General features: G+C 55.1%; 122 protein-coding genes across 122 annotated transcripts; 71 read left to right on the forward strand and 51 right to left on the reverse strand.

Moving 5' to 3' along the window:
• Window positions 1-4,587: 4,587 nt before the first annotated feature.
• On the forward strand, window positions 4,588-6,835 carry EsH8_I_000278 (glycosyltransferase family 2 protein; the record flags this gene model as incomplete). Its single annotated transcript, XM_083267691.1, has 5 exons — window positions 4,588-4,731; window positions 4,808-4,909; window positions 4,981-6,047; window positions 6,104-6,297; window positions 6,360-6,835. 5 exons carry the CDS (start codon window positions 4,588-4,590, stop codon window positions 6,833-6,835), a joined length of 1,983 nt encoding a protein of 660 aa, XP_083118129.1.
• A 1,031-nt stretch (window positions 6,836-7,866) lies between these two features.
• EsH8_I_000279 (uncharacterized protein) lies at window positions 7,867-9,423 on the forward strand (the record flags this gene model as incomplete). Its single annotated transcript, XM_083267692.1, has 1 exon — window positions 7,867-9,423. The coding sequence occupies one exon, from the start codon at window positions 7,867-7,869 to the stop codon at window positions 9,421-9,423; it is 1,557 nt and encodes a 518-aa protein (XP_083118130.1).
• A 373-nt stretch (window positions 9,424-9,796) lies between these two features.
• Window positions 9,797-12,251, forward strand: EsH8_I_000280 (uncharacterized protein; the record flags this gene model as incomplete). The annotated part of the gene is made up of 4 exons (XM_083267693.1): window positions 9,797-10,332; window positions 10,396-10,833; window positions 11,920-12,148; window positions 12,189-12,251. The coding sequence occupies 4 exons, from the start codon at window positions 9,797-9,799 to the stop codon at window positions 12,249-12,251; spliced, it is 1,266 nt and encodes a 421-aa protein (XP_083118131.1).
• A 2,553-nt stretch (window positions 12,252-14,804) lies between these two features.
• Window positions 14,805-17,285, forward strand: EsH8_I_000281 (P-loop containing nucleoside triphosphate hydrolase protein; the record flags this gene model as incomplete). Its single annotated transcript, XM_083267694.1, has 1 exon — window positions 14,805-17,285. The coding sequence occupies one exon, from the start codon at window positions 14,805-14,807 to the stop codon at window positions 17,283-17,285; it is 2,481 nt and encodes an 826-aa protein (XP_083118132.1).
• Window positions 17,286-17,483: 198 nt separating this feature from the next.
• On the reverse strand, window positions 17,484-19,251 carry EsH8_I_000282 (major facilitator superfamily domain-containing protein; the record flags this gene model as incomplete). The annotated part of the gene is made up of 6 exons (XM_083267695.1): window positions 17,484-17,576; window positions 17,642-18,325; window positions 18,383-18,600; window positions 18,660-18,753; window positions 18,808-18,958; window positions 19,022-19,251. 6 exons carry the CDS (start codon window positions 19,249-19,251, stop codon window positions 17,484-17,486), a joined length of 1,470 nt encoding a protein of 489 aa, XP_083118133.1.
• Window positions 19,252-20,510: 1,259 nt separating this feature from the next.
• Window positions 20,511-22,218, forward strand: EsH8_I_000283 (PhoD-like phosphatase-domain-containing protein; the record flags this gene model as incomplete). Its single annotated transcript, XM_083267696.1, has 3 exons — window positions 20,511-20,594; window positions 20,646-21,869; window positions 21,934-22,218. The coding sequence occupies 3 exons, from the start codon at window positions 20,511-20,513 to the stop codon at window positions 22,216-22,218; spliced, it is 1,593 nt and encodes a 530-aa protein (XP_083118134.1).
• A 515-nt stretch (window positions 22,219-22,733) lies between these two features.
• EsH8_I_000284 (uncharacterized protein) lies at window positions 22,734-23,453 on the reverse strand (the record flags this gene model as incomplete). Its single annotated transcript, XM_083267697.1, has 2 exons — window positions 22,734-22,943; window positions 23,442-23,453. 2 exons carry the CDS (start codon window positions 23,451-23,453, stop codon window positions 22,734-22,736), a joined length of 222 nt encoding a protein of 73 aa, XP_083118135.1.
• A 3,155-nt stretch (window positions 23,454-26,608) lies between these two features.
• Window positions 26,609-29,196, reverse strand: EsH8_I_000285 (ATP-binding protein; the record flags this gene model as incomplete). The annotated part of the gene is made up of 6 exons (XM_083267698.1): window positions 26,609-26,814; window positions 26,876-27,148; window positions 27,221-27,424; window positions 27,487-27,729; window positions 27,776-28,049; window positions 28,114-29,196. 6 exons carry the CDS (start codon window positions 29,194-29,196, stop codon window positions 26,609-26,611), a joined length of 2,283 nt encoding a protein of 760 aa, XP_083118136.1.
• A 1,237-nt stretch (window positions 29,197-30,433) lies between these two features.
• On the forward strand, window positions 30,434-33,954 carry EsH8_I_000286 (Alpha/Beta hydrolase protein; the record flags this gene model as incomplete). The annotated part of the gene is made up of 6 exons (XM_083267699.1): window positions 30,434-30,843; window positions 30,897-30,956; window positions 31,061-31,281; window positions 32,369-32,704; window positions 32,782-33,371; window positions 33,424-33,954. 6 exons carry the CDS (start codon window positions 30,434-30,436, stop codon window positions 33,952-33,954), a joined length of 2,148 nt encoding a protein of 715 aa, XP_083118137.1.
• Window positions 33,955-34,339: 385 nt separating this feature from the next.
• EsH8_I_000287 (uncharacterized protein) lies at window positions 34,340-36,092 on the reverse strand (the record flags this gene model as incomplete). Its single annotated transcript, XM_083267700.1, has 5 exons — window positions 34,340-35,138; window positions 35,226-35,398; window positions 35,454-35,557; window positions 35,626-35,830; window positions 35,889-36,092. The coding sequence occupies 5 exons, from the start codon at window positions 36,090-36,092 to the stop codon at window positions 34,340-34,342; spliced, it is 1,485 nt and encodes a 494-aa protein (XP_083118138.1).
• Window positions 36,093-40,562: 4,470 nt separating this feature from the next.
• Window positions 40,563-43,401, forward strand: EsH8_I_000288 (uncharacterized protein; the record flags this gene model as incomplete). Its single annotated transcript, XM_083267701.1, has 3 exons — window positions 40,563-42,487; window positions 42,560-42,673; window positions 42,741-43,401. 3 exons carry the CDS (start codon window positions 40,563-40,565, stop codon window positions 43,399-43,401), a joined length of 2,700 nt encoding a protein of 899 aa, XP_083118139.1.
• A 37-nt stretch (window positions 43,402-43,438) lies between these two features.
• Window positions 43,439-43,936, reverse strand: EsH8_I_000289 (uncharacterized protein; the record flags this gene model as incomplete). Its single annotated transcript, XM_083267702.1, has 1 exon — window positions 43,439-43,936. One exon carries the CDS (start codon window positions 43,934-43,936, stop codon window positions 43,439-43,441), a length of 498 nt encoding a protein of 165 aa, XP_083118140.1.
• Window positions 43,937-45,550: 1,614 nt separating this feature from the next.
• Window positions 45,551-46,884, forward strand: EsH8_I_000290 (bZIP transcription factor; the record flags this gene model as incomplete). Its single annotated transcript, XM_083267703.1, has 2 exons — window positions 45,551-45,643; window positions 45,775-46,884. The coding sequence occupies 2 exons, from the start codon at window positions 45,551-45,553 to the stop codon at window positions 46,882-46,884; spliced, it is 1,203 nt and encodes a 400-aa protein (XP_083118141.1).
• Window positions 46,885-47,957: 1,073 nt separating this feature from the next.
• Window positions 47,958-50,406, forward strand: EsH8_I_000291 (ankyrin repeat domain-containing protein; the record flags this gene model as incomplete). The annotated part of the gene is made up of 3 exons (XM_083267704.1): window positions 47,958-48,107; window positions 48,352-48,572; window positions 48,675-50,406. The coding sequence occupies 3 exons, from the start codon at window positions 47,958-47,960 to the stop codon at window positions 50,404-50,406; spliced, it is 2,103 nt and encodes a 700-aa protein (XP_083118142.1).
• A 3,972-nt stretch (window positions 50,407-54,378) lies between these two features.
• Window positions 54,379-54,768, forward strand: EsH8_I_000292 (uncharacterized protein; the record flags this gene model as incomplete). Its single annotated transcript, XM_083267705.1, has 1 exon — window positions 54,379-54,768. One exon carries the CDS (start codon window positions 54,379-54,381, stop codon window positions 54,766-54,768), a length of 390 nt encoding a protein of 129 aa, XP_083118143.1.
• A 3,764-nt stretch (window positions 54,769-58,532) lies between these two features.
• Window positions 58,533-60,110, reverse strand: EsH8_I_000293 (major facilitator superfamily domain-containing protein; the record flags this gene model as incomplete). The annotated part of the gene is made up of 1 exon (XM_083267706.1): window positions 58,533-60,110. The coding sequence occupies one exon, from the start codon at window positions 60,108-60,110 to the stop codon at window positions 58,533-58,535; it is 1,578 nt and encodes a 525-aa protein (XP_083118144.1).
• A 950-nt stretch (window positions 60,111-61,060) lies between these two features.
• On the forward strand, window positions 61,061-62,366 carry EsH8_I_000294 (TauD/TfdA dioxygenase family protein; the record flags this gene model as incomplete). Its single annotated transcript, XM_083267707.1, has 3 exons — window positions 61,061-61,327; window positions 61,588-61,655; window positions 61,730-62,366. 3 exons carry the CDS (start codon window positions 61,061-61,063, stop codon window positions 62,364-62,366), a joined length of 972 nt encoding a protein of 323 aa, XP_083118145.1.
• Window positions 62,367-65,137: 2,771 nt separating this feature from the next.
• On the forward strand, window positions 65,138-69,059 carry EsH8_I_000295 (GMP synthase (glutamine-hydrolyzing); the record flags this gene model as incomplete). The annotated part of the gene is made up of 18 exons (XM_083267708.1): window positions 65,138-65,182; window positions 65,683-65,830; window positions 65,904-65,936; window positions 65,986-66,103; window positions 66,662-66,816; window positions 66,883-66,911; window positions 66,971-67,192; window positions 67,321-67,486; window positions 67,543-67,628; window positions 67,680-67,693; window positions 67,825-67,936; window positions 68,055-68,161; window positions 68,214-68,328; window positions 68,379-68,415; window positions 68,505-68,550; window positions 68,745-68,784; window positions 68,844-68,949; window positions 69,040-69,059. 18 exons carry the CDS (start codon window positions 65,138-65,140, stop codon window positions 69,057-69,059), a joined length of 1,599 nt encoding a protein of 532 aa, XP_083118146.1.
• Window positions 69,060-69,453: 394 nt separating this feature from the next.
• On the reverse strand, window positions 69,454-70,539 carry EsH8_I_000296 (S-adenosyl-L-methionine-dependent methyltransferase; the record flags this gene model as incomplete). The annotated part of the gene is made up of 6 exons (XM_083267709.1): window positions 69,454-69,499; window positions 69,577-69,996; window positions 70,052-70,189; window positions 70,249-70,286; window positions 70,355-70,392; window positions 70,440-70,539. The coding sequence occupies 6 exons, from the start codon at window positions 70,537-70,539 to the stop codon at window positions 69,454-69,456; spliced, it is 780 nt and encodes a 259-aa protein (XP_083118147.1).
• Window positions 70,540-73,790: 3,251 nt separating this feature from the next.
• EsH8_I_000297 (germin family protein) lies at window positions 73,791-74,621 on the forward strand (the record flags this gene model as incomplete). The annotated part of the gene is made up of 1 exon (XM_083267710.1): window positions 73,791-74,621. One exon carries the CDS (start codon window positions 73,791-73,793, stop codon window positions 74,619-74,621), a length of 831 nt encoding a protein of 276 aa, XP_083118148.1.
• A 2,492-nt stretch (window positions 74,622-77,113) lies between these two features.
• EsH8_I_000298 (uncharacterized protein) lies at window positions 77,114-78,898 on the forward strand (the record flags this gene model as incomplete). Its single annotated transcript, XM_083267711.1, has 1 exon — window positions 77,114-78,898. The coding sequence occupies one exon, from the start codon at window positions 77,114-77,116 to the stop codon at window positions 78,896-78,898; it is 1,785 nt and encodes a 594-aa protein (XP_083118149.1).
• Window positions 78,899-80,326: 1,428 nt separating this feature from the next.
• EsH8_I_000299 (major facilitator superfamily domain-containing protein) lies at window positions 80,327-82,128 on the forward strand (the record flags this gene model as incomplete). Its single annotated transcript, XM_083267712.1, has 5 exons — window positions 80,327-80,598; window positions 80,655-81,049; window positions 81,118-81,179; window positions 81,235-81,807; window positions 81,874-82,128. The coding sequence occupies 5 exons, from the start codon at window positions 80,327-80,329 to the stop codon at window positions 82,126-82,128; spliced, it is 1,557 nt and encodes a 518-aa protein (XP_083118150.1).
• Window positions 82,129-83,210: 1,082 nt separating this feature from the next.
• On the reverse strand, window positions 83,211-84,725 carry EsH8_I_000300 (uncharacterized protein; the record flags this gene model as incomplete). The annotated part of the gene is made up of 2 exons (XM_083267713.1): window positions 83,211-83,958; window positions 84,016-84,725. The coding sequence occupies 2 exons, from the start codon at window positions 84,723-84,725 to the stop codon at window positions 83,211-83,213; spliced, it is 1,458 nt and encodes a 485-aa protein (XP_083118151.1).
• Window positions 84,726-87,868: 3,143 nt separating this feature from the next.
• EsH8_I_000301 (HET domain-containing protein) lies at window positions 87,869-92,308 on the forward strand (the record flags this gene model as incomplete). The annotated part of the gene is made up of 2 exons (XM_083267714.1): window positions 87,869-88,254; window positions 88,291-92,308. The coding sequence occupies 2 exons, from the start codon at window positions 87,869-87,871 to the stop codon at window positions 92,306-92,308; spliced, it is 4,404 nt and encodes a 1,467-aa protein (XP_083118152.1).
• Window positions 92,309-92,761: 453 nt separating this feature from the next.
• Window positions 92,762-94,114, forward strand: EsH8_I_000302 (uncharacterized protein; the record flags this gene model as incomplete). Its single annotated transcript, XM_083267715.1, has 2 exons — window positions 92,762-93,083; window positions 93,144-94,114. 2 exons carry the CDS (start codon window positions 92,762-92,764, stop codon window positions 94,112-94,114), a joined length of 1,293 nt encoding a protein of 430 aa, XP_083118153.1.
• A 333-nt stretch (window positions 94,115-94,447) lies between these two features.
• EsH8_I_000303 (major facilitator superfamily domain-containing protein) lies at window positions 94,448-96,351 on the reverse strand (the record flags this gene model as incomplete). The annotated part of the gene is made up of 2 exons (XM_083267716.1): window positions 94,448-95,438; window positions 96,098-96,351. The coding sequence occupies 2 exons, from the start codon at window positions 96,349-96,351 to the stop codon at window positions 94,448-94,450; spliced, it is 1,245 nt and encodes a 414-aa protein (XP_083118154.1).
• A 999-nt stretch (window positions 96,352-97,350) lies between these two features.
• EsH8_I_000304 (FAD dependent oxidoreductase) lies at window positions 97,351-98,938 on the forward strand (the record flags this gene model as incomplete). The annotated part of the gene is made up of 5 exons (XM_083267717.1): window positions 97,351-97,791; window positions 97,853-98,168; window positions 98,230-98,455; window positions 98,536-98,844; window positions 98,905-98,938. The coding sequence occupies 5 exons, from the start codon at window positions 97,351-97,353 to the stop codon at window positions 98,936-98,938; spliced, it is 1,326 nt and encodes a 441-aa protein (XP_083118155.1).
• A 435-nt stretch (window positions 98,939-99,373) lies between these two features.
• On the forward strand, window positions 99,374-101,791 carry EsH8_I_000305 (Zn(II)2Cys6 transcription factor; the record flags this gene model as incomplete). The annotated part of the gene is made up of 6 exons (XM_083267718.1): window positions 99,374-99,464; window positions 99,531-99,908; window positions 99,975-100,417; window positions 100,477-101,031; window positions 101,106-101,319; window positions 101,385-101,791. The coding sequence occupies 6 exons, from the start codon at window positions 99,374-99,376 to the stop codon at window positions 101,789-101,791; spliced, it is 2,088 nt and encodes a 695-aa protein (XP_083118156.1).
• Window positions 101,792-102,074: 283 nt separating this feature from the next.
• EsH8_I_000306 (SDR family oxidoreductase) lies at window positions 102,075-103,043 on the forward strand (the record flags this gene model as incomplete). The annotated part of the gene is made up of 1 exon (XM_083267719.1): window positions 102,075-103,043. The coding sequence occupies one exon, from the start codon at window positions 102,075-102,077 to the stop codon at window positions 103,041-103,043; it is 969 nt and encodes a 322-aa protein (XP_083118157.1).
• Window positions 103,044-104,014: 971 nt separating this feature from the next.
• On the forward strand, window positions 104,015-105,577 carry EsH8_I_000307 (uncharacterized protein; the record flags this gene model as incomplete). The annotated part of the gene is made up of 2 exons (XM_083267720.1): window positions 104,015-104,577; window positions 104,629-105,577. The coding sequence occupies 2 exons, from the start codon at window positions 104,015-104,017 to the stop codon at window positions 105,575-105,577; spliced, it is 1,512 nt and encodes a 503-aa protein (XP_083118158.1).
• A 935-nt stretch (window positions 105,578-106,512) lies between these two features.
• Window positions 106,513-108,492, forward strand: EsH8_I_000308 (uncharacterized protein; the record flags this gene model as incomplete). Its single annotated transcript, XM_083267721.1, has 4 exons — window positions 106,513-106,574; window positions 106,655-107,045; window positions 107,101-107,544; window positions 107,608-108,492. 4 exons carry the CDS (start codon window positions 106,513-106,515, stop codon window positions 108,490-108,492), a joined length of 1,782 nt encoding a protein of 593 aa, XP_083118159.1.
• A 1,013-nt stretch (window positions 108,493-109,505) lies between these two features.
• On the forward strand, window positions 109,506-111,829 carry EsH8_I_000309 (M3 family metallopeptidase; the record flags this gene model as incomplete). The annotated part of the gene is made up of 3 exons (XM_083267722.1): window positions 109,506-110,831; window positions 110,900-111,570; window positions 111,634-111,829. 3 exons carry the CDS (start codon window positions 109,506-109,508, stop codon window positions 111,827-111,829), a joined length of 2,193 nt encoding a protein of 730 aa, XP_083118160.1.
• A 3,626-nt stretch (window positions 111,830-115,455) lies between these two features.
• EsH8_I_000310 (uncharacterized protein) lies at window positions 115,456-117,166 on the reverse strand (the record flags this gene model as incomplete). Its single annotated transcript, XM_083267723.1, has 4 exons — window positions 115,456-115,558; window positions 115,612-116,780; window positions 116,838-116,901; window positions 116,958-117,166. The coding sequence occupies 4 exons, from the start codon at window positions 117,164-117,166 to the stop codon at window positions 115,456-115,458; spliced, it is 1,545 nt and encodes a 514-aa protein (XP_083118161.1).
• A 5,796-nt stretch (window positions 117,167-122,962) lies between these two features.
• EsH8_I_000311 (TauD/TfdA dioxygenase family protein) lies at window positions 122,963-124,396 on the forward strand (the record flags this gene model as incomplete). The annotated part of the gene is made up of 5 exons (XM_083267724.1): window positions 122,963-123,049; window positions 123,138-123,476; window positions 123,589-123,960; window positions 124,030-124,131; window positions 124,193-124,396. 5 exons carry the CDS (start codon window positions 122,963-122,965, stop codon window positions 124,394-124,396), a joined length of 1,104 nt encoding a protein of 367 aa, XP_083118162.1.
• Window positions 124,397-127,754: 3,358 nt separating this feature from the next.
• On the forward strand, window positions 127,755-129,617 carry EsH8_I_000312 (and other transporter-domain-containing protein; the record flags this gene model as incomplete). The annotated part of the gene is made up of 3 exons (XM_083267725.1): window positions 127,755-127,912; window positions 127,999-129,109; window positions 129,180-129,617. 3 exons carry the CDS (start codon window positions 127,755-127,757, stop codon window positions 129,615-129,617), a joined length of 1,707 nt encoding a protein of 568 aa, XP_083118163.1.
• A 1,983-nt stretch (window positions 129,618-131,600) lies between these two features.
• EsH8_I_000313 (uncharacterized protein) lies at window positions 131,601-135,029 on the forward strand (the record flags this gene model as incomplete). The annotated part of the gene is made up of 8 exons (XM_083267726.1): window positions 131,601-132,294; window positions 132,440-132,492; window positions 132,580-132,836; window positions 133,013-133,577; window positions 133,728-134,055; window positions 134,206-134,265; window positions 134,337-134,794; window positions 134,937-135,029. The coding sequence occupies 8 exons, from the start codon at window positions 131,601-131,603 to the stop codon at window positions 135,027-135,029; spliced, it is 2,508 nt and encodes an 835-aa protein (XP_083118164.1).
• A 250-nt stretch (window positions 135,030-135,279) lies between these two features.
• Window positions 135,280-135,696, forward strand: EsH8_I_000314 (uncharacterized protein; the record flags this gene model as incomplete). The annotated part of the gene is made up of 1 exon (XM_083267727.1): window positions 135,280-135,696. The coding sequence occupies one exon, from the start codon at window positions 135,280-135,282 to the stop codon at window positions 135,694-135,696; it is 417 nt and encodes a 138-aa protein (XP_083118165.1).
• Window positions 135,697-136,144: 448 nt separating this feature from the next.
• On the forward strand, window positions 136,145-137,243 carry EsH8_I_000315 (HNH endonuclease family protein; the record flags this gene model as incomplete). Its single annotated transcript, XM_083267728.1, has 3 exons — window positions 136,145-136,501; window positions 136,573-136,863; window positions 136,992-137,243. The coding sequence occupies 3 exons, from the start codon at window positions 136,145-136,147 to the stop codon at window positions 137,241-137,243; spliced, it is 900 nt and encodes a 299-aa protein (XP_083118166.1).
• Window positions 137,244-139,614: 2,371 nt separating this feature from the next.
• Window positions 139,615-140,950, forward strand: EsH8_I_000316 (uncharacterized protein; the record flags this gene model as incomplete). The annotated part of the gene is made up of 2 exons (XM_083267729.1): window positions 139,615-139,702; window positions 139,806-140,950. The coding sequence occupies 2 exons, from the start codon at window positions 139,615-139,617 to the stop codon at window positions 140,948-140,950; spliced, it is 1,233 nt and encodes a 410-aa protein (XP_083118167.1).
• A 982-nt stretch (window positions 140,951-141,932) lies between these two features.
• EsH8_I_000317 (uncharacterized protein) lies at window positions 141,933-146,814 on the reverse strand (the record flags this gene model as incomplete). The annotated part of the gene is made up of 2 exons (XM_083267730.1): window positions 141,933-143,926; window positions 143,991-146,814. 2 exons carry the CDS (start codon window positions 146,812-146,814, stop codon window positions 141,933-141,935), a joined length of 4,818 nt encoding a protein of 1,605 aa, XP_083118168.1.
• An 11,477-nt stretch (window positions 146,815-158,291) lies between these two features.
• Window positions 158,292-159,243, reverse strand: EsH8_I_000318 (SDR family NAD(P)-dependent oxidoreductase; the record flags this gene model as incomplete). The annotated part of the gene is made up of 2 exons (XM_083267731.1): window positions 158,292-159,091; window positions 159,150-159,243. The coding sequence occupies 2 exons, from the start codon at window positions 159,241-159,243 to the stop codon at window positions 158,292-158,294; spliced, it is 894 nt and encodes a 297-aa protein (XP_083118169.1).
• Window positions 159,244-160,737: 1,494 nt separating this feature from the next.
• On the forward strand, window positions 160,738-162,108 carry EsH8_I_000319 (uncharacterized protein; the record flags this gene model as incomplete). The annotated part of the gene is made up of 4 exons (XM_083267732.1): window positions 160,738-160,917; window positions 161,003-161,505; window positions 161,593-161,663; window positions 161,732-162,108. 4 exons carry the CDS (start codon window positions 160,738-160,740, stop codon window positions 162,106-162,108), a joined length of 1,131 nt encoding a protein of 376 aa, XP_083118170.1.
• A 2,118-nt stretch (window positions 162,109-164,226) lies between these two features.
• Window positions 164,227-164,814, reverse strand: EsH8_I_000320 (uncharacterized protein; the record flags this gene model as incomplete). Its single annotated transcript, XM_083267733.1, has 1 exon — window positions 164,227-164,814. The coding sequence occupies one exon, from the start codon at window positions 164,812-164,814 to the stop codon at window positions 164,227-164,229; it is 588 nt and encodes a 195-aa protein (XP_083118171.1).
• Window positions 164,815-166,924: 2,110 nt separating this feature from the next.
• On the reverse strand, window positions 166,925-168,158 carry EsH8_I_000321 (Six-hairpin glycosidase-like protein; the record flags this gene model as incomplete). The annotated part of the gene is made up of 2 exons (XM_083267734.1): window positions 166,925-167,023; window positions 167,082-168,158. 2 exons carry the CDS (start codon window positions 168,156-168,158, stop codon window positions 166,925-166,927), a joined length of 1,176 nt encoding a protein of 391 aa, XP_083118172.1.
• Window positions 168,159-170,502: 2,344 nt separating this feature from the next.
• Window positions 170,503-171,525, reverse strand: EsH8_I_000322 (uncharacterized protein; the record flags this gene model as incomplete). Its single annotated transcript, XM_083267735.1, has 1 exon — window positions 170,503-171,525. The coding sequence occupies one exon, from the start codon at window positions 171,523-171,525 to the stop codon at window positions 170,503-170,505; it is 1,023 nt and encodes a 340-aa protein (XP_083118173.1).
• A 2,710-nt stretch (window positions 171,526-174,235) lies between these two features.
• On the forward strand, window positions 174,236-174,804 carry EsH8_I_000323 (DUF4334 domain-containing protein; the record flags this gene model as incomplete). The annotated part of the gene is made up of 3 exons (XM_083267736.1): window positions 174,236-174,246; window positions 174,310-174,577; window positions 174,637-174,804. The coding sequence occupies 3 exons, from the start codon at window positions 174,236-174,238 to the stop codon at window positions 174,802-174,804; spliced, it is 447 nt and encodes a 148-aa protein (XP_083118174.1).
• Window positions 174,805-175,847: 1,043 nt separating this feature from the next.
• On the forward strand, window positions 175,848-177,794 carry EsH8_I_000324 (PLC-like phosphodiesterase; the record flags this gene model as incomplete). Its single annotated transcript, XM_083267737.1, has 1 exon — window positions 175,848-177,794. One exon carries the CDS (start codon window positions 175,848-175,850, stop codon window positions 177,792-177,794), a length of 1,947 nt encoding a protein of 648 aa, XP_083118175.1.
• Window positions 177,795-179,916: 2,122 nt separating this feature from the next.
• Window positions 179,917-181,049, forward strand: EsH8_I_000325 (uncharacterized protein; the record flags this gene model as incomplete). Its single annotated transcript, XM_083267738.1, has 4 exons — window positions 179,917-180,038; window positions 180,133-180,552; window positions 180,612-180,964; window positions 181,018-181,049. 4 exons carry the CDS (start codon window positions 179,917-179,919, stop codon window positions 181,047-181,049), a joined length of 927 nt encoding a protein of 308 aa, XP_083118176.1.
• A 2,519-nt stretch (window positions 181,050-183,568) lies between these two features.
• On the reverse strand, window positions 183,569-184,726 carry EsH8_I_000326 (alpha/beta hydrolase; the record flags this gene model as incomplete). The annotated part of the gene is made up of 1 exon (XM_083267739.1): window positions 183,569-184,726. One exon carries the CDS (start codon window positions 184,724-184,726, stop codon window positions 183,569-183,571), a length of 1,158 nt encoding a protein of 385 aa, XP_083118177.1.
• A 2,007-nt stretch (window positions 184,727-186,733) lies between these two features.
• On the forward strand, window positions 186,734-189,513 carry EsH8_I_000327 (uncharacterized protein; the record flags this gene model as incomplete). Its single annotated transcript, XM_083267740.1, has 2 exons — window positions 186,734-187,774; window positions 187,831-189,513. 2 exons carry the CDS (start codon window positions 186,734-186,736, stop codon window positions 189,511-189,513), a joined length of 2,724 nt encoding a protein of 907 aa, XP_083118178.1.
• A 952-nt stretch (window positions 189,514-190,465) lies between these two features.
• EsH8_I_000328 (uncharacterized protein) lies at window positions 190,466-192,201 on the reverse strand (the record flags this gene model as incomplete). Its single annotated transcript, XM_083267741.1, has 2 exons — window positions 190,466-191,872; window positions 191,971-192,201. 2 exons carry the CDS (start codon window positions 192,199-192,201, stop codon window positions 190,466-190,468), a joined length of 1,638 nt encoding a protein of 545 aa, XP_083118179.1.
• An 842-nt stretch (window positions 192,202-193,043) lies between these two features.
• On the forward strand, window positions 193,044-194,801 carry EsH8_I_000329 (aldehyde dehydrogenase; the record flags this gene model as incomplete). Its single annotated transcript, XM_083267742.1, has 3 exons — window positions 193,044-193,105; window positions 193,225-193,266; window positions 193,352-194,801. 3 exons carry the CDS (start codon window positions 193,044-193,046, stop codon window positions 194,799-194,801), a joined length of 1,554 nt encoding a protein of 517 aa, XP_083118180.1.
• A 1,402-nt stretch (window positions 194,802-196,203) lies between these two features.
• Window positions 196,204-196,837, forward strand: EsH8_I_000330 (gluconokinase; the record flags this gene model as incomplete). Its single annotated transcript, XM_083267743.1, has 2 exons — window positions 196,204-196,320; window positions 196,409-196,837. 2 exons carry the CDS (start codon window positions 196,204-196,206, stop codon window positions 196,835-196,837), a joined length of 546 nt encoding a protein of 181 aa, XP_083118181.1.
• A 2,283-nt stretch (window positions 196,838-199,120) lies between these two features.
• EsH8_I_000331 (uncharacterized protein) lies at window positions 199,121-199,555 on the forward strand (the record flags this gene model as incomplete). Its single annotated transcript, XM_083267744.1, has 1 exon — window positions 199,121-199,555. One exon carries the CDS (start codon window positions 199,121-199,123, stop codon window positions 199,553-199,555), a length of 435 nt encoding a protein of 144 aa, XP_083118182.1.
• A 555-nt stretch (window positions 199,556-200,110) lies between these two features.
• EsH8_I_000332 (uncharacterized protein) lies at window positions 200,111-200,455 on the reverse strand (the record flags this gene model as incomplete). Its single annotated transcript, XM_083267745.1, has 1 exon — window positions 200,111-200,455. One exon carries the CDS (start codon window positions 200,453-200,455, stop codon window positions 200,111-200,113), a length of 345 nt encoding a protein of 114 aa, XP_083118183.1.
• A 1,620-nt stretch (window positions 200,456-202,075) lies between these two features.
• Window positions 202,076-202,667, reverse strand: EsH8_I_000333 (ankyrin repeat-containing domain protein; the record flags this gene model as incomplete). The annotated part of the gene is made up of 3 exons (XM_083267746.1): window positions 202,076-202,216; window positions 202,307-202,447; window positions 202,509-202,667. 3 exons carry the CDS (start codon window positions 202,665-202,667, stop codon window positions 202,076-202,078), a joined length of 441 nt encoding a protein of 146 aa, XP_083118184.1.
• Window positions 202,668-203,579: 912 nt separating this feature from the next.
• Window positions 203,580-204,626, forward strand: EsH8_I_000334 (Kelch repeat-containing protein; the record flags this gene model as incomplete). The annotated part of the gene is made up of 1 exon (XM_083267747.1): window positions 203,580-204,626. One exon carries the CDS (start codon window positions 203,580-203,582, stop codon window positions 204,624-204,626), a length of 1,047 nt encoding a protein of 348 aa, XP_083118185.1.
• Window positions 204,627-207,041: 2,415 nt separating this feature from the next.
• Window positions 207,042-208,097, reverse strand: EsH8_I_000335 (uncharacterized protein; the record flags this gene model as incomplete). The annotated part of the gene is made up of 1 exon (XM_083267748.1): window positions 207,042-208,097. One exon carries the CDS (start codon window positions 208,095-208,097, stop codon window positions 207,042-207,044), a length of 1,056 nt encoding a protein of 351 aa, XP_083118186.1.
• An 8,244-nt stretch (window positions 208,098-216,341) lies between these two features.
• Window positions 216,342-216,900, forward strand: EsH8_I_000336 (uncharacterized protein; the record flags this gene model as incomplete). Its single annotated transcript, XM_083267749.1, has 2 exons — window positions 216,342-216,421; window positions 216,471-216,900. 2 exons carry the CDS (start codon window positions 216,342-216,344, stop codon window positions 216,898-216,900), a joined length of 510 nt encoding a protein of 169 aa, XP_083118187.1.
• Window positions 216,901-231,453: 14,553 nt separating this feature from the next.
• Window positions 231,454-233,522, reverse strand: EsH8_I_000337 (auxin efflux carrier; the record flags this gene model as incomplete). Its single annotated transcript, XM_083267750.1, has 3 exons — window positions 231,454-231,540; window positions 232,240-233,250; window positions 233,307-233,522. The coding sequence occupies 3 exons, from the start codon at window positions 233,520-233,522 to the stop codon at window positions 231,454-231,456; spliced, it is 1,314 nt and encodes a 437-aa protein (XP_083118188.1).
• A 719-nt stretch (window positions 233,523-234,241) lies between these two features.
• Window positions 234,242-235,357, forward strand: EsH8_I_000338 (ClpP/crotonase-like domain-containing protein; the record flags this gene model as incomplete). Its single annotated transcript, XM_083267751.1, has 2 exons — window positions 234,242-234,669; window positions 234,763-235,357. The coding sequence occupies 2 exons, from the start codon at window positions 234,242-234,244 to the stop codon at window positions 235,355-235,357; spliced, it is 1,023 nt and encodes a 340-aa protein (XP_083118189.1).
• Window positions 235,358-237,088: 1,731 nt separating this feature from the next.
• On the forward strand, window positions 237,089-237,540 carry EsH8_I_000339 (uncharacterized protein; the record flags this gene model as incomplete). The annotated part of the gene is made up of 2 exons (XM_083267752.1): window positions 237,089-237,287; window positions 237,350-237,540. The coding sequence occupies 2 exons, from the start codon at window positions 237,089-237,091 to the stop codon at window positions 237,538-237,540; spliced, it is 390 nt and encodes a 129-aa protein (XP_083118190.1).
• A 2,881-nt stretch (window positions 237,541-240,421) lies between these two features.
• On the reverse strand, window positions 240,422-244,205 carry EsH8_I_000340 (uncharacterized protein; the record flags this gene model as incomplete). The annotated part of the gene is made up of 3 exons (XM_083267753.1): window positions 240,422-242,350; window positions 242,403-243,943; window positions 243,992-244,205. 3 exons carry the CDS (start codon window positions 244,203-244,205, stop codon window positions 240,422-240,424), a joined length of 3,684 nt encoding a protein of 1,227 aa, XP_083118191.1.
• A 329-nt stretch (window positions 244,206-244,534) lies between these two features.
• Window positions 244,535-245,611, forward strand: EsH8_I_000341 (5'-methylthioadenosine/S-adenosylhomocysteine nucleosidase family protein; the record flags this gene model as incomplete). Its single annotated transcript, XM_083267754.1, has 1 exon — window positions 244,535-245,611. One exon carries the CDS (start codon window positions 244,535-244,537, stop codon window positions 245,609-245,611), a length of 1,077 nt encoding a protein of 358 aa, XP_083118192.1.
• Window positions 245,612-246,423: 812 nt separating this feature from the next.
• EsH8_I_000342 (uncharacterized protein) lies at window positions 246,424-248,663 on the reverse strand (the record flags this gene model as incomplete). Its single annotated transcript, XM_083267755.1, has 2 exons — window positions 246,424-248,554; window positions 248,608-248,663. 2 exons carry the CDS (start codon window positions 248,661-248,663, stop codon window positions 246,424-246,426), a joined length of 2,187 nt encoding a protein of 728 aa, XP_083118193.1.
• Window positions 248,664-249,460: 797 nt separating this feature from the next.
• On the forward strand, window positions 249,461-253,209 carry EsH8_I_000343 (uncharacterized protein; the record flags this gene model as incomplete). The annotated part of the gene is made up of 3 exons (XM_083267756.1): window positions 249,461-249,632; window positions 249,683-249,733; window positions 249,785-253,209. The coding sequence occupies 3 exons, from the start codon at window positions 249,461-249,463 to the stop codon at window positions 253,207-253,209; spliced, it is 3,648 nt and encodes a 1,215-aa protein (XP_083118194.1).
• An 838-nt stretch (window positions 253,210-254,047) lies between these two features.
• Window positions 254,048-255,730, forward strand: EsH8_I_000344 (uncharacterized protein; the record flags this gene model as incomplete). Its single annotated transcript, XM_083267757.1, has 1 exon — window positions 254,048-255,730. The coding sequence occupies one exon, from the start codon at window positions 254,048-254,050 to the stop codon at window positions 255,728-255,730; it is 1,683 nt and encodes a 560-aa protein (XP_083118195.1).
• A 3,457-nt stretch (window positions 255,731-259,187) lies between these two features.
• Window positions 259,188-260,149, reverse strand: EsH8_I_000345 (WSC domain-containing protein; the record flags this gene model as incomplete). Its single annotated transcript, XM_083267758.1, has 3 exons — window positions 259,188-259,202; window positions 259,260-259,741; window positions 259,798-260,149. 3 exons carry the CDS (start codon window positions 260,147-260,149, stop codon window positions 259,188-259,190), a joined length of 849 nt encoding a protein of 282 aa, XP_083118196.1.
• Window positions 260,150-267,851: 7,702 nt separating this feature from the next.
• EsH8_I_000346 (uncharacterized protein) lies at window positions 267,852-270,319 on the reverse strand (the record flags this gene model as incomplete). The annotated part of the gene is made up of 5 exons (XM_083267759.1): window positions 267,852-267,946; window positions 268,691-268,966; window positions 269,027-269,459; window positions 269,554-270,195; window positions 270,305-270,319. The coding sequence occupies 5 exons, from the start codon at window positions 270,317-270,319 to the stop codon at window positions 267,852-267,854; spliced, it is 1,461 nt and encodes a 486-aa protein (XP_083118197.1).
• A 936-nt stretch (window positions 270,320-271,255) lies between these two features.
• EsH8_I_000347 (uncharacterized protein) lies at window positions 271,256-272,388 on the forward strand (the record flags this gene model as incomplete). The annotated part of the gene is made up of 3 exons (XM_083267760.1): window positions 271,256-271,351; window positions 271,421-271,846; window positions 271,912-272,388. The coding sequence occupies 3 exons, from the start codon at window positions 271,256-271,258 to the stop codon at window positions 272,386-272,388; spliced, it is 999 nt and encodes a 332-aa protein (XP_083118198.1).
• Window positions 272,389-273,838: 1,450 nt separating this feature from the next.
• On the forward strand, window positions 273,839-274,407 carry EsH8_I_000348 (uncharacterized protein; the record flags this gene model as incomplete). Its single annotated transcript, XM_083267761.1, has 2 exons — window positions 273,839-274,085; window positions 274,397-274,407. 2 exons carry the CDS (start codon window positions 273,839-273,841, stop codon window positions 274,405-274,407), a joined length of 258 nt encoding a protein of 85 aa, XP_083118199.1.
• A 1,071-nt stretch (window positions 274,408-275,478) lies between these two features.
• EsH8_I_000349 (uncharacterized protein) lies at window positions 275,479-275,874 on the reverse strand (the record flags this gene model as incomplete). Its single annotated transcript, XM_083267762.1, has 2 exons — window positions 275,479-275,693; window positions 275,775-275,874. 2 exons carry the CDS (start codon window positions 275,872-275,874, stop codon window positions 275,479-275,481), a joined length of 315 nt encoding a protein of 104 aa, XP_083118200.1.
• Window positions 275,875-279,062: 3,188 nt separating this feature from the next.
• EsH8_I_000350 (C2H2-type zinc finger protein) lies at window positions 279,063-281,516 on the reverse strand (the record flags this gene model as incomplete). Its single annotated transcript, XM_083267763.1, has 2 exons — window positions 279,063-280,714; window positions 280,763-281,516. The coding sequence occupies 2 exons, from the start codon at window positions 281,514-281,516 to the stop codon at window positions 279,063-279,065; spliced, it is 2,406 nt and encodes an 801-aa protein (XP_083118201.1).
• A 6,245-nt stretch (window positions 281,517-287,761) lies between these two features.
• Window positions 287,762-290,102, forward strand: EsH8_I_000351 (uncharacterized protein; the record flags this gene model as incomplete). The annotated part of the gene is made up of 3 exons (XM_083267764.1): window positions 287,762-287,971; window positions 288,205-289,078; window positions 289,132-290,102. 3 exons carry the CDS (start codon window positions 287,762-287,764, stop codon window positions 290,100-290,102), a joined length of 2,055 nt encoding a protein of 684 aa, XP_083118202.1.
• Window positions 290,103-290,509: 407 nt separating this feature from the next.
• EsH8_I_000352 (mitochondrial 37S ribosomal protein uS2m) lies at window positions 290,510-291,795 on the forward strand (the record flags this gene model as incomplete). Its single annotated transcript, XM_083267765.1, has 3 exons — window positions 290,510-290,540; window positions 290,609-291,443; window positions 291,522-291,795. 3 exons carry the CDS (start codon window positions 290,510-290,512, stop codon window positions 291,793-291,795), a joined length of 1,140 nt encoding a protein of 379 aa, XP_083118203.1.
• A 4,347-nt stretch (window positions 291,796-296,142) lies between these two features.
• On the reverse strand, window positions 296,143-297,985 carry EsH8_I_000353 (chaperonin-containing T-complex subunit CCT7; the record flags this gene model as incomplete). The annotated part of the gene is made up of 4 exons (XM_083267766.1): window positions 296,143-297,281; window positions 297,333-297,654; window positions 297,708-297,874; window positions 297,940-297,985. The coding sequence occupies 4 exons, from the start codon at window positions 297,983-297,985 to the stop codon at window positions 296,143-296,145; spliced, it is 1,674 nt and encodes a 557-aa protein (XP_083118204.1).
• Window positions 297,986-298,747: 762 nt separating this feature from the next.
• EsH8_I_000354 (uncharacterized protein) lies at window positions 298,748-301,144 on the forward strand (the record flags this gene model as incomplete). The annotated part of the gene is made up of 1 exon (XM_083267767.1): window positions 298,748-301,144. The coding sequence occupies one exon, from the start codon at window positions 298,748-298,750 to the stop codon at window positions 301,142-301,144; it is 2,397 nt and encodes a 798-aa protein (XP_083118205.1).
• Window positions 301,145-302,200: 1,056 nt separating this feature from the next.
• On the reverse strand, window positions 302,201-303,957 carry EsH8_I_000355 (cytochrome P450; the record flags this gene model as incomplete). Its single annotated transcript, XM_083267768.1, has 3 exons — window positions 302,201-303,104; window positions 303,189-303,614; window positions 303,710-303,957. The coding sequence occupies 3 exons, from the start codon at window positions 303,955-303,957 to the stop codon at window positions 302,201-302,203; spliced, it is 1,578 nt and encodes a 525-aa protein (XP_083118206.1).
• A 641-nt stretch (window positions 303,958-304,598) lies between these two features.
• Window positions 304,599-305,562, forward strand: EsH8_I_000356 (SDR family NAD(P)-dependent oxidoreductase; the record flags this gene model as incomplete). Its single annotated transcript, XM_083267769.1, has 2 exons — window positions 304,599-305,042; window positions 305,221-305,562. The coding sequence occupies 2 exons, from the start codon at window positions 304,599-304,601 to the stop codon at window positions 305,560-305,562; spliced, it is 786 nt and encodes a 261-aa protein (XP_083118207.1).
• Window positions 305,563-307,254: 1,692 nt separating this feature from the next.
• On the reverse strand, window positions 307,255-308,916 carry EsH8_I_000357 (amino acid permease/ SLC12A domain-containing protein; the record flags this gene model as incomplete). Its single annotated transcript, XM_083267770.1, has 1 exon — window positions 307,255-308,916. The coding sequence occupies one exon, from the start codon at window positions 308,914-308,916 to the stop codon at window positions 307,255-307,257; it is 1,662 nt and encodes a 553-aa protein (XP_083118208.1).
• Window positions 308,917-310,286: 1,370 nt separating this feature from the next.
• Window positions 310,287-311,390, forward strand: EsH8_I_000358 (fungal specific transcription factor domain-containing protein; the record flags this gene model as incomplete). The annotated part of the gene is made up of 1 exon (XM_083267771.1): window positions 310,287-311,390. The coding sequence occupies one exon, from the start codon at window positions 310,287-310,289 to the stop codon at window positions 311,388-311,390; it is 1,104 nt and encodes a 367-aa protein (XP_083118209.1).
• A 197-nt stretch (window positions 311,391-311,587) lies between these two features.
• On the reverse strand, window positions 311,588-313,534 carry EsH8_I_000359 (uncharacterized protein; the record flags this gene model as incomplete). The annotated part of the gene is made up of 2 exons (XM_083267772.1): window positions 311,588-312,673; window positions 312,776-313,534. The coding sequence occupies 2 exons, from the start codon at window positions 313,532-313,534 to the stop codon at window positions 311,588-311,590; spliced, it is 1,845 nt and encodes a 614-aa protein (XP_083118210.1).
• Window positions 313,535-314,894: 1,360 nt separating this feature from the next.
• Window positions 314,895-322,883, forward strand: EsH8_I_000360 (beta strand repeat-containing protein; the record flags this gene model as incomplete). Its single annotated transcript, XM_083267773.1, has 10 exons — window positions 314,895-314,919; window positions 315,088-315,148; window positions 315,198-316,263; window positions 316,588-317,371; window positions 319,227-319,320; window positions 319,683-321,178; window positions 321,246-321,462; window positions 321,510-322,264; window positions 322,332-322,795; window positions 322,860-322,883. The coding sequence occupies 10 exons, from the start codon at window positions 314,895-314,897 to the stop codon at window positions 322,881-322,883; spliced, it is 4,986 nt and encodes a 1,661-aa protein (XP_083118211.1).
• A 584-nt stretch (window positions 322,884-323,467) lies between these two features.
• Window positions 323,468-324,183, reverse strand: EsH8_I_000361 (uncharacterized protein; the record flags this gene model as incomplete). Its single annotated transcript, XM_083267774.1, has 2 exons — window positions 323,468-323,623; window positions 323,821-324,183. The coding sequence occupies 2 exons, from the start codon at window positions 324,181-324,183 to the stop codon at window positions 323,468-323,470; spliced, it is 519 nt and encodes a 172-aa protein (XP_083118212.1).
• Window positions 324,184-325,234: 1,051 nt separating this feature from the next.
• Window positions 325,235-332,052, reverse strand: EsH8_I_000362 (DNA polymerase epsilon catalytic subunit; the record flags this gene model as incomplete). Its single annotated transcript, XM_083267775.1, has 3 exons — window positions 325,235-331,179; window positions 331,234-331,376; window positions 331,439-332,052. 3 exons carry the CDS (start codon window positions 332,050-332,052, stop codon window positions 325,235-325,237), a joined length of 6,702 nt encoding a protein of 2,233 aa, XP_083118213.1.
• Window positions 332,053-332,707: 655 nt separating this feature from the next.
• Window positions 332,708-333,425, forward strand: EsH8_I_000363 (COX20 family protein; the record flags this gene model as incomplete). Its single annotated transcript, XM_083267776.1, has 2 exons — window positions 332,708-333,071; window positions 333,187-333,425. 2 exons carry the CDS (start codon window positions 332,708-332,710, stop codon window positions 333,423-333,425), a joined length of 603 nt encoding a protein of 200 aa, XP_083118214.1.
• A 420-nt stretch (window positions 333,426-333,845) lies between these two features.
• On the reverse strand, window positions 333,846-334,790 carry EsH8_I_000364 (uncharacterized protein; the record flags this gene model as incomplete). The annotated part of the gene is made up of 1 exon (XM_083267777.1): window positions 333,846-334,790. The coding sequence occupies one exon, from the start codon at window positions 334,788-334,790 to the stop codon at window positions 333,846-333,848; it is 945 nt and encodes a 314-aa protein (XP_083118215.1).
• A 1,031-nt stretch (window positions 334,791-335,821) lies between these two features.
• On the reverse strand, window positions 335,822-336,847 carry EsH8_I_000365 (galactose mutarotase-like domain-containing protein; the record flags this gene model as incomplete). Its single annotated transcript, XM_083267778.1, has 1 exon — window positions 335,822-336,847. One exon carries the CDS (start codon window positions 336,845-336,847, stop codon window positions 335,822-335,824), a length of 1,026 nt encoding a protein of 341 aa, XP_083118216.1.
• A 770-nt stretch (window positions 336,848-337,617) lies between these two features.
• On the reverse strand, window positions 337,618-338,989 carry EsH8_I_000366 (uncharacterized protein; the record flags this gene model as incomplete). Its single annotated transcript, XM_083267779.1, has 2 exons — window positions 337,618-338,727; window positions 338,798-338,989. 2 exons carry the CDS (start codon window positions 338,987-338,989, stop codon window positions 337,618-337,620), a joined length of 1,302 nt encoding a protein of 433 aa, XP_083118217.1.
• Window positions 338,990-341,805: 2,816 nt separating this feature from the next.
• EsH8_I_000367 (alpha,alpha-trehalose-phosphate synthase (UDP-forming) TPS1) lies at window positions 341,806-343,515 on the forward strand (the record flags this gene model as incomplete). The annotated part of the gene is made up of 3 exons (XM_083267780.1): window positions 341,806-342,109; window positions 342,178-342,550; window positions 342,606-343,515. 3 exons carry the CDS (start codon window positions 341,806-341,808, stop codon window positions 343,513-343,515), a joined length of 1,587 nt encoding a protein of 528 aa, XP_083118218.1.
• A 920-nt stretch (window positions 343,516-344,435) lies between these two features.
• On the reverse strand, window positions 344,436-347,107 carry EsH8_I_000368 (VID27 cytoplasmic protein-domain-containing protein; the record flags this gene model as incomplete). The annotated part of the gene is made up of 2 exons (XM_083267781.1): window positions 344,436-346,882; window positions 347,089-347,107. 2 exons carry the CDS (start codon window positions 347,105-347,107, stop codon window positions 344,436-344,438), a joined length of 2,466 nt encoding a protein of 821 aa, XP_083118219.1.
• Window positions 347,108-348,255: 1,148 nt separating this feature from the next.
• Window positions 348,256-350,082, reverse strand: EsH8_I_000369 (Prenylcysteine lyase-domain-containing protein; the record flags this gene model as incomplete). Its single annotated transcript, XM_083267782.1, has 3 exons — window positions 348,256-349,293; window positions 349,347-349,867; window positions 349,968-350,082. The coding sequence occupies 3 exons, from the start codon at window positions 350,080-350,082 to the stop codon at window positions 348,256-348,258; spliced, it is 1,674 nt and encodes a 557-aa protein (XP_083118220.1).
• A 948-nt stretch (window positions 350,083-351,030) lies between these two features.
• Window positions 351,031-352,930, forward strand: EsH8_I_000370 (chaperonin-containing T-complex subunit CCT6 domain-containing protein; the record flags this gene model as incomplete). Its single annotated transcript, XM_083267783.1, has 5 exons — window positions 351,031-351,072; window positions 351,126-351,293; window positions 351,350-351,586; window positions 351,640-352,639; window positions 352,692-352,930. 5 exons carry the CDS (start codon window positions 351,031-351,033, stop codon window positions 352,928-352,930), a joined length of 1,686 nt encoding a protein of 561 aa, XP_083118221.1.
• Window positions 352,931-353,242: 312 nt separating this feature from the next.
• On the forward strand, window positions 353,243-354,550 carry EsH8_I_000371 (small subunit rRNA maturation protein TSR4; the record flags this gene model as incomplete). Its single annotated transcript, XM_083267784.1, has 2 exons — window positions 353,243-353,359; window positions 353,447-354,550. 2 exons carry the CDS (start codon window positions 353,243-353,245, stop codon window positions 354,548-354,550), a joined length of 1,221 nt encoding a protein of 406 aa, XP_083118222.1.
• A 289-nt stretch (window positions 354,551-354,839) lies between these two features.
• EsH8_I_000372 (armadillo-type protein) lies at window positions 354,840-355,823 on the reverse strand (the record flags this gene model as incomplete). The annotated part of the gene is made up of 2 exons (XM_083267785.1): window positions 354,840-355,374; window positions 355,657-355,823. The coding sequence occupies 2 exons, from the start codon at window positions 355,821-355,823 to the stop codon at window positions 354,840-354,842; spliced, it is 702 nt and encodes a 233-aa protein (XP_083118223.1).
• Window positions 355,824-356,339: 516 nt separating this feature from the next.
• EsH8_I_000373 (ATP-dependent DNA ligase) lies at window positions 356,340-359,019 on the forward strand (the record flags this gene model as incomplete). Its single annotated transcript, XM_083267786.1, has 2 exons — window positions 356,340-357,371; window positions 357,427-359,019. The coding sequence occupies 2 exons, from the start codon at window positions 356,340-356,342 to the stop codon at window positions 359,017-359,019; spliced, it is 2,625 nt and encodes an 874-aa protein (XP_083118224.1).
• A 435-nt stretch (window positions 359,020-359,454) lies between these two features.
• Window positions 359,455-360,203, forward strand: EsH8_I_000374 (cupin domain-containing protein; the record flags this gene model as incomplete). Its single annotated transcript, XM_083267787.1, has 3 exons — window positions 359,455-359,619; window positions 359,709-359,766; window positions 359,824-360,203. The coding sequence occupies 3 exons, from the start codon at window positions 359,455-359,457 to the stop codon at window positions 360,201-360,203; spliced, it is 603 nt and encodes a 200-aa protein (XP_083118225.1).
• Window positions 360,204-362,051: 1,848 nt separating this feature from the next.
• EsH8_I_000375 (adaptin N terminal region-domain-containing protein) lies at window positions 362,052-364,417 on the forward strand (the record flags this gene model as incomplete). Its single annotated transcript, XM_083267788.1, has 3 exons — window positions 362,052-362,281; window positions 362,355-363,561; window positions 363,614-364,417. 3 exons carry the CDS (start codon window positions 362,052-362,054, stop codon window positions 364,415-364,417), a joined length of 2,241 nt encoding a protein of 746 aa, XP_083118226.1.
• A 268-nt stretch (window positions 364,418-364,685) lies between these two features.
• On the reverse strand, window positions 364,686-365,200 carry EsH8_I_000376 (bola protein; the record flags this gene model as incomplete). The annotated part of the gene is made up of 2 exons (XM_083267789.1): window positions 364,686-364,927; window positions 365,113-365,200. 2 exons carry the CDS (start codon window positions 365,198-365,200, stop codon window positions 364,686-364,688), a joined length of 330 nt encoding a protein of 109 aa, XP_083118227.1.
• Window positions 365,201-366,741: 1,541 nt separating this feature from the next.
• EsH8_I_000377 (GTP cyclohydrolase 1 type 2/Nif3) lies at window positions 366,742-367,763 on the forward strand (the record flags this gene model as incomplete). The annotated part of the gene is made up of 3 exons (XM_083267790.1): window positions 366,742-366,809; window positions 366,862-367,037; window positions 367,093-367,763. The coding sequence occupies 3 exons, from the start codon at window positions 366,742-366,744 to the stop codon at window positions 367,761-367,763; spliced, it is 915 nt and encodes a 304-aa protein (XP_083118228.1).
• Window positions 367,764-368,262: 499 nt separating this feature from the next.
• Window positions 368,263-369,254, reverse strand: EsH8_I_000378 (Vps51/Vps67-domain-containing protein; the record flags this gene model as incomplete). Its single annotated transcript, XM_083267791.1, has 2 exons — window positions 368,263-368,673; window positions 368,748-369,254. The coding sequence occupies 2 exons, from the start codon at window positions 369,252-369,254 to the stop codon at window positions 368,263-368,265; spliced, it is 918 nt and encodes a 305-aa protein (XP_083118229.1).
• A 418-nt stretch (window positions 369,255-369,672) lies between these two features.
• On the forward strand, window positions 369,673-370,392 carry EsH8_I_000379 (OB fold domain-containing protein; the record flags this gene model as incomplete). The annotated part of the gene is made up of 1 exon (XM_083267792.1): window positions 369,673-370,392. One exon carries the CDS (start codon window positions 369,673-369,675, stop codon window positions 370,390-370,392), a length of 720 nt encoding a protein of 239 aa, XP_083118230.1.
• A 274-nt stretch (window positions 370,393-370,666) lies between these two features.
• EsH8_I_000380 (SKI complex subunit tetratricopeptide repeat protein SKI3) lies at window positions 370,667-374,967 on the reverse strand (the record flags this gene model as incomplete). Its single annotated transcript, XM_083267793.1, has 2 exons — window positions 370,667-374,789; window positions 374,849-374,967. 2 exons carry the CDS (start codon window positions 374,965-374,967, stop codon window positions 370,667-370,669), a joined length of 4,242 nt encoding a protein of 1,413 aa, XP_083118231.1.
• A 626-nt stretch (window positions 374,968-375,593) lies between these two features.
• On the reverse strand, window positions 375,594-377,969 carry EsH8_I_000381 (uncharacterized protein; the record flags this gene model as incomplete). Its single annotated transcript, XM_083267794.1, has 2 exons — window positions 375,594-377,481; window positions 377,542-377,969. The coding sequence occupies 2 exons, from the start codon at window positions 377,967-377,969 to the stop codon at window positions 375,594-375,596; spliced, it is 2,316 nt and encodes a 771-aa protein (XP_083118232.1).
• A 1,588-nt stretch (window positions 377,970-379,557) lies between these two features.
• EsH8_I_000382 (uncharacterized protein) lies at window positions 379,558-381,790 on the forward strand (the record flags this gene model as incomplete). Its single annotated transcript, XM_083267795.1, has 4 exons — window positions 379,558-379,672; window positions 379,767-380,048; window positions 380,103-380,426; window positions 380,481-381,790. The coding sequence occupies 4 exons, from the start codon at window positions 379,558-379,560 to the stop codon at window positions 381,788-381,790; spliced, it is 2,031 nt and encodes a 676-aa protein (XP_083118233.1).
• A 1,067-nt stretch (window positions 381,791-382,857) lies between these two features.
• On the forward strand, window positions 382,858-385,256 carry EsH8_I_000383 (hydrolase; the record flags this gene model as incomplete). Its single annotated transcript, XM_083267796.1, has 3 exons — window positions 382,858-383,241; window positions 383,299-384,549; window positions 384,606-385,256. The coding sequence occupies 3 exons, from the start codon at window positions 382,858-382,860 to the stop codon at window positions 385,254-385,256; spliced, it is 2,286 nt and encodes a 761-aa protein (XP_083118234.1).
• A 3,146-nt stretch (window positions 385,257-388,402) lies between these two features.
• EsH8_I_000384 (uncharacterized protein) lies at window positions 388,403-393,824 on the forward strand (the record flags this gene model as incomplete). The annotated part of the gene is made up of 3 exons (XM_083267797.1): window positions 388,403-389,806; window positions 389,858-393,648; window positions 393,701-393,824. The coding sequence occupies 3 exons, from the start codon at window positions 388,403-388,405 to the stop codon at window positions 393,822-393,824; spliced, it is 5,319 nt and encodes a 1,772-aa protein (XP_083118235.1).
• Window positions 393,825-397,937: 4,113 nt separating this feature from the next.
• Window positions 397,938-401,097, forward strand: EsH8_I_000385 (glycosyl hydrolase family 47-domain-containing protein; the record flags this gene model as incomplete). Its single annotated transcript, XM_083267798.1, has 3 exons — window positions 397,938-399,692; window positions 399,744-400,741; window positions 400,803-401,097. 3 exons carry the CDS (start codon window positions 397,938-397,940, stop codon window positions 401,095-401,097), a joined length of 3,048 nt encoding a protein of 1,015 aa, XP_083118236.1.
• A 990-nt stretch (window positions 401,098-402,087) lies between these two features.
• Window positions 402,088-403,071, reverse strand: EsH8_I_000386 (uncharacterized protein; the record flags this gene model as incomplete). The annotated part of the gene is made up of 4 exons (XM_083267799.1): window positions 402,088-402,460; window positions 402,523-402,850; window positions 402,911-402,979; window positions 403,044-403,071. 4 exons carry the CDS (start codon window positions 403,069-403,071, stop codon window positions 402,088-402,090), a joined length of 798 nt encoding a protein of 265 aa, XP_083118237.1.
• A 2,738-nt stretch (window positions 403,072-405,809) lies between these two features.
• On the forward strand, window positions 405,810-408,288 carry EsH8_I_000387 (TIP-1 family-domain-containing protein; the record flags this gene model as incomplete). The annotated part of the gene is made up of 3 exons (XM_083267800.1): window positions 405,810-407,712; window positions 407,769-407,818; window positions 407,869-408,288. The coding sequence occupies 3 exons, from the start codon at window positions 405,810-405,812 to the stop codon at window positions 408,286-408,288; spliced, it is 2,373 nt and encodes a 790-aa protein (XP_083118238.1).
• A 221-nt stretch (window positions 408,289-408,509) lies between these two features.
• EsH8_I_000388 (organic acid transporter) lies at window positions 408,510-409,661 on the reverse strand (the record flags this gene model as incomplete). Its single annotated transcript, XM_083267801.1, has 2 exons — window positions 408,510-409,318; window positions 409,556-409,661. The coding sequence occupies 2 exons, from the start codon at window positions 409,659-409,661 to the stop codon at window positions 408,510-408,512; spliced, it is 915 nt and encodes a 304-aa protein (XP_083118239.1).
• A 1,394-nt stretch (window positions 409,662-411,055) lies between these two features.
• EsH8_I_000389 (tubulin-binding prefolding complex subunit PAC10) lies at window positions 411,056-412,012 on the forward strand (the record flags this gene model as incomplete). The annotated part of the gene is made up of 6 exons (XM_083267802.1): window positions 411,056-411,090; window positions 411,151-411,276; window positions 411,398-411,509; window positions 411,564-411,662; window positions 411,720-411,845; window positions 411,896-412,012. The coding sequence occupies 6 exons, from the start codon at window positions 411,056-411,058 to the stop codon at window positions 412,010-412,012; spliced, it is 615 nt and encodes a 204-aa protein (XP_083118240.1).
• A 940-nt stretch (window positions 412,013-412,952) lies between these two features.
• Window positions 412,953-414,191, forward strand: EsH8_I_000390 (CRAL-TRIO domain-containing protein; the record flags this gene model as incomplete). Its single annotated transcript, XM_083267803.1, has 4 exons — window positions 412,953-413,129; window positions 413,205-413,254; window positions 413,315-413,438; window positions 413,511-414,191. The coding sequence occupies 4 exons, from the start codon at window positions 412,953-412,955 to the stop codon at window positions 414,189-414,191; spliced, it is 1,032 nt and encodes a 343-aa protein (XP_083118241.1).
• Window positions 414,192-414,655: 464 nt separating this feature from the next.
• EsH8_I_000391 (uncharacterized protein) lies at window positions 414,656-415,511 on the reverse strand (the record flags this gene model as incomplete). Its single annotated transcript, XM_083267804.1, has 2 exons — window positions 414,656-415,147; window positions 415,338-415,511. The coding sequence occupies 2 exons, from the start codon at window positions 415,509-415,511 to the stop codon at window positions 414,656-414,658; spliced, it is 666 nt and encodes a 221-aa protein (XP_083118242.1).
• A 1,833-nt stretch (window positions 415,512-417,344) lies between these two features.
• Window positions 417,345-417,992, reverse strand: EsH8_I_000392 (uncharacterized protein; the record flags this gene model as incomplete). The annotated part of the gene is made up of 4 exons (XM_083267805.1): window positions 417,345-417,460; window positions 417,520-417,562; window positions 417,617-417,684; window positions 417,803-417,992. 4 exons carry the CDS (start codon window positions 417,990-417,992, stop codon window positions 417,345-417,347), a joined length of 417 nt encoding a protein of 138 aa, XP_083118243.1.
• Window positions 417,993-418,851: 859 nt separating this feature from the next.
• On the forward strand, window positions 418,852-420,250 carry EsH8_I_000393 (proteasome regulatory particle base subunit RPT3; the record flags this gene model as incomplete). The annotated part of the gene is made up of 3 exons (XM_083267806.1): window positions 418,852-419,048; window positions 419,108-419,206; window positions 419,281-420,250. The coding sequence occupies 3 exons, from the start codon at window positions 418,852-418,854 to the stop codon at window positions 420,248-420,250; spliced, it is 1,266 nt and encodes a 421-aa protein (XP_083118244.1).
• A 1,431-nt stretch (window positions 420,251-421,681) lies between these two features.
• EsH8_I_000394 (vesicle coat protein) lies at window positions 421,682-423,169 on the reverse strand (the record flags this gene model as incomplete). The annotated part of the gene is made up of 1 exon (XM_083267807.1): window positions 421,682-423,169. The coding sequence occupies one exon, from the start codon at window positions 423,167-423,169 to the stop codon at window positions 421,682-421,684; it is 1,488 nt and encodes a 495-aa protein (XP_083118245.1).
• Window positions 423,170-431,616: 8,447 nt separating this feature from the next.
• EsH8_I_000395 (tyrosine protein phosphatase PTP1) lies at window positions 431,617-433,119 on the reverse strand (the record flags this gene model as incomplete). The annotated part of the gene is made up of 2 exons (XM_083267808.1): window positions 431,617-432,620; window positions 432,687-433,119. 2 exons carry the CDS (start codon window positions 433,117-433,119, stop codon window positions 431,617-431,619), a joined length of 1,437 nt encoding a protein of 478 aa, XP_083118246.1.
• Window positions 433,120-436,045: 2,926 nt separating this feature from the next.
• EsH8_I_000396 (regulator of chromosome condensation 1/beta-lactamase-inhibitor protein II) lies at window positions 436,046-437,908 on the reverse strand (the record flags this gene model as incomplete). Its single annotated transcript, XM_083267809.1, has 1 exon — window positions 436,046-437,908. One exon carries the CDS (start codon window positions 437,906-437,908, stop codon window positions 436,046-436,048), a length of 1,863 nt encoding a protein of 620 aa, XP_083118247.1.
• Window positions 437,909-438,322: 414 nt separating this feature from the next.
• EsH8_I_000397 (Sec34-like family-domain-containing protein) lies at window positions 438,323-440,835 on the forward strand (the record flags this gene model as incomplete). The annotated part of the gene is made up of 5 exons (XM_083267810.1): window positions 438,323-438,433; window positions 438,503-438,804; window positions 438,858-439,197; window positions 439,251-440,189; window positions 440,242-440,835. The coding sequence occupies 5 exons, from the start codon at window positions 438,323-438,325 to the stop codon at window positions 440,833-440,835; spliced, it is 2,286 nt and encodes a 761-aa protein (XP_083118248.1).
• Window positions 440,836-446,807: 5,972 nt separating this feature from the next.
• Window positions 446,808-449,794, forward strand: EsH8_I_000398 (frequency clock protein; the record flags this gene model as incomplete). The annotated part of the gene is made up of 2 exons (XM_083267811.1): window positions 446,808-447,093; window positions 447,147-449,794. The coding sequence occupies 2 exons, from the start codon at window positions 446,808-446,810 to the stop codon at window positions 449,792-449,794; spliced, it is 2,934 nt and encodes a 977-aa protein (XP_083118249.1).
• Window positions 449,795-450,605: 811 nt separating this feature from the next.
• On the reverse strand, window positions 450,606-453,012 carry EsH8_I_000399 (amino acid permease-domain-containing protein; the record flags this gene model as incomplete). The annotated part of the gene is made up of 10 exons (XM_083267812.1): window positions 450,606-450,743; window positions 450,808-451,012; window positions 451,065-451,153; window positions 451,207-451,819; window positions 451,890-451,950; window positions 452,005-452,025; window positions 452,079-452,169; window positions 452,222-452,375; window positions 452,434-452,672; window positions 452,728-453,012. 10 exons carry the CDS (start codon window positions 453,010-453,012, stop codon window positions 450,606-450,608), a joined length of 1,896 nt encoding a protein of 631 aa, XP_083118250.1.
• Between the last annotated feature and the right edge of the window lie 344 nt (window positions 453,013-453,356).

A 453,356-nucleotide genomic window follows, 5' to 3' on the forward strand; every position in this document is an offset into this window, starting at 1 on the left:
GGCGAGAGAGGCTCGAGTCTGTTCGTTCTGCTCGCATGGCAAAGTGGGGGGTTCAAGGGTGGAGGGAGGGTCAGGTACTAGACTTATTCGCTGGGCCGGGGCTAGGCGGGGGGCAGAGGAGAGAGACTGTATGGTTGCGGAGGTCGCAGCGCAGCAGAGCAGGGGGGGATGGACGGGGAATTGGGAGAATCCGATATCGAGGGAAAAAAAGTGGTGAGATTATTGGCAACAGACGGGCTCCGTCAGCCAAGGACGTCTTGAGCCGCTCGCCGGGAGAAGCAGTGGCAGAGGCACCTTGGCCGGGTCATTAATCTCTATCTAGTGCATACAACAAGTATCCTCTCCCAGCCCCATCTCGTTATTTGTGTATTTTTACTTCTTTTTCGTGGTGTTTCCTGGGCGAGAGGTGCTTGGCCCGAGACTTGATCACTGGCCAAACGTCATTTCATGCACATGTATCCAGATGATGCTCAGCTACGTGACACGGCATTCGTCAGCAATATTTTGGCGGAGGTGGGAGGGACAGGCAAAAAAGAAAAATTGAAGCATAAAATTAAAGACTGAAAAGCAAAGGTGACACGAGCGGCGAGGGGCAGAGACTCAAACAAAAATAAAGACAAAATAAAAATAAAAAAGACAGAGAAGAGCAGGTGAGCACGCGCTCAGCGAATGGGGATGTCGAAATAGCCTATCGCGGTGGAGGCTGTCAATATTTACGCTTATTGCCGCGCAGTGGACTTTATTCATCGTGGCGGGAAAAGAAATAACGATAGTACAGACGGAGTACCAGAGATTTTCAAAGGGTCGAGATAGAGGTACCGTTGACTACTCCCCCGGCCCAGCTCTAACCGATTAGAGACAAGACGGAGTAAGAAACGGGTTCGCACGTTTTGGGGGCCGAATGTCTGGCGCCAAAGGCTGTCGTGTGTTTGCCGTGTGTTGTTTCGGCCACCCAGAGGAAACAAAACAGTCCTTTGTTCGTTCTTTGCCCGCCGGACCAGCAACTGTGTCGCGGCGTCGACGTTGTTCTGCATGTGTGTTGCTGCGGCGGGTGGGTGGTGATGGCTCCTTGGTCGGGGGCACACGCACACAACTACTTGATTGGCCGCCCACATCAGAAATCAACGGTGGGCGTCGTCGATATGAGACAGGCTTGCGTTGCCCGCGTTGGCATTCATCATCGTGACAGACGCCAGCCATCCCCACGACCCAGTCCGGCCCAGCCACAGACCAGGACCGCAGACACCGCCGACAGCCACGTCGACACACGAGAGACAGACAAGAGTCCGAGCGAGAAAGACAACGAGGCCGGGGCTGGGGTGCATCTGAGTCCTTCTCTTCGCTTCTCTCGCGTGTCTCTGAGACTGTCAGCATGCCCAGCGAGCCATCTGATAGCAACGGCGACAGCTGTCCTATCGCGGGCCCAACTCCCGCCTGGACTCAGCAAGCCATCGTTCCTCTCGGCAGCGCACTGTCTCCCGCCGTCTCTGCGTGCTAGACAGCTAAACACCAGAGATTTCTCGGCCGTCGTGGCAGACGTTGAGGCGGCAACGGGCCAACTAACAAGCTAACACAACAGCGCATAGCCTAGGGCCTACTACTACCGGTACCGTGGCCCGCCGACAGGATGGATCGCTGGCAAAAGGCTAATGTAATGTGAGGTAAGCCTAAGCCTAAGCCTAAGCCTGCTGTCGGTCCAAGCAAGGCAAAGCAAGCCAATGCAGGCCGATACGGGTCCGTCCGCTATCAAGACCCCGGTCGGTTGGTCGTTTTGCTAGCAAATGACGGGCCCCATGCCCCATGCCTCTCCCGCCCGCCGCCGCCGCCTCTGCCTCTGCTGTTTTTTTGGGTTTTTTTTTTTGCTGCCCGTGGCATGGTGGTGGTATCCATCCGTATCTGTGCGTGGTGGTGGCAGATGTGCACTAACACCACAGGAATACATACCCTTGTCAGCCAGCCAGACAGCCCTGCTTATCTGAGCTGGATGAAGTGATGGATGGGACAAGGAGAAAAAATCAAGAGAAAGAAAAATGAGAAAGGTGGGGGTGTTTGTGAGGCCATGGGGGTGTCGATGAGCTCGTCCTGTTCGGAGGACCAGACGATGCGGCGCAACTGGAGAGAGTCGAGAGATATGCCTTGGCTGACTGTCATTGAGTGACTTGGCTTGACTGACTTGACTTCAATCCGGATCATGCATGCATGCGATGCGAGGTGAGGCGAGGCAAGGCAAGGCAAGGCAAGCAGTCATGTTCATGTTGGCTGCTGCCACATGCCATGCCACCCCATCTGACAGTCTGCCTCTTTCTTGCTTTCTTTCTTTTGCCCTTTCTCTCCTTTTGTCACTCGCTCTCACTCTCTGAGTGTCCCTATCTGTGTCCATCTCACCTCCCCCCAAACGAACGAACGCACGGGGGGGAGGTGTGATGTGGTATCGACGCTAATATCTAATCCCTGTCCCTGGCACCGCGCTCCATGGATGATGGATGGGAAATGGCTCTTTTCCCTCCCGCTGCCCTTGCCGACGCCTCTCGGCGGCTCTTCTTTGTCATCGGCCATTTTTTCTTACTCTTTTTCTCTTTTCTGCCCATCCTCTGCCATTCCTCTTTGGATGCCGCGCATGCATCAAAGCTCCGAAGAAACAGGTCTACCAGTCAGGCAGAACAGGGTCGACAGCCGTTTATCGTGCGATTCTACTTCCTTGCCCCCTGTCCCTGGCAACGACGGCGACCATGATGATGATGGCAGTGGCTTTTTCTTTTTCCCCTTCCGTTTTGGCTTCCCGCTCGCTTCTTCCCATCCCATCCCATGCCGTATGCCACATGTCTGCTCAACTCTACCGCACGATGGCATGCCATTGCCATACCCGACCCCCCCGTAATCCTGTTTCTGCCTTTCCCATGTTCTCGGCATGCTGGGTAGACCAACCTCAACCGGTCTGGCTTACCTGGCAGTACGTCCTGTCCCCATGTCTCTGTGGTCTACACTACACTACTCAAAGTGCGAGGCGGGTGCTTCTTCCCATCCATGGCTCCACGCCGACATGGCGCCGGGTTTCTGTTCCCTTTCTCCATCTCATCGCATGCTGCCTCACTGTCACCCTCGCCCTCCTTCCTCACCTGTTCGTTCCTCTTGTCTCTCCCCCTGTCCGTGTTTCCACCTCGCATTTGTTCCTCCTCCCTTCTCTGGCCAAGTCCACCTCCAAAACCCGAAGCTGTGAACCAACAACCCCTGCCCTGCCCTTCCCTCCAAATCTCACCTGCACCTCGCAGCAACAGCCAACCTCCCGCCTGTGGAGCTCATCCACGGCCCATGGCTCCTGCGAGGCCCTAGTGTAGATTGTACAGACGGGGCCGGCGCAGACCAATGTGTCTGCCCTTGGCGGTGATGTCACGACCGCCTTCTGGTGCGTCCCGGGGGCCGCCTATTCCCACGACCTGCATACGAGTTGAAGGATACCACACGCCAACGCCCAAACTAAACGTCGAGACACGCCAGCCAGCCTAGCGGCGGCAGACGAACCCAGGCAAGACCAGACCCCCCATGTACAGATCACATCGTATCCTCCAATGGAAGCATCGACCCAATGATCCGTTTTCTCTTGTCCATGACCTTGGCTCCAGTGGCTTGCCGGAGAGAGAAAGAGAGAGAGAGAGAGGAAATATTCATGGCAAGGGCGGAAGATGACCATCGGCTTGCCGCCCCGGACAACAACAGACGAATGACAGCAGAGGAGCGCAGAGTGAGAGGAAGACCAAGGCCGCCTGCCCAGCCCGCAATACGCATTCGTACCTGGCTCCGCACCGTATCCATCCTTGCAGGAACAAGGCCCGAGGAGCGAGTGGGAGTGAGCAGCAGGACGTACGGAGTACACTATGTAGGCCCAATGTCGACTGCCTTGTATCTGGATATCCCCTATTTGTGTGTGCCGTCTGCCTGTGGCTTCCTTCCCACGCCGTGCCTTGCCTTGCCTTGCCGTGTTGACTGACCCCCCGCCGCCGCCGCCACAAGTCACCCTCTCACCTCACCTCACCTCACCTCGTCACACACCTTCACCATCGACACTCGTTTTAGTCCTCTTCCTCCCCTCCCGGCCAAATTACCGCGTGGCTTGCATCTAACAAACCCTCTCCTGTCTCCGTCCGCTCGCTACCCGCAGAGACAGGTTGTTAGTTGCTTGACTGCTACCGCTGCCCATCGTCATCCATCGCCGTCCTCGCGCCGCGCCGCCCGACACTCGCTACTAACAAACTCACGAGGCTGGTCAAACTTGCACTTCACTCGCTCGCTTGAAGACCTTCGTTGTCCGTTGTTTCTTCTTTTGCTTCCTGCTGTCTCGCCCTGCTGTACCCCGCCTCCGCCATCCAATACGTCCTTTGCCCGTTGTAGGCGGACCGTCACGGGAGTGCATCGACTCTTGAAGCATTTTTTTTTAGTTTGCCTCGATACCCCTTCATCTCGCTTCAGGCGCGTTCATCCCGTCGCTAGAAGAAGAAGAAGCCATCTTTTGATCCCCTCAAGCATCACCATCGTTTGAGGATACCCTCACCTTTGCTGGTTTCTGGGACACCGCCTCTAATACCATACATAATGTCGCGTCCTCTTACTCCGCGGGGAGGATCCCCCGACTCGGGCCTGACGCCCCCGAATAACCCGTTCGGCTCAAATCCGTTTGACACCGATAATGATTCGAGCGCCGCTCCTTCGCTGGCCAGCGACTCGACTTTCACTGTGGTACGTTGACGCGCCGTTCGCTCTCACTTTGTGCGCCCCCGAGCATGGATCAAGCAGAGACTAATTCACCCTCCAGAACAACATCGGACGTTCGTCCCAGCACGATTCACTAGACCGGGCGGCTCAAAGATCGAGCTGGGGAGATGCCTCCAACCACCGCCTCAGCAGACCCGAGATTGTAGGTTTCTTCACACCGCTCCCCGGCCAATTGTCCAACCCATTGAGCGTGATACTGACCGGAACTCTCAGGAGCCTTCACCCTTGGCCAAAGAGGTCTACAATGAAAAGGGTCACCAGCAGCAATCTTCGTCTGACACGGATATCGAGGCCAGCCACGTCCCGCCCGTCGTGTCCGACCCCGAGAAGGCTAACGAGACGCACACCACGGCCCTTCCGCCCTCGTCGGGCCAGTCATTTCCCAAGCGGTTGTACGGCCGCTTTCGCGCAACCTACTGCCCCAAGGAGGAGCCGCCTTTGGTCCTGCCCGTGTGCCCGAATGACACGGAGAAACTGACCTACGTCCACACCAACCGCATTCTGCTCTACATCTTTGGCGTCTTCTCCTTCCTCTCGCTCGGCGCCGGTATGTGGCTGTTCGCGCTGTCCGCCCCGGCATTCTACTGGTACGGCGTCTTCGCGGGTGCCATGTGCATCTACCTGTTTATCTCGTACGCCGTCGGAATCATCGGGAGGGATTGGGATTACAAGGCTCACCTGGAGCTGGTGGAGCGCTTCCCCATCACCGAGGAGAACGCCCCTACCGTCGACATCTACCTGCCCTGCTGCTCCGAGCCCATTGAGATCCTGGAGAACACATACAAGCACATTGTCAACATCGACTGGCCCGCGTCCAAGCTCCAGGTCCATGTCATGGACGACGGCGCCTCGGAGCCCGTCCGCCTGCTCGCCGAGAAGTACGGCTTCAACTACTCCGTCCGCGACGACCGCCCTCGTCTCCGAAAGGCGGGCAACCTGCGGTGGACTTTTGCCAAAACCAAGGGAGACTTCTTCGCCATCTTCGACGCCGACTTCTGCCCTCGCCCCGACTTCGTCAAGGAGCTGATCGTGGAGCACCTGGGCGACGAGAAGACGGCCCTGGTGCAGAGCCCCCAGTACTTCCGCGTAACCGACGATCAGACGTGGGTCGAGCAGGGCGCCGGTGCCACGCAGGAGCTGTTCTACCGCGTCGTCCAGGTCAACCGCAACCGCTGGGGAGCCTCCATCTGTGTCGGAAGCAACGCTCTGTACCGCCGCGAGTCTCTGGTCGAGGTCGGCGGAACCGCTGAGATTGGCTTCTCCGAGGACGTCCACACTGGGTGAGTTTTGATTGGAAACCATTGGAAATCGATGTTCGTCTGCTAATACTCTGCAGTTTCGGTGCTGTCGACCGCGGCTGGAAAGTCAAGTATATCCCTCTCTGTCTTGCCACCGGCGTCTGCCCCAACTCTCCTCGCGCCTTTTTCTCCCAGCAGATGCGCTGGGCTCGCGGCTCCACGACTCTCCTCACAAACGGCCACTTTTGGGTCTCCAAACTGACCCTGATGCAGAAGATCTGCTACCTCTCGGGTTAGTCATTTGTCTGTTCCCACCGCCAGTATTCCCCCCAGCTAATCAGTTCCCCCTTCCAGGCTTCTTGTACTACATGGCCGTGTCGCTCAACATCTTCCTCGCGCCCATCGCCGGCACCCTCCTGCTTGCTGTTCGTCCCGAGTGGTTCAAGTTCTGGAACCTGGCCTTTGCGATCCCCTCGATTCTCTACGGCGTCATCCTCATGCGCTGCTGGGCCAAGGCCAAGTACGGCTTCAACGTGCAGCACGCCATGACCATCATGAGCTACGCCTACCTCACTGCCATCAAGGACCGCCTCTTCAACATTGAGCTCCTTTGGGCCGCCTCCGGCGACGCCAAGGCCCACAAGAGCAACAAGTACCGCAACATGCGGCTTCTGTGCATCTTCTGGACCGTCATCGTCACCGGCGCCATGGTCGGCGTCGTGACGTGGCGCATCGTCACCGGCTTCCCCTGGTACCACCCGCTGCCCCTGATCATCATCAACGTCTACAACCTGTTCATCAACCACTACTTTATGTTCTGCAACTGGTAGCGAGTCCCCGCTGGTACCCGCATGTTTGTACGTAAGGAGGGAGGGGAGAAGTGAAACGAGGGGATGGCGGTATTTGTGATTAGACCTCGCATTATGCATGGACAACGGAGTCAAGACATTTGATTTTTTTTTTCTTCCCTCAAGACGGGAGTTATAGGCTTATCGAGCCGCATTGACGGCTTCACCATACGAACACGGCCTACGACATCGGACATAAACTGGTGCGCAAAAGCGCACGTTTGCAACATGCTTGCACTTGCACACACACAGCTTCTACAGCAGGTATATACTTGGTTATTTTTGTATATCACGGTGGATAGAGTAATAGTGGAGGGTAAATACAGGGCTGTGCGCGGCCTTGATAATCATTGTAAATATTAGATTTCGTCACGGAATCATCCAAGAGGGCGCGATGTGAAAACGGTGTCGTGTTAGGTGACAGTCGCTAACTTTTCGATCCAATGTTGATTAACCGGCCCCCTGATTCCATCAAGTCTAGACCAAAATCAGAAGGGAATATTATTTGCATCCATAATTCCCCGGCTGCAACGACTGCTGCTGCTACTGCTACTGGTGCCGCTGCTGTAGTAGGAAAGATCTTCGACGTGGGGATGGATCGACGACAAGGTTGGGCTATTCCTTGCATTAGACCACGTGGGTTGGTAGCTCACCGATGATCAACTACAAACCTTTGTCTGGCTGAAAGCAAGGGATCATGGATTCACAGTCACTCCCGGAGTTGCATGGAATTTGTGATTTGGCGTGCTCATGACCGCGGCTTGGCGTCCGTCCATGTTGAGGTTGGAGAGGCGGCGGGGACCCCTCTGCGGTGAGGCCAAATTCTGCGAAGGAGTATAAAACTCGGGCTCGGTTTATCACAAGAGATGCCCAGCATCGATTTGCTTTTGCGATTTGTTTATATTTGTCGTGTAATTTTAACCTGTCCGATCGCTTCCCTTGGTCAGACAGGATTGTCTAGAACACATACATCATTGTGTTGTGGATGGTGACATTCCGCCCATGAAGCAAACATGTCCACCTCATCAAGGTCACGCTGGGCGACAGAGCCCTTCTCCCACAGCTCCTCTTCGTCGTCGTCCTCCTCTTCGTCGTCGTCCTCCTCTTCAAACGTGGACCAGGACCTCATCCTCTGGAAAGACGACGATGACGGCGAAATGGAGGCTATGTTTCCCCGCCACGCTTTTGCCGCAGCCATAAGTAACAACATCGTCCCGGACGCACTGCCAGACAGAGACAAGAGGCCATACTGCATCTGGCAGCATCTCGGCAGCGAGGAGACTTACCGCGAGCTCGCACGCCGGTTCCCGGACATGCGGTACCAGGTCGGGCGGGCGTGCGCGGCAGCCGGGTACGCGGCGCTGTACGCGGAGCTCGACCTGCTCCCGGACGTCTCGATCGCCGAGGAGGCGCGTGACGCGCGCGACGCGGGAGCCCCGGACGCGAACCCGGCCGGCGCCGACGAGATCTATCTCTCCATTGTCGGGCAGCCCGTACGGTACGCCGTCATGGACGACTACGCGCGAGCCGTCGACCCAGAGAACCCCAGACCCGGCGCGCGTCTGAACGGAGACACGGCCGTGCGGTCGGGGCTCTTCAAGGATATTCGCACGCTGGAGCCGTCGGACTGGAGCGAGGGGGTGGACTTTGATATCGCCGAGGGCACCACGGGCCTGAACCCTGAGTTTGCGGCGCTGCCTGCCGACTTTGTCCCGTTGATGTGGGAGCCGCTGCCCGCCGACCTGCCGACCACGCGCAAGGACGCGCTGATTGTCATGGCTGCATGGGAGGGCAACGTCGACCGGTACGCGCGGCTGAGGCGGCCCCGGCCCGTGAGCGTGCGGGAGTGCTTCGCCGTGGTGAGGGGGATCCGGCACTGCACGAGCTTCGCAAAGTGGTGGTCGGTCCACGAAGAGATGCTCGCGGCAATGGGCACGTTTCAGGAGAAGGTTTCCGAGGCTATTACGGCGCGGTTCATCATGAACAATGACCTCTCGCGGGTGCCCTGGGAGGCAGGCGACGCGGACGACGTGCCGGGCCTCATCTGGCACCCACAGGTCCCGCTGGAGCGGACGCTGCGCGAGCTCGTCCTGCGGCGGCCCGGGGCGAAGACCCAGGTTGTCATGGCGGCCATCGCCGGCCGGTACTGGGAGACGTACGCGGAGCTCCTGCCCCACGTCCGGGTGCGCGATCTCGAGGCGCTGGCGATGGACTGCGGCGTCGAGGTCGCTTTGCCTAGCCCCAGCAGGACGTACCCGGAAGTGAGGATGCTGAGCCCGTGGGAGCGGAAGTCGACGCACATGCCCGCGGCGCTGGACGCCAACTTTGACCTCGACCACTTCGACGGGGTCCAGGCCGGGTACGGCTGGACCGGGCCCCGCGACGTGGAGGTGGAGATGGCGCGGTGGCAGCTCTACCTCTGTGCGCCCGAGGAGACGAGGAAGAAGCGAGCGGGAGAGGGGGAAGAGGCGGTCGAGATGTATTCTGAGTGGGACGACGCTGGTGCCTGGAGGGCGTCGGCTCCTTGGCGTGGGGCGGAGGAGCGAGGAGGATTCGAGTCGCAGGCGTGATGCCGGGCGGGGTTCCTCGCTCTCCGTTGTCAAGAGAGAATCACAAAGGGCTGGTTGTGTGTCATGAGAACAGACGGCTCGGTTGTTATGAGTAGTATGTGAGCATATTTCAGCCAACATGGCCGTGTATACTTTGCCTTGTTGTTTCGCCTTCAAGACGCCATCGCTGAGAAACATTCGTTGGAGTTCGACTGCACATACCTGAAGAGATACGATCTTAACCCTGTTACATACAGTTGACGTTTGCCTGGGGCTTAAAATAGAGTAGGCAAGGGCTTTTTAACAATATTAAGCCGCAACTTCCCAGTACCTCACAACCTCTCAAGCAGCATCGTCAACGTTAGATGTCCCACCGCCCACCAAAACAACAATCATGCAGTCACTTCAACCATCAATTAAAAGCACTTCCAGCTCAATCTACTCCCCGGAGGATGAAGGTCACGATGTGCTCCGCCTTGCCGTACCGCATGACCACATCCTCAGCGAAGCCGAGCCGGCATCCCCGGCCGCCGACCCCGCCGCCGGCCCGAAATATCCAGACTCTGAACAGTTCTGGCTCTCGGCCCACCGCCAAGACCAGTCGCCTTTGTTCAAGCTTCCATATGAGGTGAGGGAGGCCATCTACCGCCACCTCCTGCGGTCCGCGGGGCTCAAGCGGCACGTCTTCGTCGCCGACGGGCGGTACACGCACACGCGCTGCATCACCGACGACGACGGCCCGGACGAGCGCCAGGTGGAGGTTGAGCGGCTGATGGAAGAATCTGTTGAAATTGAGAATGCCACTTGGGCCCGTCGCCTCTTGTCCTCGTGGAACAACCACTGGAGATGCGAAGAAGCCGTCTTGTCTGATGCCCGAGGCATATCCAAGCCCACACCATTCCTAGCCACTCTGTTGACATGCAAAAAGATGTGAGAAGTCGTCGTACCTCGTTACCTTGTCTTCAAAGTTTAGACGTCTCATGCAATAGCCAGGTACCTGGATTGCCGCGGTCTTCTCTACGAGGACCTGAGCTTCACCTTCCACCGCGTCGAGACGGCTGCGCACTTCCTCTTCATCCGAAACTCACCCATCGTCCACGAAATTGGCACCATCCACCTCGCCTTCAACATACGGCCCGTGATGCTGCCGAGCCAGCGGGCCCGTAACCGCTGGCACGGCACCGTGGCCGCCTTCGAGGGCCTCTGCCGCGACCTGCCGAAGCTGCGACGCCTGCGCGAGGTCGGCATCTGGCTGGACTCGTCATACACGGACGGCCGGCTCGACATGACGGCCACCCTGCGGTTTTGGGAGGACCTCGACGAGCAGCTCGTCCCGCTGCTGACGGCCGTTTCCATACCGACTGCGCCCCGGTATTGGGACGAGGAGGGGAACACCCGAGCAGTTCGCAAGCGACGCGGGTACTCCTACATGTGCGTCGACCCTTGTCGCGGGCCTTTGCATGTAATAAGGAAATGTGGCCGCGGATACCTTTAACCTGGTTAAACAGGATGCCATTTTGGAATGAATGGGATGGGGGAGAAGTGGCCTACGAGACAGGTGGCTAGGCTGTGTGCGGCTGTTCTAGAACGACCGCTGGGCGACTTGACTCCTCCTGGCTGGGGTGGGCTGGGTGCTAATGGGGAGTCTCTGTGAGCATGTCATGTTTTATCCGGGCGGCTGTTCAAAACTGCGACTCATTGGCAGTGTGAAGACCATTCATTCGAGTAGGCAAAATTTTCTGTGACTTTGAGTTTCGAGCGGTTATCGTTGTAGTAGTTGAGCGTGCTTAGTTCCCTGGTTCCCTGGGTGGTAGGTATCTGGCTTGGACCGCCAAAGTTGAAACTTTCATTTTCATCCTAAGATGGGACCATATTCTATACATACTTGGAGCAATCGTTGATATTACGTGTCTGACTGCAACTTTAGTCGCGCCTAGGGGAGGTAATCCATTCATTGCAACTAAACTACGTGTCACGGCCATGTTGCCGCTTTCGTGGCATACATGTCTGAGGAAGCTCACCAGCTTCCTCGTGGGTTCAACCAACAGCCCAGCAACCTTTTAGGCACAGCTAATAAAACCAGAGTTCCATTTCAGAGATGTGGTGCCCTTGGAAAAATGGTAGCCAGAGGCTCGGCGAACTTACGAGGATAGGGCCACAAGAAGATATCTACGAATCAAGGATCCTAGTAACCATCCTGGTCATATCTCCCGTATCTAAGCCTCTGAGCCGTCACATTGTCAGGAAGGCCCAAACAGGTAACGGAACGCACTCATCTATAAATGAAGATGATGGTCCTATTGTGACCAAGTTTATGTCTACTTCTCTTTCAACTCTCAGCACCTCCATAACACCGCCATCCCTACAGACCACATCCTTACAGGCAAACTGTACACCTTCAACGCCCCGCTCCAAAGAACCAACAGGTAAGACCTGGACACGAACAGCAAATATCCCGGCCTGAAGACGAAAGCAGGTATGCTAACAATGCAAGGCTCTGTTTGCACACGCACACAGGCGCGCATCACTTTCCTTAGCAACCATGCGCTACCGACTCGTCGCCACGGCGGCTCTTGTAGTCATCCTGGCTTGCGGACAAAAGGCCAGCGCTGAAGCAACTGTCGAGATCCACACCGGCGATCTGGCCGACGCACCCGGGCCTGAGGACATTTACGTTGCCGAGGAGAAACGCCGCCTTGAGCCGACGAAAACCCGCCCGCAAGCTGACGCCGACGAGCTGATCTACGTCCCTGACCTCGAGGACGTTGCTTTTGGCGAAAACCCAGGCCAAAGAAGAACCAAAAGCCTTGACGGAGACCGACCGAAAAGCAAAACAGGACGCAAAGTAACAAAAAAAGTTAAATACAAAGGAGACGCCAAAGTGAAGGGCAAAGCACAACGCGAACCACGCAAACGTCCACGACGCCCAAAACACCGCCCTGTCAAAGGCCTCAAATGGGTCAAAAGAAGCCGATTCGATAGAGTAATCCAGACAACCACGCCCGCGCCAAAATCGAAACGGTTCAAGAGATTGAAGGCCCACCCAGCTTACAGGAGGCTCTCGGAATTGAATGATAGGCGGAGTGAATCCAGATTATTTCATAAACTGAGGGGGACCAACAAGGAATACACCTACGCAAAGGTGCCGATCCCGTTCGTGGCTGCTCTCATAACCGGCATAACGCTTTCGAGGGTTTCTTGAGGTACAAGACGGAAGTGGCGCGCTGGTCGACACGGAGTTGGGACCTGCAATCCACAAGCAAACTCGGTATAGTCGATAGATATGATGGCGTTTCTTCTTCTTGGCAATGACGGGATTTGTGTGATGGCAGCAGCAAACTGTATCAAGGCTTGGGCGCACGCGGTCTATATTCTACTGGGATGAATAAGCATCTGCTCTTGCCGAGATCTCTGTTTGGCCAAAGGTGATTCCGGTAGACTGTCAATAGATTCTAAATTGTATTAATCTTGATACTCAACACCCGTTCAAAGTTTGTGAGATTCGCCTAAGCCAGCAAGTCTTCCGTTTGTCTTTGCGCCGGCTGGAGGAAACTGTTGTTATCACAGGATACCCGCATGGGTGGTAAACCGACGATCAGTCAAAAAGCAAAACTGGTACTGCATTTTCGTCTCTTTTTCTGTAGAAGAGAAGAAAGGAAAGGTAGGCAGAGAAAGCAGCAGTTGAAGATATGGCCGTTGGCAGCCCGGAGGTATAATCTCGGGACACGGCTGCCCCGCCTGACCGCCTGCCCGTATTCTGGCCGGGTAATCCAACAGAAACAAATTCGACACCTATGCCAAAGAGTTCCAGGACGTCTGTTATAGTACCGCTCCCGGTCCAATATCCGCAACAGTCCACCTGGTTTCGAATCATCCTAGTCTTGGAGCATTGCAGATGTATCTGGCGTTTCAATTCAGTATGACGTCTCTGGTTCCCGGTGTGCCTTGGCAGATTCCTGGCAATTGCCTGTAAGCAGTAAGCCGGGGGCCCCTTCCCGCTGTTGCTGTTGCTTGAAGTAGTGTCACGGCCAGCTCTGGAGGGCAACGAGTTTGTTTATTCTCCGTGTTGCTATGGTTTCCATACCCTCGGTTATGGAGATACCAGCGTATGCTCTAGGTCATTTTGCACCACAGGAGATAACAAGCATGGATAAAGTAGTGGTTTCCGCGCTGGCGTTGTGTATTGCTCCGCCACTTACTGTGCCTGCCGTATCAAGAAGTTCCGAATCAGACGGAGCAAGTCCCGAGCCAACCGATTTAGGTATTTTTAGAGCTAAAGCATAACAGAAATGATTGGTTGAATGGGGGTAAATATGATTGATTCTAACCTGTGGTGGCGTGTTTTGCTCAGTTCGTTTCTCTTGCTTGTGGCACAGGAGTAGAGTCATGAACTGCGACCCCAATGAGTCTTACGAATGCTCTTGCCAAATGCGTGTCTCTCTATCATCCCGATGAAGCATATGACTACATGCGTGTAGTACAATCTATAACAGCCGGGTTGGAGGAGGCGATGCTTGGCCTAACGTTCCCTACATGACGCATTCAATGGAAGTTTCTTCTCTGTCCATTTTTTCTTGTGGTAGAATGAGACCAAGCCAGTGTGTTTCTAATGAGCGAGCATAGCGTACCGTATTTACGAATCTGAACGTGACTTTCGCTATCAAACTTGCAAACATTTCTGGGTCTCTCCAAAGAATTTTAGAAAATTAAATACGTCGCATTGCAATCTAACTGTTCGAACATTCAGACACTCTTTAAAACAACCAGGGGGCCGTCGGGCATGCCGTTAGAGAATGTTATTCGAGAGTATGATATAGTCCATCAAACTACCGATAATACATCAAGGACTACCAGGGGCCGTAGAGGAGCATGTAGATTGCCAAGGAATATTACATCATCATCGTTGTTGTTGCAACATGGCCCAGTCTTTTCGAATATTCTGGCTTTTGAAATGTAATTATTTTAACTATGCCTCATACATGTTGTCCAACCAGGATTATACCGGCCCCAACTTCTTCGTGAGTCATCAAGATGATGCAGTTTGAGGCGGTGCCTGTGTAGTCTCTCGCACAGCTATCATGTAAAACTAATGCTGTCACAAGTTGTACAGCCCCCGGCGTGAGTCAGCTCAGCACAGGTCCTAATTGGCATGGTGGTACGATCGGCGACAGCTGGCAGAGCAGTGTCCGTCCCGAACTTGGGAATTCGTAAATGCTTGGGACAAATCTCATCAGCACTAACAGCTCAGACCAATGAAATGTCATTTTCTACCGCGACAATTTAGAACTTGCAGCACGATAATCTTTTTTGGCGATGCGTTAAATAACCCATTGCGTCTCGCACGAGTCTCAATAATTATAGACATTCATTCATCCTATCGCCAACTCAACATCTCGTTCGATATGCTCACCCGTCTTGAGACTTGCCAGGGCCTGCACTATGGCTGTGCCTTGAGCATCGTTCTTTCTGTCTGCATTTCATCGCTGGCCCGCCTCGGCCAAGTAACGGAGAGGATTTCTATACGAAAGACCACGAGACGTTGCACGATTTTGATCAAATTCCTCTATTCATTCATCATTGCTGCTTACTTGGCTGAAGCCGTCATTGTTGCCACGCGGGACAATGCTTTCAGCAGAGAAGAAGCACACATAGTCCACGTCTTTCTGTCAGCCGTTACCTGGTCAGGTGTTGCTCTCCGCCGGGATGTTGCTCGAAACTGCATTTGGGCTATCTCAGCCGTCACGTTACTTTTCGAAACTCCTTTGCTCGTATTGACGGCTCTCGAAAAGCTTCAGACCGGGGCAGATATTGTCTGCATTTGCTTTCAAGCGCTCCGAGTGCTGGCTTTCCTCATTCTTCTGCTGGCCGATAACAGCAAGTCATTAGCCCGAAAAGATGTGGTTTTCTCGGGCGAGGGCCAGCCATTTCTGCAGACTACCTCGGAAGATGGAGAAGTTGGGAATGTCCACTATGGCGCTGTACCTTACCGGGACGACACAGATGCGGACGCGGAGTTTACGAGCAAGGATTCCGACGACGAAGACAGCGATACCGACTCGGATGACGGCGCCAGCATCAAGCGTCGTCGGGCCAAGCGACTCCAGGAAACCGGCGGCTGGCTGGGATACTTGAAGGACTTTTCCATCTTCGTCCCGTATCTGGTCCCACAGAAAGATCGGAAAGTCCAGTTCTCCATCTTCATGTGTTTCGTCTGTATCGCCGGCAGGAGAGTGGTGAACGTCTTAATACCCCGTCAACTCGGCATCATCACGGACAAGGTTCTAGACCAGCAGTCACCCTACGGCGCCTTAGCCGTGTGGTTGCTGCTGTGCTTGATCAACGACGAGTCCGGCCTGGGACTCATCGAGGCACTTTGCAAGATCCCCATCAAGCAGTTTTCCTACCGACAAGTCGCCAACGCAGCCTTTAGTCACGTAATGAACCTCCCCATGGAATTCCATTCCGAAAGAGACTCCGCCGAGGTCATGAAAGCCGTCGAGCAGGGAGAGGCTCTGACTAATGTATTGGAGACCGCAATAATCGACATTTTCCCCAGCGTCTTGGATATGATCATCGCATTTTGGGTTCTCTACCACAAGTTCAATGCATACGTCTCACTGATCATGCTCATGGCGGCCCTCTCATTCATTTCGCTAGAAGTCTACTTTTCAAACCTGAACATCGAGAATCGCCGAACTTTGAGCAAGACCCAGAGGGAAGAGGCCCGGGTCATGCATCAAGCCGTCCAAGGCTGGCAGACAGTTGCGTACTTCAACATGTTTGGCTTCGAGAGGCGACGGTATGGAAAGGCCGTGGATTCGCGGTTGGCTGCGAGTCGCAATTACGATGTCCGCGAGGCCGTTCTCCAGGCGTTGCTCGAGTTGACGGCACCCATCACCTTCTTCACCCTTGCCAGCCTGGTACTGTACGACATTTCCCAAGGCCGTTCGTCTGCAGGCGGCTTCGTCCTGCTTGTATCGTATTGGGAACAGTTGATCTGGCCTCTGAAGTACCTGTCCCACAATTACCGGTACATGATGTCGGATCTAGTTGATGCCGAGCGTCTTCTCAACCTGCTACAGACCAAGTCGAACATCGTCGAGAGAGAGAACGCCAAGGATCTGCACGACATCAAGGGTCATGTTGTTTTCGACCACGTCGGCTTTTCGTACGATCCAAGAAGGCCAACTATCCACGACCTGAATGTTTTGGCTGCCCCGGGGCAGACTGTTGCCTTGGTTGGAGAAACCGGCGCCGGGAAGTCCTCGATCATGAAGCTTCTCCTGCGATTTTACGACGTCACCTCTGGACGTATTACCATCGACGGCCATGATATTCGTGACATGACTCTCAACTCACTTCGCGAGTCCCTCGGTGTTGTGCCGCAGGATCCTTTGCTGTTCAACGCTTCCGTACTGGAAAATCTGCGATACGCGCGGCCGTCTGCCACAGACGCGGAAATCTTCGATGCGTGCCGGGCGGCCGCCATCCACGACAGAATCCTCACGTTCGCCGACGGCTACCAAAGCAAGGTCGGCGAGCAAGGTGTGAAGCTATCCGGTGGTGAGATTCAGCGGCTTGCCATCGCACGAGTGTTTCTCAAAGACCCGCCAATTCTCATTTTGGACGAGGCCACGAGTGCCGTAGATACAAAGACGGAATCGAGCATTCAAACTGCGTTGGACGTTCTGCAAAGCGGACGAACCACATTTGTCATCGCCCACCGCCTTTCAACGGTTGTTAACGCGGACAAGATAATAGTCATTCACGAGGGGAGGGTTGCGGAGAGCGGGACGCATGACGAGCTGCTTGCGAGGGGGGAGAGATATAAGGATCTTTGGACAAGACAAGTTGGGGGTGCATCGGAGAAAAAGGTTTCATGATAAGTATTTGGGGTGAATGATTAGAAAATATATTGTTGAACTTTTTTTAGTGTCACTTGACCCATATCTTCAAGCCTTAACTTCGCCCGTACCAAGAAGTAGAAAGCCAAAATAACTCAGAATAGGCAATGAGCTCTGGCGCATAAACACCCCGAAACCTCAAAACTCACACCTTTTATAGTCGATCCCCAAAATAATCTACGCCTTCAAGCCCATCTGGCTAGTGTCATAACCATTCGCCTCGAGATATTTCTTAAACCGTACGTCTTCATCTTCCAGATGTTTAGGGGCCTTTCCGCAAGTTAGTAAATGATTCAAGTAAAGGTCTTGCTGACTGCGTAGGAGTTTAAACTTACGTCCGGGATAAGGAACCAGACACAAATAGTTCCGACGACTGAAATGCCACTTCCAATGAGAAAGATGGCCTGCTGTCCCTTCAACCGATCATCGAAGCTCGCCAGCGCCGCGGTCAACGCAGTCGTTCCAACGGCAGCACCCGCCTTTCCAACGGCGGCGGCGAAGCCGAGGAAGTGGCCTCGGAGTGGCGTCGGGAAAGACTCGCTCGAAACAAGGAAGTTGCAGTCTCCGGGGCCGACGGACAAGAATGTCTGGAACAGGCCATACAGGGTGACGAAGAGCGGGAAGACGTTTTGGAGCTGAATCATGCTACCGCCGATGGCGAAACCAAAGACACAGACAACAGCCCAGCCAAAGGCGTAGGTCTGACGGCGTCCGATACGGTCCATGAGGAATGCTCCGATGAAGGCGCCGGGCAGGGCGAACGCGTTGACCAGGGCCGACCAGCCGATAGACTGGATCATGGTCTGCTCGGACGAGAATCCCGCAACGAGTGTCGGTGCCAACAGGTTGAATGGGTAGACCACGGCATCGTACAGGAACCAGGCGCTGCAGCAGCCAAGGAGCGCCTTCCAGTAGAACTTGATGGCGAGCTTGTAAGGAATATTGGTCTGGATGGCGTGTTTCTTGTATTGTTGCGAGTCGACAAGCCGCATTCGGAAGAAGAAAATGACCAAGGGCAACTTTAAGAGGATTAGCCACCCATATATTCAATGACATGAAATCACGAGAAAGCTTACAAAGATTCCGATACCAAAGCAAATACGCCAGATACCATCGCTGGCTTCTCCATTGTATGCCGCAATGACGATCAAGGAGACAATGCTAGATCCAACGAAACCGGAGATGATGGCGGCATTGGTGGAAACAGCGACGAGCATTCCGCGCCGCTTCCGCATGGCTTCAGTGCTATCGGCGCATTCCAGCGCTTGGGAAGTGCAGACAGTGTATTCACCCCCTTTCGAAGTGTTAGTATAAACTTCCCGGTCAGAAACTACCCGTGCTTGGTTTACTCACCGGCACCGACACCGGCAATGCCACGGCCAATGACCATCATCCAGAACATGCCCTCAACAGAGGTTCCATGCGCTGCAGTTGCGAGAACAATGCCCTGGCAGGAAATCAGTACGCAAAACAGTGTAGACGGTGTGGCAACAACACTTACAAAGACCAAGAAGAGAGTTGTCAGAATGATGCCCATTTTCCGACCAAACTTGTCGATGCAAAGCCCAAAGATGAGCATGCCAAAAATGTCGCCAATCAAGATCGAGTTGGAAAGCCTGGTTTTGACTTGACTCGTCATTTGCTTCGGGTAACTGGCGGGGATCGTTAGATGATTAATTTGACGCAAATGTATGAATGGGGGCGCCTGGACATACAGCTTCGCCAAAACGGTGTTCATGTAGCCAATGATCTGAATGTTGTAACCGTCCGAAAACAAAGCAACACCTTGAATCAGAACGTCAAGCTTGCCCGCAGTTCTCGCAGGGGCCGCAGGCTCCTTTGACGAATCATCGTCGCGCTCAGAGGACACAAAAACTCCAATGTCGTTTTTCATTGTGTCGTTGCCTGTCTCAGACGCGGCTTCCGAGCGAATGACGGAGTCCATGATTGATCTTCTCGATGGAAAGGGCGACAAGAGTGAATGTGAGGTTGGCGAGGCATGTCACACGACCCAGTACGATCATGGTGGTGCGGTAGATATAAGTATGGTAGACTGCATAGGAGAGAAGCCGTTCTAACTAAACACGTGGAACCCCTGGTCGTACCAAGCCATTGGGACAAACCCCTTGCGAATGCATGTGAATCGTTACAAGGAGGTAAGCGTCCTGGTGGTAGATGCTAACCGGCTGGTAAGTTGCAACTATCAACTTCTACCTGTTTTCCCTTGATCCACGCATGCAGCAGACATCGGCTGTCTTTCCCGAGCCATCGGCATATTCATGCGTTCCCACATGGTGCATGTCGGCCACTGGACGCCAGAACCGGGACACGTGCTGAGTTGCAACGGCTGTGGCAAGAACACGATACAAGGCCAAGGCATACGGAACATGACCGACGTGGGGGAAACAACGGGGAATAGGAATCCGACTTTGTCGAATTTTTTGTAGTTGGCGAAGGGGTTCGTCTTCCAAATAGCGGCCGTAAAAACAAGCTTCCTCCAGGGCCCTTAATTTGGCTAAGTTTTCGGCGTTTGTCCGCAACCTAGCGGGTGGATCTCCGCGCTCGGAGGAAAACGGCTGCTTACCGGCGCCCACGTGGTGCAGTCTATGCATCTCAGACGTCCATCGGGGTGGGGTCCCGGTTCCCGCAGCCCACTTGGGGGATCCCGACGATTGCGGGACTCGTTGGTTCCGAGCGCTTGATATCAGGACTCGGATCCTTTGGTGGGGGTTTCTCTGCCTCCAACTCTCAAGGATTCGTCAGTCGTTTGCCTCGAGAGAAGAAAAATCTTGAAGCCGAGTTGCTCGGGTATCGGCACCACCTGGGCCTCCCATGGCAGTGGTTCTTAACATGGCTTTGATAACGGCAGACTGTCGGCAATGCTGCACGTGTCCCATCTATTGGCAGCACAACAAGGTCTTGAGGCTACTCGTGGTGAGCTGTTCGGCATCTTTGCCCCACTTAACCTAGAAACAAATCCCCATAGCCATAGCCATGTCCTTGGGTCGATGGCTGAGTAACAACAACATGGGGAATTTTCCTTCAGGAATTATGTCCTTTTGAATACAAATCCGGTTGAGATATTTGGTCAGAAATTGGGGCCCTTTGGCTTTTGAGTACCGCAGAGGGTAAATACTGCACAGTGATTGCGTCTGTATAGCCTCGGATACCCTCGGGTTACCAGCGAACAGGGTAATCTCCAACATGGCGTTTGTTGGTGTCTTGGATGCCGTCCTTGCGGTGACAAGTCTTACTCTTAGGTCTACTGCAATCCTGTTTACAAGATTCGTAAGTTCAAATGCACAGCGCATGTCTCACATGATACTGACTTCACGGCAGCACCCTCTCGGGAAGAGATATCTGAATCGCATCTACGGGAGTTCGGCACTGTACCTGCTAGCCCTGTTGTTCAGGTTATTATTACCTACCTCGGAAAAACGTGTAGGAAAGCGTCACCCTGGTCTTTTGTTGCTCTTAGGATGGGTTGACCGGAGACTCCCGCTGGCAAGCTTCCTCACGATCTCGCTGAACTTGCTTTCTCTGGGCGCGGTCTGGGATTTTATTTACAGAGGACACTTGTTGCACCAGAGCAACGACCTGTCCTTCATCAGAGTAGGCTATGTTGATGAAAACTCGGCACGAATCGTTGCTCGCGCCCCTCTTAGTCCAGTCACCTACGTCGAGATCACCTTCAGCCCATCAGGCGAAAATGAAGGTGTTGCAGGGTCACAAGTCATCTCTGTTACCGAGTCAACCGACTTCACTGGGACGTTTCTGCTGGATGGCCTGAAAGCGGACACGGCATACTCCTACACAACAAATGCCAGCCATGCCGGCTCGTTCAGGACTGCATCTACGTCACCAAAGCGTTGGAGTCTCATTTCCACCAGCTGCATCAAGCCCTTCTACCCATACAGCCCCCTGGACCATGGGCTGCGCATCCGAGGCCTGGAATACCTGGACCAGTACCTGTCAACGAATCCAGCCGATATGATGCTTTTCTTGGGCGACTTCATATATATCGACTTGCCGGTGGCCCTCGGTTGGACCCCCGAGCACTACACCACCGCCTACCGCCAAGTCTACGCCTCGCCGAGCTGGACGCCCGCGCTGCAATCCCTGCCGTGGATGCATGTTTACGATGACCACGAGATCATCAACGACTGGGCGGGAAACGAAACGGGGCTGTACCAGTCCGCCATGAAGCCGTATTGGGGCTACCAAGGACACGCCAATCCCCCGTCGCAATTTGGCCAAGGCAAGACGCACTACATCTTCCGCCGAGGCGATGTCTCGTTTTTTGTTCTCGACACGCGACGCTACCGGTCAGCCGAGGCCATGGAAGACGGCCCGGGAAAGACAATGCTCGGTGCTGCGCAGCTGGCCGATCTGCGCGAGTGGCTGGACGCGGAAGAGTCGTGGAAGGTTGTCGTGAGCAGCGTGCCCTTCACCCGAAATTGGAGGGGCCCAGATGCGGCCGACAGCTGGTCTGGCTACCTGTGGGAGAGAGATCAAGTACTGGACATGATGAGACAGACGGACGGCGTGGTTATCCTGAGTGGAGTAAGTGCATTTACTCGAGGGTGTCTTGATTATATAGTTGCTTTTGCTGACATTGCTTCTTTAGGACCGTCATGAGCACGCGAGTACCATCTTCCCGCCCAACGACAAGGGCGGCAAGCCGGTCATCGAATTCTCGACGTCGCCGCTGAACCAGTTCTATGAGCCCTTTGATCGGTTCCATAGACAGATCGAGGACACGGACGTCTCCGTGTACTCGCACCCGTGGGGTAACTCGAAGTTTGGCATGGTGTCTTTCGACACTTCGGAGGAGGGGCGTTGGAGGGTCGACTACGACCTCGTCGTGGATGGGCAGAAAGTCTGGAACTACACATGGGAGTGCACGCGGTAGAGAAGGGGTTTCGTAAAAGAAAAAAAAATAGAAGAATCGATTCCGCAATCAACCCATGGTATCGCACGCACGGGGAAAGTATCTGAAGTTTGTATAAAATCATCTTGGTTCCAAGCATTCGCGTTTGCCTCGTTGCGAAAGAATCCCCCACCTCGCCCACCCAAACCGTGTTCTCCAAGCCCCTCTCTCCTCTTCCCGCCCCAGAATTTTCCATGTCAAAAAACGCATGCCCTGAAAATAAACGCCGATCCCGTATCTCAAGCCTCGGCCTGAACTCCCGTTCGCTGTACCCTACGTCGCATGTCTCAAAGCATGCTCACAATCGAAGTCGAAAAGAGTTGGTGTTGTGTTGTGTTGTGTTGTGTTGTGTTGGCGAGTGCCATGTGGGCGGAGTCGCAAGCCACGATCCACCTCGGGGCCGACGGGATCTCCCTGTCGAGACATCTGGCCGGCTGTTGCGTGCCGGGTGTCTCAACAAGTGTTTCTTCAACGTCGACAAGATGGCGTGGATGGGTCTAGATGATGGGCTGCAAGACATCCGCCTCGGGGGCGTGGTCTGCCTCGTTGCGCCGCTCGACGTTGCCGTGGACGCCGGCTCTCGCGTTGAGGTTGTACTCGTGGCGGATGATGTTGTTCACCGGGGTGATTGCTGCCTGCGAAGCCCCGAAAAGGGCCGCGGCGATGATGTAAGCGAATGATGCCTTCATGGTGTATGATTTTCTGTTCTGGTTTTGTCGGTCTCGCGATGGAGGCGATAGTAAGGAATGGATGGATGTTTCGACGAGGTCAACTCGAGAGAGGAGGCGAAAAGGAGCGGACCGAACGAGAACTTGTCTTGTCTCAAGAAAGATAACTGGCTACCAAAGGACAGAAGGGCAAAAACACCGCAATAGACGGCGGGCAGTGGGATGCCCCGAGGGTTATTAAGTGCGGCACAGCACAGAACCTTCGCAGATTGCACGTTCTTAGTCAATCATCAAACCTTGATTGTCTTATAGTGGACCCAATCAACGCGAGAAATTCTGATTTTCAGACGCTCGCTGTGGGAAGGTGGGAAAGGGATCTGCCACACTGACTCGTCCCTGAAGAGGCAGAGAAACAGCCCTACGGTGGGATGCGTTTGCTCGAGGGTCTGCGCACCGCGGATTGCGTGACTTTGCTTATTGTGCCCTCGATATCGGGGCTACTGTTTCAAGTATGTTGTGATGTGCGCAGCTACGCACGTCGCAGGGCATGGATCTGCCGCTTGGCTCGGCCGATGTGACACAGTATTTGTAACTCACCCGCCGTCTCCAAATCACGGCATCATCTGGCGGTGCCGTGAATGCCATTTTCCTTGAAGAGCTTCTCTATTGGGATCGCCCGCAGCACGCAGCACCCCGGTCGGACGGGCCAAACGGCTGCGCGCTGGGCAGGGGGGCCATGCATGCTGATAGACGGTGCCTGGGAGGATCAACTGCAAACAACGAGAGAGCAGCAAATCGCGCGGCAATTCCACGCTGCAGTTCCACGCCGCAATTACACGCATCTGCTTGTGGCTGATTGCAAGTCCAAGCTAGAGACGCATGTTTGATTAGGTGTTGGTGGAGCAAACGTCGACGAGCCCGCGCGACTCCAACACCCAAACCCCCCCACCATGCGTCGAGTCGCTGATCTCGTCGCCATCGTCATCCGCCCACCTCAGCCGCCAGCCGAAGAAACCTTGACCAGCTCGGCTCATGGTTGGCGGCCAGGGGGCCCGATTTCATCCCGGCTTCCCCGTGGCAGCTGCGCTGCAGCGTGCCGAATCCACGGTCCGTATCGCAATCCCATCTCGGAGCTCGCTTCGTCGCCTTCATGTTGTTGTATCAGCGGAAACGTCCTCCCCACAGCAAACAGTGCCATCAAATCGCGGAAAACCAAAATTGGCAAACACCCAATCTAGGCCCTGCACTGTCCAGGCCCTAGAACCAGCTTTTAGACTTCCGTTTTGCTGGAGGTTTTAGGTTTATAGTGTGCTCTTTTTTTGGCCGGCTGGTTACGCTACTTAGTCATTTATTCAGCCCGTGGCCAGCCAATGGAGAGGTGACCAGGATGCAGCTAGAGAGCGTGATCTGTTGGTCGCAAAAAATGAGTTAGGTATAGATGAAAAGCAGCAACCGATTCAGGCAGTTGTTTAAACCTGGTCACAGTGTACATGGTGAAAATGAACGGTCAGAATGGCCAGGGCAATAATCAATTCAATACTACACTATAGGCATGGTTCGCAATACCGAAGTCGGCTAAGAGCGACTCCGGGTTCATCGCTGCTGGATTTAGATATGTTTCAAAGAAATAACCGCCTTCTGCCCCTGTGGACCTTGACAAAGATGGCCTAAGGATTCTGGACTTGGGATGCGCCGATGGTGCGCTGAAAACACCCAAACATTCGCGTCAATTATCGGGTTGACGCGCAAGACACGGGAACACTTCTTCGGGACCTGGGGTAACTGGTTCCACCTTCGACTCAAATGGTTGGCGCAGACTTGTCAACGGGACCTATTCTAGCCCACGTCACCCCAGTGCCACGCTCGCTACGTAACCCGGGACGTAGGCGATCCACCGCCGGCTGTGCTCAGGGGTCCATTCGGCTTTACCCCACGTACGGCGGCACGTCCTTGACTGCGCCCATAGGTCTGGCGTCCAGAAAGCGGTGGCAACGCTTACCGGTCAGTTCCATTGTTAACAGCACATGACCTCCGTCAGCTGGTCCAACTGTCGCAGATTCATTGGCTTCAGGGGACTCGCTGCAGGCCATGAAGCTGGATATATCTCTTGACCAAGCTAGGGCAACCTCAGCCTCTGCGAGTCCTCATTCGGGACACTGGGTCAATGCTCGAGAAAGGCAGCGTGGATAGGGCTTGTTCTAAATAGCAATTCACTAGATCCATTCGAAATTGCCGGTCCTCGAGTCTTCACTATTGACATTATCTCTCTTTGCAACAGAAGTACCAGATGCTATTAAGCACCCAAGTTCCCCGGTGATGATTAAACTAGCACAGGTACGAGTGATGTGTCTAGACCCTCCATTGTCAGGCTATAGCAACTTATAGGGGAGTTATAGGACCAATATGAAGGACTAAGGTCGTATTCCCCTGCACACATTATTGACGGTCAAGTCGCCTTTTGATTTCATGCGTGGTAGCCGGTAAGTACACTTGGTGAAGAAGTATCAATGGAACCCACATGATGTCTGATCTTACTTTTATTGCATCATGAGTTTCGGTCTTGATAATATTTTAGGTCGAGCGCCATATGTCATAAAAATTCAAGTGAACTTGGTACTTGGCATTTCCCGTATTTGTTCATTGTCTCGAACCTTAACAGCTACCGAAGGAGTTTATGTCTGCCTCGGTTGATGATTGGTACGGAACATGTTTGCTGGTGTAGGCACTCAGCCCCAAGCCCTTGCACAAAAATAAAGAGCCATTCTCTTGAAACCAAGGCTCATCTCATGGTGACGCTGCATCTTAACAAGCAACCGGAGGGGCAAACTCGTAGCATGAAGTGGGGCTGCTACAGCACCATGCCCATCCATCGCGGCAGACGGTTTCTGATGGCTGGCATCCAGCGGCCTGACGAACCTCGACGGCCCCAGGAGCTGCGAAAGAAAATGACGCCGCGACAACAAGGAGGGCGAGGCTAACTTTGACCATTTTGATGCTTATCGGATATCAGCACGAGAAACCGACCAACCAAACTGTCAATGCAATGCCACTCACATATTTCTCTCGGGGACTTAGGTATAGTATATTTGAATGTTGGTTAGGCTTGCGACTGTGGCGATCTGCGATGAATGGTTACACAGGTAAATTCACATGAAGACAAGAATAAAGAATGTAGCTTACTGCTTCCACGTTATGTGTTGTTGATTTGTTTCCCGTCTTCAAGAACTATGAATTCTGTAGCCGGAACGCCCATTTATACCTTCGATGTTGATGAGATTTGGTATGAGATTTGGTTCGGTCAAGTTCTTGGTCTCATGCGAAGCTTGTCTTATACGGGAAGGTGTTCTTGAAGGATCGGAGGATTTCTCTTGGCACGAACATCAGTACCAGACAAATACGTATAGGAACAAGTCATGCCTGCATCCTACGTAAGATATTTGCTCTGGCAAGCTCTAATCAAGCTTGTCGTAGCCTGAGTTGGCAGGACGTAAAGATAAGAATAGAGAAACACCATATACGCCCATCAAGTGACCTATCGAGCTGCGGGGTCAGCATCACTGACCCAACCTTCTACTGCCTAATCTTCCCAAACAAGCTCGCTTCGGCAATATATTCTTAAGTCTTGTCTATTTTCCCCGCTTGCCAATTCTCAACATTGTTGCATAATCTGTTTCTTATATGTGAAGAGGATGCAAAACTTCCTGTTATCTATCCACTTCGTAGCTATCAAGCCTTTCGTATCTATCTTCCGCCCTCTTCCCTTCGTCGCGTCTGTGGAGGTCATTTAGATATCCCTTGAAATCTTTTGACAACTCGACCACTGCCCGCAGGTGATTGTCAGTCACCATTATGCGTCCTTCGCTGTCTTTCTCAGCATCATACTCTGCAAGCGCGACGGCTGTCTGGAATGCTGTAAGAGGACCATAGTTAGGATTCACAAGTTCTAGTCATTGTTGAGACTTTTAACTCACCGTTTCGTATCTCTCTGCCGTTCCAGTTGATGCCATGTTTCTTGGTTGACTGGATGTATTCTTTGGCGTCGATTGTCAGGCGCATCGTGTCTCCCCTCTCTCGGCTCAACTTGTCTATGAACGTCTTCCACACCCGTTGCCGCTCATCGTCGGTAAAGTCGGGGTAATACAGTTGCACGTGTATACGGGAAATGAATGCGTCATCAAATGACCCAACCCTATTTGTGGTAAGGAATAGAATCCCGTCGTAGAATTCGAGGGCCCGGAGAAATCCTAGCATCATAGAAACAGCACGGATTAGCTCTTTCCAACTGAGCATATGTCCAGACGCATCACAACACTCACCCGCTACCAAGCTATTGCGAGTCAGATCCGAGGTTGTTCGTCTTTCCATGAAGACGTCCGCTTCATCAATCAGCATCACGGCGCCCCAGCTCATTGCTCGCTTGAAGTTGGAAGTGAGATTTTGCTCCACCACCTGGGGATCCGTTCCGATGTCGCTGCTCGTCAGCACCATCAAGGGGCGTCGTGTAAACTCGGCAATACACTCTGTTGCCTATCAGTCACAGTTCTTTTGTCAACCTGTACGACAGGAAATCACTGCTTCTTACCGGCTGTGCAAGTCTTTCCAACACCTGGCTTTCCATGTAGCAAGAATATCAGGCCGTTACCCTTTCCCCGGACAAAGTCTGCGCTCCATTTCACATTTTTGATGTCGTCTCCGTGCTTGTCGACTCTTGCAAAGCTCTTTGACAGCGCTTTGAGGGTGTTCAGCCGCTGTTGGCTCATCACCAGATGGCTAATCATGTTCTCGTCGAATTGAGGTGGAAACAGATTCTGAATACTCAGTTCCTCTAATCCAGGTTAGCGCGTGTCATTTGTGGAAGCAGTCTCACCTACCCCAAGTTCTAGTTCGAAACAAGTAAGCCATAATAGTACCAGGGCATAGAAGGAACTGATGGTTGTTCGGCGGCGCATTTTCCAAATTGTAGAATCTCCAGTCACTAAACAAGGGGATTGCCTGGCTATCGCCTCTTCCCTTTTTCTTTTCGCACACGCTGCAAGTGCATTCTGTCGTCCAAGTCCTACAATCCTCTGTTCCAAAGTCCTGAGGGATCTCAATATTAGGAATGGCGTAGTAACTATCGAGGTCAACCATGGCCAGCCCGTCAATCTAAAAAGTGCTACGTTAGAAACATTTCCGTAAATATATCAACTTCAACTTGAAGGCAACAAACCTGGTTGTGTGGGAATCGTGCCCCTTTGCCCTTGTGGTGGAAACATTGTTTTCGGAGCATGGACCAGAACTTTTTGCCGTTCTCAATAAGCCCGAGAGCAATTTCGTCTTTCAGATAAGATTTTTCAACAGTTGGGTCAAAGAACCGAGTTTCCTCGCCTGGTTTCGCATCGCTCCTCTCTCCATCGAAACTGGTGTACGTGATCGGGTCATCCCAAACTCGCTCAAGCCCAATGCCGTCGTAACTCATTTTCCATATCGCAATCGTCCATTCTTTCCGCGGATTCGAAAATGTCCCCCCGGTAACAGAATGAATCACTCCAGCTTGCCAGCCCTTGGGAGTGTTTTCCACCGTGGTAATGCCCGGCTTGTACGCAACCCACCGCCAATCGAAGGTGGATACGCCCCTCTTGTTTCGTTCTTGTTCATCCCGTACACTGTCCATGACTTCGTCGTCTAGGAACTGCAAGAGCAGCCCAAGGTGCTCCCACGCATCGACTTCCCGTACGCATAGTTCTGCCGCAGATTTCGAGGCACAGTTTCGACGAAACTGCTGTAGTTCATCGTAATGATGGACCAATACCGGATAAGGTTTAGGGATTATCACAGAGTCTCCAGATAAGTCTTGAGAGGGATAGTATCGTACGACTGACTGTATGGCGTTGATAATGGCTATCGAGTTGATCCGAAGGTGATAAGCTGGCTGTGCCTGGGATGTAATGGGTATTGAAGATTTCTGATCCAGCGAATGAGTTGAAACCCTATAGGATGTGATCAATTCAAAAACTGGTCCATCGGTTTCGTAATCATTCTCTTTGTCGCCCTTTTCGTACGTTCGCTCAGATATCAAATCGCCGGTGTAGCGGTTGCGATACTCAATGCGATAGCCAACCCAAGGTTTCTTCGCATCCCTGGTCCCTGGGGCATTGTTTGAATCAACCCCAGTATCCGGGGCTTGCTCTGTTTGGTTGTTCGTCGCCGAGGCTAGGCTTGGCAGAGCGAGATTCTCCTCCTCTTCCGTAATGCCTTCTGCAACTGGGCTAGATTGCTCCTGGTGCAAGAACTGGGCTACAGTGCCCGCCATTGTTTGGGCTGCCATCGCTGGCTCTGCGTGTCAATGACTGTATCGAATAAGCACCTAATGACCACTACTGATTTAGTATGTATTCAAGAATACAGAAAGGATTGCAGCCTCTTGATTCTTAAATCATTCCCCCAGGTGTCCCAATGAGATAATGCCACGAGCTCCTCGAGCCCCGCTCAAACGGGCATAGGCGCCCGGCGAAGAAACGCAGCTAGCGTAACTATCTTACGAGCATCCTTGGTCGCAGCGAATGAGACGAGCAGCTGCTGAGATTGTTGCACCCCGCAAACCCAGCCGCAGAGGCGCAGCTACCGAGAGATATGTTCCAATCATCGAAGCACAAACCCCTCATTTCACACCAGATTGACCAGGGCATGGGAATTGCCTTGCAGCCTTGTGCGAAGGATGTAAGGCTTAGACAGCGTGGTCTTCTATTTCCATCGCCTGCTTGATTAGCACGAACGCATCAGTTCCAGTTATAAAGGAATCATGAACGACGCGAGAGAATCCAGGCTCCTTGTGCGAATGTATAGTTATGATGCTGAAGAAAGACTGCCACCCGGCAATGATGCACATGCGCTGGCTCATTTTCTGGCAGACGGCCTGGACAGCAGGGAGGCCGCCATAGATCCTTGGCGACGATTCTTTGAGCCTCCTGTTACGGATCAAGCGTCGAGGTAGGTGCTGAACTAAAGGCAACGCTTCTGATCTCTTTCGTCGGAAACTAACGGACTAATGAAATAGTAACCACATCACAAAGGTCCTCGCTGTTGAAACAGCACAACTTCGCGAGAAATGGCTGGCCTTCCGAGACTCCTGTCCGACCTTGGACCTGTTGGACCTGTCAACTTCGGAGCCAACAATGACGGGAGTCATTGGGACCGTCCACAAAATCCAAAAGATGTGGGATTCGAAGCGACAAAATGGCCGTCTAGCCAAGGCAAAAAAGCTTTTCCACAAGTTTTGTGGGACATTAAATTCGCATAAGATGTTGATGCAAATATTGCCTTCAGGCAATGAATATGTCTCCATTTTCACAGGGACTCTCAACGTAGTCATTCAGGTGCGACCAACTCAAAAACTTTGGAAGCTCTATGCCGGAGCCTGCGATAACCAAGAAGGATAGGCGAGTGCCAACCACGAAAAAGTAGCAGAAGGACTCTCTGATGCGCTTTGCACCATTGGCGAGTATGTCAGTGACTGCGCTACTGATAGAGAGCTATTCGAAACAGAAGACATGCAGAAGCTCATTGCCGACCTTTACGCTCACATTTTTCTCCTTTTGACCAGTGTCATGGACTGGATGATGAAGAAACGGCGCAAACGACTACTCGACTCGTTTAATGAAGATTTGCCCACCGTGTTCGAAAACGAGTTGGAGAAGATTAAGCGAGTTGCTGAACGGGTTCGCAACTTGGCTGCGCAGAATTCCCGAGCCGAGGCGCGGTCTGCGAGATTGACACTGGAGGAGACTGCAAGGGATATTCGCGTTGGTCTCGAAGGGGAGAGACGACACCAGGCCGAGATGAAACATTATGCTGAAAGCATACTCCGAGAGCAAACCAGGTCCTCGAATCTCTGGACTGTTGACAAACAGCAGCAACTTGTCGAGAGCATTGTGGGTTTGTTGGAAGAGCGCGCTATGGGGTGGCTTGAAACCTTCCGCACTCCCCAAAATCCCTCACAGTTCTTCAACGCAGCCACAACGTTCTCACTTATGAGTTCACCCACACAAGGTATCTCAAGATTATTTTCTGCAGGTCCATGTGGCTTGTGAGCTGACATTTGTTATTTCTCAAGTCTCCAAATACACATCCGAAGAAGTATCCCTAAACTCGCGTCGTCTTGAAGATTACTTTCATAGAGACCGGCTTCGGCTACCTGCCGAGTCGTTCAATCCTATAATGGTTGAGCCTGAGGCTCTCAGACGTATTGGCGAGTGGGCAAAAGCTTCCTCGCCTAACATGTTGTGGCTTGAAGGACAGCCCATCCAAGCTGATGATTTTGACAACCCAATCACCATGATGGCAGCAAAGATCATTGGCTTGACGGAACAAACACGAATGCCCGTCATTTCATACTTTTGTGAGCTAAGAAGAGGCGAAAAGCTGCGTGAGGGCAACAGTACCAGAGAGGTGCAAGCAATCCTCTCGTTGGTCTACTCGCTAATACGACAGCTGATCGAACTGTTGCTGCCGGTTCTGGAAACAACCTCGGACTTGTCAGAAGAGCGATTCAACTCTTTAGATGGCACTCTCGGCAGTTGGAACATGGCTTTGTCTGTATTTATCGACCTCATGAAGACACTTCCCGGCCCGGTCTTTTGCATCATCGATGGGCTTCACTGGCTTAATGACAGGACTACCGACACATACCTAACCGAGCTCATCCGGATTCTGCGAGAAGACAAGTTAAAAGTGTTGCTTTCTACGACCGGGAGATCTCTGGTCTTGCGGGATGAGCTCTCAAGATCCGAGACACTCTACGTAGAAACGAGACAATCGCTCGGACATGGTTATGCGCTGGACCGGCAAGACATTGGTAGCCGTCGATAAAGTTTGGATTCTGTTCGTAAGTGAGGATATAGATTCGAAGTCTTCATAAGCTGCACAGAACGAGCATGAAATTGAGGCTTAGCCCCGCCGAAATAACAAGATTACGGTCCAATGTGATGGATGTACTTTTCAATGCCAAGGCATGGCTGTTTCTGCGCTGTGTTTCTTGGCCGCAATCTATTTCAACTGGGATCGAACGGATTGCCGACTTTCAGTGGACAACGTTTTCTCGCATGGGTATGAACTGCGTAATTAGGCTAGCTGCGGCTTTGCTTTCCGTGCTGAGATTAGTGGCGTGAACGAAGAGCAAGGGGGACGACGGAGTTGCATCAGCACAGGGAGGTCGCGCAGCTACGGAGTACTGAAGATACCAAGCTGGAGCGGTCCAGTAAGCGAGACCCAACGATTTAGCACCGGTAAAACGAGAGGCAATTCCTCAACCTCGAATAATGTGATTCTTCACCCTCTCCTATCGAACGGCACGATGCACACTTTCAACGTTGCATTGACATTAGCTTTGTCGGCATCTGTCTCACGCTTGGCGACAGCATCTCTCACAGGAAGATGCAATTCAACAAGCTTGCTGACGGTTCAAACATCCAATGGACCGATTACAGGCCATCCTGCCTCGAACAGCTCAGATGTGATTGAGTTTCTCGGCATCCCTTATGTTAAACCTCCCGTCGGCGACTTGCGATTTGATGCACCGCAGAGATTCACCGACAATGCGTCTTACGAAGCGGCTAAGTTTGGTTTCGACTGCCCGCTCTCGCCATCGCGCCGGGTCGACTATCCGGAAATGACGCCCCAGGCGCAGCAAATCATTGGGAATTTCGCCTCTGCTGCCGGAACCCCTCAGAGCGAGGACTGCCTGACATTAAACATCTGGTCAAAGGCAACCAAAAAGGCTCTGCTCGCCGGAAAGCCCGTCATTGTTTTTTTCTACGGTGGACGTATGTGTGTTGCGACGTGGCAATGAGGCCTCAACGTCCCAGTCGGAGCAATTCCATTCGCTGACCAAAGCACGTAGGATTCGCCATCGGCAACACCAACAGCCCATTCTATAACGGCAAGTATTTCGCGGAGGCCCAAGATGTTATCGTCATCACGGTCAACTATCGTATCAATATCTTTGGTTTCCCTGGCGCTCCGGGCCAGCCGCAGAACCTTGGCCTGCGGGACCAACGGGCGGCCGTGGAATGGGTCCGCGACAACATCGCCGGTTTCGGCGGCGACCCGGCCAAGATCACCATCGCAGGGCAGTCTTCGGGAGGCGTCTCTGTTGACTACTGGTCGTACGCTTACACGGAAGATCCCATTGTCAATGGCCTCATCGCTCCCTCTGGTAATGCGTTCAGCTTCCCACTCAACAGCCCTGAAGTACCCGAGCGAAACTGGAATACCGTTGTTGCGTCAGTCAACTGCACAAATGCCACAGATGTGATGGCTTGTATGCGCGCGCAGAAATGGGAGGACATAAAGGCCGCTGCCGCTGCCGTCCGACCGACGTCTAGCAGCAGTGTACTCCGAGCCATTCCACCGTTCTACCCGAGAGTCGACAACGAAACTGTTTTCCCCGACTACGTCGCCTTGACCAAGTCTGGAAGTTTTGCCAAGCTAGTAAGTTTCCTTCAATGTCGTAATGAGAGAGTAATTGATACATAATCCCAAGCCCATTCTCTTTGGAAACAACCAGAACGAGGACGGCTACTACAGAATACCCGCCTATGGTAACGGCGTTGTTCCGTCCCAGGAGCAGGTGGCATCGTTCCTTCTTGAATCTTTCACCTGTCCCAATTCCTACCAAGGGCTGGCGCGTCTTGCGCAAAACATACCGGCATGGATCTACCGTTACTTCGGCGACTGGGAAAACACACGTCTGTTTCCCACCAGCGGCGCTTATCACGGCGTCGACTTGCACATGATATTCGGGGCTTCCGAGGATGTGAGCGGTTTGGCGACTTCGGAGCCCCAAAAACGAACTACTGTACTCATGCAACAAGCATGGGCGGCATTCGCCAACGATCCAGCCAACGGGTTGACCTCCGTCCTAGGCTGGCCAAAATTTGACCCGAGCGAGGAGTCGCTAGCCCTGCTGGCTGTCGGCAACGACCCTAAACCGCGGTTTGTGAAGCCTGATACATACGATGCACCGTGCTCTACAATTACCATGGGAGCTTTGGCAACGCCGGCGCCTGCTTGAGGGGAATTCGGGTATCAGCCCGACGGAGGAGGTGTCTTTGGATTGATAACCACCCGCCTCGAGTAATTGAAAGTGGGAATTTCATCATGCCAGAAAGTGCATTATTAGTTGTGCCCATATTGTTTAAATCATCTAAGTCAAAATGCCAAAGTAGATTATTATGCAGTCAACGTTTTGAGTGAGAATCACTTGTTAGTGCAGCCTTAGACTACACGTGAATAGTTCGGCTCATAGTGGTGAACACTTGGTATTAACCTTGCTGCGATATCTGTTCATGGCATTAAATGCTTACACATAGAGAACCAGAACATGAGCAACTTCAAATCAGCGCTATAAACCCCCAAGACATTCCATTCGTCGACATTTCCGAGCTTCAAGCGTCTGCTTAGTAGACGTAGAAGTTGCTCGCATTGGGATCCGCCTCTCTCTTCTTGCGGTTGGTGCGAATCAGAGCCCACTTCAATCCCCAAGCGCAAATAACAACACCAATAGAGAAGCCAATGCTAGCAGTCATAGCAGTAACATAGCGCGGTTGGTCAGAATCGGGCCAGAGATACGGCGTGTAGATGCTGGCCGCGTTTCCGAGAGTGTTTGCCATGGCGATCGCAACAGCCTTCTTTTCGTCGGTTTGGCCGAGGACGGAAGAGGTCCATCCAAGAATAAGGTTGTTGACACCGTAGGTAGCCCCCACAAAAAGCATGATACCGGTGTAACGGACACCCATGTTGAGGGATGCGACCGACATGACGAAGCCGACGCAGACAACGAGCTTGCTGAGCGTGATGTGCCACGTACGCTCGTTGTATCTTCCGGACGACCAGGGTACCAAGACACTGAAAAAGGCAGAGAAGAGGTAGGGCGGGCAGGTAAGGACGAGAGTGATGGTGGTGTTGAACTTGAGCGTCTTGACCACGCTGGGGAGGAAGTTCTTGAAACCGTTGGCGGACAAGTGGAGGTTGTCCATGAGACAGAAGACCCAAGTGCGCCAATCCGTGCAGGCCTCACGAAGACCCTTCCACACACTGGTGCCCTCGCGGCGATCGGTAGTATCGTTGTAAATACGGGTGTGTGCCAGCTGACGCTCCTCCTCGGTCAACCAGCGTGTCTTGAGGGGGCTGTCGGGCAGGAGGAAGAAGGCGAAGAGGGCGACAAGAATGGAGATGGCTCCCTGGATGATAAAGAGCCTATGGGATCGGTGTTAGTGATGTCATCAAGGCTCCCGGGCCACTTTTCGAGAAGTAGCCGCTTAGCTGTTTTGACGTCTAACATACCATTGCCATCCGGCGAGCCCTCGAAGACCGCCCATACCAGAGAAGATGGGTGCAGCAATGAGGCCAGAGAAGGCACTAGCAGCCATGTTGCCAGTGTAGAAAATAGCCATGCGGGTTGAGATCTCCTTGCGGGTGTAGAACATGCTAAGCATGTAAAGAGCTCCGGGATAGAACTGATTTGGGGCGTTAGATGTTTGATTTCATGCGACTTGTTAAATCATGACTTACAGGAGCTTCAGTAATGCCGAGAAGGAAGCGGCAAGCAAGCATCGTTCCGAAGTCGTGGCACTTGTAGGTCAACAGACTGACAATAGACCAGGCCAACATGAAACCTTGACAACATGTCAGTATACGGATCTTCACTTGTGCTAAGACCCGCCAGGTGTCATAAGATACTCACCAGCCATGTAGTATGAAGGGCGAACTCGGTTGAGGATCATGTTGGAGGGAACCTGTCCGCAAAGGTATCCGACAAAGAGAATGGACACGCAGGTGTTGTATTGGTTGCCTTTGAGTTTGAGGTCATCGACCAAGCTGTCCAGCTTTCCGTTGATCATCGCATTTCTGTCGAGGAAGTTGAGGAAGTACATCACCCAGAGGATGGGCTGTTACGTTTTGCGTCAGTTGCATATTCCTTTCTAGGACCTGCCGGCTCAGACATACCAGCATGTACCAATCAATCTTCTTCACCAGCGCAATCTCTTTGGGGTCGGTCTTGGTGTGGGCGCCGAACTCATCCACCTTCTCAATGATGGGCTGCTTCATGAGAGCTGGGTCGTCGGTGGTCAACACGTGCTCCATCTGGTTGACGGCAACCTTATCCTGAGGGGACTCGGGCCTGTCGTTGTTATTGGTGGTTATCGCCATCTTTGCTTTATCTGCCGGGCGTGTTTCGGCGGTTGTTGGAAAAAGCTAAGGACTCGACAAAGTGACTGCCTATGAGGTGACAGTGGAATTAGCCGAGGTTGGACAGATTTCCAGCCGTGCTTCAAAGCGTGGAGTGGCAGATGTTCCCTGAGGTCGCAGGATGAAGGGGCGAGGTCAAATTATAGCTCGAGGAAGCTCACGTATTTATCTATCCCACCCCCGAATTCACGTCAGTTCGCAGCTATTTCGATGGGTCGACGAGAGCGGAGATAGATGAGCATAATTGGTGGAGAAGAGGCCTATCCCCATGGGGTAGATGGGTTCGACGGCTTTTCCGCCTGTGCGGAGTGCGGGGAAGGGGGACCAGCCAAGACTTTCTCCCATATCCTAACCAGAGCTTGCATATTTAGTCTAGGGCCCTCCGCGGCTGGGCAGTCTTGTCTGGGCACTATCGCCTAGTGCCGAACGCCTCTGGCCTTACGAAGGCCAAGTTCAGGCCAAGGCAAAAGCCGAGTTCTCGATGCCATCGCACGAGTTCGCTGGCGGTCGCCACCATTCCTGCTTTGCCCTACTCTTATATTGACACTCCAAGTACTCCATGCTTGCTTGCAGCGAGCCTGCTCATTTTGGCGGCTTGTCCTTTCAGGCTTCTTGATTACGAGATTACAATCTGTTTCTATCGATCATCATAATCCCACCTGCGCGAGGTTGGCACTGGTCGCGATATGCCATACGGGGGGAGTGCAACGCCATGATGGTCCCCTGTCGCTACCCGCCACCCCAAGTCCCCCATTTTTGGCGTCGGCATCCTTTGAGACACATGTTCTCCATTGCACCCCCATGGCCTGTGCCGGCGCGCCAAGGTCATCACGGAAAAGGGGCCACGGAAAACCACCTGGCATCGGAAATGGCTCGTTTCCAGGTTTCTTTGAACTATTGGCCGTCGATCATCAGCCACACCATGGCACCAAGAGCTGCAAATGAGCTTATTTGAATGGATGGTGTTGAAAGGCTGTCGGAAAACACCAGACCGTCCTGGAATCAAGAGAGAACGAATGGGATGACATCCTTCTGTGCTCTGGACTAGCTGCTTGCCAGGGCCCGTAATCACACGTCTATGGAGCTCGAGATGCGCTTAAACTATTGTGACTTTGTGTAAATGCATGCAGGATGCTGACCCACGAGCATTCCCCTCCTCAGTATCCTGCATGCGGCACCCTGACTAAAGCTCCTCTCCATGGCGGAGTGCCGCTGAACAGGCCGCTCCACTACAGCTGGCGTTGCCTCCTATCAACACGAACATTTCCGCATTCCTGAGATTATCTCGACCCCAGACCCAGAATTCGCACGAGGCGCTCCAGTTGCAGGCCTGTCTTCTCTGGTCACCAGGCCAGGGTGTCGTTGCAGGGAGGAGTATGGGGCGTCCCCTCACCGACCTCCTCAACAAGGTTGCAATGCGGAGTGACATGGCGTGGCTCCCCGCAGGATCCATAGGCCATCAGCTGCTGTCGGTCTCTGTTACCGAAGTTGGCGGCATTCCCCAGGAACTGCTGCCAGAATCTCGCAGGACCCGAGGAGGTGTCTGCCGTTGTCGCAACTGAACGTGGAGAAATATTTCTTTAAGGGACATGAGATCGGCATTGCTCTGTGCTAGCCAAGAGAGGGGAAGACATCTTTCACGAGGTATCATGCCATTGTGGTGCAGGCTGGGGTAAGTGACATGGGATACTGTAATTGTACTGGCCGTGAAGGATGCCTGCCAAGCCACGCATCTGTGGTGTCGCTCATCTCTTGTGACCTCTTGGCTGTTATGAACCTGATAACTCCGTAAAGCCGCGAGGCTTGACCTTCGCTTGGTCGCAGCCCACCTTGCCTGTCTCGTCATTCCATCCCGTACTTTCTCGCTACGGACGCCAAGGTGTAGCCCAGTGGTCCCAAGGAGATGGTTCCCGCACACCCTTCAGCTTGCTTTTTCATGGTATGCTGGCCGCCACATCAGGGCTCTCACTCGAGCGGACGGCTAAGTGAGAGCTTGGGCCGATGTGGCTTCGGAAAAGCCTCCTCAACACAACAGATATCCTCTTGGCGCTGAATGGGTGCTACAATGCTTTTCCTAATCGCCGCTGCCAGTCTTCGGAGTTATTCAGTCATCTTCATCTCCGGAGTAGCTGCCAAGCCTATATCGAACATCATGACCTGAGCCGTTAGAGATCTGTAATTGCCCTATTTGTGGAAGAATCGGGAAGTCGGGCGTTTCGGGCTGATAGTCAAACGGCAACGAGGCAGTAACCGTGCGCCACCGGCTTGCGCCCAGCCAAAAGAGTAACCTCTGATTCAAAAGATACGGCCTTGTCGTCTATCAGTCGCAATGACAAGATACCGCGCGACTGTCCAGCCGGGCCCTTCGTCCCAAGGTCTTGCTAAATCCTAGCATGGAGCGGGTCAAACTGTCGAGGATTGTTCGCGGGAAACTTGTTCGCAAAAAGTATCCTTCTCTATTCCTCTTCGACGTAAACCACTAATCGATTCGAGTGTGCTCATTGACAAGTTCGTTTTTGGAGTCCGTTCTAGTAATATTATCTGGTTCCACTAGGAAAATCCAACAATGCGCTGGTTGTATCAACTCTAGGAACAAACCCCCCTCCCCCAAAAAAACAGAAAAGAAAAAAAGTTCGCATCATTGGAGGCATTAAAGTAGTCGAGGACCAAAATGTCACCGATGACAGCTGATACAGCATATGCCTTCCCAATTAAGCGGGCGTGCTTCGAACAGTGACCACGTAAGGTCGGACAGGACCGTGTGTGTCTTTAAGAAGGGGCGTAACTTGGCTAAAACTCTTCGGGTAGTTGGGGATACCGCAATGCCGCAGTGAAAATGAAGCCAAATGGATGCACAATTAAGATCCATCCCGTCTTATTAGTTCACCTCGCTCTTGTTAAGATGCCGAAACAACACCTCAGTATCCTCTTTTAGCTGACTTTAGCCTGGGGCATTTCCACATTTACGGCGAGTAGTAGTATGCAACAACGGTCGCGAAGGCCGCGAAGACACTTGGAGGACTCCAGCAGTGAGAGGTCTGCCACAAAATGCCGCCACTATATTACTCAGGTGCGGCCGGGTCACCCGCCACCCTAAAGTGGCGTGACTCGAGTGAGCAGGCTGGGCAGGCTGGGCACCTTTACAGGATAAGTAAGCTCGGAATTTTGATTTCTAATCCGCATCTCTTCTTTACTCCTGTTTATATGTAATGACTAGCAACGAGTGACAGTAGCAAATACGGCTTCACGACCTGCTGGGAGCATATTAGGACTAGGACGTACCCTACAAACACCCCACCCAGCGGCAAGAACAGGATACACACGCACTGAAAAAAGGAACTAGCGGGACTTTGGCGGAACAGAAGAGCTAAAGCATAAGTTGTGTAAAGAGGAAAGATCTATAAGCGCCGAGGTGAGTACTAAGAGGGCCAATACACAAGTTGCAAGTGTTTATAAAAATATTATGAAGGCTTATAAATACAGCTTCTATAACTACCAAGGAAACTGTGAGGAGTTTAGACTTGGACATAATATTAGCTCGAGTACGTGAGTGTTCTTCGGATGAACATGTTTCCTGTGGTACTGATCAATACCAAGCACGCTTATGCACAAGGACTATGGTGCTCCCCAACATCACAACAAGTATCTCTTGCCGAAATCTCCAACCTTATCCCCAATGGCTTGAGTGTTGAAAATAACGAGCCATGCCGGGGGTCCACGACCGTGGTTTCTATTAGGTTGAGAATATTATACCTATATTGTATTAAGTAATAGGGCCGCAGATCCTGCCTGTGTACGTGCTTTTCCCGCGGCAATGGTGCAATGGTGGCGGTTGTCGGGCTATGTAATGAGTATGGGGCCAGGGTAACATCCTACCAGCATCTGCTTCTGTCAGAACGATGCTTGATATAACCGGCGTCTCGCATCACTGGCGGCGGTCATCGGGCTATGTGAGCGAGAGCAATATCCTTTTAAGGAAGCCCCCCCCGAAGCTGCCCGTGTCGGGATGAAGCTCGATGAGCCGGCAACTCGCATCAATGTTGTCGGAATCGCGAACGAGAGCACCGAAACTAAGATTGATATAGCCAGACTTGGCTCTTCCGCAGCTCGCTGCATCTCTTTGGCGACTTGTCTACATACCCCGTGCGGAGGTGATTGGCGGGACATTGACCAACTACCCCACAAGCCTGGTGGACATTCAATTCTGAGAAAGGTCGCTCTCATACTAGTGCCTTGTGAAGTTGAAGTGGGGTTTCCACGGCTTTGAAGTTCTTCGAAGAGAATGGGCGTCTGGCCCGGGTTTGTATAAGAGAGCAGGCTCAAGCTGCTGCGGTAAGTGATAGACAGCAAAATCGCTCCCTGGTATCGGTACCCCAATCGCCAGTCTTGCGCCATACATTGCCAACAAAGTCTATGAAGTACTAGTTCGGCATGCTTTCTCAAGTCCGACTTGGAGTCGTAGCCGCCTTGGGAGTGATGCTCCCGGGCATCTTGGGCACAGACGATATTGGCTTTGGTCATGGCGTGGTCGATGTCAAGACCAAAAACTGGGACATCAAGATCGTCAAGGACTCCGGTACGCTCGCCTCGCTGAAGCCAGTAAATAGCGACTTCGACTTCCTCCCATACGAGTACATGCTCAATGGCATGCGCCTCGAGAATGGCTCGTACCACTGGGGCGACATCAACATCCGATATCGCGATGCTCTCAGCGCCACCTGGTCCACTAGCAGCTCGGCGGCTCAACGCAAACCTGTCATCAACCTCAACTCCAGCCAACTAGTGGCGTCCGATATGTCTCCAACAATACCGCTCGGGCCTCTCAATATAACTCGGGAATGGATAGAAGTGGCGGGGGATCTTGGGCTCCAGTTTACCATTCAAAATTCTGGCAACACGACCATTGAGCTAGGAAGCCTAGGCTTCCCGGCGGCTGTCAACAGCATCTTCACTAACAGAAACTCCTCTACCGTCTACGGCGGATGTTCGCTCATGGATCCTTACGTGGGACTCGACGGTGGCCACCTGCGTGTGACGCCGCTAAAAGGTACGGGCCCTGCGTTGGTCGTGGTGCCGCTTGACGGTACTCCGTTGGAAGGGTACCGTTTCCTCGAGGAAACATATCGCGAAGGTACCAGAATCCAGAGAAACACGTGGGAGGGGTTCTTTGAGTGGCAGGTTTACACGAAGGCCTACGCTGAAAAGGAGTGGAAAAATGCACAGCCTTGGAATTTGCCGACGTCATTGGCTCTCCAACCTGGCGAGTCCCGCCGGTGGGGTGTGCGGTTCGCCCTGGTCAAAGATGGTGTGCCGAACATCGACGCGGTTGTCCGGGAGACTGGCACTCCCACGGCCCTCTCCGTGCCAGGCTACATTCTTCCCCGCGACCTGCCTGCAAAGCTAGCCTTGCAGTACAAGCATGACATCGAGTCAGTATTGGTTGCGCCCTTTGGAGCGCTCGACGTCCTTCCGCAGGGCAATAAGACGTATACGATACGGCCTTCGGATTCTGCCTGGGGCCGAGTGCGACTTACCATCAAGTACCAAGACGGAAAACTGCAGACAATCCACTACTACATAACCAAACCCGCATCGGAGGCCGTTTCTGATCTGGGCCGGTTTCTAGCCAATGAGTCCTGGTATACCGACCTGTCAGACCCGTTCGGTCGTGCTCCATCTCCGATGGGGTTCGACGGCGAGAAGAAGGCCATCGTGGTGCAGGAAAGTCGGGTCATGGTCGCCGGCCTAAGCGATGAAGCCGGGGCGGGCTCGTACGCATCCCTCGCCATAAAGCAAGCATTCCAGCCCAACGCCGACGAGATCTCCAAGCTGGAGACATTTGTCGACAAGGTCCTGTATGGAGTCGTACAGAACAAGGACTACACAGTGAAACGCGGCGTGTTCTGGTACGAGCCCAGCATCTTCCCAAACTACACTTACGACCCGAGCATCAACTGGTCCAGAAACCCACCCAGGAAGGCTTACGGGGACGAGATCGACCGCGCTTACAACTACGTCTGGCCCGCGGCGTGCTACTGGGCGTTGTATCGCGCTGGTAGGTCACACAACGGCGTGCTGAAGCTGCAATCCTGGGAATGGTACCTCAACCAGGCATACCTTACTGTCGTGCGCGGCATGCAACCAGACATCGGGTTCGCCGACCAGGGTCTCATGGGCGAGACGGTCTTTGGGGAGATATTGTCCGATCTTACAAGGGAAGGGAAAACAGAGGAGGCCGCCCAGCTGACGGCAATCATGCGGAAGCGCCTGGACAAGTGGCTGAACACGGAGTGGCCATTCGGCAGCGAGCAGGCGTGGGATTCGACCGGGCAGGAAGGCGTGTACTATTGGGCGACGTGAGTCTTTGCTCCTGTCCGTTGCTTCGTTGTTGTCGCATATACTGACTGCTGAATTCGATCACTGGACAGATACTTTGGCGAGACGGCCCTGGCTCGTAAAACGATCAACGCCGTCACAGGCTACATGCCAACAGTCCCACACTGGGCGTACAATGGGAATGCGCGGCGATACTGGGATTTTACGTAAGTTACACACCCATACAACTCTGAAGGAATCACAGACCTTGCTTACAGAGGACCGAAAAAAAAGTGTCGGCGGAAAAACGAAGGTCGTAGAGCGTCAAATCCACCACTACGGCTCCGGTCTCAACGCATTGACTATGCTCGCTTCATATCGTAACGACCCTGCCAAGTCATATCTACTCCGCGTCGGCTACGCTGGCACTACCGGGCCCCTGTCCAACATCCACCAGAACGGGTGGGCTTCGTGCGCTATGCACGCGTGGCCACAGAACCTCTACTGGGACGGCTATAGCGGCGATTACGGCCCCAACTTTGTTGGCCTGGCACTTGGATCGGGTACATATCTTGCCGAGGACGCCGATATGGGACTTGTGGCATACGGTGGCATACTCACACAGGTGGGCCAGTTGGCTATCGTCGATGTCCGAGACGCCGTCCGCCAGAAAGTATTCATCGGTCCTATCGGACTTGAGATCAAAATTGATGCCGGCATCATCAAAAGCTTCACCTACGACCGGTCAAACAACCGTGTATCGGTGAAGCTCGTTGAGCGTCCAGGCGCTCCGAAGGCCGGTTCTAGTGTGATGTGGTTGTCGGAACCGAGTTTGGCCAAGAGCAAAAGAGATACAGCTTTTAAAATCAAAGGGGAAGGAGCGAGACTGGGACAAGAGCGCCAGGGAACAAAAATACCTCTATCATCAGAAGATGTAGAAGTCACTATTGACTAGGCATAAAGAATATGACCTCTCAATGGCAATTGATTGGCTAGCGGGCATGGCGCTTTTGACACCCAGATATTGCGCTAACGGAGGCATCACGACTCTTTGGTTCCTGGACGATGAAATTGTCGGGACGCACGTCCTTGTTGAGTATGTCGTTGTCTCCCAGAACGCGAGCGATCCGCACAGCTTGGTTCAAGATATCTTGCCAACTGCTAGACGGTGCACGGGTTTCAAGCTCCGAGAGTTTGAAGCCCGGTATGTGCTGCAGCAGGATACCTCTGACCTGGGAGCGCTCTCGGCAACAGTCGTGGACGCCTTTGGGGGCCGTAGCCAACACGACGGGCATAAGCAGGCGCGGCACTAGCTTTCCTTGGAAGCCGCCGAGCTTTTCGAAGGCTGCAGTCTCGGAGCGGTACATTTGGAGGCTCCGGCTGGGCAGGAATGCCTCGTTCTGGTCTGCATCCCACTCGTCAGTGTCCTCCCTGAACGAGTCGTCATCGCGGATCCGTTGTAAAAAGCCCTCGAGGCCGCCGCTCAGCATGACTTTGCATGCTCTGCTTCCAAATTATGGCTCCATTCATTTACTTCATGGTCATGGCGGAGCTGCTGGGCGAATCGCCAGTCATACAGCTTCAGTAAGACCGTCTGGGCGTTCGGCTCGGCGGATCCATCCAGGATTTCGGCAACCAGGCCGCAAGAGAGATTTCAGGGCTAGTGCAAATACGTGATCCTCAGCTTAATGGTAGGCGAGCCGGCCACGCGCTGCTCTGGATCACAGCGCAGCGTAAGCACCTGTCCTGCTTCGTAGGGTGCAGGCGGGATCAACTGCACTTCCGGGGAGGCCATAGTGTGCCACCGCCCAGCTGCAAAACTGCAAAGGCGAATAGGTCGAGCTTGACAGACATCCAGCTCTGTAAAGACGGTTGCATCTCTTGCAGAAGGCTGGAATATTCTTTAAGAACATGGCCCAGAACGCAGGCTCACAACTGTTGCAACTCCAAGAACGGCGGGATGCACATATGACTCAGCACTGCTTACCTCGACGCGTTATGCATTTATCTCACCTTCCCCCCTCCACAGGCTTGAATATGTCTACTCTACGACGAACTGCAAATAAGACATGCTTACATGACCGCGACAGACAGGAATTGCGTCGTTGCTGGGAAATTCCACGCATCGCAAAGGAGGAAAACCTACCAATTGCAGCCAATCACACAACGGCAAGATGGCCGAGCGGTCTAAGGCGCTAGCTTCAGGTGCTAGTCTAGTAATAGGCGTGGGTTCGAATCCCACTCTTGTCACAAGGAGCTGTTATCAGCACATTTATTTTGTCATTTTTGGTAAACTGGCAGACCAATTCAGACTCCTGCGCTGAATGCGGTATCCCCGGCCTTGAGCAGGCGGTTGGTCTCATCGACAGAGAAAGAGGCATCGTTCTTTTACCGTTGTATGATGACGATGCCAAGCGAATCGGACAAGGTCAGGCTCGTGGAAGATGCCGACTCAAACTAGACGGAGTAGCGCATGGTAGAGCTGTCCTTTTCTATCGTCGCATCATCATGTTCATCGCCATTCACGTCGAAATTGGGGCCAAGCGGGCTAAACCCAGTCGAGCGACAGTGTCCTCGGCAACCAAATCAACACGGCTGTTTGAAAGGGCGGCAGATATTTGTGGATTAGACGGGGCATCATCAGAAGCGCATGTCCAAGGGGTGCGTCGCGATGCTGCGAGTCGTGGACCGGCCTTTTGTGAATAGTAATCAAGACCGTGCGAACCCCCCTCGGCATCCCGAACCCAGAACTTCCACGCAGCGGGCGCACGACGCGCCCCGGGAGGTCTTATGTCACGCCTCCGAAGCGTCACCGGTTGAGTAATCAACCCTGAACTCCTTCGACTTTTCCCCCAGCGTCTGGCCCGATGAATGATGGTTCCTCCTCCCCCAACCGACCGCACCCAGTTGTTGGCTCTTCACCACGCCAGCCTTTGAAGGAACTCGAGACCACCCCTCTTTTTTTTTTTTCGTTTTTCCACTATTCCATCCCGCTTCGGGGGGAAGGCTCGATTGATACCGGCGCCGGGCGTGCGTATACCGCGTCCCTTCGGAAGACTTACATCACTTGAACGCTCCTTGACGGCATAGACCCGCGGCTCGCAATGGACGGCCAGAGGGCCCAGCCCACGCAAAAACTGCCTCGGCGGAGACCGCCAGTCTCCGGCCGTGGTGCAGACGGCGATGAGGCGCTGAAGGTATACCAACCACCCGCTAAACCGTCCCGGATATCCGGCCCTCCCTACCCACTCCTGCCGGCCAGGACGCCGGAGACCACCCCTGCCCCCCCTCCCCAGCAGAGAAGACAGAAGGCTGACGCCGGGGCAAGATCCGCCGGGAACGCAACCGCGAGGCGCAGCACGTATTCCGCAAGCGCCGGCAGGCGGAGGAGGCGGCGCAGCGGCAGCGGCTGCGGGCGCTGGAGAAGGTGGTCGAGGACATGAGCATGCTCTTCGTCGGCCTCTTCGACGAGGTGATGGGCGACGAGGGCATCCGCGACCACCGCCGGGACCTCCTCGCCGTATTCCAGGACTCGGCGCTGCGGCTGGTGAGGCTGGTGCGGCCGGTCGTCGACGCCAACGACGGCGGCACGGGTCCTTCCGCCGCCGAGACGCCGCAGGACGGAGGCCGGCTCATCACCGAGTCGCCGGCGAGCTCCGGGACGCTCGAAAGCCAGCAGGTCCTCGCCGCCCAGGGTGATTCCCCCGCCGCCGCCGCCGACGACAGAAGCCCGGCGTGCGACTTGCCCGCCGACACGACGCGCCCGCCGGGCCACGCAAGAGCCACGTTACCCGACGTGAAGACGACGTTTATCTACAACTGGATGCCGACGCAGGAAGCACGGCATCCGGCGACGGTCACTTGGACCCTGGACTCCTTTTGCGTCCAGCTCCTGGAGGCCACCCTATCGCAGGCGTGCCTGGTCCTCGCGGGCCAGCTCCCCGTGCCGCCCGAGGAGCTCGACCGCGCCTTCGGCGCGATCCTGCGGCACCGCACGAGGGAGCAGCTGCTCGCCTACCTGCGCTGGCTGCTCGGCTCGGACCTGCGCCAGAAGCACATCGCGGCGGGCGTGGCCCCCTCCCTGTTCCTCCGGACGTCGCCGCCGTCGCCGCCGTACCTGGACGCCTACGGCTTGGAAAGCAACGTCTGCGGCGACCCCGGCGCGCACGGCGTGCCGCCGGGCTTCCTCACGGCGGCGGGGGTCCAGGACCAGCTCCGGGGGCTCGGGGCCAAGGTGCTGGGCCCGGACGCGCTGGAGCTCCGCATCAACGGCGGCACGCTGACGCTGCACATCAACGTGAGCGTCCTCATGTCCAAGCTCGCCGACTCGGCCATCTGCTCCACGACGGGGCCGGCGTACTCGCAGAGCAGCTTCTCCCAGGCCGTGGAGGCGTCCCTGATGTCGGTCTACGACGAGAGCAACGCCGCCACGGCGTAGGCGGCTGCCGCGAGGTGCGGTTGGTCTGCCAAAGGGGCCGGGTTTGGGTATCCCCAGCGGAGTAGGGATGGTTTTTTTGATTTGGATCGGCAGGGATTGCCAGGTTGGCTCACATTGGACTTAGCGATTGTATTAATGAATGAATAAGAAGACAGACAATGAGACGACATAAACTTTCAAGAAATTAGAAAACAAGCCAACTGATGGCGGCAGCACGGCAAGAAATGTTGGGGGCCAGAGGCCATCCTTTTACGGCATCCGAGCTGTCTTCAATTGGACCTCATTCAGTGAGACGGCCGAATACAGGGCCCACCACCACCGCTTCGGTCATCTCACTTGTCTGCACAGTCACTCGAATGGAGATAACGAACCGACAGACAGTCTTCACAAAGCCTGAAAGGGAGAGCGCCCGCAGACACTGAGGATCCCCGGTCGCCCGCGCACTCGAGAAGGCCCGATCACAACAGAGGACGAGAGGGGAAATGGCAAGCGAAGAGAAAAAGGAAATGGCGGTAAGAAAACAATTGAAACACTCGTCCCGGGTGTGCATGCCGGTCTCCGGGTGATTGTGGTCTCGTTGGAGCAAGGCGGCGGGCGAGTTGATGTGCGAATCCTGCGATGGCGAGGGGGGGAGGGAGGAGGCTCAAATTGCGAAGGAATGCGACAGAATGCCGTCAAGTGCGATCAAGTGCGATAAAGTGCGATCAAGTGCGATGGAGGGCACGGCGGAAGAGCGCGACGACGCTCTCATTCGCCGGTTGTGCCCTTGCAAGTGCCCGCCCCCGTCGTGCGTCGCACTTCTCCCACATCCCAAGTGCGATGGCCAACCATCGTTCGACAAGGAAGGGCGGGGAGCGGCCTCGGCAGCGGGTCGCGCGTGTAAGGGGGACGGGGTCATCCTGATCAGAAGAGAGTAATACTTTTACCTTGTGAGATCCCGACGCGCAGACGCTCGTCTGACCCGTGTGATTTGAATCTGGATTCTGAGTCGTAGTCCGCTTGAATCGAGCCCGAACAAGAAAAAACAGGATCCCATCAGCTCACCTTCAGTCTCTCCGTCCCCGAAACCCGTAATGAGCGCCATGCCAGAGAACGAGCATGCGGCGGGCGATGCCCAGCCGTCCGCAGACGCACCATCCCCGCAAATGCATCCACCAGAGCCGGCCGGGTTCCCGCCCGTTCCGCACACGCAACACGATCCGCCGGCGGACGACGACGCCGGGGTGGCAGGCGAAGGATCCGCCAAGAGGAAGAAGACGCCGAGGAAACTGGACAGCGAGAAGTGCCAGCTATGCAGGCAACACAAACTAAAGGTAAAGAGACTACGTTTGCATCCCTCTTTGCCGCCGCCTCGCCAAAATGGCTTATTAATAAAAGAGGCATCTTGGAAGGAGGCGGAAAAGAATTGGCTTTCTCTCTCGAATGATCGCAGGCCACCCCTTTACTGACGGGGAGAACCTTCTTTAGTGCACCCCCCAGCCTCGCACGTGGCCTCAGAAGTGCGATCGATGTCTCGCCAAGAACCTCGACTGCTCGCCCGGCGAGGTCAAGCGAAGAGCCAGGCGGCAGCATGAGGGCATGAGCGAGTCGGACAATGTCGCCGTCTTCCGTGGATCCGAGCCGTCGGTGGCGACGCCTCTCCGGCACCATCACGACACCACCCCTGACGCATGGGACTGCGAAGACTTGTAAGTCGCAAACATCGGCCCCCCTTCGCTCCTCCATTCGACTTCTTTCGGCTTCAAATATGAGGTTGAAGAGTTGAAAACAAAAGACAAATACCGATACAGTTGGCTGACGGCGGCGGCGGAACGCAGGATGGATATCCTCACGGCGGTGCAGCTCCTGAACAGCGAGTGCGAGATCCAGCACCAGCAGAGGATGTTCCTGACGCCCATCCTCGACTTCCAAAAGTCGTCCTTTGACAGCCCGTCCCGCCAGATCCAGATGCAGGTGCAGCTGCCATACGTCTCGAGCCTCCACCAGAGCCTGCCGCTCCTCAAAGACCGCCTGTCGCTCGCTTTCAAGGCGCGCCTCGGGTTCGAGGCGCCCTGTCTGGCGGAGCGCATCCTGCTCGAGACCGCCCTTTTCGACCTGTACGGCGAGCTGCCGGTACGTCCGACGGCAGTGGCGGCGGCGACAACAACGACGACGACGATAGGGAACCGCGGCGTCGCCAAAGAGTCGCTCATTAGGACGCGGCTGTGCAACCTCCTGTTCCGCTCGCGGTCCGGCCTCCTCGAGGCCGTCGCGCTGAGGGAGATGGTGTCGCTCTGCGCGAGCCTCGCCTCCAAGCTGCCGGCCCTGATGAAGAGACTGGGGCTGTACGAGTGGTCTTATGTCGACCAGGGCTTCGGGTCGGAGTGGGAGAAACTCCTCCCCTTCGCCGTAGTCGGCCGGCTCCTCTTCGACAGCCGCGAGATCTACCGCGGGCCGGGGAGCTACGCAAAGATATGGGCCCACGACATCATCACCAGAGAGGGCGCGGATGTCGCCGTCGACGCGTACCACCTCGCCTCCATCCCGCGCGACTCCTGGTCCCTGGACGACCTGGCCTTCCTGACGGACAACGTCGGCCTGGACCAGAAGGACAACCAGAGCCTCACACTGCTGCACGTGGCCATCCTGGACCGGAGGCCGGACGTCGTGCGGCGGCTCATCCAGGGCGGCGCCAGGGCGAGCCACAGGATCCGGGGGAAGCGGTTCTCGCTGTTCCACTTCGCGGCGGCGGTCGGGTACGAGGAGTCGTACAAGGAGCTGCACTCGCACCGGGACCTGGTCCAGGCGGAGGAGGTCCGCGATCGCAATGGCATGCTGCCGCTGCACATCGCGGCGCTGCGCGGGCACACGCGCATGGTGGAGGCCATCCTCTCGGCCAACTACGACAAGCCCGACTACGTCAACCGCGAAACGTCGAGCGCCGGGCAGACGGCGTTGCACCTGGCCATCGCCCGCTCGGAGAAGGACGAGACGGCCGTGTTCCTGGCCAGGTACCCCGGTGTCGACCTCCTTGTGGACCGCGAGGTGCGACAGACGGCGTTGCACGTGGCCGCGTCGCGCAAGAAGTACTCGCTCTTTTACATGTTCTTATGCGAGGCGCCGGGAGAGCTGGTGAACATGCAGAACGAGGACGGGGAGACGCCGCTGCATATACTGGCCCGCCACGGCGACCGCGGCCCAATAGAGGCGGCCTTGAGGGTGCCCTACATCCAGGCGGACCTGACGGCCGACGACGGCTTCACCCCCCTCATCAATGCCGTGATGGAGGCCGAGGCGGATGCGGTGCAGATCCTGGCCGGCCGCCCGGACGTGGACGTGTCGGCGCTGCGGCGGTCGCTGGAGCCGTTCGGGCAGTCTGCCATCCAGCACGCGAGGCAAGTGGTGGACGGCGGCGGCGTCCGTTCCGAGGAGTACGGCAAGATTCTGAGGTTCCTGCGAGACAACTTTGAAGAGCTGGCGGAGGACATTGACGCTTGCGACACGAGATCACAGGTATCGGCCGGAGAGGAGGACCACAGCTGATGGAAGGGGGGGCTTGTGGACATGTTCAAGCCGAGGTCGACGTTGACTTGGGACGAGGACGTGGCTGTGGTTGCATTGCAGATCAATGCCTTGGCTGAATTGTTTCCCAGCTCGTGCCTTTTTTTCATATTTTAAATAATTTGTTTACTAGGCACCCCCAGATTACATGGATAGGGGTATCTCTGCACGATGCGTCGCGGTCTGGTTGCAGTCATGAAACGGACAAATGTGAATAGCATCACGTGCTCTTCATCGGAGTCCCTGGCTGGCCATGTGTCCATGTGTCCGTACTCGGTGCATGGCATCTATCTGTAGGGGCATCCGTAGTAGTAGTACAGGTAGTAGTAGAGATGGGTTTCAATGGATTTGCCGCATAGTCGGGTCGGGTTACTGCGCCACCATTATTGCATGGTACAGATCCCGAGGACTGATAACATCGTGTTGAAGAGGGGGCCATATCGCAATGGCGACGAGACGCTATTCGCCAATGGACGAGGGAGGACAAAGGGCCCAAAGGAAAAGGAAAAGGCGCATAGGCCACAGCGGTTGACCCGACGGCGAGCAAGTAATGTCGCTTAAAATCAGGTTTCCCCGAGGCGGTGGTTGACTCGGACGGCGGGGATCGTGCCGGACGACCCTGCCTTGCAGTTCCACCGATGGGCCCTGGGGCGATGTAACGCCGAAAGCGAAAGTTCAGGAGGGGAGTGAGGGGGCTGCCGTACACGAAGAGACGGGTCTGGCGGATGGGAGTTGGCGACAAGGGTGTGTTTTGCGGTGGTGGTGGTGGTGCATTGTGTGCATTTTTCTTCTTCCTGGCACGAGCTCCCGTTGAAGATGGGCGATGAATGGGACGGGAACGCGCCAGTTGGTGTGCAAGCAATGCAATGCCATAATTGGCACAGAGAATACGCTACTGGAGAAGCCGTGGAGCGATCCAGGCGGGATCGACGCTGCGGGTGGGCAGTCCCAGGGCGAATTCGAGTCTGGAGTTCTGGAGTTTTGGGGTTTTGGGGTGTGGATGTGGATGTACCTATGTGGATGGTGTGCGTGTGTATGTTCGACAACGGGCCGAGAGACGGGTGAGTGAGATAATTGAGGTGAGGTGAGGTGAGATGAGGTGAGGTGAGGTGAGATGAGGTGAGGTGAGGTGAGTCGAAGGAGCCACAGCGACAGCCACCGCCACATGCAGCTCTCGGCCACGCAGGGGAAAAGCGCGGCCGTTGATACCTACCGGTGGTCAGTCAGGCACGAATACGATGCAGCAACTAACTATTCGTGCACTAGGTAATCTAATTAATTAGACTACAGCTGCAGGCGCAGGCAAAGGCAGGAGTGACAGTGACAGGCCGGGGATGTGGACTTGGCTCCCATGGCGGGCGGTTGAAGGAAAACCAAACAAAGGGCAGAACGGCATGAAACGGACGAAACGGGCGAGAAAAGAAACGACAAAGAAAGCGCGCAAAAAGGGAAAAGAAAAACTAAACCGCTGGGGGGAGAGCAGAGCAGCATGGCGAAATGCAAAAATGCGAAATGCAGCCGGCGCGGGTGGCAGAGGGCGGCGGGATGCTCCACCGGGCGTCCAGGTTCAGGTCTAGGTCCAGGAACAGGGCAAGAGCAGAGACGAAAGGCTCGGAGCAACGAGCAGGAAAAAGAAGCAACGTCCGGGGGGCGCGAGGGGGGCCACGGGGGGAAAAGGCAGGAGAGCACATGGCTCGACAAGGAAGGCGTCCAGTCTCGTTGGGTGCTGGTGCGCCGAGGGCGGGGCGGGTGGGGGCCAGCGGATGCTAGTGGGGAACTAGCTGACGCCATGTCCAGAAAGGGAAAGGATGGCCAGGGACTGGCAAGGGCTGGCGGGGTCTGGCAGGGAAGGCGACGAAGCATGAACCGGTCTTTCGGGGGAGCGTCCCTTCCTTCCTTCCTTCCTTTGCCTCGTCGTCGTCTCGTCCATTTCCATTTCCATCTCCACCATGTGCAGGAAGGACTACTGCTGCTCCCCTATGGTACTTGCTTCCTTCGTTAGTGTATACTACACTACACTACACTCACTTCCTTGCATGGATGGCCACCTGCTGCTTCCTTGCCTCGTTCTAGTGTAGTCCTCGTCCTCTCTGGGCCGTCTTTTCTCTCTCTCTCGTCTCTAGCTCCCTGGCTCCCTGTCTCCTTCCCTGCCTCCTTCTCTCTCGCCCTCCCACCCCTCCCTCTCTTACCCTCCCAAGCTCGAAGCTCGAGTCCCTTCCTCAACCGCATCAGCATCATCATCATCATCCATTATTAGTCATTCTGCCGTCAATCACGTGGAGGTAGTAAGTAGTCTACTGGTAGTGTCATGCCATGTCGTTTCGTGTCGTGTGGTGCAATGTGGTGTACTAAGCAACCGGCGGCCGATGGGCCAGCCCAAATGAGCGTGGCGCCCTCTCCCGGCCTAATGTGGACTGTGGCTGCCACAGACGAGACGAGACGGCCAGACGGGGCTCAAAGAACCGACAGATGGAATGTTGGCGCCTGTATCCGCCCGTAGTGCAGCCAGCGTACGGTACATACATCCGTGGTGTACATGCCATGCCATGCCATGCCATGGAAGTCGGGAGTAGTCGCTCGCACTGATAGCAACTCGCTCGCACCACAGAAAGAATTACACACATAGCGCTATACCCGGGCTAAACACACATGGACAGCCCCGATGCATGACCACCCGTCCTGGCATCCATCCCCTAATTGGATTGGATTGGATTGGATTGGGTTGGCAGCATCTTCAGCCAAAGCAAAGGTGACATTGCCATGCATCGCCCATGGATGCGTGATGGATGGGTGCACGCACCGATGTGGTGCTTGCGCTGCGGGTCTCCCTGGCCTAGCGCCGCCCCCCTTCCCTTCTCGCCTGTTGCTGTTCCCTCCCTCCTGCCTCCCCTCTGGCGCCCAGCAAGTCGCTCCTCCCTCCCACCTCCCACGCAATCCACCCCCCCTGTCCCATCAAAACTTCCTGCACCTGTACCCCTTCTCACACACGCATCTTCCCTGACACACACACCACACCACACACTCTTTTCACCCGCAGCTGCAACTGTTTCTCGCGCGAGTCGCTCAACGTCGTCGACCCGGCTCACTCACTCACTCAATCACACACACACACACACACACACTCGCTCTTTTCCATCGGCTCCCCCTCCTTTTCGTCGCCGTCGTCGTCTTCCCTACCTACCTAGTGTACCTACCCACCCACCCCAGGCCAAGCCATCGTCGTCCACTCACTCCTTTTCAGTCCGGTCCGGCCCAGTCCCAACCACGTCCCGACACCACGTCCAACGCAACGCAACATACATATATACACACACGCCTCTCTCTCGCCCTCTTCCCGTCTCCAGCTCCCCCCCTCTCCTCCGCTCGTTGCAATTAATAAATAAATAACCACCAGAGGTCTCGAAGCCCGGCGTTTTGAATCCCTCTCGTCCCCCCCTCTCTCCACCAGCCACTCGCAACACAGACACCAAGCTACCTCTAGCTCCAGAAAACAAAGACAAGCAACCCAGGGAACGCCGCCTGTTGCCAATTAATCACCAATACCCAAGATCCAAACCCACCGTAAACGCCAAAGGGGAAAGGAAGAAAAAAAAAAGGGGGCAATAATACCACGTCAGAGCCATTAGAGACATCCGTGTCACAACCTCGCGGACCAGCAACCGACTCATTCCTGTCTCCCGCGATAAGCTTTTCGTCCGATCAACCGCTGCGCGCTACTCTACATTAATTACACTTCCCACCTGCCGCCGCGACCACAGACGCTCTCCTCCCCCCCTCGCACCTCCTGTCGTCTGTAAACCCGCGTCCTCCCATCCATCAGACAAGCCCGTTCGACCGGATTGACTTTGCATCCTCTCGTCGCCAATCCCACCTCGCCGCACAACCCCAAAGGGCACTCCCGACTCGATCCCCTATCCAGTTTTTGCGTGGCAGTCCCGCAAAACTCAATTCACAATGGCGCCCGGCATCATCGAACGCATCCAACAAAAGATTGAGCTCTTCCGCCTGGAGCAGCGATACACCCGCCGCCGTCATCGCCGCTCAACCTTCGTCTCCAACGCCGTCTACGTCGACGGCGAGTACGTCTACCAAACACCTACCTCCACCGGCTCCTCGTCCACTGCCACCGCCAGCAGCAAGGACACCTCGGCATCAACACGCGTCAATGCCCTGCACCACGCCGAGCCCGTCTCCCCTACGACCGCCGCGACGACCCAGACCGAGACCAGCAAGAAGCGGTTGAGCCGCTTCGCCTCCATGCCCGGCTTCGGTTCGTCAAACAAGCAGAGCGCAACCAACGACTGGCGGACAAGCCGCGTCAGCGTCAGCGAGGTCCAGCGGTAGGAGCCCTCCGCCCACTCGCCCTAGGGCTATGATATGAAGAACAAACCAACAAAAAAAATGGTGGACGATACCCGGGGTCAAGACAACGATCTCGTGACGGCGACATGATGATAGCCTCCACGGGCGAGTCTTCGAGGTGCGACGGGTTTCTTTGCTGCTGAAAAAAAAAGCAATTGGCATAATGCTCTCTACGACCATCTTCCGTCACGTCTTTTAGCGGCGCTCTTGCATTTGCATTGGGGTTCCAGGGTCCGATTTTTTCTATGTTTCTTTTTTTTATGTTTATGTAGGGAGGGTTCTACCCGTCGATGCAGCATCCGCAAATCTGCATCCGTCACCCCCACACCACCAGCTGTTGTGCGAAAACCGCACCGACGCTGGAGCTTGCATGTTTGGATACGTTACACCGAGTTGTAATCCTGTCTGCTGCCCGGATGCGGCCCGGGCATACCAGCGTTATCCACGCACCTTTTCTCCTGTACATATCCCATCGGATTATATGACTACTATTTTACAAACACATTTCGTCCCCTGTTTGTGATGATGGCCCACCATTGTTCGACAACGGGCCCGTTGGGCCGAGGCAGGAATTTTGTGAGATTGCAAACACCAATTGCCGCTCCGTGTCTCAAGTTCCCAGAGGGAGCACCGGCAGTGATCAGCCGCGGGTCGCCTAGGTGCTGCGAGAGGGGAATGCACAAGATTCCGACCATGATCGTCCCGGGCACATCGCTGACGCTTGGCAGTTTGACCCAGTGTTTGCTCTGGAGGGCTGAGACCCTTCGAGACCCTTCGAGACCCTTGCGGGGTGACGGTCCCAAGCTCCCAGCGGGGGGCCCCTCATTGTGAAGTCGGGGTTGACCTTGGTTCCCTTGGGCGAGGTTGTCTTCGCGCAGGAAGCAAGGGTGTCCCGTCGAAGACATCATCCGAAGTTGATGATTCGCCGGCCGTGCTCCCTTTGAAGGGCCGCAGGATTTAGGATTCCCGCCAGCCGAGCACCGTCGGTCATGCTCACCGTGCGCACTTCCTCGCCAACCACCCTGCATGCCCGAGCGCAGGAATCCCGATGGCTTTCGTCATCGCGATGGACCGATGCGGATTGGATGCCGGGGCTGACTGACGTCGGCCCAAATGACAATACCCCATGAAGCCGGACCTTCGCTCGGGTGCAGTAGATTCCGACGACACACGACGGTGTCGTCGCAGTGATGTCGTGTGCCCCTCTGATTTGAAAAGCACTTGGAGGGCGTGATCGTGACATGGCGTTAGCTCCATCTTGATGAGGCGTGACGTCGACGCGTGTGATGTGGCAGCAGCCAGCGTCGTTGACGGGCTATGCACTCCAACGAGGCTATTAATGGCATACATACTTTTGTGGCGTCGTGCTTTGCCGCCGTCAAAGCTACCCGCGCAGCTCTCGATTCGTCGTCTTGGCTCGGCCGGACCGGCCTGGGGTGGCCCAATCTGCAGGCAGTGGAGGCCTCGACGGCCGATACCGTCAGAGGATGGGTAGACATGCTGAAAATGTTGACGATGGCGAATTGTTGCAGCAGTCGGGGGACTTCTTCGTCCTCCCTAGCCACGACCCTTCTGCTGCTACTGTCTTGAACCAAGCCCATTATGTGATATTGTTAAGACGCACATACTGAGACCTGGGTTACATGCATTTATCTGACAACCCTTTGCGTCAACGGAATTTGACGTGAAGATGGGTCTGCGTCCACCTGAGACGGGAGCATCAACATGATCCTGAGGAGATTAGGATCCGATTCATTGATGGGTGCTTGAGCGGATGCTTGCATGGCTTGTTGCCCAAGGCCGTTTTGCGAATTGGCTTAGGAAGTAAAACGAACGCACACTCTTAAGATGACCTACCGACGCCGACCCTAGAAAACGTGAATTACCACGACGCGGCATTGCAACCGTCCGACAACCCAGAGACCATGAAGGCTCGCCGTCACTCACGCACCTATGCAGGGCCACGGTGACAATGCCCGCACGCACGAGGTAGGGCTACCGACATCACCGCGGAGTCACACCCGGTATGGCCCCCGCGATTCCTTCAGTAATTACGGGACGAGGGTGCCACATGGCGACTATGAGCAGAAGCGAATGCCAGGACCGCAGGGGCGAGCCGAGTAGACGGCGCGTAACCCACAATATCACGGCGTCGGCGGCTTATCTCGAGCTCCATTCCGGGCCGGCCCTGCGGTTCTCGGCGAATAGGCACGGACGATGCCCACCCTCGAGGCTGGAGCGGGGTTCCAATGTCAGCTACCTCGGTGTCTTGGACTCGGAGAGTGCCTCTTCCGTTGGGACTAGGGGGGTATTTCTTTGCTTTTTTGTTCTCCGCACTATCGGCCCCTCCTCGCCGTAGTCGGTACATTCTACGTCGGCGCGGTGCACTCCCCTCCCTGCATGCCAGATGCAAGTGGTCGCACAGAATTGGGCTCCTCGCACACGCCCGCTGCGCCAACATGTCAAATCCTTCGGGACCCCGCATCGCGCATGCGTCCGGGCACTCAGCGCTAGCGCTGCCGGGAGGCTGCAGGAAACCAACGGGCTGCGGTGCGATGGCCGCATTGCGTGACAAAATAGGATTTACTACCATGTATTGGTCGGGCAATTCCACTCGGGGCTACGGTTCTTTGAATGGAAAGCGTCACAGAGATAAAAGAAGGGAGGGAGGGTGTGTATGACGGCGGTGGCTTTCTCCATGGCTCTCGGCACACGGGACGTGGCACGGCGATTGCTCGGCCCCCGAAAGCCCAATCAACGGGCGGCGGGCTGCCGGTTTGGGAAACCCACCATCGTCCCTGTCACTCGGCGCACTCGGCGGGGGGCAGCGGAGGGAGAGGGAGGGAAGTCGACCGCTCTCATCTAATTAACGCTACGCTAGAAGCGCTGGTAAGACAAAACTTGCACACGTCCTCCTCCTTTTCCTCTTCCTCTGCAGATAAGGACATGCGAAAGTCTCCCTGGTCACGACGAATCACTTCTCCTCGGACAGAAGCCCGCCCGGCCTCTTTGTAGCGGGCGGGTGGGTGAAAATCCACGTGGAGAATCGCCGCCCCCAGCTGGAGAGACCTTCTCTCTCTCCCCCCCACCGACCAAGTCTTGGCCGCGAAGCTATCCGGGTTCGGTTTAGTGTGGCGGAACTCGGAACCTGTGGTTTTTGTTGGAGAGACGATATCAACTTCCGGAACCCGAAAACTCTGCTGCCAATTGAGTTTTTTCTTCTTTTTTTTTTTCTGATTTATCCCCGTTAGGTTTTCCCGGGTTTTTTCTTACCGCCACGGAAATATCGAACGGCCGAAACACCGAGGCCGTGGGGGACTAGCGGCCTAGGGAATGTGATTGTCTGAAAGGGCTGAAAGGGAGGTAGACGTATGGAAGGGCGGGAGATGGAGGCTAGTTTTCTGGGATGACACCTCTTGTCATACCATCCTAGGCTAGATGAGGGATACTCATTGCCGTTTCAAAACGCCTAGGGAGACGGATGTGCGGTGACGAAGCATCTCGAGGCTTATCCTGGAGTAGCCAGGTGGTGGCTGAAGGAACGTTGCACAGGAACAAAGGGGGGGGACGATCAGCTGCGCCACGCGACAGCAGAGAGACTTGGACAAGCGGGAAAAAAGGGGGCAAGGGCGCGCTGTCATATCCGATAGTCTAGTCTTGGAAGATACGAAAAATGTGGTCTTGGTTGAGTTTGGTATATGATAGTTACGGCTACAACTACACGCCCGATTGCGTCATCCAATCCGTCACGACAAAGCCTTCTTTGTCTCCCCGACCGGGCTCTTCCCGCCGTCGTCGTCGCCGTCCTGGCTGTCGACCTCGACGCGGTCCAGGGTCGCGACGCTGCCCTCGGCCTCCTTCTGCGCGCGCCAGTTGAGCCCGTACTCGAGGATGGCGGGGTACGTCCGCACGTACCACAGCATGCCCAGGATGGAGGCGATGCTGCCGACGGCGAAGGCGGTCGCCAGCGGGAAGCCGATGGGGTACCGTGGGGAGTCGGCGGTGCGCCAGGCGCGCAGCGGGATGGTGGCGTGGCCGATGTAGACGAGGGTGACGGCCAGGCCGACGATGACGGAGCGGGCCTCGGGCTCCTTGCGCAGGATGATGGCCAGCCAGGCGAGCAGGGCGTAGCCCCAGGCGGCGGTGGCGAAGGTCATGAAGTAGAAGGTCATGATGGTGGCGCGGCCGCCGGGCCAGGCCGACAGCACGGCGGTGGCGAGCACCTGGACGAGGGCGGCGCCGACGGCGACCTGCCAGCGCCAGTCCTTCCAGTCGGACAGGGCGTTGAGCGAGATGTTGAAGACGATGGAGATGGCGTAGCCGCCGAGCGGGATCAGGTTGACCGTGTAGACCGAGTACAGCGCCTTGCCGTCGGCGTCCTTGAGGCCCTTGAGGTAGAGCAGGAAGTACGAGTTGGCGCGCTGCGACCAGGCGAACTGCAGGTAGGCGGCGAGGAAGAGGTAGGCGACGGGCGAGGTGAAGAGCTTGCGCACGCGGGGCCAGAGGGCCTTGCCCTTGATGATCTCCTGGGTGGCGGTGCCGGAGCGGGCCATGCGGGCGGCGGCGAGGCGGCGCTCGTCCGGGGTGAGCCAGAGGGCGCGGGTGGTGGTGGGGGCGTCGGGGATGACGAGGAAGCCGTAGAGACCCCAGGCGACGGTCATGACGCCCGAGACGATGAAGAGCCACTGCCAGCCCTCGAGGCCGTGGGCGCCGTTGAGGTTCTTGTAGAGGGCGGCCTGGAGGATGCCGAGGAACATGCTGCCGGCGACGCTGCTGACGCCGAAGATGGCGAGGCGCTTGCCGAGCTCGGGCGGGGTGTACCAGTTGAAGATGAGGTTGACGATGCCGGGCCACGACGTGGCCTCGAAGACGCCGAGGAAGAAGCGCAGGACGAAGACGGTGCGGGCGTTGCGGGCGGCGAAGGTGGCGAGCGTGATGGCGCCCCAGACGACCTCGCAGAAGGGCAGCCACAGCGACGGGCGCACGCGCGTCTGCACGAGCTGCGACGGCACGATGAAGAGGGCGTAGCCGATGGAGAAGTAGGTCGTGAACTCGACGAGCTCGTTGCCGTAGAGCGAGAGCGCCTCCTGCATGCCCGACACGTAGGCCGCCGTCGTCGCCGACTGGTCCATGTCCTTCATGAGGCCGGCGACGAAGGCCCACGAGAGGAGGAGCACGTCGAGCTTGAGCACGAGGACGTGCTCCGGGTCCGCGAAGTAGGGGTGGATCTTGGAGAGCCAGTGGATCGACGGTTTCGCGGGCGCCGCGTCCGCGCCCGCGTCTGCCGGAGACGGCGGCGACGTCGTTGTCGTTGCCGCCGACATTGTGGGTGATCCGGGGAGGGGGGAGGGCGTCCTTGTGTGAGCTGGGGTTTTTTGCTCTTCGATATAAAAGGGGGGAGGTTCTTGTCGACGACGCTTTTTTCTTGTAGGATTTTTTTTTGGTCCTCTCCTAATTGACAAGGCGAGGAGGCTATGAAATAGGGGGACAAACAAATGTCTGCGTTCGCTGGCGAGCTCGGTCAGATTCTTACAAAAACAGGGCTTCCCTGGTCTATATTTGAGTTTGATGGTTCAGCCCGTCCTTCTGCCATCGCCAGTTGCTCGACTTTTACCAACCGGTGTCTCTCCGACAAGACGTCGGGCGGCCCCCGATGCTCAAATGTGCATTTCTCGCGGAAGACGATATTGCAACATCGACATCTTTGATGATGGAATGAAGGCGTAACCAGTGTTAAGAATCAAGACTAGACCATTGGGGCTCGAGCCGAGTTTTTCTCGGGACGAACCATGGACGGGACAGAAAAAGGTTTAGCCGTGCCTGAGTCGCGGGGCTGCATGGGCCATCCCAGCCCGGGGGATGTCGCCGGCCATAGGGGTTCGATGTCGCCATTTCCACTGTCAATGCCGTCAGCCGTCGGGCGACCGCCGAAGGCGAGGACGTGTGCAGATATTCTGCGTCCGGGACGGCGCTAGACTCGTCGGCATGGCGCCGACGCGGAGGGGCGCAAGGCTGGCCCGTCGTGCCACTACGGGGCGCGCCATGATTCCCAGAACATGCGCATCTGCGGTGGTGTCTGCAGGGGGAGCCGGATACATATACCGAGACGGGGTCGCGACGGTCCAGCCGGGTGGGATATGAACTATTGCGTGCTTCACCCCGTCGAACCGCACCAGGCCAACCCAGACTGTTGGAAGCTGAGCGTTTGCCGCCCTCTTCTGGATTTGTTTTCTGAAAACCAAGCCAATCACCTACACGCGCCGAGTCAGTCACCATGGCCACCCAGCCCCTCTACCCGGCGTACCTCCCCACGCGGCCCGACGGCTTCCAGCCCACGATCGACGTGCCCTACTTCGAGGCCGACGAGCCCGGCACGCGCGCACAGGGCGCCAAGCCCTCCATCTTCCAGGCCGGCGCCCGGGTGGAGAACCTCACCCCCCGCGTCGGCAGCGAGGTCAGGGGCGTCCAGCTCAGCCAGCTGTCCAAGGCCGGCCTGGACGAGGTGGCGCTGCTGGCCGCCGAGCGCGGCGTCTTGGTATTTGTGAGTCGTCCCGGACCTGTCCTGGCATGGGGATGATGTAGCTTCTTTGGTTGAATTTCCTCGTTGACGGCGACTCGTGTTTTTTGTAGAGGGACCAAGACTTTGCGGACGTTGGTTTCGATAAGCAAAGGGAGATTGTGCGGCATTATGGGCCTTTGCATCAGGTAAGAAATGATGGCCCCCCTTCAACCCTCTTTAGCCATCGAGTAAGAGCTTGAAGGAGAAAACCACGGTACTAATGAGCCGGCGTCTTCGTTCAGCACCCCACGATGGGCTACCCCGAAGGAACCGGCCCAGAATTCCACGTCGTCTATGCCGACGAAAAGGCGTAAGCTTCTCCTATCCACGCCCGTCTTGAGAAACCCTCGCATTATCATACTTTACTCACCCACACGAAAACAGCGGCAACCTGAGAACCCTCCTCGGCCCCCACACGGCCTATGACCTCTGGCACGTGGACCAGACCTTCACCCCGAACGTCCCCTCGACGACCTTCTTCTGGGTGCTCGAGCAGCCGGCCTCGGGCGGCGGCGACACGGCCTTCACCTCGCTGACGGCCGCGTACGCCGCCCTCTCCCCGGCCTTCCGGCGCACCCTGCACGGCCTGCGCCTCTTCCACACGTCGGCGTCGGTCGGCGAGGTGGCGCGCGTGGGCGCCGAGCGCGCCCTCAAGGAGGCCGTCTCGACGACGCACCCGCTCGTCGTCCGGCACCCGGTCACGGGGCGGCCGGCCCTCTTCGTCAACCCGACCATCGCCCGGCGGGTCGAGGGCTTCCTGCCCGAGGAGTCGGACGCACTGCTCGCGTTCCTGCACAACCACATCAGGAGCCTCGACTTCAACTGCCGCGTCAGGTGGGAGAAGGGCTCCGTCGTCGTGTGGGACCAGCGGAGCGTCGCGCACACCGCCGTGCCGGACTTTAGGGACGGCGAGCGGAGGCACATGGTGCGCATCATCCCGTACGGCACGAGGCCCGAACCGGCGTTCCCGGAGGAGTACGAGCGGGCCAGGAGGGAGGCGGAGGCGGAGGCGGAGGCGTGAGAGCGTGGAACCCGGCGTGTGTTGACGGGTCTCATAGGGCTCGTTATGTGAGCCTCGTGGACCTAATGTGACTGATTTGCTTTATAATGGGAGACGAAATGCTCTTTGATGAATTTTCACGATACTGGTGCCAATACTGTGACCGGTTGTGAGCAATTATAAGCTGTTGGCTTTAATTATTCGTGGTAAAATAACCACGTGGGCGGCGTCAAGTGTTTCAGATAGCCTCTGGGATATTGACACGTCAGTGTCTATCAAGACCATATGAAGCGTGCTTATTCCTTCAATTAGCCAGACTCGAGGCGGAAAGCGAAAGGCACTCGACCAAGTCACTGGTAGACCACCAACCACCTTTGGGCACGTGGTATCGTTAAAACAGATATCATTGAACGCTTGCCCAGCAAAACGAGGTCTCCGAGATGCCCTACTGACTACAGAGCTAGACAATGACAAGCTACGTCGAGAAACCCCCAACAAGTAACGTATCTCAGCCAGGCGAGCGGTGAATAACCCGAGATGGGTTAGAGGTGGCGTCTCTGCTAGCACGGCAGCACGGCAAGCGCCCGCTTTGCGCGCTGCAAGGCAAGCGAGTTGCATATGTCTCAAGGCATAAATTAAAGTACCCCGCACAGTTGCCGCCAGAGTATCTAACCGGTACTCTTTGCTGCAGGAAAGGTGTGTTTTACTGGCTTGTTTCTTTTGCAAACTCCCCCATCTCGACGAGTTTCGATCTCGAACGTAGCTCTCTCACTCGTGCGTCACCCCGCCACCGAGAAGGACAGGGCAGTTGTCCAGATGGAGGCTTCGCAAATATCGCTCCCGGATAATCTGGGCTCCGAGGCTCTCGCCATGTTTGACGGTCTCCTGTCTCGTAGAAAGCTCTTCTACGCCGAGAGTCGGGGGGAAGTGGTGCACCATAATGGTTTCCAGGTGCGTGGCCGCCTGCTCCGACCGATTGTCTTTCACCGAGACGTTTAACGTGACCTGCTTAGTTTGAATTCCGCATCAGCTCAGTACTGAAAAACAAGCCCGTTATGGCGCGAGATGCTCCGGGGCGACTAGGGAAAGGGGGCCCATTCGTCAATCCCGACCCGGATTTTGTCGTTGCCCGGGTGGGACAACACCACATCCTCAAGCTGAATATGCACTGCGTGTACCGGCCTGCGTTTGTGCTACACACCAAGCTGTTTGCCCTCCAAACGGACGACCTCGATTGCTCCGACATTGCCGCCGGCATGGCCGTCATGGCAAAGCTCGAGCTGACCTTAGGACCACAAATGACAATATACAATTGCGGAGTCGACGCCGGATCGTCTCAGGGCCACAAACACATGCAAGTATTCCCCTTGCCTGCGGACCTCCCACTTTATCCCCAGAAGGCTACGTCCGCCAATGGTAAGTGGACGAACCCTCTGTGGATGTCTTTTTCTTCGGTTCGCTGCCTCGATTCCTCCATTTGCATTTGTCAACCCCTTGATGCTATGCTGCTCATGCTCACATGACGATCCTTATAGACATTGAGTCCAATATCCCCGGTGTTCCCAACCAGCACTTTGTGTTGCGTTTGCCATCCGGCATAACATCTGCGGGAGTGCACAAGAAACTCGAGAGGCTGGTCGCGGCAGCTCGAGAAGCCCATGCAAGGTGTGGTGATGGGCAGGCTTACAATGTCGTGATGACCGAGGAATGGCTGTGTGTGGTGCCCCGACGACATGCCCAGAGGGACGGGGTTGGAGCAAACGGCGCGGGAATGGTAGGGCTTGTGTGGGTGCGTGATGAGGCCGAGAGGGCCGGATGGGATGCGTTTGGGCTCTCGGATCACTTGGTTTACCTTGGTTTGCCACGCAAACAGGAGAACACACGCCCGTAGCTGTCAATGTTGATAAAAGGTTGATAAACTTTTATCACTTAGATTTGGGAAAGCTCAATGGCTACTCTTTTATCGTACAAACTGCACAATTGAAACGGCACATATGCAAACCTCGTCCTAACCCTTGACTGGTGCTATATCATTCTCTCACTGTTTTTTCTTGTAACACAAGTTACCACGTGAGGCTAGTCAGATGCCCTCAGTACTTTGTTCAAAAGATCTCAAGTTTACTGCCGTCTTCATATTTTGCGAAACCTCAGAAATGCCGGCATTGAATTATCACCGCCACAAATTACAATCGGGTCCCCTACCGACAGTCTCAACTGAGATATTGACAAAGGATGATGAAGCACCTATTATTTCTATAATTCAATATACAAAAACCATGTGGTCCCTCGAGTAACCGCTCACAAGCTATGTCAGATAACTTGTAAGAGTGAGACGAATGGCACCTTGCCCACTGAGAAGAAGGTATTCCCAGCAACCCACACCTCCTCCTAGATGCTGAGATAGGGACTTGTGGCATCAGACTGGGCAGGGCCCCAATCATTGCAGATGATGCGTGGAATAGTTGTTCATGGATTGCTAGTAGTAGTGCAGTTCAGTGGGTGCGGGAACTAGTCCCAGAAGAAAAGGGTGCTGTTTTTGGGGGAAAATGCGACGCGACGCGTTAGGTGGTGTACAGAGCTCATGCGAGTGACATTGACCGCCGTTACCGGTGGGACCCTTGGACAGATAAGATAAGAAAAAACAAAATGCCCCGCCCCCGCCCCCGCCATAGTCTGCGATTTAGTGTACCGGCGATGATTCACAGAAAAATTTCCTCCTCTCCAAACTTCTCCCCCGAGCGCAAACACGACACTCTACACCCTTCCAATCTGCACCCGAGAAATCATTCAAGATGGCGGACAACGTAGAGGCCGAGGCGCCCCACAACAACTTCGACGTACGTAACATTTTCGCAGGAAATCCCTGCCGCGAGAGTCCCTGGCCGCTTTCACTGCGTCGAGTGCTGCCCACCCGCCGACCGCCATCGCCGATGAACCTGCGTCCCGAATCTGCCCCGAAGCTGCCCGCGAATGTCCCACGAAACCCGCTCAAAACGACATGAATACTATATATACGAGAAATTGCAAGAGCCTGGGCGACTTTGTCGTTCGTGATATGGCCAATGTCGAATCTGCGACTGGGAATTGAGCGCTGAAGACGCCGAAAGAGGAGGATCACAAAGCTCGAGGAAGCCAGAAACATACAATTCGCCAGGACACGCGCTCCTCAACTTATTCGACTCCATATGACATATTCAACTTTCGCGGTCGGGCGCAGGTCGCGGTTTCAGCAAGCGGTGCCGGTGGTATCGACGTAGCCAAGATCGCCAGTGGACACGGGCAGACGTCAACTTTTGCTTCGGCTGCGGACGTGAATCGCTGACCTTGTGTGAGATAGACCATCCTCGTTCTGGATTTCGGTAGCCAGACGAGCCATCTCATCCTTCGCCGCCTGCGAAGCTTGAAGGTGTATGCTGAGATGCTGCCATGCAACACCAAGTTGGAGGATCTGCCCTTTAAGCCCAAGGGTATCGTGCTGTCCGGAGGTATGCGCCGTATAAACCGGGGTTTCAGGACCCCCAAGCGATGCCCGTACCCGGAATCGCTAACAAGATATAGGACCCTCGTCCGTCTACGACAACGGCGCACCTCGTAAGACTCCTTTCCAGGGTCCTCGGGCTACTCGTATTAATCTGTATAGACGTCGACCCCGCCGTCTTTGAGCTTGGTGTCCCCATCCTGGGTATCTGGTATGATTGCCGCTGTTCTTCGCTATACGCTATACTTTATGCTAATTCCATGTCAGCTACGGTTGCCAGGTAAGATCCCGTCAGGCACTTCTATACCCTTCGATTCTCCCGGGAGACCGCCTTATTATCCTGCAAAAACGTCCTTTCGCCCTCCGCACTCCCACGTCTTTTGACCGATGAGGTGGCAAGAGAATAAACAACACAATGGAGTCGAGTTGAGGGTGGTCTAGTGTCAAATGACGCCTGACTCGTTGCACGCCCTGGGATGAGACAGGTCGTTTTGATTTTATTTTCAACATGACTAGTGGGCCTTGCCGCAGACTGGGAGGTCCAGGGGACGCACGAGAACCAGGCGGTCTCAAAGGGTGATGGGATCCATTGACCTGAGCTGATCAATTCTGCGCAGGAAATCGCCTGGAGAATCAACTCCGAGAATGTCGCTGGCGGAAAGGTCCGAGGTTCGTAACAAAGGGAACCTTGGGATGTATAGGATGAGCCTTCTAACCTATTGGGCGTGCAGAGTACGGCCACGCCGACGTCACCATCCACAACGCAGGAGACTCCCATGTCGACCGCCTCTTTGCCGGTCTTGGGGAGACGATGCATGGTTAGTCTTGCCTACTAAAGGAAAGCGACCTTGTTGGCGACAAGATCTAATTTTACTTTAGCCTACATGAGCCACTTCGACAAGCTTGTCAAGTTGCCCGAGGGATTTGTCGTTGTCGCAAGCACCAAGAACTCCGAGTTCGCCGGTATTGCCCACAAGACGAAGCCAATCTACGGTGCGTTTCCCCGCTACCTCTTTTGTACTTCCTCTCGAAACACTTGCTAAATCTGAGGCTTTGCAGGCGTGCAATTCCACCCGGAGTTGGAGCACGTAAGTTGGCCCCTGGTATGAGTTGACATCTCGCGCTTCAACTGACACAATTGCTACAGACCCCCCGTGGCAGTGAGATTCTGCACAACTTCGCTGTTGACATCTGCGGTGCCCAGGCCAACTGGGCGATGAGCAACTTCATCCAGAACGAGATTGTTCGCATCAGAAATCTCGTTGGTGACCACGCTCAGGTTATCGGAGCCGTGTCCGGTGGTGTCGACAGCACCGTCACTGCCAAGTTGATGACCGAGGCTATTGGTAAGTTTCCGATTGGTGCTGGTGTCTTTGGGATGTAACTAGAAGCTAACCATCACACAGGAAACCGCTTCCATGCTATCTTGGTACGCCAGCGTCTCCTTTTGCGAGGGACTAGTTGAAAAAGATGATCTAACCGACTGGGAAACTATAGGTTGACAACGGAGTCATGCGTCTCAACGAGTGCGAGCAGGTCAAGGAGACTCTCGACAAGCATCTCGGCATCAACCTGACGGTTGTTGATGGAGCCGAGCTATTCCTCGGTCGTCTGAAGGGAGAGAAGAGCCCCGAGGCGAAGCGCAAGATCATTGGACGCACCTGTAAGTTTGCCCTCGCCCTCCCCTAAATTATTTCAGCCATCCTAACATACAATCAGTCATCGATCTGTTCCAGCAAGAGGCTGCTCGCATCGAGAAGGAAGCCGCTGGCAACCAGCCCGTCGAGTGGCTCGTCCAAGGAACTGTGAGTTGACCGCATACTGTGCATCGAATCAAACGCTAATACTTTCCACAGCTCTACCCCGATGTGTACGTGCAGCCGGAAACTTCCGTATCGTCGTCATTAGCTAACCCTCCCCAGCATTGAATCAGTTTCCTGGAAGGGTAAGAACCTTCTTACTGCAACTATAATTTATATCAGCCAACTAACGCGCACATAGGACCGAGTGCCACCATCAAGAGCATGTTTCCCGTATCAATATTCACCTCGGGCAACCGCTAACTCTTGAAACAGCCCACCACAACGTTGGAGGCTTGCCGGATACGCTCAAGGTATTTTATTAAACCTCCGGCCCCGGTGTGATGTCTCTCGCCCGGCCAATTCCCGGGCGGGCCCAGCTTCACCGGTCGGGTCTCCAGCTGTTTTAGGACACTGCTGACATCACCTTAGCTGAAACTGATCGAGCCCCTCCGAGAGCTCTTCAAGGATGAGTGCAGAGCCTTTGGCCAAGAGCTGGGCATCGACAGAAGCCTTGTTATGCGCCACCCGTTCCCTGGGTATGTGCCTCGATTCCGTGTCAATGAGATTCACTCTAACCCAATGAAATAGCCCCGGTATTGCCATCCGCATCCTGGGTGAGGTCACACCCGAGAGAGTTGCTATCGCCCGCGCTGCGGACCATATCTTCATCTCCGAGATTAAGGCCGCTGGAGTCTACGACGAGGTAAGTGCACTGAGGTTTTATCTTAATGAATGCAACTAACCACGTAATAGATCTCGCAAGCATACGTCGCCATCAGCCAAGATAGAGGTATGTACCCTAGATCATTCCTATCGCGTTACCCTCGTGGACATGCTCTTGAAGCAGTCGAGTTGTTCTGATGACTGACCATTCTGTAGCTGTCGGTGTTCAGGGCGACGCCAGAGTTTACGGATACATCGCCATGTAAGTCCCAAGATTCGGCCCACGGCCGACTTCAACCTGTTTTTTCCGTGTCCGAGATGGTGTCTTTCCAGGAGTCATGCGAGCACCTGCAACCAGGGCCTCGGAAGGCCAGGAAAACGAAGACACCACTTGCAGCTCTTTTACACTTTCGACTTCTGGTCTTGAAATAGGACAATTGCTGACAAAACCCCTAGTCTCCGTGCTGTCAAGACTCTCGACTACATGTCCGCAGAGGTAAGTGTCTTGCTTTTCTTCTTTGAGTGTTAATTTTCCCGACACTAACATCACTGCAGCCTTACGAGTTTGATTTCAGCTTTATCAAGAGAGTGTCGACGCGCATCGTCAACGAGGTTGACGGCATTGCGCGTGTGACCTACGACATCACCAGCAAGCCCCCTGGTATGTTCTCTCCTCTGCTTTATCCCAACCCTCGAGCAAACCTGCCGAGTGTAGGTACATGCGAATACATATCTAACCGATCCGTAATAGGTACTATCGAGATGGAGTAGAGGAGTTTATAGAGGAGTTAGAAATAGATATCTGCGTTCAATTCCAATTGTTAAGATTCATCCATGATAACGTCAGAAGTGTGAGACATCAAGCTGCCTGCAGAATAAGGAGCGAGCCCGGAATATGATTTAAACCGTTCACATGTTCGAGGATGTTGTAATATTCATTGTGTATCAACGAGGTCTGGGTTCATCAAATGTGGTCCAGGCAAAGATCATTAAGCGCTTGGTTTCAAGCATGACCCAAAGATCATGTATTCAATTTAACTCGTTGCAATCACCGTTTACATCTTGCCTCATTCCACCGACAGCAAATTAAACTAAAATAAGACCCCAACAACTCAAATATCACTGATGAGTCTATCGGGGGACCCGACGACTATACGGCTTCACGCTACTCCTCGTCCGTGACCTCTGGCTTCTGACCGTAGACTACGTGGCTGGTTCCCATAAATTGTCAGCCGTTTTCTGGGGCAGGGAACAAGAGTGCGAACAAAGAAAACAGCCCGATACTCACAAATGAAACTGGGCGTGGAACACGCCTGATTTTAACTCATCACGCACCGCTGCAAGCAGGACGAGTACCTCTTCTCTCGTCCATCCAAGCACACCGCAGAAGACGCGCATGGTAAATGCCTCCGACCCTTCCAAAGTCTGGATCAGGTTGCACATGCCGACATCCTTGTAGTGCGGATCCTTGGGCCAGGCGCCAAGCGGCATCTTGAACCGCTGGTGGACGACGTTGACGAAGCCGGCTTCCTTGACCCAGTTCTCCAGCTTGGGTCCCGGGCGGGCGTCGCGGCCGATCTTGTCGCAGGCGTCGATGAAGAGCTTGACCCACCTCAACGTCTGGTGCTTGTCGGCGAGTGAGCCGTCGTCCGAGGTGTACAGGAGGTCGTAGTCCTGGAATTCGACCCAGCCGCCGGGGTTCGTGTTCCTAGGTCAATGTTCAGCGTCGAGCCGGCTCGGCACTTGCGGCGGTTTGGACGTACTCGTAGACGCTGTGCATTAGCTTCGGCCAGTCTGCGATGGCAGCAGTCAAGTACCGGCAGAAGATGAAGTCGAATTTATGAGGGTTCACCCAGGGGCTTTCAACATCGTCAACCTCGAACTTGACGTTCGGCGGAACCCTGGGAGTTGTTAGCGCTGTGTCTTTGTTGAAAAGGTTGTGAGCATGGTCATTGATTACCAGATTGGTTGATTGGCGCTCAAGTCATTTCCGATGATCTTCCTAATATTTTAGCATACTTTTAACAAAGCATTGCTTTCTGTCAACCCCATTGGGTCGTACATACCTCTGAGTTGGGGAAAAGCTCCCCCATTTCGATGGCCCCTGAGTCTCTTAGCAACCGTACGTGAAATCGAAAGTAGGTAACGTACAAATGCCAGTGCCAGTACCGATGTCCAGAATCCGCTGGGCCTTATCTTGCTCGACTGGAGCCAGATAGAGCTTTCTGCCGATCGTCTTCATTATCAACATGTGGTTGAAGTCAAGACGGTCTTGTTCCCTCTGTTTGGCACGAAACAGTCAGTCAACATGCTTGCTCAGGGGCACCAGAGCCATAAATCACCTCATCGTTCGGCCCGTAGTAGGCTGCTCTCTCGTCAGCCGTCAATCACAGATACAATGGAGTCTCCGTCCTTACCCCCCGCTCTGAAGGCGTGGTAGCGGCGGCCGTTTTCGGTAGGATAGTCGACGACGCTCGAAGACAAGGACTCCGTGTACGTTGAACTATGTCGTCAGCACCATCCCAGATGCCGATGAGCCAGGAATTCCAACTCACATCCGATCTTCGAAGTTGGACGCAGTGTCGTTCAGCTAATAGTTTGGTTAGGAACAACCGACAGCTATAGTGTGCCTAGGAGTCACAAACGCTTTGGGCATCGTCTGCTTCAATCACAGCTGGGTCGGCTTCGGGCGCGAGGGGTCTTTCTCCTGCTGGGGAAGCCGCCTCAGCCCTTGAAGGCGAAACGGGTGCCGGTGTATTGTCTGATGAGTTGGCCATCTTCACGTCGATAGTTCCCCGTCACGAACGACTGGCAGTTGAGAGGGAACACTGATCGTTGTGTGTAACCGCTATGAATGCCAGGGGGCAACTATTGAAGAGGTGGAAGCGGCAAGAAAAGCCGCAGCCGGAAAGCGAAGGGGGGGTTTTGTACTCGCGACTCATTGCTTCGAACCCTGCGGCTTCCAAGACCCGGCGGGCCATTGTTGGTGCGAGACAAGTGCGCGTCCATGCAGAATATGCAGAAAAAAACGTTTCATTTTCTAGGTTCGTCTTCGAACCCTCGCATATGTCCGGGGTCGGGAGCTAATCAGCGGCCCGTCGAGCTCCAACAGCGGAGTGCCATTAATGTTTGATGCGTCGGAAACCAATGAGAGCATCCCGCTTCATTCACCCCGGCTTCCGTCTGAGTGGAGACGGAAACCGTCCTAATCGAGCAACTGTATAACTCGAGCCACCAGACATCTGTTGTTGGTCCCCGATGAATCCCGCCCTCTTGCGTTGCAGCAGGGTGAGCATCCACTCCTTGGCCCAAGTTGCTTCGGGAACACTGCATTGAAATACACACTTGAAGAGTGCCAGCCTCCATCAATGCAGAAGTTCAAGTTCTTCGTCAACGGATGCCCAAGGCTCGAGTACTGAACCAAAATTGTTCTCAACGAGTCTGAATCTGATCATCTCTCGTAACACTCTTCGAATTCGGAGCGATCTCTCTAATCGGCTTGCGGGAGAGAGGGAAACCTCCATCACAATATATTCCTTGCGATCCGACCCATTGTAAATATTCATGTTGCCTTTTTATAGATTGCATCACCTAGATCGTCCGCACGTCGAGCAAGGATAATTATTTCCAAAGTGTCGGAATGGGGTTAGATACGCATTGTGAGACACGAGGGCCGGTCCGCAGCCGCTCGTAGCAGCGCACCGCCCCGGCCGGCGCCCGGGCCCGCCCAACATCTAGGCGCTCCTGGGCGCATCCGGACGCGCCGGAACGCAATCCTTCTTGCATTTCACTGCCCCTAGTATCATGTTCAGCTCCCGAAGCCCTTCCGATTAAAATCCGATGGTTTTTGCCTTTATGAAGTTCGCTCCTTTGCTCCGGCCCGTCACAATACGAGTGGAAACCTCGCTGTCGTCGTTATTGTTGTGGTCTTTGCAGAAGAAAAGACATGTAAAGCGGTCAGAAGCAAAATTTCCAGCAGTGAAGTGGTAACATGGTATATAATTTATGGACTTATACTAAAGTGAGGTTGGTGATGCTGACTTTAGTGAGAAATTGGAATGGCTCGGCATTGTGCCATGGTTCAAGGCAGATCATCCCGCTGTGTCATCACCATGATTATTTGTCTTTCTCAACTATATATAACGATTGATATGAATTTACTATCGTTGCTTGGCAAGATAAAGATAGACACTAATGATACATCGGCATGCATCGGAAGGGCGATTAAGAATAATGCGTGAAGGTGTCGAGGCGCGTCGCGGGACCAGCCCAAAGTTAACAAGCAATCGACGTTGGACTGATTTAAAAAATAGCATTTCCCGCAGCCTTTTGGCTTGGTAATCTACCTCGCCGCTTGCTTGCAGCAAAACAACATAATAATAATACAGCCTTGCGTCCTGTAAGCACTATTAGCCAGGATCCAGACAAGGGGGACTAAACCGTGAACGTTGGCGATTATTTTCACCGCATGAGTGGGGCACTCGTCTGGCACAGCTGCAATACCTCTCATTAGCCCGTCCCGTGGTTTGCTCAGCTACTTGGCCAGGGTCAAAGTTCACCATCACCAGGCGATACTTCCTCAATATTCATCCCAACAGACAATTCCACATGCACTATTTCCTATGTTTCTTCTTGATACTGAACTCCGACCTGAGACCCCATGATGCTAAGCTTCTGCTTGTTCAGCATATTGAGTTAGCGTATCTTGTTTGGCTGCGATAAGGTAAATCTATTTCTAGACGCACTTGAAGAATTAGGACATGCGGAAGTGGTGTTGGGCTTGTGAAGGAATACAACCCCTGCAACAACATCTGGGCTGGTGATCCACACCACGTGGAAACGGAAGGCAGGAAACAAACAATAGAACAAAGCTCATAGCCCTTCTTGGCAGCTCTGTCCAATACTAAATGCTGACGGCACTGCTGCGGACGAGTAGTATCTCGCCCGTCCCCACTTTCTCCGGCGGTGTTGTCATAGGGCTGGTCCTATTCTGTGCACAGCCAACGTCAGCCTACTCCATATTGGGACTAAGTAGCCGCACCCATCTTACGCCTAGGAAATCCGCAGGCTGCACCGAATCATCGTGGATGGTGTTGCCCCGGATTCTAAAGCAGAGATGGCTTAGCTCGCTCGTCTGAACGTTGCTATTTCCTCTACTGACATGAGAGATTCCAAACGCATAAGCAGATGAATCCTTTGGTACAAATCGAGGTTGCAACAGCCCTGATAGTGGGTAACTATTGGACTTGGCAAGAATCCGCCCGTGGATTGCAGCCTTGTGGAATAGACCAATGTTGCGCACTCTGCAGCTTCATGATTTATGTATATAACACCCTCGCGCAAGTCTTGTCTCTGATTCCCCTTCCTACTTCATCACAATCAATCCAGTATCAACAAGCAAACCAACAGATTTCCTATCTTTCCGTTTCCTTTTTCTTTTTTCTCTCTTATTTCCTTTGTCGGTTGGGTTCTCCTTTCTGTCAATAAAACAACAAAATCAAAATGCACTCCTCTACCATTTTTTCGTCTCTCCTTTTCACCGTGGCCGCTTTGGCTGCCCCGACTAGCCCGAGCTACACCTCATCGGCGGCACCCGCCACCAAGACCAGCAGCTCCATCGACGATGTCCTCCCTCCCATCGTCCCCGTCAACACCCGCTCCGGCAACGAGGAGCTAATCACCAAGCTCATGACTGCGCCCACCCAGCAGGAGCGTGTCCGCCTGCTCAACCAGCCCGGCGACTTCGTCTTCGACTTCAACGACTCCGGCGCCCCCAAGGGCTCCGAGTCCCGCGGCAAGGGCGGCTTCTCCACCTCGGCCACGTCCAAGACGTTCCCTGCCCTCATCGGCAACGGCGCTGCCATGACGCTCGCCTTCCTGGGCCCCTGCGGCATGAACACGGCCCACGTCCACAACCGCGCCACCGAGCTCAACGTCGTCGTCAAGGGCCGCCTGGTGACCAACTTCATCGTCGAGAACGGCCTCGACCCTATCGCCAACACCATGGACACCTACCAAATGTCCGTCTTCCCGCAGGGCGCGATCCACCAGGAGTTCAACCCGGACTGCGAGGACGCCGTCTTCGTCGCCGGCTTCAACAACGTCGACCCCGGCGTCGAGCAGGTCGCCCAGACCTTCTTCAACCTGCGCCCGGACGTTGTCTCGGCCACCCTCGGCGGCGTGCAGTCCATCGACGGCGCCGACCTCGAGAGCTTCCGCGAGCACATCCCCGCCAACATTGCGCTCGGCATCGACGCCTGCCTCAACAAGTGCGGCATCAAGCGCAATGCCAAGCGCGACCTTAACGAGATCTTTGGCGCCCCGCAAAACTGAGTTGCGAGCGATCTTGGATCATGACTGGAATGACACAGATTTTCATTGATGTCTTGGACAGAATGAAAATAACGGATCATGTACATAGGACGTAGCGTGGAACATAGCATGGGGCATAGCATGGAGCATAGCATGGAGCATAGCATGGGGCATAGCATGGAGCATAGCATGGGGCATAGCATGGAGCATGGCGCGGAGCACAGCATAGATCGCATGGGCATTGAATTCGTATGTATTTACCTGGCGTTAGGACACGATATTAATTATTACCATTGGGACACAACCATGCACGTGCCATTTACATCGCTTCTTTCAATTTGACCTAAACTTACGCGTGATATGTTGTTACAAATAACGGAATCTTCACTCAATTTTCACTTACATGGTCATGAGTTTGTAGACCCGGATACCACCTCGATACTGAAGTCGCCTAAAGGAATGCTAGACACCAAATGACTGAAGGAAACACTAAAGAAGGCGATCTAGTTGGAATGATTCTTTATATCATGTTTTTAGTTTAAGGTCGCGCATTGTGAGGTGTATTTAAACTTTTGGCACCCTACTGTACCTCATGGAAAGTATCGTGCCGGATATATCCAACGAACCATATGAAGTATGAAAGGCGGAAATGATCGGGATGAGCTTGAAACCATAATGCCGTGACGGGATGCCTAAATAACGAGGGGTTTGCCATTTGTCAATAGGCAGCAAAACGCTGGGCTGCTACTTCGGGTAAAATCCTGCCGTACAGTACGGCTGTGCATCGCTTTATCAAAACCGGCTCAATACTGCTTCTTGTTGTAAGCCATTAGCCAACTGGATATAGGACGACGCACTTGAGATACTGAATTTCCTTCATTTCAACCCTAACACTCCAATTTTCTTCTGACGGCTGAAGAGTTCACGCAGTTCAAGAGACAAGTCAAGCTTGAATGTGAGGTAAAATTGTCTTAGCCTGCCCTCTGAAAGAAACCCAAGACCACCCACGGACTAATTCTCGGGTTTTTTTGTCATTGCCACCGCGCAAAGTAGTATAGCTCTTGCAAACCGGCTGGTTTTTGTAGCGATATCCAGAAACTGATCAAGGACTTGAATGTATTCTATTTCATTGACTATTATCAACTCATCATGTATGAAAGACCTGGAATTGCCGGTTGTGAGGCGCTCCTGTTATTATGGGTTGTACCATCTGGGCTGCTTTGTTAAACTGAATCAACGTCATCTCTCTCTATCATGTGAGACCGATCAAGCTCGTGATCATCGTCATGGTAATCTAGAGCACATGCATTCGCAAACCCGAAAAAGCATTGAGTTGACATAAGCTTCTTTGAAAACTTGAACGATACTTGTGATCGCACGCAAAGCAGGTTGAACACGGCCTCAAACTTGATATCAAAAATCTTCCCCTCCACCTGTGGCCCCAATCTGTTGCTGCTTCAGCCTCAGTTGGCCCGAGCTGGCCCGGATCGCCTGAAGCAGTGGATCGATGATCAGCCGAGAGTGACCAGGCCTAAGTCTATCTATACTAAGGATGAACTTATCGAAGATGGACAGCAATGCACAAACGGAAATTTTAAATAGAAAAAAGAAAGATTGGCCAACAGGAAAATCTTAGGACGTTCGGTATCGGTTGAAGAATGGGCCTGCTTCAGTGAGCGTTGCGGTTAGCGGCCTAGGCTTCCCAACACAGAAGGGCCCGCTCATTTAGTGCCTATTACAGAACAAAAATTATGCTCCGCTGCGTGTTCTCACGAAACAACCTAAAACGGGTGCTAAAACACGCCTGCACTTTAATACTTAGGTTGGTACCACGGAAACGCAGATATGAAAACTATGGCAACGGATTGCTCCTCGAAGAATATCCTGGATTCATTGGGCATAATCAGCGAATAAAAGTACTAACATTTATTTGTGAAGTTGGACTGATTTAAAGGGTCGCCTTATAATTGAAGGTAGCAAGCTCAATCATTTTACCAGGTCAGAATATTATAACGGAAGAGGTCTTCATGAGGAAACCGGCAACGGGAACCAAGAAGCAGAACCAAGATTTCAATTTAACCAGACCACGTCTTCGGTGGCTACTGTTATCGCCTGGAAAAGTTCCGCCGATTGGCATCTCGTTTTGATGGTCACTTCCTAGCATCTTGAGGGAGGAGGACATTGGGGCTTGGAGCGGATTCTGACAAGTACGCGTCTGACACGGATAAGGTTTCTGAGTTTGTTCAGCCAACCCAGTAGACCCCGTGCCCGCATGCGCTCGAGAATCGCCTTTTTGTCATTTATGAAACAGGTGTGAGCACCCAAGCACCTTGCAAAGCTTGATTGTATATTGACCAGGATGTACCGATTATGTTTATTTCTGTCACCTCCCAAGCTTCGGCTATATCATTACGCAAGTTCGTTCATCTTTCCAGGCTGTTGATTTCTCTTCATCGCAGCTTTTCTGCCACGGAGACCCTTCATCTCAACGACAGGAAATCATTTCAACGATCATGTGGGCCTACGTGTGTTTCGTTGCTGCGCTGTTTCCATCTGTTATCTCTGGGCAATTTGTTGCCCAGCCTACAGACCTCAAGACTGTTCAGGGGGCTGGAGGAGTCACCGTCCGATTTAAGGAAGTCCCCAACGGCATATGCGAGACTAACAATGCGGTGAAGAGCTTCGCTGGCTATGTGGATGTGAGTCCTACTCAGCACATGTACTTTTGGATGTTCGAAGCGAGGCAGAATGCGACTTCAGCACCAATGACTGTCAGACTGGATGGAGGGCCAGGGGCGTCTTCCATGAACGGGCTTTTCCTCGAGATCGGCCCTTGCACCATTGATGCCCGAGGAAAGGTGGTGGATAACCCAAATTCCTGGTCAACCATGACCAACTTACTCTTTGTCGACCAGCCAGCAACCGTCGGTTTCTCATATACCGACTTGGTCAACGGCACTGTAAACCCCCGGACCGCCGAGATTGTGCCGCAGCAATGCACACTGGCAGACCCAAGGTGTGGGACCTACTCATCCATGGACATCTCCCTGACACCAAACTCGACTGTTGAAGCCGCGAAGGTATTTTACCAGGTGATGCAGGGAGTAATGGGCGTCTTCCCGCAGTACACGGCAAACGGGGTGCACATCACCGGCCAGTCGTACGGCGGTCACTATGCACCCATCTTTGCCGACTATATCACGCAACAAAACCAAGTCAAGGCACCCGGGACGGTTCCGATCCCCCTGAAATCCATTTCTATCGAAGATGGATTCATGGATACCCGCGTGCAGTTTGGAGCATATTTCAACTACTCAGTGACTGGCAATCCATACGACGTGGTGCCGTTCAACAACACTCTCCAGCAACAGCTCTTCACCAACATGTTCGGACCCAGCGGCTGTCAGGATCGACAAACAGCATGCAACAGCAACCCGACTGACAAGGTCTGTGCCGACGCCGACGCCTTTTGCATTGAGAAAGTCGAAGAGTTCTGGGACGTCAACACGGGCCGCTCTGAAAACGACATCCGCCTGTTGTCGCCGGAACCATACCCGTCGCCCAGCTTCATCGCCTACCTCAACAGAGCCGATATACAAGCAGCCATCGGGGCCTCGAACAACTTTTCTCAGGCGTCGGTGCAAACTTCTATCGCATTCAGCTCGACCGGCGACGACAGCCGCACGGGTGCGCTTGTTACCAAGTCCATGTCGAATCTTCTCCAACAGGGCGTCAGCGTCGCCCTCTTCACCGGCGACGCCGACTACGACAGCAACATCATCGGCGCCCAGGTCGTTGCGGCGAACGTGGGTGCTGCAAACTGGGCCAATGCCGGGTTTGTGAACTTATCAGCCAATAGCGATGGACAGATCCCGGGCGAGGTGAAGCAAGCCGACGGGTTTTCATTTACACGACTCTATTTCGCAGGCCATCTTTCTGCCTTCAACCAGCCCGAGGCCGCGCTCAGAATCCAAGATCGTTTGATTAGAGGCGTGGACATTGCAACTGGGACAGCACCAATGGCACTTGGAATGAATATGATCACACGGGGGCCGCCAGAGACAACATTCAAAGAGGGGCAGGCAACAGTCCAGACGAAGGTTGTGCCCAGGGGTGCCATCTACGATCCGCACACGCATCTGCCTGTTCTTCCAGGACAGTCGGCGGCGGCCCATGGCGGTAATTTCAGCGTCAAGGTCGACAACGCTGAGGACTCGCCACTTCATCCGCTAGCTGACATGACAACAAAGAACATCAGAAAGATGTTGAGAGAGAATGGGCCACCACTGTGGAAGTAAAACCAGACCACGTTTCACGGCCTCGAAATCGCATAGACATCTTTACTATTTTGCTGATGTCTCACTAATTTATATGAAATTTAACGGTTAGAAAAGTCCATATGTGCTTATTTGTAAATTGAAGAACTTGTTATCACTAAGTTGGGAAATCCCTGAACCGACGGCCCTCTGGTTACATTGCCATACGCTACACACGTCCCAATACATTTTGCAAGGCCCCCTCCTGAAACAGTAAACAAATGTCTTGGTCCATCATATAGAGCAAGCTGAATCAATAGCGGGATTTATCAAGTAAATCTGCATATATCATTAACTTTTCTGACATATCACTTGCTAATTTCTCTCATGATCCCCTAAGATGCAAAAACTTGAGTCGGTGCTTTCTTCGGCGCATCTTCGAGGGACTCAAATTCTTGAAGGGTCGTATTATCCATACCGGCAATCTTTAGTACCAACTGCTTTCCAGCATCAAACTGAATCTTCGTAGGTTAAATCCAGACCTCCAGCTTATCAATCTCTCCGGGTGTCAAGACTGTTCTTTCTCGAGGATGAGCATTTGGCAGCAGCGCTGGGAGAGTTCAGGTCCCAACTCCCTCGTCGAAGCTGGAATATATCGTTGGTCCAAGTTACCTGAACGAGTTGATTGTTGTCACTGTTCTCAAGGACACGGTGAATGATCACGCCTGTACAGTCATGTTGTGCCTCTGCCGCGTAATCCAATGAGCAGAGTGAGTGTACCACGGCGGATGCCTAAGATGTGCGTTTCCAAACACTGCATACAGGACTGCATGCCGCTGCAAGCCTGTGTGCAAACCCTGTATCGGGGCCCGCCATGGCGCACATCTGACAAAAACATAAGCACACACAAGATAACTTCGTCGGCCTGGTCTCAAATCACCCTAACCAACCATTTATCCCCTAATGTTGATGTACTAAACGGAGCTTTTGAAAAGATCTACGAGTAATTGTACCTTCCGCGTAAGCTGATAGCCACTCCACACACAAATTATTTAGTCCAAGTTTGCGGGATGTAAGGCGATCAAGCCAAACCCTTGTCGCCAAGCTACCGAGCTTTTCACCATTTTGGGAAGGTAAAGCGAGCCTCTCGGGATTTATCAGTCCCAGCCTACGGGAATGTCCTGTCTGCAATACTACGATGACGTGGGATGGCAGCGTTGCTGGACCAGTTGGCTGCCAACCTTTTAGTGGGTACAATATCTCCCTGTCAACAGAAAATTGAACTGCAGACCCCCCTCCTTTCCCCCCTTTGTCAGCTGTTACCTCTAAATATTCTTGGACATTTCTTTTCTCCTTGACGTTCATTTGCGTTGCTCTGTTGTTCCTCGCGATGGTTCGCAGCAGTCCCGACGTCTTCCACAATACTCTTTCACCGCATTCCCGCCTACAAACCCGAGCACCAACGACGTGATGGAAGCCAAACTCAAACATGACCCTTTACCAAATACATCCGATTCCCAAACGATCAAGCATATGAACGATGACTCATATCTAACCAACTGTGAAGTCAAACCGAAGGAAAAGGAGAGGCCAGCATGCGAAGCCCAGGTGGAGGCGAGCGACAGTCAAAATCCCAATATTGTCGACTGGGATGGACCAGACGATGCTGAGAACCCCAGGAATTGGGGACGAGGCAGAGTAACTGTGATCATATCGATTGTTTCTGCCCTTACATTCCTCAGGTTAGTCTGATGTTGGTCTCTCTCGTCTGGCATTTCACCAGAACTGACATGCTCAGTGCTCTGTCGTCGTCCGTTTTCGCGCCCGGTATCCCGCAAGTTCTAGATGACTTCGAGTCCACGAGTTCGATACTAGGCTCCTTCACTCTCTCGGTTTTTGTCATTGGGTACGGCATAGGGCCACTGTTCATTGCACCGCTTTCCGAAATATACGGACGCTCGCCCGTCTACCACGTCTGCAACGGCGTCTTTGCTCTCTTCAGCGCCGCATGCGCTCTGGCACCCAGTCTCTCCGCCCTGATAGTCTTGCGCTTGTTTGCTGGTCTGGCTGGCAGTTGCCCTTTGGCCCTGAGTGCTGGGACTATCGCCGATGTCATCCCTTACGAGAGACGCGGTAAAGTCACGGCATGGTGGACTGTGGGTCCCCTCATAGGCCCAGTTATTGGACCCATTGGTATGTGTGACTAGATCTTGCAAACACTACCCCAGATATCCACTTCTGACAAGAGTCTACTCTCGTAGGTGGGGGTTATCTCATACAGGCAAAAGGCTGGAGGTGGTCATTCTGGCTCGTAACAATAGTGGTAGGTATCCGTTGTTCGGAACTTGTCGACTCTAGCTCCTAATGTGTCATTGCAGGCTGGCGTCATCTTCATACTTTCCCTGCTTTTCATGCGCGAAACCTATGCTTACACCATTCTCGACCGCAAAGCCAGAAGGCTTCGCAAGGAGACTGGTAATCAGCATCTTCGCTCCGCCCTAGACGAAGGAGGCTCGGCACTGGACACCCTAAAGACGGCTATTATTCGACCAACAAAGATGCTGGGCTGTTCGCCAGTAATACTTCTTATGTCTGTCCTTATGTTCATGTTTTACGGCTACTTCTACCTTATCTTTACCGCTCTACCACCCTTGTATGAAGAAGTATATGGCTTTTCGACTGGCCTGGTCGGCCTTACATTTCTTGGACTAGGCATAGGATCATTGATCTCCACGGCGATTTCGGGATTGATTGCTGATAGATTGGCACTATACATGAACAAGTCGGGCGGAGAGCCGAAACCTGAATATCGGCTACCGCTGCTTGTGCTTGCATCCTGCATCATTCCCATCGGACTATTCTGGATTGGATGGACCGCCGACTCCCACCAGCATTGGATCCTTCCTATCATTGGCTCAGGTGTCTTGAGTATTGGCATAACCTTTGCTTCTGTACGTTCCAGAGTCGCTCATCCCCGTCCGACCACATGGATAATTCACTAACCCAGGAGTATATAGAACGGTAGCACGGTATATCTTATCGACGCCTTTGGCGCGTATGCTGCCTCTGCCGTGGCTGCCAGCATTGTCTTACGCTCCATGGGCGGTGCGCTGTTACCGCTCGCGGGCGGTCCAATGTTCGAGGCGCTAGGTTTGGGTTGGGGAGGCTCTGTGCTGGCCTTCATAGCCGTTGCTTTGATACCAGTACCCATCATCTTTTTAAAGTATGGAGAGCGTATCCGTCGGAAAACCCTATTCAATGTTAAGTTTTGATGGCACGTAAGTGTTACGATCAGATATCTGATAGTGAATTTTTATGCTAACATTTTGCTGGCTCCTCGGCACGTTGTCTCTCACAAAGCTCATTTGATGACCAGACTGACATTTCAACATATACGCCGCAGCTAGCGAGGTGGATAGAAAATCCACCAAACCATCCCTATTACAATTCTTTTTGATAAAGTTGTGGGGGGTTATTTAGTGAGCATAAGAGACACGGTAATATAATAGGGTAGCCAGAGTGGGCACTTCTCCTTATTCCTGCTGCAAAGAGCCTAGGCAACTCGATTGAGGTTGTGTATATGTGTGTTCGTATCTGTAAAGTCTCTGTAATAGGCTGGTTGTCTATGCGAATGGAACAGGCTGCAGTGGTTTTTGTTGTTTGCTTTATCATAGAAGCTTGTGGAGGAGGATCGCCGTATTTGATGCTGTCGCGAGCCGACTTCGCCGGGGCCGACTTCGCGTTGCATCCACTTACCAGGGGTATATATGCCCACCGATCTATTGTATCTAGACTTTCTATAGTCAACCACACATTCCAACAGCTGCTCCGCTGCAACCGTGATCGCCACAGATGCTATTAGCAATGCTCAGGACATAGGCCTTGAAAACTCAACTCCTGAGATTCAACATTAGGCCCATTTACTTTCGACCTGGTTGAGAAGAACAACGTCCCAAATGATCTATAGCTTACTTATTAGTCCACTCCTCACTAATCTCATGTTTAGATCTCCAATGACCCAGGGGAAATATTAATAATTAGGTAGCTGTGAGGAGAAACTATCTGCTACCCCATATGAAATGATGATTCCATGCTTTGGGTTGATGAATATACTTAGGTCTGCTCTTGTAACAAGTCTGAATTGTAGAGAAACCAAAAACAAAAGAGAGATAGCAACCTGATAGCAAGGTCTATCTACCTGTCGTGCTTCTCAACGGTGCCACTCCCACTCGTTTTCTTACCCGTCCCCGCCAGCTTCCGCATCAACTCAAGACTTGGTAGGGCCATACATAGTTCAATTGCGCTGGCATTTGACTATTTCGAACCAGACAGAAGGGAAACAAGTCTCCTGAGGCTAAATGTAGGCTTCATCACGAACCAATGGTTCCACCGGAGTACTGGAGAAACCCACCCGTCGACGGCCAAGTTCGTCGACTCCGGCTTGTGTTATGACGCCATATTGCAGAGGATGGGCCGCAGCATCAGCCTCATAGCTACCGGTATGAGCTGCGGCACTTATAGCCAAAGAACAGGATCCAGCAATTGGAATTCCAGGATCCAGTCGACGTAAAGAGAACCCAATCAGCATTAGAATCAATACTCCTCCCAAGCAGAGGGCCAGGGCAATAGCGGGAGGAGAGTATCCACAACCGTCAACGGCCGAGTTGGGCAGCTCAATGCCGTTGTTGTCAAATACCGTCAGCTGGACAAGGTAGATGCTCCGCGAGACTGCCCAGTGCAGAAATGCCATGGTGACCATAATTGGGACAATGTAGCGGTAGGGCAGTTGGAGCCATAACGTGGTTCGTTGTTGTCCATATGGCCGACTGACTCGCAGAGGTTTCCGGAAGGAGGCGAAGCGTGCGTATTCATGCCCGAAGACCATGCAGGTGAAAACATTGTTATAGAAGAGATATACGAAGCTGATGATGATTTGAGGGGTATTTGCGAGAAGAACGTTGTAGATAAGCGACGAGCTGAGAGTAGCCGTAACCATGTCTGCAGGACTGCCGTCGAAGCCTTCCGAAAATGACATTGAGGTTCCGGCAGAGCTGCTCGCCATCATATAAAGTATTAGTCCCCCTACCCATACCAGCAAGCATCTATATTTCTCCATGATTAGCAGGCAGATACAAAATGCCCGGTACGATCCCACTCACAAGGTGATGCACAGCAGCCACCGGCGAATACTAACAGCCCTTGCCCAGCGACGAGGCTTGCGCTTGATCGAGCACGAGGTGCCTGGGCCGCCGGCGACAAACTTCTTTCTCCAGGCCTCTGTCTTGACAACAGCCATGGATATTGGCCCTAGGTTGGCTGTTTTGTCGTCTGGATGCTCAAGAAACGAGCTAATCGCATCACCGACCGTCCCCAAAGGGTTGAAATTGCGAGAGAGAGCTGTGGCGAGGAGACAGCCGACCTTGATGGCGTTGAAAATGATGACAACGGTCAGCAGCTTCAGACTGACTCGTACTGTACAGTGCTGAGGGAAAAGTTCGGCCAGGCAGTAGAGGATTGGCGCATCAAACTTGTCACACTGTCGATACGAGCCATCTTCATTACTCGCAATTTCTGCCTGACATATTGATATTGTCCACTCCGCAGGGTTTTTGGCCAGCTTGTTAATGTCGCAGGTAGTGTCATATTTGTCCAAGCCACATAGCCAATTTTCGGACGTCTCTTTGTCTGTCGCACCGTGATTCCAGAAGTCGATCAACGTGTCATTCTTGATGGCCGATGTTACAAGCAGTACATTCTTCCAGGTCGACTGGAACGCAGAATGGCCGTATGCTTGAATACACTCTGCGTTGTCAAGACGTGTGAGATTCCCCGACACTGCGGAAGCCTGCATCTGTTCCAACTGGCGCATGTTGGGAGCAGGGTAAGATACACTGATGATTCTGCTCTGGTTCCACCAGCCACCCTCAACAAAGTCTTTTGTTACGAGTGCAGATTGGTAGTCAACAGAAGAAAGGGTCGAGAATACGACAGAATTGTACCTGTAGAAAGCATCAGCCCGTATTGAAACAATCAAGGAGCCCTTTGTTGTCCTCAACATACACGAGATGTAGCGGGATAGAACTCAGAAAGACAAGGGCCCATAGAAGCACACGCCAGCCCGAAATGTGTCCGAGGTTCCTCACGCTGGGTACACCGATATCAAGCCATTTTCCTTTTGCGTGCGCTTTATCGATATCGTGTCTCGTAGGCGAAGACAGCAGTTGAGCGCAGTTATTGCTGGCCCCCAGAAGTAACGATGATAGAATGTTGATGGCGAGGTCAGGCCACAAGGTGGCTGTCTTGCTCGTCTTACAAGAGCCTGCCGTAAACAGGGTTCATAAATATGCCATGATTATGACGCATTAGCTGCTACTTACCTTCAAAAACAGTAGCTACGCCATTAGAAATTATGAACCTATTTCGAATCCATACGAGAGCTCCCACGTTCACCGCGAACACCAGAAATGCGATAAGCGTTCCCAGCCCGACCGTCACTCTCCAGGAACTGACAGTGCGTTGTTCTTTGCGATTTGTGGCAGGCTGGTCAGCCTCCGAGGGCAGCAGCCGGACAAGGGTCGACCCAGTCAATTTTTCTGCTTCAGCGCCCACTGTGCTCGTAGTAGCAAGTCGCTCTCTCAAGTTTAACAGAAGCCTCCGGAGCACTGATATTGGGAAGTGCCGCAGCAATAAATACTGCGGTTGAATATTTGCATGCTTCTTACCGCATGGGCAAGATGTCTGGCTATCTGCAACAACTTGTTGCTTTAGTGTGCCGCCATGATGGACTACGAGGAGCCTGTCCAGCCCCTAAGGGGCGACTAAGTCGTCGGTTGGGATTTCTTGAGTCATTCGGCGCGGCTGAAAGCGACTATTTTAGCCATCAAAAAAAGACCGCGTCCTCAGTCAGAAAGTCCAGGCTGTTATGAGGCGCTACGCTGGACTACAAGCAAGTATCTGGAAAACAAAGAACGGCGGACCGACGCCTAAATGCACGCCTTGATTGTGAAACACCGCCCAAGTCTAGAATGTGGCAACGCCACTGGCTTTCTCCAAAGCTTGTTTGCAATAATGCCCTGCAATCATGTTAGCGCACCCGGATCTCGGCACCTTAGCATGACGACCACGGCCGATTTAAATGATGCTGGAAAGCCTCGGTCCAAACTACACACAGCTCTCGTGATCGAGAGAGGTAGACAGACGAGGCTTCAGTGGTGGAATAATATCACGATTTGATTGTTTGAAGGCCCTCTTGTCTCTAAGTCTAATCAAATGCATATAGTCGCCGCATCTGAGCAATATGAGCTACTACCTCGTGTATTCCTCTCACATACGTAACCGGGAATGAATGTGCTTTAAACAGTTTCTATGATCATAGACAACACCGATTGCAGAAGATTGAGTCCAGGATATCGATATACTTCTCAAATTTACACCAGCAGTGACACAGGTGGGCATAATTATAGCAGTGGAGCTTCTGCAAGAGGGAGGACACGACAGAGGTTTTTAGATCATAAGGGCATCCCAGAACTATCAGCCACCATTCGCTGTACTGGCACTGTGGAACACAAAACACACAAAATGGACCTACTACGCAGGAAGACTTTGAAACCCAGCTAAGGAAGGCCAAAGTGCCAGCAGGGGAGGGGTACGCTTTGTAACTTATATAATTATTCGTACCTATATCATAGTGTCGGAGATATTCCGCTGTACCATGAAGACACAAAAGTGAAGATCTCCACACTTGCATGTGTGGTACTTTGGCTTATATCTGAGCCTGACACATAGTCAAAATGCACAGAAAACATAATTACATCAGATTTGAGACGTTTAGTTGGTCACAATAAAGACTTAGCTAGTCCCTAAGAGGCTCACCAGCACTCGATGGGACAGATAAGGCTCACCTAACTCCCCTGACTTCTCATAACGTCACTATTAGGATATCCTCTTCGCCGACTTCACTAGAGACACTGTGGCCCTCCATCAACTTCTCAAAGGAAATTCTGATAAATCGGCAACAGTTTCAACTAATGACCATTCCTAAACCTATTAAATATACTTTATAATCCCCCGCGTGAAAGGCTCATTTCTATATTCCCGATGAGGCACACGACATGTTGTGTACGTGGATTTCTGATCCAGCCGTTTGTATTGGGGCTTTAAGATCAGGAGCAGTGCATTAGTAACAAGAGGTATACCATACAACTGAGACTGATTCCTACTTCCTTTTGAACCAGGCTGGGCAGGTTTTTCTCTGTCTGAGGCAGCATACGCTTTTCGAAGACATACACGACATACAGCGGGGTCCATTGGGACTCAATTGGATAAGATTATCTGTCCTATGCACGATAACTACGCATGCTATCCTCTGGATAAAAAGCATATAAATAAACGGTAAATTAAATCCTAGCATTACTAGTAGGTACGTACTATTTTACACCGATCGGCGCTGGCCCTCATTACATACCTGCTCATCAACTCCGACTCACCCAAAGATCTTCCGAGGAGGCAACAAAGCAGCCAGGATGAGCCGAGCAGTTCGGCGAGGCAATTGCACTTAGGCCACTTAGGTTGGTGCCGCCCCTTGTTCTGATACATAATCTTCCCCTCAAATGATCAGTTCTCATTCACTGATTGGATGCCAGTGTTGTTTCTTGTGAGTTGCCTGGTGCTGGCTATCACCCCCTACTGCTGCCTGATACTGCCTGCTCCTACTCGCTCCTTCTTGATGCAGGTAATAAACTTATTCTTGCGCGGGGCACGCTTATGGGGAGCATGCAAGGCGCAGGCGTGGCTGGTGCCTAGCGACAGGGTATACATCCCACAATCCACCTTACAGGTGGTTTCTTTAAATACGACTGACTGCACATTGAGGTTCCGATTCCAACGCGCTTGAGCTGCCCGGTGGCGACGCTTCTTTACTTGAAGATAACGCAAAGGCGCAAGTGTGAGCCGAGTAATTTCTAGCGGACGGAGAGAAATCACTCATTATCAATAGGCAATCTCCGAAACAACATGCAAAGAAACTTGGTCCCAGGCAACACCGATGATGATGATGATGAGGGGAGGGGCTCACGAGAAACTGCGGAAAGTCCACAGGAGACGCCGGACAGTTTGCAAGAGACCGCAGAACGCCCACGAGAGGTCACGGAACATGCTGATTTGCTATCACGATTGGCCAGCATGCAAAGCATGTTCCGTGACACGGCCGGCAGGGCGCCCGTCGAAATAGAGATGTCAATGAGGGCCCATCTTGCAGAGATATTTCTCCAATTCGGCTCCCAATATCATGAGCGGCAACCTATCGATGATGCCATTCAACACCTCGACGCAATTTTGCTCCACGTCCAGGAGGACTCTCCAGATCGCCCCAAGTACCTCAACAGCTTGTCTAGCGCAAAGTTCGAATTATATTCTCAGACAAATTCGCAACACAGTTTGGCTCTGGCTGTTAAGTATGGACGTCAAGCACGAGATCTGGCTTCGACCACAGGTCTCCAAGAGCGCGACAGAGAACTTTACATCAAGATACTGACGAACCTCGGACATATACTCGCGTATCAGTATAGAATACTGGACAGCCAGCAAGATATCGAGGATTCTATTGCTTGCAAGCGCGAGATACTCAGTCTCGCTCCAAAGGGTTCTGATTCGCATCACCTAGCCCTCAACAATCTGGCTGCAACCCTTCATAGGCAGTATGTCTTGGACAACCGCGAAGAGGACAATGAAGAGGCTCAAATGCTTGTCAGAGAGCTACTGGACTCAACGGCGGTTGGAACAAAGATGCACAGCATCGCTGTCGGACAGCTTGGCATAATGACTATCACGAAATTCAGGCAAACGGAATTACAAGAAGACCTTGAATACGCTCTAGTCAGTTGTAAAACTGCATTTGAAGCTCTGGAACCCAGTGATGATGCTTGGTCGGAGATGCTCCAGCAGCTCGTCGTGTTGAGCATGGAAAGGCACGGATATACGCAGGACCAGACAGACATGGAGAATTCCGTTCGGTACTCGTGTCTTTTATTCGACTCGATTCCAGCCAGCCATAGCTCTCGAGGAATGAATCTTGTGAGGCATCTCATTCATCTCAAGAAATATGCCTTCGCTAGTCGATCGGTTCAGGTCATCGATCACGCCATCAAACTGACCAAGGTTGCATTGTCAAATATGCCGGCGAGTTACCCGGAGAAGAGCACTTCGAAGATTCTTCTCTCGTATATTCTGAGTCAAAGATATTCTATATCGCATACCCTGGATGACTTGAAATCTTTGGTAGACCTTACAACCACGATGTTGACCGAGCACAACGCTGAGATTAGCTCGGGCACTTCGCAGCAGTCGTTTCCGGTAGACTGGGCATGGGACCTAGCAGGTACATTGTCCAAGTTCACTTCCATATCCTTGGAGGCACCTATTTTACAGCAAGTGGAGAAAGAGTTGCTTGCAGCGTTTAACTCTTCCTACGACGTGGACCCCGGGGCAAAGCCACATGAAGTATTGCATAGGATGCATGCAGAGAACGGCTTGAGATGGCAAGTGATGGCCGATGATGGCATGGCATTCAGGGTGAAAACAGACGAAGAGATTGAAGAGAAAATCTTCGAGATCAACAGTCAAATAGCAGCCGAGAATGCGGAGCGCGAGATGCTCCGCGACACGCACCCGTTGAAGATGGAGGAATACAAGAACGAATTTGGGGCTCGGACGCTGGCTATCGACCCAGAGACAAAGAATATAATCTTCGACTTCGGAGGTATGTTTGGCGACTTTCTCGGTTACGACCCTGAGCCCGTCTCACCAGCAGAATTCATCAAAAGAGAGGAGCAGATGGAGCAGAAAATGCTCGAACAAGGCCGGTCCGAAGGAAAGCATCCCAACACGAGACTATGTCGCTTGTGTCGCACGGCAACACGCCTTCTACAGCCAACAACAGAAGGCTTTGAGTTATCGGCAAAGAATTGCATGATACCAATAATCGGCGACTGGAAAATGATCCTCTACTGCAGGAGCAGGTGTGCCATTTGCAGTCTGGTTGCCTCGTTAATCATTACCCCGTCTGGGAACCTCCACCCAGAGTTTGAAAAGGCAGACCAAGAAGTTAGAGGCCTGCGTCCTAGCTCAGGGAGACTTTCAACTGGGGAGAGCGTGTTGAGGGTAGATTTTGGGCTCACTTGGGCAGGCGAACTGAGGGTGCTGACGCCAAAAAATGTCCTCCAAGCACTCCGACAAGGCTGGGAAACAGACACCAAAGTTCTCCTTCAAACCACCATAGAGGACTTGAACAGCCCTGTTAACATTCAAAGTGGGCAGCAAGTCAATCCCAAGCTGATAAAAAAGTGGTTGACCGATTGCGGCCACAACCATGGTTCTGCCTGTAGTCATCCACGGGCTGGGGACAGAATCAAGTCCGAGATCCCTCTATACCTCATCGACACCATTCAAGAATGTCTAGTTTCTGGAACTTCAAAGCAGAGGTACTTCGCATTGAGTTATACCTGGGGCCATGTGGACATGGGTATGACGAAACTAGACAACGTAGAGGAGAGACGCCAGCCTCAAGCCTTGTCTACGGTACCATTTCCGAGAACCATCAGGGATGCAATGAACTTAGTTCGCTCCCTTGGTGAGCGCTTCCTCTGGGTTGATGCTATTTGCATCGTACAAGACGATCTAGAGCAAAAGGCAAGAGATATCCCCAACATGGACATCGTCTACGGCAAAGCCTTCGCCACCATTGTGGCTCTTCATGGCAACAATGCAGACGCAGGCCTGCCCGGTGTCGCGCCGGGGACTCGGCCTCCCCAGCGCATCGAGACGATTGTCGTCTCGAACAAGAGCCCAGACCTGGACCACGACCCTGTGTGCAAATTTAATGAAGTTGTCAACATTGTGGCAACGCCCCGTCCACTCCATTTAGCCCTGAAGGCATCGAACTGGAACACAAGAGGATGGATCATGCAGGAACGACTTCTCTCACGGAGAGCAATCTATTTCTCTTCTGAAGCAGTCTATTTTCAGTGCGGTCAACATACACTGACCGAGGGCGGAGTTAACGAGGAGTTCAAGACGTTCTTCCTCAACTCTGCGATGAATGACGAGCAGCGCCTGAAAAGACAAAACCATGACAACCCTGTAGCGGACTTAGAGTACATGCACGATCTCGACGTGGGCGCACGGCTCTGGAAGGCTTTCAGGGCGTACATCGAGCTGGTAGAAACCTACAGCAAGCGCGAGTTCACATGCAAAGCTGACATAATCGACGGATTCTCTGGTATTTTCGCGGTGTTAGATGAGCAACACTTTCAAGGTTCGGTCGAAAGCAAGACGTTGCATGGACTTCCAGGAAGTATCTTCATCCATGCCCTTATGTGGTCCCCTGCCGCGAGAATACCGCGGAGAGGTGTAAGGTTTGCTACCGAGAAAGACTTGAAGGACTTGAAGTTGGGGACACTGAGTATAGATATTGGGGAGCCGGATCTCAGATTTCCCAGCTGGTCGTGGGCAGGATGGGATGGACCTGTCGAATACCGGCTCTTCGATTGGGCGACAGACTTAACAGAACGGCCCGTTCCGCTCGTGGAGCAACTTGAGGTGGGCGGCTTAGAAATACTGCCAGATGGGCATGCAGAGTCCACCTGTTTATCGGAGACTTCTGACTTCAGAAACAAGGGCAAACAAACCAGATTCGGGGATGACCTTACACAGCCGGGCCGTTCGCACGACTCCTCCCATCGTGTTTCAACTCCTGGCGGGAGTAAAAAACTAGAGAATGCGTCCTCATTGCCAGACCTTGGAGGGGGCGCGCAGGAAACAATCTCGGATGAGGAGGTATGGAAGGGCAAGGAGAAGAAAATGCAAGAAGAACAGACAGTGGCGAAGCTATGGCAAGATCCCAACTCAGAAAAACTCTGGCTCTGGTTAACGCCACCGGGACATGCAGCGAACAGACTAAAGGAACCTCCCGACATGGCCACTGTTCTGCAAATGAGGGCGCCGGCTGTTCTCTTGTCTGCATTCAATATTGCCGCTAATAAGGAGTACTTGAGCGACAAGACCCAAGTGCATTCGCAAGGGCCTCAAAGTGTCCGGCGTATTTACGACTCCGACGGGAATCACTGCGGGCTTTGGTGGGAGCAGGGCGGGTATGAATGGGTGGGAAACGGCATATATCCCGAGGCCGAGAAGGAGTTGGTCATGGTTGGGATTTTGGCCTACGGAGTGTGTTATCGTCCTCGTGAAGGGCCATTTCGCGTTGAAGGAAGGATCAAAATGTTCGATAACGAAGTTTTCGATGCGGTAGGCGAAAACAGCGGTTTGGTAAACATCCTCGTCGTCGACGAAAACATGGGTTACCAAGATGGAACTGGACATCGGTGCACAGTGGCCGTCATCCATGTCGAGGCATGGGAGCGAGCCGATCCTGTGAAAAGACAGGTGCGGCTGGCATAGAAAAAATCTGAACATGCGGGCAATTCGAGTACCCATCACTTTTCTGAGACAATGCCAGACGTCAATCTTCGACTTGATGGTTCCTAAATCCTTGCGAATTACACTGGGCAAGTTGGTGTGCGGAGAGTCACATGTAAGTATCGACTGTGGTTTAATTCCGGCCGGATTTGGTAACGTAGCCGGGACATCGCTGTCTCTCTGTCCGATCCTTGAGAAACGCCAAGATCGTGGAAAGGCGGACAGATTGTCTCCATGAAGTGGAGAGCGCCCTGCTTCCTTTGCGAAGCAAACCAATCGCAGGTTAGGGGTAAGCGCTCATGTGAGTTCCGTTGACTGGTGTACTTGAGTGGAGACCGATCAGGCAGACAGTCTTAGCATTTAAGCTTGATTCTGGGCCGAGAATGAGTCTTCGAATGCTAATTTCCGCTTTCTTACGAAATATCGACGCACAATATGGAGCTTTATAAGAATCCCGAAGGATCAGGGTTGAGAGTTTCCTTGCGCTCTTCCCGAGATTGGAACCTTGAAATAAGGAACGAGTTTGCCGACATTGCGGAAACCTGTTTCGTTCGGCTTGCCACACAGTATGCTGCAGGGTGTCTCACGCTGAACGATTACTTGGATGGCGTGCTGTCTCACTTGAGGAAAGGAGCGACAAAGCACAAGTGGGATGTACCGCCAGAAGACTTCAGCGACATTCTAGAGCTGGACCTCTTTGCGGGGGCTGTCAAAGCACGACATCTCGATCCGGCTTTCGTTCCCTTGCACGAACATGGTGAGTATCCCACATGCAATTTCCTCTCACTCTAGCTGACTTGAACTTTGCCACGGAAAGACTACTCTAAGGCAAAAACTCTTGCTTCTAGATTATGGGCCATAAATGATCCAGACGAGTTCGACCGGCTCAGCCGAGAGGACCAGACCGACCTCTCAGCGTTGCTACCGGAAATTGCCGACCTGTTGCTGGTGATCTGCTACGCAAGGCGACACATACTTATGTTTAGACACCTTGTTGGTCTGTTGCCGGGGCCTCCCGACAGGTCTACCTTTGACCTTTTGAATGAGATGTTACTTCAACCGCGAACCGCCTATTGGACCGCAATACACCAGCATTCCCCAAAACAACAGAGCAACTCGGCAGACGAGATAAGTTTATGGACTGATATTCTCAACTTCGGCTGGGTGCATGATCCCGTGAACTCAGAAACGCAGCGGTTCCTGCACCATGGGATACACAGCCAAGATCCCGGTATTGAAAGAGACAGCAGCGTCGCGTTTGGAAGCCAGAAGCTGAGGGACTTTCACCTCGCGTTGGCCTCTAGGGGACTCTATTGTGACGTGGCGTCGTTTGGTGATTATCTGGCAAGTTGCAGATCTCTTGACCAAGCTCTTGACTTCCTCACAGTATTCCCCGGGAACAAAGTTAGGCCGTCGGGCCGTGACTTGTATGAATGGGAGTCTGGGGGCTTGGTGGGTAGCATCGCCGATTCCTCGAACCTGGATGGGAAGTTGCGGACGGACATCATGGGACTCGCCCTTGAGTGCATTGAAGGCGTGGATGTTAACGCCCTATTTAACTCGAATGCATGGGAAGATGACTTGTCGGGGAGGAAACGGACGCCTCGCATGACCGGTCTACAGGTCGCAGCTTGCAAAGGGGACCGAGAGCTTGCCGAGGTTCTGCTCCGGCACGGAGCCCGAACTGACGTGGCGGAGTACATAACAGGGCTGAACGCGGCGGGATTTGCGCGGAGCAACGGGCATGTGGACTTGGCGGAATGGCTTGACGGTTTGTCTCAGAAGTAAAAAAAATGGTGGATAATTGTTAAATCGTTTATAAAAGTCTGTATACCTGTGAAAGCATAGTCTCTTTGCACGGTTCGCGTCAATTTGTGGCGATCACGGCATGGGAATAGGCGAAATACTTTTTGAACTGAGCGGACAGGGTAACGCGGGAGAGGTCATCCTATTCCCTATCCTTAACTCAGTCTGGACACTCAGAACGCTGAGCAGTTTCCTTTCTTGGTCCTAAGTTCCAGAGGTGGCAGTAACGAATAAGGAATCAAACACAAGGAGGAAATAGTGAGTATTTAATCAATAGGCTAAAGTCAAGTTACATAAAGACAGCGACTTGTCACGCTAGACCAGGTATCTAAAGCCCTTGCCCGTCATATTCATCTGGCCAGCAGCCTCTGCTTCCCGCTCTTTCAACTCCAACTTGCGGTTTTCTCTCTTCAAGACAAAGTGCAATACTGTGGAAGCGATAATCGCCATAAATGCCATGGCGGCATTGACGCTGAAAGCTAACACGAACCTAGGGGCTGCATCGTTGGGATACAAGAAAGAGCCATAAATTCCAGACAGTGTTGCGAACGCGTTGTTGAACGCCACCGCAGCCGCGCGCTTGGCAACTGGTCGATATATCGTGTTGGCAGTCCAAACCATTGACATGTTGAACCCGGTATAAATTCCAGGAAGCATGATCATGGCACCAAAATATCGCGGTCCAATTCCCGTCGCTGCGCTTGAGACGATGAATCCGATGAGTGAGCAGGCCAGTGGCACAACGGTATGCCAGTACCTCTCGTTGGTGCGGTCTGCGTTCCAAGATACTGCCGCACAGGCGATGCAGGCCAGTAGATATGGAGGCGAAGTGAGCAGCAGCGTCGTGATCCGGTCCTTGCCAAGGCTGGCTACGACGGTGGGGAAGAAGCTATTGATCGAGATTGAGGACGCCGCTCCATAGACAAGAACAACGAGGATCCAGTTGATGGGGTCGACCATGATCATTCTGAAACCTTCAAAGATGGGTTGTGATGATGAGCTCGTCCAGTCCTCCTCGCCCGCGGCATCTACTTCCATGCGCCACATGGCCAGTTGCCGCTCTTGGTCCGTTAACCACTTGGTGTTGGCAGGAAAGTCTGGGAGGATGAATATGGCTCCGATGGCGATGGCAACGGTGAGCGCTCCTTCGATGAGGAAAAGCCAGCGCCACGCAAGCAAACCGCGGGCTCCATCCAGGCCATTCGTTATACCTGCTGCGATAAGACCCGAGAAGGCACCTGAAAGCATGGAGCCGCTGTAAAAGAGGCCGGTGCGGACGCCGAGTTCCTTGCGGACGTACCACGAGCTGAGAGTTGCAATGCAGCCTGTTCAAGGTAGGGGTTAGACAAGAGCTCATAAACGTGGCGTTTTGGTATTACCTGGATAGAAAGCGGCCTCAACGAATCCGAGCAAGAAGCGAGTTGCTAATAGCCCCCCAAAGCTATGCACCGCGCCGCTGCAGGCACATAACACTCCCTGGCCATTTCAATAATCGTCAGCAATTTCCCTTTATGTGTGGTTACACGAAGCAGAATTTGACAGAATTATCCCTCCAGAGAAATCGGAATGTTACACCCATGCATTACTGGCATGAGTTTTGTGACCAATGGCGAACTGCAGATGCAATTCTTCTTGCAAATTAAAAGACGCCGCGGACTTACCCAAACAGCCATGCATCCTGTCAGATATATCGCCGGACGCCCAATCTTATTGAGAAACATGTTTGAAGGCACTTGCATGAGGATATATCCAACGAAGAGGATAGAGACACAGGTCTACCGTTGCCACCGTGTTAGCCATACTATTCTACACCACTGAGAAAGATAAGAGTAGCTTTGTACCTGAAATTGATTTCCAGTTAGGCCTAGATCTTTCTCTAGACCACCCAGTCTGGCTGAACCAATCGCATTTCTTCAATTACATTAGCTCAACTATCCTTATTGACGAATGCAAACTTTGGCTCACCTGTCGAGGTAGTTCATAATATAAATCAAAATCATGGTTGGCAACATCCGGAGATCAACTTTTCTGATCAGCTTTTTCTCGAGAGCCTTGAGCTCTTCCTCCGACAGGCCTCTCAAAAGCTCTGGCAACTCTCTGGCAGGCCATTCTGTTACTTGGCCTTCAGAGCTTGATTGGCTGTCATCAATCGCATCGAGCGGCGTCTTCTGCGCATCAGAAATCTTTAAGTCTTCGCCGTCAGTCGCCATCTTGGACATTTAGGATAAGGGACGGCTGTGAAACGTGAGACTGCGAAAAGACCGGCTCGCCTGTGGCTTCTCGGAGAGCGAATAAAACAGCAAAACAAATTTATATCTGCGGCCCTCAGATGCGGCCAGCCTTTGATCCTTCAGAAACTGCCCTCAAATTGCTGGTAGGCCAGAACTCATTGGGTCGAGAGATACTTGAGTGATGGGTAGGTCCAGCCCGAGGTGCTTTTGCCGATCAGTGCTGCTGGTTATCGGTATCTATTGAGATAAGTATTGACAAGGAAGGGAGGGGTTCCGATAAAAAAATGAATGGGACATACCCCGCTCAAGTTTAGCTGCCAAGCACTAAACAATAGCTCTCGTGCCGGCCGTTTATGCATGGATACCGTGGGTTGCGAAGTAAGAAGAGATTCGTAGATTAGGAGTGTGGGGGGATTACGCCAGGTAATTCGTCAATCAATCCTTCGGCAGCTAGAGTAAAGAAGCCGACCTTCTTTGAGCAAGGGGAGAAGCCCGTCCTTGATTCACTGTTTGCTCTGTTCGGTAACCTGACGCCGAGCGCCTATGGCCTCACAGGGTCGGGCTTCAACTCCGATGAGAGAGCACTTTGTTTCGTCAGATCTTTATCGAATCGAGCGGTAGCCTACTTGGCAGACATGGGACTGGGTTGTTCCAACATTGTTGGTGCAGCATTGTTTGCCCGGAGCATTTGATTGGGATCATGGGCCCTGCTCGTCCCACCAACAACAAACACGGGGAAGCACGGATATAACACCCAGGGTACGGCAAGCAGTTGCGACCGAACAAACAATTCGGCTTCCTGTCGGTAACGCTTGCATCAGGGACCGAATATGATTTCGTGCTCGGGATTATAAAGTCGCACAAGATGGTTAGAGTTGGACAGATCGGGATGAGGCTTGAAACAGGCATTAGGAACAAATCATTTCTTCTGGAAGACACTCACACACTTGGTTTCACCATTTTGTTGCAAACACATTCGTCAACACAATGGCCAAACCCTCGGTACTTATCGTGGGCGGAGGCGTCTTTGGCACGTCAACCGCCTACCACCTCTCCCTGCGCGGGTACGACTCTGTTACCGTACTAGACCGCTTCGATGCCCCGTCCAAAGACTCGGCAGCGACCGACTTGAACAAGGTTGTGCGTGCGGACTATCCTAACCCGATGTACGCCAAGCTGGGCCTAGAAAGCATGCAGGAGTGGAAGAACCCCGCCTCCATCTTTTCAGGGATGTACCGTGAGAGCGGCTGGATCATGGCAGGCCACAGTATGACGCGGGGGTGGCTGAACAGCGCGATGGAGACGGCCACGAAGGCTGGTCGCGAGGGGGTCAGATTCATGACAGCAGGGGAGATGAAGCAGAAGTGGCCCGCTCTAACGGGTGATTTCCCGGATTGGACCAACTTGTGGAGTCCAGCTGCTGGTTGGGTGAGTTTGAATCGATGTATTACACAATTGCATGGTGATCTGACCCAACTCGAATCTTTAGGTGCCATCTGGTCAAGCTCTCCTAAGAATGGCCAACGCTGCCAGGGCTCAGGGTGTCAAGTACATCTGCGGAGATGCCGGGTATGTAAAGCAGTTGATCTTTGGCAGCGAAGGCAAGTGTGAAGGAGTAGTGACCGCGGATGGCACGGTGTATGAGGCGGATATCGTCGTCTTGTCCACTGGTGCCAATACGGCTACCCTGATCGACGCCAAGGAGGAAGTCGTGGCGCAAACTTCTGTCATTTGCGTTATGAAGCTTGAACCTCACGAGATTGAAAAGTATAAGGATATTCCCATCATTGATGACTTTGAACAAGGTAAGCAGGCATTGGAAGCCCCAGAGGAGAGGGTCGTATGCACGTTAACCACGGCAAGCAGCCATCATATTTCCTCCAGATGAGAACGGCTTGATCAAGCTCTGCAGTTGCCGGTGTCTCACAAACTACAGTAACAAAAAAGTCCCGGGCGCATCCATCTTGCACTCGCTAGGAGATTATCCCGATGATGGATGCCCGAAGGAAGTTGAAGAGGAGATACGGAAGTTCGTTCGGGAAATGATTCCGGAACTAGCAGACCGTCCATTCGTCTCATCTAAACTCTGTTGGTAAGTGACCCATATCAAGTTCATATCTCTGGGCAACATTCACAGTTATTTCGGCGGTTCTTGTTAACATTCCAAATTAGGGACGGTTTGGCTGGTGATCTCAACTTCAGAATCTGCCCGTACCCGGAGACCAAGAATTTGTATGTCGCGACCATCGGATCAAACCATGGCTTTAAGTTCTTGCCAATTATTGGCAAGTACGTCGCCGACATGCTTGATGGGAAACTTGACAAAGAGTGGCAAGACTTGTGGGCTTGGAAGTTTGGCAAGGTGCCCGATGATTTCCAGGATCCTCACCCGTGGCCACTTCGGGACCTCTCAGAGTTGACGGGCTGGAAAAGTCGAAATGCGCTCGGTGATGGTAAGTTGCCATGGACTTGGAGCCGGTTGTAAGTCGTGGTTGTAAGATGAAATATTCGCACCGGGCACATTAGATTATAATCCACCAGGTGCGTGTTGGAAAGGTATATCATGAGCACCTAGGTAGTTATGGTTCCCCTATTATTTCCCCGCGGGAATAGTGGTAATCAAATGGCCCACAATTGCTATCGCCTACTCCATCTCTAGGTCGTACCAGCGCACCCCACGATCCTAGTCCTTGCATTCCGTAGTGATTCGTAGAAAGGCAAATGCTCGTGCGACGCTGTTACAAATGATAAGTGCCCTCCGAATGTCCTGGGGTGACGCAGACCGCCCCACTGCTATCTGAGTGTACACTCGAGCAAACGGCCCACATGTGCTTAAATAGGCCGGAGGATGTGCGTTATCAGGACCGCCTCCGCATTCTGATATCACTTGCAACGTGGGCCCTCCCCTCATCCCGCATCCCATCGGCTTGGACCTTCCTAGCTCCAATACCCGCCCAGTATTTCTGCTGAGTATCCGTAGCAGTCTTGAATTCGTCTGCGCAAGAAAAAAATGAAGATACCTTTGATTGGAAAAACACCAAAAGGCCGCAGTGCCGTGGCCTGCAAGGCATGTCATTCGCAGAAACTGAAGTGCAATGGTGGTATGTCTGTGTCTCGCCCATCAAGGCTTTTTGAGTTCGAGTGACTGATTGGGTGCTATTGGAAAGGGGCACCATGTATGCGTTGTCAATCGCGCGGACGAGAATGCATCTATCCCGTGAGAGAAAAGTTCATCACGGTGCCCGAAAGCTACTTGAGAAGGCTTGAGAAGCAAATGAATTCGGCACAGCGACAAGGAGATGCAGTACCTTCCCCAGAGTCTGTTCGTAGCGATAGCGTCGACTTTGCAACGCCTCTTTCACCAAAGACCAGCCAGGTCGTCAAAGAGGAAGCACTAGAAGACTGCAGTCCAGAGGTTTTCGTTCAAAGATTGAGGCAGCTCTCGTGGACGGCGGTATCTGGCGATGCCACCAGCAATCAGTCTAAAGACTCTACGAGTGATACAGAGAGCTATACTTACTCCCGCCTAAAATTTGATTTCCTTCGTGAGTATACTTGATATTTTGCAATATTTATGTAGTGTTGGTGTGTTGTTGACTTTGGACATACAGAGCCAGAAGTCTCATTCCGATTGCCCCCTCGGCCGTATGCATTCCATCTACTGCAAGCATTCGATGAAGGATTCAGCGAATATCACTGGTTCCTCCGTAAGGAATTCAGGGAAAGGTTGCTTTTGACCTACTCGTACCCCCAGTCGCAATCTCATGATCGGAACTGGCTTTGCAGAGTATCCGTTGTCTTGGCGCTTGCGGAGAGTTGGAACCGGTCTCGGATGTCGTCGGCAACTCATATCGAGCTCACGCAGCAAGAACCACAGAGTCCATACAATAGGCAGCCTATGTCAGCTGAATCATTCTCTTCAGGTTCACAGTCCACATCACAGACGCTCCCACCACCGCCACCTGGCTCCGACTTCTTCGAACAGGGCCTTATGCTTCTGAAGACGTCTTCCGAAGAGCCTGTTCCAGAAGATGTGGAAGCTCTCAATCTCATTGTGGGTGAAGTAAAGAGCATTTTAAATCAACTGTTTCGTAGCTAACAAAAGTTTGAAAGGCGTTTTACTGCTATTCACTCAACCGACGGAGAACGGCATATTCGTACGCGAGCCAGAGCGTTGCACTCGCCAAACTACTGCACCTCCACAAGCCATGTGCCCCTCAAAAGTCCAAACACCAGGATCGACGCATTCGTGTCATCAATGAGCATCGAAAGAGACTCTGGTGGACATCATATTGCATGGACCGAATGATCAGCACGGAATTGGGTGTTGCACCAGCAATGTCATCTGTTCCTGAAGGGATGCAACTTCCGAGCACTGCTGGTCTTGCGCCGGAAGACCTTGAAGAATTCTCCGATCCGAGTCTGCTGTCTATGCAAACTCAGCTCTGTGACATCAAACGTAATGTTGTCCGAACCGCAGCACAGCATGGTAATGTTGACGGCGAGCGGCATTTGGATGTCATTCAGCCCTGCCTTGATACATTAAAGGAGTGGAGAGCGAGTTTGCCGGAGCAGATGGCGTTCACGTTTGAAGACAGTCTGCCTACAAGGTTGATGGAAGCTCAGTACGGCAGGATTTTGGCCTCTATTTACATGAGGTATCACCAGGTAAACCATTTTTCGCTGCTAGAGCTACGCTACTTTGCGTGGCCTTTGAAGATTCATGGCTGACCTCGGAATAGTGTTTTATTTTGTTGTTGAGGCCACTGTATCTCCAGAGGCTCTCTTCGATTGTACAGAAGCGTCGATCGAACAGCCAGAAGCCCAACTCCACCCACTCTAGTTTACCATCTCCGGATGGCGACGATCCCATGAGAGCTGCCAAGATACAATGCCTCCAAGCCGCTCGCAACAATTGCAAAATTTTACTGGGACTGTGGAATTATGATAAAATAGGTTAGCAGCGCAGTGGTCAACATTAGGTGGCAGACAACATTGCTAACCTCGAGCTATTTATACAGCGAAATTCGGATACTGGGAATCTCTGCATCTGTTCTCTGGCCTTGCAGTCTTGGCACTAGCTCGAGTATCATTCGAACGCGGAAAAGAGCTCACACCAACTGCGGAAGGAGACGATACTGCTCTCTACACACGAACGAGGGCACTGCTCCGGGAGATGGCCCGCGTGGGCAACCCTGCAGCAAAAGATCACGACGCTCTCCTCACTGATGTCGAAGCAATGATCAAGAGAATATCAGATGAAGAGACGACACCCCGACGAATGAGTCTTGAGGTTACTGAGAACATTGATGATGGAGCTGGTCTAAGCTTCTCCGAATTCATGTTTGCTGACACTGATGGTGAGCAGCAGATTAGGTGCGATACTGACTGGGAAAACATCTTGAGCACCTACACGCAAGGAATTTGAAATATGATTTCATATCTGTATTTCTTATCTCCTCGCCATTATAAATCATTCGTGTGTTCTGTGTTGCGCTGGACAGTCATCTAACCCGCGGAGTGCCCGCGGAGTACCCGTGGATTCTCCGCGGGGCAGATGATTAACGTGAAGGTCGTGATGCCGCTACTGAAATGGGTTTGTTTATAAGCACCGGAAATCTTTGGACATAATCATTCTTTCCGTTCTTTTCCTTTCACATCCCTTTTTGAAATAATATATACGAAGCGAATTAACGTTACATTCCGTCAAAATGCAAAACACAGAACAACAAGTCATCCTTGTCACCGCCGGCAGTGGAAACATTGGCTCGAGACTGATCCCTCGTCTGCTCGAGGATCCCACCAAGCCTAAGATCATTGTTCCTACCTCAAGCTCAGCAAAGTTTCTCGGCCGTTTGAATTCCGGCTCTAGGGATCAAATTGTGGTTGAAGAAGGGGACATTCGGGATCCTCGATGGTTCCAGTCAATCCTCTCCAAACACTCTGTCACTTCTGTCCTTCTGTGTTTGACGGGATCGGATGAGCTGTTCACCACGCTGAATATCTTTGATGCCATGAGAAAGTCGGCATCAGTCAAGCACCTCGTCTACATTTCGGGATGTGGCGACTATTCGCTCTCCACCGAAAACTCGGGTCAACTTCAACACGTAGGCGCTGCCCACGTCGCTGTCAAGTACATTCTCGAGGGCAAGCTTCAGTATGGTATGCCCAGCAACAATTTCACCCATACGGTTCTTGGTCCGAGTCTCTTTTTCGACAATGACCTTCGATCAAAAAAGTCCATGCTCGAAGACTCCTTCTTTGACGAACCACTTGGCTCAAAAGGTGTATCGAGAGTCGACCCTGCCGACATAGCTCTAGCCGCCCACAATGCCCTCAAGGACCAAGGCCGCAAATACAACGGCCAAAAGTTCATGATAGGATCTTTGCAAACGTACACCAACTCTGACATTGCCGGCCTTTGGTCGAAAAGTCTTGGCAAGGAAATCAAGGCGGCTGGAAGTGATCCAGAGAGTCTCGAAACATTCGAGGCTCACGTGAGCGAGTTTGTAGGCCCAGCATGGGGGAGGGATATGAGGTTGATGTATGAGCAATTTGAGGCTAGGGGGTTTGCCATGAGCGAAAAGGAATACAAGCTCCAGGTGGATCTTCTTGGCAAGGAACCAGAGGATTATGTCCGATTTGTGGGGGATACAGGCAAACTCTGGTTGGGTAACTAAACAAATAACAAGGAGGCAAGATCCGTGATGTCTTTTTTGTGCATTCAATTATTACATATTTTTGACATGCTTTCGTTCTACATCTCCGGATGATATGAGAACTAGCTTTATGCCTATTGTGGACATACAACTTTGCAAAACCTTTGGGCAAGGAATGCATTCAAGAGAAATTACTCAAAGGCAAAGGGTAAATGCTCGCGGTATATTGGCGCAGAGTCTGCTGAAAGATTCCGGTGTGAAACATAATGAAATGCGACGAAGTTGAGGTAATTTACTGTCCTGGCGTCGGTGATCGAACGGGACCCAATGCTAAGTACCTTCCAGAGCGATTACGGGATGAAACCCCGTCACGAATCTCCATCTCGATCCAACCCATTCCTTTGCTACTACCTAGCCTTTAAACGGATGTATTAGAACATAGTCCCTTATCTATCTGCACAGCAGCGTCATGCCAACCTGCGTCTCGCTCGCCTCATTTAGAATCTATTCAGTGTGTAAATCAAAGTACATGTGTGATGTTGGCGCAAATCAGGCCACCATGCACGACACGCAAACCACACGTGGACGATCCTGTTGCCGTTAGAATTTGATTTGATGCCTTGATTTCAAGCGACGAACATGGAGGGGCAACACTTACGTTGATTGATCGGAGACAAACTACCGATTCTATGAAAGCTTCCCCCCCCGCGAACCGTAAGGCTGTCGGAAGACGTGGATCCTTCCTTGCCTATAATTCAATATCAGGCGAACCAACCGCAGGAACTGCAAGCCTGATTTTGGCACCATATCGGCTTGGCTTATGTGGGGAAGATAAACCCAGATGAAAAAAGTGACCCGAAAAGGCTCTTTTTAATGTGCGTAGGACAAATAACCCGAACAACCCAGCACCACCGGCAGAATTACTTCTCCCTTCTTCTCCACCCAACTCAATTCCTTCTGTATTCGGGTTGGAATTCAATCCATCATTCAACATGTCCTCGAAGCCGCTTTCAGTTCAGGCTGTAGAAGAATTCATCAAGCTGTTTCAAGCTGTATCCACGGATCCTTCCTTCGGACATGTGCACGCTTTAGTCGAGGAAAACGCAAACCTACGAGTTCGAAATGCCAGCCTCAGTACAGCCTTTAACGAAAGCGTGAACAGGGTGGCACAACTCCAGGGACAAGTCGAAACAGAAGGCGCCCGTACTGCAGCGAAGGTCTCCGAGCTCGAACGCGCTACGAAGAATGCGGCTGACTTGGCGAAAACGCTCAGCGAGACCGAGGCTAAATTGAAGGACAAAGAAGACGAGCTTCGTGCAACAAGTGAAGGGATATCAGACCAACAAAAAAAGCTTAATAAGAAGGGGTTGGAAGTAAGCACACTTCAAGAGTCTCTGAAGCAAGAGACTTCGAGCACGGCGAAAGCCAAGAAGGCCGAAAAGGAGGCTCGAGTGGAGTTGGAAAAAACAAAACTGGAATTGGGTGCCAACAAAACTCGGCTAATGGAGCTAGAGAGCTTCATGTTCAAATGTCAACGGCTATCACCGGAGAATATGCAAGTGTCATCTCGATTCGTGGTTCGCAGTCATGTTAACAGCCCAGGTAGTAAACAAAAATTACGTGCTATTTTTGACCCCGCGTATTCTCTGATGCAAAAGCACTTTGGCAACGATCTCGATAGCGAGGCTTTGGCCGAATCCTCACGCTGGGATAAAATACGCAATCACAACTCCATCGTCCGAGCCATACCTGTTCCGTCTTCGAACTCTCCCGCCGCAAAGAATATGCGAGTCGCTGCATCTCTTGCTATTCTTGCCTCAGCCTTGGCTGAACATGTCTTTCGGCCTATATATTTGCCGGAGAACGACAACGAGCTTTCTGGTCTTCTGTTTCAGCTTGCAGATGAAGACTACAAAAAAGGGAAACATCTCCGTTCAGTTCTAATGGGAGCTCTGCCCGACAACCAAAAGAAGAATGCCTCACAGAGAGCAGGAAACGTCGTCAGTAATGTTTTTGATTGTATTGGTGACGTGCTTTCACGTGGCAAACAAGAGCAATTCAAATCTGCACTGGAAGAACTATGTCAAAAAACGTGCCTTGAGTGGACGGAACTGCAGCATTCAGCAGAACTCATTGAAACCGAGCTCGTCTTCCAGCCTTACGAAAGGGACAACTGGAAAATGCTTAGGCTACCTCAAACAGAGAAATCAACCCCACCACAGAAGGCGCGTGGTGGCCAACCGGTTTCTAACAATAATGCCACACATTCAACAGAGAATAGCTCCAGTTTGTCGGCCAATGATTTCGTAGTAGCTGTATGGCCTGCCTTTTTCACATATGTGGAAGGCGGGTCTAATCTAGTTGACCAAGGGTTTGTACTCGGAAAATCTCAAATGGAAACGGCCCGAGCGGAAGAGGCCTCTGAGCTATCGCAAGGGACTCGTCGTGCGGCAAGGCAGATCACTCGGAGAAATACAATCAGAAATAAAGTTGACAAACCCAATGGGAAGGATTTTTTATCTACAGGAGCTGGCGGCTCCTCCGGAGGCGGTTAACGTTGTAGTCCAAGCTGGATAAGTTCTCAGGTCAAACAATCAATGGGGCACTTGAATGAAGGTATGAGAGCAGGTGAATGTTTTAGGCCACATTAATACGTCTGTATCCTAGTATGCTAAACTCCACTAAGAGTCACACTATTCCACGCACCTTAATTGTATTGCATCTACCTAACAGACTGATCTTTGACTATAGGTCTCAAATCAACTGGCACCTAATTTTCCATAACCAACTTCCTAAACCCACTGGGGTAGTTGGCACTTGACGAAAAACCCACGAAAACCCCATAAGAACCCACTATTAACTTCCACTACGCTGCCAACCGCCCGCTGCCGTTTCACTCTCCTGCAATGAGGCTCAAAACCCTAGACTCGTTTTCTGGTCGAAACGTTATGTCTTTTATTTTTCTGATTCTCGAATTGTCTGGTTCGAAAGCTTGTTTAATCTTGGCTAGATTTTTAGCAACGTCGGCCGGCGCAGGCGTTCGGTATAACATGCGGTTTATTAATAGACAGTCAGTTTGGCGTTTCTCTTGAAATTGCCACCTGGGAACCCCTGAACCTGCCGATACCGAGACCGAGAGCGAAAGGTCGACACCATTTGTGGGTCGATGCTAGGTTAGACTGGAACCTTAACATAAAACACAACCAATGTCCTCCAGTTCCCCTACGGTAAACGGCAATTCTCAATGAAGATGACTCGCTAGCCTGGTTTTCAAAATGGTCTTGAATGGAGTGACCGATACGGGCGGGACCACGGACCACAGGGCTGAGCCGGTACCCCTCCGGTACTCATCCGGCGATTCCAGTCCATGTTAACCAGTCCTGTTCCCTCCTCGCATTTCGCACTCACAAGTCTCTTCTCGGACTCGCAAGAAATATCCCGCCAACTCATCCCGTGAGGCGTCCAACGCTGTCCATCACCGCCGCCGACCATGGCGAAGCTCCCGAGCAGCCAGGTGCGCCGGGTCGACTCTGACAGTTCATCAATTAGCTGGTAAGTACGCGCAAACCGGCCCTCACCTCGCCCACAAAATTTCGATGTCATCCTGCATCATGCGGCTAACTTACTTCCAGGGGCCTGGACTACCTTCAAGAGGAGAAAATCGCGCCTCTGACGTGGATCGAATCCCCAGTATCCTCCGCCGACGAAGACACGGGCGAGATCCGTCTCTTCGTGCGGCACAATGCCAACACCATCGAGCTCTTCTCCGACCTCTTCTTCGTCGCGAACCTTGAGACTTTCACTCAGACGCACTCCATCACCAACCTCGGCAGTCTTGCGGCCTACCTTGGCTTCTTCGCCATCATTTGGTTCACGTGGTTCCAGATAACGCTGCACGATGTCCGGTTTTCCGTCGACTCCGGGTACGAGCGAATGTGCAAGATCATCCAGTTCTTGCTCTTTGTCGGATTCGCGTTGGTGGGGTCGTCGTTCAGCCCCGGAACGAAGGAGCACAATAATGCGGTATGCTTCTAACCTTTTCTTTTTCCGGGGGGAAATAGGGCTGACGTGCTTCCAGAACTTCCAGCTGCTCTGCAATATTCTCTTCGCGAGCCGTCTGATGCTCGTCGCGCAGTACTCTGTCGCCCTGCACTTTCTCCAAAAGAAATCCAGAGCCTTTACATGGCCCCTCGCCCTCACGATAACGCTGTTTCTCCTCTCCGGCGGAGCCTTTTATTCTATGACGCCGGCTTTCTCACCCGAGTCCGGGAACGGCCTGGGCATCTATTACGTCTGGTACATCATCCTCGCCATAGAAGCCGCTATAACTTTAGGTATATCGTCATTTTGGAGAAATCTGAGCTTCAAGCACACTCACTTGACGGAGAGAATGGGTCTTTTCACCCTGGTCATCATCGGAGAGGGTGCCATTGGCGCTACCAAGACCGTCGGAATTATCATGGGGCAAACGGGGCTGCGGCTTGACGCCTGCCTCGTTATCGGCTGCATCGTTTTCATCCTGGTGCGCCACCCCCCCTTCCATCCGGCCCTTCCGCAAAGTTTACCTTGCTAACCACCGCCGCAGATGTTCTGCTGGATGCTCTACTTCGATAACCCCCCGGAATGCAAATTCGGCACGGTCCGCCAGCAGCTATGGGCCGTCCTCCACTTCCCCTTTCACCTCGGCATGATCGGCGTCGTCGAGGGATCCCAGCAAATCGCCCTTGCATGGCAAGTCCTCAGCTACTACGGCGACTTCTTCAACGACATGCGCAGCGCCTGCGTCACCAGAACCGAGGACGGCCGCAACCTCACCAACTCGATAATCACATCGTTCGAGGGCCTCAAGATGCCCGACAGCGCCGAGACGCGGAACATGATCCCCGGCATCTACCAGGAGATCTACAAGCTCGGCAACACGTCCGACATCTGCTCGCCCGGAAATACCACCAGCGACGACTACATGTTCCTCCCCCCGGCCTTCGAGAAGGTGACAAAGCGCGTTCTCGGCGTCCTTTTCGAGTCGTACAACGGCGTCAGCTCGTCCGGGGACGAAGATCCCGACGACATCGCCCACCCGGCATACTCGACGGTTTACATCTACTACTGGTCCTCGTTCCTTTTTGTTGTCGCCTTCTTCGCCATTTTCATCCTCATCACCAGACATACCGACCGGCCTCTCAACGTCTTTGACAAGGCGGCCGTCACGACCCGGGGCGTGGCCGCATTGCTGGCTGTGGGTCTAGCCGCCGGAGCGGCGTCGGAGAAGTTCATCTTCATGTACCTCAAGAGTTCGGCGACGTTGCCCACAGTTGCGGCAATTTTCCTCGTCATCCTAGTCGTTGATCGATACACCAAGCACATCAGTGCGAAGACACTGAGGCGGAATATGACGCAAACGTCCGAGTTCTGGGAGAGAGGGCTGGCAGAAAGGGGGATATCAGAAACGTCGTTACCGGGAAAGGCTTAACATCAAGGCCTTGCTCTACTGTAAAAAGTTTTCTTTTCCTTGTATCTCGCCATCGGCGACAGTATCCATGTCGGTTTCTTTTTACCATAGTACCCGACGTTGATGGAAAAACGCAAAACTCCCCAACGCGCAAGGTCTGTCTGACTTGTATTTTAGTTTGAGCTTTTTGTATTTCTTTTGTATAATACCACTGCACAAAGTCAAAAGCACTCGGTTATCATATATAGATCTAGACCCATCGAAGGGCCCATAGTTTAATCAGGCACCCGACAATTCAATGCAGTTAATGCCATCCTGGAAGGCACAATTCTGTTGCCTAAGAAGGTGAGGCGGGGCCGTGCCGTTGAGCTTGACGCCAAATGTGCCCGCGCGAAGCACCGGAGGGGAACGGGTCTCTGCACGGCGCCTGGGCCTTGGCCTCCGAATACGGGGGCATCCTTGGCATCGACGCCCGGTGCAATCCACTGCGGGGATGCAGCGATCGCCTGCGAACCTATGGGGTTGCGACCCTGACAGTTAAGAGAGATGCCTAAGATACTGCATGCAACGTGCAACGTCGGTGGTGCCTATTCTCATGGCGTCCCCTTGACTCTGCAGATGTTATGGTTTCTTCCGCGGGGGAAACACCAAACACAATCTGTTCTTCCAAGGTATCAAGACATCATCTGCAGGCTGTTAGGTGCTTGAGGTCCCCCACCCACCATGTTAGCTGCGGGACCTGAAAGGCGCAGCAACTGAGCCTGAAACAGATGCTGGCATCGCCAACGGCCTTCCTATCTCGGCTTTCCTCGTTGGGACGAATTCTGTACTGCGCCAATGAGTTCAAGCACGACTTTCACGGATTTCACGGCTTATACGGCTTATACGGCTTACAAGCTGCCTAGATGTTCAGAGGTAGAAATACCAACGGGATTCTACCTCATCGCTGTCGTTTCAATCCACAAAGGTTTCCATCGACTACAAAACAATCTTTGACACTTTCAGAATCGGATCTTCAATTGCAAATACCCACAATGGCGAGCTCTTCATCACAATTTCGCAAGCCACCCCAAAGCCCACCAATCTTCACCGCAACACCCTCTTTCATCCTCGATGACATCAGCCGCCTCATTTCGGCGTCCCGACAGGCCCAGCTAAACATCGCCGCCTCCGTGGCACCCTCCAATGCAACTTTCGCCAACGTCCTCCTGCCTCTGGTCCACGCAGAAAACGCCCTCGCGCTAGAATCAACGCTCTTGTTATTCTACAACGCCGTCTCCCCCTCCCCAGAGGTCCGCGATGCCTCGGCCAAAGCCCGCAGCATCCTCCGGGACTTTGAGGTTGAGTCCAGCATGAACGAGCAAGTGTTCGAGCTCGTTCATGCCGTCGCCAACGGCGACGAGCACCTGGACCCGGAGGCCCGCAACTACCTCGCCAAAAAGCACAAGGAGTTCGTCAAAAACGGCCTCCGCATCCCCTCAGGACCCCAGCGCGACCGCTTTAAGGAGATCCGGAGCAGGATCGCCGCCCTCACCTCGCAGTTCTCCAAGAACCTCGCCGAGGCGGACGCGTCGGTCTGGCTCAGCCCCCAGGAGCTTGACGGCTACCCCGCGGCCTCCCTCTCCCGTCTCGACCAGGGCGAGGAGGGGGCCGAAAACGAGGGCAAGCTGCGCGTCGGGATCCCGGGCAACATGGCCCCGGTCCTCCGCGCAGCGAGGAACCCGGACACCCGCAGGCGCGTGAGGCTCGCTTACGACAACCGCTGCCCGGCCAACGTCCCCGTCTTCCGCGAGGTCATGGCCCTCCGGCACGAGGCGGCGCGGCTGCTGGGGTATGCCACCCACGCGGCGCTGAGCATCGAGGACAAGATGGCCGAAACACCGCGGCGCGTGGACGCCTTTCTCGCATCCCTGCAGTCCAAGGTGAGAACTGGCGGGGAGAAGGAGGTAGAGGTCCTCCTGCAGCTCAAGAAACGCGACGTCGAGAGCCGGGGCGAGGTCTTTGACGGGCGGTACTTCGTCTGGGACGTCCCCTTTTACAACAACCTGCTCATGCAGGAGGGGTACTCCGTGGACCACGACAAAATTTCAGAGTACTTCCCACTGCAGACCACTGTCGACGGTATGCTGGGCATCTTTGAGCACCTTTTCGGCCTGGTCTTCCGTGAGATTCTTGGCAAAGACAGAGACGAGCTGTCGCCCACCGGGAATGGAGATGATATAGTCTGGCACGAAGACGTGCAAGTCTTTGCCGCATGGGATTCGGAGAGTGAAGGGGGCGGGTTTCTGGGGTACCTCTATCTCGACCTCTACCAGCGTGACGGTAAATATAGTAACCCCTCAAACTTCAGTCTCGTCCCGGTATGTCTCATTCAAACACCAAGCCACTACTTGGAATGATGTTTCCCTATGCTGATCCATGTGCGCAGGGCTTTATCTCCAAAGACAACACCCGCACCTACCCCTCCACGGCCTTGATCTGCAACTTCCCCTCCCCTTCGTCCCCGGGAACCCCGACCCTCCTCCGTCACGACGACGTGGTGATGCTCTTCCACGAACTAGGCCACGGCATCCACGACCTCGTCTCCCGCACGCAGTTCGCGCGCTTCCACGGGCCCATGGGCACCGTCGTCGACTTTGGCGAGGCGCCGAGCCAGATGCTCGAGAACTGGTGCTGGACGCCCTCGCAGCTGAGGGGCCTGAGCAGGCACTATTCCTATCTTTCCGAGGAGTGCCTCAAGAGCTGGCGGGAGAGCAGCAAGGCCGAGCATGGCGAGGGAGCGCAGGAAACGCTGCGGCCGGCGGAGAGGATTCCCGAGGCGGTGGTCGAGGCCCTGCTCAAGACGAAGCATGTGGGCAAGGCCCTGGGCACCCTGCACCAGCTGTTCATCGGCGTGTTCGACATGGCCGCTCACCAGCCGACGAGCCAGGAGGCCGTCCAGGAGACGAACTTCACAGCCTTGTGGAACACGCTCCGGAGGGAGATCGTGCCGACCGACGACCCGTCCGTGCTGGGCGAGGGCGACGAATGGGGACACGGGTACACGAACATCGGGCACCTGATGAACGAGTACGATGCCGGGTTTTACGGCTACTACTTGTGCGTCCTTTTGAGCATCCTCCCCTGACCATTATGACACCTGGCTAACTACTCTCTGCACAGCTCGAAAGTCTACGCGCAGGACATTTTCTCCACCGTCTTCGAGGCAGACCCCATGAGCCCCGAGGCAGGTCGCAGGTACCGGTACGACGTGCTCGAGAAAGGCGGCAGCCAGCCCGAGATGAAGACCCTGACGGACTTCCTGGGACGCGAGGCGCGGGTGGAGCCGTTCCATGAGGATCTGGGGTTGGCTGTCTGATTAACCAAGCAGTAAATGTCATTAAGGGTATGGAAATCGGGCATGTCTTGTTGTCGGGCTAAAATCATAACTCAGGTTGGCAGATGGATGGATTATCTGGGATTTGGAGAATATAGTGTTGTGGTTTCTGATGCATTTCAAGGCTTTTGGGTGGATTAAAAATGCAGTGAATCTGCCTGCGTGGCGTCGCATGGGAGCCATGCAACAGCATGGTATGGGCAAGGAAGTGTTGTGGTCTTGCACAGTACAGGGCCTTTGGGTTGGTTGAAAACGCAGTGAAGAATTTGCTAAACAAATGGGACCAAACGAACGGCCGTTGACAAAAGGTGATGCAACTGGCGAAGGAAATAGTTTGGTGCGGCGCAGTTCAAGCCTTCAGGCGACGTTTAAAATGCAGTGAACAGCCTGCTTCCTCTCTCACTGCATTGGCTGGGAAGCTATTCTAAATGATAATTGGCTATGGAGGCACGAAAAGATGCAGGCGGGCCAGGAAAGCGGTGCTGTAATGCGACGCAGCTTAAAGCCTTTGGGTGCGTTAATAATGCAGTGAATTCAAAGTCCTACGGAACTTTAACCTGACGAATTAACCTTATTCGACGGCATGTACGTCTTATGTAGTACAGTATGCAGCCTTCTTCCTCTCTTACTGTATTGGTTAAGAGTAATTGCTGGGATAATAACTGGAGAAGAGATACGAAAGGCAGTCAAGCGATTCAAAAAAAAAAAAGTCCTACGGGCTAGGGTGCTGGGTTCAATTTCGCCGCAGGCATGGCAAACCAAGGGAAACATGTGCAACTATAGTTATCCATACGTAGGCACTTCAGGTTTTACTTTATATATTTGTCTGTAGATATGATCGAAGGTCACAAAGACGGAGGGTACCAAGCAACAGCAGGCAGGCAATTGATTCTATTGCACAAGAGATTGCAGCAGGCTTTCATGGCCACTCCAATACAGACAGTCTGAATAGTCATCAAACACACCAACCTCTTTCCACAAGGCAAACCCCCGTACCAATAAACCCCTCAAAGCTGTAACAGCTGCCTGTTCATCTGATCAGAAGTACGCAACTGACGAGAAGACGCACAGGGGAGTATAGACCACCTACAGAGAGCAGTCAGTCACTCTCAGGGCCCGAAAACTTGAGTGCACGGCGCAGGATGGATAATAGGTCAGGCATTGGTTTTGTGTGTTGGCTGGCCACCTTACCATCTCAGCGTCTCGATTTCATAGTTTGATAGAGCGCTGTTCAAGCATTCAGGTTGGTTAATAATGTGTCTTCTTCCTCTCTTATTGCATCTATCAAGAGGAATTACCCAACGTTATTTAGTCAAGTATACACAAAAGAATACAATCTATAATATAGTGTTATATAGCACATTCCAGGCCTTTGAGTGGGTTAAAAACGCAGTGAACTTCGTAAGCACAGTATTTTGGAGGGTTACTGTTGGAATCACAGGGTATCTGCTGTATACAACAGGACTGCCCGTATGGGCTGGAGCTCGCCGAATATCAATATGGTATATTCGGAAGCTGTAAATCGGTATGTAGAAGGGAAAGTAGAAGGTTGGCAGCGGCAGCAGCGGAAGTGTAGATATAGCTGTTGGCAGCCCGGAGACGTAATCTCCGGGCTCCGCTGCTGCGGCCGCTGCCGCGGCCGGCGGCCGGCAGCCTGGCTGCTGACCGCCCGCCTGTATTCTGGTCACGTAATCCAACAGTTACTTCGTTGCTGGAAATGGCTTGTTGTGGGGCAGAGCTAGCCTTCAGGTGAGTCTGAGATTGCAGTGAACAGCCTTCTTGCTCTCACTGTGTTATTTAGGAAGAATTATTGAACAATAATTCTTTAAAGAGGCAGGAAAGAATGCAAGCAGGTCAAGAAAAGTGGCGTGGTGCAGGGCAGTTCAAAGCATTTAGGTGTGTTAATAATGCAGTGAGCTGCAGGTAAGTCAAGTCTCAAGCGCTTGGGATCCAATACTTAACTTTAGTGTAACTGCGCATACATCCAATGCAGCACAGTGAGCAGCCTACCTCCTCTCTCACTGCGTCAGCTAGGAAGAATTGCTGAACTATAATTGGCCAAGGAGACACGAACGGATGTAAGCCTGTAGCGCGGCGCAGTTCAATGCCAATTCAGTTGGAATTAATCGGCCAAGAAGTGATATGGTGTGGCACAGTTCAAGGCCTTTGGGTGGGTTAAAATCGCAGTGAAGGTCACCCGCTATCACCTGCCATCATCCCACATGATTGGTGCAGCAAGATCCGAGTGAATAAAGCGTTGTGGCATAACGTAGCTCATGACTTTTGGGTGGTTAAAAATGCAGTGAAGCATCGCTGTTGTAAGATTACGCGATAGGCATAGTGTGAAATCGAGCATGTATTGCGCCTTCTCCCTCCTATGGCTATGGACGTATCCGTCTATCATGTAGTGAAGTGGTCGTCCTGTAATCCAAGCATATCCTTCCCTGGCTACTTGCATATCTTGCTCAACCGTTGTACGGCCAATGTCTCAGCAGCATGGTTCTGGCCAGCATCACCATCGTCTCGGCCACAGCAGTGTGTCTGGTCAAAAATCTCCATCTCTCTGGCTTTTTGATGTTTTAATTCGCCTCCACACTTTTGGACTGGGTAGCTAGACTTGAAAATTCTCGTCGCCGCACGCTACATACCAAAAGCCGGCGGTGCATCTCGGGGAATCGGAGTCAGCTAACTGTCTCTCCTCCATCCGCTTCTACTTGCGCATTTTGGCCATTAGGGCGCAGCTAAGTAGCAACAACAGCATTCAGCTGAGAAGCGATGAGTGATAAACTGATGGGGATACTTGAAAAGGTCAGCGCTAGGCCACTTTATAAACCAAATTTATCAGCTAACTTGTTTGTAAGGTAGCAAACTACTGCTTATAAACTGAAGTATTTTCATTTTACTTTAATAAGTATACATTAAGAATTTAGTATACTTTGCTATCTGTACTAAGTGGACACAGCATTTTAAAAACTGTAGGTCCCATGGTTTCTACAGTGGCGCATTGTGAAGTGGTCCCAAGACTTTTGACCTCTACTTAAGGAGCCAGAAAGTACATGCTAAGATAGGACGTACCTAATACTCTTAGAAAACACCATAGCTATTCTCGCTATAGGTACCATAGTTAGAGACAAGACCTCTGCGGACAGAATGGGTTGCGCCCACGCCAAGCAATCGCGGATAAGACGCCGACATCCCAATTATGCCCGGAACAACGCCATTACAGTGCCAACTGATCAAGCTAAGATCTTATGTACAGGAATAATATTTCATTATACTCTATGGCCTTATATAGGAATTAGCCAAGGTACCGGGTCTTGAACTGTAACTTCGCTCGGCCCTTAACACCTGGCAACCCTTCCGAAGTCCAGGAGATAATCTCTACCTCATCTTTGGAAAGACGAAGAGAAAATAAATTGAAAGTACAAGAAGAGAAAACATATCATGGCGACCGTGACCGTGATGGAACAAGGCTGGTCAACGAACAAGGCCATGTGTAATCCACACTGTTTCATGATGGCACTGAATCCTTTTCATACGACCATATGCCATGAACGGTCTATTAAGATTCTCCTAACGCTGGCCTCTAGAGATACTTTATCGATATCTCAGGCCTCTGATTCGATAGCTGACTTGATGTCGAGGTGGATCGTTGGAGTCTCAGTCGAGTTTACTGGCATCACATATGTAACATTCCAGAATTCGAAACCACTTTTGAATGTCAGCGCCGTCAGTAGAAGAAATGACTTATCTCCCAAACTCACTGAATGATAGAGCAAGTGCCGCCAACGAGTCCGCAGAAGCCGATCTCTGGCTGCTGCTTCACTGTGCCGTTGACGTTCACATGGATTCCCACGACGTCCTCGAAACCGGCAATGTCTCGTTTGTCGCCCAATGGGTTGGAGTTGACAAGAAAGGTGAAGACACTCGTCGAGTTACCGCGAGGGTAGGATAAACTTAGCTGTCCAGGACTAACTTCCACATCCATGGCCTCTTCTGTGCCATGCAGAACAGCAAACCCGACATTCCCGTCATGTCTGGACCACTGTATCACAGCAGGAGACCATTGAAGAGGATCTTGTCGTGGTCCCCCAAGGGTGTCCTCGTCATACGACTCGGCGCCGATGGTCAGATTACCTGATAGCCAAGCCGTCACATTGCGGAGAACCGCATCGTGTGGGGGCGAGAACGCAGCGGTCTCGTACATATGTTCACCCGGGAATGCGCTGAGCTTTTCCACAACTTCTGAGGGCACGATAGCGTCATGAAAAGGTGCCAAGACAGAGATGAGCGGCGCGTACTCGAAGTCGTCCGCGTGTGCCATGCTCCATGTTTGCGCGATTCCAGGGGCTTTCTCCTTGCCGACGAGAGACCAGATGTAGATATTGAGAATGGCGACATACTGGTTCATGTCAAAGCCATAAGTTCTGTCCCATGGTCCTGCGACATTTCGAAGATTCGCATTGTACATGTTTCCAATTGTTTCCCAAATGGCCTTGATCATGCGTGCGCCATTCTGCCCCATCACAGACGAATCGGCTGGCATATACTTCGCCCAAAGAGTTAAACCGTAAATGCTGACGCCCGCATACGTGGGGCTATTGAACTCGGAGAGGGTATCGTTAAGGTTGAACAGATCCAAAATCTCTTGGGCGTAAAGCTCGCCGGCCGCGGTCATGTTGGAGTCGTTGAGGGCGCGGCCTGTCCAGCCCGTTGCGATGGCACGCATGATGGAAGGATTGCTGTAGGATGGATAAAGATTGTCGTCGTCAACTCCACCAACGCGGTAGCTGTCGCCGATTGTATTGTTGTACATGCTCTCAAGAATAAGCTCTTGAACATCGTTAGGCAGAAGTTGTTTGAACTCTTCGTAAATCACAATAAGAGTCGTGCCGATGAACCCTCGCCAATTAGGATCCCATGAGTTGTAAATCTGCAAATTGTGTCAGGAGAAACTTTGGTTCAAACGATAACTAGGTAAATCACGAACATTTTTGGGATACGCCGGAGTGCCAACAGTAGGCTCTTCCGGGTACACGGTGTAGTCTCCGTACCTGTTAAATCTTGTGAATATTCGTTGGCGAGATGAGATTCGGAAAGCAACACTTACCATTGATCTTCAGGGTTCTTCTTCTGGTCCCCTATGACATTTTTGATGATCTTGATAGCTTGCTCCACATCGTCACCAGTATTGCGTTGCAAGAGACCTGACGCATACCAGACAGATGATCGGGTCTCATGCTTCCCTGCCGCCAGGGGATAGTAGAAGAAGTAAAGATAACCAGCCACTGGGTCGTAAATTTTGTCAAGGAATTGCATAGATTGATCGAACAAGTCTTGTGCAAACCCTTTCAACTCCACCGCACCTACTTGTTGTATAAGGCCCGGAAAGCTGAACAAGCCTAGCGCTAGTAAATAGTTAGTTGACAGCCGCATCTTGAAGAACTCTACGCAGTTGATTTTGGGTGGTCTGTTTAACGAATTCAGACACAGATTGAGCTTTTATTGCCAGTTGCAAACCCATCTCCCGGCAATGACCGGTATAGAGTCCCTGCTAAGACCTATCTCTTTGCCCATCGCCCGCAAAGACCAACGTATTGTGGATCGCCGTCGTCGGACTATCGCATCCTTTGTGACGGGATCTTGTAGTGACATACAGATTGCGGGGAATCGCCCTTGCCTACTGAAGTGCCGAATGGAACGAACGGTCCAGCGGGGAATTGCACAGATCAGCGCAGATGCCGTTTATCCGAGATGAAATGACAGTGATTGCAGCTGTTCAGCTCAGCCCAACAACTGATGATCGGCTAAGACGGAAGGTGCAGGAAGAAAACGCCGGGTTTTCGCCCGGAGGTGTCCGGGCCGGTTGCCCGGAGGCACGGTGGTGAATCCAAAGGTGGGTCTAAGCCAATGTCTGGAGACCAGCTTCTGTCTTTAGAATTAGTACTATGTGGGTCCTTGGACATGTTTCCTTCAATTTGAATACCGAGCGTACGTCGTGGCCCATTGTTGCGCAAGCTAGGTGACGCACTTATCGCACTAGTAACTGTTTAGAACCCCGGTAACGGATACCGAATGAGAAGCCGTGTGAAAGATAAGTTAAGTCCCTCGATTGCAGATCAAGGTCTTCTTCCTTGCCGGGTATTCAACCGGTCAAAAAGATAGCATATTTCCCGCAGTATGATAAAGCAGCATGGGTGGTCCGGTCATATTTTCCGTCCAACCTCGTTTGCAAAGGCTCAGAAGAAGGACCTGCAGAAGAGAACGTTCGAGACAGTACAGATGAGCACTATCCGGAACTCTGGACTCCGGCGAGCATTCGGCAACTCGTCGGCTTTTCCTGCCAACAATATTGTCCTTAAGCCGCTGCTCTGCACCATGTACAGCAGAGTCCATAGAACATACTCCTGTTTGCTCTCAGACATACCTGGTTCTTGCTTACAAAGAATGAAGTTGAGACTATGGAGAAGGCATAATATTTGTGGGACCAAAGCGCCTCAGGATATGGGTACCTGAAGCATAGACAATCACCTTCGCAGCCGAGCAAGGATTGCCACTGAAATTTAAGGAGCACTTGTTGTGGGCTAAATTCCATCTGGGTTTTCGCAGACTCGTTCTTTGAGTCATTTGTCAAGTTAGGTAGGCTTCGAGCGCAAGTTGGCTATACACGAGTAGAACAGCCTAGCATCGAGAGCGGCAGATCTCTTTACCTAACTCGAAGTCTGGTCCTCCAATCAATGTTGTTCTAGGTGACTCCAATACTTTGAAGCTCGCTGGAAAAAATAGCGAGAATTTCGGGCTTACATTCTGGGTTGGATATCGTTGTGCCTACGTTGCTTTATGCAGGATCGAAACAACTGGCCTATGTAGTTCTGTGATATCAAGGTACTGTAAAGGTTGGTAGAGTCGGAGACATTTTGTCTGATTGATATAAGATAAATTGAGATGGAGACGATGACAGTCTAGATGGCGGCTCCTGGTCTTAACTCTCTCTGGACTTACCAAAAATGGAGGCTGTCTCATATATTGGAGCTCTGTGGAACGCCTACATCGCGAGGGCAAAACATAGAATAAGAATTTTTTTAGAAGTCAGAAAAATAAACCTTCACTGGTGCTTTGACACAGTGGCCAATGCCAATTTCCTTCCTGCAGTGAACCCTACACAACATTCCAGTCGGCGGCTCTTTTTTCGAACGACTGCTTCTCGATATTAGCTTCGTTTCACTTTAGGTACACTAGCTATATAAGGCAAGATATGTCCTTGTTTAATGACTCTAGGTAAGTATGTAACCAAACTTGCGTTGTGAGATTGAATGTAAACAAATTGATGTTCAGCATTCGAAACGATGATTCCAAGATTGAAGCACAGTCTTCTAAGTCCTGTTGATGCATCGTGATATGTTATAATAATTTTACTGTTTGTCTATTCATAAAGCATTTCCGAAGTTCCGCATAGATACACACAACACTCGGTTTCGGCCAGACTCCTTAAGACTTCTGATAAGCATACCGAGGCCCCAGGGGGCTAAGAATCTTCAGTTCCCGCGGCTTAATGTAGAAAGGTTCGGTTGCATCAAAATAGTCATTGTAGTACTCTTTGGTCATTTGGTGCTAACAAATGAATCGCCAAATCAGTTACGGTCAGTAAGTTGTCTTGCTGGTAGAATCGTCTCACTTTTAATTTATGAGAGAAATCCTTGGGCATTCACATTAACTGACTTCCATGCCTAATGGCTGCGTCTTATAGCTCGACGTCTCTCCATTAAGCACAAATTTTCACATTTATGCCGTTCTCCTCCTTCAAATCTCTCGCCTCATATGAAGTTAATCAGAGTTGGCAAATGACCAAGGAAAGTTCGGACTTGACAAGCTTGGGTCAGTTTGATCTGTATCTCATTTGCTTTCGGAGCCATCTTCTTCTTTGGATAACCGTCGTGACTTCATAGACGGAGTGACCGGGCTCGCAAAATATCACCGAACCCGCGGTCCAGTGCATCGACGTAGCCTTGATCAATTAGGCATATGGCTAACGAAGTAACCCGTACCTTTTCCCCCATAATCCCCAGCAACATTATCATATTGTCCAAAACCTCAAGCTCTTTAGTTCGTTTCTCCGGCTCCCCTATTGACCTCATTTTGAACCGCCGACACAGCCTTGAAGGCCAAGAATTGAGGGACCCTGGGCTTTTTTTATATTTGATTCTTCTTTGAAACCACATAGCCGACGAGCATCTGACGGCAAGGAATGACTTCTCCTGTGAATACTTGGGCTCACTGCTAAACACTGCAAACACACTAAAAAAGACATTTGACAACGAACTCAAAGGAAAATATAGCATTACCTTGAGTTGATAGCGCGCTATGCGCCCTTTGCCTTTTCCAAGGATTTCCGGGCGTGAAATGTAACGGCAGCAACAAAAAAGCCAAGACTTGAAGGACTTTGGACGAAACGAAGCGTTTTCTTTGCTTAACTCATCATGGAAACTTTGGACGAATCTAGCTAGCATACTTCTGTTTCTCACTATTAACCTGGCGCTTTGGCTCCTCTCATACGTTTACGAGTCAGTCTAGACACTCACTTAAAGGGTAAGATCATAGGTAAGGCCACTTTGAGGTTTGCAAACGGATCATCAAGGAAGCCAAGGGCCATTTCCTTAATTCTGATGGCGTGTTGCTCGCAATCCACCTCCAGATAGAATTATGTTATAGTAGCTGCTTGCCTGTTTGTGCTTATTGAAGCCCATTCGAGATTCTTGCGATGCAATTTTTGAAGGCATTCTTCAGATGCCGCAGCCTATCACACGATGTGAACTTGACACACTCATTGAGAACGCACCCGCGCGAATGGACGTGCGGAGTATGGTCCTGTTTGGACTCATGTGAGCCTCAAGCTCGGCGCGGGCGGCGTTCGTTCCGATGGCAAACTACGTCTTAAACGTCCGTTATCCTTGAGTTTCTGGTGAGATTTCAAGGGAAAAAACATACCAGCCAGACTCAGACTCTGCAGCCATCGGGGGCTCGCTTTCCATCCACGTCAAGATGCAACCCACAGAAATTCTCGCCATTTTGGCGGGAACTTACCAACTCCTTAACACTTCAGCGTAAGATAATCCCAATACCTACTCTCGTACTAGCCAATGGTAGCTTTCTACTCACACGTATCTCACAGGACGCGCGATGGGGTGCCTGTAAAAGACCGGACGTACGGCTCCAATCCGGTCGGCATTCTTTCCTACAGCAAGTCCGGTTACATGTCTGCTACCATCACGTCGACCGACCCCGAAGACCGACCGGGAAACTTGACTTTTCCCTCCCGAGATGGCCAGTCTGACTCCGACTGGGCAACCATTGGTAAACACAGTATTGGATATGCAGGGCCTGTCTCAATCACCGACGCAATCGAAGCCACTGCTACTTCTGGCCAACTCGTCCATGGCCCTTTGACAGTCGCAAATGTCCCTTCCATGGTGGGAAACAAACAATTACGGAACTACACAACGTTTGAGGGCGGAAAGTTACTTCGCATCTCTTCGCAAAGAGATGGCAGTAATCGCGGCGAGCTTTGGTGGAAGAGGTTAGATTGAATGTCGCGGCATCGGATCCTCGGTGGAAGCATCCTTTCTACATAATCTGCGCGACGAGGAGTACGGCTTTATGATCTAATTGAATGTCAAAAGACTGAATAGAGTCTAGGTTCACCTGACCAGCTGATTAATCATTCTTCACAAGTCCTGAAATGTCACTCTTGATACTGTAATTACGAGGTATAAAGCGAACCTGCCTGCACAATTACAGCGAAAGTTTCAAGTGCTGTAGTCAGTCAATGACCTCGGTGTTTGTGTGAAAGTAAATGAAAGCTGCGATAAAAATGACGTCGACAGTGGTCCAAACCCCTCCGAATTTCCCGGTGGCCCTTCAATGAAATGATGTGCAATGTTAACATCGCAACCTGGAAGCAAACATTTGTCACGAAGCAGGATTCCCCAGCGGAAGCGATTCAGGGTCGAAAGTGGCTTGAGGTGGGCTGCGTGAAGCTGGCTTATATACCCCGGCTTCACATGGGGCGACTGCCGACTTTATATAGGCCGGCCGGCCGCCAGGGCGGGCGGTCTGTGTAATAGTAGGCTGACAGTGACCCATTATGGCAATAGATCAAAAGATCCGTCAGTGCAAGCAACCATGCTTGCGCTGCTGTCAACACTGCTTAACAAGGACCACAAGGACTGCGCTCCGCGACTTACGCCAATTGTACGGCTGTGCCGTTACAATAGGATGTAAATGCCGCCAAGTGCTGCAGCTAAAGAAAAGGCTTAGTAGAAGGAAGCTATTATAATAAACTTTTATATTTATAACTCTAATGTTTTAATCTACTCTTGTAATTTTTAATTAGATAAATAGTGTTGAAGTTTCTCGTCGCCGCACGCTACATGCCAAAAGCTGGTTGTGCATCCCGGGGAATCGGAGTCCGGTGAATACTGTGTCCCACCCGGCCATCGGCGGGAAACCAGGCTGCCGAACCGGTCCCGTCCGTCCCTCCCCGCCGTTGGTCAGCAAACCTCCAACGCTCCTTGTTGATGCCATTCTCATGCGGATCACGAAAGGGCCAAAAAGTGGCCATTCGCATTCCCATGCAGAAATGCCGCGAGCTATAGCCAATGTTTAAAATAAGTAAATAAGCCAATAATATAATCGAGATGTATCTCGTCCTCCCCCGGACGGGGCACTTCTCCTTGGTTGGCCGGGACATGGCTAGCACGGCCGATCTCCGATGATGGCATCCAAACCACAAGCACCCCCCTTCCGGATGTCGCGGCCAGTGATATCGACGACAATGGCGAGCGACGCCGCTTATCTCGAGCTTCCCCGCATGCAGGTGCCGATGGCGCGAAACGTGGGATGGATGGCTACAGTGCTCGCCATATCGCGCCGACTGACGCGATGTCGCGGGGTGAACAGTCCCCCGACGGTCGGAATGGCCGTTTATATCAATGGTCATGAATCGGTTAGATAGATGTCCGTAAAGTGAGGAGAACATCTTCTAGTTGATGTTTAAACCCGACTGGCGATAAACGATATACGACACACCGACATATCATCGGATAACGAGCATTTGAAATGGCTACAACAACGACCACCGAGACCCAGGCCGAGGCGGCGCCCGTCAAGCTGACCCTGGCCTACGACGACAAGATCCACGACCAGGTACGAGACCTACCACGCATCGCCGGATGCTCCGCGTGCGGGGAGTGGATGGAGCGAGAGCAAATACTGACAAGGCCGGGGAAAATAGTACAAATACTCGCAGTACCTGCCCGTCTACGACGAGAAGACGTCGTTCCCGCCGCTGCAGCCGTTCGAGTTCAACGACCGCGGGCTCGCCGCGCACAAGGACAAGCCCAACCTGCTCCCGCCGGGCGACGACCGGGTCCGGGCCGCGAAGCTGACGCCCGTCATCGGGACCGAGATCCGCGGCCTGCAGCTGTCGCAGCTCGACGACCGGCAGAGGGACGAGCTCGCGCTGCTCGTCGCCGAGCGCGGCGTCGTCGTCTTCCGCGACCAGGACTTCAAGGACGTCGGCGTCGAGAAGCAGAAGGAGTTTGGGAGATACTTTGGCCCCCTCCACGTCCACGTCCGTGCCTCTCCTCACTCGCCCTTCCCACCCCCTTTTGCATGTCCTTTCCTGTCCCTCTCTCAGATCTTATTATTGAGAACATCCTCGCTGACCGAGACCCCCCGCACAGCCCGTGGGCGCGCACGTCAAGAACCACCTCGAGCTGCACAACATCTACCTGGGCCCGGACAACGAGTACCGCAACCGCAGCAAGAGCAACCGGCTGTCGACGGTCGGGTACCACTCGGACGTGTCGTACGAGCGGCAGCCGCCCGGGGTCACGCTGCTGACGCTGCTGTCGGTGCCCGAGACGGGCGGCGACACGGCGTGGGTGTCGCAGACGGCGGCGTACGCGCGGCTCTCGCGGCCGATCCAGGCGCTGCTCGAGGGCCTGCGGGCGGAGCACAGCGGGTTCCCCCAGGCCGACGGCGCGCGGCGGGACGGGCGGTTCGTGAGGAGGGAGCCGGTCAGGTCGGAGCACCCGATCGTCCGCGTCCACCCGGTATGTCGGAGCCCCTCCCGAAGGGCACTCATAAGAGGTGTGTCATGTCACTGACGATGAGAACGGTAGGCGACCGGCCAAAAGGCCCTGTTCATCAACCCGGGCTTCACGAAGAGGATCATCGGGCTCCGGGACGAAGAGTCTGACGCGTTGCTGAAGCTGCTCTTCAAGGTTCGTAGGGCTCAGCGCGGGCTCCCCCCCTTTAGATATCGGGCACTAACGAGAAGACCAGCACATCAGCCTCGGCCAGGACTTCCAGGTCCGCATCAAATGGGAGGAGGGGACGGTGGCGCTCTGGGACAACAGGGTGACGGCACACACAGCCATCTCGGACTACAACGTCCACAACCCGCAGGAGGGCCTACGGCATGGGTTCCGGATCACGACGCTGGCTGACAAGCCTACGGGCGTGAACGGGCTGGAATCCACGTGGTGAGAGGCGCATTTCAACACAGCACAGCATTCAGACGGGTGCGCACAGAAGGGGTCTCGGAAACGATTGGGGTTGGGATTTGGACGGCCGCGTCTTTGGAATAGTTGGATGCTCCCGAGGGGGAGGGGCAGGGACAGCCATGGCAGCTCGGGAGTTGAAACGGGAAGAATGATTGTTGCGGGAGGAAGCCGAGCGGCCCATGGGCTCTCGCGCGACGTCCTGCCAGGAAGTATCTGGTAGCAGCGCGACACACCCGGGGGGCGTGGATGGACGAGTCCCATCCGTGCGTTCCTTCGCAGGGTCCTGTAGCACACGCGCACAGCAATGGGGAAATGTACCGCAGTGCGACCGAGAAAAGTGGAAAGCCCATGATTATCAAGGAATTCGCGTCTGTTTGTAACATGGCAGATGGAGATGAGCAGGAGATACGCGGTCTGGGGATAGCGCATGTTGGAGTCACTCCAGGCGAGGCCGTTATCGCCGGGGGCGTCCCCTGGTTTTCGCGTATCGATTCATAATCAGGCCCCAGTGTTTCTTCTCGTGCAATGAAAACAATTACAAAAGAATAAAAGTACGGTGATTCTAGAAGCGGCGGAGACGGGAGTGGAGAATGGGCGTCGTCGCCTCGAGGGGTCGAGATGCCGAGTGTCGTGCCCGGCCGGGTAGGGGGTGAGACGAGAGCGACTGTGACTGATGGAGAGTGGAGTCTGGCCGAGGCCCCCCGTAGGCAGCGCCGAACCCCGTGGGAGCCTCATGACCTCCTCACACGAGAGTCGAGGCCCCGAAAGTGGGAGGGGGAGACGGCCCACGGCAGGCTATGGCCATGTGGTGTGGTTGGGCAGAGGCGCGGGACGGTGGCGGAGGCCGAGACGACTGGGCAGACGATGGAGGAGCCCTTTGATTCGCGATGTCTTCCCCGGAATGGGCCCCAGGAGACCCAGAGAACAGAGAATTGAGGGCGAAGGGGGGAGAATCCGGGCGCCCCTCGGGGAATGACGGTGGATGCTTAGAGAAGACTGCTCGGACGGCGACCGACAGGCCGGTTAGACCTGTAGAATAGGGCAAGTGGTTGGGGAGTTGGGGAAGGACACGAAGCAAAAAATGCGGAAAGACTGGAGATTTCTGGAGAACATCTGGGGCTTGGCTGGAGACTCTGGAGGATGAGGGCGAGAAGCGCCGAGGAGAGGCCTTGGACGGATGGATGGGACGAAAAAAGACTGGAAAAAACCCGGAGGTGGATATTCGCAGTCGGATGTTGGGCGAGGGTTTTTTTTTCGATTTTTTTTTTTTTTTCCGTTGCTGCTGCTGCTGCTGCTGACGACGTCATCTCAAATCGATACGGGTGGGGCCGATCCCGATCGGGACGGGAAGCGGAAAGGGAAGGTATTTACGGACACTCTGTATTTAATTATTAATTACAGAGCAGCGCGGGAAACGAACCCTGGAAAGAAGACATTAGGGACCCGGCGAGGACGAGGACGAGAAGGGTTTAGGGCGGGAATGACGACGGACGGGTGGGACATCGGTGGTGGTTCAATCAAGATTTCCTGGCTGCTTCTTGTTTGTTAGTTGGCTCACTCCAATTTCATTTTCTTCCCGCAACAAACAAGACTTTTGCCGAGGCAGGGCCAGCAGCGGCTCTTCACTCTTGGTTCCTTGGTCTACTTGGCATTGATTGGCACTTGGCATGCGCCTCAATAGGTAGTGTAGGGAGACCGGATTCGCAGCAGGGGGGGCGGAAGGGCAACAACCCACGCTGCCCAACATCCCAATGCAGCCGAATGGCGTCGATCGGGAAGCTGGGAATAACAGCGCTTGGCGTGAGATCCGATCCACCCGGTCGGGAAGCTGCTTGGCGTGGATGATTGGCGATGCGGCGGGAGGGCGTCTCACTCAGTCTCCCAAACACAGTTTCACTCACTTAGGTACTCTCTCACCGTCATTCTCAATCTCACCCTCACCCTCACCCTCACTTTCACTCTCACTCAACCACCCTGCCTCTCACTCTACCTCTGAGGAGTTATCGCGGCAGGGGAGTGAGGTGAGAGAGCGGACCCTGCGACAGAAGTGCCGCGGTACGATTCCGTCGCGGAATGACTGACTAATGAGGTGGTGCCTCTCTTATTGTACCTACATGGTGTAATATGCACGAGACCATGTACTCGGGCCACGTACCGCTCCATACAAACATCCCATGCGAGATACGGTGTGCCATGTACTTTTCACCATGTCACGATGGCTTCATTATACGCGTTCCTCCGACAGACGGGCTCCCCCATCACGAGCAGTGTCACGGCCGCGCCGAGGCCAGCTGATGAGCCAGCCATCCGAGAGTCCAGACGCCGCCGGGCCCTTTTGACTCTGCCTTCTCCAGCATCGACTCCACGATTCCTACGGATACTCGGGGGCTGCGAACCCCATGGGCGCTCCAAAAGACTGGACTCAACCGAGTACTCTACACTACTAATTAGTAACACTGCTCAGCTCTGTTCTGTCTGGACTGCACAATCGCCACACTGTTATTTCCTGCCACACCCTGGCCCCGGCTCTCCCGGCACACCCATGCAAGCCCACGCAAATGTACACCCCTCGGCCGCCATGTACCGTCATCGCCCCCAAAAAGCTGCCAGAAGCAGCGCCTTGTCCTGCACGACGGCCACGATCGGCTCCGGCAGCGGGGCAATCTCGTTGCTGACCCCGGCTGCCCTCCCACTTCTGCCCTCTCCCTCACCTTTACATCATCCCACGCCCGTAGCCCGGTTCCCACGCGATCCGCCGCCAACGTCCAACGTCATTCAATCGTCTCCCCCCCGGGGTCTCGAGGCCTGCCCCAGGGATCAATCCTCTTCCCTCGCCCTCGTCTCTGCACTCCACAGGTTCCCACAATCCCATGATTCCCGTCACCCCCAGAGCCGCATGGGCAACAGACACCCCGCCCCCATGCCGTAGCCAATCCCCCATCTTGTGCCTCTCTGATTTTTTTCTCCCCATGTCTGATACCGCCGTGATGGGGACCGGACCGATTGCACGACCTGGAGACCCCAGGCCCCGGACGGCTACACCTCGGTGCCATCCAGTCCGTCCCAAGTCATCGGACAGTCGCCCAGCACTGACACTCAACCCTCGGCCCTCTCTTGACGTCACGCCCCCCGGCTGATGAGACGCCCCCCCAACTCTCACCACCTTTGCGAGCCGTTTCTCGACGCCCGTGTCGAAACGCCCACGCATACATATATATCCTCCCCGCCGCGTCCCTCCAGAGCACCCCTTCCTCAGTCTCGGACGAACCATCATCGGCACTTCCCTCCAACCTCACCAACCCACACTCACCCCAAACACAACAATCACATCGTCGCCCACCATGGGGTTTTCGACGATCGAGTTCGACAAGTACAATCCCGCCTCGGAAAAGGCGAGCGATGCCCGCCAGGACCTCGCCCACCTCGACTACTCCCCGCTGAAACGCATCACCGGGCGGTCATGGGCCATGGGCCTCCTCGTCTCCATGGGAGGCATGGTGTAAGTGAACAAAATCAAACCCTCCTGCAACCGCCACCGGTTGCCATAAGCGGGACACGGCACTGACGCGGCAACCAAACCCCCAGCTTCGGATATGACACCGGCCAGATCTCCGGCTTCCTCGAGATGCCCGACTTCCTCGAGCGCTTCGGCGAGCCCGGGCCCGACGGCACCCCCCACTTCAGCAACGTCCGCTCCGGCCTCATCGTCGGCCTCCTCTCCATCGGCACCCTGGTCGGCGCCCTGTGCGCCGCCCCCATCGCCGACCGCTTCGGCCGCCGCTACTCCATCTCCTTCTGGTGCGTCGTCACCTCCGTCGGCTTCATCATCCAGATCGCCGCCGAGCGCGCCTGGGAGCAGGTCATGGTCGGCCGCCTCGTCGCCGGCTTCGGCGTCGGCGCCCTCAGCCTCATCGTCCCCATGTTCCAGGCCGAGACGGCCCCGCCCTGGATCCGCGGCGCCCTCGTCTGCGCCTACCAGCTCTTCATCACCCTGGGCATCTTCCTCGCCGCCTGCTTCAACTACGGCACCGTCACCCACCTCGAGCACAGCTCCGGCTCGTGGCGCATCGTCATCGGCCTCGGCTGGCTCTGGACCATCATCCTCGGCGTCGGCATCCTCATCTTCCCCGAGACCCCGCGCTTCGACTACCGCATGGGCAACGTCGACCGCGCCAAGAAGACGCTCTGCCGCGTCTACGGCGCCCCCGAGAACCACTACAGCATCCACATCCAGCTCGAGGAGATCGAGAGCAAGCTCCGCGCCGAGTCCCAGGTCAAGGGCAGCGCCGTCACAGAGTTCACCGGCATGTTCAAGGCCCCGCGCATGGCCCACCGCATCGCGCTCGGCATGATTCTGCAGATGCTGCAGCAGCTCACGGGCGCGAACTACTTCTTCTACTATGGCACCACCATCTTCGCCTCCGTCAACATCAACTCCTTCATCACGCAAATCATCCTCAACGTCATCAACTTTGGCACCACCTTCATTGGCCTCTACATTGTCGAGCACTTTGGACGTCGCAAGTCGCTCATCACCGGTTCCATCTGGATGTTCATCTGCTTCCTGATCTTCGCCTCGGTCGGCCACTTCAGTCTCGACCGCGAAACCCCCCAGAACACGGTGGGCCCGGGCATTGTGCTCATCGTCTTCGCCGCCCTGTTCATCCTGGGCTTCGCCACCACATGGGGACCCATGGTAAGTCTTTGCAATTTTCCCCCGAAATCATCACTTCGCCCGTGTCAGACGACTAACACCAAAACTCTAGATCTGGACCATCCAAGCCGAGCTCTTCCCGTCCCGCTACCGCGCCAAGGCCATGGCCCTGTCGACCGCCAGCAACTGGATCTGGAACTTCTTCATCGGCTTCTTCTCGCCCTTCATCACCCAGGCCATCGACTTCCGCTACGGCTACGTCTTCGCCGGCTGCAACCTCGTCGCCGCCGCCGTCGTCTACTTCTTCGTCATCGAGGGCCAGGGCCGCACCCTCGAGGAGATCGACACCATGTACCTCGAGCGCGTCACGCCCTGGAAGAGCACCCAGTGGGTGCCGCCCTCGGCCGAGGAGATGCACAGGATCCGCAAGCAGGCCGGCACCGCCGACCCGGACGCCAGCGGCAGCGACACCGCCGTCAACGGCGAGAAGAGCGAGGGCCTGCGGCCCAAGGACGCCCAGAACGCGGCCTCCCACGAGGAGCGCGTCTGAGATCGCGATCGCGAATGGGAAGCGTACTCTGCTGCTGGGCATGTGCCGAGGCAAGGAGGGAATGCCTCGCGGACGCGGCCCTGACACGTTGTAAAGTTGCATTGCATGGCATGGCATGGAGTTTGGGTTTACGTGGAGCGAATCATATTTTTGGCGCATGATGCATTTGGACATTTATACCACTGTGTTTATCAATCAATACAATACCTTGAAAATTATTCTTGCTCGATGTACCCTGCACCGCGAATTTTAAGCATTGTTGACTTGTCTTGCAAGACATGCCGCCTGGGCTGTCTGGCATGCTGACGCGGTACGACAACAGCCGCCTTTCCCTCTTGGGGTGATTCATCACACTTGTGACTTTTACTATGCAGGATGTTTGGCAATCTCGTGGTTGCAATGCCAAATACCCCAAGGAGAGATAGGTAAGGCTCCTCGTAAGGCAGCCCGACGACCAAGCGGCGCCTATCAAGCTGGGCACCAGGCGTCGTAGGCCGTTTCCGCCCGGCCAGGGCTTAAGCGCGCGCAGGCTCATTCCAGGCCCAAAATCTGCCTTCTTATCTGCCGCGCAAGACACGGCTGCTCATGTGCTCCAAGTCGCACGGGACATAATGCTCCGCTCCCAGCGTGAGGGCGCTGAAATGTTCTGAGGAGGTTTGCAGTCAGGATTGAAATGGCCAACAGAGGAAACAGGCATGAAGCAAAGCGAACATCTAGACAAAACTGGTGATGAATAACTAATGACATCTAAAATGTTTAACAATATAGACACCAATAAAAGTAGTTTAAAGTTGAGAACTTGAAGAATAGTTTACATAATAAAGAGTTAACATTAACAGAAGTAAAGTTAATAGTGATATATACAAGAAAGATGTCCCACTAGCAACCCATTATAGCATCTAGAGGACCATCCCTAGAGCGATGCGGTGAGCCATGCAAGGCGCCTTCAACATGCGGGTGAACTCGGTGACACCACTCTTCTTAAACTGAGACCTTGGCGGGGTTGGACACCAACACCCCCCGCCCGGTTGGAGCCAACATCCAACATCCAACATCACTCACCACCCCCATGGATATTCGGTTGGACGAGCACTGCCTCATCGAACGGGCCTAGCCCGCCTTTGAACGGCCATGCGTCTCCTTGGCTGCCTTTCTTTCTTTCCAAGCCCAAAAATACAGCCGGCCAAGATCGGTCCCGAACCCTTCTTGCATGCATGCCTACCCCGCCATTTAGAGATAGCGGGCGAGCCCCAGCATCCGGCCCGTCCAATCACCCCTCGCCGCCCGCTGCCCGCCGTTGTAGGCGAGGCTAGTATCCGAACTGGCCAATGAACCCCCGGCCACCCGCTGCCGTGGGCGGCGGCGCAGCAAAGGCAAGCAGGAGAAGGAGAAGGAGAAAGATGGGGGGGGAGAAACGCTCAATTGACCGGGCGAGAGGCAGAAAAGAGCTCCTCCAACACCACCCCCGGCGGCGCCCGGGCCCGCCAATCCGTCGCCCGGGGCGAAAGAGCGCCCTACGCTACGTGCGCGCGCGCGGCGCCTGTCTCAGTCGCCCGGGGAGAGAGTGGAATTCGTTGCAGCGCAGATAGAGTGAGAGAGGGGGACCGCCTTGTGAGGCGCAGTTTTGCATTTTCCCCCCCTCCTCCCCCATGGTTGGACGGGTGCGCTTATCAGCTGCTTTGTCTTGGAGCCTTGCGCGTCCTTCACCCCATGGGGGGGGGGAGAGGATGCGGGGGGGGATCCACGACCTTTAAATGCGCCGGGGAAAGCGCCCAGACAAACTGATCGGCTCGTTTCCCCCCCTCGTCGAACCGCCCTCCTCCAACGAGCAACACGAGGGAAAAAAAGATCCTGCATCGGCTGCCTCCCTCCTCCCCCGCACACAACACTCGAAGGAAGTGGAAAAAAAGAAAAGAAAAGAGAAAACACACACCCCCCCCCCTCCCTCCCGGGCCGATTGACCAAGGCGCGAAACAACCGGCCATGTGGAAAAAGATGAAGCTCCCGCTGGGGTCGGCAGGGGACGGCGCCAACCCCGCGACCACCCGCCCCGCAGCTGCGGCAGCGACGGTGGCAGCGGCGGCCCCCCCGCCGGCCTACGGCTCCGAGTCGTACGACCGCCCCGCCGACGACGCCGCCGCCGAAGTTTCCGCCGCCTTCGGGACCCTCGACCTCGGCGCCCCGGGGCCTGGGGACCCGCGGCCCCAGCCGAACGAGGACACCTGCCTGGCCCACCTCCGCCTGCTCACGGCCTTCAACCGCCTCAAGGCGGAGATCGGCTACCGCGACGGGCTGTGGGACATCTGGGACTCGCGCGCCAAGGTCGCGGCCACCCCGCCGGCCGCCGGCGGCTCCAAGGACGCCAAAGGCAAGGACGCCAAGGCCAAGGACGCCGAGGCCAAGCAGGACGCCAAGGCGGCCGAGGCTGCCGCCGAGCCGTCGGCGACGACGGCGTCGGGGCTGAACGAGGACGTGCTGGTCAAGATCCGCGAGAAGCGGTGGGCCATCTACGTCGGCCGCGCCGTCGACCGCTACGTCGCCTGGTGGCAGAGCTTCGTGCCGGACATGCTCCTCGAGGACGACATGGTCGGCCCCGCCCCCGGCAGGGAGGACCGCTACGAGGGGTTCCCGACGTCGCAGCCGATGGTTTGGAACGCCAACATGCTCCCGCCTCTGGGTACGTCGCATCCGTCCCCTTTTCGTTGTTTTCCTCTCAACGCTGTGCCGGGGTTTTGTATATGTACATGTGCATGATTGGCGTCAATGCATCAACAGAAATTGCACTGGTTGACTGAATGGCCGGCTGACTTCCATCACAACAGATGTATTGCTGGTCTGGCACGCGCACATGCTCAACCCAAGACTCTACTTTGAGGTACCTTAATCCCCCTCCCTCCCTCCCGGCACCCCTTTCCGCCCCCCCTCCCGTGAAATGCGCCGCTGACCACCGCGCACCCAACAGGACTGCCTCCGCTACGGCCACGGCGCCCTCTGGGCGGCCGGCATGCCCTGGGCCGTCGTCAACAAGGCCATCACCGGCGCGACCTTTGAGTACGTCGTCTCGCCCGAGTGCGTCGCCGAGTGGAACGGCCGCGCCAATTCCAACTGGCGCAACGAGGACGACCCGGACTTCAAGGACGTCTCATGCCCCGCCTGTTCCACGGCCGTCTCCGTCCCGTGGACGACGTGCGGGCTGCCGCGGGACTACGAAGGCACCAAGTGAGTTGTTGCGTCCCCTCCCCTTCCGCCTTCACAAAATAGTCTCTCCCCCCTCTTCTCTCCCTTTCTCTCCCCGTCTCACTCTCTCTATCTCTCCATCCATCTCACAGTGGAAGGTAAAAAAAAAAGTTGAATAAAAAAAACCCCATCGCTAACAAACCTCACTTTAAAAAAAGACGCCCCGGCATCCTGGGAGAAGGCTACGGCGACGGCCACCTGACCCAGCCCTGCCACTCGTGCGGCCACACCATCACCCACGAGTCCCTGCGCGCCGCAAAGTTTCGCAACGACGTCCAGGCCTCCGTCACCTCGGGCCACGCCATCCCCGGCACCGTCATCGACCTCAAGACCGGCCGCCCCACCCCCCTCCAGTACGACGCCGAGAGCGGCACCTCGGCCGGCTGCCCCGACCAGCTCATCCCCGCCCGCCTCGCCCGCCGCGGCCTGCTCGTCGACGTAATCGAGATGTTCAAGCCGGAGAGCCCCTCGCCCCCATCCATGATGGTCGTGCGGGACGTCATGGAGACCAAGTTCACCGGCCGGTTCGCCGACGCCAAGAACCTCCGCGAGGTCATGGACCGCCACGGCCACAAGAAGGTGACGGAGTTCCGGCTGACCCTCGAGGCCAGGCGGCACACGAGGAAGATGATGTCGCGGTACTGGGAGAACTCGTCGCCGATGGCCATCGACCTCGTGGGATGCGTCATGAGGCAGGGGACTTTTACAGAGAAGATGACCAAGGTGAGAGGAGGTCCCCCCCTTCCCATTTACTCGCCCTCCCCTTCCCGGCCCCCCTTAAAGCCTTACATCTTGTGTCCCTTCGGTCACTACCTATCACAAAGGGTGAAAAGAATGAAACGGAAAAAAGAATTGTATTGACCGTGACGATAGCTCAACTGGCTAAACTTCCCCACGGCTCGAGACCTTATGACCCGGCTCCTGGAAAAATACTCACGCTTTATTGAAATCGTTGCCGCCGCATCCTTGACAAAGGACAAGGTCGCCGTGCCGACCCTCGACGTCGACCTCGCGTGGCACACGCACCAGCTGAGCCCGCGCTCCTACTACGACTACACCCTCGAAAAGGCGGGCACGTTTGTAGACCACAACGACAAGATCGACGAGGACAAGCTGAGCACCGCCTTTGAGTGGACGAGCAAGTACTACCAACAAAAGTATGGAGAAGTGTACTCGGAATGCAAGTGCTGGTACTGCGAGAGTGAGTTCTCCCCCCCTCCCCTTCCCCCTCCATCGCCGTCCGTCACCATGATAATGATCATGATACGCGTCAAATTTCATTTCGCGTGTCGGCGCTTTCCGACGACAACGAAGAGAAGTCGATAACTGACATCACATGCGTTATCATTAGCTGTCAGGGTGATGGCGCTGCCTGCATCCAAGATGTTTGGCATCAGCAAAGAGGAGAAATGTAAGCAACCCTCACTTCCCCGCATCTCACCTGCGCAATCCAGCCACAACCTACTTACCCCTGTCCCGCAGTCCTCGAAGCGTGGCATGCGGCCTCCGAATCTAACAGCATCCCCCTGCCGCCAGCGGCCGAATCGGCGCATGTCTCGTCACACCCAGCGGTGCACACCAACGAGACTACAGCCCGTCGAACAACCACCCGCCCCATCCGGCTCGAGTGGAGGAACAGGCTGGAGGAGACGCACTCCAAGGCGCGCAAGAGGGCAAACAAGACGTTCAAGGCAGACGCGGGAAAGCGCATGGGACCCCGGGGCCAAGATAAGACGCCCTACTGGGGGAAAGATATCGACGTCGACGGGCCTTGGGCCTCGGGTCTGGCCGCCGTGTCGACGAGTAGCATGTACCCTACGCCACCAGGCTTCGTGAACATGGGGCCCGGTGCAGTTGGCAGCTGTGCGACGGGTACCTGTGGCGGTGCTACTGGATGCGGCTCCGAGCTGCTGGGCATGTGTTCAGCCGGCTGTGTCGGGGTGAGTCTCTTTCCGTTGGTTTCCGCCGAGTCTATCTCGTCGTGGAAGATCTATCCATCCCTACCTTTTCTTCCTTTTCCTCCTCTTCTCTGCCTTATCAATGCCGAGGCTGTCCTGGTCATGTATACTGACATGGTGATAGAATGGAAGGGACTCGTATGCTGGATACTTTGGTTCAGTGGGTGGTGGTTGTGGCGGCGGCGGCGGCGGCTGTGGTGGTGGTGGTGGCGGGTAAACGAATCGATGAGTCGTAGCTGGGGGGGCAGTCACACCGGCCGATACGTTTTCACGACGCGGACCAGTGTGTGTGTGTGTGTGTGTGTGTGTGTGTGTGTAGTTGTAAGTTGCTGCCGCTTAAGCTTAATCAGATGCAAGGTCCGATCGGAGGTCGGGATGTGGGCTTGTGTCCAGCTATCCTGGGGAGGTCCGCCTCGCACGAGTAATGGGAGGGCATCCTATGGGGACGGGCTCGACTACTTCGAGTGATGGTGGGAACTCTGATTAATGAAAGGCAGCGAGGTGTACACCGCTTCTGGACGTCGATCGCTATCTCCTGCACCTACTTGGGCGTCGTAAAAGCAGTCCAACCAGACTTCGAGCTGGACTCTCTCGTCGAGATGGTATCGGCCAATGGTGATATCGATCGCATCTTTCCCGTCCACCTACCCTTCTCCGTCTGGCGTGAGACATTAGGGTTCGCTCCCGTACTGCAGCTGCAAACCCAAGACGCTCGTCTCCAGGTCCCGAGAGGTGCCGATCATCGCCATCCCGCAAGCCAGGCCTCCTCTCAATCACGCCTCGTCGGCACCTGGCCCCCAAAGAGGAAGGTTCATGGAAGACCCCGTGCGCTACTGTTGAAGGACCCGGGACATGGAGGGTTGACGTGCAGCGGAGACGACTAAACGGACGGCAGCCCAAGACGCTTTTTGCAGGTGATTGACAGGGACCGATAAGATAACGTGCCGGTGCCGGGAGATATGAGTGGCTGGTTTTGGAATTGGCTCAAGGTTGAGAGCGGGAGAGGTTGCGCGCCCGTGCATCGGCACTGAGGAAGAACAATATTAGATTACCCCGCCAATAAGAGCAGCGATAAAGACACACACAACTGTCAGCTCGCCCACGGAGCCCTGTGATCTCCCCCCCTGCGACGCCGCGCATAGCTCGTCCTGTTTGCCTCGGGTCGCACTGCAGCCGGACAAAGTGTCCCTTTTGAGAGAAGCGCGCCGTTTCGTCGTCTTGGTGCCACATAGTCGGCGGGTTCCTGGAGGGTCGGGCTGAGATTAAGACAGCAGGTAGAGGAATCGTGGGGTCGGGGGAGGTGTTGACTGGTTCGACGGCGTCCGAAACGACATGAATGTGGGGTTCAGGATGGTAAGAGAGAAGGAAACGTGGGCTTGGGACCATCGCGACCCGCCTGTGAAGGAGTTCTTTGGAGACGGACAAAAGGTTATCAGGAAGGTGGAAAATGAAGGATATAAACCACGGCGGATCTCCCGCTCAGAGTTCGTTCTGCTTCATCGTCACTGCCAAGCCACCCGTTCACGACACTTCTCAGCCTTCATCCCTGTTCTCACTCGGTTTCTCCGGTTCTTTGCATCATCAACCGCCACCATGAAGGTTACCGCCGCTTTGTTCATGCTCGCCGGCGCGGGCCTCGCCGCCCCCGTCCCGGACCCGGTCGCTGAGCCGATGCCGATGCCCACTCCCGTAAGACCGACCCGGGCCCCGTTCTCGGCAACTGGCCGAGCTCGCCGCTGAATGCTGACACTCGCCTCTAGCCCGGCATTCCCACTGCCGCCACGGCCAAGACACAGCTTGCTGCTCTGACTGTGCGTGCGTGGACCAACACGGACACGTACGACCGTGACTTGTTCCCCCACTGGCACACCGTGTCCGGCACTTGCAACACCCGTGAGACGGTCCTCCAGCGCGACGGCACCAACGTCGTGGTCAGCTCGGCATGCGCTGCCACCAGCGGCACGTGGAAGAGCCCCTACGACGGTGCCACCTGGACGGCGGCCAGCGATGTCGACATCGACCACATGGTGCCTCTGAAGAACGCCTGGATCGTAAGTGGCCCCTCTGTTTGTGCCTGAGCGTCGCTCAGCATTGCTCCCGCTCTGTTCCCTCCCGCCCCGTGCGCTCCGTTGTAGCCACTCTGTAATTGTAAGGGTGCATTGCTAACATGGGATGGCAGTCTGGCGCCGCGTCCTGGACCACTGCCAAGCGTGAGGAGTTCGCCAACGATCTCACCCGCCCCCAGCTGTGGGCAGTCACGGACGAGGTCAACCAGTCCAAGAGTGACAAGAGCCCCGACTCGTGGAAGCCCCCTCTGGCCAGCTTCTACTGCATCTACGCCAGATCCTGGGTGCAGGTCAAGAGCTACTGGGCTCTCAGCGTCACGTCGGCCGAGAAGACCGCGCTCACGACGATGCTCAACACTTGTTAAGCGGATCAATGGCTGGACGAGTTTGATGGTCTTGGGGGTGGTGGTTTTGTGTGCCTGATTTGACAGTCAGCGGCTCAAGTCACGATTGAATTTTTGTTGTTAACGGCGATGCTCTTTTTTTTCTTCTTTTTTTTCGATTCTCCTTCCACCAAATATTTTTTACACTTCTTCCCAAGGGGAGCTTTTCCAGTGGAGACCATCGGGGTTGGAACATGACGGTGGATGGTCGAGGGACGGGCTCGCTTGGCGCCACGACGAGGCTTATGACGGATTGATGTAAGGGGCGACGGGATAAGCCCATTGTTTGCGAGTTGCATTGTCGGGGCCGTGCAAGAGGAAGACAAAGATGTAAAGTACCAAACTAGTCTGCCTAGGGTCGACGTTGAAAAGAAATGCAGCAAAAAAGCAAATCAAACGACGCGGTCGCTCGCAAGAAGACAACCAATGCCTCTTCATTTGGGACGTGATGCAAAACGGTGTGGCCCTCGTGCAGCACCTGGACAGAGTAATCTCGGTGCAACTCAAACGATGGCGTCTGATTCGCGCAAGAGACGAGACCGCCAACGCACTTGGCATCTCGGCCAACCCGATCGGTCGCTTTCTCCTGACTTATAGGGCTGGGCATTGATTGTGCCGCAGAAGTGCAGCACCGTCGTTGCCCGGCTCAGCGTTGCCTGGCGTTGGAGGGGTGGACCAGTGCCGCTTTCGACAACCAAACGAAGGGCGGTCAACTCGTGAGTGCGCCAAAAAGTGCCGAGAAGTTCGCATGGGTGGAGGGAGATGGGTAATAGTTTTCGTTCTCATGGCGGGTTTAGCGCCCAACGTCGACAATGGCGCTGACGATGGAGTGGAATGGTTGCAAAGTGAGCACAAATGGTCGTCATATCGGGTGCCATGGACAACTCTGAGTCGTTTCGGTGAGAGACAACAGCGGCATGAGTCTGCGGATGAAGAGATTAGGAGCTGGGTTGGAGTCGGAGTTGGAGTCGGAGTTGGAGCTGGAACACGGTGACGAGGGTTGTGTGAGATGGAAACAGCGCCCGGTCTGGCTGGGGCAAGAGGGGGACTGCGACTGCTAGATCCGGAAGGCTTCCTTCCCATCTGCACGGAAACAACGGCGTGACCAGCACTAGACGGACAACACACAGAGAGGAGGAGGGACCGAGTGAGGCAGCAGGGAAGGAGGGGGAGGAAAGGTTGAGTACGTACCTGCTTACCTACCCCTAGCCATGTCTGTCCAAATGCTCTGTATCCGTACCTGTACCCATTTGCTCTGTGTCCCGTATCCAGTTGCCATATAATTAGCATACGAGCATACGGACACTCACTTGCCATGTGCCCTGCCTCTCTATATGATGACATGCATGGCGCACTTGTTCCCTAAATACTCTAAATACTCTAAATACCCCCTACCTCGGGCAAAACAAAACAATACGAAGCAAAGCAATACGAAGCGAGGGGGGAGAGAGAAGGGGGATTAGGGCGAGAACCAAAGGACCTTTGGGTGCAGCGACCTGCAGCTGAGGTAATCTCCCGCTTGCAGCCAAGAAAAGCGACCAAAGTACCCTCTCCTACCCCGAACGCGGGGGTGGTACATGGACCCTGCGTTAGCGCCTCTCCCCCTGAGCCACCCTTAGGGCACTGAGTGGCTGCTAAACGGCCAAGGCTGGTCTTGGCAGGCGCCGAACCCACCCAACCGTAAGATGGGAAGGGCATCAGAGCAACCAAGGCTCTCACGCTTACCTCGCCATGCCTTACCTTGCCGCCCCCAATGCGGCAGGAAACGCGGCGGCACAGCCATCCTTCCCATCCCATGCCTGGGTCCTGTTGGAGCCTGGAAGTCTTGGAGCGAGTCTTGGAGTCTTGGGTCGGGATGATGGATGACTCCAAAAAGGCCTACATTACTGGCGCAACCGCCGCCCGGCATCATCGTCACCGCCTGCTTTCGGCCATCTTCCCTCTTTCCCTATTCCCCTCTCTGTCTCTGACTTTGCCTTTTGCACTCGGTGTCGTGGGACAATTCACATTCTTCCAGTGAAATCCCAGCCTCTCGCTTCTTGTTTCTTACCCTAACCTTAAAAGACGCCGTCCGTTGCCGTCCTAGACTCTTTAGTCTCGATCAATCCCTCCGCGCTAGAGCTGCGTCCTTTCTTCCGGGTTTCCAAACAATCTATATTTGGCTCCTCTTCACTAAAGAAAGCTGTCCGTGGTTTCTTGTCCGTCGCTACAGCTCTCTGTCGATATCTTCTCTTGATCGCGCTCTCGCTCGTTCTCGTTCCTCGACGGCAACCCACCACCCAACATTCACTCACACACCCATTTGGCCACACACGCGAACACACGCACACACTCGGAACCGAGAGGGGGAAAAATGATGAGATACGCTGCCTTGACTCTGGCCGCTGCTGGCCTGGCCTCCGCCCAAACTTGGTCGTTGTGCAACCCCGTTAAGGGCGATGGTGAGCCTCCCCCACCACCCAAATCCCTCCCACTTACACGGCCGAGATTGTGGGGCTCGGCCCTTGGGCCGACGAACGCGACGATGCTAACACCCAAACCCAGTCTGCCCTGCGAACCCGGCTTTTGGCGGCGATGCCTCGTTTGACTTCCGCACCGCCAAGAGTATTAAGGACTTGGAGTCCTTCTTCGTCGTCGACGACGGCGTCAAGTTCAACTCCAAGGTCATGTCCTTCTCCGCCGACACGGGCGCCCAGATGACCATCTTCGAGGAGAACAACGCCCCCACCCTCACCTCCAAGAACTACCTCTTCTTCGGCAAGGTCGAGGTCGAGCTCCAGGCCGCCCCCGGCCGCGGTATCGTCAGCAGCATTGTCCTGCAGTCCGACGCCCTCGACGAGATCGACTGGGAGTTCGTCGGCGCCGACCAGAACCACGTCCAGACCAACTTCTACGCCCTCGGCGTCAACGACTACACCCGCGCCCGCTACTACGAGACCCCCTTCAACCCCATGACCTCGTTCCACACCTATACCATCGAGTGGACCAAGGAGTCCATCGTCTTCTCCATTGACGGCAAAGTCTACCGCACCGCCACCCCGGCCGAGGGCAACTACCCCCAGACCCCCATGCAGCTGAAGCTCGGCACCTGGGTCGGCGGAAAGGGCACCGCCCAGGGCACCATCGACTGGGCCGGCGGCCTTGCCGAGTGGGACAAGGCTCCCTTCGCCGGCTACTACCGCTCCCTCAAGGTCTGGGACTACGCCGGCGGCGACAAGGCCGGCGCCAAGCAGTACGAGTACTCCAAGGGCTCCGACGGCAAGTGGCAGAGCATCCAGGTCATCGGCGGCGGCGTCGGCGGCGCCAAGTCCAGCGAGAAGGACAAGGCCGTCGAGTCCGACGTGAGCTCCAAGACCAGCACCACTACCCAGACCAGCACCCTCGTCGGCTCCAGCATCAGCGTCAGCTCCAGCTCCAGCACCTCGGTCTCGTCTCCCACCGTCGCTGCCAACACCGCGTCAACGGGCTCGGCCAACTCCTCTTCTACGACCCTGACGAGCCTCAAGTCCACCGCTATCAACCCCATTGGCACTCCTACGGGAATTGCCAACGCCCAGACAACTCTCCCCACCGTCACTGACGGCACTCCCGCCCAGAAGACCACCGCGGCCGATGCCGGCGCCTCCAACATGCAAAGCAGCGTCCTTGTTGCCGGCCTCGCAGCCTTCTTCGTCGCCATGCTGGTGTAAGCGGGGCGGGGTGGTTCGCCATGGTTAAAACACGACCTGCTTGTTCAAATCTATTCATTTATTACAAGGGGGGGGCGGGGGCGGGCTTGTTGTATGTATATATGTAACTACGTATAATGGACGGGAAAAAGGAGAACGGCTTGGGGAGCTGCGTAGACGTCTCTAATGATACACTAGTAATACCACTTTCGACTTGAATTTCTGCCCTCTTCTTTCTGACTGTTCATTGTGCGACAGCTTGCCTCAAACAGATACATTGCTCTGAAAAGAGTGTTCGTGTGCTGCGTACCTTGGGAAACCCCCAAAGAGCACATTCGGGGGGCGGTTATTTTCTGGTAAAATATTTCTTGTTTCTTCCCCTCTGATTCGGTGTTGGATGCGTCCTCGTTCTTCTTCCTCGATTACTGTTCACACCTCATTAAATCGCACGCACAACACGCCCACTCACGTCTTCCCCTGTGATGCCGTGTTTTCACTCTTCGTCCCTCCTCTGACGCCGCACAAACACACACAACCCTCCTCGTCCGGTCCGGTAGAGACAACGGCTCCAAACCACCCCACAGCCATGACTTGGAAGATTATTTTTTATATATAATAAATTACCCTCTGCTTGTCTCCAATCTTTAGGTGCCATTGCCACTGCGAATAAAAGGAGGGGGGGACATTGGCGGAAAATGAAGAGTGGTTAACAACAAAAAGGATGGGTATCAAACTATGTTTGTACAAATGGAAAGAATTAAAACAAAAAAGGCAAAGGCCAAAAATGAGGAACGTGATGAACCAAGCCATCAGACCTCTCAAAAAAAATATGTCCACCCAAACGCAAACTCCCAGAGTTCCAATGTGTTCATGTCGTCGTCGACTCGGCTTTTCGCGCATGAACCCACCGCCCACTCGTGATTTTTACCACCTGATTAAGCCCCTCCCTCTGCACCCTTGTCTTGATTACCCGTATCGTGTATATAGTATGCAATTGCCTGCGTCAAGCTCTGATCGGCGTGTCTCGTGTCACGTCGAAATCAATCTCTCCCTCGTCCAACTCTCCCCTTGCGGCCCGGCGGGCCAGATCTCTCTCGGTGTAAATTTCGTTCTTGCGATTATCCGCCTGTTGCAGGCAGTCGACGTAGGTCCTGAACTTGACAATCTCCCGCAAGAGATAGGCACTCTTGCGCTCCCAGTTGGCCATCGCACGGACGGCGTTGTTGCCGCGCGGCGTAAAGGCGAGCAGCATCGGGCTGCGAAGCTGGTTATGCACCTGCAGCTCATCTTCGATCCCCTTGACATAGGCAATGAGACTGCAAAGTTGCTCCTCCTCGAGCAGGTTGCTCGGCCGCATGCTCTGCGCCGGAGGCGCCCACTCGGCGATGTGTATCCTGTCACCCGGCAGCTTGTTTCCACGGCTGGCTGAGCCGTAGGGACCACCGGGACCCTGGTCGAGGGAGGTGCCGCGGTAGGTGCCGCTTGCGATACTGGACCGGGGGTTGTTCGTGGCGCTGCTTCCGGGCCGCGAGTTCGACCTCGGGCGACCAGGCATGGGTCCCGTGGTTGACTCGTTGATGGCCGCGACAAGCGCGTTGTTGATGATGGCGTCGCTCCATCCGTACTCGATGTTGCTGATACCGCCAACCAGCGGGTGTGTGCTCAGGCGCGCACTCCAGTAGTTGGCCGTGGTCACGAACTCCTTGCTGATCTCGGGCGTCCCGACCTGGAAAAGGTGCACGGCGCCCGTGGGCAGGCTTAGCGCCCAGACGTGAGGGCGGGCTCTCGAATAGCCAGGCGGTGGCAGGCCGGATGCCAAGGTCTGTCTAAGACTAAAGGTGCCCAAGTTAGTAGCATTTTCCTGCCAGTTGCCCCCGCCAACAATGGCTGGGCCCTTGGCTGCGTGGCGGCCGCGGCTCTTCCGTCCCACCGACTTGCTAGTGCCAAAGGAGAAGATACTCATTTGGCCCCTTTGAATGACGGCAAACACCTCGTTCCAGTGGCGGTCCTTGGCCTTCTTGTCCACCCCGTCCAGGTGGTGCTTATGGATCACCATGCCCTCCTTTACCCAGGGAGGGCCGGCGAGCTCCAGCGATTCGTCTTCGAGTAGGTGCGCGGGCTTCAGTTCATCGCTCATGATGGAAGGCTCCTTGCCCAGGCCTGATTCGTCGTCGCGGATGACGGCCTGGCTAAGGGCGTTGGCAAATCCGATGGACTGGTGATAGTCTCCCCCGCGGAAGGACGAGCTGAGCGAATCCACAGACATCGATGTTTGCGTTCGTCCCAGCGAGAGCTTGCTCCACGTCGCCGACGAAACCGTAGGGCTCCATATCGAATTTCCGTCCTCGAAGCTCGTTCTCGACGAAGAGAATCCCGGATTGCCCATACGAGGTCGTGACCTGCTCTTCGAATTCCATCTGGAAGAATTGGCACGGCCATTTTCAGCTATGCGCCCACGCATAGATGCCTGACTCTCAGACGGGGCCTTACTCAGAACGCTAGGCGTTCGCTTCAGCATGCCCATAACAGACAGGCTGCTGTGGGTGTTCGGTGCCAGGTTCTTGGACGGGTCGGCGCCGAACAGGGGCAGTCGCTCGTCGCGGATCGAGGCGTAAATGTCCTTGAGCACGAGCTCGACCTGGTTCTCCCAGGCTCGCATCGGGCCGTCGAACGGCGCCTTCACCAAAGGCCCGCATTCGTCGTAAGCACTGGAGCCGTCTCCTTCGTTTCTCGGCGGCGGTCGGAACGACAATCGACGCGAAACGAACCGCTCCTCGATCGACTGTCTGGAGTCGTCGTCTCCAAGAGAGCTATTGGTTTTACCCGGTAAGATGGTCGGTCGCTCAAAGGCATCGGGAGCCGCCTCCGTCACCGCCTGGATGATGGTGGTCATCGTGTTCTTGACGAACTGGCTGCGCGTCATCTTGTGCTCGATGTCAGCCAGGTGCAAATCAGTGTTGAGCAACATGATCGAATAGCAGATTGTGTGAATGACGTCTGTGCATTGTTAGCTATGGGGCCCTACGAAGTGTCGGGGAGGTTCTGCGGCGAAGACACGTACCAGATGCTTTGAACCCATGCTTGGTGTTGCAGTCGCACCAGCGCGCGGAAAACGCTACCAAAATGCGGTCGACCTGCTGGGTCTCTGCCCTAAAGACCAGTCGCTCGCAAACGAGGCGGAGACTTTGCAGGATGCTCTTGTTGGCAAAATCGTAGAGGTCCATGTATGCTCGCAGGGTTCTCTGCCGGACGGGGCCCTCCTCGCCCATCCATGCGGCGGCCTTTTCCTTCTGTATAAAGTCCTCGTTACCGTCATAAATCTTCTGGGCCTTGTGGCGGTCATCGTCGGTCGGGTCCCCGACGACGAAGAAGGGCTCGTCCAGAGGCTTCGTGGCCATTGCCTCGAACGTGCCGTGGCCCTTGGGACTGTTCTCCGTTGTCTCGACTCTGACGCTGGGAGTCCCGCTGATGGCGGACTTGTATTCCGTGGTGGTCGACCCCGATGCCCTGCTGGTAGACCTAGTACCCTCAATTGGCAGGATTAGCGCTGGCCTGCTGCCTTCGTCATCTGAGTCTGCTTGGGAGACGGCTAGTCTGTTCTTCCTGCCTCTGATGGTATCGTCCTTTCTGTCCGAAGGGGCCCCCCTCCGTGACGGAGACGGTTCCTTTCTTGTCTTGCCAGATTTGTGGCTCTTGTCCTTCCTCGGCTTATTCCGCCTCAACTCGGCATCGGCTTCGTTATCGCTGCCATCATCAATGTCGAGGAAGGAGTTGTTTCTCTTTTCCGTCGATAAAGGAGGCTCTGGAGGTGGTCGGGTGGGGGTATCGGTGCGGCGGTCATATTCGTGCTGCGAATCATCCTCGCTGCAGGACCCGGTCCGGACCTCTCGTATACGTGCATTGGGGCTCGGATCGTACTCGGGCGAGAAGGAGCGCGGGTGCTCCTCGCCTCCATCGCCCTGCGGCGTTGGGGCTGGATCGGGCTCCATCTCTGAGTTGGCAGGCGGCTGCAACGGGGCAGATTGAGGCGTAAGCGGCGTATTGGGCGTCACCGGGCCACCCTTGAGGTAGGGGTTCATAACCCTCCGCAGGCTGCTGATCGGGCTGGGCTCGGGTTTTGCCGACAGCTTGTCCTTGCCGGCGCTCAGCTGGATTGGGGGCACCAGAGGGGGCAGCGGAGGCTCGACGGTGATGGCGGTTGGCATAGGAGGGACGTCTTCGGCGGTCACAGACTTCTTCCTGCGGCGGAAGAAGGAACTCGGTTTCTTTTGCAGCGCGTGGTGGTGGGAATGGGACGACGACGTGTCCCTCGACGGCGGGGCGGAGGCGGACGGCTTCATCTGCTTGGCGACGTGGAGGGATCGGTTCCCGGGCTTCTGATCAACAGTATCCACAGAGGTTGAGGACGCAACGCCCGCGGAATTTTGAGTCTCGGGCGGATTATTGGAGGCATTGTTCCTGGACGAGCCGAAGACTCGCCTGAAAAACCCCGGTTTTTCTTTTGCTTGCGACGGTGCATGTGTCGGAATGGGAGCTCCGTGCACGGCCTCTTTTGGTTTGCCGTAACCGACGTGTGGCGCGGGTGCGGACTCACTGTCGAACGCGGGGATGGACGCTGGTGTCGGTGATGCCTGCATTGGCATTGGCGGAACCTCTTCGCGAGGAGCGTTGTTCGACTTGGTGTCTGCCTTGCGGTTTGTCGATGTGCTTTTGGCCGATCGGTTCGATCGTTTGTGTTCGAGGGGAATAGGCGGCGGTTCGATCTGCTCGGCGGCAGCAGCAGCAGCAGCAGCAGCAGCGACAGATGCTGCAGGCGCGGCGATTGACGACTGGGGAACGTTCGTGGCCGGGGGAGTCATGGGGGGTATGATGCGTCGAGGACCGGCGGGTACTGTAGGTGTAGGTGCTGCGTCGTAGTCGTCGGTGAAGAAGTTGTTGGAAAACTCTATGTGCCACGGAGCTCCTCCAGGCTGGTGCTGGGTGGCCTGCAAGACGGGCGGGCGGTGGCCGTAGTCGAAGCTTGAGGACCTGCCGCCGAAACCAGAAGCCCATCTCGTACTACTGAGCACTTGTGCATAACCGGCGTCGATGCTATTGGAGCTACTGCTCTTTGTGCTCCCCTTGCCACCTCTGGAATGCATGTGGCGTGGGGTGCCGGGCGTGCTCCGCAGCGGCTCACGCATACTGCTGATGCGGTGCAGGCCGGGCTGGAAGTTGGAGCTGCTGTTGCTCCTGCGTCCTCGCGACGAAATCCTGCTCGCATCATCGGCGTCGAAGTCGGAGCTGTACGAGTACGAGTGCCCGTTGCCGCGGCCGCCTCGCACCGACCTCGACAGGCCGTCGCCGTCGGTATCGTACTGGTACTGCTGCGACGGGTCCTCAAACATGCTCGGCCTTGCGGCGCCGAATTGGCCGCCGACGGGACCGCCCATGGAGAACTGGTCGAGGGAAATGAGCATGTTGGTCATGAGGGAGTCGCGTGTAACGTTTCGCGGGGACAGCGACAGGTCGTGGGAATCGCGCGGGCGAGGTTGGTCGGGGTGGTCATTCTCCTTGTTCGAGGACGACATGTCGAAGCTGTCGGGAGAGTCGGGGGTATCTAGAAAGGAGTCGTCGGCATGGCGGGAGAACGAGGGGCCTCTAAGCGCCCGGGAGCTGGGCTTGCCCTTGGCGACAGACGAGGTCGAAGCCGAAGCAGGCGGCGGCGGCTTGTTCCTGTTGCTTGGCGGGGTCTGGGGAAGGACGGGCGAGGGGGGAGCGGCGGCGGCGGCAGCGTCTCGCGACGCGGCGGCGGACCTGCTGGAGTAGTCGGCGGGAGGGGGCGAGGTGTCGATGTTGAGGTCGGGACGGCGACGATTGGGGCGTCTCGACGTGTCGGCGTACATGGTGAAGAGGGACGAGAAGGGATCGTGGGGGTCGGGAAGGGTTTTCAAGTCATTTCCAGATGCCACAAGCGCGGGCGCGGGCGCAGGCGTTGGCGCTGGCGTGGGTGCAGGGCCAAACTTCCAAAGTGCCGCTCAGCTGGCAGCAGGCACAAGGTTCGATGCAGCAATCCAATGCGACCCAGGACGAAGCGATCCAATCCCGAGCAGACGGCAGCGCTGCGCAATCGAGCCAACGACTCAACGGAGAGAGTGGGCTACTTTCAGGTATCGCAATGTCCACAGCGCCGGGTTCGGGGTCGACCTTGTCCCGCGAACGAGGCCCAACCGAGTAATGGGTGGCCGAAATGACAATTGGTGACTCCCCTTTTGGGCGGGCGACGTTGCAGCGGTGAATCTTTTTTTTTTTCTTCCCTCCTCTTCTCGTTCCTTTTTGGGGTTTTGGTTGCTTATTCCCCGTTTTCCCCCCTTAGGCATGGGCGGGTGGGCAATCAAGGCCAAGAATGCCACGACGAGGGCGAGAAATGGGTGCGGGAAGGTTTATTATGTATTAGTGTCCGGCAGGCGCAGGCAGGCAGGAAAGGATGCCGGTGGATAATTGGCACGGAATTCCGAATGAGGCGATCAATGTCACCCTCAATCTTCCCCTGACCTAGGCTTGCCAGGTTTGGTGGTGGTGATCGACCGTCGGGCGAGGGAGTGGTTTCTGGTTTCTTCCCTTCTTGGTGATGGTCGTCCGGGGGGGTGACAGAGTATTATTAGTGTAAGTCTGTATTTATGTACTGGATGTGACGGCGGTGCAGATGGGTGAGCAGCAACAGCAGCAGCGACATTCGTTCGGATGCTGGGGGCGTTGCGTGCCGTGCTGGGGCTTGGGCGGGGGTGAGAAAGGGTTGCTGAGGCACAAGCAGTCAGAGAAGGAGATGGCTGGGGAGGGGGATTTGGTGATTTTGTTCATGGGCGAGCAGGCATGAAACACACGTGGAGAGAGAGAGTAGAGAGGGCAAAGAGGGAACAGAGGAGGCGGACGGCAAGTCGAAGAACTGGATCGCCTCGATGGTGCAAGGAAGGCCAGAGGGCGGAGGACTGGACAGGGCAGGGCAGGGGTGCGAGCTGAAAGGAAGTGGATGGCGATGGAGATTTGGGATTGCTATGACAATAGAGGGCGGCTAATATCAAAGGCCAAGTCGCATATTGGCAGGCCACACCCACCTTGCGTTGCCCAGGTGTCCACGGGGTATGGACGTGGTGGAAGAACAGAGACTTGTGGATGCCTCATGGGCCGTCTTTGGTGGTGAGCGACAGCACGGCGGATGAGAGTGACGAAAGAGGTGCGTGTCAGCCAAAGTGTCAGTCAGTGCCAGCCAAGTCGACAATGACAACACCAAAGGGTGCCGTGCCATGTCCTGCCTGCGGTGCTAGGTATCTATCTACTTAATGCTATGTGTGCTAAGTACCCGTGCTAGTCGCAGCGTCTGTGTTGCTGATGTCTGTCTAATTACGCCATGTGTGCGGGAGCGTAGTGTATGGAGTGTAGCGTAGCGTAACGCCGTCTACACTATGTGACATGATGTAGTGCCGAGGTGTGTGCTCCTTAGCAGCAGCAGAGCAGCCGTGCTCTCTCGTTGCCGTCCACGTCCAACAGCCAGCTAGGTAGTGCAGAGTAAGAATCATGCTCAAGGGAGTATCCGTACTCGGTACCGGGCAATGCATGGTATTCTTAGGAACGGGCGGGCGTGGACGACGTGGACGTGATACGGGAGTTTGAATGCGCCCACTCGGTGTTCCTGCTCCTGTCCCCTGTCCCTGTCATGCCCGGGAGGAGAAACACCAGACGAGACGGCGAGGACAATAACAACAACAACAAGGTGCAGCTCGCTAGAGAAGAGCAGAAGCACGGACGACACACGCAGCCACACGAGATACATCTGCGGATGCACATGGCCCGGCGACGACGGCCGACAACTACCGCGGCGGCAATGGTGACGGCGAGAGATGGCGGTGATGACGGCGATGTGGATGAGACGATGACAGGGGAAAAAGAAAGAAAATACCAGGGATGCCACGACCAGAGAAAAAAGAAGAAGAAGAAGAAGAAGAAGAAAAGAAAGAAAATCCTCATGTCGTACTCTGTATCCGGAGTGTACACTAGGTACCGGTAGGTACACGGTAATTAGGTGCTTTCCTCTATTGCCCGTAAATAAATTTCGAGCTGCACCTGCCACGTACCTGCACCTGCACCTGCACCTGCACAGCACCTGCCCCTACAAACTACCTTAGGTACCTAGGTAGGTAGGTAGGTAGAAGAGATACGTACCCATCCACACCTGCCACGCCAGCGCGAAGACTACAAAAAAAAAATGGAGGAAAGAACGAGTGGCCTTGTTGAAGCTTCTTCTTCTTCCTCGCAGGGGGCCCCAACCGCTCTCCTTCAGTCAGCGCAGTCCCCCCATAAGCTTTCTCATGGGCCTCGAGACATGTGGCCAAGAACCCTGCAACCTTGTCAATCCTGCTGCTGGCTGGGCCATCTCACCCCAAACCGGATAGATCCCCCTCGTTGCCTGCAGGGTTTCCCCCTTTTCGCTGCTTCTCTGCTGTGCTTCTACTGTTATTTTGTTTTATTTCCTTTTGGGCCTCTCGTGCCAATCACGGCGGGAAAACAAACCATCGTCATTTCGTTCTGCAAGACTGACTTGACGGTCGCCGTTCCGCCCTCGAAGCCACCAATCGCCGTTCGCTCGACTCATTTGCCAAATTACCTTTTGAACCACTCCGCACCCTCCCCAAATACAATCCATTCCGCCGCGACGGACATGCAGAAAACACAAAAGCGCCCCGAGCTGCGAGACAGATCCCAAAGCCGGCGACGGCCGGGCCTGCGAGACACGAGATACGAGACACCCACCGAGACGCCAGACACTCCGACGACGATGACCGGCAGGCTTGCCGCCTTTGACTAGCCCCCTTTCTGACAGGCCATGCCCTTGCAAGCAAGAAAAGGGACAAGACGGACAGGGCTGCAGGGGCAATGCAGGATGGATGCAGCCTGCCCGCCACAGCCATTGTCCCAAAAGAGAAGAAGCCAACTGCAAGGGCTCCAAGGACACCCAGGACACACCCAGAACACACCGAGGGGGCCCGTATCCGTAAACAGGGGAGCGACGGCAGAAAAGGGGTCGAGCGGTCATTGTTCGCAGAGTCACGCCTTCCAAAACACACACTACTGCCAATGTTTGTCTGCCAGAACGAACACTCTCGATCGTTTTGCCTATCCCGTCATCCCTGGCACCGCCCGCCCCCCCTTGATGAAGACGAGAATCCCGACCCCCGCGACCCAAGATGCGCCGCGGACAGCTTCCAGAAGATTGGGGGAAACCTCCCGCCCCACAACCAACGGCCAACCAGTGCAACTCACCCAAGGCGAGGTCGGCTGCCGAGGGCACACCGATGCTACAGCTGCACCAAATACAACGCCGCCCAGGTCATCTGGGCCCTGTCCTCCCACTCCACTACACGTATTGAAGTGTGTTGTACTATGACAAGGTGATGAGTTGGTGTACGGATACTGGAGGAGCCTCATCGGCGGCGCCCCAGTCGGCCGAGCGAGGTCTAACCCATCAAACCCACACCATCCAGCGAATCGCCCTTATCATGGCTATTAATGTCGACGGCGGTCCGAACTTGCTTTTCTTCCCCGTCGGCTCTCTCTTTAGACACCACACTGCCCTCCGATAGCCATGACCTCTGGATGCGCCCACTCATTTGCGCCCACATGGATGCACATGCATGCAGACACCCATGGTTTCCCCTGAATTGATGCATACACCAACTTTTAGCATCAAGAGGCCCGTGCCAGACGTAGGATCGCGCCACTCCTCGGCCACGTTTGCTCGTCGCTTATTCGCCTGCCACCACACCCTCCCGTCAGGGTCGTGTGCAATTATTGTCTACCTCCGCCCTCCGACCCTCTCTTTCCGCACTTGACGGGCTGCAGGACCGCGCCGTCAGCCAACCGTTCTCCCTGCCTAGCGGAACGAATGGCCTCCGTGGGATTACAGGACGGCAAGATGGGACTGAACCTGTGCCCGAGGGCACCTGCGAGGGAGGCCAATGACAGCAGGCGCTTCGGCTACCAAGTAGCGAGCTATTAACGGCCCTCTGGATGTCCCTCCGGCAAATGATATTCATGCCAGGCGGCGTATCGAAGGTGCCAAGGATCCTGGAACCTCGCCCCGAACCATGAATTCAAAGCGGCAAGATTCCATCTGCCGTCTTCCCCAGAAACAGGAAACTGACCAGATATCCATTTGCTCTACCACTGTCCATTGCCCCCCACTTGCCGACGATATGATATTCAGGGGGCATTTCTCCTCTACCGTTGGTCCTGCTTGCTACACCGCCAAGAGGGAGAACAATAGGTCGCCAACAGTGTCCCCTAAGCAGGGGACTGCTCTTATCACAAGCTCCAACGCAACTAATAATAACCTCGTCCGCAGAACCTGCATCAAGTCGAGAGTATTCACCTCACGGCTGGCACTGCATCACTCCGCCTTCATCGACAAACTGCCATTGCCCCAAGGCGTTCCAGTTACACCACCAACAGTGGCGCCTCCGTACGTGATCGTCAGCCCGTTTCGGTCACATTCCCGTAGTAAAATGGTTCTACCTGCAATTTGCGGGACAAGACGTCTTCATTGACCAACAGTTCCCCCTTCAAGTAAGGGCGAGCTCGGCCCCAATTCCCACTTGTATCCAAGCCCGTCTTCCTGTGAATCAATCTCCAACACCGGCGGCCCCCATCCTGAGTCTGTTCGCGCTAATTAACAAAACCTAAAACACACCGACAAGCTTCCATGTCGTCAACTCTCCCGCCCCTCGTTCCACTCATTGTCCAAACCCTTTCCAACCCTACGTCAAGTCTAAGTGTTGTGTCGGAGCGCAAACCGTTCAGTACTGCGTCGCCATAGGCAGCATGCCGAACCATTCCTCGGCCCCTACAACCTCCTCCCACATTTTACCCTTTCAGCATATTACCGACCTGTCATTGCCAAACTGCTTCCCCAACATTTCCTTGGCGTCTCAATCATTGGTCAAAGAGGCTTCACGCTGCCACTTCATCTACCTAGACAATCTGCGCGCCTCTTCACTGCTATGCCTTCATTGACGCTTCCTTTCACAAGATCACGAAACCCCTGTCCCTTGCGCAACTAGAACTGTGATTCCAAAAACAAAACAAAAAACAGAAAATAATGTTTCCATCCCTCGGCACGGTTAATCCGTCCAGCGATGGGCTGGCTTCGTCGATCGGCAGATCACCTGCCCGGTCAATCATCAGTTGAAGAATACGGTCTCGCATGCGAGGCGGTGCGAGTCATGGAGCCTTCCCCCGGATTTTGCCAACGCCGTCTATTCGGCGTTCACACATACCTTGGTCCATTCATGCAAAAGCCATCCCATCTTCGGTCCCATGCCGGTCACGAGACGGTTTGCATTCATTCCTCAATGCAGGCATGCACCAATGATTTTCAGATGCGGTACGTACAAGTCGTCTCTATTTCACAACTTCTGCATCGTCATCTGCAGCTCGGAACTGTGAGCGGCCTCATTACGCGGCAGCCTCTGCAGGAGCTCTGCAGCAAAGTCATTCTTGTGTTTGCTTGGCCATCCGAACACACTCGTCTACTATACGCGCGCAACGCCCGCAGAGGGCTGGGCGGTCACACTTGGAAACACTGAGCCGAGTCTTGCACAGCTGCCCCCGTATCAGACAAGCAAACGACATTGGCTTGCCAAAAATGCTAGGCATTAGCCTTTAACACTTTCGTCCTCATGTGTGGGATAACAGCTGCTTCGACGGCATGGACACGAGCTACTGTAAGGACTCATAAAAATAGTCAACAGCTCACGTCATCTTCAACGATGGCGTCAAACGTGGAAAAATACCAAGCTTATCGATCCGCTGCTGCAGCGGGGGCGCTTTTGACCAATTTCCCTATGATACAATCAGGGCAAGCCAATAACCCCATGCCCGGTTTCTCAACAGTCCGCTAAATGGACAAACATCATGGGCCTGCTAGATATTGTTAATCTCTCTGCTCTCGAGCTTCACTCGTCTTGAATACATTTCCTACATAGCCAGCGTCCCAACCAAGGGCTCTCGGCCACTGCTTGTTCTCGATGCCCAGCCAAAGGCAGAGAATGACGGTACGCTTGTGGATGGGCTGGGCGAGGTCCAAGTCTCCTCTCGACCTAACACTTCCATATCCTTCTTTATCTGAAGAGCCACCCGGACTTCTAGTGGGATAGTACCAAGCCGATGAGGTCGTACGCGAGCTTCATGGCCTCGCAGTGTGGCAGGATGTATGAAGACTCCAAAAAGGCTCTCTTCGTACCGTTTTATGCCCTCGCTAGAAACCCGTATGTGTCGGTAGGTTGTATGTATTCTGTGACGTATAATCAAGCACATTTTAGTTCACAAAATACCAACAATAAAATCTTGGATATCAGAGTAATCCCTTCATGCCCTTGCGAAGTCGACGTCTTACTAGCTCTACATAGACGTACTTCACTTCCAATAATAGAGCGTTCAGCCTCCGCTGGAAATCTGCTCCAGTTTTGTCGTTGGCGCATTCATGCGCTTGGCTACGTTTACGGCGATGGCATCTACAATGAAATACATTTTAGTGTGCCTGAACGATACCCGGAAGCCGTGGACGCGTGGAAGGTGCGTCTTGAGGTCCTCGGGATCGTCCCCCATCGAAAGATGAGAACAAGTAGCTGAATATCTTCCTGTGCTTGTTTCCTCTGTAACGGACGAAGACAAGCACCCCGAAAATATCAGCCAGGACGAGGACGAGACAGAATTGGCGCCACGAAGTGTCCTTTTCAAATAGTTTCCGTCCAGTCCGTATCTTGTAACGGCAACAGAACTAGCTTACGCCTAGCTGCTCAGCTACTGTCCAGCCATAACGGTACTCTATCTACCATCTTTGAGGTGAGCAGACGAGGCGGCATGCCCCTCAGATTGTTCATGGCCAACATACCAACAACTACTTGCATCGTTCTCATGCCCAAGGACCATCGATATACAAACCACCTCAGACATATAGATCATCATGACGGCCCGGTATGCGAGCTGAGGATTGGCGAATCTTCCTGACCACCGGGCTGTCAGACACGTTCCACACCCGCTGAAGTTCACGAGCTATTGGGACACGAGCCAGGCAGCAGGAAGAGAGCTAGGGACCTGGGACGTATGCTGAATACCTAGAACATCAAGCGGCCTCAATTTCAAGGCAGGGCCTCCTCACTCGCAACCTCTCACAAGAAGGACCGCTGTGCAAGTCAGTCAGCAGACACCAACCGCTGGGAAAATGAGGCGCGGGAGATTACACACACGACCCCAACCCAAGAAGATCATCATGTACAGTCAGTGCCGGTATGTACTCATTTGAATTCGAGTCGCGGGCGCTAGACCTTTGGTTTCCAGTCCGATGTAAACGGGGCAACTGTCAGTTCTTTGGGTTCAAAACGCTTGAGTTGGTGAATGCTGAATATACAACATATGGGGTTCCGACGAGGGGAGTGCAAAGCCACTGCAGATCCTAACTTTTTCAGGCTAGTGTGGGTATAGGTTGCGCTTTTTCGATGGATCAGCACAAAGGATTCACTTAGTGAGGCGCCTCGACTCGTGTGCCGTGATATAACAGGAGCGAGGAAGAGAATTCGGGGGCGTGCTATGCTTAGGGAATTGGTTGCGAGGAAAGGCGACGCTAGTCACCATGATGAAAGTGCCCTCAACCTATTCCGAGGACTTCAACGGCCTCCAACAATGATGTATCAGAGTCTCACCCACCACACTTACGATGTAAAGCCATGGCCACCTCGTGGGGCTGGCAGCCCCTCAAGTGCTTGGCCTGTTTCCTTCTTCAGCAGGTATGATACCAGTCGGTAAGAATGTTGGCGTCGAACATTCCGATTGCAACGGGACCCGACGACGGCCGATGCCCAGAGATTACCTTGGAAACCCCCATAAGAGCTTGTGGCTTCTTCTTTCTTGTGCCAGCGAGCGCATATGGGGAGACTAGCTGAGGAAAAGCCCCCTTCACAGAGACTTGGCGAGAGTGTCAGCCAGGGCCGCCATGGCAAACACGAAGCGGCTGCGACGTATCTAAGAAGAATTCTTGTCGCTACGAAAGACGATAATCTTGCTCTGAGAAGCTCTGGAAGGTGGTGACAAGTCTTTCTTACTCTGCTCATGTCGGGTTTGAACTAAAGTCCGCGACGAAGAACCCTCGCCATGCCACGACTTCACAGCCAATCCAGAGTGTTGGGCTGGTTTTGTAGAACTTCGAAGTTACGCTAGATCCGGGAAATATTAGTCGATATATTACAAGAATGCCTGGACAAAAAACGACCTCGCGGGGGACGGCACCGAGGTGAAAGATTTGGTGGTCGACGTCAAACTAGTTCTACGCAATTCAGACCTCTTTCCGAACTTCGAACGATTCTACATAATAGAGTTTTACAACTTTGAGGCTCTGTTACATAGTTCCTCTGTCGATTTACAGAGCAAACAATACCAAACGATTCAGGAGAAGCAGGATGGGATAATTGATTCATTTTTTTTTCAACTCGTGCGATGTGAAATTGGCTTTTCATCCTCTTTCCACTTCAACTGATGGTGACCCTGGATCTTTTTCATGCGGGCTAATATCACTAGACCCGGGCTGATGCAGGTATATGTATCTATAAAGACGTCTTTTCCAACCTGTATAACTTCCACCGAAGTCTGACAGTAACTCATTCCTACGGAAGACAGAGGGGCGACCTTAACCTGACTATAAACCATGCTACATTGGGCAAGATCTCTGTCAACGGAGAAGTCGACCTTTATTTCGACAAGACAATGGAAACCCAAAGGACTACCTCGCTGACTCCATCTGTACATGATTGGAATCTTGCCATGCTCTACCAAAGCCCCCCTTACGAGTTCAGTGGCGACGAAACCATCCGAGTTTGGGTGAACCCGAAGCTCCTACACCCCCTCTGCGCGGGACTTGCGGGATTCGGAAAAAGTCATGAGGGCATCCGAAGAGACGAGCAGCAATCACCGCCGCTTACAATTCTGTTTCGCTCTCTCAACAGTTGGGATGGCCATGTACGTAGTAATTGTCTCTCTACTCATGTGTGATTTTTGCCAATGACGTGGTCTGCATCGGGATGTGGAAGGGGAAAAGGAAGCGGAGCGAAAGTGGCTCCGATATCGAAATTGACCCGGTCATCGTAACAGGGATAGCCCAGAAACATATAGATAGTCATTGCGTGCTTCGCGCCGTCCCTATCATCCTCTTGCACCCAACTGATCTCAGCACTATGTATGGACATTTTGTTGCTTGGTCTCGGAATAGCAACTCAGAGATCGATAGGAGTGAACATCAACTGATAGAAATGGAGCTTAGAGAATGGACCCAGAAGAGCAGGGACCATGCATACCTGGCGGGGGGGTTAATTATCATTTTTGGGCCTGCCAAGTGATCCAGACTCAAAATCCTCCATATTTTTAATTGAGCAGTTCATGATCTCGCAGCAACCCCGGAGAAGCATCGATCAAACGTTATCTGACGAATGACGAATGGTACGGTGTGGTCGGAAATTTACGAGATGGCACGAACTTGTCGCTTGATATGATGACCCCTGTCATCACTCTAGTTAACTTCGAGTTCTGCACAGACCCTTGTTTTGAATGCTTAATAGACGGGCAGCGTGATATGGAAAGCGCCCGCTACGAGTCGTCTTTACCTCTAGCATATGTTGTTATTCTCGACCGTACTTGTGCCCAATCACAAGTCGGGCTTTTCCTTGCTTTTCTTTTCTTGTAAATGCACCCCAATCGGTTCTAAAAACATCAAGTGTAACGCCTGGCGAAGGAACGCCGAAGACCCCCCTGGGGAGTTTGTATACTACATGACTTGGAAACTTCAAAGCGGCTGTTTTCCGTGGGTTAATCGTCAACGCGGACAGGAAGGTCCACGCAGGAGGAAGGCTACGAAGGAGGAGTGTGATAAAACATGATAGGCAGCCCACCGCTGCGAACTAAGCTGATGGCTTCCACCGAGGTTCTCATCACTATATTGCACTTATCATCCGAGGACATGTCCGGAAACGACGAAGCAGACTGGATAGGTCACGAAAGACGGGATACTGCTGCGCGGGAATGCAGCTCGTCCCACCCCAAGAACATGGCAGAACCCAGCCCCAGGCCTCTGCAGGAACCCGGCTTACAATTTGAAGCCAATAACAAGCATCAGTCAGCATTTTGACCAGTTTTGTTTGTTATTAGCAAGGTCTGTCACTTGTGCCATTCATATAAGCGTTCCTTTAGCGGCATCCAGAATAAACGCTTGACTGCCGCTCTTGTAATCAATAGAGCGGTAGTAAGTAAAAGCGTCAGTTGCTACAGGCTCTGGCTTAAGAATGATCTCCCCCAGTGATTGTGCCGACGGCTTCAATTAGTTAGCGCCGGGGAGGAGGTGGTGTTGAGGGGAGGTGGCTGTGGGCGGCGGTAACAATGCTTAGGTGGGCCGGGCCTAAGTCCGGTGCCGGAGTCGGGTCGGAACCTCGCCACACTTGGCGGTGCCGAATATCCCACCCCTTGATATAATATTTCTTCAACTCCACCCGAACTGGGAACGGAACAGCCATCGGCCCAGCATTCGCCAATACTGTCCACGTCGTGGCCTCAACTCGTTTCGGCGTTCATCCCCCACGTCCCGCTGTCATATATGGGTCCCAACTGGCAAGGCTCTGCCTGAACTGTCATTTCGCCTACCCTGGGCCGAAACGATGGGGGGCCAGAACAGTAGCCAACGACACCCAGTACGGTGTAAACTACTAGCATGCTCCTGGCACGTGCTGACTTGACGTATCCGCATGTTATCTGAGAATTGACAAACTGCTACCTCCTTGTCTTGGCCAATTCGACGACTACGCGCAGGGATGAACCTTCACGGAGCAATCCTTCCTTGAAGTCCATGCATATGCGTTGCCTGTTCAGCAGCATCATGGATTAATCGGTCTCAGGGCCTGCGTTCAGTTCCACAACAACAACGACGGGCCCCATTCACAAAAAGAGGGGTTGTACTCGCCGACTGCCCACGTCTAATACGTGCATACTAAATGCAGAATGTCGTATGGATGCGGAAGCCCGAGAATAACTCCTTTCCGAATATGTGGATTCAAGCCGAGGAGCTCGTACAGTGAAGCGAGCAAGAACCGAAAGATTTCGAAGCCTATCGCAGGATGATCATACTGATCTTTGCTTGCTGGCGAGGTAAAAACCAAAGCCTTTTGGGAACCAGTGGTTGGTAGTTCACGGCCGAGAATCAAAGCGGTTCTTATCTTCCCCTATAGTCCAAGAGTGCGTGATGTTGTAACGATCGCTTAGTTGATAGTCATGAATATACGCTACAAAACAAGAATTAACTAGACATCCACTGTCCTCCGTTGGCACTAATCAGGCATCCCGTCATCCAGCTGCTCTCGGGCGAGCAGATCATGCCGACAATCCCCGCAATCTCCTCGGGGTATCCGGCGCGGCCGCCGAACTTCTCAGCCATCTCCTTCTGCTCATCGGAATCCCACTCGCGGATTCCGCACAGCGGAGTCAGCGGGTACCAGCTGGAAATGGCCTGCAGCGCCTCATCGGGGGCGCCACGGAGCATGTCTGTCATGGTGGAACTGGGGTTGCAAGAGTTGACGGTGCAGTGCTCCTTGAGCTCGCGGGCCCAGGTGCGCGTCATGGCCTCGAGCGCGCCCTTGCTACCGCCGTACAGAGTCAGGTACTCAAGGCCCACCTTGGAACCGACACTCGAGATGTTGACGATGCGGCCCGAGCGGTCATTGGGCAGAAGCGGCTTGACGGCCTGGGTGAGGAGGATGGGGCCCAGAACGTTGATGGAGTAAACTTTGTGGAAGTCTTCGATGTTGACGGCCTCGAGGGGCATGGCGTGGAAGAGAGCCGCGCAGTTGATGAGGATATCGACCTGCGGCTTGCCCGTCTTGGCGTTGGGCGGCAGCTCGTTCTTCACCGTCTCGACAATCTTGGTGCAGCCATCGGGCGTGCTGAAGTCGGCACGCACGGGAACGGCCTTGACGTTGTGTTTCTTGGACAGCTCGGCGGCGAGGGTGGTGGCGGGCGCGTCAGATGCCTCGGTCAAGTAGATGAGGACGACATTGGCGCCCTTGGAGGCGAGGTTCTGAGCGATGGCGGCACCAATACCTTGTGTACTTTTGTCAGCATGATGCCCGCGAGTAATATCGGAATGAACAAAGCTCACTCCTTGCACCGCCTGTGATGAGGGCCGTCTTGCCCTCGTGTACCCTGTACGGAGGGGCTTGCGTAATGGGAACGGTGATTGTTGAGGCGGTCATGATGTCTGACAGAGAGAGTACAATGTGATGTTCTTGCTATGGATGATACCGTTTTCGTTTCCAGGGAAGACTCAATCAGATCGGCATGCAAAGGTCGGCTCCTGCTTCGCACCATGGGGTCCGGGGGGCATGGTTATTAAGGAAACAAGGAAAATAGGCGAAAATGTGACAGCCGAAACGTCTTGCCTGCTAACCTGTGTCCTGCGTCTCCATTTCCGGGTCTCCAGCAAGGGCCCCAGAACCTTTAGTGTCGTCTATCACGCAGGGATATAGGGCAATGAATGCATGCAAGCGAGGTCATAACTAACGAATAGAGAAGCCATGCTATGTACGGGGTGGACTCCCTTCTTGCACTAAAATCTGCCGTCTACCCGCCAAATGGATGTTCTCTCGACGTGAGGCTCAACCCCATGTCGAGCAGTTTCAAGAGGAGGGACTGTCATGTATAGCATAGAAAGCTTTGGTTCGTTCCAACATGTTACCTCGTCATTGCACAAAGAATTGCCTCACAACTCCCCAAGGTCCACCTACCCCTTACGGGGCGTTACGGTAGTTGTGCCGGCTTTATAGATGCAGTTGAACCAAGGGAACCCTAGCAGCGCCAGGTTGGGCTCGAGTTGAGGGAGGAGAACACTAGCGTAATTACAGACTGCCTGACTCGTAAAACGGAATGGCCCGCCTTCCGCCTTTGGGAGTGTTCTGGGTCGACTGCGAGGCCCTCTGACAGCGTTAAATGATGCAAACAAAAATACAAGAAAATTCCTGAAGGTCCACTGAAGGCGTTGAATACTACTCTGTACAAACCAACCAGCCAACGAGAAACCCATATTTCCCTGCATGTGGGGATTCTTCAGCAATTCTTCAGGGATCCCCAGGAATTCCGGATTGGCATGCCATCTCGAGCAAAGATCAGCTAGACGTACCGTACGATTGTTGGCGATGAACGGGAGATGTGCAAATGTAGGCCGGCAGCTGGCCACTCGAAACCCGGCCCGTTGGCACATCACACGTTATGTTAGCATGTCGTTCGAGAATAGGTCGCGTATTGGCAGTTGGCAGGATTGTGCACCCGACTTGTTTTTAGCCCCCATGTTAAACTGATGCGATCCATGTCACTTCGCTTCTGCGTCGACCCGATTGTATGTGGAGCAACTTGACGAGCCAATACAATTTCTAGAACACTGCCTGCAGCCGCATGTACGGCTTCCAGGTATTTCCAAGTCAAATCTGCACGGCCCAGTGTGCACGGATCGCGTCAGTTTAACATGGGGGAGGGTTGTTAGGATCAGGTTGCTGGATTACTCGTTGTAACTGAATCAACTTTTACTCGCTTCTGTGGAGTGTTGATATAATGCTGCTGCCCTTTCTTCTTCCCCCAATAGCAACTCTGTGAGCTTTCATTGTCTCATTTCCTGGCGAATCGTTTCAGTGCTTTTTGGTACAGTTCAACTCACTCAGCCAAAAGGGGCAGGTCATGCCATTCGCACAAGCAAGATGTCGACCGTCGACCCCAACCAGCGATTTGTCCAACCCCTTCAGGGCACAGGCTTGAGCTTGTTTGTCGTGTCCATTGTTGGTGGGATAATGTCATTGATTGTGGTGGGCTTGAGGACGTTCCACCGACTTCGAGCAAGGAACTTCAGCCTAGACGATGGGCTGATGCTTGGCGGTCTGGTGAGCAATATCTTGGATGATAGCACTCTGCTTACTTCAGAGTGTCAGCGTGCTGATTTGATCACCTACTGACACCTATCGTTAGATCATCTACCTTGCTGATGTTGTCCTCGCTTGCCTGGGCGCTCTGAGTGGTCTAGGCACGCGCAATGCGGACCTCAATGCGACGATGATGGTTGATTCGTTGAAGTACTTGATGACCTGGATGATGCTCTATGTGGGAGCGTTATGCCTAATCAAAGCATCAATCTGCATCACTACCCTGCGGATCGCTACCACCATGCCCAAGCTGCGCATCGCCGTCTACGTCCTGTTGGGGCTGACAATCGCCACGTTCTTTACCACTTTCATCGGCATCCTGCTACTGTGCCGCCCCGTCGAAGCCAACTGGGATGCAAGTATCATAGCGGAAGGCCGTGGCGAGTGCTCCTCAGTTACAGCCATGCTGGGCTTGTCGTACACGTCAACTGCGAGCACCATAGCAACAGACCTCGCTTGTGCCGTTCTTCCAGCTATCATTCTCTGGCAGACGCAGATGAAGCTCTCGACAAAGATCATGGTCTCTACGATTCTTTCTTTCGGCTCCTTGTAAGTTGCACCCCCCCTGATGCCTTCGTCACACTACACTCCTCGAGATGAATACGTCGGCTGACTCTTATTACTTCAATTGCAAAGTGCTTCAATCTCGACCATGATCCGCACTCCTTACATCGATCACTACAATCGTCCCTACGACGACCTCGCCTGTATGTTCAGAATCCTGCCCCCTCTCCCCCGCTCGTCGTTTCATACATTGACTTGAATCGACTCACAGACCACATTGGCAATATTCCCCTATGGTCCAACGTCGAGACCGCCGTCGGCCTTGTCGCCGGGTCTCTCCCTGCCCTCCGACAATTGTTCTCGCATCAACGCGCATCGCGATCTGCAACCCGGGGCACCGAAGGCTCCCTTGGGCTGAACCCAGTGTCAGCCGGGCTCGTTACAATCGGCGGTTCGGGAGCGGTATCTAAAAGCAAGGTCCGAAAGGGCTTGAAGTCGAACTACGAGGACGACGAGGCCGGACAGGGCGACTGGACGCGCCTTGACGAGGACAACGGGTCAGACAAAGACAGCACCGTGCCCATCCGTGGGATTCGTAAAGATATGACCTATGAAGTCGAGATGTCCTCGCACACTGGGCACAAATAATCAAGCTTCATGTTTGTTGGGTAACGTTCGACCTACGGTGCAAGTCATATTAATTCAACGTCAAGATGTTTCGTAATTTACACTTAGAAATTAGGAATGTCGAAGCACATCCTAGCAACACCGTGGACCGGAGATGCTCTGACTTCAGATACGATCCTCGAAGTCAATAAAAGTCTGTAGGCACTATGTCCATCGCTCTTGTTCATGATAGCCGGCACCAACTTCACAGTTGTATTTAAAAAGGACTCCGTCATCCCTACACGTCATGCCTTGGCTCCATAAGCCTCTTTTCGTCCACGTTCCTCAACCCCGCGGTCGTTCCACATCTCAGCTGTCAACCTTCATCCAGTTGGTAACTCCATTCGCTGCACACTTAGTTCTCGCGCACACCAGGGAAGTAGAGCATTCCACAGTGGAGCCGAAAGGAGGGTTTAGCCGTGCAATGGCAAAGATGGATTTATGGCTCGTCAAGGAATGGGTCCAAGGGACGACTCGATTGGCGTTTAAAATAGGAGTCGGATAGGCCCATCAGTTTCGTGATCGTAGGCGTGAGACGGAACAGTGCCTCCGGTAAGTTCGCCATCTTCATCGAGTTCATCAATTAGATGGCTATCGGGCCTGGCGTGGTTGCAAGGGATTGTATTTTGAGACGATTGATTTGCTACAGTAAACAATTTCGTGGCTATGGCTTTCAAGGCCCCTTTTGTGGATGCTGTGGGCCTGCGTGAAGTTTGCTATCGCCTGCTACGCGCTGGCTATAGTATATGAGCTAGGGTCCATCATGTGGCAGACCTGTTAAGTGGCTCATTTTAGGGTAAAGAAAAATGTCTACGTGAGATATGCATGACGGCCATTCTTATGAGGCATGTTGTGCTATAGAGCAGTGTGGGAATCAATCCGGCTCGGAAGGCAAACAAGGTTGGGTTCCCGGTCGGCCATACAGGACTGCCAACCTTGATGTTCGCTGGCTGTTCACGTTGGCGACACACGTTCTGAAGACAGTTGCAACTAATGACTGAAAGTGGCCTGTAATACAATAGACTGCTGCGTCAATGATGCAGAAGATCCGCCGGTAAGGGGGCCGATGTCGACGCTGCATGTCTTACACCGGTTGCCCTTCAGCATAGCAATAAGCCAATCATCTTGGGTGTAAAAGCCATTAAGCCGTATTAGGTCACCTTTTAAACTATGTAGCCCTTGTCTCAAAGATCCTACCAGTATCTCATTCTAAGCCCCCAATATTTCCGTTGTGATATAAAGGGCGTATGCTTTACCAAGACTCAGATCGCAAATAATTAAACCCTTATGGCCTTCTAAGATCTTTTGAATAGCGATTTGCTTCGTCCATTTGGGAATACTTAGCTGGATACTTCTGAGCCAGTTCCAGCAGTCCTCAGAGTCTGTGGTCCGTGTCTGTTGGTAGCTTATGTCAAACCATTTGATAACAAGCCATCCTATATAAATGACCTTACACCACCGAGATGGAAAATACGACTATACCAATTGGACTCTGGACACTCTACTTCAAATCTTCATCGGAATTTTTGACATGGCTGTATATCAGCTTGACGATTGCAATTAGGATCAGAGTGTCAAAACGTTGTGGAATCGTCTGCGACGGGGAATAGTCCCGACCGAGGACCTTTCCGCACTGGGTGCTGGCGACGAGTGGGGGCAAGGATACACCAACATCGGGCACTTGATGAAAGAGTATGACGCCGGATTCTACAGCCATCTTTTGCAAGTGCCTTTCCGTTTGGTAAAAAGCCAGCTGCTGATTCTTCATCCAGTTCGAAGGTTTATGCGCAAGACATCTTTTTCACCGTCTTCCAAAACGGTCCGATGAGCGTGGAAGCTGGTCGAAAGTATCGGTACGAGGTGCTAGAGAAGGGTGGAAGCCAGCTGGAGATGAAGACTTTGCAGGATTTCCTTGGGAGAGAAGCGAAGATGGGGGCTTTCTACGAAGACCTGGGTTTTGAAATGTGATACTGCTGGGTTGACGTCTGGACGGGCAACCATTGATATTCCTATTTTGCTAAAAATGATAAAGTACCGCACGCACATGGTCTTCTTGAGACCCTCGTACAATGAGCTTTGCTCGAATATGAACCGTTGCCATTATTCTCCAGCGATAACCTTGGCCGTTAAACTACCGAGTGAAGCTGGCTGTGGACCAAGAAGCCCGGCCTTTCTCAAGCTTTCATCATCCTCCCCAGCTTCGACTCTCCTAAGAAGCTCTTCAGGATCAAATCTTACTGCTCTGACGTTGGTCGGGTCTATCGCCATCATGTGCTTCTGAACATCCAAGGGGTCGCTGTAGGCCTCGATCTGTGCTTCAATGTCGTTTCCGTCGGGATCCGTGTAGTAGAGGCTTGTTGTAACGCCATGGTTGAGACAGAACTTTGGCGTGATATCTGCCTCTTTTGCATGACGGTACACTTGCACAAGATCATTGGCCGAAGCAAACTTGAGAGCGATGTGATCCAGTCCGCTTGCGTTGACCTGCTTTGGAGTAGCAGTTGCATCGCGGATTATGGCGAAACGGTGGTGTTCTTCGTCCCAGGTGAGAACGGAGATGAAGTCGTTGGTGAGGACCACCCTTGCGCCAAGAAGGGCTTGGTAAAAGGAGACCAACCTCTCGGGATGTCTCGTTCGTAGTCCAATATGGGCAATAGCCGTTGGTGCAGGAACACAACCTCGAGTCATCTTCCGGTGCGATAATGATACGATTTTTCGAAGGAAGTGAATAAAATTGGCTCTATGGCATTGAGATAAGCCTCCAACACTTCGGGCAGCGTGCGTGTGACCTGTCATCATCAGGTCGCCTCTTGTACACCTATATATGAATGGCCGAATCGATACGGCGACTAAGTACAATAGTTCCGGAATCATTTCGCCCATTGACAAATTTGTTTCCGCATTTGTAATCAATCCCGTGAGTGGAGATTGAGAGGTCGAAAGTCTTGCAAGCTTTTCGGAATGTGTGCCATCATAGACGGTAACTTTTCTGATCTCCGCAACCCTCCGCAGATCTCCGCTGACCACCCCGATCGTGTTACCGCTCGCTCAGCCTCTGGGATCTAGCTCTGCTTCTCAGTTAATTAATTCTTCTGGAACGCTTTAAACACGCGTGGACCACAAGTTTCGAATTGGCAATGTACCCCGACCATTCAGAGCTCAAGCTGGCAGCACGCGACATGAAATATACAACATTGCCAACGAGGCCACTGAGACGACAATGAGTCTCGATCATATTTCTCCCTACCTTACGTATAATTAATTTTATGGGAATATTGATCCTGGCTCGATGAAGTCATATATTCTGGGATTCTATCGTTCAGTTATCGTCGATGGAGCCTCTCTCTTTTTGCGCGACATGGCAGGCCTTGGGTCGAAATTCCCTCTGCATGTTTCTAATGTGTTGAAAGTCTCATGAGAAGTCTATGAAAACGTTTATTCAGGGGTAAAGGTTCCGGACTTCACTGTCGTGGCCACAGTTGAGACCATCGATATTGGACGTTTGGTTCATCCCTAGCTCTAGGACGCGTCATTTATTCTATAGCTCTTCGCCTTCATGTAAAACATCTCTCATCCTTCAAAATTCTGGTGCGCCGATCTGGCTCTGGTTTCGCCTCTCTCTTTGCGAAGAACCAGCTTACCCCACTTTTCACAATAACGTCGGGCAACTATTGCACTTCTTGGGACAAAGGTCATGAACTCAGATAAGCTAACAGCCTGATAAAGAAGCAAGCAACAAATATCTGGACGAATATCCGCAAGGCTGGGTGGCAGTCGTACCAACCCTCACCACCCAGTCCCCGGATGGGTACTCTTCGCCGCTTGTACTGGCCGGTGTACGAAGATATCTCAAAGGTCTAGGTCCTTGATGATCCAGATCACAAATGTTCGCCGCTACGCATTTTGTCCGCTACTTGCGCAGACTGCAACAAGCCCTCTTAGGTCGAGTAAAGTGGCGAGCATACGATTCCAAAAGACGTCTTACTGATTACAAGTCCAGCTCACGGGTGATTAAAAGTCAATCATTGTCTAACATAACAATGGATCAGTACCAGATTTGAATTGAACGTACCATATCCCTTGGATTAACCATCATCTCAGCCCCCACCCACCCCCCTTTCCCCGGAAAGGTCCCAAAATTTAAGTATGTGAATACTCTCGGGTGCCATTAGATGATTCCATTCTTCGAATATTATTCAAAGATAGGCGTTGCTTCCGGCAATGCTGACACGACTCCATCTCATCGCCAACTCACGATTCAAGGCTTCAGCCTCACTCAAAAAGTTGGTACGATGATGTCATGTGTTTGGGACTTCTGTACTAGTTGTTTGATCTTGGCTTTACGCTGCTGCAATTGATTTTCTGACTTTCCTGTAACGCAGCTAATACAATCATATTAGCCCCCTCCGAATTGCAGTCTATTTGCACTCGGTGAGACATTCATATGTTCTTGCTTGTTAAATTAATATTTAGGTGTTACCTCGTATACATGATTGAGAATTATCCAATGCTTATACGGTGAGAACAGGCAAGTAAGCCATCGAGGCACGGCCACAAAGATTGCCGTACGGCAAGAAGACGGCTGTCCGGGGAAGCCCAGCTGGTTTTCATGCCACAGCGCAGTCCATGGGCCTCGTGCGAAAGGTAATTTTGTACAATTAACGTAAGTACAACCTCTCTGTAACTAGGTACTGTTTTCTTGGCTCCAGCTCAAGCGTGCTGTGTTCTCCCCTGGCGTCTGAATTACCCCAGATCAAATGAAAGGCTGGGATGTATCTTTTCACGACTAAAGACGCATTTATGAGATGTTATTGCGGAGCTCCCACTCATAAGCGGCAAGGAGGTAGGGACCGACACCACGAGTGTCGTTATCGACGACAGGAATGCCAACATAGTACTACATGTGCATGTCAGCATCACAGGGTTCTCAACATTTGGAGGGAGGGGCTTCTTACCTCGAACGAGGCATCGCTGTTCAAGGAACCGACCTGGACGGTATCGGTCCAGGTAACTGTGCCGTTGCAGTTCTTGGTGATGAAATCGGTGACAAGGTGGGTGTAGGCCTTGGTGGCGGGCTCGAGGTAAGTGGCCTCGTCGATATAGCCAAGACGAAGCCCAGCGAGCCAGCCCCAGGTGAACATGGCGGCGGAGGAGCTCTCGAAGTAGTTTCCTTCCTTGCCGGGGTAGGGCTCGTTCATGACGAGCCACCAGCCGTTGGATTCGGGGCTCTGAGCACGCTTGAGGGCAGCGGCAAGCGTAGTGTAGTAGCCAAGGAGGCGCTCGTAACCGGGGTGCTCCTTAGGGAAGAGGTCGAGCACCTCAATAAGAGACATGAAGTACCAACCGACAGCGCGGTTCCAGATGAGGGGGGAGGCTCCGGTCTCGGCGTCTGCCCAGACGGCCTCCTTGCCCTCGTCGAAGCCGTGGTAGAGCAGGCCGGTCTCGGGGTCACGGATAGCCTCCTCAATTTTATCCCACTGGAGAACGATATCGTCCCAGATTGCGGTGTTATCCGCGTCAAACAGGGACGTGTAATGCGCATAGAAGGTATCGGCCATGTAGATACCGTCCAGCCACATTTGGTTCTTGTAGGTGGGGGAGCGATGCCAAAAGCCACCTGTAGCAGTACGGGGGTGCCTATCAAGCATACCGCGGATAGTATCGGCGGCGATCTTATACTTCTCCTCCCCAGTGCGCTGGTACCAGTAGAGGATGTTTCGACCAATGCGGTAGTCGTCAAGGGAGTAGTGGTCGGTGCGGAAGCCGGGGATAGTACCATTCTCGGTGACGACGAGCCCGTCAATGCGAGAGCGATACCAGGCAAGGAGGGTCTCGTTCTTGGTGAGTTCATAGACAGACTCAACACCAGTGTAGAGAGCGGCGCGGCCGTACCAGTAATCGCGCTGGGGCTCGTTGTTGTTGAGGATCCACGAGTCGATGGTGCGGCCCGCGAGGGGCTCATCGATGTTCCTCTTGAGGACGGCCGCGGCGGCGGCGCCCGAGGCGAAAAGAAGAGCAGTGACAGGCTTCATCGTGACGGATATCTGCTGCTAGGACTTGATCTCTTGAGCGGAGTCGTAGAACTACAAATGACCCGGTCGGCGCGCATCGTCTTTATACAAGTGATGCAGCTTGTGGCCTCCCCGGTCAATTACCCCAAATTGAGTCATGATGCCTGGAAGCTGTAAACGAATATGCAGCGGGTAGCTCTCCAAAATGAGTATTCCCGATGCAGAGGCAGATGAAGTTGTCCCTCTTGGGCCGACTAACTGCTAATTAGTAGTATCCTGCATACATGCGATGTGGAGCGGGTCAACGGCCGTTTGGGATGTTTTTAAGCGTTGGCGCCGCGGTACAATGCAGGGCTCCTGCCTTTCAAGGTAATTTTCAATAGGAAGAAGCAACGACGGCGATGAGCGAGACGTGGAAAAATAGAGTCCGGGATGAAATGAGTTTTGAGGCTTGGGGCTTGGCCAGACCTTGGCACATGGTTGGAAAAGACATCCGATAGGTCAATTGGGGAATCCGGTCCTGATAATGATGCAGAGAGCTCAGCTTGGCTATTCTGGGCATTCTGGAGACGAAAGCACTCGAATTTGAGTGTCGTTTTGAGGGTTAAGGTGGACTTCAATGATCAATATTTAAAGCTCGGCATGGTTCGATTACTGTAGGTAGGAAGACCTTACCCGGGAAGGGGCAAGATCTGCCTTCTCACAAGCGAGAAGGAATACTACACTTACTGAGGTGTCGCGTCAAGACGGACAATCATTTTTCCTCGAGGGTATTTTGGGTTACTTGGCATGCAGTAGAAGCTTGGAAAGCAACCCGACATGTGTTGAGGAGGGGGACCCTGACTAAAGCAATACCCGTCGAGTGCTACTAGGCTAGGAGGCACCGCCGTTCAACATGCTATTACGTCAAAAGCCAGCATATTTACCTGAACCCCAGAGAGCAGTATATTTAGAAGAAACAGCGCTTTTAACGTTCCTTTCAAACCTCAACATCCAATGTGATCCATCCGCTTTGTACCCGGGTCACAAAGATACATCGTCTTCAATCTTCATTTTCCCAATGAACGTCACCTCCAGATCTGTCATCATGAGTTGTGACTTCCGATTCAGAGAGTAGTTTTGGATGTGCAGCAATCAGCCAGGCTATGTTCAATGCAGCCTGGTCCATGACTAGTTATGCCTTGAAGAGATAAATTATGCATCTTGAAATTTAAAGAGCTTGAAATGATTTAGCGTTCGTTATAAAACCAGACGTAGTGATACGTAAACTTAAGCGTGATCTATTAGAAAAAAAGGCGATAGTATTAAATAAGTATATATCTAACCCGACTCCCCAGATCAGAAATTCAAAGCTGTATTGGCGGAAATTGTGTTAGCTTAGAAAGCTGGGAAGGAGGCATGAAATAAGGGACTGTTTTTGCTCCAAGACTTTGAGGGGATAACTCTTTAGAACCTGGCTTCGGGACGATCGCGAAGAGGGAGACTTTAGAGTTGATGTAAGTCACTGCGGTGGAAGCAGGAATCCATAAAAACATCACATTGAGTGGAAATACGAGTAACGCTAAAGGGTCACCGGAAACTCTGCTGACATATTGACAGGAAAAGTTGCCGAAGTATTGAGATTGATGTACTTCCCTACAAAAGAATGCACTCCACAGGCTGGCCAAAGTCACATCTTTGTTTTAGGTCAATCTGAGGTTTTGCCGTACGGGTTCAGACAATGCTTTGCCCCGTCTAACGGGTTTACTTAGTAGCAATGCCTACAAATACCCGTTGTAATAGTAACTTGGCGAAATGTATGCCTGTTGGCTAAAGTGGCTGGGACCTTCGCTCACTTCCTCTGACTGCCTGCGCAGAGGGAAACTGCAATGCTTCCCACCAATTCAGCGGCTCCATCAGTGACTTCACTATTTAGTGTTAACAAAAGGGTTGAAGTAGAGGTTAATAACTAAGCCAAACTTCTCCAATTCAAGTCGATCAACTGAAACAGATCTTTATTATAAACCCTTATACAATACTACCTTCAACATCCGTTTATAACGGCTCCATGTTCATTAGCTTTAGTCCAGTACGAGCCTGATAGAGACGAATTGCAAATGAAAGATTAAAGACGCCAAGAATATGTATTGGAAGCTAAGCAAAGTTGCCCTTTCTAGTTTGGTAGTTATGATTTAGTTGGGCTGGAAAGTAACATCGACTCGCCGATAGCCAATCAAACACAAGGGCAGACAAGCAAGGGAAATGCATGTGTAAGATGCATTTTGTCTGCCTAACTACATCCAGCTCAGTCGCACTACCGTGTTCGTTACTTTGCTCAGCTTATCCATCCATAACGGGAACAACAGACAAACGAGACGTGATTCCATCACTCGTACGCAGTTCCAACAAGTTTGTTCGATTCCTCCCAAAGTTTCTTAGCAGTCTCCTCGTCGTATGCCCAAGGAGCATAGCCCACTGGATTCTGCATCCAATCTTCATCAGGCTTTGCTGGCTTTTCTTCAGCAAGGTTATTGAGGAACTTGCCGCCTCGCCCTTCCCAGTCCTTGCTCAAGGCAGCGTAAACAGTCGTGGCTGCTCCCTGAGGAATATTCTTCATGAGCTTTTGCAACGCTTCATCCTTGTTGAAAAAGTGATCTAGGACGTCTTTGGGGAGAAATTGAGTGAGGTTGGTATCGATGACCCCGGGGTGCACCGAAAGAGCATGCAGCCCCTCAAACCCATACCGCCTCTCGATCTCGTTGGCAAGGTAAATGTTGGCGGTTTTGGATCGTCCGTACGCAGTCCACGGTTCGTAGGGTTCTTTTTTGAAGTCGAGGTCGTCGAGACGAACACCTGAAGCACGGTGGCCCATAGAAGATACAGAGATGACTCGCGATTGAAACTCGGGCGTGGATGCTGAAAGAAGGGCAGGCTTCAGCAGATTGAATAGGAGGAAGTGGCCCAAATAGTTGGTGCCAAATTGAGTCTCGAAGCCATCTTCAGTCTTTCCTTCAGGTGTGGCCATAACACCAGCGTTGAGTACAAGCAGGTTGAGCTTTTCACTCTTAGCAAGGAACTCCCTGGCTGCTGAGCGCACTGAGACAAGAGAATCCAGACGTAGCTCAATAGCGTGGATAGGAGCCCCAGACTTAGGACCAGGTCCGTTCTTGACGCCGTCAATGGCCTGTTGGGCCTTGGCGGAGTCTCTAGCCGTGAGGAAGAGAGTGGCGCCTGTGGCGTGAAAAGCGCGTGCTGTCTCAAGACCAATGCCAGTGTTTGCACCAGTCACAAGGACCGTTTTTCCAGCAAGTTTGCCGATGAGTCCTTCGTCTTCAACGACTTGAAGAGCAGTGGGCCGGGCATCTCCTGGACCCTGGGGGTTGACGTGAGAAGCAGTGTATTTAGACATTGTTGTGGTTTGATGCTGAAAAACTCTTTACGAGCCTGTTTGTAGATGGTAAAATGGTAGTGAGGCAATCTTCAGTTGATGAAGTATTGATGATTCGAGCATGGAAATCTGAGCTTTTATGATTCAGGCCTTAGTAGATCGGACTATGACTACCAGTACTCTGAGCTAGAATTCCCTAACTAGGTAATGTAAATACGGCCTTCAGCTGTCTCCACAACTGCTTACAAGATTACAAATGAACTTGGGCAGCACTTCTAATTAAAACTCTATCTAGAACTATTCAATAAAGACCCGGTTTTAGAGTTGCTCCGTAGGCTTGAAGTTTGCCGTCCGAGTAAGGAGATTTCTATCACAACGCATTTGTAATCTGTGCAGGAGCATCCAAGCACCTACCTTGCCCATGCGGTGTCCAGTCTGTCCGTAATTAATTATGAATCTAACCCAAAGTTGAGTATGAGAGTATCTAGCAGTCTCGGTCCACTTTTTACTTCATGGCTGTCATGACACGTGCTCCTAGATGGCCGTTTACTTTCTCATGTGAATTTTTAGCCTGTTACATTTTACTGGACATCGTTTCCTCAGCTCTCCACAAAACAAACATTTCAGAGCTAGGTTCGTAAACCGGCCTATCGTTAGGAGGCTTTGGGGGATGAGGAACAAGGCCTACTTTCTTAGGCCCACCGGCATAGCTGATGTTACTACTCTACATTACTTCAACAGTTTTACTAGGCGGGTTGATCTAACAAAGACGGCTAAATATCAGCCCGTCTCTCCAAATTCTGTTAGCCGACAGTTCGTCATCAAGATAACTGCATCAGGGCCTTTGGCCTTTCTCACGCAGTGCTTAAATTGCCGTCGTTGTGTCATAAGCTTCTGTAGTTGATGGGCTGAACATTCCATTGTAGCATTGAATAGCCGAGCCGTCTTGCGTGCCTTGTTATACACAGGAAGACTACCCGTATCAGTAGTGGTTGTCCGAATTAGACGCGACCCCGGATGAAAATATTATTACTTCTAGTGCCGCTGGGGCAATTCTCTTCACAAAATTGACAAATCCTGCGGTCCTTGATCTCCTCTATCACTGTCACATCTAGATTTTGAATGGATTATTTCGCCGGCCCTGCATGACAAAAGACCAGGGAGAGCATCGTAGGCAGCTGAGGAATGGTCTGAGGAGCAACAGTGTAAGGTCCTGGAGGAAGGACGTTAGCGCTCAACGATGGGTCATGCACGACGGGATATGGGGCGTACAGTAAACTCTCTTTTGGACTAGTGTTTAAGACTTTGGGCTAGGTGCCATTACCTCCCATGTCGCGGAATTCCGACCACTAGATTCAATGATGATTATCTTGACGCTGGTGGGGCGTCCGGAGTTCCGTCCAATCAAAATGAAGCAACCACGGAATATCGAAGAGAAACAACTGGTCACTATAATCTTGTTTAATTAGACGGCAGCGGACAGATTTTGCATTAGTAATGGAAAATTAGCAAGAGGAAGAAAATATGAGTGCAAGTTTCGCTAACATGTCACAGCCGATTGTTTGGTGTTTGCATCAAGACGGGTGCTTGGCTAAAGGAGCAAGATCGGTAGCATGACTGTCAAAGTGGGCAAAATGCAGCAGAATGTGGTTTAAACTATTTAATAATAGTAGACACGTTCTAGCTAGCGATGAGACAGCTTGAAAAAAAAAAAAAAAAACGGGAGATCGAGATGGACAAAAGAGACTTAATAGTGGCTCATACGAACTATACACGGTGATTATCGATTGGTGTCAGGACTCAACTTGGTGCCCATGCCATTGAAGCACAACAAGTTTATTATTATCTAGGATCATGTTTGCGGTTCTCGCCTGTACCTAGACCTGTAGATAGACTGGCATGTCCGTGTGCGAAAACTTTGCAGTCTCAATAACTAGGAGACAACAATATGTTCGAGTGGTGATGGGCAAAGGAGGAGAGAAACAAGGTACCGTCGAGTAGGTGGGAGAGAGGGACTACTTCGTTATTTTGAAGTCTCGCTAGTGAATGCCAGGAAGTCATGGTGGGCCTGCCCCAGCCGCGGAGCTGCCCCTGAAGCTTAAAATTTGTCAGACCTCCGCGTCTGCTGTTACAAACCCAGGATGAAAACCAACCGCCCCCGTGCGCCACCCTTAACGCCACCTAGATTATGAAACTGCATTCTGAATACTCCATGTACCAAAAAGCGTGTGCGGGTGGGATTTACCGCTGCCATAACGTCCGTCCCAAGTCGTACCTCGATCTTCTATCAGCTTCGGCACATTCCGGTTTCGGCCATTATTACCATGTAACCAATATCTAAAGTTGACACCCCACTGCTGGAGGAGACAAGGAAGCCGACCTGGCAGCTTTCGAACGTTGTTGATGGCCTCGGCCGTTGCGGCGGGATATCCGTCCTGCACCTTCCTCCGTGGCCGATGATTTGTCACCATACGTAGTGCCGCGCGTTGTCCGAAGTCCGTCGGAGTTCTTTTATAAGCTCCCAATATTCATAGGTTAGCACGACTTCAGGGGTGCGTACTTGGCCAATACTGAGTCAAGAGTCGCGTTTAACTCAAACCGTTATCGCCGGTACAAACTCAATGTAGAAGATATATGAGGCGAGTAGCTCGGCGTCGATTTCAAAATCTAAAACAAACGTTCAAGAGCACTCGCAGTACCTGATAATTAGGTAATATCTAACACAAACGCAATGCCTAAAACGTCTGTATTTGCACTCTCTTCACTGATTGTCTGAACAAGATCAATATCTTACGAATACTACAGACTACAAGAACAGTTTACGGAGCTCACGAAAGAGGGCCAAGTAGAAGAAGCGGCTATCATTGCTGTGTTCGATCAGCTTAAACCCGCCCATGCCGAGTTTATGTTGGGCAAGTGGGATGGATTCGCCATCAACACAGGCCACAGTTCCCTTGAACAACCGTTTAAATGGGCTGGCAAGGACTTCCGCTCTCTTGACGATGTTGATCCTGTAATGGTGTGGGAAGAGGACGGCAGGCGGACATGGAATTCTGATTTCGGCCATGCACAGGTACGTCGATGTTTCATGCGCACCTAGTCGTATAGGAAAGTGGCCAACAAAACTACCAGGTACGCGAAATCAAGTATCGTGGTGTCCTCACCGCCGGGATGATTTATGACAACTATCCACGCATTGATTCTTTCCGGTATGTTGACGAAAACACCGTGCTCGGCGCTATGGAGGACAAGAATGTTGAGAACAACCGGCCGGTATGGTTTTACCTGAGGAGGATGTGAAGTATAAACCACAGAGCTTGATGAGGGTATACGATGGCAAGAGGCGGAAGGAAATACCCCTTCACCCCTTACTGGTTTAGGTTAGCCAACATTTGCAATACTTCTGCCAGCCCGCTGGCTGTTGGTCAATTATTATCCTATCATCACCATCACCATCACTGGAGAAGTATCCAGCCGCCGCTGCAGCTGGCCAGCTGATTGCCACACAAATCAGCTGACTGATACTGATTGTCTACGTTGTTTAAACTTAACCTTCCTAACCTGTCGGCCCTGGCTGCATCACTATGGATCCTTCTCCCCGCCCTCGATGGAGGGTAGGTCACAACCCGTCACCAAACCATCTAGGCCTGCGGTTACTCATAGGATACTACGAAACGAGCAACTACAGAGACTTGGCATTTTTTTTCGGCAAACGGCAACATGGCACCGTAAACACTCCACTTACATCGCGGTTAACGGCAATTGTGTGGGACTAGCGGGGGGGAAAACATGGGAACCTCGGTCAAGCCGTTCCCTCAGCCTCACGGGGTTCGCTAGCTTCGGCTGTAGCATTTTCGCAAGGCTGAGGTGATCATGAGCCATTGGGTGCCAGTTCAGACTTTTGACTGGCGCAGCGACGAACATATAGTTGGATTATCGAGTGAGGGAGCTTGCCGTTTTGTAGGACGTGTGAAATATATCTTCAAAGGGACGGCCAACACGCCTACTTCTCCGTAATCTGAGCGAGCAACCGATGCTTTCGGCCAGACCGATGGATGGTAGCCACTTTGTGTGGTTTGACTGACACACTATCCTGGATCCAGCCCTATCCCACCGGCCGCACTAGAGCCCCGCGGCCGCCGCCATTGGCCTCTGCGCGCCAAGTTACATGATGCCTTCCTAGTGCACACGCGGTTTGGCGCGGGTGAGGGAATCGCGAGGTTCTGCGCTGGGTCCTTGCCCGGCGCCTTAAAGGCGCGCACAAGCGCCCTCGCGTCAAGCGTCTCGACTTTTACAGGTTTCTCTGGTGCTCACTTTTAACAACCAGTCTACGATCGCCGGCAATGTCTCACGAGTTCCCGCTCCATCAATACAGGGCCGGCGGCGGCCACCCCAGCGGCGAGCGCAAGGGCATACAGGAGAGGCTGGACGAGTCTCTCCTGGGCCATTTCTCCCAGCTGTTCAACAGGTATGCCGGCCCAAACAACAAGTGGCCCCGAGACCAGGTCAGTATCTTCATGCAGCACGTGCAGGCCGAGGACCCCAACGGCCCGGCGGGCTACCTCGCCGACAAAGACGAGCTGGACCTGTTCGAGCTGATCAAGTACATGACCTCGCCCTGCGGCAACGCCCTTGAGATTGCGGCCCCGCAGGACCTGTCGTGGCCGCTGAGCAGCTACTTCATCAGCTCGAGCCACAACACTTACCTCACCGGCAACCAGCTCTCAAGCGATTCCAGTACCGAGGCATACAAGGACGTCCTGCTCCGCGGGTGTCGGTGCATCGAGATCGACGTCTGGGACGGCACGGAGCATTACAAACCCGGCGTCAACGCAGACGCGGTCGACGTCGGCAAGCCAGACACTCCTGCAGACTGCCCACCCGAGAAGATCAGCCGGAGAGACCGAATGGTGATAAAGGTCGGCCGATGGGTGATGAACAGGCTGGAACCAGTTGATCCCGATGGCAGAACTGTCGACGAGAGGCTCTCGGACATCATCCGGGCCGAGCCGCGGGTTCTCCACGGCTTCACACTCACCAAGGAGGTCCTCTTCCGCGACGTGTGCCAGGTGGTCAAGGAATACGCCTTCGCCGTGTCGGACCTCCCGCTCATCGTCAGCCTGGAAGTACACTGCTCTCCGCTGCAGCAGGGCACCATGGTCGACGCCATGGAGGAGGCGTGGGGGGAATATCTCCTCCCGACGCCCGAAGCCGAGCCCACATCCCTGCCGTCGCCCGATCAGCTGCGCAAGAAGATCCTCGTCAAGGTCAAGTACGTCCCCGAAGGCAAGGACGGTGCCGAGAGCACCACCACCGGAGGCTCAGAAGACGACGACAGCATGCTAGAGGTCGTTACGGAAGGATGCGAAAAGAAGACGAAAAAGGTCAAGGCGCCCAAGATCATCCCCCGCCTGAGCCGTCTGGGCATCCACACGCGCGGCATCACGTTCAAGTCCCTCGAGGAGCCCGAGGCGTCGATGCCGAACCACATTTTTTCGCTTTCGGAAAAGGCGGCGTTTACTATCCAGAGGAGGATGCCAAAGGCCCTGTTTGCGCATAATATGGACTTCCTCATGCGAACGTACCCGCACGGCATGCGGGTAGACTCGTCCAACTTCGACCCCGTCATCTTTTGGCGTGCGGGCGTACAGGTCGTCGCGCTGAACTGGCAGTCCTGGGACAACGGGATGATTCTCAACGAGGGCATGTTCGCGGGTTCGGATGGCTACGTTCTCAAGCCGAAGGGGTATCGCCGCGACAAGGGCTTGGAGTGGACACCCAAAGTTGACGTGCAGAAGGAGGATGAGATGGGAGTGCAGATCCAGAGCAGGACACTGGATAGGGTGGCCGTTACGGTGCTGGCAGCTCAGAACCTTCCGCTGCTGAACCGGGGAGATGACCCGGCCAAGTTCATCCCGTACGTTAAGGTCGGGCTGCACACGGAGCCGGATGCGCTGGCAGCCATGGTGGGCGAGGATGCGGACGAGGACCAGGTCAAGCAAGTCGGCTACCGCGGCGAGACGGGGAAGAGCAAGGGCACTAGCCCGGACTTTGGCGGCGAGGTGATTGAGTTCCTCAACATTGAGGGTGTTGTTCCCGAGTTGACATTCCTGTCGTTCGTGATCATGAACGACGTTGTGGGACTGGATGCCATGGCTGCATGGGCGTGCGTGCGTCTGGACAGGTTGAGGCTCGGGTACCGCTTCGTCAGACTGCTGGACAAGGACGGCATGCCGAGCAAGGGCATCCTCTTAATCAAGACGGAGGTTACGGAGGCTGTGGCAGCGTGAGGTAAGGGGTAAAGGAGGGCTGTTGCCTCCACTTGGTTGCCCAGGTAGGTAATCGCGTGCATGAGGTCTTGAAAGCTTTGAGCCTGCCTGGGTCTTTCGAACGGTCCAAACGTTGCAGACTGGGGCCAGTATCAACTTCGGCCATGCTTTCCCACGACTTTTCGTCCGACACCGAAACGATTCAGTTGAAGGCTACTGCCATAGTCTGAAAATGCTCTGGGGCAATAGATAGGATGCTATATTTGAAAAGGAAAGGCCGGAGCTGATGATATCGGCTTGGGACGCTGTGGTCCGGCGCACCCAAGTTCCGTTTTGCTCAAATTAAAGAACAACGCCCATCATTTTGGGTTGGTAGGGTTAGCATTGATAAGGGTTTAATGATCCGCCTATTAGTAGCCGATGAAGGCATTTCTACCTCAACAGTCTAATGGTGTTTGTTGAGTTCTATAGCTATTTGTCAACACCTGGGAACAGTTATAATCGTGACTTACTTCACGTACGAAAGAATGACATGGGTATAAGTCAGTTTGACGGGATATTTGAGTTTAATCAAAGTCTCCAACCTACTCATTACTTGAAATAAGCTGTTCCGGTTCTCCTCGTATCAGCAAAGCGCGGTGCTTCAAGGAGATGCGCGTATGGATTCACATTCAACAGTGTTCCAAGACGCTATCACGCGGCGTACCGACCGCAAGGTAAAGATTACCACGCAGCTCATGTTTAGTTGGCAATCAGAATGACATAAGTGCATACAACATCAGATCTTTTCTCAAACGTTCTCCTCCAGCTCCGTCATCATCCTGAGCGAAAGGGGCCGCTGCTCTAGGAAGCCCGACAAGCACTAGTAGCGAGTTGTGGGACGATTTCGCTTGTAAAATGAAGCTGGCCAACAGTTCCACAAGAGAGACTCAGTGCTTCAAACCCAAGACGTCCCTCATGATATTATTTCTTATGAACGGATGTTTTGTGTGGCCGAGACTGGCCTTTAAGATTGTTTTCATGCACCGTATTGCGATTGAGGATGCCATCACTCCCATGTGCCCATTTGGCCCCGAAGTGGCGCTCGCTGCCAGCAATATGCCAGGCATGTGAGATGCAATCTACTTTGCCGACAACAAAGAATGGCAGCCCAATCGATTCCTCAAGCTGTGTGGGAAGCTATGGTAAGGAGAACTCCGCACAGTTCGTGATAACTACTACGGTGGCCCAAGTTGCCCCGGCCGACTGACTGTTTGGCCTGGAGCACGATAGCGATGAAGCGGAGCCTGCGGAATACTCCCTGAGACAGCAGGACTGCTTTAGCTCGAGGGCGGGTTGGATTTCCTGGCGACACCAATGAGTCATACGTAGCACGATGGCCTACAACGGCTGTGCACACGGTACAGCGCGTTCTTTTTCCGGAATTTAACAGCTTTGGAGATTTTGGGCCATTACCAGCCTCCCGCGTCGGCCTCCTTGCTCTCGTTGCGGCGTAGCTGCGTGCTCGGCGCTCTTTTAAATCCTGCATAGTTGCCATTGCTGCAGCTTCCCAAAGTGCCCTGTCCAGCTGCTTACTCTGTGCCTCCGGGACCCCCTGGACTCTGGGCCTGCCGGCCTGAAAGAATAAGGCAAACACGATCCCGGGGAATACCGGGGGGGACACGGACATAAGCCCCGTGACACCCGAAGTTGGATCCGATTCCTAGCATGCTCCACCCGCACATTGCACAATCATTCAAACCACTGCGTTATGTATATACTTGCTTCGTCGTTTATCGCGAGCTTTACCACCCTCCAGGGTTGACACTAGATTATGGTGCTCATCGTGACCTCAGCCGGCCAGCCATCGAACCCGGCGTTTTCAATTTACGGTCAATTAGTGTAAGAGAATGTGCAATTCCATGGTACCAAGCACAAGCCCCCCTAGTGCTGCCTTAAAACAGTGGACTAGCCGCGGTGGATAGCCGGCGAGGTGCCGGACATCCCTAGTGTAATACGCCGGGTCCACTTCCAAAGTTCCAACCGTTTTGCTCAACGGGTACCGCGTTGTTTTCAGGCTTCTATTTATTCCATTTGTAATCATTTCCGCTCCTTCTTCACGTCAAACTACTCTACCGTAACCAGCTCGTTAACCATACTCGCCATGGGTGCCTCTCCTGCTGATTCGGCCAAAGGGCCTCAGGGCATTGACCTCTACTCTCGCTTTGCTCTTGCCGGCGCCCTGGGCTGCTCCGTCACTCACGGTGCCTTCACCCCAGTCGATGTGTACGTGTCCATCAACCTATCAGCTTCGAGAGATGATCCATCTTCACCCTCGTGCTCTACTTACACTCACGACAACCTCACTGACACCGTCCAGCGTCAAGACCAAGATCCAGCTCGACCCGGCCACCTACAACCGTGGCATGATCGGCGGCTTCCGCCAGGTCATCCAGAACGAGGGCGCCGGCGCCCTCCTGACCGGCTTCGGCCCGACGTTCACCGGGTACTTCATCCAGGGCGCCTTCAAATTCGGCGGGTACGAGTTCTTCAAGAAGCAGTCGATCGATTTCCTCGGCATTGAGACCGCCCGCCGGAACCGCACTGCCGTCTACTCCGTCTCGGCCGCCTCGGCCGAGTTCTTCGCCTCAATCGCGCTCAGCCCGCTCGAGGCCACCCGCATCCGCCTCGTCTCCACCCCCGGCTTCGCCAATGGCCTGGTCGGCGGCTTCAGCAAGATCCTCATGCAGGAGGGCATCGGCGCCTTCTACTCTGGATTCGTCCCCATTCTGTTCAAGCAGTATGTTGAATTTGCGCAAAGAATCTCAGTAGTGGGACCAAACTGACACAGTTACACAGGGTTCCCTACACCGTCACCAAGTTCGTCGCCTTCGAGAAGGTGTCCGAGGCCATCTTCGCCCAGCTTGACAAGTCCAGTCTCTCGGGTGGCGCCCAGACGGCCGTGAACCTGGGTTCCGGCCTCATCGCCGGTTTCGCCGCTGCCATTGTTTCTCAGCCGGCCGATACCATGCTGTCCAAGATCAACAAGACGAAGGGTCTGCCGGGTGAAAGCACCGTCTCCCGCCTGGTCAAGATTGCCGGCGAGCTCGGCCTCCGCGGTTCTTTCGCTGGCCTGCCTACTCGTCTGTTCATGGTTGGTGGTCTCACTGCTGGCCAATTCGCCATCTACGGTAGCATCAAGAAGGCTCTTGGTAAGTCTCCGTGTTCATTTGATTCCTTTGATAATGGCTGACTCTTTCTGTAGGTGCCACCAATGGTGTTGAGATCGCCAAGTGATTGATGCATTTGGGGGTGGGTGTGTTCTCCCGTAGTTCTCATAGATAGGGGAGTGTTTCACACATATTCAAAAACTGCTGAATGACTCTTGACCTGTCTTATGTGAATATGAACTAGCTATGCGCTCCCAGGAATCAAGCAATGTTGGTGATTAGCCCTGTATGCTTGGCAGGTATACGGAACTAATCAGAACTTCAGGCGCCGCGAGGTCGAGCCGACCACGCCGAAATACGTATCTGAAGAATGAGCTTTCTTTTGCCATCAAGAAGATTCGAAGTAACCCAGAATTTAGAGGAAGCAATCCGAAACGGCATACATGCTACTAGTGCTAGCACAGGCACTATACACAACTCTCATGCCAGCTGCTGGGAATCATCCGACTGAAGTTGTTAGCTAACTCTTATCTCTAGTCTAAGACGTTGTCAGGCACCTAGACGACATCAGGGGCATACTGAGGAACGAGCAGTGTAGGCGCAAGTATTTAGGGCTGAGATAGCAAGGAGGAAGTGTGGCCGTATAAGTATAAGAAGTTTGGATTGCCCCATGCAATCCAAGAGGGCAGCTTTCAGCAATAGTCTTACCTACTACCTACTTACGAATACGGAGATACTGCGCTATCCACTCTGCTTGTCAACACCTCTGACAGACATATAGTCTTTTAAGGAGTAAAAGCAAATGTATATAGAGTTGATAAGAATAGGGCACTAAGAGCCGTAGGAACTACTAGCAGCGGTTTGTAAAGTCCATGTTTAACTTAACTATTTTATATGATTACAGCAGCGACTGACGCCTAACGTAGAAAAAACTCCCTTTCCAAAATATACTATTGATAGGTTAGTAGATATTATAACGTGTACGCAGCAAGCGAAGGGGGCAGCAAGTAGAGTACCCAAGTAGCACACCGAATAGAAGCAGGCACTCCAGTGTGCAAACCAGCACAACTGGGCCAACGACCTTTGGGAAATTGTGGCGGTCGTAGACAGCAAACCGGCAGAGGCTGGAGGAGTTGCGCGATGCAGAGACGGAGAGTAGGTTAAGGGTACTGTAATCCAAGTTCTAAAAAAAAAGAAATCCACCATTATTACAACTAACATAGCACGTGGTATTAAAGGGCATGTTAAAGTATCTGTTGGAAACCGGGTGCTGTGAATACAGCGATCGTCAAGACTCGTCTCCGGATATCCGCGGATATGTATGCTTTACCGCCTCGCCACCTCACCTTTCCTCATCGGCAAGCGTTGGCAAGTGATGTTCGGCATCCTCTATACTGACAGTAGCATACTATGGCTGGTTGGTAGCAGCCTTTTGACAGGCCTCCGCGTGCGCGGCCGAGACAAAAAGTCTCTGTTGTAACGCCCTGTGGAGCGCGGGGACCTTAATACGCGTGAGGACCTTTCTCTCGGACTTGTTACATCTATCCCACTGCCTCTGTGGCTGACTGTGCCGATTGTATCCATGCTATTATGGTGGCAACGAAACATAAGTGCCCGCAAAAAATCCGAAAACACCACCCGGATGCCGCGACACCTGAGAGGTGTTTTCAGACTTTCTGGTAGGCACTGTAGCTTACATCCTCGACAGCGCGGGTGGCATCGCGTACCGTGGATATGATCGGCTCAGGAATTCCCTGCCACGGGTTCTAAACAACACCCACAAACACAAACCTTTGTCTCTTTACCAGCATCAGCCAAGCAAAGGCTGCTCCTCAGGAAACAATGCATCAAGGAAACGACGACGAGTTGATATAGGGACGACGTGCGCGGAAACTATTCGCAGAAGCCTGCTGCAAGGCAGAAGTCTATCTACTCTTGGCTCGTCTGGGATAGATGGATCACTTGGCCCCGGTAGCTGAACTCTACAGGTCAGCCTCATGCGACCCTCACAGCCCGCCGTTAGTCACTCAAACTTAGACAGTGTGCATGGTATTTCTAATCCGGGGTTAAGCTACAATAGAATACATTGAGATTTTGCTGGTAGGGAACCTTACAGAACGGTTTACCATCCAATGACATGAAGGGATGACCCCGCCATTGATGCACACTGGACCAAACAGCAGACGGCAGTATCAAGCAGTCGCTTTGGCGGGTTTGCCATGTTCTCATGTGGGGATGAAGGATACGCGGACTCTCCACCGGTCGAGCTCTAAATCAATGTCTATTTCGCTGAGGTAACCGAAGATCTGTGTGTATGTGTCCGATCTTACGTATTGGTGTGGCTTCAGCGAGCCGCACACCCGGCGCAGCTCGGCCAAGCATCGAAAGTCGCCGATCCCCACCACTTTTATGTTCGAGCCTATTCAATGTACAGCCCACAACCCCATGCACTAGTCCATAAACTTCGGGCACCTTCAACATTGGACCCTGAAAGAGTCCTGTATTAGAACCGTGGTCCTTTCCTGGGATACTGCGGAGGGCGGTTGATTTGGTGCGCTGGCGTCTCCGCCGAGAGGCATGTGCTTGTGCCAAGTGCCCGACGACGAATCTTGCGCAGCGTCGAGGACGCGGCCCGGCCGGTGCCCTTCATCCAAGCTTTGGCACGGGGTTATCAATCCAGTCCTTGGCAGCCGCGATGGCCTCGCCGTACTCAACCATCACGGACTCTTTGGGCGTGAAGGGCGGGGGTTTATCCCACGCGTGCTTTTCAGCCTTGACAACACGCGTGGTAATCCGGCGACCCCGGGACTTTGCTCTTTCCGCAAAAGCCTGGCCCTCCAATAGCAGCATGTCATACTCACACATGCACATATGCATGGGTGGCAGGCGATCCATCATGTCGTCTGTCATCAGCCCCGGGGAGAGCCGAGGGTCACCTCGCTCCGACCTGGGCCTGGGTGGGTACACATAAGAGGCATCAAAAAGATCGGTCATGCTTTTCGGGAGGGTCATGTCGGGCCTCCCACATGTCACGCGCTTCTGCGGCCTTGTCATGGTCCAGTCCAGGAGTGGATAGAAGAGGACCATGCCGGAGATGTCGGGGACTGGGAATTCAAACTTGTAACCCCACCTGTCTGGGTCCTGGAGAATGTTCCAGCTGGCAAGAGCTAGGGTGCCTCCAGCCGAGAAACCCGACAGCAAGACTTTGCTTGTGTCGATGCGAAATTCGTCGGCACGGGCGACGATCTGCAGAATGGCGTCCGTGGAGTCCTCTACGGGGGTGGGGAAGTGGTAGGCCGGAGCAAGGCGGTAGCTCACGGAGAAGACGACGGCATTGAGAGCGGTTGCTACGGCGCCGGTCCAGCGTGCATCGTCAGTCCCCTGTCCTAGGCAGAACCCCCCGCCGTGAAAGTTGATGACTGCAGGGACCTTCCCCGTGGGTTTGCTGGCGGAGATGGTGGGCGGGAGCCAAACGTCGACCCTGATCTTCTCCTTGCCGGGCCATTCCGAAAGGGTCGAGTCCAGCCAGATGACTCTATTCGCAGCTGGCGGGACGGGGGCGGAGAGGTGTTGAAGACCGAAGGCAAAGGCGGTCCCCGAGCGGAGGGCCAACGCGTTGGCGGTCAGGCGCCAGCGGGCGACATTCTCGAGTGGATTATCGTATTCCTCGTCGGGAGTGCCGGCTATGCTGTTGACAACGCTGGTGACCTTGCTGGCAGATTTGCTGCCCTTCTTGCTGTTCTTGCTGGTTCTAGAAGCATTGGAAATACTGGAGACGGTGCGGGTGAGTTTGCTTTGCAGCATCGGGGCATGCGGACTGCGCGGAAAGCGTGCAGTAGTCGGGCTGAGGCTAGTAATGCAGGGGGATAGCGGATGCTCGGACAATCAAAAGGGCATGCCTCAGTATTGAAAACGGTCAAGCAGTGTGTAATGATATCTCGGGTATATCGGAACAAGAGTCAAGTGATTATAGGCCGGGAGGAATGCGGGAGAATAAAGAGAGAGGAAGGGGTGACAAATCAAGGGCTGGCGGGATACGACGTCGACGTCGAGGCAGTCGGGTACCGGGAAGCTAGCGGGAGTAGGAATTGGTGCGGCGAGGCGTCAGGTGCTGTTGATGGCCAAGGTGGCTTGACTTGGCAGACGTGCTTCGCTTGTCTACAACGGAGCAGATGTGGCTGATCAGGATAGACGGCGAGGTAGTTGGAATGTCAGGTTTGGTTGACCAGGTGCTGTGATGTGATGATGTGCGCAGAAGTTCCCATACGTGTATTTGAGAGAAAGCGTACCAATATGAGACACGAACAGGGCAGCATGTCACCATGTCACCATGTCACTATATCCCCATGCTACCACCAAAGAAAACGATCAATCATAGTGGCCAGTGCAGTGCAGTGCCGGTGCCGGTACCAGTTGCCAACGCCACGCAACATGATGCAGTGGAAGTTGCAGCCGCAGAGAGGTCAGTACAGTAAGTACTACCGGTATAGAAAGGAAAGAGGCAAGTGGGTGGCTACTTTCTGAGATGGCAACTTGCATCACCGTAGGGCAGCGTGATGACGTCATCCGGAGCTCACGCGTGGGGCCGCACCTTCCGGGATGTCATCGGAGCTACACAGCACTACACTTACACTAGGTAGGTACACTAACTTACTAAGCTGCCCCTACCCGCGCAGCAAACGCAGCATCCACTATGCTCTTCTACTCTACACTAGTGCGTGCTGTGGGTTTCCAGACGATGACAGAAGGCACAGAAACCAGAAACCAGAAACCACCAAACAACCTCGCCCAATGGCACGGCCCTGAAGGCAACATTGCTTTTTATTGCCTTTTTAGGTTCCCCCCACCCTTGCCCTGAACACGGGAAGGAAGGGACCTGCCTGGGACGATCCCCGGAGCAAATGGTCCACGGAAATACCCTGCCCTGCCGGCTTTCAGCCACTCAGAAACTCGGATCCGACGTCCGTGACCTGGCCGGCTTCACCAGAGCTTTCTCGTCCTCACCAGGGAATATGCCTTCGCCCCACCTCCAATGACGTTTCCTTGACACCACACGGCCGAGAGCTGACCTCACAGGGAAGAAAGAGGAAACTTCGACGAGGATGACAAGGCAAGGGGGCCGCACCACTCACCCCGGCCGCCCACGCGCCGCTCCTGTCCGATGCGATCGATGGTCTTGACCCCATCGCCATGGTTTTCGGCAAACTTTGGGCTTCGACCCGTGCTCCCAAGTGGAGGGCAGGGGAGGTAGAGGTCGGTGTACTCGACTTGGCTGCTGTACCAAGGGTACATGATACCTTGGCTTCCTGGCCTTCCTGACGTACCTCGTCTGGGGCTGGGCGTCAGTCTGGAACATCTTCGCCCTGCCCCAATGCCGTGTAAGCGTCTTGGTCATGCCTTGCGAGTCCCAGAAGCCAGAAAGAAAGAGCCACAAGACCACACGCCAAGTCACTGGTACACAATAGCTCAAGTCAACACGGCCAGCCGTGTCTTGCCCGGGCGGAGCCGGTGTCCCGCCGGATGACCAGACGGATTCCGAACTTTCCTCATTATTACCCAATGCAATTTTTTTTCCATATTTTCCCACCCTCGCTGCCCTCCGCCTATCGATTCCCGGACTTCTCTCTCCAATATGTACCAGCATTGAACTGCTCTTATTCCCCTTCCATTTCCTCGATTTGGGTCGACCGGCGACTCTCTTTTGATCTACCACAATCCTCCTCACATACATACACACACACACACCTGCCAAGCAGCTAGTAGCACATCCATCAAATCACCCAACCCTTTGCCAAGGGAGGTAGCAGCAACATGACGGAACAGGAAGTTGTACGGGCGCCGAGCACCCTGTCGCGCATCACTCAGAGGTTCACGTCGCCGTTGAAGTCATCGCACACCAGGGCGAGTCCCTCCAAAACGGAGACCACCGTGTATGAGAAGAAAGGCCCAGCTTCCAGCCAGACTAGCCAGGCCAGCCAGGCCAGCCAGGCCAGCGCATCGAGCAAGTCGAGCAAGCCTAGCAAGTCAAGCAAGTCCGCTGCCGGAAGGAGTCCGACAAGGAGCAGTGAGCTGAGGCGCCAGGAACGAGGTGAGAAGCTGCAGCGACGGGAGGAGGAACAGCGCGAGTTGCAAGAGCGGAGGAGGAGAGAGTACGAAGAAGCACGCAAGTCCGAAGATGACGAGACCAGGGCGCGCTATGGAGAGGGCGAGGAGACAGACTACCCGACGGAGCTGACGACCATCGGCGATGCGGTCAAGTTGCCCGTCGGCACCAAGGTGACGTTCCGCGCCAGGATACACACCCAGCGAAATGTTTCGAAGCACCTCGACTTTCTTATCTTCCGCGACCAGACCGACACGATCCAGGGAGTCCTGGCCAACACGACGCCGAACATGGTCAAGTGGGTTCAGCGACTGCACCCCGAATCCATTGTCCAGGTCTCCGGCACCCTGAAGAAGCCGGTGGAAGACATCAAGTCGGCACACTACCACGATCTCGAGGTAGACGTCTACTCCGTCCACCTCCTCAACCCCGCCAAGGCTCCCCCTTTCAGCAACTACCAGCCCCCAGACAGCATGAACTTCAGGCTGAACAACCGCATCCTCGACTTGAGACACCCTTCCAACCAGGCGCTCTTCCGCGTGCGCGCCATGATCACACGCAAATTTCGCGAGACGCTCGACAACAGTGGCTTCATCGAAATACAAACTCCCAAGCTGCAGCCCGCCGCGACGGAGAGCGGCGCCGAGGTCTTCAAGCTCAACTACTTTGGAAGGCGCGCCTTCCTGGCACAGAGCCCCCAACTGGCTAAGCAGATGGCCATCTCTGCCGACTTTGGCAAGGTATACGAGGTAAGTAGCAATACCTTATAAAGCCATTTGAGCCAACCCTTACTGACGCTGTCCAGGTTGGACCCGTGTTCCGCGCCGAGAACTCCAACACTCACCGTCACCTGACCGAGTACACCGGACTCGACATTGAAATGAAAATTCACAAGCACTACCATGAGCTGATCAGGGTCCTCGACCAGGTCCTGAAGAACATTTTCACAGCTGTGCAGGCGATGCCCGAGCTTAAGATTATTCGCGAGCGCTTCCCGAGCGACGACCTCGTCTGGCTGGACGAGACCCCCATCATCCCGTTTCCCGAGGGGCTGCAAATGCTGCGCGACGACGGCCGCGATGTCGCGGACGAGGACCTTTCGACGCCAGACGAGATCCGCCTTGGCGAGTTAGTCAAGGAAAAGTACAAGACAGACTACTACATCCTGGACAAGTTCCCCGCCAATGCCCGCCCGTTCTACACACACAAGGCCGAGGACCCATTTTGGACAAACTCTTTCGACATCTTTGTCCGCGGCCAGGAAATTTGCACCGGCGGCCAGCGCATCAACGATCCCGTGGAGCTGCGGAAGAACATGGCCGACAAGGGCGTCTCGGAGGAGGACATGGCCGAGTACCTAGAAGCCTTCGACCTCGGCGCCCCCCCACACGGCGGCGCCGGCCTGGGCCTGGATCGTGTCGTGTTCCTCCTGCTGAACCTGGGAGATGTCAGATACGGCACTCTCTTCTACCGCGATCCAAAGTCTCTGCCTGCGCGATCCTTCACCCTCCCGCACCCCTCCGCCGACACGACCAAAGCTTGGGTTGGCAGGGAGATGCCGGCGCTGGAGGAGCTGATTGCCAACTACGGCGACGCCAGCAACACCTCCTGGCTCGACGAGAGGTTCGAGATCTGGCGCCACAGCAGCGGCGCCGCGGTCGGCTACGTCAAGCAGGGAAAGTTCGCCATGATCACGGGCGACCCCCTGTGCGACCGCGGCCAATACGAGGAGGTGATCCCGGCCTTCGTGGAGTTCGTAACCAAGGAGCTCAAGCTGACGCCCGTGTGGATGCTGGTATCCAACAAGGTGCAGGAGATCCTGGGCCGCCGCATCGGCTGGCGGACCATGAGCTGCACCGTGGAGCAGCGGGCCGACGCCGACCAGCACACCACCCCCGACGGGCGCGCCGCCAGGCGCGTCAAGCGCGAGGGCATCAAGATCCACGAACTGAAGCCCGACGAGGACTTCATCAGGCGCGCGGAAGCGTCCATCGAGGCGTGGAAGGTGAAGCGCCAGGGCAAGAAGCAGGTGCACCTCACCGAGATCCGCCCCTGGGTCGACCAGGCCCACCGCCGCTACTTCGCCGCCGAGAAGGACGGCAAGGTCCTGTGCATGGTCGTCCTCGCGCAGCTGGCGCCGCGGTACGGCTGGCAGGTCAAGTGGGCGCTCGACTTCCCCGACGCGCCCAACGGCACCATCGAGGTGCTCGTCGAGCACGCGCTGTCGTGCATCTCGGGCCCCGTCACCTTTGGCGCCGGCGTCAGCGACAAGTTTGTGCCGGGCCAGCACCTCCACGGCGTCCGGGCCAAGTTCCTGAGCAAGACGTACGCCGGCATCGTCAAGAGCCTGGGGCTGGGCAACAAGGCCGAGTTCAGAGACAAGTTTGGCGTGCTGGGCGAGCAGGTGTACATCTGCTACCCGCGCCGCGGCGTCACGCTCTTCGACCTCAAGGAGATTGTAAAGTTCTTCATGGACGAGGAGAACTAAAACTAGCGGGAGAGTTGAGCGAGGAGATACGACCAGCAAGCGTTGTTTGGGGTGGGGGGGGGGGGGGAGGCCGGAGCAGGGGATAATGGTGCAGGGAAACGCACCTGGAGGGGTATTAACATCAGCATGGAGTTGGGATCAAACGATTCAGGTGTAGAGCGATTGCTCTTTGGCGTTTTCTTTCCCCCAACCCACCCAACCATCTTTTTTGTTTTTTCCTATTCTTCGCGTTTGGTGGTGCGATCTACCGATTATGATACCTTCATGTCACCGCCTGGCTTAGACTTTTTTTTTTTACGTCATTTTTCTTGATACCAGCGTTGAGCGCAACCATGTTTCCAATTTTTTTTTCTAGTTCATAGCACAGCTTGGTATATCTTGCACCGATTCCCCAGCCAGCAACAGTCTAGCGCAGCAATGTCATCTCGAATAGCCTTTTCAGTTAAACATGAAAATAAAAAAGAGCAAGACCTTGAGGAACAACAGCACCGGGACGATGACAAGTGAACTTGAACATGCACGTACTCCCAAACACACATAGAGCCAAGATGCGAGAACAGAGCGAGCAAAGGCCGGAGAGATGGACGGATGGAGAGATGGAGATATAAGGCCCTTTCAAGCATACAAAAGAGACCGAAAACAAAACGAATAATCAAGTGGTGACCAAGCGACGTGCTAGCTAGATGCCCGAAACTCCGTGGAATCAGTTACGTTGTGTCCTGAGCCGAGTCCACCTCCCCTTCGTCTCCTCACTTCTCACTCCTTCCCCCCCGTCCCTCTACCACCACTACCACCCACATGCATGCGCCGAACTGCTGCCTGTATTATGACCTATGCTTGGTTGATGATTACTGACGAGACAAATCTTTTTGTTGTTGTTAGGGGGAGGGGCAGCGGGCGATGATGTGTTTCCCAGACCAGAGAGAGAGGGGGGACAGCGGTGGGAAGGTGTCTAGTTGCTTATGGGCTCGGGGTTGAGCCGCCTCAGCTCGTCGAGGGAGGAGATGGCGACCTCCTTCTCAAGCTTGGACCAGCACTCGGGGTGGCCCAGGGCCGAGACCCAGTAGTTGCCGTTGAGGTCCTTGCCGAGGATGGTGAAGACGTTGCGGGACAGCACGGTCCTCGTGCGGGCGGTCGAGTGGTGGTACGAGATCTTGCCAGGGGGCGGACGGGCGAGCGCCTCGCTGACGGTGGCGGTCGGGTTTTTCTCCGGGTCGCCGCCGCCGCCACCGCCGGCGATGGTGTCGCCGTTGGCCTGGATGTCGCTGTTGACCGCGGCGGTGTCGGCGGCCTGGGGGATGACGGCCGGGGAGAAGTCGATGCACTCGAAGAACTTGCAGCGGGCCCAGTTGGTGAAGATGAGGAGCATGCTGTTGGGGTCGCCGTACAGGGGCTGCTTGCTGCAGCGGCCGCCCTTGCGGAGGCGTCTCATGAAGGCCATGACCTGGGAGGGCGTCGTCTGGGTCTGGATGTCGTAGCGGAAGCAGCGGGCGACGTACCCGAGCGGAGCCTTGCAGACCTCGCTGGCGCTGAGGAGCGTCCACGTCCCCAAGGCGAAGTTCTGCACGTAAAGCTTGCCCGGGGCGAAGACGGACTTTAGGCGGCCGGTGATGTCGACGGCGTTGAGGACGGTGACGGGGCGCTTACCGCCGCGGGCGGAGCAGACGAGGCGGGTCCACCACGCCGTGAGGACGTCGCCCTCGCTGACGAAGGGCGCCTCTTCGGTGCCCAGCCCCTTCTCGTCCATGGCGATCAGGTCGGCCATGGCGCGGGCGCGCAGGCTGGCGACGAAGTCGGCGGGGAGGCAGAGCACCTTGGACTCGATTTCCGGGCGGCGCAGCATGTCCCACAGGAAGCGCATGCTGAATCTGAAGTGCCGGAAGCCCTTGAGCTGTCGCGGGTCGAGGAGGAACGGCTCCTTGTCGGGGTCGGTGTCGACACCGACGTCGTCGAGGATGTCCTTGCGGGCGCCGTGGAGGACCGGGACCTCGGCTTCGTGGCCGGCAAGGACCTGGGACCAGGCCTGCACGAGCGCCTGCATGCCCGCGGCGCCGAAGAGGACGTGGGAGAAGAGGAGGCCGACGAGGGTTGCGTCGTTGAAGGAGACGACGTGCAGGGAGATCTGGGGCTCGTCCGAGTAGATGAGGTCTTCAATGGTCATGGGGGCGTCCGTTCGAGCTCCGAGGTGGTAGAAGTTGATGACGCCGGGCTGGACGGACGGGGTCGAGGTGGCGGTGGGAAGGTACTTGGCCAGATGATGGTCCTTGATGCTCATGTCGTGGACATCGTGGGAAAAGCGAACGGCGGGGCGGGCCGGGGTGAACTTTTGCGGCACGTGAAGCTCGAGCTCGCCTTTGGCCTGTGTGGGTTGAAGTGGTCAGTTCAATTTTCGGGACCCGACACACGGCGAGGCAGAGGATTTGGGCCCCGGGACGTTGTGCAAAGGAGCCAACTCACCGACAAGCGCATGCGTCCAGCTAGCTTCCTCCAGTCGCCAATGTCGAGAAGCTTGGCGAGGGAGTCATGAAGCATGTCCGCGTCGAGGACGTCGTCGAACCGAAGCGTCCAGTTGAGGAGCATCTCACGAAAGGGCTTCGTGTCGTCGAAGAAGTGGACGGGATAGACATCGTCCGTCGCCACCCTCGGCGGCTGGGCGCGCGCCGGCTTGCGAGAGCGCAGAGAGGGCATAGTGGAGGCTGAGGGAGATGGTATCTGGGCGATGTGCTGTTGGCTACCAGGAGCTCTCTGACAAGACTTCCGCGGCCGCAGGCCAAACAAAATAAAGGGAGCAGAAGGGGAGGATCGGTCCGGCCGTTGAACAGAAATTCAGAAGACTGGCTTCACGAGCGAGGGTACCATGCTGTCGGATGCCAGCTTATATGGCACAATGGCGGGCTCTCGTCCTGCCTGCAGCAGGGCACAAGTACATGGCAGCTCCCAAGGCGCTTTCTCTGTACGGAGGTTTCCTGTGGGTTTGAGGCAAGGTCTGAGCTGACAGTTGCTGGAGAGGTTCATTGCGTTTTGTTGCAGCACCGAGAAACAGGCTTTGTCGAGGGAGTATGTGCGTTTCGTGCAGCACCCGAGCGAGATCGTGCCCCCTTGAAGTATAAAACTTACAGCCGTTCCACCCTCAAGGCTGAGCTGTGTTTACCCCATCTGTTCACTGCTTGGCGAACGGAACAAAGCTGACCCTTGGGTTGGGTGCATATCGAGATCTTGCAAGCGGCTGATGGCAATCCCTGTCCGTGTGGCCTGCACGGCGTGTTACGAGATTGGTTGACAAAGGACCACCCCGGAACATATGGATAGCTGTCAACTGTTATCGCCGAGGGTGCTGCCGGTGGGGATTAATAATTAGAGTAGCACGGAGCCGGCCGGCGAGCTATCAATGCATCCCGCAATGTTCCCCGCAGTTGGAATCGAAGGCAGATAGCGCAACCTAAATAAAAAGAAAGCCACACCGTTGGCCTCTTGTCGCGAGGTGGCCATCCCGGGACGAAACTCTCAGTGACAGCCACCCAAGAGACAGGATGACAGCACAGGCGTACAACTTATGGGTGGGAGGCCAGGAGAAACCGGGACATGCGGAACTGTTTGTGACCTTTACTCCCCTTCCCCTTGCAATTGCCAGGCCCAGTACCCCGCGCGCGCGAGGGCTGCAGGGCGCTTACCTGTGCTCGTGCTCATGCTCAACTTCTCACACGCATACAGGATCCCGGTCGAAGACCCCGCGACGGGTGAGATATTCGCAAAGTAAGTTTCCAGCCTTCAGCCTCAGCTCCCACGCCCGTTCGCCATTCCTATACTTTATTCTTGCTCGGTTGCTGACCGCCTGCAGCTGCCACGCAGCATCCTCCGAAGACGTTGAGGAGACCATCCGCGTGGCGCACGAGGCCTTCAAGGCCGGGACGTGGTCTAGGTCGCCCCGTCATGTCCGCGCCGACGTCCTCGATAGGACGGCAGAGCTGCTCACGGCGGAGCTGCCTGCGCTGATCCCCCTCGAGGTACGCCAGACGGGCCGCGCGATACGCGAGATGCGCGCCCAGGTGCCCACGCTGGTGAAGTGGTTTAAGTACTATGCCGCCCTGCTGCGCACTGAGGAGCGGGCGGTGCTGCCGACGGTAGGCAAGCTGCACAACTGGGTCGACCGGGTGCCGCTGGGCGTCGTGGTGCAGATCACGCCCTTCAACCACCCGCTGCTCATCGCCGTCAAGAAAATCGCGCCGGCGCTTGCAGCGGGCAACAGCGTCGTCGTGAAGCCGAGCGAATTGACGCCTCTGACAACGCTGTTGCTTGGCAAAATCCTAAAGCAGGCGGGCGTGCCCGACGGTGTCTTCAGCGTCCTCCCGGGTTACGGTGCGACGACGGGCAAGGCCCTCGTCGAGCACCCCCTCGTGCGCAAAGTCGACGTCACGGGCGGCACGGCGGCAGGCAGGGCGATTGGGTCAATAGTCGGCGGCAATCTGGCGCGATACACGGCGGAGCTGGGAGGCAAGGCGCCACTGATCGTGTTTGAGCAGGCGGATGTGGACGTTGCGGTCAACGGCATCGTCTTCGGATCCTTCATCGCCAGCGGGCAGACGTGCGTCGCCAGCACGAGGATCCTCGTCGAGGAAAAGATCCTGCAGCCGCTGCTGGACAAGCTCAAGGCCAAGACCGACTCAATCGTCGGACGGATGGGGTCCCCAAGCAATCAGGAATCCATGATGGGCCCGCTGATCTCGGCGAAGCAGTTGCAAAACGTGGAGGCGCTTGTCAACGAGGCGCTTGCCACGGAGGGTGCAGCGCTGACTGGAGGGGGCCGCATGTCTGGAACGAGCAAGCTGGACGGCACCGACTTTGCCAAGGGCTACTTCTTCGAGCCGACGGTGCTGGTGTCCAAGGCCGAGGGCGACATCCTCAAGACGCGCATCTGGCGCGAGGAGGCGTTTGGGCCGGTGATTGTGGTGGCGCCGTTCAAGACGGAGTCAGAGGCCATCGCCCTCGCCAACGACAGCGAGTTCGGGCTGGGAGCGGGCATCTGGACGCGGGACGTGGCGCAGGCGTTTCGGGTGTCGGAACAGATCGACGCAGGCATCGTGTGGGTGAACACGCACCATCGAAACGATCCCAGCAGTCCGTGGGGCGGCGCAAAGAGCGCGAGCGGCGTTGGCAGCGAAAACGGAATCGATGCGTACCACGCCTACACGACGACCAAGAGCACCATTGTCAGCTTTGCGAGCGCCGAGGAGGCACTGGCGACGGATGATTGGTTCCGTGACGGCGCCGGCGATGTGCGATACGGCTAGATTTGTCGGTAGCCGGTAGCAGGTAGCAGGGAGCATTCATTCATCCATCGATAGATAGATAGATCGACCGACCAATGCCAGGTGTTGAATTCCGACCAGAGGGAGCGACGAGACAAGGGGAGAGAAAAGGACGGTGTTCGTTCGTCTGGTATTCGGGGATGAACTGCTGTTTCAGAGGGTGAATCTGTCAGTGCGTGCGTGATAGATAGCTCGTCGCGTTTCCACCATGCCATGCAGGGCGAACAGAACAGCCTGTTTGTTGGCTATGATCTCGGACTGCATGCATGCATGCATGTAGTGCAGGTTCAAGCGATATGCCAGAACAAACCAAAAGGCACAAACAAACAAACAAGCAAGCCTGGCTCGATTGGATTCCAGGCCTGCCGAGCGCAGGTTGGGGAAGGTGCCGTCAAGTGCAAAAGTTTAGGTCCATCCAGGATTCGAACCTGGGCATCCGGAAGGATCTGGTTGTGAATCAGAATCCGACGTCCTAACCAACTAGACTAATAGACCAGTTCCTAGTGAGGTTGTTGAGAATTTCTCCAAAACTGGGACCCATATAGTGCAAATCCAGTGTACAGACTAATTGGCGTCGTTTCCCACTGGCCGTCCCCCACTGAACAGCACTGGACTACAGCACTGGACTACAACACTGGACTGAATGGCAAACAAGACCTACGGTCTCAGAGATGGTATCACCATCCAAAGTGAGCACGGAAACGTCGGCATTTCTTGCTTTGAACCAATATGCTAAATGATTCAAGGCGGTATATGCTTTCCATCTCCGTTTTGAGTGCCGCTGCCCGAAGGCATAATTATTCGACGACGCGAAAACGGGGCGGCATAAACCGGTTGGAGCGCCCTTGAAGGCTCGACATCGGCAAGCTTTAACAGCGTCGTCAACGTGCTACCGGTGCTCTGTTGTCGTCCAGGATTGCTACTTCTGGAATATCCGAACTACCGCCCGGCTACAATTGAATGGAATGGAAAAACAGCAAGAGAGAAAGAGCACGCGGCCAACTCGACCCGAACTTCCCGCCGGCTGTTGGGACCGCATGACATCATCCGAACGCCATCCGCGAATAGCATCCAGCAACAGGGAAGAGCGGGACAAACAAAGAGAAAGCACAGATCAGACCATATGGAAATAGAGAAGACGCCAAAGCCTCCCCCGTTTCAACCCACTTTGACAGGACCTCTCGAGTATTGCCTTCTTGAGATATTGAGCCGCTGCCGTCGCCGCCTCATCTCCAGATCGACTTCTCCCCCCCACCCGCTCTGACCCAAAGGAAGAAACGCCTCGAGTCATCGCTGCTCTCGCCGTCAACATCTGCTGCTCCGAGCTCAATATCACAAACTTCTCACAGACTTTTCGCGGGCACTGTAGAACCCCAAGCCAAACATGTCGCGCCCGAAACAGCACATTGTTTTCCTGACGGGCCCCACGGGGACGGGCAAGACGACAATAGCAAAGTACCTCGCCGACTCACTTCACATGACCTTCATCGAGGGTGACGACGTCTGTGCTCTCCCCTCCACCTGCCGCCCGGCTCAACAGCAAACCGCTCCCTGATTGCGCAGGCGCACTGACATTCATTCCCACCCAGTACCACCCAAAGGAAAATGTGGAAAAGATGCACAGAGGCGAGCCCCTCACCGACGAGGACCGCTGGGGCTGGCTCGACGCCCTCCGCGATGAGGCCCTCAAGGAGCTGGAGCAGGACCTGCACGGCGTCATCGTCACCTGCTCCGCCCTGAAGCGTAGCTACCGCGACGTCCTGCGCGGAGCCTCGCACCCGGAGAAGGACATCTTTGTCAACTTTGTCACCTTGCATGCCCCCGAGGAGGTGCTTTACGATCGCGTCAAGAACAGGCATGGTCACTTTGCGGGGTCGAACTTGGTACACAGCCAGTTCCAGAGCCTCGATCCGCCGCACGATGATGAGCCGGACGTTGTGGGTGTCGACGTGCAGCCGCCTGTGGACGAGGTGCAAAAGGATGCGCTGCAGAAGTTGGAGGACCTGCTTAGCAGGTGAGACGACTTTGGATGAAAGTAAAGTTAGATCATGAGTTTAAACATCAAGCGGCAATCGTAAATTAGAGGTGTCAATGACACTGGTCGCCGGTATATATGTTGTATGTTTTATAGAAGGGGGTCATGAAAGTTGCAGTCACTGGCAGCATAAGCCAACCTGGGTGATAGTTTACCAGGCTAGGGTTTGTAATCGAAATCGTAGACCTAGAATGGTGAAGTAATCCGCAGTGACCTTCTCAGTAAGAAGAATCCAAAGGAGCTCTAGCGTTCCCGCTAGTTCTAGGGACTCATTCGTACCAAAGGCAGTCGTGAAGAATGGACAAGAGGCACAGATGTAACACAATATGGTCTGATATATAAGGGGCAACTAGATTTTTTCAAGTTGAAGGCTGGCTGCCCGACTTCTCTCCAGGACGCCATGTATATTACTTACCGTGCCATCTCATACCTTGCATTACTATGGCGTGTGCGATTCCCAGCGGGATGAATACGAGTGTCCGTATCCCCAACGGTTTCAAAGAGTCTTACAAACATGCGTTGAAAGCGTTGAAAGCGTTTCCCTCGCCGTAACGTGACGGATGCGTATATCCCCATTCCATCCTTTGGTTGTGATCTTGGGCGGCGACCTGACGGAATGCGATAGATTCGTTGCTCATGCCGTGTTGAAGGGACACATGTGGGTATGGATATTCCTGAGATGTCGCCCTGGCATCCGCGTGACGGGCGGCTTGCAGCTGAAGCCCGCGCAACCTGCCAATGAAATGCTTGATCTCTCCTTGGCGCCTGATGCACCTCGTGGTTTCGTTGTGATGAGCGCGTTTTCCGGTCCCTCGACGACGTGCCGCTCTACCTCGCCTTTTCCAGTCCGAAGGTCGTCCGTGCAGGTTATCAACTTCTTCGACCAGCCCCCGAGCCGGTCTCAAAGGTGGGCCGCCGTCCCAAACAAGCTGGGGGGCCGGCCCGTCCAATCGTGGCAGATGAATAAGAGAGTCGGTCTCGAAATCCGGGTAAACTTGCTGGGCATCAGGATGTGCGTCCGAGGCCGGTCGAGGTCGAAAATGAGACACGCCGCCGGTGTTGTCGTCACTAGGGAACGGGCTTTCGGTGCAACTCCGTGTGAATGTTTCATGAGACTGAGTCGACTGGGCTGGCGAGGACTCTGTGTGGAATAGGCAAGAGTCCGGTATGTCGCGATACTGTCCACTCTCATACTCCAAGTCTAAGAAACGGTGCCTCCTTGTAGGCCTAGTAGGAGACGGGCCGAACAGCCTGTTTGGAGCCACTTGAACCAGCAACGGCTGGCCAATGTGGTCCCGCTGAGCATACATCGCTTCTGCCTTACTGGCAATCGTCCTCAAGTAACTGCTAGAATGAGAGTCTGAAACTTGCATGTTGAATATCTCCTGGTCGGTTCTTTCAGCAGTAGACTTCTGAAAATATCCCGATGACCTGATTTCAGGTAAATTAATATACTTGACCTTTTATCGAGAACAGAATATTGGTTGATGCCCCTGAGGGAGGAAAGTTAAATTGGGAAGACAGAAAGGTACATCCAAACGAGTCTTCTCGGGACGAGAACTATCGATGTTTCGTCTTATTTACGTAGCTTGTCGAGCTCCATCACATGAACGTCTTGCTGATTTCTCACGAGGAAAGAGATTAAAGTATCAGAAGTGATCAATTTTAAAGATCGCGATGATGAGAAAGAAGTCTTGCGCCAATTGTACACTCGTTCTCAGTCGAGAAAATTGTGTTAAATAAGTAATAGCATTACATGCTGCGTACAGCCATGATGACAGTCCATAAACCAGAAAACACGAAAACTTATTTCCGGTCCAACACAAAATCATCTATTTATTTGGCTACAATAGCCTTATAGCTTGGAGCCATGTGAACCGCTGGCCTGGTAAGCGCCCTAAAATGCGGTGTGCCGCTGATCTTCTCTTGGTTCCATGGAATATTCTACCCAAAACTGCGTAGGGTTCTGCTCACCTCGGCCTATTTGTTTAAAGCTTGTGGCACACGCCTCAAGGTCCCTTGGAAATACATGGTGACTTTTCCGGTTCATGGAAGCGGGCACCTCTCTGAACTACCGCGCCCTAATTGTTAAGTAGACTAAGTTAATATATGGAAATTCTAACGCACCGTGCCACTATATAAACTACGATACCAACTAATTTCGGACGCCTGCGCTCATAATGTAAAGGTTGCAATTGACAAACGTTGTGACAACGCGCAGTAAATCTGGTCGCACTTTCCACTCAGTTCACAAACCTCACAAACCATGAAGCTCCCAGTATTCGCAATAACCCTCTTCGCATTCGCCGAAAACGCCATTGGCCTGCCTCAAGTGCCGGACGCGGCCGACATCGCCTTCTCTGTGGACGTCAAGCCGGTCAACTGCAGACACGACTGGGTCATGGAGGCTACATATACCCACATTCCGTTTGCCCGCCGGTATTACATCACGGCGCCGATCCCTGGGAAAGAAATTCATCCCGTATGCCGGGCCTTTTGGAAGGAACTGACCAAGTCCGGCAAATGCCGCAAGTTCTTGCCCACGACGCACCCTCAATGCTGGGACGTCGGGAATGAGCTTCGGTTGAGGATGCTGATTCCATTACACTGCAAGCCACCTTATGTTCATGCCGCTTGGTGGGAAGCCACAAAGAACAAGTACGGCCCAATCCATTGTCAACCAGAGGGCGAGCTTGCTTAGTAGGACTGAACAGCCAAGGCGAGGACCTGGTCTATTGAAGCCTCAGACTCTTGGTGGCCGTATTACGGAGGAGACATTTCAACGAGACATTGATATCGAGTGTGACCTACTAATAGACGGCACAGACGAGTAAATTGGGACTGGCTATGCAAGGGAACATGATGTGAAGCCCTGAAACCGAACACGTCCTACGACGTTGTGCGGATTGGTTATGAGATTACATAGGAATCTGGGTCTTATATATGCAGAAACATGAAAACATCAATTCAATCTCTCAAGCCCTTCTTCAATAAATCCTGAGTGCCTGCGGTCCCATGAGTGGTTGGGATAGGCAGGCGCCCACATGTCTCGTACCGTAACACCTTGGTCTTTCTCGAACACATGAACAACAATATCTACTCTCGCTCATCAACTGTACTGCTTATCTCACACAGGCATAACCCTCCTTCCCTCTACTTCAGAAACATGATCGATAGACATGATGTGAAGCCGTTCCTTCTAAATCCTCCCAGTGCGCCGAAAAAGACGTCGCACTACGTGGACGAGACGTTTTCTTCAACAACTGATGCTCCCCCATTTGTTCTTGGTGGCCTCCCAGAAAGCGGCCTGGACGGCGCCCTTGTTGCAGGCCAAGCTGGTGCTGAAGTACATGAAGAGTTTGTCGGAGGCCCCGCGCGCCTCGCATCCGTTGGGCCGGCTGACGGTGCACCCGGGGAAGCCTTTGAGGTTATCCCAGAGGCCACCACACAGTCCCGGGATGTTGTCGACGCCTTCGATTTCGATTTCGTAGAAACGAGTGACCCATTTGGTGTAGAGCGAGCAGGAGGCGGCGGCGGACGCGGTGCCGGCGAAGCTGGTTAGGGCGACCAGGGAGGCGGCGGCGATGGCGGAGAACTTCATGTTTTCTGCAAGGGTTCGAATTTACAAATACAATTCTCTTGAGATGTTGTGGGGGCGAGGGCGAGGAATAATGGCTTCCAGTGGGCCCTTGATGACTTGAAAGCTTGGGAGAATACGATGCTACCAGGACAGCTACAATGTTCATGGTAGAAGCTGTCCAGATATTTATACACATTCCTTCGTCTTTGACGGCTCTTTCGAGTGGAAAACGCATGAGCAATAGTTTGCTCCTGGTCATTGTTCCGGAATACGAAGGATTGTAATGAACAAACAAACTGCCACCGACCCGCCTATAGCAGTGAACTGCTGGATTTAAACAAACTGCTGGTTTAGAGCAGTTTAATAGCAAACAATGCATTCAGAAAAACAGGTCAGCCAATCAGGAATCAGTTTTGATTGCCGCAAAATCAACATACCTTGCTCAGAAGGGGCGATTGCATGAACCTCGGCTGTCACCTGGCCACCTTCGCCTTCGCCAGTTGATCAGAATCGACCTGATTCATTAATGTTTCTTTTGAAAACCCCCGGCTCGTTATATATATACGACTCTGTCTTTGTTCATCGACTCGCCGTATTTAACTTTGACAAGCTGAATCCTGTGTAACTAGATACTCGAAAAGTCGGGTATGGTGCCAAACAGCAATGTGAATAAACCTGTATGTCAGCCACCAGGGCCAGGACTGGTGCGGTTCAGTTGGCTGAAGTGAGGTGTTCTCTGCTCTTGCAAATTCCCAAATCGGACGGGACTGCTGCTTTTCAAACATGAATACAACATGATCATCCACATATCCAACATGGAATACAAGTACGGCAGCCGTCAGTGGGATGTTTGTAGTCCTGGATATCTACGTTAACATGCGGCACTGTACCGCACTCGAGCTGATCGCCAGGTCATCTTGGCAAGGAGGGGTGGGGAATTGATAATGTTTGTGCTGAAAATACAATCAGGAGCTTCAGCGGCGCAGTAGTTCCATTGGCATCATAGTAGACTAGGGCCCCGGGCTGTGCCGCTGCCTTCGGCAGGGTATACTTATGGACAACGTGTTCCGCATCAGCACCGCTGTACCCGCAGCAAGTATATCAATGGCGGATCAATTAAAACCGTACTCCTCGCCGATTATTGAAAACAGACGTGCGACCCCTGTGATGCTTGCCTCAGCAAATAGGGACGCTCCTTTGTAGCGTTTGCGTTGATCCCGACTCCTCCAAGCTCGAAGTATCCTAGGTCAAACTCTGCACCAAGGATGAACTGATACGAGGGGCATTCCACGTCATGTTCGATCAGTGAGCCGCTTCCCTCTCACAGTGTGATAGACCAACGCTTATACCCACGCAGTCATGTTATATATGGGCAGAAGCCCTGGATCAGTGCTTGACTTGGCAGACGCTCAACTTGTTGATTAATAACTGTTATATATTCATGTCCGACTTTATTTGTCAAATTTGGTTGTTGGGATGGAAGAGAACTCATGTGCAGTGCTCTAACATGGCGGCAATCGTAAATAGAAATATCCCATAACCATCTCTAAACATCTCTAGGTGCTTAATTCACTATCATATTTGGTCTAGTAACTGTTCGAGGAACCTCTGATCTGATGCTAAATCATTTGAGCCATCCACCTAGGTTTGTGCCACGGCTTTCCCCCGCCCAGGAGCAGCCTCGAACTTGGACTGCCACTTCTCTTCTTGCTTGAACATGGCGACACACTGTAGTGCATTCGGGTTACCGTAGTCTGGATCTGCGCCACCCTCTAGAAGGACCTAAAAACAAGTCTTAGCTTTGGTTCAGAGTACGATTAGGGAATATTGAGTTGATGCTGAAATGCCAAATCAAAGCGGATTAATACCAACCTCAACAACCCCGTCTTCTTGCTTGAATACCGCACCCGCCAATGGACTCTGCCCTCTATCGTTCAATCGGTTGGGATCGGCTCCGTGCTGTATCAGCAACTTGACCAGATCTGCATGACCGTGATAGGCAGCCAACATGAGCTGTCAATGGAGAAGCGGATTAGTCCGAGCACATCATGTAGTAGAAGGAATCACCTCATACCAAGGTATCACCCTTCTCATTTGTCATATTCGCCGGCAAGCCCGCCGGCAATGCCTGCTGAAAGAGAGCAATATCGCCCTTCCGCGCGCCGTCATACATCCGGGCCGCGAGGGCGATGGCCGCCGGAGGTAGCGATTGTGTGTCAGAAGGCGGCTCCATGTCGGACTCTTAATGGTAAAGCCAGTCAGCCTCTGGTATCGAAGGGGAGGTGGAAGTCAATTTGGCAAGAATCCGAGCCCCGACCCGTATTCTCTGCGCTTACATACCGATATATGTACTCGCCGAAACGGGATTTCCGATTTAGTAACAAGGAAAACGAAACTTTGCGGGTGAGATGCCGAGATAGTTGGTTACTAAGACCACACAGTTCCTTACAGAGCCAGCCTCGGGTTGGAGAGTTCGGTAAGCCGCCAAATGAAAACGGTGGGGTAAAGCCCGAATGCCGAGTGGATGACGTGAATTAAGAGACGTTCCTTCACGAGGCCGACCCACGCCTTCAGTGGGGTTAACGGCTAGAAATTGGGACGAGCCAATGGGAAGCATCTTATTTGGCATGGTCTTGGTCTGGCAGCTTTTTGCCGAGGCCGCGAGTTTCTTAAACTAAGTCAAGTGGTACCTATTTGCTTTGCAAGCTTCAAATTGCACTCTAAATCGTTGGGCAATGCTGAGTGTGACTGCCAAGTGACTATCAAGTACTTACATACTGTCAAAAGTTGAATGCACGAAGCAAATTTTTTTTTTTTAGGCTAATTGATGCCATGCCATGAAGGGAGGTTGTATTGAGGGGAAGGGAGGGGTTCTTCTCTTGAATTAGTATATAATATTGGTATCTGTTTCGGCCTGCCAAGATATTGTGGCTTGCTTAGCTGTCATCATTGCCCAGCGAAAAGACCTGAAAGTGGTTACTGGAGGAAGATCTTGGAATTGGGTGTAGGGCTCGCGGCAACTAAAACATGCAGGCTTACTTATTTAAACACAGCAAAGACACGGATGGCAAGGATAGATATATAAACAAAGCCTGGCTTACTGTCAGCGATGAGCGCTTTCACCTTTTTAACACATCAGTCAACAATGCCTCGTCTTTTGGCGGCAGTATTTATCCTCGGCAATCTTCTCTTGGGCCTAGCCGTTGCCGCCTCTGCCTGCGGAGGCACCTGGGAAGCCTTGGCCTCAATTCCCATTGCCCCACGCCAGGAACATACCGTGGTTGCAGTGTCCAACACAACACTTGCAGTTGTCGGAGGCATAATTCCAGGCCCGAGCGGTCTAGGTTTCAACACGACCTCTATAGTCCAACTCTATGATGTCCGAACAGATAAATGGTCATCAGCTACCGACGCTCCCATCGAGGTAAATCATCCAAATGTTGCCACTGTGAACGGCAAAATCTACCTCTTGGGCGGACTCTCAGTTGCATCCGATGGTGCGTGGCGAGCCTTCCCAGAATCGTGGGTGTATGACCCGGCCATTGACGTTTGGAGGCCGGTGGATCCCACGCCTCCGGGTGAGGAGAGAGGCAGCGCCGCTATGGGCGTTTCTGGCAAGATGATCTACCTGGCAGGGGGTATGCGCACTTTGGAGCCGACCGGAGAGGCGGGGGAGCAAGACACTGTTGATTTCGTTTCAGCTTTCGATACAGAATCGCTTGCTTGGGTTAGCCTACCGTCGGCAGCAGCGGTTCTTCCCGAAGGGAGAGACCATGCTGGGGCTGCTGTCATCGACAACAAGTTCTACGTGGTTGGTGGCCGCAGACGAGGCCAGCGTAACGTCAAGGACACCGTATTCGTGCTGGACTTGGAAAATCTCGAAGATGGTTGGACTCTAAGCGGAAGTAGGATGCCCACGCCTCGAGGTGGAGTAATGACTGGTGCAGTCAATGGCAAGATATATGTCTTTGGAGGGGAAGGAAACCTCGCTGAAGAATCCAACGGGATATTTAACGAGACGGAGGTCTTTAACACCAAGACCGAGACTTGGAGGAGGTTGGCCCCAATGTCAGTCCCCAGACACGGCGGCTCCGCCACAACTATTGGCAATGGAATTTATCTTCCCGGGGGTGGATTGCGGGAGGGAGGAAGCCCCGTAGACGTGTTGGACGTGTACCGACCAAAGCAGTAGTGTGAGGAGATTCAAATTGAACACATTCTACAACATAGCATGATCATGTAATTAACAACTGAGACTGGTCGCGTTCTGTCTCCATATTGAGATACTCTCAGGGATCACATGAAACTTCAAGCTTGCGCCATTAAGCAAAATACATTATCTCTTTATGTTTGAGATGCACATCCTTGACTACCAAAAATGCAATGGTCCTAGATGCAAAAACATACAACACCAGGTATTCGCTGGTCGTCACCGACCCAACTACTAATCCGGCCCTCACTGGCTTATCTATGGGAGAGCGGACGGGATCCCGAGTTCTCCAGTGGGTATGGTCGTATGTGGTGGTTTAGCCTCTAAAAGTTGGTTATATCACGCTGCTTGGCGTGTGGTCTCATCGAAGGTTTGCGACTCTTCAAGGATACCGATCCGACATTGACTGTACCTTTTGGTGGTTTTCTTAAATAGAAATTCAACAGAGGAGATATTAAAGGTGAGAAGAAAGGCGCGCGGACGAAAAGAGGATTAAGCTACCAAATCTGCCTTGTTTAGTGCCTGCCAGTTATATGTAAAGATGTCGCCCTTGGTGTTTTCGCCAGACTTGGAAAAAAGAAAGATCCAGTAATTTATTTTTTCTATCACACGAACAGTTTCATGTCTTCAATGGATTTTTCTCTTTGCAACTATTAATAAAATCACAGTCATCGCTCTTTGGGAAAGCGTCACTGCTCACTGTCCCTCCTTGGCTATCGCACCTTCCATTCCGACGTTCTACACATGAAGCCCAATCGCTCCTGCCATAAAATACTCTCGACCGAGGCAGGCGACGCCTCCCATTTTCAATGCTTCCCATCCAACCCTCCTTCCTCCGTTCCTCTCTCTCTCTGTGCCAGTCTTCTGAATTCCCCTCTGCCAACACCATTCTCTTTTCAATCCGTACCTTAGTCATTTCTCCTGAGTCTTTTCAGACGTCATGAAGAAAGTGGCAGCCATGGACGAAGTTAAAATTCCTTCCACTGAGTTTGACGGCAAAAGATGCCCGCACATCCTCAAGCTCCCACGCGGGTTACTCGACAAGATTTACGGCCTGGTCTTTGCCGGCTCCTACATCTACGTCCAAAACAGCGGTCAAGACAGAGGCACAGCATTCGAGATAGGCCGGTCGAGTTTGTTCCGTGTCACATCCCATTGGACTTTTTTGGTCACTTGCCGCCAAGTCTACGAGCAGGGTCGACCGGTTTACTGGTCCAAGACTATTGTGAGCGCACACAATGACACTTTCATCGCTCTGTCCGAGAGCCTTTCGCTTTTCGCCAAAGCGCACGTCCGGCACCTGAGATCAATCGTCTGGGAAACAATTCCGGGAGCGGAGTCCTGCTACGTCCTTAGTCAATTTCCACACGTCGAAACGGTGGAACTCGTGCTTGAGCCCCAGCATCTCCTGGCGAAGGACTATGATCATGTTACTCGGAACGAAGCATCGATACTGGCAGCGGCTGTTCAGAGGTTGAAATGTCAGCCCTATGACTGCCTCGGTCGACCTGTGAAGTTTCTCGCGCACTGGTCGCTTAGCAGAATCTGCCTCGACAGACCTGTAGATGGCTACTGCCACATGGTAAGTTCATGTCATCGTTATGATTCTTGAAAGCTCCTTGGCCATGATGAGTCCAGCATCTAGCCCACCAAATGCCATATCTTGTGATATCCTAGAAGCTAGCTAACCATTATTGGCGTAATCTAGGATATCTACTTGAACTTTTCGAATAAGAAGGTCAGCATGTATCCGACGCATTGTGACGCACACGGCGAAGAGGGGCTTCAGAGTGTATATTCGCGAATAGAATCCCGAGAATCTCTTACTGGATTCATGAATTGCTCGCTGCTGGCTTAATGAATACAAACTTATGGTGACATAGTTTCAACAGTTTGAAGATGGGTACATAGCAAAGTTGTAGACAAGCAGCTTCGGACAGACACATCAGAATGGAATCATCGGTTGATTATGATTTTGGGGTTCTCGTTTAGATGGACTTCCGACACCGAATAGTAGATTATATAGCACAATGGTCAAAACGACTAAAGTGCTGGATGATTACAAACCCGAACAATCTCCCAAAAATTTTACTTACGGGAGGAAAGGTGAGCGTTTAGGATACCCTTCGTCGACTCTACCTTAGTTTTCTCCTACGTTGACTCATTTATAATGGACTCGGACTTTTGATTACTGCCACCCGCATCAAAATTGCCATGTACGTTTCAACAAGTATAGAAAAGAAAATTATACAGATCAAAGAAAAGAATGCATTTGAGTTATGCAATACTCCACATCGCAGAGTACTTCAACCCCAGTACGAAGAATTTGTTACCTGAGAGCTTGGCTTTAGAATTCGAAAATGCTGCAGGTTCAATCTATCAATTCAGGAGATATCCTTAGAAATACACTTCATAAGATTTGGCCGCGTCCAAAATCATCTTTTCAAAGGTTATCCAACCTTTTCCCGTTGCTTTCACAGCCTTTGTTGCGTCAACGCCTCTCGAATCGGGGCCCTCGCTGTAGTCTGCAAGGTATCCCTTGCCTGGCTCTCCCTCCAAGATGATACCTCTCCTGCTCGGATACGCCTTCCGCAGAAGGTCGTAATAGGCCTGGGCGTTGGCCAGATTGCCATTGCCACCAGCGATAAAGCGCTCGCCATCAGCGGCATCCGGCTTATCAACCGCGAAGACGATGAGTCGTCCGACATCGCGGGCGTCGACGTGCGTCCCGTTGCCCGGCCCCACCGCCGGCACCTCCTCGCCAGCCATGGCGCGGTACGCAACAATGGCAGTATCGCTCAACTTGGCCGGGTCCTTGGGAAGGATCAGCGGCGGGCCGGCGACCCAGACCGGGTTAATCGCCGTCATGCTGAACTTGACCCGCTCCCGGTTCTTCTCCCGGAACTCCCAGAAAGCTCGTTCGCCCTTGACCTTGCTCGCGACGTAAATCTGATGGCCCGTCGCCTCGTTGCCCAGCCGCGCGAGGTTTTCCTCGGCCTCTTCGTTCCAGTCCGCCTCCGTGACGACCCGCCCTTGGTACTGCGCGCTCGACCCCCTGATTGCCGCGATGGATGAAATGTACACGAATGACTTCAGCCCTGGCTCCTTGGCCGCTGAGTCCAGGATGCCAAGCGTGCCGTTGACGGCGGCTCCCAGGACATGCTCGATGTCCGTGTTGGTGAAATTGACTGGGCTCGCAAGGTGGGCGATGGCAGCGACGCCCTTGACTGCTTCATCGAAGGCGCCCTGTGCTGTGATGTCGGGCACGATGGCTATGGACAACTGGCCGGATGCCGCATATGAAGGCAGTGCATCGAGGAGATCTTTGGCGGAATTTGATGACCGGACGGCGCCACGAACTGAGTAGCCGGCTAGGAGAAAGGCCTCAACGGTTCGAGCTCCGATGAAACCATTCGCGCCCGTGACTAAAACGAGGCCTTTGGTTGACGACATGGTTGGATATTGGGCAGTATGAGCTGTATGTGAATGAGCCCGCGATTGAAATCTGTACCAATGGCTGTAGCTTGGCGAGAACTAAAATGAAGTGAGGAAGTTGCTGTTCGTCCCGTTCTCCAAGTACTAAATGTCGTCTGAATAAGGTACGAGCTGACGTATTCTTGGTCCGGCTTTTAGATGTTATCTACGACGCGATTTCCTTATCGCCAGCTTTATCCCCGCGTCTTTGTCAGATAAAGTCCACGGACAAACGAGACAACCCAAAGCACGTGTTGCAATTTGAAACATATGAGCCTAGCGCTTGTATTTATCTGTCGGGGTTTGGGGCGACGGATGCGCTGAGGTCCACACATCGGCACGGAGTTCCGAAGGACCACAGAACCCGGATTTTGCGGCAACAAGCGGAAAGCCCGACATTGCTTGCAAATTCTTGGACGTGGATTTCGATGGTTCGGCACTACCAAACTGTGAACAAGGTGGAAACGAGCTAATTCTGGTGTATATGTCATTGCAATTCGAACTGGGAGAGGACCTCGTCATAATTCACTGGACACTAGCGGTCGTGACTGAGGGAAAATTAATGAATATTCATGCTCTGGTGCTCCCTATTGTACTTTTTCTGCACACCAGGGCTAGTAACCAAGGCCTTTTTTCTTCCTTTTTTTCTTCCTGTAAATACAATTAATAGAACTGGCAGCAAGGTATGTGACCTCATTGAAGCGCTTTCTACTTTGACAGTAAAGCCATGAAGCCTCGGCGAGCTACATACTTCAAGAAAGCTGACCGACCGACGAAAATTTCAAGACTAATCAACACCAAGCACAACTCTAGAACACTCGTTCACTGTATCCTAGCGCTCCTATGTGTAAGAGACCTCCCTGACTGTTATCAGGGTTCCCAAAACTGAGAAGGCCAGACAGGGTACACCGGGTTATGGCAAGGTTGAAACATCAGGGCAGTGTGTCGGGCCGAGTGAAGAGGTCGATTGACTGTAGAGTATGGTTGTGACTCTTATTTTAATCTGCATCCTCCGACCTACTGGCGCCTGTGGGCGCTGGTAACTCATTGATACCGCCCCTGCTGTCAACATTTCCGATGGGCCGCGTGGGTTGATCCCCGCCCCATTCCAGTACATAAGTGGCAGTTGCTCTCAATGGGTATAACAAAGTAAGTCAGTCAGTCCATTCAGGTAAGCTATCCTGGAGGGCAGAAGACTCAAACTAGACAGTATCGGTTCAGATTCGACTTAATACAAATAATAGCAGCGCTCGTTGTACTACAAACTCTACATACTTCAATGATGTGCAATTTGCCATTACAATGCCGGTCGTCCCTCATGAATTGTCCGTCAACTTGGCAGCATTGGCAGCAATCCTTTCTTCCTCGTACACCGGTAGCGCTGAAAGATTTAAATGCCCAGTCGATACCGGCCCAAGCTGAGGATGCACCAGCTGGCCCCTCCCCACATATGGCTGATTCTTATGGGCCCATTCACGAATGCTGTCGAAGTTGCGGCACTGGTGTTTGTTTGTCCAGACTGACCATGGCTCGAGCCATCCGTCAGCCCAGCGCTGCGGGATCAACGTCAAATCTGCATGGCATTGAAGTGAGAGGCGGATCGAGTCAATGCAGTGAGCTGTGGGAGTGTATCGTTAGCCACGTCTGAGGCCAAATTGGGATGATACGGCGACCCCACTTACGAATGTGCATGTCCGGCGGAACTTGCTCATCCGTCGCTGTCATGGGATACATTTTATTGTACAGGATCGTCTTTTTTCGGATGTAGTTGAGGCAATGCAGTTGATGAAAGACATCCATGCCAAGGAGATACCCAGACTTGTCACTGAACTGCACGCGGTCAGGAGCTAGTTCTCCTATGTCCTCGAGCTTGGATTCCTGTATCTTAAGCCATCCCTCTGCGAAAGGAAAACGTGCACCCTTTTGTTAGCAGAAGCATCCTCAACTATAGGCGGAATGTTCCAGATGCGAGATTACTTACGGTTGGGCCCGATACTCAAGTTTTCCCAGGCTTTGTCCGCCACCTTCGGGTCGAGGCTTGTGTATGCCGACTTGGATCCGAGCCGTAGATTCCACTGAGCATCTTCCAGCTTAACGGGGGCGTTTGATGGCTCTAAGTCTTGTCAGCCTTTTGACGCTCACTGCAGTCTCTTCCGCGCCAGGCCACCACTTCCATACCGCATGCACCTACCGTATAGAGTCAGTTTGCCAAAAGCTTGCACTCGTTGTGGCCACAAGTTGGATGCAAAAAAGATGAGATTCAGCAAGAGGAGGAAGAACTGCAGGCAAAACAGATGGGCATGTACTCTCCATGCCGACCTGGCTTTTGGCGCAGCCAGCCTGTTGCCGCTATCCCGATGCTGCTCCTCTGTCGCCGAGATGAAGGGGTCCCTCTCGCTGTCTGATGATGTACGCCCTGAAATCATCTTTGATTTGTTACTTGTCTATATCTTTCCAAGCAATGTCGTTGCCGGTGGGGATTGAGTAGACAAGAAAAGTGTGAGCTACCTATCAATGGGCGCATGGAGCGGAGCCGTAATCCAGGACCTACATCTCAACTCCAGATCCACACCGCTGCCCCGGTCCGGTGTTTCGGACCTGTGTACTGGTCTCTAGCACCCACGATCCGAGCGGAGACCAGACTCCTGGACCTTAGGAGACAAATCTACATATTCAACAGATGACAATAGATATACATTTGCTGCGTAATTGCCATACCCCTATCCACAACATGGGAAACATTTTGAAGCAAGAGGGAATACTTCATCTTTTCCGCCTTTTCCTTCAGAGTTCAAAAATACTATGCAGTCAGATTATACTATGCTTCTTCGCAAAGGACCGAGCCTCGTAGTTGTTACTAGTTATTTAAGAAGAGCCCAGGCACGCAGTCCGTTTCGCCCGTCTCCAATGTCAGCTTGTATCCTACAAAAATCCCCACATGGCAGGCGATTATTCCCCAACACATCCCCTAGTGTCATGACAAGCGTCTTCGGCAACAAGAAATATTCTCTTGGTGAGGATGTACTATCAGCAATAGCTACTTAATCGTTATGTATATTCATGCCTCCGGAAAGTAGACTATGTGTGCAGTGGCTGTGACTCGGCAAACTCCTTCAAGAGACCCCAGTCCCGGCACTCATGCACCACATCCATGCCATCGCCCTCTACATAACCCGGCTCCAAGGGTTCCAACGTCATGTCCGCTGCGCACTGGATTTCCTACTTAATGGTCAGCATACAAGAAACAAGACGAATCAATGAGGGTTGGGACAGAGTCCCGCGGTTATTGCATGCCTGGCGAAGAAGATCGAAGCAGTGTCCCAGATGAAGTCTGCTACCAGTCTTGTCGTCGTTTTCGGCGTAAAATGACTCGTGTCGCTTCGGATCCGTTGTCAGCAGGGTGAATTCTTCGCGGAGCGCGGTGAGGCAGTGGATCCTGTGGAACATGCTAAACACTCGGACCGAGTCTCCGCCATCCGGTGCTCTCCAGCGCGTTTTCCACCATTTCTCACTCATCGAGGCGTGCCACCTCTCCTGCGTCGCCTCATTGAATTGGTAGAACTCGGGGCGCTCAACGAAGGTATATTTGATTTTGGGGAGTTCGAGGGGGTATGAATAGATTGGGCGGGTCCATTTCCAATGGAAAATAAATACGAGAACGAGGGTCGCAGTTGTCAGCCAAAGTTGCAACCACGGGAAGGCAGCGCCGCGGGGCTCCGCAGAGGCTATTCTCATGGTTATTCGATCTCCGTGGGATCGATAGTATTGAAAACTCGTAGCAGGCTGTCAAAAATGGTGTCAGTTCCCAAGAATGCACCTGACTAGCTCAGCGCATCTCGGGTTGCATTATATTGCGCCGGTATTGCAGGTTGCCGCAGGACCCGCCCGGTGCCCTATGGTTTCCGGTCCGGGGCCACGGCCTTGCGGATCCTAAGGTGGTAGGTACCCTCAAAGATGCACCAGATTACGAAGGGAAGCCAACCAACTGTTTGCCATTGTCGCCTTTGATCACCAAATATCGAGCCACTTGATGAATCAACACCGATTAATGGAAACGGGGAAAAATACGGGCCAACTCAATGCTTTCCTTCAAGTGTTCATATGCGGCAGTGAATCTTGCTGCATCCATTGCGCTATTATGGCTTTTGTTCACAGGCCCCCCCCTCCCCGTGGCAAGCGATGAATTTATGCCGGTGCTGCATTCCTCCCCAAAGTTCATCCTCTTTGATCCGTCCTACACCAGTCTGGCCAACGTCTCCGATGCACAATGGGAGAGCCTAATCCCAGAGTCAGGCGGTGCAGTCCTGGCAACCAATCTTACTTCCGGTTTCCATTTCTGGGCAAATCTGGCCGTTTTCCATCAGCTGCAATGCCTGAAGGACATACGCGGTCAGTTCGTTGCTGTCGCAAAGTCATGGGACAACGCCGAGGCTTTTATGAAGCACCGTGGCCCAGGATCGGATTACGACCTACTTGGGCATTGCTTCGATTATCTTTATCAGGTATTTGTTCGCCCAACCACTGTTTCTCTCACTCCGAATACCAACATGAATTTGCTTTCGCAGGGAATATTGTGCCACGCCGACACCACCCTCGAGACTGAGGCTGATTTGGCGCATGGCGTCAAAATCCGTGATGGGAATGCATTGTGGCACTCTTGCAGGGATTGGACAATCTTGCGGGACTGGGCTGCTGCATCCGGAAAACCTCATGAGGTAGGCAATATACATACAATTAAAGACGTGATCGCTGATAACTTTTGAAACCCATTTAGGACCCCCTTGTTAAGGAGCACCCGTAGATTTTGGCTTAAAGAACTTTTTGGTGTCTTCGTTCTCTTGTCTTTACTAGAGCGAATATAAATGCGTCGAAGTTTATCCCGGAAAACATAGCATAGAATTGGATCAAATCCCCGCATCTTAGATATCAATCAATAGTTATATTACTACCGGAAGCAGTATCCTTGGCCAACAGTCTGACCAGCTAAGTTCATTGGTTTAATAAACGTGGCTCAATAGCTTGCTGGCCACGGAAAGATTCCCGGCTGGGCGTTGGCGGCATGACTCGGTCCGGTCCTACCGGACCGCTTCGGGATAGGGATCGCAAAATATCGTCAAATATTCACAAGGCAAAGAAAAAATCACCTGAACATTCGTTTGATCGAAAATTTTCTTACTCCAAAGGGCCATTTCTTAGAAAATTTTCAGGTACTTTCTCTGGCAAAGTCTCGAACTACCTATCTGTAATCGCTGTTCTCATTTCGCCACGGATTAGTTACTGCCGTCTCCGGGGCACTTCGGATCCGCCATGCGTGCGGTCAAAATATTCCCGCCGGCATTACGCTACCAAAAGTTGGAGAGTGAGAGCCACGAAGGTGACGAGGAAAGCGCGAACAGTGATGCCAACTATGATCAATATGCAGCCCGATCGACTGAGCGCTTGGCATGGGTCTTCACAACCGCAGTCCTCTTAATGTGGATTATATTCCTGTACTACACCAGGGAGCCGATCAAAGACACGGATTCCTCCCTATACTCCTATGAGAATGGATTCCACACTGACATAGGTATGTCGAGCCAACGAAACAGAACCATGACATTGAACTAACCGTCAGGACAGTGGCGGCCGTTCCTCATATCTCGTTGGAAAGCATCGTATATACGGGCGGTGTCGAGAAGGATGCCAATGATAAGTTATTCTTAAACCTAACGGGATCGCCCATAGTTTATGTCGGGGACCCATCTCCTGAAATTGATCAAAACTGGGAAAACTTGGAAAGTGGTAAGTTGACCATCTAGTGTTATGTCCTGCAGTGGCTGGCAGCGCTAAATCGTTTAAGCAATTGATATAATACTCAATCGCACTGAGACGACAACTAAAGACGGGGGTATTATCAATACCATGAAAGAGCCTGGTGAAAAGGGAATGTATCGGGTCAGGTATTTCTCCGAGTTCAGATTCTCACTCTCATGTTCTCAGTCTAACAATCGAGAAGTGTGGATGTTATTCATTCTTTACACTGTGTAAACCAGCTCCGAAAGGTTATCTACGCCGAACACTACTTTCCCAAGTCACGGAGCAGTGACTTCTTCTTCGTACATATGAGTAAGTTTTATTCCTGAGATTTATGGGAGTTTATCTCAAGACTGCTTGTGCAACAATAGCTGACACTGCTTTACTGGCAGACCATTGTGTTGAGCATTTGCGGCAGGCAATACAATGCCACTCAGACCTGACCCCTCTAGTCTACAGATGGGATGAGACGACAAACTTGGGTGGCCCAGTGTGGACATCAAAGCACACGTGTCGGAACTTTTCCAAGCTTTTGGAATGGGACAGGACAAGAGCTGCACCTGATTTGAATGAGAAAATGAAGACGTTGGAGGAAACCACAAATACGGGTTAGAAATTCGAAACTGGGTCGATTTATACAGGGATAACGATACTTTGCTTGGAGTTCTAATTTCGAAATACATGCTGCCGTTGGCAATCAATCACTTATATAAGATGTACTCGCGGGTTTTGTCCTTTCGATGCAGTGAGCTTGTGACCTTCCTGCACCATAATCCCAGCGGCCTCTGATGAGCAAGCTTCAGCTTACCAAATTTAGCCTCTGCAGCACTGCCTCAATCAAAGATTGGGTTTCTATTTCGTTGCAAGAGGCACATTTTGCGACGCAATAACGAATTCCTAGGTTCTCGATAGTCGAGTACCATCTTTATTTTTTACATGTTCCACATACATCATTCAAATGCAAATTTGATAAAAACATTATAACCAAAGCCTCAATGCATCGCGTGACTTTCAAAATTTTGTTTTGATAGCTTCTAGTCAATATTGACGTAGCACTCGGCTGACCCTGTCCACATGACTGTCTCGCTTTGCGCCTCCCGTATCTCAGGCTTATTATAGTTGATAAGTCTGTCTAAGCAATGGAGCAGATGCTCCTCGTCCAATACCTTAAATCCGAGACCTCTCCTCTTAGATTGTCCATGCTTGATCAATGTTTTAAGAATATATTCGCAGTGCCGGTAGTGATAGTCGTCACTGGTGTATGTCACCGCACCCATCTCCCCCGTCCATACCTTTTCTTGCGAGACAGGTTTCGTACGCGCCTCATCCTCGAACCACTGATAATCTCGGATATCAAAGAGCTCTTGAGTGAGCTCCGGGTCATGGCAAAGACGGGGAATCCAGCCACCATGCACTGGGTCGAAGACACAATCGCGCTCTCGAGCGCCCTTGGGGTCCTTGACTCCGTTACAATATGTCTTATTGTAGGCCAAGGCGAACCCGGGAATTGAAAGCATTGTACCAGCTTGGGGTTCCAGTGCACCAAGCCGTTTTCTGTTTACGGCAGGAAGGTTGTCGACGGCTTCCCAAGCCAAGAATAAACAAGCAGCCCATGTGACAATGCAAGTGATAGCTGTTCCGATTGCCCAGCAGAGTTTGAGTGAGCGGAGCCAAGTTGTGGCAGGTTTGGGTCGCTGGTAGGTGGTACCGGTACCATCATCGCTACTGGTATCTTCATTGTCGGAATCAAGGTGCAGTTCGTCGTAGCCCGGCATGGTTGCTTTCAGGCGATTCGGTACGACCATTGTGCCGGTTGTCGCTGAAGTTGTTGATCGTGTCCTTTGCAGCAAGACAGAATTGGTATTCGGCGTTCTGTATCTAATCAATAAGATGAATGACGCGTATGGCCTTCTCTGGGATTGTAACAAGGTGGAATTCTTAACTACTATGCTACCATTATCCGATGTGCGCTCCGGCATTCCGGACCACCGGATCCCATTCCGGCTTCACCAACCTCTGCCGGATCTGAAACCAAGCAAGAGGTTAACAGCTCTGAATATACTGAGTTTACGGATCTGACAAGAAACTCTCAGGATTCGGAACGGCAATCCCGAGTGTTTTGGTGCAAGCGAAGTCCCAAATTGTTCCCCGCAAGTGCTGCGAAGGACACTACCGATGGTAACGTACCATACGAAACTTATGACCAGAGAAGCAGGTCAGTTGCAATTGAATTCGTGTGAGCTGACTCATTCTTAAGGCAGTTTTGAATAGACAGCCGACGTCTATGAAATTTTATATAACAAGCCCAGTCCAGCCTGTAGTCATTCCTGTTTTCCACTCATCCATAACACAAGCCTCCAGCAGAAGCAACTCTATCAATCAGTCACTCATCTTATCAACGTCAATACGTTTTTACATCTCATCATAACAATGTTGTTCTCCAAGGCTACGGTGTTGCTTGTCGCACAGCTTGCTTCTATTGCTGCCGCTGCGCCTGTTGCCAACCCTGAGTTAGTAGCCTGCTCTTCAAGATTCATCATCAGCTAACATACAGCTCAGTGTTCAGAATGGAGTAGAGAACTTGGACAACGTCGACAAGCGCGCCTACCTCATCCGGTACCCCAAGGAGGAACCCGATAACGCCGTCGAAAAGCGTGCCTATCTCATCAGATACCCCAAGGAGGAACCCGAGAGTGAGGTCGAGAAGCGCGCCTACCTCATCCGTTACCCTAAGGAAGAGCCTGAGAGCGAGGTTGAGAAGCGCGCCTACCTCATCAGGTACCCCAAGGAGGAACCCGATAACGCCGTCGAAAAGCGTGCCTATCTCATCAGATACCCCAAGGAGGAACCCGAGAGTGAGGTCGAGAAGCGCGCCTACCTCATCCGTTACCCTAAGGAAGAGCCTGAGAGCGCTGTCGAGAAGCGCGCTTATCTCATCCGTTACCCCAAGGAGGAGCCCGAGAGCACCGTCGAATCCGATGCCTCGTAAGAGTCGTCATGGCCAAGGTCTGGCTGGCACAGCGGAGAATCTGTAGCAATCTTCAAGTTGTTATAGCTTTACTTCAAAAACTTTAGCAGATTGGCTATAGTACACTTCTCTATCAATTAGAACACTGGCTAGACCAATGGGACAATCGTTGACTGAAGAATGGGGATTAGAGTGGCCAGCAGGCCTAGTGTCTCCAAGGGCTCATTTGGTCACAATACAATTTACCTTCACTCTTATTAGAGCTATGTCACTGGCCATTGCGATTTTTGTGAAAACGAATTCGTTAACAGTTGATCGTCATCAGAAGTACAGTGATATGTTTAATATGATATACTGGCTTTTCTTTAGTTAACAGAAGCCGGATTGGTTCATGTCTCATCGTAACACGTTTACGCTTAGTATTATCATCATCTCGCTTCTTCAAGCTCAGTGACTTCTCACCATTGCGTATGTGGTGCACTTATCTTCACTCCCTAGTAGCTAAATTGGACTGGGTGTTGATGAACTGACTTTTCTAACGTCAGAATGCAATGCCACTTTGTCTGATGATTTTTCCCGCTGCCCTTGTCGTTTCTAACCAAGTTGCGTGATTTGAACGGTCGTTAACTATGTTTAGTTTGAAGTTCAATTCAATCACCATATAATCAGGGGTCTGTCTGAATATTTCAATAGTATAGATTCTAGGACGGAAATAAGAAAAGATAGACTAATTAGCGCATGGGCGGAAGGCTCTTTCAGTGGAACCCCTCCATGTTCGACACCCGATGCGATTCCGACCATGAGAGCAGAGCATCATAATCTTTACAAATATGATAGGATCCAGTACCACTTGTCCCAGGCTCTTTAGTATGTTTTGATTGACCTTCAAGAGCCGTGTCGGCACCACACATCAGCGAGCTACGCAAGTATGCGAAGCAATGTCTGGTATGGTCGAGTCTCTCAGGAGGTAACGACTTGCCGCTTTTAGACCGAGCGATGCCAAATAGAGCATCAAAGTCTTCTACCAGCTGGTGGAGGCAGTGAATTTGGTGAAAAATAGCGATGTTGTACACATCTTCACCATGGCTGTGGATTGCTGCTGGTAACATTTTATTCTTATGGTCTGCGACTGCCATAAAACCACCACCCACTGTGCACTCGATTCGTAAGCAGGACTGCATAACGCTTATGATAACATGTAGCAACAAAGTGTCATCTTACTTGGTATTGCCTTTAGCCACATGGGATCAGATGCATTAAGTGCATCAAAATGAAGTTCGGAGTCAAAACGTTTGATGTGCGTTCTAACTGCGTTCAGTCAGTGAAATCCCTGATTAACGAAATGCATTGAAGCTGAAACTGACAGGTGGGAACTTCTCCGTTGATTTCCCCCAAGATTGCTTCACCTGGGCGTGCTAGCCCAAGCTTCCACAACACCACGCATTGAAGCAGGATGGCGAATGATGCAACAAACAAAATGACCTCGCCGCGCACGCCTTTCACCTTCTTGAGGAACCTCGGCTTCTCTTCCTTGAGATTCAGCCAGGTGGCACGCAGTTGATAATTCGATCGCTGATTTGGCGAGTCGACAGACATGATCGTGGATAAGCGGAATGCGTGATGGAGCCTAACGAGGCGGACGAGTAACAACGAAAACTTTTGTTGTGATTAGCCTTTCTAGTCAAGGAACTGAAGATCTCTGCCTTCTCAGCGTAGGTCTGGCTCCAACAGATGGCTAGGGAATGGAAAATAAGTGACTACGGTCCGGATGAGGAACTGGTCCGAGCATGCAAATCCCAAACTGTCGCACCCTATCGCGGTTCCCACTGTTTCCGGCCGGAACCGACTCCGGTGGACTTGCCCGATTTCCTATTGAGCGGCCCACTTCTTCGGATTTCCAGTGGTAGCATGATCTATGCTCCCGAAGCCACACACTCCACGATTGTGAGCTAATCCGATCTCGACATTGACCTCTGGCACAAGTTTCCATATCTTTTAGAGATAAAGTCTTCTTAAAATGTTTCAGGTTGTCCGCGATGCAGCTCCGACTCGACCATCACAAGCCATTTATAAGCTGGAGTAAACTAGAAAGGCAGGGAGTGGATTGTATTTCCGGATGTTTTTATCGGTCCGGGATTTATTGAGGGGGCGGGAAGATTTGCCTGGGCACTTTCGTTCTATGTAAGGTATAACAACGGAGTAGTTTCTCTATGGGAGATTTAGATGCCCTTTTGAGCTAGGAGAACGGACTGGATCGTTTCTCAGTACGACAATCGATTAATCACTACGAATCCTAGAATATGAATGCCTTTCTGGAAGCTATCAGTCCCAGCTTCTTGCAACCCTTCAAAGAATGCGATCATACAGAGCGACTAAATGATGCCAGACAAACCGACACGGCTTACCTCGATGGGCTTCGCGGCTTGGCAGCTCTGGCCGTCTACACTCTACACTTTTGGCTTCCATTCGATCGATATGTTCTCTACGGCTACGGTGAAGGGATGAGCAATTCGTGGCTCGCCCTCCCCATCATCAGATGCTTTTACGCAGGACGCGCGGTGGTCAGCATTTTCTTCATCATGTCCGGTTACGTCCTCACCCTCAACCCGGCTCGTTGTTACCTACTGGGAGATTTCCACACTCTTTTTCAGTCTCTTTCCAAGTCCACTGTCAAACGAGCTATACGTCTATTTGTTCCGACTATTTTCTCAACGTTTTGCGTTATGCTCTTGGTCAGGGCTCACGCTCTACAAAGCGATGTTGAGGCTTTACCGGCACACTATTTACATCAACATCCGATCCACCAACCGACCTTCTGGCTTCAAATAGAAGACTGGTTAGGCTTTGTTACGACGAAGTTGACGAATCCTTGGCAGTGGGTTGAAGATATTTTTGGCAACAATGACGACTCCTTGTATGGCGTTCATCTCTGGACCATTCAAACCGAGTTTCATTGCGCCTTGGTTTTGTACTTTATGATTATGACTTTGTCTCAGACCAAGTCCATAATGTTGCGAAACTCTCTTTGGGCCGGCACTATGCTGTTTTGCTGTTTTTGGAGTCGCTGGGACGTGGCCCTCTTCCTTCTTGGCATGGCACTCTCAGTCTTGGATCTCCAAAGACTCCAACAAAAACAAGAAAATACGACGCTTTCGTCACCAGTATGGCAAAGTAGTCGGCAAAGGGTTTTCGAGATCGCTCCCTATCTATCACTTATAGCCGGCTTGTGGCTCGTTTCATATCCGGACCTCCGAGGCAAAGATGCGCTAGGCTTTCGACTACTCGGACTCATATCTCCATCCGAGGACTTGTGGCACACAATTGGTGCCGCCATAACCATGTGGTCGATACAAAGAATCCGTTTAGCTAGGAAAGTCCTTACATCCTCGATGCTTCAATACTTGGGCAAGGTTTCGTTCTCCATGTACATAATCCACCAGCCCCTTCTCGAGCTGGTGGGATGGAGGTTGAATAATGCACTTCGCGATCAAATCTCTCCACTGTTTGGACATTTAGGTGCGGATGTGGCATTTGGGGTTCGAGTTGGTGGTGTGATAGCATACATGCTTGTAACGTTGGTTCTTGTCTGCGCTTCCGATTATATGTGGAGAGCTGTAGACAAACCAACCTTGAAGCTTGTGAGGATGGCCGCAGATAGGTTGTAAGTAGACTATTGAGGGATTGGATATGACTACATGTTCCACAGGACAGTCTGTTGTGTCTTACAGAAATGCAGTTGCAACTTTACAGTCATGCCCTTATTGTCATTTTCGAAGCACCAACGTATTTGCTCGCAAATTGTATTGGTGCTAGCGGATTAACCCCCCTAAATTTACGCAAAGGATATTCAAGGTGTGCTGGGCGCTTAATAACAAGGTATTTATCCAAGCCAAAGGCGTTGCAGGGGGTCGTAGCAAAATCAACAATCTCAGTTGCAAATATTATATACATGTTCATCTCGGTTTCTATAACAAGCTGATGGAGCAGCTAGGTAACCAGTCGATCGTGTCAGAAAATCCACGCTATAGCTGAACATCTGATACATAATCTAGAGTAACACATGACATGAACTGCAACTCCGCTTTGGTGCTAGCTTGGCCTCCTCCCGATACATGGCGTGTGATAAAATCGATGCAATGATTTGTATGGTTAACCTGAACTGCCTGATCCGTCACGTAACCATTTTTTACGCCAGCGACGTGGGTCGACCTGATGGTATAGAGGCAATGCTCAACATGCCAGCTCTGCTCGGCATATACTGTCTCGGTTTTCGACAAATCAACCTGTTGTACAGGTTCCACCCCATTCGCATCTCTGTGCCACTTCCATGGACCATACTTTTCTATCCATCGACTAGATTCCTCCTTATCGTAGCACGCAGTCGGCACGTAGGCATAATTCATCAAATCCCAAACGCAGCCCTTGGCAGTGGCCTCCGCAATGGAACTGCCGCACGTCGCTATACGGGAGCCGGCTTGAACTTTGTTCATCGACACGACGCGATGATCCGGAGTTGGTTGTCTCAAGACTAGAATGCCCAATGTCGTCATGGCGCAAAGGCAAGTGATTGAGAGAATTACGTTTTGGAAATTAATCCATGGACGGGGAGCTGCCTCTCGACTAAGCAATCCTTTCTCGTCGTCTAACAGCCCTTCCATACTGTCATTATCTCGATGCATTGGTGAAGAATGGAGACTGATAGCGATTGAATGGAGTGTTGGGTTGGAAATGGACGTCTTCCCGGTCTATCTAGTTAGCAAATAATGCATCTTGTCAGAAAGAGTCAGGGAAAAGAGAGCGGGAAATCAAAAGGAGTCTTACGGGAGGTTGCAATAAGCCTGTTCATACAGCCTATCCACGGAGCTCGGCTGACATAGAATCAGATGCGTATGAGTTGGAGGCATGAAGACTGGTCTATGGAAGCGTACTGTCTGACGGAAATCAATTGCCATGGTCCTTGCGGAAACAGGGTCAGGTCTCTATACCCGGACAGGGATGTCAACACCACCGGAAACTCGGAGTTCGGTCCGAGCTATGCTACCAGCAACGACTTTTTACGGCTACGGGTTCCGTACATTTGGTCCAGGACTACATGCATGCGGCCATGAGAGCGGGAAGGACGCAATTTGAGAACACCAAGAGTTATATGTTCTCCATTCTTGAGTACTCTGAAATCCGAAAGAGCAAAAAACATGCGACAGACGAGATAATTGGGGGCTCCGAAATGGCCATATTATCGATGGCAAGAGTTCGCTATCCGGTTCCAGTTCTTCAGTTTTCAGAAAGGTTGAGTCTGAATAGATCCATCTCGTGCTGCTCAGCGATCGTTGCCAATTTATCTGTGATCAGTGCTTGTAGTATCTAGTTTGAAAGGGCAGATGTGACGCCTGTAGGATCGAGTAGGAGCGTCAAAACCAGTCTACAGTGGGAACCGCGATAGGGTGCAACAGTTTGGGATTTTGTATGGTCGAACCAGTTTCCCGTCCGGACCGCAGTCACCTATATTCCATTCACTAGACACATGTTGGAGGCAGGCCTACGCTGAGAAGGCAGAGAGACCTTTAGTTCCTTGACCAGAAAGGATAACATTATTGAGTACAAGTCCGGCCAACAAAGCACCAGAATAAACGGCACAGCCTCCAGAGCGCTTCCAACGACTGAATAGAGTTTTTCAGAGCCGACATAGGCCCCAAATCCAGCGTCTTCCGAACTTGTGCGTGACATTTTCGTTGTGGTACCGGAGTCTCGGGACCGTGGCGTCCGTGACAGTACCACACATGCACCGGACTTCGGGTTGGCAGTATGAACCGAGTCTGTGACACCCAAATGGGATTTTTCAGCTAAGATCAAGCAGGTTTCTCGCATTCTCAATGTATTATTTTAGCTGGTTTCTTGTAGATTTAGTTTATGTTTATTTAAGGGCTTAGGAAGTTATCCGTGTGCCATCAACTGAAGCGAGAAAGGATTCTCTCCTGCTACTATAATCCAGTACTGTGAGCCAAACCGACTAAGCCAGTAACCAAATTTGATAGATTTGGCGTGATACTGGCGAAAGGCCTCGTATCCTCACTGTTGTATGATCGCTTTGGGCCACCCATGAAAGCTGCGACCAATAATTCCAGATACGGAGGTCTTGATGGCAGTGATCCCCGATCATAACCCAACTGATGACCAAATAAGAGTCAAGATAAAGTGGGACAGAATTATGATCAAAGGTAAGGATATCGGGGCGGTGCATGATGCAGCAGTGGTGAGGATGGAGCCCAAACAAGCCAAGAGTCCGCTCCAAAGGCCCATCGTAGGTTGCTCGTGCGGCGCATATAGATCAACTGCCAGGGCTTGGAGGCCAGTGCGCAATGGCTGCACCATGATGTTGAGTACATACACGGGGGATTCCGCTATGATTCTAGTCACAATGGCGGAGTGATGAGATTTTGGGAGTCCCGGGAATATTCTAGCTAAAATGGCAGTTACATTCTCGAGCCCACGACGACATCAATGCCACCGGAGAGTATCAAGGTTCCTCGTTTCCCAAACCTGGGTTAGTCATAACCTTATTTGCTGATTTGCTAAGAATGGAAGAAATGACGAATCCGGACACGGGCCCGGAGATTATATTGCTTGGAAGCTGTGCCTTCGAGAAACCCAGAGATTCCAGGCATGACGGTGCGCATTAGCTTTAAATTGCTACTAAATCAAGCTTATCTTCTTAACAGGCCAAAATCTTGTTGAATCACTCACGCTAATAGAGTTCCCCATGCTACTACCCAGCTTGAATTTGCCAGTGTCTCGTCTGGCAAATCGATCGCCAGTAATTTGTGCTAATTTACCCCATGAATGAGCTTATGAGGGCAATTGGCCTGGTCTGAGAAGTGAGAACCTCACTGATATGCTTGCATGCTGAATTGAGGCAAATCAATTCATACTTCCAGTATATGTCACTAAAATTGCCATCACCGTATCGAGCTGAAAGGCGAATTTCGTGCTATTTGCTGGCATTTAAACTGACATACTCGAATACAAGGTAATGTCAAGTATCCACGGCAATTGATAATGATGCAAAACGCCTCTTATAAGTCACAGGACCCCAAAGAGTTGTGTCAATCAAAGTTACCTACCTGTCAATGACAAGAATGCGTTAGTACCTCAAAGTCGCCTTATCTCAGCACCCTTGTAGGGAGGTTTTTTCTTTCCCTTGCTTCTTCTTAAATCATCCGTAAAGGGGTTATCACCCACATTTCGAAGAGACTTGCATTAAGTTAAGCAGTGTGGAAGCCATATTGGAAACACCATTTCAGTATCCCTTTCAATGTACTGTACATTGCTTCATATCCCACCAGCATCACTATCATCTGACAAAAGTAGCAAAGTAGTCGCTTGTGGCAGCAAATTAAATACCTGTATATTTCGCCGGGGTCATATATATTATATGCCGATAAGCCGGAATGTAGCCTATTTCTACATGGGTCAAATAGATAGTGTGCCGTTTTGAGCACTGTCAGCTTGACTCGTGTTACACATTTGCAACTTCGGCACCTGGTCATGTTTATTGTGGACTCGGGGCTTCTGCTAGGGTCAACCGCTAGAACTCGCCGGACCGGATAGTTTTGAGCGGGTCCTCGTCAGCTTACGGTCCGGAGAACGTTCAGTCGGGGTGAGAAAGACAAAATTTCCGGGTCTTTTCTGGAAGGGGCTATGAAAATTGGTGTTCAAGTCATCCATGGCTCGTCCTCCCATCGGTGGCCAGAATAAACCCGGGTAGTCGCCGTCCGCATGATGAAGATGTCCATTTTGCAACACTTGTCGAAAATTGTAGGTTGTCTCACTATTGAACACTCGGCATTTCAGTTATATTTTTTTCTTTATAGCCAAAATCTGACACTACTCTGCAGAGATTGTTCGATGGGTCATCTTATGAGCAACTCCGTTCTGGAGATGATGTCCCTGAGAAGGAGAAGGGGGGGCATCGAAAACCAACCAAAATCGTTTTCTTCGTCTTCGGTTTTTTGCTGGCAGTCATTCTCGCCGCAACAATCTTTCTCGCCGGCCTCCGGGAAGGCGAAAAAGGAACAGCCATGGTTGGCTTAAACGCCCCAGACTTGATGGCGCTGGACAGGGACCCACCGCCAATTCTGAACAAGAGCTGCGGGAGCACCCCGGATGAAGCTCGCGCTCGGGGCTGCGTTTTTGATATGCTGACAACTGCATGGACACCGGCCGAATGTGCCGATTTAGAACTCACAGAAGAGTGGCTGAAAGTTGTGCTTCAGTTCGAGACTTGGCCGTACTACTTCGACAAGCACAAGAAGCACCCACAAAACAATATGGCTCAGTTGAGATCCGGGGAATGGCACGGGGACCTGTGGTCAACCATGCGACTTCACAAGTACCACTGCCTTTTTATATGGAGAAGATTACACATGGCTTACCTAGGTGGCAAGCCTGCGGACGTTGTCATGAGAGGACTAAGGCACTCGCTGCATTGCGAGGAAATGATGATGTCCAACGACTCTTTGGACGCTGTTGCTGGTGTTCAGTCGGTTTATTATAGAGAATGTTGATTGCACCATTATCAGGTCCTTTTACATATATTTTCACCGTCTCTGAGAACACATGATTTACGTGGCAAATAAATACACTTTGGGGGGATCACTAAAAATCTTCATGATGCAGTAGCTCAAACCTCGGCTGCGGCCGAAGCTCCATTCCTTGAGATGTTTGAAATGCCCTCGATAAGTTTATCCAATTGAACAATACACTTAATGCTTACTCTTCGTTCTTAAGGAAACGAAAATTTGGAATTCAGATACATCGATGACATTACTTGCTCTCCCCATTATAGGCAACGAAATCGGAGCGTCTCCTCGGCCCTGTTGGCGAATGAGGTAGCTCGGAATGAGCGATGCGCCCTCTATTACCACTAAACCTATGTCAAATCAACAAAGCCTTTGGCACAGCCACTAATCTGAGGAACGAGCAAATACCGTGCATGAATGAAATAATATCCACAATGTTGTCAGGAACCCCGGAAGAAATGAGTTAATGTGCTCCGTAGAGAGAGGTTTCATGCCAAGTGACCCATTCCGGACAGCCCAGGGACATTCCGCGAAGTCCGGCCTGGTTTCTCTTTCGGTCCGGAGTCCCACACCAGGTCCCTCCCACCAATATAGGGTTGCCGGATCCGTCTTCGTGTAACACTGTGGTGCGATGCGGCCGTAGAAAGGCTAGTGAACTTACCAGGTGTGCGCGGCAGCGAGATCTCACCCTCCCATTACTCTCGTTGTTTCTACTGTAAGTGAATCTCTTTGGCAATTCCATCATATCGTTGAAGGATCGGCTCTGACACGTGTACAGCGGGAGAAGTCATTTCACCATGGAATCTGAAGATAATTCACGCCTCCTCGACGCAGTAGATGGCAGCGACGACGACGATAATCGCAGGAGCCCGCGTCCTGTCCATCAAGGAAGCTTGATCAAAATGGTCATCCAAGAATTCAAACAACGGCCACACGCACCGCCCTTGCTGGAAAGGATCACCAAGAGTCGGCTAGGGTGGTTCTTTCTCGGACTGCTGTTGGTGGTCTTGGGTTCGTCTGTGGTTTGGAACACGACGTTTCGAGAACGGCATGACAAATGTTGGTGTGGCAGCACTGTTGCCGATGCCGTTGCAATGGGCTGCGTGTATGACGATATCGCCGGAGACTGGCTCCAGGAGCGGTGTGTGGACAAGGAGCTCCTGGCCGAGTTTCGCCGAGCTGGTCCTGGTCCCGACGGTGCTTGGGACTACTATGAGGATCGCCACGGAAAAACCAAGATTAATGTCACAGACATGGCGGGATATACTCAGGCTTTTGGGTCATATTTTGGTACAAGACGATGGCATGCGTCCCACTGTCTCTATACCTGGAGGAAGCAGTTTAGAGGAGCACGGATGGGAGGCTCCTACGTGGAACCCTACGACGACACCGAGGAACACATCAAACACTGTACCATGATCCTCTTGAGCCAACTTGATTCACCCTCTGCAGTAGAATGGTTGGTACCTGGAAAGAGGGATCCAATTACGCATCAATAGTCATAGAAGTGGGTAACCAAATATCTCACTCACCGTCCATGCAAAGACAAAGTTGTGAATTAAACATAAGGTCCTCTGTTAATTGTGACGGCTTGCTTCGACCTTGAAGGTATGACGGCAGTGCAATGCCACTGCTGCGGCAGCTATCTCATGAATTTATCTCATTTTGCGATTCTAAAGACTTCACGATGCTTACAACCTCCGTAATGTTGTCGAAATACTCGTAGGAGGGCAACAACGACGACGACCTTCCAAAAAAGCCTTCCGCCATGGCGAGCAATGCGCGGAACTCACGGGAGCATTTTGGACGCTGGCAAAGACTGTGTACAACCAGGGCGAAAAGACCCAGCGTAGGTACATAAAGCAACGTTCTTTTGACGTAGAATATATTAGTTAACTTCAATCAACTGGATGCGCAGACAAGCACTCACTTATCGTATAGAACATTTTCGATCTTGTGAGTTGAGGCTAGGATGTTCTTTATCGACACCTCGACGGGTGCAGAGACCTTTGTGGTAGAAATCCCAAGCATAAAAGGAATAGCAAGAATTGTTTCGTGATATCGAAAGAAAAGAGTCAACGCGCTATTTCGAGCAATAGAGACGCCGACAATTGACGGTTGGTGGAGTTGAAGGCTTGTAGGCACGGATTTGTACCACGTATCAAGACGTGTGATCAACCGCAGGGCATCGTCGGTCACTGCTTGGACATCATCCACGCGCTGTCTGGCAAGGAGAGCCTTGGCACATATATCTTCACAAATTTTCGCATATTGGCATAGCGCATCCAGGTAGTCTTGCGAGTCGTTGGTACTGCTACAATCTTCGCCACTAGGCCACCTCGGGGGCGGATACTGAATGATGGATCCTGGGAGCATCTGTGAATATGATGAAGTCAGCATTATGTCCGTCTTGCAAGTTGACATTTGAGAAAGACTCTAAACAGACAGGAAACGTGTGCCATCGCATAGCGTACAGTTTGTCGATGCAAAACACAACCCAGCAGGCTCGCTTTAGACAGATACGAGATCTATTGTGCGATATGACCGATCGAATCCCCCCCTCAGAGTTGAGGCCCAGTGACTGAATCAGAGAAATAGTGTGTCCCAGGACAGTTGGCAGAAAGCTGAGGCCCACCTTGTGGGAGAGTAAGAGCTAGAATCCAGGCGTGTCGTCAGTATGAAATCGCCATATTCGGGTAGTTTCACAAACCAGGGCCACCATAGCCTACGGTTGTTAGCTTGTGTTCTCCAAGAATATCCAGCATAATAGACTACTGACAAGAAAAGTAGTGGGGCTGTCATCTCGCGAGATGACAGCCTCCTGGAAATCGGACAGAATCGCCGTTATTTGGTGGGCGAAACGTTCTTGCAGTTCAGGCTGAGTGAACGAGTCCCAAGCGGTTAAAATTCGAACCATGAAATTATCTGCGAAGGGATCTGAGGGCCATAGTTCCGGAGAAAAGCCGCGGCGCAAGGAGCTTGTGTCTACGAGACTAAGAAAAAGTTTGATCCTAGAAGAGTAAGCTCGAGTCTATATTGACGAACTTGACGGTAGGTTCTACCCTAAAACATCTTCGAAGCAGCCTAAATTTGTGTCAGTAAACAGTGGCTAACCGACTGCCCCCCGATTTTGCATTTTATACGTACGAGATATAACATCGTCCAATGGAGGGTCATCCGGGCCTGTCTGGCCGACCTGGTCTCGGACCATCTCGGGCTTCCACGATGTTGGTAGACTCGTATGATTGTATTTTGATAGAAGTGTGCCAATAATTTTCTCGAGCTTTTCGCGTGTCGCCGTTGTCATGTTGCAGCGGGCTTGCGAAAATGCCGAGGTTTGCCATGACGCTTTTATCCACGTCGGGGGCTCCCTGCCGGACAACGCCGGGAACAGCATTCTCAGTTGCTGGTGTGTTAAAGAAATGGAGACCGACTGGCGCCATGTTTCCGTCCGGCTGGGACTCTGGGACTTGCTTGCTGAAATGGCCGTTTCCGCTTGATTCAACTCGATCGATCTTGCGTTACTAACGGGCGTTTCAAGACCGGTTTTTGTTGGATTCACTTCTGCATATGTGTGAGACAGAGAAAAGAATGCCAACTACCTCCAAGCATCGCCTTTCCAAATTTTCGGATCAACAGTGCGTTTTGGCCGGGAACGGGGAAAAGAAATGCCGAGACGCTATTCTAGACAAAGGGTGCTTTTCTTACCTGTTGGGTCATTAATATGAGGCTCATCGTGGCTTGAACTGAATATCATATCCTTATGGATGCCTTCGGATGGGATGTGCAATAAGTTTTCCAGAAACAACCCAGTGTCTATGTCCATGTCTTTGTCCAAAGGGTAGTCGAAGGTCATATCCCAGTTGTCCGTGTCCAAGTCATTCATCGCATCTGGAGTGATAACCTCGGATATAGCAGTCTCAATAGGGCGCTCAGATGTCCTATGGCGTCGACTATTTGATGAAGCCCCAGTCCCTGTTTCATAAGAGCATGCGACTTTGTGCCGCTGAATATGTTAGCAAAATCACAAGTCAGTCAAGAGGTATCAACTGGTATACATACCTCACAAAATCTACAAGGACGTCGGCCGTCGCCTGATGTACAAGTTAGTCCCCGAAAATGGCCTTGAGAGAACTGATGCCTCTTACATCTGACCTTTTTTTGTCTACATTGTTCGCATGCGCCGCGCCGCCTAGTGATTCGGGGCCGATCATAACCGTCACAGGAAGATCTCTCAGACATTTCAACACCGGTGATGACACGTTAGTTGAAATGCGCATGCGCTTAACTCGATACCTGGCCGCGATCATTCCGCTTATCTTATACTCTGGCTAAGTATTTACTGGGTGTGGATTACACCACGATATCATGGACAACACGGCTCTACTGACTCGATTTTGTGTTCGCAGCCTTGCAGAAAATGGAGCCTCCGACGGCATATTTTGGCACCGACAAACTGAAGTTGATGATGCGACATGGGTACGCCCCTGCACCCCTAGAAGCTAGTTCCCAGTCATCAATTGATTGATTGGTTGCATATGCTAAGACATGCCGAGGTGGTTGTAGTTAACCTGACCGTTGGGAGGATGACGTTATCAAATGGTAGGGATGGCGATGGAACAGGGTTTTGGCATTCACCCAGGCAATGTACAGTGCATCGAAGGATACTTACTATCCGGCCACTGCGTGCGAGAGCGATTTTGGCTAAGGGCGGGGTAGAGCCAATTAAATTCATATATCGGAAATGCTTAAAATATTTGCCCAGTTAAATGCCTATATATTCGGCGTTTTTGGGATAAAATTGGGTATTTTCAAGTCTTGGCAAAAACGCTCTCTAGTGGCACTCAATGGTACCTCCGAAGGGGCGACTCATGCCACGGTGTAGATAGAAGTCGGGTTTCAATTTAGTCATTAGGTAGAGTTTGATCGTCAGCCGCCTCATATATGGAGGAAGAGAGCAGGTTTGGCGCCCGGTCTCTAACGAAGTCCTGGAGAAGATAGTCGAAACACGTTGTGGCTTCTTCGCTGGGTCGCTGAGCTGGAGTGAACCACCATTACGATGCCTTGGCTCCTGCGCCAGTAACCTTCGACGACGACTTCTGTGATAGCAGGTGTCAGTTGCCCAAAGTTGAAATATTTACAAGTATACTCCCTGCAAGCGGCTGGATGCATGTTTACGGTTCACTACAGTACCAACACAGCGTGAATTTTGGGGATGCGGAGGGACTGGTTGACCGGACCGCGCCGCCCACCACCTCTTGAGCCGGAAGCATGCGTTGCACACCACGAAAGTGGCTGCGAGAACAGACCGTTATGAAACTCAATTCTGCCATCTTCCAAGATGAGAAACAGCTGCGATATACTTCACTGCTGAGGATTGGTGTACCACATCCGCAGCGTAAAAATCCCCACCCGTTTCCTCCGCATCTTCCTCGCGATGGCCTAACAGCCTCCAGTGAGCATCAATTCGCTGCGAGACTCGGCCGGCCCCGTCTGAGGGCAATTTGATCGCCGAAGTGCTATCGGCAGTTGCGATTCTCTACCAATAACCAGATGGCTTGAGTCATTGTCCCCCAACAGGGTGTTCGGCCCTGTTGCCGGTAGAAGCAGACGGCATTGAGGTCCTGCCACCGTGTGGCAGATTCCGTTAGGCGGCAGGGTGAAGAGCAAGGATCAAAACTCAGTAAATCCAGGTGCCCTTAAATCCGGCACCAAGCTTGCTGACAAGCTGATTCATGACGCCCCCCTGGGACGAAGCGTGCTCCGGTGACACCCCGAAATTAAGATAACTCTAAAACGTCAAGAGCGATGTGACGGCTGACTGCGCCATTCATGACAGATCTCGGCCGGCGGGATGGGTCATGCTCCGACGATACCCTGAATTTAAGATGAGACTAAAACTTCAAGACCGAGGTGACAGTCGACCTGTACCGTTCGTGACAGATATCGGCCGGCGGGATGAGGCGTGCTCCAGTGACACCCCGAAATTAAGATGAGACTAAAACTTCAAGACCGAGGTGACGGTCGACCTGTACTGTTCGTGACAGATATCGGCCGGCGGGATGAGGCGTGCTCTGGTGACACCCTGAAAGTAAGATAAGTCTAAAACCTCAAGAGTGATGTGACGGCTGACTGCGCCGTTCATGACAGATCTCGGTCTGTATCATTATGTTCCGCTCCGTCCGTTTTGAGGTGCGACGCCCGCCAGTTTAGGTTGTCGAAGCCATCACGGAAAAGGGCGTCTCTGCTCCATTTAGAAGATACCAGTGAGGACCGGATTTTTAGCCGGGTCGGTGACGACCAGCGAATATCTGGTGTTGTATGTTTTTTGCATCTCACCACTTTTTTGGTTGTGAGCTTGTTTTATCTCAGCTGGTCGTTGATACCATCACCTATGAACCCATATAGTGTGCAAGGTTCATCGCATGTATGGCGAGACTCATGCAAGTGCAACGTGACAAAAAGTATCGATACGTCACGACTGGAATTGGAGGGTTGTCCACACCAAAGAACGTTGCCAATACTGTGTGTGTCTTAAGTTTGGTCTGTCTTAAATCCATCTGATTCTTTCTAAAACTCTATCCCGAGCTCGTTTGTGCCAACATCTCCTGCTAAGACTACATGGCTAAATGCAGTATCTACTTTCAGTTTCCGACCACCGCTTCGCTCGCCTTCAAGGCGCCAACAACAGCAAAACAAATCAAGGGCGAAATTACGTAAGACATCTGCAAAGCCGTCAGTAAATATCACTTCATGCACGAACAGTCCCGGTTTCAGAACTCACCGTCAGGAATTTGGCGATCAACATCTTCTGAGACTCTTCAGAGCCCTCGCAGTCCGCCAGCGCCGACAGCTTCATAGCCGGAGGTCCAGTGGGCATGAGCATCAAGCAGAACCACAGGAGCGCGTCCTTGGGCAGTAGGTTGGTCCGGCTGGCCAGCGCGTAGATGACGCCAATCGAGATGATCGGCCACAGGATGAACCTGACAAACGTGACCGCCATGAAGGGAACCGGAGGAACCCGACTCTCCTTCGAGTCGTTTCCGTTCTTGAACTGCAGCATTGCCTTTGAGAGCTTCACGCCGACCACGATGACCTGAAGGACTGCAAACAGCTCGCCGACGTTTTTAATGGCAGAAGTGAGCCAGGCATTGAAGTAGCCGCCTTCTTCCGGCTCATTGAAGAACAAGCGGTGAAGAGCTGGAACGAGGCCAACCAAAGCGCCGAGAAGGGCACCAATTACAGGCGCGTTAATAAAACTGTACAAGAAATCGAGGATCGAGCGAGTAGTTGGCGACAGGGAAGACCAAAACTTGCTGCCCTTACCGTAAACACGGTACTGCGCACGCGTCCCCTTGGCGGCCGCTCGCCGGGGCAGGAGTGAGGTTTCCTCATTCCTCTCCACGGCCTCTTGCTCTTGAGACTCGAGGTCATCTTCACTCTCGTCTTGGTCGTCTTCTTGGTCATCCTCGGCCTTGTCAGGGGCCTCTTCCTCTTGGCCGTTGAGCAGTCTCGGCCCCAGAGCAAATGTCAACGAGTTTCCAATCATAGCGTTGACCAGGAAGTAACTCTTTGCTTTGGCAACTACACCCGAGCTGTCGTCGATAGAGCTGAGGATGCCGGTGGCGTCCAGAGACTGGACGAGCAAAAGTGGCAGACTGGTGGTGTTGTTGAAGGCGATTGCCGGGATGACCCAGTCAGGCATGCCCAGGACTTTGGTGAGAAAGAAGCCGATGCCAATCGAGACTATGGTGTAGAAGAGTGCCCATATCACGATGGGCACGTATCGAATCCCCTGAAAGTTAGGTTAGACAAGACATGGATGTAAGTGCTGGACTGGGCCAAACCTACAGTCTCGAGGTCAAGTTGAGACCCAACATTTGTAATCAGAAGGGCTGGGAGCGCCATCCGCACGCAAAACGTCGAGATCTTCTTGCTGCTGGCATCGTCAAGGAGGCCAAACTGCGCAGCAATACAGCCAGCGGCTATGGTGAGCAGCACTGACAAGGACGCCTGGAAGGCTCCAAGGAAGGGAACGAGGATGCTTTCTGTTGTGCTGTCCGACATCTTGTTGTGCCTGTGAGCGATTTGATCGGAAGAGAAACAAGAGAAACAGAACGGTGAGGTTTTAAAGGGAAACTAGAGACACGCGACGTGCTGCCAGACCTGCGTGTATACAGGGACAGGTGTCTTGGCGGCTATGCTTGGCACCAGGAACGTGGACGTCACTACGCACGGGCCAAGACGCCTCTGGATGTGATTTAGTGGTGCTCCTTGATCAATGATTCGTCTTGGCTGCTTTCGGTGCGGTGTTTTATGGTGTCTTCTTCCCATAATCGTTTAAACGGTGGTTTCTGGGCGGGTTTTCGAAAGCCAAGCATCGGTCATGGAAACCAAGCGTTGTCACTTGTCGATACAAGGTGTGTGATCCAAGCTACCGGCTCGGTGAGCTTCGCTGGGTGCCGCCTTTCACCGAGCAGCTGGGACGCGGGGCGCCGAGTGTGTGTCAAGCGAGCGACAGGCACAGAAGCTGGACAGGCCAGGTCCCCACAAATAGCCGAGCAAAACCGAATGGCCATGAACGTCATCGCGTTTTCACCAATGGACCGTCTGCTCTCATCCCTCGGTGCCAGCTAAGCTTTGCCGACCGACGCACACAAACCCGAGTCTTGCAGCTAGCTTCAACTCCCCTCCCGCTTGGTCTGAAACCTCGTTTTCGACCTCCAAACCTCCTGTCCCGTCCACTTACTCCCTGATTGCTTTTTTTCATTCATACGGCCGCCACAATGCCCGCGCGCCTCGCCCCCCTCCGCCTGGCAATCCGCATCCCGCGGTGCACAGCATCGTCAAAGTCGGCAGCAGCCGCCTTCTACTCGACCTCGACGGCTGCAGACTCTAACCAGCCGCTGATAACCGTCACCCAGCTCCCCGCGCCCGGCTCGGGCCACATCCGCATCCTCGAGCTCAACCGCCCGAAAGCCCGCAACGCCCTCTCCAAGGCCCTCCTCTCGCAGCTGCGCGCCGAGGTCGACGCCGTCCACGCCCAGTACGACCCGGAGACCGGCGATGAGGTGCCTCCGAAACAGATCTTTGGGGGCGCCGCCGGCAAGGACGCCAGGGGCCCCACGCGCGCCCTGATTCTCGCCAGCGCCGTCGAGACCAGCTTCTGCGCTGGCGCCGACCTGAAGGAGAGGCGGGGTTTCACCCAGGATGAGTACGTGCCGCGCGCCCCCCGGTCGAAGCCAATCGACCTTCCGACAAGCCTGCGATGAATTCGGTGGCTAACATATACCCTCTTCGTGTGCAGAACCGACGAATTCCTCCACAACCTCCGCTCGACCTTCACCTCGCTCCAAAACCTCCCGATCCCGACCATCTCCGCCATCTCGTCCATCGCCCTCGGCGGCGGCCTCGAGCTCGCCCTCTCCACACACTTCCGCGTCCTGTCCTCCAACGCCCAGATCGGCCTGCCCGAGACGCGCCTGGGCATCATCCCCGGCGCCGGCGGCACCCACCGCCTGCCCGCCCTCATCGGCCTCTCCCGCGCCCGCGACCTGATCCTCACCGGCCGCCGCGTATCAGCGCCCGAGGCCTACTTCCTGGGTATCGCGGACCGCCTCGTCGACATTACCCACGAGGAGGCCGAGAAGGCCGGCGAGGGCGACAAGGACAAGGGCGTCCTGCTCGCCGCGCGCAAGGCCGTGCTGAGCGAGAGCGTGCGCCTCGCCGGCGAGATTTGCGAGGGCGGGCCCATTGCCATCCGCGCCGGGCTTCAGGCCGTCGCGTGGGCGAGGGAGGAGGTCGAGAACAAGATGTACGAGCGGGTCGTTGCCACCGAGGACCGCAACGAGGCGCTCAAGGCCTTCCAGGAGAAGAGGAAGCCCGTTTTCAAGGGCCAGTGAGCGGCGCGGTCCAAGTCTAAACGCATTTTGACTTGCAATTTGAGTGAAGGAATCGCCGGTGGATTGCTTAGGTATGTGCGACAGGTTGGAAACCTAGTGGCATCAACTCCGTGATATAGCCGAATGCTCCCCAAGGAAGGCGGGAATAATGAGGTAAAATAGATGTCCGACTAGTTGTACAAGATAAATCTGCCCCTGTTCAAACCGGCAGGGGTTCCAAGCCGAATTCAAAAGTAGATCGAACGTGGCAGGCGTACTGCATGTGAAGAACCTCTTGTACAATCGCTAACACCATGACACCATTGTATCGACCCACCATTAGAACTGGACTCACAACTTTCCCGATCGAGAAACAGAAACTTGGCCGTTGCTAATACTATACGAGCTGTACTAGTTCCAATTGCCGCTGCTGGCAATATTTTATCCCTGTCATAATATGTTGATGTCGTTGTATGCGAAGCCATGTGAGCCCGATGTGCTCAAGCGGTCACTTGTTGAACAGGAAGCTGCATAATCAATGACAAGCTTGATGCGTACCTTTTTGTTGGAAGATATTGAAATTTAGAGTGGGAACATTGCTTGGGGTTGCTCTTGATGGATTGGATGATGGAATATGGTAGTCATGGTAACGGGGCGAAGATCCCCTTTATCGATGAAAGCTCCATCGAATTTGTGTTTCAACCCCGTACCTTGGAGTGGTCAAGTTCTCACATTCCACGGTTCTCTTATTTTCAAGGCGTCGGCGATCAACTTGGGATGGGTGGACCATCAGACGCCGAACGAGGTCAAAGGATGTGTTACGGATATGTACGGGACCGCCCGTTCGAAAGGGGGCACGCGGCCCCGTTCCGGAGTGGGCTGCCGGACCGAGAGCAGACCGAACTCTCGCGGTGGATCCCCGGGCATCGCGGAGGGATCGAGATCAGGGGGGGCCCGGCATCTGGGAAGCCTCAGGGTGAATCAGCCAATGGCTGGGTCTACTGCAGGCTACAATTCCTTGTCTACGTTTGAAGCTTCAATGTCGGTACTGGGAATCGGAGCTGCCAAGGTTCCTCCCAGCCCTTTCTTCTTCACCTACCCTAAAGCTTGGCTAGAGAGAATCCAGACCAGCAAAAAGACCGAGGCCATGCAAACGGCCCAACAAAGCATTACATGGTGGGCGTAGTGCGATCACTGCGGCAATGTCGCCATGGCGTCATCCCTTTCCAGAATGGACCACTCGATCCGAGTAGAAACCGCACAAATAGCCCGAACGAGCTCAAAAGATACCTCGACAGTACAAGGTGCGGCTGCATGGAGCTTTCTGTGGTAGCGATCGATGATGTAGGTGTGATTCAATTGGTCTCAGTAGCCAGGCGCTGTGGCCCGGCACGTCATAGCGGCCTTTCAGTGGGTTTTGGGCGGCGCCCAGGCATGTGCTCTGCGCTCTCTGCACGGGGCAACACAGCAGGAAGGGGCTCATTTTGCTTTCCTTTTTAGATCCCTTATGACATCACCCGTAGCTCATTGCTTTCCCACCAGGCCGAGCTTGGAGCTACGCGAGGGGTAGACTGCATTCTTGTCAGTCATATTTGAGCTGTCTGCTTCTCTCGAATCACCTCCCTTCCTTCTGCTTTTTTTTCTGCACATACAAAACACATCTTCAGAAAACGAATCAAGGGCATCTATTACGACCTAGTCAAAAACAAACAAATCCATAACCCCCAACAACACATCCAAAACAAACCTAAAATGTCGTTCCTCATCGAAACCACCGGCCGCCGTCTGGCTACCCTCCCCCGTGTTATCCCCAGAGCCGTCACCGTCGCCCCCAGATCATTCGCCACCACCTCCCCGGCACAGAAGTCCGCAACCGAGACCGTCAAGGATGGCCTGAAGACCGTTGACCGCAAGGTCAGCGACAAGCTGGTCGACGGCATCAACATTGGAGGTAAGCGGCCTTTGCCAGTCATCATCGTTGATATAGGAACACATAGCTGACAAACATTCCAGAGAACGTTGCCAAGAAGGTCAAGGAGTCCACACCCGACCTCTCCCAGGACGACGTCACCGGCAAGGCCCAGGAGCTGAAGGGTCAGGCTAAGGGCAAGGCATCGGAGCTCCAGGGCCAGGCCAAGGGCAAGGCGAACGAGTTTGCCGGCAAGGCGAAGGGTACCGCGGACCAGGTCAAGAAGAACTTGTAAATTCGGGGGAGTGCGAGAGAAAAACGGGTGAAGATAATATCCAGCATGCCTTCATGACGGACCACGACGTCCACTGTACACTACTGCCACCTCATAGCATGGAAGGGTTCTCGGGTCTACAAGGGGCGTTTTAGCAAGCTCAATCAACGATACGATTGATGATACTACTCAAGGGGCCTCTATTGTCGCGCGTGCATTGTGATGCCTATTGATTCGAGCCCGTGTCTACTTTCCGGGCGAATCTTTGACAGGTCATAATCAGAAGTAACTTGATCGAATTTGGACTGGAAGGATTGGGTCTGTGAGCAAGGTTGCTCTTTGCTGTTCCCTACATCGTGGGCGGCTTTGCGATCTACTTTGTCTTCTGACAGCCTCGGCACCAATCCGATGCTCTCATTAGCCCTCTTATTGTCGTCCCAGCTGACAATTTGGGATGGTCCTCTTGGTTATACCAGAGCATCTCTTTGACCATGCGGAAAGCAGATGTAGTCACGGCTATTGCTATCTAGGGACCAAACTACGCGGTTCGACTGCATTCACTTCATCCAGATGCCCATCCCGATCTCGCTGCTTTATCTCTCCTCTGGTGGTGTTTGAGGCGAGTCTAGCGGAGTAGGACGAGCAGGTGCATGGCCTAGCGGGCGTTTGTTATTGGCGTGACATTCCTGCCAGTAGCGGCTTTGGCCATTATGTTAACCGATCGATGACTTCATCCAAGGCAGCGTTGAAACTACTGGCCCATTCACAGCATAAAGCTTAGCCTTAAATAGAAGAAAGCCCAAATAGCAAGCATTCAAGGAAGGATTGCCTGGAGAGTTCCACTTGGAGGATCAAGACATTTCCTGAGTTCCCCCTGTCAAATCCAAGACCGCTTAATCTCCGGCGGTGGGTAGCGACCGTAGGCGGCGAACAAGGGTTCCAAAGACGATACGACTACTGCAAGTCTACCAATATAGGCTTTCAACTTCAGGCTGCCATATTAACACTGGCAGGAGAGGTTCCGGAAGGATCGAGTCCAGCGTTGACCCATCAGGCCACCGCCGACTTCAGTGGGTTCCAATACGAACTTTTACGTTCCTTCTTCTGTAGTTTCCCTTGGCTTATCATTAATTGGACAATATAGGGGGCCTCCGCCTCGCATCAAGATAAATAGGAAGGTAGTTTTGGGATTCGCGCACGTTCTATTGGCTGAATCGCACTTTTCGCAAACGCTGCAGAATCCTTCGACGTCAAAAATTAGCATTGGCACGGTTATGTTACTTACACAATGAGATGCTGCGAGGTTTTAAACGGCAGTATAGACTATAAAATAGAGATGGTTTCGAATTGTAATGAGAATCTAATAGGGTAGAACCAACATCTGTCTCCCTCACTCAACCGCCTACTAGCCAAGGGTTACAGATTCCCCAACTTTGAACATAGCACCATTCGCAGCCATGAAGCTCTATAGCCTCGCTCTTCTCGCCCCCCTTGTCTCGGCAGTCTGTGACACGAATCAGAACCAGATTAGTCTTACATTCATGACGAGCACGTTCAACGAGTATGAGACTCATGAGGTCTGCCCAGCAGCTGGCAGTTGCGGTTAGTTTACCTACCCCTACCAGTTGCCAGCTTTCTGATCGGAAATCTCGGGGCGTAACTACGGTCATTGAATCTAATGAGTCGTTCTAGTGAACATGCAAAGTGGTCCTGATGGTTGGGCTCAAAAGGCGAACTGGGTCATCATGAAGGGAAACACCTGCGTGAGATTCTACAAGTAGGTTGCCTCAACAGATGTTCTTTGGACTCTTGCTTTCATGGCTTCGTTTTGTGACGGAAGCTGATATTGAACCTCAGGGACTACAACTGCCCGCAAGGCGTCGAGACTTGGGAACCGCCCTGTAACAGCGTGGATTGGTCATCATTTATCCTCCAAGACTGGCAGAATGGTGCGATGAAGTCTTACACTGTCTGGCAGCAGTGAGGTCATCGTTTCTGATACGCTTTGCCATACCCATCTTGTGGTTGAATAATTCGTTTGGTGTTGTGACTGAGTTGACGGATGGAAGACTCTTCTATTGTAACGTGTAAATAGGTCAATGTTCTTGTCTGCTAAAATTTTGACGGTGACGCGCGAATCACATTTGCAACCATATTATTCAAAGCGAAGGCTAAAACTTATATAAGCTCTGTTCTCGGCTCTAGTAGCAATTGGCCCGCAGAGATCACCCAAAGCTTCCAACCTAATTTTGCAACAACAAGATTGTTTTTGACTGCCATGCGATTTAACTGAATTGAAATAGTCCTTAAAATTTGTTTTATCATTTGTACTTGTCTCTCTATTTACGAAGAACATATGTTTCCAATGCTAAGAGGATCTGGAATAGTCAGGTATGTTAGAGCCTTGAAAAGTTCCTACAAAACTTCTCTTCCACCTACAGTTTCTTAGCACCAGGTGTCATTGAAACAGACTATGAGCAGCTTATTACCCCAATGACATAAATTTCTTCATATAATGTGATGATGTATTTCCTAACCCTGTAGCAACTCTTCACAGGGCACATATTGATGACAGCTCCCAAAGGAGGATGGTGCGGCCGAGTGTTATATTATATGAGTTAGTATCTGCTAACAACCGACTATGTCAATCTAGATGTTAGACTACCTAGCCATAATACGAGCAGGCGATCAGCAGCAGCCTGCAGCCAGCAACATCACCCGGAGATACAACCTCCGGGCCGCCAACAGCGATATATTCACTACTGCTGCTGCTGCTGCCGACCTCTCTATTTCCATCCCTTCTACTATCAAGAATACAGAACCAGTTTACCGCATTGGCCTATCTTTGATTTAACACCGGTACGGGTATCTTGTGATACCAACACTAGACATGTCCCCAAGTTCAGTCCGGAAACCGGAATATTAAAACCCGACCTGAGGAACAGTCGATGTACACTGTTGACCCCAACACGGCGTAAACTTCAGGTCTATAGTCCGGAGGCAGCCACAGTATTCTTTTTGAATATCTTGTAATCCAAGCACGATCATCGCTGATTTCATAGCCCTCGAAGCGTGCCTTTTCTTCCTCGGTCTCCGGAAGACGGAACGACAGCTGACCAGTATTGGAGGACTTTTCCATATCAATTATACCCATCTCGGTATATAGCTGAGTCCCGGTTCTTTCAAATGACAAGTTTTGTAGCCATTTGTTGTGTCTAAATTTCTGCAGACACTGGCCTGTCGCCGTATCCCAGACGTGGACAGTTTTGTTCATCCCCGCCCACGCTAAGTATGCTGCATCGCCCGACCAGACCACCGAACTAATTGCATTCGAAACCCACTCATGTTCTCGTAGGCACTGTCCTGTCTCTATATTCCAGATCTTGATGTTCCCGTACAATGAGACTGTTAATAACTGTCTCCCATCACGTGAAAAGGCTGCCGAACTAGTCTTGTCATCACAGCCATCGAAGGCCAGTATCAACTGGCCCGTCTCTAGATTCCAGACTTTGACGGCCCCGTCGACTGAAGCGGATACTAGCCGGCTTCCATCGCCTGAAAAGACCGCCGATGTAGTCTTGTCGCTACAGCCCTCCAAGGCGTATATACACTGGCCTGTCACCGCATCCCAGAGTATGATAGCACCGCCAAATGAAACTGACACCATCTGTGCTGCGTCACCGGAAAACGCAAGAAATGAGACAGATTCGGTGTGGTCCTTCGGCATCCATTGACGCTGGCCTATCGTCGTATCCCAAAGCTTGACAGTGTTTTCAATCGCTAATGCTATCTGTGTCATATCATGTGAGGCCGCCACCGATGCGATATCGCTATCATGGCTCCCAGACAACGGCACACGCCAGGCGGTATTCGCTCCCAAGAGCTCTATAGCGTTCCCGGACGATGCCAGCACTAACTGTGTGGCATTACCTGAAAATACTACAGAATCAACATGTTGATACTGATACTCAAACGTCCGAAGACACCGCCCCGTTGCCACATTCCACAGCTTAATGGTTCCCCTGATCGAGGCTGATGCCAGCTGCTTTGTATCATCCAAAAAGGCCATTGACAGGACTCGGAGGCCGACATGGTCCTCAATCGTTTGTAAACACTGGCCCGTCACTGTATTCCAGATATTAATGGTGCTGTCGTCTGAGCCTGATGCCAGTTGCAGTGTGTCGCCCGAAAGGGCTATCGAATAAACTTCGCAGCCATGGCCCTTAAGCGTCTGTATACACTGGCCCGTCTCCGTATTCCACAGCCTGACGGTCATGTCGAGTGAGGCTGATACTACAGTTGCCGTATCGCCTAAGAAGATTGCTGATGTAACCATGTCGTAATGACCCTCAAATTTCCGCAAACACTGGCCAGTCGCTTTATTCCACAGCCTGACGGTCGTGTCGGATGACGCTGATAATAGGTGTGTCCCATCGAGTGAAAAGGCCACCGAACTAACCTTAGTGCTATGGCCCCTAAACGTCCGTATACACTGGCCTGTTGACACCTTCCAGAGTTTGACAGTTGTGTCATAGGAAGCCGACGCTAACTCCGTTGCATCACTGGAAAAGGCCACCGATGTAACACCAGCTCTATGGCCCTCGAACGTCTGTATGCACGCACCCCACTCGTCCTCCATAGCAGGCTTTGCGATCATCCACTTCGGCTCCTCTTCACGAAATAGTTGTCTTATTTTGCTCTTCTCTGGGCTGAATACAAGCGCTGAACTGTACGCTTGAAGGGGGCTGCTCTCAATACCAACTCGATGAGCGCGAATAAAACGAAACGCGTCTTGGACCAGTCCCCTTAGGCCCGATGTTTCCGTTTGCATCTATACGAGATCAGTATTCTTCTAAAGCCTAGTATTGTCTCCCACGACGCACTTGAACCAAGGATAGAAGTCTTGACACAGAGAGAATTCCAGGTGACATGCTCCGGAGTATACTAATAGCTTCTAACCAGTGGAGGTAATGCTTCTTCAGAAATTCATGGACCAAATCACCAAGCCCGGCGTTACGGCCATCTTGTCCCAGTCCTCCAGGGTTTCCATGCGCCAGATGAGACACCCAGTGGATACAAGAATAGCGAGCCGAGGATAATGGATCAGGTTCGGGTGTTTTAACGTCTTCGATGGGAAATCCCGGGATCAACAGGTTGTAAATATCGCGTTTCAGAGTCGTTGACATGATCTGGATAGATCTCAAGGCAATAGAAGTATGCTCTTGTGCCATGCCAGATGGGAAAAGAGATACGTGCCTGGTTAAAAAATCCTTGGCTGACTGGTGAATAAGGTAAACAACATTGTCTCGTATCGTGAGAAATGACCCGCACAAAGCTGCAACCGCCATAAGGTTCTGTCGTATGTTTGAAATGTTTGGTGGTAGGTCAGCTAGGGCCTGCAGTTCTGCTAGGTGAAGCGGGCGATACGCGGCAGTGACCGTCGATAAAAGCTTCCCGCAGAATTCGGGATTCTTCCGCCCTAGCCGTTGGATCTGTTGCATCATTCGCTCGTATAGTTCGTCCAACCCAGCAGGTACATCGTTCATAATCTCGAGGATCTCCCAACTCTGGGCCTTCGCCTCGCGCAGCTCTTGGACGACGAGGGCTACCCAAAGGAACGTTCCGTCGGCCTTCAATCGCATTTCGTTTTGAACTTGGTCTTGGAGTTCTGGGTCTTCTTTTAACCCTGGCAGTTCTGAAATACATTGGGTGATGTACATATTAACAGCGTGGAAGATGTGCTCTGCGTTTTCCTTTAGTTCCAGACTTAGCCCCATCCGAGACTCTGTCGGTAGGATCAACTGCTCAATATCGCGCCTATTACGGCTTGAAAGTATCCACTTTGCTTGAGACGATGAGGATACCTGGACGATCAGGTGTAGAAGCTGGTCGAGGTTTGTCTCGCACTCGTCAAGTGCGTCAACAACCAGGTAGATGTTTTGCGAACTTAGCTCTTGTAAGATGCTAAGAAGAATCTGAGACAGGGCGTCCCAGCTGTTAATGTCTTCAAATAGCTGCTTGCCAGCATGGTCGTACTTCTTTTGTATACACCCGATTAGGGATGGCTCTTGATCGAGCAGTTGATACATAAGACCCCGAAGTACGGCAGTCGCGCTGTTCAAGCGTACATCTGTAGCCTGGCAGAAGAAATAGGACAGAATGTAAGTGCCCGCAGGCAGCTTCTCTAGCTCGTCGATGATACCGCAGAGCAGCATCGTCTTGCCCTTACCGGGATCGCCCTTGATCCACAGCAGGCGGCTCTGTTCGTCATCATGCCATCGCCTATAGTCTTCATGATCTAGGATCCAGCAGTACGACTCTTGAAGCAGGCCGCCCTTTGTGCGCTGGATGCGTACTTTGTCGTCGCGGGGGTCGGTGATGCGCAGGTCCTTGAGGATTTCACGCTCAGAGTTGGATGTCGCTCCTTTCTCGCTGGTCAGCTTCATCTGAGGACAATCTCAAGAGGGCCTACCAATATAAATGTCGCGAGCACTGACATTCCCGGAGCCCGCAAGCTGGAATCCGTTGCCTTGGAAGACCGACCGGGGGCCAGTCTCCTCCTCGCTGCGGGGTGCCCCGCTGCTGTCATTTCGAGGCACGACATCTGGTGTGGCCCGTCGTTTTTCGGGTCGGCCGTACAGATTGGGCACTTTCTCGGACCACGGCATTTTGCCCTTTTGGTCCATTGCGCAAGGGTCTAGCTTACTGAAAATGCCAAGTGGCGGGGTCGACGGTATCATGAACTCGCGCTCGCAAAATCAGGCTGAGCGAACAACGGCTGACAGCTGAAAACGACCTCGCTCACGTGCCCCTGCATTATTGGTTGGAACACGCAGCCTGATCAGTTTAAAGTGCGCACAGTAACTCGCGATGAGAAATGAACAGTGAATTTTCGCATTGATTACACCTAATCCTGACCCCCTACAAAAGCTTTCGGTTGAGTGTTGCCGACGATCGTGAGACTCACTAGCTCACAACTTTCAATGGGCCTTCGCTGACATGTTGGAGTATCACGATGCAGAATGAATCTAGACTTCCCAAGACGCACGATGAGTACACCATCGCGGTGGTGTGCGCCATGAGCTTTGAGATGAGCGCTGTCCGCTACATGCTGGACCGAGAACATCCCCGCCCGCGGAGAAAGGTTGGAGACCCAAATGCATACGTCCTTGGCGACGTCTGCGGCCACAATGTTGTGCTTGCTTGCCTCCCCGGCCAGCAGGGGAAGGGGGCTGCCGCAACAGTGGCTACCAATCTTGCACGCACATTCCCTTGCATCAAGTGGCGGTTTCTTGTCGGCATCGCTGGCGGCGTCCCTAGCCCGAAGCACGATATCCGCCTAGGCGACGTCGTCGTCAGCATGCCCGAAGGGCCGCATGGCGGCGTCGTTCAGTACGATCTGGGGAAGGACACCGATACCGGGTTCCATCTCAAGGGTTTCCTGTGTCCTCCGCCGTCTGATTTACGGAGCGCGGTAGAGATAATGCGTTCTGACCATCTGGGCGGCGACAACAAGATCGAAGACTTCGTGGCGGCGATGGCTACCAGCCGACCGAATCTTGCCATCTACCAACGGCCATCCGACGGGTCCGATGTTCTCTTCCACGAAGACTACCCGCACGATGCCGCCACCTCTTCGTGCGTACACTGTGACCAGTCCAAGGCAGTCGGCAGGCCGCCGCGGCAACCCCCGGCCTCTGTGATCCACTATGGACTGATTGCGTCGGGCGACAGCGTGCTAAAGAGTTCGACAAAGAGGAGCGCTGCCGTGCGCGACCTGGGCGATGTCCTCTGCTTCGAGATGGAGGCTGCCGGGCTCATGAGCGAGTTCTCGGGTATTGCCATCCGCGGCATCTCCGACTACGCCGATTCTCACAAGAACGATGGCTGGCACCATTTCGCCGCGGCGGCAGCTGCAGCATGCACCAAAGAGCTGCTGGAGTATCTAGATCCAGAAATAGTTTCCTCTGAATACGCGGACGCGGCACCCAGCACCAACCAAGCTCAACCCGCCAGCAATACTTTTCGCGGTAATGGCATCATGAACACGGGCTCAGGCAGCTTCTCGGCAAGGGATATAAACATTGGATAAGGTTTGGGAGGCGCGGGACACGAGGAGAATGGTATAAAAGCCTGGCGAGACCTTGCTGTTTGCTGGCGCTATGTCTGGAAGGTTTGCATTCATCGATTATCATTGCAGTAGTCAACCTCATGTAACTCAAGTCAACTGGTTGGACGGGAGTAGAACACAACTGGAAAAGAGCGCTCGTCGCCCATAACTCGTTGCTCATCACGCATCACTAACATCACACAGCATTCATGAAATGTACCGACGATACCACCTCCCAACCCTGACATCCCCCACCCCCTCCCACCTTCCCCCCACCGCAAAGAGCAGCCAGAGTCCGGGATCCGGGGCAGATAGCAGGATGACGCCCAGGCTGGGAGAGCAAATGGTCAATTCGCAAAGCCGAACCACCCAGATGCCCCCGCCCGTAAAAAATCCCTTCCTAATGTTCAGGAAACGTCGGCTGCTCCCGTCTTGGAATAGTCCCCGACAACACTTCATCTTGCGATCTTGTGCCTTGCAGAGAAAACCCCAGAGGACAGGAATATTGATGTACCGCTCGTAATACAGAGCTGGATCAAGGATGAATCTCTCCTTGCGCTCCACCTTGAAGTGCGGATTTGCCCAGGCCTCGAAAGGCCGGACGAGTGATGGGTGTAGGTAAAGAAAGAACAGAGGGACAGTCACGCGAACAAACACAGGTCGGCAACATCGTTACTTCAGCGTTTCAAGAACGCGGAAGATTCGGGTCGCTTGCCGGGACGTCCCATGGGTATCGTACATTCTGGTCTCGTCTAGGTCAAGTCTCGTCAGCAAACATCAGCGCAACGACCATCTTAATTCTCCTCAAAGTAGACCTTCTTCCGTCCACTACCCCGGTCGTCTTCCAGATCCTCCAACGCACGGTCAATCTCCAGAATATCCAGCATCTCAACTTCCACGTCGCGCGTCGCGACGTCGTCCTGGAAATCTGCCGCAGCGCTCAGCGTATCGGCGAATCCAAAACCTGACTTGGGCCGCCCAACGGGAAGCGTGAAATCATGGGTGGGATCCTCAACGTCGTTGAGGACGCCGTCGCGGCCATTCAACTTCCCGCGCAGGTTTCTGGTCTTATGGACGCTGAGGTTGAAGGAGACATTTCGAGGCTGGTCCGGTCGAGAGTGGACGATGATGGCGCTGGGAGGTTCTACCTTGCCGCCCTTGTCGCCGAACAGGCGCCGGCGTGTCGACACAACAGTCCCAATCTTGGTTCCAGGTGTGTCTTCAGACTCGTGAACGATCACCAGCCTGCTCTCTCCCGTGATCAGGACCTCGATCTGCAGACCCCCATCGTTGCCCTTCAGCTTTGCAAAGTTTACTGCGGCACCCACGCCGCAGCACCGCTCTCCAAGGAGTCCCGTGGAGAGATCGTGCAACCGAATCATCTTTGTGGGGGTGGTGCCGCTGAAGAGGTTCACACCACCTCCTGAACTTCGTCGCAGCTGTGAATCCCAGAAGCGAGAGACTGCAGGGATGACAGAAACATTGTCCAGCCCACCGATCCACAGCACGACGCTCTCATCAGCAGAGCCCGAGCCACTGCCAGGCAGGGGCATCACCACGATTCCGCCCTTTACTGACACCAGCCGCTCTAGCGAGCCGGCTGTGCTGAAGGTTGCTGCAGCATCACGGCGACTGTGTGGCGTCATGGGGACGAACTCCCCGTTACCATTCGCCCTTGGAACGGCGGCTGTCGTGCGTAAAGGACCTGTGCCCTCGACATGTCCAGTGGCGCTGAAAGCTGTGAGCGCAGCGCCCTTGATCCCGGAGCTGTTCTTTCCGAGGATGGACGCGCCCAGTGGGCTTGCACCATCCACATCCCAGATCCCCCATGTGCCATCCGCCAGCAAGGCCAAGACGGCTCTGCCGTGGGCAATCCACGCTGCATCGAGAATTGGCTTCCGTGTGGAGGTAGGACGAGTGAAGGGCTGGAACAGAGAGAGAAGCCAAGATCCCTGACTGGGAAAGGGCCCTGTGGCCTGGTCGTCTGGGGGCAAGGAGGGTAGAGCGTAGTCGTAAATGCGGACGGCGTGTGGGGAGGCCACCGTGAGAAGTTGTGTGAGGTGTGCAGGGTTGAAGGAGATGCTGGAAAGAGGGCTGGGAAGGTACTCGGTCTGGAACGCGTTGATGCGGCCACTGGCTTCGCCTGGCTGGACGTCCAGAGGGACATCCCAGAGACGAAGGGTGCCGGATGCTTCGCGGGTATGTGCGGCGACGATCAGGCGGGGATTATGTGTGGTTGAAGCACCAGATTGGTCTCGTGTCCGATCAGAGCCGGAGGATGTTTTGGGTTTGGTTAATGACATGGCGACACCTTCACTGTGCTTGAATTGGCCGCCGAGGAAAATGACCCGCTCTCCCCACTGACCCGAGCCTGCTTTGCCGGCCAGCAGGTTAGATTTCAACTCCGGACGTGCTTTGCTCTCGGGACTGGGCGGTGTCAACGGGAGAGTTACGACATAGACCTCGTTGGTAGCACAGGCAACTGTGAAAACCATCTTCTCCTTGAGGACTTCGGCTCCCCCCCAGGCAGCATCCTCGGCGGGGCAGGGCGTCATGGGCAACACAGCCAGGTGCAGGACGGCTGTGCCCAGCGAGAGATCGAGAGTCTGGATGATTTCGGGGTATGGGCCATCCTCCTCAGCATCTTCGAATTCGGGTTTGTCGGTAAAAGGTGCCGGGGCCTTTGTTGCCTTGGCTGGTGGCTGGTCCTCATCGGAGTCGATGATCATGACGGCATCATCTGTGGCCCCATTTTGTTTTTGGTTTGCTTGTGGCGGAGTTTGTTTCTTTGCCGGTTTGAAGCGACGGCCCCCTCTCCATACTATTGTAACACCGTTGTCGTGGCCATAGAGGAGGATGGTAGCTCCTTGGGGAGATTGCACAGGGTAGGTCTTGACATCGTGGATCCGCCTCGAAAGGTTGTAGCTAGGCTTGTGTCAGCAAGCTGTGTTCAGGTATAGACTGAGGATGTTCCATACGTGTATTGCGTGTTTTGCGACGTGCGCCGAACTCGCGGTGTCGGCTGAGTAGACATGGCTACCTTCTTGTGATGCTTGGTCGGAAGCTTCGACACCAGCTAGATGCCTCGATCGGCGCGGAGTGAGTGGGATGCTCGGTATCGATTGGCAATTTCACGTCTGTGGTATTGATTGAGCGCCCGAATTATTCGTGCCGTGGTTGTTGGCAGTCGTGCTTCTTGCGCAAGTCGCTGATTGTTTTCCTATGGCGCTGGAAGCTGTCAAGCAAAAACGCGACAAGCGTCGCGAAAGGCATCGAAAAGCCGTGGCTGCGCTCCCCATACATATTTCTGCCGATGTGGCTGGTCCGGGCGGTGTACATGGAAACAGCAGAGAGTGAGTGGAGGGGCTGAAGCTCTGGCCAGCCGGTTCCACCTGCGGACAGCCGGGGCAAGACCCCTCTGAGAGTGTCCAGACTTTGTGAGAAGGAGCTACCTGCACCACCATTGCTTCAAAGGGTGCAGTTTGAGGCTTACATCACCCACTTGTCTTTAGGAGTTCTTTTCTTTTCATCTTCGCAAGATTTATTGCCGTCATTTGTAGTTCTGAAACCCGTCAATTGACTCAGGCAAGGCCTGCCAAGATAACCTGCCTCAAATCGGCTCTCACCTCTCATCCGTTGGGCTCCTCTCTGTTTGGTGAGACTGAAGCTAAAGCGCCACCTTCGATACCATCGCAAGTAAGAAGCAAAAAGTACAGCTTTTGAACCACATCATACTTACCTGTGATCAGAATCATTATCTCTCGCAAGAATTTGCCTCCAAGCCCACGTTCTGCTAAATTGCGTCCTCCTGGACTTGCTCAGGCCGGCAAGATGTTAACCCCCACCGTCGCCAACTCCATCTCCTTCTTCTACGCTGTTGGCAACACCCCAGCCGTCAACCTTGCCAAGGGCTTACCTCATGGCGTCGACGCCAGCATTCTACTTCTTGGCTGCGGTGATGTGAGGAATATCCTCCATACTGCCTACAATGAGGTTGGACTTCGTACGTTGTCAGCTGTCCGGCGCGTATTCGCCTCGCTGACACAATGAAAGCCGCTCGAAAGCTGGATATCACGGCCAATGATATTGACGAGGCCATATTGGGTGCATATACTCATTGTTTATCATTAATAATCTCATGCTGACCTTTTGAAGCTCGCAACATCCTTCTCTTCTCTCTCCTCATTGACAACAATACCTCTGGTAACACGCCTTGGAACTTATACTACAACCTCCATCTTGAAACCTCTGATCTGCAAATTTTGTCGACTCAGGTCAAGAAGCTTCTCTCTGCTTCAAAGTCCTTGAAAGCGTGGAACGCGAGTTCATACGGCAAGGCCCTCCCGATCTGCGACCAAGCTACGTTCGACGACGTTCGCGCGGTCTGGATCAGCTACGACGTCGTAGCTGCCTCTGACGATGTCTCCGCAAACTCGGCCGCCCTGACGACCAACCTGAAGCATTCACTAGAGATGAAGGAAATTGCCTTTGGCAATAGTATCTCGTTTACCGGTCTGCGGTCAGCCGCTCCTGTTGCATTGCCGTTCTCCCAACAAGTTGTCGACGCGTCCCAGGAGTTTTGGAAGTCTGCTGTCGCAGGACCTACCGGCGCCGCCAACAATCCGAACCCCCTGTTCTATGCCTCGTTGTCGAAGCACCGAATCTTGCACTATGGGACGGATCCCATACTGGGCTTCCATCTCGCCACCGCTTTCATCCCCCTGGCGGAAGCGTCCCCTCTCAAGCCTGATCAGAAAGATGAAAAGTTCAAGGCTTTCGCAGCCGCCAAGACTCAGTTTAGGGAATGGGCGGCTGCCTGCGGAACCATGCTTCGGGCGAAGAAGCTGGTGGTTCGCTCCGTCGTCAGTGACGCTTTGGCATTGTGCCATACCCTCCAGCATTACGTCGTCACGAAGGAGACTTCGGCCGGATGGTATCGCAGACAGTTTGATGGCCGGGCTCTTTCCCTGGATTCCGACGCGTATGCATCCAAGTCAGCAGCTCCTGTTTCCTTCGATGCGATCGATACTTCCAATCTCGCAGACCATTTCGGCACTTTGAATATTCTCATGTCGGCGCTACCCCTTCTCACTGCGCAGCCCTGGTCGGCTCTGTTTACCGAAACCCTACTCAAGCGAGAAGACGCCAGCAAGCTTGCATTTGACAAGCTCCTCTATGGCCATGGACCCACGGTTTCTTTGTTGCTAGGAGCGAGCGCGGTTGAGTACTGGACCAACTCCACTGCTGTGTCAAGCGTCGACGAGATCCTGGTCGGTCTCAGCACCAAAACGATACAGTCAAACAGCGATGCACAGTCCCAGGTACACAGCCGGATCGCTTGGAAGCAGAGCAAACTCTTCTCGGGAGTTAGCTCGAAGGGACCTCTCAAGGTCGATTCAGAAGCATTGGCATCGGTCTTTTTCAAGCTGTATCTGGAGATGTTTGCGCACGAGAACCCTATGAAGCTCCTGTCAATCTCCAAAGCGTCGGTCACACAATTGATTCGGAACACAGCCTACTCGCACTTCCACCGAGGCACACTCGTGTCTCTTCTCCGATATCTCAAGCTAAGGCTGTCGGTCACCGACTTTGACGTCACTTGCAGGGTGCTGGTCGAGAAGATATGCGCGGAAAGGAGCCTCATGTTTACGGGGAACCTTAGGCAGGATTTGTCCCTGCAAATGCATACTCAGGGTCTCTATACGGAGAACTGGCTCAGCCGAGATATTCGACCCAACCGAAACCTTGGTGGGTTTGACTCCTGGGCTTCGGTTCCCGAGGTAGTGGCTGTGAGTCTTGTCGTTCCACGGGAGATGGTTGACCGAGTATTCTCAGGCTCAGACCAGGCAAAGATAAGCTCCCCTACGGTCAGAGGCTCCTTGGTGTCTGGTAAAGATGCCGATCACAAATGGCACAACTTCTACGACGAGGTTCAACTGGTTTTCGGCACTATCGCTACAAGCGGCAACAGAGAGACCGATAACTTCTCCGTCGCCGTCGAGGCAGATCCAGCGGGCTGGCTCGGAACGTCCCCGCTCATTGCATCCTTCTACGTATCTGCCGCGGCTCTCCAGGTGGAACGCAAGACCTCTTACGTTCGGCTGGAAGTTTTAAGTTCTGCTCAAAGCATCGCAGTTTTCAGCAAGACCTTGGGTGACGAGCTGAAGATCTTCCAAGCGAAGCTGGGCGATGAGGAGAGCGTGTTTATCACGAAGTACCTGCCCGGACAGACCAGGTATCCTGCTACCTGTGAAGCAGCTGGAAGCGTTGCAGAATCTTCCATTGAGTCTAGCAGCGAGACCGAATCCGTCTTCACCGCCGACATTTCGAAAGACCAAGACAGAGTTGAAACCATTACAGGTCATCTCGACTTCCTGTCCGCCAAAGGCAAGAAGCTTCTCACCGACAAGGTGCCGATCACCATCGAGCAAGCATCGCCCTTCACCGTCAACATTGTATTTGGCGAAGACCAAGAGGTTTACCCTCTCACTTTCCCCACGCCGGTTGACGCCAGCAAGGCCAAAACCCGCATCGCTCGCAAGTCCGCCTACTTTGAGGTCATCGCCCCCTTCGCCCTCCCCTCGACTGATCCGGAAACCAAATCGGCTCTTAACGACTTCGTCTACCCGACCTACCTTGCACGAAGCTTATCCAATACCCCGGCGGATCTCAACACTCCGCATTTCAACCTCGACCGTCTTCCCATCATCGACCTCGAGAGCAAGGAAGAGAACCGTTGGATCACGACGCTCGTATCCTTTGGGTTCTCCCTTAAAGAGAGGGCTCTGCGCGAAGAAGTCAATGCCGGAAGACAGGAACTCTCGCCTTCACCACGTCTCAACTTCAAGGAGTCGATTTTCACCATGATAATGCTCTCCTCTGGTCAGCAGGGCGGTCAGACCGGTCTCTTTTGCCTCAACCATCCTGACCGAGGCGGCGTTCATATGCTCTTCTTCGTGTCCGCCATCAGGCTCGACGCCGCTGCGGGCTCTATCGTTCTGGATGCGGCCGTTCTGCCTCTCACGATCCCCGTCATCAAGAAGGCCGAGTCTTTCCTGCTTCTGCTCAGAACGCTGGACATGTGTTCGATCACGATCAACGATGACGAGCTCGTCTTCTGGAAGAAGGTCCTTCCCGCCCTCGCGGAACGCAGCCGTACATGGAACCACAAGTCGACCTGCGAGTACCGTAAGACCGGCTCCGTCCCCGTGTCGTTGGAGCCGAACGAGCAGGTCCTCTGCTCATGCGGCAACGGACAATTCCCGGATAACTTCATCGGCCTTCCTGAGTGGGACACCGCCTCGCGGTACGCCACCCGCATCGCCATCAGCCCGACTTTCGCCGTGCCGTTCGTGGAGGACATTGTCGACATGAAGTTATACAAGGATGTTGGAGCCGGAGGCGTCGCGCAACAACAGGAGCGGTGTACAAACTGCGGCAAGACGTCAGGCAAGGACGGCGCCGCGTTGAAGAAGTGCATGCGATGCCTGAAGGTCAAGTATTGCAGCCCCGAGTGTCAGAAGAAGGATTGGCGTAAGCATCGTGGGGAATGCGAAGAAAGCGAGGAATACTTCAAGTGAGAGCTCAGTTTGGATGTAGCCAAAATGCAAAAGTCTTCGTTGTTAGGGCACTAATATCTCGTCACGCCTGACTCCTGATATGCCCTTCTTTCTCTGGCGGGCTAACACTCATGCCTGGTACCATGACTCGACCGCCCCTTCATGTTGCATCATGGCTGGATTGGAGGTCAGTCCGGCTTTTCTCTCTGCCCTTTGACACGTTCAGAAACGAAACAACAAGAGATGTTCGCCCAAATGGTAATCATGGTTCGTACTAGCTGACCAGAATGCAAGGCTGCCCCCCTCCTGCGTCGCGCAGCTGAGCACTCCTGAGCGCAAGGCAGAACGACAGGCGCGCATCGAGAGGTTCAGAACGTACGTACTTGCACAGGACGAAGCGGGCAAAAGACCTCATGCGGCTCAATCTGTCACTTTTGCGTGCCTTTCTTCGCGCCGACCAATGGACGAGCTGCGTTCCGGTCAGTCGTGAACTGGTTCGCGGCGTCCTGCCAGATTTAGCTTGTACCGCCCCAGCACAGCCTGCATGAGGCAACCACTAGGCGACTGCGTGATGATGCTGGCATCCGCCTATAACTACCACCTCTTCCTCGCCAATCGCCGCATCTCCCTTAATACCAACCAACTACCGCATGTAAAACGGCATCAAGCGTAACTTGTTCGTCCACTGTCATGCCTAGAACCACCTGACTCTCCGGCATGTGTCACGCCAACATTTGATTGCGCTGCTCCCAGCTCCCATCCAGTTCTGTCGAAGCTTTGAGGCACCAAAAGCGTCTGCGAGTTTGCGAGTTTCGACCTCTCCGACTTACATCCGAAATCTACCCGGGCCACACGCACCATGTGGCTCATCAACACGACAACGTTGAATCTGGAGGAGTTCACCGATCCGTCTGTCGTCAAGTATGCCATCCTCTCGCATACGTGGGGTAAGGACGAGGTCTCTATGCAGGACATGGCCTACCTCCCGAGGGCCAAGGCCAAGGCCGGCTTCGCAAAGATTGCCAAGACCTGCGAGATCGCCCTGCAAAAGGGCCTGGGGTACGCCTGGGTCGACACCTGCTGCATCGACAAGGCCAGCAGCGCGGAGCTCAGCGAGGCCATCAACTCCATGTTCCGGTGGTACAAGGACGCCTACGTCTGCTTCGTCTTCCTCTCGGACCTTTCCCCGGAGCACGTCGGGTATTCGTACTCCAAGTCCCCCGTGACCAATCGCCCGACCCGCGAGCTGGCCGCCTGCAGGTGGTTCAGTCGCGGCTGGACTCTGCAAGAGCTGATCGCCCCGGTTTACGTCGAGTTCTACGACGGCAACTGGAATTTCCGGTTCACAAAGGACGGCGAGGCTTCGACCTTGTCCGCCCTCACCAAGATCGACGTCGACATCCTCATGTTCAAGAATGAGCTCAAAAACGTCCCGGTCGCCGTCAAGATGTCTTGGGCGGCATACCGCGAAACGACCCGCGCCGAAGACCGCGCCTACTCCCTCCTCGGCCTGTTCGACATCAACATGAGCATGCTCTACGGGGAGGGCGTCAAGGCTTTCCAACGGCTCCAGCAGGAGATAGTAAGGGAGACGGACGACTTGTCAATATTCGCCTGGTTAGGAACGGACACCAAGCAAGCCTATCGAGGCGCGTTCGCCAAGTCCCCCTTGGAGTTTGCGTTCTGCGACGGGTTCAAACACGCCAACAAGCTCTTGAACGACTCGCAGGAGTTCTCCATCACCAACAAAGGTGTCCGTACCAACGCGGAGCTGCTCCTCGACGACAGGAACGTATGCACAATATATCTAGGTGGCATTGCCGAGCTGTGTGGGCGCTGCGGACATAGTCACAAGGTTTTTGCCGGTCTGTTATTCACGGCCAACGGCTGGGTGCGTGTCTCGCCCGCAAAATGCTGGCCGGAACCCCAGCCAACCAATGTGCGCCAAATGGACATCTACCTCAGGAGAGAAGTCACTTGGGACGAGAGCAGGGCCATTGAGAGGGTTTCCACCCACTCGTTCAACGTGACGTTAGACTGGGAGGGTGCTGGGTGGGACGATATTTCAGTCTTGCCTCAACACCTTTGGGATCCGCTCCAACGTGCCTTCGTCGGCAAGGTTCTGACTGGAGAGTTTATGGGCGTCGTCATAATAGGCCTCAATATGCCTATGCCGCTTGTTTTTCATCTGCTCGTTTACAGGTCAGTTGATGGGAACGTAAGAGTGGTACTATACGCCGAGCCAAGCACAGGGTGGGAAATCTTGGAGGGGTTACGGCCGCAAGACCACGCCATGCTTCCCTTAGGAAAGCTTCTCGAGATGTATAGGCGGTTGAGCCTGGAGAACGTCGGTAATGCAGGAACACGGGTTCGTGCTTCCAGGCGTGGAAAAGATGGGCGGGCTTTGGACATGACGTTTGAGGTATGTCTAGAAGACGACCTGAGTATTGTTATCTCCCAGGTTGCCAGTCCTGTCAGGACTGTCAAGTCTGGCAGCAATTCGAAAAGCTCGATGCATCTTTTCGATCGAAGGTTTCGTTGATCCTTGAGTGTATCCGGACATCTCGACTGGGTTTGGTTGTATGGACACTAGTACTTGGTTGGAGTGCACGGTGGGCATGTAACATTTTCGAGTTTCCCAGATGGGAGAAAGCGACAGCCGAATGCCCGGCTGGATTCCTCCAACATGATGTACTGCACCTTTGCCTCTTGCTCTCGCCCTGCGATGTGAATAAACTTTCATGGCCAGGAAGCTGGAGTGAAATATATCAGACTATAGCACGTCTTGCGGGGAATGTCAGCTGAGCGCGCTTCTTGCTCGGTCTCATTCTTTGTGTCTGGAAATACCTTCACTCGGATTTCTGCTTTCATAGGCTCGAGAACACACATCATGTACTCAAACTGTGGGCCGCAAGTCACCCAGTAAACACGTCCATCTTCCCAAGCTTCACTGGAAGCCTTCTCCAGGTGAGCGTCTCCATCTCGGACATCGCCTTCCTCATCGTGCAGCACAGCCTAGCGAGGCCCAGAAGCCCGACGAAGGAGTGGGCAGTCCAATCGAACATGCAGAAGGCGTTCTGCGACGGCGGTCCGGGTGTGAAGGCCGGCTAGTGGGCTGATTCAGCCCCTCCATTGCCCGATGCTGATGTTTCTCAGCCACGGCGTACGTTGAAACGAGCATCTCAGAGTGACACAACGGTGCTCGAGCCCAGGCAGACAAAGAAGCGACGAGTTCCACGAGTTCGAAGTGACTGATGAGCATCGGCGAAGCAGTGCGCCGTGGGTTCGTTTGGAACCACCCACTCCATTGGCTCTCCCGCGTCGAGGCATGCGGCGGCTAGGTTCCATGGCGACTTCGAGGAGGTTGCCATCGTCACAAACAATCTCCCTGCTGATTGTGGGAAAGTGGAAGCACAGGGAAGCGGTATCATCACTTCTCGAGTACGGGCGCGGCTACGGTCCCCCTTGCTTCCACCTCCTACGGTGTGCTGGACGCAAGGACTTGCTCTTCTTGACTCAGACTCAAGTGTATGCATGCAAACCACCCCCCCATTGCCGGGGGGAGTGTGACGCAACTGTCTCCCAACCCGTGTGATGTTTTTCGGGCTCTCCTTCCTTTCTGTCCCCTTGCTGCTACTTACTCGCAACTTCGCTCTAGTGTAGAGACATCTCCCAGATGATGACCCGCGCGATCATCACAATCCGGCCCTCGTTTCATCTCCCAGCCCTCTCAAGACGTAATCCCAAGCGTCAGGAATACCACGTCATAAAACCCGGGCACCCGGGGCAAGCGACGACGTCCGTGAGACACGTACCGCCCGACCGCCCGCCCGCCGCCGCCACCCCGTCTCGGTACCAAGCTTTTTTGCAAGTCCATATCGAAAGCAAAACCCCCTCCCCCCGTGCTTCTCCAGTCCGGGCAATCCAAACCAGTCATCCAGCAACTCTTGGTCGAGGACCCAGAAAAGCTACCAGCGAAGACAGATTCGCACAGACTCCACCGGGGGGGCAGCCCTGCCGTCAATTACCACGAACCCAACAAACTCCCCGGAGGCTCAGCCCGGCCGCCGGGAACTCCACGTTGCATCACACGAAATAACGGTAAGGCGTTCTTTTTCCGTCCCCCTTGGATGGGGGATTGTCGTTGCCATGAAACGAGCCCCAACCGCCCCCAAGGCCGCCTACCCTCTCTCCTCGTCGCGGGAGGCTGCCCGGTTTGGGCGCCCCCCCAATGTCGTCAGGGGACCAAGAAGTCGAGCGGATAAACCGCCCACCGCCTCGCCGCCCCCTTCGGGCGCTGATACCCGCTATCGGAGGAACTCCTCTTCTCGGGAGGCCAACCATAGCCGGGTGCCAACTTACAAAAGCCATGAACCTTGAACCGTGTTGTGTCAGTGATGTGCGGTTCGCACGAGCGATAACCTTGGTTGAAAGAAGAAAATTCACTAGTCTGGTTTAGCGGGTGGTTGGGAAACGGTTGGTCAGTCGACCATCTCACACAAACACTCTCTCTCACACACACTACACTCGACGAGAAATCCCGAGGAACGATCGTCAGGGGTCTAAACATGATACACACATTCCCCATTTATTTCCCCAGCGCATCCACAATAAACCACCGAAAGCACAAAGGCCACAACGGCCGCCGTCCAATCGCCCCCTTTGTCCTTGACCGATCTCCACGTGCTGGAGGCCCTTTTTTTTCCCTCTTTTCTCTGGGGCCTTGGGAAGGCAGGCAAAGCCAAGAGGGGGGGAGAAAAGCCCGCAAACAAGGCAGAGAGAGGCTTTTTTTTTTCTTCCCACCAAGCTTAAACCTTGAGGGGGGAAGAAGGCTGGGGAGCTGAGGAAAAGTTGGCACCCTAGATATGTAAGGGAGGAAAGTTGAAAACAACAAATACGGCTCAGCCTGTCGATTACTCGTCAGGTGACCTTAGTCGTGCCATGTCTTGCCGCCCCCCGTCTCGGAACATCACTCTCCCCGGAGCTGTCGTTGCATAGGTCATGGGACGGAGGGCTCGAGGCTCGGGGCTCGGAGACGGTGCTCGGGCGACGGTACTATGCCACCGCGGCTGTCAGCGCGTATGCTTCTACTGCAAGTTCACGGCCTTCTGAATGAAAAGACACACGGCCCGGTTGAGTCAGTGCGATGTGAGGATCCATTGTGAATTATGAGGTCATTGAATGCTCGATTACTACGGCCATTTCCTTTAAGTACATCGAACACGCTATCAGAAAATCCAGTATCGCGATAACCGGCCTTCTCTCCTTGGAGTGAAGGGGGGGTGGAACGCGTCAAAGTTGCTCAACACTCCAAAACTGTGCCCCTTTTTTTCCACGTCACGGACTCCCAGAGCGAGCTGTATTCGAGATGATGTTGAATATGCCGTATATATCCCTGAGAGCCCGGAGACCATAATATGAGGGCCATATACTATACACATAAGATGAGAAGGGCTTGCCACCATACTCCGTCGCAACTCTTCCATCAAATGTCGTATAAAAAAAAAGGTAATTCCCAACCGCCGCCGTTTTGTATAGAATAACATCTCGGCCGGCCAAGTCCCCCCGGTTAGAGGAAATCGAAGAAATGAATATACCCAGCGGAGGGTGCTTGGCGGGCCGGGAAGTTTGTGTGTTGAGGTTGGCGGTGTGCTAGAGGGGTTCGTCTCGAGACGCCCCCTTGGTGATATCCAAAAGGTCTAAAGTATCGCAAAAGGAGTGGTCGCAAAAGGAGTGGACGGCGTAGGGACTTTTGTAGCCGACGGCGGTTTGTGTCCAAAACAAGACAAATGATTCAACGCAAACCCATATCGTAAATCCGAGATATGTTCCCTACACCATGATACATATGAAATCCGACGACACTGGTCGTTTTCGGAAGACGCCCCCGAGTGAACCAGCGTCGGGAGATTAAACACCTCTAAACGCCATCAATGCCAGAATGTAAAGTGATTTAGTAGCCCAGGGCTTTAGTCGTTTGTCGTCATGACGTGAGGTGTTCATGCGTTGGTAACCTTCAAACACGGTCAGCTTCTGTCATTACGCTTTTCCATCCTTGCGTGGCAACTTACTCGGAGAATCTTCCGTGAGTAGTCTTGGTTGTCGGCGATGCTGCCATCGCTCATACGGCGGTGAGCGAGGGTAGGGTCCATGCGTGAGTCGGTCATGGAGGCACCGCTGCTGCTGGGGGGCTTGCCGCCAATGAAGGCATTCACGGCGGCGTTTCGGCGGTGCTCCTCCTCGATCTCCTGGTTGCGTCTCCGGCGCACAAAGAAAAAGGCACCTCCGACAATGGCAGCAATGACGACAACGCCGACGACAACGCCAGCGGCTATGCCGGCAACGTTGGTGCCGCTCTTTTTATCGCTGTCCGAGGCCGCCGATGTTGACTCGACGGGCGTCTCGATGACGGTTGCTACAACACCATTTGATGTCGTCGTGGCTTTGGTGGCAGCCGCTGTGGTGCTGGAAGTCTCGACCTTGTCATTCGACACAACAAGCTTGATACCCGTGTTGAACACCGAGTAGTACATCATGCCTTCTACACCACCGCCTACATCGGGGTCAGCGAATATTCCAGTTAGTTGGGACGAGGCAAGGAGGACGTACAGGCTTCTTCCGGGTAAAATGGACAGGGGAAGTTGCACTTGGTGTCAAGGTCGAGAGAGGATTCGGGCGGGTACGCGTCACCGCAATAGCAATCTTCGCCGTTGATTGCAGCAACGTACTTCTTCTGGTTCAGTTGGCATTCCTGGGTGCAAGCGCCGGAACTGATGTTCTCGACGGGGTACTTGGTCCATGACGTTGACGATTCGTTGTAGCAGCCGTGTCTGGTGATGGCACTTGGTCTCGGCGCCTCACTTGGCTTCTGGACACCTGTAGAGGCGGTGGCGGTGGTAGTTGTCGCCGCGGAGGCGAAGCCGAAGGCCGCGACGGCCAGGAAGGCTACTGAAAACTTCATGTTGGGCTGTGGTTGTGGAGGGGTATAGCGAAGGTGTGAAATAAAAGTCGGATGCAGGACGGTCTCGAATCAGATCCAGGACTCGAAGACTGTGACGGGTCGTCTTGCGGGTTTCGAGATTCGACGGGTCAGGGGTTACAATCGGCCACCAAAGTTTCCCGAGAGTTCGATATCCAAGCAACAGCGTCGTCGAATTCCACCCGTTGGATTAGTAGTTGTCCGTCGATAGAATGATGCTTCGGTCGATCGGGGTTTGGGTGGTGCTGGTGAGCGAGCGTGTGTCGAATCAGGCAGGACCGTTGTCGAGTCGTGCAAGAAACAAGGCGAGTCCTAAAGAACGTGTGGGCGCAAATGGCCTCCTTTTTTCGTGATGGGCTTCGACGAGGCCTCTTGTTCTTACTCGTTTACGGTCTCTTTCTGCAGGAAGGAAAAAAGAGGATATCACGGAGTAAAGGACATTGAAGGAGAGGGCGAAAGAGCAAGGGAAATGAGGAGGAGACCTTGGCGGATCGAAGATGAGTAACAAGGCGAAAGAGGGAGAGGCTTTGGGGGGAGGGGAGGAAATGGAACGAGTGACAGCGGGTGGAATTGGAGGGAATGGCTTGTTTTGTTGAAAGAGGGAAACGAGCACGGAGTGGGTTGAGATGAGGAGGAAAAGCGAGATTAGGAGTCCACTTTGCGGCATCCCGGGGTGCTCGGGAGGGTGTAGACCCAGTCACCCTGAGTACGTACCCTCTATTTCCCTCTCTCTCGCTCGCTCGTCTTGGAGGTTGCGGCGTCAAATACGGAGTATTGTTAGGCAGGGCTGCCCCGTTCTGCCATCTTGTGTGCACAACTGTCCAGCTCCCAGCAGGCACACACACACACGCCCAGTGGGCACACGTCCTCGAGAGAGGCCGTGTTGTGCCAGCCAACTCTCTACGAGGAGACGGACTCGTGCGCTACTGGGAGAGTCCCTGTAGGGTGTGGTGCAGCAGCGCAGCAGTAGGTCAGGGGGGTCCCGGCAACATCCAGGGCCTTCAGACGGCCAGAGACCGGGAAAGACTGGGAGGAAGAAGGGGGAAACGGGGCGGAGAGCCACGGCTTCAGGCGATTTTGGGCATAGCTGAACAACAAACTTGACGCGGCCGCCGTCCAATGGCCTCATGCCGTGACTTGCCCAGGCTCCATCTGATTGGATTCCATGGGGAGAAGTGCTTCGTTCCGTCGTCCAACGTCGGCCACGATTGGATCTTTGTGCACTAGCGCGACAGGGGCCCATGCTTGGGACTTCCAGGTAAGAATTCAGGAACCAGTATTACCGTCAGGGGCGCAGTTAACTGTGCAGATCTCTGGCAGCATCGGCGTTGGCGGTACACTGTACAGTCTAAGACCTAGTGTGGCTGTTAGACAAAGTGGTGGGAGGCCTCTAGTCTTCCATAACGTCCATCGACGTCCTCAGTACGCGCTATCGCAAGCCATCAAGTCATGGGATCCACTTTCCAATTAAATCCTTCACAAATGCAACACACCAGCGCCAACTTTTGGTGTGTAAAGCTGTCCGCGGGTTTCGCCCGGGCCTTCATAAATCTGCAGTTGTGCACGGGGAGGGAAAGGGGGCGGCGGTGGATAACTCGTCACACTCGCTACACCTCCCCTGGTGTGCCAGACACACAGAGAGTTATGAACGGGGGGTCTCGGTTTTGTGAAGACACTTGCAGATTGCAGAGGCCACTTACTCGTGATCTTCTCATGGGAAGAGTCATTTCTGGGAAGCGGACATCCGATCAAGCCATTGCCAGCCGTGGAATCGTCGGTACGGTAATCTGTTACCCGTCCTCCGCCAATTTTTTAATTGTTATTATTTGGCCGTTGCCCTGATGCTGAGAACCTGCTGCAGAGTTAGGTTGTGTTCCTCTTGTTGGGAATCTCTGCTGCGCGACACCCACCACGGCGGCAACTTTCATCGGAGGAGACGACTTGTTTCTCTCCTGCCATTTTCATTCTCACCCGTTGTTCGCCCAGCACCTTGTGTTTGACGCTGATTGTCAGGGTATCACGCGGCTGGGCGTGCATATGTAGTGTACGTTGTGTCGCGTCCCAGCACGAGAATGCATCTGGATGAACCTTGGAAGGCGTACAGAATCAGGTACCCGTACATTGTGCTACGGGACGCCCGCGCACCGACGTCCGTTGCACCTTTGCCGCTGGTGCCACGATTGCTTGACAGGGTGAACCTTCGCTCGGCCATGGCATTTCCCATGGTGACGTTTTATTTCGTCGCGTTGTGTGGCAGCTGGCGGTTCGGCCGAACGTGTGATGTGTGCAAATGAACGGTCTGCCCGACGACTCCTTCCCGCCTGACCGTTCGGACGGGCCTTTTGCTTGGATCTTCAAGGTGCACTAGTTGCAGCACATATCCAGCAGTCACTGCTGACACTGACGATGACGGCTGTTCAACAGCTTTGGGTGACGGTTCAAGGAGGACTGAGCGAGAAAATCCAACAGCTGCTCCATGGCGATCATCGCTTGCCGGCAAATCTTTGCGCAGTCACCCCAAACGATGGTTGGTGAAAACGAAACCCGCCAAGGGGCTGTCCAAAGTCACAAGTTGAAACGTGAAACGATGTGCTAACGGTAATGAGCAGACAGTCGAGAGAAGCCGACGGCCTTTTCCGCTTCATTCGGTAGCACCGTTTTTTTGGCGCTGTCGCCAGCTATTATCCTAATCCTTTTCTTTTTGTTTCTTGTCCAACGCGAGCGCCTGCAGATGGAGTAATTGATTGAGATGGGTCTCCGGGCGGGTAACGCTACGGGCAAGGCAGATTGGCTGTTGGCACAGTCGGAATTGATTCCTAGGGGAAACGTGCAGTGTTTGTTATACAGGGGTAATCGGTCGACCTGTGTGGCTCTCTGTCTGGTAGTGCTCGAATGGAATGGTTAGTAATGCTGCCTCCTGCTGGCTGCCGATGCCATAAGCACCGTTGGAAATCATCCGCCAATATCCCGTAAAAGTGGTGCAGAAAACGGTGTTCGATACCCCAACGGACGGCGTGTGCAACGCCCCTAATGAAGGGTGCCTTGCTATTGTAATGAGCAGCCCAGGCTGAGCCGTTAACAAGCCTCTGGACCGGCCTGTTACGCTCTCGCTCTCGTGCATTGTGACCAGCAGACGGGGGGCGGCATAGGGAAGGATAATGCCACTCCCCCCTCACAGCATCGCTTCCAAGGGTGGGGTGGGCGGGATACGAGGACAGGCGGCATGGCCAAGAGGTTTGGAGAAGGCTTGCAGGTGCCGGTTCGTCTTTCTAGTGTAGACTGTAGCCGTCAGCCATAATTACTGCGCAGCAGTGCGCAGGTGGCTTGCATCTGATGGAAGATTGGAAATAGGCCCTTGGTCTTCATGTCTTGGGCCAGCGAAGCGCGTGAGTGTGCGTGTCTGTCTTTGGCTGCCCTCCCCTGCACAAGACACAAGACACCCAAGACGAGCAACGAAACGATGGTGAGGATAAAAAAAGACACACTGCAAATGAGGGCTCATTATCCATCACGCCAGAGAAACGTGTTCTGCTCACCTGAAGGCAGTCCGAAAGGGGAAAATCCCCCTTTACTCGATGTCGGATCTCTCATGGGGGAGGGCCCAGCGAGCAGAGGCGGTGCCTGAACCGCTGCAGCAACAACTCAGCACGCTCCCCTCACAGGCCGCAATCCGCATCATGCGCTGCGGGCTGCACTCGATAGCGGGTGCAACTGGATTGATCGAACGCGCACATCCTAGGCCACGGAAGAGAGGGGGTGGGTTTGGGGGGAGAAACGCTTAATCGAGAAGCTTGTCCTTAGTCGTCTGCAAACTTGGGCATCCGATGTAGGCATTGGTTGGGATGGCCCGGGTTGCGTTGCTTTTCTCGCGCGGGATTGATTTTGCTTCTCAGCACAGCCTCAGCAATCAATTCGGAAAACCCACGTCATGCTGCCGTTGATGTTGGCGCCCTGCAGGCGAGGTGTTTGATGATGATGGCTCCCCTCGATGCTCCAAATCCCAGAGTCCAATATCCGAGTGATGTTTGACAAGGGTTGACGACGAAGTCGAATATGTTTCTATTTGGGAATCCAGGCCAGAGGGCGAGGGCGCTATTGGGGCCCAGACAGGTGCCGAGAAGTTAGCGAGGACGAGGAGATGATGTCGAATGTCTCCAAGCCCGCTTGCATGCTTGGCCATTCGCTTGTCCCGGGTTGAGGTCTGGGATTGCCAAGTGAGGCTGGATACGGCATGTCGGAAGAAGAATTGAGCTTGTCTGTGTTACTCGTGATCATCGAGCGGTCCGCTTGTTGGGTTCGTGTTCAACTACTTCGGTGTTGGCCTGATGGTGTCCATGAACGTGTGACTGACTGACTAACTGACTATTTCCGGCTTGCTTCACCTCTTTTCAGGTAGAGGGGCCGAGAAGGCCCCATCCTCGGAGGATGCGTCAGCAGAGGGCTTCTGCTACAGCACTTGTCAGTGTACAGCAAAGCAGGCTCACATCCCCAATACTCTGGCCCGGGGGGACGACTGAAAAGGGCACAGTAAAGCTGCGGCTTCTCTGTCGTGAATTGATTGGGGGCGGCCCTTTCCAGTGCGCTGCTAAGCCTCATTCGGCCAAGGCAGAAGCCCCTTGGAGAAGCAACCGTCTCTCCCTGGCTGTGAATCCGCCCTGCATCTCTTCTCTTCAACCGTCACGAACCGTAATCTCCTCCCACTCAACCCTCCAAGCCAAAAAGAAAATCCCGGCAGGAATCCGACACAACGGACTCTCGCCATCATCGCCCAGCGGCATCCTTTAGAAAAAAGCAATAGTACTACCTCCTGCATCCGGCACTGCCGTGAAGAAGCTTCCCAGCGCTCCAACGGGTCCCATCGCGCTTGATTAATACGAACCACTACTGAATTGTTTGCTTGCCGAAAAACTCTTTTCGGCAATGAGCGCCAGCCATGCACACTGCACAGACATTCGGGGTCGGTCCCGGATATTTTGCATAGTCCATTATTGATCGCCTACCCGAGCTTCCTATCTCGAGTCGGTTCCCGGCTTCTGGTCTACTCTCCCTGCTTCTCCCTGCTTCCCAGCCCTGGCCAAGGAAGCAAATACCGCAGCACGACGACCCCGTTGCAACGCCGTGCGGGTGGCATGCTCGTTCTGCCCTCTTCTATTTATTCCAAGAATACAACCCCGTCTTCGTAGACGCGGCAGTACAGGGGCAATCCCCATCTGCCAGCGCCGTACTATGTAAACCCACATGCTCATGCTGCCTTGGTGTGGATGCTCTGGAGAAGGCCGAGTCATGGTCCACGGACAACCTTCCTCTCAGCTGCCCAGTGTTCCAAGGACCAGGAGAGACATGTCAACGCAAGAATCCCCAAGCAAGCCACCGTCAGCCAGGCCGATGGCGCCGGTCGTCCCATCTTTTGATGGCTGGAACCCGCCATCAGCTCGGCCAATCTCGGTATGGAGACTTGCCAAACCACCCCCAATCCTTCTGATGCGCGCCGAGCGGGGACCCGATTGCGGCCATTCGTTCGACGCCGATGAGATGCCCAAGCCGGCGCCCAGTTCTTTGCTTTTCTTCTGCCCGCGTCGCCTGCTCAACAAAATAGAGACCGCCACGGCCAAGCTTCAACGGCAGCGGCAGCTGTGACGGCTTCGACGCGGCTTTGCCTCCGTCCAAATGGCGATGGCCTTACCCCGTCTATTGGCCCTACTGCAGATCCGCTGGTCGCCTCGCCCCAAATATTATTAGTATTAGTATTAGTCCATCCTCACAAGGCCCGAGCCCGCCCTCCCGAAAGTGGCTAGCGGCACGAGCCTGCCCTTTCGTCTGAAATTTCCAGCCGTCTTACATCAATTAGCATCAATCGTTCTCTCAGCATCATTGTGAACATGGGACGGCCAACTATCTTGTCAGACGAAACTTCTCGCTTATGGATATCCCGTCCTTTGATTTGAGACCAGTCTTGAATGTCTAATTACGCAAGGCTGGTTTGATGTTTACATGTTCCAGTTCATACTCGGGCTGGGGGGAACGGTTTGAATCACACGTCTACTAGGAATGAACGCCACCACATGATGAGCGTGGGAAAGCAAGACATGGCTGCTAAATTCCACCATATCTCGGCAAAGAGCCACATCAGTACAATTCATGACATTTCCTCGACAAAAATAGACTGTTTGGGCATGTCGGGCTTGGAAACGGCTTAAAGAGTCGGCGCATCTTCGCCGCCGGATTCTCTACGCCTATGGATTTACCTGCTCAGATTCCATCGGCGGGCCCGGAAAGACACCTGATGGGGTTGACATCGAATGCCACGATCCCAAGACGATAGTGACCATCAAGGAAAGTCGAACCACGGCATACATCCCCGCGACTAAAATGTCCCAGCTTCCAACCCCCCCACGGCCTCTCTCCTTGCAGGCCACAACAGCCTACGGAAGGCCGGCTTAGTCCTGCCGCCCACTCGATAGCTGTGCCGACTGCGACAATATCAAGCAGCTCGCTGCTGAAATGTGGATCGAGTTCCAGTTCTAGATCAGTCGCCGGCAGACCTTCGCGGTGTTCTGCATGTGCCGGCCTTCCACCCGGTTCTTGTCAACAAACCCGATGGAAATGTCTGACCAATGCCTATATTCGTCCTTCGATAGCTCCCCATCTGCCGCCACAGGGCCCGTCTCTCTCCCGCCGCGCGTGTCAATTGTGTTCATGTCCCGGATGCTGTACCGCGTATGTCTATTGTAGCGCAGCGCGGAACGCTGTTTACAACCTCGCCGTTCAATTAGGGGACGCGTTTCTTGCTTACCAGAGGCTCAGGGCTGTCCTCCCAGCGCCGTCCTACAAGCGCCGTCCTACCAGCGCCGATCGAGTCTAAACTCCTTTTCGAACAACTCAGGCACGCATGCTTCTTGCGTCATGCAGTGAGGGCCTCGGCCGTTCTTGATCATCCATGGTCCTCTTTTTCGCCACGGGTCGAGATGCCCTACCAGGTGGGGAGAATATTTCAGCTGTCCGATATCTCGGGGCTTTTGTGCCTCGCACATTTCCCTGTGCTCCCCCCTCCTCCACACTTGCATCGTCCCTGACCTCTGCCGCGAACACAGCCCGAAATGGACCTTGTAATTGCAGTTCCGCATGTGGTGCTTGGTATTCCTGAAAGCGTCCGAAAGGGGATTCGAAAGAGGGCCCGTGGACGCGCGTTCCTGGACCGGCTCCTAAGCCGACTAGGGTGTGGGAAAAAAACCGCCCGGCACATTTAAGTTCGGCGGTTTGCCAAGCACTATTGTGTCTTTTTCAGCTGTGTTGTGCACCTCCCAATGGCACTAGAGATCATTTTAGGTTTACTAATGGCGCCCTATTTCATAACGGCCCGGCTGGATAATATGGAATATGCCGCCTGTGGGTCAACGTAGCGCTACACACAATGAAGATGTGCATTTGAACCTCGGAGCCATTTATGTGGGTTCGTTGGGCTCGATGCCCGATGCTGTTCAACAATCGACTTGCCGCACCCAATGAGGCATCTCACACGTATCCCAAGACCGGATTATTTAGGCTTGGGAATAGTCTCCATAAAGGACTCTGCCTAATTATTGGCTCGTTAATCTCTTTCAGCCAAATCAATCAACAAAGTAGTAGAGTATGCGCGGCTCTTGTTGCTGTTACTTGGATGAGAAGAGATTGAACCTCCAATGTATTAGGCCCGGCCTTTAGGGTTATCGTCTTCTTTATGATGTTGCAGGGCTAGACAAAGGGTTGAATCGCCCTCGAAACCTGCACCGGACGGCTCAACTAGTTTCAAGAGTCAGTCCAGTCATACATGGCTCAAGCCTGCCTTCATATGTTTATAGTTGGTTGCTAGTTGCAATTCATGGTTCTTTTTTTTTTATTCATTAAAAAGGAGGCTCGGTTTGTTTGATCGAACAGGTTGCGAGACACAGATAGAAACAAATGAATGAACTTGTCTAAATTCATGAGAAACAAATTTGGCTTTACATACTGGAATAGCATCATCCGCATAGAACTTGACAATGTCATACGTTCTCGAGTATAATTAATACTTGAACTTCATAATGATGCTAAACATCTCAGGAAACATTTTTAACTCATAAGATGGTTGCACTTTGTTCCACAGTGTTCTACACTTGTGTATCATGAATTTTTGCTCGCCTAAAGTTGTCTGTTGATTGCTACACCTATGCGGCTCACATACCATGAAAAGGTCTTGAGCTACTCATAGCCCATCAGCATTATAAACCCTCTACTAGTATATAGAAAATGAGATACCAAACCGCCTATTTCAACAAACGCCGATGCCGGTTCATCAGGCCATAAAAAATACAGATTATAACGAGATTGGTGTTTCGTTTGAAAGGTAAAATAAAATTTGTGTTTTTCATGACGTCTTAGTCTCCCCGAACAATAAACAGAGAACAAGTCATTATGATATCGTTACGTTTCCTAGATCAACCCACTCAGTCCCACTCAACATCACCTCTTTCAACAAGCCGTCACGTTGGAAATAACATCTTGTACCGGCCGACGCATCTTCAAGCAGCACCTCTGCACGGGTAGAATCTCGATACGTAGTCGTCATGGTAAGACATGCAATGTTCGTGTCGGCATCCACGTCTTTCAGGACAGACGGCTGAGACGTCTGCCAGGAGGACGAGTCGCTGTAGACGACATTGATGTTTGACGAAGAATCGAGGTAAAGGACATAGGTGTTGACCCTTTGGAGCGAATCCGACGGCCTGGCAACAGAGAATGCGGCAAAGGAGCCGTTTTTGGGCAGGGTTATCGAGGGAAAATCTATTTGTCAGCAGTTAGCTTAGCCAGGTTCCTCGTGGAGCGGGAAAAAAGCAAACATACCCGTAGGCCACGACGTAGCGTAGTCCGTGGCCAGCTCCTCAGATCCGAGGTCCGGTATAAGAGCGACCAGTTTATCGTCTTCCGCCTGGTAGAAAATCCCGTAGCCTCCTTGGATAGCAATCTTGCTGAAGTTGGCCGACAGCGGTACCAGGGCGAGCTCACTAGCACCGGCAGCCTTGACGCCGAGTTTCTTTGCATCCCACTGTGCCGCGGGGGCGAAGGCGCCCCCCAGAAGATTCCGCACTTCAACTAGCACGCCGTCCGAGCCTTGGTAGATGGCCCATGGCCAGTAAGCCGCCACGCTGCTGTTATCGCCGGACCTGAGTTGCTTGTCCTTGATGCTGTCTTCCCCGTATTCGGGGCTGTATTGATCGTTCATGCTCAAGCCGAGTAGGCGATTGTCGTCGTTGGTGTAGAATAGTTCAACCTGCGGCTGTGAGACTTGCGTGTCAGCTTGAACATCTGAAGAGGGGTTATTTGCTTCTACTGGTCGTCGGGAGGGACAGGTTCGACGAGGGGCTCCTTACCAAGTACCCGGTAGCATATTGGATTATCGTTGCACCCAACCGAGAGCCCTCGCTGGCAAACGAGTTGAATTTCGTCGGCGTCTCCCAGGAGGACGATTGGTTGGAAGATAACCCGGAAGCGTCACAACGGGACCGCCAAATCTGATGCTCGTAATCTTGGTAGAAGAGAAAGAGTTCTGCACCTCCCGAATTCTGCCATCCGGCGACAGTCAACGAGGACCCCTGGCGTAACGACTGTGATTTGGTCGTGTTGGCGCTCGGAGTTGGGCTTGGCGTGCTCTCTGGGGTTGACTCTTCTGTTGGCTTCGGCTCGTCAGCCTGTGATGCCCGGCTCCCCAGCACGCCTCCGACGACTGCTCCTATAATTATCAGAGCCAGCGCGATGCCCCCAAGGATAAACCATAGCCGTTTCCTTCGCCGTTCTGGTGGCGATGGCTGTTCGGGATCACCGTAGTTGACGATCGCGGGTATCTTGTCTGTATCGTGACCATAATGCACTGCTTCCTTGCCGGCATCGTAGTACTGCGGTTGGTTGCTGACTTCCAGTCCCGACCAGCCTTCCGAATGCCTCAGCTGCTCCTGTGGTACGGCCTCTAATCCGGGCTGCTCGTAAGCCTGGTTGGGAGTGCGACCGTCACGGCCCTAACGTCGTTCAAGAAATATCAGCATGTGGGACATCACATTTGCACATTTCCCTCCTCGTGTCCGGTCTACAGTAGGTTTTAGAGGTTCAAGGGCATTTGCGACTTACAATGACTGAAGCCATTTGAGAGGTTTCTGGGATTCTAAGCGGCTCAAACTTGGCGTTAGTAGCGACAAACGCGAGGGGGAAAGCGAATCTGGGTTCGTCAACAAGCGCGAGGCTCGGGTATCCTCTTTAACAATTTCTACAAGGACGCCAGGCTCTAGAAAGCGGCTCAGGTCATTTCCAACGGGTTACACTTTCCGCCTACGGCGCAGAACACATTGTGTGATTCGTTCCCTGTTGCAGGGGCAAAGTCTTTAAAACCAGGCTCGGTATGCCCCGAAACCCCCACAGCATCCCAGTTTAGGTGAGCTCGACTGGGGGTTTGATGCAGTCCAGGATGTCTGGTGAGAGCCAAGCCAAGCTCGCAGGCTCAGCCAGCGTAGGCAGCAGCGCTCAAGTGTGCCTGTTGGGGGCCGATGTATGGAGAGCACAGAGCCCCCCGACGATACTTGTGAATTAAACTATTGAGTTGAGATTTTCTTGGAGTTTAAAACAACGACGAGTTCAACTTTGAGATATCGCCATGCGATGAGCAGTCTCAATTACAGGGATGGGGGGTTTTGAGACGTCTCGAGAGCCTCAGCTTACGGCCGTATGCACTCGATCCGACCCTTATGTCTCGTGTGTAACCCAGTGTAGATTTCAGCCGCAGCAACCTGCTTTAGCAGAATGTAAGTGGCCAGCAATGAGAATCCCAGCGCTTGTCCTGCTTTCGCTCCCACACCACGTTGCTCCCGTCGTGGGGTCCAAAGATTAATGTTACCCACAGAGCAGGGGCTCGTCAGCCAGTCAGAAGCCCAACTCGCAAGCGTACCATCCGCGTCCACGTCAGTCCGGCCTCCCACACCGCGCCGCTCAGGGTTATCTTTCGCTCATTTCTCCAACAGCCGGGCGAGGGGGCCTCTTCTTCTTTGGACGACATTTCTCGACTTCTCCCCACGACAGCGCCTCAACATGCCGTCTCTTGGGGTGCATTGGACGCCTCTGAAGATAGGCTTCCTAACGGCCGTGTTTCTGATATCGGCATGGTGGATTCTGCCGTTCCAACTAGTGTGTTTTCCCGACCCAAAGAGCATTCCCAATCAGGCCTGGGGCTTGCGGCTAACTAGGGTCCCAAAGCCCGCGATCCCTGAATCCATCGCGCATGGCTCCTCCGAGCCCGCGCCTGCGACCGCATCGACTGCGCCGTCAAAGGATAGGCCGTTGATCGTATATGCATATCATGAGTCCGAGAGTGCGCGGCACAACCTGGACTACTTCGTCGCCAAGGGTCTCCACAATGCCGCTGACTTCATCTTCATCTTCAACGGAGATGCGAACGCGTCCAGCACCATCCCTGACTTGCCCAACATCAAGATCGTAAAGAGGCCCAACACGTGCTTTGACATGGGCGCCATCGGTGAGGTTCTTCGCGATGGTGACACCTGGAAGAAATACAAGCGGTTCATCACGATGAACGCAAGCATCCGGGGCCCGTTCCTGCCTATGTGGAGCTCGTCGTGCTGGTCAGACTTGTACCTGAGCAAGGTTACGGAAACGACCAAAGTAAGCGTGACATGTTTTCCCATCCCACATGCCCTCCGGTTCGCTAAGATGGTGCCCCCAAACAGCTTGTTGGCATGACGCTCAACTGCCAACCCAGACTCCATGTGCAGTCCATGATCTTCGCAACCGACGACGTTGGCATGGGCATCCTTCTCGACCCCGAGCTTGCCACCACTGCTTCTGAAGAGGACCGGTACGGATCGAAGGACTCTCCAGTTGGTCTGAGCGGCTGCTACGCTGACTGGAACGCGGCCGTCCATGCGGAGGTCGGAACAACTGGCCTGATTATGAACGCCGGTTACAAGGTCGAAGCCATGATGACCGCTCTTCACTCCGAAGACGGCGCAGAGGAGTATTGCAAGGCGCACGCCGACTCTGGGGATTTGCTCTGGGACAAGAAGTATTTCGGGAGCAACATTCATCCCTACGAGACCATCTTTATCAAGGCGAACAGGGACGTTGATCCGTCACTGATGTCTTCGATGACGGATTGGCATCTGCGCATGAAGACGAACAGTTTCGATGTCTGTGGTTCTTCTTGATGACTTATAGAAATGGATTGGCGTATAGTGCGTTTTGGAACTGACATCAGGTGTTTGTGTACAAATTGTTTGGAGAAAGGCTGGATAGGCAAGGATGGGTCTCAACCTGTTCTACGACTGCTTGTACGTTCAAGTGTACAGTACAATATGGAACAAGGCAAACCGACATTATGGACAGGAACTAGGGTGAGACATACAAATACCATCTTGCTTTTGAACCAATCATTCAATGCCTCGTAGAAACAAACCACTGTCCAGTATACGGGCTGTATGGCTACCGTATAGATACGCAAAGTGGGGGCAGGTGGGAAATGTTCACTCGGCATGGCCAAGAAATACCATTGCATGAGTCCAGTGACCATTACCGAACCTCAGATGCCAAACCCCACCTAATCTCTTGGCGGGCTTTTGACCTGACAAAGTCTTCATTTGGGACGGGCCAGAGCATAGTAACGAGCCTCTCGGAGGGAAAGAGATTGACCTTATAGTATTGAGGGCTGCGGGAGCAGTGCGGTATAACGAGGAATATTGAGGTGCAGAGGGGACCTGCGTCCCGGGCCGTAGGCTGCTCCGAGCAGCTGCAAGCCGAACATTATTTGAACTCTTCGCATTCCATCGATCGTCGGAGAAGCGCAGTTGTTTTATGCTGATATCACGATGGTTCTCGAGTCAGGGCACGTGCAGGGCCCCGTGTCGAGTTTTGTGCTCGGCAGTATTGCGGTTGTCACAGAGGAGAACTCACTACTGATAAAGACCGAGCGGAAGCACTTATGAAACAGGGTGTATGTGGTTGAATTATAGCCGAGTTGTAAAGATTGACACCGGGGCAGTCCATTGGACCTATTTTGCAGTTTGCCTGTAAACGACTAGATATCTTTGAAGAATCGGTTGGCTAATTTCCAGCCAACAAAGAAAATGAGGCCCTAGGATATATTTGATGGCCTCCCTAAGCGAATGTTGCGGAAAACTCTAACGTGACCACGGCGCCAATCTCCCGGTGCTCGCCGAGCTTGCCTGCTCTCGTCACTGCATTACTCGTGCGTCTGGACAATCTCTCGCGGTTTAGCGGCCGGTTTAAACTCAGCAAGGAAGGCATGTCGAAGTGCTGCCGGTGAAATGGGTTCATTCATCTGCAACATGAGAAGATTGTGGAGGTTTGCATCGTTAAGTTGAAAAAGCAGTAATTGCATCGCCCGAATCGAAATAATCACGTACGGGTTACTCCTATGTCCGTGCCAAGGTGTTGTCAAATAACCCCCATGACTCAGAGGCATGGCTTTTGCTTCGCCAAATTGACCGGCGAGCGCTTCTGCAAATACGGAGACATATGGAAGCTACTTAAACAAGCAGCATCCAGCCGCTTGTACCGAACTGCAACTCTTGGCCAACTCACACATTCTTTTACACTACTCGCTCGCTTCAAAGGGTTCAGAACCATAATAACGACAATATGAAGGCCTCCCTCATTTTCAACGCCGCCATTTTGTCCTTGTCGGGCGCCACCTCGGCTCTTCAACTGATTTGCTATGCCAATGGACTTTCGTCGTCTATCGGCAAGGGAGATATCGAGTACGCCCTCAAGAATCGCGCGCCTGATCTGGGCATCCCCGGTGGCACCAAGTTCACCTACAACTGGAAGACCTGTACCGACCCCAACGGCAATCCCAAGGTTGTAGCTGTCGTCAACACGCCTGCCAGTAAGTGTTTATTTTCTATGGCTCATCCTTCTCCAAAGACGGCTGATTCTTTGATAACCACCCGCTGGACTGTTGCGGGTTTCCTGTCTAATATCACTCTATCATTTCCCATGTTGTTTGACCGAACTTTGTTAGTTCATGAGAGAACGCCACTAATTCTAGCTGTATAGTTTCGAAGGAGGGTACAGCCAAGTTGGCCAATGGTCTCGTGGTTTGCAGCAGAAGTGGACCTCCGGATTCCCGGTGCTAAATAAAGTCTACGGCTTCATCTATCCAACTTAAGCAGCCCAACATTTAGCTAAATATCGCAGCAACTGCCTAATAAATATACCCAGGCTGCATTTTTCTTCTTTTATAATGAATCTATTAAAATGAGAGGAGAGCGGGTTAAATCATCTTGAAGAACGATTATTAGAGTTGCTTTCTTGGATAGTTGCGCAGAACAAAGTCTAGACAAAACTATAACAGGAGGTAGGTAGGCACGTAAGGGCCTTGACCGTATTTCTTAACTCCATGCGAATAAGGGGAGACTCTTCGTCATAGTTATTTAAGCAAGCCCCCGAGAGTGATTATATTGCTCCTCCCAATCGAACACTCTCTTCTAACTCAACTTGCGACCCGTGTATCTATTTCGTCTGAAACGGTCATAACGGAGAAAAAGGATGTCAAAGCCGAGGTGAGAGTCTTCGGGAATTGTCTTTTGTTGTTCAGACCCACAGAGCCAAGGGTCCCCTCTAGCTCAGAATTCGGGGCCCTTTTGTACTGTTTCATTGACCAAGAATTATGCACCTGATACTATGTCATGCGTGGGGGAACTGGCAGCCTTCTCGACCCATTGGTTCAATCTCGGAAGCTTTGTATTAGGCCTGGTCAACAGCATTCCAAAATACTACAAGAATCCGAGTCAATACCAATTGAGTTTTACGACAATAAACTGAGCAAGGATCGAGTCTGAGCCAGACGGTATTCGTAGGGAGATTTATGGTCTGAGTAGAAGACTGCCGAACAAAGACTTACGGTTACTGTTCATTATATTTGTAATAGATAAATACTTTTTCTTAACAGGAGGCCTTGCTTTACAGGCGAATTGTCTGCCGTGCACCTGTAAAATGGATATATTACTGGACCTGCTGAATTATGTAGCCTCCAGCGACTTGTGATAACGGTTACGAGCACGAATGGATGTGCGGTGAAACTCCTTCTAATATTGAAATTGGTATTCTTTCCAGACGCTTTCTAAGTGGTATCATGTCTAAATTTTTAAGCAAACCGGCTGCTTCCTATGCGAATGGAAAATGAAGAGGCTCGAAAAAATCCAAGACCTCTACGGTAGCACATCTCCGGGCTACATGGTCTAGCACCCTAGACCGCCCTTGCCCCAATGGCGCAAAATCTAGCCCCATCTCGGCTCGTCGCGCGGGATCTCGGGCATCGACACGGGCTTGGGCGGAGATGGGATCTCCGACTTCTCGACGACCTCCCTTTTCCCAGGAGCTACGGGGCTCGGCTCGGGCTCGCAGATGTTGGTGTTTGGCTGGGGCTTGTTCTTGCAGATCAGGCCGCCGCAGCAAGGCTTGTCAACCTCGGCGATGCTGGTGAAGCAGAGACCTAAGAGATGGTTTGTCAGAGCCAGTTTGTGGTTTTGCAGACACGTCAAATGACGTTCCTCCCTGGGGCGCTTTTACTAACCTCCTTCGGCGATGCACTGTCTCTTCACGAGACCGGCGTCGACGCTGATAGCGGAAGCGGCGCCGATGATGGCAACGAGGGTGACCAGTGTGAACTTCATTTTGAGTATGTGTGTGTTTTGTTTACGTAGAGACGGTGTATATGAATGTTGTCTTCGTTTCGAAGTAAGTTGAGCGAATGTGTTGGTAAGGAGAGATAGTTGTTTGTTTTGATACAAATCGTTGAAGCTGATGGAGGATAGGTGTTGGTTATTGGCGGAGAACTACCCAGACTATATAGATTCGCCCTAAGATAGCGCAAGTGCACATAAGAGGAGCGCGGGATTGAGCCAGTAACCGCGGCGGGCCAGCGGTGTTCCCGAGACTTCGAGGCTGAGTTGTTCCATACTGTTCCAAATTGCACCCAATCTAGCGGGCGATCCGGATCTCTGGGCGGCCTGTGTGTGAGATGCTGTCAGATGAGCAGCCAAGACATACGCGTACCAGTTTGAGCTCATTGTATCATCTTGACCGACTCGCAGGGTTACTCCCGTCTCGTGAGAAGACCCGAGTTCGTCGCAACTATGTGCTGAGTCGTCGACGTTGCGGCAAGTCTCTGCAGATGGGCTTGAGTTTCCTAAAGAATCATTGAAATAGAGTTCAAACGATCCCGGACAACGATTCTAGAAGGTTGCTGGAGACATACGGGGTTTCACAATTTGCTCTGATATGAGACCGTAGCCAATCGGGTGGACGAGACAGTCAAAAAAATGCTATATTTACATCAAGTCTGGTGTCGTCCGGTCTAAAGACGGGACGAAGTACAGTGCACCGGCAGTACGGGGCGGACTTAAAGTATGACGCTCGACAATGGCAGGGCGGGCAGCCTGGAGCCGGACGGGATGATGCCCGAAAGGCTATTGAGCGTATCGGACAAGAAACCAACAAGATCGGATACGGGAGCCTTGTTTTGGGGGCCACCTGCGGCTGGGCGATGCACTGTTTCCATCCTCGCCCTCAGGGCAGATGCATGAGGAGAGCACGCTCCCCCATGGGGATGCATTATCGGCCCTGCCGACAGACACCGGAGCCATCTATTCCGCCGCCCGTTGAGAGACGGGATCACCACGAGCTACCATAAAGACCAAATTGGAGTTCAGACTCTCCCGAATCACCTTCATCCTTCGCCGATCAGCGTAAACCGCAGCCGGACAGAAGCACGACGCAAGCAAAACGCAGCACAACTGTTTCATGCGGTTAGAGGTTTTTCTTCTTTCTTATCCTTGAGAATTCTTATTCGATGACAGGGCTTGGCGCGTCTTGCCCCTCAGGGACTACGTCACTCGAAGACGAGACGGAACACACGGAAAACAACGGGCGTGGATGGAGCCATGAATGGTAAAAACCTCGCATGTCAGCCGGGCGGCGCTTGACTCGTGGCGACTGGCGACGCACACGCTCTGGAGGAACATCGGACCGTCGAATTCTCATACCGAGCTTCCTAATTTTAAACATCAAACGTCCGATACTGTGAGATTTCGTCCGTACTTTCTTTGGCTGTTGCTTCGCCACTCGAGCTCGGTTCGGCACCATGCCGGGGCCCCGGATTCGACCTCGGGACGTCCCACATATCTTCGCTGGCCGAAGGCTCCGTATTCAACAGATCAGACGACACGCGTCCAAAGTGCGCGCTGTGGCCTTTTTTGCTTCCCTCTCTTTTTTGTTTGCTACATTACATTCGATCCCGAAATAGAGTTTAGGTCAAGAGGTCCGTAATATCGGACAGCTTCCAATATTATTGGATTTTCTGAGGTTTCCCTAATAACCCGGGTCTGTCTAGCCTCCGGCTGGACTATCGAGATACCGAGAAGACCGGGCTGTGCCACCCTCCGACCCAAATCTCTCTTACTGTTAGTCCCCTTCGGATCAACCCCAACATCGGATAAATTCCTAGATTGCGTGATATTATGCCTTGCGTAATTGGGTCGTTCGATACCCTTCGCATTTCGTCAGTACATCTCAACCCCTACATCTCTTCCCACACTTCAGATCACCAGGGGGCACCAAACACCAAAACACACTGTCCACCAAACATCCAACATGGTAAGGCAGGCAGGCCAAAGTGCTTCAACTCACCAAGCTCAGGCCGTCGCACGCGCCATACCATGACACTTGTCATTCAAGAAAAAACAAGCTTTGGATTTCATCTCATGCCTGCTTACCGACACTTACTCCGGATTTATACCCAAGACCCGGTCCCATTCTGCCCTGCCCCCATGAGCGTCCAGAACCAAAACCTGCAAGGTCACTGGCACGAGATATTGCGGCCCCAAACGTCGCAGCCAGCTCTCCTACAAGTGACCCCGGCTCCGTCCCTTCACCTCGCCACGTGGGGGAGCCTCACGTTCCCTCTTCCCCTATCCCTTTTCCACCCTCCCTCCCCCAATACTGCCCAGCTGTATCCGTCCGAAGCGGCCAGCGACGTGTCAACATGAACTCCAACATCTGACAGTGAGCAACCGCTAAACGGCCCGCGAGGACACCATCAACGACGGCCGATGCCCTCAGGGTTGCGGGCCCTACATCGACTATACCGACAGAATGGCGGGGTCCATGGCGACTGATTTGCGTCTTGTGTTCCCTCGCCGTATGCTACTTCGCCGCCGTCGCAAGGGGTCACTACTGGAATGTGACTCACGAAACTGATCGGTCTTCTCCGTACTCCGCCTCGCCACCTTTGCTGAAGATGTTTTGCATTCCTCGAGGTGAGACGTTCAAGTCACACGCTCGGGCTTTCATGACGACTATAGTCAAACGAGGAATGTGATATGGATGTCACAATGCGAGTAATCACACATGTCGAGGTTTGCAGTCACATTGAGTCAAGCGAGTTGAAATCCATCCCAAATTCAAATTCATCATATCTCACTCTATCACATAACCCCGGAGCCCAACCGTGGCGGAGGCGTGCGTAGACAGCTGCCTTGCACCAAAATCGGGCCCATTCCAATCCCCTCATTCATCCGTCGATACCAAAGCCAAAACCCACGCTGATCGCCGAAACCGAAGCCAGTACCCCGAATAACCGTAAACCCAAAGTTTTGATTCCCCTGTGGTAGTACATCCGTCCAGCGAACGAGAGCGTCGCGAGAAAATTGTCGTCATTACATGGTCCATGGCGGTGCTGAAAAGACCGAGATCAAGCACAAGCGTAAAGCGTCATAACGTACACGTTGCCGAAAGGAAGAAGCCGTAACATCGTCCAATACCTTCCCAACGGAACCGATTCGCCAAAGAACAAAAAACCCTGTTATGAGCTTCCGAAGAATACGTCGTCATTGTTGGTAAACATGTTGACTGCGTCGTCGAATTCCTCGTCAAACTTGCTCATCATGAGCATGTTGGAGTCGCGGTCAAATTGAACCATCCCCTCCTCGCTCGTGAAGGCCTTCATGAGCAGTTCCTCGTCGGGATCTCCCATGCCCAGGCTGGAGATGCTGGTGTTGCCAACCGGGCCGGCATTGCCTCTCATTCCGGCCAGCAGCGAATCGTCGCTGTAGCCTGAACTGTTGGGCTCGGCGTCGAAGAACTGATTTGGCGGCGGCGATGATGATTGGGAGAGTTCTGGCGGGGTGTTGTACTCGCTTTTGGCCGGTGACTCTGGTTGCTGTGACAACGAGACGGGGGCTTCCATGAGAGCCTCCGGCGACACATAGCCGGAATGGTGGCTCGCAGCCGGCGACGGCTCCAAGTGCAGGTCCTTGTGGATCCGGCGAGGCGATGAAGGCATGGGTGCGGAGGAGACTGTCGTGATCTGAAGGGGCATGTCAATGCCTGGCCGTTCGATGCTGATGCCGCCCATCTCGTAATGGTCGTCCGACATCAGGTTGAAGTCGTTCTCTGGTGAGTTGGCTGCCGAGCTATCCGAGTAGCCAGATTGCGACGAGTTGGAAGTGCTGGACTTGTTCTTGGTCCTTGTGCGGGCCGACTTGTTGACGCGCTCGTCCAGTTCGGGGCGGTGCTTGCGGGGACGGCCGCGCTTGACAACCTTCTTGACGATGCCGTCGAACGCTCCAATGCACATGCCGCGTTGGCGATGGCGAGTCAGAGCGTCGTGACGGGCAAAGCTGTTGCCGCACTCGCACGGGTATGGCTTGATGCCGGTGTGGATCTTGGCGTGCCGCTTGAGGTCGTGCTGGCGAACGAAGCACTTCTTGCAAGTAGGGCACTGGTACTGACGGTCGTTTAGATGCGTCTGGACGTGAGACTTGATGTTCTCCTTTCGTCCGAATTTCTTGCCGCAGTCCTCGTACACGCAGGTCCACTTGCCATCGCCAGGGTCGGGTCCTTGGATATAAGTGGCAATATCGTCGACGGTGACACCTGTCTCCGTCTTGGTTTCCTCGATGTTGATGCTGGCGATGCTAGCCGCGCTGGCGATGCTGGCGAGGGACTCGGTACGGCGGTGAGGCGAGGAACGGCAGGAATCGTCATAGGATCTGGCAGGCGAGGAAGAGATATTCATGTTTGGGTGGTGGAGGTCGGGCCTGTTGTCAAACGCGCTGTGGAAGTTCATGAGAGGCGTGTGAGGGGTCGATTGCTGAGACATGTCGGAGGAAACCTGGAGGTCGTCCGACAGGCCGTCGTAGCTACCCTGGATCTTCATGAATTCGTTGTTGAAGTTGTTCATGTTCATGAAGTCCGCCGTGGGCACCACCTGGTCGTACAGACCGTCGGGCACCTGAGGAGGCTGCTGGCATCCGGGCATCACGTTCTGCTCAGACTGCCTCCGCATCTCCTCAAAGATGTTCTGGGTGCGCTGGGCGGATCTTCTGACGGGCTTTAGCGTCTCCTCCATGGACTCGTCGTACCCCTCGGCAAAGCGGCTCGGCCTGGCGGACACGGGCTCGTTCTTGACGGCTCTGTCGTGGGGAGTCCCAAGGGGGGTGGGTGGAAAGTAATCTGGGCGGTGTGAGCTTCTGGACAGCGACAGTTCCCGGGTAGACATACTGTTTGCATCCTGGTGAGGTGGTGTCATTGGTCTTTGCATCTGCTCAACGCCCATGGTCTCGAACTTGTTGACCCTGTCCATGATACCGTTGCTGATTCTCCGCGAGGAGCGCCTCGTGCTGGCGGTGTCGCCCTCAGAGATCCAGCCCTGGGGGGTGTTGGGAGTGTCGCTAAAGTTCATAAAGGACGGGGTCGAGAGGGCGCTGTCAGGTCCAAAGAGCTCAAAGTCCTTGTTGCCTTCCATGCTGGCCGCGTAGGGCTGCTGGTTCTTGGGCATCATGCCGTTCATCTGGCTCGCATACTGGTTGTACTGTATGGGCGTGGAATCGAAGCATGAGGCGTCGAACCGCTGAGCCTGGGGCGTGCCGTGGGGAGACATGAGGTAGTTTTCATGGTCGTTGGCGGCCATGTACATTTGCTGTTGCTGCTGAAGTTGTTGTTGGTGGTGTTGTTGGCGAAGGTTCGCCTGCTGGCGGGGGCCCGGGCGTGCTTGGAAGCGTTGCTGCTGCGCTTCTCGCAGTACATGCTGCGGTTGTGCTAGTCCTGTGTTAGTATTCATACTTACCATTGCAAAGTCCTGCCGTCTTGTGTCCAGGCTGAGGCCTCGGCGGTGGCCGAGAGCTCGTTGGCGCTGTACATTGTTGGGCAAGGGCTGGATCTTCACTGCTTCGAATGCCGTCGGTGTCGAATTTTGGCGTCGGTGTGCTCTGTGACGGGCATGAAGATTGCTGGTTGGTGGGTTATTGGACAGCATTGTGTCGCAAGTTGAGTCCGGAAGGAATTGTCGTCGGTCGGTTATTGTCGATGGGAACCTATTGGTCCGAAACTGGAGCGTGTAAGTTAGCCTTCGGTGCCCCTCCCGGTGTCGACGACGACAACGTGCCGCAAGGAAGAAAAGAAGACACGAAAAATAAAATAAAACATACCTCACGCAGCGCAAGCAGAGCTGCCGGGCTAGGGGGAGAGGGTAGTTGTGCTCAGTCGAGTTCGACTTCGCGGGTTAAACAGATGGGATCTGGTCTGTACGCCTTGTTCAGGCGAGGTGAGAAGTAACGAGAGCTTTGAGAGCGCGCTCTCTACCTAGGCAAAGGTGAACTTGTCAATGGCAACAGGTAGTGGTTTGCAGATACGCAAGAAGTCTTTTGGAGCTTCTTGAGTAGAGTAGTGTGATGGATGTGAGAGTGTGTAGGCGGGTAGGTAGGTAGTCTTCCTGCAGTAGTGGATTTGACGGGAGGGGAGGGGAGGGTAGGAAATTCAAGATTCCACTCTGGAGATAATCTGGGTGGGTAGGAGTAGTAGTAGTTGCGAGGAGGAGTCGCAAGCGGTAGTCGAGCAGACCAGGCAAGGGAGGAACAGCAGTAAGCCTGGGCTGAAGGTGGAGGGCGGAGTTGTAACTGAGGAAACCAGACCAAACGATGCGATGGGTGCTGGGCTGGTTACCAAGGCGTGATGGCTCTTTGTTGACGTCGTCTCCACAGCAACGGCGTTGGAGACCGGGGGGTGTGGCCGGCGCGCACCCAAAGCTGGACCTGGCCCGCACCTGCCGCCCTTGCAGCTCCCGCACCACCTGCTGCACCTTCCGCCTTCCGCCGTGCAAACTCTCACCTTCCTCAGTGCGCGCGCAGTGCAGTGCAGCGTAGCGCCGGTGCTTCAGAAGGGGGAAGGCATGGCATGGCATGGGTAGACGCCGGGCAGGCACCAGGCAGGGCGACCAGGGTACGTACCTCGTCCGTCATTGCGGGTTCCTCCATCTCCATCACCATCCATGGCCATGGCTTCGATCCGTCAAACACAGGCACTCTTAAACCTGCCGATTCCAAGACAAGGAGCTCCTGTCCCTGCCTGCCCTGCCCTGCACTGCACCCTGCCGCACCTGGCGCCGTCGCATCTTGGGCCTGCCCTCCTGCGAGTCCGTTTCTCGTTGCTAGTGCAAATCTCGATTTTCTCTCCGACTCTGTTCGCCTGCCACCGATGCATTCTCGGTCCCATTCTTGATCGAACACCTCTCCTGCCCCGTGTTCTGTGGCATTGCCCAGGTCGTACGGATGCCGAGATATATGGGATGCGATGGGATGTGAAGCGCTGCGCTGTGCTGCGCTTCCATACACAACAGCCAGTCGTCACATCCTCGTCGTATTTTCCGTGTCGTCGTCGCCATCTCAAGTCTCCGAGTCCGAGTGGGCACAGAAACAAACATCCCCGCCGCCCAGACCAGAGATCCTTCTCCGCACTCGATTCAAATCAAGGTCGTGCTCCCGGTCATTTCGTCCAACCATCTCTCGATTCGACCACCGATCGCACAACCCCGGCAACCGGACTTGTGGAAGGACAGCCAACGGGACTCAGCCCATCATCGCCCACCACCCACCGTCCGTCCATGCATGCTGTCTCACCACCATCACAACCTCACCACCGCTGCCAACAACTTGGTACCGACCATGCACAGCAGCCAGCCGCCGGCGCCGGCAGCATGCGTTGGCGCAGCCACAAACCCCAAGTCCGTGTTTCACCCACCGTCTCCCACTAAAACAAATTGTTTCTGGAGGACGAGACAGCAAGCCTATCCTCATCTCCTTTTATCGTCTTCTTCTAACACTCTCATTATCCTGTTCTGCACTCACGTCATCCATGCCAACCACCACCACTTGGCTGTACGACATACACCCCGTTTCTACTAGTGTACTCTTGTCTGTGTCCATGTCATCCCGCGCACGCCGTAGAATCCCGACATCTTGGTAGCTACCAGCCCGGGCACACGCCCAGCAGCAGCACCTTGGAGCCCAATTTGCCCAGGTCGACCGCCATCGCCTTGGCTAGCTGATGAACCCCAGTCTTTGAATGCGGTGACTGGCGTTTCCGTCTGTATTGTCTGTGAACTATGAGTACGCCGGCCTGGACGGATGACGGTAGCGGGAGGGGCAAGTGCCTTTGATACCGGTCCGGCGCCTACGGCGTGATGGATGAGTCTGTAGTACCCCGCGTGAGGCATGGTCGGAAGGAATGCAACGTCTCCGAGGTCGTGAATGGACTCTATGTGAGGGATAGTGCTCCGTTGGCTCTAAGCCAAGCTGTTCTCCAGCTTCAGTCATTATGGTAACGTTGACTTTGAAATCCCGAGAGAGGTCATCGACTCCCATCTGCCACAAAGGACCTGTTCATACGTAGCCAACCCCTTTTCTTCGCTTCCACTTGAGCAGCGGCTTCTCAGTGGACAAGTGGTTTATCCGTGCCAAGGGCTGATCTGTCTCCGCGATAACGCACTTACACCAGTCATTGGGAAACCATACCATGCTTGCTAGCAACATGCGGTAAAGACTGCAAAGCCCTCAGCCACCATAGATCAAGCAGCGATCCGATAGCCAGTTTCTTGATTAGTTCCTGTCAGCTTCTGCAATTCGCTAGAAGAGGTGCCGAAACATTCTGCAATGGAATAGGGCACGAAGCCTGCCTGAGAGAATCACACGAAGCCGAACCTGGATGCTGACTGCGATACCCGGCTAGGATGGGGAACTTCCTGCTGAATGGAAAGCACGTCAGTTCTTCCGCCTATGGAAGAGATCATTGCAGAGGGAAACATGCAAATGATATAAGTTACATGTCCCACTAGACGTGTATCGGTATGGGATAAAGTCGTGTACATATATAATGACCTTCAACCCGGCGAACACAGCGTTGTATCGGACGAGTGTATGGCCAGCCGGGGATTGTCACGCCAAGCGCTCCACTTCGCCGCCGTGGAGGCGTGCTGCGGGAGGGCCCGGCGATCCTGCAGGCCGAGCCAGTTGGGGTAAGCTGCGCCAGCAGTCGCCCCTCGGCGGCCGCGTTGGGCCACGCAGTTGTTGACGATTGCGGTGTAACCAAGAAACGGGGAGTTTGGCCATGCATGCATGTATGCTTGCTAACCTTTAACCAACGAAGGAATCTGTCCTGGCATTCATCCTGTTAGAGTCCGAATTGATCCAAGTGCGAAACGAGAATACCAGTCCCAAGTTGTAACCAACCTGCGGTTGGCAAGCTTGGCGCTTGCTGTGTTTTACTCCTAGTATCAGGCATAAAAGGGAGGCGCTCTTTCTGTAAAGACAACAACACCATGCTGAACTGGGTGGTCCTAGTACCATTCTGGCTATTTGAAAAGCCAACACTGGCGCAGTGTTGAGACTCCTAGCACTCTCAGGAAGCATCATCAAGCGCAACTCCATAGTGTCTCGAAACCTTTTTTTTTGTTTTTTTTTGCGGTGAAGCCTTCGATATCAGAATGACCCCAAGGGCCAAGGATCAAGAACAACAAAAGAAAAGGGACCATCAGCCACGGCATCCACCTCCGCCCACGGCAGCCCGTCCAGCGAGACGGACAAGACTGACAAGTATTCGGGCCAAATTAGATAGCCGTATAAGGAAGACGTCATCTTTGCCCCTCCTCCCTTCTTTCAAGTTCCGTGCCCCCGCCCTCTGCGTGACCGGCCCGTCCCTGGCCGGCATATCTCTCAAGCACATCCAGCACCCAAATCGGCACTTTCGTAAACGGCCCGCGGCACGGCAATGCCCCCAGAAATGCGAGTCGGCGAACCCGCCTGCCTTGTCTTCCAGTACAAGATCCTCGCTTTCCCGGACCAGGAGCACGTCGACGCATAGTCAGTTCCGCGTAGCGGCAGGAGTTCAAGATCAGTTGGGCATATGTAACTCTGATCCTATTGCGGAGAGCATCAAAGTGGCATCTCTAGATACGTTATATTATTTATCGTGACGGAAATAGGTAGGAGATGGGAAAGATCCCAGCCGCCAAAGATGATGGAAATGACTCCGTGTGATGAGGGTGTATGCTACGAGGTCTAGTCATCGCGGTATGTGATGCCAGAGGCCGTCTCCGAGGCCAGATATCGAGGCGATGTTACCTTTGCGGCTCCCGGTAGGTAGCATATTTCATGGCTTCCTCTTCCGTTTCATTCTACTTATTAGCAAGGCGACTAGAGGCATGGGATGGTGGCTCAATTATAGACGTCTGTCGAGTGGTCCAGGATGATACTGCTAGCACTGGGCTTGTGATTTCAAACTTGGGCATTGCAGGTTACATCGATCACGAAGTCAACGCGAAGCCCGTCCATGCTCCTCCCCAGCTTCGCGTCATGGCTAAGAGACCACCGGCTGCGGTTGAAGGTGACACCGATAACAACCAGAGCACCCATGTAGCAGATGCTGGTCAGTTGCGATGAAACGTAGATGAGATGAAGATTTGGTCTGGTCTGGTCTTTGATTACGGGGCACAACACGTGCGTCTGCACGGTCAATTGGCATGGTCCGATTCGCTTGCCATGAGCTTTGTATGCAACAAGGAAGTGACGGACGGGGTTTCGAGTCCCCGCGCCCGGAGCGGATAATGCCCCGGGTCCGGCGAAGCCCCGGATGCATGTGATGGTCAAGGCAGAGCAGGAAGACGAAGACGAGCCCAGAGATGGGGCGGCGCTCCATAGTGCTGGGAGGCAGGGCCTGGTAGGGAAAAATCTGAAATTCATAGAGATCTCCGGATACCAGGGACCGGTTAATTAGAGAGAGTCAGGCGACATTTGTCCTCAGGTGAGGCTAAAAGGGGACGGCGAGACCCGCCATTTTGGGTTGGGGTCAGTCGTCGGTGGGGAGGAGGGGCAGAACACGATATTCAGCAATTGTGAACGATTTTCGGGGGAAGCTTGAGCTGGGGAATGATGTGGGCAAAAAGAGCGATGTTGGTTGGGGGACCCGGCAGGATGGGAGGTGGGTGGTGTAGGAATCGGGCGATGATGATGTGGTATTTTAATCCGACGACGACAACTGGACGGAAGCAAGGTCTCTCGGTTTTTCGGGTGTTGAAGAAATAAGAAATAAAAATAAAAAAGGTAGTCGACCACAACTGAGAGCGAGAGATCAGATGACATGCATCTCGACTGCGCAGGGTTAAGCTGTCTTAGTGAAGAGTGATATTCACCGCCACCAGGCTGGTTCATGCAAGGGGTGGCAGGGGGTCTTTTCTCCCACAATGTTTCGTGTGTTTCCCTTTTTTTTTCCCTTTTTTTTTTTCCGATTGTCCATGTGCAATTGAGTTTGGGGGCTAGTCGAGAACAGACGAAGGAAGGCATATATGTCTATCTGCATCTATAGATGCGAGGAAAAGCATGCAGAGCACCTGTCCGTATTGTTCCGTTATCTCTCGCGGCTGTGATCAGGGATAATGCAGGTCGGCCTGATGTGAGATCACACGGCCTCGGGAGCTTCAGGGACCGCCCAAGTGGGGGGGCCTTCTCCGTCGTGAGGCCTGGTGCAGTGTAGTGTATGTACTCGATGCTCCGTGGACACGAACGAACAATCAAAATGTGAGGTGAATTGGGCGAGATTGGAAATGACGGTCAACCGCGCTGCGGGTGCCGATGGTGGCCTGTGCACCGAGGCTTCCCTTGCTAGGTCACCTCGACAACCAGGGGTCCTTTTTGGCTGCTGTCCACCGACGTTTAGCGACCCACCCCTGGTGCAGCACCTCCGTTGTGCAGCAGTTTGCAGCACCCGTGGCACCAATGGCACCATGTGTTCGGTGCTCGCCAGCGATTCCATTCCGACCGAATCCCCCCCCCAATTTGGACCCCCATGACCACAGACCAGACTGGGACCTGGGCTGGGTTGGTTCTGGAAATACCTGGCCCGACGCCGACCCAGAAACATTTCCTCCGTCTCAATAATATCTTGGCCCAGGCACTTGAAGCACGAATCTCTGGCCTCTTGCAACAGCTCCGTGTCGTGCCGGCTACAGACATCTGACTGGATTGGATATTCTCTTCTGGTCCATTGCCTCCCATTGTTTACCCTCGCCGCCTCTCCTGCTAGCGTCCGTCACCGACAATTTACCTTTTTCCCCGACACCCCCCGACTCCGGCACGCACGCGTCGCCCTCGGCACCCACTACCACTACTAAAAAAAAAAAAAGAGCGACCTCGCATCAACATCTTTCATCTCGCAATCTGACAAGTTCATGCAATGTCAGGCAACACCCTAAGAGGCACGCCCAATCGCGGCCAGGCCCGTGGAGGCATCCCCTTCACTCAGAGCCCCTCCACCACCGGCCCTGCTGCCGCTCCTGCTACCTCTGGCATCCCTCGCCCTGTGCTAGAGACCCAGGCCACCCAGAGCGAAGTTGGTGGATCAGGAGTCAGTGCCAGTCGTCAGAAGCAGTCAAAGAGAGATGAGGTATGCTGCCCTCTGCCATCACCCCGCGATAATCTTTAAGTCTGCCGTCTTTCATTCCCCTGCTTTTGGAGAGAGAGCGAGAGAGCGAGAAAGAGATAAAAAAAAAACACTGCCTACCGCCTCCTCTCCCGACTGCTGCAGATCCCGCAACCCTCCAAATGGGCAGACTTACCTACGGCGAGCTCGAAAGGGCCAGACTCCTCGATACCATGGATACTGACTACTACGTCAAGGCAATCCGCAAGAAGATGGAGAGCGATCTCTCCAAGAAGAAGCACCTCACGAGCCGAGCCCGCCACTCGCGCAAGGCCCCGCCGGGCACCGTCCTCGCCCTGAAGCCGAGCCCTGCCTTGCAGATCAAGCCCGCCACCACCGTCGCCGAGGCCGCCCAGCTCATGGCCGCGAAGCGCGAAGACTGCGTCCTCGTCACCGACGACGATGACCGCATCGCCGGTATCTTCACCGCTAAGGATCTCGCCTTCCGCGTCGTGGGCGCGGGCCAGAAGCCGAACCACGTTACCATCGCCGAGATCATGACCAAGAACCCCCTCTGCGCGCGCACCGATACGAGCGCCACCGACGCCCTCGACCTCATGGTCCGCAAGGGTTTCCGTCACCTGCCGGTCATGGACGAGAACCAGGATATCTCGGGTATCCTGGACATCACAAAGTGCTTCTACGATGCCATGGAGAAGCTGGAGCGCGCCTACTCCTCCTCGAGACGTCTCTACGACGCCCTCGAGGGTGTGCAGTCCGAGCTCGGCACCAGCCAGCCCCAGCAGATCATCCAGTACGTCGAGGCTCTGCGTTCCAAGATGTCCGGCCCGACCCTCGAGTCCGTCCTCGACGGCCGGCCCCCGACCACCGTCAGCGTGAGAACCTCGGTCAAGGAGGCGGCTCAGATGATGAAGGAGAACCGCACCACGGCCGTCCTGGTCCAGGACCAAGGTGCCATCACCGGTATCTTCACCAGCAAGGACGTCGTCCTCCGTGTCATCGCCCCCGGCTTGGACCCTGCGACATGTAGCGTCGTCCGCGTCATGACCCCCCACCCCGACTTTGCTCCCATGGATATGAGCATCCAGGCTGCCCTGCGCAAGATGCATGGTGAGGATCGCCCATCGAGAGACGCGAGGAGACGCGAGCTAACCTTTATCTAGATGGCCACTACCTCAACCTCCCCGTTATGAACGATGGCGGCGAAATCGTCGGCATGGTCGACGTCCTCAAGCTCACCTACGCCACTCTCGAGCAGATCAACACCATGTCCACCTCCGACAGCGAGGGACCTGCGTGGAACAAGTTCTGGCTTTCGCTCGACGACGGCACGGAGTCCATGATGTCCGGAGAGGGCAGCCACACCCACCACACGAACCTCGGCTCCCGCATCATGTCCCCCGACATGACCCGCGAGCGCGTCGGCGACAGCGTCGCCCCCGGCGACTCTGCCTCCCACGTCGGCCTCGAGTCCCCGCCGCGCTCGGTGGTCACCGGCAACAGCCCGGCCCAACAGTCTCCCGCCGAGCTGCCCTTCCCCTTCAAGTTCAAGGCCCCGTCCGGGCGTGTGCACCGCCTGCAGGTCATCGCCTCCCAGGGCATTGCGGCCATGGTTGCCAATGTGATTGCCAAGCTCGGAAGCGAGGTGGACGCCATCGGTGGCGCTCCCACGGCGGAGGAAGGGAAGATTTCCGGTGGCTTCGCGCTCAGCTACCTCGACGACGAGGGCGACTCCGTCTCCATCACGACGGACAACGATCTTCTCGAGTCCATCCTCCTCGCCCGCCAAGGCCGAAGGGAAAAGGTCGATCTGTTCGTCCACGACCCCGAGAAGCCCCCCGTTTCCGCCGCGCCCCCCACCATCGAGCCGGTTGCCCTTCCCACCCCTCCCGTTTCCGCCACTCCCGATCTGCGCCGGAGAAGAGCCTACGACGACGAGGACGATGAGGCGGAGGATGAGGACGACGACGACGTATCTCACGTCCGCCGGTCGCGTCGCTCGAAGCACACGGCCGAGCCGGACCAGGTAATTGCCGGCGTCCCGAACGAGCTACTTCTGCCTGGTGCCATTGTGACGTTGGCGGTTGTTATTGTCGGTGTCTTCACGATCTCGCGTTTGACCAGCAGCAGGTAAGGGATGTCTAGAGAGAGGGAAGGGGAGGATCTCATCACATCACGACTTTACGAGAGTCCTTGGCGAGCATTGTAAATATGTACCAAGTATGGTTGTCTCTACTACACTGGGTACCCCGACTTTTTAATTAATACACCGCACATCATCGTTCTGCAAAAAAAAAAATCCTAAAAGCCGAAAAATCATGTCTCAATCGAATGCGAGCTATTGATTCTGGACATATTATGGAAACCCGGTGCATGCATAAAACGCTTCGGTTGCACGTTGCTGCCAATCTCTGGCTTACCTAATCAATCGCAGGGGTGTTGCGGAGACTTCCGTCCAGCTCCCGCAGAAGCTCCAAAAATTGTTCCCAGCCGTAAGGTGCTGCAGCAACCACACCTCAGCATATCACGCCGCACGACGCCATGATAGTGAGAAGTATAGTTAGCCGGCACGGTACGCAACGCCCCAATCCTCGTCCAATTGATCCCCTTGCTGACGTGCTTTCTCGCTTTGCTCTTCAGGCCGCAGAGCCCTGGTGGCGCCAGTCGCCAGATCATGCCACCGCGCCATCACGACCGACAGCCTCCTGGGCGTGACGCCCGAACAGCTCGACGCCTTCAACACGGCCGCCGCCCTGAGCCAGATCCCCGAGGCCCCCGCGCCCGCCGCGCCCAGGAACACCGAGGGCGTCCCCAATGCCTACAGAGCCTTCCGCCGCGCGCAAAAGGCGACGGCGGGCGTCGGCTCCGTCGTCGGCAGGCCTTACGTCCCCTCGATGCTCATCAGCCAGCCGCCCAGCCCCCAGGACATCACCCTTGAGCTGCTGATGGCGTCGCAGACGCACATGGGCCACCACACCTCGCTCTGGAACCCTGCGAACGCGAGGTACATCTACGGCGTGAGGCAGGGCATCCACATCATTTCTCTCGAGACGACGGCCGCGCACCTGCGTCGTGCTGCGAGGGTCGTCGAGGAGGTCGCGTACCGCGGCGGACTGATCCTGTTTGCCGGCACGAGAAAGGGCCAGATGGAGATTGTCACCAAGGCGGCCAAGCTGGCGGGCGGCTGCCACCTGTTTACGAAGTGGACGCCCGGCAACATCACGAACCGCGATGTGATCAACCTGGGCAAGGAGGTGAAGCTCGTCAACGAGAAGGACGAGTCACTGGGCGGCTTCGAGAGGCTGGCGCGGACCGGGCGCCCGCTGGTCCCGGACCTGGTGGTGTGCCTGAACCCGCTGGAGAACTACACCATGCTGTACGAGTGCGGCCTGGCGAACGTCCCGACGATTGGTGTCATTGACACGGACGCGAACCCGGACTGGGTCACGTACACCATCCCGGCCAACGACGACAGGTATGTCAAAAAGGAACGCTCTGGGCCGCAGAGCGGTGCCCATGGACAGGCAAAGGACTGACTGACTTTTCAACATAGCTTCCGATCCATCGCCGTCATCGGAGGCGTCCTCGGACGCGCGGGTGAGCAGGGCCAGAAGAGGCGTCTTGCGGACGCGGAGAACGGTGTTGTGGCCTGGGAGACCCCTGCCGAGACGCAGAGGTTCATGTCGGGCGAGATCAGCCGGTACAAGGTGGAGAGGAGCCGGTGGGAGCGCGACATGGGCAACGAGGCGGAGAAGAGCGGTGAAAAGCGGCTGCTTGAGATGCTGCAGGTGGAGCGGACCAAGGCTGTCGATGGCGAGGTCGTGTAAAGGAAGGGGCGTGAGGTGCTGCATGTGTGTGTGTGGATGGGGCTCTCGTCTTGTGAAGGGAGACGGGAGCGGTTTGTACTTGATACACCGATGTATGAACATGTACAATATTTATAGAAATATGCGCCTTGCTGTTGGCAGGTGTTTGTCATTGAGTAGAAACTTTCCAGGCATGCAAAATGATGAAGTCTCTTGTTTCCGGTTGTTACTGGAGTTCGTGGGGTGGCTCTAGCGTTTCGGAGGGGAGAGAGAGATGGAGCTACGTTGATGAAGGAGAACCTACCCAGATGGTAGTTGAGGAGGGCAGTCTGCACCAACATGGCTGGCGTCTAGAACGAATTCGAACTGTTGGCTTGACCGCGTCTTGTACGTAGAAATCGTCCATTTTAGAGGCCTATATCAACACTCGATATCTGTACTCGGTTTAAACCGCCGTTAAGACGGACTTTTGAACCAGCGTTACTTGGGACAGGCAGTATGGGCGAAGCAGGCAACGCTTTGCCAAGGGGACAACAGCTTTATGCTCCTCGCTAATCATGACCTGCGATCTCGACAGCTGCGGCCATCGGTTGCTGAAAGGCGGGGAATGGTCGTGGGTGTTTTTTTCCGGCTGTGCTGTTGTTTTCTTTTCTTTTCCTTGGTAAATCTTGTTATAGATGGGTAGCTTTAAACCGGCGAGGGTAGGACTCCCTTGAGGGTGCCAATGTGGCAGTTGAGGTGACTCTGTCGTTTGCTCCTTGTGTCCGTTGCTTTGACTGAAATGGACGGTATAGGTCCCGAGGTGATGAACGGAACTGTCCACCCGGTCCTTGTTCAAGTCTAGCATTTCACAAGGTGAAGCGACGAATGGTCAATACGTCCTGCTCAGTCCATAGGGTTCCTGGTTTAGCAAGCGTGGTGTCTTTGGTCTTGGTCTTGGCCATCGCCTTCGTTGAACGCTAGGATGCGTAGATGGAGACCACCACAGACAAGACATGGCCCATGACGCAGAACCCGTTTGGCTATCCAAAGACGTACTGGAAGGAAACTTGGTCCAGCTGCCCTCTTGGAGGTAAAATCGCCGGCGAGGCCAATTGCAGGCCCGGGTCCACTTACACTATCAGACGAAGCTACCAGACACGTCTCCATGATCCCCTTTTAAGATAACGAGAGTAGATAGGAGCCCTCGCTATTATCCTTCAACATTGGGAGGACGCACAGACTGTATAAGAACCCAGATGCTAACGAGGCACGAGGTCAGACCAGACGCCAAATCCTCAGAACAAAACTATAACCTTCTCTGCTTAAGCCACACTGAGGCTTTAGAAACCGATGCTCTGTCCTCCGGTGGCTCGTTCCTCGCTTATCTAATCCCAGGCACCACCCCCCGCCAGCCCATGTTGAAAACTTCGCACCTGCGCATTTCCCCTCCCCAAGGTCCAAAACCCATCACCAAACGAACATTTCAGCACGCAAGAGCCCAGCCCAACAGCTCCGTATTCCCACCCCGCCAAGATCAGGCATTCGTGCATGGTATTGGTAGCTCTGGTGCCATCACAGCTGAAACGCACGCCGTGCCCATCGCAACCAAGTGCAGCGCAAGCCACCACCACGCGTTTTCATTTGGATTTTTTGTCGCTGGCAAAGCCGGGCAGTTTGGGGTTGAGGCTTTTCCTCTCTCTCCCTCTCTTGCCGGTTGGGGCTTCGACAGTCTGATCTGATTCGGTAGGCTTACTTTGCAGCCTTTCCTTGCCAATCGATTTTGCTTTTCCCCCCCCTTTTGCGTCCCGTCCCAGTACCTAATACCTCTCCCCAAAAAGAGAGTAGAGCGTGCGCGCAAAGACGGTCAGAGGACATGCGCGTATTCCGATTGACCGTCGCTTCTTCTTTTTTTTTATCTGCTATACCGTGTAAATTGAATAATGTTGACTGACTCTGACCTTTGCAACAAGTCGGTAGAGCCAACTTGTTGCAAACGCCGACGGCACCCAATTTACCCCTCCTCTTCTTACACGGAGCTTGCATTGGCCGCGGCGCCGATCAGCCCTCCGAGTCATCAAAGATGCCGGCCATGCTGGACGATCCGGCGAGCCCCACTATTTATCGCGTCTCCGGGGCGCCGCCGTATCCGGACCCGAACAAGCCCGAGCTCCCGGTCGACATCGTCCCGCGTCAAGTGACACTGCGTGATCGCCAAACCATTGCGACCATCATTCCGTTTGCGTCGCGCCATGAGGTGCCCCAGTCCCTTGTGCGCTACCTGAGCGACCAGCTCAACAAGGAAATCGAGGGCGGTGACACCTACCCGATGACGGACCCCATGCCGGCCGACAAGTTCGGCGCCTACTGGTTCCAGAACTTCGGCGCCATCATGCTCCTCGGGAACATTGAGCGGGCCGACCTCACCGACGACATGGATTGGTCCCGGGAGTGCCTCGGCAGCTTCTACATCAAGCCCAACTACCCCGGCCGCAGCAGCCACGTGTGCAACGCCGGCTTCCTCGTCACCGACGCCTCCCGCAACCGCGGCGTGGGCCGGCTGATGGGCGAGTGCTACATCGACTGGGCGCCCAAGCTGGGCTACACGTACTCCGTCTTCAACCTCGTCTACGAGACCAACGTGGCCTCGTGCAAGATCTGGGACGCCCTGGGCTTCAAGCGCATCGGCCGCGTCAAGGGCTGCGGCAACCTCAAGTCGCACCCGGGCCAGCTCATCGACGCAATCATCTACGGGCGCGATCTCGTACCCGGCGAATCCGAGGAACTCGTGAGTGAAGAGCGTTTCGACAAGATCAAGTTCTACCTCAAGTACGGCAAGTATCCGGCCGGGGCTGACCGCGCCGAGAAAAGCAGGCTCCGGAGCGCCGCCACCCACTATAAGCTGCTTGACGACGACCGCCTGATGCTCAAGGACAAGGAGGTTGTCCCCGACCCGCGCCGCCAGTACGAAATCGCCCGCGAGGTTCACGTCGCCCAGCACGGCGGCATCAACAAGACGACGGCCACCATCGCCGAGAGGTATCACTGGAGCCGCATCAAGGAGACGGTGAGCGACGTCATCAGGAACTGCGCCGAGTGCAAGGAGCTCGGCAAGATGCCCGCCCCCGGGGGCAACGGCGGCGCGAGGGGCCGGGCGGCCGCGGCTGCTGCTGCCGCCGCCGCCGCCGCCGCCGCCTCTTCGGCCGCCAACAATTCTTCCACCATTTCGATTCACTCCCTCACGAACCCATCACCTCCACTCAACTCATCAACACCGCCCCCCTTAAACGCAAGCGTCAGCGCCCCGGGCCACGTCCTCTCATTACAACCCCACCACCTCCCGCCCCTCTCCCCGCCGCGGTCGTCGCCCTACGCCGAAGTCGCATCGATACCGCCGTCACACACCCTCCGCGACCCCTCCGCCTCCCCGTTACCCCGCCACCCTCACCACAACCCTATGCTACAAGACCAGCCGTACCAGCCCATCGACCCTCAGATCATCGGGCCGCCGCCAACGTCGAACCCCTACGTCCACTACCACCCGCACCATACCGACTTTCAGGCCTTGCTCAACGCCACCGAGGCCGAGGAGACGGCCGAGGAGGCGGCGGCTGTGGACCGGGACTTGGACATGCTGATTGAGCAAGGGGACGACGAGGACGGCGAGGACGGGGACGACCCGATGGGGGACAAGGACGGGAGCGACAAGGACATGTACTCCCTGGGGTACTCCAATGGATGAATGTGAACGGCTTGGCCGGTGTCAATTCGGGCGCTTTGGGGTTATCCCGGGGCCGGTGGTGTTCTTTTCCGTGATTTCTATTTTGCTTTTGTTCCATCTTGATACACAGCAACAGGCAGGCATTCGTAGCAGTTTAAACCCGCAATATTAGACCATTCAAGGCTTGGCTGGGATCGTTCTGCTTTTGCTAGCAATTGTGAGATCACGGTGGGCAACAAGGGGAGTTCGTGGAAAGCGCCTTGGGGGGGGGGGGGGATGTGGCTGTTGTTTGCACTCGAACTTCGTCAAGTACCAAATCGAGCGGGTCAAAGCGCTCATCTACAAACGGGGTGGCATGGATTACCCCGGCCAACTTCATTCACTGCATTTTCAACTACCCCCAAGGCAACATGGTGAAGTAGCGAGCCGTGATTTCTTCTTCATTTACTGCAACGTGCTGTTGCTCGAGCTGAATACTAGCGGATAAGCAAGCTCTGGCACTGGTCGACCACAACTTCAGTTAGTTTTTGACAAGCGACAAATGACCCAGTCTATTCGGACTTCTGAAAGCCAAAGCCCCTGGAGGCCAGTTCTAGGTATCATACAGACGCCATTCATCGATTCCTTTTTTTATTCCTTTTCCCATTCATTTCCCTGTCATGACCACTTTACCGGCGAGGCATGCCCCGTCCTCTGCCTCTCAGAGCGCGCTGAGCCGCGCCAGGGGGCAGCGCCTGACCAGGAGCCTGGGGCTGCTGGCTCTCCTCGTTACGGATCGTCTCGTCGACTCCGAGGATGAGACAGCTGGCCTCGGTAGCGGCCTGGATGGCGTTGATCTTGACCAGCGCCGGCTCCCAGACGAACCGCTCCATCATGTCGGTGACACCCTCGTTAGTGAAGTCGACACCGGCCCAGGTGCTGCCCTTGCGGTGCTCAACGCGCAGCTTGTTGAGGATGTCGGTCGCGTCGAAACCGGCGTTGTCGCAGAGCTGGCGGGGAATGATCTCGAGAGCCTTGGCGAAGCTCTTGATGATGGCTTGTTGCTTGTGGGGGATGTTCTTGTCGGCGAATCGGTGGAGGTAGGCCGACACCTCCATCTCAACGGCACCACCACCGCCAACGATGGTGTGGTTCTTGATGGCGCGCTTGACAATCATAATGGCATCGTGCAGCGACCGCTCAACCTCGGCAATGAACTGCTCGGCACCGCCACGGAGCACCAGTGTGCAGGTCTTGGCCTCGGGGCATCCCTCGAAGAAGTTGAAGCGCTCGCCGCCGATCTGGCGCTCGTCGAAGCTGCCGCAGGTACCCAGGTGCTCCGCGAGGATATCGGAGCACGTCGACTGAACCGTCGCGCCGGTAGCCTGGACCACGCGCTCCATATCCTGGGCCGCAACGCGACCGGCGCAGAAGATGTCGCGGTCTGCGAAGTACTGGGTGGCCAAATCTCCAATGGGCAGCTTGCTGAGAACCACCTTTGCGCCGGTCTTGTAGATAGCCTCCAACTTCTTGTAGATAATCTGCCATTCCGCATCGACGACGGCCTGGTAGTCCGACACCTGCTCCACGCGGACCTCGGCGTTGTCCTTCTCGGCCTTGAGCTCCAACTCGACGTTCAAGCAAACGATCTTGGGCTTCTCAAAAGACTTGGGTTGTTGCTCGAAACCGGCGTAGGAGAAGGTCTTCTTGAATGCCACACCGTTAACGAATAGCGACTCGGTGAGGGAGCCGCCGGGAATCTTCTTAACGCCGATCAACTTCTCGTTCAGGTCATCCTGGTCCAGGGACAGAACGGCGTCCACAACCACTGCCTCTGGTTAGCTACAACGGCGCGCGGAAACGCAGCATGCGGACGTACTCTTTGTGAAAAACTCGGTGTTGCGCTTGATCAGCTTGCTTGTCATGGCCGTGCCGGCGAGCTTGCCCAGCGTTTCTCTCCTGTTGCTCTCGTTGGTGTCGATAGCGATCTCCTTGATCTTGTTGACGGCCATCATCGACGCCCTCCGCAGGCCTTTGATGATAACCTGGGAGCTGACGCCCTGCTCGACGTGCTCCTTGACCTCCTTCAAGATCTCTCCGGCCAAAACGACCACGGATGTTGTGCCGTCGCCGACCTCAGCATCTTGTGATCTCGCAATGTCGACAAGGATTCGGGCTGCGGGGTGAACGATTTCGAGGAGCTAGACGCGCGTCAGTGTGCCGTCCCGGAAAGCTCCCGCATGGTCCTTCCTACCTTCATAACTGTAGCGCCATCGTTGGTGATGGTCTGCTTGCCGTTGGCATCGACCATCAAGAGATCGCCTCCATAGGGACCAAGGGTGGACTTGATCGTGGCCTGGACAGCCAAGCATGCGTTGATGTTGGAGACAATTTGACCTTTGCCCTGAGAGGTATCGGTTCCTGCGCAACAGACTTGTCAATCGTGGCTCCTGGGGCAGCAAGGGGAAAGCGGTGGGGTAACGCACCCTCTTTGAGGACGATAATGGTCGGGGTCTGGCCTCCGAACGACATTTTGAAGGATTATTCTGAGATGACGAGTGCAGCAACCACGGATATGTTCGGCGGATCTTGCAGGGTTCGTGTGTCGTCGGGGGGAAGGCTGTACTTGTGCTGTTCGTGACCCAAGAAGCTTCTGGAGCTCCAAAAAATTATTGCAGCCTTTCGTGATGTTCTCCGGGCACGGACCAAGCCGTTGTTGCCTTACCTTAGCTGGCTTATGTAATTGAAGGAGGGGTACTCCCTACCCCTGCACGGATCCCTGTCCGAAGCCAGGTGCAGATTCAACATCAACACCTCGCTCTGGGATGCGGCATTTCGTATCCCATCCTCTGGAGTTTTCGTCCACTAGGTCGCGAGATGCAATAATAACTGCAGTAATAAGAAAATGCCCCAGAAGTCTATAATGGGACGTCTTCACACGACGTCATAAAGCTTATGTGGCTTTTAGTAGCCGAGCTACATCTGCGATGCGATCCTCATAAGCTGGCTGAGCTACCCTGGACCCAATAGCACAATAAAAGCAATCGGGAGTGCCTCCTGCTGCCGTTTTGGTAATACGACTTGCTTCATTTGGCTTTGGTATGATAGTTCGTGATCATGCAGCCGGCGTGCCAATCAGCAGACCTACGAGCTGCGGGCTGACTTGGCATAGCAGCGGCCTCGCATGTCTGCCTATTTTTTGCCGATGCCTCTTCTTTTATTGCTCAACTTCGTAGAGTATTGATTAATGTTTCACCAATCACCCTGGTCAGTCCTTATTCCCCCCTTTGGACGATGATGACAGCCTTTCAGTATCATGAGCAACTGTATGACTCTGAGATACGCCTCCTCCGACTTCTCCCAGGCGAATGGCTCGACGATCTTGAAGCAACGCTATACCATGCCGACCGGCTCCAGCAATATTCGGCCCTATCCTATGCCTGGGGCAGTACCAGGAGATCGAACCGGATCGTCGTCAATGGCAAGGTCCACGCCATCACGTTCAATCTCGACAGAGCCTTGCGTGCAGTTCGACGGCAGACAGCACCAATCATCATCTGGGTTGATTCGATATGCATCAATCAAGATGATGCTGATGAGAAGAGCCACCAAGTTGGTTTGATGCATACCATCTTCAGCTCAGCCACAGAAGTTTTTGCCTATCTCGGCGACGGCTTAGATCGCAGCCGAAGAGATTATCAACGTCGATTCGAAAAACTCGGGAAATCTCCTCCGGTTCACTTTACTGGCAGCCGAGAGGATGGAGTCTTGGCGGAGAGATACTTGGTCGATCTTTGGAGCAGTTCTCCTCCAGGGTCACTGTCTGAACATGACGAGATTTTATGTCTGTACAGTTTCCTGACGGCATTCACTAGGGGCTTCTCCAATGGCTTTATCAACGACCACTTCGACACACCCCCAACGTATGATTCGGTCAGGGAACAAAGAATCCAGCTCATGTCTGAGAGAGTTCGCCTCTTCGCTGTCTGTGACTGGTGGAATCGCATGTGGATTGTTCAGGAAGCCTGTGCCGCCAAAAAGCTAACGATCGCCTATGGACGTGCTACAATGCCCTTCGCAGGCATCGGCGATGCAGCTCAGAAGTTTCTTCTGCTACCGCGGACAACATCCAAGGAGTTAACCAAAGTTGTGTCCTACATGGCGGACAAGGTAGATGCCATCGATGTACTACGCCTTCGTGGATCGTTCAACGACATAACTCGGTTCACGACCAACAGCTCGCTTCTCTGGCTGCTCAGGAAGTTCCGGAATAGGAAATCGTCCGAGCCCCGAGACAAAGTATTCGCTCTGCTACAACTCGCAGAAGATCTGAAGAAGGAAAGGCTGTTTCGGCACAACTTCTTTGGCGAGATCGATTATAATGTCGGTGTAGGCAAAGTGTTCTCGGATGCTGCATACCAGATCATCAAACAAACCGGGCTTGTTTGGATGACAACGCCCGATCTTCTGGCGAAATCCCGAAAAGACATTCCTTCCTGGGTACCTGACTGGTCTTCGGACAATTCGGTTACAGGCTTTGATCAGCGTCGTTATCGACTTCTCGGGGAAATATGTCTCTACTACAATGCCAGCCGTGCCATGTTCGTACAACTCAAGCCTAACCAGTGCACCTCCGAAGGCGAGAAGGTCACTCCTCGCCAGCATTTCGAGGGTCTACTTCACGGGGGGGCTGAACTTTGCTGGAAGCCCGTTCATCGTCTTCCAGCATTGGTCGAGTACACTTCGGATTTGCAGGCTTCTCAAAACCAGGCTCGTGCTGCTTTAGCGCTCAATGGCGTAACATGCGGCGTCGTAGAGACCGTCAGCGATGTCATCTTGAGTGATCTCTCAAATATAGGCTCAGTTATTCTTCGCATCCAGCCAAGTTACGGAATATTCAAGGGATGGACGATTCACCGGCATCCGTTTCTGGAGATTGTTGCGGCCTGTCTCTGCTTTGCCCTTCGAGTCTCTAGCGAAAACGGTGGCTTTCTCAGTATGCTTAAAACTGAACAACAGCGACAGGTCGCATGCTGGGCATTGGAAAAATTTGCGAATGCCGTTATGGAGTCTTCAAACACGTCATCATGGTTACAACAAGAATATGACAAAAAAGCTAGAGCCTGTAACGAAGGGACTGAACTCTACGCCATGTCTACCGCGATGGTGCCACTGGAGGCTCTTGAATTCTCGTCTCCAGATGAAGACAGACGACCGTATGATGATGTACCTGGATCTCACAAATCTTTCCGACTCGCCGCACTACCCAAGGATTTCAATCCGCAAGAGATGGTCAAACCGGAGGATGCCGAATGGATTGAAGACACCGTCCGGACCATGGCCGCTGGTTGTCGGTTGTTCATTACATCACGAGGCCAGGTCGGAGTTGGACCAGAAAGCATGCGTATAGGGGACGAGGTTTGCATTCTTGAAGGCGGCCTCATGCCGTATGTGCTGCGAAAACATGCCGGGGACGTACATATCGAACTTGCCGGTTGGAACTTCGGCAAATTGCAGGTGATTAACAAGATGACGATGGTCGGGAGCTGTTTTGTCGAAGGCATCATGCGTTGGGGACAAGAAGACGACGAGTGGGAAGACGGACCCAGTGATATTGAACTGTTGGATTCAAAGTTAAGAAGAAGACTGCATTCGAATGACATCACGGAGAAGGGGTTTCTTCTCTTTTAGGAAATATATCTTAGTACTATGTCCATCGTTTTTACCAGCTGGTTCTCGGCTAAGATTTTGGAGGGTTACGGTTTGGATGAGTAAGTGCTATTGTTGAAACATCAGTTGCAGTGTTTGTGGTGTGGTCAAGCAGAATAATGGAGAGTTTAACATTAGACTAGGCTTTGAAAGACATTCCGCCTAGTGGACAAGACGTATCTAAACGTTCCGGCAAAGTGCTATAAATAAGGTTATGGTTACTACTAGGTTATTGCGAGTAGTACACTTGATACAATCCACGCCTCTGTCAAGATAACCGAGAGGTTTAACCAATGCGTAGATACTCTGAGCGAGTGCGATAATGAATAAGAGCCGGGAGATAGCGTCGACTGCTGCGCTGTCAAAGAACCAGCTAGGTCAGGATGTCGGTCCTTAATCTTGGAGGTGTATGGTTATGGGCACGGAAGATTGCCAATTCTTTGATATTATTCCCGAATTTCTGGCATGGCATTGTCGATGCCAAAAAACCGAATACCTGACATTAGTGACTTGGACGGGCAAGAGGTATTGGGAGGGCAAACGTATTTAATTTAACTGTAAACTCCGAGTTCTGGCAACCAATTAATGAGACATAAACGGTAAACTTTCTCAGTTAAATAAATCGACGCGTTATCACATGCATTCCAGACACCATCTACGTTCATACTGCTCTCGTTTGTTACCTTGTCCTCCCTTACTACATACGGACACGTAGCTTACACATCCAAAACTAGCATGGATGAAGGCAGGCCACTACTTCTAGCATTTTATAGCAACACTTCCTGTAGCCCTCTGGTTGTCAGAGTCTGTATGGTTTCCAGTGTTAATCCCTCGTTTTAATACTGATAGCGAATTTCTCTATTGTAGAGTTGTGTTGTGTTCATATTTATGATGTCAAAACGCAATAGCTAACATCAGATGAGCCAGACAATAACAAAAAAAATATGAATTGCAAGAGGCTTTGTTGAGCTGTAGTCCAAAAGCTAATAGATTTGACCGACGGGAATCTGGTTGATAATATGTGGCATTCTAGTTCCCTCATTTGTATCTCCACTCCACATCTTCCCATCCCTGCCTCCTCTTCAAGGTCGCCTTCTTGGACTTGCTTCCGTACATTGGAGAACGCAGCCCCGAGTGCTCAAAGAGCATAGCGTGGTCTGGGACTTCGACTCCTTCAATTTCGAAACCAACTGCCAAAACAGCCAAGCAGCCCAGGAGCTCGGCAAATGCAAAGTTGCGGCCAGGACAAAGGTGCTTTCCGCCACCAAAGGGCACAAACGATTCCTTGGAACCCTTGTTGATTTCGGGTGTTCCCTTGAGCCATCTTTCGGGGTTGAATAGCTCCCCGTCTTCTCCCCAGACCGGCTTCTTGTGCAGAACGGATGCGCTCCATTGAACTTCTACACCTTTCTTCAGGAGGTACTCCCGACCGGTCTCGTGGTCTGTGAGGGTTGTGTCCTTGGTCATTACGGTCCGGCTTCCGGTGACGGTGTTTTCCGCACGTAGGGTTTCGCGATAGCATGCTACTAGGTAAGCACAAGACTTCCCCAGCTCAGTAACGTCGACGGTGGCGACTCGGCCGGTGCCTTCCTGCGTCACAGAGATGGCGGATGAGCCCTCAATCTCCTTCCGAACCCGGTTGAGATATTTCGGTTCGGCAAAGACGTTCACAATCAGCCAGAACATTGACGGCGCAGTGTTGACCGTTGATGCGGCTGGAAGAGAGTCCATGGCGCCGATTGTGATGTCAGACAGGCCGAATGAACGCCAGAACTCTGCACGGCCCCTGATCACGGCCGAAACGGACTCTCCCTGGTCGAGCTTGCGCATGTAGTACGGAGCTAAACCCGAGACGATCTTCTTTCTGGCCTCGAGAGCCTTGCCAGCGATGAGTTTGGAAATGAAGCCATACTGGAGCTTTCCAAGGCCAGTCTCATATGTCCTGTAATTCAAGGTGAGCAAAATATCAAGCACCCGAGATACGGAGGGACTGGAGGTGGCTAGAATCGGAGGGCGACAAACGTACCATATACTGTCGACCAGTTCGGGGTTGTTAAAGGGGCTATGCTCGCCGTACAGAGCCCGAGTTGTCGCAACCCCGATGAGACTACGAGACCAATGATAGAAGTCGTCAATCTGTATGGGAGAACCCGGCTTGACCTCATTGAAGCGACCGCCGATATAGTGCAAGGCATTCAAGTTCAACTTGAGTAGATTGTCTCCAGAAAGGGCAGAGATGGTGACCCGAGAGATCTCTTCGACAGCGTTCTCTCTGACAAGCCTCTTGGTAATAGTTGGGTCGATACCCATAGCATGGCCGATCTCTTCGATACGGGCGCCAAACTCTAATATTTTATTACGCATCGCACTCTGCACCAGAGGTGCGTTATTGATGACGTACATCTTTTTGTTAAGGATTGGTATGGTGCATATCGGAAGCTTGGTGCGCTTGCTGCGCGACGCAAAAGCAAACCGTAATGTTAGCGATTTCTTTGTCCACCAGCCATCGTTCAAGACTTTGTTGCCAAGTATTCTACGTTCACTTACGCCAGCTTTTCGTATACACCGGGGTATGACGTGTGTACAGAAATGAAATGGCCGATGATGGGAAGGGTTCCCTTCACAACTGGGGGTTCGCGGGGGTCCACGGGGGCAGCAATGAGCTTGTCAACGATGAGCAGAAACGTGGCGACAACTGCCAGCGCGGTTGCCCACAGGGTGACGGAAGAGCCCGAACTGAAACGGTCGAGCAAGGTTGCTGCCGCGGTCGCAGCGGTACTTGAGTGATCCGCCATTGTCACGGTATGAAAAGAATATGACGGGTGACTCCAGCGAAGAAGAAGAAGAAGCCAACAACAATGGAGAGCGGTTAAACGGCGATGGTGGGGTGAGGAAGGACTTGTGGTTTTATACCAGCCTGTCCAACAGACCTCCTATTGTAAACACGCACATCGTAGCTGACAGATCGACAGTTACACTTCGGACGAACAAATCTGCCTTTGCATGCCATGATACAGTTTTATGCCTAGAGGTAGGACCGGACGCACTTGGAGATTACTATTTCATGGGTTTCTATTGGTGATCATACCAAGTGTGGCCTGTTCTGGGTAGATGCACAGTTGTCTGGGCAGGGTCCATTATTGGTTTAACCTTTTGTATTCCAGCGCCAAGATAGTCACTGTAACGGTTTCAAGGAGTGTGCCCCGGTCTCGGTTTCGCTTCCGGTTCCGCTTTTATCGGGTCCTTAGACGATACCGAGACACCTCCAAACCATACATTTCGATGGAACAGGGCGACGTATAAAGAGTGAAGCATGTAAGTGCCGGCAATAATCGGATGCTAGCTGCAGTTTCGTAAAGCTATAGCACAACGCCCAGCGCTCTACTGTCCCGTATTTTAAACTGCCACCCTAAGCCCCCTTCGATCCCTATAGACCATGGCGAGTGTTACTGGATTGCGCGTTATTGTTGCCGGGGCCGCTACGGGCGTGGGAGCCGGCACGGCCAAGTTGCTTGCTGCCCGCGGCGCCAAAGTCGTCGTGGCTGACATCAACATTGCGGCTGCCGAGAATGTCGGCGCAGAAATTACAAGTTCGGGGGGCGATGCTATCGTCGTCGAGTTTGACCTCTCGGACGAGCAGTCGATCAAGGCCCTGATCGAAAAAGGTACCGAGTGGCTGGGCGGACTCGACAGCTTATTGAATATTGGGGCCGACCTAAGCCCCCAGAATCTCGGCAACGACAAATCAGTGCTGGACATGGATGCAGCAGTCTGGCACCGAACCTTTCAGGTCAACACCACTGGCTACGCTTTGACAACAAAATACGCCCTCCCCCATCTCAAAAAAGCTGGCGGCGGCACAATCATTAACATCTCAAGTGTAAGTTCTTTGGCTAACCCTTTCTTCTACCGCCTATCAAGGCAGTCCATGCCCACTTCCCTTTTTGAATATATCAACGCCCAAGGCAATGGCCATGGCCTGCATTTCCCATACCTGCCCACGAGTCTACAGAACTTTGTGCGAACTTGATACATCGCATTATTGACTTATGTGACAGATGGGTGGCCATTTCATGGGCACACCAGAGCCAATCCGGGTGGCATACGCAGCCTCAAAAGCAGCCGTGCATGCTGTTACGCGCCACACGGCTGCTACATATGGCCCGGACAACATTCGGTGTAACACCGTGGCTCTTGGCCCTATTTTGACGGAGGCTTTGCAAAGGGGAATTGCGGCAAGTCCTGCGATGCAGGAGGGATTGAAAAAGGTCCCCCTCCGAAGGCTAGGAAAACTAGAAGAAGTTGGAGCTCTGTTGGCATTTATGATCTCGCCCGATGCAGCATACATCACGGGTGATATATGGTCGATCAACGGAGGAACACATGTCATGTCGTACTAGGAATGAAGCGATCCTCCTCGTTGGCACACTTTGATTCGCTTTGCAGCTATGACGACGAGTTAAAAGTATTTCTTATTATTATTATAAGGGAAAAGGAATCCATGCAAATGCAATGCCTTCTTAGTGTCATTATCGACATCTTGAATTTTGTAACCAAGGGCGTGTAGTGTCTAAAAGCTGTGCAACCTTGCAGGCAACCACCTGCTGGTAAAGACACTAATACTATAAGAAACTCACTACCACTGCTATTACAACAAGTTACCTCTCTGTAAAGGCCTTTAGCAATACTTATTATATCGTCGGCAGCGTCATATGGTATTTGCCGTCACCCACACGGAAAGCCAGCCGCTTTTGTTCAGGCTTCAACAGAACTTTTATCACGAGAGACATAAGGCGTTAATTGCTGCCCGCAATTAACGGCGTCGTTTTTGTGACGACTTTGCTTGACAATATAGGTCAGAAACATATACAGATCAAGACGCTATGTAACAAAAGTCGGTGCAGCTTAGTTTCTAATCCACACATCCTTGTTGTATACGACTCTTTATAGCGGTACCGACACAACTACCTAATCCTGAAGTACACTCGACACTAGGCTTATAAACGAACGACCAAATCTTGCCAGGCTGTAATATAAGTAAGGGAGCCCATATAGAGCTAGCTGTTGCGGCATGCCGGGTTCAGGCAAATTTATTCATTGTCAACTTGCCACGCCCCGTCTAACTAACACAGACAAGAGAAATTGCAAACTAAAAGGTTGAAGCGTTCCTCAAGTTACAAAAGAGTTCCAAAAACATACAACACCAGGTATTCGCTGGTCGTCACCGACCCAACTACTAATCCGGCCCTCACTGGCTTATCTATGGGAGAGCGGACGGGATCCCGAGTTCTCCAGTGGGTATGGTCGTATGTGTAAGACTTCATGTGTGAAGTTGACTATAGACGAATTGGGAGTCTGTGTCTTCTGACTGAACACTACCGCTTGTAGTGTATACTTTTGTGACTTCCTTGTCACAAACACTTTATTGGACATATTAGTGTTGCCTAGTACTATGAGGGAGTATATGTATAGTTTCTCTGATCTCCTGTGTTTTATATCATTTAATAAACATTTCTGTCTGAATAGCTATTGGGCTCGTTGTACCCTCTTCCTCATATGTGACTATTGTTTTGCCGCGCTGTCTCCATTGTGGCACCGTGCCATTGCTCTCCAAGTCTATAGTACTCTAGTCGCGGTTATGTGGCATTGCTGACGTCAAGGTCAAGGCAATGTGCGTCACCCTGCTGGCCAGAGTGGAAACAATCGCTGGTAACGTTCGCGCATAGTTGGCACGTATTTGGCCACGCTACTATGTAGTTTTTAATTCCACGTATGATTGACCCATAAATCGGGAAGCAAGTGACTATAATAATTAATTGAATATATTTGTTGGGATCACAGGTTACCCGTACGGGTGGTAATCGAACATAATCAAAGGATCAAAATGGTACTGTATTCTTCTGTTGTCTTGTGTGTAGAAGAGTAGGTAGGTTGGCAGCAGCAGCAGTAGTGAAGATATCACTATTGGCAGCCCGGAGGTTGGATCTCCGGGTTCCGCTGCCGCGGCCGTTGCCGCGGCCAGCTACTGCTGCTGGCCAGCTCCCTGTATTCTGGCTGAGTAATCCAACAATATTAAACCAGCTCTTGTCTCACTATTCAATCAAAACCATCAATTTACTTGCCAGCCACCCTCTCGCAGGCGGCGGCCTCTCCGCCGCCAGTACTTCGTCGAGACCCTCGAACATGTCAATATCTTCAGGTTTCCGCACCCAGCCATCGCTCCTATGATAGAGACGGTGCCCGGCGTAAATTAGAAGAAACGCCGGGATGCCTACATACGCAGTGAGGAAGTCACTCACAGACCACTGGCCGGGGAAGAAGACCGTGAACCCGTTGATGAAGAGCAGAATGACTGAGCCAAAGGTACCAAAGTAGATACCGTACGGTTGAATCCACGGTCTGTATGGGGACTCGACGCCGTGATACTTTGCTGCCTTCTTAAACTTGGCATAAATGACGCCGCAGCAAATCCAGCTGATGTAGCCCGCCGTGTTCGTGATGTTGATAAACCAGTTGAACACCACCAAGCTTGTGCTGGACAGACTGAGATAGGCGAGGAGGCTAAACAAGGAGCTCACGCCTACAGCCATGTATGGAAGGCCGTGGCGATTGCACTTCTTGAATATGGCCGGTGCGTCACCACAGACAGCTAGCGAATACAGGTTTCGAGATGACTGGTAGAGGAATGCGTTTCCTGCGGTGGCTGCAGACAACAGAATCATTGCGTTGACAATGTGATCCAGAACTGGGATGCCTGCGTGACGAATGGCAATGACGAAGGGGGATTTAGCAGTGCCGGAGGCAGAGAGCTGCGGGTCATTGTTGGGACAGATAACTCCAATGCCGATAACGATGGGGATGAACAAGAGGATGAGCCGCCAGAAATAACGTTCAGCTGCCCTTGGCAAAGTGTAACGGGGCGATTGCATTTCGCCTGCCGTGACGATGAGATACTCCGGAGCGAGAACGAACGCAAACGAGGAAAGAACCACCGCCTGGAGGAATCCGACGAATCTCCCACTGGAGCCTTCGGCGAGATACGATTTCGTCGCCCCCGGATCTTTCCAGTAACGGAATCCTAGCATGTCTCGGTTCGGGCCACCGCCGAAGAAGAGGACGACGGAGAGGAAGATCAGGCCGAGGATGAGAAGAATCTTCATCCCGGCACTCCAGAACTCGGCTTCTCCAAACATACGCGCGGGCAGGAAGTTGAGGGCCGTGATCATGACGAGTAAAACGGTAATCCAGACAGCAGGGCTAACGGCGGGGCTCAGAGACCAGTAGTCAATGAGCAAGTTGATGGCCACCAGCTCGTAGGGCACTAGGATGCCCAGGGAATACCAGTAAAGATAGCCCATGGCAAACCCAAAGCTTCGTGAGACGTATTTATTGCCGTAGTAGCTCATTGTACCTCCAGTTACTGGGAGGTAAGTGCCAACCTCCGCAATGGCGGTGACGATTCCATAGACCATGATGGACAGTAAGCCATACGCTAACAGCAGGAAACCAGGACCGCCAACGCGTAGTACTTGTGCTGTGCCGAGAAATAGAGACGTTCCGATGGCTCCACCGAGCGATATCATCTGAGCATGTCGAGGCTTGAAGCCGCGGTGCGTCTGTTCGCCTGGTTGTAGGGGCGAAGAGCCTGGTGTAACTTCGCCGGTTTCGATGGACCCTTCCCGAGTAGCTAGGGGCGGCTTGGCGTTGGACAAGCTAGGATCGCGGGATCTTGTGTCCGAAAATTTGGACGCCATGACGGAGCGTTATAGTCAGGGGTGGCTCAAGAAAGGGTATGAATTTTACAACACGAAGCTGAGCATAGCGATGATGGCGACCGAGTTGGAGAGAAGAGACACGTTGATATACCAAGTGCTCACAGTAACGAGACCGTATCAGTTTTGTCGTTAAATACAACCACTTGATGACCGTCTCAATCGTTATCTTCATGCATGCTGAATTGAAATGCCGGATCCGACAAGCCCGTTTGGAGAGTCAAGGGTGCCGCTTATCTCCATGGTCAGAATCCCAGATTCGCGACGGCGTGGGTCAGCATCGGTCTGTTGGTAACCCAGCAAGAACAATGTAGGTCTGATAATGAGATTTGGTTCATATTTCTTCAGGTCTAGAAGCTATCTGTTGGAAATCCGGGGTAACAATGCTGAACCTAGCCTTGAAAGGGTTGAAGTCGCCTCAAAGCCGGCACCGACCGAGCCATGTGGGGCCGAAAAGTTGGTCCCACCCCGCCCATAGCGCCGTGCATTTCAAGCTTATCGCAGTTGGTTGGGCTCTCCACTGAGAGCCGCGGCCTGAGTGGCCAACCTGGTGCGGTTGCCCCGTACCGCCGATAACGCCGTGCATAGTTACATGACCTCCACTACCTTATCATGAACTCTCCCCTCAGATATCCATCTCCTCATGTTGGTCTAACCCTCGTTTCTCTCAACTCCTTGCTTTCCATGTATTGTTGCCCCGTATTGCAAGGCCTCGAACTATCACTCCGACCTTGATACACAAAGCAGTAGAAGACCTCGGATGATGTCCGAAGGGGGTTCCGGGGACGATCGGTCCGCCAATGGCCTGTCTAAACAGGAACGGGGCCGAGGAGGCCGCACGAGACAGCGGAGAGGATGCCTCACCTGTCGATATAGGTACGTATAAGGCCGAAAGGGTCAGTCATCGGTCCCAAAAGTAGCTAATGGGGTACCGGCAAAGAAAGAAGAAGTGTCATCAGGAATACCCCATATGCAATCACTGCTCTCGCTTAAACCTTGTATGCCGGTGGGAAGGACCCCGCGATCTGCAGCCTGACGCACCCAAGCCAGCAAAGGCACTCAAGATACGCAAGCCTGGGAGTTCAGACAGTCCCGAATATCCCGACCTGGAGCACCTCGGGATCTACGATTCGCTCGCCCATAGTCCCGCCACTAGCACCGAAGCACGCGGGAGCCCAAGCGATATCGTGACCAGCCGTCGAATGATGCTTCGCTATTATACAGCTACTTTGGTATTCATGTTAACAAACAATGTGCAAAACAACTGTTTTTTATCAGGTAATGCCAATCCGCTGCTGCCTTGTATCCTTGAAGGATTCCGTCGTTAGTTTACTGTGACAGTCTTACTTCCGATGGCGTTCGAGTCCCCGGCGCTCATGTACGCTCTGGCGGCTAGTTCTTCTGCGCACCTAGCGCTCCAAAATGTCAATTTTCAAGTCATGGCGCTCCAGCACAGTGGGTTAGCTCTTGCCGAGCTCAAGGCTTCCATGTCTCAGGGCTCTCTTACTCGAGAGATGAGGCTCGCTGCCACGTTGGTGCTCTGCTCCATGGAGTCAATATCCTGCGGAACGGACAACTGGGTCCATCATCTCTTCGGGGCCGCAGCGTGTCTTGAATATGAAGGAGATGAAGACCAGACACTCGGCAGCTATCAAAAGCCAACAGAGGATCCCAAAAGGATGCTCCTGCGATGCTACGAGGGGCGGTGGCTTCTTCGCAACTTCGCATATCATGACATTATCATGAGCGTCTCCCTTGACCGCAGGCCCCTCGTAAGCGGAGACTACTGGTTATCTGATTCCAGTGGTATAGCTGATCCATACTTTGGGCTTGCTGCTCGTGTCATATATCTCATCGGCGAGGTCAGCATCCTCAATGCCGATTTCGCAGCGGCAACCCCACATTCGCCAACATCGCTCCACGACGCAGCTGACCCATGCTCACCGAATAAATCTTCAGCTGAAGACTTTAGCAGCAGGGCTCGGAGCATTGAAACGCAACTCCGGGATTGGAGTTGCCCTGCCGGGCAGGGCGATACGTCTCTAATCTTACTCGCCGAGGCCTACCGGCACGGGGCTCTCATTCACTTGTACCGAGTCCTTCGAAGGTATATTCCTTATCATTCCGAGTCGTTGCGCAAGAAGCTAGGCAAGTCGGTGGACGCCATCTGTAGCTCGTCTAATGCCATGTCCAAGGGGTGCTACGCCGAGACATCAATGATCTTTCCGCTATTCATCGCTGGTGGCGAGGCCGAAACGACGGAACATGTTGAGGTTATCAGAGAGGGACTCTGTTCTCTGAACAACCATCGAAGGTTTCGCAACGTGGATGCCTGCATCGAGGTCCTTGACGAGGTCTGGAGGCTGGCGGCGGCAGGAACCCACAGAAGCAATTCAGCCAAGGTGGACTGGTTGGACGTTACAAAAGCTCGAAACTGGAAGCTTGCGCTCTTCTGATTTAGCAATGGAGTTTTTTTTTTTTTTGCCCGCCTTCCTCTTGTCCTGTCCGTTTGGAGCGATGTCCCTTTCCACAAGTGCAGATCTTGGTTCTCACATCTCAGTGGTCGTATTATATGAAGCAAATATTTATGAGAGTACCCATGAAGTAGAATCACAATGAAACATTTCTTTCGGATCCTGTCATATCCCCTTCACTAAAGCCGAGAGGCGCCGCTGGTACTCGTCAACGACTCGACAACCTCGGCAGCAGCACGCTCCCCACTCCTGATTGCACCCTCCATGTACCCTTTCCACTCGCCTGCCGTTTCTGTGCCTGCAAAATGCAAGTCTCCGCAAGGCTGTCGGAGGCAGTCCCCGCCAAGTGTGTCAAGCACGCCAGGCGCGAGCGACGTACAAGGACAGCCCCAGCCGGACCACTCATCCTTGACCCACTCGTACGTGCTCATCCGGACAAACTGGCTCTGAATATCCTCACAACCAAACAGCTGCGCCAGCTGAGCAAGCAGCATCGTCTCTCTAGCGGGAGTATCAAGCGTCGCCCAACCTCTACCGTGGTCGCCCGCCATGAAGCACGTCAAGACGTACTTGGAGTCGGCCGGAATGCAGGTATCACGGATAACACTGGCAGGGCCCACAAACGATTGCGTGAGGCCGCAGAAGCCACGATCAATCCAAAAGGGTGATTTGAACTCCATCATGGCCTTCGTATAGTAACCGTAGTTGAGGGACTCTATCCATGCCTGTTTAGGGAGAGGTAGGGCTGGCTGGAAGCTGATGTTTCTGAGGGCCGGACCGGGGATGGTGGTAATCACCTTGCGAGCAGCAAAAACTCCCTCGTCTGTCTGAATCTTGACACCGTAGCGGCCATCTCCGGGATGGCCGTCCATGACGATAGCACGAACGGGTCGGTTTAGTCGTACGGTTCCGTCGGGCAATGACGAAGCTAGACCTTTCGAGAAGAGCTGTGTGCCCTGGCGTACGCGCAAATATTGGCCGCCATCCTTGCGGTCGGAACGCATCTGCAACAAGCCCCCGCCCGATTTGCAGTAGTTAAGAAAGTAAAGCGCGGAAACGTCTGTTGCCTCTTGGCCCAGCATGGCACGGGTCCATACATTAGCAGTAGCTATCGCTACGTCGTCGGCACCTCGGAAGCGCAAATAAGCCGCAAATGTCAGACTGTCCAAGCTGGTGTCCTTAGGCCTCCACGTATCGACGACTTGGCAATCGGCTTCAACCATATCGCGAATGCCTACCAATCCTTTGCGGGTGGCCTCGTCCAACTGTGACCGGTAAGCCTCCGGTTAGAATAATGTCGTCTAGCATGGAGCCACATAAGATACTCCTGGCTGCATGCTCGGCTGGGGTATAGCGGCAAAACTTACGAAGGGTAGTTCTCCATAAGGGAAAGGCGAGCACTTCCCGTCAAAATTCTGTAGAACTACGTTGCCGTTGGTGTTTTGCTCGATCAGCTCGGCTCCATATTCTTTAGCCAAGGCGTAGACCCGGCTTTGGTTAGTGTCATTAATCCATGCTGCCCCAAGGTCGACAACACCAGGCTGCCCCTCTTGCAACGGTTCGCTCCACGTCTTTCCGCCGACGCGGTTACGCGCCTCCAGCACAACGCAGGAGAGACCACTGTTCAGGACGTCCCGGGCAGCGGATAAACCAGCTAGGCCAGCGCCAATGATGACAACGTCTACTGACTCCTTGGCATCGGTCAGAGCAAGGCGATGAGCCCCCGCGGGGGATTGGGGAACCGCGACGACGGCGTCGATCTCAAACAGCCAGGTCGAGACTGCTAACTTGGTTACCGGTATGAGAGTGATTGCCGGTCGATGGCCACCTAGGAAGCGTTGGATATGACGCGTGTGCTTGCGAGTTGAGCCGTCGTAGTCGACGATGAGAAGCGTGAGTTTAACAATATCCTTGACAGATGCGCCCGCAACGAGGATGATCTTGCGCAAATTGAGCAGCGCCAGATGGATTTGCGACTCATAGTCATTTGGGATCAAACCATCTTTCGTATTTCCGGGCTGGCCGGAAACATGAACCAGTTTTGTGGCTGGCGAAGTTACAGTTGCAGGTGCGTAGTATGCCGCGGAGCTGTTGTCCAGGTCGAGCGTGCGGACCGTCGGCGCCATCATGAAATGGAGTGCAAATACCGGTGTTGCAGGACGCCCTCTAAAAAAGCAAATGCGCAGAGGAAAGAGACAGCACTGTATATCAGGCTGTGCAAGAGAATTTTATGTTTTCTCACAAGGTCTTCTTCATGGTAAATAAGTTTATTAATACCATTGAGCTCGCTTTACACGGTGTCCCTGGACAAGGATGGGAATCCACACAATCTGCAATCGACTCACCTCCATTTGGCTTCTGCTGGGACCATCAAACCTGCTCCAGTTCAACATACATGTCACCGGCGTCAATGATAGCTCCGCAGGGGCCTTGATAAGTAATCGTATCTATCTATCTCCAGCTATCAGCTTATTGTTTTCCAAACAGCACTCCGGCATGTTCGGTGGAGCGGGGACAAATGCGGGTATTGCGGGGACCTCATGCACGGCGCTATCGGCGGCGTGGAGCAACTGACAGAAAACAGGCATCTGGGGTCCTACCCGCTTCTTGGCGATCTAGATCCTGACAGCGCGACACCTCCGTATTCATCGGGTGTTTCCAGTTTCAGAACCCCCGTAAACTACAGGTTTCACACATTCAATGTCGGGCCATCACGAGTTGCTTCAAGCTGTGGTGACATGTGACTGTCATGTCCAGCATCTTCGTATTCTCGTATGGTTGTACACGCAGAGGGACAAAATGTTGTATGATATTCCAGTCAACAGCTTGACACATCGAAGCTGACTTTTCCCAATGAAGAGTTTTTGCAAGTGCCTGTTTCTAAAGTCTAAATCTAACCCGGCGTTAATATCTGTACAAACATTGTCTTCCTTGGTAGTTGAGAGTTCGATACCGTACCCAGCTACCTCGTCAACCTTACACGCACACATGTATCGCTTTCACTCACACCAAAATGACCTCATACCTTATGTGAACGAGAAGATATTATTTATCAACCAATACCTCATCAACAGTGACTGGACGGACTCCGCCTCCGGATGGACTTTCGATGTAATTGGTACGCTCGTGGTCTTCGCTCACCCAAAACACCTAATAATTTCCTGGTTATTAACCGATATTCCTAGTCGTGTACTGACTAAACCAAACATATCGCCACAGGAGAGTTAGGTCATGTCCTAAGTCTGTTACCGAGAACACTGGCATTCGCATAGAGTAAAAGTGACAAAGTCCTCCCGGCCGCTACCCGGTTCTGATAAGTGAAGGAGACTACGGTTTGGCAGTAAGACTGCGAATATAAAAGACCATGTCACACCAGCACTTGACCAGCCTGTGTTGAGCCTGGCAAGATTAATCTGAGAGAAAACTGATTTGTTTCTATCTATCTATTAAAAGGTACAATATTATGATTAAACCTTTAGATATCAAATGCGTACAAGGTATAATGCCTTGCGTAAGTGATTCGCGTATTAAAAGAATGACTTAGAAAAGACCTCCCCCTTTTAGATTAATATCCCCTCCTATGTTATTAATCTTTAAATTATACCCAGCCCGATTATAGATTTTGAAATAGGGGAGGGAGTGAGCTCTTTCCTTTATATTATTTGATTATGATGCTTAGCGCTTGAAATTAACGAGTGGAACTGGCTGAAGCGCTGGCGCGTGACGATGAAACAACTGAAGTGGTAAAAGTCGATGAGGGCGGGTTGCTGGCGCTGCTAGCACTGGCAGCGGTGGTTCTAGAAGCACTACTAGCGCTGGCACTGTTGCTTGGGGCACTGCTCGCGCTGGCACTGTTGCTTGGGGCACTGCTCGCGCTAGCACTATTGCTTGGGGCACTGCTCGCGCTGGCACTGTTGCTTGGGGCACTGCTCGCGCTAGCACTATTGCTTGGGGCACTGCTCGCGCTGGCACTGTTGCTTGGGGCACTGCTCGCGCTGGCACTGTTGCTTGGGGCACTGCTCGCGCTGGCACTGTTGCTTGGGGCACTGCTCGCGCTGGCACTGTTGCTTGGGGCACTGCTCGCGCTGGCACTGTTGCTTGGAGCACTGCTCGCGCTGGCACTGTTGCTTGCACTGCTGGCGCTGTTGCTGTTGCTGGCGCTGCTGGCACTATTGCTTGCACTGCTGGCACTGTTGCTGTTGGTGGCACTGCTGGCACTGTTGCTTGCACTACTGGCGCTGTTGGTAGCACTGCTGGCACTGTTGCTGTTGGTAGCACTGCTGGCACTATTGCTTGCACTGCTGGCACTGTTGCTGTTGGTAGCACTGCTGGCGCTGTTGCTGTTGGTGGCACTGCTGGCACTGTTGCTTGCACTGCTGGCGCTGTTGCTGTTGGTGGCACTGCTGGCACTGTTGCTTGCACTGCTGGCGCTGTTGCTGTTGGTGGCACTGCTGGCACTGTTGCTTGCACTGCTGGCGCTGTTGCTGTTGGTGGCACTGCTGGCACTGTTGCTTGCACTGCTGGCGCTGTTGCTGTTGGTGGCACTGCTGGCACTGTTGCTTGCACTGCTGGCGCTGTTGCTGTTGGTGGCACTGCTGGCACTGTTGCTTGCACTGCTGGCGCTGTTGCTGTTGGTGGCACTGCTGGCACTGTTGCTTGCACTGCTGGCGCTGTTGCTGTTGGTGGCACTGCTGGCACTGTTGCTTGCACTGCTGGCGCTGTTGCTGTTGGTGGCACTGCTGGCACTGTTGCTTGCACTGCTGGCGCTGTTGCTGTTGGTGGCACTGCTGGCACTGTTGCTTGCACTGCTGGCGCTGTTGCTGTTGGTAGCACTGCTGGCACTGTTGGTAGCGCTGTTAGTAGCGCTGCCTGCACTGTTGCTTGCAGTTGCTGATGGAGTAAGCAAGTTCCTGAAAAGGGCGACAGCCCCAACCGTGTTGGATAGGTAGTCAGGAAGGAGACTGATTGCAGGCTGGCCTGACGCCGGGCTTACACTACAGAAGCAGGCACCGCCAGAGACTGCAGCGTATGTGCGCGTCAGTGTAGAGAAACAGAAGACCTGACATCCTATGGGCGTGATGTTAATGCCATCTGTAGCCTTCTCAAAAAAGGTGTCAAAGTTGCCAACGAGGGCGTACCCCACGGCCTCTCCTAAGCCTGGAACTGCTTGGTCAATTAGGGAAGTAATGATGCCAGCGCCAGAACTACTGCTAGGACTGGCGCTGCTACTGCTGGCGCTGTTGCTGTTGCTAGCACTGTTACTAGTGCTGCTTGCGCTGTTGCTGTTGCTGGCGCTGGTGCTGCTAGCACTGTTGCTGGCACTGGTGCTGCTGGCACTGTTGCTGGCACTGGAACTGCTGGCGCTGTTGCTATTGCTGGCGCTAGTACTGCTAGCACTATTGCTGTTGCTTGCACTGCTGCTGCTGGCGCTGTTGCTGTTGCTGGCGCTGGAACTGCTGGCACTGTTGCTATTGCTGGCACTGCTACTGCTGGCGCTGTTGCTTGCACTGCTGCTGCTGGCACTGTTGCTGGCACTGGAACTGCTGGCACTATTGCTGGCACTGGAACTGCTAGCACTGTTGCTGTTGCTGGCACTGGAACTGCTGGCGCTGTTGCTAGCACTGGAACTGCTGGCACTATTGCTGTTGCTTGCACTAGAACTGCTGGCGCTGTTGCTGTTGCTAGCACTGGTGCTGCTGGCACTGTTGCTGTTGCTGGCACTGGTGCTGCTGGCACTGTTGCTGGCACTGGAACTGCTGGCGCTGTTGCTATTGCTGGCGCTGGAACTGCTGGCACTATTGCTGTTGCTTGCACTGCTACTGCTGGCACTGTTGCTTGCACTGCTGCTGCTGGCACTGTTGCTGGCACTGGAACTGCTGGCACTGTTGCTGGCACTGCTGCTGCTGGCGCTGTTGCTGTTGCTTGCACTGCTGCTGCTGGCGCTGTTGCTGTTGCTGGCACTGGTGCTGCTTGCGCTATTGCTGCTGGCACTATTGCTATCACTTGCACTTGAACTGCTGGCGCTGTTGCTGTTGCTGGCGCTGGTGCTGCTGGCACTGTTGCTGGCACTGGAACTGCTGGCGCTGTTGCTATTGCTGGCGCTAGTACTGCTGGCACTATTGCTGTTGCTTGCACTGCTGCTGCTGGCGCTGTTGCTGTTGCTGGCGCTGGTGCTGCTGGCACTGTTGCTGGCACTGGAACTGCTGGCGCTGTTGCTATTGCTGGCGCTAGTACTGCTGGCACTATTGCTGTTGCTTGCACTGCTGCTGCTGGCGCTGTTGCTGTTGCTGGCGCTAGAACTGCTGGCACTATTGCTGTTGCTGGCACTAGAGCTGCTAGCACTGTTGCTGTTGCTGGCACTACTGCTGCTGGCGCTGTTGCTGTTGCTTGCACTTGAACTGCTTGCACTGTTGCTTGCACTTGAACTGCTTGCACTGTTGCTTGCACTAGAACTGCTGGCGCTGTTGCTGGCGCTGGTGCTGCTTGCGCTATTGCTGTTGCTATTGCTGTTGCTTGCACTTGAACTGCTTGCACTGTTGCTATTGCTGGCACTGCTACTGCTGGCGCTGTTGCTGTTGCTGGCGCTGGTGCTGCTGGCACTGTTGCTGTTGCTGGCACTACTGCTGCTTGCGCTGTTGCTGTTGCTTGCACTAGAACTGCTAGCACTGTTGCTGTTGCTAGCACTGCTACTGCTGGCGCTGTTGCTTGCACTGCTGCTGCTGGCGCTATTGCTGTTGCTGGCACTGGTGCTGCTTGCGCTATTGCTGCTGGCACTGTTGCTATCACTTGCACTGGAACTGCTGGCGCTGTTGCTTGCACTTGAACTGCTGGCGCTGTTGCTATTGCTGGCGCTGGTACTGCTGGCGCTGTTGCTGCTGGCACTGTTACTATTGCTAGCACTGGTGCTGCTTGCGCTATTACTGCTTGCACTATTGCTGTCGCTGGCGCTGGAACTGCTAGCGCTGTTGCTATTACTGGCGCTGGAACTGCTGGCGCTATTGCTGTTGCTGGCACTGGTGCTGCTTGCGCTATTGCTGCTGGCACTGTTGCTATCACTTGCACTGGAACTGCTGGCGCTGTTGCTTGCACTTGTACTGCTGGCGCTGTTGCTATTGCTACTGGCGCTGTTGCTGTTACTAGCACTAGAGCTGCTGGCACTATTGCTGTTGCTTGCACTTGTGCTGCTGGCGCTATTGCTGTTGCTGGCACTGGTGCTGCTTGCGCTATTGCTGCTGGCACTATTGCTATCACTTGCACTTGAACTGCTGGCGCTGTTGCTGTTGCTGGCGCTGGTGCTGCTGGCACTATTGCTATTGCTGTTGCTTGCACTTGTACTGCTGGCGCTGTTGCTGTTGCTGGCGCTGGTGCTGCTGGCACTATTGCTATTGCTGTTGCTTGCACTTGAACTGCTGGCGCTGTTGCTGTTGCTGGCGCTGGTGCTGCTGGCACTGTTGCTGTTGCTGGCACTACTGCTGCTTGCGCTGTTGCTGTTGCTTGCACTTGAACTGCTTGCACTGTTGCTTGCACTAGAACTGCTGGCGCTGTTGCTGGCACTGGTGCTGCTGGCGCTGTTGCTATTGCTACTGGCGCTGTTGCTGTTACTAGCACTAGAGCTGCTGGCACTATTGCTGTTGCTTGCACTTGTGCTACTGGCGCTGTTGCTGTTGCTAGCACTAGAGCTGCTAGCACTATTGCTGTTGCTTGCACTAGAGCTGCTGGCACTGTTGCTATTGCTGGCGCTGGTGCTGCTGGCACTATTGCTGCTTGCACTATTACTGTCACTAGCACTAGAACTGCTTGCGCTGTTGCTATTGCTAGCACTGCTGCTGCTGGCGCTGTTGCTTGCACTTGAACTGCTGGCGCTGTTGCTATTGCTGGCGCTGGTACTGCTGGCGCTGTTGCTGCTGGCACTGTTACTATTGCTAGCACTGGTGCTGCTTGCGCTATTACTGCTTGCACTATTGCTGTCGCTGGCGCTGGAACTGCTAGCGCTGTTGCTATTACTGGCGCTGGAACTGCTGGCACTGTTGCTGTTGCTTGCACTGCTGCTGCTTGCACTGTTGCTGTTGCTTGCACTCGTGCTGCTGGCACTGTTGCTGGCACTAGAACTACTGGCACTATTGCTGTTGCTACTGGCGCTGTTGCTAGCACTTGTGCTGCTGGCGCTGTTGCTTGCACTACTGCTGCTGGCGCTGTTGCTGTTGCTGGCGCTGCTGCTGCTGGCGCTGTTGCTGTTGCTTGCACTTGAACTGCTTGCACTGTTGCTTGCACTAGAACTGCTGGCACTGTTGCTGGCGCTGGTGCTGCTTGCGCTGTTGCTGTTGCTGTTGCTTGCACTAGAACTGCTAGCACTGTTGCTGTTGCTGGCACTGGTGCTGCTTGCGCTGTTGCTATTACTGGCGCTGGAACTGCTGGCACTATTGCTGTTGCTTGCACTGCTGCTGCTGGCGCTATTGCTGTTGCTGTTGCTTGCACTAGAGCTGCTGGCACTGTTGCTATTGCTGGCGCTGGTGCTGCTGGCACTATTGCTGCTTGCACTATTACTGTCACTAGCACTAGAACTGCTAGCACTGTTGCTGTTGCTGGCACTGGTGCTGCTTGCGCTGTTGCTATTACTGGCGCTGGAACTGCTGGCACTATTGCTGTTGCTGGCACTGCTGCTGCTGGCGCTGTTGCTGTTGCTTGCACTAGAACTGCTAGCACTGTTGCTGTTGCTGGCACTGCTGCTGCTGGCGCTGTTGCTGTTGCTGGCGCTGGTGCTGCTGGCACTGTTGCTGTTGCTGGCACTGCTACTGCTGGCGCTGTTGCTAGCACTGGAACTGCTGGCACTATTGCTGTTGCTTGCACTAGAACTGCTGGCGCTGTTGCTGTTGCTAGCACTGGTGCTGCTGGCACTGTTGCTGTTGCTGGCACTGGTGCTGCTGGCACTGTTGCTGGCGCTGGAACTGCTGGCACTGTTGCTGTTGCTGGCACTAGTGCTGCTGGCGCTGTTGCTGTTGCTGGCGCTGGTGCTGCTGGCACTGTTGCTGTTGCTGGCGCTGGTGCTGCTGGCACTGTTGCTGTTGCTGGCACTGCTACTGCTGGCGCTGTTGCTGTTGCTGGCGCTGCTGCTGCTGGCGCTGTTGCTTGCACTGCTACTGCTGGCACTATTGCTGGCACTGGAACTGCTGGCGCTGTTGCTATTACTGGCACTGCTGCTGCTGGCGCTGTTGCTAGCACTCGTGCTGCTGGCGCTGTTGCTGTTGCTAGCACTGCTGCTGCTTGCGCTGTTGCTGTTGCTTGCACTAGTGCTGCTGGCACTGTTGCTGTTGCTGGCGCTGGTGCTGCTGGCACTGTTGCTGTTGCTGGCACTGCTACTGCTGGCACTATTGCTGGCACTGGAACTGCTAGCACTGTTGCTGTTGCTGGCACTGCTGCTGCTTGCGCTGTTGCTGTTGCTTGCACTAGTGCTGCTGGCGCTGTTGCTGTTACTAGCACTGCTGCTGCTTGCGCTGTTGCTGTTGCTTGCACTAGTGCTGCTGGCACTGTTGCTGTTGCTGGCACTGCTACTGCTGGCGCTGTTGCTGTTGCTTGCACTAGAACTGCTGGCACTATTGCTATTGCTGGCACTGCTGCTGCTGGCGCTGTTGCTGTTGCTTGCACTAGAACTGCTAGCACTGTTGCTGTTGCTGGCACTGCTGCTGCTGGCGCTGTTGCTGTTGCTGGCGCTGGTGCTGCTGGCACTGTTGCTTGCACTAGTGCTGCTGGCACTGTTGCTGTTGCTTGCACTAGTGCTGCTGGCACTGTTGCTGTTGCTGGCACTGCTACTGCTGGCGCTGTTGCTGTTGCTTGCACTAGAACTGCTGGCACTATTGCTATTGCTGGCACTGCTGCTGCTGGCGCTGTTGCTGTTGCTTGCACTAGAACTGCTAGCACTGTTGCTGTTGCTGGCACTGCTGCTGCTGGCACTGTTGCTGTTGCTGGCACTGCTACTGCTGGCGCTGTTGCTGTTGCTTGCACTAGAACTGCTGGCACTGTTGCTGGCGCTGCTGCTGCTGGCGCTGCTGCTATTGCTGTTGCTTGCACTTGAACTGCTTGCACTGTTGCTGTTGCTTGCACTAGAACTGCTGGCACTATTGCTGGCACTGGAACTGCTAGCACTGTTGCTGTTGCTGGCACTGGTGCTGCTGGCGCTGTTGCTGTTGCTGGCGCTGCTGCTGCTGGCGCTGTTGCTGGCGCTGGAACTGCTTGCGCTGTTGCTATTACTGGCGCTGGAACTGCTGGCACTATTGCTGTTGCTTGCACTGCTGCTGCTGGCGCTGTTGCTGTTACTAGCACTGCTACTGCTAGCACTGTTGCTGTTGCTGGCGCTGGTACTGCTGGCGCTGTTGCTGGCACTGCTACTGCTGGCACTATTGCTGGCACTGGAACTGCTGGCGCTGTTGCTATTACTGGCACTGCTGCTGCTGGCGCTGTTGCTAGCACTCGTGCTGCTGGCGCTGTTGCTGTTGCTAGCACTGCTACTGCTGGCGCTGTTACTAGCACTGCTGCTGCTGGCGCTGTTGCTGTTGCTGGCACTGCTACTGCTGGCACTATTGCTGGCACTGGAACTGCTGGCGCTGTTGCTATTACTGGCACTGCTGCTGCTGGCGCTGTTGCTAGCACTCGTGCTGCTGGCGCTGTTGCTGTTGCTAGCACTGCTACTGCTGGCGCTGTTACTAGCACTGCTGCTGCTGGCGCTGTTGCTGTTGCTGGCACTGCTACTGCTGGCACTATTGCTGGCACTGGAACTGCTGGCGCTGTTGCTATTGCTGGCACTGCTGCTGCTGGCGCTGTTACTGTTGCTGGCGCTAGAACTGCTGGCGCTGCTGCTTCTAGTAGAGCTGCTTGCGCTGTTGCTGGAACTGCTTGCACTATTGCTAGAGCTGCTGGCACTGTTGCTAGAGCTGCTTGCGCTGTTGCTAGAGCTGCTTGCACTGTTACTGGTGCTGCTGGCGCTGCTGCTTCTAGTAGAACTGCTGGCACTGTTGCTGGAGCTGCTGGCACTATTGCTAGAGCTGCTTGCGCTGTTGCTGGTGCTGCTGGCGCTGTTGCTAGAGCTGCTTGCACTGTTGCTAGAGCTGCTTGCACTGTTACTAGTGCTGCTGGCGCTGCTGCTTCTAGTAGAGCTGCTTGCGCTGTTGCTGGAACTGCTTGCACTATTGCTAGAGCTGCTGGCACTGTTGCTAGAGCTGCTAGCACTGTTGCTGGAGCTGCTGGCGCTGCTGCTTCTTGTAGAACTGCTGGCGCTATTGCTAGAGCTGCTGGCGCTATTGCTGGAACTGCTGGCGCTATTGCTGGAACTGCTAGCACTGTTGCTGGAGCTGCTGGCGCTGCTGCTTCTTGTAGAACTGCTTGCGCTGTTGCTGGTACTGCTTGCGCTGTTGCTAGAGCTGCTTGCACTGTTGCTAGAGCTGCTTGCACTGTTACTAGTGCTGCTGGCGCTGCTGCTTCTAGTAGAACTGCTGGCACTGTTGCTGGAGCTGCTTGCGCTGTTACTGCTACTGGAACTGCTTGCACTGTTGCTGGAGCTGCTTGCGCTGTTGCTGGTGCTGCTGGCACTGCTGCTCCTACTGGAACTGCTAGCACTGTTGCTGGAGCTGCTTGCACTGTTGCTGCTACTGGAACTGCTTGCGCTGTTGCTGGAGCTGCTTGCGCTGTTGCTGGTGCTGCTGGCACTGCTGCTCCTACTGGAACTGCTAGCACTGTTGCTGGAGCTGCTTGCACTGTTGCTGCTACTGGAACTGCTTGCACTGTTGCTGTTGCTGGAGCTGCTTGCGCTGTTGCTGGTGCTGCTGGCACTGCTGCTCCTACTGGAACTGCTAGCACTGTTGCTGGAGCTGCTTGCACTGTTGCTGCTACTGGAACTGCTTGCACTGTTGCTGCTACTGGAACTGCTTGCGCTGTTGCTGGAGCTGCTTGCGCTGTTGCTGGTGCTGCTGGCACTGCTGCTCCTACTCGAACTGCTAGCACTGTTGCTGGTGCTGCTTGCACTGTTGCTGTTGCTGGTGCTGCTTGCACTATTACTGCTGCTGGACCTGCTAGTACTGCTCGCCGATGACGACGAACTGCTGCTGCTGGGACTGCTGCTGCTGCTGCTTGCAGACGATGAGGAACTGCTTCTGCTCGTACTGCTGCTTGTTGACGACGAAGAGCTGCTGCTGCTGCTGCTGCTTGTAGATGATGACGAGGAACTTCTACTGGTGCTGCTGCTTGTCGACGACGAAGAGCTGCTGCTGGCACTAGTGCTGCTGCTTGTTGATGATGCAGAACTGCTACTGCTGCTCGGGCTGCTGCTTGATGATGATGCAGAGCTGCTGCTGCTACTGGCGGTCGTCGCAGTCGTCGACAACGGATTGAGTAGCGCATCAAGCAAGCTCCTGTAAAGGTTGACGGCGCCGAACGCAAGGCCGCCGCACCTGGCATCGAGTCCACCGTTGAGACAAGGCGTGTTACACAGGGTCTCGGGGAGGATCGTGATCGAGGGCTCCGCAGGCATCGGGTCCTTGGTGCAGTAACACGCATCGCCGTAGACTGCAGCGTACGAGCGCTTCAGTGTCGATATACAGAAGACCTGACATCCTATGGGCGTGATGTTGATGTCGTCGATGACCCTCTCAAAGATGGTGTTGAAGTTATCGATGAGGGAGCACTGCAGATACTCTCCGATGCCTGGGGCTGCCTGGCTAAGCTGGGCGTTGGCAAAGGCAGGTAGCAGGGCGGCCCCAATGGCCAGGCCTACAGCGGATGGAAGCATGGTGCGAGCGGGAGCTGATCATCAGCAGTTGACTGTACCCAACCTAGATTCCTGGAATGGAAGCAGGGCGGTACGTCTTTTATGAGCATCCCTATCAGGAGCGATTCACGGGAACGACTGGTTTCGGGATGGACCGCCATCTCCCGTACCGCATTAGTCAATCCATGGAGGGGCTTGAGAGACAGTTTACCGCCAAATATCGAAATGTGTAGTGCGCGGTAAGTCTGGACCAGGACAGTTCTTCTTGTTGAGGCTGAAAGCGGCTCTTGGCTTGTCTCTGATTGGCCAGTCAAAGAAGACATAGAGCTGAATCCGACTTGTTTACAAAACTAGGGGCCGAGACTCACTTATCTTCTAGACTATAAACACTGCAACATTTGTTGGTTAATCTACAGGCTAACGTCAAAGAGCTTGGGTTGTCTCGGGCGGGTTGCGTGCTACTGCTAGTGGGCGCTGAAGTGCCGAGTTGGGTAGCAAAAACGGAATCTATCCCACATCATCGGTCGATGCGGAAAGCTTATACCGAGCACAAAGGAACAGAGATTGGAACAGACGTTTTCATAGTGGCTGATATAATCCTCATCCCCGGGCCCATCCATTTACCAAAAGACTGGGGACATGAGGTTATCTCCCGGGTATTCAGGTGGATGTCGAACACACCAAACGACATCACGTCACAGTCACATACGAACGTCATGATTCAAAGCCACAAAGACTGTAGATTTAAAAACCCGAAGGCCTTGTCCCACCGATTCTCTTCGCAAGAAGGCACAAGATGACGGCTGAAGTGCACTGTGGCGGGGAGCGGGCCGTCGTCAACGGCAATCTCCTAACTCTGACGGAGCATTCAAAGCGGCAATGAGTGAAACGTTTGGTTTGAGATTATGCTGTCGTACTCCGGGACACTCCCGTCCTAGCCGCTCGTGAATTCCGCAAAGGCACATGCCTGACCGCAATGATATCAATCCTTTCGTTCAAAACCCCAGCCTCCAAAACGCCGCTGATGTACATCTCATAGCATCCCTATGCGCCGTGGTCATGCCCAATTCCTTCACAACCCCTTTTTCAACCCTTCAGTAACCTCCATCAACATCTTCAGCCCGTAAAACTTGGCCACGTTCCAATACACTCCCAGCCTCCTCACAAGCTCCCCCCTCTTGACACTCTCAACCCACTCTCCACTACAAGTGCAATGCTCCATAAACTCGTTAAGCCTCAGGGCGCCGCACTTGCCGCACTTCAAATCTTGCGTGGTCCACTCCACCACAAAGGCCTCAACGTTTGCGAGCAGCATCTCTTCGATAGCGTTGCGGTCATATTCAGCCTCGCAGAATGTACACCTCCATGGCCTTGTCTCCGGCCCTAGCCTCTTGCCGTCCGGACCAATCTCCGGCAGAAGATCCTCATCACGGCAGAAGTCTAGATCGCGCGCCATGGTGCAGCTATCGCAACTCAGCTGGATCAGCTTGAGGCTCTCGCTCGGGTTCTGGAACGCGCCATCCTTGCTAAACTCCCGCACATCGAACATTGCAAGCAGCTCCTTTCGCAGCAGGCGGGCCTCGAGGGTGATGTTCTTGTCCAGGGAGAGGACCTGCATCAGCGCCTTGACGAGCTCGAGCACGGCGTTCCGCGACGAGAGGTGGGCGAGATGCGAACCGGGGAGCTGGGGGAAGGAATAATCCTCGGCCAGCTCCGGGTGGAGAAGCTCGCGCTTCTGCAGGTTGATGAGGTTGGCAATTTCCTTCTTGAGGGGCTTTTCAAAGACCTTGCCGAGTATGATTTGCCCCTCGGCGCCGTCGGCGAGAGACTTCTGCGGAAGCTGGGTGAGGCGCGGCGTTGACGAAAAGTCTCCGTTTTGAGGCCGCTTTAGGTTATGCATGAGTTGGATAAACTCAATGACCCAGTCCTGGAACGTCGACTGCAAACGGACAGGCAGGAATGTGGCCATCTGCCAGTGCATGACAGTGTCGAGAGACTGCTGATCCGCTTCGACGACCTCCTGGCAGGCTTTGCCGCCGTAGTTGAACTCGTCGTACCACACCAGGTAGTCCCAGTATTCCTTTATCTCTAGGTCTATGAAGTGGAAGAGGGGCTTGCTCTTGATCGACTTGATGATGTATTGGCTGTAGGCGTAGGCGGTACCCACCTCGGCCTTGGTCGTCTGCAGCAGCAGACGGTTCGAGTTGGCGAAGATGACCTGCGACCCGACGCGGCGGAAATCGGCCATGAGCTGCTGGAAGGCCTTGCGGGACATCATCTGCACGTAGTAATGCAAAGCACGGTCGTATAGGAAGGAGTCGGGGCTCTCGACCCAGCGGACGAGGTGCTGCACCATGACGTCGGCCATGGTGTTGCCTTTGCACGCCTCTTGCCACCAACTCTTCACCATCTCCCGGAGAACCAACACGCCGGCGTTGGCGAAGGTGCCCTCTGATGAGATAATGTCTTCGCCGGCCGCGCTTCCGTCCCCGGCAGGGTTGAACGAGATCGAGTCCGCCCCCTCCAACTCGTTGATCAAAGAAGAGGTCAGGATGGTGTTGATTGCCAGGTTCCTGACTTCTAAATCAATGCAGACCGATGAGAAAGTGCCGGGGTTGTTGACTGCGGGCGTCTGGACAGTTTGGAGAGGGCCGGTGATGTCGTCTTTCTCGTGGCCGGCGTGGTCAGGCCGAGGGCTCGCGGACCACCAGAGCACGACATTGTTGTTCTGCAACCTTCTGGCGTATGCGATATCGATGAGGAAACGCGGGTCTTCTCGCTCCAGGTTACAAAGAGGAACATCGCCGTACCGCGCGAGGGAGGTCAGGTGCAGAATCCAGGAGCCAAGGCCGAGATAGTGACCGACTAGGCGCCTGGCGACGACTGCTTGCCAGCCAAGCGGCGGGAGGGAGCTGTCCGCGGGGTCGTACTTGAGCGGCAGCACAGGGAACTCGCCGAGGATGGGGACGTCGTTGATGAGCATGTTGCGCTGGGACGACTGGATGACCATCATAAGCGGCCGCAACTCGTCCTTCCTCATCTTCTTGACGACGTCGCTGAGTTCCAAATGGGCCTTCCTCCGCGTCGTCACCTGCGTGATTTTGAAATTGAGCTTCTCTTGATACCGGAAGCAGTCCTGCCAGTTGGTGCCTTCCGCCTCTTCTCCCCGCCGGCTGAGCAGCTCAGTGTAGATCTTCGAGATGTTGGGGAGGTCCTGTCCCGAGTCTCTGCCCTTTTGTAGAATGATGATGTGAGCCTCGTCTCGCAAGGTAGAGAAGACTGCAAAAATTTGCTTGTCACCTGCGGTGACGTGGGAGATGTATATATACGCCAATGGTGACGTGTCGAGGTACGTCCTCGGCTTCAAGGGACGCTTGAGACCGGTCAGGTCGAATCCCTGCTCCAGACCCTTTCCAAGCACTGCGTGTTGCTCTTCGTCAATGGTGCAGAGATTGCCCAGCTGGAGGACGGCTCGAATGTTCAGCGGCAGGTGCTTCTCGTACACGCCCTCGACGCTGGGGTGGTTGAACAACAGCGAGAATTTGTCGGCCTCGTTGAAGTAGACGTCCTCGGGAACAGTGAGTTTGAAGAGATGGACCGACGAATGCCCGTTCGGAAGCGTGTGGTTGACCTGCTCGACCTCGCAGCCTGGGATGTCAACATCCGGCATTTCTCCGCTCTTCAAGTTCAAAAACACCTGCCGCAGCACCTTGACCTTGATCGAGTGAATCTTCGCATCGATCAGAACATGTGCGTTGACGATGCCCGGAGTCTCCGTTCCCTTGAGATGCAGCAGCTGCCACGTGTTCATAAAGGTCATGTGCGCCTGCTTCATGAACGTGTTTTGGATGTTGTTCTGCATGTTGCCGCGTCGGTCTCCGAAGAGTTGTCGTCGTCGGGTGCGCGCTTGTTTCTGAATCTTCCACTTCTGCTTCTGGTACTGCAGGAAGCCAACATAGTCCTCCGAGGGCGACGGCATGACCTTGGGCAGCGCCGCAAAAGGATCCGCGTTCTCTGCAGGCTCGGGAGACTTTCTCTTCTGGGCGGTAGGAGCAGCGACCTGAGAGGAGGCCACCACAGAGGCCACCGGCTTTGGCTTGAGCAGCTGGCTGCCGAAATCCTCCATGTCGTTCAGAGATCGACCGTTGAGGTTGGTGATGTCCTCCAGGGGCCCCTTGGGAAACAGGTCCGTGAGCTTCTTCTGCTTCATCTTGTCGTCCTTGATGTTGATCCTGCGCTGGAGCCAGTCGGGGTGGGCAACGCGAGGGACGGGGTTCCGCACCTTTTGGAGCGCGGCCGGGATGGTGATGAGCTTCTGGATGACAGATCCCAGACGCTCCAGGTAATAGTCCCAGTCCAGGAGAGCTCTAGGGTCGGTATCGGCCGGCTCTTCCTTCAGCCACTTCTTGAGGTAGAAGCGCTTCGTGGTCTCCTCAGCGGAAAAGATGGCGACCGGCACGGCTCTCTCGGTGACGGGTGCGTTCTTTGGCCTGGCGCAGATGATGAACTTGCAGTTCAAGCCCTTGTCCTTGACCATCTGCTCGCCCAGGAAATCCGCCAGACGCTTCGCCGTGGTGATGGAGGTCGACTTCTGTGTGCCATACTCCTCGAGGGTCTTGGACATGCTTCTGTTTTCGGAAATGAGCTCCATCAGCTCCTCGTCGGCCAGCGTCGAGCCTTTGCTGTGCAAGACGTCCAGCCACTGGTTTGCGACCTTTGCAACGGCAGTGTAGCACTCCGCCAGGGTGGTTCCCTCCAGGAAGAACTTGAAAATCTGCTGCTGGAAGATCTTGATGAGCTTCAGCTCTCCTCGGCGCTTCACCTCGAAACCCTTCAGCTCTGCCAGACTGCCGTCGTCGTTGAAAACGGCATAACGCTTCTTCAAGTTTTTGTCCTCCTCCTTGGAAGTGGGCAGGACCATGGCCTTGTAGGGGCCGTCAACTTCGAAGAAGATGGAGTTGTCACTGTGGGTCTCGTACTTGAACGTCTTGGGGTCCGTAAGCGTCTGGTATTGGTGGTTCGTGAATTTGTCGTGGACCAGGTGATTCAACATGACACAGGGGTACGAGATGGTGACCTTCTTGCCGTTCTTGGTCTTGAAGGTGAAGTTTTCCGGGAATGTCGCCGGAAGCATGCACCAGATACCATCGGTGTCCAGCTCCAGAGGGCGGCCGAGGCGCTCGACGAGTGATCTGGCCAGCTGGATAATCGTCGCTCCAGTCAAGCACGTCACGCCGGCCATCTCCATGGAGTACCACCGGGATCCCTTTCTCATGACGTAGCCGTAGAACGAGTTCAGAATGACCTTGTGGGCCAGCTGCAGCGAGTCGAACAGAATAATCATCTTCTTCGCCGCGTCGACGTCCGTTGGCGACGCGCCGGCTGACTTGAGGGCCTCCGTCTTGCCCTTCCAGACCTTGGCCTTGCCCTTGTAATCGTACCGACGATCACGGAAGTCTCGGACGGTGTTGATATAGAAGGGGTTCTCCCGCTGGCAGATAATGGCCTCCTTGACTGTCGTCGTCGAGTCGTGGATTTTGTGGTAGACCTTTTGCGAAAAGATCTGCAGCCGCTTTCTCAGCAGAGCCGTCTGTTCGTCCGGAGACAGGTCCTGGAACGTCCGCATCGGCGAGTTGGGCCATTTTCCTGGGAACTTCTCGTTCTCCAGGGCATTCCTGATCATGTTGTACTCGTCGCGTTTCGCCGGGAGGTACTCTCCTCTCCAGGCCCAGGGCATCCGCCTGTCGCAGGTCTTCCCCGGCCGGTTGAAGTCGCAGGCGGCGCAGTCCGATTCCTGGATCATCGAGTCCGGCTGCAGTCGATTCGTGGTCATGATGTTAGGGTACATGGACGCAACGTCAAGATGGTAGATCAGGGGCCGCTCGCTCCGGTTGGGCGTCTCTTTGAGGGCGCGCAGCCGCGCCGCGATTTGCGCCTTGACCTCCTCGTAGTTCTCGATGTCTTCCATTGACTTCTTCTCTTCCACCGTGATGCTGAAGGTCAGCGCGGCGTCCAAGTCCCTCAACAACTCGTCCACCGCGCCCGGGTCGACGGCAAAGTTGACAGGAATATCTGCGCGGAAGACGCCGGCTTCGATACTCTCGACGTGGCCACCAACATAGGTCTCCGAGTCGAGCAAGTGTCCGTCGTAGAACGCTTCCCTGGGCGACACGTGCTTATTGGGCAAGACGATTTCCTGCTGGTACGCCTGGACCATCAACAGCATCTCGCAAAGGGTACCGGTACCTTTCCGTAACGTGTCGTCACCGCCTAACGGCAAGATCGTGCACAGCGAGAAGACGAAGGGATGGACGTATTTCATGTAGAGGTAGTACGTCGCCACGGCGTCGGAGACTGAGTACTCGGCGAGGGTCTGGGGACGTTCAGCGGCGTACGGTGTCATCAGCTCCGGGTCGAGCTCGTCGGGGTCGTATCCAAGCTTGGCAACCGTGACGGCCTTCAAGCCTCGCGAGCCCTGGGGCAGATACGAGTCACGGTTCACCCAGTGGAAGCAGTCCATGTGCACGCTGTAGTTGCACTTGTACAGGTCCTCGCTGTCCTTCTTCCAACCAATCTCTTGGTACATGTCGATGCCGTTGACACTAGCTCGGGTCTCGACGAATGGCCAATCGAAAAAGTCACCGTTGTAAGTCGCGATGACCGTGGGCCGCGCCTCCTTGATGTGCAGGAAGAACCTCTCGAGGACGGCCTTCTCGTCCGGCTCATTGAAGATCATAAAGGGGCCGGGGTATTCCGGCTTGGGCGTGTAGTCGAAGTCCGCAATGTCTTCCGAAACGATTTCTCTGTTCGTGATGAGGAAGCCCTGCCCGTCGATCATGTACGAAATCATCATGACCTGGTCGATGGCGGCGTCGGGGAACTTCAGGGGCAGCTTCGTCGTCTCGATATCGTAGGCCATGACCACCGGGTCCGCCATGGCCAACCGCTCCTCGTTGATTGTGATTTTTGTGACGCCGTGCTTTACGTCGATGAAGTACCACTTGCCCACCCGGATATCTGCAAGCTGGTCAGCTGAGGGGTCGTGTCGGTGATTTCCTGCGCCAGACCTACCCATATCTATCATTACTCTTACATGGTACGGAACGTCGTACTCTCTAATATCGACAATGAAGTCGCTGGCGTCGGCAAAAGAAGCATTAGCTCGTCTATCGTCATCTCGTGAGTCGTCAAAAAGGTCAAAGTCGCCGTTCATCCTGCAAGCAGTTAGCCAGGCCGCCCACCCCCAAGTCGGGTCGCCGGGTCGTCGCAGACTCACGTCGAAACCTCGGCATATGCGTCCAACGCATCCACGTTTTTCCTGTTCTTCGCCGCAATGGGCATGATATCCCTCCTCGCCACCATCAAGTCGTTGACGTTGGCGAACCTCAGTTCCAGAAACGTCCGGCGGTATCCCAGCAGGTGATTCGGCATCTTGAGGTCCTCCTTCTCGACCCTCTTGATCGTCTTGACGACGCCGTCGCCGGGGACGCGCTTGAGCCACTCCTCGACCTCGCTCTCGCGGCCCTTCTTGACGGCAATCAGGAAATATGGCTCGTACTCGACCGTCGCCTTGAAATGCGACCCGTCGTCCTCGATGAAGTAGCAGTCCAGCGCCGCTCTCCCGCCCGGTATCCGATCGTCCTCGACAGACGTCGGCTGCACGTTGACCAGCCATCCCTCTTTGCGCTTGCCGCCCTCGTAGCGCGCGAAGCCCATGTTCTCGTCAATGGTGTGCGCCAGCCGCGTGCGCTCCCATTTCTCGTCGGCAGATGTCGCCTCGGCGCGGTTCGAGGCGGCGAAGGTGCGTGTCGTGCGGCCGGGGCCATGGTACGCCTGTTTACCGCCGCGGCGGTAGCCCTTTTGCGGGCGCCGCAGGCTGGTGTTGGGCATGTTTTGTGTGTTGTGCGTGTTTTGTTTGCGGGGCAGGAAAGTCGAGCCTTTTCTGCCAAGGGTGGATGCCAAAGGCAGATCTCCGTCGAGTGACTCTAGGGTAAGGAGACTCTCGAGGGAATCAAAGGTCTCTAGGAAACCATGAGGCGGAGGGGGAGGGACGCCTGGATTCACAACGGGGGGTGGGTGAAAGCCGGCTTTGGTGGGTATCAAGAAGTTTTGTTAGAAAAGAGAAGTTTTGACTGACAGAACAGAGCAGAGAGGGTATCCGTACTCCGTATTGTCGACCAGGAATTGGACGAGTGGGAGAGTGGGATTTGTCACTTTGGGTCAAAGGCATGGGCTTTGGGTAGTCCAGTCCAATCTTTACACTAGATTCGCGGGTCTGCAACCAGGGGGGTAGGCGGCCCAGCAAGGAAAAGACGCGTCCCAGCGCGACTTTACGCGCCAAATGCAAAAAAAGGGGGCCCACATCAATTAACGACACCCGGGTCCAGCGTAGGTTCGTGCACGGGCCAGGCCCGGCCCAGCAACGGATTTCGGTGGACGTCATCTCAGGCCACGGCAGATTTTTGAGACGCAGAGCTCCGGGTATGATTCGAGTCGCCTTGGAGGGAATCATATAAATGCGCCCAACCGCCGTTCACAAATAGCAATGGCGCAGGATTCCCCAGACAACACGACCGTGCCCCGCAAGGAGGGCCAAAAGGTGTGGCTTTGGTCCCGGTCCGCCAATGGACATGTCGGAGAAGGAGCGCCAGGTTCGGAATCGTCTTCATCATCGCCGGACCAGACGAACGGCCCCAACCCGCCGAAGCTGAACCCGACCGAATTCCAGTCCAACTTCCCGCCTCAGGAGGGCGCGGCTGCCCCGGGCTTCCCGTCCATCACCGAGGCCGTCAAGACGATCAAGTCCGATGACTTTCTCTCCGTCACGCAGACGCCGTGTGCGCGAAACGGCTTTCTTACGGGCATTGCCAGCGGTGCGGGCATCGGAGGGTTGAGATATGTCATGAGAGGTAGGTGCATGTGATTTTTCTTAAGGGTGTTTTATTTTATTTTTTTACTTTGCGTTCACTCATACTTTGGTGACGCCTCGCCTACGAACCCCTGAGCTCACACCGAGACCTCTAGGTTCGCCCATCAAGGCGGCAAACTGGGCCGTAGGCAGCTTCCTGGTGGGCTGCGCCGGATCATATGAGTACTGCCAATGGCAGCGGCGACAGGAGCGCATCAAGATGAAGAGGACGGTCGAGGTCTACCAGGAGACCATGGCCGACAAGCGACGTCGCGAACTGGAGCAGCTGAAGCAGCAGCGCGAGAAGAAGCAGGCGGAGGAGGCGGCCAAGAAGGCCTGGTACAAGTTCTGGTAAAGCTGTCAAACCCAGAAGAGGATGTTTGCATCCGTGTATGAATATCTTTCCTTTCACAAGCATCCGATGCATTGGACACGATGCGTGAGGGAAACTGTATCATCTCATCCATTCCAGTTTGGGGTATAAAAGAAAGACTATTTGAGTCATCCGCCCTGACTCCATTGCCTGCCGTCTCCTTGATAGTTCTGCTGCGTGAAAAACAAAACGCCATGCTCGCCCTTGTCCAATGGCCAAGATGGCATCCAGAAGAATTCAATCATATGTGCATGAAGCTATGCGTCGGCCCCTGCAATTGCCCAAAACGCCAACCAAAAACCTTCCATGTCCATCCTTTGGTCATGCCATACGTGAAAAGGCGCACATGAAAAACCCATTGAATCCTGTTGCAAAACTCCGACCCAGGCCGTCACGTCGTCCTCATCCATTTGTCACAACCGTGTTGGGTTCTGACTCTGTAAACCGGACCTTTCGCACACCGCCGCCACCAGACGCCTTTGAATCCAACTTGTTGTTCAATCCCGCGCCGCTGCCCCGTCTGCGCTGGTTTCGCCGAGCCCTGGCCTCGCTCTCCTCCCGCTTCTTGTACTCGGCCAGCTGCAGCCGGCGCTTCTGCGTGCGCGCATACGCCATCGCGGCTGTCGGCATGAATCCGACGCCATTGATCCCCGTTCCGTCGTCATCTTCGTCCTCTGGGTCGTAAATCGTAATCTCCTCCTCCTTCCAGGTCAGCGCGGCCCTGACCGGGTCCACGATCTCCATCGCTTCTCCTTCGTTTTGTGTTTCGGCGGCCTTGCCCTTACGACCCTTGAGCGGCGGGGTGCCGACGCGTCTTCGTCCTCTAGACTTGTGATCTTGCAGCCGGTCGATCGAAGGGTGCGACCGTTGTGGCCCAGCGGTGGCGGTTGTGGTAGCAGCGGTGGTGGGCTGGTAGGTATTTTCGGCAGCCGCATCGGGGTCAGCCACGATTATTTTCGGGGCGGGGATTGGGTCGCTCTTGACCTCGGGGTCAGGGATGACGACCGGTGCTGCGGCGTCGGCGTCCGTCATATCAAGCTCTGGGATCTTTGCTCTCTTCCGGCTTGCAAACAATTCATCGTTGTAGTCATCCTGCTCGTCGCGTGTTGGGTCGTATGGACCCTCCCTGCCCTGTTGCTGGGCTACCCCGCCCCCACCACCCAGCGCCAAACCACGGAACTTGTGAACTACCCTGCTTTGCGGGCTCGCGCTCCCGTCCTCGTCGCTCTTAGCCTCGGGGAGCTGGAAGGAGAATTTCGAGGTGGTGGATATCGGGGCCAGCGAGGGTCCCTCTTCGTCCCGCTTGCGCTTTGGTGTTGCCGTCGGGGTCGGGAAGGGCTCGGCCATGATGTTGTAGGATGCCGCCCTCGGCGGTGATGGGGGGCTTGATTCAAAGCAAATGCCCAACTCGGTCGGGGTTTTTGGTAAGATTGGTCTGATGACGCAAGGCAGCGGCGGTCCTGTCGATATTCAGGCTCCAGGAAAATGACCTGTTTATAGTAGACGTTTGATATTGTGAGTCGGTCTCGTCCGGTGAAGGGGGAGGCTTAGTGGGAGGCTCCAGGTTGGTCAAGTGATTGAATGAACGGCCTTTGGTCCGGCAGTTACACTTCGGGTAGGCCACTTCCTTCCTCGAGTGCAGAAGCCACCGGAGTCCCTGCGCTAAGCGTTGCGTCGATGCGCTGCGATAAGCCAAAAGAAACGCTAAGATAAAGCTAGAGTCTGCGCATCGGTGGAACTCGTCGTCTCATCTTTCGACCTCAGCTTCATCATCGGATTAGTCAAGTCGGCTGCGTTCCCCGACACACAGACACGCACGCCTGACATGGGGCACCAGACGATTGACTCAAGGTTCAGGTTGCGTTTATTCTACAAATAATCACGATTTCGCCAGAGTGACGAGGCAAACGGGGAAACTCAACCATATTATAGCAGTATCTAGCATAGTCTATCAGCAGAAAATATGATTGATCCCCGCTGGCACGGTTCCCAACAGCATTCTTGCCAGTGTTCCGCTACTACTATGATATCATGGGTAAGTATAATATCCCTATTAGGTAATGTGGGAACATGACACGTCCGAACAGTGACTCTCAACGGTTGGAGTTGTGCGCAAGGTTCATCAAAACCTCAAAGTACCGCTGCTGAGATGATCGTGGTAGCACGACGACATCTACCTGGCAGGGGGGTTCTTACTTTGGCCTGGCACCATAGTAAAGCATCGTATGGTTTTTCCAGGGCATTATATGAAGACTGCCTTTTTTTTTATACATATGATGGACATTTATTCCTATCGCTGATATCACTAACAAGTATTTTTCCCATTTCCCGTCGTGCAAATAATCCCAACACCAGCCGCGCACATCCTCGTTATTCCCTTAGTCGCTCCAGGCCTTGTACACAATACGGGTGCCATAAGTCTCCCCCTTCTTCAACAGCATCTGGCTCTTCCACTCGGGCACGTTGATGGCATTGACCCAGCGGCTGGGCTCAACGCAGAACCCGCTGCGCTTGCCCCGGGCCGGCGCGCCCTCCACGGCGGGGACATCGATGCCCTCGCCCGTGTAAAACTGGAACGCGGGCTCCGTGCTCAGCACCTCGAGGTTGACGCCGTTCTTGGGGTGCTTCGCGTGGACGTGCAGCTTCAGCGCCTCCTTGCGGGTGTCGATGGCCACCGAGTCGGGCTTGTCGTTGACGATGAAGCAGTCGTCGACACTGGGGCCGTCGACGCCCAGCTCAAACGGCTTGCCGCCCTCGATGCCGGGGAAGGGGACAGGGCCACCCGTGGGGATGCCGACGGAGTCGCGGGGCAGGTGTGCGTTCGTGGCCAGGGTCGCGATGGTGCCGGCGAAGGTCTCGTCGCCGGTGAGGTTGAAGTAGGAGTGGTTCGTCATGTTGATGGCCGTCTCCTCGGCGCCGTCGACCAGCTGGGCCTCGTACTCCATTCCCAGAACCGACACCTCCTTGCCGTCAACGCTCTGCGTTCCGGCCGTGTAGATGACCTTGACCTGGACGGTGCCGGGGAACCCCTCGTCGCCGTCCTCGCTGGTGAGCGAGAACTCGACGCTCTCGCCGCCCTGGAGGCCCTCGACGCCGGGGATCTCGCGCACGCCCACGGGCTTGGGGCCATCCCAGACGCGCTTGCTCCAGGGCTTGAGGCCGCCGTGCAGGTTGTTGGGTCCGTCGTTCGCGGCGAGCTTGTACGTCTGTCCTCCGTTCAGCGACTTGAGCTGCGCCTGCTCCAGGCGGTTCGCGACTCGGCCGACGGTAACGCCAAAGTACGGCGAGTTGTGCTTCTCGTACAGCTCCTGGCTCGGGAAGCCCTGGACGATGTTGACGCCCTTGACCTTGAAGGACTGGAGGATGGCGCCCAAGGGCAGGAACTCGAAGGGGGCGTCGGCCATTGTGAAAGATGCGAGGTTGTGGGTGGGTATTGGCTCTGTAAAAGGTCCTCGAGGCGTTTGATCACGGATTCACGGACTGAGATTACGACGATGCAGAACTGGAATCACACAACGCAGTGGAGGGAGTGTGCCCTTTAAGTGTCACGGCTTCATTGGATGATATGGAGAAACGTGCAATTCAGGCTATTCTAACCCGTGTTTGCGCTTGTTTGCCGGTGCAGTGGGGGGTTGGGCGAGGGTGGAGGGGGAAACAGCTGGAGTGAAATGACGGCGTCTGCGGGGCAGTCGCTCGCGGCGGGGTAAATTGGAGACTGAGAGCTGCGGAACACGGAGCCCAGGAATCCACGCTTCCCCTCTTTGGCAGCTTCTGACACTGCTCACACCGTCTCGAGCGGCGATGCCGTCGTCTTACTGGCGCGTTTAAAGACGAGCAGCTAGCCATGTGTCTCCAGCTTTGGAGAAGACGGATCCAAGTCTTGAGAGGTCCGCTTGAGGTGAGGAGAGATGCTAGGCCAGGTCCTTGCGCAAGCGATTGATTAGTTGCTCGGACGTGTCGAGCCAGCGGAAACCCACTGCGGTCCAAAAACGAGAGAGAAAAAAGTACATTATTGTCTGTCATTGTCAAGTCTCGTGGCCCCGTCGTTTCGGCCGACATTCCGCGATAACGCCAGAAATCATACCCGCCGTGGTATACAATACAACCTGCAACATGTGCAATCAGCCAATCGATGCTCCGCATACATTGATAATATCCCCCAATGTCAACACACTCAGTCCGAATCCGAGTCGTCGTCTCCAAGGAATGCCAGGTCTGCTCGTGCCTTGCCCCGTGCACGCGACGAGATGACGGCCTCCTCTTCGTCATCATCTTCGTCTTCTTCGCCGCGGTCATCTTCTGCGGCGGCATCTTTGACAATCTTTTTTGATGGTGGCGATTGTGCGCGCGCCTTGCTCCTAGATGACCGGCCTCCCGCGCCCCAGTTCGCATTCATCTCCTTGACTGCCTCCAAATCCGCTTCAAGCTCTCTGCGCTCCTTGATCTCCTTTGCTTTGGCTTCCGAAAAGCGGCCGTCCATGCCGATATCCTTCAACATGCCTCGGAGATGCTTAATCTTGGCTTTGGTATTGTCCCCGTATTGCTTCAGTTCGAAGCCCCAGATCTTGCGGATGCCACACTTGACTAGGTGAGACTGTAGCTTCTTAACCTCAGCGTCGTCGGGACTCTCCGCGGCCGCGGGTGCCTTCTTCTGCTTCGGGGCCTTGTCGCTACTCGCAGCCCCCTTCTTCCTGCGCTTCGGCTTGGGTGGCTCGTCTATCACGTCAGATAGCTCGCTTGTCGTGTCGTCAGGCACCACCGGCTCCTCCGTCTTCTTCTCGCTGTCGACTTCGGGTTGCTTCTCGGCCGGCTCGTCGTCTCCCTTTGCATCCACGGAAAGCTTTTTCTCGTTCCCGGGCACCTTGGACTTCTCTGCTTGTGGCTCCTCCTTCGCGGTCTCAACCTTCTCGTCCTCGCTGTCAGGCGGCGAACTCAAATCATCCGAGCCGCTGTCTTCGACCTTGCTTGCGCTTCTGTTTTGAGCTTTGGAGGGTTTGGGTTCGACGGGACTCGGGTCGTCGTCAGAGTCGATCACGGGACTGTCCTTCTTCTTTCGCGCCGCTGCCTTCTTCTTTGGCTTGGGCCCGGGCTTGGGTTTTTCGTTCTCCGAGGCGCTTTCCTCTGGCTCCTCGTCATTGGTTACAGATGCACGCTTTCTCCGTTTCGGTGGCGGCGAGGCCTCGGTGGACTGGCGCTTGCCAATTTTCTTTGGTTTCGCGTCTGTCTCGTCTTTCGCTGGAGAAGAATCTGCTTCTTGTGTCGCATTGCCCTCCATGAGATCGGTCTAAGTCGTGGTCAGTTGGGCGGGGTCCAATAGAGACGACGCGCGTGCCGGGGTTGGGTGGTGTAATTACAGCGAGCTCCTTGATCAGCTTTTTGCTCTTGTCCTTCCATTTGCCCGACGAGAAGAACCCATCCTCCAGTTCAAGCTCTGATTCAACGCGCTTCCGAATGAAGTTCACGGTAAGGTCATCCTTGTTGGATTTGAAGACGCCATGAACCGCCTCCAGAAGCGCCGCCTGGATCTTCTTGTCCGACGGGGCCATGTCTTGCACGGATTGGCAGGGGTGGATTGACGAGGTTGGTCAGCGTGCGGCCAGTTGCGACACCTGCGCCTGAGCTTTAGTAAACGACGCGGCGTCGAATTGACGCGATTGATGGGAGCTCGAGGGCTCTGTCGGATTGAAGGCGCGTCGAAGGGCGATGGTTGAAGCGCAAACAAAGCCAGGGCGGGCACGGGCAGATCGAGCGCGACCAGGGGGAGCTGCTGCGACTGGCTCGGCCGGGGTGGGGCGGAAGCCATTCGACGTCAACGTTGGGCCTGGCCCGAGCTTTCGACTCTGGAAGCCGGGAGAGAACTGGCGGCTGCCAACGTCGGAGGGTTGAAGATACTCGCCATGGATAAAAAGGGGATCAGAAGTAGTGCCCGGCATCATGAATAACGTATCAAGAAGTTTAGATGTTACAAGAACGGTTTGAGGGGTGCCTCACGCAGTTGAAGGAAGAATGAAGGCGATATTGGCAGTATCAAGCCACAAAAGATGAATGATGCACCTTCATCAACCAAGGCAAGCATAAGAGAAAGGGCTGCTTGTGTTGTAACGCGGTGGGTTATGACTGAATACATGAGCTTCCGGAGGAAGAATCGGGGCAGTGTACACCGCACCGCCACCGCGGATGCCTTCTCCACGATTATGGTCTATTCAAATCGGAAATGCCTTGACACATCGGACAGAGATGACCTGAGCCAGAATCCAATCGGCCGGGTACTAACGCGGCCTCGCTATGTACCTGGTAACTTGCGAGCGTAAGGACGTTTTGGTCCGGGGAGTTATGGGGCCGTCGATGTCAGTGTGCGGTAGCCAAACGGGTACCTTGTGGGTTGGATGATTGGGCTGGAGCGTTCTTTGAGCCTCTGACGTATCTCATTGGCGGGGTGCAGTGGTTGGAGGCGTTGGAGCTCAATCAAAGGTTCAAAGTCTCCCGGGGCAGCACGGCAAAGAAAGAAAGGGAGCTTGCTAGTGCGGCATTGTCCGTTTCCTTGGATATATGTCTCCGAGGTGAATGACGGAGCGCTTGCGTCGTCCAACAGGGCATTGCTCACTCGTCAAACATGAGGCTCCATTATGTCTGGAGATCCATGTGTTCTGGCATAAGCGTGGAAAGGTCTTTGGCAAGCAAAAGTCCATGCAAGGCACTCGATTCCAGAGAGGGGAGAGGCGCGCAGGAGACACGATAGCAAGTGGGAAGGGAAGGCCCAGGTGTGTGTGCGGAAGCGCGCAGAGTCATTCTCGGGAAGGCCTCCGGAGCCTCTTCTTACAGAGGTACACCACGAGCTGGGCTCTGTGCTGCAGGGATGGATGGGAATCTGCAAACGATGCGCCATCATCCTTGCGTCGGCCGGTGGAGCAGTGATCCGGGCTGGGCTGTGGTCGTTGATGCTGCTGGCTGCCCGAGTGGGTGGCAGGAAAAATTCAAGAGGCATCGTGAACATTCTGTGCTCCATGACCGATGCTGTGCCCACCCATCGGCGCCGGGCACCCCACTTCCTGGCGGGTGGTATCGAGGGTTTCTCAGGCAGTGTCCATGTACGGATACTTGACAGGCTTCTCGTGCCTTGCCTTCCTTGCGTCGATGCGAAGAACCGAGGTGGTTTCGGCTCAGCGGGCCTACAGAGATTATATCGCTCACCTACATAGTAGACGCTCGGTCTAATTCTCTGATTGCCCGACAAGATGCTGGGCTGCCTCGAACAACAGACAGACGGCGTGCCAAAGAAAGGCGACGCAGACGCCGGAGCGGCGGGGTACGGAAGCACTGGAAAGAGACCACAAATGGCAAGGAGAAAAACGCGACAGGGCCGGGGTTTTCTCGCAGTGAAGGTGACAAGGATCCGCACCCAAATTACGTAGGTGACACCTCAGAAAACGCCGGGGGCCCAAGTCAACAAAAGTCTTGCCTTGTGTAATTGCGCCGTGGACGCAGTGCTTCGCCTGTTATTCACGTCTCCCAAGAGAACCGGGATACCTGAGCTGTACGTACATTATCCCGTCGCCTTACCGAAGCGGGCCACCGGTCAAGTACCTCTACTTCTGGGGAACGCAGCCCCAGAGTCGCATCAGGTCGGCCTGTTACCGCTGTGCAGCTGTTGCCGTTCTGGATTGGATTGCACAGCACCGGATTGGCATTTTCCTGCTTCCTCAACACCCTCCCACCCCCAGCAAGAGGCACCACACACCTTGCACCTCAGTCAATGGACGGATAGGATAGCCAACCACCGACGAGCCGTCTTCTCCCGTTTCTTTCCATCCTGCTTTGCAGCTGGGTGCCTCCCTTCTTATTCTTCTTCCTTTTGCCCAAACGAAGCTTGCTCTGCGTTGCACTGTTTGCTGTCCCGTCTCACCCTCCACCTATTCTGTGCTCACCAGTCTGCCCGGCTTTCTAAATATTATCGCCTCCCTCCTCCACCTCCACTCCTCCGGCCTCGCCTTGATTTACTTATACCTTTGTCCAAGGGCAAACACTTCACCCCAGACTCCCTGGCCGGCCTCAGTAGCAGTCAACTTTTTCGACGGAGCCTGCGTCCGTCATCTCTGAGACCGCCCGCTGCCACCCCCGGCATATTGCGTCGTCATTACCTGGGCCAAAGGTACCTGCTTCACCTACCTTACATTTACCCCTCCATCACCCCCGCAAGCTCATCCCAGCCCGTCTCAGCTAACACCTTACCCTCCCACCAGAGCACCACTAAGCTTAGCTCCTGCTGCTCCCCAATTCCCACCCTTCGAACGAGCCCTCCACGAAATATTTCGCACCTCCTCCGCCACCACCAGTACCAGCACCGCTGCGAAACCACTCCAAGATGCCTGCGCTCGTCGACGAAGAGGCCGCGCCCGGGCGCCTCTTGCTCCTCTCCAACCGACTGCCCATCACCATTAAGCGTTCCGATGATGGCAGCTATTCCTTCTCCATGTCCTCTGGTGGCCTCGTCACCGGCCTCAGCGGTCTGTCGAAAACCACCAGCTTCCAATGGTACGGCTGGCCTGGTCTCGAGGTCCCCGACAACGAGATCGCCGGCATGAAGGAGCGTCTGCAGACCGAGTACAACGCTCACCCCGTCTTCATTGACGACGAACTCGCAGACAAGCACTACAATGGCTTCTCCAGTACGCCCGAACCTCCCTCCCTTTGCAGGTCTGTGCCACCCCAACTAACAACCGCCTCCCTCTCGCAGACTCCATCCTCTGGCCGCTCTTCCACTACCACCCCGGTGAAATCACATTCGACGAGAGCGCATGGAGCGCCTACCGCGAAGTCAACCGCCTTTTCGCCAAGGCCGTCGTTCAGGATGTGCAGGACGGCGACCTGATTTGGGTCCACGACTACCACCTGATGTTGCTGCCCGAGATGCTGCGCGAGGAAATCGGCGACTCCAAGAAGAACGTCAAGATCGGCTTCTTCCTGCACACTCCCTTCCCGTCGTCTGAAATCTACCGCATTCTCCCCGTCCGCGAGGCTCTGCTGACGGGCGTTCTCGATTGCGATCTCATCGGCTTTCATACATACGACTATGCTCGCCACTTCTTGAGCAGTTGCTCTCGCATTCTGTAAGCTGAACCTGGCAACCATTGCTCCGTCGTTTCACACTAACGCCGACTTCAGCGGAACCCCCACAACGCCCAACGGCGTGGATTACAACGGCAAGTTCGTCACTGTCGGCGCATTCCCCATCGGCATTGATCCCGAGAAGTTTGTCGAGGGCCTCAAAAAGCCCAAGGTACAGGAGCGCATCGAGGCTCTCTCTCGCAAGTTCAACGGAGTCAAGCTCATTGTCGGTGTCGATCGCCTCGACTACATCAAGGGCGTCCCGCAGAAGCTCCATGCGCTGGAGGTCTTTCTGACTGAACATCCCGAATGGATCGGCAAGATCGTGCTCGTTCAAGTTGCCGTGCCTTCACGCCAAGACGTCGAGGAGTATCAAAACCTCCGTGCCGTGGTCAACGAGCTCGTCGGCCGCATCAACGGCAAGTTTGGTACCATTGAATTTATGCCCATCCACTTCCTGCACCAGAGCGTCTCCTTCGATGAGCTCACGGCCTTGTACGCCGTCTCCGATGTCTGCCTCGTCTCGTCAACACGCGACGGCATGAACCTGGTCTCGTACGAGTACATTGCAACCCAGCGCGACCGCCACGGTGTCATGATCCTGTCAGAGTTCACGGGCGCCGCCCAGTCCCTCAACGGCTCCCTCATTGTCAACCCCTGGAACACGGAGGAGCTTGCAAACGCCATCCATGACGCCGTTACCATGTCCCCGGAGCAGCGCGAGACCAACTACAAGAAACTCGAGCGTTACGTCTTCAAGTACACGTCCTCGTGGTGGGGCCAGTCCTTCGTCGCGGAGATGACCCGCCTCTCCCAAGAGACGATGCAATCCAAGACGCTGAGAAACATTAGCGGGAACGTGGTCGGCCAGATCAGCAAGGCATTACACGGCGCCGTCGAGGGCGCCCAGAACCTGTCGGGCAGCAAGGACGGCGCAGAGGAGGCGAAGCAGGAACAAGAAGCGTAACGGCCCATTGTACATCCAACTTGCATACATTATGCTCTCCGTCGCGCAAGCCGTTTTCTTTGACGGCATTTCTGATGAAAGCATGACAAGAAAAAGAAGAAAAAGGAAAAAAAAACATACCCACCTCGCAACGACACTCCGCAAACAATCACCAAAGCATCAGGTTTGGAGGAGGCCAATAAAGCGAGGCGAATCATAATAAATCAGGGGATAGGCATCGAGCCGAGGGGAGTTACATGGGATTTTCTTCGTTTTGAGGCGGGAGGGTTTGGACGGATCACACGGGGGGAACGTGTAGTACATGTCATCTATCCATGGTATTTTGGTTTGCGGGTCTTAGCATTAGACTATCTACCTATTTTGAACGAAACGTGCGGTTCCAGATCATGCCTGCTCTCGCAAACGACGCGGAAGCAATAAAGAGGAGCAAAGTACCGTTTTCAAGTGAGACCCATCCGTGGCAGAGACATGTCTCGCCGCACGCGTTACGCCATGTCGCCGAAAATTTGAAAAGTTGACGTGGCCAACATAATCAGCATGGTCAGCGACTTAGCTCAGAGCAAGCAAGCAACCAAGGCAACATTATATAATCAAGTGAGCTGTTATGGCAAAATTCGCACCCGGGATGAGAAAAAGGCCGGCTGTACATTAACCTGACGGAAACGGCTAAATTGGCCAGCCGCATCGATGTGTTTGCTGGCTTCAAAGGTATCTAAAGGAATTCTCCGTGAAGAGCATAAAGAAAGCACAAGCGGAGGTTTCGGCGGCAGAGCAAAGGTGCGTGCTGTGCTGTAAACCCATCCCCCTCCCCTTTCGCTTCGCATTCGCGACCTGGAAACGCCTGGCGTCGTTCGGGATAAACGTGCAACATCAACATCAAAATCAAACAGTACACTTAAAAGAAACCAACCCTTGTGACATCAGTAAGGCGACGCCACAATATCTTCCTTGCCAAGCTTGTACCTGCCGCTCTGCGGCGTGCCGATACGTCCAGAATCCCTCCGGCCCATGCTGAGTTGCGCAAAGTTGCCGGCAATGCTCTCGCGAGTGGGGCGCTTGAGGCCCTGCTTGCCGACCATGTTGACCTCGTTGGGCAGGGCAACGATGACGTTCTTGTCCGTCCCGTACTTGAAGTCGTCGGCCTTGACCTCCTCGGCGTAGCGCTTGATCCGGTAAGCTGCCTTGGCTCCGCGGAGCACCTTCTTCAAGCTCCACTCGATGATGTACGGGCCCGTAGCGGTAATGATGCTCGTCTCCTCCGTACCCTCGCCGGTGTTGAAGCGCGCCGGCGTAAAGGCAACAGGCTTGCCGGTCTCGTGGGCGAACTGGGCGACGTGCTCGGGGGTGAGAGCCAAGCGGCGCGGCTGAGGCTTGTCGCTGGCCGCGAAAGACTTCTCGAAACCGAGCTTGCCCTCGTTCTTGCCAGACTTCTGCATCGCGTCGATGAGAAGAATGTACGTCCGGCAGGTCGCGAGCACCCAGCGGCCGTCGGCAGACACGTCGAGGCCGAGGATCGCCTCACCCAGTGCAGGAATGTGGGTCTTGGCGTTGATGCCCAGGCGGTCGAAGAGGCGGACGTCACCCTTGTTGGAGGCGACAGCGATGTAACCCTTCTCGGTAGTGGCGACGGCCGAGAAGTCGTTCTTTGAAACATACTGCTTCAGCTGGGAGTCGACCAGCTTGTTACCGGAAAGACGGGGGTCGACACGGTAGAGGGCATTCTTGGAGATACCGAGGAAGGTCGGCTCGTGCGTCATCTGGGCGAACTTGTTCTCGGGAGCAAAGTTCAGAACGGGGATGTCATCGTGGACGTTCCACTCGTCCACAATCTTTCCGTACTCGAGGTCCATGCGGTAAAGCTTGTTGGGGTCCGTCTCGTTTTGCAGGATCATGTTGCGATCCTCGTTGTGGAGCATGACCTTCTTCGGGCTGAACAGAGTGCCCTTGGGGGTCTCGACCTTGGAAATGTTGGTAGAGAACTCAAGTTGGTTGTTCGCCGTGTGCTTGAAAACACCAATCTTGGATCCGCGCACGACAAAGGAACGGTCGTGCTTGTAGCCAACAGCCAGTTGAGAGTTGACATTACCGTCCTCATCCCTGGTGGCGACGTCGTCATCCTCCTCGTCACTGTCGTAGCGCTCGCTGCGCTGCGCATCGTCCTCGGTGTCCTCCTCCTCCTCCTCTTCTTCCTCTTCCTCTTCCTCCGGGGTATCCTCCATAGTCAAATCATTAAAGGCATCCGTAACATACTCCTGCTCTCTCTCCTTGATCTTCTCCCACTTGGTCTCGTTCAGCTGCTCCCACAGAGCTCGGAGGAGGGCGTCCTGGAACCGCTCGAGCGTCGGCTGGTCCTTGAACCGAAGCAGCCAGGAGTACGCCGAACCGTCGGCAGAGAACTGGTTGAAGATGAAGGAGAGGAACTCAAAGTTGAAGACCGGGTTGATGTCTGCGACAATAGGGATACCGAGCCAGGCACGGTCCTCGCTCTCGATCTGCAGCCAGTACTCCCACTTGCCGACTTCCGTGACGGTGGCGGTGACGGAACCATCCTTCTGGACGAAAGAGCCAGAGGGGAAGTCGAAGAAGTGCAGCTCGGCGCTCTCGGCAGCATAAGTGCTGAGAGCTGGCGGGGCCTCGGCGGATTTGGGCGGGCCCGTCTCCCTGGTCTTCTCGGCCCTGACGGGCGTCTTGACCGGAGTCTTGACCGGGGTCTTGGGCATGGTCTGATCTTCGCTCTTTGTGGGCGTCCCAACCGGGCTCTGCGGCACGAACAAGCTGTCGGCTGATTCGATTGACCTGACGAGGGTCGGGCTGTGGATCGGACTCGCAGGCGGGATGGGCTGCTCGTCTTGGAACTCAAACTGCTGAAGGTCGACGTTGGAGGCGGTCGTGTGCGGCTTGCGGTACTTGCGCTCGTACTGGCACTCCTTTGCGATACGCTCGAATTGCGTGACCTGACCAGCGGGCACAACGTTGTCGCACACAAACTCGTAGACGTCGCCGGTGTCGCCGCTCAAGTCCCTCCAAGCAAGCACCTTCTCGGAACCTTCCCGGATCTCAACTCGGAAGTGGAGTGCCTCGTCAAGCAGGAATGTCTTCTCGTCTCTCTCGGCGGCGGCAAGTGCGTCGATCTCGGCGTCCTCTCCTTCCTCCTCGGCCAGAAGTTCAGCCTCTCCTTCCTCGTATACTCTCTGTACCACGAGCTGGTACTGGAAGTCCTGTGCGGTTCGTCGGATGCGTACGGCGGCGTCTTTGAAGATGAGTTCGGAGTAGCCTTTCGGCGAGAGGGGGCGGACAAGGTAGAGCTGTCCCTGAGGGAGTTCGATGAGAGATTCTTGGTTGCTGGATCCAAAGATGAGTTTGCCAACTGCGAGAGGAAAGTGTCAGTGTTTGTACTTTGTTGGAGATGGTGCAAAAATTTGGCAAGGCTGAGAAAGTCGCCGGCTGTTGGTCGCAACCTGGTGATGACGGAGGAGACCCAACCAACCGCCCACATGCGCCCGCCTGTCGATCGCGCGACAAGGCAAGGCAGGAGAGGCTGCTAGTGACAGTTGAATCGCGGGGTAAACTTACCGTTTCTGAGGACAAACATTTTGAAGTTCGGGCCTGTTTTGAGTGTGGGCGTAGAGCTATTGCGGGTATTTATGAATCTCTGCAAAGCATTCCCGTCCACTGCGTTGAGAGAGAGGAAACAAAGAGACGGAGAGTCCCAAACCTTGGCCACGGAACGAAGGTGATCAGCCACTACGGTAGAAAATGCGTCATAACAAGTAGCTTTTGCGTTGGGGTTCAGATGATGGAGGGGTGAAATGAGCTGTGGCGGTGCACGTCCCTTTCTTTCCCAATTTTTTTTGCCACGGCAACACAAGGCCACTCCAGCGTGCTTAGCCACCCAAAGCACCGGGGTATCACGTGGGGCCCCGGCAGCGGCCGGCCTAGGCCCGGTGACCCTCCCGCCTCGCCTTCCCTGTTGCCGGGAACCTGTGCTTTCTCCAGGCGAGTCAGGAGAGTCAGGAGAGCTCGCCAGTTCCAGGTCAACTATTATCAGAAATCACTCTTCGTCTCAAAGAGCTCGAGCCCCTGCTTCTCCGTACCACATACATACATGCTTGTCTTCGCTTCCACGTTGTGTCGTGTTAGGCTTGAAGGGTAACGATGCTCATCTTGTACCTGAATCCGAATACTAGAAAGTGACTGGAATGTGGCTTTGATTCCCTCTTTGATCAAACTCGTATTCTGGGACTGTTCGTAATCCACCGTGTGTCGGAAGGTATGTACTGCGAGACCGTGGCGTACAAGTGCTTCTTTTACACGTCCAACGTTTGATTTGGTAAATGTTTTCTATCCATCGATCTTAGAAGTATCACCTTATTGGCCCTTTGCTGCGTGTGGGCAACTTGCTTATCGTCAATAAGTCAGATGATATTTGTAATCGATCAGCATAGACCCTTTCGAGATCCATCGTAAATCAACAGTGATTATCTGACCGGGCTCATCTGTCACGTTTCAACACACCAGCAATTGACATACGAACATACAAACTAGACCCTGTTGTGTTTCCCTGCCTCCTCCGAGGCGCCTCAGAATGCCTACCTGGCCGGTCACATGTATATTTGATGAGACATGTCAAAGTTGATTGCTTCCCGTATTGCTTAGCGCGATCGCAAGTGTACGAAACAAGAACTGCTACTACAAAGATTGCAAAGAAATTACGCTGCTAACCCCAAGAAAACCGGCACACTACAACTCATCGGCAACCAGGCCATCTTTCTCGGGCTGTCCGAGCACCTCCTGGGCGGCATCTGTCTCAACCGTCTCGGATTTCTCCTGGTCTGCAGCACCAACATCGGAGAAATCTTCGGTAATCAACCTGGCAATATTCATTCCCATCAACGCACTCGTCTCCATGCAAGAGATGAAGCTCTCGATGCCGGACAGGTAGTAGAGGCCGTCTCTGAGAATAGGATCCTGGAATGTGACGCGCGGGTATTCGATCGGGTAGGAGTTGAAGACGTGGGGATGGTACCAAGATATGGGATGGACAGTCTGCGGGCTGTCCTTCTCTGACTTCTGAGCAGGGACAATGGACGGAGGCACCTTGACGCCAAGCAGATCCGACAGGAACTCGGCAGTGACCTTCTCGGGGGAGAAGATCTTATAGATAAACTCGTCCTTGAGGGTATCCGGGTTTGTCACCGTTCTCAGGGTGCTGACTGAGTAGAAACCGGCCTTTCCGGCTCCCTCAGATCCAGCCTTGGCATCGTCCCTCGGGGCGAGGGTTGTCAAGACCGAGTCGGGTGCCTTGGAGCCCGGTTCTAGACCAAAGTATTCCGGAGACAGACGGAAGGGGGAGGCAAAGAGAGTGACGTGAAGCCTGGTGTAAGGAATCTGGTCAATCTTGTGCTGGAACAGGTCCTCCGAGACGTTGATATCGCTATACTGCCACGGAGTGGCAATGACGACGTTGTCGAAGGCAATGGGGTACTGCTCTGCCTCGGCATCGGCCTCAGAACCGGCAGTCTTGGTCGAAAGCAGGTATTTGGAGCTAGAGGGACCAGACTTCAGCGCAATAGAAGCCACCGAGGTGTTCCTGTGCACAGTGGCGTTGCTCCTGTGAAGCATGGTCTCAAAGATCTGCCAGTTACCGCCAATGACTTGCCTGGCACCCTCGGGCGCCAAAGAGACCATGGTCTCAAGGCCGTGGATGTAACGCAGGTTCGATGCATAGTTGACACGGGTCGCTGCTTGGATGATGTCATGAGCGAACAGCTCGTCAATCTGCCACGGGTCAGCAATGGATGGAGTTCAAGATGGGAATGCCGATTGCGCACCTGGTTGTTAGCAAGGAACTCCTCCCCTGTGACGGAGGTCGCCTTCAAAAGATCCAGCTCAAAGGCCCTCTGAGTGATGGATCGGAAAGGGAAATGAGGCGCCTCGTACAGCTGCAAGAAGGCTGCAACGGTTGACTGGACAAGCTTTTGTGCCTTATAAGGGGCTCTACCGTACTTCCAGAAAAGCTTGGCCAAATTCCACCATCCCCAGGAGCTGTCGTCCTGGGTAAAGACGAACTTCTCCCCATCCCAGATCCCCAGGAAGCCGTCGCTGCCGGATTCCGGTTCTTTCAAGGGAAGGCCAAAATTGAGAGTGGCGTTGTAGAGGATGTGGTTGGCCGCTATGAAGATGGAGGCACCCAGCTCAACCGGTTCGAGCGGGTTGTCGTAAGCTTCCACGGTCAAGGTCCGACCGCCAATCCTATCCGTCTTTTCGAACACAGTGACATTTACGGGAAGGCCGTCTGCCTCGGCGAACTTCTGGAGGTAGTAAGCCGCGGAAGCCCCGCCGGCGCCGGCTCCTGAATAACATGTTAGAGGTCACATGTGCGATGGCAGGATGGACGTGCTGGGCAAGAAATCCGATTTTATCACAGATTATCGCATCCGCCATCTACATACCAATAATGGCGACCTGCTTGATGTTGCTCTCGATTGCAACCTGCTCAATCTCGGCCGCGGGAACGGTCGTCAAGCTCAGGGCGGACAGCACAGCTGAGAGCTTGGACCCCCACATTATGTCGCGTCGGGCTTGCCTGTATACGTTGGATGTTGTACACGTGGAGAGTCAATGCGATGATGGAACCAAGGAGCGATGAGGAGTAGGTTTTAAAGGGAGGTATTGAAGACAAGTCTCGAGATGGAATGGAAAGCAGAAGGGCATGAAATGGATTCTTGGATGAGATGTCTGGGAAGCCCCCTAAATGCATCAAACTCGGGGTGCGTAAACGGGCCGCCGCTTTATTAGAGCCACCGGTGTCACTGGGGTCGGTGGTTTGCTTCAGTAATATCTGCCCAGATAACTGGCATGATTTCGTTCTCGGCGGAGGAGGGACTAAAGACAGGGAGTCGAATGAACGTGAATGAAGCCACGAAGAATAAGAAGCAGAAGAAAACACTGTTATCCACATGTCAATAACGCATAGAAACTGGATCAGCCCTGTCGCTTGTTGCTACCGAATCCAAAGTGACGGAGGTCGTCATAAAGCGCAGCAGCAGCGCTGCGTAAAGCAGCGGCAATCCCCCAGGTGGAGGTTTCATTTCTGGGGGTCCCTCAAGGACCTCTCAAGGCCCCAGGTCCCTGACTCCCGCTCAGCTTGGAAGTCGCCATCGGCCGCTAATGACGCGCACGGATCATGGGACAGCGCCGCGTAAGGTGCCGCCGCTGACAGATGCCATCTCGCTTGATGCATTCACTAGGTAGCTTGGGGGTAGGTGTATGCATCTAAAAGTAGTCCCTCTAACCGAGCACCAGCACCAGACGCCAGGCACACGACGAGCCAGCACCTTCCACCTGGGCCTTGACCGCCTGCCACCTCAAGGCAGAAAAAAAGTCACCACCACAGTCCCGCATCTGAAGCTCCCGGGCCAGGTTAACCTCGAGAACACTCCACGTCAGGTCGCTAATCCAATAACCTTACCGACCGATACCCCCTCACGATCCTCTCGACGACCTCTAGCCAACATGTCTGCGGCGCAACTGCTCAACCCCAAGGCCGAATCGAGAGTGCGCACCCCTTTTCCTGCCGACCCAGTGTGTGTTGCTAACACTCCAAATAGCGGCGGGGTGAAGCCCTGAAGGTCAACATCAGCGCCGGTGAAGGCCTGCAGGATGTCCTCAAGTCCAACCTCGGCCCTCTGGGCACCATCAAGATGTCAGTCAAAATCCACACCCTTTCTTGCAGGCCATTTACTAACGGACCCAGGCTTGTCGACGGCTCCGGTCAAGTGCGACATACCGCCCCTCTTTCCCCTGGATTGCTGCTAATGCGCGCCCCGATTAGATCAAGCTGACAAAAGACGGAAATGTCCTCCTGCGCGAGATGCAAATACAAAACCCCACCGCCGTCATGATTGCACGAGCTGCGACTGCCCAGGATGATATTTGCGGAGATGGCACGACATCGGCTGTTTTGTTGATTGGAGAGCTTCTCAAGCAGGCAGACCGTTACATCTCGGAAGGACTGCACCCCAGAATTATCACGGATGGTTTCGAGATTGCCAAGAACGAGGCGCTCAAGGTGCGGCTTGTGCAACCCGGCGGGACATGATCAACGGGGCTGACAGGAAACAGTTCCTCGACAACTTCAAGCTTGCCAAGGAGGTTGACCGCGAGCTGCTTCTGTCCGTCGCGCGGACGTCGCTGTCGACCAAGCTCAACTCCAGCCTTGCGAGCAAGCTCACCCCCGACATCGTCGATGCCGTGCTCGCGATTTACCAGGCCCCGGCCAAGCCCGATCTGCACATGGTTGAGATCATGAAGATGCAGCACCGCACCGCCTCCGACACCCAGCTTATCAAGGGTCTCGCCCTCGACCACGGCGCCCGACACCCCGACATGCCCAAGCGCGTCGAGAACGCCTACGTTTTGACGATGAACGTGAGCTTGGAGTACGAGAAGTCCGAGATCAACTCTGGGTTCTTCTACTCCAGCGCGGACCAGAGGGATAAGCTGGTGGAGAGCGAGCGCAGATTCGTCGACGCCAAGCTGAAGAAGATCGTCGAGCTGAAGAAAGAGGTTTGCGGAAACGACCCCACCAAGAACCTCGTCATCATCAACCAGAAGGGTATTGACCCTCTGTCTCTCGACGTCCTGGCGAAGAACGGCATCCTTGCTCTGCGCCGTGCCAAGAGAAGGAACATGGAGAGACTCCAGCTCATCTGCGGTGGTATTGCACAGAACAGCGTCGACGACCTGACGCCCGACGTCCTGGGATGGGCTGGCTTGGTCTACGAGCAGACCCTGGGCGAGGAGAAGTACACCTTTATTGAGGAGGTCAAGGACCCCAAGTCCGTCACCCTTCTGATCAAGGGCCCCAACGCACACACCATTACCCAGGTCACCGACGCCGTTCGCGATGGTCTGCGCAGCGTCTACAACATGATCGTCGACGGCAGCGTCGTTCCCGGCGCCGGCGCCTTCCAGGTCGCCTGCGCCGCGCACCTGAAGAGCGACGCCTTCGCCAAGACAGTGAAGGGTAAGGCCAAGTGGGGTGTCGAGGCTTTCGCCGACGCTCTCTTGATTATCCCGAAGACCCTTGCCGCCAACGCCGGCCTTGACATCCAGGATGCCCGTAAGTCTCCCCGCCACTTCTCTGTTCGAACGTGTCGACTAACATGTCACAGTCGCGGCCCTGCAGGATGAGCATGCGGACGGCAACGTTGTGGGCTTGGACCTCGCAACGGGCGAGCCGATGGATCCCGAGCTTGAGGGCATCTTCGACTCCTTTAGGGTACTGAGAAACTGCATCGCCTCGAGCTCGAGCATTGCATCCAACCTGCTGCTTTGCGACGAGCTTCTGAAGGCGAGACAGATGGGCAGGGCTGGCGGCCCTGGCCCTGGTATGGACGGTCCCGAGGAGTAATGTGTTGAACGGATTCCAATGTAAAAAGTATTGGCACGGTAGACAAAAGTCGCTGCTCTTAGGGCCTGTCAAAAGCTGAGAACTGGAATGATATCCAATCAAGAAGACCACTTCCCGTGCCCAGTGCAAGCTTCGTCGCTCCGATGTAGTCCAAAAAGTTGACATGGGGTCGTTTGCTACCCCTCGCTGGGGAGTGGTGGCCAGGGGCGATAAGATAAGCCCCGCATCGAAATATTTTGACAGCCAAAAAAACTTGACCCCACGTAGCCAGCCCAACCCAGTAGTCGCACCGCCCGTAACACTCGCAAAACAATGGCAGACTACGACAGCGATTCCTCCGAGCAGGAGTTCACTGAGACAAAGGTCTTGCTCGGCTACGCCTCCAAGGATGCCGACGACGACACCATCAGCCGTCTCGGTGGCCGACCAGTAAGTCATCGAGGCAGGCTTCACTCCATGCCCCTCCTCCCCGCCAAACAACAAACGGCCATGACTGACACGGCATTTGCCCGTTAGGACTGGCTGAACCCCGAACAGCCCCCCTCTGCTGGCCTGGCCCGCTGCAAAGTATGCAACGACATTATGGTCCAGCTCCTGCAGCTCAACGGCGAGCTCCCCGAAAAGTTCCCCGGCCACGACCGCCGGCTGTACGTGTTCGCGTGCCGCAAATCGAGTTGCCGGCGCAAACAGGGTAGCATCCGCGCCGTGCGGGGTGTCAGGATATCCAAGGAAGTCCCCGCGGCGAAGAAGGCCGAACCCGCCGCGAAGAAACAGGAGGAGGAGCCCAAGAAGAACGACGGCCCGGGCCTCGGCACCGCGCTGTTTGGCGGCGGTTCTGGCGCCGCGAACCCGTTCGCCAGCAGCGCGAACCCCTTCAGCACGGGTTCCTCGTCGAGCAGTCCCTTCAGCAACGCCGCTCCGTCGAACCCCTTTTCGAAGCCCGCCGAGCCCAAGCCCGAGGTCGCCAAGCCCGAGCCCGCGGCAGGAGACCCGGCCTCGTCCCTCTCCAAGACCTTCGCCGAGACCCTCTCCCTCAACAACCCGCAGACGCCGTCCGGCCCGGCCCCGCCGCCGGAGCCGTGGCCCGCAAGCTCTGACCTCCCGAAGCCGTACCCCGTCTCCTATCTTGCGGACGCCGAGTTTGAGACGCTCGACCCTGAGCCCATGGCCGTGCCGCAGAACGCGCGCATGGAGGTGGACAACGAAGGTGGCGCCGGCGGCTCGGTGGACACCAAGGACATCTTCGAGTCGTCCATGGACGCCGTGTTCCAAAAGTTCGCGGACCGCATGGAGCAGAACCCGGAGCAGGCCATCCGCTACGAGTTCGGCGGCGCGCCGCTGTTGTACTCCAAGGCCGACGCCGTGGGCAAGGCGCTCGGCAGCGGAGGACGGATGCCGCGATGCGGAAACTGCGGCGCCGGCCGCGTGTTCGAGGTGCAGATGACGCCGCATGCCATCACGGAGCTGGAGGCCGAGGAGCTGTCGCTCGAGGGCATGGACTGGGGCACGATCATCGTAGGCGTTTGCGAGGCGGATTGCCAGCAGCGCGGGGTCGAGGCCGGCGGGGAGGGATACATTGAGGAGTGGTGTGGTGTTCAATGGGAAGAGCTCTCCAAGTGATGAGCGTAATAGTCACTCGACAACGGCCAGGCGAAAAAAAAGTTTTAGACATGAAAATGATGAAGAGTTATACGACATCTCAAATATGTGTGGCATGTCTCATATTCAGGGATATACTCTATGATCCCCAATTCCAAAGTCACAGTGAACGCCGGTAATTTTGCCGCCATGCTCTCTTCCAGCCCTAACTCCATCAACGGAGTTATTAGCAGCCAAGGGACATCATACCCTTGCTCTCCTATTGTTCTTCCTCTCACCCAAAGAAACAGCAGCCAGCACCACTCTTTCTTTACGCAGTCTCCTCCCATGACCTCCGGAGAACCCTCGAGAACATGTCGATGTTGACATCCTCCCTGATCTCTGACTTCTTGGCCTCGTTCTCGGCGTTCTTGGGGATGGTGACGACGCCGTTCTCGCCGACGGTCCAGCCAGCCACCTCGGTGACGAACTTGGAGGCGGCGTCGGTGTTGAGGCCGAACCAGGCCTCGAGCTGAGAGAGGCTGACCTCACGGAAAGCCTGGGCGATGAGGTTGGCGGTGTTGGTGCGGATCAGGTCCTCGAAGCCCGAGATGTCGGCAATGAGGTCGGCGCAGAGATCATCGCCGTCGATGGTGTTCCAGAAGCGGGCGTACTCGGAGCCCTCGAGCTGAGTGTTGAGGGCGCGCAGCTTGGTGACGGCCTCGTGGAGCTCGCCCTGAGCGATGACGGAAGGGTTGATCAGGTGCAGGGCGAGGGTGAACTGCGGGGAGGGGAACTGGGTCATGGCCTTGACGAGGATGTTGGTGACGACCTCGTCCTTCATGCGGTCCGGGTTGAGCTGGTACCTGTGGCAGGAGAAGCAAACGCAATGATCAGCATCGAGTCCCAAGACGGTCGCGGGCTGGTTGTATCGATAACAGAAGTTCCGGAATCGTTCAGGCAACACCATAAGCTGACTTCATATGCGACTGAAGGTTCATGACGGAACAGCCAGTGCATGTCAGGTAATAGGAAACGTTTACATGATCATCATATGACCGGCGCAAGACCAACAAATGGCAGAGAAAGGAGACGACCACCGGCACTCAAAGCACGCAGCGGCATCATGGGTGGATTGGGCGACTCACAGCTTCAGGAGTGTCCGGTTCGCGTTGCAGTCGCAGTACTTCTGCTCGCACTGCTCCTGCAGGTAGCCCTCCAGGGTGCCGACGGCCTCGGGGTTGTAACGCTCAAGGCCATTGATGATGTTGACAATGTAGTCGGGCCGCTCGGGCGGATCTTCGCCGTTCAACATGGCTGCTGTTCTGGCGTGGGGGGGTGTGGTGTGTGGTTTCGAGGTTCGGGGGTTAGAGAGGTTCGTGGAGGGGGGAGGAAGAAATCGGTGCCCGCTGGTGGGGCTGTGGCCGCCTGGCGAAAGATTTCCAAAAGTTCGATGTGATGTTGTGTGGAAGTCGCTTGGGTCGTCAAATGAGGCTTAGCGCCGGGTTCCGGGGAAAGGTATGGCCGATTTTCAACCTTACCCTGAGTGCCTGTCTGGGCTTGGGTCCAGTTGGAGAATGACTAAGACATCTAGTGGCAGCCGGGGTACGTGCACGTGCCCTCGCGTTGGGAGCGTGGGAGCAGCGTCATTGACTGACACGAATAGCAGGGGGGCGTGGACGAGTGAGAGCAATAGTGAAGCAATATTGAAGTGAGACTGCTGCCGGAGTTTGTTGGCTGTACTTCAGCTAGGCTCAACCACGTCGTTCTTTCCCATAAAATATGTCTGTTTTTGTCTCCTTTCCTTGCTGATATCCTGTCCGATCTCACGATGCCCAGTCCAAACAAGAAGCGGAAACTCAACAGCGACCAATCCTCATCCGGATTACCGTCACGGGGATTAGAGTACTTCTTCGCAAAGCAGAGGGAAAATGTTTCATTGGCACCCAAGGCTGCCCCCGAGGCCATCTCAGGGATCGAACCGAGCGGCACGAATTCGGTCGATCAGCAGCCGGAGTTGACGGATGAGGAGCTCGCAAGGAAGCTGCAAGCGGAATGGGATGCCGAGGTGCAAAATGAGAGAGCGAACTCGACTCCATGCCCGGAGCCTGCGAAAGAGCCAACCCCGCCGAATTTGACACAAAACCAAGGGGTGCACCCTAACGAAGCGCAGTCCTCAGTAGAGCGCTCAACGACACCTGGGGTGCTTCCGCAAGCGCCGAAGAAGAATACCCTGTCGTTGTCCTCCGTAGCTAATGCCGAGGACACGGCTTCATCGACCATTCCCCTCGATCAAAGCCCTCTGACATTTGACCCCTCAGAGTTCGTCCCTCGGCTCAAGGAGCAGTGGGCTGCAGAAGGGGGCCATGCGTCCTACGCGTTTCTCACCAGGTGCTTCATATTGGTCAATGCCACGCAAAGCCGAATTAAAATTGTAGATACTCTAGTCAACTGTATAAGAGTCTTGATTGAAGCCGATCCGGACAGCCTGCTACCAGCTGTTTGGCTAGCAACGAATGCCATCTCGCCTCCCTACATCTCTCTGGAGCTTGGCTTGGGAGGGTCGGCAATCTCAAAAGCTCTCAAGCAAGTATGCGGGCTGGACAGTCGGGCTTTGAAGACAATCTATGACAAGTACGGCGATGCCGGGGACGTGGCGTTTGAGGCGAAGAAGAAGCAGAGTTTCACCTTGCGAAAGCCGAAGTCCTTGACCATTGCGGCTGTCTATCAGTCTCTGGTCAAAATCGCCAACAGCCAAGGCCAGGGAAGCGGAGAGGTCAAGCAGAGGATCGTGGATCGGCTGCTCCAAGATGCCCGGGGTGGTGAGGAGAGCAGATACATTGTGCGGACGCTCTGTCAACATGTGAGTGCCGCTTCTTCCCTCTCTCGCGCTGGTGACAATCTGACGCGGGCTCCAGCTTCGCATTGGTGCTGTCAAAACCACCATGCTGATAGCTCTCTCGAGGGCTTTCATGCTCTCGCGGCCACCAGGGGCCGACTTTCACTTGCGGTCCACGAGGGATTTGCGGAAACTGAAAAAAGAAGAGCTGGCAGAAGTATGGGGCAGACCCGAAGAAATAGTCAAGGCCTGCTTTGCACGACGACCCAACTACAACGACCTTGTGCCCGTACTGTTGGAAATCGGCGTTTGCGACGAGCTTCTCCTTCGCTGTAACCTCACTCTGCACATACCTCTGAGGCCAATGCTGGGCAGCATCACTAGGGATCTGTCCGAAATGCTCACCAAACTGCAAGGGAGAGACTTTGCGTGCGAGTTCAAGTACGACGGCCAGCGGGCGCAGATCCACTGCGACGAAAGGGGCAAGGTTACAATTTTCTCGAGGCATCTGGAGCTAATGACGGATAAATACCCTGATTTGGTTGCGCTGATGCCCAAGATTCGAGGCGAAGGCGTCGACAGCTTCATCATGGAAGGCGAAGTGGTGGCGGTAGACAGGGAATCGGGAGATTTGAAGAACTTCCAGACATTGAGCAATCGGGCGCGCAAAGACGTTGCCATTGGCAGCGTACAGGTCGATGTGTGTATGTTCGCCTTCGATCTCATGCTCCTCAACGGGCAGCCCCTCTTGGATCGACCGTTCCGGGAAAGGAGAGAGCTTTTGCGCTCCATGTTCATCGAAGTTCCCCATCAGTTCACTTGGGTCAAGACCTTGGACGCAACGTCGCAAGACTCGGACGCCGTGCTGGAGTTTTTCAAGGCAGCCACGGATATCAAGTGCGAAGGCATCATGGTCAAGATTTTGGACAACCTGGCCGATGTCCCATACCAAGGCGACGAGGCGGTGGAAGCTGACGGAGAGGCCGCCGAGGAGCCAAGAACACCTTCGAAGTCAAAGTCTAGGGGGAAGGGCGGCAAAGACGAAGATGCCGGTCCGAAGAAAAAGGGGCGGCGCAAGCCCCTGCTGGCCACATACGAGCCCGACAAACGGCTGGACTCGTGGCTGAAGGTCAAGAAGGATTACAATGCGAGCTTCGACACCCTGGACATGATCCCTGTGGCGGGCTGGCACGGGCAAGGCCGCAAAGCCAAATGGTGGTCCCCAATCCTGATGGCCGTCCGCAACGAAGACAGCGGGTCTCTCGAAGTCGTGTGCAAGTGCATTTCCGGTTTCACCGATGCATTCTACAAGGCGAACAGGGAGTTCTACGACGATGGCGAAACGGGCGAGAGGAACAACACCCATACGCAGAAGCCGGCCTTTGTCGAGTACTCGGGACCGGAGCCGGACGTGTGGTTCGAGCCTCAGGAGGTTTGGGAGATGGCATTTGCAGACATCACGCTGAGTCCGACGTACACCGCTGCCATCGGGTTGGTCAACGAGGACCGTGGCTTAAGCTTGCGGTTCCCCAGGTTTCTTAAGAAGCGAGAAGATAAGAGTATCGATGAGGCGAGCACCAATGAGTTTCTCGCTGGGCTGTGGAGGAAGCAGGAGGCGAAGGCGCCAGCAAAGGGTGATCGGGGCGAAGATGTCAATGACTTTGAGGAATGATACTTGGCAAATCAACGCGAACCAGTCGGGCAAGTTCCCGGGCATGTTTCCAAGGCTTATGGGGAGTAAAAGGATGGCATTGTGCTTATTGGGCGGGTGTTAAAGTCCACTATGGATGGACCCTCGGAGCCGACCACTACTCCTAGTGATGTTCGGAGATAACTTGGGTGTGTGTCTTCCTCCATTGGGCATCACTCTGTTGAAGCCTTGGCGCGGTCAAGTGACACAAGTATTCCGGTGTCGGGAAATGGGTAATGAAATGGTTCCGTTAGAAATCTCAAACCTAGAAAAGAGAGTGTTACAAATGTGCTGCGCACCCAGCATAAGAAGTGTTGATGCTGAGCCCCATATGTTATATCGACAACAAGTCGTTTTGTGTCATCCCCGAGCAACACCTTGCGCATTCGAGATTTAGCCCAACACACCAACGAAACGATGACCCTTTATGAGATTCAGACCCAGCCCGAGGCGTATGCATTGAAACGCACCGCTCATTGTCCGAACAACGACCTTCCTGTCCTCATATACCGCGGCGTCTTGAGCCCGCTGGATGAGACGAGTGTATCAGAGAAGTTGCAGCATCACGGCTGGGAAAAGAAGGTGAGAAACACCGCTTCCTCGACCAACTCTGTTCCGAATATTACTTCCTGTCCGACTTGCCCACTGACTTGTTACTGCAAATCACATAGGGTACCTGGGGAACAATCAGTCTGAAGCATTTTCACCCAAACACCCACGAGTGTTACGGTAAGTCACATAACTTGCGTATCAATGTTTCTCCAACTTAGCGGATATCCCGAGCAGGAATCTTCCAAGGCAGCTCGGAGCTGGTTTTTGGCGAAGGCGGCTCGGATATCGATGGCAGCGGGGTACGGTGCCGCGTGCGTGCGGGCGATGTAGTCGTCGTTCCTGCCGGCGTCGGTCACGCGTCGATTCCCGAGGCCGAGAGCGCGGTGGAGTCGACAGGGGAGGGGGAGTACAGGTACGTCGGTGTCTACCCTGAAGGATCGCCAGGTTATAAGTATGAGCTTGGCAAGAAGACGCTAGAGGAAAAGTGCGGGCTTGTTGAAGAGGTTGCTTCTGTGCCTATCCCGCCGAACGATCCCGTGTACGGGCTTGACGGACCTCTGGTTCAAATCTGGAGGGCTTCTAGGGGCAAGTCTGACGCCCGAAATGAGACATAGACCGAAAAGATGGAGGTTATTCCTCTTTTTGGTATCCCCAGTATGAATAGGTGCTCCCCTCAAGCGCGATGGTCCCCCGGCGAAGGTGAGAGCGCATGGTGTGTCATTACTATTATAGCAATTTGTCGCTGAATACCTGCTAGTTGATTGTTTTTTGCCCCCATGATTTACTCTCATTCTTCCGAATTTCGATTCAACAAGTTGGAGGGTTGAAATTGGGGAGAGCTTAACACGTCGAGATATTGAGATGGCCTTGCCGTAATGCAGAATAACAGGGCCTTTATGTTTGCGGAGCGTTGCTAACATGCCATTATGTATCAACTAATTCCCGCGAGTTTATCTTCACCATAGTGCTAATAGACTGTCCTCGCCAATATATTGATGCGGGTCCATATCTCTACCCGTTCCCAAATGTTTGAATTTGCATCATGGCTACTGCTAGGCTCTAAGAAGGCGTCTTCTAAGTAATAAATGGGCAGTAAAACGGATTTGCTTCATAGCGGTATTATGAGCGTAGTAGGTGTTCTGATTAGTGTTACTCTTATCAAGAGGCATGTAGTTTGGCAAAGTTGCAATCTAACAGAGATGTCCGTCGTCCCCCTTGAGACGACCCTATTCGATTGCGGTGTCCTTAACATCCATGTTGCTGGTATCTTCAGGTCTCCCAGCGTTTCACCTCTCTTCGTCTGAGTCGTAGGCGGAAGCAATAGTGAGCCAGCAGGGTTGTGGCGGCACTGTAATGAAGGGCCACTTTTGGACCGCTCACCCGATTGAAAGACTCCTTGACCTAATGTTTGACTCTGCTTCCCGCATTTGCCTTGGCCAGAATTTAATGGCGGCAGTCTTGGGAGTTATGAATTTCGAACGTCATGCCCTATAACTGGCTTTGCGTACGCTGCCGCCGAGCGCAGGGCCCCAGCATGCCAAGCTTATCGACACTGAGGCGTGTTGGCCGAGCCTCCTCTGCGGTACATGCCCCGTCATTTGGCAGCATTCATTCTTTGGCCTATTAAACTGAAAATAGCAACCGAGCTCATGAAGAGCACTGCATTATAGAACTGGACGTTTGGTCAGTCAGGCGTTCCCGGCAGCTGCAAGTGTAACTCACTGCCTTTCTCGACACTTCTCGCTCTTCATCATCCGTTCTAGAGTCAATAAACAGACGACGCAAGTTTGGTAGTGTGGCCTTGGCTGTCAGCACACGGTCATCCGTCTTCCATGGTGATGGCTTACCATGACAACACTAGTTGTTGATATCTTGCTTAGGACCAGAGGCAGGTCTAGACCTGAAAGACAACGGATGCACGCTCTTATGATTTCAAATCGTGCTAGAAGCCCTAGAACAACTTGCGAGTCTATTACAGGGTATCAAATGCGACGCTCAATGTGCATGGGACGGGACGCCTGATGTTGCAATGAGCATTGTTGACAGGAGCTTGGGACCCCCAGATATCCCGATATTCCCACATCCCCGATACGTGCATGATGCTAAGGGTGGACCCGACAGGGGTTGTGAGAGCCATTCGTTTAGCGGAATGGAGTCCCTGTGCGCCCAGCACTGCCAGGCTGGCCAGGCTGGGATTAAGGTTAGGGGGGCATTCCACTGGCAGCTGCTTCTTCGACCACCTCATCCTCTTGGCGAATACCGACAAGGTGCATCTGCTGCATTCCCAAACCGCCGACGACAAACAGCAAGCGAACTGCTGCCAACTCACACGGCGTCTTGGATGAGATTGTCCAGGTCCCAATAGGACTGGCTGCCTCCCTCATCCGCCAACTCGCTCCTTTGCGCCATCCACCCTCCATCAACGCTGGCACAACTCTCTATCACAAACACCATCGAACAATATGGCGGTCAATCGGATCCGCGGGGCCTTTGCTCCTCCGAGGAAGGGAGAGACCTTTGAGCTGCGGGCAGGACTTGTCTCTCAATATGCGTACGAGCGCAAGGAGTCCATCCAGAAGACGATCATGGCCATGACGTTGGGCAAGGACGTATCGGCCCTGTTTCCCGACGTTTTGAAGAACATCGCGACGGCAGACTTGGACCAGAAGAAGCTGGTTTATTTGTATTTGATGTGAGTCCGCGCTTGCAGCTGGGCCTCGAGCCATCTGAACGGTGTCATCTAGCGGCCGCTGACAGGAACCCAGGAACTACGCCAAGTCGCATCCCGACCTCTGCATTCTGGCCGTCAACACCTTTGTGCAGGACTCCGAAGACCCGAACCCGCTCATTCGTGCGCTAGCGATCCGAACGATGGGATGTATCAGAGTCGACAAGATGGTGGATTACATGGAAGAGCCGTTACGGAAGACACTACGGGACGAGTCGCCGTACGTTCGCAAGACTGCCGCTATCTGCGTGGCCAAGCTCTTCGACCTGAACCCAACCATGTGCATAGAGAACGGCTTCCTGGAATCTCTGCAAGAGCTCATCGGCGACCCGAATCCCATGGTTGTCGCAAACTCGGTCCAGGCCCTCTCCGAGATCACCGAAACCGCGCCAGAGACGAAGGCGCTCGTGGTGAGCCCGGCAACGCTGAAGAAGCTGCTGATGGCCCTGAACGAGTGCACAGAATGGGGACGCGTCACGATTCTGACGACGTTGGCCGACTACCCTGCGGTGGATGTCAAGGAGTCTGAACACATTTGCGAAAGAGTAGCACCGCAGTTCCAGCACGTGAACCCTAGTGTGGTTTTGGCCGCTGTCAAGGTCGTCTTCATCCATATGAAGGCGATCAACCCGGAGCTGGTGCGGTCTTACCTCAAGAAGATGGCGCCGCCCCTGGTCACTCTCGTGGCCTCGGCCCCTGAAGTGCAATACGTTGCCCTTCGGAACATCGACCTCCTCCTCCAGGCCAAGCCCGACATTCTTAGCAAGGAGCTGCGAGTGTTCTTCTGCAAATACAACGACCCCCCTTACGTCAAGCTCCAGAAGCTCGAGATCATGGTTCGGATAGCCAACGAAAAGAACTTTGACCAGCTCCTTGCGGAACTGAAAGAATACGCTCTCGAAGTCGACATGGACTTTGTCAAGCGCGCTGTCAAGGCGATTGGCCAGGTCGCAATCAAGCTCGAGGGTGCCAGCCAGAAGTGCGTCAATGCGCTGCTGGACTTGATCGCCACCAAGGTCAACTACGTCGTGCAGGAGGTCGTCGTGGTGATCAAAGATATCCTCCGAAAATACCCCGGCTACGAGGGCGTCATCCCGACACTGTGCAAGTATATCGACGAGCTGGACGAGCCCACTGCCAGAGGATCGCTGATCTGGATTGTGGGAGAGTACGCCGAGAAGATTAACAACGCAGATGAAATCCTGGAGAGTTTTGTGGAGGGTTTCATGGAGGAGTTTACACAGGTTTGTCCGCTCCCCCCCTCGCATGCTCGGTACCTCGACTGACCCGAAGCAGACACAACTCCAAATCCTCACCGCTGTCGTGAAGCTTTTCCTCAAGAAGCCCGGCAGCAACCAGGGCCTGGTCCAGAAGGTGCTCCAACAGGCCACAACAGACAACGACAACCCGGATATCAGAGACAGGGCCTATGTCTACTGGCGTCTTTTGTCGGGCGACCTGGACGTCGCCAAGAGCATTGTCCTCTCTCAAAAACCCCCCATCACCACAACAATGACCAGCCTTCCCCCGGCGCTCCTGGAGCAACTGCTTGCGGAGCTCTCCACCCTCGCTTCAGTGTACCACAAGCCACCAGAATCCTTCGTCGGCAAGGGCCGCTACGGAGCGGACGAGATCCAACGGGCTGCCATCCGCGAGCAAAGGCAAGAGGCGGCCGAGAACCCGATCGCAGCATCGGTGGCGGCCGCGGCCAACGGCACTACCTCTTCTCAAAACAACATCGAAAACCTGCTCGATATCGACTTCGACGGTGCCGCGCCGGCGTCGGCCGAGCAGCAGAGCAATGTCAACACCCCAGACAGAGTTTCCAGTCCTGCGGGAGGCGCTTCCTCAAGTGCCATGGCTGATATGATGGGTCTGTTCGATGCCCCGCCCCCCCAGCAACCGGCAGCCAACCCGATGAGCCCCGGCGGCGGCGGCGGCATGAACGACATGATGAACGGCTTCTCTGGGCTTGACTTTGGCAACACGGGATCGGGCCAGCCTCTGCCGGCCGCCATGCAATTAAACCAGACCCAACAGACACAACCTAGCGACGGAAACGGGAAGAAGACGAACGAGGACTTGCTGGGGTTGTTCTAGATCTGTGACTAATGGGGCTGGTTCGTCTGGAGTCTAGGCATGCTGTTAGGAGTAGGTTGATATATGACAAGAACGAAGCCATGAAAAGCCTGCTTCTGTTTTTTTCAATTTTCCGCAAACCAAATGTATATACTCGAAAAGGGGGTGTCTAGTCCAAACACCTGTCGCGCCGTCCTCCAAGATCGCCATGTCCTTGATTCATGCCCGGCTTCCTGCCGTGTCACTTGCGGCCACGCCACGCGTGACCATTATGCCTTCCAACTTAAATTTACTGCGCAACGCCCTCCACTCTTCCGCCTACAGTCCCGTTCATTGGGGGCCCATCGCTGCCGCCGGCGGCCGCCCGGTCGCGCTCCCATTCGGCCGGGGTCTGGCACTTGGCGCTCCACGCGTGGATCAGGGCGATCTCGTCCTTGAGGGCGGCGTTGACGAGGCGGTGGCGCTTGAGGGAGGTTTGCTTCTCGAACACGGGGGAGACGATCAGGGACGTGAAGGATTGGCCGCAGCCGCCTGGAAGAGAGGAACGACGTTAGCATATGGGACGGGCATGGCATTTTGAGTCGCAAGAGTTCCGAGCGCGCGCGCGCAGCACAGGCGGGATGCGCCGGCGGCCGCTTGCGTTTCGAACATGGCGGGGCATGACGTGGGGTTATGATGTTTGGAGGGGGATGGGGGGTGCAGAGATGAGCGCGTACCGGACATGTCTGTCACCTCGACGTGGATTGCCTGAAGGCGCTGAGAGAGGGCCTCCTTCAGGGAGGCTTCTGTTATTTGGTTGGCCATTTTGGAGGGGGCTTTGGGTTTGGGATCGGGGAGTGATTGTGGACGGCTGCGCGACGATCGAGGGCCGGAAGAGGTGTCGAAAATCGGAGGTGCCAGGAGTTCGGCGATTAGATTGATTAGATGGTGGGGTTCCTGTGTCGGAGTGGTTCCGTCATTGGTTTTCCTTCAGTGGCCCTGGTTGGTCACGCCGAGCCTGTCGTGCGTGCTGAGAACGGTGGCTGACAGGTTGCTCCGGTGTACCTGCCTGGGTGCTTCCAGGCCAGGCAGAGACAGCAGCATTATGAAATGTGGGGTGCGCCGCTTTGTTTACCTACGGCTATCATGAGCCCGCAGATGCCTTTGAAATGGTAGTTTTGCGTTGTCTCGTTCCATCACTGATTTAACAAGTGTCGTCCACACCACCGTGGAAACCTCGTTGACCACGCCGTCTCTTAGCAAACTTGACTGTTCTAGAGGATGATTTCTGAATTCATTCATTTACTTTGGCGGATTCAACTGCAACGGCAGGATCTTTATTTAATATTAAAAAAAGTTTTAGCACCCGCGGTAAATGTCTTTGAAGACCACGAGTGTCCACTCGCAAATACTAGTTAGTATATTAGCAGGCTGCCGAGAGAGACAACACACAATGCAACCACCAAGTGTTTCTTTATATTTGCGTCAGGGCGGGCGCCGGTTCTAATCGCACTTGAAGTAAATTGGCAGGTCTCACTCATCTCAAGGCATTTCAAAAAAAAAAAAAATTTTGAGAAAGGGTGCTTGGAAAAGCAAAAGAAAGGTGTTCCGAAACCGAGAATCGAACTCGGGGCTATGCCTAACCTCTCACAGAGATGAGAGGGCATCATGTTGGCCACTACACCATATCGGATTATGGGTTGTTGTGAGTATTGCTGATAATATGCGCTATGTACCTTTGGTTCCACTACTCCACACTAGACCGCAAATGTGCAGCACCACATACAACCTAGCAGTTCGATGTTGGTGTGTGTTCTTTTCGGGTTGTATGAATGTTACGTCTCAACGAGCCGTAAAATGGTTTGCTTCTTTACGCAGGGGAAGCCAGGGAGATCAATCGAGACAGAATCAAGCCACGACTTGACTTGGAAGTGGAGGCCTGTGTCATTGCGGGGCTTATGTCATAGTGTACAACGAAGACACCGACTTGATGCTCTTAGGGGAGAAATCTCAATATGCATTTATAAGATATTTCAGCAACCCTGGGCTTGACACTTACATCACAGCCGAACAACTGAACTTTACTGTCTCCAAAGTCTGCCATCTTCAGTGGCGTGAATTCAAAAGAGTGCGTTTGTTCTTTTGTGCATGAATCCAACCGCGCTATGCTCACTGGCTTCAGCACCGCTGTCCCGTCCATGAGCACCAAGCTTCCAAGGGCATCAACGCATATAAGTCGACGAGCTTGCGGGGCTGCACTCCTACCCAGAGCCCAACTGATCCATATCACACCAGGAAAACAGAACCATAGAGTTCATTTTACAACGGCCTCCCGTCTTCAACAGGTCCCGCTCACAACCCCGAAAATGGCGGCCAGCGACAGCTACTCGTCCCCTAACTTCACCGGGTTGGTGGTGGAGGCCATGCGGAAGCAGTAAGACCCTCTCTCCGCCACACGAGCATTTGTGACTGACCGTCCCGTACAGTTACCCCGAGGAGCTCGCCGACAGACGATGGGACAATGTCGGTCTCCTGCTGGGCAACATTGAGACTGTCGACTCCCGCCAGCCCAGGAACCCCGTCGTTCTCCTCACGAACGACCTCACCTACGCGGTCGCCGATGAGGCCATCAAGAAGAAAGCAAGCGTCATCGTGAGCTATCGTAAGCAACCTCTCAGACCGCGGCGCTCTGCTCTCGTCTGACACTGCCCGTACAGATCCCTTCATCTTCTCCGGTCTCAAGTCCATCACAACGAAGGACCCCCAACAAGCAACTCTTCTCCTCCTCGCCGCCCACGGTGTCGCAGTTTACTGCCCCCACACCGCCGTTGATGCCGCCCCCAACGGCCTGAACACCTGGCTCGGCGACATCGTTTCAGGCGGCCCCTCCTCCTCAGCCGAGGCGTCGCCCACCCAGCGCACCGTCATCAACCCCCTTTCGGCGGCACCCGCCGGCTTCGAGGGCTCGGGTTACGGCCTCCTCTGCACTTTCCGCCAGCCCGAGGCCCTCGCTGATATCATCCGCCGCGTCGCTTCCCGTGTCGGCATGCGCCGCGTCATGGTCGCGAGCCCGGACCCGGCGCACATCTCGACGACGCGCATCAGCGCCGTGGCGGTCTGCGCGGGCAGCGGATGGGACGTCGTCAAGAGTGCCGCGGCGGACGTGATCGTCACGGGCGAGATGAGCCACCACAACGCCCTCAAGGCAGTCCAGGAGGGCAAGACGGTCGTTTCGGTGTTCCACAGCAACTCCGAGAGGGGGTACCTCAAGGAGGTGATGAAACCGCTGCTGGAGGGGGAGCTGAAGCAGAAGGAGGCCGGTGTCCAGGTCCTGGTCAGCGAGGCCGACCGGGACCCGTTTGACATTATTGACGTCTCCGAGCTGTGAGTTGTCACGGTCTGGAGAGGAGAGCCGGTGTATCTCCAATATTAAAAAAGAAAAAGAAAGGGGGCAGGGAAGAAGGCCTGCATGCAATAGTGAATGACGCCCGTTTCAGCCATCCCTAAGCAAAATACAACATCGGTTCCCGACGTACTGGCTGAGTACCCCGTCCAAAAGTTTCCAGTGCCGCCAGACGTATTCCTAAAGGATGGAGAGCTTCGCGGAGGCGTTCGCGGGTGTTCCTCGCACCAGACTATAACTATCCATAACCTCTGGGCTAACTTGAACCAACGCTGAAGGTGTGCTCGATCCCAACCCCTCACAGCACCGAATTATTGTGCACTCGTGCATCAACCAGTTGAATTTCCATTTCATTCAGTTCTATGCAGCGAATTTTGTTCTTGCCTTATTCCGTGAAACTCCAAGCCCCCCCAACGCCAGAAAACTCCCTCGCTATGCCTCAAACCTATAAAACATTTCCCGCCTCAAACCAGCAAACGCCGAATTATGAGCTGCCGCTGTCTTTCGACGTCCGCACACTGTTATCCCCAGTGCCGCCCCTCAGCGCCGCGTCCCCCTCCTCGAGACACTCCGCCACGTCCTTTCCACCCAACCCCTTCGCCTTCCAAACCTCCAACAGCCGGCGCGGCATCTCCCATTCCTTCTTCGCCTCCTCGACTTTTCCCTCGCCCACCAACTTCCTCAGCTTCTCCGGCGTCCCCAGTACCTCGCTCGCCAGCTGCCTCGTCCTGCGCCTCCTCGCGGCCGTGGCCTCGTCCTCCCTCTCCTTGGATCCAGGCGGCGCGACCGACTTCCGCAGCGCCTCGCGGATCGAGCTCGCCTGGGCGTAGATGCCCGCAATCGCCGGGTCCAGGGTCGATGCCATCGGGTTCAGGGGGTCCATGTTCGCGCGCATCTGTCCACCCGGGTCTCAGCCGTCATCATTCTTTCATCAAGCCCGCGCCAAGAACAGCCGCTTTGCGCGCTTACCTTTCGGATCGTCTCCGTCGCGGAGATGAGCTTGGAGTAGTTGTCGTACACCAGCGCCTTCTTCTCTGCGTCCAGCGCCCGTATCTCGCCCAGCACGCGCGTGTACACCCGCAGCAGGTCGTCGAGGGTGTTTTCCGCGAGGGCCCTCCGCACGTACGCCTCGGCGTCGAAGGACGGGTTGTCGAGCTCGCTGGGGGGGACCTCAGAGTGTTCGGCGGCGCCGCGGTCGGGGGATTCCTCCGTCACCTCTAGGGAAGGGGCGCCGCCGCCAGCCTTTTTGAGGTTGTAGTACTCGCGGAGGGCGGCACGGTTCGCCCGCTTCGAGGGCCCTGGTACCGGCGGCGCACCCGGGCCGCCAAAGGACGCGGCGGATCCGGGGTTGGGGGAGCTTGTCAGGGAACGCGGGGCGTCGAGGGAGGGCCGGGTCGAGGATGTTGGTGTGTGTGGCTGGGCTGAGACGCGGCGGGTGAGGGCGGGCGGTTCGCGGGGGGACGCGATGGTGGACATTTTGACGAAGGAGAGTGGGACTTTCGGATCCTCGCGGAATGGTGCCGGGGGCTTTGGAGGCCAATGGGTCGCTGCGTGGTTCGAAAAGGGCCGTGAAGCTCGTGATGGTGACAGTTTGAGGGATGCAAGGCTGCGGTACGGAAGGTAAACGGGGACGCTGGCGATAGGCCGGCAAGGAGCTCCTGTGGGGGCTCCGAACTTCAGCTGCAAGGCGAGGCTGCGCTAGTTGACACATGCTAATTTCGGGGATCTACAGTGGGGGTATGCCCCCCAGGCTCCAAGGATTTGGGGTAAGTACCCCACCAAAGCTATTCTACGTTGTAGAATTTCCAAGCTTCCGCCCGCACGCGAAAGCCCGGCGCGTCTACAGGCCCTCAACAACCTCAAGATGTAAAGCACAATCGAGGCCACGCACAACATGGACCTAACGACACAAATACGATCTGCGCTCCAATCCCAATCCTTCCCCGCCCCCTCAATCCCCTGGACCACGACCCTCACCTCCCGCGTCCCGACCCCTCCACTGCCCTCCCTCATCGCGACCGCGAAAGCCCGGCTCCTCGCCTCGGACCTCACGACGCCAGGCCTCCTCGACCAGGCCGCCAACGCCTCACTTCCCGCCCAGAACGCCGGGACACCCGAGACGATCCTGTCCCAAGATGTTCCCTGCCAGGTCCTCGACGTCGAGAACCTAAGCCTCTCGCGGTGGGAGCAGGTCGAGGAGCTCGAGGCCGTGGCCCGCGGGGAGCAGACGACCGGACGGCGCGTTGTGAGGCTTGCCGCCGCCGAGGATGCCGAGTACGATAACCTCGACGAGGGCACGGCCGGGTCGGGCAGGGCACCACAACAGCAACAGCAGCAGCGGCGCAATGCCACGCACAGGCTCGTGTTGCAGGACTGCAGGGGGCAGAAGATTTATGCGATGGAGCTGCGGCGCATCGATAAGATTGGCATCGGAAGCACGCATATTGGCGAGAAGGTGATGCTCAAGAGCGGGACGGTCATCGCGAGAGGCACGGTGCTGCTTGGGCCCGACAAGTGCGTCATGCTCGGCGGGAAGATCGATGCGTGGCAGAAGGCGTGGATTGAGGGGAGAATGGCTAGGTTGAAGGAGGCTGTCGAGGCCGAAAGAGCATAGCCGGGTCACAAGGGCAGGGCATGGTACGGCATTGCTTGGAGTTTGGCATCGATACCCCATTGGTTTGCCTGCAGGCAGCGTAGGGCAGCATCAGTTTGCGATTTTGGCCATTTTTCTGGCATTTTGGTGTTTTGAACAATTACATGCGTAGCTATTACAACATGGTGTGATGGACCCCTTTGCCAACCAGATATCCAGTCGTCAGACCCGACCAGATGTGTCGGCCTAAACATGCTGCGGAGCGAACCCTGGCTCACCCGCACACCACAGCGCCCTAGTTTCCGTAGACGGCATCTCGCAACGAGCTCCAACCGTCCGCCGTCCAAGGTGACAAGAATATGGCTGTCTGGGCATCCGCGGCAACCCCGGTACCGGCATATGCTTTGGCCAAGTCCTGCGCCTCTAGGGTTCCCCGCGGTGGCGCCCCCTTCTTGGCCACCGTCAACGCCATCTCAGCGGCATATTGTTCTCCGCCGAACGCGGCCAGGTTCGACCAGCCATGCGGCAGCTGAGGGTACAGCATGATGTCCGTCTGGATCTGGGTCATCACGTCCTCGTCTGTGTTCGTCTCCCCGAGCTTGGCGATGGCGCCAAGCACCTCGCCGATTTGAGACTGTTCCGAATCTCCCACCGTGTGGCTGGTTCGGAGGCCTTGAAGCTCTGACACGACCGCCTCGACGGATTCTTCGTCGCTGTCAAGAGTCGCAATGACCCCAAGCAGGAGGACGGACTGCACGTGGTCGGGCTGCTTCTCGATCACGTCAAAGAGGGCATTGCGGGCCTTTTCGCGGGAATCCTCCGTGCCTGCCGCCCACAGAACCTGAGCAAGGAGGCATACGGCAGCCGGGTTGTTGTCGGATTCCTCGAGGGCCGACTCGAAGCACAGGAGGGCCTCTTTGACATCCTCGCTGTAGTACTGCGCCAGACCGACCGTCAGGTGGGCGGAAAGGCGCGCCTTCTTGCGCTCTTCCCTCGTCAGCTCATTGTCGGACTCGTCGTTGCTCAATTGGATTGCCATCTCGCCGCATTCGACAGCCTGCTCGTAGGCGCCGGTGGCCAGGTACGACCTTGCCAGATCGGTCTTGGCTAACGCGAATTGTGCGAGCGACTGCGGCGACTCTGTGACTTCGTAGTCGGCCTCCAAAATGCCGCATATCTTCTCCAATACCTCCACCGCCTTGGCGTTGTCGCGCGTCCGCTCCAGGAAGTTGGTCGACAGGTGCCCGTATGCCAAGTCTTGAGGCTTCAAGCTGTTGAGCTGGCCGAGGGCAAAGATTGGCTGGATGAGGGAGGTGATGTTGGCAGAGGTTGTGGTCAAGATGTGGTCAAACACCGACACCGAGAACTGGCGCCTGGTGAGGGCAGAGGAAGACTCGGCAATCTCCATGGCGTGGGTGAACAAGCCCCTTGCCTCCTTCGTCTTCCCGTAGAGGAGTGCCACGAAGCCCTGGCCAAGCCAGGCGTGCGCGTAGTCGGGGTCCGTCGACTGCGCCCGGTTGAAGGCCTCGTTGGCGAGCTGCATGTCGTTCTGCAGCAGAGCCAGCGTCCCAAGGTTCGTCCATGCCGCGGGGCTTCTCTCGTTCAGGTGTAGGCTTCGAACGAAGGAGTGCTGCGATACCGCCGGGCTGATCTCGCTCGTAACGACGCCCAGAGAGTTCCAGAACTCGGAGTTTCCGGCCTCGAGCTCGATCGCCCTCTTGAAGCACTTCATGGCAGTCTTCAGGTACACGCTTGACTTCTTCCTGATGCTCGAGGGCAGGCAGATGTGGGCTCGGTGCTCCGCCCAGCCGAGGTTGTAGTATGCCACCGCCTGGGCGTGCACGTCGTTTGCGGAGACGTGGATGGCTCGCTTGTGGCAGAGGATTGTGGCATGGATGCATCTCGTAAGGTCGACACCCAGTCTCTCGTCTTCCGAGAACAGACCCTTGGCCGAGATGACGCCGGTGCCGACATTGTCCACGTCGGCAAAGACGGTGTATGCGACCTTGTCGCCATTGTCAATGAGGGCCATGATCGACTCTGCCGGGAAGTCGACCGCTCGGGCTTGCACCGCGGAGAAGACGGAGCACGCATCGGCAAGCGACTTCCAGAAGTTGAAGGTCTCGACAACGCTGGCGGCCGCCTTTGAGGCAAAGTCAATCGTGTCAATGGCGAGGTGCACGGCCTTGCCAAAGAGTCCCTTTTCAACGCTGTCAAGCGCGTTGTCTACCATGGTCTGCATCAAAGCAATCGCGACTCCGTCTTCCTGTGGGCGGCCCTCGATAACATCTTGGTAGAGGGCGACGGCGTCGTCAAACTCGGCCAGCTCACGCTTGACATTAGCGAGCATGTACTTGGTGAACCAGGTGTCGCCCAGCGTCTCGGCGGGCGCGGTTTCCTCCAGCTTTTGGGCGTTGAGGATGGCCTTGGTCGCCGCGATGAACCGACCCGAGGAGTAGTAACTCTCGCCCAAGCCGACCCAGGAGTGGTAGTCCTCTGGCGATATTCTCAAGGCCGACTGGAAAGACACGATAGACTTGTGGAAAGCCTGCTTGTTCAGCTCCGCCACACCGAGCGCAGCAAACGGCCAGCTCAAGCCCTTCCTCTTGGAGCCGGGCGGCGGCTTGACCTTTCCTGAGTCGACCACGCGCTGGGCGACGAGCTCGACGCGATCCCAGTCGCCCTCGTCCGCAAACGACTGCGCGAGGCGTTTGGCAGCTTCGACTTCGGAGGACGAAAGCTCGACGGCCTTCTGGAAGCAGCGCCTGGCTCTCTTCTTGTCCTTGGCGTAGTCGGCGTAGTAGATTCCGAGGCTGGTGTAGGCCGGCGCAAAGTTGAGGTTGTTCCTGAGTGCGTCTAGGAAGTAGACGTACGCACCGGTGCGGCTCTTGCGGGCCGCCTTCGACGTGTCCAGGTTCCAGACGCAAGATCCCAGCCGGTACTGCGTTTGCGCGAGGAGCTCCTTGGAGGGCGGCGACATCTCCTCGATGAGAGGCAGCGAGTCCTCCAGCTCCGCCTTGGCGGTCTCATAATCCCCCTTTAGCGCCTGGACCCATGCGGCCTCGGTCTTGACGCGGAGGTTGGTGGGATCTCTCTGGATCGCACGCCTCAAGAAATCGATGGCGTCGTCGTAGTCCTCCTCTTCCTCGTAGATGAGGCCGACACCGATAAGCGCCGGTGTGGAAGACGGGTCGTGGCTGAGGACAGCTTCGAAAAGCGTCTTCGCCTCGGTGTGGTGTCGGGGAGACTGGTAGAATACCAGCGCCGTGGCCAGGTACAAGGAGAAGGCGTCGTTGGTGTTTTGGAAAATCATACCCGTCTTGCTCCTCTGTGCCTTGAGGTGTTCCATGGCCTTGCGCATCAGCTCCACGGAGCTCTCGTGCTCCTCCAAGTGCTGGTAGTACTCTCCCATCAAGCGGTGGGCGAAGAGCGAGTTCGACGTAGTGATGCCCTCCGTCATCATCAGTATCCTATCCTGTTCCGTCAGTGGCACCATCGACACGCCGCCTCCCTCGTCATCCTCGCTCTCCTCCTCGGTCTCCTCCGCTTCAAGGGCGGCGGGTGTCGGTTTGGGAAAAGGAGAAATGGTGCTCGTCAAAAACCCGGTGATGACCTTGTACAGGTCGGTTTCGGGGAAGAATAAGCAGTAGTCTCTCAACATGTTGACGTCCCACTCCTTGATCTCCTTTGCGTCCTTCCAGTCGATGGCAATCTCCCAGGCGAGTCTGAAGGGGTGCTTGATGATGACCATGTCAAGGGCCAATTTCAGGACGGCCTGCAGGGCCTGGCCCTTCTCCGGGCCCAGGGGCGCAACCATGAGGCGGTCATAGCAGTACTGGAGGAGCTTTTCCTCGTACTTCCGTCGCAACTCATCATCGTTTGTCCAGTTGATCAGCTGCTGGTAGACAAACTCGAGCTTGCTCTGGCCCATGACCTCGCGCTTGACCTCGAGGGTTACCTCGTTCAGGCGCGCGCCGATCCTTGTCCTGCGTTCGCCGATGAGGTTATTGATGCGCTTCTTCTCGTCGGCCTCTATGATCTGCGCCATCGTCTCGTACGTCTTGGCCGGGTGTGGAACCCGTCCTTCAAGAGCGGGATAAATGGGACTCCCCGGGAGGATGACGCCGAGGGCTTCAACGTATTGCGCCGTGTCGCCCTGGGCCCTCGCGAAGTCGATGAACTTATCAATGACGTCCTGGCACTTGTACATGTCCTCCGCGTCCCGGTAAATCTCTGCCAGGCTGATGGCGGCCTGCTGGTAGGCTTCTATGCGCTTGCGGTCCTGCTTCTCGTAGAGCTTGATGAGACCCTGCCACGCCTGGCTGTCCTTCGGCCGCAGCGTTGCGGCCGACTTGTACGCCTTCTCCGATTCATCAACGCGGTTCTTCTTGTCAAGCGCAAAGGCTAGGAAGATGTTCCTGCGCAAGGTGTCAGCAGCCTCGCCGACGGGGGAGAAAATGGGGGAGTGAGTCTGTACGCCTGGTAGCTCTTGGGATCCCGGTCGATGAACTCGCTTGCCTTCTGAATGGCATCGTCCCATTTTTGCTGCTTCACAGCGTCGCCAATGGCCTTCAGCGCGGCCTTGGCACCCGACATGTTGTCTAGTGACGGGTATCGTGAATCATGAAAGTGAGGTATTCTTCCGATGGCGGGGCATCACCGTGGTGGTGCTAAGAAGTGAAGAACGGCCGACAGTGGGGTAGAAAAAAAGCAAATCCGGAGCCAAACCCAAGCGCTGGTCACACTGTCTCGAGAGGGGAAAGAAAATTTCAGAGGTATCTGGTTTACTTGGGACGGCTCAGTGAGATTCCCGTCGGTGCCTTCTCGTGGTAGACACTTCTCTGCGAGGTAAGAAGGTGCTATGAGCTGTGTGTGGTGAGCGCCACAGAGACCGCGCCCCACCAGTACCTCCCTTATTACATCATGCCCCGCTTCGAGCATAGCAGAGGTGCAGTACATTATGTGCGCATCGCGACGACCGGCCGATAAGATAAGGCACTCTCACTCATCTGCTGTCCAGACACCATTACACGGTACTTGTTCAGCAGTTTTGCGAGCACTTTTTCTCTTGTCCGCAACGGAATTTCAACAAGCATAGCCAATAGAAGCACCTGTCTCACTTCTCTCTGCAATTTAATGACTTGATCTTGATTTGTTATAAAAGGGTATCTAAACGCAATCATGCTAATCGCGGCATCTCCACGCCGCCTACAGCGGCTCATCTAATCTCTCTCCGGAACCGACTCAACGCCGGAATGGTTTGATTCGGACTTGCTCCAAAATCTCATAAGAGTGCCTCGCCGACCGGACGCATGGGAAGTGTGGTCGCTCGAGGTCGACGACCTGGTGAAGACGGTTGAAGAAGAAGCATCGCTAGGCCTGCGTGACGGGATTGGCGCGTACTGTTGAAGGAGCCGCTTGATCTCCGACCCGGCCAGCCCGGCATTGTTGGCTGCTTGAAAGGCATTTCTGCCGTTGGCGTCAGTCAGGCGTGGATCTGCCCCGTGGGCAAGCAGCGCGTCAATCATTCCGATTTTGCGGGAGCTCCTCGTCGCCACAACTTGAATGGCGGCAATCAACGGGGTGCACACATTGGCGTTGCTCAGGAGAGGAGACGATGCCGGGCCTCTTCTTGTTTGATGGCAGATGTTGGGATCTGCACCCTGGTCCAGCAGGAAACCGACCATCTTCTCGTTGCCCATCTCGCATGCCATGTACAGCGCCGTCTTGCCCGAGTTGTCGACGAGATCCAGAAGACTCGGGGTGCCGTCGAGGAGAAGCTGGGCAACGTTGACACCGCCAGACTTGCTCTGGCATCGGTGGAGGGGGCTCAAGCCCGCGCTGTCACGAACGTCCGCTCGTGCACCGCTCCGCAGCAGCAGGCCAACACTGTCGCGGTTCCTCGTCGAGGCGGCAAGTAGCAAAGGTGTCGGGAGGCCGACGTTGCCACCGTTTTCGAGACTGACAGCATGCCCTACCATCTGATTCAGGACTTCGACGTTCTCATCCTGGATAGCCTTGTGCAGCGGCGAAGTTCTAGTCATGAAGTCGCAAGTATCGAAATGGAACCCGCTTGGCGCATCAATATCAAATCCATTCTCTCTGCACCACGCGAAAGCTTGAGACAGATCCCCCATCGACGACGGCCTTCTGGGGCCCTGGGACTCTGGCGGCGAGGACGGCCGGCTCGTCAACGGTACAATCATGGTGTTGACCCAAACTTCCACTCCACGGGCTTCGTCGAATGCCCCGTCAAGCTGTAGGGCTTTGATATACAGGTTGGCCGTTTCCTGCACCAGCTCCAACGGCATAGGATGTTGATTTTTTCGGCCCTCGAGAGCCCGGCTCAGGAAGGTCTTGGCCTGCTTCAGGTTTCCAAGCTTGATGTAAAGGCTTCCAAGGTCATGGTACAGTCGACTGCGACGCTCGTCGTCTCTCCTATCCTCGGGCTGGTTCACTTCTTCCTTCAAAAGCTTCTGCAAAACGGTTTTCGCCTCGGCAGTTTCCTCTTCCGTCTCGCTCTTCAAAAGTATATCCGCGAGTCGCTCCTTCATGGCAGCTTGCTCGGCGAAGCCGAACTCGATATCGTAGCCGGGTTGGCCGAGCTGTTCTCGGATTTCGATGCCCCTCTTCTGGTAGAGTGATGCCCGGAGGAATATTCCGCAGCTCACCAGTCGATGCACTATTTCCTGGTTGGCATCGTACTGGTGGGTCAGGATATCTTTGCTTGGGCCGTCCGGATGGTCGGGCTCAGGGTCCCAGTCATCCGAGTCGATGTCGCCCAGCGCCTCAGTCGAACAAGGGTCCTTCCGCGAGGGTAGTTTGGCGAACGACGAGCCGAACGACAAGAACGACGGGCTCCGATCTGCATCCTGGAGCGTAACCGCGGCAGCGACTTCATCCGCCGACACCCTCCAGGCCTGTATCTCCTTTGTCACGGACACAGAGTCACCAACTCTGGTTTCGGCATCGTCGTCCCAGTCAGTTGATGCTCGTCTTTGGCTTGCGGAAGCCTGCGAAATGAGGTTTGCAGACCGAATAGCATCGGTCAACTTTCTGATTTTGACGTGGACCTGGTCTTGCGACTTTTGCTGTGTCCACAAGGAACCCCTGGTCAACATTAGCATTTGGTACCAGCGAGTTATCCGGCCTCGAATACCGCCTACTCACAGTGACAGAGTTATCAGACTAAGTTGGAGCACCTGTGTGTACGAGGTAATGTGAGAAACGAGATCCCGGATCACGACCGACTTCAGCGTCATGGCAAAACTTGTCCTAGCTTTGTCGATCGGCCCCGGATTCTCGGCCAGCTCCGGGAGCTCGCCTTGAAGCCTGTCAAGCGAGGTGCGGCATGATTTGAGAATCTGATAGATGTCTTGGTGGTGCTCTCTTTCGAAGGAAAGCTGTTGCGGATGCTGTTGCAGTATCCGGGCTACATTACGTAGAGCTGCGTGTAGATTGCGGATTGTTTCGTGAAAGTCGCCAATGCTCGACGAGATTGCTTTGCTTTCCTGCACGAACTTGCCGGTGCCTTCGACAATCTTGCCAGCTATGCCCACCATCTGGATGGCAAACGCAGCAATCGAAAGAGGATCCATCCTGCGCAGCCGGGGCGGTTATTTCGTTTCAGGGATATGTTTTCAGTCGTCCGAATCACAGCCGTGCCCGCTGATTTCGCGGTAATCGATGCAAAGTGACCTCAACCGCCGGTTGAGGTACATATTTAGGGAACAATGTTGGGACTTGTCGTGTAACGACCCTTGGTGGATGAATAGACAATATCATGTCACCATCAACAGTTATGGGGGGGATTTAAAGGGCAGGTCAAGACCACGCGAATCCAGCGATGAGGTAAGCCTCATGCGCACCCATGATCGGCAGACAGTTAACTCATGCTTATTTTCACCCCCCCGAAGCACAGCTTGCTGCCCCGGGGGTTCATGGGGGGCATGGCCACAAAGATTGTCATCACGAGCACCAAGCAGGCAGCACCGCGCGCTGTGTGTAACCCTGCCGCTCAGCTCTTCTTGCGCTACTAGTCACCGAGTCCATTTTCTCGACGTCCTGCTTGCCAGTCTGCGAGTGGCTCTGCTCCTCGCCCCAATGGCGAACCAAATACTTATTTGAGCTTCTTCTGGCACTATTCCCAGTTGAGAATCCGACGGACGATCCATGCACCGGTCCCCGCGGGGTATTTCGATCGACTGGGGTCTGAGGGTGGAGCTTCTGCAGTGGTTCCAGTTCATCCCGACTACCAACTTCCAAGGGGAACTTGGTCATGGACCACACCTGCGGGGCGCAGCGAGACACGGGCAATGGACATCACTTGTTTGTTCGCCCAGTGGTGACAGCGATGATGGTTGGGGATCTGCAAGTGCAGCCCTGGAACTGCAAACGCTGTCGCTGCGGACAACCATTGGCTCGACAAAGCCACCTTGTAAATGCTGCCTGGCTCGGTGCATGTGCTGCCCTTCTCTCACACCGGGACCGAGTACGAGGAAATGGAAGTGCAGAAAACAAGTGTGTTCGTGTGCCCGAGACGAGGCGTCCTTCCAGGGCTTCTCGGTTAACATAACAGCACTTCTATACTGCTTCAGGTTGGCAACTACCGTAACTGACCTCCCGGTGCGAATGAATACCAGCATGGTCAAGGTAAAGGCCCTTGCGGCGTAGCTAGAGCCAGGCGTCCAAGACAGTTGTCGCCCACCTCGTGGTATGATAGGGGGGCTGAGGGATCAGCATCGCCACCACAGCCCTACATGAGGCCCCAGCAAGTTGCAGCTCCCTTCTCTCCGCATGGGGGACACACAAGTCGAAATGTAATGGCTTGACGATTCATCGCCGGAAGGATTCAGATGACGGCTCCATGCATGGCTACCATATCATTGTGCACTGCCGGCCGAGGGAAACTCAGGCAGCAGGTCTCAACAGGGCGCGGGACACAACTCTGGACCCCATTGGGCCCCAGGGCCCCAGTTCCTGGGCAATGGTTCGTGTCGTTTCGCACTCGTTGTGGAATGACGGGACCTAAAAGGAACGAACCGCCCAGTAAACGGCCCCTTATGCCCCGGGATGGCCTGGCTCGCGACTGGCTTCGACCCTATATTGCCTTGTCCCCAATGCCACTTCCCGCTGATTCGTGTATGTCAAGCCTGAAGCCTCCGGCTCAATCATCTGGTCCTCAGTATGGATGCCCTGGACACTTTCGAACAGGTCGAGTCGCACTCTGGCCGCGACCGACAAAGAAGACAAGCACATCGCCGGAGAATCAACGATCGCGCGGTAATCGAAAACCCTCTTGGTAGGTCTAGCTGAACTTATTGCCGGACGCACATCGAACAACACCTTGGCTCTGCTTGAGACACAGTCCACTTTTGGCTAACCTCATGACCTAGCCCACTACACCGACGAGCAACTCGAAGCAGATGTCACATTGTTCGCCCAGAAATGTCTAAACGTTAACACAGCGGCTCTTCTGCGAGCCGCTCGCGTAGCCAAAGACATCAAGCTGTACGACGAGGTTGCCAGAAACCCCAACGAGGGGGCAAGCAAGGAACTTCCTGTCCAGTTGACCCCGGAGGAGAAACGAGCACTGCGCCGGGAACGCGACGTTCCGTTTAGTGAAAGGGGGATGTGGACCATCATCATCACCGTGTCCCTCGCGGCGTTCCTGCAAGGTAACTTGGATATGCCTGGTCCTTTATGAAGATGGGTTGCTTAACAAGTACCAGGCCACGTTCAAGCCTCGTTCAACGGCTCGTCGCTCTACGACACCGAGTTTGGGCTCGACACGGCAGCCGAGAAGCCCGACAGTACCGCAACCGGGAGCCACGCCACGCTGGGAACTGCCGACTGGAAGCTCGGGGCAGCCAATGCGTCGCCGTTCCTGTTCGCCGCGGTGCTGGGCTGTCCCCTGGCGCTGCCGGTCAACCACTATCTGGGCCGCAAGGGAGGCATGGTGGTGGCCGCTTGCTTGATATTCGCCAGCTCACTCGCGTCGGCCTTTGCGACGGACTGGAAGCAGCTATTCGGTATTCGTCTGATAAACGGGATCGGTGAGTGCCGCGTGTGTTTCTATTCAGAATTAGCACTACTAACACGAGCAACAGGCATGGGTCTCAAGGCCGTCAGCACCCCCATCCTCGCGAGTGAGACGGCAGTCGGCTTCTGGCGCGGCACGTCCATCCTCGCCTGGCAATTATGGGTAGCGGCGGGCATGATGATCGGGTTCGCATTCAACCTGATCTTCGACACGACGCCGGGCTCGAACAAGAGGCTGACCTTCCAGCTGATGGTCGGCGCGCCCATGGTGCCGGCACTGGCGCTGCTAGTTCTGGTCGTATGGTTCTGCGACGAAAGCCCGCGATATCTGATGCGCGTGTCGAGCCCCAGCTACAACCCACAGCGAGCGTACGAGATCCTCAAGAAACTGAGAAACACGGAGCTGCAGGCGCTGCGAGACATATACCTCGTCCACAAGTCCATCGAGCAGGAAGAGCTGCCTAGCAGCGATGCGAACCCTCAGCCGGTCCCGGGGTTCCTCTCGACCCTTGCGGGGTTCCTGAGGCAGTGGAAGCAGCTGTTCCTCGAGAGGCGGCTGCGAAATGCCCTGATCAGCAGCTCGACGGTGGCCCTGGCCCAGCAGCTCTGCGGCATCAACGTCTTGGCCTTTTACTCGGGCACGCTCTTCAACCGCGCCGGCGTGGAGAAGCGGACGTCCATGGTGTTCAGCCTGGGCTACGGGGCCGTCAACTTCATCTTCGGCCTGCCGGCCATCAAAACGATCGACACGCTGGGCCGTAGGAAGTGGCTCATGCTCACCCTGCCGGTGATGGCGCTTTTCATGCTGCTTGCGGGCGTCTCCTTTCGCATCTCCAACGCCGACGCCCGGGTCGCGGTGGTGGCTCTGTTCATCCTGCTGTTTGCAGCCGCCTACTCCCCCGGCCTGGGCCCGATCCCGTTCACCTACGCCTCGGAGAGCTTCCCCCTCTCCCACCGCGAGGCCGGCGCCGCAGTCGCCATCGCCGTCAACCTGGGCTTCGCGGGCCTGTTGTCCGTGTTCTTCCCCAGGATCAACTCGGGGCTGGGCGACGGCGGGTCACTCTATCTGTTTGCGGGCTTCAACATCCTCGCCCTCGTCATGGTATTTCTGCTGCTGGAGGAGACCAAGAGGAGGAGTCTCGAGGACCTGGACCTGGTGTTTGCGGTGTCGAAGCGCAAGTTTGTGCGCCACCAGGTGTTTGACTACCTGCCATGGTTCTTCAATCGCTACGTGCTGCGGAAGAAGGCGGAAAAGCCGGGTTTGTACATTGATTTGATCTGGGGATCCGGGGGCGACGAGCGTCCGCGGGTGGGAGACTCGGCAGAGACGGGACGACGGTATAGTTCAGAGTCGGACAGGGACAGCACACATGCGTAGATAGTGGGGGCAATGAATGGAATGACCTATATGAAAAAAAAAAAAAAACCGTGGCTGAGCACAAGACGGCCGATATACTGCACGGCGTCTTGAGTCTGTCCGTCTTTCGGGGCCAAGTTGGTCCGCATCTTCAGGCACCTTACGAGTGTCTCTCCCAGGCTTACGACGTTGGCGTTTCACCGCAATGCATAGGCTGTTAGATGGCACCACGGCATATCAGAGCGAGCAGCTCCCACGGTTAAACCAAGGCACAGACTGCCGCAACGGGCGTGCCGGAAGTCTCGGTGGCGTAGTAGTAGTTATATCGTCGTCAGCGACTCACCGCACAGTCCCTACTATGTGCCATGCCAGTCAGTGTCACGGCCCCAACACCCCGGAGCCAGCCCACCGAAAAGACCCTCCCCCACCCGCCACTGCCCCGGGTATTTGGCGGCGTCGACCCGGAGTTCAAGCGAGCCGACGCCACGAGCCCCGCCTAGCCCGCTAGAGCTCTTAGCGGGCCGCGGCGATTGGCTCCGCTGTCCAACACGAAAACGAGCAGAGGCACAAAGGGTGGCAGTTGCAGTCACGCTTCCTTCATCTTCAGACATGACTAACCCCGACATCTCTCTGCAAAGGCGTTTAGACGGGAGACGCGCGGTGGCTATCGAAGCGGGCGACGACGGCAATTTGTGTCTTTAAATTCCGGGGCGTGCCTGTCTGCTCGGACCAAGGCCTTGAGACCCAGTTTCCCATCTTCTTCCCTTGCTCTGTTGCACGTATTACTCCCAAGACCCGCGTATTCGGCGCTTGGCGGTCGTCAAAGTGCTGCACTGACCCGATAAGGTGCTTGGGTGCCTCCACAGTGGTTGCGCATCCCACTAATCAGGGTCCCCCGTAAGGACGTCATCGAACCGTCCCAATTTCAATCTCGGGTCTTTAGCATCCCGTCCGCCGCGACCGCTCCGTCGCCAACTCGTGCGCTCTCCTATCTGGAAGTTGGAACCTCTGCAGCACTCCCCGGGCACCGCAATCCTTTCCGTGCCGAGTCGGAGAACGAGAAGCACGCCACCCCAGACGCAGCCGCCATGTCTACACTGCGATTGACCATCGAAGACGGCCAGTTCCGCGACGGCTACGGCAGACAGGCCGTGCTCAGAGGCCTCAACGTCGCCGCCGACGCCAAGCTCCCTAGCGAGCCGGACCAGCCATCGCACGTAGGCGACGACTTCTTCGACGGCGACAACGTCAAGTTCCACAACCGCCCGTTTCCCAAGGAGGAGGCACACGTCCACTTTTCGAGGATAAAGCGCTACGGCTACAACACCATCCGCTATGTCTTCACGTGGGAGGCCATCGAGGCCGCGGGCCCGGGGCGCTACGACGAGGAATGGATCCAGCACACGATTGAGATCCTGAGGATAGCCAAGGACTACGGCTTCTACGTGTTCATGGACCCTCACCAGGACGTGGTAGGTCTCGCCGCCCCCCGCACATTGCGTCCCCGTTGAAGACTGACGCCCGGATAGTGGTCCAGGTACTGCGGCGGCTCCGGCGCGCCCATGTGGACCATCTACGCCTGCGGGCTGAACCCCCAGAGCTTCTCCGCGACCGAGGCCGCCATCGTGCACAACACGTACCCGAAACCCGACGAGTTCCCCAAGATGATCTGGTCGACGAACTATTGGCGCCTCGCCGCGGCCACCATCTTCACCATGTTCTTTGGCGGCAGGGACTTCGCGCCCAAGTGCGTCATCAACGGCATCAACATCCAGGACTTCCTGCAGGGCCACTTCGTTGCGGCGTGCGCGCACCTCGCGAAGCGCATACACGAGGCCGGCGACATTGAGAATGACGTCGTCGTCGGCTGGGAGAGCATGAACGAGCCGGGCTGCGGCCTGGTCGGGTACCAGGACATCAGCGTCATCCCGAACGCCCAGAAGCTGAAGAAGGGCTCTTGCCCGACAATCTGGCAGACCATCCTCACCGGGTCCGGCCGCGCGTGCGAGGTGGAGACGTGGGACATGGGCGGCATGGGCCCGTACAAGGTTGGCCGCTCGCTGGTCGACCCCCATGGTGAGATTGCCTGGTTGCCCGCCGACTACGACGACTCGAGGTACGGCTGGAAGCGAGACGAGGGCTGGAAGCTCGGGGAGTGCATCTGGGCCCAGCACGGCATCTGGGACCCCAAAACGGACACGCTGCTCAAGAAGGACTACTTCTCGAAGAACCCCACCACGAAGAAGACGATCGACCACCCGGAGTTCACAAACACCTACTTCATGCACTCGTACCGTCTCTACAGAGACGCCATCCGGCCGATCCACAAGAACTGCATCATGCTGATGCAGTACCCGACGCTGGAGCTTCCGCCTCAGATCAAGGGAACCGAGGACGACGACCCGATGATGGCCTTTTCTCCGCACTGGTACGACGGCATCACCTTGATGACGAAGCGGTGGAACAGGGTGTGGAACGTGGACGTTGTCGGCGTGCTGCGTGGAAGGTATTGGCACGAGGCGCTCTCGGTGAAGGTCGGCGAGACGGCCATCCGCAACTGCTTCAAGGACCAGTTGGCGTCGCTGCGTCAGGAGGGCCTGGACCGGATGGGCAAACACCCCTGCATCATGACGGAGTTCGGCATCCCGTACGACATGGGCGACAAGAAGGCGTACAAGACGGGCGACTATGCGGACCAGTCGGCCGCGTTGGATGCCAACTACTTTGGCGCCGAGGGCTCGGGTATGGAGGGCCACTGCCTGTGGGTCTACGTTGCAAAGGTAAGCTGCCCGTCCGATGTTGAATTCCGGCGCACTCTGCTGACACTACTGCCAAGAACACACACCAGCACGGCGACCTATGGAACGGCGAGGACCTGTCCGTCTTCTCCCTGGACGACAAGACGCTGCCCATGTCGCCGCTGCCCCGCAGCCCGTCGCCCAACCCGTCGTCGGACCTCAAGCGCAACTCGATCAGCAGAGACGTGCCCGACGAGTCGACGGTCACGCCGGAGAACCTCCAGAACACGATCACGAACCCGTCGATATCGTCGGCGCCGTCCAAGGATCCCACGCTGACCAACGCGCCCGGCCTCCGCGCCGCCGAGGCCTTTGTGCGGCCCTCCCCGGTGGTCGTGGCGGGCGACGTGCTGCAGTACGGCTTCGACCTGCGCGGCTGCACCTTCACGCTCAAACTCAAGGCCGCGGCGCCACCCTCGGAGGCGGCGCCGACGGTGGTGTTCCTGCCCGAGTTCCACTTCCCGCAGGACCACTGCCAGGTCGAGGTGTCGTCCGGCAAGTGGGCGATCAGCATGGACGACGACGAGGGCCCGCTGGTGCAGAAGCTGAAGTGGTGGCATGCTGACGGCGAGCAGACACTCAAGGTCTCGGGCCTGGTGAGGCAGCACAACGTCGTCGAGGGGTCGGAAGAGGACATGGGTTACCTGGAGCAGTGCCAGAGGAACTACGCCAACTGCAGCGTCATGTGAGCTGCGGCCAGGGCGTCTTACGAAGGGCAAGGGGGCACGCCGCCCATGATTTCTTTTTGGTCAGGAAGCAGTGGTTTTGCATGCGGTTTTCGTTACACATTACAGTAGGCTTTGTGGGCATTTTTTTTTCTCGAATACATATACTTCCCTGTCAGGCATCGCTTTGAGGATGCCGGGTTTAGTGGGAAGAACAAGTCATACAAAAAAGTTACTCGAACCAGAATGCCGAATGCTGGGAATCCCGCGTATGCGCGTGTACGCATCTTGGCCGCCGTCGTGTGCAAAGCTAACACGGTCCCCCTCCCTCCTCCTTGGACTCGTCCGATGTTGGCCACTAGATCCGGGCCGAGATGCATGCTACCCTGAGCTGCGGTACCTTACCCTTGCAACCCCGTGCGACAAATGTCTTGCCAAGGCAGGACGAGGCAGGGCGACCCTCGTGCCTCGAGGTTCGCGCGCGTGCGCGTGTGCATTTTAACTTTTTCCACAGGTGCCTGCCGGGACGTCTCATGTAGTGGCGAGCGCTGGGCGCGGGAACCGGGTGGTTCATGCAGCTGCCTCAGACTCCCGCCGCCGTGTCCTCTGCTCATCGTTTTCCCAGGCAGAATACTGTCTGGAGTTGGGCACCGGTGGGAGCCCAAGGGGCCCGCGGGTTTTAAGGGCGTGTCTGGGCGGGCTTGATGGAGTTCGACACAACCCGGACTCGTAGAGTCGATTCCGTGTCACCTGGGCAGCTTGGTCGCGGCATACCTGCTCTCACCCGGCCACATCGAGGGGCTCGCCGTGGCTCGCCGGAGTGTGGCTTGGTGTGCACTATGGGATCAAGAACAAGCACGCCCAACTGCGGGCGGGCGACTGGCCGAATAGGCCTGGGGGATCCGGATGGAAACGGTCCACTGCGAGAGGCGAGGACTTGCCGGCCGCAGCACTTGTGGTTGCGCGGCCGTGAGATGGCAGTTTCAACGGTGGGGGGTGACGTCGATTTCGGTCTCGTAGTGTCGATTCCCGAGTTGACAAGCGGAGAGGGATTTATATATATCTATATTGGTGATGCCGATATAGGCTGGGAGGTGGCATGCAAGAGTGGCCGGCCCTTCTGATGAGACACGTCACTGGACGTTGATGTCATCCTCAAGGTCAACGACAATGCTGGCTGCCGTCGAGACCCTGATTCCGATGGCCCAGCATCGAGGGTTGGCGCAAGTATTCGCAGCACTGTACTATGCCACATGTATTCCTTTCAACTTACTACGTACAGAGCATACTACAGTCTACGGGATAATGGCGGACGCTAGGCCGGGGGAGCTGGCGCTTGCGGTCTCTGGCGAATGAGGGCGCAGGAGACGGGCGGCTGCTTGCAGTTTGCGGAATGCCGCCCCCCGCCTGTGGCTGGGAGGTGGACGGAGAGCTTCTGCAGTGCTGCTTTAAGAGACAGAGGATGCAGAATCTCGGATCCGAAGAGCGAAGTAGCAAGAAGTAAGCAGGGTTCTTCTTTTTTTTCTTCTATCCAAAAGTGACCAAGCTTGGCATGGGGAATGCTTTTTTTTCATTTGATCAACGCCGTGCCTCCTTGATTGACTCGCAGCAACTTAAATACCTACCCTTGCAGGCGGTCCTGAGAAGGTTTGGCTGGATTCGGGCGCCTCGCGGCTAACGTGGTTTGTGCCTTTGGAGCCATGCCAAGTCGTTTATTCAGATGCGCCCGAGGGACTCTTGGTAATTGATGCGTTTCTCTTTAATGCGTGCTCCGGTAGAGAGGTTTCAGGCGAGAAATTGGACAATCTCTGACGGAGAAATCCCATCAAAGCCTGAGTCGTAGACTTCTCTTGAACAAGATGAGAAGCGTACGGGGTGCTCCGTACCCCATCAGCAATTGGCGTTTCCTTTGATGAGTTACTCGTGTTGTGTTAGAGCGGCAAGGAGCGCGGGTGGGACCTGACCCGACCCATGCAAGCCAAATGAAACAAACGGGGCCCTGCATCGGGTCGTCGTCTAGTCTGGGCTGGTCTCTCGTGCAATGTCTTGGGCGATGAGGCTGGAATGGATTGAATTGGATTGGAGGAGTGTCTCTGGGGCTGCCCAGCAGATAGGGACGGTACTGGCCAGCTGCCGGTCGGCAAGAGATGAGGGGGGGTGGGCCGAAGGCGGCTGGTTGACTTTACCAGGAGAACATTGGGGGGGGCGGGGGGCACCAATGCCAGCTAACCTGAGTGAGATGTGAGGTGGTACAGGCGCAGGCAGCATCGACGCAGGTGCCTCGAGGAAGGAAACGAAGTAGCAGGACGTTCACGGCCAATGATCCAGCTTTATCGTCTGGTTGCACACGCCTCGTCGCTGCTGAGGAAGAAAGGAACACAAAAAAATTACTTCAAAAAGTAAAGACTGCATAACATTGGAAAACACACCGCATCTCCATCGCCATCAACAGTCGAGTTTCATCTACGCCATCAATGTGCCGACCCCCCTCCACGCATACCCGCATCGCATTTCCAGTAATTGCCTCTGATTGAATACGCAGCAATACCCTGTGTCGGGCCAGCATCCTTCTTCCCATCCGTCGTGCAGAGCGGTCCCCTCATCACACTGCCTTCATTGGCCCGGAGATCTGCACGGCACACCCGCCCCGCCAGAGCTGCGTGGGATAACGCACGCCCGAAGCCAACGCCAACACACGCACGCCTGTCTCGCCCAGTCCGGTCTGCCGTTAGACGCAAGTCGTCGCGGCCCAGCCTCTGGCCCTCCAGAGACACACCAGCTCGCCCTCTAAGCGCGCTGCTCCCCGCCCTGTCTATGTCTCTGGACGACCTCCCCCCCGGGTTGACTCTGTAAGCCCAAAGACATTCGAACGGCGGCTGCTACACTCGCATACCACCCTCCCCCTCTCGAAAAAAGTCTCCGTTCGGCGGCGACCTTCTTCTTCCCACATTCCCCCGACCCCGACGATCCCCGACAGAGGCCGCGCTGCGAAACAAAGTCAACCAGCTTGCTCCAGTCGACGATAACGATATCCGGCACAGCGACCGCCATCCACCGCATCGCACCGCACCGCACCGCAATATGACCACGGTCTAGTGGCCCGCCCGCCCACCAGCCCACACCACCCCTGCCATGCGCCGCGTATCCATACCATCCATACCTGGCATACCATGAGTAGCAGCTCGCGCCAGCGCTCCGCGACCAGATCCGATACCCACGACCGAAATTCGAGCCCATTCCCATCCGTGCCACGGTCGAGAGACGAGATACACAACCTCGACGGCCTCGTCTTTAGCGAACTGCCCAACTACGCCTCAGCGACGGCCAAACTAGCTCCTCCCGTCCTGAACAGCAACGCTACCGCCTCGCCCTATCCCCAGCCCGCCAACTCCAACTTTCTCTCCGCCGGCGGTCTTCGCCCCAGGGCCTCGACTGCGAGCTCCGTCCCGACCACTCCCCTCCTCGGGCACGAACCCGCGAGGCCGGCTACCAGAGCTGGCCCGCCTCCTCCGCCGGCCATGTACCAAAACACCCAACGACACGCCTCGGGGGCCGACCCCTCGAGGCCCTTCCAGGTCCCTCCTCCCCCGCCGCCCATGTCGCCGCCCGTCCCAGGCCAGATGAACAACATGATGTCCATACCTCCACCGCCACCAAGGTTCCCCTCCGCCCCGGGCGCGACGGGCGCGAGCGGCCTGATGCTCCCCCCGCCGCCAGGGCCGCCGCCGGGGAGCGCAATGGCCGGCCAGGCGCCGTGGCACGGCGCCTTTGGACGCATGTACGACGGCCGCGGCGGCTTCAGCGTGCCCCCGCCCCCGCCGGGACAGCACCAGGCCTATAACCCGAAGCTGCACGCCCAGGTCGCGACGGGCACCACGCTCTCGATACCGCCGCCCCCTCCGCCAAACGACCACGTCTCGCAGATGTCGGCAACGTACATACCGCAGGGCGACACGTACGGCGAAGGGGTGGGAATACCGGGGCTGGGCGGGTTCGATGATGCGGCCACTTTTTCGGCCACATCCCAAGGCTCGTGGCCGACGAACAGCCAGGCCAGCGGCGATACGGCCATGACCACGCCGCAGGACGACGTGTCTGGGAGGGACAGGCTATACGCCCAGGCCATGCACAGCCGCGGCATGTCGACGACCTCGAACGCGACCGTCACCTCCAGCATCCACCCGGACCTGGCCGCGCAGTGGCCCCTGGACAACGTGCTGCTCTGGCTCGCCTCGAACCAGTTCTCAAAGGACTGGCAGGAGACGTTCAAGGGCCTCAACCTGCAAGGGGCACACTTCCTCGAGCTCGGCAGCGCGCACGGCGGCCGAGGCAACTTTGGCATGATGCACCAGCAGGTATACCCCCGGCTGGCCGTCGAATGCACCAACAGCGGGACGGGGTGGGACCAGCCGCGGGAGCGGGAGGAGGGTAAGAGAATGCGACGTCTCATCCGGAGCATCGTGACCGGCCGGCCGGCCGACCCGTCAAAGGTGTCGTCGCACGGCCGCAAGGAGTCGGTCAACCACGGCAACAGCCTGCCGAGCGCCGGGACGGATGTGGCCGAATCCCCCAACGTGAGTATGATAACTCGCCCGGGTGAAAACTCGAAGGCTGATGCACGGCAGACGCCGATCAAAGCGCCGGGGCCCGGGTTCGGCGGGCGGCGGTTCTCGCAGACCAGGTCGACGACCATGCCCACCCTGAACAGCACCATGACGTCGGATTCTAACCACAGGAACATCCTGAAGCAGCTCGACGTCGACGGCGCTCGCCGTCAAAGCCCGAACGCCAGCGAATCCGGCGACGCCACGTTCCGCCCGCCGCCGCCGCCGCGGACCGACAGCCCAAACGGCAGCCCAAACCCCCAGAGCGCGTCGCTGTTCCCCTCCTCCGCGGGCAACATGTCGGCGTCTCCGCACTCGGCCAAGTTCGGGCACAGGTCGCGGAACAGCACGGACTCTGTGTCGTCGAACGCCGCCATCTACGGGTCCGGCGTGCCTCCCGAGGCCAGCCAGATGCTGCGCAGCGGCATGAACATCGCAGACATCATCCAAGCCACCCGCAACAACGCCGAGAGCCGACGGCTCGGCCAGGACGGGGGGCGCCCGTCGCCGCAGGAGTCCAATGGCGACCGCTCCGCCGGCACCGAGCCCCCGTCCTCCGCCAAGGACACCAAGAGCTTCCTCAGCTTCCTGTCGAGGAAGAAGAAGCAGAAGGAGGACGGCTTCCCCAGCCCCGACGACATGGAGTCGCCGACCTCCCCGGCCCTCAGCTTCAAGCCCCACTCGTTTGGCTCCCGCTTCGGCAACGCCAGCGAGACGTCGCTGGACATCCGGCCCGGATCCAGCTTCGACGTGCACGAGAAGGAGGCGTCGAAGCCGAGGCGCCCCGGGCCGGCCAGGACCTTTGTGCTGGCCACCATGGACGGGTACAACTACCGCATGTGCGACATCACCGAAGCCGAGTCGGCAACCGACCTCCGCCAGATCATCTGCAGCAACCTGGGCCTGATGGACGCCGTGAATTCCCACATCTATCTCACCGAGCTCGGCAAGTCCAACCACGAACAGCCCCTCGACGACCAGAAGCTCCTGAACAACCGCAAGCACAGGGCCGACGCGACGGGAGCGCTGAAGTTCTTCATCCGCCCGGCCGGGTTCGTGCCCCAGGGCGGCTCTGCCGATGCCAACGGCGCGCCGGCGCACGCATCCCTCGACCAGGAGGCCTACAACCGCCTGAACGGCGTGTCGCGCACGAGGTCCAGCTCGTCGCCGCCGACGTCGAGGCAGAACACCATGACCGGCGAGAGGGTGGACGACAAGATGCTTGCACAGGAGGCAAGCGAGTACCGCGCCGAGATGGAGCGGAAGCAGCGCGAGTATCTCGAGAAGAGGCGCCGGGCCGCCGGCTCCGGAAATACGCCGGAGAGCGCCTCCACGCCGTACGGCATCCACGGGAGGACCGTCGACTTTGACCAGCCGCGCCAGTCGCCTTACGAGGACAAGAAGCCGGACGTGCTGTTCCCCGTGCGGAAGCCCCCCGCGCCACCGAGCGACCCGTCGGCGACGCTGCTCAAGGCCAACTCGTTGAGCAGGAAGTCGGGCCACTCGCTGCGGTCGTCGGACGGCGGCGTGTCGGCGCCGCGGCGACCCTCGACGCTGTTCGAGGACATGGAGCTCCCCGGGCAGAACAACAAGGACAAGAAGAAGAAGACGTCGAGCCAGGCCGGCAGCGGCATCGGAGCGGCACTCGTGGGCATGGGCAGAGGCCTCGGAGCCGTCGGCCACACGGCCAACCGGAGATCCAAGTCGCCCAACCGGGTCTCTTCGCAGTCGGCCCTGGGCGGCGATCACTCAGACCGAGGTAAGGGAGCAATGTCATCAGTCGACTTCGGCCAGTCCCGCTCGGGCCGAGACAGTCCACAGTCGGCGCCTGGATCACCCGGCACTCTCACATGGAGCCGCGGGAACCTGCCCTTCGTCGTGCCTGACTACTCCCCCGGCGGGACCCCGATACCGAGACGACGATCTAAGAATGGAACGATGGCTAAGATATCCCCAGCAGTACACAGGGTGCCCTCACGGGAGATAAGCCCCAGCTCCGCGAACCCGCCGCAGTTCCCCGCGAGCCAGCAGCCGCCGCCTCACCGGCGCAAGTCGCACGGGCCCGACTTTGACTTCCTCGAGTCGGACGTCAACTTTGAGAAGCCGGCCCCTGCCGCCCGACGGGATGACGACTCGGGCGACGACTCGGACGACGGCCTGTTTGCCATCCCCATCTCTGCTCGTAAACCCACCAAGATCACCCGAATCTTTGACGGCGACGACTCGCCGGACGAGTCGAGCGACAAGCGGCCTAACCTGACAGTGAACACATCTAGGTCCAAGAAGCAGCTCTCTGTCGCCTTCAGCTCTCCCAAGTCTTTCGGCAGCGGCAACGCCAGCAGAACGCCCGAAGGCGAGGAGGACGACGCCCTGATGAGCGCCCGCAGCGGCAAGAGCTCGCGCAGAACCCCGAACACGCCCGGCTCCGAGGGCTGGGAGTCGGAGGACAGCAAGCTAAGCCGGAGAAAGTCGTTTGTCGAGAAGGACGTCTGGGCCAACCGTCCGACGACCGACGCCCTCATCAACAACCTCGACGACTTCTTCCCGAACCTGGACCTTGACCAGCCCGTGCTCGAAGAGGGCGCGGCGGACCCCAATCCCCCGTCCCCCATCGCCGAGTCGGAGGAGAAGGACGCGCCGGGGCCTTCCGCCCCGCCCCCCCAGTCCCCGCCGAGCCTTCGCATCGCCATCTCCAACAACCGATCGTTTTACAACGACAACGACACGCTGGGCTCGGACGAGTCCACCCTCAAGGCACTCGAGCGCCCCGCCTCCGTCGCGTCGGTCGCGCAAAGGAGCGTCCGTCGGTCGGGGGGTCTCGGCCGCATGAAGTCGATCCGCGAGGTTGCCCGCGGCGCCCACGAAGCCAACAAGCGGTTCACGACGACGACGACGCAGGCCGGCCAGACCGGCCAGAACACGTCGGCGCTCATGAGGAGGAAGAGCACAAAGATGTTCAACGCCAACATTGTGCAGATCCGGCCCGACCAGCGAGGCAGCATGGTCATGCCGCAGATCCCGCAGGACACCATACCCAAGCGCCAGACGACCTTCCGATGGTTCAAGGGCCAGCTGATCGGCAAGGGCACGTACGGCCGCGTCTACCTCGGTATGAACGCGACGACCGGAGAGTTCCTGGCCGTCAAGGAAGTCGAGGTCAACCCCAAGGCGGCCCAGGGGGACAAGGCGAAGATGCGCGAGCTGGTGGCGGCGCTCGACCAGGAGATCGAAACCATGCAGCACCTCGACCACGTCAACATTGTGCAGTACCTCGGGTGCGAGCGCAAGGAGACGTCCATCAGCATCTTCCTCGAGTACATCTCCGGTGGCAGCATCGGGTCCTGCCTGCGCAAGCACGGCAAGTTTGAGGAGTCCGTCGTCTCGTCGCTCACGCGCCAGATGCTCTCCGGCCTTGCGTATCTCCACCGAGAAGGCATCCTGCACCGCGATCTCAAGGCCGACAACATCCTGCTGGACCTCGACGGCACCTGCAAGATTTCGGATTTTGGAATTTCCAAGAAGACGGATAACATTTACGGCAACGACAAGTCCAACTCGATGCAGGGCTCCGTCTTCTGGATGGCCCCCGAGGTGATCCGCTCCGAGGGCAAGGGGTACAGCGCCAAGGTCGACATCTGGAGTTTGGGATGCGTCGTCTTGGAGATGTTCGCCGGCCGACGGCCCTGGTCCAAGGAGGAGGCCGTGGGGGCGATCTACAAGATTGCGAATGGCGAGACGCCGCCCATCCCCGACGAGGTCCGGGAAACCATCACCCCATTGGCCATCGCCTTCATGCTGGACTGTTTTACCGTGTAAGTGCGATCTCGGCGAGCTCACGGACGCGCCCGCTAACCCTTTTGACAGAAACCCGCTAGAGCGGCCCACTGCGGACGTGTTGCTGTCGCAGCATCCGTTCTGCGAGCTGGACCCCAACTACAACTTCTTCGACACGGAGCTTTACTCCAAGATCCGCGGCAAAGACGTTTAGGTGACGAGAGTAACCAAGAGGGGAAAATAGCACCCGATGGTGAGGTAGAAGAGAAGAAGAAGAAAAAGCAGACGGGTCCGTGGGTTTCAGGGCTTTTCTTGGGAGGGATTCATCTTGTACAACCTTGGACGCTCGTTGGATTGCAGCGATGGCGCATGGGGGCATTGGATTCACCGTTTTTCGCGAAGCGAGTTCTTGGGTTCGTCTGATTCTTGGATATCGAAATGCCGCCGAGGGCTGGCTTGGCCGAGACCCGGGGCGATTAAGCCTTCCGGGGTGGAATATATATATCTACGAGGCCAATAATCATACCGTGTTGGGGGGTTTGCTGTGCCGTCTCGTTACTCGGCGGCATACCACCCCAACCATTAACCAAATCTTGAACCGTTGCCTTTGCAAACGTGCAAGTTGTCGCCTTTTGCCGGCACGCCCGTCGCCTTCCATCAACAACCGCCAGGAACGGAATGCCAGCGTGGATGGGCGGGTGGCGCCGTTGTGTAGTTAGACAAGCATGAGAACTGGTGCCAGCAACGGAATGGTTTGAAGGGATGCCATGGTACTCTGGCACGGAAAAGGCAAAAGATTTCCCCGGGTATTCGTTCCCTCTTTTTGAACCCCAAGTTTGGGTGGTTTCCTATTACGTCCTCTGATGGACTATTTGGCCCGAATCGAAAGCTCTCCCGGCCAGGGATCTGATGGACGCCCAGCAGCACTCCCGCTTCTGTTCCTGGACGTCCCGCACGTACCAAGAAACCCTGAAGATCACGGCCGATGCCGCCCGGTGCCAAGAGTGATGGCTTCCACCTCTGCTGCTGATCACCCGGGGACCTGGTCCAGACGCGGCGCAGAGAGCAGCCCGGTTGGTGGTAATCCACAACCTACCGCTCCCCCCTTGGTCTGGCAAGAATTAAAGATACCGAGGGTTGCGCAATGTTGCGCAAGAGTTTGGTGTCGGCTTACACAATGAAAAGTAAAAACAATTTACAATATTGAGTCGGACATGGGGCCAAAGTTTATTCATCAGCGTTGACCATTGCGGCTCATCGATGCCCGCCGCGAACACTCCAGCCTCGCTTCTCAGGTGCCTTTTGTAGGCGTGCTACTTTGCAAAACGTTGCTCCCAAAACCTACTGGGCTCGTAAACTCGCAGCAACCATGCCCGCCAGCAACCAAGCCCCTTGCCGGACAAGGGTCACACAGGCACAGACTGACATCCCGCCAACCTAGAACTCATTGTCACGCGACTTCTGCAAAGGGACCTTACACATGGACGTCTCTGCGAAGGCCGCGCAGGTCGGCACCTTGACGTCCAAAATTATGGTGTTGCTCAGCAAACCCGGAGATGGGCTATACGAGGAACTCGGATCCAGGGCTCGGGTAGCTTCCCCACAACGTCCTCGGGCCGTGGGGGCGCGGGAACTTTGGTGACATGAGACGGATCACAGTTGTAATTTCGGTGTGAGGCGGCACTTGGACGGGGCACTTCAACTGTCTGTGCCCGCAGTTCGCGGGTTTTAAGCCCAACGCCGAATATCTCCCCCACGAATACGCCTCTTTGCGAGCAATATCGTCAATGTCGATACAGGAAGAACGACGTTGCGGTGGTGGGGTGCCTCGACGCTTTCGGCCCATGCACGACCACCTTCCCAAAGCAATATATCCGCACCTGCACCCGCATTGTAGAATTTTTCCGGCTATTATTTGCGCGTCACACGGAAGGTCGCGTGCATAACGGCATATGCGGCGGATGACAACTGCCCGATTCATCCAAATGCACCGTCCGAAAAGGGAACGTTCGGAGTCCGGCAAGCCGACCGCGGGCCCTTGGGTTGCTTCTCCTAGGTGCAGACCGAATTGGAAAACTTGAAGGGATGGATGGCACGGAATCGCAGCATCGTGGGGGGGTTTTGATGGAGACGGTGCGGCCCCCTGCTTCCCTAGGCAAAAGTTGCCCCTCGGCGCGCTCGCAGGAGTGGACAGCAGACCAGGGACTTTTTTCTTTTTTCTTCATGCCATTCCGACACTTGGCCCTTTTTTTTTTTTCATGTCTTAGCTTTCTGCCCTAATTATGCGACACAGAGCTCTTTCTGGTGAAGTCATGTCTTGAGCTCGAGTGTTTCGGCTTCAAGGACGACGTTTCCGAACAGCGGGCCCCAGGTGGGTTCTCGCTTCTTGTCACAACCAGCGGGATGACATTGCCATTCGTGGAAGTTTGCGGACGGCATCGGGGCCAGGATGGGATATTCAGAGGAGCTGCGTCGGCCTTCTCAAAGGAGAGAAAATAATTAAATAAAAAGGGCTTGGATGTGATTTCCTCGGGGATGGTGAATTGTATGCACACGCCAGGAGTGACACCTTGTCTCTCAAATGTTTTATTGCCAAGGGGCGTCACAGGACCTTGGTGTGGAGAGCCGCAGACAAAAGGAGCTGAAAGAGATAGCTGGTGCAGGACAACAACCCAGCGGGGATGGGTCGCCGGTGGTCGTTCATGCCAAGGCAATAGCCGGTTAAAAAGGCTGAGGGCATCCGGCTTGGCTGGAGTCGGGTGGACTGATGTTTAGAGTCGAGGCCAAGTTGGGGGACAGCTGGGCCCGGGAGATGCACCTCCAAGACGAAAAGGCCGACACGGATACTTATCTTATGGGAGAGATGGAGGCCGCCGTCTTCGTTTTTTCAGTCTTTTTAACCAGAGTTCGAGTCTGCCACGACGGCGAGGATGGCCCTTTCCCGAAATACGACTTTGGGGACCACAAGCCCACCCCAGGTCCACCATTCCCCTGGGAATACAAGGTCTGTCCGGGTCCGTTCTGCCCCGCTGTCAAGATGCGCCCGGGTCCTGGGTCCTGGATTACCCAGGCGCACCAAATGCCTCCCATCACTTAAGGTGCGACCCGCCTCGGGAGCCAGTTGCCCTGAATGTTTTTATTTTATTTTAAAATCTCGAGCTAGCTGCATGTACACCTACATCTGGTAGCGCGTCAGCGGTACGGCGTTGGCGTGTCTGGGGTACAACCAAGAGAGACAAAGACGGTGCGTCGACGGCCCCTTGGCTGCGCGAGTCCAAGACAAAGAAACATTGGGGTCCTGATGGCGGTTGAAACTTCATGCCAATGAGCAGTTGACAGGCTTGCAGCGTCGAGTCGAAACGTTTTCCACCGAGCCCGGCTTCCAGAACACAGGCAACATCGAATCCGTGACAGCTCTCGTCAAGGAGAACCAAGGCCCGGTGCTAGGGGGGGCATCAGCGGCAGGCAGTGGGCGAGCAGCCAGCAAAGCAACGAGAGCGCAGAGCGCCGGCAATTGGGCCCAATAAAGACTGCAAAGCCCGTCTTGCACCCCTGGCCAACCATTTCAATCCGACACGGGGAAAGCTCAGATCTCGCGTCTTGGCGCGCACGAGGCTGGTCCTGCTCCGTCCAGACTCCACACTCGTGCTCTCTCTCTCCTCGAGGTGGGTGGCGGCATGCACAAAGTCGGGTAGCACAGCAGGTGCTGCGCTGCCGCCAGTAGTGTAGTGTACTTCCTACCTTAATGGCATGTAGCGTTAGGTACTTGTGCTGCAGCTCTTGCTTGCCCCGACTTTACTTACCTAAAAGGGCCCGCGGTGCTTTCCCCTCAGACTGGCCGTCCATGCTACGCCGGATTTCGAACCCTTTGATTTATCTTGGCCAAGCTCCGTCTCTCCCCCCCCTAAACGCCAATCTTCACATACCACACCTACCTTCCTTGCTCCCACTTGAACCGTCCAATTCATTCATTCTCTACGTACCCTTTCCTTCCTCTGCCGTCTTACCTCACCTGGCCCCCGGCTGATACGTCTTCCAATCCGTGGCCTCCCTCGCTCCCTACATTTTTCCATTCCAGGTCCCGTGCCACTTCGTCCCACCTCGCCGTGTCCTCTTCTTCCAACGACGACGGCCATTCTGCATACCAAGAGATGACACCGTATTAGTTCGACATCACTCTCGTCTCCTTTTTTCTTCGCTGGACCCCCGGGGCCCGAATCGACGGCCAAAGGCTACCTGCAGCGTAGCACGAGACACTGCCGTCTTTTTTTCCTCTTCTCTTCCGAACCACGCGCCCCGAGCCGCTCGCCCCGGCGAGCCCGCAGCCATGATGCCCCGTCGAAGGAGCCGTTATGTGCTCCTCGTCGCATTCGTCATGGCCTTTATGCTGTACCAGGTCTTCAAGAACCCCGAGTGGGACGCGACAGGCTTCACCGGCAGCGTCAAGCCCAGCGAACCCGAAAAGGGCCACAACGCACCCGCCAAGCCGCCCCCGGCCGACGAGCCTGCCTCCAACAAGCACCTCAACAACCAGCCGCCCCCCGACAGCGAGCACCCGCATGACCAGGAGGAGGACGAGCCCGAGCAGAACCCCCAGAAGCAGACGGCCAAGCCGACGGTCAAGATCCCCCAGCTCAAGACCGAGAAGCCCAAGAAGGACGGGCCCACCAAGACGCTCTCTGGCCCCACGCTGTCCGTCCATGCGCCCAACGATGCCGTCGAGGTCACCAAGGCGCCGTCGACGAAGCCGATCGAGGACGACATCCACGCCAAGAACCCCCCGGGCCGACCCATCAAAGACGTCGTGGCCGAGAGCCTGTCGACGTCGACCTCGCAGATCCACTGGCACAAGGTTTCCGAGCACTTCCCCGTCCCCACGGACGAGATCATCCCTCTCCCGACCGGCAAGCCGAAAGACATCCCCAGGATCCAGTTCAAGTTTGCGCCCGAGACGGACGCCGCCAAGGAGAAGCGCGAAAAGCGCCTGGCGCTGGTCAAGGCCGAGATGGAACGCTCCTGGGGCGGATACCGCAAGTTCGCCTGGATGCACGACGAGGTGTCGCCCGTCAGCGGCCGCTTCCGCGATCCCTTCTGCGGCTGGGCCGCCACCCTGGTCGACGGCCTCGACACCCTCTGGATCATGGGCATGAAGGACGAATTCGACGAGGCCGCCAAGGCCGTCAAGAACATCGACTTCACCTTCAGCCCGACGCGCCGTGATATCCCCGTCTTCGAGACCATCATCAGATACCTGGGCGGCCTCCTCGCCGCCTACGACGTGAGCGGCGGCAAGCAGGGCGGCTACGACGTGCTGCTGGACAAGGCCGTCGAGCTTGCCGAGATCTTGATGGGCGTCTTCGACACCCCCAACCGCATGCCCATCCTGTACTACAACTGGCAGCCCCAGTTCGCGTCTCAGCCCCACCGTGCCACGACCGTCGGTGTGGCCGAGCTGGGTTCGATGTCCATGGAGTTCACCCGCCTTGCCCAGCTGACCGGGAAGGACAAGTACTACGACGCCATTGCGCGCATCACCAACGCCTTGGAGGATCTCCAGAACCGCGGCACCGCCATCGATGGCATTTTCCCCGAGCAGCTCGACGCTTCGGGCTGCAACAGGACCGCCGAGGCGATCGCCTACCAGGAGGCTGCGGCTGCAGCCGCGGCCGCGAGCTCCGAAGCCGCGGCTGCTTTGGGCGAGCCCAAGGGCCACGAGCCGGCCGTCGAGGCAAAGCGGGACCAGGCCGACGCCCTCCTGCCGCAGGAGACTGCTCTGGCCCGGGGCAACGGCAGCGAGGCGGATGCCAACATGCTTCGTAGGCGAGCTGTCGCCGTCGGAAAGGACGGCGAGTCTGTGGTGGAAAACGCCAAGGACATTGACAAGAAGCAGGCTTTCCCCGAGCCCAAGGTGAACGAGCAGCCCCTCTACCCCGGAAACAGCGGCCGCAGGCCGCCCTCTCCCACGGTCCCCGACAAATCCGAGTTCGACTGCATCAAGCAGGGCCTGACCCCGGGCGGCTGGGGTTACCAGCAGTACAGCATGGGTGGAAGCCAGGATTCCACCTACGAGTACTTCCCCAAGGTAAGCTCGCTCCGGCGTTTGTCTCAAGGGCCCGAACTAACCCCCTCGTAGGAATACCTCGTGCTCGGTGGCCTGGAAGCCAAGTACAAGACGATGCACATCAAGACGATCGAGGCCGTCAAGAAGTGGCTGCTCTACAGGCCCATGGTCCCCGAGGACAGGGACATCCTCTTCTCCGCCAAGGTGTCCACCTCTGGCGACCCCGAGAACGATCTCCGGACCGAGTACGAGGTGACGCACCTCACCTGCTTCATTGGTGGCATGTTCGGTCTCGGAGGCAAGATCTTTGACAGGCCCGAGGATATTGAGATTGCCAAGAAGCTCACTGACGGCTGCGTGTGGGCATACGAGTCCATGCCCTCTGGTATCATGCCCGAGGGCGCGACCGTCGTACCCTGCGCCTCTACAAAGAGCTGCCCATGGAACGAAACCCTGTGGTGGGAGCATCTCGACCCGTCCTCGGCCTGGCGCGAGACGCAGATCAAGGAGTGGGAGGACAGGCAAGTGGAGAAGAAGAAGCAGCAGGAAGAGCTCCGCAAACAGGCAGTGGAGAGGGCCAGGACGGACTCGACCGGGGACAAGCCCGCCGAGAAGGCCGCCGAGGGGAAGGCCGCGACGGAGGAAAATGACCCGTTCGCAGACATCCACATCCCCAAAGACGAGCCCAAGAAGCTGGGGTCGGCCAAGGAGACGGAGTATCCGGCCCCCGAGCCGGGCCTCAACAAGTCCCCGTCGAACGTCGACGAGCACCTGCTCAAGAAGAGAGAGCCCGCCCCGCCCGCGTCCGAGGATCCCCGCAAGGGGACCGCCCAGGATACCGCCAGCGACTCTCTCAAGGACAAGCTGGACCTGAACAGTGCCGGGAACACGGGCAGCGTGCAGGACGACGCGCCGGTCAGCGGGGGCGTCGTGGGCAAGATAGCGTCCGTCGTCGAGGAGGCCCCCGACCCGAAGCCGCTCACGCACGAGGAGTTCGTCAAGGACAAGCTCAAGCACGAGAAAATCCCGCCGGGCTTCGTCACCATCAATTCCCGACGCTACATCCTTCGGTAAGTCATCCCGTTTCGTAGGTGTCCGTCTGTGTTCCGAGCGAGACTAACCCGGCAATAGACCCGAGGCCATCGAGTCCGTGTGGTACATGTACCGCATCACCGGAGACCCCACCTGGCAGGAGAAGGGATGGAAGATGTGGGAGGCCATCATCAAGGCAACACGCACCGAGCACGGCAACAGCGCCATTGACAACATCCTGTCCGAGAACCCGAGCCCGGTGGACGAGATGGAGAGCTTCTGGGTCGCCGAGACGCTCAAGTACTTTTACCTCTTGTACTCGGCGCCCGACGTCATCAGCCTGGACGACTACGTGCTCAACACCGAGGCGCATCCGTTCAAGCGGCCCGTGTAAACCGGAAGCGAGCGGGCGGTGCTTTTGGTGCGAATCGTGTGTGTGTATGGCGGAGAGGCAGAGCGCGCATACCTCGGCATAAGATATCACGGGTGGTGGCTACCATGGCGTTGCGGCGTGCTGTATTCGACTCGGTGTACTGGTTGTTTCTTTTGATTGTTTCATTGTATAAAGTAAGAAAAGATGCCGCCCAAGGCTGCTGGTTAAGGCATAGTAACCAGCGATGAATTTAGTAAAGTACACTGTCCCGACGCCCCATTTGATGATCATACATTGTGCTTGCCTCCGAACCTTTCCATTGCTTTCGTTATAACAGGGGAGGACGGACTGTGGACGCATCACTTCACTCGCGCGGGAAACTTCATGGTTGGGGGTGTTTGTTTGTCATGTTCAATTTCATTTCCTATCTCGTCTCTCATCTTGTCTTCGTCTTTCTCGGCCACTCTTTGCCGGTCATGAAGGACGATCGATGTACTCCTACACGATATCCCAATCCCGTATCCTACGTCCGATTCATATTCCCTCGTGCCTGATCATTCTGACACGGCTGATTTCACCCTCATTTTTTCCTCGTCGTCGTCATCGTCGTTGTCGGGAGAAAGGGGGTCTGCGGCGATGCAGTTGTTCGTCTTCCACCGTCGTCCCCGCTCTCGACCGCTGAGAGCAACAACATTAAAATGATGGGGGGTGGGGAACTTTGCCATGTTTCCCGCCCCCTTTGCCGGCCCAAGCTATATGCCCGCAGTGAATATAAGAAATCAAAAACACAATGTAAAACGCCTCTTTCCCTGATGCTGTTGTGGTTTTTTTGTGCTGGACGATGAATGTGCCAATGGTGAAAGGGCGTTCAAAATATCCCTCTCGAAAATTCCGTCATGTACAAAAGCTTCCATCTCTCTCTCTTGCGGGCTTCGGGCCCATCTTCTACACATATCGCGTCGTCGAATCTTTCTCGTCTCTCTCTCCAATGGTTGGATCGCGCGGGTTGGCTTAGTCGACCATTTGGCTCAGGACACGGATGCTCAGAATCATGACCAGCAGACCAATGGTGACAATGATGAGCAGGGTGAAGCTGAACCAACCGAGGACCATGGCGGACGTGCCGACGCCGGAGCGGACCGCGCCGTTTCCAAAGTCTTGGGCAATGATGGACGCGGCAACGGAGGCGGTGTGCTGCCACAGCACGGAGACGAGGATGAAGATGGAGGCGATGAAGATGATGGCCAGCGAGATCTGGGAGACGGGTCGCGAGGGGAAGGGCTTGACTTCGCGGTCAGAGCCCTCGGAGTCCTCCTCCTCGTGCCATCCGGGGAAGGTGGCGAGCAGCAGGAAGCAGACGAAGGCGAAGATGATGGCGATGATGCTGGGGGGCGAGTTAGCAAAAGGCGCTCGGGGCCGGGCGGACACACACGGGTCGGGACTCACATGAGATAGGGGAACACGATCATGTCCTTGAATTGGGCAGCAAGCCAGATCAGGTTGAGAGGGTCTTGGTCGACGGAAACCTCGTTGGCGAGAGCGGTGGCGTTATTGCTGCAGAGCCAGCTGCCACCGTCCGGGCTGATGCAGATACCGAAGTAGCCGACACGGCAGGCGAGCCGGGCGTCGCCGGCGATGTTCTCAATGGCCGTGTGGACATTGTAGTCAACCTGCGACGTTGACGGGACCGCCGTGTACCTGTCGTAGTACAGCGACAGAAGGAAGATATCGGGTATCAGGGGTGATGATGACGAGCAGCCCGCCAAAAGTAAAGCTGTCCGAGACGTCAGTATTCGGGGGATGGCTCGAGAAAAGGGGCCGCGAGGTTACTCACATAGCAGGATTATGGCGACTGCTATCAAGATCATCAAGACATGGTGGTATCCTAGGAACGGTACGAACCCTGAGAGAAGGCAATGTTAGTCCGGGTCTGGTCCTCTCCTGGACAGGAAGCCGGGGCGACTCACTATACCAGCCTACTTGGAATTTCGGCATCTTGGCTGTGTGGTTCTACTCCTCCACTCCTCCGAGGAGATGGCCTCTTTCTGTTGGTCGACCCAGGCCCGTCCTCCGTTGTAGCGGAGCGACGGTTGGGCTCTGGTCCTGAGACTCTCAGCGCCGGCACGCTGCTTGTCTCTCCTTGCGGTCTGGGGAAGCCGATCGCGCGGGCAGAGATGGGTGCGGGCGAGGAATGCGAGGCCCCAGTGAATGGGCGGATCTTTGTCGGCCTCGGGGTGAGGAATGTAGCGACGGGTTGGTTTGGTCTCGAACGAGAGAGCGGACTGCTGGCGAACACCGCGGGGAATGCGGGACGGTGTTGGAACCTGCGATTATCCTGAAGGCTTTTCCGGTTATTGTCAGACACAGAAACAAACTTCCACTGTTGATGCTGTCGTCGGGACTGGAGATGGGGAAGACGGCAAAGTGTTGTGGGTGAAGTGTGAATGCGAATGTGAATGTGCGGGTACGGTCTTCAAGGTGGGAGAGAGGGTGGTTTGATGCAACGGATATTGGGATGGCTGGGAGGGAGGGTAAGGTAAGGGTGGACTTAGTTTTGTCTCGCTGGCCAAAATGTTCCAGGAACGAACGCGGGATGCCCGCAGGATCGGGGCGGACTGGAAGGTTTGGAGAGCGAATATTCAGATGGCTGGTAAAGGCTCGATGGGTGATGATCTGGAGAAGAACAAGTTGTAAAAGGGTCGAAGATGAAGCGCAATTGGTCCTGCCATCCACTTTTTTGCCCGGAGACTGTGCGGCGCGCGCATCAAACCAGACGACAGTAGCGATGGCGGACGGGGTTACGTAGTTACGCCAACCTCCTCTATTTACTCGCCGTGCTGCGGCCGTTGTCAGGGCGATTCGCAGCGTCGCAGCGGTTCCTGGGCGAGCAGGGCGGAAGAGTGGGGCGCACCCTGGCTGGCTGTCCGGGGGCGCGGCCTTCTGTGGCTTCTGCGCTGCCTTAGTGGGAAGGAGGTTCCCACCAGCGCGGGCGAGAAAACAGGCGTGAGAGGTCGAAAAAAGCCCGGTGGCTGGGTGACGTCTTCCCAGGGGTCCCCCCCCCGTCCCGCGTCCCCCGTCAAATCTAAGGCCGCATCCTGGCACCGCTTTCTGCACTACCCACCCTAGCTTCTCTTCAGGTCTGGCCCTGGCCTCTTCAGCTCTATCCGAACGAGCAAACAACTCTGCAGATAGGGCCTTTGCATTTGCAGACGCACCCGATTGTGGCCTGTCTTGACGCTCGCACTCCCGCTTGCAATCTCAGCCTTTCCCTGTTTGTCCATCGCTTGCTTCAGGCTGCCCCTCGCCTTTCCCAATCCAACATGTGCGCGACTCGACTCGGGGCAACGTCTCGGGCGTTCCTGCATTGGAGATGAGACCCCAAGCCGGGGTCCGGCACACTGCGCAGGCTGTTCCCTGATTTTCTTTGATTCGCTCGTGTCGAGTCTTGGTGATGCGTTGTCGCGCCGCACCGACTCTTGCCCTTTGTCTCCGTTGGCATGGCGACAGCATTGAGCGCGGCTCCTGGATGACAGCCAAGAAAACGGCCGTGGGACCCTCGACGTTCGCCATCCTGCCACACGTACGAAGTACGGTCAGCCACCCTGCCCTGCCCGGCGGCTGAGGCTATTCGCAGTCGAGTCCCCTGCCCGGCGGATACATCAGCTGCAGCGACTCCAGACGGCTCCGTGTTTCCCATCGAGACCCATCGAATTCTCACCCCCACTACACAGAGTCCCATCTACATCTGCTCTGCAGCAACGCACTCCGTCACACACCGCTTTATATAGCGGTCAGCCGTCCCTCCCACCTCGATCTCCAAGCCTCTCATGCTGCACGGCAAAACATCTAGACAAATGCCACGGCCGTCGAACGCCGGTTCCTTCTACGGTCCTTCCAATCCGCATTGACGCTTCTTGGAGGGTGCTAGCGCTGCCTGCCGCCTGCGAAGCCTGAGTTGCCGGACCCGGGAGTCAATGGGTCTGCCTCGCCCAGCAACTATCCATGTCTTTGAAATCCCTGGAGAAGCTTTCCCTGACAGCGTCGGAGGATTGCCATCATCGACGTCCGATCGCACCGGGCCACATGTTGCACGCCGTTGACGCAAGCTGCCTGCAACTTTCAGCTTGCTTGTCGAGCCGCATATGCTGATTGCAGAGGACCGGCGACCTTGGCGTCATTGCCAGTACGATTGCTGTGATGACTCACTGATGACTAAACAAGAGTAGCAAAGTCCCATGGCGGCATCTTATTAGCCATCCAGGCCTGGTTATGCCATGCAGAGTTCACGGCGTGTCTTTCTTGAAGACGTTATAGAAGCAATAATATGTGGCTGGTGCAAGGGGTCAGTGCGCGGGGCTGTGCCGCATCTCTAGTCGGTTGCTCTGCACAGCTCGGCAAGTTGGAGGCATTTGCAGAGCTACCGGTATGACATCTTTCACGAGTCCGCAAAAGCTGTCACAAGTTGCTAGCCATTGCGGATTGGGTTCTTCCGTGGGACTCTACCGCGGCGATCCCAGAGTAGACAAGATGTTGCCATGTAAACGTTTCAGCGAGACTGATATGCCCGCATAAACGCATATATACCTAGGATAGATGCACATCTGTCGAGCTCTGTAATTGCATGTGCCCCACTACCGTAACGGTGTCGAGCTCCACGTCATTGTTCAAACCACACGTTGCGAAGTCGACAATCGATGCGCCTGTCCAGCTGCAACGACGAAGATTAGCCCGCCATGACCACGATTCCTGACAGACGCCCTCAGGCGGGCGCCGCCCTGGACATTCGCGTCGAGGATTTCCTCGACGACAAGCTCCAGTCCACGACCGACCTCGAGAACCTTGACTCCCTGATTGCCAACGTCGAGGTCCAACGCAGCCAGCTCCAGACGCAGCTCGACGATGCCATCAAGCAGCTCGACGAAGCTCGTCGCACGGCCGGCGACCGCCAGTCCTCCCTCGCACAGCGCATACAAGACTTCCAGGAGCTCCAGCACAGCATCGACATCCGCGTCAAGATCGCGGCGGCATCCGACGCCCCCAACCAGGCCATCGCCAGGCTGCAGCAGCCCATGAAGAAGCTGCAGACGATCGAGCTCGCCCAGAAGTACCTGAACCTACTGCAAGACGTCGACAGGCTGCGGACCGAGGCCCGGTCACACCTCCCCGACAGCCCCAAGGCCGCCTTGGAGCCGTACTCGAAACTCAAGCAGCTGTCGAGGCGCTTGGAGGAGCTTTCCGGTCCGGCCGACGACGCGGCGGTCCACCTCGTCAACCATGTGCGGAGCGTCAACGAGGCGCTGTGGGACGAGATGAAGAAGACAATGTCGGCCGAGCTCGAGGCCGTCCTGAGCAAGAGGTCGTGGCCCATGGTGGACCCCGGCTCCGAGATGGACGAGGAGTGGCTGGCTTGCTTCGAGAAGCTGCTCGACCTCCAGATCCCAGAGGTCATTCTGAGCAAGTCCACCGTCAGCCTGCTGCCGTTCGACGTCATGTCCCGGATTTTCGTCTCCGAGTTCCGCTTTCACTTCCTCAGCGACAAGCCGACGAGCAAGCCCGATGCCATAGGAACGCATTGTTTCCCATGGTTCCTGGCCACGGTCGAGAAGTGGGAGGACTTCTTCAGGGACAACCTGGGCTTTACGCTGGCCGCCAAGCTCCGCGACACGCCGGCGGGCAGCAGCCTGGTCTACGTCGATCCGACGTGCGCTTTCATCACGAGCATGCTGCCCGTCATGAGGGAGAAGGTGACGGCCGTGGTGGCGGATGCGGCCAAGAACCCGACGTCCCTAAGCAGTCTCGTGGGACAGCTGATGACGTTTGACGAGAACATCCGTTCGAGGTTCAACTATGACGGGGGCGATCCGGAGCACGGCTGGCCCGGCCTCGCCACGGAGGTCCTGGAGGACTGGTTCGAGCCTTGGTTCCAGGCCGAGAAGGCGTTCGCCCTCGAGCGCTTCCAGGCCATCATGGCCACCCCGGACGCCCGGAACATCGACTACGACTACGTCGGTGCGGGTAAGACGAAGCCGACGTTCGGGGCCGTGCGGGTCACCGATTTGCTGAGGTCCATCACGACCCAGTACGAGAGGGTCCGCACGTTCAAGCACAAGATCCGGTTCCTGATCGGCATCCAGCTCGATATCCTGGACGAATTCCACGACCGCCTGCGCGGTTCGCTCGAGGCGTACCAGGCGCTCACCTCGACCGTTGGCAGAACTCTCCACGGCGTCACCAAGGAGCAGCTCGCCGCCCTCGAAGGCACGGGCGGCCTCGAGTCTCTGTGCAAGGTCTATGGCAGCGCCGATCACGTCGCCAGCACCCTGAAGGACTGGGGCAGCGAGGAGTTCTTTGTGACGCTGTGGGACCAGCTGCAGGGCCGCGCAACCAAGGAGGGCGAGACGTCGAGGATGTCGGGCGAGATGAGCTACGAGGAGGTCAAGGACCGCACCTCCGCGGCCGTCGGGTCGGACGCCGACGAGGGCGTCCTGTTCGACGAGACGATTGCCGCGTACACACTCCGGCGCAAGACCGCGCAGGAGTTTCTGGCCAACGCTCTCGCCGACTCGCACTACAAGGCCTTCCGGGCCTATGCGACGCGAACGCACTGGACGACCATTAGCGAAAGCGGTTCCGAAAGTAAGTCGCCCAGCCCGCCGTGTGTCAGGCCACGGTCGTCCCTAACCGCTTCGCAGTTGACCCGTCGCAACTGGCCGTCACGCCCGAGCTTGACGAGCCCCTGAGAGTGAGTCCCGCCAGCTTCTGTTCGAAGACAACTTCGCTAAACTGCATCAGATTCTCAAGCGCAACTTTGACTTCCTGCTCAAGGCCCTCGGCACCGCGGCGTTCCGGCGCACCTGGCGCTCGGCGCTTGAGAAGCTCCAGGACCTGCTTTGGGGCGAGGTGCTCATGAGGCAGAGCTTCACGGCGTTCGGCGCGGCGCAGTTCACGCGCGACCTCAACGCCATCTTCTCCCTGGTCGAGCGGTACATCCCCAACGGCGTGGGGTCGCTGAGCAGCCTGGTCGACGCACTGAAGCTGCTCAACCTCCCCACCGAGCCTCAGGACGGCAGCTTATCGCTCAAGGAGGCCACCGACAGGGTGTTCACGGACAACGCCGAGGCCAAGAGGACGCTGGAGGTGCTCGACATTGACACGCTCACCCCCGCGAACGCGAGGCACATTCTGCAGCGCAGGGTTGAAAACAAAGAATAGATGGGTTGCTCCATGTCTAGATCTACCTGGCGGGGCCGACGCCGAGGACGTGTATATACAGATACCATGGTGTTGAGAGGTATTACGATAGATGCCAGAAAAAACCCGCCCCCGAAACATTCCATTTTGCCAAGCCCGTGCCTGCCTGCATTTTGTAGTAAACAGGTCCCAAATAGCCACCGCTCCCGCGTCGCTCCCACCCCGGGGACGGGGCCGTGGCCTTAGTTGATGGCCCGCATGGTCATCTCGACCACGGCGAACGTGCCGGCGCTGACGGGCATGGCCCTCAGAAGCGTCGGCACGATGCCCCTCCAGAATCCGCGCAGCCCCTCGCCGCGGTACGTCTGCGCGAAGCAGTCGCGCATCGTCTTGTACCTCTGATCCTTGCCGAACCCGTCCGTCTGCATCTTGCTCTTGATGACGTCGAACGGGTAGCTGCCCAGCCACAGCGCCTCTCCCGCAAGACCGCCGTAGAAGGCGATCTTGTAGCTGGGGATCTCCTTGCGGTCGATCTTGTTGCGCGCGGCGTCGGCGTTCATCATCCACTCGAAGGCCAGGAACCAGACGCCGTAGGCCTGGGCCTCGCGCCAGATGGTCACGGCCTCGCCGCGGTAGAGGCCCTTGAGCACGCCCCCGTGCGCCGACAGCTTCCGGACGCAGTCCAGGGGCCCGGAGTAGAGCCTCGCGGCGCCGTGGGGCTGGGTCTGCAGGCGGATGCGGACGTGCTCGATGGGGCCTGAGATGACCGAGTTGGCTACGCCGGCGAAGGCGCCCGCGGCGTAGTACTGGCCGTAGCTCAGGGCCGGGTTGCCGACGGCGGAGGTGTTGCGCGACTCGAAGTAGCGGCGGGCCTGGTGGAAGGCGCCGAACTGGATGGAGACGCAGGCGCCGATTCCGATCAGGGGGGTCAGGGTTCCCTTGTAGAAGGCGAGGGCGCCCTCATTTTTGTAGATTTGTGAGGCGGCGGTGAGGGCCGACGTGGGGGTGGTCGCCGTCTGAAGGCGGACCTTGACGATGTCGAAGGGTTGGCCTGGGCAATGTTAGTTCAATGCAAAAGTCGCCCAAGAATGTTCGGTGGTGAGGGCAAGGTGAGTTGGGGCGAGGTTTGGGTATTGAGGGTGAGAGTTGCTGTCGCGAGACTCGGGTGTTCTTCCGAAGTCGGCCTCGAAGCTTCACGCAGGACCACAAGCTCATGCCAAACCCTCCCCCTCGTTGCCGTAGAATGTGATGAGGATCGCAACGGAAAACCAATCCGTCTGCAACATACCAAGCAAGACCTGGGCGACGCCGCCCGCGGCGCCGGAAAAGAGATCCTTGAACGTCTGCACGGCGCCGCCGCTCTTGATCTCGGGGTCAACCACCGCGTCCGCCATTGTGTCGTTCGGTTCGCTTCCCGAGCTTAACTACCCCGCCACCGTTGATCGGGGCGCCCTCAGAGGTTCCGGTTGGAAAATCTTTCCCTGACGCCCGGGATCGAACTGAGATTTTGCAGAGGCGAGAATGGGAGGAATGAGAGGGCCGGACGGGATCAATTGGCTGCGGGATAGGACGGGGGGTTACGTGAGTTGAGTTGCCGATGAGGTTGGAGGACCCTTGGCTAAACCCAATGGCAGTTTAGGTGAGATTTATTTATCAGCTCCCCAGATAAGGTAGCTAGCTGGCCCCGGGGGGGCGTGCACTTGCAGGGCGTGCATGGCGTGCTGTCACTAAGCTTGTTGTGGCGGTATGAGGAGCTCACCTCGATGAGTAAGCCGTCTGCTTTGTCTCTGAGACGAACCCGGTGAGACCTCGATCAAGTCTGTTGCGGCACAACACGCTGAGACTCGGACCCAAAGGCTCTCGTCGGAATCTCGACGTGCTGCCTTCTTCATCTAGGCTAGTTGGCTCCAGCGCAGGTGCTCTTTTTCGAAACCTATCTGAGCTCTGTGACGTTTGTAGAACTCGGAGTCGCCAAGCGCTACCGTGCAGCATGTTAGGCAAGGATGGACCTCGACCAAATATAGGGAGCATCGCGGTGCTTTGGCCCTCGGTCGCCAGGAGCTTGGTCCTTTGTGCTGTCTGATTTCAAGGATAACAGAGTGGATGCCGCTTCTGCGAGATATGGGCTCCATTTGCCAATGTGGCAAGGTTGTTGCCAAAGGGTGGTGGGATATCCGAGCAAGATTACAGACATTGTAATTTAAACAATCACCAGAGTACACGTGTCGCAGAGACAGGCTTGTTGACTCACTCGTCCCATATCTGACCTGAGAGGAATGGTCGCCGGATCCCAGGTGGAAGACGAAGCGGAAAGTTTTGATTAAAAAACCGGCGCCTACATATGGCGGGTGAAGCTACAATTGAGCATGTCTACCTAGCCTGGGGACGAGAGACAGCCCAACCAATTGAGCGGGTAGCTAGCTATGGTCAGCTCCCAAAGCGAAGCTCCTTGAACGTGGGTTTCGGTACGAGTATCCCTCAAAATCTAGACAATTTTGCTTCTAGGCCGCAGCTTGGATCAAATGACGCAGGCATCATCACAGGAGCCAGCAATGGCGATGACGAAGCCAGAGTCCCCCGAGAATACAGCTGGTTGGGACTTGTACCGGAGAGGTGTGGCAGGTACCTACCCCACCAAACATGTACCCCTCACCTCGGTGAACAGACCACCACTGATCGGCTCGGCAGCGGACCGTCACTGCAGCTCCCCTCCACACCGTTGCGAAAAATCGCAAGTTCCTGCCAACTACAGATGATGCGCTAAAGGCAACATCTGATAATATCTACAATGTCGGCAGAGGGCAAGAAGCCGGAGGCAACCGGGTAAGCATCGAATACCCCAGGCCACGACGACCACGCTGACAATTTTTCGCCGTATCGCAGCAAGGATGCCACGCCTAGCAACCCTCGAGGTATCCCCAAGGCGCCGTTCGTCGACAAGGTCGAGGACTACGTCACCACCCGCGAAGATGTCGAGCCGACGATGCGCAACTTCCAGGAGATGATATCGTGAGTCGCCCGCGCGCTGGGCAGACCGGTCGTACGCCGGAGGCTCCCGCCGACGACTGGGGCTGCGGAGGGAGAGGAGCCGGGCCTGCAGGGACGATTGGTAACACTTTGCTGTGCGCAGGAAATACCAGTTCATGGAGCTGAACCTCCAGAAGCGTATGGCCGGGCTCAAGGACAAGATCCCCGACATCCAGAAGACCCTCGACTCCGTGCGGTTTCTGAAGCTCAGACAGGTAGGGGTCTATCGCGGAGCGCCGCGTTGAGACCTGGGCGCTGACACGATCCAGAGCGACGATGAGCCGATCGAGACGACCTTTGAGCTTAACGACACGCTGTACACCAAGGCGAAGATCCCGCCCACCGACGAGGTGTACATTTGGTTGGGAGTGGGTTCTTTCTGCTGAATGGAAAGCGCCGGACCTTTGAGGCTGACCGGACGACAGGCGAACGTCATGTTGTCGTACCCCGTCGACGAGGCGGAGACGCTCCTGCAATCCAAGCTGTCGACGGCGAAGCAGAGCTTGTCAAACTGCGAAGAGGACTTGGACTTTTTGAGAGAGCAGATCACGGTGCGTCCAATCCCCGGCCCAGCTGGGCGCCGCATGCTGACCGACAACAGACCATGGAGGTTGCCATCGCGAGAGTGTACAACTGGGAGGTTGTCCAGAAACGCAAAGACAAGGAGGAAGGAAAAGGTGCCGAGACGGAAAAGGACAAGGGCAAGGCGAACGGCTAATTCAAGGCTCGATACCAAACAAAACAACCCAATTACTCTGGCACTTTGCATATACCCTCGCTCACTGCAGCGGCGTGCTCTCCCGGGATTGTCTGCCTCGTAGGCCGGATGATTTTACCCGTCCATCCGAGATTCTATTGCTGGTCAGATAGAGATAGAGAGAACCCTGCAAGTCTATCCGACGTTGGCAAGCAAGGGTTTGAATATAATGCGTGACCGTCACGGGATTGAAAGTGTCAAATTTCTCTGTGCAAAATCCCACAGACGGAATTGTCACAGCGCATCCAAATGGACGTCATGCTCACGCATACCCCAAAAGCCGACCCGTTGGCAGCCGTCTGATGTGCAGCTAAGCAGGGCTTCGGCCGCCCGCCGTCCTTTCGATGCCACCGCCACGGCCTAATGTGGTCGGAATGTGACGACCCAGGGCAACCTCTGAGCCGATTCAGTGCCGCCAGCGCAAGGTTGGCAGAGGTGCACCAATCTACAGCGCCCGTGGCTGTTCGTGGGTGGGTTCCAGGGCATTACGTAAGGCCGTCGTAGGAGACATACGTACTCCGTATCTTAGCTGCGGGTTCACAAGTGCGGTGAAGACATCCGGCTAGAGCCAATTTGAGGGGCAGCCAGGGGCAACAGAGTGCGGGACCGGTCGCTATGACGATTTTTGGCAATCCGACAGCAAGCTGACTTTAATTCGACTTCCCAAGCCTCCCCTACTTTCCGCTAGAGATTCCTCTTTCCCCACAACCAGCTCTTTCTCCTAAACACCTACGATCCTATCCCAACTTCTCAGGAGAAACAGCTGATCCCGTCCGAGAGATCCTGCGTGCTCCCGATCCCATTTCTTCTCCCATCCCGCGTCTGCGCCCCAAAATCCCTCTCAACCTCACCCACACCGTCTTCTTCCCTGTGAAAGAAAGACCCTTACACGAGCCCCACCATGGCCCAGCAAGAACTCGATCCCAAGTACGACCAGTACGACCACCCTACCGTCGCCGCGGCGGCGCAGAGCGGTCACCCTGGCCACCTCACGCCTGAGCAGCAGGCGCAGGTCGCCCAGCTGCGTCTGATGCTCGAGGCCGAGGGCTTCACCAAGCGCCTCGACACCCTGACTCTGGTACAGCCCCGTCCCCCTCCCCGGGCCAGACCGCAAGATTAGGGGGTCGACCGACGGCTAACATTGGAGTCCTAGCTGCGGTTCCTCCGTGCCCGCAAGTTCGATGTCAACCTGGCCAAGCAGATGTGAGCGATGCCGTGCGTCCCCCGCACCAAAGTGTATGCCAACTGACCGATTCTCTCCAGGTTCGTCGACTTCGAGACCTGGCGGAAAACGACCAAGCTCGACGAGACCATTCCCACCTGGGACTACCCCGAGAAGGAGGAGGTGTTCAAGTTCTACCCCCAGTACTACCACAAGACTGACAAGGTACGACGGCCCTGGACATGCACATGACGTCCGTTTTTCCCGTTCGCTAACGCGTGACTTGCCGCTGCATAGGATGGCCGTCCCGTCTACATTGAGCAGCTCGGCGGCATCGACCTGACAGCCTTGTACAAGATCACCACCGCCGAGCGCATGCTGACCAACCTGGCCGTCGAGTACGAGAAGTGCGCCGACCCCCGCTTCCCCGCCTGCTCCCGCAAGTACAACCACCTTGTCGAGACGTGCTGCACCATCATGGACCTCAAGGGCGTCACCCTCACCCGCGTCCCCCAGGTCTACAGCTACGTCAAGCAGGCCTCCGTCATCTCCCAGAACTACTACCCCGAGCGCCTCGGCAAGCTCTACATGATCAACGCCCCCTGGGGCTTCTCCACCGTCTGGGGCGTCGTCAAGGGCTGGCTCGACCCCGTCACCGTCCAGAAGATCAACATCCTCGGATCCGGCTACCAGAAGGAGCTTCTGAACCAGATCCCCGCCGAGAACCTGCCCAAGTCCCTGGGCGGCAAGTGCGAGTGCCAGGGAGGCTGCCACCTCAGCGATGCCGGCCCGTGGCACGAGAAGGAGTGGGCCAAGGAGCCCTGGTGGGCGAAGCCCGACGCCCAGGCCCCGGCCCCGGCGGGCGAGGTTATCGAGAACAAGGGCGGCGAGACCGTTGCCGCTCCTGCAGCCGCCCCTGCCGCTGGTGCGCCCGCTGCCGACGCCGACGCCGACGCCAAGGCCCCCGCTGCGGCATAAGCGTCATCCCGGGATGGCTTGCGTGTATTGAAAACGGGAGAGGGTGTTATTTGTTGAGTACGGTGCTGCCGAGCCTCGAGGCCGGCTAGAGAGAAGGCGTTGGCAAATCTGTTGTTGCATCTGAGTTGGAGAGACAAATGGGCGGGCTGGAAGACGGGGTGCCTAAAAGGAAGGGCTTCTATTGTAGAACTGCTCATACACGTGTTGGACCTGGCAACCCTTGCTACTTCACATTATACATACTTTCGCTTTTTGTCTTTGGATTCGTCGTAATGAAACAGTTCCGCGTTGAAATACGACCGCCCAGTGCCGCCCAAACCCACGCCAATGTTGGCGTTTTGTTCATCGTTTGTGTTTGCCCGCAATACCGAAACGTGCCCAACGGACACACCTGCGTGATTCTCGGTGGTATAGAGCCCCAACGCCTAAACTCCAGGTAATAAAGTAACCCCCCGCAAGACCCCTCACGACCGTTCCGTGACGGCATACTCCCCCGCAACCCTGGCCCTCTCCATCTTCGCAACCACAGCGGGCATCTCCTTTTTCAGCTTGCCCAGCCGCCCCATCGCCGTGCCGAATGCCTCCTTGATCTCCGCCCTCCTTTCCATCTCGTCCAGCGGCAGTATCTCGTCCTCGTGGGCCTTCACCTCATCCTCGTGCGTCTTCCGGGCGGCCTCGAGCGCGGCCTCGTCCGCCGCGGCAGAGTTTTTGAATTCCTGGGCCGCGGCCGCGGCGACGGCGCCGGGGACGCTCTTCTTCAGGGCCGCGATCTCGTTCAGTAGGTCTTCCTCCTCGCGCGTGAGGTCCTCGACGCGTTCGCGGAGGCGCGCGTCCCAGGGCTCGTAGGCCTCCTCGGGCCCGTCGGAGGGGTTTTCCGAGAGGAAGACCGCCGGGTCGGCGGGAAAGCCGTTGACGGAGAGGTTCGGGGCCGCGTACGTGAAGGTTTTGTTGATGTACTAAAGTCCCCCGCAAAAGTCAGCGATTTTTCTTCCTTCGAGCCCCATCCTGACCGGTCCTGCAAGAGAATCTCCGTCCGGTACCGCGATTCGGGGGGTCCTGCGACTGCTCTCGAACGAAAACGATAGAAGGGCCAATTGAACACCGCCGAGACGGACCCGCAAGACAAGGCAAACAGAATGTGCGTACCTCGTTGACAAGGCGCTCTATAGGCGCCCGAAGCTCGTCCTCCTGCGCGCTGCTGCCCTCAATGTGCGGGAACGCGTTGTCGAGCTGGTCCTGCGCGGCTTTCCGGACGTTGTTGAGGAGGTACGCGAGATCCTCCTGCGACTGCAGCTCGATGTGCCTGTGAGCAGACTCCATAACTCAACGCGGAAAAGGGGAGAAATACACTAAAAAAAAGGCGAGGGGAAAATTCGACGGCGTATGTCCCTTTGGAGAGGCGATGCTCGGTGATGCGCAGGCGGAGGGGCTGTCTCGGCGGCCGGGACGTCGCAATGTTTACTTTGGCACGGCTTATTTCCCCGTCGCCGGCGCGCTTTGGGCCCCCGTCATCCGACCTACTCTTTTTTGTGCCCACCTACCCGCCGGCCCCTCGTTCTCCACCTCGCCTATCGCGATAGCGCCTTATCTTCTTATCATCATGTGACCTTTCCTGATCAATGCAACCTCCCCCTCCGCCCGAGAGTTGCCGAGATCGGGCAATGGTCCGACAAGTGCCGCGGCCGTGTGTGGAACACGGGCCAGAAAACCGACAAGTACTCTGCAGTACTCGAAGGGCCGTCCGTTCTTGGTAACCGGATTTGCGACTGCAAGGGTGAAAGAGAGGTCGGAGGACGGGCCTGGCCACGGCAATCCGGAGGAGATCGACGACAACGATAATCAACAAGAGACATGAAGTATGACGGAGCAGCACAAGGTCGAGAATACGCCAGGCGGTATTGCATGGATGCCATCGACACACCAGACCCCACGGGCGGAACAGTGCATTCACCACTGCCTCTGAGGCCTCGTTCCGCCGTCCATCCTGCTATGCCACCAGCGCCACTTGTTAGTGCCTCCAGGGATGATGCCTCTCGGCGCTATGACAGCGAAGCTGGGACAGGCCCGCATTGGGGCGAGACATCAGCGCCGAATCAGAAGTGGCGTCAGGTCGCAAATGCGGGGCGGTACGGGACACGCCTGGGCTGGGGTACATCCGCCTGGCACCTGGAAGCAGGAGACTGGGGGGGTGTTCGGGCGCCCGGTGAGGTAGCGCCGGTCTGCGGTCTGGAACTGGACCCTCTTTCTCAGCTTATCGACGCCATCTGGGATGAAATGGCGTTCAAACAGACCACCCGGTGACAGTGCGCCAGGTGGGAGGCCGAGTCAGAGGTTGAAGGGGCCGTTTCATTCACATTTCGAGGTCGACATGACACTGTTTAAGCATCTCACCCTCCCACCCCCGTCCTCCGCAGAGACGACTGACCTGGCGGACTGCACAGCGAGGGGCAAGGTTGCACAGAGGGGCCGCAGGCCAAAGGTTCGGCACCCTTTGGTGGCCGGGCTTGTGCCACCCTGCCGTGCCAAACTCTCCTGGTTGCGGGAGGGAACATGCCTGACAGATGGGAAGTCACCTGGGGGGCCAGGACTATATGTGGATCCGCGATGGCGGAAATAATGCCCTGAATAGCGTCTCGTGACTCTATTTGACTATTGGAAAAAGGTGGGAATAAAGGTCCATGGAAGCCGCTGCATATACGGCATGGTACACGGCCGAAGGAGAGAAGAGGGTATGTGCTGGCAATAAAGAGAAACGCCCCGATCCAAAATAACCGCAACGAACAGATAAGAAATATACCTCAAGGAAACCCCGTATCGCCAGAATGGTCCCAACTCCCCCGATGATCCCCCAAGCCCGCGTACTAAGTAAAAAGGTCCTCGTCTCGAGAGAGGAAAAAGCGAGATGTACTGTGCTCCCACCCAGTGCGCGCCTGTGCCCGTGCGCTTCCGCTGCGGGCACAGCCTCATCCGCCGGTGTAGTTCGTAAATCAATCTGATAAGACGTGGAAGAAGAGTTAAAAAGGGGTGCAGGTCGTATCCGGACGCCGTGGTATGGAAGTGGAAGGGGTGTGTCTCGTGAGAATCATCGGTCTAAAACAATCGGGACGTAGATATTCGTGTGTAGCGTCATGTCGCCTCCCTCGTAGGGCGCCGTTATTGGGGGAACATGCTGTTGATCTCCTCGTCGCTGAGAACGATCTCGTGTACGGGCTCCCGTCGGTTCTCGAGGGGGACGTAGTCGCAGTCCACGTAAGACGGCAGGAAGATCTCTGCAACGGCCAGTCAGCTCCAGGCGGGGGGCGGAGGCGGCTTCGGGGCCGGCACATACCTGGGTTCCAGGCGAAGCCTTGGCTGGAGGAAAGGTAGGTGATCTGGGTGCCATGTTAGCCGGCTTCCGCTGCGGGAGGCATACGGGGCGTTCCTACCAAGCGGGGGGTGCCGTTTGGCTCGCCGATGTTGATGACGGTGCTTTCTTGCTTCGATAACGCGGAGCCTGTCCGGGAGGTGAGTAAATGACCATGGACGACAGGCAGTTCAGAGCACGAGACAAGCAAGACGAGGTAATACGAGGCAGGGCAAGGCAGGCGGCGGCCCGTGGCGGGATGACATACTCAGGAGGCTGGGCCGACGTTCGTGGACCATCTTCTGCTTCTGGGCGGAAGACGGGGATGAAGTCCGAGGGGAGCTGGAGTACGTCGACGAGGAAGAGCTAGTAGCACCCCGTACCTGGACGGACTGGTGGTGGTGACCGTAGGTGGCGGCCGACGACGGCGTCATCGGGATCGCAATCGAAGAAGACATGGTGGTTGGGGTATCAGAGGGGGGATGGAGGGCTCCGGGATGAGACGATGGACTCCAGGAATGATTCAAAGCAGTCTGGACGATTGGGAAGGGACAGCGACGCACACCGGGCGGCTTGTTGGGTGAACGAGGAACCAGCGTGTGACGTCGGAGAGGATGAGGTGTTGAAGGAGTCAAGAATGGAGATTAAAGGTACGAGACCGAGGAGAAGGGTGCCTGTGACTGACACAGTAAGTACAGTGCCAGGTCGCTTCGCTGGGACGAGGCCTAACGAGGCATCCGGTGAATCACGCCCACATCATCCCATGGGCTTGGGGGTTGATAAGAGCGAGGTGCCCGTACCGGAGACGGTGCTAAGGTTCGGTATGTGACGCCGGCTGACGTCTCTAACAGTGGATAGCGGGAGAGACCCTCGCATCATCAGAGCAGGGATCTTGGCTCGTCCCCACAGTATATGGGGGAAGGCACAACCCCACCAGGGCCAATCGGAGGCTGTCGCCGCCTCCAGGCTGGGTAACGTGCTGCAGGCACTTCGCCCTGTGCCAGGTCACCTGCTCAGCCAATCAACCTTCTGTCCTGGGCCAATCAGTCTGCCTTGGGAAGCTTGTTGTCACGTGACTCCAACGCCTCGCTGAAGCTAATGACTAAGCCCGGCTGAGAGGCTGCATGCGTAGCCATTGACGCCTACAGCGAGCTAGAGCAAGCAAGCACCACGCCCGAGCTTGGAAACAACAACTCTGCCATCGCCAACGACACCGCTCATCCCCCACGAACTCGACGTTTAGCCACGCTCGCCGAAACACCTCGAGCATCGAAATAATCATCCCGACGTGTCCAACACACTCGACTGCCAGACAACATGGGTGACGTTATGGTGGAAAACCCGGCCAACCACGTCGCTCCTCACAAGAAGACGGCGCCCTCCACAATCCCCAGTATCGAGAACTTTGAGGGCATCGCGACGGAAGGAGGCGACGACTATGCCACATTGAAGAAGCTGCAAAGACAACTCGAGTACATCCAATTGCAGGAGGAGTATATTAAGGATGAGCAAAGGTTCGACTCGCCTCCCACGAGGGCCCTCATGTGCTTGGCTTGCTAACGGGCCGTTGTAGGAGTCTGAAGCGCGAGCTCGTCCGGGCGCAGGAGGAGATCAAGCGAATCCAGAGCGTTCCTCTGGTTATCGGGCAGTTTATGGAGGCCATCGACCAGAAGTACGCATGCTCCTAACCCCCCCGCACGCGACCCCCGGGCCCTGAGAGCTCCAGCATAGCTAACCAGCTCACAGCACCGGAATCGTCCAGTCGTCCACCGGCTCCAACTATGTCGTCCGAATCCTGTCCACCCTCGACCGCGAGAAGCTCAAGCCCTCGTCATCCGTCGCCCTCCACCGCCACTCAAACGCCCTCGTCGACATCCTCCCCCCCGAAGCGGACTCCTCCATCGCCATGCTTGGCGCCGACGAGAAGCCCGATGTGACATACGCCGACGTGGGTGGTCTGGATATGCAGAAGCAGGAGATCCGCGAGGCCGTCGAGCTGCCGTTGACGCACTTCGACCTGTACAAGCAGATCGGTATCGACCCCCCTCGCGGTGTGCTGCTCTATGGACCCCCGGGAACGGGAAAGACCATGCTGGTCAAGGCCGTGGCGAACTCGACGACGGCGAATTTCATCCGCGTCGTCGGATCGGAGTTCGTGCAGAAGTATCTCGGTGAGGGCCCCCGCATGGTCCGCGACGTCTTCCGCATGGCCCGCGAGAACTCCCCCGCAATCATCTTCATCGACGAGATCGACGCCATCGCAACGAAGCGTTTCGACGCGCAGACGGGCGCCGATCGCGAAGTCCAGCGTATCCTGCTGGAGCTCCTCAACCAGATGGACGGCTTCGACCAGACCGCCAACGTCAAGGTCATCATGGCCACCAACCGAGCCGATACGCTCGACCCCGCCCTCCTGCGTCCCGGTCGTCTGGACCGAAAGATCGAGTTCCCCAGCCTGAGGGACAGACGCGAGCGCCGACTCATCTTCTCCACCATTGCCAGCAAGATGAGCCTCGCCCCCGAGGTCGACATGGACTCCCTGATCGTCCGCAACGACCCCTTGAGCGGTGCCGTCATCGCCGCCATCATGCAGGAGGCCGGCCTCCGCGCCGTGCGGAAGAACCGCTACAACATCATCCAGAGCGACTTGGAGGACGCCTACTCAAGCCAAGTCAAGGGTACGAGCGACGAGAACAAGTTTGACTTTTACAAATAAGCGACGGGCGCCAAACACGGTGGCGGGCGCGGAGGCGTATCGCGGGAGGAACGGACACCGCCCGCTGCAAGGCTGGCGATGTAATGGGACGACGGACACGGTTGGGTCGGGCATAGACTTTATAAGGCTCCGGAGAGCGGAGCTCGGCGTCGCGTTGTACAATACACTTGAAAAACGAGTTGCGTTGCCACCTGCATGTTGCTGTTTTGTCTCCAACGGGAAGCATGTCGTGACACGAGACCACCGTCGGCCGGGGCGCCCCCCTCCGACGAATTGCTAACAAGGGAAGGACCACCCGGAAAGTTGCAGTGGCACGACGCGGAAAAGTAGCCGAACCCGTCGAGTGGCAACAGCTCAGCCCCGAGCAATGTTCTGCGCGGCAATGCACAAAGCCGTCCAGGAAGCTGGTTTCGTAGGTGCGGTACGGCATGAGTGGACTAGGGGGGCTTCGGGTCGGGTGGCCTGTCCCCCTCCCGAGACCAAGCACTCCACATGGCCCGGCCGGCTGACGCCCGCCGACTAGTCGGTCAATCTCGGGGCCTGCCGGAGCTCGCAGTTTTCCCCAAATACTTGTGCCTAGACCGGTGTCCGTCACATTGTAGCTTTCCGATTCGTAGCCGCAAGAACTATTTGGTTTATTTTGACCTCTGGCCACGGTGTCGCCCTGTTTCCCGTTTCCCGTAACAGATAGGACGTGGAACTCATCACGACATGATTAAACACACGATATTCTGTAATCACTTGACTTGTTTGAGGATTCTATTTGTGCTAGACACCACTTTGAGCCTTTTCGTCCCTCGCCCTCCCCCCGAGGTCCTAACCCAATGTCTATCTGGACCTTCCCTAACCCATTTTGCTTTTCCCTTTCCTTTTCTTTTCCGGTACCACGGCTTATAAGCCTTTTTATGTCTAGTCTCCTAGTCCCAAAAAACAAAAGGGGGAGGCGTGAATCGTAAAACCGTGACTAAAAAGCATCACCCCTCTATCAAAACGAGTCCGTGGCAAAGCCTGTCTGCTCACTCGTAAACGCTAAAAAGAAATTTTGAAAGAAAAAAAAGACTCCGGATGCTGCCGTCGCTGATGCAAAAGTCATAATGCAACATGAGATGCCATCCATCTCAAAAGGGGGTATATCCGTCTTCCCTTCGCCAACCCTCGTGCGCGACCACTTCCGTCCGTTCCGAGCAGCGGGCAAGATGGCAGAGGAATACCGTCACTGCCTGGTATCGTAGCCTCGGAAGTGTGTGTGTGTGTGCAGTCCCGAGATTGTCCGGGGTCTGCCTGCCTCTCGCGTGCCGCGTGCATGCAGGGAACGTCGCGCGCTGGCACTTCTGCCTAGGGGGTATATATCGTCCCATCCCGTATCTGCCAAGATATGGTAGGGCAACGCCTGTGTCGTAAACGTATTATGTACAGCCACCACGGCGGTGACTACGAGCTCAGCACGACACCAAGCTCAAGCATGAGCTTGACGAACTTTGTGTGTAGCTCGATGAAAAAATCGGGCATGCCGACGAGCTCGGCAAGGCCACGCGCCTTGAGCGAGACGCCACCGGGGCCGCCTCCCATCCGCCTCGCAAAGCCGCCGCCTCCGGTGAGGAAGCTGCTGCCGCCGCGGTTGGGGTCTTCCCTCTCCTGCATCGCCATAGTGGGATACGTGCTGTGGTGGTGCTGGCCCCCCACGGGGCTGCGCTCCGCGGCCTTCTCCGCCTCCGCCTCCGCCAGCTGTTGGATCCACGACGCCAGATCGCGGAAAGCGGCGGCCATGAAGCCGAACGTCTTCATCGCCAGCCGCTCTTTGTGCGTGCTCAGGGCGAGGAAGGCGTAAACACGCTTGTGCCCGCGGGCATGCATGTCCGGGATGCGGAATATGTAGGCCGTCGTGTAGCCGTTGACCGGGTCGCCGAAGAAGATGGGTCCGCCGGATGCCGCCGCCCCGGCGCTGTGCGTCGTGACGAAGGCGGGCATGTTGCTCGACTGCGGCGAGGCGCTCGGCGTCGGGTTGGCGGGCGCGCGGGGGAGGGTCTCGAGCGAGAGGGTCCGCAGGCACGAGGATCGCACGATCGAGAAGGAGGTCGGTATCAGCGGCTCGTGGGTGGACGTGTAGTCGAGGTAGTGGGTGTGGCTCGCATGCCTCCCCGAGGACACGCTCGACCGTGTCGTGGTGGAGCCCGTTGCCCGTCGATGCGTCCTCTCGGGATGGCCTTCGCCGTCGGTGTCGCTGGCGGAGGAGGCTTGCGAGGCCGGAGGGGACGCCTGCCCGTACACCCTCGCGTAGGGCGCGCGGGTGCGCAGGGTAGGGCCGCGCTCGGCTTTCAAGTCGTTCTTGTCCTTGCCGCCCTGTCGTTGCGGAAGCGTCAACGCGCAATTCTCGCAAGGGCCGGCGCGCTTCGTGACGTATTCGTCGTAGGTTCGGCGGAAGCTCGAGTCTCGTCGCGGCTGCTGCTGCTGCTCCGATATTCGGCGGGGGCTGTCGGGCGGGGTCTCCATGGCCGAGGGCGACAGCGGGGAAGCCGGGGAGTTGGCGGCGGATGCGCGAAGCATGGCGGCCCGCTGGACCTGGGCCTCGTTTTCGGAGGCTGGTAAAGAAGAGCTGCGATGCGCGTTGAGGTGCATCTTGCGCAGGGCGTCCGACATGGCGACGGTCTGGTTCAGAGATCCCGCGGCGGTTGGGGCGCTCGTCCGGGGTCGGGTCTGGTCCTGGTCGGCGAAGCTGGCGGCGCCTTCATCGAAGCATGTGGTGCACGAGACGGGCAGGCCCTCGGTGACCATGAGCGGAGTCGGGCCGTGTTGGTCGCAGTAGTGAGCGAGGCATAGCTGGAGGCCGGTCATTAGCGACAGCGAATTTGGCGGTTGAGACATTGTTTCAGTGATTTCGCGGCGGGTGGCGAAGGTATCCTCAAACGATGGGACACGCATCGTGACAAGTGCGGCGGTTTTGGGGTGGATGAGACGGCAGAGGCAACGCCGGCAACGACGTGGCGCGCTGCAGAGGGGAGCAAGGGAAGCGTCAAAAGATGGGTGCAACCATGACGGTGTTGGGCATTGCTGGGGGTGTCGGTGCAGCTTATACTAGACGCGGTTGGGGAGGGCACGATGGGGGAGGACGGAAAGGACGAGCGCCGTGGGCGTCCGACCGTGGGCAGAATTATATGTGAGAGCGGTAGGGGCAGGGTGGTGCGAGGAGGCATAGGGAGGCCATGGCGGCGAAGTCTCCCTTTCTTATGGGAAGTTTGAAGGGGGTCTGGGTGGTGAATGGGGGATGGGGGAGTACAGGATGGAAGGGGGGCGGTAATTAGGGGACGAGTATGAGAACATGGGAGTAGATAGGACGGGCTGAGAAGTTGGGCAAGGTGAGGCCGGTTGCAACAGGCAGGGCCCCGGTCGTGGGGGATGCTTCCTGATTGCCGGTGTCTCGTGTCTGGTTTGTCCGAGTGTCTGGGAGGACGGGGAAGACGGAGAGGATGGGGATGTGCACTGGTATGCGGGAAGCGGTGAGGCGGTGAACGAGCGAGCAGCTCTCTCCAATTACACGGCGGCGCACAGGTTCTGACGGCCGGGGACAGCAAGGCACTGCAATCGAGATTGGCTGGCTTGAGGAAAAGGGAAAAGGCAGAAATCGGGAAAGCAAACTCACTATGGATGTCATGACGTATCCCCTCCCCAGGCCGAATCCGGGTCTTGTATGTTTCGCCAATGAAGATTCGAGCGCAATCAAGCAAGGCCAGGAGGGGGGAAGAGAAAAGAAAGACGGGCCGCAAAGCAACAAGGGTGGTGATGCGCCTCTTTCGGGGGGGGCTCTGCCACACGGAACGGCGGGGAGCAGAATATGAATATATTAGAATATGGGGGAAAAGGCGAGAGAAGGGGAAAAGAAGGGATTAAAGAGGTTGTTTAAAAGAGGGGTACGGATGTTGATGGTAATAATAAGTTAAGTGTGCGTGGATGCGGGTGTGTGTGTGTGTGTGTGGGAGAGAGTGTGAGAGAGGGGAGTAGAGAGTGGAAGTGTGAAGCGCAAGTGTGTGAGAGAGCGAGCAAAGTGGGCGTGTGCGAATAAGTGGGTGTGGGTGCGGATGCAGCAACAACGATCCAATGCAAGTGCGATGAGAGGCCGGGAGGGAGACAATGGGCGAACGGCGTCGACGACGACGACGACGACGACCAAACAAGTGACTTGAGCGAGAGAGTTGCTTCCGCGAACGCTAAGAGAAGCAGGCCGGACTAAGCAGAAGCGATGGGGCGGGGATCCCGGAAAGCGCAGGTTCGTGTCGTATGAGGAGCGTGGGAAGTCCCGGCCGGATGCGATGCAAGTCGCTCGCTGGTGGTAAGGCCGGGTTGGGATGGAATGGCTGGTCTGGTTGGCTGCCGCCGGTGCTGGTCACTGGATGCGGTAAAAACCAACAACGATGGTACCAACGGCCGGGCTGTATGGGCTGTATGGCTGTATGACGGTGGCACACCAAGGCTCACGGTGAAGGGTGCTGGAAGAGACGGCCAAGTTGTCGTCTACCATGGAACATGGGAGGAGGGGTGGCCGCCACTGACACGGGCACTAGTAATGAGTCGACGCTGAGTGGCCAAAGACGACGAGAAAAGAGAAAAAGAAGCCGACGGAACCTCAATGGGTCGGCGACGACGGCAACATCAGTCAAGGCATTACGAATACGTACTCCGCACCCAGCGGGATGAACCCCGGCTAGCAGAGGGGAGAAAGAATAAGCCATCTGGCGCGGGGGCCGGAGGGGAAAACAAACACTCAGCGCCTGGTTGTCTGGGGGGAGGTTTTTTTTTTTCGTTCCCCTTTTGAAATTATCGTCGTGGGCTTCAGCTACGCACACTACACCACCGCTCCGGTACCTGACCTTGGGTCTGCCGACAACTCGGGGGCCGCTGGCACCTGGGAAATGGAACTTTGGGCACAACTCAACCGCGATTGGGCACTCGCGGCGGACATGGGGAAACACCAGCCGATGACTGGTTGGGAGCAGAGGGAGAGGGGGGCTCGGGCCCGGGAGACGGCGACGTGGGACAACCTGGACGACTGGGGCCGGGCTGTTGACTCGCTCTAGAACTCGCGGGCCCACCAGGCAAAAGACCCATCGTCGTCGTCGGACTTGTCTTCGTCGCGTGCCAGTGGGGGGAGATTGAAGCCTTGCCGGGGGACCAGGACGTTTTGATGGGGACGACGAATACTTTGTATGTAAACAGTTGCTCTACGGACGTGCGCTAGCATCGAAAGGAGATTCGCGGCGGAGCAGGGGTCGCAGAGACGGACGACGGCGGGAGATGCGAGTGGCTGATTCGTATTTGGCATACAGCCAGGTCTGAGGGCACGTTGGCTGCTGCAGAAGCCGATGCGCCGTTCTGGGTGCGGGTACATGATTAGTGACTGTGATGGGAGGGACATTTGAGGCGTTAGAGACATTGGATGGGATGGACCGGAGCCGCGGAACATGCCAGGGCAAGTTGCAGTGGTGAGGTGGATGACGGCGACTCGCAGGGCACCTTATGACAGTCTGTTTATCCGTCTGCGCTCTAGCTGGCGTACGAATCAATCACATTGCGGATCATCGATCGGTATCATTGCACCCGCGCAGTCCGGAATGGCAGCGACAAGACCAACGACGCACCATGACAGACCAAACATCAAGGATCCGTCTCTTCGACATCCCAACGTGCTCCGAGCAGTGGCCCTGGCCCGGCTCGATCGCCCTCTCCATGTGCGTGCGTCTCTTCTGCTCCCCCAGTCTGTCGCCCGACGGCGACGCTGAGAAACAAGGATCTGTCCGTCTTGTTATTTCTTCTCGTTCTCGTCGAGAAAAGGGCCCAATCACGACGCAACCGCAAAAGGGCCCCCCTGATCAGACAGAAGCGGCACCCCTGTCGGGTGGACGTGCAAGCAGAGACCCAGTTGGACTGCCAGTGGCAGGCTTGCCAGGGTGTGGCGAGGTGCGGTGGTGAATGGGAGGAATGCAAACGGGGGCGTGGGACGGCTGTCCACATCTTCCAGAAGCCTTCCAGCGAGTGGGCCAAGGCGGCCAGGAACGGTGCACGGCCATCTGTGAGGTGCCGCCGCACGGGCGACGAGGCAAAAAGGACACTCGGGTCTTGGACAGGCACAGTAGTGTGGTGTAGGCGGCTTGCCCGCTCCACTTTAAAAGCTGGATTGCTTCGAGGTGCCCCTGCAAATCTCAGTCGAGGCGAGGCCCAGCACACGACGTGCTGTCGACGGCGGTGGCATACCGAAGCGTCGACCCAGGCAGGCATGGCTTGGCAAAACGTGAGCGGCATGCGAGGTGCTGCGGTAATCGGCCCAGCATGCGAGGGGGATGAAAAACAAGGGGGTGTTCAATTCCGTGTTTCGGCCCTCTGCTTCGGTGCCTCTTCCACATCGTCTGGTTTGGTTTGGGGGTCGGGATGAGTTGCAGCGACCGAGGCAGGTGTAGGCGCGCCCAAGGCATGGCGCATCCGTATACGAACAGCTCCACGCAGCATCAGACTCGGGGGTCCCAGGCTCGGCTCAGACAAGACGGTATCAGGACGTTGGGGCCGGAGCCGAGCTAGACAAGGCAGCGGGACAAAGGAAAAAGGAAAACAGTCAAAGATAATAAAACAAAGCACAAAAAAACAAAACAAAAGGAGGCTCTTGTTCCCCGCCCAGCCGTGCCTTAGCGTGCTCGTGATCCAATTCTCATCTCAAACCCGTCACTGCTCCTTCCCTCTCGAGTCTCGAGTTCGTGCATCGTCTGGGGTTGGGCTTGCCCGAGGGACAGTTGGGAAGGAGGAGATGAGGTAATGCGGGGCTCTGTGTTCCTTCCCCCTTTGCAATGGATGCTGCCCCCTCCCATTCCCAAACCCCCAAACTCCCATTCACTGGCCGAGCGGCCCTCCCATTGGCCGAAGCTTGCTCGCTTCCGTCGGGGGCAGGTGCGCAGGAGCAGCAGGCAGGTGCAGGAGGTGCAGGCAGGTGCAGGGTCCCAAACGTCCGGCCACCGCAAGATTACCGGCTGCGAGGTGGGCTTCGGCGACATTTCACGTTGGGCCCGGCAAGGGCCAGGCTGGTCCAGGTGCTAGGCCTGCGCTACACTACCTACCTAGTACACTAGACTGCTTCCCACCTTGGGGCCGTCGCTGTCAGTTGTCACCGCGCTCCCCTGAATCGGCAGGAGCGGTGTCTCTATCGCGACCTAGCACACGGAAGGACAGGCGATGGAAGGCGCTTCAAGGTATGTTATGGACCTCGCCTTCCAGCCTCCTAACCGCACAAGGCAAGACCCAACGGCAACACCTACCTGTGTCTATCTGATCTGCTGTCCTTGTCTCGCTGCTATTCCGGATGCAATACCGGCGGCATTATGTACTAGCGCCGCCCTCCCCTTCCTTGACTCGTTCGGCCGCAAAAGGACATGAGATGTTACGTATCAAAACTCCAGACGGGACGAGGGACGAGAGCCTCCAACGGGGGCCATGCCTCGCGCAAACTCAATCCAGCCGTCCCAGCCAACCCGCCTTGTCTTGTTTCCTGTCCCTCTGCCCCCTTCGTCCCACCCCGACACCAGTCCCCACGGGCAACAACACCACGCCCGCCATGTGATTGTCCTCCGGCACTCCGGCTGCCTGACCGGCCGACTGACTCTTTGCTGCTCCTTACATGGCCAAGGCCTGACCCGAACTTGGATCACCCATGGAACCCAAATAAACACGCCGTCACCCTCGCTCTCGCCTCGAGAGTGGCGGAGAGGAGGACGTGCCAAGCCTATGCTGCTACGGCGGCACAAGCCCGACCTGAGGCAACGTCGCCGTTTCTGACGGCAGCTTGCACGAGAACGACTGACACTCCGATATTGCTTCGGGCCGCGTTACCTCTAGCCTACCGCATTCCATGGCTCTTCTCTTCTCGTCTTTGCGATGCCTCGAGCACCGAACGCCTCTCTGTTCTACTGCCCCAGCTTGTCTCGGTGACGGGACACTGCGAAATCCAACCCCAAAGTCAATGCAACCGCAAAGTCCCAAAGTTTCGCGGGGCAAAACTTACACCATGTCCTCCCAAGCCTCCCGGGAGCCGTCCGCGCGTCGTCGAGCAACGCCCGGCCCCTATTGACACGCCTTGAGCAGCTGCCAATTGTCTGGAGTTTGCCTTTCACCGGATCCCGCAGCCTTTGCCGCCGGTCAAGTCACAGTCGTCCTGCTTATCTCGCCTTCATGCTCTCTGTTATCCGCAAATCAGAACATCGGACAGTTGAAAACGATGGCGGCTCGACCTCGTCCAATTCGCTACCCAACTCGGCAGACCTCAGCTCATTCGCCTCACCGCCAGAATCCCGCTCAACTCGACACCGTAAATCCAAGACACCTCCGGCCTGCATCGCGGATCGTGGCCATTGTTCTGAGGGCCCAGCACCCCTGTCGCATGGAGCCTCGTCCTCCTTTTGTCCCAATACAGCCTCGCTCCTGTTCTCAACTGCCGCCCGTTGGGCCACCTCATCTCACCCGCACCCACCCACACACGCGCGCGCGCACACCTGTGCCGTCATGCCCAGTCCAGACTCGGCGCCCACCTGGGAAGATGCTCTTATGATCTGGGGAAGGGACCGTGAACCCCGGCGTGGTGAGGACTCGGTCACAAAACGATGTGCGGTGGGATGGAGCTTGGTCCAACTGAGGTTAAGCTTCGTGACACGGCGCTCGCGGAGGTCCTCTGCGGCCCAGAGCCGGGGAGCGAAGAAGAAAAAATTGACATTGGACAGGCATCATCATATGACCACTTTCAGCACTTCACCCTTGGACGACCATTAGAGCTGGAACCTGATGTTTCATCCGGCAAGAGTATTCTCTCGTAATGGCGGTCCTCCACACCCTCTTGACCCATTTCGCAATAACCTCTTGTGATGGCCCTCCCCCATCAGTGGAACGCACCCAGACACGACGGCGTCTCCAAGCATCGCCAGTCCACGGTTTTGTTCGGCAAAAATGCGGCTGCATCGTGCTTGGCAGTATCCGTGCAACCCGAGGGCGACGAGCTCGTCTCGCTCAAGGTTCTTGGACGAGAGACCCTCGCCCCGGCTTCCAACGTAACCAGCCCTGCAGCCCTCAATGCGCCTCTACCATGTGTCAGGCCCACGCCCCGGCGGGCATGGCGGCCGCTTACTGTCAGCGACTGACGAAGAAAAAACGCACAGACATGTTCGGTGCCACACCACACCATGAAAGTGCATGCAAACCAACGTCAACTTACACATGACGGTAGCATCCACCACATGTCTGCCCCAGAACCGGAACCTGTGCAGTGAATTGTGCCGCTGGAAAGCCTGCGCGCATATGTTGGCTGCGTCGCACCCTCCCACGAAGAACAGCCGGTTGCACCCTCCGCTCGCCGTTCCATGCACCGGTCACTGTGCTGAATCCGGGGTTGTCGAGGCGCGTCCCTCATTCGCCGGTTCATCTTGTCTCGCCCCCCTGCTGTGTGTATTGTACCGAGTTGCGTTGCACCTCGCATCAGTAATCCGACATGCTCCGTGCTTTCCTGCCGTGTAACGACGGCAGAGAATGTCACTGCAGGAGGACTGCATCCCCTCCCAGGGGGCTGTTCACGAGGAATTGACGAAATCCGCCGTTCCACTCGCATTCATCCAAGGCGTAGCTTATTCCGCGAACATTCACGCGGCGGACACACGATGAACGGCACCGCGCACCATCGCCCAAGGGCGAGGAGATTAATGAATCCGGCCAGCCTCTCACGGGCGGATGTGGGCCCCGGAACATCGAGCGACTCGGCCACGCTGCGACATCAACACACGAGCAACCGCGGCGCTCAACCACGCTCCTCGATTGTCGTCGTTGCCGCCATCGCACCTCGAGACTGGGGGAGAGACGGGTCCATGATACCCCGGGACACCAAGACGTACCGGCCTCCAATTAGCCGCGCCGGTCCGAACTGCCCCGTCATCCACACATCACATCGGATCATCCAGGCCCCCTTCTTCATCTTATCTTTCCCACCTTCGCCAGGCAAACCGCCCCAAGAGATTTCTGTAGATTACCGTCACTTGCCCCCGGCAGTCTGGCCCGGGGACACAAGTCCCATTTGCTCAGAGCTAGACAGGGTAAGGTCGACAGTCTCGTTGATGATCTTCTCGGTGTATGATTTTCCCGACATTGCGCGGGTTTGCTCCTCCCGCCCGGGCTTGATGATCCAACCAGGACATGATCCGCCGTTGCAAGGCCGGGCTCTCGATCCCAGCGGACAAGCCCGTTCGTGGGCTTTGACTTTGTCCGCTCCCCTTGCCCCAGAGGGCCCAGCTTTCCGACCTGCCCGTCTACGTTTGGTGACCGGCCCCGATGCCTGTCCCTGGCATCGAGTTCTTGCGCAGATATCCCCGATGCCCTAGAAGATGTGGCTGTTGCCGGCCAGCGTGCGTATTCGTAATCATGAGGGCGACGGCTCCGCATCGCGCGTCGTCGCCGTCGCATGGCTGGGGAAAGCGCCGCTTGGCGCAACCCTTATCACGGGTAGCTTGTGCGGAGTTTTTGGCACCGCGCGAGACCCCAGACCTCCCACACCACCCCCCTGCCGCTCCCCCTGTTTCCAAATCTCACACCGAGTGCGGGATTCTCCGGAACCGGTCAAGATGAGGTGTGCCATTCACCCACGCCATGTGACGATGACATGCCATGCCGCACCAAGGGACTCGCCGTCGAGACCGGCAGCACTCGCCCACCCCGGCACGGGAGCTTGTCCTTGAAGAAAACCACCCTGGGCTCTGCCGAAGAGGGGGCCCTGCCGGGTCGGGTTGAGATGTCTAATCACCGAATCTCTGCCAGTCACAATCATCACCAAGGAGCTTATGCTTTACTGTTCGACCTCAAAAATTCCGCTGCAAACGCGGACGGGCCCTCGACGCGGAATGAACCGTCTCGGGTCGTGTATTTCTGTCGATCCGCTCTAGGCGGATGCTAACCTGACTGTCCTACCAAACCCCCAATCACTTCCAAGGAGGGAGGGGGGGCGTCTTTCTACGTTTGGGCCCCGTTGGGATTATACAACCTTCTCATCCTGGGGAGAAGAAAAAGTACGCGCGCGTAGACGAAAATCCAACCGTGGTCGTACAATCCCCCAGCCCGACCCGGGGGCGTATATGCTGCCGTTTTTTTCTTCTCGAATCTGTCCACCTCCCAAAATAACGCCCGGTAATGCTGCTTGCTTTGGTACACAAGTTAAGAAGAAAAAGGAAAGAAAAAAAAAGCCCCTTTTACATGTGCCATGCCGCCACAGTCTCCCGATTAATCATGGTTGCCCCTCTCCGCCAACAAAAACATTCATTCCTGGACCGGGGCCGGCGGTGTCTTGGCCGGCCCGAGAGGCGTCTTCATTCGAGAGACGGTTCCTCGACCTCGAGCCTCTTGGCCGCGGGCTCGCTGTCCCCGTCGCTGTCCTCGACGTCGTACTTCTCCTGCCACAGCTTGCGCAGCACCTGGTACAGGAACAGGTACTGCGACTCGGCCTGGACCATGCTGCGGCGCTGCTCGCGCAGGGCGTCGACGGTCGCGAAGATGAGGTCGTCGCCCTCGCCGGCGCCGTCGTAGTCGTCGAGCGCGCCGTCGTCCAGCTCGCGCATCAGGTGCTCCAGCGTGATGAACGTGCCCGTGCGCCCGACGCCCGCGCTGCAGTGGATGATGCGCGGGTTCTCCGGCGTCGTGTTGTACTCGCGCGACAGGCGCATGAGCGTGAAGAAGCTCGAGAGGTCGTCGACGGCGGGGACGCCAAAGTCGGGCCACTTTGTGTAGAGGAGGTGCCATATTGTGCGGACCTCGTCGTCGTCGCCGACGCGCAGCAGGAGCTTGCGGACCTCGATGGCGCCGTCCTCGAGCGAGAGGAGCGAGTCGAAACTCAGCGTGGCCCGCCAGCCGTCGTTCCAGCCGTCGGCCTCGTTGATGGCCCAGGGGCCCTGCGACTCGTCCATGGGCAGGTAGGGGAAGCACTTGACCTGGTTGTTCTCGAACATGCTCGTGAGCTGGACGATGACGACCGGGGTCGTGAGCTGCTCGGCGACCATGCGCCAGACGAAGTCGAGCGAGTTCTCGGTCGGGCCCTGCATCGCGATGTACCGGAGGGGGGCGAGGTCCTTGTTCGAGGGCGAGGAGAGGGATATCGTCGAGGCGTTGACGTAGTCGAGCTCGTCGGCGGGCACGCGCAGCTTTATGCGGTTGTGGTTCCAGGGCTTGATGTTGAAGTAGCGGTCCTGCACGCCCCTCCGCATGTCCGTCTGCCTGTAGGAGCCCCACCTCGTGGTCTCGTCGGCGTCGGGCGCCATGCCGGCCGCCAAGCGGTTGCGTTCCAGCCACACGATCTCCTGAAACTTGTTCTCTAGGTCTGGGGGGAACCCAGGGGTCAGCTCCCGGCCTGCGCCTCCGGGTCTGCGGGACGAGGGTCTCGTACCTGGCACGGAGAGGTCCAGGAAAGCCGGGATCCTGGGCTTCGGCCTGGAGCTTTCCCTGCTGCTCTTGCCCGACGACACGGCGTCATCCTTGCCGCCGCCGTCCCGTTGTCTTGCGGATGCCGGGGAGGATGCGACGCCGTCGTGGGTGACGATGGCGAGGGGCGGCGACTGCGGCAGGGCGGCGGCGGGAGGGGAGCGGGCGCGCTTGGCGGAGCTGCGCAGGTGTAGGCCGCGGAAGGCCGACTTGCGCAGGCCGGGCTTCGTGGGGGTCGGAGACCTGCCGCCGGTGACGGTGACGGTGGTGGTGGAGGGGTATATCTGCTGGGGCGGCTGTTCCTGGTCGATGCCGTTGCGGGAGGGCGCGGGTTTGACGTCGGCCGTGGAGATTGTCGGGATCTTTGGTTTCCTGCGGAACTTGGGGAGGTGGTCCATTTCGAGACGTGCGCCCGAGGCGGCGGCCGCTGGTGCTGGTGCTGGTGCTAGTGGTGACGATGACGACGGCCCGCGGAGGTCGCGGGAGGGGTGCGGATCGACTGGGTCGGAGGCGGCGGGAGAGCGACGAGCCGCGAGGCGACGGTAAGGGGGGAGGGAGATTGACGGCGAGATGCAGAGCGCCGCCCGGCGTGAAGGGTTGGTTAAGTAGGCTGGGATGTCGTCAGAGGTTCTTGGGGGCCGGGCAGGAAGCTGCTTTCTTTTTTTGGATATGGTGTGGCCCGGCGGGACGGGGGAGCTGCAGCAGCAAAGTAACCCGGGTTAAGCGTAGTTGGGGTAAGATGTCGGGCTCTGCGACTGGGTTCGTTGGCCCACCTTGTTCGGAGGGCAGGACTGGGTGGATGGCGAAGGGCAAAGCAAATGGCGGATGGCGACGAATGGGCGAGGAAGGGTTTGAAGGGGAAAAAATAGAATTAAAAAAAAATGCGTCGTCGTTGGCAACCTCGGGAGCAGGGAATGCGCGCGAGCGTGTGCCGTCCCACTGGCCAACTAATAAAAGAGGTGAGAAGGAACGAGGCGAAGGATGAAAAGGTGTCGTCCACGGCGCGCGGCGATCTGGAAAGGTCGCATGGATGGGCCTCGAAGGGGGGGCGGGCGCGGAGTTCGTGCGTCACGAGTCGGTATTTGGATGTGTCACCCGGGAGGCACGTGCCGTAGGTGGCCCGTCAGGAGGGGGATTGAGTTGATGGGCGCGCGGGACGACTGGATGGGAAGGAAAGGTTCAGGCGATGTCGGGTCTGGTCCCGTCACGGGGGGGAAAAAAGAAGAAGAAAAGCAAAGGTCCAGAGTGCTCGGAGGGCGGAAATTGGCACGATTAGAAGACGATAGAAATTTGATTATAATAATAAAAAAAGGCGGGTATCGCCGACCAGAAAAGCTCTGGGGGTTGTTTTTTTCTGGCTTGTTCCACCCCGGGAAGCAGCACGCTCCTCCGGTGACGAAATGCGAATAAGCAATATATGGGGGAAGCCAAAGGCAGGGCAAGGCGAGGCAAGGCAAGGGGAAGGAGAAGCAGAAGGCAGAGCAGGAGAGGGAGAGAGAGAGGGCGAGGGGGAGGGAGCAGGGTGAAAAGATGAGGCTGTCGGCTCGGGAGAGTGTGTGGGCGGGCGATATCAGCAATGGAAAGGAGGAGGGCATCATCAGGATAGGAGGCGATGGGGGAGGGATTTGGCAACCGCGACCGCGGTCTGGAAGCTGGGAGGTTCCCTGGAAGGAGGTCACCCGTTGCACTCTCCTGTTCCCGGCCGAGAGGGACGATTGGGCGAGAATGGCCGGGCTCGATGGGACGCGGCGTGTAGGGCATCTCAGCGGACCAGGTAGGGGGGTTCCTGCCTGGGCGAATCTCGGGCGGTGCACGGAGGTTTTGCCAGGGTCCTGTTAGGGGCGGGGTGGGGGCTACCGGGCCTGGGGACGCGCGAGGGAGGGGCTTGCCTCGCTAGCCTCCGCCCTGCCGCCGTCCCGAGGACCTGGAAGCCCACTGAGGCGACATTTGGTTGAATGAATCGCTAGGTACTGGGTGCTGGGTGCAGCCGCCGCATGGAAATGACGGCGCAGAGGGCAGTCGCCAGAGGGCAAGGGGTGACGGCGACGGTGGAGCCCGCCAGCAGCAGCAGCTGGCATTCCGGACCCGTGTCCAGACCAGCCGGGTCATCCACGGCATAACCCACGTCGTGTCGCCAGGCCGTTTCTCGTTGTGCCTCGGCGAGCTTTCCAGCTGGACCAACGAAACCTTCAGCCATCGCCAGTGTCGCGCCCGGGAGCCCAGCACCGCGCGCCAAGCCCTGCCCAGCAGGTCTCTGCTGATCCCATTTGCCCGGTCCGGCCGTTCGCAGCCGGGTCTGGTGTCGTGCACCTCAAGGGACCTGGTGTTCTGTCCATCGCCCCTGGACGGGGACGGGCCCCGCCCCGCCTCGTTGGAGAAAACCATCTGCGACTGCAGCCCTGCACTCGCTGCACATTAGCTCTGGCCGCCGATGGGCGCACCTGACCGGCGTACAGTCGCTCCCGTCTCCCATCGCGTCTGCTCGTCCTCTCCCGCGGGCCATTCGCTCGGTCATCCGCCGTTGCCAAGTCTGAATACGTGACCAGCCGGACGCAGACTCGGGCCGACCACGAGCGACCAAATGGGAAAACCAAACAAAGTTGCGAACGCGGCCAAAGCAGCGGAGCCAAAACGCTGTGGCCCCTGGGTCATCCCCCGCCCGACACACGACACAGGGCACATGCACAGGACGCGACCTGCCGTCGCATCAGCAACCCACTTGCCAATGCTACAGTAGTCCCCCAGGCGATTCGCGTTCCGGATGACATGCTTCTGGAATAACTCTATCGGCCGGAACTTCCCCGTGACGGAGACCCCGTCTCTCTCCCGCACGCCGCCAAGCCCCGCTGCACACCACCTGGCGAGCCTCGCCGCCACGCCTGCGTGCCTCGTGTGCACGTCGCGACTCGTACACGCCCCCTGTTGGAAACAAGTGCAAGTGAGCGAACGGCTGCCAAGCACCGGCCAGGCCTCCGATGATTCAGGTCTTGCGACGTGCCACCAGCGGTCCCCCGCTCACGATTTTCAAGGACAGAGCAGGTATACGTAGGTGCCGTAAAATGTGAGTTGAATTTGTCAAGCTTCGACCTCCCGCGGGGGGTTTTTCCCGTTCCTTTTTATGCTGCGTGGCAGCACCCCCGGTGCGTCGACGAGGCTGGCCTCCGCGTCCTCGCCTCGGCTGGCCCCGTCCGAGCGGGAGCCTCCCAGCTTCTTCTATGTAGAAATTACACGGTTATATCCTTACAAGGCCCATAACTTAATAGTACATCCCCCACCCCGCTCCCCGTGTGAAACGTGTACGGTCGCCAGTCCAGTCGTACAAACCTAGACGGCCGAGTAGACAGCCGTCACGAATCGCCCGCACTCCACCTTCTGCTCCACGCTCACCTTCCTGCCCTTGCCGTCCTCGCCAAGCCGGACCGTCTGCCGGGGGGCGAGCTGGAAGCGGTGCATCTCGCCGCCGCGGCCCATCTGCGCGTCGCCCGCCCCGCCGTCCAGCGCGCCAATGTAGCTCGGCGTGTTGAGGTTGTTGCGCTTCCCGGTGCCCAGCTGGTAGTGCTCGTTGCCGCCCCAGAAGAGCACGTCCGCCCCCCAGTTGACGTCGTTGCCCGAGCTCCTCGCCGTGGCGCCCGTCCGCGTGACGTTGTCCATCGTGGCCGAGACGTGCGTGCTGCCGACCGAGACGCTCGACAGGCGGATGGGGACCATCCCGTTAGCCTTCTCGTCGAACTCGAACACCGACGACAGCGCCTTGACCTTGGCCGGCCCGGGCGTGATGTGCGTCCACTTGCCCGTTCCGAGGGAGCCGTAGACGCCCTGGCCGCACGCCCAAAAGTCCGCCGTGACCCGTGGCATGCGTCGGGCCCGAGCGACGTCGCCGCCGCCGACCGGCGGCGTGCCGGCCTCGGTAGCGTCGACCGAGAAGAACGTGTTGTTGCCGCCGGCGGCGATGGACGTGATCTTAGGCACGAGCCCCGTGCTGGCGTAGAGCTTGGCCGTGGGCAGCTGGGCCGGCGCATCCACCCTCTGGTAGTCCAGCTCCGTCGGCAGCCCGAGCTGGCCGTACATGTTGTCGCCAAAAGCGAAGAGCCTGCCCTCCTTGTCCAGGGCGACGGAGTGGAGGTCGCCGGCGGCGATCTTTGCAACGCTGAACCCCGAGAGGCCGGTGATCTCCTGCGGCTGGTCGTACGGCCCGGCCGGGCGCGTGGTCCAGCTCAAGCCCGGGATGCCCATCTGGCCCTTGGAGGGGTACTCCGACGTGCTGGCGGCGGCGGAGAAGACGCGGCCCTTGGAGGTCAGCAGCAGGCTGTGCTGCAGGCCGCTGGCGACGTCGACAACCCTCTCTCCCCAGGCCAGCGTCTTGGGCGTCAGGTCTCTGAACTTGACCGACTCGGGCCCGCCGCCCGAGCTCCAAAAGGGGATCCAGGACGATGACGACGACGACTGCTGCGGCTTCTGCGGGGGGTTCGGGCCGGAGCCCTGGTCGTTCCGCGAGGCCGGGACCGAGTATACCGACCCGTTGGAGGTGAGGGCGATGATGCGGTCGTTGGAGACGGAGATCTTTGCAATGTTCTTGCCCTTGAGCGTCTCGGTGGGCGACGGGTCCGTGTTGGAGAAGCCCAGCCCCCATTGCACGAGGTCGCCCTTCTCCGTGACGGCGGCACCAAAGCCCTGGGTCAGCTTGATGTCCCTCAGCAGCTGGCCGTCGAAGTAGGCCAGCCTCCTCGGCACCTTGACGTAGGTCTCCTTGGACTGCGGGTCGACGACCTTGCCGGCGTTGGAGCCCCAGGCGTAGACGCCGGGGTTCTCCCAGCTCTTCTTGACCTGGAGGTGCTGGGAGCTGATGAGGTCGCGGTTCTCCTCCTTGGACTGCGGCAGCTTCCTGTCCTTCTCGAACTGGATCTCCGCCTTTTGGTACTTGGGCTTGCGAGGTTCGGCCTCCTTCTCAGCCTCGGAATTCAGGTACTGCTTGAGAGGCCCGTCGTAGCGGTCGTCGAGGTAGTAGGCACCGGCCGCGGTTCCCGCGCCGAGAAACAGGGCCGTCGCCTTGCCCATGCCGGCCTTCTGGCCGGGCCGGCGAGGGCCGGTGCTGGCGTGGCGGCACCATTGCTGGCGGGCCACGGCGGCGCATCTCTGCGCTGTAAGAGACGCGCCGGCGTTGCGTGTAGCTGTCCTGCAGGCCTTCATCGTCTTGTTCACGAGAGTCGGCGGGGGTCAATGTGGTGTGAGTTGGAACCCGTCGGGGGCGAGAGCATCAAAATCGGTACACAAAACACCTCTGAGTGAGGGTGCGGCCGGGACGTCGCTGACAGGTCGTGAGGTCATCCGCGAAAACTAAAACTTCGATTCGCCCAGCTCCAAATCTAGTGTAGACTTTCAGACCCGCCCCTGCGCTGCAAGGGACCGTGCGCCCCGCAGCGGGTGGGGGCATGCGGGGCCCACTCCCAAACGGCCGCTGTTGGGGCCAATGATTTTCCGCCCAATCTACGCGAGACCTTGGAGCTGAGCTGGCCTGGTGTGGGAACGTTTGACCGGCGCCAGACCGGAACCAGTTGCGCAGAGCTTCCATCCAGCCCGCCAGAGCTCCCGAGGCAAACCACCATGTACGACGACTCCTGGTACAGCTTCGTGCCGGACGTGGCCAAGAGGGCCGCCTCGGCCGCCCAGGGCCCGGGCCATCGCCGCAAAGAGTCGCTGCTCCAGCAGTCCAATGTAAGCTTCCACGGCCCTCCCCCGCCACCTGCCCCCGGACGGCTCGCTGACCGTTGCCCCCCGTCCCAGGGTGTGGTGCAGACCTCTGACGCGCCGGAGGCCCTCGACGGAATATTCGAGGACATCGAATACAGCAACACGCCCCCCGAAGCGACGGTGCTTCGCCGCGCAAAGTCCTACTCCGACTTCTACCACGTCGTCCGGGCCCAGCTGGCCAAGGACGAGCACAAGAAGAGGCGCAGACGGAGGAAAGACAGGACGTGGGACGCATTGGACATCGCGGCGCAGGCCAGGGACGCGCAGGCCGGCCGCCGGCCGGTCCTCGACCAGTACGAGGAGGAGCTTCTCGAGGCCAGCCAGCAAGAATACCTGTCAGTCGAGCCCAGCTTGCCGGGGAAGGAGACGGCGCTAACCCCGGACACAGGCTCTACAAGGACCAGCTCACGCTCACCGAGCGGCATCTCGACACCCTCATCAACGACACAAACGAGGCGCTGAAGCTCCTGACGACGCTGTCCGACTCGTTCCAGTCCGTCGAGGCGCAGACGAGCTCGTTCCAGTCCCAATGCGAGGACCTGCTGTCCGAGCAGCACAGGCTCGAGAAGCTGGCGGACGAGGTCGGCACCGACCTCCACTTCTACGCCTACCTCGACAACGTGTCGAGAAGGCTCAATGCCCCGGGCGCCGGGCGCCTGGTCGACGACGAGTCGTTTGGCGAGATCCTGAGGAACCTGGACTCCTGCATCGGCTTCATGTCCAAGCACGTAGGTGACCCCCGCCGTCCGCCCGCCGTGCAATGCTGACGGGCAACCCACAGGCCACTTACCGCGACGCCGAGTCCTACCTGGCCCGCTACGAGGCTCTGCTGACCAAGGCGCTCCACCTGCTCGAGGTCGGCTTCACCAACCGCCTGGACGCCATCTCCTCCGAGATCGCGGGCCAGATCGCGGCGACCAAGTCGGAGGCCACCCGGCACGCCCTCGCGTACGGCCGCTTCGAGGAGACGGTCCTCGACTCGTACTCGCTGATCCCCAACATCCACAAGGTGGTGGGCAGCGTGTACGACCAGTGGGGGCTCCCGGTCGCCGGCGTCGCCAAGGACATCTACTCCAACACGACGAGCAACCTCTTCCAGGCGTACCTGGCCGTCAGGGACCGCGACCTCAAGCCCGTGGTGCAGCACGACCTGGACGAGTTCAAGAAGGAGACCAAGGACCTGTCCGTGGAGACGGCCTCGAGAAACTACATCAAGCAGAGCTTCGAACGCGCCTTCAACGAGTCCAACCTGTTCGCCAAGATCTTCGGCCTCGACCTCCAGTGGAGCTCCGACCCGGAATCGGCCTACGGGGTCCTCAAGTCCAACAACAGGTCGCTGGTCAACCCGGCGAACCTCGTGCAGATCGCCGCGAACCTGCAGTCTGCGCTGCAGACGGCCGACCTGGAAACCGTCTGCAGCGTCGTCGGCTGGCTGACCAACGAGTACCTGGTCCTCGACTACGACGACGAGGAGTCGCCGTTTGCGCGCCAGTGCCGAGAGCTCAGCGCCAGGCTGCTGACGGAGCACCTCTGGGTGTTCACCGACAGCTCGTTCGAGGCCGAGATTGCAAAGGCCGTCACCAAGGCCCCGGTCAAGGACGACGCCCTGACGATCGGGCCCGTCAGCAACGGCGTCTCTTCCTCCAACGCCTTCCCGCCGGTCAAGCAGGCCCTCAAGCTGCTGGCCATGTACGACCAGGCCATGCCCAAGGAGCGAAGCGCAAGTCCCCCCCCCGCCCACGTGTGTTCACCCCCAAGCTGACCGTCAATAGCAAAAGAACAGCCAGGTCGTCTTCAAGATCGTCCGGGAGACCATCCAAATCCTGCAGCGCGCCGAGGCCCGCATCAAGTCCGTCAGGGCGGGCACCGACGCCGACCTGTTCATGGTGAAGAACCTGCTCATCATCAAGAACGAGCTCGTGTCCCTCGAGATCGGCGACATCCGGAGCGACGCCGCGGCCATGCAGCACTTTGGCCACATCTGGGACCACCTGAGCCCCCAGAGCTGGGTGGGCTTCGTCAGCAACATCATCGGCGGGTCCCTCTGGTCGCGCGGCGCGCCACAGCAGCCGTCCGTGACGGCCAAGACGCTGACAGTCGAGGACATGAGCGAGCAGCTGGACGAGCTGCTGCGGCAGTCCATCGTCGCCTTCACCCAGCGGTGGGGCGGCCTGACCAACGACGCCCGCTCCAGGAAGCCGGGCGTGAAGCCCATCGGGAAGGTGGAGAAGGAGCTGGACGAGGTGTTGCAGAGGGCCTTTAGCAACCAGCCCGAGGTGATTGCGAAGCTGAAGGAGGCCATCGAGATCAACGCGCAGGCGCAGGAGGCCGCCCAGGGGGAGAAGAAGGGCGTCAAGCGATACTAGGCGGCGTGCAAGCAGCGCCGGTCGGGGTGGTCGCCGGTACGTGGTGGGGTTTCACCTAGCCGGAGGATAATGATCATATATGACTATCTAAATCACGAGGCTTTTTCTTGCGAGCGTGAACCGCGGCTCTCGCGTGCATTGCGGGAAGAACATGAGTTGTCTACTATGTCGCCGTAGTCTATCTTGAAGTCGATATGTGGCGCGTAGCTATCACGAACGAACGTTTGGGGCATGAGAATAGCGAGCTGGACCCACTCGGGACCCGGTGCGCAACTTTGTTATATTCGCAATGGCCAACTTGGCTGCCACTGATGTTATTCACCCAAGGCTGGGAATACTCGCACGGCGGGGGGCATCGCGAAGGATAAAAGGGGGTTTGGGAGTGTTTGTTCATAGGAATAAGATGTCCATTATGAACCAACCCCACGAAGCTCAGTCCATGACAGCTGTCCAAAAAGAAAAAAGCCGCATCCATAGCACCCCTGAGAGATGACGAATCTGACGACATACTTGGAATTCTATGGAACTCTGCAATCACAACTAACTCATGATCCCACACGCGACAGCTACTCACCTAGGCAGTAACAGCGTGACGACGTCTCCAAACTGGGGAGGATACGTGGAGGCACACCAACTGCAAACCAGCGGTCCAGACAGCTCCACTCGCAGCGAATCTCCCAGAACCATGTAGACGTTGAGGGAAAGCAGCTTCGCAGCCAGGGGTGGCACATCTAGACAAACCTCGAGTGTAGGCATCGCCAGCCCGTCCCGCTATGCAGGCGTCCTATATACATAGCTATGACCTGCCCATTGGCCCGCCCACCCCCGCCTTCCCGGACCGCGGACGCCCCCTAAAGCAACTTGACTCCTCGTCGGCCAGGAACGACGATCCCAAAACCACCTATTCGGACGAGACCGGGGTAGCGTAGACGTCGGTCGCGGTCGTGGAACAAGCTTGCTCTGCCGCGGTAATCCCGACGGGATGAAAATCGTCGCTCCGGGAAAGCTTAAAACCAGAAAGGAAAAGGGTCCATTCAAACCCCAACCCACGGGACGTGAATTCAAAAATACCCACCAACCCCTCGTCGGGGCAAGGATGCAGCTGCCCAGGACCCAAGGGGTACCGTGACATGACCACTCCCTTCCGGCCCAGCATTCTAGAACCCCTCTTTCGACGAGAGTCTGCCTGCACGCCGTCCACCCCCACCGCCCAATCAGGGAGAAAGCCACTGCCGATGAGAGGTTAGCCGGGTCGGTATGAACATCGAATCCGTAAGCGTGTCTGGCAGAGTGCAAAGGAAATTGACCGGTGGAGGTGGGAAAAGGCCCATGGCCTACAAATCTGAGAGCACACGCTTGTTGTGCATTTTGGTAACTGCATTTTGCCCAGTTGTCAAACCTGCACACTCAGTACTTTGTTTCTCAACAGAGAAACCCTACGGGCAAACGTTTGGTTGGTCAACCCAGAAAGAGAAGGAAAAAAAACACCCCCCTACGACCCCCTTGGAACCGGGCCCAGCTGAGTGCACAAGGTGATTGGACGCGGCCTCCACGATAGACCACCCTCTGAGGCCCCATACCGGTCGGAAGAGACATGTACACTAGCGAGAAAAAGCAACACGTGCCCGTTCCGCTTCCGCAATGGTTGGTGGGTTGGCAATGTACTGGTAGATGACTGAGATGGAACACCGATCGGTCAGGAACCGGCCGATGGGCGTAATAAGCAAGAAAGCAAGCTTATCCGGAGGTCTCTCCGCCAACATGGCAGTGCTTTTCATGCCCGCGTAGCTAGGGATTCGGGGTGGCCAGCAACGAATCCGATAAAGATCGTGAGAGCGTCAGGGGTGGCACCCGGGAGCACGCGGCCAGCCAGCCGACTGCCGTCAAGGGGGCCTGCCCCTTGGGCCCCATCCGATGGTAGACTATGGGGTGCATCGTCGAGATACACTCCCCTCCATGCCGTGTGCGTGCGGATGGACCGACCCACATCGACGGGTTGCGGTGCTGTGGAGGAAATCGGGCTTTGATTCTCAGATCTGCAGATGCGAAAATGTCGCCGCAAGAATGGGAATCTTTCGGATTGCGCAGGGCGGCCTGGACCGAGAATTTGTCAAAACCCGACCCTGTGGTCTGTGGCCGTGGCTGTGGTGGTGATCAGGCCAGCCCAGGGAATGCAGCGTGAGCGCGGCGACGGCCTGCAGGAAGGGTCCTGTTTGCCTCTGATCCACGCTAACTATGCGGCTCGCCGAGATCGAGGGGCGAACCTTAATCGGAGTCGCCTAGCGCCAGGTGGTTGTTGATTGGCCGGGCCATCAACACTGCGAGAAACGTCCCCGGAAGGCCGGCGCCCGGTCTCTCAGACGGAGCGCCGAAGCGGGCCCCTCCAAACGGCGGGCCGTTCGTTCCTTTTTCTTCGGCAACGCCCGACCTGACGGTTCAAAGCCACCGAGGGTTTGGCCCGGGTTCCCTTCCAGCCGACCGCGATTTGACTGCTCGCATGTCAACGACACACCGCCATGTGTTTGGCAAAGGTGCCTTTCGTCACTGACGTCAGAACCCGAGGCTGTGCCGACGAGTTGGGCAGGCGAGGGCTAGGGGGCGCCCAGCCCCAATGCGGGCGTGCCTTGGTTCTCGACACCGCCGCACGGCGTGGAAAGTCGACGAAACTCCTGGCCGCTGGACCCCTAAAAATGCAGCAACTGAACAGCAGCGCCGCCCGTACCTGAATGGCATGGGTGGTGCGGGTTACCGGTACTGAAACAGAAAATGATGTTCGGCGCCCAAGTTCTGGTCAGGCCAGTCGGGAGCGGGGTGGCGACGAAAGATGGCGCGCTCCGACACGAGGCCAGAAGCGTCCCCCTTCTTGGAGAGGTGAACAGTCAGACAGTGACGTATCCGCGTGCAAGGGGTGGCCTGCCGATCAAGTACGATGACAAAATAGAGGAGCGGAACTGACGAATGAGGAGGGGCAATGCGCGCCCAGGTGGACCCGGAACAGCCTCCGTAGACGCTAACTGGCCCAGGGAGTCCTGTGAACCTGGCCCGACGGGAAATGGAGGTTAAAGGGTTCTAGGGGTCTAGGGGTGTACCAAGAAAAATAGACGAGGGAATATTGACAGCTGCTGGACGCAGAAAAAGCCCCGTTTGGCCCTTTTCGGGATGATGAGAGGGCACCTGCAGCGCTGGGCCGATGCTGAGTTGCGAGCCGTTTCGTTCGGAAGCGTCGACTTGCACAGTGGGCAAAGGGTGCTTGTCTTCGCGGGTCGAAGCCATGCCACCTTGGGGAATTCCATAGAGAGGGAAAATGAAAAGAAAAAAAAAAGTGTTCAACTCGGTCTCATCGGCGATGGCATAGGAGGGCAGGGTAGGGCAGGGCGTGTGGGTTCGCGCCGTGGTTATGAGCTGATTTGGATTTGAGCAATGGAGAGGAAATCGTCAGGTAATAATGCTGTAGCCGGCAGGTCGGTGGGCGCCCGAGGCCGTGGCTTTGTCGATGACACGGCAAAAACGAGATCGCGGGCTCACGAGCCTGCGGATTCGCCTAGACATGACTGGCCGGCCTGTGGCCCGTGTGGTGCTCGAGGATTGGCTGCACGCCGTTGGCCCCGGATTCGGGGATTATCCGCCGACGAATGGTGGTGGACGCGTGCAACATCGGACCGGAGTGCTGCTTACATGCACAGGAACTCCTGTTGGCATTAGCAAATGCGTGCTGAGTGAGCAGGTGCTGTGGTTCATTCAACACTCGTCGGCTTGCTTGTTCGCGGGTCACGGGAACGTTGGGTGTGGGATCAAGACTCGTCGATTGTCAGTAGACGGTGGGAGTTGCGCAGAAAACGACCTGTTCTCGGTTCTGGCGTGCATGGGCGACGGCCTCAACTGCCGGGAAAGGACAGCGACAGGGGCGGCAGCCAACCGATGATTGGCTCCTCGGATTCTTCAGCGAGATATCATGGTTTGGCCGAACTCTCGAGTCGAGCGTCGAGCAACGGCGGTGGAAGGGCCGGGGACGCGTGGGGGAGTCGCTCAACCAGGCGGACAAGGGTCTGGGAGACCAGAGTACGTACCGCGGTAGGGGACCATGCCGGGGGGTAAGGTAGGGCTTTCTTCACGAACTTGGCAACTGTCATCGGTGATCGGACTTGAGGAATGCACGTGACATGTCGACGGCCAGGTGTTCTGAGGGCGATTGCAGACTGTAGGTTACCTTATCCACGGCGAGGAAGGGGGCAAGGAAGGAAGGTCTGGTCTCGGACTGTCGATTCTCGATTCAACGAATGGAAGGTAGCCTGGGTCATCTCCTTCCCAAGCACCCAAGGGCCTAGGTGCGTCCATCGCTCGCTGCTGCCCTGCAGACACGGGCCCGCCCATGGCCCCCAGCACACGCCCCCTCCTTTACATATTCACGCCCCCCGAGCGAGGCGCTCCGCTCGCCTTTCGATTGACTCTCGATCCTCAGAACCCTGCCAGGACCTGGAGATCAGACCAAGCAGCTTTCGAGCTGCTGTGGGGCCACACCTGCCACCTGCGCGTGGGGAGCTGGCCAGACCTCACGAAACGTTTCGCAACCTTTGGCCTTCACGTCCCTCCCACCCGCCAAACCGAGGGCTACAGGGCGCGCGAGAGTGTTGCCGTGGTGCCCTTGCCATTAGCCCCCCTCCTGATTGAAATCGTCGATGCCCCCCCCGGAGGGGTGTGCCGTCCGTCCTGGCCCCAAGGAGGCTTTACGGCCTACGACCAGTCTCCCGGCCCAACGCAGATTGGCCCTGTGCTGGCCGATTTTGCTCGTCGACGGAGGGGGCGTGGAGACCTGCTCCCATCTCATGCCGCTGACCAGAGCTGGCCCTCTCACGTTTTCCCAGCTAAATGCTTCACACCAGCCAGCACTTCTACTGTTCAGCTTAGAAGTCCAATAATCCGCATTGGCTTCTGCGTCCCCCATCCTGTGCCTTGCGTTCTTTCCCCAAGCACACGGGTATACCACCACGCAAACCACGACGCAACGGCCGGAATCCACCCAAATCAGCTTGATCGCCGTAATTGTACCCGTTTCCTTCGTCGCCCGCTTCTTTCGCGCCCTCCAGAGCTCCAGGCTGAATACTTCCCTCTGTCCTGGTCCCGTAGCCGACGCCATTTGGGTTGCCACATCTCCCGGCACCTCGCGAGGCGCGAGCGTGCCCTCTCTTTGATCTTGGCTCACACCGGACGGCGGAGACGATTTCTTTCAATCTTCAACCCCACCGTGATACCCACACAACGCCTACATAACAAACACCCGTACTACCTCGCCGCGAAACAACCTGTGTCGACCGCTGTCGCGACGACTGACCGACCGACCGACCAGTAGACCTGCAGCGCTCACATCAACCGCCTCGCCCGGATTGTCTGCTCCCCCGCGCGCCGAAGAAAGCTTCGCCCACCACCGGTGTTATCGGCCACCAAGTTCAGCACCCGCACGGAAAAGGCCCAGCCAGGCTATCAAAAAGTCCCAGAATCAGAGACATCTGATTCCTCAGCATCCCCAGTCGAGTCTGCAGTCGTTCTGTGGCGCATTTGTTGTCTTGCTGTTATTGTAGGTGCCCTGTACCCTCTCACAGTGTCAACTTCAACGGAGGCTTTCGTCATACCTCCCGACCTCTCGATCGATCGATCGATGCCTCAGCCAATCACAGCCCGCGTCCACGCTCGACGTATACGACCTCCCACCTCGCAAACATATATGGGCATACACTTTAATTGAAGCTTACATACTGACTAGTCGTCGATTCAGCAGCAGGACCACTTACGCCTTGGAACATCTCCACCCTTTCATATTCAACCACGACAACACTCAACATACCGGCACAACGGCTAACACGACGGCAACCAAGAGCCCGCCAACCTCGGACCGCAATCTTCGCGGTTCATACAGCAACCCCTACTCCGAAACACAACACCCCGACGTGGCCAGACATCGTCTATATGCAGCCATCATGGCCGACGCTCAGCACACATCGCACGGTGCGCAGCCGCCGACGTCGCCGAAGGGCCATCCTCTGCCGCGCCGTGCGTCACCCGAACACTCGATAACGCTTCATCACCACCGCCTGGCTCGCGAAGCGAGCGAAAGGGCGGCGGCGGCGGCCAATGCCACAAGCTCGCCTTCGCCTCAAAGACAGTCATCCGACGAGAGCCACAACACCGGCCCCAGCGACCCCAAACAATGGTTCGACCAGAACAATGACAACCCGACCGCCCTGTACGGTCACGCCATGGATGGTAAGGGAACCGGAGCGCACGGCCCACTGTACGCATGCTAACACTGCCGCCAGTCGACCCTCCATTCTTCCAAAAGGAAAGCGACTCTTCCAACGAGGAAGGGCCGAAGCCGACGGGCTATCCCATGCACCTGCGGCCCCCAGTGCCCGCCACCCTCAAGGCGACTGCCACCCAAAGCAGCAGCGCCGACGATTACCGGAGCGTCATCGACGACCTGACGGTCGAGATCAAGCGGCTCAAGGACGAGCTGAAGCGCTACAAGCAGCGCGGGCCCGAAATGATGAAGAGGGACAAGCTGTTCGAGATCAAGGTCCACGGGCTTCCGAAACGCAAGAAGAGAGAGTTGGAAAACACCCTCCGTGATTTCGCCTCTGGGCTGGAGAGCACCACCCCCAGTGCCGACGCCTCGTCTGCACGCAAGAAGTCTAGGCATGCAACCCGTTTGGAGTCCGGCTCGGGTTCGGCATCCAAACACGAATCGTCGTCGTCGGGCTCCCACTCGAGACCGGTTGATTCGGCCTACGCATCGATGTCGATCGGCGCCAACTCCTCGGGTACGTCCCTCGCGCGCCCCTCGGCCAGCTCGAGGGCAAAATCGTCGGAGCAAAAGGTGGAGAGTTACCTGAAGGATATTCCCGAGGGACTGTACCCACGCCACATGGTCATGACGGACAGGGACAGGAAGAAGCTGATTGTCCGCCGGCTGGAGCAAATATTCACGGGGAGAATCAGCGGCCGGACCTTGACCCGCACCCAGCCCAAGTCCGCCGCGTACATTGCTTCGTACGCACCCCACATGGTGGAGCCGGCGACCGGCAACACCACCACGGACCACGGCCCGCCCAACGTCCTCGCAACAGAGGCCGAGCCATCGCGCGAGGCGCTGATTCTCGAATCGGAAGGTAAGAAACCCAATGCGAAAAATCACAATTCAACTTCCAACTCGAATGGAGATATGCCGGACTCCGGCGGCAGTTCCGCGGCTACCAGAGGTGCCAGCACGTCACCTCCGGACGCGTCGCTTCCGGAACAGCGCCCCACAAGGCCGCTCGACCTCGACCCGGACCGCCTTCAAAACCCGACCGCGAACATGGACTACATCCGCCACCTCGGTCTAGCCCCGCCCTACTTGACGGGCCTGGCGACTCACCACGACGTGTCTCCGGACGCCGAGGGCTGGGTCTATCTGAATCTGCTCTGCAACATGGCCCAGCTCCACATGCTCAATGTCGCGCCCGACTACATCCGCAGCGCCGTGTCCGAAAAGAGCACAAAGTTCCAGCTGTCGCCCGACGGCCGCAAAATCAGATGGCGTGGCGGGACGGAAGGAACTAAATTCAGCAGCGACAGCTCGGTAGAAGCCTCCCAAGTCAGTCAATCCGGCGAGTCGGAGGAGAGCGAAGCCGCAGACGGGCAGAGGAAGAAACGCAAGCGCCGCCAGTCCAAATCCGGACTGTATTCGGGCTCCATGGGCAAGTCCCTGGCAGACGGCGTGAGGCTGGACCGGCAGCTCTCGGCTGCCCACAGCTTTCACTACATGCCACTGTTCCCGCACCAGTCGTCTTCCGCGGAACAGACGTCCCTCGACGACCGCTCATCGTTCGGGGCCGGCGAAGACAGCTACAACGGAGAGTCGCGGTGGGGATACAGCGGATCGGCTTCCGGGCGCAAGAAGCGGCGGTTGGACGGGGCCATCATCTACTACAGCGGCGCTCCCTTCTGCATGGACCTCTCTGGCGATCCCGGCGACGCCTCTCCCTCGTCCTACATGACATCGACCGGACAGGAACAGCAGTCGTCGGGCGCGCAAATCTCGACATCCGAGGCGTTGCACCGCACGGCGTCGGGGTCCGTGCTACCCTACCGACCATTGACCGACGGCGCCAAGGCCCCCAGCGTGGCAGTCGAGACGGAGGCGGGTTCCGACGGGGGCGAAGCGGACATTGACGCCGACTTCTCTTGGTCCAGCCGCCCGCAAGGCTCTCCGACGAGCAGGCTGGATGCCTCTGGCCTCGGCGGTGTCATCCCGGACGACCATTTCGTGGTTATTGCCACCACGAAGAGACCCAAGACGGAATCCGTCCCCTCTGGCCCGTGCAAACTCGACCCCGCCGACGTTTCCGACATGGTTCACAGGATTACGTCGCCGCTGAGGTCGTCGTCGCAGCCCGCGGCCCCACAGTCCAGGCCCAAGGCTCAGTCCCCCGTCAACATCGAATACACATCGGGGTCCATCAAGAGGTTGAACCCCACGCCACTGCCTCCCCCGGGCATGTACTTTGCTTTTGATAGCGACTCGGAGACTTCGGACGAGGAGGAGGACGACGAAGAGGAGACAAGCCTGGCAGGTGTCCCACGACCCCAGCCCGCACCCCTCCGGGCCTTCCCGCATGTGTCTGGAAACCAGTACCCCGACGACGCGGAAATGTCGAGTGGAGACGAAGAGGATATTGAGCCGGACAACGGGGATGAGCCGGCTGACGGACCCGAGGACGAAGACAGCGGCGCGGAGATCCAAATACCCGCCCTGCCGGGCCAAGTCCGCCGGGCAGCAAGCAGCAGCGCCGTTGCTGCCGCCGGGACGGCCAGAGGCCGCAGCAAGAGCCTGAGTGCCGAGCTTCCGGTGGCTTCGGGCAGTTCGGTTGCCACGGCTGGTGGGGCCGAGAGTGGTTACAGCAGCGGCTGCGAGGAGAGTGGCTAAGATTGGGAGGATGGTTGGAACCCGACGAAAGGGAGTTTCTCCCTGGCGCGACAAGTCGGGAGCCAAAGGCTGTGATATTAGCATTTGCATTGTAAGGCGCTTGGATTTTGACGAGGGATAAATTGTTCACGATATCCCAAGGTCGCGGCGTGCTTTTAAGCCCGGGCATTGCAACGGAGACTGGTTTTATGCGAGGTTTGAAGGAATGGCGACAAGTCCAAAAAGTTATCAGGCGTGAGGCCATGACAGCACGAGGCGTTGGAATAGCGATGCTTTCGAAACAAAAGATACCCTTTTCCGCATATATAATCGTGGGTTGTCCAGTGACTGATGATTGAGGTGTTCTACTGGCCCGTCCGTGTGAGGTCTTGGTATGTATTGGCCGTGGCGCTGAGTCCAACTCCAACCAAGGTGATTGAAAATGTATTGCCCTGCTGAGGCGATGCAGCGTAACTAGCTGTTCCTGTAGGTCATTGATGTGTTCGCAGGGCGGGACATACCAGATGGGAGCAAACACAGCAAACATGTTCTAGTAGGCTATTGGCAAGCATACGGTGCGTCCGTCGTGGGGTTGCCACACCAAAATTCCGCCGGGCGCTGTGCGGCTTTGGTGTTTTATTGACGGAGTGGGAGAAGGTCTCAGTGTAGGTTGGGTAAGCGTCAACACTGTCACATCGAGGTAGTCGCAGCTGGAGCGGTTTTCTGGCGCAGCAGCACACACCACCACAAGACCCCTTGAATACCTAGCTGGGTTCGCAAATGTATATAGATTTCTATCGCCGATACCAAACACGGTATTTCCAGCGGCACTCTACGTTGTACCCGCGCGCAGCTCGTGCAGGTGCCTGATCACCCTGACCACCCTCTCCGCGTCCGAGAGATCCGCCAACGACCACTTTGCGCCCCTGAACAGCTTGAGGCCGACCCACAGCGCGAAGAAGACGAAGATCTGCGGCGGGAAGCCGAATCAGTCAACGGGTCGTGCTTGCAGGCACCACGGGGGATTGGCTTACAGCAAGATACGCCGAGAGGAACGGCAGGATGTTGAACGTTTTCCACAGGGCGGCGCCGTTGCACACGAACAGCAGGAAGACGCAGCTGACCAGCGCCACGTAGGCCAGCAGCGGCTGCCCGTGGCTGCGGTAGGGGTAGTCGTGGCTCTGCCGCTGGACCTGGCCGATCCTGCGGCCTTCCAGGGCGTACCGGTGCTTGTCGATGCTATGTCCGGGTAAGCGAAACGCCGACCGCGACGAGAAAAGGCCCTCCTCACCAGTGATAGTACCTTATGAACGCCAGGCACTGGCAGGCCCACACGATGACCACGCCGGCGGAGCCCATCTGGGCCAGGATCTCGATGAACTGGACGACGTCAGCCACGAAAACCGGGGATGGAGCAAGGAGAAGCGGCGCACCATGCCGATCGGCGTGCTGGTGCTGGTGCCCCCCGAGATCTGCAAGAAGGGCACCCACCAGAAGGCGAGCGCGGAGAAGACCATGGCCCGCAGCGGCACCTTGCGGTTGTTGGTCCTCCCGAACCACGCCAGGGCCCGCAGCACCCACGACTGGCCGGCGCCGCCGTCGAGCCGGCTGGTGAGCCCGAACAGGCTCCTGGACGCGACGTAGAGGTTGGTGTTTGCGCACGTCAGCGCCGTGAAGATGAGGAAGACGTTGAAGACGTGGTCGAGGCGGAAGACGCCGGAGCGCCCGGCGATGACGACAAACGCCGACGACGTCTCGGTGGCCGGGCACGGCCGCGTCTGGTTGACCCAGCTGAGCCGCGGCAGCGCGCAGTCCTCCTTCTCGATGTTGAGGGCCACGAGCATCCCGCTCAGCGTGTACGCGACGCCCACGAGCACCGACAGGTAGATGGCCGAGAACTTGACCGTGCCGCCGATCAGCGTCTCCGGGCTGGACGCCTGGGCCGGCCCGCCCTGCCGCTTCGTCTTTGGCCACTTGGCCTCCAGGGCCGAGGCGGCGACGATCTCGACGCCGACGTAGGCGAAGGCGGAGATCGAGAGAGACATGCTGGCGAGTACGTTGCGGGTCAGTTTAGGGGTCTCGGACTTGGTTTATTTCACGGTTCTTTTTGGCTTACAGCAGGGCCGCGCCCCAGTCGGGGGCCGCGTCGCCGTCGAACTTGAAGGGGTCTCGGAAGACTGCAGGGCGTCAGCAGAATGCACCCACCGCCCGGGGCACGAGGATTCACTCACTCGGAATAGGGCCGTCGGGGGCTTGTGTTATTTGTCAGCGACACCGCGTTTACCAGACGGCACAGACACCATACCTTTGGAGGTGACGGCAATCAGCGTCACCACGATGACCGCCAGGAAGCTTATCTTGATGGCTCCCGTGGCCACTTCTATCCAGGCGTAGACCTTTTCCAGACGGTTAGCAGATTCGCACGCCGCAACACCGCAGCCGCCGTACCTCGATCCCGAATGCGTTCACGACGACCATGATGACGGGTATCAGGACGTACACCACCCCCACCGACAGGCCCTGGTTGTCCTGGTCGATCCAGAAGTTCATCAGGGCGGAGCTGGTCGCGATGAGGGCCGCGAAGGAGACCGAGTACGTGAACCTGCATCCAGTGAGCCCTCCCTATTCCTAGCACCACATGGGCCGCGGGGGCAACGAACCAATAAGCCACGCCGACGGCGATCCCCAGCTCGTGGTCAACAAAGGTGCTGACGTAGACGGACAGCGCGCCGGGGACCGGCCAGATGCACAGCAGCTCCGTGACGCACTGCATGACGGCCCACGCTAGCAGGCCGACGAGGACGAAGGAGAGGAGCACCGCCAGGGGCCCGCCGAGCTCGAGGATCTGGCCGCTCCGCCAGTACAGGCCCGTCCCCAGTGTCCCGTTGATCGTGATCATCTGTGCGGGTGTTATCACGGCGATTCCGGCCCGAAAGGGGGGCAGGTTCACTTACAAAGAGATGTATCCCCTTCAAGCTCCGCTTGACGGTCCTGTCGGGTTCCGGCTTGACCAGGATCTCCACCCGGGGCCTCTCGACGAAGCCCCCGCCCGCGTCCTGGCCATGTGACGCACTGCCATTGCTTCGAGGAGGGTCCTGAGTGTCCCCCGAGGATCTGATGAGCGTGGTCGAGCTCGGGGCCGGCGGTGGGGCTCTAGTTGCCAGCTCGAAGGGTGCGGGGGTGGGCAGCCAGTCCGGGACCCAGTCCGGAGGCGGGTAGTTGGCCCTGCCAGGCTCCATTGCCGTCTTTGGATGAAATCAGTGTGAAAGCGGGCACGGGTATGAGTAGTTCGCGAATGGCATCATGTCTCGGGGAGTCTGAGGCAGGGAAGGCACTGCGAGTCCCGAGCCACTAATTCTTTCTCCTCTCACGAAGGCTACACTGGTATAAGAAGCGCGTGTCACAAACGGCGGCATGGGTGGACGCCGGCAGAGGTGTGCCAGCCATCACTCGACACCACGCGCTCGCGTGCGGCTGCCGAGCAGGAGGCAAACATACGGTCCGCAATCTCTCAATAGAAGCGTCGGCTGCCTGGGTGTGTGGCTGAGCGAACGAATGACATGCCCGGCCCTGACATTGAAGT

The sequence above is a fragment of the Colletotrichum jinshuiense genome, chromosome 1 (assembly GCF_051148585.1).
Source record: "Colletotrichum jinshuiense chromosome 1, complete sequence".
NCBI lineage: Eukaryota > Fungi > Ascomycota > Sordariomycetes > Glomerellales > Glomerellaceae > Colletotrichum > Colletotrichum jinshuiense.